General features: G+C 39.4%; 6 protein-coding genes, 2 long non-coding RNA genes and 1 pseudogene across 36 annotated transcripts in view; 4 read left to right on the top strand and 5 right to left on the bottom strand.

Annotated features, from left to right (window-relative positions):
• Window positions 1-16,984: 16,984 nt before the first annotated feature.
• Window positions 16,985-68,762, bottom strand: SYDE2 (synapse defective Rho GTPase homolog 2). 3 transcript variants are annotated; one of them, XM_047872909.1, is made up of 10 exons: window positions 67,309-68,762; window positions 56,462-57,145; window positions 48,435-49,537; window positions 44,346-44,472; window positions 42,668-42,726; window positions 40,127-40,196; window positions 28,484-28,665; window positions 25,356-25,584; window positions 19,682-19,729; window positions 19,046-19,119 (listed from the first exon to the last, which is right to left on the bottom strand). In XM_047872909.1, the coding sequence occupies exons 1-9, from the start codon at window positions 68,621-68,623 to the stop codon at window positions 19,719-19,721; spliced, it is 3,780 nt and encodes a 1,259-aa protein (XP_047728865.1). In that variant the 5' UTR covers window positions 68,624-68,762; the 3' UTR covers window positions 19,046-19,119; window positions 19,682-19,718. The 3 variants fall into 3 exon arrangements, with proteins under 3 accessions (XP_047728863.1, XP_047728864.1, XP_047728865.1); XM_047872907.1 differs by lacking the exon at window positions 19,682-19,729 and having other exon boundaries at window positions 16,985-19,119; XM_047872908.1 differs by lacking the exons at window positions 19,682-19,729; window positions 40,127-40,196; window positions 42,668-42,726 and having other exon boundaries at window positions 16,985-19,119; window positions 67,309-68,761.
• Window positions 68,763-104,701: 35,939 nt separating this feature from the next.
• Window positions 104,702-115,125, bottom strand: CC1H1orf52 (chromosome C1 C1orf52 homolog). Of its 2 annotated transcripts, XR_007155076.1 has the most exons (4): window positions 114,824-115,125; window positions 113,984-114,182; window positions 107,563-108,473; window positions 104,702-104,966 (listed from the first exon to the last, which is right to left on the bottom strand). XR_007155076.1 is itself a non-coding variant. In XM_047872821.1 (3 exons), the coding sequence occupies exons 1-3, from the start codon at window positions 115,097-115,099 to the stop codon at window positions 108,400-108,402; spliced, it is 549 nt and encodes a 182-aa protein (XP_047728777.1). In that variant the 5' UTR covers window positions 115,100-115,125; the 3' UTR covers window positions 104,702-108,399. The 2 variants fall into 2 exon arrangements, 1 of the variants encoding a protein (XP_047728777.1); XM_047872821.1 differs by having other exon boundaries at window positions 104,702-108,473.
• Window positions 115,126-120,157: 5,032 nt separating this feature from the next.
• On the bottom strand, window positions 120,158-132,035 carry BCL10 (BCL10 immune signaling adaptor). The gene is made up of 3 exons (XM_047872830.1): window positions 131,692-132,035; window positions 124,298-124,586; window positions 120,158-121,625 (listed from the first exon to the last, which is right to left on the bottom strand). The coding sequence occupies exons 1-3, from the start codon at window positions 131,746-131,748 to the stop codon at window positions 121,270-121,272; spliced, it is 702 nt and encodes a 233-aa protein (XP_047728786.1). The 5' UTR covers window positions 131,749-132,035; the 3' UTR covers window positions 120,158-121,269.
• Window positions 132,036-164,276: 32,241 nt separating this feature from the next.
• DDAH1 (dimethylarginine dimethylaminohydrolase 1) lies at window positions 164,277-408,595 on the bottom strand. 25 transcript variants are annotated; one of them, XM_047869776.1, is made up of 14 exons: window positions 408,492-408,595; window positions 406,286-406,444; window positions 405,599-405,731; window positions 404,410-404,556; window positions 364,707-365,826; window positions 331,725-332,136; window positions 331,346-331,433; window positions 326,261-326,397; window positions 323,166-323,269; window positions 204,331-204,430; window positions 197,475-197,548; window positions 196,530-196,649; window positions 169,581-169,724; window positions 164,277-167,323 (listed from the first exon to the last, which is right to left on the bottom strand). In XM_047869776.1, the coding sequence occupies exons 10-14, from the start codon at window positions 204,422-204,424 to the stop codon at window positions 167,207-167,209; spliced, it is 549 nt and encodes a 182-aa protein (XP_047725732.1). In that variant the 5' UTR covers window positions 204,425-204,430; window positions 323,166-323,269; window positions 326,261-326,397; window positions 331,346-331,433; window positions 331,725-332,136; window positions 364,707-365,826; window positions 404,410-404,556; window positions 405,599-405,731; window positions 406,286-406,444; window positions 408,492-408,595; the 3' UTR covers window positions 164,277-167,206. The 25 variants fall into 25 exon arrangements, with proteins under 25 accessions (XP_047725732.1, XP_047725738.1, XP_047725735.1 ...); XM_047869782.1 differs by having other exon boundaries at window positions 404,410-404,474; XM_047869779.1 differs by having other exon boundaries at window positions 406,286-406,479; window positions 408,492-408,591.
• Window positions 169,061-179,255, top strand: LOC125172165 (uncharacterized). The gene is made up of 3 exons (XR_007154621.1): window positions 169,061-169,230; window positions 170,881-171,021; window positions 178,945-179,255. It is a non-coding gene; the product is annotated as an uncharacterized LOC125172165 (long non-coding RNA).
• On the top strand, window positions 211,492-221,398 carry LOC125172821 (tigger transposable element-derived protein 1-like; annotated as a pseudogene).
• A 325-nt stretch (window positions 408,596-408,920) lies between the features above and the next one.
• Window positions 408,921-411,886, top strand: CCN1 (cellular communication network factor 1). Of its 2 annotated transcripts, XM_047873428.1 has the most exons (5): window positions 408,922-409,246; window positions 409,547-409,760; window positions 410,110-410,466; window positions 410,598-410,809; window positions 410,927-411,886. In XM_047873428.1, the coding sequence occupies exons 1-5, from the start codon at window positions 409,184-409,186 to the stop codon at window positions 411,227-411,229; spliced, it is 1,149 nt and encodes a 382-aa protein (XP_047729384.1). In that variant the 5' UTR covers window positions 408,922-409,183; the 3' UTR covers window positions 411,230-411,886. The 2 variants fall into 2 exon arrangements, with proteins under 2 accessions (XP_047729383.1, XP_047729384.1); XM_047873427.1 differs by having other exon boundaries at window positions 408,921-409,246; window positions 410,598-411,886.
• Window positions 411,887-465,958: 54,072 nt separating this feature from the next.
• On the bottom strand, window positions 465,959-525,823 carry ZNHIT6 (zinc finger HIT-type containing 6). Its single transcript, XM_047871496.1, has 10 exons — window positions 525,013-525,823; window positions 523,813-523,878; window positions 523,620-523,726; window positions 523,450-523,535; window positions 514,121-514,224; window positions 491,926-491,994; window positions 490,455-490,535; window positions 489,006-489,083; window positions 470,759-470,883; window positions 465,959-466,934 (listed from the first exon to the last, which is right to left on the bottom strand). The coding sequence occupies exons 1-10, from the start codon at window positions 525,672-525,674 to the stop codon at window positions 466,894-466,896; spliced, it is 1,419 nt and encodes a 472-aa protein (XP_047727452.1). The 5' UTR covers window positions 525,675-525,823; the 3' UTR covers window positions 465,959-466,893.
• A 207-nt stretch (window positions 525,824-526,030) lies between these two features.
• LOC125172890 (uncharacterized) overlaps window positions 526,031-533,265 on the top strand; it is a 24,993-nt gene continuing 17,758 nt past the window's right edge. The window contains exons 1-2 of the long non-coding RNA XR_007154863.1: window positions 526,031-526,111; window positions 529,127-529,147. This is a non-coding gene — a long non-coding RNA (uncharacterized LOC125172890). The remainder of the gene's footprint in view (window positions 526,112-529,126; window positions 529,148-533,265) is intronic.

Below are 533,265 nucleotides of genomic sequence, written 5' to 3'. Positions count from 1 at the left end.
GTCTTATGTAAATCCATCCAATCTCACAGCTTCCAATACTGCTTATATCCCTGGCATGAACTTCTCCCACAAAAGCAAGAACTGTATATCCATTTGACTATTTAATGTCTCCACTTGGATATATAATAGACATCTCAAATTTAAACATGTCCAAAATTGAGGGCCTAGATTTCCCTTCAAAACCCATTCTCACTGTAGTTCTCCTAATTACCTTGCTTTCAGTTGCTCAGGCAAAAACCTAGACATCATTTTTCTCCTCTCTCAATCCATACCCAATCCGTGAGCAAATCCTGTTGACAACAGCTTCAAAATACATCTAGAACCTGGTCACTTCTCTCCTTCCTTGCTACCACCTTGATCCAAGCTACCACCATCACCAGCTTGGCTTTTCGCAGTAGCTCCCTAACTGTTCTCCCTGCTTCCGCCCTTGCCCCTTTCCACACAGCACTTTTAAATGAAAGGCAGAGGCTGTCATTCTTCCTCTCAGCTCCTCCTTGGCTTCCCAGCTCACTCAGAGCATGAGCCAAAGGCTTTACTGGGACCGGCAAGCCCTCGTGTGATCAGGCTGTCCATTGTCACTCTGGTTTCATCTCTCTCTCCTCACCTATGTCACAGCACCCCAGTCATGCCAGCCCCCTCCAATTCCCCAAACATACAAGGCATGTTCCTGTCCCGGGGCATTTGTGCTTGCTCTTCTGCACTTTCTCTGGCAATTTTCCCTATTTTTTTTCATGTCTTGCCCCAAAGAAAAACATAATGTTTTGAGTCCTATGCTGTGCCTGGCTCTACAATTTTAAACAGGTGTTCAGGGTAGGTGTCACTGGGAAGGTGACATTTGAGCAAAGATCTGAAGAGGGTGAGGGATTTGCTACTGTAGTCTTCTAGGAGAAGCATTTTCATGACTCAGTCCTCTGTCTCCACCCCAGCAGACTTCTGCTCAGGTCTCCTGGACAGAACTGAGTTGTGTGGACACCTCTCAGGGCAGAAGAAGCTGGGACCATGGAGAACAGGAGTGTCATGATTGTGTGACATAAGCCATTAGCTGGGGCTGGTTCATTGTTTTCTCAAACAAAAGAGGATTTTATTAGCATAGAAGAAGGGAGTAATGGATATTGAATAAGCGTCTGCCTTAGGGTTATCAAATAAAGAGCTTAGTATAGTGCCTAGCATACAGAAAGCAGCAAATTTTTGCCTCTATTTTGCCTAATTTACATGTACAACATGATTATAATATTCTTGTGATAGAAACTAAACATGGGGTTCATGTTTATCTTGCTTATGATAGCAGTTATCATCAGTTCAGTATGATATTTTTATTGTGTGTTTATAACCTTAATTTTCCTCATCATCTCACCAGCCTATGGCCACCAATGGGGTCACACAAACAGCCACAGCCCAAGTTTCATGGGATCTTGCCCCACCCACTTATCTGGTATCTCAAAGTGTCCCCAGGTGTGTCCTGTAGTTCCTGGGATGAAGGACTCACATATGCTCAAAAACAAGCCTACAACCAGCAGGCACTCAAGGCTCCCTTCTCTCAATATACTAGAGCTGCCTAATGGCCCGTAACATGGCGGAAAGGGGATGGGACAATGACTCTGTGTCAGTTCAGGTTCAGCATGAAGCTAACGCCAAGGTAAGACTACATGTACAGGATATTTATTGGTAGAGAGAACGAAAGAAGCCAGGGAGAGCCTTTAGACCTCACTGCAAGTCTGATGTGTATGGAAGGAGAGAGGGAAGGAAAAAGGTTGGGATGGGATGGGTCAGACTACTCAGAATGCTCACCTTTCTCGGACCCCGAGGCTTTGGAACTCAGGCCAATGCAGTGTGCTGTCTCCCCCTTTTCTGGGATGAGTTCTTTCCGAGGGCTCTTCAGTTCACACTGGGGCTCAAGCTGAGAAGCTAACCTCCTATAATGGAAGATGTGGGAATACTAGGTATGAGTGAAAATGGAGCTAACTGGTGTGCCTCCTTCCAGTCCCCATGGCTCCAGTCCTTTCCCCGGCTGCCCACTCCTTCCTAACTGCCCTGTGGTAAGTTCTGTTTCTGCACTTCAGTCTTTTGATCTGATATGCGTTGTAGTGAAAATAAAAAGGGCTCTGGGATCCAGCCTCATCACCCTAGGCAAACTGCACTGTCCCCTAAGTCTTAGTTATACCACCTGCAAATAGGGGATAATTATAAATAACTGACACTCAGTGGGTGCTTAATAAGTGTTGCCTCCTTTTCTTGTTTAGCTTCAGGTACTCTGTCTCACAGACACACACACACACACACACACCCCAGAGAAAACATAGTGTTTCTTCTTGGTCCTATGTAATAATCTCTGATTTTAATATTGTTAACAATAATGCTAACGTCTCTCACACTCAAATATGCTGTAAGCAGTGATTCTGCACACCTAGTCCAGTATTAGCCTTGACCATTTTAATATGAGACCAGACAGGTTGGACGTACTATTTAAAATTTAAACAGCAGCTCTATTTTTTGCACAACTTAAAATGCTATGGCTACTTAGAAAATTAACCATTCTAATAATACTTGATTTTTTAGGTTAAATTTAATTATTCAGCTTTATAAGCTGCTTTTTGCCCACCCAGAAATGTTGTATAATTAAACGAGCATATTTTTTGGGTCCTCAGATAACCATATCATCTGGGTGCACTTCAGATGAAAAAGCTATTGGCTCCAGTAGATGGTGGTCAGTGGCCTGGGTAAACTCCCACAGCTTCACTAATCCACCACTGTAAATAATTAACATTTCCCTGTGCCCTCTACCCGTGAGCGTTGTTTGGGGTAGGCCACGTTCCACCTAGTTGCTAGGTTGCCATCACCAGGTTAGATACCATGTAACTGAGCAAGGCTCCCAGGGCGGAAATTAAAGATCTTAGTGAAGGGCAAATTAAACCCTGTGTGATGAATTCATTCCTTCCATGGCTGATGAGCTGTTTGAGGGTCACAGGCCATGTAAAACAGCTGCACACCATCAGAGTAGAATCCCAAACACCAAAGAAACTAACCTTAAAAGTTTATTGGGGAAATGATGGTTAAAAAAAAATAAATAAGTGTAACTGCTTCCAAATGCTCTCTTATTCACAAGTATGACATTAAAAATATATGCAGTATGGTAACTGATTGTGTTTCCCTGCAATAATACCAATATTCCAAACTTAAAAGGACAGAAGATAAGATTTCTCTAAGTCACTTGTACATGCAATATTCTGGGCTCTTTTTATTCTTTCTTCTTAAAGAAGAGAAGGGAAGAAAATGCAAAATAGGAGATTTCACATTCTTCCCTGTCAATTCAAAATAGTTCTTCCAACCTGAAGCCATATATTTTTTTTTAATTTTATTTATGTATTTATTTTGAGAGAGGGGACGATCAGGGGCGGGGGAGGGAGAGAGGGAGGGAGAGAGGGAGGGAGGGAGGGAGGGAGAGAGAGAGAGAGAGAGAGAGAGAGAGAGAGAGAGGACATTTTATTTTAAGCAGCCTTCCTGCCCAGCATGGAGTCTGATGTGGGGCTTAATCTCACAACCGTGAGATTATGACCTCAACCAAAATCAAGAGTCAGACTTTAACAGACTGAGCCACCCACGTGTCCCCTGAAGCCATTTTTTTTTAAGTTTTTTTTTTTTTAACATTTATTTATTTTTGAGACAGAGAGAGACAGAGCATGAACGGGGGAGGGGCAGAGAGAGAGGGAGACACAGAATCGGAAACAGGCTCCAGGCTCTGAGCCGTCAGCCCAGAGCCCTACCCGGGGCCGAACTCACGGACCGCGAGATCGTGACCTGGCCAAAGTCGGGCGCTTAACCGACTGCGCCACCCAGGTGCCCCTCCTGTGCCTGATTTCTAATCAACAGAACATGGGTAGAAATGGATAGAAGCCACCTCCGGGCTTGGCTTTACCTCATCTTGTGAAAGCCTCCAACTGTTACGTGTTTCAGACGCCATGTTTATAATGTAAAGTTTCTCAACCTGTTTCAGACTTTACACAAGCAGTCAATAAGCCTTTATTGTATTAAACAACTGATGTATCAGGGTTTATTTGTCACCACTCTATGGCCAAGCCCATCATGATGAATGCAAGTGGATTAGAGAATACTCAGCCTCATTAGAATGCATGTGCACAACAGTTAGTTGGAAATCAGGAATTGGACTTAAATCTGTGCACATCTAATAAGACACTAGAAACATTTTAACAGCCATAACTAAAGATATCAAAAGAAAACACAACTTTCTTATATTGGAAAATACCTCTATCTATAAACCATACACTAGATTCCAAGCAAATTCCAGCTTGTTCAGTAAGCAGGTGAATTGAGATTGGCATATCACTCCAAATCCCATGCTTTTATTGGATAGTCAACACTAACGCTAGAGTGGTCATTTAAAAATCAAATCTGGACCCCATCATTTCCCTCCTTAAAACGTTTCAACTGGCCCTTTTTGCCCTCAGGATAGGGTGCAAGTTCTTTATTGATAACATAGCCCTGCTTGCTTTTTAAGCCCTTCTTTTACAGGTTTGGCTTCTCTACTTCCCCTTCAGACATTTCAGTCCACACTGTTTTCCACACATTCTATGCTCTCTCTCACCTCTGCTTCCTGGAAGATGCTATTCCTGTTCCATGAGTAAATAAAGCTACCAAGAATTTTCAAAATGCCCTAAAATGAATTAACATCTAATGCAGTGCAACAACATCCACATACATTAAAAATTCATTTATATGTATTCCTCCTATAGGAAATGAACAGTGCTCATAAGAATTTGTTTTAGAGACTATAACAGGAATTGACAACGTGATACTAACCAGTTTTCAAAGTCACAAAGTAAGACAACTATCTGGATCCTAATCAGAGCTTTGGAATTAGAGACAATTCTGAGCACTCAGTCCCTTACAAGCTTTAGTAATTTAACCTTGACAAGTTTCTGCTGTGGCAAAATAAATTCTCAAAAATGGCCACAGCGAAATTTCCCATCCCACATTGCCATACCCCCATCAAGAGATAGCCTCTATTTCCCCTCTCCTTGAAATTGTGACTTTGCGGTTTCTTCAAAGAATAGAATGCAGCAGAAATGACACTGAATGACTTCTGAACCCAGGTCATAAAGGGCGACACAGATACAGCTTCTGCCTGGCTCTCTCATTGGAAACTCACCCTAGGAACCCAGCTACCATGTTGTGAGGAAGCCCAGGCTACATGGACAGGGCACATGGAGGTGTTCTGGTTGACAACCCCAAGTAAGATTTCAGCCAGTGACCAGCACCAACCACCATACATGTGGCATGAACAAGCCTTCAGATAATTCCAGGCCTGAGCTGTCAAGCTACCTTGGCTGTTGCTGATTGGAGCAGAGATGAGCTATTCCTGCCAAGACCTGTCTAAACTCAGGTTTGTGAACATGTCAGCAAAGTAAATTTTGTCATTATTTAAAGCCATTAAGTTTTGGTATGGTTTGTTATGCAGCAGTAGGTAACTGGAAAAACCACCTCATTTTGGTTCTCGTGAGGATTAAGTGAAATAGAACATAGAAAACTCCCTATGGATTGTCTGAAACACAGTGAATGTTAGTTACCTATAATGTGTCCATAACTATGGCAATTACCTCAAAATAGGATATTTATTTATTTCTATCCCTACTTTGTTTAAGAATTATAAAGAAGCAGGGGTGCCTGAGTGGCCCAGTCAGTTGAGCATCCGACTTTGGCTCAGGTCATGATCTCATGGTTTGGGTTGGAGCCCCGCGTTGGGCTCTGTGCTGACAGCTCAGAGCCTGGAGCCTGCTTCAGTTTCTGCATCTTCCTCTCTCTCTGCCCCTCCCCTGCTCACACTCTGTCTCTCAAAAATAAATAAATGTTAAAAAATTAAAAGAAAAAAAGAATTATAAAGGAGCATACTGTATTTTCTGCTTTTAATGCATATAATCCAGTAAGACAATAAGCTATGTATTCAAATTATTACAATATAAAACAGAGTAAAATTAGTAAAAATGTATCTTAAAATTTGATACAAGTCTTTAATAAATATCACACTGTGAATTTTGGAAACCTCTGGTGAGTGGGATTGCATTTAAGTACGAGAGGAGGAGAAGACAAGAGGAGCTTGGAAGAATGGGCTTTCAACTACATGCTCTTCTGTATTGTTGGAATTACTACAGGAAACATGCATTTCGTTATTTTTTATTATCCTTCTTTTTATTGAACTATTACTTACAAACAGTGAAGAGCACAAATTGTAAGTGTGCAGCTAACTTAATTTTTAATTATGTATACACCCATGTAACCATGTAACCATTATCCAAACATGCATTATATTAGTTCAATCAGAACTTTCTATTACTATAGATTAGTTTGCATTTTCTATAACTTCATATAAATGGAATCATATGGTATGAACTTATTTTTGTCTTATTCTTTCACTTTTGAGATCCGTTCTTGTTTTGTGTATTAATATTCTATTACCTTTTATTGCTAAATAGTATTCCATTGTAGGGACATACCACAATTTGTTTGGTAGACATTTGGGTTCGTGGTTTCCAGCTTGGGGCTACTATGAATTAATCTTCTATGATCATTTCTGTGCAAGTTGTTTTATGAACTATGTTTTCATTTTTCTTGGATAAATATCTAGGAGTAGAATGTCTGGCTCATATGGTGTATATGTGTTCAACTTTTTAAGATATCGCCAAATGTTTCCAAAGTAGGTATGCTATTTTATATTTCCACCAACAGTGTATGAAAGTTCTAGTTCCTCCTCATTCTCACTAGTATGATCACTTTTAAAATTTAGCAATTCTAGTTGGTGTGTAGTGGTATCTCATTGCAGTTTTAATTAGCATTTCCCTAATGACTAATGATGTTGAGCTTATTTTCATGTGTTTATTTCCATCCACATGTCTTCTTTCATGAAGTATTTATTCACATATGTTGTTCATTATTCTTGAAGGGTTTTCTTTGTTTTTGCTCTTTTAGTAATTGAGATTTCAGAGTTCCTTATATATTCTGGATGCAAATCTTTTACCAGATACATGCAAATATTTACTTTTGGTCTGTGGTTTATCTTCTCATTCTCTTAATAGTGTCTTTCAAAGGGCAGAAATTTTTAATTTTGATGAAGTTCAATTTATCAATTTGGTTTTTTATAGTTTATGTTTTGTTGACTTCTCTAAGAAATCTTTGCATGACCAAGGTTTTCTTCTAGAAGTTTTATACTTCCAGGCTTTACATTTAAATCTATGATCCATTTCACATTGATTTTCACGTATGGTATAATTTTTATATATGGATCAATGTTTTTTTGGTTTGGGGGGAGTTTGCATATAAATATCCAATTATTCCAGCACTATTTCTCGAAAAGACTGTCCTTTTCCCACTGTATTGCCTTAGTAAAAAATCAGTTGTGTATCAGAGAAAGAAAGATACCGTATGATTTCACTTATCTGTGGAATCTAAAAAACAAAACAAACAAATAAATGACTCAAATACAGAGAACAAACTGGTGGTTGCCAGAGATGAGGTGGGTCGGTGAGGATGGGCACAACAGATGATGGGGATTAAGAGATACAAACTTTCAGTTATAAAATAAATATAATCACGGTGATATAAAGTACAGCATAGGAAATATAGTCAACAATATTGTAAATAACACTGGTGACAGATGGTGACTACACTTATTGTGGTGAGTTCTGAGTAATATACAGAATTGTCAAATCAATATGTTGTACAGCTGAAACTAATATAACACTGCATTTCAATTATACTTCAACAATAAATTTTTTTTAAAAAGTCAGTGGACCATATATGTAGGGTCTATTTCTGAACTCCACTATGTCTGTAGATTTGTCTATCCTGACACCAATACCATACTGTCTTGATTACTGTTGCTTTAAAAGACATCTTAAAATCAGATAGTGTCGGTCTTCCAAAGTCATTATTTTTTTTTCAAGGTTGCTTTGGCCTTTGTATGTATATTTATGTTAATTTACACACGCAATTCTGACTTACTCTGACTTTTATAAAGTTTCCGCTAGGTGATTTACTAGAGTTCAACCCCATTGTGACTTAGGCCCTGTGTAATTGCACTATGGATATAGCTTAATTGATATTCCATGGTGACTGAGGATTTAAGCAGATGAGGGCAACTGAGATGGTTAATAAAAAACCTGGCAGTCTTTTGGAAGCAAACATGACATGCAACTATAGCAGCAGCATCCAGGGAGCTGAGAGTTAACAGAAGAAACAGAGAGAAACCAAAAGAGTTTCTCTAATATTTTCATACGCATACTCTTTACATTTAATAAACTCCTATTTTAAAATAAAGTATAAATAAACCCTACCATCATTAATGCTTTTATGTTATTTATTTATTTATTTATTTATTTATTTATTTATTTATTTATTTATTTATTTATTTATTTTGAGAGAGAGAGAGAGAGAGAGAGAGAGAGCATGAGCAGGGGAGGGGCAGAGAGAGGAGAGAGAGAATCCCAAGCAGGCTCTGCGCCGTCAGCATGGAGCCTAAAGTGGGGCTTAATCCCTTGAACCGTGTGAGTCAGGGCTTAACCAACTGAGCCACCCAGGCACCCCGACACCCTAGTGTCTTAATCAGATGATAAGACTGCGTATTTATACAGAACCAAATGGAAGGTAAGTTTTACTCATAGGCAGAGGAGGAGGCAGATTCTGCTACTGGGCACAGTGGGAAAAGGCAAGACTGGTCGTGGTACCTGAGGCTCAAGGCACCAGAGCTGGCACATGTCCACAGCAGATTGAGGAGGAAAAAATTTTATCAAGAGAAGCAAGAATATGCCCAATTTTGGCCACTTTGCCCGTTGACCAGGATGCCCAATGGCAGCCATTGCTTAGCAATTACCTGGAAAATCCTTGCATGTTGGTTTTGGCTGCCAATACACACTTCTATTTCCTGTTCCATTTGACAAAGGATCCCAAAGTTCATCCTGTGACATTTGGTCACTATAGGAGGAAGCAATAGAAGGTAATTGTTAGGGAATAACATCCTGTACCTCTCCTGTTTCCGTAAAAGGGAGGTAACTTCATTTCTCAAGAGGAAGGAGTATGGGAGGATCGCTTCCAGCTTTTCTCTGCCTCCCTGACTTAACTGTTCTCCAAGTCACAAAGATTGACTCATCTGACTGGTAAACTGAGCAGGACTTGAGCTTGCTTGCCTGGGAGCCTTCTGTGTTCTCTTACCCACAGGGCCAGCCTGTCTGTAATATGTACATTTTTTAATTGTTTTTTGTTTTTTAGCACTGAAAAGTTGTACCCCTGCCAGGAGAGGCTTGTTTTTAACTAACTCTACAGTGATTGGGTGGGAATGATCGGATCACAGGTAATGTAGGAAGAAGCCTAATTGGTCACAGACCCAAGTTATATTCTAGAGCTTACCTTCATCCGTGGTAAATCTGGTATTTTGATCTCCATATGTCTGGCTCCTAAGTCTTGGTTCTAATTTCAGGAAGGAAAAATAGGTATGTTGTTGGTCTCCTACCACACCTATGTTAACATAGAGGGGCTTTGGGGAAGATAGGTTGGTAGGAGAGGGTTAAAACAATAAGAGGAAACAAAATGAAAAAGAAAATATGGTCAGAGCCATGGCTCTGATAGGTCCCCAAACCTCAAGCTGCAAGGATTAGGCTTTGGCTCTGTTCCTGCCAGTGTGGGGTCTGCAGAGCAGCTGGGGTTGACAAACACAGGGCTCATGAGGAATGTGTTCCACTTGGGACACAATCTCAGATGGGCTTCAGACAGACCCTTCCTCACCCTGCTCTCTCTCACCATTGTCAGCTCAAGATGAGACTTAGGCAAGTCTAGATGTAGTGTTTTTGTCCCTTAAAAAGAGAACAGCCTAATATCATCTGTGTGTCTAACCTCCAAAGCAGATTTGACTTTTCTTGTGCCCCAATATTTGTGAAAGGAAAGGGGGAAGGATGGGGGCTATAACTTGGTATTTCCCTTAGTATGCAAGCCAAGGTATACAATATGAACTTACTTTTGTGTATAGAAAAAAAATATGGCCAACTTGTTTATGACAAATCATACTGGTTTTCCATTTATGGTAGCAATATGAAGTTGTACTCTAAAAATAAATTTAACTGAAAATAAAATTTTTTAGAGAGAATAAGAAAATATTACACATGGTACTTGAATATGATAGAAATTCTGAAGGTTGTCTGTGAATGATAGTAGTCTGGGATAGCTAAAAGTCATATGGAAAAGATCAAAAGATACCCAAAATATCCGTTAATTTAGAGGCTATTAATAGCCATGTTAGATCTCTCTAACCATGATGAAATGTAGGTTTTGTGGTAAATTCACATATTTTGTGACTCTTTTAGGAGTTAATTATAATCACACAGGTTCATCTTTTTTTTTTTTTTTTTTTTTTTTTTTTGGCTTCCAAAATGACACTTACAGTGAAGTAAACTGAAGTCTGTGACTTACTTTAAAATGTATCAGGGGCGCCTGGGTGGCGCAGTCGGTTAAGCGTCCGACTTCAGCCAGGTCACGATCTCGCGGTCCATGAGTTCGAGCCCCGCGTCAGGCTCTGGGCTGATGGCTCGGAGCCTGGAGCCTGTTTCCGATTCTGTGTGTCTCTCTCTCTCTGCCCCTCCCCCGTTCATGCTCTGTCTCTCTCTGTCCCCAAAAAAATAAATAAACGTTGAAAAAAAAATTTTTTAAAAAAAATGTATCAAAAATTAAGACAGATAATGGTGGATAGATGGATATATGATCAAACTAATATAACAAAAGGCTTACAATTATAGAATCTAGCTGGTAGATATATGGGCATTCACTGCATAATTTTCAACTTTTCTTTACATTTGAAAACGTTTGTAACGAATGATGTCAATGGAAAAAGACACTAACATGCCTTCCTTTATAGTTTGGTTGACTTTACAGGTGAGTTTTGACACTGAGTACAGATCAAACATAGATTCATAACCTGGGACAGATGGCACCTTATGCTTTGACATTTCTTATCTACCAGTTTAGACAAGCTGTTGTCACTTACCTAATGATTCAAATTTGCCCTTAGGTTAAAACGAGAGCATTACAATGGCTACAGGGCAGGGGAAAGTTAGTCAAAAAGAGACTGCAAATGTTGGCAACCTGCAGCCCTTTTCTTGAACAAAGGTCAAGAACAAGGGGTCACTGTTCAGTATCTGCAGCTATGAGAAAAAGTGAGCTGCAGGCTTGCGGTCTCTCCTAACTTTCACAAAAATGTCTTGAATGTGAGGCGCTTTCCCTTTTCTGAATTTAATGATCATTGTATTTTTCTGAAGTTGGAATTTTAAACTCTCCTTAGAGGAGTTTCCAGTCAAAGAAGTATGTAGAATGTTGAGGCCAACACCAAGTTTTCACTTCATAAATACCTCCGTTAAGCAAAACAACAACAAAAAACCCAGATTAACTCAAATGACTTAAAAGCATGCCAGTGGCCTTATCAAACAGATAAGGATTAAGTTAACCCCATCCAGGGGAAGTATGTAGGCATTTTTCTCACTTGCTTAAGACAAACACCTGACATTGAGAAAAATAAAAAACATTAAATGTAGTGTCTGTCCCCCCAAATTGTCTCTGCTATTCTAATAGCAGACTCTTTCTAATAAGAGTCTTACTTATAGGGTTCATTCAACTTTATGAAAATATTTTCTTTTACTAACATGGAAAATAGGTTTTTCCAGTTCTAGCAAAAAGTGCACACTAAAATGAATCAGGATGTTTTTTTTGCTCATGATTTCTGTAAACAAATAAATGACCCACTTTAACAAAAGCTCTCTCAGAGACCAACCTTCCTTATGGTGAGAAACACTTTTTTCATATACATAATATTTAAACAATTGTTTCTATTGAAACATTGCAATTCTGCAGCAAAAAACAAAACAAAACAAAAGACTATTGCCTAAAATTTACCAACCCACTAAATTTTTAAGTTACTAATTTTCCCAAGGCTGTTCCCCCTTCTACAAGAAACACAGTCATAAAAAAAAAAAAGATAACTTTCTTAACCACAAATAATTACTGCTCAGCAGTAAATATTTGAGTAATTACATACACATTGCATCTCATGGCCCTTAATCTTTTCCTGACAAAAGGGCAACCATTCTCTGAGAATCCTTTTGTATTCATTCATTTACTAATAATTAACTGAACATCTTCTGTTACAAATCTTAGGCAGATGGCAGTGAACTAGATATGTAAGGGTGCAGATATGCTTTTTTTTTTGTTTTTCTTCCTAAATTTGGTTTAAAGGTAAACATTTTCTAAAGTTATAACTGTCCATCGTTTAATCAAATAGTACCATAACTATTTGGTACTTGTTCCAAGCGACAAATCTCTACCTTCTTCCTCCCCCAGTTTTCAAGGCAGGCTACTGATTGGGTTTTCAGAGGCAGCCTCTGAAGTGGCATTTGAGCAGACAAGTGAAATGACAAAAAAATAACCACTCAAGTCAAATATGGATGAGGAACACTCCACAAAGAGAAAATGGCAAGTGCAAAGATCCTAAGGCAGCAATCAAGTCCCCAGTGTTGCTAGAGAAGAGAACTGAAGAAATTCAGGCTGAAGAGAAGAGGCTGAAGAAATTATATAGCAGTTTATCTTTTTTTTTTAAAGATGACTTTGGGGGGCGCCTGGTGGCGCAGTCGGTTAAGCGTCCGACTTCAGCCAGGTCACGATCTCGCAGTCCGTGAGTTCGAGCCCCGCGTCAGGCTCTGGGCTGATGGCTCAGAGCCTGGAGCCTGTTTCCGATTCTGTGTCTCCCTCTCTCTCTGCCCCTCCCCCGTTCATGCTCTGTCTCTCTCAGTCCCAAAAATAAATAAACGTTGAAAAAAAAAAATTTAAAGATGACTTTGGCTTCTGTGGACAGGATGGATTGTGAGTGTGGAGAGAGGAGAGTGATAGCAAAGAGAAGAAACAAGCAGTAAGAGATTGAGAGATGATGGTGGCTTGGGTCTAGGGTGTAGTAGTGACACAAGTAAGTGCACAGTTTCAGGATGTAGCAAAGAACTGTTGATGGGTTGGGTAAGGGGAGTGAGAGAAAGACCCCAGTTTGGGGGCAATAGGGTAAGATGAAGACAGGAAAGTGTGATATTTGTCACTGTCAGGCGGCCTGGCATCTGAAGCCCCTTCTTAAATTCATAGAATTTACTGTTGTGTAAATTCCAAGGAAAGGATGCTAGCTAGTTGCTCCCTCCCTGACACCTGGAAGCTGGGGCACAGTCTGATGCTTCTGTCAGGGACTTTGAATCAGGAACGATGCACTATAACTAATTCCAGGGGCACCTGTGTGGCTCAGTTGGTTAAGCGTCAGACTTTGGCTCAGATAACCATCTCAAGGTTTGCGAGATCGGGCCCCTCATTGGGCTCTGTGTTGACAGCTCAGAGCCTGGAGCCTGCTTCGGATTCTGTCTCCCTCGCTCTCTGCTCCTCCCCCACTCGGTCTTCTCTCTTTCTCAAAAACAAACAAACATTTTTTAACAGTTAAAAAAAACCCAAAACTAATTCCAGTGGTGTGCACGGGATTGTGTTTGGTGCCAGTGGTGAGAACAGCAGCACCCTAATCAGTCAGCCCTGGTTGCTGTCATTCTGATCACCTAGCCTCTCTTAGCTCTGCTTATTTTCCAAGTCTATTCCTCCAGATTCCTCATTAAAAAAATATTGAGGGGGCGCCTGGGTGGCGCAGTCGGTTAAGCGTCCGACTTCAGCCAGGTCACGATCTCGCGGTCTGTGGGTTCGAGCCCTGCGTCGGGCTCTGGGCTGATGGCTCAGAGCCTGGAGCCTGTTTCTGATTCTGTGTCTCCCTCTCTCTCTGCCCCTCCCCCCGTTCATGCTCTGTCTCTGTCCCAAAAATAAATAAACGTTGAAAAAAAAATTAAAAAAAAAAATATTGAGGTATGACTTATATAAAGGGCAAAAATCTTAAGTATGGAACTTGATATGTAAACACCTGTGAAGTCTCCACCTAGATCCAATTATAAAACATTTTTAGCATCCTAAAAGTCTTCCCTCTGAAACTTTTTAAAATTAGTCCCATTTCTGCCTGAATTAGCCAGTCAGTTTTTAGCTGAGCCAGAAAGCAACCAAGAACTCTGATTTCTGGTACTTCAATACTTATCAAACGTAAGTGAGCACTGGGCTGAGGAAAGAGCAAAAGAGCATTCCTCTTCATACCAACGTCCTCAGGTCTGTAAGATTCAAATTAAAACTTGTTATTATTAAACATAACACAACATTATCACTTTCCAAGTCCCTAAAAGTGACTCTAGGAGCATCATTACCAGGTACCAAAGCATTAGTACTTACAGTTAAACTGGACAGTATAAACACTACATTAATAATAGCAACTTCCACTACAAGAAGCTCATTTAAAAAATACAGTAGAGTCACCACAATCTCATTTGATGGTAACTACATCCTTCAGCTGCTCAGGCCTTATTCACTCACTCACAGACTCTCTCACAGTCCACTGGCAAATTCTTTGGGCTCCTACTTACAAAACATATCCTGAATACAACCAGTTCTCACCACCTCTAATGCTTGACTTCCCTGATCTGAAACTACCATCTTTCTTGCCTGGACTACTCCAAAACTGGATGTAAGAAGGTAACAGAGAAGGGGGTGCCTGGCTGGCTCAGTCAGTAGAGCATGCGACTCTTGATCCTGAAGTCGTGAGTTTGAGTCCCATGTTAGGTGTAAAAATTACTTAAAAATGGGGCGCCTGGGTGGCTCAGTTCGTTAAGCATCTGACTTCAGTTCAGGTCATGATCTCATGGTTCATGGATTTGAGCCCCCCATTGGGCTCACGGTCAGCGCAGAGACCACTTTGGATCCTCTGTCTCCCTCTCTCTCCGCACCTCCTTCACTCACGTTCTCTCTGTCAAAGATAAACTTACAAAATAAATAAATAAATAAATAAATAAATAAATAAATAAATAAATAAAATATTAAATTAAAAAAAAGAAGATAATAAATGCCTTCAACATTCTCGAGGAAAGTGAGTTAGAACCTGGCAATGTAGATCCAAATCGAAATGAAGTACAGGGAAAATGAAGGCCTTGTCAGACATGCAAGGACTCCAAGTTTTCTCTCTCAAGCACCCTTCTTGTGTGGGGGGTTGGTGAGTGTGGTGGGGGTGTGGGGGAGATATGAGGGGTGGCAGGAGGTGTATATGTGGGGGGAAGTACCTATAGATTTCAGCAAGCAAAAACACTAAATTTAAAAAAAAGATGTAAAACAAAATCAAATACAGGAATGCAAGGAAAACATATCCTAGGATGATAGCTAAAAACCACTTTGTCCAAATTCGATAAAGTTGAATTAAAAACTTAAGATGATCTCAGGGTTAGAGTGAAGATATTTTTCTTCTGTCAAAGAAAAATAAATAAAGGCAAGCATATACTTTAAGAATCCCACGATGAGAGCTAAAAGCATTCTGAACAAATTTGGTAATCCAATACCATGATAAAATAATTGTTACAGTAAAGAAAGCATTTTACTTTGGTCAAAAAAAAAAAAAAAAGCAATTACTCCAGGAAAAAATAAAAATCTGCAAAATCCATTACCTAATTCTTATTTTTTTAAGTTTATTTATTTTGAGAGAGATGGCACAAGTAGGGGAAGGGCAGAGAGGGAGGGAGGGAGAGAGAATCCCAAGCAGGCTTCACACTGCCAGCGCAGAGCCCTACTCAAGGCTCGATCTCAAGAAACCGTGAGATCATGATCTGAGCCGAAATCAAGAGTCAGGTGCTCAACCAACTGAGCCACCCAGGTGCCCCAAGGCATGACCCGATTCTGAAGCAAATAATACACAACATGATTTGGAAGAGTTGATGGCTAGCAGGTAAAATAACTCATTTGACCTTTAGCTTGGAATATTCTGCATATGTCAGCATAGATCTGAGGACATAAGATTGGATATGTAGGAGACAAAATCACCTGACTTACTAGTAAATGCTTTTGCATAATCCAGCACATAATGGCTAGTTATTGATTTGTTGTTTTTAGAAACATATAAAGGAAAAACCTAAGTCAAATATAGTTCCCCCAAATAATATACATCTATTAATACTGATTAGTAAACTAATTGTGTAACTTAGAGAAGTTAGGAGGTAAAAGGCAGTAATGAGTTGAAAGGAAAGTAAAGGGTTGGTCATTTCCACAATGGTAGCAAGCCAAGAGACATTGTTTAATACAGATGGATCAAGAAATAAAGATTACTAGTTATAAAGGAAACCAAAAGAATATAAAATGGGGAGGAGGAATGGACATTCCTTAATATTCATAATGAACAATCAACAGATACTACTTAAATGACAAATCGAGAAACAGGCACAGTAAACCTAGATCAAGTGGTAGAGATAGTAGCTACCTAAAGAATAAAAAGTGGCTGTTACCTCTGAGAAGCAGGATTGGTGTGAATGGCAGGGAGGCACACTTTTACTTTTTATTTTCTATCCATACGGATTGCTTGAAATTTTATTCAGGTACATGCACTAAAATTAAGATTGTTTTTAGTCCTAAAAAACATTGGGGCAAGTAGACTTAGAAGGGAATGACAGCTGGTAGTCTGTGTAGAGAGATCCCAGGAGTTTATAAAAAGCAGGTATGAAAACCCAAAAAAGATTTGAAGTTAAGAGCCATTTAAAGTAAAGGCGTAAATTACAGAGCACTACTAAACACAGCAAAGTCAACAAAAGAGATTTACAGTTAGGACTCGGTGATCCAGACAAAATAAATGCTTAGTATTTTCTATTTAAGACAGCAGAGATGAAACTATTCCCATCCAAATTTATATAACAAAATAAATCTGGCCTTTAAGGTATTTCAGATTCTGGAAAATTCAATTCTGCACAAAAAGGATTTGTTACATGGATTTATGGATAACATTTGATTGTCCAATACTTTAACATGTTTAAAAACAATGACATTAAAATAAGTGATCCTTAAAATCATGATGATAATTAATAGCATGACACCAAGGTTATAATTCTTTAATAAAACTTTTACATTTCTGGAACAACTTATTCAATTCATACAATATACATGATATAGCAAACAAAGTCTTCCTATAAAACATTTAAAGTACATTTCTTTTGACTGTTTCCTCTAGATATATACCTGTCACAAATTCTTTTGGTATTCTTCTGAATTGTTATACAAAGCTTTAAAAAATGAAATTTTCATATAAAAATAATTATTTATCTGGCTTTTTAACAATTGAGTTTTCAAATTAAATAAGAAGGTGTTCTGTTTATCAGTGTATATTTAACATAGAAATAGTTAAATACTTTAATATTTAGAAAAACATCAAGAAGTGTTTTCTACTGGCTGCTACATCTTTAAGTTGGTAATTCAAATTTTATTTATAATTTTAAAATTACATGTTCTGTGGGTATAAAAGTTTAAAAAAATACATTCCAATTTAATAAAAAGTCTTCTAAATTTACATTTTTCAAACACTGCTGTGACTGCTATAATGCCTATCTGGTAGATACACTTAGCCAAAATAAGTTATTTTTAAAAATCAATAACATGGACTATGCCGGCAAGATTTCTTTAGATACATATGAGGGCAATTATAAAGTCAATGTTATCAATGTACTACTACAAATAAATAATACATTTAAAGCACAATTACTCTGTTTTAAAAAAGCAGAACATAAAAATGCATAGAATAGGTAAAGATTTTTGAAGTGTAAATCACTAGTGCAGAAATCTGGGCACTTAATCCCTTAAGAAGTTAGAGAATTTCAATTTAAAAGATGACTTCTCACTAGGGATACTGTGACTTTCTGTGAATAAAAAAAAGAAAGTCTATTATTTCTATTCAGATGCCTCTAGTGTTTTGGTTCAAGTGTTTCTACAGAACTCCTCCTTTAACTTAAATATTCTTTCCCTGAAAAAGACATTTGAAGCTAATAATTTTGGCCTCATGACATATATACTTTAAAGATACATGTGATTCTGTAGCCCATGCCTCCTCTCATTCTAACATCTATCCATATATGCACTTATAAATATACACATTTCAGGTTTATAAAAATATTTAGTTTTCATAAGCTTAAATAATTACTGAACGCTAATAAGAATACATTAATATTTGTATAATTTTACTTTTATTTATAAAAAGTTTTTTAGAGCAGCATTTGCATTGCAAATGAAATATGATCAAAGGATGCTGCAGTGTACATGGGCTCACACCGCAAACCAGACGGAGCAGCTACCACGTTCCTCTGAAAGAAACACCTGTTTCAGCTACAAAAGAGCAGTTCCTATAAAGTACAAAAACCATGAGGGGCCAATAACTTATCTGAACCTTGTAAGTGCATTTAAAAGTCATCTCCACAGAATTGGCCATATTTGTTAAAATATCCACAAGTCCAAGTTATCTTTGCCCCAAGAAAAATTTTCTATTGAGATAAGTAAAAATTGTATTATTGATAGCGTTTTTAATGGAATCACATGAACTTATTAGAAATTAATGGAATTTTTGAAAGTAAAAAAATAAAACCATTGTGAGAGGTATAAGAAAATGAGAAAGATTGATTTAAAATTTAAAACATTACAAAAAAGCAAATAAAACCTCTCAATCTCAAACACTCATATTAAGCTTGTTTTTGTTGAGTTCACGCTCCAGATTTCCAATCAAAGTATCAATACTTTCCTGTAGATCTTTGAGATTGACTTTTCGGTCCACTGTAGACTCAATTGTCTGCATTGTCAAATACGTCTGAAATGTGTACTCTTCGGACAAGGGTACTGGCTGTTCAATCATTATATCTGGTCCATACATTTTGCTACAATTTTCTCCGTTTTCTCTGTCTTCTGAAGGGACATCATCATAATCTACGTCATTTAAATTTTCTTTTGTATTTAAAAAGTAGTTTTCTCCACAGCTGCTCCAGTCGCCTGCATACCGATTGCTAACTGGACTGTCTAATCTGGTTTGTCTCGGTCTAAGTATTCTTGATGAATCAGTACCACTCAAATTTAACATGCAAGGTCGTTCTTTCTTCCTCCTCAAATAACTTAGAGAAGACTTCTGCTCTGGGAACAAATTATCTGTTGATTCTTTGACAGTTGAACGTTGCGCTAGAAACAAACAATAAATTTGCTTAGTCACAGCCATCCAACTGGCCTTTAAAAAACAGAGCTAAAGATAAGCCATTTAATAATCAACTACAAACATGCATTAAAAACAAAACATGCACACTATTTTAAAAAAAGCATTCCATAATTACTTTTTTCTAACCAGACATAATCAAGATTAGGGGCAGAAGCTAGTAGAGTGGTCAATGGTGCTAATTCATGCCATATCATAACATCCCCAAACAAATAAAATTTCCAATGCTGATTAACTTTCTGTGCAAGTTAATTATTATCTAGCTGTAATTCAAACAGTAGCTAAGCTGGTAGCTTCTTGTATATTAAAAGCTAGAGCAAAAAGCAGGCAAGGCATGTTGGTGTAAAAAAACAAAACAAAAAGTTCCTCCTTCTGCAAACATCTAAATGAGGCAAAGACATCTAAAGTGCTCACTCTAACCTTTGTGCTTTTTTGCAATTCTATTAGCAGCTGTGTCATAATTTATTTTACTAAGCAGCCCAAATTTCACTTTGATAAAATGCACAAATACTAAATTTGACCACTGGTTACCTGAGTTTGATTATACAGCATTAGCTACTAATAGTCTTCATTTATTGCCTGAAAATAGTACAGATATTTTATTTTCCCATTCTAGTTAGATATCTAACAATCTCAAATAACATTCCTCATATTAATTTCTTCTAAGAGTATGCATTGTGCTGGCCATATAGATTACCACAGATATACACATACCTTCATGACAAACCAAGGCTTCACTGCTTACCCTTTAGTGCATATTGAACAAAACATTTGCCTACGGTTCTTCTGTATATAAGATGGACTTGAATGTTGAGGCATAGCTTTTGAAAACTACCCGTAATACTTTCCTCTTTTTGCTTATTCTCCACTAATAAATGCCTCTTCATGTACACTTTCTTTCACTGAGATACTTATTTTCAGTATGAATATATTATCAGTAATAACACACCCACTTTACACTCTCCAACATATAACGAATGCTTGTTCCTTACTGTACAAAACAAGGTAATTGCAAAGTAATACAAACTTGTATATAGTGCTAGTTTTGCAGACTTACAGTGATCTTAACAGCATTTTTCAGGGGCACCTGGGTGGTTCAGCCGGTTGAGCCTCTGACTTCAGCTCAGGTCATGATCTCACAGTTCATGAGTTTGAGCCACATCAGGCTCTGTGCTGATAGCTTCAAGCCTGAAGCCAGCTTCTGATTCTGTATCTCCCTCACTCTCTGCCCCTCCCCTGCTCACACTGTGTCTCTATCTCTCAAAAATAAACTTAAAATACATTTTTCAGAGATTACATAATTTTTTAGATTTTATTAAAATACTTGATAACTATCTATAGGTATGTCTCTAACATTTCCATTTGTCTATATTTTTATGATGGCTATTATATATAATTATGAATAGCTAAAATCTCTTGAGCTAAAATTTTCTGGAAAACAAAGGCCTGATATTTATTTTTTTAATGTTTTATTTTTGAGAGAGAGTGCATGCGAGTGTGCCCATGAGTGGGGGAGGAGCAGAGAGGGAAAGAGAGAGAGATCCCAAGCAGGCTCTGTGCTGCCAGCACAGAGCCCAAAGCAGAGCTCAATCCCACGCCTGAGAGATCATGACCTGAGTCAACACTTAGCCAGCTGAGCCATCCAGGTGCCCCTGATATTTACCTTAAATTGATATTTAATAACAGTATTAATATAGAATGCCCCATGCCATTAACTGAAGCAACTGCAGAATAAATAGCTGATTTTTTCCACTGCTTAATTATTCATATTCCTTTTTCTCCTCTAGCTGCTAATCTCTACTAAGTCTCCTGGCTTTTCTCCCTCATTTTCTTGCTATTCCTGTTCTTAGTGCTTAAGTGGCATGCCTGTTGTTTTCATTACAGTACTTTGCTAACCTTGAAGTAATCTGGTTTGTGATCCAACCAAAGTAAAACTTTTTTTTTTCTTTTTGAAGTAAGCTCTATGACTTGGCAACGTGGGGCCTGAACTCATGACCCCGAGATCAAGAGTTGCATGCTCGATCGACTGAGCCAGCCAGGTGCCCCTAAGTAACGCATTTTTGACTCTGGATTGAGCCTGTCTTGTCGTGCTCCCATCTTCTGACATTCACCTTCAAAACCCAGATTTGTTTTGTTGCCAGTTACTTAAACCAAATCCCTATTCAAACATTATTGTTCTGTATTTTCTTGGAAAGGATTTAAGAAACCAATTATAGTAATATTTTATATCTTTTGGACTAAGAATTCAATTTCTGAAAAATCAACCTCACTGACTTTTTAAACTACTGATGGTGGAATGCTTTCCTATTAAAAATGCAGAGAAACTGGCTAATTTTGACCCCAAAAGTTCTGGTTTTTCTAGTACTATGACTGTCCGTCTTCAACAGAATAAAATTAAAAATGCAATCTATAAAGTTGCTGAAAATGTTTCAAAATGTAATGGTATGTACTAAGAATCTTAATTTTCTTATCTTGCTTTCTACTGGTGGATTTATATTTTCAACCATCACCTAATATTATTAGCCTTTTGTCTAGAGTATAATTGCCTTATTTAATAGAATATATTGAGTGCCTCGTTAGTGCCAAGCACTGTCTTAGGACTTGGGTGTATAAGGGTAAGCAAAATATAGTCCCTGACCTCATAAAGCTTAATCTAGTGAGAAAAGTGAAACAAAAAGGAATAGGAAAAAATTGATAGCTTTTTCCCAAAAAAACCTGCCCAAAATTTACTCATCATAGAAAATGTGATACAGCAAACAGCTAGTCTAGGAGTTACACTCTCTCTAAAGCTATTTCCCCTTCTATAAAGAGAAAGAGTGGCCTATCAGTATATTTCAATATTCTTCTTACAACAGCAAGACCATTTTTAAAAAGCAACAATTTATAAAAATCCAATACATATAAAAGATGAAACAAAAACTGTTTTGATCAAAAGGGAAGTGTGTTTCCATTTTGTTCCCTCACCTGTTGCCAATCTGGCTCCAAAGCTGCTTCCAAAGAACCTTAGGGCTTGGCAGAAGACAATCTGAAATACCACTGGCAGGATGATTTTTACCTCTCGGTGCCAATATGCTAGGATTTTAACTGATCACTTTGAAGATAAGATTTTTCAAATGGAAAGCTCAAAGCAAATTTCACTATTGCCCCAAATGAAAAAACAAAAATTAACACAAAAGTTAAAGTAAAAACGAAGGTGGATGGGAGAAATGTGGAACCAACTCTTTTTTTTTACCTCCAGAGTAGGGGAAATTCCAAAAACAAAAATATGTAAGATATGCATAGCAAGGAGTCAAACCTTCTATCTAACACATAGAGATGGGCATTTACCAAGTTAATGCGCTATGGCTCATTCTCTGTATCACTATCAACTTTCTCACGCACAGTCACTACACTACTTTTATTTGATGTCTGCCTTCTCTTGAATCCAAAAACAAATGATTTAGAGGGCAAAACTAACTGGTATTTACTCTCATCTTTCCGCCCTTTGTCTGAGGTACTATAACTAAAGTACAGGTTATAGAAAAGGAGGCAGATGTTTTTTTTAATTGAAGTATAGGTGACATGTAATGCTATATCACTTTCAGGTGAATCAACTCTATACATTACACAGTGCTCACCACAATAGGTGTAGTTATCATCTGTCACCAACATTATCACAAGATTGTTGACTATACTCCCCATACCATACTTTTCATCCCCGTGACCTTATTTATTTTATAACCAGAAGTGTGTATTTCTCCCATCCAAGTACTAACCAGGCCCTACCCTGCTTAGCTTCCAAGATCAGACGAGATCCGGCACGTTCAGGGTGGTACGGCCGTAGACTGGAAGTCTGTATTTCTTAGTCCCCTTTACCTATATCACTCCTTCCTCCATGCCATCTCCTCCCTGGCAACCCCCAGTTTGTTCTCTGTATTTATGAGTCTGTTTCCAGTTTTTTCGTTTGTTTGTTCATTTGTTTTGGTTTTTAGATTCCATATATATGTGAAATTATATGGTATTTGCCTTTGTCTGACTTCTTTCACTTAACATGATACCCTCTTGGTCCATTGATATTGTCGTGAATGGCAAGATCGCTTTTTTTTTTTTAAATAGCAGAGTAATAGTCCATAATTAGTATATACACCACATCTTCTTTATCCATTCATCTACTGATGGGCACTTTACACTGTTTCCATATCCTGGCTATTGTAAAGCTGCAATAAACTTTTCAAATTAGTATTTTCATTCTCTTTGGGTAAATACCCCATAGTGGAATTACTGTATTGTATGGTATTTCTATTTTTAATTTTTTGAGGATCCTCCATACTGTTTTCCATAGCAGCTACACCAATTTACATTCCCACCAACACTGCACAAGGGTTCCCTTTTTTCCACATCCTCACCAACACTTGTTATTTCTTGTCTTTTTGATGCTAGCCATTCTGACAGGTGTGAGATGATATCTAATTGTGGTTTTGATTTGCATGTCCCTAATGACAAGTGATGTTCAGCATCTTTTCATGTGTCTGTTGGCCATCCATTTGTCTTCTTTGGAAAAATGTGTATTCAGGTTCTTAGAGGAGTTATTTTTAAATAACATTAACCTCTGACACAGAAGTAATGATAAAGAAATCAGGTACTGATAGTAAACTGTGTTTATCTCTCCAGGTAAGCAAGTTTTATTTTGTGATTAGAACAAAGATGGCTCCTTTCCCAATTCCTGATGTTTATTACAATTAAAGCAGTTGTAGGAAAAACTATAGAAAACACATTTAAAACTTTAGCCTCAGAGATCCCTTATGTTGGGCACCAAATGCAGAAATCAAACCAATTAGCCAAAGAATCTTGATTCAGGATTTTTAAATAATTAATTATATATACCAATTCAGTTAAAAGACACATTAGAAATGACTTTTAAGCTTGTGTGTGAAAGAAAGCAAAAATTTTAACTTTCCAAATTTAAAAGTTGAAGTTTTTTATCCACTTTTTAAAATTAGTTAGATGTATTTTAAGACTAAATCAAGCATTTTGTTGCACTTTGGTCCATCCTTACATGTATCATTAAAAGAGTAACGAAGAGCTAACTTTATGCAAAACACTTTGGTCACTATCTTTGATGCTTTATCTGCAGAATCTTCACAACAACCCTGAGGTAGGCGCTATTTATAGAGAAGCATACTGAAGGGAATTAAAGTACGTGCCTGGGCCACAATGGATCTGAATCCAAGCCTGACTCCAGGAGCCAACCACTTTTACCACTGTATGCTACATAGAGCTCCTAAGTACTTTCATGTTTGGTACTATGCAGGGTAGGGAAGGGAAGCAGGCATTACTATAGGATAAGAAAAATTTGGAACCTAAATACAGCATTAGAACATCTAATTAAACATGTATTCCTTTTAGCTCTGAAACTATATAAGAGATATAGTAGGAAAATAACTGTCAGCTTTTTGTTCTTGACTGGAACAAGGAATGGATAAGAAAGATGGAAAGATCAAAGATAACTGTCAAGTCAAGCCTGGGTAATTTGAAGAATGACCATGAATACAGTAAAAATGTCAGGAAGAAAAACTGATTGAAGGACTAAAGAAGTTAATATTTACAGAGTACCTATTCTGTGACAAGAACTGCACTGAGCAGCTTAACATACGTAACTCCTTATTTTTTTTTTTAAATTTTTTTTTTTAATGTTTATTTTTGAGACAGGGAGAGACAGCATGAACGGGGGAGGGTCAGAGAGAGAGAGAGAGAGACACAGAATCTGAAACAGGCTCCAGGCTCTGAGCTGTCAGCACAAAGCCTGATGCGGGGCTCGAACTCACGGACCGTGAGATCATGACCTGAGCCGAAGTCGGACGCTTAACCGACTGAGCCACCCAGGTGCCCCCGTAACTCCTTATTTAACCCTCCTATAAATTCCATAAACATTATTAAAGTCCATATAACAAAAGACGATACTGAGGCTCTAAGATGTTAAAGAACCTGCCCAAGACCAGACTGCTAATAAGTAACACAACCAGGATACAAATCCTGATCTGACCAAATCCAAAATGTGCACATTGATCTATAGGTCTATTATATTATCAGCAAAAGCAAAAAATTTAAACAGAAAAAGCAAAATCTAGGAAATATTTTCTGCAATCATATATGGGCATATTTAGTGATTAGCTAATTCAAACACTTTGTCCTTGAAAGAGAAAAGTATTTCCAGAGAATCATTTACCTGGCCAGAGTTGAAGTAAATAATGAAGAACTTCAATATGTTTTTTGAAATCCAAAGCACTTGCAAGTTCTTCTGAATCAGTAAAGACTCTGTTGTTATGGTTAGTGTCTTGCTTCTGACTTAATAACACTGGTCCGAAGCACACAGCCAGGTTCTGGCACGTCATCTTATTCACTTCATGATAAGAAGCCACCAATTTCAAATGATCCAGCAACATCTTTAGGGTTGCCTAAATTAAGTTAAATTACATTTCACTTAGTAAAGTCATACACAGGAGCAAATTTAAGGACACAATTTACAGCAGAAAATATAAACAGACATTCTGTTACTTTTCAAAAGATTGTTTCAAAGCTTGGACCCTTAGGTTCCAATGACATAATTTGATCGATTAGATGGTTAAAATGTATAGTCTTTATAAAGGCTCATGAATGCATTCCAAATTTCAACAGGCGTCCCTAGGAAAATATACATCAACGTTTTCTTCTCTTCCCTCCTCTAAAATGACAATAGCAAAGGCTGTGATGGAAAAGGGATTAGGTAAGAGTGTTTATCTTTAAGAACAGATAAATCCTCTAGTCATAATCAGGGGACTGCCAACCTTAAACTTAGGAAGCTAACAATTTCAAACGTGGCCAGGGTCTATCATGATACAGGATAGGAAAAAGGCCAATGTGCTTAACTAACAAATACTTTAAGTAGACAAACCATGGAAAAAAGAATAGAATAGCTAGAGATGAAAAAAAAAAAGTTTTTTTGTTGAAAAAAAATACTTTTTTAAAGTATTTTTATTTATTTAAGTAATCTCCACACCCAACATAGGGCTTGAACTCACGATCCTGAGGATCAAGGATCCAACTGAGCCAGCCAGGTGCCCCCAAAAAGAATATTTTTTAAAACTTGAAGAAACTAGTAAGGGGTGGAAGGTTATTTAGGTCTAAGCAATTATGGAAAGAAATATGATGTTTTTGAAGTACTGGCATGTGATCAATCATTTAACAAATAAAATGAGTGTATAATTTCTTCTTCATAATTGTATTAAAGAAATGAATGCCAAGTAAAACTGTAATTTTAAAAATTATTAAAAAAGAAAAAATCAAAATGACTTAATTTTAGAGCCAAAAGTAAAAAATGGATTCAGTGATCAGAAGGTCATTAGTAACCTTGGCAAAAATAAGTCCAGAAAGATAGGGTAGGGAGCCAGATTACAATGTGTTGAGTAGTCAAGGGTGGTGAAGAAATAAGGACAGCCGAAATAAATATTCTTCTAATGTTCGGCTGAGGAAGAAAGGAATAAAGAAAGAAGAAAAGTTAGAGGAGACTGTAATTAATATTTTGAAATCAAAACAAATCAAATATATGAATCATAAAAGCAATGTCAATAATAAATATCCATTCTTCATCTCCACTCACTATACATTTGCTAACACAAGTGGGATTCTACATATGTTGACATCTTAAGGCTACTTTCAGCATACCATGCTGTGACACACACACACACACACACACACACACACACACACACACACCTGGCTAAATATCTTAGATTTAATCTCAATAGCAAACCAAGAAATACAATTTAAAGTAAAATATTTTTTTGTCTACTAAATAAAGATGAGCCAAAAAGTGCAATTGTTGTGTCCCTTTTGAAAAGTAATATGAAAACATATTAAGAGCCTTTGAGGGGCACCTGGGTGGCTCAGTCGGTTGAGCGTCCGACTTCGGCTCAGGTCATGATCTCGCGATCCGTGAGTTTGAGCCCCGTGTCGGGCTCTGTGCTGACAGCTCGGAGCCCGGGGCCTGTTTCAGATTCTGTGTCTCCCTCTCTCTCTGACCCTCCCCCGTTCACACTCTGTCTCTCTCTGTCTCAAAAATAAATAAATATTAAAAAAAAATTAAAAAAAAAAAGAGCCTTTGAATGTTCACATCATTTAAATCAACAATTCCATTATTTCTACTCCAAATAAGTAATTCTAACTGAAAAGAAATCTCTGCATAAAAATATATACAAATAGACTCAAAACCTAAATATTATACAAAAGAGAATAGTGATTAATTATGTCAAATCCACTCAATGGAATATTATGAAGCCTTTTTAGAAAGGATGATAATAGCAAGAGCTTTAGGACCAGAAAGACCTATAAATTCAGGTGACAGACTACAGCACTCATAAAAGCTATATAACTGGAGCAGGCGATTTAAATTTCCACTCATTTCCTCACGTGTAAGTCAAATGATACCTGGCAATCAAACTTTACCTGGCAACGAAGAAGGAATATGTCTACCCCTTCATTCCACCCTTCTAATTCTGCTTATTTCTTTGTAGTTGTTCCCTTCTTCTCACCCACAGGAGTATACTTACTAATCTAACTGGACCGAGCACAGGGAAGGGGACAGTAAAGGTGAATGAAGTTTTGGGGCTTAATATTTTCACACATTCACTCTTGCCCTTTCTACCCTCACATAATAAGAAATATAGGCAAAGTTGACCTCATCTGGACAAGCTCAGCCATCTCTCTCTTATTTTCTCTTTTGTTCTAAGGAACAACAGTTAAAGTTAGGTTGAGACTGGTTCTGCAGACCCAGCTACCCTCTTATCTCCTCTGGTCCTGAGGATACTGGTCCCAAGATTTAGATCGTGAGGAGGTAAATGGGAAGATGCAAGAAGGAAAGCGATGGTGGTGGTGAGGGTTACTTAAGTCTTAAGGCTAAGCCATGTACACTGAAACAGTTACCGTATTTTTCAAATACTAAAAGGAAATACATTAACTACATATAGTTAATTAACTAACACGTTAATTATTGTTGCCTTTGGTTATTGATAATTGCAATTTTCCATTTTCTTTACTATATCTTCTCAATTTTTCTATAATAAGCATATATTATTTTAATAAGGTAGCCATACTCTTTAAAAACATATAGGAAGTACCTGTGCCTAGACTAAAATTATATACAGAAAAGATAAAATTGTCATCTATATTTATGCTGTTTAAGGAGCCTTTAGTAAAGGCAGAGCTTAAACTCCTAAGTGCCACAAATGTGAAACAGCTGAAAAACTATTTGTAGCTCTGGAGCTAAGTATATATTCATTAGCTGGCTTTCAGGGAAAAAGGTATACCACTGATGCTCACCCTCTCAACATCAGGCAGACAATCAAGCAGGTCAACAGTATACTTAGAGTCACTTGGGTCATTCTCACATCCACTTGATGACATTTTCAAAGGATTTTTTGCCATTGCATCTATTACAGCCTCATAAAGCTGCTTTGTTATCAGAGGAGAAGGAAGTTCTCTTAGATAGTCCTTAAGAACACCTTTAGAAAACAAAGACAGATAGCAATTGGTCTTCAAAATAAAATAAACTGTGGTGAATTATTTTTAACTGAAGTATTGTTAACCTTTAATATTCTGAAAATAACAAAAGCAACAAAAAACTATTATGCTAGTGAACATTTTGTATTCTTATAAATTGCTTTGGTAATTGACTTCTTGTTTTGCAACCATGCTAAAAATGCACACACATAATTTCCAATTATCATACATATTATTAGGTTTGTTACTCATAAAGTAAGCAATTCGCAGTACATATACTTTATTGATTCTGGCCCTCTATAAATGCATGTGAAACAAAAGCTGAGAAAGCAAGGCATACTAATATAATTGTAAATTATTCCAATTACATGGATTTTTAATTTCTAGACTCTTATTTGGTAAAGAATACCAATTGTCCATGTACAACATGTTTCATAATAGTGTGTTGTATATTTGCAAGTTGTTTTGTTTATTTACTGATGAGAAACAGGATTCTCCCTTACATTATTTTGTAGATTTTGGGGTTGTATCCAAAGAAGGTTGGATCAAAATACCTGTTTGCATAAACTGAAATCACATCTTCCTGCTATGCCATCAGATTTTTTTTTTTAATTTTTTTTTTCAACGTTTATTTATTTTTCGGACGGAGAGAGACAGAGCATGAACGGGGAAGGGTCAGAGAGAGAGGGAGACACAGAATCGGAAACAGGCTCCAGGCTCTGAGCCATCGGCTCAGAGCCCGACGCGGGGCTCGAACTCATGGACCGCGAGATCGTGACCTGGCTGAAGTCGGACGCTTAACCGACTGCGCCACCCAGGCGCCCCGCCATCAGATTTTTTTAAAGTGGGGTTGGGAATTTTGATAAATTTGGAGTAACTTATTTTGGGAAAGAATAAATTTTAAATGTTTTCTATTTTCTTCTTCTAAATGAGGCATAACTGACATACAAGAGTAAATCTTAAAAGTTCTCATCACAGAAAAAAAAAATTCTAACTATTCATGGTAATGGATTTGTAACTATGTATGGTTAAGTAGACTTTTTGTGTTGATCATTTCATAATACATACAAATACTGAATCACTATGTTGTACACCTGAAACTAATATAATGTTATACATTAATTATACCTCAATAGGAAAAGAAGTGGTCAAAAGGCCTTGCAAATAAATGAGTTATATATATTTCCCCTTTAATACTCTTATGTGTCTTAAACATATTTATGAGTGGTTGGATAATCTCAAATGCTACAGCGTTGTATGAGGGGGAAAATCATTCTTAATATCAAATAATAAAACCAAAAGCCAAGAACACAAATCATCACACTTGTCACTATAACAAGAGCGAGGGAAGTCAATTCCAAACACACCACAGCGGTCATGAACTAAGAGAGATCACCTACGGTAGAGGAAACAGGAAAGTGTGATTTATGGTTGTTACATATAAGCAAGGTAGGTAAGGCAGTAGCTAAAATCTACAATGTGATCACAAGGGAGAACAGGAGATTTTCGGACACCAAAAACCTAAAACTAAACAATATCGATTCAGAACATGCTCTCAGCTAAACTGAGAACTTAGACTGCTTTTTGTGGTTATCCCAAATGATTTTATGAATTTCGTAATTTTTATATGCCTGACTGGTATCCATGAAATAACAAAAGTACAATTCTCATCCAAAGAAACACAAGTATTGTACTTACTGAAAGGCTGTAGCAAATTGATTATTTTCAAAAATAAAAGTATATACTCTTTCATTAATTAGATGGCGGTTTAGTAAAATTTTTACAGACTTGTAATGATTTATGGTTTTCCATGATGTTTTCTTAGGCCACATTCCACCAAATTACAGATTTCCAGAAATTGTAGTACTGCTTTATATGTTTTAGTGTAATAATGCTTTAGTGTAATAGCATCTTCATTTTAAAACCAGAATCAGGCTGAATATGGTTTTCACATTTATGTGAAGCTAAAATTTATGCTTTAGTTTTAAGACACTGATATCCTAGTGTCCCATTACCTTTAATCAAAAGTAATTACATTCTTGTTGAAAAGTAAATTATGCATCAAATAAGGAAACTTCAGGTTGTAGTAAAAGGGAAAAACAGTACAGAAAAAAAACCCTATCTTTTTGATAAGACTTTATGGAACAGAATTTGTATTTAATAAGAATGACTAAAGACACTTTTTTGGTGATGAAAGCAAAAGAAGCAAGTGGAAGTGTTAGATCTCTTGGTTTTTTCATCTACAGTATTTATATTGCAATCTCAACTAGGTATAGTGCATTAATATAAAATACTTTTGAAATATATCATCTTTTTTTTTTTAATGGAACCTATTCAAAAATCACATACTGCTAGATAGGATATTGAAATGATTGGTGTGCATTATTTTTTAAAATCTTCATTTTTGGTCAGCATAAATTTCCTTTAATTTTCATTTCCAGTAGGACTTCATTTTGAGGTTTAAGGTCTGTGAAGCCAGTATAAAGTTTTACAAAGTAGTAATTCTGGATTCCAAGTCATTTAAGATGAAAAATGAAATGTGAGAGGTGCCTGGGTGGTTCAGTTGGTTAAACGCCTGACTTTGTTTGGCTCAGGTCATGATCTCACAGTTGGTGAGTTCAAGCCCTGTGTCAGACTCTGCGTTGTGTCAGGCTGATAGCACAGAGCCTGCTTGGGATTCTCTCTCTGTCCCTTCCCTGCTCTCTCTCTCTCAAAAATAAACATTAAAAAAAAAAAAAAAAAGAAAAATGAAATGTGAAATTACTTAAGAAAACTAATTTTATTCTGTAACATCTAAGTCCTCATCATCCTCTTCATCATCATCTTTTGCTTGTTGATCCTTTATTAGTTATCTGTCCTATTGCAGATACACACTTAACTGACAGTGATCTTTGAAGAGATGACTTTGGATCTGCTCTGACAATATCTAAACAGGATGAAAAATCTGGTTGATATGGACAATTTCGAAAAACCTCTAAATCTTCATCAATGTTTTGTATAAATTGGTAGATAGCAGTGCAGACCTTTAAAACTTTGCCATGAAGTAACATTTCAATAGTGATAAATTCTAAAAATATAGTCTTTATGTCCTTTATTTTCTGCTTTTCAAAATTGTCAATAGTTTCCTCCAGATGACGAGTTGTTCAGGTAGCATCCATTGTGGCTCTCTGCAATTAAGTTTCTGCCTTACAAAACATTTTTTTAAAGATCAAAAGTCAGATGCTCAGTCAGTTGAGCATCCAACTTCGGCTCGGGTCATGATCTCACAATTTGTGAGTTCAAGCCCCATATCGGGCTCGCTGCTATGAGAGCAGAGCCCACTTCCGATCATCTGTCCCCCTCATTCTGCCCCTCCCCCACTTGCACTCTCTCAAAAATAAACAAACATTAAAAAGCAAACAAACAAAACAAACAAAAAAGATCAAAAGTCAAAGGATACAATAATATGTATTCCTTCTGAGTTAACTGATTGGCTTCCCAATTCATTGCTATTAATGTTGCTCTGAGATCCTCTCATTTCATTTTCACAATGGTTCCATAAGCTTTCAAAGGTTCAACTACTCTGGCTTCAAGTCTTTCAACCTCTGCTTGTTGATAATACTGAAGTTTGGCAAACTAATCAGAAACGTTTTTTAGGCCCTGCTTTCTTCCTTTCTTTGTCTCTCTCCTTCCTTCCTTCCTTCCTTCCTTCCCTCCTACCCTCCTTACCTCCCTCCCTCCCTCCCTCCCTCCTTTATTTTTTTCAGGCCCTGCTCTAAACCTGGGGTCTCTGTAGAGGCATACACATTGATTTCATTCACCAGTAGGTCTGCTTTGTCTCACAGTCTGGCATTTTTCCGCACATAAGCAGCAAAGATTTGGCACAGCTCTCCGAAATGCTTCTCCGCATTTGTGACAGCATCTTGCAGTTGTCTGGTTTGAGTATCCTCGTTTTCCAACCTATGCCTCAACACCCTGCCTTGTGCATGGCCGGGGACCCCGGGCTGGCATCCAATGACCTGGGCTCTGACATGACTGAGCGTGAACTACAGTGCAAGATGCCACCTCCTGGAGCCCCCACCACCTTCTGATAATCTTTTCAATTTTGATAGTAATATGATTCATTAGTTTCTTATGGATCCTTCCATGTTTGTTTATGTAAATATAAATAATGTATTACTATTATTATCATTTGTTACATAATAGATAGTGCATATCATGTCCTGTTCTGTTTCTTGGTGTTTCATTTAACATCATATCCTTGAGATCTTTTCAGTATACAGAAAGCTTCCTCAATCAGTTTAAAGCCACAACACAGTATTTCAAAGCAGCTTGCACTGGGGCCAGAAAAACAGAAAAACAGCTGTTCTAACCAACACAGAGCAATGGGGACCAGATCTAACTTCCTGCCTGTAACAACTGGGAACACCAGATAAAATATCTGAAAAAAAAAATTAAAAAACTGTGTCCAACATATTAGACATCAGTCAAAGAAGGATAGTGATCCCTAAGGGATGGGAATCTAATGAGGTGTGCTCATAACTGCCTTATTGCCCGAAAACCTTTCCAAGTCACTGTGAGGGGGTGCAAACACAGGTAGCTAGTAGGTCCAGCTAAGTTGAGGAGAGGAAGCTAGAAGACTAAGGAAGTCAAAGCAGCTAGAGCTTGCAGGACAGAGTATTAGAGAGTAGATAGCTGCTCAAAAAAACAAAAACAAAAACAAAAACAAAAAACAAACAAACAAAAAAACACCTCTGGAGATTTCCAAGAATCCCCCTGAGTCTCTGAGTACTGATCAGCATGTGCAGGTGAGGAAAGTAACCAAGGCTGGAAAAGGAACCACCCAAAAAGATTAAAGGGAACAATTTCAGGAGCTTATACTAGCAGGGAATAAATAGCTCCTGTTCTGAGCAACCAAAGTGAAAAACTTCGTAACTTACGATATTTGGGTATAGTACTGTTACAGCTTGAATTGTGTCTTCCACAAACATATATTTGAGTCTTATCCCTCAGCACTTCAGAATGTGGCCGTGTTTGGAACAGGATCTTTACAGAGATAATCAAGTTAAAATGAAGTCAGTAGGGTAGGCCCTAATACATTCTGACTGGTGTTCTTATAAAAGGGGAATTTAGACACAGAGACAGACATACAAAAAGGCAAGAGGATTTGAAGAAGCAGGGGAGAACTGTGTGAAGCCAGAGAACTGGAGTGATGCATCTATAAATGAAGGAATGCTAAAGATCGCCAGCAAAAAAACAAAGGCTACGATGAAGCAAGGAAGAATTTCCCTACAGGTTTCAGAGGGAGCAAGATCCTGCTGACAACTTGATTTTGGACTTCCAGCCTCCAGAACCATGAGGCAATACATTTCTGTTGTTTTAATCACCTAGTTTGTGGCACTTAGCAGCCATAGGAAACTAATATGAATGCAAAGAAGGGTTTTGCTTCAGTAGTGAATCAAAGAAATATAAAAAGAGAAGACTTATTTAAAAGCTGCTCTCTTGGGGCGCCTGGGTGGCACAGTCGGTTAAGCGTCCGACTTCAGCCAGGTCATGATCTCGCGGTCCGTGAGTTTGAGCCCCGCGTCACGCTCTGGGCTGATGGCTCAGAGCCTGGAGCCTGTTTCCGATTCTGTGTCTCCCTCTCTCTCTGACCCTCCCCTGTTCATGCTCTGTCTCTCTCTGTCCCAAAAATAAATAAACGTTGAAAAAAAAAAGTTAAAAAAAAAAAAAAAGCTGCTCTCTTTCTGCTTACAAGCACACCTACAAAAAATCTAACGGTTCCCAAGTAACTTCATTGTATACTAGAACAAAGCCCAAGAGTGTCTATAAAATTAAAAAATATATATATCTAGCACCCAAGAAGGTAAAATTCACACCTGACATCCAATAAAAAATGACCATGTGTATAAAGAAGCAGGCAAATATGATCTATAATGCGGAGAAAAATCAATTGTGAACCAACCCAGAAATGACATAGCTGATAGAATTAGTAGACAAGGACATTGCAACAGTTATTATATGGTATTTCATATGTTTAAGAAGCTAGAAGAAAGACTGAACATGCCAAGTAGAGAGAATGTTTGAAAAAAAGATCAAATTTCTAATAGTGAAAATTAAAATGTCAGAGATTAAAAATACAATGAGTTAAATTAATATTAGCAGAGAAGATTAATGACTTGAAGACACAGCAATAGAAATAACTAAAATTAAACAGAGAGATTAAAAAAAAAGACTGGAAAAATGAACAGAATATAGGTGAGCTGTAAAACAAATACCAGTGACCTAATACATGTGTAAGTCTTTAAAGGAAAACGGGAGGTAGAAAATGGGTGAGTCAAAACCACAATCGTAATTGAAGATTTCAACATGCCTCTCTTAACAAGAAGAAAGAAAACACATAAAGACATGGAAGACTGGAACAACATTATTAATCAACTTGACTGCATTGGTAATTATAGTATATTACATCTCCAAACACCAGAACACACATTCTTCTCAAGGGTTCAAATGAAACATTTACCACACAGAAGAGCATATCTTGACCTTAGAATAAGTTTAAATAAATACAAAAAGATTCAAGTCACATGAAGTATGTACTATGATTATAATGGAATTAAATGAGAAATTAATAATAAAAAAGTATCTGGAAAATTCTGTAAATATTTTGACACAAACGAACATACTTCTAAATAATCCATGAATCAAAGAAGAAAGAAAAAGGAAAATCAGAAAATGAGGGATGCCTGGGTGGCTCAGTTGGTTGGGTGTCTGACTTAGGTTCAGGTCACGATCTCACGGTTCGTGGGTTTGAGCCCTGTGTCAGGGAGCCTACTTAGGATTCTGTGTCTCCGTCTCTCTCTGCCCCTCCCGATCCCTCGCTCTCCCTCTCCCTCTCTCTCTCAAAAATAAATAAACATTAAAAAAAAAATTTTTAAAGGGGCGCCTGGGTGGCTCAGTTGGTTGAGTATCCGACTTCAGCTCAGGTATGATCTCACTGCTGGTGAGTTCAAGCCCTACATCGGGCTCTGTGCTGACAGCTCAGAGCCTGAAGCCTGCCTCAGATTCTGTGTCTCCCTCTCTCTCTCTGCCCCTCCCCACTCACACTGTCTCTCTCTCTCTCTCTCTCTCTCAAAAAATAAACATTAAAAAAAATTTTTTTTAAATTAAAAAGTGTTTGAACTGAGTGAAAATGAAAACAAAACACATGGGAATTTGTGGGATGAGGTTTAGAATTTAGAAAGAAATCTATAGCACTAAGTGTTTACATTAGAAAAGAAGGAAGGTCCCAAATAAATGATTTCAGTTTCCCTTAAGAAAATAGAAAAAATGGAGGAAGTTATACTCAAAGTGAGCAGAAGAAAAGAAAATATAAAGATTAGAGTAGAAATTAATGAAATAGATAATAGAAAGCAATAGACAAAATAAAATCAAAATTTGTTTCTTTGAAAAGATCAACAAAATTGACAAACCTTCAACTAAGCTGACCAAGGAAAAAAGAAGACTCACATTACTAAAATCAGTAATGAAAGAGAGCATCATTACCAACCTTCTAGAAATAAAAAGGATTATAAGTGAATATTATGAATAACTATATGGCAATAAATTAGGTAACTCAGATGAAAGCTAGAACTCATAGAAAGAGGTAAACTATTGAAAGTGACTTAAGAAGAAATAGAAAATCTGAATATATTTATAGTTAAACAATTTCTTAAGTTTATTTATTTTGAGAGAGAGAGAGAGAGAGAGAGAGAGAGAGAGAAAGAGAGAGAGCATGAGCAGGGTGGGGGCAGAGAGAGCGGGAGACAGAGAATCTTAAGCAGGCTCTGTGCTGTCAGTGCAGAACCCAATGCAAGGCTGGAACTCATGAACCATGAGACCATCATGATCTGAGCCTGAATCAAGAGTCAAATGCTTAACCAACTAAGCCACCCAGGTGCCCCTGAGGAGATTTATAATAAGACACTGAATTAGTAATTTTTGAAACTTCGCACAAAAGAAAGCCCGGCCCCAGATAGTTTAAGTGATAGTTGAATACTACCAAATACTGAAAGAAGAACTAATACTAATTTTTCACAAACTCTTACCAAAAATAGAAAACACTTCTCAACTCATTCTACAAGACCAGTATTATGCTGACACCAAAACCAGACAAAGACATTACAAGAAAACTATAGACCAATATCGTGTAGGACACAAAACTCCTCAACAAAATACTAGCAACTAAATCCAGCAACATATTAAAAAGGAAAAAAAAAAAGAATATACATCAGGACTAAGTGGGATTTATCTCAGGAATGCAAAGGTTGGCTTAACATCTGAAAACCAATTCATGTAATATACTATATCAATAGAATAAAGGACAAAACCACACGATCATTTCAGCAGAGTCATAAAAGTCACTGAGCAAAATTCAACACACTGTCATGATAAAAACACCCAAAAAACTTGGAATAGAAGGGAACTTCCTCAACTTGCTAAAGGGGATCTACGAAAAACTCAGTTAATATCGTAAGTAATGGTCAAAAGCTGAATGCTTTTCTCCTAAAATCAAGAACAAAATAAGGATGTTCAGCTCTCGCCACTGCTGTTCAACATTACATTGGAGGTTCTAGCCAGGGTTAATTAAGCAAGAAAAAGAAATAAGAAGGATCCACCTTGGAAAGAGAGAAGTAAAAATATCTCTATTTGCAGGTAACATAATCTTGCATATAGAAAATCCTAAGGAATCCACTAAAAAAACAGAATAATTGAGTTTAGCAAAGTACAAGATCAATATGCAAAAATCAACTGTATTGTGTTTTAATTTTTATTTTAGAGAGAGAACATGGGGAGAAGGGCAGAGGGAGAAAGAGAGAAAATCTTAAGCAGCCTCCATGCTCAGTGCAAAGCCCAGCATGGGAGCTCTATCTCACAATGGTGAGATCAAGACCTAAGCAGAAATCAAGAGTCAGATGCTTAACCAACTGAGCCACCCAGGTGCCCCTCAACTGTATTTCTATGCACTAAAAATGAACAGTCCAAAAAAAAAAAAAAAAAAGAAGATAATTCCTTTTACAACAGCATCAAAATAATTAAATACTTAGGAATAAATTTAACAAAAGAAATACAAAACTTGTGCTCTGAAAACTAAAAATCATTTATGAAAAAAATTTAAAAACTTAAATAAATGGACAGCTATCCCATGTTCATAGATCACAACACCTAATACTGTTAAAATGAAAATACTCTCCAAACTGACTATAGATTCAACATAAAACCTATCAAAATCCTATGTAGCTTTTTCACAGAGATTTACAAGCTGATCCTAAAATTAGTATGAAAAAGCCAAAATAGCCCAAAAAAATCTTAAAAAAAAAAAGAACATCGGTAGCCTAACACCTCCAAATTTCAAATTTTATTATAAAATTTCATTAATCAAAACAATGTGGTGCTGATATAAGGATAGACATACAGATCTATGAAACAGAACTGAGAGTCCAGAAATAAACCCTCATATTTATGGTCAATAAATTCTTGATAAGTTGTAAAGACAATCCAATGGAAAGAAAGTAGTCTTTTAATAGATTTTGGATGGGTCATTTGCATGTTAAAATCACTTAGGACAAAGACAGGACTTTCGTTTGAAATATAACCATTGGTAAGATATCCAAATTGTTCACTGGAAGCGCCTGGGTGGCTCGGTCAGTCAGTTGAGTATCTAACTCTTGATTTTGGCTTGGGTCATGATCCCAAAGTCATAGTCTAGAGCCCTGCATCTGGCTCTGCCTTAAATGTGGAGCCTGCTTGGGATTCTCTCTCCCTCTCCCTCACCTTTTCTCTCTCTTTCCCTCTCCCTCTCTCCCCTGCTCATTCTCTTTAAAATTTAAAAAAAACTTTAAAAAAGTATTCACTGAATAAATGGGAATGTCCAAGAGTTCTGCAGATAATCTTAAATAGGAAAGACAGGCAGTGTAGGTATGCACCATGAAACTTTAGAGAGCTTTATTCTCAGAAGAGCATAAGTTTCTGTTCAACAGTGAAAAGATAACAATCTGGAAATAGTGCTGGGAAACCAAGAGTATATTGACCAGACTTCTAACTGACATATAAGAAGAAACAGAATATGTATAAAGAGCCTGACATATCCCAACAATCAATACATGCTAGATGTACAGTGATGATAACAATAAAGCATTTTATACACCGTAGACATGTAGTAATTGTTTATTCCCATTCCTTAACTTATATCATGTGACTTTTTTTACTACCATCATTAGTTTTGCAGTCTAAACCTATCTACAACGAATAGCAACATGTGGTGTAAAGAGGACAACTGAGTTACAGTTAGAAAGAGAAAACCCAATTTTCTGTAGCTGCCAAATAAAGACAGCTACCAACCCTCTAGGGCATGATTTAAAAAAATAAAAATAAAAAAGATTCCATGTGTGTTCCTTGACAAAAAGCAAGACTTGTTAGTTCTAACGAAACTTAATATGCCCTGGCAGTTTGAGACTCACCCTATAATGCAATTAAATTAAATTAAAACCTAAAAGATCTCCAGAAAAGATAATGTTATAGTTTAGTAAAACACATATTTCAAATACCATTATCCTTTGTCTAATACACTAAGCAACCATTAATATAAATGAAATTTTAAATTAACACAAGTTCAAGATTACTTACTTCACTATAATTTGAGGGCAAATAAGGGAGAATTATTACTAACAAATACTAAGCATTTAAAGTCTGTTCAATGCACATTATGTTCAACAAAGTAAAAGTTATCGCTCCTTTTCTGTATGTAGACATTAGAAAATTCTATATATAGAATAATTAAGTTCATTAGAAAAATTAAAAGATTTTATAAAATGATATAGAAAGGAGGTATTTTTACTATATGGTGACATATACTATGTAACTACCTATCAATCTAGAAGTTACCTATATGACCTTATCCCAAAAAGTTAGTGATATGAGTATCTTAAGCCATACTGCCAGGTTAACATCTTTTTTTTTTTTTTGAGAGAGAGAGAGAGAGAGAGAGAGAGAGAGAGAGAGTAGGAGAGCAAGCAAGCATGAGTGGGGGAAGGGCAGAGAGAGAGGAAACAGAGAATCCCAAGCAGGCTCCGTGCTGTCAGTGCAGAACCTGATGGGAGGCTCGAACTCACAAACAAGATCATGACTTGAGCTAAAGTCAAGAGTCAGACACTTAACCAACTGAGCCAGACAGGCGCCCCCAACCTTAACATTTTCGAATACTTTGGGGACATAAAAACCATAAGATAACAAGTTTGTGGTGACAGTCTTTAATGCTACAGAAACTATGTAAGGGAGACTTGGGGAAAATTTACATGGAAAAATTTATTTAGTGCAACATAGTACATCTTTTACCATGTACCTGAAGAAAATGCAGGCAATTATAGGTAAATAAAGAAGGGGTTCTTGGCTAACATCTAAGTTGCTCTGTAATAGTTAGATACTATGAAACCATATGCCTCTCACCTTCATTTAGGCACAAGGACCAACACAGGAAAATTCTACTCATCCCCATGATAAAATAGGTATCATCACACTAAAAAAAAAAAAAAAAAAAAAAAAAAAAAAAAAAAGGCATTCTGATAACTAAAACTACTTCTATTTCTCAGAGACTGGTCCGTAGTACCTATATTTTATTAATTCTCAATTTGCAAAATTCACTCTGTTCCTCTACCTAGAACTCTAGCCCCAAATCTTCCAATGGTTAACTCTGTATTATATAGATTTTAGCTCAAAAGGCACTTCTCGTATCAATTTTCTTCTCTGATCACTCCAACCATGGGAGTCACCAAGTTGACTACTACCTCCAATCAGTATCATTCCCATTGCCCTACTTATCATGCATAAGTTACTATATCTTACTATTCATTGATTACTGATTCTCTTCCCTTACAAGAATACATATATGAGGACTGAGATACTGTTCATCTTGTTCACTTGTCCCTGGTGCCTAGAAGAATGCCTGACATATAGTAAATGACATCAATAAATATTTAGTAAGTAAACCAATTAACTTCTAGATAGGGAAGGATAAGTGATTAAGTGGACTCTCTATACTGCCTCAGTATATTTTGATTGCTAAATCTATTACTATTCCTCAGTGTTTTGCATTCCTTAGTATTTATACAATTTAGGTGTCTATGTTCAATGCAGGTAAAGAAAAACAAAAATAATTTGAAAGTTAATGTGCCAGAGATCAGAGAACATGTAATATGCATGGTGGGGGGAATGCATATTTAATATACATAAATGAAGAAAATTATTAATGGTTTAAAGATAATTTTGGGGTTATTACCGATCAAGTATTCTTCTGAGCAAAATAAAAGAATTAAAGATAATTTGGGGGTTATTGCTGATAAAGTTTTCTTTTGAGGCAAAATAAAAGAATTAAGAATTTAAAAAGAATTAAAATTAGAAAAGTCATGGTCAAATGAATGTCTAAGTATTGAACTTAGATAGTGACTGTATAACCCTGCAATATGATGTCTATTTTATAAAGGGAAGATACATTCAAATTGGATTTTCCTTCTTAGGAGGAAGGAAAGATTATTATTCTTTTCTAATAATCACTAAATAATAAATATTTTTACTTTTCTAATTTCTTGTTCCTTTGATAAATAAGAGCTATAAACAAATATGAATAGATTTCATACCTTAAATTTTGTACCCCATGAAAAATATGGTTGTCTAGAGCACTTCATTATGTGTTTTAGACAAACCAACTACTAATAACACATTAAACTGTGAGTAAAGTACAGGCTGTGTGCTGACAGCTCAGAGCCTGGATCCTGCTTCGGATTCTGTGTGTGTCTCTCTCTCTGCCCCTCCCCCACTCATGTCTCTCTCTGTCTCAAAAATAAAATAAACATTAAACTGTGAGTAAACTCTATCATTCATTAATATCTCATTTTTTTAGAACTACTGAATTGCTAATTATATTTCAAGTTTACTTAGAAATTTGAGTTCAAATGGAACACATGAGGCAACATTATTACCGGCAAATTCTACAAATCAACAATATCCTTTATACTGAGACATGATGAGACCTTGCATATAATTCATTGTAATCTCAATGATATTTGTCAGACAACTTTTACATCATTTCATTGTTGTTTTTTTTTTTTATCAAGAAAGAAAATAGCTCTAGGTTCTTTTGAAAAACAGCTTTCCTGAAATGAAAGAGTATAAACAATAGAGCAAAAAAATACCCAATTCATAAACTATGGAGACACTCAATTTTAGAAACGAATGATACAAATCTAACATTCATTGACCTATTGTTCATATCATCTCCACATGCTGCAAATTTCTAACTAAGGACCTTGTCTTATAACAAATAATCAAATCAAGCCACGTCATGTTATCTTTTTAATTCATACATATTTGCACAATTTTTTTAAGATAATGCCTCAACACGATTAAATATTTCATTTAGTTATAGAGTGTAATTTCCTGGGAACTGCTATTTATAAAATCTCTCTTTAATGGAGTCTTTACTAATTTTGTTAATTACATATTATTAAGGGAAAAATTCTACTTTCTTTTTTGTAGACATAATTCATTTTTTGTAGAAAGAATAAGCTTTCTTCCTTTACAAAAATAAAAGTAACCATTATCTCTGGTTTGCTAAAATTTAGAAGAAAGAAAAAGTTCCTTGATTTATTGTCTGTTAGAATTAAAATGGTAGGATCAAAGTTTTGATTATCTAAGAGTATATATTAAATACATGAAAATATAGTCATTCAGAATTCAGAGATTGGGAATCTCAACTATTTGAAAAGCCTCAATCCTAAAAGTAAGCTTTAAAGGATTCCAACCAACAAAAACCTCTTTAATATGTGAAGGTTGAACCTTCCTCAAATTCTCTCCGAGGCAATTAATTGCATGTAAAATGACAAATCAAATTAGAGAGATAAATAATATTACAGCATGAAAAAAAAATGGCAGTTACCAGTAGAGGGAAGACAAAGAACTATCAAAATACAAAGAAGATCTGAAGATACATACCAAACCATCTATAGGTGAAAGGATAGGATACTGAAGATATACTTCAAAATAATCCATGTCTAGGGGAGAATCAAATGAGGGGTATAAAAGAGACAGGTATGGTCATGGGTTGATTATGGAAGCCAGGTAATAGATATAGAGGGTTTGTCACAGTATTCTACTTTTATATATGCTTGACAACTTTGCTAATAAAATACAACAAAAACACGGAATTATAAGTCAAGAGTCCCTGAAGATATCGATTAGTGATAAACAATCTCATAATGGCCAAATTCAAAGGCCTTATTTCTGTTCCCATCTTATATGATCTCTCCATCAAATGACACTGCCTCATACCTTTCCTTCAACTATTGTCTTTCGTTTCCCAAACTTTCTGACTCCTATCCTCTCAATCTCTTCAGCTGGATCTTCTTTGTCTTCGTGCCTCCAAAGTTTGGAGATCCTCAAAGATCTTGTCTCTTCAAACTTTACCGACAATCACAAAGTGTTAATTACAATTATATGCTAATGACCCGCACATTGCCATTTCCCACCTCCACGTCTCAGGAGTACTAGAAGTATATTTCCAATGTTATATATTGGAATATACTCACCACTTGGTAAATTTTACTATATCCTCTCCTTAGCTGTAGATGAGCACTTTCTACTTTGCCTGATATATCCATGTAGATCACCTACTAGTACCTCAAATTCAGTATATAAGTTTGAAACAAAACCCAATTCATAGTTTTTTGTGTTTTTTTTTTTTTTTTTTTTTTTCACATTTCTCCACCAAAAGCAGTAGCTCTCCTCTCAGCTTCTTAGTTTCTGCAAATGGTACCAAATCAACAAGGCGTCAAAGTCATGCTTGTCTGGGCCCTCTCTTTCTTCATATCTTTTCAGTTCTATTCTTTCCTATTGTTACTGCTACAAGACTCCTTCAGCTCTTATCACCTCTTTGCTGGTACTACTGCTAAGGCTTCCTAATTGGTCTTCTGTCCTCTGGTTTCTTTTAATTACAATCCGTCACATAGAGTTGCCAGATTAATATTCCTGAAGACTATCTCTCTAAAGATTTCACTCCCCTGCTGAAAAATCTTTGATGGGGGGCGCCCGGGTGGCTCAGTCGGTTGAGGGTCCGACTTCAGCTCAGGTCATGGTCTTGCAGTTTGTGAGTTTGGGCCCCGCGCTAACAAACAGCTCCGAACCTGGAGCCTGCTTCAGATTCTGTATCTCTCTCTCTCTCTCCCCCTCCCCTGCTCATGCTCTGCCTCTCTCTGTCTCTCAAAAATAAATAAAAAAATCTTTGATGGGTCCCCTCTGCCTAGTAAATAAATCTGAATTCTCTATCCAAATAGTCAATGCCCTTTACATGACCTGGCGACAATCAAACTGAACTCTGATGGTGTTTTATTTATCCTTCTATGAAGAAAATGTACCTTTTTCCTTCTGCTACCTAGTAATAGCTAATTTAACATAGGTCGTATTTTCCCCCCAATATTTATTGGTTGTTTGAGGGCAAGGACCATATCTTGGTACTACCTCCCCACAGAAAATAATACAATGTTTGTAAAGGAAGGAAAATAAGACTTCAGAATAAAACCCCATTAAATTTAGGCTACAAAATAGTACTTTAAGTCCTTTTCCTACAGATGTATTCTTTCCAGAATGTGTATAGAGAATAAAAACTATTTATTACCTGTTATTACATTTATATCTGGGTACTGGTTTTCACACAGACCAACAGCTTTGCTATCTCTCTCAAAAGCCTCTCGAAGTTCTTTCTTGACTGCTGCCGAACCACATAATCGGTACAGGCCTACTACCTAGAAATAAAATTATGGCCACATTATGATAAATTTGATAAGGAGAAGATATAACAGCACAAAATATTTAAGTCACATAAACTTGGTAATCAAATATGTTCTAATGACATTTAATTAAAAATACCTCAAACAGCTTTTGAAATCTCACCATAGACTATATTCATCAGTTTAATAAAAACATTCTATATTCTTTCATTTAAATTCAGACAATATACTATGATTTCTATAATGCTGACTATCTTAAGATACAAGCCCTTCCCTTTAGTCTTATATGCTCAACCAATATCTCCATGCCCCAAGGTCATGCCTTTTCACATCTTTTCCCTGAAGAAGAAATGCAGCACAGTGGTTAAACAAGGGTTTGGGATTTCATATAGTCCCACTCTGTAACTCCTTGCTTAGTGAATTTGGGCAAATTATTTAATCTCTTTAAACTCAATTTATTTATCCATAAAAAAGTAACACCATTGAAATAAAATTCCAATATACGGTTTGTGTGAAGTTACCTTTTTAGAAGAAAAAAAAGATCCTCAGGAAGAAATGAATTTTTTAACTTACTAAGTTAATTGATTATAAAGGGACAGAGGAAATTCAATTAAAATATATTAAAATTAAAATTAAACCTTTAGTTCAAAATGTATATAAGATACACAGATACCACCCACCCTACATTAAAAAGATTCATTTTTTAAACACAGTTCATATAGGAGATAAAATACTAAGTCTTAGGAAGTTCACCAGAAAGTCACTGAGAAGAAATCAGCACTGTATCTGTAAAGAGAAAACATGACTGATTAAGCAATCAGAGTTAAAAAAAAAAAAAAAAAAAAAAAAAAAAAAAAAAAACCCCTTCAAGAAAATTAAGAAAAATACGTAGTTGTTGATTATATTTCCACATCAAAGACTGTTTAGGAAGCCGAATCACCTTGAGTTGAAGGAAGTTATAAAGAAATTATTTCAAGACAGAAAAAAGTAAAAACAAACAGTGAGGATCCCCAAAGATTTGAACAAGGAATCACTTTAAAATCATATAAACAATCTAGGAAAAGGAGTACACAAATGAAATTTCCAGGTGTACTTATGATACAAACCTCTCCAAGTCATTACATAACTGACAGAATACAAAAGGTGGGTCTTGATATAGGAAAATGTACTTATGATACAAACCTCTCCAAGTCATTACATAACTGACAGAATACAAAAGGTGGGTCTTGATATAGGAAAATGTTACTAATGGACATAGAGAAATATTATCCAAAATAGTTGAGATAAGCTATTAAGTATTAATTGAAAGATACTAAGGAAACTACAACTATTTCTGAGAGAAGGTAATGCAAGGTGCTGCTACATTCAAAAGGATCGATGTAATATGGGAAACTAAGGAATGTACTTAGAAGGAAATTTCCTATTCTTACACAAATTCATAGTGCATTTGCATTGAGAATAGCATCTCTTATGTTGGTCACATCATCACAAGACATGGTAGAACCACAGATGATCCAGAAAATGAAACTAAAATTTTAACAGGATCAAAGAAAATGCTATCATATTAGAAGAAACTAATTTGATTGAGTGGAGCCCTTCTGGTGTAGGCACACTTAAGTGTCACAAAATCCCATAATAAAGATGTATCCCCTTGAACTTGGTGAAGGAGGTGAACCTAGAACAAGTTAAAGAAAGCAATACTTCAATAGTAAGTAATAAATTAATGGTAACATGTTGTCCACAAAGCTGAAAATACAAAGGTAATTTTTAAAGGTGAATAAAAGAAGATAGATCTAATACAGAGATTTCAAGGAAAAGACACTTTAGGATATACCCCTAATTTCAGAGGCTGACTTCTTAAACACTTCAAGTACATGCTTAATGCCCCTATCAGGGATAGAATCTGTACTGGATAAAGCAGGAGTATGATTTCCATCGTAATTTTTCCCATTGAAAGCAGGGGATAGGTGGTAATAGCCTTCAAAGCATTTGGAAGATGCCACAAACTATTTTTGTATGACTGTTAAAACCTGACGCTCCTGATAACAAACACAAGAATAATTACTGCCTAAAAAGGTAACCAAAATTTAAGCAGTGTGCTAGTCTGTAAAATACAGACACAATAAGCCTCTTTCTCTGGCAGGGCAGGGGAGAGAGAGAAAAAGCAAAAGAAACAAAACAAACAAACAAACAAAAAAACGTGTTTAAAAATTGCAGTTCTAAATGGACTACTATAAATTTTATTTTTTAGTTCACAGGAAATAATTCTTTATTAAAATAACTATTTCTAAACTTTAAGTATAGAAATAAAAAGCATTGCTAAAAATATTTTCTGGGTATTTAAAATAAATTACAAGTCTTAGTCATAAAGAAAAGAAATGCTCAAACGCTACTGGGGATATAACAAAGCAATCAGTAGCTAGTTGCAAGAGGCACTCCCTAGCCAAACCTGGGATAATTTAAGCTTCAAAGAATAATGACTATAATTGATTGTAACAAATTGAATAAATAAAAACTCATGAAAAAATTATAAGTTTTATATACCCATTCTTTATAAACTATCACAGAAAATAGATTGTAAAAGTACAGTGCTATTGGAGTTACTTATTTTAAAATTCAGTTGTAAAAGTTTGTTTAATAATTTGAAATTGGCCTAATCTCTGACCTTTCTACATATTGCCTGAAAAAAAAAAATGGGAGAAAAACAGAGAACCTTAAGAAAAAGTAACTGGACCAAAAGTTGGACTGGAAACTAAAAGCCGTATTCTCATATAGAAAATATAAACTCTACCTGAATAATAGAGAAGAGGTTTCAAAAGCTCAGATGTACCTCTTACCTTCAGGAAACTACTGCATCTACTTTTATAGATATAAGCAAATAAGGCCCACAGAGATTAAGTGACTTGCCCAACATCACACAGCTAATTAATAATGGAGGAGAAACCGGTACCCAAGTTTCCTGCATCTTAATACAAAACCCCACTAACTTACACTGTTTCTGTAGTTTCCACATCAAGGTTCAAGGTGAGTTATTTTAAAACTCTTTTCTACACATAAAGAAATCATAATTCTGATTCGTTGACATTTACCTCTGATGTTTTTAATCAATGTCATAAATTCTGATAGTATTAAAGCAGAAATACTTCAGAATATCTAATTTTAGGCTTAATTTTTGAATTTAAACTATTACTTGCACCTCAGAATAACATCCTGAATGATATGCTGTTTCTCATTGTCACAGTCCACATGTATTAATGAAAGAAGATAAGGTCTACAACTGGTTAACATTACATATCTTATTATATATAACACCAGGGTTTTTGTTTCTTTTAATGGGCTGCTTTTACATTTTATTTTATTTTATTTTATTTTATTTTATTTTATTTTATTTTATTTTATTTTACCTTCTCACTTAAAAGGAAGAGAGAATGAGACATGTTATTAGTAGGACCTCTCCTCATCCTCCACACTATCCCAAAGTTCAGAGACAAATAAGCTTATGTATGCTTTCTGAAGTGTGGGATGAGGGAGAGTAGGGAACAAGGACAGGGAGTTAGTTTTAGGAGTACAGCAGGGTTTTAAGATTCACTGTTGGAATTTTGTACCACAGGAATGTCAAACCATGCAGAAACATTCCTTAAATGAATTAGTCTTTGCCTATCATAGCTCTGGCTTTTCTTAGGAATGTCATTGTAAAGCAATCCTGATAGCGAGGTATAAAACCCACATAACTCTGCATCACAACATAAATTGTGGAACCATCTAGCATGCTCTTAATTGCTCACTGACAATGTAGGTGAAGATGTGAATTATACCCTAAACAATAATGGGATAAATTTTAAAAATAGGAATGAGAAAATGTCTAAATTAGATTTTTTTAACCTTACCTTGAATCCCTTCCCCCAAGACCTACTATAAATTTAATTAATTAAGGTAGATAAATACATCGGGAGGTAGTAGAGAAACTGAAATAATACCTGACAGCCTCTCTTTTCAATTTCCATAATACATTTTTGTATCAGAAGTGGCACCATCAGTCCTGTATTTTCTTTCTCTACAACTTTTCGAATATCAACACCAAATATTACTGGTTCTCGATTTATAGCCAGTCCAGGAAGAGAATTATCCCACTGTTCCAGAAGAGTCACTTTCACATAAATAAGACCTCTAGGCTCAAGTTTGACAGCCAACTGATGTGTCTTTGTCACTCTGAATAAGGTGGGGAGAACAACAGTTCCGTGACAACACACTCGATTTTTTCTTGGAGTCGGTTCCCAACTGAATACTACTAATTTCAAATGCTGCGCATTTTCAATTTCTATGTTGAAAGTATGATCCATGTCTAAAAATGTTGTCCGACATGTGAGCAAAGCTGTTCTTGCTTTGTTTACTGAATCTACCTGAATTGCACAAAAGACATCTTTTGAATCTATCCGAGGTGGTTTTAAATCCTCAGCACCATAGAAATGCACACTCATGAGCCCAGATATGTACTGAGAACACTTAGGTTGATCAGAAAAACTATAATGTCTAAAAGCATCAATGTCTATTTCACTCTTGCTGCAACTACTTGGAATTATTTCTTTTCCCTTTCCAAATTTGTTGTCAGATCCATGTTTGCTAGATTTAGTTATAAGTTCAGGTGAATCTCCATCACTGAGGTAACCACCTTTGCAGGAATACTTGGAACTCACAGATGTTTTCTTCTGGTAGCTGTGCTGAGAAGATACACTGGTATCCAGATGGTACCGACTTATGACATTCCTCTTAGCAGCTGTGGTTGTGTTCCCAGAAGGTAGAATATTGGCATGATGAATTTCTCGACAGGTACATTTAGACAAGGAAGGAGTATTATCTGGATTGTTCATGTAATTCAAAGTTCCTTTAACGCTCAGCTTTCGGCTAAGTTCTGGCAACCTTTTCATTTTCATGGAAAGTTTCCTCACAGTTCGTGGAGATTTTATTTTATCTGGGAAAGACCAGTTAATTGAACTGCTTTTTTTCACAGGGCTAGGGCTTGGAGAAGATAATTCAGTAGCTCCCAATTCAGTCTTATTTGTAGCACCTAGGATCCCAGGACCTTTAAAAAAAAAAAAAAAAAAAAAGATATTATAAGGTGATATGTTTTGATTCCTACTTTATAAATCATCAACTAAACAGACTCTCCCATGGACAGAAATTTCTCCCTTGTTTTATCACACTGGGGAGATTTAGTAAGTTACAAGTTTAGGTAAATCTCCATTACCACCTTCAAACACAATATCAAGGATTTCCAGGGGTGCCTGGATGGCTCAGTAGGTAGAGCAAGTGACTCTCGATCTTGAGATTGTGGGTTTTAGCCTCATGCTGAGTGTAGAGATTACATAAAAATAAAATCTTAAAGAAAGGGGGGTGGGGATTTCCAAATGGCTTAGGGTGGAAAGAAGCATCTTCATCTCCATCTTCTTTTCTACTTTAAAGGTTTGGAGGAAGGGTAATATATATTCCTTTTAAATCTTTCCCACTGCAATATAATTCAGGGAGTATGTTATTTTATAACCATGAACAGTAGATATCAGAGGAAACTAGGAAAGCTTCCTATTTTGATGTTTATTTTGGCATATTATCTATTTGAGTGTTTATTTAGAAATCCTATTCCAATTTTAAAAAGAAAAAAGAAATCCTACTCTAATAAAAGAACATTTGTTTATACTTCTCTAAAAACTAAATTTTATCACATAGCAGTGGTTTTTTTTAAAAAAGTTAAAAACAAAACAAGCTTATTATTATTATTTATTTACTTTTTTTTTTTAAGTAGGCTTAATGCCCAATGCAGAGCCCAACATGGGGCTTGAACTCACCACCCTGAGATTAAGACCTGAGCTGAGATCAAGTCAGATGCTTTATGACTGGGCCACCCAGGCACCCCAAAAAACAAGTAAGTTTATAATTTTGACAACTAAGAGCCCTTTCTTTCTTCGATGTTCCCTCAGAACATATCACGAAAGATTATACATAGAATGAAACACAGTTAATCAAGAATAATTGAATATTGATTAATCAGTCAGAGAAAAACAAATATCATAGGACTTTACTCATATGAGGACTTTAAGAGACAAAACAGATGAACGTAAGGGAAGGGAAACAAAAATAATATAAAAACAGGGAGGGGACAAAGCACAAGAGACTCATAAATATGGAGAACAAACAGGGTTACTGGAGGGGGTGTGGGAGGGGGGATGGGCTAAATGGGTAAGGGGCACTAAGGAATTCACTCCTGAAATCATTGTTGTACTATACGCTAACTAATGTGGATGTAAATTTAAAAAATAAAACTTAAAAAAAAAAGAAAAAAAGAATAACTGAATATTGAATATCATAAAGCTAACTGAATAATTTTAAAAACTATAAAGACATTTTCTTTCTTTTATTATTTATATACAATAATTCCCTGGAACTTCAAAAGCTAAATTAGGGCCTTTCCTTGCAATTTCAATATATTAAGTAATAGTACAGAAACATAAATAAGTTTTGTTATCTTCTCAGTTTTCATGAAGAGTAAAGCATTGAAATGTTTTTGATTTTTTTCTCCACACAAAAATAGCTTTTTTCCCCCCTGAATGTCAAAATTATCCAGGTTTACAATAAAAAGTTTTTAAAAGACACAAAGAAATCCAAATAGCCTAAACTGAGCTATTAAGAGATAAGTCATTATAAATAGTGAGGTGAAAATAATATCCAAAGTAGTTTAACAGTAAATTGTTAATATTTATAGCACTAGCCAACATTTATTGAGCTAGACAAAGTATGAAAAATTAATTTAACACTTAGTATGCACAGATTCTGATTTAATTCTTGAAATAGCCCTAAGAGTCAAGATACCACAAGCATCCCATCTTCCAGACAAGGACCTCATGCACAGAGCTGATTTGTTTAAGATCACAAAGCAGCTAAGTGGCAGAAACAGGTACAATTCAAACCTAAGCATAGGCCTTCAGAGCCTATATTCTTAAATACTGTACTTTAGAGTACTTCCATCCTTCTAAACATTTTTCTGTCTATACATATACATTAAATTGATTTTTAATGGTGGCTTCTTAACCATTATTAGTAAGTTAAGGGGCACCTGGATGGCTCAGTAGGTTAAGCATCTAACTTCAGCTCAGGTCAAGATCTCATGGTTCATGAGTTTGCGCGCATTAGGCTCTCTGCTGTCAGCCCAGAGCCCACTTCAGATCCTCTGTCTCCCTCTCTCTCTGCCCCTCCCCCAACCCTTCCCTCTCCCTCTCTCAAAAATAAATAAATGTTTGCTTTTAAATAAAATATTCCATTTAACCTTAAACTTTCTTTTTTCTTTTTTTTAAGTTTGTTTATTTACTTATTTATTTAGAGAGAGGGAGAGAGGGAGGGAGGGAAGGGGGGAAAAGAGAGGGAAAGACAGAATCCCAGCCAGGCTCCAGGCTGTCAGCACCAGCCGGACGCAGGGCTCAAACTCACAAACTCACAAACTCAAGACCTGAGCCAAAATCAAGAGTCAGACGCATAACCCACTTAACTGACTGAGGAGCCACCCAGGGGCCCCTCAACCTTAAACTTTCAATCCCTCAGTTAAAAAAAAAAAATGTATAAACTGACTAATCAATTTTATTTTAAAATGTGAAACTGTTCCTATTTAAGTGTTTAATAAAGCAAAATGAAAATAACTTCTAAAATCTATTATGTAAGTTTAAACTGTTTCTTTAAAGAAACAATTTAGGGGTGCCTGGCTGGCTCACTCAGGACAGCATGTGACTCTTGATCTTGGGGCTGGGCCTCGAGCTTCTTAAAAAAAAAAAAAAAAAAGAATGAATGAATGAAACAATCTATGATTTAAATTATTTAAAATTTAAATGAGTTTTTCACACTTCCTCTAACTATTCCTTATAAAGATCTCTAATGACCCTAATATCAGAGGTTACTCTATGAAATACTACATTTCACAATTAAAATAACAAAAGAGAGTATTAATTCATTTCAAAATCAATAGTTTAAATGACCTTTCTTTTAAAGTGCTAATATAATCTCCCTCCATCCCTCTTTATGTGTCCTAAAAACAAAGAAGTGGTTTCTTTATAGAGAAAGGACTATTTTAAGTATGCCTGCGGGGCTTTTCTGGTAAATAACAAATAAGAAATGGAATATTTGATAAACTAGACAAAGCATTCCCTTGTACTGTAAATTGTAGTACAATTCTATTGGTTTACTGGCCTAAAACATTCTATAGTAATCAGAGTCCTGCTGTAGTCTACAATCTATTTTGTCAACGGCTTAAAAAGCTATCCAGTATATTAAATTGCTCTAGGTTCTATTAAAGTATTACGGAGTTAATTTAACATTTTGACTTTTTTTACACATCATGCATTATTCTTACTGAAGTCTTTAACTATTAAAATGAAATACTGTGTATGTTAGCAATTTCTACTTCAGACAAGACTAAACTTATTAAAATAAAAATGCTCTGTTTTTATAAAACCCAAGAGCTGAAATACTACCAAATTCAATAATTGCTTAAAATTAAACCAAAATTATACTAATCAAATCACAGACTAGCTATACAGGGAAAGTACAAAATGAAAATCTTTGTAAATCCATAAACCAGGCTAGAATCAAGTGAAACTGGCACATTCCTTCAAGCACCTAGAACAGTAACTGGCACACAGCAGAAATTGAGCGTTTATAGAGTAAATCAATTAATCAACCAACCAATTGTCAGTTGCCTGTAAAGTGGTAAACCTTTTAGGAAATATAATATAGGAATTACTATAATAGTTACCAGCCATAAAAACCCAGTAATGATACTAGTAATTAATCCAAATAAAGTGAAATAGATCACGATGACGATCACTCCTCTAGTAGTGGAAATAATCTATTAACACCCAACATAACCAGTCAAATAGATTAGGACACATCAACCCTATTAAATACTATAAAATTGGCAAACAATAATGTTAATCTACATGTAACAATACAAGATGAAAACATCAAGTGGAAATATCAAAAACCAAAAACAGGGGCACCTGGGGAGCTCAGTCAGTTAAGCATTCAACTCTTGATTTCGGCTCAAGTCATGACCTCAGGTCGTGTGATTGAGCCCCAAGTCAGGCATCAAACTGGGCAGGGAGCCTGCTTGAGATTCTCTCTCTCCCTCTCCCTCTGCCCCTCCCCTGTACATGGGGGTGTGGGGGAAGGGGCATGCTCTCCCTTTCTCAAACAAAACAAAATCACCAAAAACAGACTGCTATGATCGCAACTAGATAAAACATAAATATACATATGGGACTTAATAAACAAAATAACAAGTCATAATTGTGTTAGAATGATTAAAAAATTGTCAGCGATACTAAATATACTCAAGCTTTTTTATTTCTTGATCAGAAAATTATTTTGAAATTCAACCATTATCTTTGCCTATTTCTCAACAGTTCTCATTTTTGTTGTTTATTTATTTTGAGAGAGAGAGAGCATGCACACAAGAGCGAGAGGGGGAGGGGCAGAGAGGGAGGGAGAGAGAGAATCCCAAACAGGCTCCACCCTCAGCATGGGGCTCAATCTCACAACCCTGAGATCATTACCTGAGCCAAAATCAATAGTCAAATGCTTAACCGACTGAGCCACCCAGACACCCCTCAACAACTCTGTTAATATTGCTAAAGAAAACAGATCACTTTAGGTAACCTTTCTGATCAAACTAAAACAAAATGATGACAAAGAAATAAACTAAATATTTCCTTTAGTCAACTTAGGACTGTGATTATATTTTAATAAGATGCTAAAAAGAAGAATAACAGAGAGAGAAAACATAAATAACAGCTCTACCCTACTTTCAAGTCTTTGTTTTTGTTTTTATAATATGTTAGTCTTTCTAGGTTCACAATTTGCCACAAACATAAAATAATAAAGTTTGAAGACAGCAACTTAAATCAAAATATGTGTAACTTTAGACACTGGCTTTCTAACTTTGCTGTTATTCTTATGCCCTCTTGCCTTTCCTGCACCATACAAACCCATCACTCTCTGCCATACTCCTGCAACCTTCTCTACCACTCCAATCACAACCTGTATTCCAAACTATTATTTCATAAAGCATTTATTCCTCTTTCCATCTAGCTTACAAAAAAAAAAAAAAAACCCCCACAAATTCTTCTGAAAAATCAGTCTACAATTAGAAATGCACACACACAATTTTTTTTTTTTAATTTTAAAAATGTAAAAAAGCAGGCTCTGTGCTGTCAGTGTAAGCCGGACGAGGGGCTCGATGTTACAACTGTGAGACCATGACCTGAGGCAAAATCAAGAGTCTAATGCTTAACCGACTGATCCACCCAGGTGCCCCACTCACAAAATTTTTCATTACCTTCAATCCTAACATGGCAGTGGTGGGGGGGGGGGGGAGGATACTTAACTTTTCTAGTATAACTTTTCAGTGTTTCTTTCAAACTGACATAATATAGTATACACTGTTATTTAACTCACTTTTTCTCTTATCATATAACATTTATTCCACCTCCACATATCCCTGAGAAAAGGATTCAAATCCAAGTAATTTATTTGTAAAGCACCTAATTATCAGCAAGAAGTGAGAAAATTCAGGGGCAAATCCAAGAACAATCAAGCCTGTTACTACTACAGGCAACTCATGTTCAATATCAGGAGAAAACTCTGGGAAATAATATAGAATTATGACACCCAGGGCATGAGAGAGCTGAGGTGGTTCTACACCAATTCTGGTTGGTGGGCACTCCAACAGTCACTCATTGACTCAGAGGAAGTCACTCTGCTTCCTGCAGAGAAGTTCTCTAACACTCCTGCCAGAATCCTCAAGCAGAGATGCAGATACTGATGTTTGGATGGAGGCTTGTCCCATCTAAATAAATAATAAATCCCAAGGGATAAGGACAAGCTACTGACAGCATCTGTTATACGCCACATCTTTGAATATTCTGTATCATTTGAAATTTTATAAATTAAAACAACTTGATATAAAACAGAACTGCTTTCTAGCCAACATTTGATATTTGCAACTAAATATGCTCTCTGCTATTTCCTAGTGTGTCTGGGACCAAATTTTAAAAGAAGCACATCAACAACTCAAGGCAATCAAGGAAGAAAGAAACCATTAGGTTGAACTATTTCATATAGTGTTCTGCAGATCAAAAACTGTCAATTTCATATGGTGCAACCTAATATGCATCAAACTTCAATTATTTTTCTAGGTTCCATAACTATTGCAACACCCACCTACTTGCGAGGTCTTTACTTTTACCTCTCATTTATTTTTTCTCTTCTTCCTTTCCTTTGTTCATGAGGAAATGTAGGCATGAAACTGTAAAGTAATAACTACTGATACACGGACTATACAACTTTTCAGCTATAGCCAGGCTAGGTATGAATGAATGAATGAATGAATGAATGAATGAAGCAAAATTAGATTTACATAAAGAATATATCTTGGGGCGCCTGGGTGGCTCAGTCAGTTAAGCATCCAACTTTGGCTCAGGTCATGATCTAACGGTTTGTGAGTTCAAGCCCCGCATCGGGGTCTGTGCTGATAGCTCAGAGCCTGGAGCCTGTTTCAGATTCTGTCTCCCTCTCTCTCTGCCCCTCCCCCACTTGCAGTCTGCCTCTCTCTCTCTCAAAAATAAACCAACATTAAAAAAATTTAAAAAGGAAATGTATCTTTCTCTTCTGCACCTCATGATCCCACTCTTTCAACTAAGAGAAACTAATTAAGGACAGACACACTAACAGTTGGTGTAGAACTACCCCAGCATCTTCACCCCTTACAAAATCAAGTCTGTGACAGGAATAACTAAACCACCATCTATATACAAATATTTGTAAACGTTTTTGAAGTTTTCTTTATTTTTATGAAAACACACTCACTTTGTAAGGAAAAGTACATAGCTACCATAGACATCTATATTTAGTTTTAGCTACTGTCCAAGAATTGAATGGAAGAAGAAGGCAAACATGTGACCATCTTTACCTGCAAAAGGAGATTTCAACATGAGACTCTCCTCTACCATTATTCTTTCTTGTGTCTTGTGTCCAAGCCCTTGCTTGTACTGCCGCACGAGCTCTGTGGAGTGGATGGACTCAACAGGATTCACTTCATTTGACTGTGATGTATGAACCTTGTCTCTGTGTTCTGAAGAGTACAGCAAGCCTTCAGTGTACTGTTCTGCTTTCATTAGGTCTGGACCAGACAATACTCTCAAACTAACAGCAGGAAACTTCAGAACAGCAGGGTCTGCCTCACCAAAACTCAAGGCATTTGATATACCAAAATCATCATCCTCAGGAATGGGGTTGTACCATATTTCTCCTTCATCATCTGCATCATTTTCCTCATTAAAATCTAAAGAACAATTTTTTGATAATGAAGAATTTGTAGCATTACACACCACATATGTACAATATTCTTCAGATGATTTGAGGAAAGGTCGTGATAACTGATGTTTAGGTGAGATGGATAAATGACTTATGTCTTGGCATTTCTTATTTTCTTCTTCCAGGTTAAAAGATCTCAGAGTACTCTGATATAGCCAATTGCGTTTCTTTGACACAGTGATGCTGTTAAGTGGCTTATGACCTCTGATTCCAATATTATCCTTCAGATCTTCAAGTTCTCTTCTCTTCACTGAAGACCCATAGACATTTTCAAATAAATCTGTTTCAAAGAAAAAGAAGAAAGTAAAACGTAATGCCTAGGATACCAGGAAAAACCAGTCACTTGAGATCAGTTATTAAAATACTATTTTTAACAATGGAATATTACTCAGCTATCTAAAAAGAATGAAATTTTGCCATTTACAATGAAATAGATGGAACTAGAATGCATTATGCTAAGCAAAGTAATTCAATCAGAGAAAGACAAATACCATGACTTCACTCATATATGGAATTTAAGAAACAAAACAGATGAACATGTGGGAAGGGGGAAAAAAAAGAGGAGAGAGGGAAACAAACCACAAGAGACTCTTAATGACCAGAGAACAAACTATGGGTTGATAGTAGGAGGTGGGTGGGAGATGGGCCATACCGGCACTTGTGATGAGCACTGGGTATTGTATGTAAGTGATGAATCACTAAATTCTATTCCTTAAGCCAATATTGCACTATATGTTAACTAAAATTTGAATTAAAAAAAAAAGAAAAAACTAATATTTTTAAAGGAAAAAAAGAAGGAAAAGTAGTATTACACATTTGGAGACTAAAATGAAACAAGAAACATTTTGGCTTTTTCACTAAAAATAATTTTTATTATTTAGACTACTAGTAAAAGTGACATAAGAATTCTAAGAAAATGAATAAACAAACTGTAAGATTGTCTTTATAAATATATTTGGGCTAACAAAGACGTACCCCACGCAAAACACACTTAAGCTTATATAGAATGCTTTGTACACAGTATGACTTTAATTCATATTTTGAATAATTTTATTTTTCTTTTTAAAAATTTTTTTATCTTATTTGAGAGAGAGAAAATACAAGTGGGAGAGAGAGAGAGAGAGAGAGAGAGAGAGAGAGAGAGAGAGAGAACCTTAAGCAGGTTCTGTGCTCAGCACAGAGCCTGGTACGGGCTAGATCCCATGATTCTGAGATCATGACCTGAGCCAAAATCAAAAGTCATGCTCAAATGATTGAGCCCCAAGTCTGGCTCTGTGCTGGATGTGGAGCCTGCTTAAGATTCTCTCTTTGTCTGTTTCTTTCCCTCTGCCCCTCCCACACTCATGTGTTCTCACCCTCTCAAAAAAAAAAAAAAAAAAATGAATTAAGGAATTCATAGTGCAATGAGGGTCATCAAATGCTTGATATGTGTTTGTGTTAATGTAATGTGATAAGATTTTTTTGAGAAAAATGTACACATAACATCAATTCCACATAGAGAGGTAAATGTTTTGCACATCCAAAGAACTGCATAAAGCAGGCTTCAATTACAGTCAATAAGCTAAATATATACCATAACACTAATTCACTAGGCATAGAAAGTTAAAACAGAACCACATTTCTAAAAATTTAAGATCATACTAAAGGTTTCTAAATTATGGAATTATAGTCCTGCTACTTCACGTGTATATATGGTTGATTCATCTTGTATTCTAGCAAATAAAATAAGAAAGCCTAGTAACAGAGTGATAAAAACACATTAAACTATGAGGAGCTTAGAAACAACCACAACGTTAGGTTCATGCATAATCAAGGCTTTCAGTAACCTTCCTCTACTGAAAAAAAAAATCCCCTAAAAAATGTAAACTTGTCTTTTTTCATCCTAAATATTACCCAACCAAGTAGATTAATTTTTAAAAAAGCTAATAATAATTTTTAAAAATATCTCAAACACAAACTGGGTTTCAAGTTCATCTAGTTCAGAGGCAGGAATGAACTAGGAATCAAAAGGGAAGAAAGTTCCCGTGAATGTCTACTATGCCAGGCATTTACTTACTCAACAAATATTAACTGAGTACCTATTATGTGCCAGGAATGAGAGATAAAGCAGTAAGAAAGCCCTTAACCTCCACAACAATGTTAAGAAAATGACTATTCCCATAAGGCAGAAAAAGTGAGGAATATGGTCAAGGTGTTAGCTGTAGTATTCAAATTTAAGTCAATCTAATACTAAAATCCATGCTCTTCACCTGTCTCCCCTATACCATGCTACCCACCAAAGGTAGGAAAGCAGGTAACCCTTTCTGAATGTGGTGATAATATCAATCCAGTTAACTGCTCATAAGGATTGAGTAATGGTGGAAATATCTTGAAAACTATATAACTCAGAAAAGTAATTTGCCCAAGATCAACTGGTTCATAAATGGAAGAAGCAGTACTCAAAATAAACTCTTATGACTCCAAAGTTTGTAGCAATACACCTGGGCTACTAGAAAAGAGATACACACCTCTACCCTCCAGGATTTAACATGCAAACATGTAACGAATATTCGATAAATAACTTGAATTAATTTAGTTCAATTTAATTAATGAAAAACGTGAGGATTCAAGTCTTTCTTTGGTTCTGTCTCCTTTAAAATTAAAGAACTGATTTAAGAACTGAAAATCAACACATACTCAGGAATCACTGGGGCTTCCAGGTTGTTAGTGGTAACATCTTTTTGCCAAGTGTACTAAAGTCCAAATCTATTTCACATTTAAGCCCAAGTCCCCTATTATTTAATAGCATTTCAGATGATCAAGGGACATTATTGGTAGTTTTTACACAATTATAAATTTGAAGCCAAAAGTATAAAATTATATAACTCATGATAGCTAGGAGTCACATATTATTTTATCATTTTCTCAGATGTCTCTCAGCAGATCCAAAATTTTATATAGTTAAATTATTTTGAGTCCTATTGAGTTTTTGACATACATTTAAAAAAATAAACATGCTTTTACTTGTACTACACTCCAAGGAACTGTAATGACAAAAACAAAGCTACTAGCAACCCGTATTTAAGCAAATTGATATATCTATTGATATAAGTATTTAATAAATGTGTAATATTAAAAGGAATAATTATACCATGAGATACAATGCAACTATTTTTCATGAAACTACAGACCACAAAAACTTGAAACCAAATAATCTGACTGCTATTGCTGAATAATTCAATATACTACATGATACTGAAGTTAAAATTTAGAGATAAATAGGTACATCATTATGATTTCTGATAAAGGCCAAATTCATTCATTTATTAAAACTGAATATAAGCAACACATTCAGGACCCTAATTTTAAACATTTCATTTTTATCTCAGGTAACTAAACAGATGCATATGAATGTAAATTACACAGAAAGCTATCTGCAATCTTCCATTTACTCCCTTTTATGCTAAAATTAATGTTAAACCCTACTGGCATAAATTTAAATTATCTTTAGCTCCTGTTAGCTTTACCTACAGCTATGTTCACTCACTCACACACAGTCACAATGAAAAGAAAATATAAGTAAAAAAAGATATCAAAATAAGTTCGCAAAGCTGCAAGTCAAAAATGTCTTTATTCTCTTATAATTATACATGTTGTGGTATAATTAATGAAATGAGTAATTAAAATAACTTTACTTTGAAAATCCGTAAGAGAATGCAGAAGTGGCAATTAAGTTTTTCACTCAGAAAAATATCCTACATAGTAGTGAACTACTCAAGCCAATTTTTTGTCCTCAACTATTATTTCATAATAAATCAAATGACTTACTATTACTAAACATTTAACTAGTGCCCCACCTCAAAATCATCAGCAAACTGAGAAATTATGGATTTCAACCTTCACTGAAATTGTACAGTATATACAGACATCTTTTCATCATTTAAAAAAGCCCTACTGCAGAAACAAACTTTGTTGCTTTTGCTTACATCTCCTTAAAAAATCCTAAATAAAAGAATTCTTACAACATTGTATTAGAATTTAAATAAATACAAGCAATCCTGCTTAGAGTCAAACCTGGCAGCCCAGATGAAATGACTAGAATAAATACAAGCCTTAGGTTTGTACATGAGTTTTTATATACATGTGCCTTTCTCTTTTCCAGATACATCTAAGTGGGGAGATGGGTACAATGAAAAGGAAGTAAGTTATTTTTCTGTTTTACGTTTCCTCCCTTGTGACTAGCAACAAAACCCTTAAGAAAAAAAAGCTGTGTGCTAGCTAGCTTTAGGGACAGTAGAGAAGAAAACTCTGAGACTGTTTGCAGTTCCACAAAGTAAGAGGGAACAGCAAGACAAAGATGCACAAAAGAAGGTCAGGATAAGTAAGTGTCCCTAAACAGGTGTGTGTTAGCTCAATTGCCAGTGTTCTTCAAGGCAGTACTCCTTACCTTCTGATCACTTCACTCTCTATCCAGAATCCTAATGATCTGGGCAAGGTAGTATTCTCACAAAGCCTGATTACCTTTCTCTTGGTAACAGCTAACTAAGCACCAAGCACTGTACAAAATAGATTATCTTTTTTCATCCTCACAGCAACCTGAGGGCTGAGTGACCTGTTCCAGGTCACAAGCCTAGTCAGTGATGGGGTCTGATCAGACAACTAGAGGCTCTATTCTGTTAACCAGCATACTACATAGACTCCTCTCTAGTAGATTCCACAATCTCATGTTTATTGGTGCAAGATAAGACCAATATGAAGGGAACTGCTTAAACTTGTCACATGTAAGCAGTAAGTATAAATATACATAATAAAACTGAAGCTGAAAGACCTCAACTGCTTTGTTCTAATAGAATTTAGTTTAAGTATCAAGTATCAGAATAAAGTAGAATGCTTCTTCAAAACTTTAATAAATGTATCAAGATAGGTGATTGGGGCACTGGGAACTCTAGAACCTTGCTACTCAAAGTACATACCAAACAGCCTCATCTACACTGGAAGTTTGTTAAAATGCAGAATCTCAGGTCCCACCCCCCACACCTATAAATCCACATTTTAACAAGATTTTCAGAGTTTGAAAAGCACTGCTCCATAACCACACTTTGAGTAGCAAAGGTCTAAAAAATAACCTTAGTGATTCTCAAAAAATAAATTCCACTTACAAATGTAGGACTTTCAAATCAACACACTATTTTCTGCTGAATTTGTAATTCTCAGAGTTTTCCTGCCACCAGCAACTTCAATGTTCTGTGGCACTCTTCCAAAAAAAAAAAAAAAGACATCTGAACTTGCTTCCAGGGCCATAATGGCAGAATTTCTCAGAGAGGGATTTAAAGTTAGAAGACAGCCAAACATTATATGCCTATTGATACTAATCATGAATAGGGCTAATGCATAAAAGAATTTGTTGAAAAAATTCATAAAGATCATGTAGATCATAAAGAAATTAGAGCTACAAATACTTCAGGAAATAGATGAGAATCTGCATTATAAATCTCAACCTAATAAAGTATAATGCATGAAATCACACCAATTAATACTATTTTAAAAGAATTACCTAAAATTTTCAGACAAAATATTAACAAGTTACATGCCCTAATTTTTTTCTTTCACAGATCGTGTAGCAGCAAAAGTAGAGTCAAGGTAGGCTAATTATTTTTTAAGGCAATAAAAGGCTGAAATAGCTCAACCTAGTGCCTTTGAATTTATTCCTGAGTACTATATGCTAATTAAATATATTTATAAAGACTTATAATGAAGTATAGCTGGCAAACAGATTAAAATTCCTTTGTAATCTACGGCTTGCAGAAACTTGACAATATTTATCATGTGTAATGACTTTAGATTTCTTAAATAATCATCTCAATTAAGTACAAATTGGCCAATCTGTGAACATCACACCCAAAACACCAAATCATTGGCATTATTATACTATCTAAAGTTTTAAAGGTTCTCAGTAGCAGACAGAAATCAAAACAAAACATCATTTTGGCTTCCAAAATGAATTTAAAATCATTCCAAATCATTTAAAAATGATTGTTATGTGGTCTCAAAAATTTTCAAAATACCCAAGTATTAGATAGATTAGGTATCTCCATCCCATTAATTATTCTGTTATAAATTCTTTAACTTCACCTTGAAAGAAAACATTCTCATAAATAATACTGAATAGAAAAGTGTGATATAAACCTTTTGGTGTATTTAACACCTTTATACAATCTAGAATGAACTACTTCATCTGGAATGCCCAATTAATTTTTTAGAAAACATGATTTAGGGGCTCTTGGTGGCTCAGTTGGTTAAGCACCTGACTTCGTATCAGGTCATGATCTTGCAGTTTGTGAGTTGGAGCCCCAAGTCAGGTTCTGTGCTTACAGTTCAGAGCCTGGGGCCTGCTTTGGATTCTGTGTCTCCCTGTCTCTCTGCCCCTCTCCCGCTTGTGCTGTCTCAAAACTAAATAAACGTTAAAAATTTTTTAAAAAAGAAAAAGGAAAACAGGATTTTTTTCTTTTAATTTTTTTTTTAATGTTAATTTTTATTTTTGAGACAGAGAGAGACAGAGCATGAACAGGGGAGGGGCAGAGAGAGAGGGAGACACCGAATTGGAAGCAGGCTCCAGGCTCCGAGCCATCAGCCCAGAGCCCGACGTGGGGCTCGAACTCACGGACCTCGAATCGTGACCTGAGCTGAAGTCGGATGCTTAACCGACTGAGCCACCCAGGCACCCCGAAAACAGAATTTAAAAGTAAACTCTAGAGGGGTGTTTGGGTGGTTCAGTCAGTTAAGTGTCTGACTTTGGCTCAGGTCATGATCTCATGGTTCATGAGTTTGAGCTCCGAGTCTGTGCTGACAGCTCAGAGCCTGGAGCCTGCTTCAGATTCTGTGTCTCCCTCTCTCTCTCTGCCCTTTCTGGGTTCACACTCTCTCTCTCTCCCTCTCTCTCAAAAATAAACACTAAAAAAGATTTTACTAAAAAAAAAGGTAGAATCCAGGTAACATCAATCTTAACTAAAGTAAACACTTAAAGGTGAAGGTTTAAAATAGATATACTGATTATTTTTAAGTTTTTTTTTTTTTATTTTGAAAGACCGAGAGAGCAAGCACGAGTGGGGGAGGGGCAGCGAGGGAGAAAGGGGTAGAGAGAGAAAGAGAGCGCATGCGTGAGAGAGAGAGAGAGAGAGAGAGAGAGAGAGAGAGAGAGAGAGAGAGAGAGAATATGAATCCCAAGCAGGTTCTGTGCTATCAGTACAGAGCCCAAGGTGGGGCTTGATCCATGAACAGTGAGATCATGACCTAAGCCAAAATCAAGAGTCAGACACTTAACTGACTGAGCCACCCAGGCCTAAAAATAGATATATTCACTTAAAAATTATCTTAATAGGCCACCTGGGTGGCTCTCAGGGTTAAGCCTGGGACTCTTGATTTCAGCTCAGGTGGTGATCTCACCCTTCCTGAGGTTGAGCCCAACACCCATCCCAGACCCTCATCCCCACCTGTATCTCCACCCATCGTGGGGCTCTGCCCTGAAGGTGAGAAGCTGCTTAGGATTCTCTTTCTCCCTCTTTCTCTGCCCCTTCCCACCTCGAGAGCACTCTCTCTCTCTCAAAATAAATAAATGAACATTAAAAAAAAAAAAAACCCTATGAGAATTCCCCCATCTTCTTTGCAATTTTGAGGTAGTTACCTACCCTCTAAGCCTTGTTGAAATTCCATTCATCTCCTCATTTCAAGCAACTTAATATAATTAATTGGATCAGGTTTCTAAGGAACTTTAGCATGTGTTTAACCTCATATAAATAGGGGTTTTGGAGTCATTGAGACCTGAGTCTGAATCCATATAATAGTTTGAATCCCTACACTAATATATACAAACCATATAATACTAGTTTGTGCCACCCTGGGTAAACTTCTTGACTCCTGTTTCTTTTGTTGTTGTTAAATGACAGGTGTTATGGGGGGGGGGGGGGGGATATGCAGGGGGATTATGAGAACCACATAAAGTATCCAGATGGTTTTAATAAGTTCAACTAACCTTCATGAAAAATAGTTAAAAAAAAAAAACAAGATTAACTCTCCAAATCTATACCAGATATGTAAACATTACATAAGTTATTTATATCTTTCCTAAAAGATGATTTGAAAGGAAATAACATCTGAGAAAGTTTAAACCAGAAATAACTCAAGCATTTGCTTAGATTTCTTGTAAAATACCTAAAATACGATCACATCGTAATTCTAATGTTTCATTTTAATTTATTTTACAGTTACTTCAACTTAATTACTTTCTCAATGAAAAGAATCAATGAATTCATTCTTGAGCATTATTACATTTATTATTACTTTAAAAATCCTTGAATGTTTATTTACACTATAACTGAGGATCTTAAAGCCATCACATAGTAAATGTTTCCTTTGCAACAAAAGGGTAAAAAAAATTGACTAAAATTTTATGCAGATTTTTGTTATGGGTGAAATTTAACGATCTTACAAAGAGTTAACTGAACCAAGATCATGGGAAGTAAAGATACAGTAGCAATAAAATATAAAGATTACAAATACTTTACTCCTGCAAATACGTATTTTTTTAATGTGAACTTAGCAAGTACACCTCCCTTTACAAAAAAAAAAATGTACATTCTGTTATCCTTTATTCAAAAGAAATGGAATAAGTTTGGGGCACTTGGGTGGCTCAGTTGGTTAAGCATCCAACTTTGGCTCAGGTCATGATCTCACAGTTTGTAAATTTGAGTCGCTCCTCGGGCTCTGTGCTGACAGCTCAGAGCCTGGAGCCTGCCTCGGATTCTATGTCTCCCCCTCTCACTCTGCCCCTCTCCTGCTCATTCTCTCTCATTCTCTCTCTCTCTCTCTCTCTCTCTCTCTCTCTCTCCCTCTCTCTCTCTCCCTCCCTCCCTCCCTCCCTCTCTCTCATCCCCTCTCCCTCTCTCAAAAATGAATGAACATTAAAAAAATATTTAAAAAAAAGAAATGGAATAAATTTGAGGATAAATAGGATAAAGAAATGGGATAAATTTTGACAGGTATGGATTAGAGATTTATAGACTCAAAAAAAAAAAAACCCTTTTCAAGTTTGTATATGCTTTAAATGAATCATTTGATTTGTCCTCACTGTGCGATTACAAGTTTTGTGAACTTTGTTTCTCCCCAGTTTTGTATTTATTGGTTAAACAAAGTTAATGTGTATAAACCCCAGTCCTGGAGGATTTGTAATTCTTACCAGAGAAAATGCTAAGTACTGTGAATCCTTTTATATGTCATCATTTAATATTTTTTAAATTAATGACATATATGTCTTTTTGTTCACTAAAAGTCTTTGTATTTAAAATTGTAGTTCAGGGGCGCCTGGGTGGCGCAGTCGGTTAAGCGTCCGACTTCAGCCAGGTCACGATCTCGCGGTCCGTGAGTTCGAGCCCCGCGTCAGGCTCTGGGCTGATGGCTCAGAGCCTGGAGCCTGTTTCCGATTCTGTGTCTCCCTCTCTCTCTGCCCCTCCCCCGTTCATGCTCTGTCTCTCTCTGTCCCAAAAATAAAATAAACGTTGAAAAAAAAAATTTATAAAAAATAAAAAATAAAAAAAAATAAAATTGTAGTTCAAAGGATCGTGTTGTTTTGGACTCAGTTTGAAAGTACTGTCCTTCTTTCAGAAATGAATTTTTACTATTGACAACATAATTACCAAATATACTTAAGTTCGCACATGACTTTAAATGAATGCACTTTCTTAGAAGTACTAGACATCTTTCTCTTGATTAAAATACTGGTGCCCTTATTTTTTCACAATAAAAAGATTACTCACTTTGTTGGGTTTTTGTTTTTTTTTTCTTTTGTTGTTGTTGTGGAAGGAAGAAGGGAGGAAAGGTGGAGAGGTGAAGTACGTGAAATCCTAGTGACTAAAAAGAAATTTTGGTTGGTAGTTTGGTTTGTTTTTGGGTTTGGTTGTGTGTCTGTTGTGTGCACGCGGGCCTGGGAGAGAGACGGAAAAGAAAAAAGAAAACGTGTAATGAGTAAAATGACAGTTTATGAAGCCCATAAAGTCTCCCTTGAATCAAATTCAAATTCACAAACTCCACAAAGTCTACGGATTTGCCTAGAGCCACAAAGAATAAAAATGAAGGCAGCACCGCCCAACTCTTACAAAAAGCGTGCGATGAACTTAACCTTTACTCAGTGTAGTATTCAGGAGTATGCACGCCGGTTTACGGAAGAAAAAACAAAAACCCCAAGTTCCTCATGCCACTGTCTTTTAAGGGGAGTGGGGAGACAAAACAAGCGAATGCATTATACTAAGTAACCTGGTGCATGCAGCTAGCTGCCACTTACGTGTCACTTACTTTGGCACCGGCACGTACCTGTCTGCAAATGCATACCTTATTCTTGTCTCTTAAGACAGAAGCCCAGTTGGTAAACATTAAGGCTCAAAGAGTTAGCATTCTGATCGCAAAGTATCCTACCTGTTAGCGTAATTCTTTGGTCTGGAGGCACGGAGAGGACTTGGCTTTCACGCATTTTCAAGGCGCCCAGATTTGGAGGGTTCGCCTGCGCTCCAGAGATTTTGGGGGATGTCCCACGGGAGCGACCCTTCATTCCCAGGGACAGCAGACGTCCTTTGTACATCCACTTCTGCAGCTTCTTGACTGTCACCGCAGGAGGCTTGAGGAAGGGAAGCCCCTCCTGGCCATCTCCTTTGCGGCTGCGTGCCACAGCTGACCCCGCAGGATCCCTGAAGGGGCTTCCCGTGGAGCGGCCGGGGTCCTTGGAGCAGGGAGGCCGGAGGCCGGAGGGGGCCGCGGCCGGGGCGCTGCCTCCGCTCCAGCCGTCCATCCCGCCTCCACGTGGCGGGGGCTCGTCCAGGTCCCCGCGCACGCCGCACCTGATCCAGCTGTCGCTCGGCCACCGCTGGAAAGAAGGAGGCTTGGCACCCACCCGGAGGCTCTCGAGGCTTCTGCTGCAGGACAGCCGCATCCGAGGAGTCCGCAGGCGGCCTCCCCCCGACTCCCTCGGAGGAGACCGGGGCGGAGACACCTGCTGCCAAGGGCGGCCACCGCCTCCCCGCTGCCAGTCTCGCGGGCAGGCTCGGCGGTCCGCAGCGCCGCAGGGGGAAGGCGGCTGGCCCAGAGCCCGGGCTCCCACAAGGCAGCCGCGATCCGCCCAACCCCTGTCGTCCCGCCGCGCGCCCGAGTCAGGGGGCAGGTCGTGCATGGCCTGGATCAGCAGATAATAGGCCTCTCGCAACTGGGTCTGCAGCCTGCCTGTCTCCAGGCGGCCGCCCTCCGCCCCCGGGGCGGAGCCCGCCGCCGGGGGAGGCGGGGGCCACCGCTCCGCCTCCGCCCCCTCGGGCTCGGGCGCGGACTGGGAGCCGCCGGGCACGTTCTCATAGTAGTCGGCGTCGTCCTCCTGCTCGGCGTCGTCCTCTCCGCTGCCTTCGGAGCCCGGCGGAGCACGCAGAGAGGCGCGAGTGAGCCCGCCACCCGAAGAGACGGCCTCCTTCCCGCCGCGCGGCCGAGGCCCGAGCGCTCCCCACCGCTCCGGGCGCCCTCCCGGGACCCGAGCCTCGGGGCCCCACGCCTGAGGCGACGGCGGGGGCCGCTCCAGGCTCGGCCGGGCTCCGCCGGCGTGCTCGCACGAGGAGGCGTCCGGGGCTCCCTCGGCTACCGCGGAGGCCGCCACCGTAGCTGCAGCCGCCGCCCGGAGCCCGAGCCCCCCGGCGGCGCGGGGACTCCGCCTCCCACGGAGCCTGGACAGCGTCCTCCTCAGAGGGTCCGCCATCCCCTCCGCCTCAACAGCCAGGCTCGCCCCCGCTGCGAGAGGAGGACGGAGCCCTGTTGGGGAAAAATCTGCGCTCGCGGAGGCGGCGGCGGCGACGGCGGCGGCTCCCCATGACCGGCGCTGGCCCTCGCGGGCTCCTCACATACTTGGCATAACTCTGCCGCGGGAAGGGGTGGGGGAGGGCGGCGGCGCCGCAGAGCGCATGCCCCGGAGCCTCGGGCCGCGACGGGACGCGCAGTCTGCGGGCGGCTGCGCTGCGTTCCCTGGGTGGGCGCGCGGCGCTCGGCGTGCGGCGGGGCGGAGGGCAGGGCAGGGAGGCCCGCGAGAGTGAGCTAAAGTAGACGCGGGGAGGCAAGGGGAAGCGCACGGAGCGCGCTACGGTCGGAGCGTTGGGGAAGGGGGGTAACAGTGAGAGGTGAGGCAGAAAAAGAACGAGCAGGCAGGTGAGTCTGGGCTGGAAGCCTGTAAAGTTTTGGAGAAAGGGAAAGTGCTCTCCTACCTGCCACCCCGTCGCCTTCACCACCCTCCCTCCCCATTGCCACCAGTGCACGAGGCGTGTCTATTACAGCAAGTTCTAGCTTGAGAGAAAACAAGGATGGGTTTGACGGACCCGGTGTGAGTACAGGTGTATCTCACTGAGTGTAATGTGTTCTAGAAACGTTCCAAATCATTTTAATGACCCCGGAAGCTAGCTATTTAAAGGAAATTTGCAGCGAAGTTCAGTTAAGAAGAATCCTTTTGTCCAAAATATCGCCACACGTGTGTCCCTGTTTTTCTTTTTTTAATGAATGCATGCTAACACAATTCTGATTATCAACCAAAAATAGTGCCCACCCCATCACCCTGCTAACGCTGCATTTTAATTAAACTTGGTTGAGAAACGATTGGGTTGAAATTGGGAAACAACTTTATTTGGAAATACCAATTCTCTCTCAAAAACATTAAATCCTGTATTCTGTGTAACTCCGAGTACCTTGAGTTGCCACAGATGACTGGACCTATCCCTGATCGGGAAGAATCAGGGTTGCTATCACCCCTGATTTCAGTTACATTTTTTAATGTTTACATGTTAGAAAGGGCCTTTGTCTGAGCAGCTCATGAGTGTACTCCTAACTCCCAGCACAGTACCTGCACATAATAAGAACTCAAGAAATGTTTGTTGAATAAATGAATGCTTGCATAACTAAATAATAGCATTTAGTCCTGGGGCACCTGGCTGGCTCAGTCCATAGAGCATGGAACTCTCAGTGTGGTGGGTTGGAGCCCCACGCCCCACGTTGAGCATAGAGGTTACTTTAAAAAAAGAAGATATAGTTCTAACCCCATTTCCAACTATGTTTATGTAAGTTTTTCTTTCCCCACCAAAGTCTTCAGTCTCGAAATGTGGTTTGATATATATACCACCTTCTTTAGTACCTAGTCTCTGCCTCCTGGAATAATTTTACTTGCATCTCTATTTGCAGAAATCTTTTCCATCTTTTTAAGACTCCACTCAACTGTTTTCTCTCTGAAGTCATCTCTGATATTCCAGAGAGGCATGATCTCTCATCCTTCCCAACTCCAAGAGTACTTTAGTCATATCCACTCATAGTATATTTGTTGGGTTTTGTTTTATACAAAGCATGCCTTATCTCTGGTACGAGAAAATTCATAAGCTCCTTAAGGGCAGAGACTATTTATAATGGGCTTTGGTATTCTCCACAGAGTAGAAGTATAGCATCTTATATATGTATGTGATAAATATTTTTAAATTAATGTCAGTTTTGGGGCGCCTGGGTGGCGCAGTCGGTTAAGCGTCCGACTTCAGCCAGGTCACGATCTTGCGGTCCGGGAGTTCGAGCCCCGCGTCGGGCTCTGGGCTGATGGCTCAGAGCCTGGAGCCTGTTTCCGATTCTGTGTCTCCCTCTCTCTCTGACCCTCCCCCATTCATGCTCTGTCTCTCTCTGTCCCAAAAAAATAAATAAATGTTGAAAAAAAAATTAAATTAATGTCAGTTTTAGTTTAGAGGAAACAAACGGCTTCCATTTCCAGTCTGTTGCCTCTCTCCACTAGTCCATATTGTATTAGTGTCATTTTAAAATTATTTCAGTGATAAATAAGAAGTCGTTTATTAAATAATCTTAATCCTCATCTAGTAAAATAGTGTGAAATGTTAAACTATAATTTGCATGCATTACTATTTCTAATTCTAGGTATTTCTGTTCCATGGAGTAAAGGCTATTTAATGAATAATCAAGGCATAAAATTATGTCCCAGTGAAATATTCCCACAGGAAATGACTGACAGTAAATCTGCCAATAATGGTGTCTATAAACACAATTTGATCTCTATCTCAGAAATTGTTTCCATTCCAACTCTTGGCTGCAAAACCTTTTTATTCTTTGTAAGTTAACAGAGTTGTTAAGAGTACTGTAAATTGTATATATGTGTAAAAATGAATACAGAAATATAACCTTGAAGATCTAGATTGAACTTCATCTTTAATTCAACTTGTCAATTTGTTGAGTTCACAAATTATAAATACATTGGCCAATAACAAATACTACACATTGTTCTACACATTACTCAGAACTAAGTCTGATGCTGCATTGCACAACTGAACTTAATGCCACTTTGAAGCTGAGGATGTTCTATCACATAAATTCACAGTTTTTAAGAGGTGTTTTAAAGGGTCACAACAATTTAATAAGGCAGTCATGGCTATATGACACTAATGACCTTAAAAATGCAAATCCCACTGTACTGTATGTGTGTTACACTTCGATAAAAAGTTTATAAAAATGTAACTCTATGAAGGCATTACCCACAGAATTTACATTACACATATTATAATTAAGACAGTGACAAGATACAAACGTAAGTTATACTTTGTAAAATCCTCTGTTTTAACAGAGGATTTTTTGCCCTATTCCCTTGGTTTTGCCCTATTCCCTTGGTTATCTCAATTTCATATATTTCTATGTAAATTAAATGGTGAGAATACATTTTCCAGTGTTTGTACTTGTTTCTCACTGACGTGGAAATCATTTTGATATCCTGTGAATTAACAACTATGTCGGCACAGTCACAAAAGATGAAACAACTGTGGGATAATCGGGCTCCAGTGAGGCAGGAAGCCAACCTAGGGATGGGGTAGTACTGACTCAGTCTGGGAAAAGGGGTGGGAAGCAGGGCAGGTTGAGACAGAGGACTAAGTTTAACAGTAATACAAGAGAAATGTCTAGGTATGTTATGGTTATTTTCTAAGCAATTTAGAGTATATTTCTGTCTCACTGCTGTTCAGTCTTCATTATACTCTTAGTGGAACCAAAGACAGGTTTAACTCTGGCATTTGCCCTGTTCTCTCTCCCTAAACTGCCTTTAGGGATCCCCTGGTGTAGACCTGCTTGGTCTGCCATGCAGTTCCATCAATATTGAGTTAAAAAGTGTTTTACCCTAACACTGACCACACTGCCACTGCCCTGGGAATCAAAGATGGCATGTTCTCAATACAGCATTTTTTACTGTTAATTTTTTTTTTTTGTAATTAACAATATTTGGTAATTGGTCATGTCCTTTATCCCCTACCTTAGCCAAAGGAATAAAAAGGAGGGTTTTGCCAAATACATATGTATTTTCTAATGTTTTAGGATATACACTATTTCAGATTCTCTTATATATTTAGGATATGTAGAGTAACTTCCTCAAGGTCACCATAATAAGTGAAGAGAGATTCAAACCCTATTATCTGATTCTAAAACCACTATAGCCTACAGCCCTAGAACGTTTCCCTGTCAAGAAAAACAGAATACACATTTGCTATAATAGTACTTGCATTGACTTGAAACTTTGCTTTCATAAATTATTTAGTTGGTCACCTTTCAGAAGAGTTTAATATTTTATGAGCTTTTGTGAAATGCAGCTGAACAGTGGAAAAATGCTTGTTGAAGATTTCAGTGCTTTTCTGTGCAGTCCTCTTCAAAGGTGTTAGAACTAAATCCTATAATATATTCCCATATAACTACAAATATTAAGCCTCAATGTGCAACTGCATCCTGTAAATGTAGTCTAACTTTTAAAGTAGGACAAACTACAATTAAATACATTAAAGGCAAAGTATATACATCCTTAAAACCATAGGAGCTCTCAGATAAGCCGCTTTTAGAGGTTCAATGATGGTGTAGCCTCCCTCCTAAGTGACTTTTATCTCAGAGTTACTCATATTTGATGGAAGGAAGTAGCTTTTTCTCAAAGCTGTTCATCTAATTAAAAGAATTGATGGAATATCAACATTTTTCATTCTGATGAAATACTAGATCTAATTATGGAGCTACACAAAAATCACCAATGGCTATTCACATCACAGAGAGTTGGCCTGACATTACATGGCCTATGGTCAAGTGAAGTATTCTTACCAAAAATGAACCTGGGTTTGATCAGCCTCAAGATCTGACTACCAATTTTCAGGAATTGCAGAGAACAGAGGAGCATGTTAAATAACACCATGGGGATGCAATTATAAAATCCAGACTATGGGAAACAAGAGGCCAGAAGATTCAGTTTCTTCAACCTATTAACCAATTGCAATGTATGGAGTTTTTTTGTTTGTTTTAACAGGAATCCAATTTTTAAAATAGATCTTGGCAACTATTTAAAGCAACACAACTTTGAGGGTAGCCAAATGATTTCCATTGAAGGGATAGCAAGAGAATATTGAAATCTAGGTCTAAGAACTGTAATTCTAATCCAAATCTGAAGTGGCATAATAGAAATTATATGAAATCAGATAGACCTAGTTCAAATCCTAATCCTAATCAGTCATACACCCCAAAATCACAGATCATGGCGAGTTCTTATTCGTCTTTGCAAATTCCAGCTCATTATTCCTCCTTCCTTCCGAAAATCCACTTTTCATTTGAAATACATGACATTAAACTATACCACCTGCTGCCTCTGCTTTTTGTAGTCATTTGCCAACTACCCCTTCCTTCATTCTAGCATCTGCCTCACTAAGTCTCTGCCATTTTTCTTGACATCACTATTGGTGATTTATTTACAAAATGGATCCATCCAATACCCTGACCTACTGTTTTTTTTTTTTTAACTTTTCTAATAATCTTATCCTCCACCCACCTCAGCCATGCAGTCTGAGTCATACATTAGAGTTTGTCATAACCAATAACTGCAAACTCTCTAAACACCACTTCCTATTTTCTAGCTCACTCCTGCCGCCACTCAGTCTCCCACAATATTTTGATCCCAAAACCCCTCCAGCCAATCACTCGTCTTCTGTCCTTTCTCCTCCCAGTTTAGATTGCATGGTCCTTTTATACACACATCCTCAGGTCTCTTGTCCCTCTCTCCCATTGTCCTACTTGGCGAAACTTCAACCCTGGTTACAACGAACTTCACATTGATACTTGGATGACTTATGTGGCTGGAGAAAAACATGTTACGGACTTCAAGTGGTCCCTCAGTGCTGCCAGAAAACTCTACTAAATATCCTTAGTCCATTCATTCTCATCTCTTTCTCAACTCTTTGACACCACCACCCCCTCCTCACAGTCTGTTATCACTTTTGTTTTTGTTACATTGAAATAACAGAAACTTTCAGGAGAGAACTGTCTCATCCTCCCACCACAAGATCTTCCAGCTGGCATTATTTGCACTCTGCTACTCCACTTGCCACCTTCTTATGACAGATGATGCTGCATCTGTGCCTGCCCGAGGTCGACTCTCTGCCCGCCTACCTTTCTCCTCTCCTTCCTGCTCTCATTGCCTTCCAGTCACACCGGCTTCCTTGTTCCTCCAACACACCAAACACACTCCTGCCTCTGAGCCTTTGCATTTGCTGTTCCCTCTGTGTGCCTTCTTCCCTCCCTCCCTTCAGGTCTCAGCTCAAATGTTACCTCCTCAGAGAACCCTTCCCTCATCACTTTCCCTAAAATAATACCCTTGATACTTTGTATCCATTCATTTTGCTTTATTTTTCTTCATTGTACTTATTACTAGTTAATATTATATTAGATGTCTATTTATTTATGTGACATGACCACCACCCCCAAATGCCATAACCCTACTTTATAGAGTATTTCTGGCATATATAGATGTTCCGTACATATTTGTTGAGTGAATGTGTGATTTTCATGCCCAAGAGCAACTTAACATATATATGTTTCCATTTCCTCCCTGGTAAAATTGATTGCTATTTTTCCATGGGGTATTGTTAAGAGAAATAAAAGAGGTAACACAAATGAACCTTGAACACATTTTGCTAAGTGAAAGAAGTCAGTCACAAAAGGCCACATATTGTATGATCTCATTTATATGAACTGTCCAGAATAAGCAAATCAGTAGAGAAAGATTAGTGGTTTCCTGGGGCTGGGACAAGGGGGGAATGAGGAGCTATGGCTAAAGGGTGTGAGGTTTCTTGTTAGGATGATGAGAATGTTCTCAAATTATATTGTGGTGTTGTTTGCAAAGCCTTGTAAATATACTAGAAACCACTGAATTGTACATTTAAAATGGTGAATTTTATGGTAAGCAAATTATATCACCATGTTTTAAACCAAAGAACATTATTTTCCTGCCCTTTTAAATATTCTCTCAGCTAATAATCATGGGAAATGTCAATGAAAAAGAAAATGTTTTGGGGAGCCTGGGTGACTGTCAGTTAAGCATCCCACTCATGATTTTGGCTCAGGTCATGGTCTCATGGTTCGTGGGACTGAACCCTTCTTCGGGCTGCACATGAACTTAGGGCTACATGAAGTTTCCTTGAGATTCTCTTTCTCTCTCTGCCCCTCCCCCGCTTATGTTTTTTCTCTCTCTCTCTCAAAATAAATAAACTTAAAAAAAAAGAAAAAAAATTTTAAACTAACCTTTAAGAGAAGATTGCAGATGCAAATAAAAACAACTTGAAATGTGTTTCCTTGGATATTCACTGTCAGAAATGTTTTCTATACCAAATCCCACTCTTTCAATAGAACTTTCTGCATATTCAACAAATAAATACAAGTGGCTTGGTATTAAAAAAAAAAGTTTACTTTTTTTAATCAGTTAATAAGCGGGTTCAAATCTACCCTTACAAAATTAAATAAACAACCTCAACCTCTCACTTCCACCAAAAAAACCAAAACCATTTTCAGCATTTAGAAATAACTTCCTTTAAGGGTCCCTGGGTGGCTCAGTCAGTTAAGTGTTCAACCCTTGATTTCAGCTCAGGTCATGATCTCACAGTTTGGTTCCTGAGATTTGGCCAATCGTGAGACTGAGATTGGGCTCTGGGCTGACACTGTGGAGCCTGCTTGGGATTCTCTCTCTCCCTCTCACTCTCTGCCCCCTCCCCTGCTTGTGCTCCTACTGGCACTATCTCCTGGGTGTGTACTTTCTCTCTCTCTCTCTCAAAATAAAGAGTTAAAAAAAAAATAACCTCCTTTCATCTCCTACTGGAAACTCATAGTTCTTTCATATAAACAAAACAAAAGAGCATTACTTACAAGCAAGAAACTACTGAGAAAACCATAATTAAACTGAAAAAGGTAAGTAAGAAAACACATATTTAGCCTTTTGTAGTCTTTTACTGGAGGATTTTCTCTCAGGCGCAGAGTAAGGAGCTACATATTACTTAACATTTTGGAATAGCAGGGAACCAATTTAGGGGAAAAACAAACCATAAACTCCCTGATAATGTCTCTCCAGATTAAAAATCATCTTCTGATAATTCAATTATATGTAAAGAGGAAACCTCAGCTATGCACTTATTTTTTAGCTATTTCAGGTAATCCTGCAAGTATGCTAGACTCTTTTTATTACACAAAATTATGCAAAATAATCATATTATTCTCCTCCCAACCTCATTTTTTATAACAGCACACGTAACTATTAATACCCCCATGGTTTTCCTTTAGAAAAACCAAAATTGTATTTCGGTTTCTAATTTAAACCGCGGCAATGCATCAATTATGACGCATACAAGAAAAGGGAAGGTAGTATATAAAAGGATAGAAATGTCCATTCAGTGTAGAAATGGTAGATTCCAAGAAATGCATTTCAAGTGCTGTATGGAATGTATAGTTGTGTCTTCCCAAATTTTATATGTTGGCCCCTCAATGTGATGGTATCTGGAGGTGGGGCCTTTGGGAGGTAATTGCGTCGTGAGGGAGGGACCCCGGTCTGATGGGGTTCGTGTTCTTATAAGAAAAGACACCAGACAGCAGATTCCTCTCTGGCAGACCAAGGAAAGTCCAGGTGAGCTGTCTTAGTGCCTCTGGGCTGCTATAACAGAAATATCAGAGACTGCATGGCTTATAAACAACAGATATTTATTTCTCATAGTTCTTGAGGCTGGGGAGTCTAAGACAAGGCACCAACAGATTTGGTTTCTGGCAAGAGCCCACTTCCTGGTTCATATAGGGCTGACTTTTCTCCATATCCTCACATGAAGGAAGGGGTAAGGAAGCTTTCTGGAGTCTCTTTTATAAAAGGGCACATGGGTGACTCCGTCAATTGAGTGTCTGGAGCTCTTGATTTTGGCTCAGGTCATATTCTCAAGGTCATGGGATTGGGGGGGGGGGGGGGGGCGGGGCCTGAGCATGGAGCCAGTTTGGGATTCTCTCTCTCTGTCTCTGCCCCTCCCCTGCTGGAGCTCTCTCTTTCTCAAAAAAAAAAAAAAAAAAAAAAAAAGCAAAAACCAAAACAACAACAAAAAAACACCACACACAAAAACACTAATTCCATTCCACCTTCAGGATCTAATCACCTCCAAATACCATTCAAATATGTTGGGCATTAAGATTTAACATATGTGGGGCGCCTGAGTGGTTCAGTCAGTCAAGCGTCTGACTCTGGCTCACAGTTCGTGAGTTCGAGCCCGCATCGGGCTCTGGGCTGACAGCTCAGAGCCTGGAGCCCGCTTTAGATTCTGTCTGCCCCTCCACTGCTTGCACTCTGTCTCTCTCATTGTCTCAAAAATAAATAAACATTAAAAAAAAAAAAAGATTTAACATATGAATTGGGGGGCACATAAACATCCAGTCTGAGCACACAGTGAGAAGGCAGTCCCTCTACAAGCCAAGGACAGAACCCTACCAGAAACCGACTGCATTGGCACCCTGACCTCGGACTTGCAGCCTCCAGAATTTTAAGAAAGTTAATTTTTACTGGTTAAGTCACCCAGTCTATTGTATTTTGTCACAGCAGCCCAAGCAGATTAAGGCAAGTAGGTTCTTCTAGAATAAAAGAATTTTTAACATGTTTTCAAAGGGTTAGAGAGATAAGTAAATTAAATTAAATTTATTTAATTAAATAAATAATTAAATTAAATAATTAATTTATTAAATTAAATAAAATTCTAAAATATTTAGCTTGATGTATATTTATGAGAATACTGATAAATCACACCATGAAGTCACGACAATGTCTTTGCCCTAAAAAGTTCTGCCTCCAGTTATTAATCATACAACAGTAATCACCAAAGAAATTTTTTCCCTGCATTATACTTTCCTTGAAGTCTGGGATTGTGTTATTCTTTGAACCCACAGGGCCCAACACTTCACATCTTTACCCATCTTTTGAAGTCTGGACACCAGTCTCAAGTCACATTCCTGTTCACAAAACACACCTTCTTACCATTTTTACTAAACAATTTATCCAAGGGTGAATAAAGTTCTCTCTCTCACTAATAATGCATTCAAGATAAAGAATAAGATTTTTCTATCTTATCACCAGAGTAAACAAAATAATCCTTTTTTTTTAATTAAAAAAAATTTTTTTAAGAGAGAGAGCATGAGCAGAGGAGGAGCAGAGAGAGGAGAGAGAAAATTCCAAGCAGGCTCCTGCACTGTCATCGTGGAGTCTGATATGCAGCTCAACCCACGAACCTCGAGATCATGACCCAAGCCGAAACCAAGAGTCGGATGCTTAACCGACTGAGCACCCAGGTGCCCCCAAAATCATCATTTTGTATTGATTCATTTAAGATGAATCATGGTGACAGTTTTCCTGGGTGTACCTAGACATGCAAATAAGAATAACTTGAAAGCTGTTTCATTGGGGAATCACTATTAAAAATGCTTTCACATATTACATCCTAGTTTTTCAATGGAGCCCTCAAGTCTATGTATTCAACAAATATAAGTGGCTTCTGAATTAAGATAAGAGTCTACAGAGTCATTGTCAATCCTGTGATGGTCAATGGAAGCCCAGTACCCTATAAAAACTTAGTATTACTCTGGAAAAAAAAAAAAAAACTAAAGAAGAATTTCATGCAAAGACAACTTAAAGCCACACATCTACAACAGCATCCAAACTTAGAGCCCACTGGAATCTGATAGGTCCTCTCAGTGAGTGGATCAATGCATGTATAGCAACCAGAGAACCATGCCTGCCTATTAAAAGGAAACAACTGCTTTCCCAGCTCAAGGAATGAAGAATGACAAAGAACCACTGCCTCATCCTTGTGTCCTGTTCCTTTTTTAACCCTTTAGCCAGGGAAGTGAGTTTCACATTAAAAAAAAAAAATACTATAGAGACTAACTCTGGGTGGGCAACCCAAACACATATACTAGTTGCCTGTTTTTAACTGCTCACCTTCAGGAAATATTACACATTGTTTCTAAAAGAAAGCTCAGAGGTACCTGGGTGACTCAGTCCTCTGAGTGTCCTACTCTTGATTTCAGCTTAGATCATGATCCCAGGGTTGTGAGATCAAGCCCTGTGAAGGTCTCCATGCTGAGCATGGAGTTTGCTTAAGGTTCTCTCTCCTCTGCCCTTCTTCCCCAGCACCCCACCTCCCCCCAAAAAAAGAAAAAAAAAACTTAAAAAAATAAAAGGGAAGTTCCCTATCTTAATTTTAAATAATGTGTTGTTAGCCCTATGACCCAATAGGCTAATGTCAATGGTGATAATGAAATGTCCTTTTCTTGCCTTATTTTTCATTATTATAATCTCAGTATCAGCATGAGTCTCATGAGTTTTATGAATGTGAGGTGCTTTTTCTTTATCTCCTAGTCTGATTCTCACCAAAAGTCTTTGGGAGTAGGTAGAACAGACATGGTTACAACCACATTCAGATAAGTAGCTGAGAACCATTCAATCATGGCTATTAAGACCTTATAAGGATATAAGCCTAGTTTTCCAAACTTCTAATACAAATCCCTTAATTTTTTTTAAGTCTTATTTTTATTTTAGGGGCACCTGGGTGGCTCAGCCTGTTGAGCATCTGACTTCAGCTCAGGTCATGATCCTGCAGTCTGTGGGTTCGAGTCCTACATTGGGCTCTGTGCTAACAGCTCAGAGCCTGGAGCCTGCTTGGGATTCTGTGTCTCCCTCTCTCTGTGCTCCTCGCTCACTTGTGCTCTGTCTCCCCATCTCTGAAAAATGAACATTAACAAAAATTTTTTTAAAGTTTTATTTTTACTTTTGAGAGAGAGAGAGAGCATGAGCAGTGGACTGGAGGAGGAGTGGGTGGAGGGACAGAGGATCTGAAGCAGGCTCTGTGCTGACAGCAATGAGCCCAATGAGGGGCTTAAACTCCAGAACCTTGAGATCATGACCTAAGCTGAAGTTGGCTGCTCAACTGACTGAGCCACCCAGGTGTCCAAATCCTTTTATTTTTAAAGGCATTTTTTAATCTAATGAAAGTGATTCTTTCTTTAAGATCATAAATAACTTAGGGGCGCCTGGGTGGCTCCGTCAGTTAAGCATCTAACTCTTGATCTCAGCTCAGGTTTTGATCTCAGGATTGTGAGTTTAATCCCTGCATTGGGCTCTGTGCTGGGCGTGGAGCCACTTAAAAAAAGAAAAACTCAGGGTGCCTGGGTGGCTCAGTCGGTTAAGTGTCCCACTATTGATTCAGGCTTAGTTCACAATCTCACCATCGGTGAGACTGAACCCTGTGTCGGGCTCTGTGCTGACAGTGCGGAGCCTGCTTGGGATTCTCTCTGTCTCCCTCTCTTTCTGTCCCTCCCCAGCTCTCTCTCTTTTTCTCTCTCTCAAAATAAATAAACATCTAAAAAAAAGATTTAAAGAACATAGCCACCCCAAAACATACCCCCGCCCCCACACTTCAACACGAGGGATAGTTGCTGCTGGAAAACCATGTTTTTCAATATTTCAACAACCTTATTAGAAGTATTAAAATAATATTCTAGTAATACAGAACAATTATCTTAGAGTACGGTGTTTTATTATAAACATTGACATGGTACTTGCTAGTGTATTTGATCCAACATGTCTGAAGAAGGAAAAAATAAAAACTTATTTTGCAAAAAAAATTTTTAATGACCCAATAGGGAATGTCATTTTTACCAGGATCTCTGTAAAATTACACTGGGGGCGGGAAAAGAAGTGTTTTCCTTTAAATGCAAGAGAAGTTTACTTATCTGAAAACTTTTTTTTTAAAACTATGCACACCAGTCAGCAACCTCATAATTACATACCCAAAGATTGTTCAAATAAAAAGGGAACAAAGCTCCTTAGCAAAGTTCAATGCATATGTCAAGACTGCCTGGAGGTATAAGAAGTTTTATGTCTCTGTTTACCCCAGGAGTAAATTAAATAAATGCATATTTAGTAGATGAATCACGGTTATATTTGGTCCACATACTAGAGACAGGGAGAAACAAGAGATTCCTTTCTCAGATAAAATGTATTAATGAAAACTTGACACACTCCCACAGGTCTAGGTAGTTCCCCTTAGAATGCGGTCATGACAAGTACTATAAAATATCATCTGCCAAGCAAAAAGTCCAACTAGGGTTGTGGATGAAATGTTCATTATAAAACATGGACAGAATCCATACGGCACCTCTTTAAGGACTCTGAAAAGTAAATAGTAGCTGGATTGGGAGGCCCAGGGTTCAAAATACTACCAAACTGGTGGTGACTTTACCTTTTATTTTTATTTCTCTAGTATTCCTTGACCTGAATGCAATTGAGCTTCACACTTAGAAATGACACTGGGGTCCCCAAAGGGAGAGTTTCAGGAGAGGCCTTCCACTCTCTCATGGAGGTGAAAGGGAACTTCTAATGCCCAGAGAAAGTACAGAAATCCCTAGGGTTTTGTCTTCTCTCTATTCTCTTGCCCTCTGCCTCCCAAGCACTCCTGTGATGGTGATGCAGAGGTCTAAAGGAGGGAAACCTTTCTCTTTGAATGGTGGAGCTGTGGCCTCAAAGAGAATGGGACAAACTTCCATTGCCTTTTTCTTTCTCTCCACTTTTCTTGATGGTTGGCCCTGGATGCAAGCACAGTAATAGTAGTGTGCAGTGGAGTGAGATAACGAGAGCCTCATGTTGGTGGCTCAAGGACCAAAATGGGAAGCACCCAGAAAATAAGAGGGGCCTGAGAGATTGTGCCATAGACTGGATGCTTGTGTCTCCCCAAAATTCACATGTTGAAATGTAACCCCAATAGGAGGTGGGGCCTTTGAGTAGTGACTGGGTCACACAGCTATGGGATATAGATCCCTTATAAAAGAGACCCCAGAGAGCTCCTTCACCCCTTCCATGTTAGGACACACAGTGAGAAGATGGTCATCTGTGAACCAGGAAGCGATTCCTTATGAGACACCAGATCTGTTGGTGCCTTGCTCTTGGACTTCCCAGCCACCAGAATTGTGATAAATAAACTGTGAAAATAAATGTTTGTTGTATAAGCCACCCAGTAGATCAGTCTATGGTATTCTTGTTATAGCAGCCTGAGCAGACAAAGACAGAATTTCTATGTATGCCTGGGCTCACCACTGAGCTATGCATGTGTGGATCTGATCTTAATCAGCATACTAAAGACTTTGAGAACTAAACTAACGGATACACCACCACCCATATCCCAAAGTGACTGTGAGACAGCCTGGAGGTGGGACAGATCTGAACTCTGTTGCAAAGCCTGGAAAAGCTGAGCTGATATTGGCACCACAGCCCCCATAAGGTGGGTTGAACCCTGCAGCCTTAACCTAGCCGGATCAATTGTCTGTTAAAAAAAGCAAAAATCAACATTCTTTATTCGGTTTAAATAACCATTTAGACCTAGAATTTGACATAATATTCAATAGGTCCAGGATATAATCCAAAATGACTCAGGATACAAGGAACCAGGAAAATCTTAATTTGCATGGGAAAAGACAATGATAGGCATCAATACCATGGTGACACAGATGTTGGGATTATGTGATGAAAACTTTAAAACAGCTATTATACAAGTGCTTCAACAAACAATTGCAAACACTCTTAAATGGAAAAATAGAAAGTCTCAGCAAAGAAATCAAATGGAAAAACTCTAAGCAGGATAAAGCCAAAGAAGTCTATGTCCAGACATCATAATCGGCTTACTGAAAACTACAAAGCAAGAAATCTTTCAAAGCAGTGAGATTAAGATATCACTGGATAGGATCAAAAGAATAGAGATGACAGAAAAAGAATCAATGGGTATGAAGATACATCAATAGAAAATTTCCAGTCTGAACAACAGAGAAAAAATATTTTTAGAAAAATGAACAGAGCTTAAGGGATCTGTGGGTTAATAACAAAAGGTCTAACATTCATGTCACCAGAGTCTCTGAAGGAGGGGAGTGTGGTGCTGAAAAAATATTTGAAGATGTAATGACTGAAAACTTCCCCAACTTGATAAAACATGGACTTTTAAGAAATTTAGCTAACTCCAAGCAGGATAAAGCCAAAGAAATCTATGTCCAGACACCATAATCAGCTTACTGAAAACTACAAAGAAAGAAATCTTTAAAAGCAGTCAGATTAAAATGATTCACTACGTTTAGTCAAACAATGATTCAAATGACTGCAGATGTTTCATCAGAGCCATGGAGATCAGGAAGTGGCACATTTTTCAAGTGTTGAAAGACTGTCAACTCAGAAACATATACCCATCTAGGTATCCTTCAAGAATAAAGGTGAAATAAAAACATTTTCAGATGAAGGAAAACTAAGAGAATCCATTGCCAGTATACCAGCTCTAAAATAATTTTTATTTTTTTTTTGTTTTCTTTCTTTTTTTGTTTTTAAAGGTCTTTTTTTTTTTAACGTTTATTTATTTTTGAGACAGAGAGAGACAGAGCATGAACGGGGGAGGTGCAGAGAGAGCGAGACACAGAATCGGAAGCAGGCTCCAGGCTCTGAGCCATCAGCCCAGAGCCCGACGCGGGGCTCGAACTCACTGACCGTGAGATCGTGACCTGAGCTGAAGTCGGACGCTCAACCGACTGAGCCACCCAGGCGCCCCTAAAATAATTTTTAAAGAAAGTTCTTCAGGCTTGGGAATGCAAGCTGGTGCAGCCACTCTGGAAAACAGTATGGAGGTTCCTCAAAAAACGAAAAATAGAACCACCCTACGACCCAGCAATTGCACTAGTAGGTATTTATCCAAGGGATACAGGTATGCTGTTTTGAAGGGGCACATGCACCCCCATGTTTATAGCAGCACTATCAACAATAGCCAAAGCACAGAAAGAGCCCAAATGTCCATTGATGGATGAATGGATAAAGAAGATGTGGCATATATATACAATAGAGTATTACTCAGCAATCAAAAAGAATGAAATCTTGCCATTTACAACTATGTGGATGGAACTGGAGGATATTATGCTAAGTGAAATTAGAGAAAGACAAATATCATATGACTTCACTCATATGAGGACTTTAAGAGACAAAACAGATGAACATAAAGGAAGGGAAACAAAAATAATAAAAAAAACAACAACAGGGAGGGGGACAAAGCATAAGAGACTCATAAATACAGAGAACAAACAGAGGGTTACTGGAGGGGGGGTGTAGGAGGGGGGAGGGGCTAAATGGGTAAGGGGCACTAAGGAATCTACTCCTGAAATCATTGTTGTACTATATGCTAATTTGGATGTAAATTTAAAAAAATAAAATTAAATAAATAAGTTCTTCAGGCAGAAGAAAAATAATTCCAGAAAGAAACGTAGAGTGTTCATGCCATTTACATCTAAGAAAATTACTTACATGTTTGGATTTAGGTCTACCGTTTTATTACTTCTTTTCTTTTTCTTTTTTAAAGCTTTGTAGTTATTTATTTTGAGAGGGAGAGAGTGTGCGAGTAGAGGAGGGGCAGAGAGAGAGGGGGAGGGAATCCCAGGCAGGCTCTGCACTGCCAGGGTGGAGCCTGACATGAGCCCAATAAACCCACGATCTGTGAGATCATAACCTGAGTCAAACCCGAGTTGGATGCCCAGTCGACTGAACCACTCATGCGCTCCTTATTACTTAGTTTCTGTGTATTCCCTCTCTTGATCTGTTTTCCCTTTTCCCCCTTCTTTCAGGGTTCTGAGCACTTTTTAGTATTCCATTTTTTTTAAATCTTTAGTTATTTTTGAGAGATAGAGAGAGAGACAGAGTGAAAGCTGGGGAGGAACATACAGAGAGGGGGACACAGAATCCAAAGCAGGCTCCAGGCTCTGAGCTGTCAGCACAGAGCCCGACGTGGGGCTTGAACTCGCGAACTGAGAATTCCTGACCTGGGCCGAAGTCAGACGCTTAACCGACTGAGCCACCCAGGCGCCGCTAGTATTCCATTACAACTTACGTATGGTGATTTTAACTCTATCTGTTGTGTAACTTTTTTTGTTGCTGGTGGTTTCTCTAGAGGTATCATATGGATGCTTACCTTTGCATAGTCCACTTAAAATCAATATTTTACCACTTCAAGTAGAATGTAGAAATCTACCAACATACAGGTCCTCTTCCTCTCTTTATATTATAATTATCTTATCTCTTACATCACATTGAAATTCTATCAGAAAATGTTGTAATTGTTACTTTCAACCATCAGATGCATTCTGAAAAACTTAAGAGGAAAAGAATAGTCTGTTGTATTTACCTGGGTATATACTGATTTTGTTGCTCTTCCTTCATTCCTTCAGTGAGATTATCTGGTAGAATGAGGTGGATGTTTTTCCCTCGGCAGGGCCGACCCGGCTACCAACTGCTAAGAGTCTAACGTTCCATCAAGCTAGTCTACACTATGACAGTATGACAACTGTCCAAGGGGGGAAAATGTCTGGCAGTTGTTGGCAGATTGACTATGTTAGACCCTTCCATCATGCTCTCCCCACTCTAATCACTACTTAACCATTTACCGAATGATTTTGTGGCTTCTGGCTGTTGTCCTCAGGAAATTTGAACAGGTCATTGCATGGGCTTGGGAAAAATGCCCAGTGAGAAGCCAAACAAAGACCTTTGATTAAAGCATTCTGAAAAGGCTTAGTGAAGGAGGCAAGAAGCAAATGTTGGCTCATAGAAATGAGTAGAAAGGCATCCCTGCTAGTGGAACAGCATGAGGAAAGGCACAGAGCTAGGAAAGTAAAGAATCTGCTTGGGAACAGCAAAAGGTCTGCTTTGAGAAGAATAGAGGGTTCGCTCCTGGATAAAAGGAAGAAGAGTTGTAACATCCTGTTGGGAGGAACGTCTGAAGCAAGACTATGTATGAAAAGAGAAGTGAGTGCTTTTCTCCCAAATGGAAATCAGAATGAAATAAGTAGCAGTTACTGCCAAGACCTGTCAAGGCTGAAGGGAAGCAAAGATTTCATTCCATAGCATTATGCTAACAAAAGAATGAGCCAAACTATAAACTAATTCCCTGGGTAAACATTCCAAAACAGCTCTTGGTGAAACACAGGGAGGTTGGTATGCTAAAACTTCCGAGGAAAGAAGTGAACAAGTCAGTTACAGGCCAAGACAGAAAGGCAAAGAGGAATTAGGAAGAGGAGCTATAACTAAAAAGGCAAGCAGTGAAGAGCCCACTAGAAATCTCCCTTCGGGAAGATGTGGAACAGGTGTTCATCAACATCAGCAAGATGAATAACAGCAAGTACAAAGGCTGAAATTGAACTCATAATTAAATGAAAGGTTATTTACAAAAATGTAATGCATTTCTCTCAGAACACTGAAACATCCTAGAAATATAAAATTCCATCTTGGTAATGCAATTTTGACACATAGAAATGGACACTTGCACCATAAATTATCTCCTGCAAACTTTAGAGAGGCAGACATTTCTGAGTCTATAAAACGTAGAAGGATTATTAACGGATCCTGATTCCCTTTGGCCGAAGAAAAGGAAGAGAATGATACTGTTCCGTCTTTTGAAAGATAAGCAATGGATCAAAGTTGCCCTCCTCTGAGCATGATAAGTAAATTTCAAAAATAGGGGTTTGTTTTCACTGGCATAGTGCAATGTTCCAAGGCTTTGGACTTAAGAGGCTTTCGTTTTTGACTGGAGGCTTAAGAGGCTTTTCGTTTTCGTTTGGTGCAGAAAACTGCTTTAGTCATCATATTCATCTCCATACAAGATTCTAAAGGTGATCCTCTTTCCTGGATTTTCACAATCGTGCCACGCTTTTTCATAACTCTGTATCTTTGCATCTGACTATCTGTTGACCCTGAACGCGACACTTCTCCCATCCACACTCACCTGACCCTCCCCTCCTTAAGCTTTTTAAGGTCATATTGCTCATAGAGTACATCCCAAACTTCTTTCTTCAGCCTATGAGGGCCTGAATGATGCGGGCTGGGCCTGCTTTTCCATCCTCTTACACTTCTCTGCCACTCCCCCTCCAGCCGTGCTGGTCACCTTTCTGTTTCTCACACCTGCAAAGCACTTCCCCATCAGACCTTGCACGAGGATTCCTCTTTGCACAGAGTGCATGCCTGGCTGAGGCTCATCCTTCAGGTCTCAGCTTAAATGCCACTGCAACAAAGGAGTGTCTGGTCATAACAGGGATCACAAACTGTAATTGTCACTTTTATTGATATATTTTACTTGTCTACTTTCTATCCCCCTGACTATGAGGCAGGATCCGTGGGGGCAGGGAACAAGCTTAGACAAAACCCAAATTATTCTTCAAGTTTCAGCTCAAATACTACTGTTTTTTTAAGTTTATTTATTTATTTTGAGAGAGTGCCCATGCACGTGCAGCAAGCAGGGGAGGGGCGGAGAGAGGGAGAGAGAGAATCCCAAGCAGGCTCTGTGCTGTCAGCACAGGGCTCCATCTCAGGAACCGTGAGACATGACCTGAGCCAAAATCAAGAGTCAGACACTTAACCGAATGAGGCACCCAGGTGCTCCTCAAATATTTCTATCAGAGCATGGAGCATGGTCAACAGTTGGGGGATGAATGCATGAATGAACGAAAGGAAAAATGGAAAAGGAGTGAGCCAAAAGGCAGTAGTCTTGACATAGAAACATAAGTCAGACTGAGACTGTGAGAAAAAAGGGATTTCTAAAATTGGGATGACATTCTAAGAAATCCATAGTGTCCATAATATGGTATCACTAATAAACCTTGTAGTTATTTATAGTAGGATAAATAAATAGGGCATCTACTGGTTCAGGTTGTTACAAAATAAACTGCTTCGAAGTTGTTCATTTAATATAAAAATTTTTATTTTTAACCTTTTCAGGCCCCTGGCTGGCTCAGTCCATAGACGTAGAGCATCTACATGATCTCAGGGTCATGAGTTCAGCCCCACATTGGGCATAGAGATTACTTAATAAAATTAATAAGTACAAAATGAAATTGTAGCAAGTTATTTTAAACATGAAAAGTTGATAATACTTGCCACCTCCCTCTATCACAAAGCTAATGATGAGAGCAAATGTAAAGTTCTTCCAACTTGTATAAGAACCCCTAAATACCATCTTCCAAAAGACTGTCTTTTTTAAAAAAAGAAGGGTAAGTCATTGCTTAACATTGGATAATTAACTATTTTCCACCACAATGAAGACAATTCTATTAAAATATATCTCTTAAGAAGAGGGTATCTTGCTTTGCATATTAAATGCCAAATGTTTTAAAAATAACTTGTAGGGGTGCCTGGGTGGCTCAGTCAGTTAAGTGTCCTACTTTGGCTCAGGTCATGATCTTGAGGTTTATGAGTTTGAGCCCTGTGTCAGGCTCTGGGCTGACAGCTCAGAGCCTGGAGCCTGCTTGGGATTCTGTGTCCCCACCTCTCTCTGCACCTCCCCCACTCACATTCTGTCTGTCTGTCTCTCTCTCATAAATAAATAAACATTAAAAAAATAATAAAATAAAATAACTTGTAAATATAACTTCTGTTTTGCTTTATAGAATATTAACATTAACATAATCAATAAAATGCACACCCAGGAAGATAATGTTTTAATAGTTTATATCATGCACGGTAATTAGCTGAGACTTGACATGACAGAACAGAATGACCCAGTTGTTACCCTCCACTTCAAAGGAAAAATGCTATTCTGATAAGGGCTTTTGTTATTAGAAAGTGCTAACCGCTGGAAATATTAAAAATATTTATAATATTTGTTGAATGAAAGTCCTAATTACTCTCCTCCCGAATAACCTACCAATGGCTTTCATAATAATAATTTCCATATTCATAGCACTTCTCGTTTTTTTTTACCCAATCTGTCTCCATTTTAGCAATAAAAGAGCAAATCTTAGCTAGGAATTTACTTTCCAACCATGAATGTCCACGATCATTCCAATTTTAGAGAGTTTTTCTCATAAATTAAAAACATACTCCCTGAACCCTAAAAATTAAAATATGTTTTTTAATGGAAGCGTTAAGATCATATCATGGTGGGTAGAGATGGTAAAAATCATCTCACATGAGTAAAAACACGATCCCCAAGAACTGAATACTTAAGCTCAGCCTAAAGGACACCCATCAAGGGCACAGTGTTGGTTTGCCATTTTAAGGCTGCTCTTGAGAGCTGGGGTCATAGGAAGGGACTTGTTCCCATTGGCTGCTAGAAACAAAATTTGAATCATTATACTATTTCTTAAGAGGGTTTTATAGAAATACCAGGCATAGCTTCAAGTATAGCAATTTATGCAAGCTCTTCTCTAAATAGATGTCTTGGGATTGTTGCTAAGCCAGGTAATAAGGGGCATTACCACTCTTGCTAAGGCATATTTGTGTGATAGATTAGACCCTGTTTAGGCACCTATTTACAGGTCAAAGCCTGCAGGCCTTGAAAGAAGAAAGCAGGGAGTTCACCCAGTCTGGCTTCCCGCTCCCAGGCAGCTGTGCGATCCCACTGAACCTGTTCGGCAGCTCCCTGAGCCACTGCCGCAGCTTGCAGATAAGACCCTCTTGGAAAGCCTGCTAGCCCTCGTCAATAAGGAAACTGCAGAGAGCAGCTAGAATGTTCAAAAACATCAGAACAGACTCTCTGATTTGAGAAAGCGTTGATACCCCGTCATTACAGAGAGCCCTTGAATAAGATTTTTGTTAAGGAGAGATAGATGACAATTCTTTCCTTCTTTAAGGCATATCAGATCTCAAACTTATCTTGATTATTGTTTATCTGTTGCATCACTGAATCTTATGAGTCACAATAGCCATAGAGAAAAGACTAACATTGGATTTCCGCAGCTCTTTCAGCAATGGGTTGGAAAGTGCTATAAAAACATGGTTTAAGTTTCACAACTTCCCTATTGGATAGGTATTGCAGATTTTTTTTTTTTTAACTTTAGTATAAATTTTCTTGCCTCTAGAAAGGCAGATTGGGTCTCGGTCAGGGAGCAAGGGAGTGCCCTACACATCAGCCATAGTAAAGTGAGGCTTCTGGCCAGACTAGGAATGGAGCTGTCTAGCGCTGACCTGACTAGGGTTCCACACTAATACGTTCCTCTCGAGGAATAGAGAGTGCTCCAGAAATTCTGCTTGGTCTATACCTTTTGGTTTTCAAAACTGTGGTCAGGGCGCCTGGGTGGCTCAGTTAGCTGTGTGTCCAATTCTTGATTTCGGCTCAGGTCACAATCTCATGGTTAGTGAGTTCAAGTCTCACACTGGGCTCTGTACTGACAGCTAGGAGCCTGCTTGGGATTCCCTTTCTTCCTTCTCTCTGCCCCTTCTCTGCTCAATTGAACGTGCATGTGTGTGTGTTCTCTCTCTCTCTCTCTCTCTCTCTCTCTTAAAATAAACAAACATTTTTAAAAAAGTGGTCAGTGAAGAGAGAATACATTTGTTAAAACCAGATACCAATAAGCCTCTCCTTGTGAAAGAAAAGTTGCTAGAACATAAGACTCAAGAAAACCACGAAGATGTTTCAAAGAAAGAAAAGACTGAGTGGGTAGACAATGGTAAGCGGGCTGGAATGTAGAAGCCCTAGGGAGCCAGAAAGGAGAAAAAATGTGGTATATGTGTCTAGTTTAGCTATTTGAAACAGTGCCCTATCTCACTGTGTCTAATCACTCATGGGTTTGTTCTGACAGCACTTTCACTGCTAACTGTCCTTTCCCTATTATACCTCTTTTTTGGTGTAAGAGGTAGTGTTCCTTCCAGGGTTGTGATTTAACTTTTTTTTTTTTTTCCCAACTTTTTTTTTTTTTTTTAAATTTTTGGGACAGAAAGAGACAGAGCATGAACGGGGGAGGGGCAGAGAGAGAGGGAGACACAGAATCGGAAACAGTCTCCAGGCTCTGGGCCATCAGCCCAGAGCCTGACGCGGGGCTCGAACCCACGGACCGCGAGATCGTGACCTGGCTGAAGTCGGACGCTTAACCGACTGCGCCACCCAGGCGCCCCTGATTTAACTTTTATGAGCAGCTTTTTACTTGTTGAAAAGAAGTTACACATACACAAGAATGGACTCACAAGACGATAACTGAAAATACCGTAAATGCTTTGTGTTGAGGTCACAACAAAGTGGTCTAACAGTAAATTTGTTGTAGTCATTTGATTACCATAGAGTACCATACTCAAATTTAAAGAAGCAGCGTGGGGAAATAAAACCACTAAATTAGCTGGTCTCCAAATACGAGGTAAACATCAGGATATAAGGATGTGGGCCATTGAAGAAAGAAAAATAAAAGATTTTATTAAAAGTATGCAAAGAAAATATATCTTTTAACAAATACTGTTCTTTTGAATTACAGTGAAAAGTTTCTCTCTCAATAACAAAATCTCCGTTTAAGTGAACTGAGGTTTTTGCTATATTTTATTGTCTCAGGTAGAAAACTGGAAAAAAATCTTTAAAAGATACTTAAATATTCTTATTGTTTTAAATCAAATTTCAGTAAGTTATGAGTTATTCAATATTACCTAAGTCTATGGCAGCATTTCAAGTTCCTCCCTAAATTAATATCTACTTACCCAAAGTTTGTTAAGGATCTTCATTCGTTTATTTTTCATGCAATGAACATAGTTTCATGTTTTTCTGTTTATACAAATAATACATTTTGAAAATTCTAAAAACACTGTATGAACAGGGTGCGTGGGTGGCTCAGTCAGTTAAGCCTTTGGCTCTTGATTTCCACTCAGGTCATGATCTCACAGTTCACAGGATGGAGCCCCACATAGGGCTCTGCGTTGGCAGTGCAGATCCTGCTGGGATTCTCTGTCTCCCTCTCTCACCCCCCTCCCCCACTCGCACATGCTCTCTCTCTCAAAATAAAGAAATAAACTTAAATATATATATGTATATATGACCATATAAGGAAGAAAATAAAAATGATCTGAAATCTCATTACCTGCCTGAGATAACCACTGTTAACATTTTGGTGCCCATCCTTTTTTGCATCTCACATATCTATATACCAACTTATGTCAATGGGATATTATATGTGTTATCTTTATTGTGGCACTTAAAAAATTTTTTCCAATGACAAACAAGGGTGCATCCTTGTACGTGTTTCCTTTTTTTAAAAACGTTTTAACATTTATTTATTTATTTTTGAGAGACAGAGAAAAACAGAGCAAAAACAGGGAAGGGGCAGAGAGAGAGAGAGAGAGAGGGAGACACAGAATCTGAAGCAAGCTCCAGTCTCTGAGCTGTTAGCACAGAGCCCAACCCAGGGATTGAACCCAGGAACTGTGAGATCATGACCTGAGCAGAAGTCGGATGCTCAACCAACTGACCCACCCAGATGCCCCTTTATCTAACCTTTCATACTGGTGCTCTTATTTAAATGGGAAAATTCCTCTTGTGAGTAAGATTGCTAGGAAAAGTATATATATATATAAAGTATATATATATAAAGTATATATATATAAAGTATATATATAAAAGATATATAAATATATATTATATAAAATTGTATATATAAAATTATATATACATATATAAAATTGTAATTTGCTCTCCAAAATACTGTAGTAATTCACAATTTCACTAGCAATGTATAAGAGTGCCCCTTTCCACATATTTCTGAAAACAGTAACTGTCATCTTTCTTTTTTTATTTTTGCCAATCTGAAGTCTATAAAGAGATATCTTATTGTCACTTTAATTTGCCATTCCCTGACTCCTCATGAGGCAGGCACCTTGGCATCTTTTTCTGTATTTAGTGGCGAACACAAATCTTGGACTTGCTCTTACATGGACTGCCTGTTTACATTCTTTGTCCGTTTTCTGTTAGGCTACTCTTCTTTTAATTTTTTTTTTTTAACTTTTTATGTAGTAAAACAAGTAGCCCTTCATTTTCACACATTTAGGAAATAGTTTGCCTAATCTATCATTGTCTGTCGAATTTGTGGTATTTTTTCCACTCTATTTTTTAAATATTTTTATATGTTTTTTAATTAAATTTTTTTTCACACTATGGTTCTTTTTTTTTTTTTTAATTTGAGTAGTTACATATCTTTATTTTATAGCATCTGGATTGCCTGCTAAAAGTCTTCCCAACATGTAGAGATACATTTCCATTATTACAGTTTTTTACAATCAAGTCTCAAATCCATCTGAAACTTAGGTCTGTAGAGTATAAGGTAACAGTCTCCCTTTATTTTACCAAACATATAGCAAGGTGTCTGTTAGCAATATATGTGACGTAAATCATCTTTAACCACTGAGTCAAAGCACCACATTTTGCCATATACTAAATTTCTATGTCCTGAGACCAGGGATATATTTAAAATATAAACAGCAAAAACAGGATGGACACAGATGGACCGGAACAGAGACTGTCTGCAGGGACAACATACAAACCAAGTGGATAGCCATCCTGCCCTGAATCTATTTCTGGGTTCTCTAGTCTGTGTCAATGACTTATCAGCCTATTCTTACGGCAGGGTAATATGGTGTAATTTCTTTCTTTTCCTGTTTTTTAAAGTTTATTTATTTATCCTGAGAGAGACAGATAAGTGCAAGTGGGGGAGGGGCAGAGAGAGAGGGACCCAGAGAATTCCAGCCAGGCTCCCTACTGGCCAGCACAGAGCCCTACATGGGGCTCAAACTCACAAAACTGTGAGATCATGACCTGAGCTGAAACCACGAGTTGGATGCTTCACCGACTGAGGCACCCAGGCACCCCATGGCATAATTCCTAATTTCAGAAATCATTACAATTATTAGAAATAATCATCAGGGAGCATCTGGGTGGCTCAGTTGATTAAGCATTGGACTTTGGCTCAGGTCATGATCTCACGGTTTGTGAGCTTGAGCTCAAGCCCCGCTTTGGGTAAGCCCTGCTTCTCTCTCTCTCTCCCTCTCTGCCCCTCCTGGGATTCTCTCTCCCTCCCTCCCTCTCTCTCTACCCCTCCCTCACTTGTGCCCTCTCTCTCAAACAAAAAAAAAAAACAAAAAAAAAACATCAATATAATAGCCAATACTTATATAAGACACTATGTGTCATGTACATTCTAAGAGCTTTATATATATTAATTCATTTAATCCTTATAACACTGTATAAGTGAGGTGTATTAAACCACTTTATAAACGAGGAAACTGGGGGCCAGAGAAATTAAGTGACTTGCTCAAAACAAGAAGTTGAAGTCAAGATTTGTATCTAGGCGGTCTGAATTGAGAGTAAGAATTAGGGTATACTTTTTTTAAAAAAAAAAGTTTGTTTATTTTGAGGAGAGTGTGTGAAAGAGCACATGGGGGAAGGGCACAGAGAGAGGGAAAGAGAGAATCCCAAGCAGGCTCGGTGCTCTCAGTGCCGAACCCAAGGCAGATCTCGCAAACTGTGAGATCATGACCTGAGTGGAAATCAAGAGTCTGAGGCTTAACTGACTGAGCCACCCAGGTGCCCAGAGTTAGGGTATTCTTAACCACTAGGCAATGCATATACATTAAAAAAAATCATCTCAATACGCTCAGTAAGAAATAATAATAGCTTTTCTCTCTAGTACTAGGGGCTCTAAACATAGATCTTCTATATTAATCACTCCTGGAAACTTTCTATTGCCATACTTCCATTAATGAAGTAACATTTTCTATGTTTTAAATCGCTTTAGGTATTTTAATCATGGAAATTTCCAGCAGGGACCATCATAGTTGGCAAATGTGGGCCCTTTGACCTTTCAGTGCAAAAGCTTAAGTATTCTGAATATTATAGCAACTTGGTCATTACTTATTATTTTAGGGGGGAATAAAGGTAACGTGATAGCATATTCAGTGTCAGCACAACAAATTTATTTCTTATTCCACATGTCCAATGTGCGTTAGAGGTAGAGGGTGAGAAATAGACCTGCTCCATACAGTCATTCAAGGGCCCAGGTTGACGAGGGCTCCATCATTGTATGACGCTATTGGATCAACCAGTGGCTTTAGGGAAAGAGATGAGGGAGAATTCCCATATGCTCTGAAATCCCTTGCACCAGATGTTATTTATATCCATCACTTTGACTCACTGCCCCTTGACGAGAACTAGTCACGATGTCTCGCCCAACTGCCAAAAAGGCTGGGCAGTAGTCTCCCATACTCCCAGGACACAGGAGAGAACCACACACAGGCAAAGAGTAGATACCACTACCACATCCATTCACCTCACTCTTCACAGTGATTTCAATCTGTTGCGATGTTTTTTGTCCATTAATTCTTTAAAATGATGACAGAAAGCAGGTAAGCAGAATTTGGATAAGATTGGCCCATGCAAAATTGCTACAGTTGGGGTGTACGTTCTTAACAAAGGTCGTGATAACAACAACGTTAACAACAATGATAAAAACAACTACAATTTGAGTGTTTATTATTAGTCAGGAACTTCTCCTGGATTATCTCAGGTAGTGAAACAGTTCCTAAGTTTATCTGAATTTTATAGATAAGGAAGTGAGACTCAAACAGCCTCAGCAATTTGCCCAAGGTCACAGGTGGTAAGGAGCAAGGCCAGGAACTGGATTTATGAGGCTGAACCCAAAGTTCAGGTCTTATCCATTAGGCTCTAGAGTAGCAAATGCCTCTCAGCTGCACATGATGATATGCTCTATAAACACAGCTATGGTTCAAAGCCTCTCTGACCCTTTAAGGTGGCAAAATTAGCCTTTGATTCACATAAATTAGCACTGGGAAGCTTCTTGGAGATTATCTAATGCAACCCTTTCAATTCCCTTGAGGAGAAACTGTGTCCATTTGAATAAAGTTAATGGTACAATGGTTTATAAAAGAAGTTTCTTTTTCTCTCATGTAACAGTTTTTAGTATGAATGGTCCAGGTCTCCAGGGAAGTTTGCTCCTCCTGGTCACCCATTGATCCAGGTCCCCTTCCAGGGAACTGCAGTACCCCCTCCTATGACTTGTCTTCAAAGCAAGGCCACCGCATGCAAGTTGCCACAGCAACTGGGAGGAAGTGACCATGCACGAGGGACATGTAGCTCAGGTTTCCACAACGTTAATTAAAACTGAAGGCGGAAGGCAAAAGAAGACCCAAAGGACAGGAATACGTGGAGGAAAAAAAGAGAAAATGACTTTTTTTGTTTTTTCTGTGGTAGGAAGAAAGACTATGGGTTCAAACTAAGGAATTTTATCAACCACAGGTTCAAAAATTATACAGGAGAGGCCAGAACAGCTTCCTGCCTTTTCCCTCTTTTTCCTTTCTCTCCATGTTCTTTCGTTACAAATGTACTTAGAAGGAAAGAAAAGCCTGCAAAGTGTCAGCAAGCCAGCACCTCGTTGGTCAATAGAGAAGGCTGAAGAGCAGGACATACTTCTTTCCTGAAATAGTGAACTGGGGATGCCAGACTGAGGTATTCTTTTTTTTTTTTTTTTTTTTAATTTTTTTTTAATGTTGATTTATTTTTGAGAGAGAGAGAGCGTGAGCGGGGGAAGAGCAGAGAGAGGGAGACACAGAATCTGAAGCAGGCTTCCGGCTCCGAGCTGTCAGCACAGAGCCCGATGTGGGGCTCGAACTTAGGAGCTGTGAGATCACGACTTCAGCCACAGTCAAAAGCTTAATGGATGATGCCACCCAGGCGCCCCAGACCGAGGTATTCTTTAATGGCGCTTTCAAGTTAGCCACTCGTTTATCAAAAGTATCTTTTGCCTGTTTTGTATTTTAAATTAAATTAGAAATTTTTCAAGTGGCCCATGCAGTCGCATCATTTGAACATCAAAATGATAGGAAAAGGTTTACCCCAAGAAGTCTTTGACCTCTGTCCCCATGCTTGTTGTGAAAAGGCACTGGATAATTAAAGAGATAATTTTATTCCGGCTATTATAATAGGGAGAGTGTTCGTTAATGAGGGATGTCTTAAAGAGAAGGAAGGAGCAGGTCAACAAGGGAGTCATCCACAGGAGTCTTATGGGAGGAAGGATGAAGTAGGTCTTATTTCAGACAGGAGGAGGGTCCTTTGCTATTTCCTGGGACGCAAAAGGGTTGGGGGATTTCTTAGCTTTCACGGTGTTCTGGAGCACAGGGCTTAGGTAAAGTTCAACATTGTCACTAGTTGTCACACCAAACTTTCCCTGTCCTCTACAGGGCACTACTTATTTTGGTTTCTTCTGTGTCGTTACAGTATTACCTCATACAAACACGAGCACACGTGATTCTATATATTTCTAAAGGACTTTTTAAAGAGTAGGTTTAAGTTCATAGCAAAATTAAGGAAAGGTACAGATTTTTCCCGTATACCCCCTGCCCCACCTATACCCATAACCCTCCACTTTATCGACGTCCCCCACCAGAGTGGTACATCTATTACAAGTGATGAAGCTACATCGACACGACATAATCATCCAGAGTCCATAGTTCACATTCCTTCCAGGTCACTCTTGGTGTTGTACATTATGGGTCTGGGCAAATGTGTAATGACATGTATCCAACATCATAAGATATCGAGTATTTTCACTGCCCTAAAATTTCCCTGTGTTCCACTTATTCATCCCTCCCACTCACTCCAACTTCTGGCAACCACTGATCTTTTTACTGTCTCCATAGTTTTGCCTTTGCCAGAATGTCATACAGTTGGAATCATACAGTATATAGCCTTTCAGATTGACTTCCCTCATGCACTTAAGTTTTTTCCATGTCTTCATGGCTTGATAGCTCATTGATTTTATTTTTAGTGCTGAATAACATTCCATTGTTTGATGAAGATATTTTCTTATCCCCTTTCTTACACAAAAAATAAACAGTAGCATTATATATATGTGTATATATATATATATCTTTGTAATACATTTTATACATGTTTACATACCTCCATTTTTATATATTGTGTATAAAATAAATTTACATCCTGCATTTTATAGTATATGCTGGATCTCTTTCCATATCCATCCAGAGAAGTTATTTTTTCCTTATTTTTGCTACTGAATACTATTCCATTGTGTAGATAAACCATAGTTATTTAACCAGTCCCCCATGCCATTTGAATTCATTCCCACATTTTGCTATTATAAGTAATGTTTCAATAAATAACCTTGTACATCTATCATAATGTACATATATAGGCATAACTAAAGGATAAATTCCCAGAAGTGAGATTTCTGGGTCTACAGGTAAATATTTTTGTTATTTCTGCAGCTTTTGCCAAATTGCTCATCATAGGGTTTAGATCACTTTGCCCTCCTACTTGTATTGTATGAGAATGCTGTGTCCTCACATCCTTACCGGAGTGTATTGTCAAGTGTAACTTTTCTAACCTACTTAGTGAGAAATAGTATCCCTTAGTAGTATTAACTTGCATTTCTTTTAAAAATATCTTTGAACCTACAGCTATTTTGAAAAATAATTTAGCAAATAGTCTCTACTGAAGATACTCCTTGAATAATCAATGACCAATTCCCCCCTCCGCCCACTGTAAACCCAAATGAGTATTGTCATTCCACCTGGCGGAGAGCAGCATGTCTCCAAGTTCATTCCATAAAGTTTTACCAGCTGCTCTTCAAAATAATTCTGATTCTATTCAAAATAGTTCTGGTAAGTTTGAGACTCTGGGGTAGAGAAGACAGAGGCTTCTTAACTGAATGACACCTAACAACCTTTGTAACACTCATGCTCATTGTGGATACCTAGAAGGGAAGAATCCTAGACTTTGTGGAAACCTTTTCTCAGAGCATCTGCAAGCAGTTTTCTTGGAACAAACTTCTGGAAACATTGATGGGGAAGGTTTAGGAGACTGAGATGGATTTATACCTAGTCCATGGCCAACACTGAGAAATGGTTTTATTTATTTAAGAAAAAATAAAAATCCCTATTTTTTATTTCTTTCCCTCAAAATTGAGGAAGTGGGAGAGGATCTCAGTTAATTGAAGATTATCAATCATTGGATTCACTGAAGTACAGGAATCAGAATTGGGCTTGGTTCACTTTCTCAGAACCAGCCCAGGGAAATAAAGACCTTGGTGAACTGTTCTTTCCTGGTCCTCTTTCCAGGACCAGGTTACTTTGCTCAATCCCCCATCAAAAATAGGCAGGAAGAGGCACCTGGGTGGCTCAGTCGGTTGAACATCTGACTTTGGCTCAGGTTATGATCTCACAGTGCGTGTGAGTTCGAGCCCCGCATCAGGCTCTCTGCTGTCAGGGCAGAGCCCGCTTGGGATTCTCTGTCTCTGCACATACTCGCTCGCTCTCTTTCTCTCAAAAATAGATAAACATTTTTTTAAAAAGGTATTAAAAAATAGGCAGGAAAAGACCTGATAATGCACTGTTCTAAGATGCTAAGTGTTGGTTCATGTATGCAATTAGTTATTAAGCAACTTGTAACTGTATTGCTTTGGGCTGGGTCCGCGAGTTTGTTCCACGAGAACTGTAAGGGCCTGCGGACTCTCCAGCAGCTCCGAATCCAGTGAGGAAGAAAAGATGTGCCCAGCGGTGAGGTAACAATATAAGTGTGATTAAGTGACAAGATGAGAGTGAGGATAATGCTACTTCTCCCAGGGAGCTCCTCTCTTGGGAGTCTGCTTTGTTTGTAAGCCTCTGGTAAAGCTTTACTGGGAGCTCTGGTTGTGGAATTTCCCCAATTCCACAAACCATGATAAGAAGGCATTTTTTTTCTTTCCTTTCTTTGAGAGGAGGTGCCTCCTGGCACTCGCCCTCCTAGGTTGGCTGGCTCTGGAAGTCTCCCGCAGCCAGGCAAGCCAGCTGCCTGGCGGAATCTGAGAGGCATGGCCTGCCTGAGTGCGGAGGGGATTTCTCCAGTATCCTTTGGCTCCACCTAAGGTCCTTCTCTGTTAATTGCAATTACATGGTCAATAAGGTAGAATGGGGTGGGGGGAAAGCCCAGTCTGCTTTATTATTCCCCCCGCCCCCCACCCGCAGTCCTTTTTCCACCTCTAAATCTGTCTTTAGTTCAGAGTGGCCACAAATTCCTTTTGCTGAAGGCAAAATAACCAGGTTCTCAATTTGAGGCCTGGTGAGTAGCTTTTTGGAATCTGAGTAGCTTTTGGGAGCAGTCTAAAAAGAAACGTGGTATTTCAGAGCAGCTAAAAAGAGGACATATTAGGAATGCCAAATTGCTGTTATAAAGAGCTGGTTTCTGGCAAGAGACTTAATGTGTAGGAGTTCAGGGAGATGTACAAAAACTTTTAAAATATTTGTTGAAATGTGGTCTCAAGAGGTTAAGGGCATTAAGTCAAGGAAACTAGATCTTTACATATGACTCAAATTCTTACAAAAGTAGTTCTATAATCAAATTCTACAACAAAATAATTATAAAATAGTCATCTTAGCGTTATTTATCGTGGTGAAAAATACAGAAATAATTTTAATGTCCATTAGAGAAATGAAAATAAAAATAGGTTTTTGAAGAATTTTTAATGGAATTGATAATGCTTAATGTGAAGTAAAATATGGAATATCTATGTTGTTTAGAATATGTGCATATATGCATAGAAAAAAAAACTCTCTAAGAAAATATTCTGTATCAAAATGTTACCAGTGAATGTCTCTGCTAAAAGTGATTTCTATTTTCTTATTTCATTTTATTTTTTTCCCAGAACTTCCGCAATGAGCATGTATCATTTTCATAATCAGAAATGTTCTTTTTGAATGAAGACAGGCATCGGGGTGGCTCAGTCAGTTAAACATCATGGTTGGTGAATTTGAGCCCCACACCAGGCTCTGTACTGACAGCTCAGAGTCTGGAGCCTGCTTCGGATTCTGTGTCTCCCCCTCTCTCTCTCTGCTCCTCCCCCACTCATGCTCTCTCTCTCTCTCTCTCTCTCAAAAATAAACATTAAAAAATTTTAATAATACTAATAAATTTAAAAAATAAATGTTTTTGAATGAACATTACTATTAAAACAATTTATATAGCAATGTTATGAGAATTAATTGGAACAATGTGTCTTGAATATACTCAATTGTTATTGTATTTTTGGTGTAACCATTGATCCTGTCCTTGAAAAAAGACAAACTATATTTGCAGTGAAGAAAACATGTAAGTTTTTGTTTTCTGTGCTTCTGTGACGTAAGGATTTTTTTTCTTACCTTTGGCACTTAAGTGAGGCCGTTGAAAACCTGTTCCCCATCGCTTTTTATCACATTTTCACAAATCTCTGTTGGAAAAATTAGTTGAAATCGTGGTAATACTAGGAAAACCGAATCCTTTTTTCAACGAACTCTCTTGGGCTTTAAAAAAAAAAAAAAAAAAGAAAGAAAGAAAAGAAAATTCAACACTAGGCTATGTGATCTAAAAAAAAAAAACCTCCAGGGCAAAAAGATTACATTAAGAACTCCAGTTTAGGGGTGCCTGGGTGGCTCAGTCAGTTGTGCATCCGACTTTGGCTCAGGTCATGATCTCGTGGTTTGTGAGTTCGAGCCCCGCATCGGGGTCTGTGCTGATAGGTGGGAGCCTGGAGCCTGCTTCAGATTCTGTGTCTCCCTCTCTCTCTGCCCCTCCCCCACTTGTGCTCTGTCTCTCAAAAATGAATAAACATAAAAAAAAAATAAAATAAAAAAGAACTCCAGTTTAGCTACCCAGTAAGACTGACATAGGATAGCCTTGCTACTGTTACAGGGGAAACAAATGTATAAAAAGAATAGAAAAACCTGGGTAATTTATAATTAGCCAAAGTGACTGGATGAATTTAAGTTAAAAATATACAGGGCCTTGGTCTAATTATCTATAAAAAGCAGCTTACTGTTTAAGGCTTTAAGTCAACAGCTCCAAGTTGGCACCAGTGGTTACTACCTGGCAATCCTATTTCCTTTAAAAAACATCAAAACCTTTTTTACACAGTTGAAGCAGCCGGGCGGGGAGAGACCCTCTTTCACAAGGAGTCGTGAATTCCAAGTGCTTCAGTTCTGAATTAAGTCACTTACCTCCAGACAGGCTGGAACCCCAAAGTAAGCTCTTCTCCTGGGTGGCAGTTTGGTGTTGAGAAAAAATAGCTTGAAAACTCAGAAGCACTCTACTAATGTAAAGCCTTGTTATCTTTCTTCGCCAACTATGGAGCAATCTAGAGAAATTAACCCTCTCATTTGTTAACCTCAATAACAGGCTTTAACAGATCGGTAGCCATGGATGGCTCAGATAATTGTTCTAATTAGTTTGGTATGGAGGGAGGCAGGGACAGGCAGGATTTGGAGCTCAAGTAATTAAGCCTAAATTAAAAGAAAAAAAAAAACGAAGAGTTTATGCCTTACATTTTGGACATGTGGATTCCAGATGTTATGGAAGAAATTTTACTACTAAGTAGGCCACTTTTTGCAGTTGAGGAGAGGGTTGGAGGGGAAGGCCTGAGGCAGAACTTGGTAAAAAGAGGAAAGGAAGGTTCTATTGACTGTTAAATCCTGTGTGTGTGTGTGTGTGTGTGTGTGTGTGTGTGTCCAAACTGAAAACCAGCAAAAACTAGCAAAAGGGTCTTAAGTTCCTCCTGGCATGTGAGCCTCAGAGGAGTTAATTCCAAGTTGGCTCTTGCTTGTAACTCTGCTTGCAGGCAAATCACCTCCTTCTCGGGAAGTGACTTTTGTGACTCCTTTGCAGTTTCTAAATTTAAAATGTTAATGCAGGTTCCCCAGTGTGCACTAGAGAAGGTTGCTAGAATTTTGGTCCCACTAGAAAGAGAGACAGGTACTTATGCCAGGAATGGAGCTGCACTTTTACTTCAATAATATGCACCAAACACTCTGTTCTTTTCTTTTTCAGAAAATGGTAAACACAGGGAAAGGAACAGGAGTTCCAGACCCTGGGAACCAAAATATTACAGACACACAGGAAATGACTTTTCAAATCCAGCCTGTAAACCTGTCATTTTGTGGGCTCATCTGTGAACCTAGAAATGAGAGACAAAGATCACAGAGAAGACAATCCTATATTCTGGCAAGGCTGTACTGGAGGGCCTCTGGAGGCCTTCCCACACCCTGGTGCGATGATTCTAAACTCAAGCTATCATTTGAAAGGGTAGAAAAAATACTTGAGGCAAAATTTATGACTTACAGCTATTTCACTTTGCTTAAAAAACTGTAGACTTTGAAAAAGAGCTGAAAAGCTAAAAAATATTTTTGGAGGGAGAGAGGTATATCCCCAGCCCTATTACTTTAAGGTTTTCAATTAAAATACTCCAAATATGTGATAAATAAGCTACTAAGTCATTGAAATAGACATCAATCTTCCTAAAACATGTATTTATTGACTTTCCATAGCATTAAACAAATGCTATGTCTCTGGTTAGTGAACTGGTTTGGGATTCATTAATTCTCCAAATATTTGTATTCTGAGTGCCTTCTAGGGATAAGACATCCTTTGAATGAAACACATACAAATTAATAAGTCAATCTATGGGTTCATTCAGGGGCTCCTTCCTCCCCTCCAGTGCAGCAGCAGGAGTGCACTGGGTCTGGAGCCAGACTGCCCGCTGTCCCAGCTCTACCACCTGGAGCAAATCACTTAACCTCTCTGTACCTCAGTTTTCTCCCCCGGGGTATGTAGGGCTAGGACTAGCACCTACCTCATCAAATTAAATGAGTTAATACATGTAAAGCACCAAGAACAATGCCTGGCACATAGTAATGTAATCAAATCCAAGTTCATCCGCCCAATTCGCAGGAAAGACAATCATTGAGTATGTAGCAAGGAGGGGGTTTGAGAGGCAGCCAAACAAGGAGACTGGAGGGCAAGCCTCAAATCCACCTCTTGGGAGTGTCAGAAAGACTTAAAAGCGTATGAAAAAAGTCTGAGTAAAAAGTTGCAGCTGCACTTATTAGTCTGCAGCTGTGAGTAGTCCCGTTAACCCTTTGGTTACTGGTTTCATTAAGTACTCAGCTAATGTCAGTTATTTAGTACTGAGCACAGACAACAGCAATGGACAGGTGCAGAAGCAGACATAAAGAGCAAGGTGCACAGAAGGAATATGTACCTGGATTCTTATCTCAGAGAATAAGAGGGAGTTCGCTAAGTAGAATCAGAAAGGCCAGGCTAAACAAATGGTACAACTGAACACAGAATTATGAAACTAGCATACCTGGGAAATTATAAATGACTCATTAGAGGGGGATTATTAAGTATGTGAGAACGAGGGGAGAAAACCCTTAGAATTTAGTACCTAAACCCATGTGAGGCAGAGGGCAGATTTTTGGGTTGATGGTAACTCTATCAGCCAGAAACAAAATATAGGAGGTGGTATGGGTTTTGACACCATGTGTTTGGTTTTGGACATACATAATGTGAGTGGCCCTTGAGACTCAAGCAGAGATGTACAACTGGATACGCAAATCTAGGGTTTTACAAGAACATTCTGACAAACAATACAGTGTAGGGAACCATCATAGTGTTACTGTGGTAGTCGTGAACTTGGCTGAAATTGTCAAGAACCAGTGTAGACAACGAGAAGGCAACAACATAGGCCACACTGGCATTCGAGGGCAACCAGAAGTGAAGGAGCCAGAGAGAAGAAATAAAGAAGAGAACCAGGACCAAGGGAGTAGAGTTTCACATCAATTAGGATATTTTGGATGGAAAATGACAAAACTGAACTCAAACTGGTTTAAGTTGTTAAGATTTATTGGCCTATATAACTGGAAACACAGCCTCTGGAGGATCACCCCTAAACCAGAGGGGGAAAATTCAGTTCACCATCACCAATTAGGAGTTATATCGAGTGCCTTCTATGTGCCAGGCATTGTTCTAGTCAATGACAGAACAGGCAGAGTCCCTCTTCTGTGGACTATACATACAAATGCTTCTTGGTATCTTTTTCTTTTTTTTTTCCATTACAATGCAATGCCATGTTTCATATTGGGAAAACTGTGTAAAGAAAAAAGAGAAAGCTTTAGAATTTAATGAAAAGTCCAAAACACTTGCTGGGAATTTACCACTTTTTTTTTTTCTAAGAATGCCTGGAACTTCTGTACTAAGTGATAATGGAGTAGTAAAATAGAGCAGTTCAATATGGACACAAAAACACGAACATCCAAAATACCACCAATGACATATTTTAAAGTCCAGCTATGGTTTTAATTAGTCAAAAATTTGATTTATTCAAAGTTGCTGAGTTTATTCAGATACCTGTAAAAATAACTATATTTTAAAAATATCTCTAGTAGGGCTTTGTGTCTGGTGTGGCAACATGTTTTATATGTAGGTCATGTTCAAACCTGCATTAGCCCATTTATATTTTAATTAAATATATGTAGAGTTGGCAATAAAAGAAAATTTCACTCTGCCTTTATATCCAGCTGAGCAGTATTATTCCTCATATCCCTGTCTCTTCTCCCGATGCCTTAGTTCAAGCAGGTCCTTACTGCTCTACTGAAGTGCTCAGCTGGTCAGACTCAGTCCCTGCATGTCCTTCTTCCTAATGGCTACAAACGTGACTTTGCTTAAAGATGGACCCTTTGTTCCTAACACAATGCTTTACACCAAAAGGTACTCCATAAACCTTACATGGAATGCGATTGCAGATCCTGAAGCTAACTAAGCATAGTTGTGGGTATATTGCTATAGCTGGCTGGGTCTGTTTTTTCAATTTCCGTAATTTGGAAATGATAAAACCTACCTCATTAGGTTTTTGGAAAATAAAGTACTATGTGATTCAACTTTGTGAACTCAAAAGCACTACAAGCATTAACGGTTTAAACTAGGAAGTTGCAAGTTTGCAAATAAGTTCCAGTAATATTTGTATTTTAATGGTTAAAAAGCAGTGTCAATTTTTCTCAGTAATGTTCTTCGATTCCAGTTAGAATGTTTTCCACATAACTCCATAATGCTATTCACACATTGAATTTTAAAATATGACCCACAAATGCTTAGTTCTTCTCAAATTTTATCCTTGCACAAAAGAAAGCCATTTATGCCTGATGTGGCTTCACTTCCTTAAAGATGAGGAAACAATCAGGAATATTAAGTGACTGGATTCTCTATAAAAAAAGAAACAACTTGGATAGAGATCCCTTTCCCCTTTTGTTTTTGGCCATATTCTGAAAAGAAACCCAATGAAACACATACGGCAGATTCAGACTGCTCAAAAATATTTAGCCTCCTTCTTCCTAAATTAGAACTACCTTGACCTGTACTCACATAGGTATACATCTCCCAGCCGGTTACGTAATGATCTCACAAGTGTAGCCACTACCTGTCCTGTCTAAAGTATCAATCCCTCTTCTAATAAAGTGGTATTTATTCCTCCCCGCCACCCCAATTCGGTTATCTTCTAGAAGGGGGGCTCAAAGCACCAATAGGGACAGATCTAATGAGCTTTTGCTGTCATAAACAAATCAACGAGAGCTGGGAGTTGAACCAATGGGTGATAAAGAGGTTAGATTTCCAGACAGTGGCTTGCTGGTTTTGTTTTGTTTTTGTATGAGCTGTGCCTTCATGCTAGTTTTTAAATCTTGCATTTCGGTAGCTTCTTGAGATATCTGCTCTACTAACACATGTATCCAGACTACAGACTTCTCCAGATCTGGGAATCACAGCCTCAGAATTATAATTCTATTTGTTTAGTTTGGTGTCATACTGGAGTCATGCTTTATCACTTGATGCCATTCCTTAATATGATACCATAGCCCTCCATATTATTCACATACAAAGGCTTTAAACTAAAAACTTCTTGCTTTACAAATTACTTCAATTTTGGGAATCATATAGCTATAAACCTAGAGGATAAGCAGCTATACAATTAGTTTTTTTAAGTCTGAGATCTACTGAAGCCATCATACAGTTATGTTCCTTCCTCATTCCACAAAACACCATGGCTAGTATCGTATTTTTTAATGACTTTCACAAATTTTAGTCTACTTAATCCATGTTCTAACTAAACAAATTTTACAGCTTTTCAAATACTGGTTTCCAGTATTGAGAAAAACAACTGGACTGGGGATTTTTTTTTTTTTAACTCAAAGACCAAAGTCTTTTTCCTATACACTGAATGTGCAGGTCCTGTAATTAAGTCTTGTCTCTTAAAGGCATTACGAATCATGAAATGACTGATACAATGTATAACCTCTCCTTTTTATAGTTTAAAATGCTACAAATAAGGGCACTGCATTTTGGACTGTAGAAGTAAAATCAAAGATTATTCATTTCTTGACCACCCCTTGTTTTCTTGTTTATTACTATATGCAAAGCATTAAAATAGGAACCATGTAAAGATGATGCAATAGAAGTAGTGTTGCCAGATAATGCACAAGATACTCAGTTAAATCTGAGTTTCAGATAAAGTTTTAGTGTAAGCTGTCCCAAATATTACACATACAAAAACATGTTGTTACTATAAAATTCAAATTTAACTGGGTATCCTGTATTTTTGTTTGCTACATCTGGCAATTCTTTATACAGAATCCTTATCTTCAGCAAACTATTTAACAGGGAAATTAAGGAAAAACCATCACATAAGACTTACATGATAAGGTGCAGTAATACAATCAGGGAAGAGGAAGATCTCCCTACTTACCACAGAGAGTACCTAGAAGAGAGGACAAGTGCAATTCCTTTAGAAGACAACTAAATTTTAAGTGGTGGGTAGGTGGCTTAATTTGATGATTTTGGAAGTCAAGTATCCTGAGTTAAATCACAAAATCATTGCTCACTCGCTATGGAAACTTGAATAAGTTAATCTCTATTACAAAATGAAGCCACTAATCTCTGCTTTACCAGGCTGTCTGAAGAGCAGAGAAAAAGCACCCACGAAGCACCTGGAACACAAGAGGCACTCCCTAAATGGTAATACCTACTATTAAAACACCATGTGGCAAAGAGGTTACTTGTCACAGACAAATATTCAAATGTTAATGTTATGCAATAATAGCAATATTGAATAAGTAATTTTATTTCCATGATCTATTTACACTGTACAAACACTGTTGAAAAGCACCCTACAAGTTCACAGTACATTACAATATATTTACTTTAAAAATATATTCCTTTATAAAAGGTTCATAGAACATTGGCATGTCGACATGTGACAAAACTTTCAAAGTATGTCACCAACTCTGTGATAGCAAGAATGCTTCCAAGTGTTGTCAATTTCACAATCACAAATCACCACTTGAGTTTTAAATAAAGTTTTAAATAAAAAAATGAATTCTACAGTGGAAAGTTCCCATAGCAATACTTATTAATTAACATGTACTTTCATGGAGATGTTGTTTCATAATAATTTAAAATATCAACTTAATCTGCCCCAAAAAACCGTTTCAACAAGTTTCGCAGTCCAGAAATTCTTGTGATTTGTCATTTTCTACTTTTTCTTCTTTGTTGGTTCTCCTGGTTCTACTTTGCGCTTTTTAGAAGTATGCTCATCTTTTTCATCATCTTTAAACAGGAAAGGAAAAGTTTCAATCAGTAATTAAAAAAAAAAAAAAGTTAAGTATTAAAATTTCATTCACTTTAGACCAAAATCATTATCTTCAACTTATGTTTCTTTCAGTATCCTAATAAAAACCAAAAATTAACTTTTAGATCTCTGATTTTAAAGTGCAGGTAGAAATAAGAAATTAATTGTAGTGTTACACAAAATTCACAAGTGACCTGTTAGTGCTGGATTCAGGTACTTTAAAATGAGAAAACCAGATCTGTTCTGAAAAAAAGCTATCCCAACTATATTCTACAGCTTATATACTGTATATATTTAAATAATCTACACCTTGTAACAATGGAACACATTCTACTCTTTTTACCAAGAGTATCGATCCAACCATGACACTGTTTAAGCAGTGATCAGCTGTTCTTTCCTTTCAAATCTGCTTTCTCTCCTCACAGAACAACTCCCCTCTCTATTTACAACCCCCATCCTTATTATTTTGAAATTTAAAAAGCACTCACAGGTAGATGTTTCACTGAAACTGTATTCTCTCTGAACAAATGTGTGGCTTTATTTTAAGAACTCCATTTAGATAGAATACTATGTAGAAGGAATTAATTTTAAAATATACATTTATTTTAAGCACATTACTGAACTCATTGCATTTTTGGCTTTACTTTCTCAATCAACAGATACCGAAAGTTCAACAACTATCATATGGTGGTCTATAAAATATTTTGATGTTGAAAGGGGCCTTTATATGAAAAAACTGGGGAAGCAGGGGCACCTGACTGGCTCAGTCAGTAAAGCATACAACTCTTGATCTTGAGATCGTGAGTTGAAGCCCCATGTTGGGAGTAGAGCTTACTTAATAAAATAATAATAATAATATTAATAATAAATAAATTTTTTAAAAATAAAAAATTGGGGAAGCTGCTGATATCACACCCTAAACTCCTTATGGAGGAAATACATTTACAACCTTAAGCCTTCAGTTCCCTTCTCCTAACTGTACCATACTCAGAATATCTCCTTTGTTGATGTGGAGAATAATTAGAAACAACTGCAGGTGATTCATCTGCATTCATCTTCAAGCTCAGTATGGCGATGTTATTCCTATATTTCATAAAGCACTTATGGATTTACATATATATATTTATATTATAGGCAGTAAGATAAAATAAAATTAATTGAATCATCATAGGAATTTACAAACGAGGGTTTTAATCAGTAGTTTATCATATATACACAAAAATAATGTACAAACCAACTGATGTGGCACACAGCTCGAATACTCCAAGGCCTTTGTTTTTTTTCAAATTATTTAATCATCATCATTGCTTGAGATTATTTTCAATAGTATAAAAACTGAAATTACTTTCTAACTCTGCTATAAAATCCACTGTTGACATATTAAAAAGATGATCCTGAGACAGTTCTGCTTTTAATCTGTCAATTATATTTACTGAATTAACAAAAACACAAACTACCGAGGATCGAAAAATGATTTCCTATCAGTAATTTGAAGAGCTAGTGCCACCTAGTGACAAAACAAGGCATCACCTTAAAAACCAGAACAGGAAAAAAGAAAACCACCCTGAAATGTTCATTTATCAAGATTAGTGAGTTTCTAGTCTGTGCCATGTATCACAGATGATGCACTAGTAAGGAAGCAATTCTTCTATATGGAATTCATGCCACCTGAGGTAAATAAGTTTACATTAATATGAACTTTCTAAATTCTTTAAAAAAAAAAAAGAAAAGGAAAGCATTAGCTACTTTAGCTAGGATTTCACGATTAAGTACACGTCAATAAAGCTACAATTAATATCTAAGCCTTAGTGATCTGCATTTCACAATTACCAAACAAGAAGTGCTGGCAAGTAGCAAGACTTGGTGAGTTTTGAATCTTTCCCAGATCTTTAAAAAAAAAAAAATGGGGCATCTGGGTGGCTCAGTTGGTTAAGCATCTGACTTCAGCTCAGGTCCTATCTCACAGTTCCTGGGTTTGAGCCCTGCAGTGGGCTATGTGCTGACAGCTGGGAGCCTGGAGCTTGCTTCATCTATGTCTCCCTCTCTCTGCCCCTCCCCCAATCACACTCTGTCTCTCTCTCAAAAAATAAACATTGGGACACCTGGGTGGCTCAACTGGTTGGCGTCCAACTTTGGCTCAGGTCATGATCTCAAGGTTTGTGTGTTTGAGCCCCACGTCAGGCTCTGTGCTTACAGCCTGCTTTGGATTCTGTATCTCTCTCTCTGCCCCTCCCCTTTAGCACTCTCTCTCTTTCTCTAATATATAAATATTTAAAAAATTAAAAAAAATACAAATAAAATATTTTTAAAAACTTGAAAAAATCTGAAATAAGTTAACTGGCAAAAAAAAGGCTAAAGTCCAAAAAATGAGAAGGAGGGGGCACCTGGCTGGCTCAGTTGGTTAAGTGGTTAAGTGACCAACTCCTGATCTCCACTCAGGTTCTGATTTCCTAGTTGGTGGGATCCAGCATCGTGCTGGGCTCTGCACTGACAGCACAGAGCCGGCCTGGGATTCTCTCTCCCTCTCTCTCTACCCCTCCCCCCACTTTCTCGCTCTCAAATATAAACATTTAAAAAAATGAGAAGGAAAAGTAAAAATAATTTAATAACCTAAAAATTAAATAATTTCAGAGAATGGAATTTATTAAACAAGATATTTTATAAGTTAAAAAAATACAGGTAAAAAATGATTAATTTTATAGTGACTCTGTGAACATGGTATGGGATTCTGAATGGTTAACCAACATTAGAGTCCAAATTAAAAATTTCAGGATCAGGGCACCTAAGCAGCTCAGTCGGTAAGGTGTCCGACTCTTGATCTCGGTTCAGGTCATGATCTCACGGTTCGTGAGATCAAGCCCCTTAACAGGCTCTGTGCTGATAGCGTGGAGCCTGCTTGGGATTCTCTCCCTCTCTCTCTCTCAAAATAAACTTAAAAAAAAAAAAAAAAAAAGAATAAAGATGTCAGGATTATCTTTTAACCTTATGATCCAGGATTAAACTTTTAACCTTATGATTCTGTTGATATTGTATACATATACACTTGCTGTTGGAGGACTATCATATAATCAAAAGAACAGATATCATCTATGGGAATTACAATATTCCCACACCTATCTGAGCTCAATACCTAACTGAACTCTGAATTATCTATCTGAACTCAATAAGCAAGCTTGAAAAAAGACAATTCTTTGTCCTGCTATATAACCCTCACTGTTTCCATATAGGAACAAAGACAGAGCACCAACCTATAGTACCTTTCTTGAGTATCAACTTTAGTGGTCTTACTTTCTACAAAACAGCTACAAGCACTACAGCTTGCAAAACAGTAAGAGACTAAACCCCAAATTAATGAGGCACCATTTCCATTTAAAGACCTGAATTTTTCTTTTTCTGCCTCTTCCTAGTTGTGCGAATTTGCTTAGGCCAATTCTTTAATCTGAGACTGTTTCCTTGTCTATAAAATAGTAACAATGAATCATGTACCATTTCTGTACTAGGCTGCTAAGGACAATGAATTCTAAAAATTGTGTGAAAGTACCTATTTGCATCTTGGCATTTTCTAATTTTGTGACTGTGGACAAGTCACATGAAGTTCTCATCTCCATATTTCCCTATGTGGTTTCACAAGGTGTTGTAAGGATTGAACATTATTTATGCAAAAGTGTTTTTATTAATTACATAAAATACCCTACTATGAAGTTTTTTAAACGCCAACTTCATTTTGGCATCTCTAAAAGGATATATTTACTGAAGATATGCCTTCATTAGTGACTTCTAATCCACATTGTGACATCAGTAAAAGAAACAGAAAAGCCAAGTAGAATCAAAACTGAAGAACTACCAGTTATCCTTTCTCTTAAAACACTCTGCCTGGTTGTAAAAGGAGCTAAGTAGCCCTTGATTCATGAAACCATCAGAAATTTGTTTAACTGGCATGCCCGTTCATAAAAACTTAGTATAATTCAACAATTATCCACTGAGTATCAAAAAAAATTTTTTTAATGTTTATTTATTTTTGAGAGACAGAGAGACAGAGAGACCTCTGAGCATGAGTGGGGGAGGGGCAGAAAGAGAGGGAGACACAGAATCCCGAAGCAGGTCCAGGCTCTGAGCTCTCAGCACAGAGCCCAATGTGTGATGTGTGGCTCGAACTCACAGACCCAAGAGATCATGACCTGAGCCGAAGTCTAATGCTGAACTGACTGAGCCACCCAGGCACCCATCCACTGAGTATTTAAAATGTACTATAAACTGTACAGGAACTCCTTTTCATAAAGGAGACAGATTTATGAACAAATCATCTCCTAAAGAATGGTAAATACAATCAACAGCATTAGCACATACAAGGTACAGAGGAACAAATACTTTGAAGGTGTTGACATTGTTTTCTTTGAATTGGATTTTGAAGGATGAATGAGTTTACCAGCCAAAGGTAAGGAGGGAGGGAAGAACATTCCAGACTAATGTGCAACATATACTGAAAGGCATGGAACCGTAAGATAGCATGGTCTATTCAGTTTTCAATTTTAAGATCTTAAAGTGCTAGAAAAAGCACCATTCGAAATACAGGTAGAGAGAAAGGCAGGGCCATCAGAAGGCTTTGACTCTATGCTATTTACTGGTGAAGGGTTTTAAGCAGGCGAGTTACATAATCAGATAGGACTTTTAGAAAATGATCACTAGCTGCAGTGTGAAGGATGGAATTTGAGAGGTGGTTAGGGTAAAAGTGTGTAAGCAGAGATTACTGTGGTTACTTACACTCTAAGTAAGAGATGAAATTATGATATCATAAACAACTAAGTCATTATCTTCCTATTACCACGCAGGGATACTCAATTAAACTCACTTTGTCACGCTAATTTTGGCTTCAAATCACGACTGCTTTAATATAAAATGAAGCCTTCAGTGCTTCAAAGCTGCAATCACAAGAAAGAATCCATGCATTAACTGACTCTGTTGTAATAAGGCACCATAAATCACATACACTATTGGTTGGGATATTAGGGATTTTGCTTCAAAGCCTGAATAACATGATCTTTTTCTTTTCTTTTTTAAACGTTTATTTATTTTTGAGAGACAGGGAGACAGAGTGTGAGCAGGGGAGGGACAGAGAGAGAGGGAGACACAGAATCGGAAGCAGGCTCCAGGCTCTGAGCCATCAGCCCAGAGCCCGACGCGGGGCTCAAACTCACGGACCTCGAGATCGTGACCTGAGCCGAAGTCGGATGCTCAACCCACTGAGCCACCCAGGTGCCCCTAACATGATCTTTTTCTAAAACACAGTAAATACTACCGGTTGAGCTTTCAGAGACCTCACTTCCAAGCCGTATAGGATTTTTCTCAAAAAATACAGCAAAAAATAATAGTCATACACCATAATTAATTTGTTAAACCGCTAGACTTAAATTTCACTCATTAAGTGTCTCCTTTTAAAACTCATCACAGGGACCAAAAGGTATTATCACAGGAGTCTGACTCGCCTTACCTGATTCCACTGTTTCCTCCCCTTCAGGCAGGAGCCTAGCTTTCTTAGCGTTCTGTGGGGCATCATCACCATTGTCCTCATAAATGTTAGACCATTTTATTGCCATATCCAGCTCTGGAGGGGGAGGTTTCTTCTCAGTAGTGTAGGTCTCCGGAGGTGGTACATAGTTTGACTTCCATATTTTGAATTCCTTTGGAGGCTGTTAAGCAAACACATTAAGACGCACCGTGACGAACCGAGGTTCCTACAATCCGTATGGGCACATGCACCTCCCTGCCGTTCGCTTATTGTTCAGGCTGACTTTTTTTTTTCTTAAGGTTTAAAGACACATTTTTTTTTTCCATCAAAATCACAATACTGTTAAGTGAAAGCCAAAGGGTTCCCTATATGAATAAAGCTAATAACTTTTAATTACCAAAGAAGAATCCAGTCTCAGAGATACTACGGCAAGGCTGACCCCTTCAGGAGGTTGCAGCAGACACTGTCTTGGAGGCAGCACCGCAGGCACTTCGGCGTCAAAGGGAAGGGGTCTCGGGGAGAAGCTGCAGCGGGGGGGGCGGGGGAGTCACCACCGTTAGTCCTCGCAGCGCGGGGTCGGGGCACCGAGCGCGGAGGTTGGGTCTCCTCACAAGGGGGCGGGGGCTGCGGGTCGGTCCGACACCCACCAGGCTGGGGAAGGGGACCCGGGCTCCCCAGGGCTGGAGGTGGGAGGGGGCGGTGCGGCAACCCGCAGGAGGTGACTGCGTGTGGGGGAACAGACTGCCGGTCCCCAGGAGAGGGCTCAGGAGGAAGGGGGCGGAGGCCGGGACTACGACCGGGAAATCGGGTCGGGAACCTCACCTCCTCAGGCGCCTTAACGACGTGCCTCTCCCAGTCTATCTGTTTGTTGAGCGGATTGTAGAGAAAGGCCGGGCGAGTCACGCTCCGGAATAGTTCGTCGGGTCCCGGCAGCCTCTTCTCCTCCTTGTTCCCACAGCCTCCCGCCGACTTCGCAGGATCTGGGGCCCTGCGACTTGTTTCCTCCGGCTCGCTGTTATCCTCCTCACCCGAGGAGCCTGAGCTGCTGCTCCCATAAGCCGCGAAATAGCTCAGGGGGTCCTTCTCCTCCGCCGCCATGACGGCTGCGAGCGACGACTGTGGGCTCCGCCGGAAACCGGAAGCTGCTCCAAGGGCCCGCCCCACGGCTGGCTCCGCCCCAACTCTCGCAGAGGAGTTCGGGGCCTGCGCCCCCCAGCGGCTACGACGCGTTCCTGCTTCTCGGCCAGGGTCTTAGGATGGAGGCGGGGCGCGCACATTGCCGAGCAGGGTCTGCTTATGCTCCTTCCTGAGGAACCCTGAGAAGAGGCGGGTCCTGAACCAGTGGTCTCAACAAAGCTCTCAGCTTTCAATAAGAATTTATTAAAGGCAGACAAGAAATAAGAATTTTTTTTTCACTGCCGCTTCACCTTAGCCATTGCTCAGAGACACCAGGATTTCTTCTGATCCCACTACATCGATTCTTCAAAATGAAGATTACTCTCAGTATGCTTGCCTCCCTCAGTCGTCCTGGAACACTTCTATGGGTTGTGGACTTATCACGTCACAAACTAAATCCTCTCCTGCTTGACCTCATTTCTAGTGGACTCTGAACAACTCTCTTTAATGAAATTCGTCTTGGATTGATTGCATCCACGATTCAGCGGGTCTCAAACTCTCTGGCTTCTCATTGTCAGCTTCCTTCCATTCTTACTTTGCCCTGTGGCCCTTAAGCGCTGGTGTGTCCCAACATATTATGCCATCTTTCAACAATACAATATAATTTTGTAGAGGGTGTTACAAAGTTGCAAATCAGCCCATCTCTTTACATGGCATTAGCTACCTATGCTTGTGACTCCCAAATCTGTGTCTCCAGCCGCAATTTTTCACTCGAAGCTCTGGACCAGATCTCCACCTGGCTCTTAAACTTTCCATGTGGAGCCTCCTGATGAAGCCTCAAAGACTCAATTACTGCATCAGTAACTTGTCTTTTCATATGACTTGTTTCTGCCTGTGTTCCCTCTCTTAGTAAATGATATAACCTAGTCACCACTGAAACAAGAAATCTTTTATTTCTCCTGGTGATCTAAGAGGGAATGATACTTAAATGAAAGTGAAAAAGTTGGTTGTGAATGTGTACGGTACCCGGGGAAGGATGCCTGCTCATTCAGATGATACACACATTCATAACTTGCTGTTCCTGCTGGAGGTAGGCTCCAGAGGGCAGAGCTATGTCTGTCTTGTTCACTCCTTCCCAGAGGAGGAGCTGGACTGGGTTTTGTGCATTTTTGTATTCCTGATACCCAGCTCAGTGCCTTTCATTGATCAGTAAATAATGTGGAATATATAGTAATTTATGAGTGTGTAGTTTTGGATGGGTTTTCTCAAAATTTTCCATCCAAGTACCTGTGTTGACAAAGGAAAATGATGGCCCTAACGTGCAAAGTTTGGGGGTACCCAAAACCATCCTCACTTTTTTAAAGAAAATTTATTGTCAAGTTAGCCAACATACAGTGTATACAGTGTAGTCTTAGCTTCGGGAGTAGATTCCCGTGATTCATCACATACAATATCTGGTGCCCATCCCAACATGTGCCCTCCTCAATGTCCATCACCCATTTTTCCTGCCCCCACCCCAGCACCCTGCCATCAACCCTGTATATTTTCTGTACTTAAGAGTTTCTTATGGTTTGCCTCCCTGTTTGTAACTTATTTTTCTTTTGTTAAATTTCTCAAATTCCACATATGAGTGAAAACATATGGTATCTATCTTTCCCTGAGGGACTTATTTCACTTAGCAAAATACCCTCCAGTTCCATCCACGTCATTGCAAATGGCAAGATTCCATTCTTTTTCATCACCGAGTAGTATTCCATTATATATATACATACCACATCTTCTTTATGCATTATGGACATTTGGGCTCTTTGCATAATTTGGATGTTGTTGATAGTGCTGCTTATAAACATTGGGGTACATGTGCCCCTACAAATCAGTACTCCTGTATCCTTTGGATAAATTCCTAGTAGTGCTATTGCTGGGTTGTAGGGTAATTCTATTTTTAATTTTTTGAGGGACCTCCACACTGTTTTCCAGAGTGGCTGTACCAGTTTGCATTCCCACCAACAGTGCAAGAGGGTTCCCGTTTCTCCACATCCTCGCCAGCATCTGTTGTTTCCTGAGTTGTTAATTTTAGTCACTGTGACCAGTGTGAGGTGGTATTATCTCAGTGTGGTTTTGATTTGTATTTCCCTGATGCATCCTCCCTTTTGATACCAATTGCAAGTTTTTGCTAGGACTCACAAAACTCACTGAAAGCTGTTTTACTCTTGGTTGTGGTTTATTGCACCAAAAGGATACAAATTAAAATCAGCCAAGGAAAGAGGTACACAGGGTGGAGTCCAGGAGACGTCCACACACAGGGCTTCCAATGTCCTCACCCCATTGAGGTGTAGACAGTATTAACTTCTTGCGGCAAAGCTATGTGACGGTATGCATGGCGTATTGCCACCCAGGAGGCTCATCCAAGCCTTGGTGTCCAGAGTTTTAATTGGGGTTCAGTCTACATAGACAGTTGATTGCTTAACGTGGCTGACCTGTCTCCAGCTCCTCTGTAGGTAAAGCTGATACAGTGTGGCCCAGAACCCCATGAGCATAAAATTTGGGGGAAATACAGTATAATATCTTGAAAATGTATGCAAATTTTATATACTAGTCCTAATACAGCTTTTATTTTAATATATAAAAAATACTAAAAAATTATTTATTATTGAGTGAAACTGACGCTAAGATTATCACATTTATCCTGTGGCTTTTAAAACCGGCTCACTGTTGAGTGCCTCTGGAGTTGGGGTACCCAGTTTAACATGAGTCCCTGTTATCAGAGCCACCAACAGCCTTTGTGTGATCAAGTCCAAGAGCTGCTTCTTACCTGACCTTTTTTTTTTTTTTAATTTTTTTTTTAACGTTTATTTATTTTTGAGACAGAGAGAGGCAGAGCATGAACGGGGCAGGGTCAGAGAGAGGGAGACACAGAATCTGAAACAGGCTCCAGGCTCTGAGCTGTCAGCACAGAGCCCGACGTGGGGCTTGAACTCACGGACCGCGAGATCATGACCTGAGCCGAAGTCGGCAGCTTAACCGACTGAGCCACCCAGGCGCCCCCTTACTTGACCTTTTAACAAGGTAGGCCTCCTTCTTGAAACACTTTTTTCTTTTGCCTTTCACTAAGAGCGTGGAGTTGTGGGAAGACCATGGACTGTAGAGCCAAACAGTCCTGGATTTTAATCCTGAATAGCTGTGTGATTTTGACTCATTTACTTTATCCTGAGTTTACTTTACCTCTGCTTTCAGAAAGCCTTCATGAGATTACATTGAACAACTACAGACTAATTTGTTTCTTGGTTTTTTTTCCTCAAAGTCAAAAGTGGGTATGTTTATCCACTGATACAAGGTAAGGCCAGAGCCTGGAACTTTCTGTCCCTTTTATATTGCTTAGGGAATAAGACAGTACCTGTAAGACTTAACTTCCACCTTATACCATACACAGAAATCATTTTTTAATGAATTATATAGCCAAGGTGACACTAAAACAACTAAGTTTCCAGAAAAAACGGGATATCATCATGACACCAAGATAAGCAAAGATTTCTAAAACAGGAGACAAAAATCACTAAGCACAAAAGATTGATAAATTACTTAAAGTAAAAAAATGTATCAAAATAAATCCAAAACTCCCAAACAGAACCGAAAAACTTAAAAAAAAATTGCCATTATCATAGCCTGTTCCTAATATGCCAGTGTCTGACCTTGCACCAAGAGTAACATGTTGACCAAAGATGCGTAATTACCTCATGCAAGTGTGCTCACCACGAAAAGACATGGAGAAAACTTAGGCTACATGCTATGTGATTCCCACCAGGTGACATTCTGGAAAAAATAAAAGAGACGCAATAAAAGCATCAGTAGTTGCCAGGGTTGGAAGGGGGAGCGAAGAGGAAGAGATGAGTAAGTGGAACACAGGAAGTTTTTAGGACAGTGAAACTATCTAGTCTGATACTATCCTGGCGGATACATGACCTTATGCGTTTGTCAAAGCCTATAGAACTGTACAGCACAGGGTGAATCCTAACGTGAGCTATTAATAATGTCTTAAAACTAGTTCATCAGTTCTAATGAATATACCACAGTAATACAAGATGTGAAAATGGAAAACAGAGGAAGATGGGGTATATGGTAATTATGTGCTTTCTGCTCAATTTTTCTATAAATCTAAAACCACTCTAAAAAATAAAGGCTACTAATTAAAAAAAAAATTAAAAAGTGAGCTCAGAATTGTTGTCTTTGTATGAAGTGATAATATGGTATCTGTAAAAAGTAACTTTGTCATTGCTGCATTCATCAACCTGTCCAATCTGTCATTCTAATTTATACATTTATGGCAATAGGTGGTTTTCAGTGTCTGAAGAAAAGAAAATTGACATCACAGGATTCAGAAAGCCCAAAAGGCTAGGTTTGTTAAAACATTAATTTTATTATCTTTATAGTTAACAGTCTGAAAGAAAACTCAGTGTTATAAACCATAAATGTAGGTGATACAGCATATCCAAATTTTTTCGATCTGAGTAAATTCTACTTAAATTTTAAAAAGTAACCACATATCAAATTTTTATTTTCATTAATGAATGAAAAGTCTGCTTCTGCTTTTTAAAGAGATTTCTTCAAATGTAATGTTACTATTATGCCTTGCTGAAGGTGAGATGTTTCCCTATAATCCTTAGAAAATGTTACACTACAAAAATCATCCAGGCTTGAAAAAAATTTTAAAGCCAATATGCCAATCTTCTTCATGACTGATAAATTCACTGGTCTATCCAGAAATGCAACTTGATCTCACAACCTGAAGTAATGTGTGTATAAAAATTGGCATATATAAAAAAGTATTTTAGGTATTTATTTCCTAATGAAATACTTGAAACTTCCAAAACATCCGCACTACAATTTAAAACCTTTTATTGTTAATAGCATATTCCATCTCTGCTTTTTGAAAGTAATGGAAATATATGAGACATATAATCAGGAAAATAGAATTATAATTTAAATAAAAATAGTGACAGCATAAAATTTATAAAGGTGTAAAATTAGTCAAACTTTGTTATGTAACAAAAAGACAGATAAGGCTAATGGCCACTTGTTCCAAACAATATTAAAGACAGAACTGTCACACACACACACACACACACACACACACACACACACACACACACACTGTCCTAGTTATTTCAACTTGTATAGTGGTCTTCATTAAAAGCGAATGAAAAGCACAGAAAAACGTTTTTAAATCTCATCAAATTATATGCAATAGCAGGCTTCTGTCAAGATTTTTATGTAGGAATTAAAATGATAAGCAAAGACTGTGAAAATCCTAAGAAGGTACTATTAGTAAGGTGAGTAAGAAATGTATTTTGGCAAATTGAGATCTTTGGTGGTTCCAACCTCAACATTTCTCTCTGATATCACCCCACATTAGAAGGGGACTCTGTGGGGTGCCTGGGTGGCTCAGTCAGTTGAGCATCTGACTTCGGCTGAGGTTGTGATCTCACGGGTTTGTGAGTTCGAGCCCAATGTCGAGCTCTGTGCTGACAGCTCGGAGCCTGGAGCCTGCTTCTGATTCTGTGTCTCCCTCTCTCTCTGCCCCTCTCCTGCTGGTGCTCTGTCTCTCCCTCTCAAAAATAAAATAAAATAATTAAAAAAAAAAAAAAGGGGGACTCTGTAAGTGTCCCTAAGACCAACTGAGTGGGAAAGAGATTCTTTTCAGTATACTGGCAGTTTTCCTGTCAGTGATTGGCTTTATTCCATCCAGAAATAGCTTAATCTGAAAATTTACTGAAGAATTGGAAAGGACTATTAGACCTCGAAAATTTCTAGCACAACTGCACTGAGACATTATTCCCAGCCTGAGACTCTACTCTCAAACAGAGCAATGTTCTCTGTTAGTCTTAAAACATAAAAAATGTGAACACACTCAAGATACCTCAAAAATGGAAAGAACAGAAAACACTGAAAATTACATGATCAACATGATTTTCTTTAGCTATCTAAAAGTATGCTTCTTTTATTCTAAAAGACTCTATTTACAAAGTATGCTTCCATTGCATTTGAAAAGACGCATATCAAATGTTAAGTCATTATAGCAATTCTATAAAAAGATTCATATCCTTTCAAATATTTTTTGTCATTATTAAAAAAAAATTAGAAGGCTGTAATCTCAGTCACTGACGCGAAAGAGCACGTGATCGTAAGGGAAGAAACATCTCACTAGAGTTTGCACAAGTTCCTCCTCCTTCTAACTGCAGCTCCGGCGGCAAAGGCGGGGCCCCAGGGTCCCCAGGTCTGGGAAGCGTAGTTGAAGAGAAGGTGGGATTGTCAGTTCTGCCCACTTCTAGAACAGGCAAATTCAAGGAAGACTCCGTAGAAAAAAAGGGGGCTGTGCTAGATTCTCCTTCCGGATGGTATATGACAGTGGATGCTCTCAGTTTTTCAGAGAAATTACTCTCATCTGAATTTGTTCTACAGAAGTTGTTTGTGGCGCCATCTGGAAAAGGCTCACAGCTGCTACATTTCAGTCCTACAATAAAATTATTCAGATGTAAATGAAAAAGTCACTAAAACAAAACAAAACAAACATACAAAAAAAACTCCAGCCCATACCCATCTTGTAAGTTTTGAAAGATTACAAGCTGGTTACCACACAACCAAAAATTTAAATAGCAGTTTATAAATTCTGTCATAATCCGTTTCATGTTTCATTTGCTTTTCCCAACAACCATGAAGTACACCATTATTTTTTATTTCCTAGATAAGGAAGTCATCTCAAAGAAGCTAAATGACATGCTGTAAATCACATTTAATTTGTGTACTCATACACTTAACTACTGAATGACCTGGAAAAAATTATGTAGCCCCTAAAATTTTTCATAAAGTAAGAAATAGCTTTCACAACTAATATTCTTTAGCATTCTGGCACAAACGCAGTAAGAAACAAACTGTAAACAGGGCATATGCTAAAATTCTATGAGTTAATACCAATTATAGATTCCTGAGTCATAGGGTGTTAGAAGTAGAAGGAATTTTAGAGGTCCCCTGGGATAGCTTCTCACTATCAGAGACGAGAAAATAGAGGCCTCAAAGAGTTAAGTCATGCCCAGCATTCTAGAACTACTTCATGGGAAAGTGAGAACTAGAACCCAGGTCTCTTCACATTAAATAATGTTCTGGTTCCCAACCTTAGAGTTTAAATGATAGTGGCTCTTCTGACCAAAGAATTTTACCATATCCAATGGGTATAGGTATCAATTAGCCTCAGGGTGAAAGAATGAACACAAACAAATTTTATCTGTTCGGCTTAGCAAATATTTAACCTGTCTACAGGCACAGAACATCCTGAGTTGACAAATTTTATGGGAAATCGCAAAGTCTATAAAGTACATTTATATGTCATTTTTCCCCCACTAGCTTTTCAGCTTCACAATACATTCAGCATTTCTGTTCCATGCTATATAAACAATTTTCTTTTCTTTCTTTCTCTTTTTTAATGTTTATTTATTTTTGAGAGAGAGAGAGAGAGAGAGAGGCAGAGAGGCAGAGAGAGAGAGGGACAGAGGATCCAAAGCAGGCTCTGTGCCGACAGCAGTGAGTCCAATGCAGGGCTCGAACTCACAGACTATGAGATCATGACCTGAGCCGAAGTCAGACACTCAACTGCCTGAGCCACCCAGGCGCCCCTAAATGATCTTCTTAAATGTGCTCAGGAGGGAAGACTTCCAGTGTGTCCCAGTATGGACTTAACAGACTGTGAGTTTCTTAAGAGCAGAGTCCTAAATTACTCATTTCTGTATCCCCAGTGCCTAGAACAGCTGGAGTAGAGCTATATCACATGCACATTTATCTCAAGTGCTCTGCAGAAAGGCACAGAGAGAGAGAGAGAGAGCGGGAGAGAGAGAGAGAGATGGGGTTTGTGGGGAGAGGAGGATTTAAACAGTGCGGGCAATTCTATGAAGTATTCCAATTGGTCAGGGTGTACTCCGGGGTGAGGGTGCGATGTGGGCGGTGAAATTTGCTAAGCTGTTAATCAACCTCCATTCCCACACCCTTCCCGTCTTGCCAGACTGTGACTCTAGTATTTAAAATTACAGATAACTTCTATAACATGATTCTTATAAACATGCCGCCCACTTCATTCTGTGATCAGCAGGTGGAAGAAGAACTATCAGAGTTGGACTTACTATAAAAATACTTCGTCTATATATTGTTCTTCGTGTGTGATGTGCATTTTCAGCGGTTATTTTTGAATAGATTGAACTGACATTCTGCTGACTTCAGAAACCAGCTCCTGCGTATACCGGGATTTCATTACAGTTAGAACTCAGATTTCATTACACTCAGAACACTGAGTGATAGTCGTCCACTTTTCCAGTGAAATGACATGATAAAAGGTAAAAACAATGTAAATCAAATGTAATTCTGAAGCTGAAACTTTTTGAATAAAAACAAAATGATCATTTCTGGGTTTTCTGTTTTGTATTTTTCAAGAAAAAAAATTTTTTTTTAATTTTAAGTAGGCTCCACACCCAATGTGGGGCTTGAACTCACATCTCTGAAATTAAGAGTCACGTGCTCTGCTGACTGAGCCAGCCTGGAACCTCTGTATTTTACTTTTAAAAGCACTGTCAGGGGCACCTGGGTAGCTCAGTTGGTTAAGCATCCGACTTCAGCTCAGGTCATGGTCTTACAGTTTATGAGTTCGAGCCCCGCACCGGGTGAGCTCAAGCCCTGCTCCGGGCCCTATGCTCTCTCTTCCTGTTTCTAACTGCACCTCATGGGATTCTCGCTTTCTCCCTCTCTCTCTGCCCCTCGCTCACTCACATTCTCTCTCTTTCAAAAGTAAATAAATAGTGGGGCGCCTGGGTGGCGCAGTCGGTTAAGCGTCCGACTTCAGCCAGGTCACGATCTTGCAGTCCGTGAGTTCGAGCCCCGCGTCAGGCTCTGGGCTGATGGCTCGGAGCCTGGAGCCCGTTTCCGATTCTGTGTCTCCCTCTCTCTCTGCCCCTCCCCCGTTCATGCTCTGTCTCTCTCTGTCCCAAAAATAAATAATAATAAAATAAACGTTGAAAAAAAAAAAAAAAAAAAAAAGTAAATAAATAGCAAAAGTAAATAAAAATTTAAAATTCAATAAACATTACAAATAAATGAAGGCATTGTCACATTTAAATGAATTCTTGGCCACTTAAAATAGTTTACCTTTCAGATGTTCTAGTTTTATATTTCTAAGTTTCAGCACTTCATCTGTAATCTTCTGAATCAGGAAGTTCTGTGTTTTTTCTCGCCGAATAGATTCAACCAGCGTATCTAGTCCTTTTGGGTTTTCTTGTAAGTAGTCTAGTAATTTTCCAGCCCTTTTTCTACTTGATGTTCGGCAAGAAATTTCTTCAGTGTCTTCTCTACTGAGTATTTTTTTTGCACGTAGATGATCAAAATGTCTCTCAGCTATGATTTTCTCACACAGGTATACACGTAAATTTTCTAAAGCCTAAAAGATACAAACCATGCTTCAGTGTTTTTGTTTTTTTTTTAAACACCAGAGGAAATCACATAGGTGGCTGATTATTAGGTGACTATTATTAGAATCTTAACTGGTGGGAGAAAACGTACTGAAGTCAAGAAACTCAGGCCTACTAAGATCTATGTTATTAAGACAAACGGCCAAGCGGACAGAAGTAGGTCCTAGACTAAACATTGCTCAGTTTCTATGCTGCTTTAATCTCATCTTCACACCTACACACCGAGACCAGGCTATTATGAGGAGGGGGTGAATCTAGAGGGCCTGGGTCGTGGAAATAGGGAGGTCTGCTGCGTGCCTCCACCTTCAGGGGTACAGATGAGAGCAGAGGCTTCCATACATTTTAGTTACCATTTAACAAGGAATCCGAGATTAGTCAGGACCAAAGAGGAGAGCTTAGTGAGGTCTCATAATTTATAACTTTCTCATGTTTGTTAATTTTCCATTTTCCTAGAGTAAAACAAAATAACAGTAACAATAATAATAACAATAATAATAACAACAACAGAAACCCTGCACTAAAAGGACTCATAATGTATCTATCTTTGGAGTCAGTTGGAAAGACTAACTCAGTGAGTCAGTTGGGAGAAGGAAAGCAGAAGGGGTGGGGGTGGGGAGGCAAACGCTAAAGAAATAGTGAATGTTGGAAGGAATTAAAGAAATGAAAAGGAAATCACAGAAAACCTAGATCTGAGAAGTGCCTCAGGAAATTTAATTAGCAGAAAACTGATGTGGGTCCCAATAAATAGCATTAATAATCTGATTCTGCTGACTATACTCTAGCTCCTTCATTTACTAGATATGTGATCTTGGGTAAGTTAACTCCTCAGTGCCTCAGTCTCCTCATCAGAATATTATGAGAAATAAATACATGTAAAATACTTAGAAATGTGCCTGGTAAATAGTAAGTGGTCAATAAATGTTAGCGATGAAGACAGTGATGACTAAATGGACTCACAGGTATCATGATGAGCTAAAGGGAATGGAAGATCTTAGAAATACCCTATCTAGTACATGGTGGCAGGAAAGCAAGCTAGGTGAAGGGTTCCTATAGTTCTCAGGCCACTGAATTCCCACATTCATTTATGTATTCACACAACAAACATTTCGTATATCTAAATACCTACTATGCTATGTGCTGAGCATACAAAGATGAACAAGGCTTGGATCCTGCATACAAAGGGCACATGGTCTAGTTGGGAGAATACATAACAAACTCAAGCCAGTAATTATAAAACAATGTGAAAAGACCCAGAATACAAAAAAACAAAAAAAACAAAAAAAAACCACAAGTACTGGGAAAGCAGAGAGTAAGCAACTAACTGTACCTCTAGACCTGGGAAGTTTACAGAGGCTATACTTGTAGCATGAAGGTGCACAGAGGGAAACACTAACAAGACTAGGGTAGTTGGGATGAGGGGTGCATGTGAGGGTGGTGAGAAATGAAGCTGGAAAGGAAAACAGGTCAGATTAGGGAAGAACTGTTATAACATGTTGAGGAAAATACATCTCCCTGTAGCCAAAAGAGTCATCAAAGGTTTATAAATCAGAAGCAATAAAAAAACTTCTGCAGAGGACTGGGGGTTGGGGGGAGCAAAAATTGGGAGACCCATAAGAAGATTGCTGCCATATTTTACATAAGCTATGTTGAGTATATGAATTTAAGCTGTGGGGATGGAGACAATAGATTTAAAAGCTGAACTCCTCGAGGGGCACGTGGGTGGCTCAGTTGGTTAAGTGACCGACTCTTGATTTCGGCTCAGGTCTGAGCTCAGGGTCCATGAGATAAAGCTGCACTATCACAGTTGTGCTGTCAGAGTGGAGCCTGCTTGGGATTCTCTTCCTCTCTCTCTGCTCCTCCCCCACTGGTGTCCGCACTGTCTCTAAAACAAACTTAAAAAAAATAAATTAAAGGGGCCCCTGGGTGGCTCAGTCGGTTGAGTGTCCGACTTCAGCTCAGGTCATGATCTCGCAGTTTGTGAGTTCGAGCCCCGCGTCAGGCTCTGTGAGGACAGCTCAGAGCCTGGAGCCTGCTTCGGATTCCGTGTCTCCCTCTCTCTCTGCCCCTCCCCTGCTCATGCTCTGCCTCTGTCTCAAAAATAAATAAAAACATTTTAAAAAATTAAAAAAAAAAAAAGCTGAACTTGAAAAACTCCATCTGCTGTCATTTTTACCACTTAGATGCTGATCATTCCCAAATTTGTATATGCAATCAAGACTTTCCAAAGGTACTTGGACATTCCAAAAGTACTTCATTTAAAAAAAAAATTTTTTTTTTTAATGTTTATTTATTTTTGAGACAGAGGGAGACAGAGCGCGAGTGGGGGACAGGCAGAGAGAGAGGGAGACACAGAATCTGAAACAGGCTCCAGGCTCTGAGCTGTCAGCACAGAGCCGGACGTGGGGCTCGAACCCACCACCCGTGAGATCATGACCTGAGCTGAAGTTGGACGCTTAACTGACTGAGCCACCCAGGCGCCCCTCCAAAGGTACTTCAAATTCAACATGTCCCAAACCAAATTTATTACCTCTGCCTGTCCCTTTCCTCTGATATTCTTTTTTTGTTTTTTAAGTAGGCTCCACTCCCAGTGTGGACTGTAAAGCGGGGCTTGAACTCACAACCCCGAGATCAAGACCTGAGCTGAGATCAAGAGTCTCATGTTTAATCAAGTGAACCAGCCAGGTGCCCCTCCTCTGATATTCTTAACTAATTTGGGAGTACCACCACCCATCCAATCATAAAATAAACCTTCAACTCATCCTTGACTTCCTGTCTTTCACTCACTTGCCATATCTGATCACCCATCCACCAAGTCCTGCCAATTTACTCCTTATTTTTATTGAATCTGCTCCTTCACTTCATCTCTATTATAAGCATTGCCTTAGTTCAGGTCTTTATCATATGCTGCATGGACTATTAAGAATAGACACCTAGCTGTACTTCCTAGTTCTTTCCTCCCGCTCAAATGTCTCCTTCACACATCTATTAGATCTTCCAGTTTTTCAAGAAAAAAAGTATCATATGAATTTTACTAATATTGAAATACTGTTAGTGAATTTTGTAAAAATTTAAAATAGTGTGTTCCACCAACTTAAAAGATGAAGTTCCTCAACTATGGCAGAACAGTGGAGAGGTCGAGTTTGGCTCTGGATCAGGCCAACTTCAGTTTGGATCTTAAATCTGCCATATACTCCTGTAAGAGCTGGGGTAAGTTATTTAACCCCTCTAAGCTTTGGGTTCCTTACTGAAAAAATAGTGATAAACACTTCCCTTGCAGAACCTTCAGAAGGACTAAGTGAATATGAAGGCTTGACACAGTTCCCAATACACAGTAAGTACTCAATAAATAATAGCTGTTTGATAATGGCAGACAGGGCAATTCATAGTATGGATCCTGCCTACCTCTCCAGCTTAATCTATCACCACCTCCATGTGTCCTGGTACATCATATTCTATCTAAAATTGCTGTTTATCACTCTACAGTTCATTGTGTTTTTACCTTTGTCTTGTTTTCTCCTCTCATACCCAAAGTCCGCATTTATCCTTTAAGATTGAGCACAGTGGGCATCTCCTTCGGGAAGCTTTGCTTAAACTCCCTAGACGGAGTTAGGCACCCCTCTCCTCTGTCCTTGTAGCATCCTGTGCATATATTTCACTTTTCTATATAGCAGGACTCCACAATTCATTTCCACTCTGTCTCACTACTCTTCTCAGCTACAGTAACCTCCTGTCAAATCTGATACTTGCCAGTCTTCATCTTACTTCTCAATAGGGTGGACACAGTTGACCACTCCCTCCTTAAAATACTCTTTTCTTGTTTTAGAGGAATACCACACTCTCCTGGCTTCATTCTCATCTCTGTGGCTGTAACCTTTCACTTTGTAAAACTCCCCTATGATCTCCCTTTTCCCTTCCAGCTCTCAACTTCCTAGGTGAACTCATTCAATCCCACATTTATAGTTCTAGCTCAGATCTCCTTTCTGATCTTCAGACTTGTAGGTCTAATAGCTGATTTGACATTTTCACTTACCAATCTAATTCCACTCTCTTTCTCAACTGAATCTATCACCAAGTGATATCATTTCTACTTCAAAAATGCATCTGGAATTCCCTTGTTCCATCCATTTCCCCTGCTTTCACCCTGATCCAAATCACCCATTAGCTCTCAACTATATAAATTCTAAGAATCTCCGCACCGGTTTTCCTCTTCTCACTTCTGCTCTCCTCAGTTCATACAATACGCAAGAAGACTAAAAATACAATTCTTCAATAGGTCCCTACTATACTTGGGGAAAAAATCCTAACACTTGATTACCGTCTCTAAGACCCTTTATGATCTAGCTCTAGCCCACCTTTCTACTTCACCTCAGGGCACCTGCTGCCTTCTGCCTTCTTCCAATTTCCCCAAGTCATCAAGGTCTTGCTTGCTTTAGGTCTTTTGCAAATTCTATTCTGCCTAGAATAGAATTATTCCCCCAGTTCTGTCATATTCTTCAGCAGCCAATTTAAATCTAATCTTCCCTGACCATCCTATTGCAAGTAGATTCCCCCCTGCTATTGTCTCAACACCTGTCTCCTTCATAGTACTTAGCTTAATCTGTAATCATATATTTATTAGTTTTCAACCCTAACGACCTGTATGTTTGAAGCAGGCAAAAACCAGGTATGTTTTGTTCAACTCTGTATATCTTGCACTTATCAGAATGTCAAGTAGTGTTATAGATGAATGTAAAATACATTGCACTTATCCTGTAATTGGAGATTATCGTTTTATGTCCGTCTCCCTCCTTCCAAGAAATCAAGCTTTTCAAACTGGGACTGTGTCTTAGTTTTTAATTTTTGAATTGTTAGAATCACCCATGCTTCACAGCAGCATGTAATCCATATTTATGAAACAGAACTAAATTCAACCAAAAAGATGAGGTAAAGAACTAGATGGGGGCAGGAGGTGGGGACAGAAGGAGCACAGTGAAAAAGTGGGATTTTCCAGGAGGATGGGTGGTGGTACACTATCCATCAAGACAGAGAATACAGCAGGGACAGCAAGCAGCTTTGGGGAAGGGATAATAAAAAGTTCAGTTTTTGAGTGTGCAGAAAAAAGAAGTGGATTTCCAGCAGATATTTGCAAATAAGCACCTAGAGCTGACAGATAAGGAAGTCCAAATATGTGTATGAAAATTTTATTTTTTTTAATTTTTAAATGTTTATTATCAAGACAGAGAGAGAGAGAGAGAGAGAGCGAGAGCAAGCGAGCAGGGAAGGGCCAGAGAGAGAGAGAGGGAGACACAGAATCTGAAGCAGGCTCCAGGCTCTGAGCTGTCAGCATGGATCCCGACGTGGGGCTGGAACTCACAAACTATGAGATCATGACCTGAGCCAAAGTCGGATGTTTAACCAACTGAGCCATCCAGGCACCCCTGTGTATGATAATTTTAAAACCTTCTGAAGCCATCAACCGTTTTGAAAATAGCATGAAAAAATTTCTAAGAAAAAAATATGCACATACTTTTTTTTTAATAGACTTCCCGAAACCCATTCATGATTCCTCAAGGTTATGAATTTCTGATATAGCTATAAATTGAAATCATGGAGATGGATAGTATCAATGAACTGATAGGAAAAAAATGAATAAAGACCTGGGAGACACTCCTCATATCTGTGATTGTGTACAGGTTTTATATTTATGCCCACTCCTAACCTCTCACAACCCTTTTTTTTTTAATCAGCTGTAAATTGGGGACGATAATTATTTCCCTCAGAGGCTGCTGTAAAGATTAAATGGAAACATTGCAAAGTGTGTGACAAAAAAACCTGGAACACTGAAGGCTTAATTCTTGACATTCCTGTTTTTACTGGCACAAATTTTATATAAAACAACATTCAGGTATTGTAGTTATCAGTGTCCCAGTCTTATCTCAAATAGAATGTAAAGCAGAGGCCTAACTGTCCTTTTTTTTTGTTTCCAGGCCCAAGAACCGTACTTTATCCATACAGTAAGTGCTCCATAAATATCTGAATGAGGAACCCAAGGCACAAATCCCAGTCATAGCCAGTTTCCTTCTACTGATGAGTCATACCAATTGTAATTGCGAGTTCAGTGTAATAAACCTTTCAAGGGAGGGAAAGGGGAAGAATTTAAGGTAGATTAACGTTTAAATATCTGCTGTTTTGTCCAGTTCACAAAGATGATTCTGTATACATACTGCAGTGTTAAACCAGAACTCATTTTCTGTTGAGTTTCTGTTTTGGCTGTTTTTTTTTTTTTTTTTTGAGTTTCTGTTTTTAATTTGAAATTATGTAAAGTATTTTAGTGGTACTCCTATAGGTCTCACATAGCAAAACAATTAAAAGCAAAAGAGAACAAGAAATACCTTAACAAAGTCATTCTTTGCAAGTAAGTAGTAAGATGTGTGCAGTTCTGCAACATCCAAGCAAAAGAGACTAATTTAGGTACTGAGTATTTTCAGCATTTACCTGTATATTAATTTTCGACTACACCGCCCCCCCCTCAATTTAAATATGTGGGCGTTTGCCTACTAGGGGAATTCCAGGTTGTGCTTTCAGCTGTTGAGCTTCCCCCAACCCCCTTTATAAAAGAGTTTCACATATTTGCTTTGGGATCCTTTAACAGACTTTGCTCCAGGTTGAGCCAACAGCCTAAGGAGTCTGACTCAAGGATGAACCTGGGCAGTCGATTCCCAACAACGCAGCTCCAAAGTACAGCGGGGGTAAAAAAAAAAAAAAAACACCAGAGGAAGAGTGAAGAGTGGGCAAACAGCTGACTGCGAAGAAACGCTCCACTGGACAAGGTTTCAGAAACCCAAGCCCTGCTTTTAGCGATTTAAAACGTAGATTAACAGGTCACGGGGGATCACTTCCACCAAGGCCCTCGATGTAGGGTTCCCAGCAGTCCTGCGGTGTCTGGACCTTCCGCTTCTCTGACCCGCAGGCTCTTTTCCGACTCGGACTCCCACTCCGGGTTTCCGCTTTCCTTGCCCGCCGGGCCGCAGCCTGCCCCTGCCCCCCCTCGACCCCCGGCCCTCGGCGGCATCTGGACCAGGTTATGCTACTCACGTCCTTCTTCACTTCTGTCAAGTCCTCCTCGGTGAGGGACGGCGCGGTGGGCTCCATGGCGGAGACGAGAGTTAATGCTTCTTCCGGGTCCGGGAGCTGCCGCAGCACCACCAGGCCAGGCTGGGGGCTTCGGCCTCCGGGTGAAGGGGGAGGAGGGGAGGCAGCCCCGGGCTAGAGGAAGAGGGCTGCCCCTTCGAAAACAGAGGGGCTCAGTGCTGAAACCCGTAGAGCTTCCGGCTCCGCCTCTAGGGCCCAGGGTGCTGTAGACTTTTACGTTTCAAAGCGCGCTTAGCGCCGGGTTCCTTCCTCTCCAGGAGACTCGCGCGCAGGCCCTCCCCTCCGCGAGGCTGGGCCAGCCTTAGAGCCCGCCCCATCTCTGCGTCAGCCAATCGGTGCCCCTGGATCCTTTCAGGCGTGGCTCCGCCCACAGCCCCCGCACTCTATTTGCAAGGAGAGGCCGGTTGGCCTCCCGGTAAGGACTCGTTTCCGTGGGTGGGGCCCGTTGCTCCTCCTGCCGCCCGCCCCCGCCTCGGCAGGCTGCTCACTGGTGGAGGCGGGCTCGACCTGTTTGTACCTCTGGGTTCCTCCCTTTTTCCCAGACCCTGCCCTACAATATCCGGTTGCTGTGTTTGCCCACTAAAGTAGTTAATTTATTTGGTCGCGTACAGATTCGCCCGCATACGCGTACACAATACACACAGACGCAGCTTAACTACAATGTTAAAGAACTTTTTTGAAAGACAAAAAACACTCATAATCCTCCTCCCCCGCTTTAATACTTAATTTAACGTCTGCATACTTTTTGGTTACTGTTTTTTATAATCCTATTTCCTTATTTACTCATCTGTATAATAAAGACATGTCTACCTTACACCTCTCACAGGGCTGCTGTGAGAATTAAATGATACTATATATGTGAAGTTCTTAGAGGTACTTGGCACACAGTATGAACTATAAAATTTATTACTGTTTTGTATTACTCATTTATTGAGTTCTTAGTAACATGTTCTGGTCATCTTATCCTGGAAGAGTTATCTTATTTTTATGCAACAGACTGATAGCTATTCCCAGAATGGTATCTAACTACCAATAGAGGTGTATACAAAACAACATGAGTAATGAATAATGTGGGTAAGCTGAAAACAGCCTGGGCCCGAGACGGTGGTTTGGACGACATGCTAAATAAGCTATAGTATTTGAAGTGGTGAGGGTAGATAGAAATGACAAGAGGACCAAAGGCAAACTTGGGAACTCCAGCAATTTTTTTTTTCTTTTTTAAGTAAACTCTACACCCAGCATGAGGCTGAAACGCACAAACCAAGATCGAGAGTCCCATACTCCACCCACTGAGACAGCTAGTCAGGCATCTCTTGAAAACTCTAAGGGAAGGGAAACAAAAGAACCAGAAAAGAACAATGTTGCCAAACCCATATCAATGTAGTTTTGATCACATAACATTGCATCATAAGCTTTTAACAGGTTACATCATATGTCCTTTTCTATATTGTTACACAGTAGGGTACAATTTTATCTGATTGCTTAATCTTCCCACATCTTGGTATAACCCAATTTACTTAACCATTTGTGCTTTCATTTCACAAACATTTATTGAACGTCAACTATATGCCACATACTGTTCTAGGTCCTGGGGAAATAGCTATGAACAAAATAGATAAAAATTCTTTTTTTCCTGGAGTTTAATTCTAGCATACATGTATTTGGGGCAGGCCAGATAGACACTTGAAAAATGATATGTAAAGTTATCTTATTATGTTAGAAGATGATAAATGCTAAGAGAAAATACAAAACAGAAAAGTCAGATGATAGTGTCTGGAATGGTAATATTAATTTTTTTTTATTCAAGTAAAATTAACATACAGTGTTATATTAGTTTCAGGTGTAGAATGTAATGATTCAACAATTCTATACATTACTCAGCACTCAGTGCTGGAGTAGTAACATTTAAAATACGGTGGTTAGCGAAGATCTCACTGAGAAGGGGAGATTTGAGTTATCACCTGAAGGAAGCGAAGGAACGAGTCATGTGGACATATGGAGAAAGAACATTATGAGTAGAGGAAACAGCCAATGAAAAGGATTCAGCCAATGAAAAGGGCAGGGCAGGAGATGAGGTCCTTGTGTGCTGCTCTGAACGTGTACTCTGACTTTACTCTGAGTCATATGGGTGTATTCTGAGTCAAACGGGAAGCCACTGCAGGGTTCTGAGCAGAGGAGTGACATGATCCGATTTATGATTTGAAAAAGGAACACTTTCACTGTTGCTTTGAGGGGAAGGAATGAATATGGAAAGGGGGAGAGCAGTGAGGGCACGGTCCCTGAAATCCAGGCCCCGGAGGTGGTGGCTCAGGCCAGGGGTAGTAGCAGCGAGGGAGTTGGGAACCTTTGGAAGACAAGTGGGGACGCGATTTCATTTCCTTTTAAAAGGATTGCTCTGGCCGCTGAGAGTACACTGTAGGTGTAAGGGTGGAAGCAGAGACAGCCTGAGGCTACCACAGTGATCTAGGGGAAGATAAAGGTGGCACGACCAGAGTGGGAACAGTGGTGAGCACTCCCCCAGGGTTACTTTATTTCCAGTTTTTCATTGTTATTAACAATTTTGTCCCCAATGTTTTCATCTACCTATCCTCCATCCTTTTTTCTTATTTTTTAAATTAAAAAAATTATTATTATATTTATTTATTTATTTATTTATTTATTTATTTATTTATTGTAGCGCAAGCAGGGGAGAGGGGCAGAGGGAAAGAGAGAGAGAGAATCTCACACAGGCTCCATGCTCAGCATGGAGCCCAATGTGGGCCTTGATCCCACGACCCTGGGATCATGACATGAGATGAAATCAAGAGTTGGATGCTCAACTGACTGAGCCACCCCAGGCACCCTATCCTTTTTTCTTTTGAATGATCGTCTCCCTTGCATAAATTCTCAGGAGCAGGAGCACAGAACCCAAGGAAATGTCTTTTCATTTATATTTCCACAGCTTCTTTTCAACGTATTGATCCAAGCGTGTGTGGGAATGAACTGTTTTGCCACAACTATACAAGCTCTGCTCGCAAAGGTGGGGATTTAGCACCCATCAAAGTAAAGGGATTTGAATTTGAATGATGCTGCTTTGACACATCCATTTTGGTCCAGCCATTAGGAGGTGGTTGCTCTTCTATTGTTGTTCTTTGTAAAAAGAAAACATTTAAAACACACCACACTATTTAAAGAAAAATACTACAAACACCTATGTTCACTACCAAGATTTGACAAATACTGATATTTTGCCACATTTGCTTCTGTTACGGCTACTGATTACCAAATGTTAGTGACATCTCTGATTCTTGAGCCTTCTTTCATGACCCTTGCTATATATCTCTTTTCTTGTTGTTGACCATTATTTCATTTCTGACACCTCTAACCTCCTTCTATCCTCCATATGCAGTTCTTTCTTCAAAAGTTAAGTGTCTGCTATGTCAGAAGCAGGAGTTATGGACAGAGGATTGGGGACTGAGTGGGAATGGATGAGGAGCTTGGGAATTTTTTTAAGCTGAAAGGTTAATATTTTGTTTTTGAGGCCATGCCTCAATGTTCCCAAGTGGAATAGTCTGTGTCAAAGCAGCCACATCTAAATGTCATGTGCCTGATCACAGAGCTGGTTCATGGCAGGCCTTGCAGTCTCCAGTCTTGGCTTTCTTTCTAGTGCACGATACTTCCTTCATAGTCGTATGCATTTCCCCTTTTCTGCTAAACCACAGGTTCAGACTGTAATCAAGTTTGGGCCCCTTTCCAAGAAATAGCCCTGCCCATTCTCTACCTTGCAATCATTTTACCTCTTCCCCACCCCCCTCCATCCCCACCTTGAGTTCTGGGTGCACCATCTGTCTCCTACTGCGAAATACGAGGCATCTGAGAAATGTACCATGAAGGATACAGTTTAGGTGCTGCAGACGCAGGACAGCATGTCATAGTGGCTAAATATGAAGAGTTAGCCACTGACAGACTCAGGCTGGTGTATTAGTGTCCTAGGGCTAGGACTAGGGCTGGTGTCACAGATTGCCACAAAGTGGGTGACTTAACAGAAATTTATCTTTATTCATTTATTAAACATTATTTATTTGCTTATTTATTTTTGAGAGAGAGCACAACTGAGCAAGGGGCAGAGAGAGAGAAACAGAGAGAGAATCCCATGCAGGCTCCGCACCATCAGTGCAGACCCTGAAACTGGGCTCAAGCTCACCTGAAGTGGGGCTTGAACTCACAAATGGTGAGATCATGACCTGAACTGAAAGTCAAATTCTTAACCAACTGAACCACCCACCAAAACAACAGAAATTTCATCTCTCGCAGGTCTGGAGGCTAAAAGTTCAAAATTGGCAGGGCCATGTTTCCCCTGAAGACTCCAGGGAAGACTGTTGCTTCGCCTCTTCTGAGCGCCTGGTGGTTGCCAGCAATCCCTGGCTTTGGCAACATGACTCTAATCTCTGCCTCCGTGTTTACATGGCCTTCTCTGTTTTCCTACTGTATCTTTGTTTCCAAATTTCCTTCTTCATCTTCTTTTTAATGTTTATTTATTTTTTGAGTGGGCGAGAAAGAGAGAGAGACTGCACACGCATGGGAGAGAGGCACAGAGGGAGGGTGACAGAGAATCCAAAACAGGTTCTGCACTGACAGCAGAGAGCTGATGCAGGGCTTGAACTCACAAACTATGAGATCATGACCTGAGCTGAAGTCAGACGCTTAATTGACTGAACCACTCAGGCACCGCCAAATTTCCTTCTTCCTATAATGACACTAATCATTGGATTTAGGCCCACTCTAACCTAGTATGACCTTATCTTAACTCGAATGCATCTGTGAAGACATTATTTTCAAATAAAGTCACATTCCAAAGTTCCAATGGACATGGATTTTGGGAAGACATCATTCAACTTAGTACAGTTGGATTCTAAATTTGTCAATTATCAGCTATCTGACGTGAGAACAATTAATAAGCATTCATTAACTAACTAACATCCCCATAACTATCGTAGGGATGCAGAGGGAGGGAAGAGGAAACCATTTTTGACTGAGGTATATTTAAATTGGACAAGAGGACTTTAATAGATGGCACTTTAACTGCTATTTAATGATTTATTCCAACACTTTCTGCCAGATACCAGGTGCCAGGTTGAGCAATGAATTCTATTCCAAGTGATTGTGAATTACACATTTCCTCTAAATAGTTGGAGGAAAAAAGTGGCCAGTTCTGAGCCAGACACTTCTGGGTTTTAATGGCGAGACGATCTGTAGTGGAATTCAGACAGTTTAGCTCAGGAACTTTGTGAACTTTCCAAGCAGTCTGTCCCAGAAGTGGCTCCCAGTTTAGGAAAGAAAGACCAGGAGGGTGCAGGTAAGCATGGGCCTAAACAAATACTAGGAGGACATTCATAAGTATACCCTGAGACTAGGACATTGTTGGGGTTGATGAGGGAACCTGAAGGAAGGGATTAGTCCCTCTGCCTTGTGCTGAGGGGATTTGTTTGGGGAGGAAAAACAGGAATTTGGTATTAGAGGCTTACATGTTTATGGGACAAAGTACCTTAAATAGAGTTGAGGAGAGGCAATATCCTATGTACCAGCAGAGAGATCTTGAGGGAGCGGTTAGATCTCCCAGGCATACAAATACCTAGGAAGAAATATTCGCTATCGATTTATTTCGCACCCACTCTGAACCAAGCACGTTACATCTGCTGTTGCAATTTAATACCTGTTAACAATCCTTTCAGGTAGGCTTTATTACCCTCACTTTACAGAGGAGAAATCTGAGGCTTAGAAAACATTATTTGCCCAAGGCACTCCTCTACCAAGTAGCAGAATCAGGATGCCAACTCAACATGTCTGATCACAAGGCCAGTGCTCTTAACTGCTAGCTGCAGACTGAGCTAACTGCTTTAGGATGCAGTGATTCAGAGGAGCTAGGATACTAGACCATTCCCTGGGGCAAGGCCAAAGATATAATGCATTTAGGTCTGTTCTCTGTGCCTGAGGCAGGAAAAAGAAAAGCTAAGAAATTTATGGTGGGATTGTCCAACTCCCTACATGTGAAAGAGAGCATCCCGAGATTGTCAGGAAAAGAGTCCTCCAGCTTTTGATAGATCCTGAACTGCTACCTTACAAGAACATCCTGCCAAGGTGAGGAGGCTAAGGAATGGGTCCACTGCTCAAGGCCTAGGGATGTAAGTGATGGAGCATGACTCCAGAAGGTGGCATCAACACTATTGAGCAGAAGCTCAGGATTCTAGTAAGAAGACTTCTTAGTCTACAGTGAGTTTCTACAAATGGACCCTCCTCTGGTGAATGAAGAGATAACAAAACAGCTTCACATGAGTTCAGAGGTTTGTAGTTCTGTCAGATGGCACCTTGGGGTATATGTAAGGAATCTTGTAAATGAGAATGCCTGATCCTGCTGAAGATCCATGAGACACGAAGATCCATGGGTAACATTGAAGGGGCTTAAATACAAGTCACAGAAGGAGAAAGAAGATGGTACTTGCAAACTCCAGGTGGGGCTCCATTGCAGGCATAATTTGGGAAGGGTTAGTGAAGGCATAGCATATGAGTGCCCAGAGTGGAACGATACCCAGGGCTTCCCAGAGCATCATTTGAAAAACAGGGATCCAGATCCAAACTGAACTTCTCTGGAGTGGACTGAGTTGATAAATACTAAGTTTTCTTTCTGGGAAGGTATTCAAGCATACTTACCCCAGATAACTTTTTCTATGAGGGAATTCACAAACTGGAAGGCAAGGTGGTTTGCCTAAGTGATTTTGACAGTGCTACCAACTCTAAGCCTCTGGGAGACCATGTTCCTACTGCCAGAGCCACTTGAACCTTGAGAATCTTTGCTAAACAGAGGTAGGGGGCTGGCCTGCAGGATAGGAAGTTATTTTTTTCTTTATCTTTCCCCTAATTTTTATTTTATTTATTTTTTTTAAATGTTTATTTATTTTTGAGAGAGAGAGAACAAGTGGGCGAGAGGGCAGAGAGAGAGGGAGACAGAGGATCTGAAGCAGGCTCTATGCTTTCAGTATGGAGCCCAACGCAGGGCTCAAGCTCATGAACTGTGAGATCATGACCTGAGCTGAAGTTAGTCGCTTAACCGACTAAGTCACCCTCCCCTACTTTTGAAAATCCAGTTCCAGTGGGGTTTTTCCTTGGAAAGGACTGTCTGTGATAGCATACCACATCAGATCTACTATTTTTATTGATTAATATTTAATCTATTGTTATTTAGCTAAAGTGTAGCTTCAATAAGGCCAGCATTTTATCTACTTTTTCAATGCTGCTTCTATAACAGTGCCTGGTAGATAGTAGGTGTTATTAAATGAACATGTCTCCCCAAAACTCATGTGTTGAAATCCTAGCCCTCAATGTGAGTGCTAGGAGGTGGGGTCTGTGGGTGGTGATTAGGTCATGAGGGTGGAGCCCCCAAGAATGGGATTAGTGCCTTTGTAAAAGAGACCCCACAGAGATCTCCCTTGCTCTTTCTGCCGTGTAAAGATGTAGTGAGAAGTCAGCAGTCTGCTCTCGCCAGAACCAGACGTGTTGGCAGCCTGATCTCGGTCACACACCTTGTAGAACTGTGAGAAATAAATTTCTGTTGTTTATAAGCCACCCAGTCGGTAGTAATTTGTTATAGCGGCCTGAGTGGACTAAGACAGGAGGTGTTCAATAAATACACGTTGAATGTCTGGCTAACGGCTCTTCAATCATATAAACTTTCAGTTATGCAAGATGATTATGTTCTAGAGATCTGCTCTACAACCCTGTGCCTATAGTTAACAATACTGTATCATACACCTAAAATTTTGTTAGGAGGGTCGATGCCACGTTAAGTGTTCTTACCACCACAGAATAAATGAAAGCAAAATAAAATAATCATTCTTCTCTACGTCGGCAAACTTTTTCCATTATCCCCATCCAGTCCTGCAGAGTTCCCCTCAGCAGCCATTCTCATTTCGATGGCACACCAAGACACGGCTAAAGGAGAATTCCGTGTTCTGGAACTTCCTGACCTTAGCTCTAACCTACTTGCCTCAACCCATCCTTTGTCTGTCCTCCATTCTGACCTCCATCTTGTGGTCTCTGACTCACACCTCACTGTCTGATTTTCAGCCTTACTTCACTTGGCCTTGAGTCATCCCTTTACCACTTACTGTTCAAGTTCAGGCAAGTTTCCTAACTGCTATAGGCCCAAAGTTTCTCATCCACCCAGTAGAAAAGTTTAAATATGTAAAGAGAGGAGGAATAGAGGTGGAATGTTGGGAAATACTAACATATAAAGGATAAGAAAGAGCAACATCTTATCTCATAGATTGAATGCATGTAAAGTGCTTAGTTTCTTTTTTTTTAAGCTCTATTTATTTATTTTGAGAGAGAGAAAGAGAGAGAGAATCCCAAACAGGCTCCACACTGTCAGTGCAGAGCCCAATGTGGGGTTCGAACCCACGGATCATGAGATCATGACCTGAGCTGCTATCAAGAGACTGACACTAGACCAACTGAGCCACCCAGGCGCCCCCAAGTGCTTAGTTTCTGTATACCAAATGGGCAGTAAATATTAACAATGATCACTTTTGTTATTGAGACATACTGTCATTATTAAGTCATCCTTCAGATCTGATGCTTGTCAGCATCTTCTTGATGATGACCTTGATTCCCCTCAGCCACAATACGGTTTCTCCCCCAACTATGCTGCCTTGAGGAAACTCAGCCCACAGGCTGCCTTTCTAGGTGCTGGTTCTCTCTCGGCAGCACCCATACCCTCTGGACCCACCTTCAGAGCAGACGCAAAACTTGATCCTGTGTTTCTGATTGGGCATTGCACACCTACTCAGCTCTCAGTCACGTCAAGCTGCTAGATGTGAGGAGTAACCTGCAGCTTCTCAGCGAATGGGCAATGAACCAGCTTCACACGCTTTAAACTGCTTGGTGCTAACTCTCAAAACCCCCAAACAACCACTTGTGATTATCGGGGTTGCTGTCAAGATTAGCTTAGCTCTGTCAACCATCCACAGTTTCTCAGAATTAGTGCTGTTCTGAGATAATTCCTACAGCAGTGAAAAGTGTGTCGACCTTTCTAAACAGAAAGAGCATTTCACTCTTGCTTTGGGAGAAAGAATTATTCCATTGTGCTTTTTGCAAGTACGATTCTATTGACCAATAAACCTGTGTCCCTTAGTGTATATTTTACTAAAGGATCTTTGGCAAGCATATTATCTTGGAAGGCCTGATTCAGGAGAAAGGCAGTGACAGGATTTGTATTTTAGGGAACGATCCCTCAGGAAGCACTATGGGGGCCAGGATAGAGATGAGTAAGACTAGAGCTTGGGAGGAGAGCAGCTTGAGGGTTGAGGCCCCAAACTCACAAAGTGGTACCAGGGGTGGGAGAGAGGGTGTGGATTTGAGGGAATCAGCGGAACCGCCAGGTCGAGATGTAAGCAATACCCCAGCTCTGCTGTCCATAAGAAATCCAGTTACACTTGGCATCTCGTGATGCTTAGGAATTTACTGTTTGGGGATACTTTAGGTGAAAATCACACATTGCCCCACAGCTTTCTGTCATCTTCCAGCCTCTGACTCATATTCTCCAGCCTCCAAAGCCTACGACCTCTCCTTGCTTGTTCAGAAAGGGTATTTTGGTGTCCAACTTCTAAAAACTATCAGTAACGGAGGCTTATGGTTTAATGATGTCTCCCCATACTACATTGTGAGCTCCAGAAGGGCACAGGTCTTCGTCTTACTTTCTGATATATCTAAGGTGCTTATAACAGTGCTTGGTTTATAGTAAGTGATAAAAAATATCTGTTGAAATGGAATAAACAAAGAAAATGTTGTTCAATATGTTGAATGCTGCAGAAAAAATTCAAGTAGAACGAGAATCCCTGGTTAGGTATTGGGACAGGAGCTCATTTGTGACCTTAGAGAGAGTAATGGAATAGAGTGTATTGTGGAAGCCACAAAAGTGTTACCATTGTCATTTTAAATTCATTTTTTGGAAAAGATAGTGAAAGCACATGGTTTTAGGACGTAAGGATATAAAGCCCCAAGTTTAGACTAGTCTTCTGTAAGATATTTTGGTCATTTCTCATGTCTGGCTCACCAAAGTTAAAATGTATTGGCCTGTATTTGGTGAAGATGATGGCTTGAGAAAAAAATATGCCTGGAAATATGCCCAGAAAACAGCTAGTTCCATTCTGCCTAAGAGAATCGGAGATGGAGTACAAATAAGCAGGAAGGAATTTTCTGTTTTCATTAGGTAAATACAAAACAATAGGTTTTGTTAATATATGTGGACATTTTGGGGTCAGGTTTCTTCTAGGGATACTTCAGTGCTTTCTGACATAAAATTGCTCTCTCATCTTTGCTCCATACCCTGATAGGGCTGTTTTATGTGTCTAGTATTATTTGACATCATAAGTCATGCTCTGACTCCTAGAAGAATGCACCTCTTCTAGAAGGAAGCACCTCTTCTAGCAGAATTTATAACCAGTGCCGGAGTCTGCATCTCAACCTGTTTTTCTTTGTTACTTTCAGAGGCATGGATGGAGGAGTCTCTGAAGTCATCCTGATTGAGCCAGCAAATTGAGACTTAACTAACAAGGCACTCAGGTGTCCATACTTTACCACCCATGCCTATAAAAATTTAAATTTCCTTTTAAATATAAAATTGTGGTAGCTGGGACACCCTTCTCTTGGTTTGGTGGCTAGAAACTGTCTTCTGGCCTCTCTGAGAGTCCCCAGCACCATCTTGTGTGAAAGCAAATGAGTCCCTTGTATTCTTCCATGCCAGCCTCCTTGTCACTTGGCTACATTGCTGCTGGTGACTTGCGTGAAATTGCCCCCCTGTTGGGCATAGCTATCCCCATGGGTACTGACACTGCTACCGCCACTTTGGCCTCAGGGGAGGGGACACTGTTCTGTCTTTTGCTCTTCAGGCTCAGGAACAGCAGACCCTTTCCCCCAGGTTGTCACAGCACAGAACACACCTTGCTATAACTTTTAGCAAGTATTTATTGCATGTAAAAATAACAGAAGGAGGGGCGTCTGGGTGGCTCCGTCGGTTAAACGTCCGACCTCGGCTCAGGTCATGATCTCGTGGTTCATGGATTCACGCCCCGCGTCAGGCTCTGTGCTGACAGCTCGGAGACTGGATCCTGCTTTGGATTCTGTGTCTCAGCCTCTCTGCCCCTCCCCTCGGCTCTATCTCCCCCCAAAAAATAAACATTAAAAAAATTAAAAAAAAATAACAGAAGGAAAGTTCAAAATTGAGGACAACTTAATAACTAATATGGAATGTAGCTAACGTTTAGAGCCTGTAGGCTTAGATCCATCACGTCTTAGGTTGTGGTCCCCAGAAGCGGACTCAGAAACACGGATATGAGTGCAAGTGGTTCATTTGGAAGATGAACTCAGGCAGCATTCGTAAGAGACTGGAGAAGTCATTCAGGGAAGGGAAGGGCCAAGGGAAGGAAGTCTCAATAGGGTGCATCCATAAGAAGATTACCACTGTAGGCAGCTGGGGCTCAGTCACATTGGGAACCTTTGGGAGACAGTATAGATCTGGCCTGGCCAATATGAGAATCACTAGTCACGTGTGACTGCTGGGCATTTAAAATATGCCTAATCAGGGGCACCTGGGTGGCGCAGTCGGTTGAGCGTCCGACTTCAGCCAGGTCACGATCTCGCGGTCCGTGAATTTGAGCCCCGCGTCAGTCTCTGGGCTGATGGCTCAGAGCCTGGAGCCTGTTTCCGATTCTGTGTCTCCCTCCCTCTCTGCCCCTCCCCCGTTCATGCTCTGTCTCTCTCTGTCCCAAAAATAAATAAACGTTGAAAAAAAAATATGCCTAATAAGAACTGAGATGTGCTCTAAAATACACACTGGATTTTTAACCTACCAAAAATGTAAAATATCTCATTGATAATTTTATATTGATTATATATTGACATGATAATATTTTAGATATATGGGTTAAACAAAATACACTATTAAACTAATTTCACCTATATCATTTTCCGTGTTTTAAAATTTTTTTCATGTTTATTTATTTTGAGAGAAAGAGACAGCATGAGCAGGGGAGGGGGAGAGAGGTGAGGAGAGAGGGACAGGAAGAGAGAGAGAGAGAAAGAGAGAGAGAGAGGGAATCCCAAGCAGACTCTGTGCTGTCAGTGCAGAACCCAACTTGGGGCTAGATCCCTTGAACCGTGTGTTCATGATCTGAGCTGAAATCAAGAGTCAGACACTTAGCTGACTGAGCCACCAAGGTGCCTCTCATTTCACTCTTTTCTAATGTGGCTACAAGAAAATGTAAAATTACACATGTGATTTACATTACATTTCTGCTGGACAGTGCTGGTATAGACATGCCTCAGAATTGTCCTGAGGACTGAAGAAATTGGGTATATTTATCCACTTGCTCCAAACCACCACTGGCCGGACACTCCCCTGGGGGTGTTAATTCCTTGGTACTTCCGGCTGCCACATGCATGGCAGGGTGTGCTTCCAAGCTTTTAAGTAGGGAGCCGGTAAGGTGTGGTGGGTGCCAAGGCATTTTGGGGGTACACTTTCTCATTTCTACCTCCCAAGGCCATCCTAACCAACAAACCCCACCTCCCCAAACAGGAGGTTTTCACTTGTGTTCATCCTCAGAATCTGGGCCTGATACACCCCCGGGAAAAGGAGGAGGTATTTGCTTATTTTTGTCCCCTTCATTCAGCTCTAGGTCAGCTTACCCAAGAAATAATTCAAATGACATCCCTTCAGGGGAGAAACATACCTTCACTGCTGGAGGCGAGGCCTGGCATTATGGTCTTCAAAAAGCACAAGGAGATAAAGCCTAATATCAGTACATTCCCCAAGATCTGGCCCCTTAGTCAACTCTGCAGCAGGACAGCCACGGTTCAGCCCCCGTTGTGTTGCCCCAAGCCAAATCCAGCCACTTTCCCTGTTTTCTCCTCAGGGTCAGGTCCACTTATCTGTCCTGTAACCCTGCAGGAAACCATATGAACAAGAACAGAAAACTCCAGTAACAAGCATTATGGTATGGGCACAATGCCTAACCCATATGGAAGAGGGGAACATTTTAAGGAATTATTTTCATGTTCTCACCACCCCTCAACCCTCACAATCCTTCTAACTCTGCCCTCTCTCGTTTTCTCTTGCACCCTGAGGATCTTCCTTCCAGCCCAGAAAACTAGATATGAGTCACCCAGTGCTTTAGAGGAAGGATGTTACTCTTGAGGCAGAGAATAAAGGAGGTGAATTAGTAATGTTTAAGTTCAAAAGTCCCTGGTACAGGTATAAGACAGAAAGAGCCAGATGCATAGCTGCACAATTGCAAATAGAGCTCTGTCCCCAGACTAAAGATTCCATAGGTTGGGAGATGGGGGAGAGGAAGGACCTCAAGGACAGAGAGATACCTGTACTCCACTGGAACATGGTTCCCAGCTCATCAGCTCACACCCCTGGAGACTTCCACCTGTCCTGAGCACCTAGATTAGATGTCCTGTTCACCTGTGGTGAGGAATGATCATTGGCTTGAATTACTGTGATTAGCTAGGTCTGAAAGCGACCACCTGTGCCCCAGGATTTCCTTTAGCTGTTCCCTCATACTATGTGGGAAGCCCCATTTCCAATAGCCCAGGACACTTAAAAGCTCCAGGATTGAAGTCTTGGTCACCTAGAGGGATCTTCACGGAGCAGTACTTGGGTGCATACTAGCATGGAACCAGACAGAACTGGCCCCGAACCTCTCCACAAGCCAGGACAGTGGTGGACACATAACTGCATTACACTTAGGGCAGGAACATTCTCCAAAGGAATCATCATTTTTGGAGATATGTTTCTGCCCAGTTATGACAAATCTTACATTAACGTGCACAGCAATTTCTCTCCTTGAAGCCAACATGTTTTACCCTCCCCACAACCCCAGTCTATTGAATAGACTTTCCACAATAAAGGAACAACTTTGCTCAAAGGTCAATCAATTGAAAACTAACAACAAGTGGAGCTCCTGGGTGTCTCAGTCCGTTAAGTGTCTGACTCTTTGATTTCAGCTCAAGTCATGATCTCATAGTTCATGGGATGGAGCCCTGAGTTGGACTCTGAGCTGATAGCATGGAGACTGCTTGGGATTCTCTCTCTCTCTCTCTCTCTCTCTCTCTCTCTCTCTCTCTCTCCCTCTCTCTCTCTTTCTCTCTCCCTCTCTTTCTGCCCCTCCCCTGCTTGCACTCACTCTCTCTCGCTCAAAAAACAAAACAAAAAAACAAAATACACACACACACACACACAATATCAAGTATTCAAAACACCCAAGGTATGATTTCACCGAGGGTCATCTTGTATCACGTACCCCTGGGCTAAATAGCCAGAAAACCATTTGAATGAGTCAGAAATAGTGAAAGAGGAGGTATAAGGCTATGTGAGCTGGCCTCATAATTGCCCATGGAAAAATGTGTTTTGGATGCATTCAGGATACACTATCTTACTCTGTTGAGGTGGTTTGCACTCAGTGGGTACATTCCAGGAGTTGTTTTCTCAGGCCCCAGAATCAATGAAAGAGGAAGGTGGAAAGTTGCCCACAGGATTTCTGTCACATGTGGCTTCTTTAGGCTATGTTCAGTCAGTAAATATTTCTCTGTCATTGACTTATGATTGCTGCTTTAGATCCACTAACACTGGAAACAAGTGCTTAATGCCCTAGTGACCCAGCACACATTTCATAGGGTGACCTTTTATATTTTATGCTCCCAGTGCTAGATGATTATGGGTTAATGACAGAGAAAACAAATGGAAAATATCTGGACATTTGAAAAGAAACAACAATAAACTGCTTCTCAGATGTTATCAGTCTGGAGCATACCACCTGTTGATTAAGGTAAAGATGAGGGGCGCCTGGGTGTTGGCTCAATCAGTTAAGCCTCAGACTTTGGCTCGGGTCACAATCTCATGGTTGATGAGTTGGAGCCCCACGTTCGGCTCTGTGCTGATAGCTCAGAGCCTGGAGCCTGCTTCGGATTCTGTTTCTCTCTCTCTCTCTCTCTGCCCCTCCCCTGCTCACACTCTGTCTCTCAAACAAACAAAAAAAGAATAAACATTAAAAAAAAAGTTGGTAGCATCCTTTGGGGTATTCCTCAGCCACAGACCACCGTCTCTGAACACTTCCAGCTGCCACGCCCGTACAACGTGAGCCTGCCCCACAGCTGCTGAGAAGGGATGTGGACACTTGACTCCAGCTGGCCCTGTCAGCTTCTCCTCCTGGAATTGGGAAATGGGTCTGTGGGGCTCCCAAGCAGCCACATTTGGCTCCTGTGCACAGGTCTGCAGTGAGAGAAGGAAACAGATGCACGGAGTGAAGGAGAGATTGACAACGCAGTGGGACGAGCAACAGCATCACAGCCTCTGGCCCCTGGCCTTTCCGAGGCCACAGTGTGCCACCTGTTTCATGGGTGCCGAGACGTACCGAAAATGCCCGTGGCTCTCTGTGCAAACCATGTTCCCCGTTTTCTGACACTCAGCAGGTCCTTACTGCACACGGGCAGCACATGGCTGGAATGTCTCCAGGACAGCTCCGTATCTCTGGACGCCACATTCCTTCCTGTATTCTTCTTTGCATCTTGAAGGATAAATGGCTGGAGACGCTTCTCACTTCCTTCACCTGTTCTCCCACCAAAGAGGTTTTCTGGACCCTGTAGTCTACATTGAAGAGCCAGGGGGAAGATAAGCAAAGGGCAGAAGAACAGTTTCCTTTTTCTCCGTAGAGGTTCCCACTGCTCTATATTGAAAAGTTGATTGAATCGAGCAAGGGGGAGGGGAGACATTCTCTTCCTCCCTCCCTCTCTTTCTCTATTTATTCATTTAATTGGAACTCTTTAGGCACTTACCACATGCCAGGCATTATTTTAGATACTGTAGCTAAGGTACTTCCTGGAGCCTACATCATAGTGGAGGGAGACAGACAATAACTAAACATACAGCTAAAATAATTTCTGATAGTGAAGAGCCAAAAGTGGATAAATCAGGGAAGGAAGACAGAAGGTAACTGTGTGTATATGTCCATGTGTGCCTATTTGGTGGCTCCTTTAGGAAGGGTGCGGTCACTCTGAGGGGGTGAGATTGAACGGACATGGGAGTGACAGAAAGGAAGGAGCTGGCCATGTGTGGAGACATGTGGAGAAAATGTGTGGAGACAGCTTTTTGGAAAGGGGTACTAGCATATGCATGGGTCCCCTCCTGAGCTCCTCACTTCTTTCTTTTTCTTTCCCTTTTCCTCAAATAGTAACGGAGCTCCCGCTAGGAGTCAGGAGCTAGCTGGAACAGACCCAAAGGATAGGACAGAGTTTTGCTTTGGCAGATTTGCTGAGTAGGTAAGGAGAAAGTGGAGTAAGTCACGAAAATACAGATGGTGTGTACATAGCAGAAGGAAGTATAAAGTGTTGTTGGGAAGATAATGGGAACACAGGGGAGAGTGCAACTACCTGCCAAGTCCCTTTAGACACCTGCCCAGCTGCTGGGGCCCACAGGAGAAGACCAGCCTCTGAAACTCAGAAATTTCAGTTCCTTTCCAGCATATTGGTCTTTACCTTAGATGCCTTTGAAACAGAGTGGGAAGCTTATTGGAACAATCCAGCAAAGCACCCACACCAAACACTAATGGGGAAGCCCAGCAGAAAATTGGAATTGATTCAGTTTGCTGAAAAAACCGGAAAGGTGGCTTTTATTTGCAGGACCAGGATGCTGACATGAAAATATACACATACAATGATCAGAGAAGGACAGAGGGGAAAGGAAGGAATTGGCAGTCGTCCCTGAAAATGTGTAATCCAAGAATGAAAGTTTTACAGAACAAGGAAAAAAAGCCTTCACACAACACAGGGTCAGAGTGAACTCTTTGGTACTTGTGTAACTGATTAAGGGTTTAAAGGAAACTGTGTATTTACTTAATGGTATGACTCATTTAAATGGAACAAACTTAGGCGAAAAACCACAATGATTAGGTTTTCCATTTATTGTTGTTGTGGGCTCATGTAACACTACTGACATTGGAGTCCAAAAATATGGAAACCACCGACAGAACCTGCCTATGTAAGGACAAAAGACAGACAGGTCGTATCATTTAAACGGTTTAAGAGGAAATGCTAACTCAAGCCACTATGTCATGCGTGCCTTCAGACTACAGCTGGTGGTGAGTGGGTGTTGGGTGTTAGGTAAACGGAAGAAGTGACTGCAGTGGAGGGAGGTGTGAATGCCAGAACACAATGGGGGTTTGTGGTAAACACCAGAAAGAGCATGGAATGGAGATGTGTTAATTACTGTGTCAGAATAGAACAGAATAGAATAGATCAAGGTAACCTCTTGAAGGAAATTGTCATTCTACAAGCATTTGCCTCAAGAAGACTTTGAAAGAAAAGAGTAGTCCTTGACTAGAATTAGTCTATGGCAGGGTTCCTTCTACTTGGTGAATTTGGGAAGAAAATGGGAGCTTGGCTCAGTGCCTCACTCTTTCTTCTAGGGAGCAGGTTTCTCTGCTGTGAGCACATGCTCTGCTCAGCAACTCTCGGCAGGCTCTGCCCCCACCCTGCTGGGAGAGGCTCCCTCTGCTCCAGCACAGCCTTGAAAGGGTCCAGCCTGGAGCTAAGGTTCCATTTGCCAATAGATACAAGTCAGATCTTCCAACCTAAGCTATATCAGTAATAAATGAGACATTTTGGTCTCCAATGACTTGGTCTTTTGTATTATTTCTCAATAGGTTCAGAACTCAGGCTGGGAAGCAAAGCATTGTTACCGAGTCCCCAGCAGGGTCCTGTGGGGTGATGAAATTTTGGGATGATATTGGGGTGGTATGGAGCCAATGACCAAGAAAGAATTCTTGAAGACGTCGTTGATGTAAAAAGGTGATTTTATTAAAGCATGGGGACAGGAGCCATGGGCAGTAAGAGCCACACTGGGGTCGTTATATACCCTCAAGTTGGGAGGTGGTCAGTGATAGAGTAAATCTCTAAGGAATTTTGGAAGCAAGGTTTCCAGGACCTTGAGGGGCTAGTTGTTGCTAGGAAAATGCCATTTATTACCATTTAATAAAACCTCAGTTATGAGACTCTTTAGATGTATATCATGGGGCCATGAGCTTGGAGTATGACTGCCAGCATATATCTTGGGGCAGCTGAGATAAAGGAAGTTGACTTACAGGATCCTTGAGGTTGGGATAATGTTAAGCTAAGGGTCTCTTTTGCCCCTAGCAAAGTGTCATCATCAAGGCAGCTGAGATCCTCAGAGGGAGGTCACTCTGCTGGTTTCAAGGACTTGTCAGTGGGCTATAGGCAGTAAGAGAATTTAATTTTTCATTTGCCTTAGTTTCCCACATTACCATGGCAAGCACTTAAACCCCTCTCCTTTGTTCTTGGGTAGCTGGGAGTGTCCAAGAAATATCACACAGATCCCACGTGGAGTGGGAGGGGGGTGCTAGCTTGTGCTTTACCCCTCAGCCTGCCTCATGCTCCCTCATCATGGGGCACCTTAAAGGGTCCTCTAGAGCCGCTGCATTTGACATTCAGTTAGAAGTCTATGAACTTGCCAATTTGGAGGGGCAAGTCTTTATGTTAGGACAAAGGAATCCTATTGTGGTTTCTGATCCAATCCCCAAGTCAAAAGTCACAAGGACAGACACTCCAAGTGCCAGGTGTGAGTTTGTAGTTGAACCACTTCTCACCTGAGCAAATCTATGTAGCAAGCTGCACAGTGTGAATTATTTCTCCAGAGAATCATGTCTCTATCTCAGCCACACTGGGAGGCCAGCTAGGTTTTTAAAATACCACCAATTCCCTTAGGAACTGGAATGTGCACAGAAACCAGAACCCAAAAACAAGAAAACAAAAAGCCAAAGACCCTAAAACTAAACAAACAACCTCCCACCCCCAACTAAAACCAGCACTTTAACTGATGGTATGTGACACATACAGGCTAGTTCCTGTACTGAAAAGTAAAACAAGGAAACATAAATTCTGTATAGCACTTTACAGTTAACAAGGCATTTTTAGACACATGTACTTTGATGTACTTAACAACCTCATGGTATTAATACAATCTCCATTTACAGGAAAGGATGGCAAGAGGAAGAAGAATGGGAAGAATGAAGGGGCTGGAGAGATGGAGACAGGAGATGGGTTAGACCAGGCCGGGGGAGCAGGGCACAGAGATGCCCAGGCCCCCAGTGTGCAGCTGTGCCTGGCTATGTACTGCATAGTCATATTTGGTGGTCTCAGAGATATCTGCCAGGTAGAAAGATCTAGAGATGTGAGATGATTGTCTTTTATGTCTCTAACTACATCAGATTCCAACAATCACTTATACTACTGGGTGAGGCCACACTGCCAGGACTCAGGTACTGGGCCTTGAAAGTCTTTGTTGTGCTGGCTCTGGGCCTTCTCAAATCAGGGCCGGCACACCAGAGCTAGATTTTTTCCACACATGTCCTTTTGGGGTTTTCTGGGACAGGCCTGATAAGGGTGGAAGAAAAGTTCCATTTATTGAGCACCTCTGATATATTAAAAATGCACAGAATAGGAACATGTGTAATATCTTTTAAAATTCTCTTACTGACCTACAAGGTAGGTGTAATGCCATTTTCTAAAAAAAAACCAAAAAAAACATTTGAGCCTTTGGGAGGCTGACTTCTCCAATCCAACTCTGGCATCAGATAACACGTGAAATCTCTAGGAGGAACTGGGCAAACATTAAGATTAACGATAGGAAGGGCACCTGGGTGGCCTAGTTGGTTAAGTGTCTGACTCTTGGTTTCAGCTCAGGTCATGATCTCACAGTTTTGTGAGTTTGAGCCCTGCATCTGGCTCTGTGCTAGCGGCATGGAGGCTGCTTGATATTCTCTCTCTCCCTCTCACTCTGCCCCTCTCCCACTCCGACTGTCTCTGTCTCTCTCAAATAAAATAAAATAAAATAAAATAACTTTAATAAAAGGATTAATGAAAGGAGTTAGCAAAAGGAAAGGAGAGTACTTGCTGAAGACAGGGATGAAATAGGTAGAGAGAAAGCTACAGAGTCATGGAGTATAATGATTTACTTTGAGATATCAGGGACAATATTATACGATTTTTCCCCAATAATTGATTATGTTTGCAGCAATTCAGTGAGGAAGAGTCTGTCTGAGAAAAAGTTGCTCAAGAGGGAAGTATTCCTGAGAAGAAGCCACTGAGAAGGGAGCAAAGGGTGCCAGATTGGGAGCCCAAAGGTAGCCACCACCCAGATATGGAGAATGGAATAAACTTTTGACTCTTGACATCATTGCTGGGAGATGACCAGTTAGCACAGAACCCAGAATGAAATTACAGTAATATGGGAATGGAGTATTTTATGAGGCAAATTAACTGAGATGAACAAGTAACTTTTTACCTTTTACTCTACCCCCAAGAAGTAGGCATTATATGTCTATCTTACAACCTGAGAAACTGAGGCACAGAGAGGAAAGGCCTGACTTTGTACTGTTGTTGTAAGGATTAAATAAGAAAGTTCACAAAAATATCTAGCTCAGCCTGGAAAACAGAAAGTACTCAATAGCTATATCAACTTTTACTATTTTAACAGAGGAAGAAACTGAGTCTTACAGAAAGCAAATGCTTTGCTGGTGTTGGCTCCAGAATTTGGCTTAGGGTAGTGACCTGGTTTGGGATGTCGGGGGGACTGATAGGGGATTTGTCTTGCAGCTGTGTTTGTGTAAAATGCACACTGCATTAACTTGGCTCATGTATAAAAAAAACCCTACATTTTCTTACATGGTTATAGTCACATAAGATCAAGTATATTTCAACTGTTCATTACAATGATGGTTGTTGCCTTTGTTTGGAATAGCTTGAAATCTGAGGGAGATCATGGGTGGCTAAAGCCCCTCAAAGCTACCTTTTGGTGTCACCACTATAATGGTCCAAACCAGCAAATGATAGACTCTTGATTAGAGGGCAGTTGTGATTTAGGGGTTAAGTCTTTACTACTACCCTGTGCCACTTCTGTGAGCAGCCAGTAGTTGTGACTCGCTGGGGGTTTGGTTTTCCTTGAGCCCGGCATCCTGCCTGAGGTGTTGGGGATTGATGGGCTCCCATACTTTTGTGAGTCTTTGGGTCCACTATCACTGTTTTCCACAAGCAAAACTAAGACACAGAAACCCAAAATGTAGATTTCTCTTTCTTGCATTTCCTGAATAGCAGAGACTTGCAGCAAGTAAGATGAAGTGAAGATGGGTCTCTTCACCCTTTTCCAAATTGTTCTAGAAACCTGTCTCACAGCATTAGAACAATTCTCCTAGCTCAGCAGGCTCATGGGCTATGAGTCTCCATTGAATCAGGCTTTTCATTCTCCCCTGGAAGGGCCCGTGGTGCTGTTGCTGGCTGCTTAGGGATTACACTAATTGCACAGTATTCCTGGCTTTCCCTAAGGGGTCCTGTGGGACTTTGACAGTTTCTGGGTAGCTGTGGTGACAACAGGCAAGGCTGGGATTTTACAAACAAAGATTTCTGAAACCTGAAGAGAACGTAAAAGATACCAATTGGTAACAACCTGTTCTCAAACTTAGACAAGAAGTGAGAGTGGTTTTGGTCAGCTCCAAGTGAAAAGCAAAGCCTGCCCCTTCTCAAAGAAGGGGATCACTCAATGATTCCTGGGTCACCAAATATTTATGGAGCACCTGCTATGTGTCAGACACTGGGGGTAAGATGCTAGGAAAGGCTGTTTCTGCTCTTAGCCTCTACTGTCTAAGGTGAGAACAGCCTGGGCACAGACAACCAAAAAGTGGTGTGCCGACAGGGGCTGTTGCCAAATGGGATGGTTAATTTTATGTGTCAACTTGCCTGGGCCATGGGATGCCCAAATATTTGGTTGAATATTACTTTGGGGTGTGTCTGTGAGGATGTTTCTGGATGAGATTAACATTAGAATCCGTAGACTGAGTTAAGCAGCTTGCCCTTCTCCATATGAATGGGCCTCAGCCCACTGAGGCCCTGAATTGAATAAAAAGCTGAGTAAGAAAGAATTCTCTCTCTCTCTCTGCTTGTCTTTGATCTAGGACATCAGTCTTTTCCCACCTTCACACCTGGACTCAGAATGGAACTTACATCATCGACTGTCTTGGGTCTCAGGCCCTCAGCCTTGGACTGGAACACAGATACCATTGTGTCTCCTGAGTGTCCAGCTCATTGGCTGTGGATGCGAATCCTCAGGCCCCATAATCATGCGAGCCAATTTGTTATAGTAAATGTATCTACTTCTCTCTGGTCTATTCATTCTGTTTCTCTGGAGAGCCCAGACTACACACCAAGCAATGATGGGAGCCCAGTGGGGAGCCATTGAAATGTCTTGTGTATTGAACACACTGCCTCTGAGTGTTTATCATGCTTCTGAAGCCTGGGGCAATGAGGACTGAGGCAGACTGCAGAGGCGTCTGGGATATACCTCTCCTGTCTTCTTGGGCCCTTCCCCCCCTTCCCTTTCTATTTCTTGCTTTTCTCACCAATCCCTGGCTCTCATTATCTTTAGGTTCTTCTCTTTTCCTTAAAACACTTGTTATCAGGGAAGGGTCAGATCTACATATTTCACAGGAGGATGTGAATAATTACTAAGAATTAAAGTGATTAATTGTTTAATTAAAGAATTAAAGTGAAGGAAAGCAAAAATAATATAAAAACAGGGAGGGGGACAAAACATGAGAGACTCTTAAATATGGAGAACAGAGGGTTACTGGAGAGTGTGTGGGAGGGGGGATGGGCTAAATGGGTAGGGGGCATTAGGGAATCTACTCCTGAAATCATTGTTGCACTATATGTTAACTAATTTGGATGTAAATTAAAAAAATAAAAAAAAAAATTAAAGTCTTACCTCTACCCCAGGGTAGGTGATTTTTTTTCCCCCCAGCAAGGGAACAAAGCTTCATCTGGAGCTGGTGTTTTGTGGGAAGAAATGCACATATGGGCCAAGGAATAGGTGGCAGGGGGGCAGTTTCCTGGCCACAAAGCCTCCAGACTTCATATAGGTCTGCATGGATCTTAAACACCTCTGTTGGGACTTTGCACTTCTGGTTTCAGTCAAAGTGGGAGGGCCCAGGCCATGAACTCTGCCCAGGTCAGGCCCACAGCCAGGTCCTTGGGGGTCATGTGTACCAGGAGGGCCACCAGGTCAGCTCCAGCAGCCTCCTTCCCAGGTCTCCTTGCCTAAAGGCCACATGAGAAAATGCAAATGACCACCTGAGGGTGCTGTTACTCCACACTTTTTCTACAAAGCCTGCTGTCTGCAACCAAAGATGTCTAGGGTTCCTTTGTTTTTAAGTCTCAACCAAGGGATGTCTCTGGGAGAGAGGGGCAATACATACTCCCAGATCTAGATTAATATGGAAAATCAGAGGAAAACTTTTTGCCTTCTGAAAATGCCTTGATCTGTAACAATTTTGAAATTTTACTAGGGTACTGGTTTTCCAGCGTGCAGCACAGAATAATGCTGTGGAGCACAGGCCACACTGTTCAAACAGAATCAGGGTTTGAGCCTTAGTGCCACATTCACTAGTGGCGTGACATTGTGCCGTGACTAAGTCTCTCTGGGCCTCAGTTTTGTCATCGGCTTCATAGGGCACTTGTGAGGAGGCACATAACACTTCCTGGCACCAGGCTAGGCACATAGAGCTTTTTAAAAAAGCTCTTATCATTAAATACTATTTGCAAAGTTTAAAAAAAGAGATCAAGAGGGCATCAGCTGCTTGCATGCCAAATGAAACATGACTGGGCCCCAAGGCTGTATAATTGCATGAGGAAGCTAGGGTTATTTAGACTGCAGGATTGGCCAGATCAGCCAAGCGAAGAAAATGCCGCCAGAAAGGGTAACTTGATTTCTCTCTCCTTCTCCTGTCTAAAAATGGTGCAGTGATGCTGCATTCATAGGCTCACCTGGCCAAGAACCAGATTCTTTCAATATTATTCTCAGCCTCACCACTTCGAGCAAATATCTCATCTCCTTTTGCTTTATTCAGACTGCTGTTCACCGCAGCTCAGAAAAGCATAGTGATGGCCAAAATATAATGAGGGGTTTGGGAACTTGAGGGGAAAGGAATGATTACCAGTTAGCAAATTATTATATACACTATGCAGACTTCATGGTTGACACAACGAGGAACTTGGGATGAGTGGTAATTATGCACACTTGAGCTGAATTTTAGGAAAACATATAAAAGAAATGTTATTTCCTCTTTTAAAAAGGCTGTGATGGTAAGAAGCATTCCACGGCAATTATTATGCAGAGCGATTTCAAGGGTGAAATGAATGAATTTGTCCATGAATTTTAACTACTGAAGTAAAGGAAATCTAATTGGGGGCTAAGGTAGTTTTAGGAATGGCAGCTTATGAGTTTTGTACTGACAGGTGCTGGTGAAAAGCTGATTGATCTCATTCAAGAATATAAAAGGCTACAGACATCTGTATGGCACTGCATAGGGTCCCAAGTATTTTCACATAAATTCTCTCATTTGATGTTCCCAACTACCTTTTGAGATATGAATAATATTATTATTGTTATTAAAAAAAATAGTATTATTGAGATATAATTCATATACCAAACAATTCACCCACCTAAAGTGAATTCAGGGGTTTTAAGCATATTCAGTTACATGCAGCTATCACCACAATTTTAGAACATTTTCATTTTGTCAAAAAGAAACCCTCTATTCCCAGCTGTCACTTCCTCTATTCTCACTTTCCCCTCCTCCTCCACTCTTAGCCCTAAGCAACCAGTAAGCAACCAGTCTGTCTCTACAAATTTGCCTACGCTAGAATTTCACATCAGTGGAATCATACAGTATGTAGTCTTTGGTGACTGGCTTCTTTTCCCTTAACGTTTTCAAGGTTCATTGATGTTGTAGCATGTATCAATACTCCATTCTTTTTAATGGCTGAATAATACTCCATTGTGTGGAGCTAACACATTTTGTTTATCCACTCATTTGGTATACATTTGGGTTGATTCAACCCTTTGGTTATTTTGCATAATGCTGCTACAAGTATTCAGGTACACAATATTTGTGTGGACATGTGTATTCATTTCTCTTGGGTATATACCTAGGAGTGGAACTGCTGGGTCATTTGGAAACTGAATGTTTACGTGTTAAGGAAATGCCAGACTGTTTTCCAAAGTGGCTGTGTTTTACATTTCCATCAGCAGTGTATGAGGGTTCTGATTCTCCACATTGTTGCAAATGTTTTATCTGACTTTCTGATTTTCCTCATTCTTTTTCTTCTTTTTTTTTTTTTTTTAACTTGGCTTCATGCCCAGTGCAGAGCCCAATGTGGGGCTTGAACTCACAAACCCGAGATCAAGACCTGAGCTGAGATCAAAAGTTAGATGCTTAACCAACTGAGCCACCCCGGCACCCCTGATTCTCCTCATTCTAATGGGTATGAAATGGTATCTCCTTGTGATGTTGATTTGCACATACCTGATGACTGATGATGTTTCATGTGTTTGTTGCTTATTTGTATATCTTCTCTGCAGAAATGCCTCTTCAGATCCTTTCCCCATGTTAAAAATTGGGTTATCTTTTTTTTTTAAATTGGTATTCAGTTTTAAGAGTTCTTTATATATTCTACATGTAATACCTTATCAGATATGTGATTGGCAAATATTTTCTCCCACTTGGTGAGTTATCTTTTAACTTTCTTGATAGTGTCCTTTGAAGCACAAAGTTTTCAGTTTTGAGGAAGTCCAATTCATCTATTTTGTTGTTGTTGTTGTTTATGCTTTTAGTGTCATAACTAAAGTATTTGGCCATTGCCAAATTCAAGGTCATGAAGATTTGCTCCTATGTTTTCTTCTGAGAGTTTTATATTTTCCCACTTAGATATTTGGCCCATTTTGAGTTAATTTTTATATATGGTGTGAGGGCAGAGTCCGACTTCATTCTTTTGATGTGGGTATCCAAGATGTTCCAGCAGCATTTGTTGAAGAAACTATCCTTTCCCCCATTAAATAGTCTTCACACCCTTGATGAAAATTAATTGATTATAAAAACATGGATTTATTTCTGGAATCTCAGTTCTATTCTAATGATCTATATGTCTATACTTATGCCAGTACCACACTGTTTTAATTACTGTTGCTTTTGAAGTTTGCAATTGGGAAGTGTGAATCCTCCAACTTTGTTTTTCTTTCCCACTATTGTTTGTCTATAGGGGACTCCTTGTAAATCCATATGAATTTTAGAGTCAGTTTGTCAATTTCTACAAAGAAGTCAGCTGGGATTCTAACAGGTTTTGCATTGAATCTGTAAATCAATTTGGGAAGTATCACCATTTTAACACTATTAAGTCTTCTAATCAATGAACATGAGAGATTTTCCCACTTATTTAACTCTTCTTTAATTTCTTTTAACAATACTTCATCATTTTCAGAGTATAAGTTTTGTGCTTATTCTATTAAATTAATTCCTAAGTATTTTATTCTTTCTGATATTATTGTAAATGGAATACTTTTTTCTTAATTTCACTTTCAGCTGGTTCATTGCAAGTATATAGAAATGCAATTGATTTTTGATATTGGTCTTGTATCCTTCAACCTTGCCACACTCTTTTTACTAGGTCTAACCATTTTTTAGTGGACTCCTTAGGTTTTTATATAAACAAGATCATGTTATCTGTGAACAGGTGTACTTCTTCCTTTCCAAGCTAGCTGCCTAAAGTTTAGCCTGGATCTCCAAGTAATCTACCAATCTCCTCCCAACTGCTTTTCATGACAACCTCCACTGTTTTTGAGGGTGCCTTTAGTTTTTATTATTTTTTAAAGGAGATAGAAGTTTCCTGAATACCCCTCAAGGGAGCAGCTGGCGGGATAGCAGAGGAGAGGCTTTTCTGCTGAGAGCACCTTTAGACTTGAACTTGAGGCCTTTGCTTTAGTTGATGAATGTTTGGTGGAGGGGGGACTGTAGCCTCAGTTCTTCTGGCTTGCCTCTTCTGGCTAGAATCCCCATCCCATTAGCTGGGGGAAGGGTGTTTGAGGTCTCATATTCTTCTTGGTGCAGTGCTCAACATAGAGCCTTTGTCCCATACAATTGAGGTTGGGAGGAAGAGGGGAGCCCAACTTCGCAGCCACACTTGCCCAGAATTTAATCTCAGCAACAGGTGGCCTGGGGCAGGTGAGAAATGGAGAGGTCTCTCCTCTCACCTGTGGGGAGAAAGGGCTCTGTGTTCTTAGCTCTCAGTCTAGAGTGGGAGGTCTCTCTCACTGAGCTGGGAAGGGAGGAAGAAACGTGCAAATACCATAGATTCTCAGTGATCTTACCAAGTTGGGCAGATTTTCTTGACTGTTTCTTCACTTGATTCATGCACTTACAACCATTTCCAGATAATGTTTCTTAAAAAAAAAATCTGTGTCAACTATTCTTCAAAAAAAAAATCTACTGATCAGATTGGAGACTGTAGTTAATAATGCTGTATTATATACTTGATATTTGCTAAAAGTAAGTTGGCCTTGAGTACTTCACTAAAAAATATTATCTGTGTAAAGGTAATGGATGTGTTAACTTGACTGTGGGAATCATTTCGTCATATATACATATATCAAATTACCATGCTGTACAACTTAAATACATTACAATTTTGTCATTTATACCTGAATAAACCTGGAAAAAATGACCCATCAAAAAAAAATGGTCCTCAGTTTTGTTGGAGAGTCAGTCCATGGATCTCATGCAATCATGGTAGACATGGAACTTTTATTATTGTTATTTAATAGATGAGAACAATGTTCATATGTTCAAGAGACTGGGGGGGTAGGGCCCAGAGTGGGAAGGAAAGTCACCAAGGATCAGAACAGCACAAAACCTAATTATAGAATTGAAAGGTGGTAAAAGATGTTAGATGTTATCTATATTAGATTTTACCTGCTTGAGTAATCTCTCTACAACCACTCTTGGATGTGGTCCTTTAGTCTCTGCTTGAACACCTCCAGGAATGGGGAGCTAGCTGCTATTAGTTTAGACTGAATATCTGAATATTATCCCCAGGAACAACATAACCATGGCCAAACACAGCTTGAGCCTAGCGGGATTGGCTGTGTGTACAAACAGAAGGGGAAACAGAAAATAGGTTCTTTGGAATCCTAAACAACTTTATGTCACCAGCAGGTCATGAGCATGCTGTAAAAAGGCACCTAGCTGTTTTTGAACACCAGGTGCCCAAGGGACTGCTCTAATTTTAGAATTAACATAGTGCTTACTAAAGAGGTCCAGGACTCATGGGTCTGGAATGTGATGTACTCTCACCCTCAGGCTATGCAGACTCCTGTCCTACTGTTGATTCTGCTCCAACCATTTTCTGATGTTGAGAGGGAGAACCAGACCATAGAACTGGCATGTGCCTGAGCAATTTGCCAAGAAAAATGATTTAAATGCCAACCTTGAGAGACAGAGTTGGTGATGGCCCTTTCTGAAGGGGTAAGAGCTCATTTTCATAGTGTGGCATTGTGCTGAATATCCTCTACCCTTTCCAGATCCTTTCTCTGCCCTTCTCTGCCAGCTCTATGGCCCCGGAGGCTCACCTCTGAAGACGGCATTGCCTGGGCTCCCCCACTGGCCATCTTGCCATTTTGTTCAGTCATTGGAGGCACCAGCAGATCAGAGAGTGGAAAGAGAGGCTGAAGTTGGATTCCCTGTTCTGGAACCTGATCTCTGGCTGGAGCTGTGGACCTTCTTTCTCTGTCTCAGATGCAGTAGCATGATTTTCTGTCCTTGTTCTGCTGGTCATAAGGGTGCTGCTGACAGCTGGTTTCTGGGTGTCACCACCCCTTGTTTTTACCCTGAACATCCATACCTTTGACACAGACCATCATTCAAATCTCTTTATCTGATCTAAGGAGGGGTGAATTCTATTTCTTGTCAGAGAAACTTCTTGTTACCATCCTTCCATGATAGCAATGTTCCTTTGGTCTCCCCTAATTATTATCAAGCCTAAAAAAGGAAGCAAGCCCCATGTTGCTGTCCTAGAATTAACTCTAGGGGACCTCATATGCTCACATGGGTCCCATGTAAACAAGACAGATGATTTTGTTCGTGTCCTGCCCTGGAATTTGAAGCCTCTGTTGCATCCACAAATGTGTTTATTCCACAAGCTCTTTCCAGAAGTAGAAGAGGTAACATTTCTACATAGCTTGGCTGTCGTTTAGAATCAGAAGTGGTTTGGTTCCTGAACGTTTCCTGCATCAATGTGAAGTATGTAGAGTCTTTTGCACCCTTGAGAGATAGTGGAAAATTTCAACACATAGCACATGGTTTCCTAATTTAGCTTTGAGCTGTCATCCTATGAGTTCTATCCCAAAGTCCTAGCTAATCAATATGTTTCTTTGTCCATGAGCAGGAACTTAAAAAAATTACTTTTAAAACTTAAGCATAGGAAAAAGCAAGCTACTTTCTTAGGTCTATGTTAATTCACTGAAACTCTTTCTTTGTATTCATAGCTAGATGACTAAACTTTCTATTTATAAACAGAGGGGGCTTCCTAAGACCTAGAGACCCAACATTACTTTTAGGCATTCATGTCACAAGCCAGCCCAAGCTATATTTTACCAAGAGGTTAGCTGGCATACTGGTTTGAATCTTGTACTTATTTATAGTGACAGTAGCATATTTGGCTCTTACACATTCTCCTAAAAGGCTGATAACCTCAGTTATCTTGTGCTATAAGTGGCCAGCTTTCACTGAGTTAGAAATGAATGTTTGGAGGGGGAAGGGAGATGGGGAACATTCTGATTTGCCAACAGTTGCCTCATGCAAGTATGTCTTCAGAACAGCCATGTCGGCTACCAAGGAAACCTGTGAATTTGCCATGGAAGCTGTCAGGCTAGCTTACAGGCATCAATGATGAAAATCTTGTTATTTCTGGAGCAGTGATTGATGTTTCAAATAGAAGATGACATTTTGATGGGATCCAGACTTGCTGTGATAGGAGTTAATGAGGATAATGATGATGATAATGATATTTACATTATACCTTTCTTCCAAAGAATTCTTCAGTCCTTTTTATCTCATTTGTGTTGAAAATGTCCCTTTGGAGTTGGGAGGGAAAGGTGTTATTAATCTGTTTTTCAGGAGAGAAAATACATATAGAGAGATAATTGCCTGGCTTTCAGGCTCCATTTTGGTGGTGAGAAGAGATATTTAAATGACAAATTAAACCAGGGGAAATTAAACTCAGCAAAATGCCAGTCTCAGTCCCCATCATCCTATATGATGCTGCCATATGCAGTAATATCACTCCCTGACCCCAAAGTCTTCAGGAGATTCTCACAGACTGTTGATTCAGTCTAATATCCCCTTTTAGCAGGCAAGACTCTTGACATCCCAACCTGCATGGTCTCACTGTTGTATTTCCCTGTGTTTCAGCCCAACAAATCTACTTGCTTACCCCTACCATCTGCTCTGCACACCCCATTCTCCTTCTACAATCTTCATCACACCTGCCATCCCTTGTTTAATGTCTGTCTTCCTCTGTGAATGTGAATTCCAGCAAAGCAGGTCCTGTCACCATTGTGCCCCCAGGGTCTAGCATAGTTAACTGGTACACGATAGGCACATTTTTTTTTTTACTGTTTATTAACTTATTTTGAGAGGGGGGCAGGAAAGGAGAGACAGAGAGAGAGAGAGAGAGAGAGAGAGAGACAGAGACAGAGACAGAGACAGAGATGGAGAGAGACAGAGAATGAGAGAGAATCCCAAGCAGGCTCCATGCTGACACAGGGCTCCATCTCATGACCCTGAGATCATGACCTGAGCTGAAATTGAGAGTCCGATGCTTAACCCAACAGAGCCACCCAGGTGCCCCCACGAGAAGCACTTCTGAAGTGCATACTATGCTCTCCCACCTCCATGCCTTTGTTCATGCTCTTTCCTCATCCTCAAATACCTGGCCTCCCATCTTGGCTTACTGAAGCCTGGGCTGTCCTTCCAAGTCCAGATCAAACCCTGGTTCCTCTGTCAGGTCTCCCCTACTTGGGAACCACCATGGTGCTGTTCTTTTTAGTTCTTACCCTACCTTCTTTTGTGTCATAATCATTTGTGATCTTGTGTTGTCTTCCTTGGCCCTCCCACACTGCCAGCTCTGGAAAGACAGGAGCTGCACCCCAGAGCCTGGCAGTGTGCAATTTGTTAAATATGTGCTCACTTGTCTAAAAATATTGTTGGCCAGCATTATTCATTCAGCTAAAAGTCCCAATTCCAGAATCTGTAGCTTGTCACGAGAGGGGATTTTTCTCATTCTTATCTTCTGCCATTCTTCTGGAAGGCTGGGAGGAAGATCAGTCAGGCAAGCCCTGCCAACTCTTCCTTTAAAAAGTTCTTTCTCTTCTGTGAGGAGTAAGTACTCTGGCACTTAGGTGGAGGGTTCCATTGCCTACGGGGGCCCTGGGCAGATGTGCCAGGGTGGTAGTTGGCATTTTCTTTTTAGCTTCCATGCCATTTCAATGCTGGCCTAGATAAGGGAGAACTAATCAAGTTGAGAAGATATGGTACAACAATGACGTCTCCAAGGAATTTTAATTACTCTGTGCTTCTAATGAGCAAGGGCACGTACCATTTAGTTACCACGAGAAGACACCAGATTGAACTGACTCTGGGTGTATGTGAAACCTCATAAGCAGCACATTTTTGATGGCTTGAAGACCCCGGGCTACTAGCAACATGGGCATACTGAACATCTGTGTTATAACACTCCATATAAATTAGAAAGAACTGCTTCGACAACCGTATCATAGAATATTCAGTGCTGTTAAAATTGATGATGTAGATCTCTACTTATTGACATGGGGAGATGCCTGCAATCTATTGTTAAGTGGAGGCGGGCTACTGAACTGCCTAATTATGTAAAATTATTCCACATTTATATCTGTACCTCTTTATAGATGTGTGGATATTCTTCAAAATATTAAGAAGAGCATCTCTAGGTTATGAAATTTTGGGTATTTTTTCTTTACTTTTATTTTTATAGTTTCTTTTGTATTATTTGAATTTTACTTTTACAGTGAGTGGTTATTTTTACAATCAGAAAAGGAAAACAATAAAGCTGCTTTCAGCTCGAAAAAAAATTGGTGGAAATAAAAAAGACTCATTAAAAAATCTTCAAATTTCCTAAAAGATGCTTACTGCAAACAAACAAAAACCAAAACCAAACTCTTGCATGAACACAGGAAAAAATTGTTGCATGGTTTCCATGACTGAACCGTATAATGTGCTGACCACAGTTAGGAGTGAAAGGGAACAAAGGAAGCCTTAAGGAGGAGCACATGTGAAATCAAGATCTCCTAACCTCGCCTGGGTCTCATGCACACTTTTTAGTGCCTGAAGTATGAAATATCACTTCAAATATCATTTCAACCCAAGATTTTGATGGCAGTGGATTTACAGGTACAATATTTCTAATTATGGGACAACAGAGAAAACTTCCCATCTCTGACAGCAAGGCAATGGTGACTTCACTTACTACAGCAGTTTTTGTTGCAAAAAAGAGACACATGCTGTTGGTCACAGTACAATTCACACTTTATTCCATCGTGATTTGTATACTTGTAGGATCAGGACAACAAGAGACCAAAATCAGTGCAGAACTTCTCTGGACTAAAGAGCCGTGAAAGGCATTTACTGGTTTTGGCACACAGAGTGGATAACCATACATTGGCTGGAATGTGATGGTCAGCAAATCAAAATGCACACATCTAACACCATGTTGAAATCATGTCTGAGTTCTGTAGAATGTTAAAGATTAAATAATTACAAAGACTAACATGCAACTCTATATAAGTCACATTATTCATCTACAGACTATTTCCCCCTTAGAGATAAAGAAGATAGCCTTAGTAATCTGTTCACAGTAGCTTAAAGAGCAATCAATACACATTAGAGATCTGCCTGCTGATTTCTATAGCGATTCATTAGAGTTGAAGAAATAATGCTAAATAATATACTTTCTCTATATTGCCCCTATTAGATTGAATCTTACCGACCAAGTAATTCTGACTCAACTTTTCCTTACTTTAATATAATTCCTATTGTCTTCACAATGTCAAAGAGCAGCTTCTGTTAGTTTATTTATCCTTATAAATCACAACGGGCCAGAGGGGAACCTATGTAATAACAGGTTATCTTTCCTCCGAAAAGAGAACATTATGCTTACGAGAACATCAAAAAATACTACTACTATGCTGCAGATATTTTGGGTTTTCACATCATCATGTAGGGAGTCTAAAGAAGACAGCCTAGTCAGTTGACATAGCATAGAATGAGATTCTGTAGAAGGGGCACACAGATTCTAAGTGACTTCTTGAGACAGAGGAGCAAAGAGTACAAGCAAAGGAAAGGAAAGGTGGAAAACAGCCTTCTGCAGAACAGATTGTTCAGAAGAAAAATCTAACTACTTGCAATCGACTATAATACAGTTCTTCAGTTGGGGATGACAGAAGTAAGGATATTAAAAATTATATGCCACTTGCTAGTAAGCCTCATGTGGCTGACTAGGTTAATTTTCCCCAGATTGTTTCTGAGATGCTGAACTCTTCCAGGGAGAAGTTCTGATTTTGCCAGCTCAGAGCCAGATTTAACCCAAAAGGGCAACCATAATTGTGGAAGACAATTTTTCCTTATTAACTTGAGCATGTGGGTAACATTCATTTTCTCTCTGGTAAAAACATACTATTCACCTATGATGAGACGATTCCAAATATGACAGTGACTAAGATATGGTTCATTCATGGGATGCTATATATCTGCATGTGAAATGAATTTAAAGTTAAGCAAAAAGGAGAGGAAAGGAATTCTTCAAATCCTGGCATTAGATCATCAAATAAATGAAAAAGACAGATAGTAGTTACAGATGCCTTGGTTTTCTCAGAGGCTTATCACTTCCATTTGGTCACTAAACCTAAGAAATGGTTGGTTAGAAATACATAGGTAAGCAGAGCAAGACTTTCAGTCATATTTCTTAATCTCCCTGATTGTTAATCTTGAACAACAAGCTACAGGCAATACCGGAAAGGTGGAGATGACTAGGAAGTTTGATAACATGCCTGGATCAGTCACCATTCCTTGGAAAGTACCTTTTCCTTGGCCTGCTAAGAGGCTGTTTCTTTCAGGTTTAAGTAAAAGACAATGATCTCTCCCTTCACTGCGGCATTGTTCTTTGTAAGAGACTGGCATCAGTTTTAGGTTGTGTAATTTAAAAGCTAGAGAGGAAAGAAGTGTTAATTGAATTCCACAGTACATAATCATAGATATTTCAAAGTAGAATTGTCCATTGTCTGCGGTTTCAAGCACCAAGCGGATCACTTCCTGTACATGCTCCATCTGGCTCTCACTAGACCATCAATAATCACTTTTAGATGCAATGTCTCTTTTGAAAGAAATAACGTCGTTAGACCAGGATAATTGCAGGGGGGTAGAAGGCTGGAAATAGGGTGAGTCACGATGGCGGGGGGTGGGGGGTGGGAATAGAAATGAGCTGATGGAATAAATAAGAGTATTCCCCAAGGTCTGTAAATGGCTGGTGATAAAGCAAAAATTCATGGAATGTGACTTAAAAGACTTCCTAAGACATTGTACCCATATGGTGTTTCCAAGTGTCTTGATCTACGATCCTAGCAACCCTATGGAGCTGAATTTACCTTCCTAGCTGTGGTGTCCTACTTATGGAATTTAGTTATCTGGGGCAAACCCCATCAGGACATGCTTCTTTGTAGTTAACTCTTCCCAAATAGTCTCTCTGATTTTGGTCACAATTCTGCTGAGGGACCTGTCTGCCTTTCCTGGGGAGAATGGAGGTGGTGGGCAAATACCTAGCCACGAGCCAGAGGAGACGGATGTGGCAGATGGGGGAGGCCTGCAGGAAGGTATCCAGAAGGCAAGACAGTGGATTTTACCTAAGGTAATAGAAGTGGGAAAGGCAAAAGAAAATAACTGGAAACAAAATTTCCAGAGTTCAGAGGAAAAAAAAAAAAAAGAGGGAAACGGAGAGGATCCAGGAACAAGGGAATTTTTCAGGAACCAAAGATGATTAATGATACAGAGAAAAACAAAAAACAAAACACAAAACAACCCAGCCTATCTGACTGATCAAGAAGATACCCTTTAGCATATATTGGCAACTAAACATCATATATATATTTCACACCAATAATACAAACACTAAAATGAGTGTTTCTTTACTATTATTAATCACAGTTCAATAATTCATTAGCTCTATATTTTCTAGATTGCTTAATTCATTTAGCAAAACCCACGGCTTAGGTACCACCGCAAGGGGCGGGGGGGGGGTGCAGAATGAAGCAAACTTGGAATCAGACTTTTGTAAACCAGAGTTAGTAGCACAGTGGCACAGTAGATTGTCAATGAACACGATAGGAGTGGTACAGTTATCGGCCTTGTGAGTGCAGTATTGCTGGCTACAAGGGAGGGACTTCAACTCAGGAGTCTACCTTCTTGTTAATTAAAATTGAGCAGCATGTGAGCAGCCCATCCACCTTTTCCAGTTCAGAATGGCTCACGGGGATCAGCATATGGTCCTTCAGCTTCTCATAAACCTGCAGCAGGAATCAAGGAAAGGTAAAGAAGAAGGATTGTGCCTCTGCCTCTGTCTTACCCTACCCCCACCTCCTTGCCTAGTGCAGAGAATTAATGTGGCTTGCAAGTTTAGGCATCTCAGCCATGTAACCCCAAGATGTACATGCAATCTAGACCACATATGTGCCCACAGCCATACTGATGGAGCTAGCAGCACTGGTTAACCACTAGCTCTATGCTTTAACCTCAAAGGCAAAGATGTGTCAAAAATGTGGTTGTTACTAGAGATGCCTTCACTCTGCCGTTGTCACTGGGAGATTGAGTGATACGTGAAAGCCGGTGGCAGTGTTTTCAGACTCAATAGTACTCTCCCTCTCCACACTTTAAAACCCTCTTAACTGTACTTTAATGTTTCTTTCCTTACCAACACCACTGGAAAAACCTGACAAAACAGAATTTAAATGAAGTATTTCAGGTCAAACTACTTTTAAATTACAGGTGTGAATTTTATAGCATCTTTTGACACTAATAGAAAGCATGTGTCAAAACTTCAAATTAACAGTCCACAGATTGTTCTCTGATGATCAAACAAAGCACATTTTAAAAAAAACAACAACAAAATCCCTTGAAAACACACTGTCTAAAAGCAATCTACCATGCTTCTTCAGGAAGCACTTTGCTCCTTAAAATTCAGTACAGTGGTTAATTAAGAGTGCTGGAGCCAGAGCTGGGCTCCAAACCCAGTTCTGTCAACTCACCACCTAAAGTGTGACTTCAACCAAAATGCCATGTCCCCTCTTAGCCTTGGGTTACTACTCTGTAAAATTAGAGCAGCAAGAGCGCCCTCCCAGGGCCGCAGTAAGGAATCAATAAGATAATGCACACAACGCACTTGGCCCAGTGCCTGGAGCAGGGGAAGCCTCAGTGAACATGGATGCTATCATCGTTACTGTTGATAGACACAGGACTGAATCCGGAAGAGGTTAATCATCGTCTGGTTGTCAGATGATCACTGTGGCTGGAGAAGCAGGAACGATCCAGAGCTGTGTTTCTCCAAGTGAGTGCGGTGACCTAGGTACTTGTTGGTATTGCAGATTCTAGGATTCTAGGGTGCAGATTCTAGATCTAGGAACATGCTTTTTTAACAAACCTGAAGCACAATAAAATATGAGACCCACTATTCATCTGAGAGCTGGTTAAGCCCCAGTATGAGGTAAGGGGTCCTATAGTTTCCTCAGCATCACACTTTCCGCCATGGAAACAGAGAAATCATCTATGTATCTCCCCACCATTTTCTTTTAATCTGCCAAGAAGGTGACTAATTAAGATAAGCCTAGTAATTACACAATATCACATATTTAAAAGATAGCCAAAACATTTTCTAAAATGTTTAAAGATGTAAAATTTTAAGTTAGATGTAAAAAAAGATGAGTGGTTATCAAAGGCTCTTGTGTAATGCTCAGTATGAATATCTTATTCCTTCAGGCAGAGCTGAAGATGCTGAAATGCCTAAAACAGATATGGACATGTGGAGGGTCTATGGATGAGCACTGCTGTGTCTCCGTGGTTAAAGTAAACTGCAGTTGCTAAAGTATACAAATGAGACTGGCAGAATGCCCTGAAAGACAAAGGAACATCTTCTAACACCAGAAAGAATTCCGTATCTAGGGACAATTCCCTTGTTGGCACATAAATGCAGAGGCTCTGAGAGGGACAGGTACGTGCCTGACTGCAAGTATATTTTCTTTTTGCTTTTTCTTATCCTTTGCTACCTGGGGTGTGCAGCCCAAAGCCCTTCTTTTTGTAGCCCTGACAATGAGCGCCCACCTCTGGGTCATTCATACTTCTCTGCCATAAGAAGCTAATGACGTTCTGAGGAAGGGCAGCTCACATTTGTCCGAAAACAATTCGAGTTGACCATCCAATTGTACGTATCTATGCTTAATGGGTATTTAAGTGTGGGGAGGTATGTGTAATCAGAGCTGGAGCACAGACTTGGGAGATCTAAGTACTTATTTGAAAAGTTCTGAATACCAGACACAATCACCTCAACTACTGTGCACACATTAGTGACCAATGACATGAATGAGAAGCGTGAGTTAAATCAAACTTTCCTTGTGACCTATATTATCCTTTCTGCTTTCATAATGATTTGATGTGTATAGAGGAAAAGGAAGTGCCTGTTATTTGTCACTCCATCATGAAAAAATTCCCTAGGCAGGAAGACTGTCATGGAGGCATATTCAGCTGCAGTGGCCAGGAAGGAGGGTTTTTTACCTTTGCACTTTCTGGATACTCTTCTGGGGTTCGGTGTAGCAAGACGTGGCCTTTGTTGGGGATATTTAGGTATATACAGTTCGCGGCCATGTCATCAGGCACAGTGAGTTTGTCATAGCGGTGGTCACTCATCTGTTGCATGATCTATAAAGAGAAACAAAGCAGGTTTAAGCAGAGCATTTCCCCACACTTTCAAACAGAAGGAAGGCAGTGTGTGGGAATAAGCTTGCAACGGATGCCTAAGAATGTTCTTGTCAAGTTCCTGCCTATTTCCTCCAGTCATTGAGAATCCCAGGAGGAAAACTCGATGAAGCTATGATTCTTTGGAAGAGCTGGAAGGGTTCTTCTTGTTTTGCTTTGTTTTATGAAAGTGTGCATTTGTGTGTAATTTTAAAAAGGTTTTAAAACTGTCCATAATTTTTTGTTTTTGTTCATAAGATCTATCACTAAGACATGAAATGGACATATATACAAAGGCCCAGTGGGGGTTTTGATGATATTCTTGGCTGAGTAAGAAGGGCTGCCCTGCTCTATAGGAAAAAGGGTCCCTAGTGGTAATCATTCTGGTCAATAATCTGATTTAGTAATAACTGTCCCCCCCCCCCCCCCCCAATTTCCTCTGGTAGATACATTTAAATTGAATTAACCTGCCTGTTACAGGTGATGTCCTTAATACAATAAACATAAAAATCACTTGAAAATGTTAAAGTGATTTTAAAGACCTAGGTCTCACTAGGTCTCATCCCCAGGGATTCTGGTCTGTCAGATTTGAAGTGAGGCACAGAAAATTTGCATTCTAAACCTCTCCAGGTAATTCTGAGGCAGATGGTCCCTAGACCACACCTGGTTAAAAAAAAAAAACAAACAAAAAACCTGATATAACAGGTCTATTCATCAAATGATGGGATTATTAATGCCTTACTATAAAAATAGTTTAAAAAAATCACAAAAATGAACTTTGCACAAAATTTAAAAATTGATCTCATTCTCGTCTTTTCAAAAAAAAATGAAAACAAAAACCCAAAAAACAACCACAACCTCACTACAAAAATATCCAAACACCAAACAAACAAAACGAAAACAAAAAAACAACCCCACAACAACTTAAATATATTTTGGGCTTCGCTATGCAGACTCTTTCCATTCTTTATCAATATCCATACATTATAAGGAATTTGCTGAAATGTCATGCCATAACGGTATACCAGTATCTTTTCCACAATCTGGCTTGATCTACCTTTCCAGCCAGGTCTCCCTTTATCCCTTACTATTTGCATGGAAATGTGCTTCATATTACTAGGCCTCAGAATTCGGAAGCCTTGACCACTCACTCGTGGCAGCAATGGACAGAAAGATTCACAGTATGGAAGAGTGCAAGAGACAGCACAGCATGTTCCCTGCAGAAAATTCATTCCAAAGACCACGTGAAGGGTGGCATATGGTAAGCTCCTACTGACCCACCAATCAGGTCAACTGCTCACTTCTCCTAGTGTGGAATATGCCAAGAGCCGGGAAAGAGCAAGAGGAATCTGATAATGGAATATCCTTGGCACAGAAGGAAACATCAGCAATGGGGATGAGCTTAAGCACTATATCAAAGGCTGAGAGACAAAGATGAGTAAGACACAGATCCAGTGTTTGCAGAGGTTACAGGCTAATGGAGGAGACTGGCAAACAATTATACTACAATAAGAACAAGCAGGGCACCATGGAAAACATTGAAAATTTATTATCTAGTCTCAAAATTCCCATTTTATAGATGAACAAACAGGACTGATAGAGAAGTCAAATAACTTGCTCGAAGTCATACAGGTAGATTTAAACCCAAATCTGTGCAACTCAAAACCTTTCTTAATCATCTTACTTTGCTCTCTTTCTTGACCTCCAGAGCTGCAGCACATCTCGCTTTCCTATAAACTACTATAACATCTCCTTTTCTGTACTCATTTGGTACTTATTATTTATTGTCCTGTGGTATCACTAACTCTTCTTTCATATGTAATCCTATTCTGACATGGTACAGTTTGGTATAGTTATAGGACTTGACTGGACATTTCTTTTGCACTTTTTAATTTAAATTGTTCCCTAAAGGGATGGATCCAGAGAGGGTGTCATCTGATGGGTTGATTCTTCTCTAGAGCCCTGATTGAGAAATCTTAGATCTACTTGGATATGTGGACATTTAAGAGGTTAAAGACACTCCTGGGGTGCCTGGGTGGCTCAGTCAGTTGAGTGTCAGACCTCAGCTAAGGTTGTGATCTTGCGGCTGGTGGGTTTGAGCCCCATGCTGGGCTCTGTGCTGACAGCATGGAGCCTGCTTTGGATTCTCTGTCTCCTTTTCTCTCTGCCCCTCTCCAGCTCATGCTCTCTCTCTCTCTCAAAAATGAAATAAAAATTAAAAAATAAAAATGAAGAAAAAGTGTATAAAAATGAGAAGTTAAACACACTCCTAAAGTGTAACTACTCTAAGCAAATTAAAAACATATTCAACTTAGCCCTCTTTATAAAGTGGGTATGTCCAGAAATAAAATGGAGAGGCTTATTTAAGAGAAAAACAATGCATATCCAAGTAGCTCTCTTCTATTATGAATTTCTATGTAAACACATCTTATGCAGACTTTCTTTTTGGCTGCTTTCAAAACACATTAATAGTAGCTTTCACTGTATGGGAGGGGGCACATTAAACCATTAACTCTGGAGTGACCCCTGGGATTGAGTCTCAGCTCTAGGCTTTAAATGTAAATTTAAGCTTTTTGTTTGTTTTTTGACTTCTTGGTTTCCTCACTATAAAACTGGGATAATAATAGCCTTTGATACACTTATTGTGAAAGTACATGAAGATAATGTATATAATGAGACATAGTAATAAGCCCTTAATAAGCTAATAGTATTTTATGGCAGCATGACCAGCCAAGTAGGGGTCAAGTTTCTAGTCTGCAATCAGAAAGAGGTAGGTCTGAATCTATGCTCTGCTATACACTAACTGTGTGACCTTGAGCAAGTCACTTAAGCTCTCCAAGGCTCATTTTCCTCAACTGTAAAATGGGATGACAATGTCATACCTATTTCCTATAGAGTAATTCTGAAGGTTATTTTTAAAGACAAAGCAAAAGAGATTATGTCTGTAAAGTGCTTAGCACAAGTTCCTAGTACATATTCAATGTGTAATAAATGTGCACCTTTCCCTTTTTGTTTCTTGCAAGTCATTTGGCATCTAGAAGGAGATCAAAATATGCTTGCAGCTAATTGATTCATTTCTTCACCCCTTTCAAAGGATATAGCAAACTTCAAGAGTATACTGAGATGTTCACAATTATGTATGTGAACAACTGCATGTATAAAAATGAGGTACGATCTACATCCAGAAAAAGAAACACAATTCATTTGTTAATGTGAACCGGGCTAAACCAGTGAGGCCAATGTTTGTCTTTTTCCTTATGCTGTACAATAGGACACTATACCCTGTGGTCCTAACCCAAATGATTTTGGATGTAAGCTAATAGGAAGTGGTGGACCTGGGGCAAACTAGACCTGAAAGCATTAAAACAGAGAAAGAAAAGAAAAAACCTTATGTATATCAAACTGAACACATACATGTCTCTGTCAGTTTGTGACCTGTGATTTAGTGAAATAGTCCAGAAGCTCAATAAGCAGTTTGATTTCTTCAAGATGTAAGTGGAGCCAACTCTAAATGCAAGACAAAAACTAGGATTTATAAAACTTCTCATCAATTTCTCTTAGTCAGTCTGGCCAGCATGTTTCTTTCTGGGTGCAGGGAATAGGACTGCATGACATCTGAATCTCTGTTGTGTGTTGTTGAAGGTGGGCCAAGATGGTTAGTCTGCTCATTTACGGTTAGAACTGACTGTCATCCTTCATGTGGATTAGATACAGTTTATCTGAGAAGTTTAGGATTTCTTCCAGACCACTGGGAGACAGTTCCCTGGGCCAGAGGTTTACTAAGTGGGACCTCAGTGATTCAAGGACTTCCCAAAGATCCTTAAAAAACATGGTATGTACAGCCATTGTTACCTGGTCAAGCTCAGACACAAAGAAAACAAAATCCAGAAAACTGAATATTTCCATTGACCCGATTTTCTAATCAACTGGGAGAATTGTGGGCAGCCCATTTTAGTCTATCACATTAGGCTAGTTGCTCCCACCATTCATAAGCACTAGATAATTGCCAGTTGGTTTTCCATCTGCTCTACAGATGATTCGCTGCATTCTTTATCCAAAGGTAAAGAAATCACCTATCCCTCCTGAGATGAGTTGAAAGAGAAAGAAGCATGGCAAAATCACACCGATAGGCCTGACTATACCTTCAATGGTTCCAAGAGCAGCCCGGCCAATTTTCCCACCTCGCAGTCTGACTCATGCATGTCCGGTGGTGACAATGAAGTAGAAACATGGAATGTTGTACATTCCAGAGGAAGTGTTATCAGGGTTCGTTATCAGTGCTGATTTCTTGTTTATCAGTGAGGGACCAAACTAAAATCTCCAAGGTTGTGCCTACTTCAGAAAGTGCCCAGTTTCTTCTGAGTAATGGAGACTGTAGATTTCCTTTCGTGGTGTGCTTTATTTACTTGGGTTCCATCTCTTTCCACCCTCTCTCCCATCCCCCACTCTCACTTCCCTGAGTGAACAATCCTGCCCCCTTGGTGCCTATGTGTTTGCTTTGTTGACATTTATTTGAAACTGTAATCACTGCTTTTCCTCACTCTTTGGTGTTTCTCTCTTTTCCGGACCTTATATTTATAATTTATAGCTTCTGGTGGGAGTATTCTCAAAATTACTGACATCGGAGCCAGTAGCCAACATAGCATTGTTTGAGGATAGTTTCATTTTTTTTTTTTTTTCATTACTGTCAGGAAAGGAATAATAACACCCTTGGTGGGGAAATAATTTAATACTGGGAATAGATAAAGTAACTCACCAATAAATTCTACTGAGAGTTATTCTTAAAATAAATGTCTTAACAAAGCCACCTTAGGAGAAGTTTTTCAATCAATTTATCAAGGTCCCATGGTTATCATTTTAAGACAGGTTAAAAATGTGCCAAAAGAAATGACTTTTAATAATAGAACAGGTCCCATTTGGAGCAGTGAGTGGTTCTGTTTAACTGTGGAAAGGAGAAAACACAAAAGCAATGCCAGGCGTAGTCTTTCTAAATGAAAAGGATTTAGGAAGTGGTAACTGTAAGTAATAAACAAAAAATACATTGTTTTTTTTTTCTTGAAAAAGCTAAAGGTTCTGATTCTAAACACAAAGAGTTTCTGTGTTTTGGAACAAAGAACAGGTTTCTCTTTTCCTGTGAGAGTGATTGTTTTCCTTTCTCATATATGTTGCTATTGTCTGAATAAGAAAGCTTGCCATTTATTTATAGCTGGGTTCAGGAAATACATATATACACACAAGGCAGGGTGTGCAGCTCCCCATTTGGAGGGGAACACACAGAAAAAGATTCAGAAGACCATGTCTCTAACATCTTTCCTCTGTTGTTGGAACTAGCACTGTGAGGATGTGCTCATGTGGCCTGCCTGGCAGGGCATCGCCTCAGAGAGCTCAGGCTCCCAAGGAGGAAGATGCAGTCACAGTGAGGGGAGGAGATCTTGCTTCCTCTTTGTGGGTGCACAGAAGCCTTTGTTAAAAGATGAGCATCATTTCAAATATCTTGAGAATGTGGCTGTTGGCTGCTTAGTTCTATGTGCCAACATTTTTCCTAAAAGGGTGGAGGTGGTGTACTGCTCCAGAATGCTGTGTAAAGTGTTCTTTGAACCCCAGGGGATGTACTTCCTGCTTCTCACTGTGTCCCAAGCCAGAAGGGAAAGGAGAAAGCACCGAAACCCTCTATAGACACTCTAAATTCCCAAGAGACCCTAGACTCTGGCTAATATCTATGAGTCCTACATGGCTTGGAAGATGTGGGAAGTCAAGTCCCTGCTCTAATGTGCCATTTCTGACTTTTGCCATTTCCCAAAATAATTATTCCACTTTGTGCAAAACATAGTAAGTATTATTGGGATTGGACACAAATGGTGTTTAGTTCAATCCAACAGTCCTTTTCGGAGGCCCCCTTTGCGCTAGACACGATGGCAGTGAGAGGTGGCAAAGAGAAAGACACTCAAGGATAATTCAGTTGCAGACTCTGCCTTTAGGAGATGACAATCTATAATTTAAAGCAGGACAAGCACACGAAGGCGATGCCAGCAGTAAAAAGAAAGTCAACTTCACTTCTATTACAGACACCCCCTTACTGAAGAAGGCACGCAGCAGAGTGGAAATGGTTCTGAAGACCATCTTGGCTGCATCACCGTGGTCTGTTACACAGCTGTGGGGTTGGAGGAATCGGCCTTGCTCCCCAGAGTAGAGCTGTCACAAAATAGAGTGGGAAATGTCTGGCTTTCAGCCCAAGAGAATTTGCATGGCTAGTTGCATTAACAACCAGGCATTTCCGTCAGTCCTAACGTTTCTGGGAATTTTCTCATTCAAAGGACTGGAAGACAGCTACATTCTCCCACTTGTTACTCATGGTTTCTTTGTATTACATCAATTACTTAAAAAAATTCTTGGGCTATGTTGTTTCACAGAACGGTTTAGGACTTATTGGTCAAATACTGAAGCAAAGGTGTATAGAAGGTATTTAGAGATGTTTAGGAAATATTCAGAGCACGGTTGGCTCACAATTGATCTTTTATGAAATATACATATGTACCATCTCAATGTATCAAAACAGTCAATATTAAAAGGGACAGATTATAGATTCTATTGAGATGTATGATATATGATGTTCAAGCCCACTACTTGTTGCTACTGGATACCTAAAATCCCTCATTTGTTTATACATCCATCAAGGTTTTATTGAGAGCTGACAATATACCAGGCATTAAGCCCAGGCAGTCCTTTTAAGGCTGGGTCAATATAACTATGGATAACATTCTAGAACTATTATGTTTTCATTTTTTTTTTTTTATAGTCTTACAGTGGATCAACTCAAAATGAACAGAACCTGAGAGAGGTTGTCTTTTAAACATCCTCTCTGAATTGATGGGCTGTACATATCCTAAAACTGAAGTGACATGGTTCTTTTTAGTTAAAGCTGGGCCAACTTTCAATGCCAAATATTCCTTTCGAAGCTAGCTGCCATTTTCTCCACAACTCTCTCTCCTATTTGGAGCTGCTCCTTTTGTTCAGATCATAAGGCCCACTTGAATATGGGGATGAAAGACTTCTGTTATTCAAACTACAACCAGAAACTGTATGAACCATTTCTTGAAGGGATCCTCAAAAACAATGGTTTCTGTGGAAGGCTGGGAAAAACTCCCACACTGGGAGGACCGCTCTGAGCTCTGTGAAGGGCTGGGGAGAAGCGTATACACAGGAGGAACAAGGGAGAGCCTCTGGGTGAGTTATAGTCCTCACTTTCTAATTTCAGGGGTGCAGGGGAAAGAAATTCAGACCAAAGCACCCCTTCCAAAAGGCAAAATCTGGGATCCTATCTCCTTTCTGACCCCTGCCCATATATTCTCTAAGACTAGCTCTGTCACAGAAGCAGATCTCCCACAGTCTAGTCCTTGTATGTTGTATCCAAGATATATCTTGTTGCCTCTTTGGGTACGAAGTCATGCCCTGACTATGCTTCCCCAGATACCTGCACCCTAATCTCACCTTCGAAAATTAACTCCCTTGGGTACTGGAGGCTTGGTGATCTTTCAGGTTCCCTGTGTCACTGGATAGCAGGAAACAACTGCAGCATTTATTGAGCTGTCTTCTATTTATTGGTGGTTCATCTATTCTTCATTTATTTCTCACAACAATTCACTTTTATGCATGAGGAAACCAAAGTTCTTAGAAATTTAATAATTTGTCCAAGGTCACATGTTAAGACAGTAAATCCAGGATTCAAGTCTAGGTACCTCAACCTCCAAGTTCCCACCTTTTTCCTGTCAAACTACCACCTCTCCAACATCCCTTGAAAGACTAGACTCGGAGGGGCACCTGGGTAGCTCAATTGGTTAAGTGTCCGACTCTTGATTTTGGCTCAGGTCATGACCTCACGGTCAGGAGATCGAGCCCCGAGTCAGGTACTCAGCGTGAAGCCGACTTGGGAGTCTCTCTCTTTCCTTCTTTCTCTGCCCCTCCCCTGCTGGTGCATGCACATGCACGCTCCCTCTCTCTCAAAATAAATATGTATTTTTTATTTAAAACATTTTTTTAATGTTTAGTTTTTTTGAGGGAGAGAGAGAGAGGCAGAGAAAGAGAGGGAGACACAGAATCAGAAGCAGGTTCCAGGCTCTGAGCTGTTAGCACAGAGCCTGACGCAGAGCTCAAACCCACAAACCGTGAGATCATGACCTGAGCCGAAGTCAGATGCTTAACCGACTGAGCCACCCAGGTGCCCCAAAATAAATAAAAATAAAATAAAAAAAAAGACTAGACTCTGAGCTCACAAGCTGGTAGCCTTTGGGCTAATTTTTCCTGTAGATACAACTTATTTAACATGCATATATTTTTTACAGTTTGCATTTAAATGCACTTTAGATGGAGAAGGTCTGGCTCCTGAAGCCATCTGAGTTCGCTACTGAACTCCATGGATTGGTTTCTTTAAAGCTGGCTGTTATGTTCTTTAAGTAGATGAAAGATGAGTAGAGCCTTTGGGGATAGAAAAAAAAAAAACAACAGTGGGTAAAGAGGCATTATTGCTTCTAGAGCAGCAGAGGGGCAGGCTCTAAAGTGAGAGATAAGAAATGGCCAAACACACACACTTTGCAATGACATCCAGAATCAGCCCTGTTCACTCTGACCCTAGCACTGGTGGATTAATGCTTATTTTCTGTGTGAGTAAATATTCCTTAGTTATCTCATCAGCAGGGCATACATTTAAATTTTCTTTTGCAATAACTGTGATTGCTTTGCTTTGAGTCATTCAAAATCCTCTGCCCAGTCTGCTGGGCACAAACCCATTTGTGAAAGGGTTGCCTAGGGGTTAGAGAAGATTCTGTCCTCATGAAAGAGCTCCCCCCCCCCCGCCCCCCTTCTGGAAGAAGATGAAGAAATTCATCATTGGGACCTCCAGTTATATCACTCTACCTGAATGTATACTCTTAGACTAGGTGGTTAAAAAAAAATCTTTAATGTATGTTCGGTACTCTGAGATTTTTAGCTCCAGGAAGTAGTGTGTTGGTAAATGTAGGGGAAAATATATGCATAATATACCCACATAAGTTTATTATAAATTTTACTGGTATAAAGGATAGGTAGCACACAATTTATAAATAATAATAAAACAGTTAATATTCCTTACTGTAAATTTTGTATTGCCAATTGATTCTCACAACAGAATGCTTCTGTTGATTTTTTGCAGAGCTCGTGCATCTGACGCCAACCTATTGTTGCAATTGACAAACCAGTGTAGTTCCAACATGGCTATTGGTTGATATTTTTGTTTATCCTAATGAGACAAGTGAAACAATGAAAACATACATTGGAACTTCGTTTGTTTGTTGATGATATGGGTGACTTCTTTGCTGAATTACATAATAGCTTTTGAATACTGGAAGAATACTCCCTCACTGTAATGGCTATACAGGTGACACACTTTTAAGTTTAATCTGTGGGATTAAAATTTCTTCCATCAGTTTCTTATGTCTGGACAATCAATAAAAAGCTAAATTAAGTTGATTTTTGTGATGCACACATTCCCACTGTTGCCAATTCCCAGTTACCAACATAACATTATTGAATACAGAGTTGGGAAGAGATATGCAATGGCATGCCATTATCAAATATTACCAACATGCATGTACACAACAGATGTAAATAACCTTTAAGAGCACAGCTAATGAATGGTAAAATGTAGTACAGGAATTAGGAAGTGATAAGTTTTTAGTATTGTTTTTAGTATAATTTATTTAGTTTTAAGTTCACATAATTTAATGTTTTAAGTTTATTTATTTATTTTGAGAGAGAGAGTGAGTGAAAGCAGGGCGGGGGGCGGGGGGGCAGAGACAGAGAGGGAGACAGGGAATCCTAAGCAGGCTCCCCACTGTCAGCACAGAGCCCAACAAGGGGCTGAACCCACAAACTGTGAGCTCATGACCTGAGCCAAAAATCAAGAGTAGGATGCTCAACCAACTAAGCCACTCAGGCACCCCTACATAACTTAATTTTTAATAATGGCTGTGTTTAACAACCAGCTGGCAAAATTCTGAAAATTTAACAATTGGCTCTCATAAGCTGGGAGGAGGTGGTTCCAGCGAACCACTGCCCTACACAGGAGACTTCACAGTTTTAGAAGACTTGGTTCCTGGATGTTAGTATGAGTTGGCTTTCATTAAAGTTACTTTAAGTAGCCCTACTGCCTCTTTGTTAATGACACAGATAACTTTAGCTTTAAAATTTGGCTCATATAACTTTTGCTTCCTCATGGCAAACAACAATTGGGGATTAACCTTCAGTGGGCTTATGACACTCAAGAACTCTTGGAAGGGTGGCAACTGGGTTTGCTAAAGAGGAGCCTAAATTCACTGATGCTCTCAAACATGCCAAGAAAATGTGGAAAGGCTTTCCCCTTTTCATACTAACTGGAAGCCTAAAGTCTGATTGTCCTATATGTCAAGAATGAAATGAGAATCCATGGTCTGCATTCTTAAACTTGGCACCGATTTAAATCATTGTTTTCCCTTTAAATCTTCTGTTTTATTTCTGGTTATTATGCTATCCTTCATGCATCTTTGTAAGCCACTTTTACAAAATGAGGTGAGGTAGGAGCATATAATTTCAGACAGTTCTTCTAGAAACATATTTTTAAATTATAAACAAAAAAACTAATTATGAAGAAAATCATAAAACACAAGCTTTTTGTAAAAGAATCAACTATGAAAAGTTAAGATTCTAGTGAACTTAAAACAACCATATACTTTTGTCAAAACTCATTGAATTGTACATTTACAGTGTGAAGTGTATGAAAATTAAGTGTTATTGTATGGAAATTATATTTCAATAAAGCTAATAAAAAAGACTGAAGTCTTCTTTCTCCCCTCTCTGCCACATCTTACTTGTCTCCTTTTTCCTATATGGTAGTGACATGGATTAATCAGATCTTTTTAATTAATTAAAAAAATTTAACGTTTATTTATTGTTGATAGAAAAAGAGCACGAGCAGGGAAGGGGGAGAGAGGGAGGGAGACACAGAATCAGAAGCAGGCTCCAAGCTATCAGCACACAGCCTGACGCGGGGCTCGAACTCACGAACTGTGAGATCATGACCTGAGCCAAACTTGGCTCCTTAACCAACTGAGCCACCCTGGCGTCCCCTTCAGTTTTTTTTTTTTTTTTTAAACATACATACTTGAAACAAAATCTGCTTACTCTCCATTGAATTTGTCAGTAAAGGAGTCGGAACATCACAGGTCCAGAAGCTCCAACTCCATTTCCTCCAAAGGCTGGTAATGAAAATCTCTAGAGATGGGCGCCTGGGTAGCTCAGGCATCCAATTCTTGATTTCGGCTCAGGTCATGATCTCATGGTTAGTTGAGTTCAAGCCCCACATCAGGCTCTGCGCTGACAGTATGGAGCCTGCCTGGGATTCCCTCTCTCCCTCTCTCTGTGTGCCTGCCATACTCATGCAAGTCCACACGTGCACTCTCTTTCTCTCTCTCTCAAAATAAGTAGATAAACATAACAAAAAGAAAATCTCTAGAGGCTCTGTACCCACGAAGGCAATTACATGTGGCCTTGTTACTCAGTTTCTATAATCATCTCATATTTATTACGTTTTTGCCCATGTGTATGAAGTGGTTCCAATACCTGAAAATAGTATGTTACACAAAAATCTAATAAACGTTGGTACTGTATATAGCTACTTAATTCCTGGCTCCTGAAAAACACTCTTGCTAGCACAGGCTACTTGATGTTCAGGAGTCACTGCTGTCCTTCATCAGGCATAAGCACCTTAACTATCATGTGCTCAGAAATCACAATTTCTGTGAAATAGGGTGGACAAATCTCATTCATATTTTAGGACTGGGTTTCCCAACCTCAGCACTCTGGATATTCTTTGTTTATGGGGGCTTCCTGTGCACTGTAGGACGGTTAGTAGCATTCCTGTCCTCTACGTACTATACTACACGCCCACAGCATCCACTCTCCCACCCACCATGCTGTGACAAAAATATCTCCAGATATTACTAAGTGTCCCCTGGGGGGCAAAGTTGCCTCTGGTTGAAAACCACTGTTTTTAGAATAAAGTCATCAAATTTATTTATATTTTAGGAAAAGAGCAGATGGTTATGGGAAAGAGGAGGAAAATTAACCAGAAAAAGAAAGAAATCAAATTTCCAAATAAGTATACTATTTACTCTTCAATTCTTCCTCTGAATTAACAAGAGCCCTGAAAAGAAAGAGATTAGTGTTTAAGAAAACAGCTGTTGTCCCCATATATCTTTTCCCAGAAACCAAAATACCCTGTAAATGACTACAACCAAACCATGGCTAATGGAGAAAACAGCCATCCTCATTTTTCCTACTCTTGTGTGGGGAGTTACCTGGCTTTCTGTGTTTCAAGTTTTATGTTTTGAAATGGGGTGGGGGAGAAACCTTGTTTCCTTCTGGATATGGCCTTTGCTAGTGTCAGACAGTGAATGTTGATAAAATAATCTGAGCAGCTGGGGAAGTGGTGTCATTTTATAGACTACTGAGAATCATAAGTTTGAGAACTAGGCACGAATTTGGAAATTATCAAGCCCATTTCCCTCTTTTTTTAATGTTTATTTATTTTTGAGAAAGAGAGAGAGTGCATGCAGGGGAGGGGCAGAGATGGGGGGACAGAAGATGTGAAGCAGGCTGTGCACTGACAGCAGTGAGCCCTACGTGTGGCTTGAGCTCCTGAACTCGGAGATCGTGATGTGAGCCGGAGTCAGACGCTCAACTGACTGAGCCACCCAGGTGCCCCTTACAGAAATTCAGAGAGATGAAAAACTGACTTACCTAAAAGCACACAAAATTAGTGAACTGCAAAGTGAGGACTAGATCTTAGCTCTCCTGCCTCAGTCCAGGCTTTTCTACTGGTCTTAGTTTGGTGGAGAGAATTTAAGTGGGACAAGAAGGAACAACATCAACTCCTCCCCTATCTCCTCCTCCACTTCCACTTTAAGGGGGTCTCTTTTCTCTACAAGATCTAGATAAGAGTGTCTTGCACCTTATTCCTTGATTTGTGTAACATTATAGAGAACCAGTGGTTCTCAACCCTGGTTACACACTAAAATCATCCAGGGAGCTTTTTAAAAAGTACAGATTTCTGGACCCCAACCATAGAGATTTTTTATTTAGTTGGTCTGGAGGGAGACAAAACAACAGTATTTCTATTTAAACACTTCTCCCAGGTATCTCTACTGTGTAGACAGGATCGAGAACCAGTATTCTGTGCCCTCTCCATAATCTCTACCAATCTTGGGGGTAAATAAAGAGTGAGAGGGGAAAGGAGGCAGCTTATATTCTCATGTTATCTCTCGTCCTAGCTTCCAGTGAATTAGATCCATTCAGAGGTACAGTTATTTTATAGGTGCTACCCTTCTTTTAAACCATGGCAACATAAACAGGGACCTCAGGCTTCCTTTGATTGCCTCAAAAAATCTTATTCACATAGGGTAATAGATTTTTCTCAAGTCTGGCAGGTTGGAGTACTGCAGTAATAAGAACACTTAGAATAGAGAACTCTGGTGTTCTTCAAAGACTTGCCAACCTTGCCTTGTGCCTCAGGTCACTCCTCACTCCCTTTTTAATTCTCTCTCCCTGTCTCCACGTTCCTAGTGCTTCTAACAAAGGACATTTGTTTTTGCTTTCTCTCTTGCTGTATTGTCTGGCGACCCCAAGCCTTCAAGGATCCCACCTTTCACCCCAAAGGAGTTGTATGTTCCTAAATAAAGACAATTCCCTCCTTCAGGGCAATTCAGGATTTGCTTCCCCCACATCTGTTCTTTGCTATCTTCCTAACTACCCCACTTTTCATTTGCATATCCACACAGCCCAGTGTAGCCCACATAATAAGGGGAAATTATTTCTACCCTTGACTCTAGGCCAGGGACTCCTTTCTTGGTTCAGAACGCGTCGTGTCTCAGTAATATTTTCATGGTGCCTCGAGGCCAACAAAACCTAATCACAACCAAAATAAACACAATACTCCTGTCCAAAGAATACCCTAACACTTTTTGTTTATTAAGTAGTTAGGTCCAAGCAATCTAACAGTAGAATTGTGTGTGATGTCTGACAGGTACATCTGTGCTATTTTTGAAAATTTAAAATAGGCCATGGGGCCCCCCTGTGAGTTTGCTGCAGTGTCTCAGCAGGCCTCTGTGCAATCAGGGAATTGTAGCTCCAGTGTAATTCACCCCTTGGTTATAGTTAGTGGTTCAGGGATGGGCAGAAGCCCAATTCAGACTAATAAGAATGGACAAGATCCGAAGGAAGCGTCCTTACTTTTCTAAGAAGATTAATGTCTCTCTTCCTGAATACAGGTGAGCAAGCATGTAGTCAGAAAGCTGCTGGCAGTCACTGTGCTGCCCTGAATGGGAGCCAGCTTTATGGTGAAGTGCATCTGTGTAAGGTGAAGAAGAGAGACAAAAGAATCTGGTTCTTTGATGGCATCATTGAGCAGATCAATCAAACCTACTGTCAAGTCTGCATTACTTTAGACTACGGGGACCAATAAATCTCTGTTGTTTTGACAGCTTGAATTTTTCTCCTAATGCCTAATGAACACGAACAGCCTTCATCAATTAGGGCTAAATTTGGCTATAATAGAAACTACCTGCTCTCCAAAGAGACTTTAAAGAGTTTATTTCTCTCTGATATGGGAGTTTTGAGGTTATAGTGTCATCAGGAGTCCAGGGTCCTTCTAGCTTTTTGCTCTGCCATACCTAGGATCTAGCCCTTGTCCTCGTGGTATAAAATAGCTGCTGGATGCTCCAACCATCACATCCCCTTTTCAAGCAGTAAAATTCAGGAAAGGGAAAAGGGTACAACTCTTCCCTTTCAGTCCAGATCCTGGATTTCACAGCCAGCACTTCTACTTTTATCTCATTGGTAATACTTAGTTTCATTCTTATAACTAGTACAAAGGAAGCTGAGAAATGACTATTCCAAGTAGCAATGTGCTCATTTAAAAGGAAGGAGGGGATAAGAAGCTGGAAAAGGCCACTAGCTGAGAGTCATTGATTGATTCAGAAAGTAACATACATAGTTTTACCTTTCCATTATATATATTTTGATCCCTTGGGTGATTGACATACTACTTGAATTCGATTAAGTCAAAGTATCCAAGTCATCCCAGAAGGACAGACGATTATTGAAAAGCTTCCAGAGAGGCACAGTTACACCACTGGCCGTTTGTGCAGTGTTTTGCAGCAGTGCTTGGCGGATGGTAGATGCTTAATACACATTTGTTAAATGTTGAATGAATGAATAATCTTTTAGCAATGCATTTCCACATTTCAGTAACTATTAAAATACTCCTAAAGTCTCCAGAGGCAATTTCCTATAAGACACACTTACTCAGAGCTCAACCTTTAGTGAAGAGCAATGAAGAGTTGCCCATCAATACTTGTGCCATATCCTGTGCAATCAACACTGGTTACTGAATCTCTGACTTTAATCAGCTTTGGTTGCTCTCCAGAAGCCCTTCTCAAATTCTCCCTAACAAGCTGAAGGATGGGACCAAACTTCTTACTCAAACAGAGATCTGGGTTTCCTTCCTCCTTCCACTATTCCTAATTGAAGAATTTAGTATCGTGTTTATTTTCAAGCCAGACGATGGTAGGGCTCAGAAGAAATGTAGACTTTTCTATTCAAGTCTGATGGCCTTTACGCCTAATGAGAATCAGAACTTGCTTCCAATACATTGTTTTTAATAGGCAAGTGTTATCAACAGAGAGAAAGGCACCAGATGTAACACATGATATGTATCTTTTACTCTGTAAGCATCCCCCCCCCCACTAAAAAGATACATCATTTTAGAGAAAAGTTAGTTGTTCATAAGCATTTGTATTTCAATCATCTAGTGGAATTCTGCATTGTTTTCTTTCCCACGAGAGCTATTTCTCTGAAGTGCCAGTTATTTCTACTCAATGTGATATTATTCTGAATGATAGCAGGTGGCATTTTCTGTTCACTCTGTGGATTCCAGACAGAGCCAGTGTTTCTCACAGTGTGATCTGTGGATTACCTGCATCCAAACCATGCAGTGGTTCCTGGGCTCCATCCTCCTAGTCTTGCTCAATCAGAATTTCTCCTGGTGAACCTCAGGAATGTGACGTGCATTCAAATGTGCATTTTGGGTGATCCTTGGGCATACTAAAGTTTAAAACCCAGTAACTTAGACTTCTCAAATTAAATTAACATGATTTTCACACCGAAAAGGTATTATTACTGCTACTGATATTACAACTACATGTGAGCTATCTTGAGCTCTTATCACTTGCCAGAGTATGGATGGAAAAACAAATGAGTGACTAGAAAATGTGCACGAGATGTAATAGATTCAACACCTTTCATTTAGCTTCCAATTGCCATTTTTTGGTTTTTATTTTTTTTATTTTTTGGTTGAACTCTGTATGATGAGCCACCTCTGGATTTGTGGTCACAGCTTTGAACTTAATTCCACTTCAGAAAGAGATTAAAAGGGAATGGCTGTTGTAACATATTTCCAAAGCTTCCTTTTTTAACATCTGCAGACAGATAGTGTTTGAGTAATAGTGGGCCTCAACTGCAGCATCCAGTGATCATAAATGAAAAGTAAGTTTAGAAATATTCTTTTTCTTTCCCAAAGAGAGAGAGAGAGAGAGAGAGAGAGAGAGAGAGAGAGAAAGAGAGACAGAGAGAGAGAGTGTGTGCACACACATGCATGTTGGGGAGAAGCAGAGGAAGAAGGAGAGAGAAAATCCCAAGCAGGCTCCATGCCTAGCACAGAGCCCAATGTGGGGCTGGACCCCATGACCATGAGATCATTATCTGAACCGTAATCAAGAGCCAGATGCCCAACCAACTAAACCCTCCACGTGCCCCAGATCTAGAAATATTCTTACAGATTGCTGGACTAATATGACATTTTGAAAGATAAAAATAAGGAGAGATAGTGATTTTTAATAGCACTAGAAACACTAGTGGAATGGTTTTGCAGGAAGGTGGTGGCAAATTTAATTTGTTTCTCTTGCATGTCATTATTTCAAAGGATGGCCTAATTCTGGTATTATATGAGGTGGTATGGATGGTTTCCTTAGAGGCTGGAGAATAATTCATGGGTAACATGTCACTTCTAATTTAGGGTCTATATTTTACTATATGCTTTATTAACCTTCAGCCAAGCAATAGGATACTCATTAACACCTAAGGCATGTAATACATGTGATTTCCACAGAGAAACAGTAACCTAAAACTCAACCATCCTCCCTACTAGCTCAACTGATACATTTCCTAATCCCTTCAACATTAAGGGTACTGGTGTTGGCATGGCCCAGAGTATCACATAGGCCGTGCTGTGATGCATCATTTCAGCCTGTGACACAGAAATCATCCTGTTTTTTTTTTTTTTTCAAAGGAGGGGGCCAGTCTCTTGCCAACTCACTTCAGCCAAAAAAACAACAGGACACTGCTGGAGATGGAGGGCATGTAAATATTGAAGTGATTTTTTTGGTGTGCCTTGAGAGTGAGTAGATAAAGATAAAAAAATAAATAAATGGAAAAGAGTAAAGGACAGAGACTCCAAATTTGGATGAGCCACAGACTGCTGCCAATGGAAAGTGAAATGGGAGCCAACCCCGTTAGTGTCTTACGAGCTTAGACATCGGATGTCTACCCGAGCCACTGTCACTTGAATATGTCTGAGTATAGCTCAGTTCCCAAAATGTGAATCTAGGTCAGTGAAATCCAGCAACATACTTCTGCCCACTGATCTTCTATAGTTTGTTCCTGCATGGAAGGGGAGGACTGAGTTCATGGTCCTCATGATAGGTCCTCCCAGATAGGGAGAACTGGAACTCTTTTCCCAAAATTCCACCAAAGTCACCCATCTGGTAGTCATTTCTGAAGTCATTTTGTTCATCATTGTCCCCTAGGACCTAGTACAATGCCTGGTACAGAGTAGGAGTTCTATAAATATCTGTCAAAGTGCTGATCGGCTCCTTTTTTCTCCCATGCTCCTCACATCCCTCAGTCACAGTGTTCTATTACTTTTCCAAATGGAACTCAGCTTCTGTACAGCCCTTTCTATTTTCATGGCTATTTCCCTCGTCCAGACCTCCTCTTCTTTATTTCTGGACTGTGTGATGGCACCGAACTAATTTTATTCCTCCTAATCTTTATCCCTGTTAAATCATCACAGGCATACTGCCAGATAGATTTTTCTGAAACACCACCTTCAGCTTTTACACCTCTGCGAAAAACTCTGAGTGCCTCCCCACAGCCTGCAGGTAAGAAATGCCTCACTCTTTGACTTCTGGACCAGCCCCAACTTATGTCTGGAAACTTAACTTTCTTTCCCTGCACCCAGCTCTTGGTCCAGCCATTGTCTATGGATCATAAAATAGACATTTCCCTAGTTCTCCTGTTCGTAATAACCACTCCTTCTCTATGGCAGGCTTGCTGTTCATTCTGGTCTACTCAGACTTTGACTCCTACCTCCTGTGATCACTCCCCCCTTAGTACTCCCATCCTCTCTATGAGGACCCTGTACTAATTACTCATTTATCTTATGTTACACTGTGACAGCATTTATATCTTCATGTCCTGCCCTATTTCTTCAATCAGGCTGGAGGGACCTTGAGGGCAGAGACTGTTTCTCACTCATCTCAGTGTCTCCTGTGTGTGGGGAACTATCTTTCATATAGTTGCTCCTCAATAAAGAGTTGCTGGAAGCTCATCCAGCAATAGGAAGCTCAAGCTTCAAGCTCAGCTGTGACTCTTTTCCTCTGCCCCGGTTTTATTTTTTCAATTGTCTTTAAAGAAGCCTTTCTGCAAAAGGGACAGTAACAAGGGCTTTTGGGAGCTTCACCTTTTTTTCCTATTAGATTTTTATGTATAAATTACAAAATGATGTTTGTTAGATATCCAATTTGATAGTTGGATGCCATTGATGCCTCCTCAAAGAAAGATGGAATTAGGTTGGAGTCTGCTGTGGTTTTCTATCCTCAAACAGGCATGAAGATATTCAGCTAAGCACAAGTCTTCAATCACCCACAGCCATCGAAAGAACAATGTCACAGTGATCAAAGAGTCTACAGTCAACCCACTTTGGAACTATCCCTGTTCTGGTCCTACTTTTTGCCAGGTGTTTGCACATCCACATGTTCAAGACACAGTCCTTTACCCTGAAACTTCCAATGGAAAAGAATGAAGCTCTCATTCTCTAGTGAGGCTGATTCAACTTTGTTTAGAATGAGATTGAGTACAGGAGACAGGGGTCACCCATGGGGAGAGTTGGTGGCAGAGCCAGAATGACAACCCATGGATTACCCAAGATAACAAAGTTATCTGCTTAGTTCTCATAGCCATTTGGACCTTTGGACAACTATGCTTCTTTACTAGAATCAACATATGATTATTTATTTATTTTAATGCTTATTTTTTTTTTTTTGAGAGAGAGAGAGTATCAGTGGGGTGGGGCAGAGAGACAGGAGGACAGAGCATCCAAAGCAGCCTCCAGGCTGATAACAGAGAGCCCAATGTGGAGCTAGAATTCATGAACCCAGAGATCATGCCCTGAGCTGAGAGTTGGACGCTCAACCGACTGAGCCACCCAGGTGTCCCAACATACTATTATTTTCAAAGGTACATTCTTTAATATCAGTAATGGTGTGTGAAGTTTAACCTTTTTGCCTCTTTGGCACAAAACTTCACACCTTGAGATCAGGTCCTGTTAGATGTGTGTGTGTGTGTGTGTGTGTGTGTGTGTGTGTGTGTGTGTGTTGGGGGAGGGGGTACAGAAACGTGAGTCAAATGCAAATATCCTGCCCTCAGAAAATGATAACAGCGATTTTTTTGGTCACTTGGAATATTTTAATAAGGAATTTTAGCATGCCAAATGGATTAAATATTGGCATTCAAGCTATTGCCCAGTTAGGTGTTATATTTTAAGTTACGCAATGTTGAACTCCAGGCAGCAAAAAGGTAAGGGGTTTCTAGCTTTTGATGGCTTTAATCATGACACTTTCTCTACTTTTATTGCTACGCAGAATGCATACTTTTGCACCTACAATGCATAGTGGCTGGATTCTTCAGGTGTGTGTTATTCAGGATTCTAAGCTAGGTGCTTTTGGAAGTTGCAGAAATCCATGAGGGCAGTGTGGCTCTCAACTTCATCTGTGCTCCTAGATCATCTGTGGAGCTTTTCAAAAATGCAGATGCTGGGGCTTGAACCCAGACCCAGAATGTTAGGGTTCTCTGGGATAGGTCCAGGGCAGTGTGTTTTCAGAAAGTTCCGCAGGTGGTTTTAAACCACACTTCTCATTAGAAAACACTCATTTAAAGTCACTTAGGCCTTTTCTTTTGTAAGCAAGAGTCTTGGATTCAAAGGCCCATTCAGAGGACATTTGTTCAGTCACACAACAGATGCTTGATTTCCCCCTATAACATCCCATAAAGTCTATTGAGTATTTTTTGATGTCCCATCGTATAATGGACAGAATAAATGGTCCTTTAAATGTAATTTCTTCCTCTGAAATTTTCCTGAAACCTCAAGAGAATAAAACCCTATTATTATTCCCTTTCTCCTACTTGGCTAATTTTGCCTTCTTCCTGCCTTGGAACTAGTGCTGAAATTCAGCATGGCTGTTTGGTCTCATAGCTTCAGATTATTTATGGCCCTATCATGCCAAAGTATTTTCTTTTGGCCACCCCAGCCTTGTTGGCATACAGCTCTGGGAATATCGTCAGATAAGGCAACCGCTGCCAGGAAAAAAGCATAAACAGTTGTTACAAACTCAGAGGCGATTTGGTTTTCTGTTAATTTCTTAATTCAGGCATGGTAGATTTTTTTTTTAAGTCATTGTTTTGTGGGTCTCATGAATACAACTAGAACAGACAACCAAATAAGACTAAATTAAACCTACAATGGGACTGTCAGCATATATTTCACAGAAGAGACCCAAAGTAGGAAATCTTGTGGCTACACACCATAATTCCCTGTGACAACAACAACTAGAAATGCAAAGTCTTTATTTTTCCATTTCAATCACCCTGTTGATACTAGTTAGGTCTCATTCTGCCTTTTGGTTTTTGCTATTTGTTGTTCCAGTTATCATCAAAGGAAATTCCAGGCAATAAAAAAACGTACAAAATCCAAACACATTAAGGGTTTTTCCATTTCTTTCTTTATGTGACCATCTATAAAATAACATGGACATTTTTGGACAAAAAATCAATGCTGACGCTGAGTCAAAATGAGAGGAAATACTGTCTGAGTGACCTCTGTTATATAGTTAGTCATTCAAAAGAAAAAACATGCTTCGTGCTATGGAATTTAAATTCTCTGCGAAGCAGCCCATGTCCTCATTCAAGAAATCTTACAAATGCAGTTAGTTATTTCAGGAAGTAGATAAGAAACCAAAAGACATTTCCATCAAGATACGTTATGAGCATCTTAATTTAAAATTACAAGTCTACTGGATTTCCACTTACTATATTTCAGCTCCATTTACATGACAAGGACCAAAAAAAGGAGTGGTGAACTCATAATTCTTTTCTTACCACATCCTTTTAGTACTTCTATCAAAAGCATTTAAAAATAATAATTTGTTGTGATACAAAAGAATGGAATTTTAAAAAAGGCCAATAAACAAAATTGTAGATGCCAAAAGGAGCAAATAACTGGTTTCCCTGAGGGGTTAGGAAGGTGACAGCACTCCTGGTGACTTGCTGCCTGGCCAGCAGATGGCACAGCCCCCCCCCCCCCCCCCCCCCAGCTTGTCAGTTCCGCGGGGCTTCCAGGTTTGAGCTTCTTCATCTCCCTAGTTTTGGGAAAATTTCAGCTAAATGTCATCCTCCCTCTTACTCTGCCTCCCTCCCTTTGTCTTTCCTTCCTTTCTCCACTTCCCCCCCACCCCCCCTTAATTGACTGGAGGACTGAATGCCACCAAGGAGATTGAGTTAAAAATCAATATAGTGAGTCCCTCCAGAGGGCAGGAATTACAGTATGTCCTCCTATGACAGAGACCATGTAATTAATCCAGGTTCCTGGAAAGCAAGTCGATTTTGGAATGGATCTAGAAAAAAAAAATGGATGAGATGTGGCACAAATCTACTTGTTGTCATGTCTTTGCCTCCCCAACTTTATTGAGGTATAACTGACAAAACTTGTATATATTTAAGGTGTATAAGGGCTGGGGGTAGGGAAAATGGGAAGATGTTGCTCAAGGGGTATGAAGTTTGTCTTTTCTTTCTTCATTAATAAAATAAAAAACAAGCTTGTCTGCAGGAAAGACAGGAATCATGTAGCAGGTAAAGTAAGGGTTTAAGGGTTAGGCCTAGATTTTGGAAAATTACTTTATGTAACTTAATTTCAGCCCACTTCCAATAATACATTATATACATAATTCTGTAACTTTAAAAATTATAAATACAAAATGGCCCACTGGACCACAATTCCCTTACCTCTTAAAGTTTTGTCTTTTGTTTAACTGTAAATGAATGAAATAATAGAATACGTATTTTTTGGTGATTGAATTCTCTTGCAGTTAGAAGGGCAGGATGAAGGTATAATTGCCCAAAGGCATGAGCAGAATTATGGAAAGTATGGGGAAAAAACTGTAAAATGGACAGGTTGCTCTAAAGATGAATTTTGCTTAGATAATCGTATTTCAAGGGTAAAACTTGATGTTAAATGTCTTTAGATATTTGTTCAAATCAACCTAACCTCCAGCACCTTGGCCATATCAACAGGAAAATGCAGTAATAATATATCCCTTTTTCCTTCCTTTCAGTAAATATACTCTGTGTTAAATGTGTATTAAATGTGCCCTGTATTAAATGTGTTCTGGCTTTTTAGCAGAGAGTTGCTCAAGTCTTCCTAGACTGATGATTTCATTTAAATATACAATGCACACACCGTTAAATCTACTACAACCTAGACAGATATGATGACTATCTCCATAAGATCCCACTTCATTAACCAAAATTGATTGCAACCCATTACAAAGTGTTTCAAATGCAATAAGTCTAACCAGAAACCCTTGGGCTCTCAGCTTTGCATGAATATGTAAGAAATAGTTTTCTGGCTCTGAAGGAGGCAAGTATTCCACAAGCAGTGACAGATGTGGGAAGTATTCAAGCTCTCAGTGTGTGGCACAGGAAGGCATGATTCACCTGTTTAAGTGCTATGCCCTTCAACGAGATGCCCAAATGGCCACAGGCTTCTCTACAGAGACATCAAGATTTGCAAGGGAAAAACAGACATCTGGGACCAACTCACATCTTTCCTGATGGGTCAGATCCTGGACACTGCAGCAAAAAAAAATGGGAAGAGGTAGTGGGTAGTTGGAGAGAGGAAAGGAGAAAGAGGAAGCCTAGCCAGAATAATTTTATGGCAAAATAATTGGGAAAAGTTTTCCAATTGAAAAAGAACAGGTATAGAGTGAGGTGGGCAACTGGGGGGAAGAAAATTAAGGCCCAGGAAATCTGATTCCAAAACCCCGAGACTGTATTCAAAATGTTTTATTTCAGCAGATCTCAGTATTTTCACCTGTCAAATGGAAAAAAATGTGTTCACTATGTGCAAATGATCTATTTGTTTCTATCCATTTGTCTTTCTGCCTATCTATATCAGTATTGATATCTCCAAATTAGTAGTAGGACTTGCCACACTATCAATTTTATTGACTTTTCTAATACAGAAGCCAAAACTGTTCTCAAATAAATAAACAGTTCAGTTCACTAAATCTGAATTTCACCAACCCACCTAGTTCCGACCTGAGAACATGCCTGCATGGAGATCTCACTATTCTTACTTTGTCCATCTGCTTTCACTACAAATAAGAGAATCTTTTTGATGCTAGAAACATGGCAGGTAGGCATTAGCTAACTCTACAGGCCTGTGGCTTAGGAAGCACATTTGCTGATGGAAAACATGATCTCCAAAGAGTGAATGCCTTTCTAGTGAGGATTATTTATAGCTTCTGACACAGAAGGTTTCAAGTATAGAGTGAGCATCATTATTAACACTAACTCAAATAGACTCTACAGGAAGGAGGACTGTAAAGTCCACATAGGAGGCCCTTAAAAGATGTGACCTTAGAGGACTTGACTTGACAATGGGAAGGGAAAGATGAAGGGAGAATAAAAAGGTGGTGAGTTACTAAGGCATACAATGGGATTTGGGGCTTGGCTTTCTTTTCCCAGGTTATCAGTGGTCCTCTTTTCGGATTGCAAGGTCTTTCCCCTTCATCTTTTTTTTTTTTTTTTCAAAAGGAATGCTGGTTCAACATCTCTAAAGCAATACAAACCCTTCTCTTCAGAAGCCCATGTTCAAAAGCCATGTTTCATGGAGAAAAGCTCATCTTCTTCCTCACTTTTAAGTCCCTACTTCTTCAGACTTCATCTGCTCCATCCAGTTGTATCTCCCGGAGCTCACAGGAAAACTCTTCATTGGTTAGACTAGTTTGTATGTGTCTGGCTCAGTCTTTACTTATACTGTGTCCCCACCTGGCACACTGTCTCACTGAATCCCGCCCTGCCAAATCCTTTAAGACCCACATCTAGGCCCATTTTTGTCTGTGAAGTTTTCTCCCAATATCTAGGCTTCAAGGAGCTCCATCCTGTCTTGTGAAAGCAGTCAGGACTACTTCATAGAATGTTTTGTTAGTTAACCATAATTGTATTATTTCTTAATTTGTTAGATGTTTGCTTCTCCAGACTATTTGAGTAAGTGACCTATCTGAATTAGGGACCAAGCTACTTGAGTTAGGGATCTAGTCTACCCAGAATGGCAGATGGGGCTACTTTTTGTAATTTGTCTACCCAGAAGAGGTTCCTTCTGCTAATTAACACAAGAGCACAGTATAAACCAGTTTCAGCCCTCTCCCTCCCTTATACTCAATTTCAGACATGTGCTGACCAACCCAGTTGCCATGGATAAACACCACAGTTAGACCCTGAGGAGAAAAATAATCTTCCTAGATCCTTTGAGTGATACCATCCATCAAATACTTTCTTTCAAGGCACCACCTTCTTTATGTGTAAAGTTGACATAGCCACCCAGATGAAGCAGAACAAAAAAGGGAGCATAGAAAAAGCCACCAAATTCAAGTTCTGAGGCAGGTTGTTTAGCAACAATTGTTAAAGTCCTAGAAATACAATCAAAGATATGGTATGAGAAAAGGAAGATGGAAAGGCCAGCAGAGCTGGCTGAAGAAGCTGCAGAAAATGCAGGGGGAAAATTCAGTAAATGGCAGGCAATGATTTCTTCTGAGACAAACTGCGCCAAGTCTAGCACTCAGGTAGACAAGTAAAGACCTAAAAGGGCACAAAAATTAATTGTGCACCTTGGGGCACAGACTTCCTCTCTTTGCCTGAGAAGAACTTCTCTCTTTAGTCCTTCAGTAAATCATGAGGAGGGGGTGGTAATGCCAGCCCACCATTTAGTGCTAGCCTCGGGGCCTGGGGTGAGTCATTTGATCTAGTTTTCATCTGCAAAATGGAGATACTATCGCCTCTCTGACTTATTTATTCATCCATTAACCTGATTTTTTTTTTTAATTTTTTTTTTCAACATTTATTTATTTTTGGGACAGAGAGAGACAGAGCATGAACGGGGGAGGGACAGAGAGAGAGGGAGACACAGAATCGGAAACAGGCTCCAGGCTCTGAGCCATCAGCCCAGAGCCCGACGCGGGGCTCGAACTCACGGACCGCGAGATCGTGACCTGGCTGAAGTCAGACACTTAACCGACTGCGCCACCCAGGCGCCCCAAACCTGATTTTTATTAAGGGCCCACCATGGACCAAGCACGAAGGAGAACAATAGTGAGCAAAACAGACATAGTCTTTGCCCTGAAAGAGCGTCCAGATGATCTCACGGGGCTGTTAGTTACAGAGAAGGAATGGGTCTTTGGACTATAAAGCACTGTAGCAGTGGAAGGTTTTCTTCATTATCAATGACTTCCACTATTGACCTAGCTGTGTGATTTGGGCAAATCACAATTTTTCTGTGCTTTCCTATTCTCACCTGTGAAATGAGACAAATTCCTGTCCTAAAATTTCAGTGTTCTAAATGCAAACAAAGAAGTTATGGTTTTTATGTACTTCCCAATCGTGCCTTTCTAAAAGATCATTATCAAATATTTCAGACATACAAAAGGGTAAGAATAATAGAACCCCTTGTGTACCAACTATCTTACTCAGGAAAAGTGCTACTGGCTGCATGCCTTCCTTTTTTCAGGAGGAATTAACTGTGATGAGTTTGGTATTTTTTTTATTTTAATTGTTTTTAATGTTTACTTATTTTTGAGAGAGGAAGAGAGACAAAGCATGAGAGGGGAAAGAGCAGAGAGAGAGAGGGAGACACAGAATCCAAAGCAGACTCCAGGCTTTGCACTGACAGCAGAGAGCCTGACACAGGGCTCGAACTCACAGACGGTGAGATCATGACCTGAGCCGAAGTCGGATGCTTAAACGACTGAGCCACCCAGACACCCTGAGTTTGGTATTTCTTATTCTGTCTGAATCACGGCCTTCCTAGGAAACCTGGTGGATGAGTAAGAATGCTTCACCAGTGATGAGTTCTTCCAACACTTAGGTGTTGCTGGTTCTCAATGAATCTGAGGTCACGATAGTATATCTGAGAAAGTTCCAGTACCAGCCTATTCTCTTCCTCCCAATCCTGCTTGCTGCCCGCCCAGTAGACAGAATTAGAAAAAAACATGTGGTAGACATTGCCTGTTGCATTAAGAAGCATAGTTTTGTTTCTACCTTTAGGGCCTTCTGTGCAGATTCACTGGATCCAATTGCGATTAGGTTAGGCCCAGCCATGCTGCAGAAACTCTTCAAATGCAAAGCATCAGCCACCGGGACTGTGGAGACTGCATAGTCCTATGCGTATAATAGAAACAAGCAGTTTGGCATTGCAGAATAATTCTAAAACCGATTTAAACCTGCCCCAAATATGCCTATTTCTAAAGAGGGTGCCAGGGGCCCTGAATATCTGGAAGAAGAACTGGGACCTGTAGGTTTTGGTATTGCCAATTAAATAAAGACTACTTTTAAGAAGAAAGTGCAGAGACTTCTCTCAGATGTGTGACTGTGTCAACACCTAGCTTTGCTGCTTGATCTACGGAGTGGGCTACTCTGGAAGGATATGTCTGAAAATCCTGTGCAAACTAGAACCTCACACCCTCAAGATGGAAAGAGCTTCTTGGGGATTATATCCCTTCCTAAGCCATCTGATGAGTCAATCTATTAATAATCAATAGAGTAAAGGGACCATGAGAGGATGTATGTGCGATATCTAGCACAGCTTCCAGCACATAATAGGTACCCGAGTACAAGTGATCCTTGATTCCAATCCAAAAAATCTACACTTCATGTTAGAGTTAGCTGGGTCCCCAGAATTTTCTTGAAGTCATTTATTGTGCCAGGAAATCTGCCAGGTGGTTGCATGATTATACACTGAGAGAAAACAGAAGACGTCCATGATAACTTTGTCTTTTGTGGCTATGGTGGGCCAATGCAGCTTATTTATTGAGAAATTTGAATTTGATAACTCTTAAAACTTCTAGCAAATGTACAAATATTAGGCATTATTTTGCAAAGCTGGTGACATATAGATACCATTATTCGTGACATACTGATTCAATGTGTCTATGAATATTTATTAAATAATTACTGTATGCTGGGCATAAATTATCCTTTACCTACCTTAAAAGTATCAGCCAAGATTTCAGCACCTCGTTGATTTGTCCTTTTGGAAAGGCCCACAAAAAATTCTCTGCCTATAATAAATGTCATGGAACATAGTGAGTATGTGGCACCAGTGACGGCACACTATTTCTTTATTTGTAAATAATGACTTTAAAGCACCACACAGTTCTTTCCTATCACAGAAGGCAGCTCTGCTTGTACTCTGACCCCTGCTCTCTTTACACTAAACTGATTTCAAACCACAGTAAAACCTTGGATTGCAAGAAGCTTGTTCTGCCAAGTGTTCTGTAAGATGAGCAAACATTTCTAATAAATTTTAATTTGATAAACTAGTGATGTCTTGCAATATGAGCAGTACAAGACGCCGAATGTCATGATCGCAACTGAGCCAATGGTTCTCGAAATTCCCTTTGATATACAAGTGCTTTGGATTATAAGCATGTTTCCAGAACGAATTATGCTTGCAAACCCATATTGTCCTTAGAAAAACCTTTTTCAAATTCACAGATGTGGAAAGTAGAACAGTGGCTGCCAGAAGTTGAGGGGAGGAGGAACTAGGAAGTCAGTGTTTAACGGCTATGAAGTTCCAGTCTGGGAAGGTGAAAAAGTGCTGGAGATGGATGGTGGTGATGGTTGCAACACAGTGTGGATGTACTTAATGTCTCTGAGCTGTCCACTTAAAAATAGCTAAATGGCACATTTTATATTATGTATATTTTACCACAACAAAAGAATAAAATTTTCACTTAGGAAATAATAGAATTAAACATATTAATGTGTAATAAAAAATTAAGTAATAGCAATGGCATGTGAGGAATGCTTCCTTCTCCTCCCCCCACCCCCAATTAATAATTCTAGGCATTTGTGATGAAGTCGGATTCCCTGTCTTATAATGATGATGTAAAGGCTGAAGAAACTATCTGGGTAAAGCAAGTTTAGGGCTGACTGGTCTTCAGGTCTGACTTCTAAGAGATGTCCTTAAAACTTTTATCTTTCGTTTCAAATCAAAATGCCTATCTACAAAGTACTACAGTTTAGGAGAATGGAACGTTCTACTTATTTGGCTTTTCTGAAATTCCATAAATATTCTTCTCAGAAGGCAAAACCCTAAATAAAAATGGTCTCCAACTTAGAGGCAAGCAAACAATTATAGTAGATTGCATTAGGCAATATATAATTGTGGGGGTTTTTAATCTCCCTGAATACTTTGAAAAAGAATTATACATAATATGTGAAAAAATATTCAAATTGAAATCAGTATATAGTTTGATCCAGAACATTAGGGTAAAGTATAAGAAGAGAAACCATGTAAAAAGAATTGCTTGATAGACTTTATAATGTTACAACTTTAATCCTCATGATGTCCTTATAAAATAGGTAAATGACATAGGTCAAATGATGTTATGACAAGTTAATGGCTTATTCTGTTGGAAGATGGGAAGATTCCTTGGTGGTATACTGACATGTATTTTTTGGTTTGTTTGTTTGTTTTTGTAATGGTATGTTTATGTTGTCCCTTGAGAAAACTCACTACATACAGATCAAAACTTAACTAAGGGAAAGGGTCTTTTATTTGACAAAAGTATTACTCACTTTACTAAAAAAGTCAGCTGAAATTTAAAAAGCAAATTTCTTTAATTCTTTTAAGACAAAAATAGATTTATAAATTAGATTTATACACAATTTTTAGGAAAAACATCTAACGGATTAAGCAAATTTAAACAAATTTATAATGGGGCTTGCATACTATTTCTATTTTAAAAGACTAAGGTAGCAAAGTACAAAGAAAAGCAAACTTGTCTCTTTAAAAAGTAAGTTGGACTTCTGTTTCTAGCAGTATGGTAGACTATATCCCCTAAATGGCCTTTCTGATGTAAGTAATAACTTCTAGAACTGCAAGATTAAAAAAAAAAATTTGTTGTTGTCGTTACGTTTCTTATGTCATCTTTTTTTCTGTATCAACTCACCCTCTCACCTTATTCTTTTACAGAAGAAGCCAGGTCATTTGTCCTATTGATGATCCTACAGCCTGGATTCGGCTGGTTGCTTCCTCGTGTATCATCTAACATGAAAATGTTCCTTTATCCTTTGTATTTTCAGTAAACTGATAGTTTCATGTAGATGCTTAATTAGGTCCTTGTTCAAAAGATTTTTTTTGGATAGGACTACTTCTGAGGTGGGGCTGCACTATTGCAGCACATCATGAGGCACATGACTGACTGCCACGTTTTCAGTGATACTAGAATAATCTGTGTGTTCCAGTGGTATTTTGGAAAGGCCAACAAAAAATTCTCTGCTTGATAAATGTCACCCTGATTCCTACATTATAAAGTTCTCTGTCAAGCTCTCATATAAAGGTTTTAACATCGTGTGACCATCATTACACAGATCCATTAGTTTATTAGGAATCTACATTTATGGGCTAGAATTCTAAAAAGAAAAACTTTCTTACCCAAGTATTTGGTTTACTTGAAATAGAATGCATAAATGAAACACAGCTAAATGCCTGAATCTTTCCTTCCCTTATGAACTATCAGGGTAATGAGGTGGGTGTCCCTGCAACTTGCAATAATGATGGATACGTTTTTTAAAGAACACAAATGAGTCAAAGAATAAATCGTAATGGAAATCAGAAAACATTTAAAACTTAATGATAGCAAATATATATAAAAACAGGAAGGATTCCACTAAAGCAGTACTTGAAAGTTACTTGAAAGTTACAACAGCTTTAACTACTTGCATTAAAGATGAGAAAAGTTTCAAAATTAAAGAGACAAAGTTCTAGCTTGAAATATAAGAAAGAAAGAACAGAATAAAAACAAAGAAATTTGAAGGAAGGAATTAAAGATAGAAACAGGAAGAGAAAAAGAAATATACAAGAAAGAGGATTCAACAAAACCCCAAATTGGTTCTTTGAAAAGATTAATGAAATCAACAGATCTCAGACACAAAAGAAAAAAGAGAAGGCACAAATAAACATTATGAATGAAAAGGGGACATAGCTATAGTGCTATGAAGCTTAAAACAGATAGTAAGAAGATATGAATAAGTTTATACCCCACATTTTGAGAAGTTAGATAAAAACAAAGTATTAGAAAACAGAACTCTCGAAAACTGACTCAGAAAACCCTCAACAGTCATGCAATCATTTGAGGAACTAAATCAGTTTAAAATCTCCCGACAGAGAAAACTAGGGCCTGTTTCTAGGTAAGTTCTACCAAAGTTCAAGGAATGAACAATTCAAATAGTACTGAATCTAGGGAACGGAAACATAGGAAATATTCCCAATACATGTTGTGAGGTTAAGACAACTCTTTTACCAAAGCCAGACAAAGATAGCAAGCAAGAAAAATTACAGGTCACAGAAACAAAAGTCTTGAAAAAAAAAATTAACAAACTAAATCCAACATTGTAGTAAAAAGAGAATATATCACAATGGAGTTTGACTTTACCCCAGGGATGCAAGACTAACCAATATCAGAAAATTAATTAGTGCAATTAATCACATCAGTAGATGCAAGAAAAAAAATCACACACATTTCACTGGAGTAAAAAGTTTATCACCTGAAACTCCATTTCTAGTTGTTTACTTGAGAGAAACTCTTATACACATTCCCAGGAGACACACACAAGAATGTACATAGCAGCACTGAAGACAACAGACAAAAACTGGAAAACACTCAAATATACATCAGCAGTAAAATGAATAAATTCATCGTGGTGTAGTTTTTCCATGGCATACCATATAGCAGTGAAGACACTAGCTACACACACCAAGTTGAATCAAAAACACACAAATCACAGAATAGTTCCTATAGTAGGACTCTAATCATACAAACCTGTAAGACAAGCAAAACAAAGAGGAAAAAAAAAAGAGAGGAGGAGTGGGGTTCCTATGGTCCTGGCAATTTCTTAAGCCAGGTGGCAGGCACCGGGTGCTCATTTTATCATTAGTCTTTAAGTTGTACATAAACATTTATAACTCTTCTTTAGTTGCTCCATATTCCATAAAAATAGAAAAATAAAAGTAGAGGTAGGTTCATGATTATTTAAGAGAAATAGGATTGAAATAATTTCTTCCAGTAGCTGCTCGATTGACTGACAAGATTCTCAGCAGAACTGGAGTGGGAAAGCTGCTTTCCTTCTGTCATTTCTTGATCAGTTGTGGGGTTTTTTTGGTTTGTTTTTTAGTTCCTTGTTTTTTTCTTTAATTTTTATTTGAAAGAGAGAGAGAGAGAGAGAGAGCGTGTGCAGGGAAGAGGGGCACAGAGACAGAGACAGAGACAGAGAGAGAGAGAGAGAGAGAGAGAGAAAGAGAGAGAGAGGGAGAGAGAGGGGGCAGGGGGAATGCCAAGCAGGCTCCACACCAGCATGGAGACTGACACAGGGCTCCATCCTGGAACCCTGGGGTCATGACCTGAGCTGAAATCAAGTGTCACCCAGGTACCCTCCAATCAATTGTTAATGAAACTCTGAGTTACAGAAGGAAGAGGACCCAGAAAATGTGGAAAGTGCTACCTGACTCTGCTGAATCCAAAAATTGAAGGGCACCTGGGTGGCTCAGTCAGCTAAGTGTCCGACTCTTGGTTTCAGCTCAAGTCATGATCTCATGGTTTGTGAGGTCGGGCTCTGTGCTGGCAGCACAGGGCCTGCTTGGGATTCTCTCACTCTCTGTCCCTCTCTCTGCCCTTCTCTTGCTCATGCTCTCTCTCAAAATAAATAAAGAAACTTAAAAAAATGTTTAAAATGCCAAATTTCATGTTATATATATTTTACCACAATTTAAAAAAGGAAAAACTAATTGAGAGGTAGGAAATAGAAGGCAGGACCAGACATCAGGTGTAAATGAGGTGCCAAGCAGATAAAGATCTAATATCCCAACAGGATCTCAGTTTTGAATAAAATAACTTTCAAGATATTAACTTAAGGATTGAATGTTACCAAAAAAAGTGCTTACAGATAGTGATAGAGGCAAGCCTCGATGCTTAGGTGCTTAATTAGAAGTTGGGGCAAAAACGTTAAGGTTGAAATGCTGTGGAAAGACCTCTGACCAGAGGAAGAGGTTCTGGGCATAAACTGTGCCATTACACTGAGAAAATTTCAGGGAATCTGTTCAGTTCAGCTGGTGAGATAACTAGGTGGCTGTGAGCACAGCTTGTTTTAAAGCATACTTCAAATATTATCAGTACCTGCTTACACATTATTTATTATATGGCTGTGTTCTGGTAAAGAAGAGTTTTATTGTAAGAAGTGTGATTTACACATCTAGCTGCTCACAAAAGCCTATTTTCTAAGAGAAACAGGCTGTTCTGTGCTGCCAAAAAGAATGAAAGTGCCGTCAATGGGAGGCACAAAGAATATTCTCAGGGGAACTTACTAGGCAGATTCGAAAGAATGCCTGAGTCTGCTCAGACATGGCCAGGGCTGAGAATGTGGCGTAGGCCTCCTTGACCCCCTTTTCTGTATTCTTATGGCTCAATGGGTGTACGTACAATGCCCCAGAGGCAGTGGTAGCACAGGTTGTGCAGTGCACAACTCCAGGGGGTACTATGCATAAGCTTGTGATAAGAAAGGTGCCCCCTGGAGCTCAGCAACACAGTGGCTCCACCTAAAGGTATGTGACACTGAGCAAAGAACTCCTCAAATGTCACAGGATAAATAGCTCTTCTCCAAGAAAATTCATTGTATCAAAATGTAATACAAAATATTATCTTTGCATTAAAATGAAGATGGCTATATTTGGCCTATATACAAGGGGTTCAATATAAAATTCATATCAGCTGGGGCGCCTGGGTGGCTCAGTCGGTTGAGCGTCCGACTTCAGCCAGGTCACGATCTCACGGTCCGTGAGTTTGAGCCCTGCGTCAGGCTCTGGGCTGATGGCTCAGAGCCTGGAGCCTGCTTCCGATTCTGTGTCTCCCTCTCTCTCTGCCCCTCCCCCATTCATGCTCTATCTCTCTCTGTCTCAAAAATAAATAAATGTTAAAAAAAAATTAAAAAAAAAAGTCTTTAAAAAAAAATAAATAAAATTCGTACCAGCTAAAACCTTAGACTTCTGAGAAACTTCATGCTTTCAGTGGGGCACCTGGGCTACATTCCCAAGGAACCAGTCCTTGCTGGTAGGGATCCATCCGTGAAACAGGTATTTATTCTCTGACATTCAAGTGAAAGTAAACTCTCACTATAAGTTACAAATTGTCAGTTTAAGTAGAATCAATCTGGGGATCCAAATTTTAGCACATGACTTTTGCAAAACAATAACACGATCATAAAAGAGTTAGAAAGATTAAATGCTACAATTACTGTTTTTTTTAGCAGCCATATTATACCCACTATAAAAACTGATTCTAGTTAGATCAATAATAGTATTAGCTGTTTATACTTGGCTGAGTTCTGCTATTATTCATCTGGCACTGAAGCCAAATCAATTTACACTGAAAATTACTTAAATTCATCTTGCTGTCCAGGAAGAAAATTATGTGTAAATGACACATCTTGAATTAAGAATCTTTTAAATACAAACCAGATATTATATCACAATGCAAAACAATGCACCCTGTAGAATGTAGTAGATGCAACCTATGAAGTGATAGGTACACCCTGATAACATTTTTGTAAAAAATATGCAAATATTACATGCATATAAAGGTCCTAAAAGGACATACACCCAAATGTTGGATGAAAGGTCATTTTTGGTTTTTTTTTTTCTCTTTTGTGCTTTCCTGTATGTTCCAGCTTCTCTGCATTTGGCATTTTTACTTTGGTAATTAAAAAAAACCCTATAGTTAAACAAGTGAATACAAGCCAGGTATCAGAAATAGTTTTGGATAGGAGAAAGTAAGGACTAGAATACCTGTGAATAAGACATCTCCACCATCTAAGGTTGCGTTTTCATCTTTCATCTCTACTAGATTGAGCTGAAGTTTTTCTAACGCTTCTTTCATCATGTCAACCTGTTGAAAATAAAGTGATTCAGATTAATATTCTACCATTTTCTGACAAGAAAACAAATCACCTAAAACTTATGAATGCTGAATCATGCTCCCGTGTGCACGCACTCACACACATAAACCCTTGCGAATATATGAATATAGGTAGTATAGTTTGGACCAGCCATGACCAAAGAGAAGAAATTATCTATTGTAAGAGAAATTATTGTAAGAGAAGAAATTATCTATTAGAAATTGTCCAATTTGTCTCTGTCTAGTCTATGCTCACGTCAGTATTATAGCCCCTTTTTCTTTTGGAGGCCGACTAGTTAGGACATATGAGTCAAAAAAGGTAGAAGGCAACACCCAATCCTCAAATTCTTGCCAGAAAGTACAAGATTTAATTTTAAATCTTAAGTCAGTCAGTTAGTCAGTTAGTAAGTCAGTCAGAATTGCATACACACAGAGTAATATATGGAAGAAATATTAATGACAATAACCAGTAACTTGAAATCTCAGCCCACAGGATAGTCATTATTTTCTATTCAAATATTTTCTAAAATGTCAGAACATCTAAGACTACTCTGTAAATCTGAACTGTTAGTTAAATTTAACCTATGTTCCTAGAGGTGATTAACACATACAATAATTGCAATCAAACCAAAGAATAGTTGAAAATGAATTTTAGGGGCTTTCTATGATTCCAGGGTATAGTTTAAAGCAGAGATATTCTGAGCTGAGTTAGGGAATACTTCTAGGTGAGGTTTATTTTAATGCAAGAAAAAAAAATTAAGGCATAACAAATGCCCTTTGAAGTTCACAGTTTAATTCAAGTCTTTCCAGCTGCTCAACAATTTTTAGAAAATGTTTACTTCTTTGAGAGACAGAGACAGAGAGAGAGAGAGAGAGAGAGAGAGAGAGAGAGAGAGAATGAGTGGAGGAGGGGCAGAGAGAGAGGGAGACAGAGAATCCCAAACAGGCTCCCTGCTGTCAGCACAGAGCCGGACCTGGGGCTTGAACCCATGAACCGTGAGATAATGACTTGAGCTGAAATCAAGAGTCGGATGCTTAACCAGCTGAGTCACCCAGCCACCACTCAACAAAACAATTCAAGTATTTCTGAAGGTCTGTATAACCTTTGACATGGTAAAGACATATGTCGAGACAACATGAATGGGGCTAATGGAAAAACAAGAGATCCCATGACACTGAGAGAAGCAGGTAGTCCTGCCAAAATTCAGCATGCCCAGGACACAGAGTGAATTGTCAATGAAGAATTTAGGAGACACAACTACAGCAGTGTAACTTCTAAAGTAATAAAAATATGGGGATATTCTGACAACAAGCCTGACATTCATGCAGTCAAGAAAAAAAGAGGATACAAATTAAAATAAATATATCATCTCATCCCTGTGCTGGAACTCACGTAAAAATTCCACAAACCAGAGTGACTCAGAACAATAAAAAATTATTTCCATGGACAAACGGTCTTAATGTTGTAACAAACACATCTAGTGTTCTCTTTTAACAGGAGAATAGGTTTTTCTATGTAACAGGAAGGAGAATCATTGCTGTAGCATAAAAAAAGAAGCCAAATAACAATTACCAGGGCTTGCTGGGCTACAGTGAACCCAAGAAAACACACAACTGTTTCCTTTTGGCATCTCCCTTTGGGTCTATGGAAAATTCTCTGGGCTTGAAGAGAGGTCAAGAGAATGAAGCAGCTATTGTTACATTTTGTCTCTCTTATGATGCTACTGCTTCTACTATAACTTAACATTTCAAAGATTACTAGGAATACAGCAATTACATGTATTTTTCTGAAAAATGTATATGTAATATCAACTCAGGAACTTTATTCAATTCTTAAGAGTTTAAAGAGAACAGAAGTAGGGAGGCTAATATATATCAGTTTCAGAAACACTGTATTTCTTTAAAAGTCCTGTGTCTTTCAAATTAAAGTTTTAGAGGATAAAATGCTTGTGGTTTCTTAAAAGTTAAAACAGCTGCACCAACATGAGAAAACTGGCTTTTGCGCAAGGCCAGTACTTTATTTTTTTCTCCTTAAATATTCAGTCACATCTATATAAACAAAGTCGTCAGGATACAAACATTGATGATATCATATTACTTTCAAAGTTAAGGGTATGGACAAGTTTAAAAATTTATTAAATATTAAGTAAATGGTTCTGAGAATCATAGAGCCATATGGCATCAAATCAGCAATGCTAACTCCAGCGAAGTTTCTGGAGAAGAAATGAGAGGCTGAACCCAGAGGCTGTCGACTGAGAACTGCAAACATCATGGTTCCACAAAACAAACTTGGAGGCAAACAAGGCCCAGTATTGCCGTGACACAGGGACCCATAGCAAGCCAGTTATTCAGGCAGTTAGCACACTAAATATAGCTATAGAAGTGGGAAGTTTTGCAGGAAAAGATCCAAACCATGAGCCTTCAAAGAAACTGCCCATTCTGTGGTTACATAGCCATGGTTAATGTTGACTTAATCAACTTTCAGGAGGAAAAAAAAAAAAAACCCAACTAAACAGCACACCCACCTTTTACTGAGATGCTAACCTTGCAGGGTGGAACTTAGTGTTACTCAGGGTGCAGAGAAACTGTCAGACAAACAGTATTAATTCTAAAGGTTGAGCTGAATAGGTCATTTTCACCCATGAAATTGGAAATAAAAGGGTAAATCAGAGAAACAACTTTAATTTAAAATCTAACTACATTATTTTCATACTCCAAAGATTTACAAGAACTTTCTTCCTCCCCTTCACACTCTGCGTGTACTTGGTTTCATTCTTTTACTTTGTACTCCCATTTCTTCTTGCCCCCCTTTGGCTCCTCCTACCCTTTGCTTCACTATAGATTCCTTCTCTGACCACAGAGAGGTTCAGATCACCTCTACGGCTTCCAACCATCCAACCCACATGTCTTCCTCAGAGCTGGTACTAGTTTTGAGGTCATTATCTTCTCCTTCTTTTCTTAGTGCCCTCTCTGCCTCCCTTTCCTTCTCTCTCTCTTTTTTTGGAGTACTCATGTCATCATGGGGTGACACAAGTCACAGGCACTTCATAGTGTAGTGTTATGATCAAGGGCCTGCAATTCAAATCCCAGCTCAGCTACTTATTAGCCAGTGATAGCTTGTTTAATTTTTGATCCTCAGTTTTCTCATCTTTAAAATGGGTGGTTGGTCAGAATAGTACCAATCCCCTAGGCTCCTCCTGATGATTAAATACATGTAACGCGCTGGGCACACTAGAATTGCTCAATGACTATTAGATGCGAATTTTATTATTTTGGTGAATATCAGCTTATGTGGACCGAGTGACACATACTTGTACTATGAAGCTGATGCACAAAAGGAAGCTGTTGCTTTTTCTTACATTTGGACAGATTTCTTATGTTTCACCCCATGACAGATTCCACCTGATTTCCAGTGAATTAAAACGGCACGTGTTTTCTGCAAAGCCAACGTAAAGTTAGAGCACATACACTGAAGACACATTTAAATTTGAATCATTCCAGTTTAATTTCTTTCCAGCTCCTGGAAGCTGTCAGGCTATGTGGTAGCTTTCTTGTCTAATCTCTGCTTTAAAACCGCCCTGCTGGATGTACTAGATAAGGCGGTAAGTGGACCTGTCTGCTAAGCTGTCCCACAGGACTCAAAGGGGCATCAGCCAAGATGATACAGAATGATGACAGTTCCTGAAGACATGACCACTCTAAAGGACTCAATCGAAAGAACTCCCACTCCTTCTCAATGCCTGGTCCCCTTTCTTACCCTTTGTGTTCTACTCTCTTACCTTCTTTCATGGCCCTCATTTCTGTTCCCTCATGTGTCCTTCATGTTTACATCATCTTCCTGTCTTCTCATCTTACTCCTTTTGGGTTCTCATGGTGAATGGAAAGAACTGGGGATTTGAACTCAGGCTCTACCACTTATTAGGTATGCAACTTGGGACGAATTATACTTCCTGAGCCTCAGTTTTCTAATCCGCAAATTGGATAGTGCTTCCACTCTAACAGGAATTATGTAACAAATAAGCTAATATACACTGCCTGGCACACTGTGGTCAAAACCAGTAGCTGCTAATGTTATTGTTTTGCCCTAAATTAACTCAGTGCTTGGTTTGGATTCTGGCCACCTTTCAAAAAGAAATAAAAGATACAAACATACCATTTGATCCCAACTCTTCTTGCAAAATTTCCCCCAAATACAAAATACTAAAATAATTATAAAACCTTACACATTTTATTGGGAATTTATACTCCCAATAGCTTGTAAGAGCACTGTCATTAGTTCAGTATTCTTTACGTAGATGCCAATATTTTCACGTTGGCCCTGTCCAAAGTTGCTTTTGTTGCCTATTTTCAACAATGACCACTCTGATGTTTCATATCTTCCATTTGGATGTGGTGAATGTGCTCACAAGGCCTGATGAACAGTTTTGTGCTGCAGTCCCATTAAGAGTCTGCACCGACCTGTCTGCCAAGCTGCTTTCCTTTAGCTGCTCTGCTCAGTGGGGTGCCAGATGTTATGACCACGAATGAGGACACTGGCATTGGCTTGTCTGTGGCCAACATAACTCTGTTCCCCCCAGACCTGCCATGTGCTAGGAGCTGTGCTATCACCACTAGGTTTTCAGTGCCCATTTCAATGTTCCAAGTACTCATCGTATTATAAGAGCTTTAAAATTACACTGTCATCCTATTCACACTCTTATCTAGCTCTTAAGAGCTGAATAGCAGCAACATAGCTTTGTTGGTAGTCATAGATAATGCTGAGGAAGCCACTCAAGAAGCTGATGTGATGCCTCTATCATGTCAAGGCACAGCTGGCTTGAAACTTGTTGATACATCAAAGTTACACTGTGTTGTCCCTGGTCACACTCAAAAGGTCACATTCCATTTGTTTATGCCACTTTAATGTTCTTTGTCAATCAGCACATCTTTGATCCTGTGGCCACTTGGACTAGTGTACATTTGGCTGATTTTATAACAATACCTCAAGTCTCTGTCATACTTTTATATATCTTTTCTCAGTTAGTCAACATTTCAGTTCAGCAAACTTTTAGTAGATGCCAACTTTTTTTTTTTTTTTAACCCGGCTACAAATATTTAAACACCAAACCATAGTCCCTGTTCCTGGGAAGTTAACAAGCCAGCAGAGCAGATATACCTTATGAATATATAGTGATAATAAAATGAAATATTTGTTGTGATGCTCACATTAACTTGAAAAGGAAGTAAGGGCAGGCATCAGTATACCCATTTTACATATGAGTAAACTAAGGCTAAAGGAAGTTGACTGACTTGCTGAGTCAAGCTTTCTGAGCCCATGCTCCTGTTTTGTGTTCCTATTCACTGCACTGTGTGATTATGATTTTCCCGAAGCCTCCACACAAAGCACAGCCCACATCAGAAATGAAGCTCATGCCTTCTGTTTTCCAACTTTGTACACTCAAGTCCACTTGGTATTACAAGATCCTATTTAAGAGGATCCAGATTCAATGACCTCTTCATTTCAGAGATGGGTGACATTTCTGTATACTAGGGTCTTAGAATGCTAAGGTGCAGTACAATTAAAACACTAAGTAATATGAACAGAATGTATAAACCACATCAGGAATGTTCACCAATGACAGCCTGCATATTAATTACCACCCTTCAACTTTGGGATGCCTGAGGTTTGTTCAGTGGTTTATTCCTTAACTTTCCCACGTGTGCTAATTAAATTACTAAAACTAACCAGAACTACCAAAAAAAAAAAAAAAAAAAAAAAAAAAGATCAGAGAGAGGCATAACATACTAAATGACTGAGTCTGAAAAATTCCTAAATAAAAACATATTGGAATCCTCTGCTATAATTTTAGGACAAAACTCTTAGGAGGAATTTACTTAGCAATGATAAAAGCAAACATTTGTATAGTCTTCCTGTATCAGACACTATCTTAAGAATTCATCTTTAATAATCTAACCCTCATAACCCAATAAAAGTCGTACAAGAATTATCTGTTTTAGAGACAAGGAAGCAGAAGCACGGTAGGTGACTTGACCAAGGTCTTACAGCAGCAGAGCTGAGATATGAATTTAGAGAACTTTACTCTGCAGTTTGTGTTCTTCTCTCCTATACAACTTGTCACTAATAAGATAATTTGTATATCTACTATGCAGTCAGACAAAAATAAATATTAGAAGACATTGTAAGCATTTATAATACTCTTAAAAACAGATTATGGGGGCGCCTGGGTGGCTCAGTTGGTTAAGTGTCTGACTTCAACTCAGGTCACGATCTCGCAGTTTGTGAGTTCGAGCCCCGCATCAGGCTCTGTGCTGACAGCTCAGAGCCTGGAGCCTGCTTCGGATTCTGTATCTCCTCCTCTCTCTGCCCCTCCCATGCTCATGTTCTGTCTCTCTGTCTCTCAATAATAAATAAACGTTAAAAATTTCAAAAAAAAAAAAAGAAAAGATTAAAAAAAAAAACAAAACAGATTATGTTCAGGGTGTCTGGGTGGCTCAGTCCGTTAAGCGTCCAACTCTTGGTTTCAGCTCAGGTCATGATCTCACGGTTCACAGGTTTGAGCCCCGCATTGTGGAGCCTGTTTGGGATTCTCTGTCTCTCTGTCTCTCTTTCTCTGCCTCTCTCCTGCTCTCTTTCTCTCTCAAAATAAATAACTAAACATTAAAAAAAAAACAGATTATGTTTACTCTATTTGTATGAACAAAAATGTGAACTCAGACATGCTGGAGGAACGGGGGTAGGAGGGACAGGCTACAAATTGCAGCAATGTGAACTTAGGTTTGGTTTAAAGATCCTATCCTAAATTTTGTTTTCCTAAGCATATATATAAACTAATGAATTTTGAGAACCACTACTTCATCTTTCCAATTCCTAGATCAGATTGTGAGAAGGAGTTATTTGTAGAGAAATCTTCAGTCAACAAAAGCATTTTAATTACAATGAGATTACAAAAGCACAGAGACATGAAGATACACTCCAAACCAAGTCACCACACACATTTCAAACCAATTCAATCAACTGGGAAAGATTCTGAGAATTTACCACATTGGGAACTATGGAGGAAGAATTCTACAATACCCAAGACTGCCACTGCCTGATGTATATACCATGTGCAAATCTCTCCCTTTGGGTGTTAAAAGAACCTATAAATGTGAGGAGATATCACTCCCATGATTAGGCACATTTTTATAGCACAGGTAAAGTTATTTTGCAGATGCAACTGAGTCTCTAATCCATTGATTTGAGTTCATTAAAAAGGAGATTATCTTGGGTGAGCCTGACCTAATATGATGAGCCCTTAAACGGGGGTTTAGAGGTCAGAGATGGAAGAAGTCAGAGAGATGTCCTACTAGTCTGGAAAAAAAAGCAAACAGCCATGTTGGGAACTGCCTTTAGAGATATGCCCGCAGAGCTGCCTTTAGGAGTTAAGAGAAACCCGTAGTCAACAGCCAGCAAAAAAACAGGGACCTTGATCCTACAACCACAGGAAATGAATTCTGACTACAACCTGAATGAGCTTGGAAGAAGACCTAAGCTCCAGGTGAGAACAGAGCCCAGCCAACAACCACAACCAGGTATGCCACACCCAGACTTCCAATCTGCAAAATCTGAGAGATAATATTATAGTGGGTATTCTTTTATTTTTATTTTTTTTAAATGTTTGTTTATTTCGAGAGAGTGAGAGTGGGGGAGGGGCAGAGAGAGAGAGAGGGAGACAGAGAATCTCAAGCAGGCCCCATGCCATCAGCACAGAGCCCGATGTGGGGCTCAAACTCACAAACCATGAGATTATGACCTGAGCCGAAATCTAGAGTCAGATGATTAACCAACTGAGCCACCCAGGCACCCCAGTGGGTGTTCTTTTAAGTGTTATATTTATGGTAAGCTGTCACACAGCAATGGAAAACTAATACAGAAAGTTCCTAATTTAAACATTTTACTTTAAAAATTTATCTATAAAGGCCTTTGGTCAGAAGCAAAATGTTGAACTTATCTCTAAGTTGTTTATTCAGAATAAGATGCAAAAGTTCTTAAGATGTTCCTAAGAAATTCCTGAGAAAAAGAAAATGTTTTAACGGAGTTGAAAGTTTTAGATCCACCAACTTCCTTAATCCAATATTTACTAAAATGTTGTACAGTTAGATTTTAAAATATAGAAAGCAAGTTGCAATACTGTTTTTTTAAAGTTACAAATCTAATACATGCTCATAGAAATGAAAATGACAGAAGTATATACCTAAGTAGTAATGCAGAACACAAATGTGCCTTGAGCCATCCCAATCTCATTCTCAGTTTCATTCATTCAGTAAATATTGAGTATCTGCTCTGAGCTAGATACCACAATAGACAGTAATGAGCGGTCATCAAAAAATAGACATGACTCCTGCTATATAGTGCCCTTAGGGTAACAGATATTAAAGATTCACCCAAATCAACATATAGTTTACACATTATGATAAGGGTTATGGAGGAAAACAACAGTGTGCTTTGAGAAATAAGAAGGGTACATGATTCAGGGGTCAAGAAAGGTCACTTTGAGGAAGTAACGTTTAAACTAAGAAATAAAAATGTTTATAATGGTTATCTTTCCTGCTGGTGGGTCATCTGGAATTCTTCCTTAGAAACCAAACAGGTTTCTGGATAATTCTCAGATCACAAACAGCTCACTTTAACTTATGAAAAATTAATTAAGGCCTTACTATACTAAGAATATGGTCAACAGAGCTGGAAATTATTTACTGCATTAAAATCTTCAGAAGCTATCAGGAAGAGTCAAGTAAATGTCATTAATCCTTTGATTATTCTGGGAACTCATGATATTCGTGGTCAACATGTGTGAAAGTTTTATAACTACCTAGTTCATTTTCCTTTTTTTGAGCTTTGATAATTATAACTGTTACACGAATAAGATCTCTTGAAACATTTCCCAAAGACAATTAATATCCATTGCATTTTTACCATTGATTTCTTGGAATTCTAAACTTATTGGTTTATCTTGTGATATGGACTTCTAAACTTATTGGCTTATCTCTAGTGACAAGATCTAAAAATTAACCACAATATTTAGCATCTTGGTTCCCATACTTGTAAGATGAGGGGATACAGGTCAGCTTAAAAATGAAGTCATTTCCAGCTCTACATTTCAAAGAGTTGGAGTCTCAAAACAGTTTCTGGCATTCATAAATGTGACTTTAACTGTAATTTTATTTCCCTCCAAGATAGTTTACTGAAAACATTCCAGATGGTTATTCATGAATAATGTATTCTAGATTTTAACCAAATTCAATCAGAAGCAAGAAGCTGAGTATATGGATGGGGAGGAGGGCGGTGGGAAGACATGGGAAACCCAAAAGTAGATGAAAAAATCTGAGAAGGATGCAAACCCTCAGAGGCCAACAGAAGGATTCTGCTGCAGTGGGAAAAGCTGTATCTAAAAAACAAGGTGTGTGAGTATCAACACTAACTTATGATACTTCATGTTTTTTTGTTTTTTTGTTTCTTAGTAACCCAAGGTGCTAATTACCTGCCAACAACGATAATAATTACACATGTAGAGCGTCAATAATGCCTTTCTTATGAGAAAACACATATCAGGGCCTGCTTAGCTGCTAACCTCTGCACACTTTCTTATACTAACCATTTGGAGGATAGGAAACTTCAACTTTGGGTTCATCCCTACCAGGATCAACTGTCATCTAAAAAAGGAGGATCTAACAAGCTCCAGGCCAATCCTCTGAGGCTCAGCATTAAGTCATTCTTTATACCTTGTTCCACATTAGATTATAAACCCAGGTGTGACTTTGGTTCTTTTCCCTGGAGTCCTGTGGCAGTAACTTATCCCAATCTCTTCCTATGAGTAGGGACCTCGTCTGTGCTCTCTCTAAAGATCTGAGCCTTAAACTACAACCCTGCATTGTAGATGGCCTTTCCAGGTGTACCTACTACACATAGGTGGTACTGGTCACCTCTCTCTATCTCCTCAACATAGAATCAGTAACCCCAAGGGCTGAGGAATCTACCTCTTAATCACTCATAACTCTGGCCGTCTTTTACAATATTAATGCCACAGACTTATCATCATTAGTAATAAATAAAATTTATTAAGCTCTTTCTAAGTGCTAAGCATTGTGCTAACTGATTTTACATGGATTATCTCATATTAATAATAACATATCCCTCCTAGTCTGAATCAGTCAAGGTAGTTTCATCCCTCTTGCCAGGGACTGGTACACATGACCTAATTTGGGCCACTGAGAGGAAGTCTGTTGACAGTTCCTGGAGGTACAGAAAGAAACATAATCTCACTTCTTCCTTTGGATACTGTCTGTCTGGATATGGTACATGGGACTGGTGCTAGTCTGAGAGCCCAACCATCATCAAGGATGACAGGACAGAAAGATGGAAAGAACCTGGGTCCTTGATGACATTATTGAGCTGATGAATCAACCAACTCTGGAGCACAGAAATTCTTGGCATATGAGATTCTTCATTTCCTTAATCAATTTGAATTGAGTTTCTGTTAGTTGCAGCTAAAAACAATTCATTTACTTATATAACAAACCTGACAAGCAATATCCAAAGAGTTCATAACAATAGTCTACATTACTAAAATTCATTAAGTTCTGATGTAGAAACAACTGTTAAATGGAGGGTTTTTCTTTCTCTAGAAATACACCTGACTTGCCATTCAACAAATTACACAATTATGTAAGGTGTTATCTTAACTGATAATAACTGCTATTGTGGCTGACAAGAATTTTGACTAAATGCCATTAGTGACACTATGACCATCCTGTTTATAGAAGAAAGCAGATTGTAAATAATAACTTTTAAAGCCAAAAAGAAGTATTATACTGCCTCAATTCTTTAGATTAAGCATAATTGTTATAGCTCCATATGTCAGAGTGGGAAATTGATGTTCTGACACTCTCATCTCTGAACCAGTGCTCAGATCTGGAGGACATGTGAATGCAAAGGTTTGGCAGAAATGCAGAAGGAAAACTGATAGGGCCAGAGTACGCAGGAAAGATTAAAAACAGCTCTGAAGGGGCACCTAGGTGGCTCAGTTAGTTAAGCATCCGACTTGTGACCTCAGGATCATGAGTTCAAGCCCTGTGTTGGGCTCCACACTGGGCATGAAGCCTACTTAAAACAAAACAAAACAAAACAAAACAAAACAAAACAAAACAAAACAAAACAATGGGGATCCTGGGTAGCTCAGTCGATTGAGCGTCTGACTTCAATCCAGGTCATGGTCTCGTGGCTCACAAGTTTGAACCCCGCATTGGGCTCTGTGCTGACAGCTCAGAGCCTGGAGCCTGCTTCAGATTCTGTGTCTCCCTCTCTCTCTGCCCCTCCACATGCTCTCTCTCTCTCAAAAATAAAAATAAAAACATTTATAAAAGAAGGAGGGGGGTACAAAATCTTAAAACAAAACATCTCTGAAGAAAACTGGGAATGAGTGCTCTCATTATCTGGAAAGTTATAGATATTCAAAGGCCCCTCCCAGAAACTGGAAACCTGCACATACAAGAATGAAACTGGATTACTTTTAACACCATACACAAAAATAAAATCAAATGTATTAAAGGCCTAAACATGAGACCTGAAACCATATAAATCCTAGAAGAGAACACAGACAGTAATAACTTTGACATAAGCCATAGCAATATTTTTCTAGATAAGTCTTCTAAGTCAAGGGAAACAAAAGCAAAAACACACTATTGGGACTACACTAAAATAAAAAGCTTTTTCACATCAAAGGAAACCACAAACAAAACAAAAAGACAACCTACTGAATGGGAGAAGATATTTTCAAATGATATATCTGATAAGGGGTCAATATCCAAAATATATACAGAGTTTATACAACTCAACATCAAGGAACCAAATAATTCTATTAAAAAATGGGTACCATTGCAGCCACTCTGGAAAACAATATGGAGGTTCTTCAGAAAGTTAAAAATAGAGGTACCCTATGATCCAGCAATGGCACTACTAGGTGTTTACCCAAAGAATACAAAAATACTAACTCAAAGGGATACAGGGCTACACATAGCAATAGCCAAACTATGGAGAGAGCTCAAGTATCCATCGATTGATGAATGGATAAAGAAGATGTGGTATATATACAATGGAATATTAGCCATAAAAAATGAAATCTTGCCATTTGCAGCAACGTGGATGAAGCTAGAGAATATTATGCTAAACAAAGTCAGTCAGAGAAAGACAAAAATCATATGATTTCAATTGTATGTGGAATTTAAGAAACAAAACAAATGAACAAAGGGAAAAAGAGAGCGAGAGAGAGAGAGAAGCAAACCAAGAAACAGACTCTTAACTATAGAGAACAAATTGATGGTTACCAGAGGGGAGTTGGTTTAAATAGGTGAAGGGGATTTAGGAGTGCACTTGTGAGGAGCATCAGAGGATGTATGGAAGTGTTGAGTCACTATATAGTACATTTGAAACTAACATTACACTGTATGTTAACTAACTGGAATTTAAATAAAAACTTAAATTAAAAAAAAATTAAAAATGAGCAGAGGACCTGAATAGGTATTTTTCTAAAGAAGACATACAGATGGCCAACAGACACATGAAAAAATGCTCAACATCACTGATCATCAGAGATAGGCAAGTCAAAACCACAATGAGATATCACCTCACACCTGTTAGAATGGCTAAAATCAAGAAGACAAGAAACAAGTGTCGTGAGGATGTGGAGGAAAAAGGAACCCTGTGCACTATTGGTGGGAATGTAAAAGGGTAAAGCCACTGTGGAAAACAGTATAGAGGTTCCTCAAAAAATTAAAAATAGAAATGCCATATGATCCAATAATTCCACTAATGGATATTTATTCAGGGAAAATCACAGCACTAACTCAAAAAGATATATGCACATCTACATTTATTGCAGCATTATTTACAATAGCCTAGACATAGAAGCCACCTAAGTATCCATCAATAGATGAATGGATAAGGAAAATGTGGTATGCACGTGTGCGTGCACACACAAAATCAAACATGCCATAAAAAAGGATGAGACTGCGCCATTTGAAACAGCATGGATGGACCTAGAGAGAATTATGCTAAGTGAAATAGGTCAGACTGAAAATGACGAATACCGTATGATTCCACTCACTCATAAACGAAACCTAAAAAATTGAATAAACAAAAAGCAGAATCAGAACTATAAATACAGAGAAAAAAATCGACGGTTGCCAGAGGTAAGGGAGGTGGCAGGATGGGGCAAAATGGATGAAAGGAAGATGGAGATACAGACCTTGAGTTATAGAATGAGTACGTCATGGGAATGAAAGGAAGAGTCAATGACACTAACAGGGACGTAATGGGACAGATGGTAACTATACTTGTGGTGCACATAGCATAATGTATAAACTTGTCAAATGACTGAGTTGTACACCGGAAACTAATATAACATGTGTGTCAACTATGCTAAAAGAAAAAAAAAACCCAAAACTCAACACACACACACACACACACACACACACACACAAAACAGAGGCCCCTTGATAAAGATGCCAACATGAGAGTTTCCCAGAAGAAGCCTGGAAGCAACATTTAACTTTTAAAATGAAAAACAAGGCAAAAGCTCCGCTGGTCTTGTCACTCTCCTGACATATAATGCACTAATTCAAGTGGCCCATTTCCTTGTTGACGATAATGTACTGAATGTCTAAGAGCCACTGACATTCTATCTGCAGAGAACAAACAGAAATATGATTTACCACCAAATACCAAATAAAAATAAGTGTCAGCTGCCAAAAGGTTTGCAAAATCTAGTATGTTAAAAACTAGGGAACTGACAAGGTTCTAAAATTTTAAAGGAATTTTCCCAAAAGTCAAGAACCATAAAAATTTGCTGTGCACACCATTCAAAATAAGCACCAGACATAGAGCTTGAAGGGCCCATAATTTCTTGTAAATTCAGAGAAGCTGCAAGCTGCCATTATAAAGGCAAACAGGGGTAAACCGTGACAAATATTTTGTATGTCCAGAACACAATTAATACCTTGTAGGTATTAAGCTGCCTTAGAAGGCTTCCAAGAGACCCTTGGGCCCACGCCAACTGCAGGCCCTGGCTGGGTTGCATATGCCTTCTGTGTGCTGCCATGTTTCCCAGGGCACTCTACTAACAAAAGATCTGGCCACAATAGACTCTCCATATGTTTAGTGAATGAGTAGCTGAAAAACTCTGCAAGTTACACATAATTTCTAGAAATGTTATAATAAACTTATGCTTCCTTTAAAAATATCCACTTTGTCTAGCTCAGGCATAGTAGCAAGGTGAGGTGACCTCTTCTAGACAGTTCTTACAACATTTCAAGGGTAAGCAGATTCATCTTATTTCTAAAGACCCCCAAGTGAGAAAACCATCCTTGATCTATTTGTCACAATAATCACTAACTGAACTGCCACTCTTCTCTTTACCTTCTCTAATAATTTCATTCATTTTTCTGGTCATTCAATAATATTGATTCAACATTTTTAACACATCTGGCACTATTCTAGGTCCTAGAAACACATCAGTGAAGAGAGAAGATGTTTGTGTATATTCTGGTGGGGATATGAAGAGATAGATCATAAATAATAAATAGGAAAAAATATTAAGTAGTAGTAGGTACTAGGCAGAGAATTCAGGGAATGTGATATACAGGCATACCCCTTTTTATGGTAGTTCATTTTGCTTCACTTCTATTCCATTTTTTTATAAATTGAAGGCTTGTGGCAACCCTGCATCAAGCAAGTCTATCAGTGCTGTTTTACCAAGAACATTTGTTCATTTTGTGTCTCTGTGTCACATTTTTGTAATTCCTATAATACTTCAAAATTTTTCATAATTATTATATTTGTTACTGTAATCTATGATTAGTGATCTTTGATGTCACTACTGTAATTGTTTTGGGAAGCCATGAAACGCACCATATATGATGGTGAACTTAATAAATGTTCTGTGTGTTCTGACTGTTCCACTGACCAGCTGTTTCCCCGTTTCTCTTCTTCTCCTCAGGCCTCCCTATTTCCTGAGATACAACAATACTGAAATCAGACCAATCAATAACTCTACAAGGGTCTCTAAGTGTTCAAGTGAAAGGCAGAATCACACATCTCACTTTAAATAGAAAGGTAGAAATGATTAAGCTTAGTGAGGAAGGCATGTCTAAAGCCAAGAGAGGCAGAAAGCTAGGCCTGTTGTACCACCCAGTTAGCCAAGTCGTGAATGCAAAGAAAAAGTTCTTGAAGGAAATTAAAAGTGTTACTCCAGTGAACACAAATGAAAGGAAAGCAAAACAGCCTTATTGTTGATATGGAGAGTTTCAGTGGTTTGGATGGAAGATCAAACCAGCCACAACATTCCCTTAAGCCAAAGCCTAATCCAGAGCAAGGCCCCAACTCTCTTCAATTCCCCGAAGGCTAGGAGAGGTGAGAAAGCTGGAGGAGGAAAGTCTGAAGCCAGCAGAGGTGGGTTCATGAGGTTTATGGAAAGAAGGCTTCCCCATAACATAAAAGTGCAAGATGAAGCAGCAAGTGCTGATGTAGAAGCTGCAGTAAGTTATCCAGAAGATCCAGCTAAGATAATTAATGAAGGTGGCTACACCAAACAACAGATTTTCAGTGCAGATGAAATAGCTTACTAGAAAAACATGTCAGCTAGGACTTTCTTAGCTAGAGAAGTCAATGCCTGGCTTCAAAGCTTCAAAGCAGAGGCTGTCTTATTAGGGGCCAATGCAGCTGATGACTTGAAGTTGAAGCCAGTTACATGTACCATTCTGAAGATTTTAGGGCTCGTAAGAATTATGCTAAATATATTCTGCCCATGCTCTATAAATGGAACAATAAAGCCTGGATGATGGCACATCTGTTTAAGACATGACTTACTGAATATTTTAAACCCACTACTATGATCTACTGCTCAGAAAAAAAGACTCTTTTAAAAAAATTATTGCTTATTAACAATGCACCTGTTCACCCAGGAGCTCTGATGGAGATGGACAATGAGATTAATATGGTTTTCTTTTTTTTTCTTTTTCAAAAGTGAAGAAACATTTTTTAAAATTTTATTATTTTTTTAATATAACTTATTGTCAAATTGGTTAATATGGTTTTCATGCTTGCGAAACACAACATCCATTCTGCAGTTCATGGATCCACAAATAACTTTGACTTCCAAGTCTTATTATTTAAAAAATACATTTTGTAAGGCTACAGCTGCCAAAGATAGTGATCCCTCTGATGGGACCAAAATATATTTTCAAAATAGGTTTTCAAAATATATTGAAAACCTTCTGGAAAGGATTAACTACTTTAAATGCCATTAAGAACATTGTGATTCATGGAAAAAGGGTAAAAATACCAATATTAACAGGAATTTGGAAGATGCTGGTTTCAACTCTCATTGATAACTTTGAGGGGCTAAAGATTTCAGTAATGGTGGTGGATGTGGTAGAAATAGCAAGAGAACTAGAATTAGAAGTGGAGCCTGAAGATGTGACTGAATGGCTGCAATCTCATGACAAAACTTGTACAGATGAGGAGTTGTTTCTTATGGATGAGCAAAGAAAGTGGTTTCTTGAGATGGAATCTACTTCTGGTGAAGATACTGTGAAGATTGTTGAAATGAAAACAGAGGATTTAGAATATTACATACACTTAGTTGATAAAGCAGACACAGGGTTTGAGAGGATAGATTCCAATTTTGAAAGTTCTACTGTCCATAAAATGCTACCAAACAGCATCACATGCTCAGAGAAATTGTTGGTGAAAGGAAGAGACGATCAATGCTGCAAACTTCATTTCTGTCTTATTTTGAGAAATTACCACAGCTATCCTAACCTGCAGCAACCATCACCCTGATCAGTCAGCAGCCTTCAACACGGAGGCAAGATCCTCCTCCAGCAAAAAGACTATGACCCACTGAAAGCACAGATGATGGCTAGCAGTTTTTTCTTAGCAATAATATATTTTTCAATTAAAGTATGCATATTTTTTACACATAATGGTATCACACACTTATTAGACTACAGTATAATATAAACATAACTTTTATATGCACTGGGAAACCAAAAAATTCAATTGGCTTACTGTATTGTGATGTGAAGCTGAACGTGCCACATCTCTGAAGTATGCCTGTAAAATAAATGGGCTAGATTGGGAGCTCAGGAATAGCCTTTCCGAACATGTGACATGTATGTGTCGACCAAGAGGACCAACACTGTTGCCATCAGGGAGAAGAATGTTCTAACAAGAGCCAGTGCAAGTCTTAAGATAGGAACAAGCTTAACTTGTTCAAGGAACAGAAAGATAGTCAGTATGGAGCTAAATGGATAGGACAAGTGTTATGAGATGAACTCTCTTCCCCCCACCCCCTGCCATTCATATGTTAAAGTCTTTACCCCCAGTATCTCAGAATGTGATTGTATCAAGGCCTTGAAGGAGGTAATTAAGTTAAAATGAGGCCATTAGTGTGGGTCCTAATCCAATGACTGGTATCCTTATAAAAAGAGATTAGGAAGTATACAGGTACAAAGGTGACACTATGTAAAAACATAGGGAGAAGGTAGCTATCTGCAACTCAAAGAGAGAGTCCTCAGGAGAAACAACCTGGCCCATACCTTGATCTCAGATTTCTAGGCTCCAGAATTGTGAGAAAATAAATTTCTATTATTTAAGCCACCGGGTGGTACTTTGTTATGGCAACTCTAGAAAACTAATACAGCAAGGTGGTAGATAACACTGGGGATGTAGGCAGGGAACAGACCATACCAAACTTAGTAAACTAGCATAAAGGGTTAGAATTTTAAGTGTTATTAGAAGCCACTGGAAATTTGAAGGAGGAGAGTGGCATAATCTAATTTACAAAGATAATTCTGGCTAGCTGCTTTGTGGAAAATGTATTGGAAGGCAAGAATGGAAGCAGAGAATTTAGCTGAGAGGCATTTGTAGTAGTCTAAGCAAAATATAATGGTGGCTTGGACAAGGTGATGATAGTGGAGACAAAAAAAATGGGAAGAATTTGGAATGTGTTTTGAAGGAGAGGTGACAGGACTTGCTGATAGATTAGATATGGGAGTGAAGCAAAAAAAAAAAAATCAAAAATTATTTAGATTTTTGTCTTGAGCAATTGGGTGGATGATGGTACTAATTTTTGATACAGTAAAGTCAGAGGAAAGGAACAAATCTAGGGAGAAAATATGAGTTCTGTTTTAGCTAAGTTGATTCTGAAATATCTTCCAGATATTCTAGATATGGAGAGATCAACACATTTGACTATATTAATCCAGACTTCTGGGAGGGTAGTCAGAACTGGAAGTAAGACATAAAAACAGTATTTTTCTTTTTCTTTTTCTTTTTTTTTTAATTTTATTTATTTATTTTTGTCTTTTTTTTTTTATTATTTTTTTTAATGAAATTTATTGACAAATTGGTTTCCATACAACACCCAGTGCTCATCCCAAAAGGTGCCCTCCTCAATACCCATCACCCACCCTCTCCTCCCTCCCACCCCCCATTAAAAACAGTATTTAAACCAAAGGAAATTAGAACTATCTCAAACTATGTTCTGTAGGAAGTGATGTGAGAAATCTGGCCTTGACAATTCCTCTTAACAACTGTATTCCAAGAAACAGACTCTTGGAGATATTTTTGAGCCACTGCTGTTGCACAATATGGTGGCTGTTTGCAGCAACGGAAGGAATAATCCCCCTTTGGCAGGAAAAGACTATTTAATGCACATACATTATGACTGCACAGATACCACCAGGATAAAGGGTCTGGAACACATGTGGATTGAAATGAACTTTCTGGATGTAATGTATGTTAAGGCTTCAAGTGCTATACTTGTTAAACATCGGTATGTTTTTTGTTAGATTCAATTTTGTGGAAGCTATAAAACAACAGTGGTATAAGATTTCATTCTTTCAGAAACCATCAATTTTGGAATTGTGATCACTTTGAACAGGCGACAGGGTGAAGTTCATTAAGCAAATAGAGTTAGCAAGGCTATAGGAAGAACAACTTTCAAACACATTTTAGATCAATTAGTCCAAAATAATTCATACCAAAGCAACTATAGGACTAAATGGATGCTTGCTGTGCTAATTAAAATACTCTTATTCAATTATTCAAGTGATTTGTATCTGGTTTGATATAATTTAGAAACCATTAGTATATTCTAAATGACTGTTGTATGTGCTAAAAATGAATAAGGCTGAATACCTTTTAAAAGTATTGTACTTACTAATTTTTTACCAATTGAAACTAATTTTCTTCACAACTGGTACAAAGCTGGTGCTTTTTTAACTGTACCACATTGCCCAGTGTTTGAACACAATATTCAGGATGGTTTTTGGAATGCTGGGATGATTTTTTTTTTGGGAATACTGCTTTTCTTTTTTCCTTCCTAGTCCTAGACTATTTTATGTGTTTTGATTGAAGCCTTCATTAGCAATGGCTGTGACAGGCTCCAGTCATTGTTAGTAGAGGACATAGTAATTCATTCTGAGAAGTTGCCTTCTGATTCCTGGCTGGAGCATGGCAAGTGATTTTGTAAATATTCACCCTTTGTCATATGTTCAAACATTTGCTTCTCCTAGAGCTTATTTAAAATGTGTTACTGAAAAACCACCAGCTGAATATTTGTATGCTTATGAATATTAAGTAAAGGCTTATTTCCACCATAGTTGTACAAAATGGCTAGTTTCAAGAAATTGTTCTTGTTTTTGACAGCTGTCCAAATTTTAACATAGTGGTAACAAAAACAGTGAATAATTTTTCTTCTCTGTTATCAAATCTGGGCATCCTTGGCTGGACTGAGACTGGAACAGTTTGATAATATTTTCCTAATAGAAACATTCCAGTCAACGTTTTACCAAGGAAAACTAATTATTGTCTAGCTGGTGAGTTTTGCCTTTCCCAAATTGTTTTAGGGAAAAATATGGTAGAATTCTTATCCTTATGATTTCCTTTTTTTTTTTTAAGAAAAAGTTTATTTATGTTTCCAATTATCACTGAGTATTAACTAACTTTTAAATAAAACATTTATCTGAGGAATAGCTACTAGTCCCTTCTATAAGATGGAAGGCACTTTGTATCTGGTTTTGAGTAATTCTCAAAGTACAATAACCTTAATGCCATCTAGATTCTCTTCTTATGAGGCAGTGCATGATGAAATTAGATTTTCATAAATGTCATTACCCCTATTTATTGTCTTTTTCCTTGAACCAGGGCTGAGCTGGCTAAGTTCCATTGTCTCTCAACTAGATTTATTATGGATCAGACGCATTCCATTTCACAACAGGAATGTGCTTATTATAAAATGTACAAAGCTTATAGTCTAACAAAGCACACAATCTGTTGGCAAAAACCACTTTGTTTAATAGTGGGTATAGTTTGTAAAGTTTTCGAATGTATCTGAACTACATTTAGTATCACATAAGTTGACACTCGGATCTTGAAGTAAATACCAAGTGAACACAGTAATGTTTATGCTAAACGCAAAGTTAAATGTATTTTAGTATTATGCAAATATACTCCTTAAGTATTTCTTGTTGACATTATATAGTTAGCCAGATTTTCTTGTTGCTTCAGCTTCTCTCAGATAGTACCTCAGGAACTCTGAAAAGTAGATTAACTCTTTCAGATCTTAAGAGCGTAATTTCACATACTGTGTCTTTAGTGACTAATGTCATTTAGAATTTGTGCAATGAACTGAATGAAGCATATCCTTATAAATACCCAGGGAGAAACGAAGAGATACTTCTAAGAATAAGAACATGGATAAATTTAGCAGTTAGAAGACTATGCAAAAAACTAGATTGCAACATTTTTTTTATAAGTATGATTGTTAACAAAGGCTAAAAGGAAATATGCAAAAATGATTTAGGGCCCTGCTTGGTCAGTGGATAATGATTGTTGTCACTGGTGGAAAAAGCTGAATGCCTAAAACTCTGTCTACCTATCTACAACTGTAGTAATCACTGCCGAGGCAGATGCCAAGGCAGATCTATGCATAGAGGACATGGCTTGTCAATGCATGCTTTCTACTATTCTAAACATTCAAGTACTAATGTGACTCTGGGTAAGGAAGAGCAGACCACTTGTAGCCACATTTCAGAAGTCTTTTTTGCCTGAGTTACCAACCCCTAGTTCACTGGTGGTTTGCTCCATTCAGCCTCTCACTGTGGGGCTACCTTGCTTGGTATACCAAGCTATCTATACCTCTGGACTGGACTTGAAACAGCCCCAGCCTAGCTTTAGCTCCTACATTTCTAGTCCATGAAAACACTTCCACAAACTCTGGCAGTGTATCTGTGCCCAACAAAGCAGCAATTTCTTGGCTCCGTATCTAAGCCGTTAGTTACTGAGTTTCTTGCTCTTCAGATCTCCTAGACCAGTGCCCAGGGCATTTCCCAAATACAGGGAATATCTATCAACTCTGAGTGGTCTCTGTAAAACCCACTCTCCCTAGACTCAAGATGAAAAAGGTAGTACATCCCATCCCACACATTCTATGCAGAAAAAATTAGAAATTACAGATCAGTAAAAATAAAACCATTAAAAATTCTTGTAATCCCAACACCATGTATAGATACCACTACTAATAATCTGTCACATAAACTTCCAAAATTTCCTATCGGAAATTGTTAAGGAAATTGGTTTTTTCCTCATGCTATTATAAAATTACACTAGAAGAACCCACATGCCACATTTAAATAAAATATAGGGCACTGTTATAAGGTAGTTTAAAAATGAACTCACACTTCAAGTTGAGATTGCTTTAAAATGGACTTCCTGAAAAATTATCTTCGGAAAACAGACTTTTGTTGTAAGGTAGCTCCAGATACAAATAGTAAAGCTCCCTGTATTGAATTTCAGATTATTTCAATACTTTTATCCCTAAGCAAAGAATCAGATTTTTACAGTGGTAACAGAAATTGAGAATAACTTTAGGACCAATTAGGATATGTGTTAAAATTTGAGGGTACAAATCCATGTCACAATTCACAGAGGTTTTCTTCTTTAAATACACATGAATCAGACAGGAGAAGGAAACAAACATAGAAATATTTAGCTGCCCCAAAATAATTTGTTCTGAGACAGTAGTAAAGATTTTCTTCTGTGATGACATGAAGTTTAAGTCTTGAACCAATTGCTGGGAAAGTAACTTTACAATTGCAAAATAATTAATTATTAAATGTTGGACAGAAAGAGGTCCTCTGTTCTTTGTGGATATGCAGAGCAGACCTCTGAATGCACCTAGTGAACCCAGGTCCTCAGTATGTTGAAGACACCTGATATCCCATAACACCCAGCGAGGCTGCCAACTCCTTGTCCACACTGACTACATGCCATGTAACCCATTTTATGACTCAAAAGGATTTAAAATTCATGAAGCTTGTTGAAAGCTCAACTGTCACATTCGACTCATTCCAAAGTGTATGGGAAAAAGAGCAGAGCAGACATTTCAACTGAGGCTATTATTATGCTTGAATAACCATATTCCATTAAATTGCTAATAAACCTACTAGAAGATGTTGATCACATCAACCATACAGTTGCATTCCTTTCCTTTATACTAACTTGCTCAATTTTGTTTTATGCAGTATTACTCTTTCTGTGCCCTTTATTCCAAGGTTGCCCAGAATTCAAAGCACTTATTCAGTAAGTTTGTAATCCAGTTTAGTGTGCTATTAACAGAATTCTTTAGAGAAGATCATGGAAAAAGAAAAACTTATTTTTGGGTCAGTGACCAGTTTTAAAGGAAACACATACTAAACCAGTTTAAAGGAAAAGGTCAGGATCCATGAGGTATTAAGGAAAGAAGAAAAAGAAAAAACATTCATTTCCACAATTTTCCGACATTCCTTAAAAATAAAAACAAGCCTTAGTATGGAATGGCAAGGTCCTGGCTCCCCTATACTGTGGGGAACAATATTGCCATTCATAGGAAGTTAGAAAGCAAGGGTTTTTCCTCAACACCAGGGAAGTTTTGGCTTCCCTTCTCTTTATTTATTCTGAGGTTCAAAATTGAACCCTATAAATCTTGAGTTAGTCTCTCAGAACAAATAATAATATGAAATGTATTAAATGCTTTAAAGTTTGCTTTTTACTAGCATAACTCATTAACTCTCTCTGCATTACAAATGGGATATTAAGCCACTGTGGTGTTAGTGTTAAATACTGAAAATATATGAAGCTGAATATATATCCCGTAGAACTAGGCATTTTTAAAGAACTAATACACTGTGTGTACTATCCGATGACTGAGTTAAATAGTTTATCCCTCATTTAAAGACTGATTGAAAATCTATGATGGAAAAAAAAAATCAAAGTTAAGGGAACAAATGTTTTAATTTAAAAACTCTTACATTAAACAGGAAACAATTTATATCCTGTAGTATTTTTTTTTTTCTATTCAGTATATCCATCTAAGAGCCTTAGAAGAAAGGATGGGTATCTCCAATTTCTTTCCATAGGGCAACTGGCCAGTAACAGAATGTTTTTGTTTTGTTTTTTGTTTTCCTCACTAGTAAAGTCAAGCTGAATAAAAGTAAACTTTACTTTCTGGATTATTTTATGATTATGATAGTATTTGTATCTATCTTTTTAGGTTGACTAAGATTAGGTGTAGTGAAAGAGTTTTTCCTCCAGCTTCCTCTCTGAAACACATAAAAACAACTCTACATCATGCACAAAACTATGGTAGAGAGTAAGTAAATGTTAAAGCAGCAATAATATCATTCAGCAAAAATAAAGATGAGTAACAGCCCGATATAAAAAGCTGTGAAATTACAGTAATTTCATAACCCATCAGAAACAGCAAAATACACATACCATTACTTTAATAAATATTTATTGATCACCTAATAGATCACCTAATAGATGTCAAAGCTAGATGCAGATATATGTGTGATAAATTTCTGAACTGGAGAATTAAATGGAAAGAAACTAGCACATCATATAACTTATAGAATCATGGACTATTAAAATCAGAAGAGGTCTTAGCAGTCATACAGATCAAGGGACCAAGTTCCATTAGGTTTAATTAACTTTTCTCAGTCATAGGGGCAAAAGCAGGACTTAGGACCCAAGGCCCATGTTTACACTATAACAAGATTCCTGACTCAGTAAAAATTTTTTAAGACAAAAAGTCAATGTTAAGACTACTAATGTAAAATAGTTTCTACTTAAACAGTTTGAAAATAATTAATACATAATTAATTATATATACATATAAATTTAAATTGTCTTCTTAGACTCAAGTACAATTACCAGACTTCATTTATAAAGTTTTCATATTAGCTGGAATTTCACTTTTTGTGGCATGAAAGGAGGAAGCATCTGTCATCTGACAAAACCAAGATTACAGAATACATGTGGCTTGGCATCGGAAGACAAGAGTGGGGACCATAGCCCTCTGTGACATTATCCAGGTGGGCACATTTTTACAAGTTTCCAAACAATGCACAGTTAGTGGCCCAGGTATTTTTCAACTGATAAGAAAAAATTTTAAATCATAGCTATTTACAGTGTCTGCCAGATTTTCCCTAAACGGTTCTTTCCCAAAGCAAAACATAACTCCCTCCTCGCCAACATACATACATGATACATACACACCCATGTACAATAAGACCTTTGAGTAATCTGAGAATTGAATATCTGGCTTCCCAAATAAGTTAACAACCTCTCTTCCTCTTATTAATATTTGAAGCCTACTCACATGAAAAACTGGAAAATATGTAGTATAAACTGTGATACAGTTTTTGTATTTGATTTCTTATTCTGATAGCCGAACATTTTGAAAATGTATCTAAAGTGAATACTAAACATGTGTCATATGAAGAAAGTTTTCAGCATGAATATGAGATAATAAAGTAATTTAGGCTGATTTTTACAGGTGACTTAACTGGACTTCATCCTATTATTTCAGCCATATTTTGCATATTGTAATTTAAAAAGGACATAAGTGAAAAATGATTTTGTTCAATACATATGGGTAGGTATCAGATTTTGAAAACCAGAAAGGGTTAAAGAAAATAAGGGTGAAGAAAACCTCCCCTATTAAAAGGTAAAATGATAGGGGAGGTATAAGCTATTAAGAGGGAGTTCTTTGGTATTTTTTCCTTATAGCTCCTCCTTCATAAACTTTCCCCTGTGTATGCCACATGCAAATCTTAACTTTGTTTATGTGCTTAGCATGTTTCTATTAATAAAAATTTCTAGTAACCTAATGGGAAGAGGATTGCATTCTGCTCTAGAAGGCTTATCTAAAAACAGCAAATTAATACCCTGTCTATGGAGACTGAGACCCTTTTTAACAAGTGAAAATCCTGGCAAATGAAAAACCCTATTCTTGCAGATGAAGTAAGCGTCCAGACAGCTATTTTGTGACATCACTAAGCCAAGCATAACAGGAGAAGACTCCATACATTTACCAGAAACTCTGCAGAAAATTTACAGTGACAGGTAAATAGAAAAGCCACTAGAACAATGCACACTTGAAATTCTAAATTAAAAAAAAAAAATCTCCAGAGGCAAATTTCAAAAAGCTTTTTACCTTTACCATGTTTAAATTTCTAATGTGCTTTAAATGCAAAAATATGACTTACGGACACACAGGTACTCAAAAATGCGATGAACACCATTGACTGCTCCATTATCTGTGAATAAATTATTTCCATTATGGTTTATCTGTGACAAATTTTACTTTCAGCCTCAACACAATCACACAATGGTAAGAGCTCTAAGAGGCCTTACAGAGAATTACCTAATCCCTCATTTTCACACATGAACTGAGGTCTGGCTGAATCCCTTGTTCAAAGTCACCAGCTAGTTAAATGTTCAGAGCTGTATCTCTTGTCATCCACAGCAGTGGGAAGTGCCCTTTCTTCATGCCCTTTGTACCATCCTCCCACCAACAGTGGCCAAAGTAGCTACATTCAAAGATGGTGCCTTTCTAAGTATTCCTCCTGGGTGACTTTATACTCAAGCTTTCTAACAAATCCATGAAGTATGCACTATTTTCACCACTGTTCTCCACAAAAGGAAACTGAGGCACTGAAAGCGTAAGTAACTTTTCCAAGAGTCTGCCTCCAGAGCCACACCACACCCTCACTCTTAACCATTACAATATTGTTGACTTCTTTTTCTGGAGGGCATCTTTGTACTCAATGTTCAGTGTGCTTTAAACTGAACTCATCTTTTTCTCAAACCTGCTGACATCCTTACTTTTGAACGCAGTTAATATCATCCTTGCCCTCCTAGTCATCAAGCCTGTAACCTTGGAGTCATCTCTGACTCCTCCCTAATTCCTTACCCTTCTTCACATTTGTACCATTGGAATGGCTCTTGAACCCAAAACACGGCAATTTCCTAAATATGGCCTCATTCCCTGTTGTCTGAACAAAGCCTCCTAACTGGTCTCCTCCTAATGGCCTTCCTTTCTTCAAGTTATCATATTCATGGTAGCCAGAGCAAGCCTCCTGAAATAACAGAAATCACATTGGTTTAAAAACCTAAGCCTGGGGGCACCTGGCTGGCTCATGGAGCATGAGACTCTTTCTTAATCTGGGGGTCATGAATCCAGGCCCTGTGCTGGGTGTAGAGCTCACATAAAAAACAAAATAACCTGGGGCACCTGGGTGGCTCAGTCGGTTAAGCGTTCGTCTTTAGCTCAGGTCCTGATCTCACAGTTTGTGAGTTTGAGCCCCAAGTTGGGCTCTGTGCTGACAGCTCAGAGCCTGGAGTCTACTTCCAATTCTGTCTCTCCCTCTCTCTCTCTGCCCCTCCCCCTGGTAGTCTGCCTCTCTCTCTCTCTCACTCAAAAATAAATAAACATTAAAAAAATTTTTAAAAACCCACAAAATAACCCAAGAAAACCTAAGCTTACCTAACATTCACACTGGAAATTTTCTTCTAAATGTATAAATGCCCCCCCCCACCATAAATTATCCTTTGAAATCTTATTCAGTTGTATGAGGTTGATATTATTTTCCCTATTTCAGAGATGATCAATCAGGTCCCATGACATTAAATGATATGCCAGTAGACAATTTTAAAAACTACAAATTGTTATATATAAATGATTTTATTTTCCTATAATTGAACACATTTTCTAGAGACAGAAAACAATTCAGATACATGTAGTCAAATCCAGTAACTTCTTAATCATTTAAAATTCAAACTAAGTTAAATTTAGGTCTTTCCTTTTCTTCTCCACTTTTTTCTTTTTTCAAAGTTTATTTATTTGGGAGAGAGAAAGAGCATGGGAGGGGCAGAGAGAGAGAGAGAGAGAGAGAGAGAGAGAGAGAGAATCCCAAGAAGGCTCTGCAATGCCAGCACAGAGTCAGATGTGGGGATCAAGCTTACAAACTATGAAATCATGACCTGAGCCGAGATCAAAAGTCGGACGCTTAACTGACTGAGCCACTAGGGCACCCTGCCACCTTTCTTTCTAGGCAACATTCACACTGAGCATTTATAGAGAGTCTTGTGCTGGAATATTCCAGGATATACAATCATGTCACCATGGTCCTAGATTCTTGATCACTGGCACTGTCATAGCTGAAATGGTCATATTCCCACTGGTCACTGGTTACATTGTCCATGTTGACTTCTCTGGCCATTTATTCCAATCCTGATCATAAGATCCCTTTGCACTACTGACTCTCTCCTTTGTCTGTCTGTCTCTCTCATTCATATACATATTTTGAGATCTCTCTATGCTGGCTGATATGAATATGAACTATTCCCATGTATTGTGAGTTCCAGGAATTTTTTGGTCTATTTTCTAGTGTTTCTCTCTCCAGTGTTAAGTAGTTGCCCTTAAGTATGCATAGACTAATAAATTTGCAGCCCAAGACTGAAGGAACAATTCTGCAGATGTCTAGAATGCTCTCTTCATGAAGCTCCCTCACCCCCAGTACTTCGTCCTGAAAATTCTACCATCTTGATCTCCCCATACTCTGATCTTTGTCCTGTGGACTCAGCAAGATCCCTGGGCTCTGTTCTGTTCCCCCTCTCTCTGGAAACTGACTCCAGACAGTGAGCTGGGGCAACCGGACATCTCACTTCATTTGTTTCCATCCCTTTAAGGATCACAGTCCTATACTTCTTCTTGTACATTGTCTGAAAACTAGTGTTTCACATAATTGGTCCAGTTTTCTAACTGTTTACAGCAAAAGAGAAATTCCTGGAGGCTTTACTGGCTAGAAGTAAAAGGCTCAAGCCCAGACACTAAAATATTGTAACTTTACTTACCTGAACCTATGTGACAACATTCTGTAATTTCTCCTAACTCAAGTGATTGTTTTTTCTCATTAAAGCAGTGAGGACCAACATCCTCCCCTTTAACAAATAAATGGGTGGTCTAGAAAATACTTCTGTAAGAACAAGTATAATGATTCTTGATGATTTTGGTGACAATGGCATGAAAGGGAACAGACTACTAAGTGTGATAAAACTCCTTTAGGATTTATTTAAATGTTATTTAAAATGCTATGCTCTGGGGGGCACCTGGATGGCACAGTTGGCTAAGTGACCAACTCTTGATCTCAGCTAAGGTCATGAACTCACGGTTCATGAGTTTGAGACCTGCAATGGGCTCTGTACTGATGGCCTGGAGCCTGCTTGGGATTCTGTCTCTCCTTCCCTCTGCCCCTCCCCTGCTTGTGTGTGCTTTCTCTCTCACTCTCTCTCTCTCTCTCTCAGAATAAATAAACTTAAAAAAAATTTTTTTAAGTGCTATGCTTTGATATAGCTATTAACTCTAATAGAGCTTGGAAACTAATTAAGAAGGCCATTTGAAACTATGCAGCAGTGTGTTTCTGGAGTGTGTTTAGGAGATGAACCTGTAGCAAAATGATTAATAAGAAAATGTAACCATTATATTAAAATTTACAGAGACCCAGAAACACAATTCATAACTGCTGTTATTCTTCTCCTCTGCAATATCTATTTGAGCTCCTATATAAGAGAGCCATGGTAGGCCAGCGTACCTTTACTGAAGGAGTCAAAACCATCAGCACAGAGCAAAGCAGCTGAAAACATCGAACCACAGCTATACCCAGGGAGCTTTTCTAACCTGAAGCAAACAAAAATTCAGAATGGCTTGGGAAAAAACATAAAATTCAGGCCTGGAGAAGGAAACCAGGATCCTCTTAGAAGAAAATAAGTAGTAAATAGGTATTAAATATAATTTCAATGATGGGTGTTCCTTAATAATTTGCTTTTAGGAGGACTATCTCATTTTAAAAACCACTTTACGAGAGTATTATCAAGTTGGAAAATGGGTCATTCTCTTCTCCAGATCACTTTGCCCTGGGAAACTCCTATGTATGGACTGCAAGGCTTTACCTGATGGCAGTTTAGCCAGCAGTCAGGCTAACCTCTCAAGAGGATGGGCCAGTAGAGTAACTGAGTCCATGGACACTGGAATCAGGCACTTATTAGGTCGGTTACCCTGAGACAATCCTCAACCTCTCCAAATCTTGGTTCCTTGACCTTGAGCTATTACTCTATCTGTCCAACTTTTGGGTCCTTGTTTTTAAAGTGGAGATTATAACTTTCTCCTAGGGTTGCGGGGATGATAAAGTGAAATAATGCATGTAAAAGCTTCAGCACAAAGCCTGGCACACAGCAAACAATTTTAGGTATTGTTACTGTGGCTACTATTGTTAAGAAAAAAAACCCCAAACTGCTTCTTGAACATTAGCTCTGTAAATACAAGTTATATAGACAGTAAATGTCATAAACTATGAGACTATGGAAATAATCTGCATGGTTTGAATGAAAAGTAATTACATAATTTTAACCTATCTTTACTGTTTCCCCTAAGAAGTAAAGTTGGAGGCACAGTGGGAGGGAACAATATATTTAATTTGTCTCACTTCCCCCCTCCCTTATTCCATTTCTAAATGTGTTGTCCAGAATCATTAGATCCCTTAGTAAACTATAAAATTACATTTTATATTAAAATTCATAGAAATTTCATTATAAGAATCCATAGGCAACTCCTCTTTAGCTTAGCTGGATGTAGCATTCAGGAAAGTCCTGGTATATACTACCACTCTAAGACCATCAATGGCTCTCTGAAAAAATGACAAAAAAGAAAAAAAGCATGACCTTCACTGTGCTCCTGATGAAGCTATTTTTATCTGCTTTTAATGTGGAATATTTGGTCTCCTGACTGATAGATGGCTTCTTTGTTAAGGTCCCACTGGTCCAAGTTTCACTAAAAGGAATAGAAATAGATAACCCCTGGGAAGTTGTACAGCAAAATGCTTAGGTTCACTAGCTTTGGAATTGAACAACTCCATTCGAATCCTTGTTCTGATAGTTGCTAGTTGACTGGGCAAGTTACTTATATTCTGACCCTCAGTTTCCTCATTTGTAAAATGGACATTAAAAGTTGTTTGTACCTGACAGGGTTTTTGTGATGAAGAAAATGGTATATATAAAGCACTTAGCATGGTGCCCTACCCACAGTAAATGTTATTTACTGAATATTAATTACTCACTCTGTGTTAAATTCTAGTCTTGGAATCCATAAGATCCGTACAAAAAACTCAGGACACTGACTATGTGCCACTTCCATCACTACTGATGGATTCATCCACTGAATAGATGTGTCTGAGTGACAGATGCCATGAGGCCCTGTGCTCAATGTTTTAGTTACTCAGTTGAAATCCTTTTGTCATGAGGGGCTTTACCAGAAACTGTGAGGGCAGCATCTCTGCTCTCATGTTGGTGGCTACATCACTGTGGGACCTGGTGCAAGTCTACCACACTGGAGATGCCAACAAGTTAGTTGTTTTTTGTTTGTTTGTTTGTTTGTTTGTTTGTTTGTTTTAAATGAATATATACATAAGGGATGAATGAACCGACAGGATACAAGAATGATTAAGATGAACTCTTTGACCTCAGAGAACTCACATTCTAGCTAAAGTTGGAATTAGCCCTCCAAAAGGAAAATGAAAGCGGGGAGGGCCTAAGGAGGATATTTCAGGTAGCAGGATCACCAGGAGTAAAATACCTAAAATTTCTATTACAGTTATGCTAATATAATTCAGCAGTAATGGCAAAAGAATGTGTAACCGAACTTGACATTTCTAGACCTTTTAACTTCCAACAACAACAACAACAACAACAACAACAACCCCAAGAAATATCTTTATTACTTACCATAGAGAAAAGAAACTCTGGCCAACTTTTTTTTTTTTTAAATTTTTTTTTTCAACGTTTATTTACTTTTGGGACAGAGAGAGACAGAGCATGAACAGGGGAGAGGCAGAGAGAGAGGGAGACACAGAATCGGAAACAGGCTCCAGGCTCCGAGCCATCAGCCCAGAGCCCGACGCGGGGCTCGAACTCACGGACTGCGAGATCGTGACCTGGCTGAAGTCGGACGCTTAACCGACTGCGCCACCCAGGTGCCCCGAAACTCTGGCCAACTTTACATCTGAAGTCAAAGGACAGAAAAGAATATACTGTCACATACTTTTCTAGGTCTGGTCAAGCCTAATCCTACCTTAGTGTCCTTGCCTTATTTGCAAGCGGTTAGGGGTATCAATTACTACCCCATCCTCTTCTCCACACTATGGCTAATTAGGAAGAAACAAAGGGAAATGGGGATCAGATATGAACTTTATATGGAGTCCCCTGGTAAGAATCTAACCGTAGAACTGGCAAGGTCTCCTGCTTTCCAATCAGAACTGAGAACAACTTGATCCATGAGCTGGGCCAATGTCATTTTAAAACCCAATGCACCAATATTCACCTCACCCACCTGTCCCAAGACATTCCACAAGGAAAGAGGAAACACAGGGGCATGCTTTGCTGAGCAAAGAGAGAAAGGTAGAATCTGCTTCCTACTTTGAGTAAAGTGACCTGCAAATCCACTAAAAAATGTGGCTGACCAACAACAGGATTAGCAACTTGCTGACAAGGATCAGAGGACCAGAATGGTTCAGTGCAATGGGCTCCTTTCAGGAAACACGAGGAAAAGAAATAAAGAGTTCCTGAATTTTGTACTCCACGTGCAACTTTTTACTTAGGAAAGAGAGGATGCTATTTGGATGAAATAGATTCTTGTTCTTGTGCTATAGACAGCAGAAAGCCAAGCTTCCTGATTTGGTTTATTTTACCTCTCACTAGGAATGGCCTGATAAGACAAGCTTATAACCTATAATTACCAAAACAGAAAAATAAAAAAAAAAAACGACTCAAATATTTGTAACTCAAATATCCTAAATCCAAAGTTATTCCATTGTTTATATGTCTTATAAGTAATAATTTGGGAGAAATTAAATCTGTTAGTTGCCTGGGGGTGCAGTTTTCAAATAGTTCATCTTGAAGTCAATGCAAGGAGACAGTATCACCCAAGTTCAAGACATGTTTAATACATGTTTTGTTGAGATTTTATTTTGGTCATAAGGAGTGTAGATATAGGACCTCACAGTTGTTTTTTTTTTTTTAATTTTTTTTTTAACGTTTATTTATTTTTGAGACAGAGAGAGACAGAGCATGAACAGGGGAGGAGCAGACAGAGAGGGAGACACAGAATCTGAAACAGGCTCCAGGCTCTGAGCTGTCAGCACAGAGACCGACGAGGGGCTCGAATTCACGGACTGTGAGATCATGACCTGAGCCGAAGTCGGACGCTTAACCGACCAAGCCACCCAGGCGCCCCATAGGACCTCACAGTTTTTAGAGATGGTATTTATGTCAGCCCTGTTAATAATGGAACAGAACTAGGGAGCTGTGAAGGCCTACTTTTGTTTTTTGTTCTTGTTTTTTGGTCCATGTGCCTGAGTAAACCCAAAATTTTTGCTCAGGAAAATCTTGGCTTTGTTTTGCTGTATCTCTGCTACTTTTTCATAATAAAATCATGTGCTCATTGGCACAATTTATTAAAAACAATCAGGGAGGACTGCCTGAAGAACACACAGTCTACTACTCTTCCAGAAATACTAAAATGTACACCCAAATCAAGAGAGTTTACCTACTGTAATACTGAACTCAGTGAGTTGCACCTACCACAGAAAAGTGATAGATGATGGTATTTACCTCATCACACTCTGGTCACATGGGGCCCCAAGAGGAAATTCTGAGCTTAGTAGTAAGAACACTATCAGTTCTCATTAACTGATTTGCCTGCATCTTTGTGTCCTCAGACTGAATCACCTACAAGGTCCACCTCTTACTGCTGGCAGTAGAAAGCTTATAGTGGAATTTGTAGCCCATCTGTAACAGTGTCTAGACCATGTGTATCATAAACTGCATCCTGGATCTTCCCGATGGCAATTATTCTTATTTTCTTCCTTTATCCGTATTCTGATTGATTCTACTTTGTATTTTATATATCCTACTAAGCTGTCTTCTATTCCTTCAGCAGCATGAGGATGCAAAAATGGAAAACATAAAAATGTAAGCAGAGACATCATCCACACCCACAATGCGATTATACTCTTCAAAGACACAGAAAGCAAATATCTGGGATTTCTAAAGTTTTATCTATACAATTCTAGAACAATGAGCTGAAAAGTCAATACTTCTCAGAACACTAACTTGCTACTCTTTCATCAGTAAATTTCTGTGTAGAAACTGCCTTTGGGTATTTAAAAGTACCTATGATAATAAACTGTGTTGATGCCATCTGACAATAAAATGACAATGTTCCCTTTTTCCACAGGCCTAGAGCTCCTAAGAGAGAAGAGAGACTACTGTGAAAACTTGAAATTCATTGAAAGTGAAATCCTCCATTATTGACATGTTCTTTAAAAAAAAAAATTTTTTTTAATGTTTATTTATTTTGAATAGAGCGAACACAAGGGGGGCAGGGGGAAGGAAAAGACAGAGGAGACACAGAGTCCGAAGCAGGTTCCAGGCTCTGAGCTGTCACCACAGAGCCCAACGCAGGGCTCGAACTCACAGACTGTGAGATCATGACCTGAGCTGAAGTCATTCACCCAACTTACTGAGCCACCCAGGTGCCCCAACAGGTTCTTTTTATTTGTGTTTATTCACTTTTCATGGGGCAGAAAAGAACTACTAAATATATCCAAAATACTAACGACAGTTTTAAAGCATATACAGAAGGGCATGGTTCATAACTACCTTAAGGAAAAAAGGTTGCAATGAGGCTGAAATATAATTTTACTTTGAATTTTAAGAGAAGCAGCTTTTGAGCTATTTTAAAATTCCTTTCATTTAGCTATAGAATCAGATATTGTTACATATAAATTTTTTTTTTCAACGTTTATTTTTGGGACAGAGAGAGACAGAGCATGAACGGGGGAGGGGCAGAGAGAGAGAGAGGGAGACACAGAATCGGAAACAGGCTCCAGGCTCTGAGCCATCAGCCCAGAGCCCGACGCGGGGCTCGAACTCACGGACCGCGAGATCGTGACCTGGCTGAAGTCGGACGCTTAACCGACTGCGCCACCCAGGCGCCCCACATATAAATTTTTAAAAAGAAACACTATTATCTTATTTGAAAGAAAATGTTTTCATAAACTGTTCTGTACCTAGTTCTTTTTTAATGTTCCCTGAAAGTGTCATTTTTTTAAAAAAATCACTTCCTGTTTCTCTTTTCCAGCTAGGGTCTAAGTGTGAATTTTTTTTTCTCCTCAATCCCGTCTTTCACCTAATAACAAATGAGACTGCCATCCAAATTTTTTATTGACAAAATATTTTGAAAAGATAGTATATATGAACTTCCCATAGTGTTTCAGACTCAGATTAATTTGATATTTTCTTCTGAAATCTGTAATTTCTTACAAATACCAAGATATCAAATGCTTTTCTGGATTTTCTGGTAAATACAGCTGACCTCAAGTTCCATTTCTAGAAAACACAATTAACCAATAAAAATCTCAGGATTCTTGTTTTTGCTCCAAAAAATATTAGTTTAACCTCAACAGATATCTGCTCTCTTAAGACAGCAGTGTATGTGCCCACAGAGGAGTGTCTGTTCCAAGTGATAAGAAGGGAATCTGTGAGTCGGCAGTGAGCTGGGACCCTCCCTAGGGCTTCTGGGGTTTGATCTGGAGAGGAATGATAGCAAGTTTGAGGAAAATTTTCCCTTGGGCATGGAAACTCCTGGGTTTAACAAATAGAATTACAGAAAAGAAGCAAAACAAAATGAAATCATTATATCCAAGAAAAATCTGAGAAGAACCATTCAAAACGTGCGAGACACCGTGTACTTAAAATGTATTTGAAGGCTCATTTCTGTAAGGGCCGCCTAAACATCCCCAAGCTCTACTATTCAGGAATCTTATTTCCAGGCACAGTGTCCTGGAGCATTTGCAATTTTTCAGTTGGAACTCTCCGCACTTTAAAAATAGTCTAAAGTCAGAAATTGAAACACTGATCTATTTTTCAACCCCCAAGTTGCTCCTTAGTCAATATAACACTGAACATTTCTGAACAAAGGGATTCTTAAGGCTGGCTGTGGTTCAGGCATGTCCTAAACCTGTTAAGGGGAAAATAAGTTAGTCACAAAAGAAAAAAAAAATGTCTATTCTCAGTTGGAAAAAGATCTATTTTCCCCCCTAATGCTGAATTATGTATTAAATCAGTTCAAATTTTACTTTGGACCATTAATCTGTAATTTAACATAGTTGCTAAAATAAATGGATGTTTCAGTCTATTTTATGTTAGGTTGTTTACTAGAAAAATAATTCAATGGGCTGAACACATAAAATATAGTTTCCCTTGTGTGATCGCTTACAAGTAGATATATGTACCCTTGGCAAAATTTACATGTTACATTTTAACAATGTAATTGCTGACAATAAAACACTTTATGTAATACAAAACAATTTCTATACCTTAAATCATAACTATATTCTTTCTGCTACCTTCAATAGGATAAGAAATCTTTCTATAACTAGTTTTTAACAGTAAATTTCTACAATATTTTAAATCCTACACAAAAGATTTATGGAATTTTCCTTTAAGAAATGCGTATTGTATTTCACAAATAAGGCTAATTAGAAACATGCAGAACAACATTACAATTCACAAATATTAAGAGAATTCAACAACCTCCACTTCTAGGATCCACTTCTTAGAGGATGCCACCTGGTCCTAAAGACCCATTTTACATGAAACTTCTCCCTAAAGATTGCAGGTGACAAACCTTGCAAGACCCCATTCTAGAAGGTACTGCTAGGCTTCATTTGTCCTTACCATAGCTGACTGCCACCAAACTGCCATCCAAAACTGCTTTAGGGAAGCAGTTCCTCCACAATCTTTTCAACAGATTCCCTGTTTTAACATCCACCTGTGTTACTGCAGAACAGTCTGACCCGGATTGAGCCATGGAGCAAATAATAACACTAACTGCAACTCCAGACAGAAAAAAATAGAACTTAATTTTCCAGACTCTTGTGGGAATACAGAACATGTCTGCTGAAACTGAATCCAAGAGTTCAATGATATTGTAGACTCAAGTATTTCTTTATATTCCACGTAATGGCTTTTCCGTTCTCAGTGTTTTATAACACACTACTGAGCCATGATTTAGAAAGTGAGGGAAATTCTCCCTCTCCCTCCTTCTCTCTCTCTCTCTCAAGTTGAATTGTATGAAAAGTATTTGCAAAGTGAAACTCCAACAGGAAACCACAAGAGTTTTACCCTGTAGTGCTTACTGAATGCCACCCCTGCAATTTAAGTCAGTTTATGCTGGTTTTTTAAATTTTTATTTTGGGGGACCATAATCTCTTTATGCATTAAACCTGAAGTTCTTTCCTTTGGGTTTTATTTTGCTTCATTTTTGCCAGGGAATGTCCAGCTCTACCATTTGCCCTAGGACAGCCTAAGCATTACATCCTCACTCTGTCATTTACCTTTGTTTTATCCTCTCTGGGCAGGGACAGACACGTTCTTTTGTGGATACTGTTCAGCTACATTAGGACTTCTCTTTTTATGTGGGGGCTACCAGATTCTCTATCAGTTCTACACAGCTGCCACTTCATATTATTCTGAGAGCAGAGATGCTAGCAAGTCTCTTCAGTTTAATTCAATGATAGGCCAAATGGGTTCGTTTCCATTTGATCTACAATCAAGCATAACAAAGATTACCTAAAAGAAATAGGATTAAAACTGTATCTAAGACTACAGAGGGAAAACACTCAAACACCTGAGGAAAAGATACTGTTTTTCCCTGACATTAAAAAAACTTACTGTAAAAATAATGTACTTGGTTCTATAAAGGGTGTATGTCATCAAATTGTTAGTACAGACATTGAGTTATTTCCTCTACACAAACACAGGTGTCAGGAAGTTTAAACACATAAATAGGGTCAGTCTTTATTTTTCTGTAAGCTTGCTTTGAAGTCTTAAAAAGTAATGTTCTGGGTCAACAGAACAGGGCTGGTAGTAGTACTAAGGTACAGTTCATTCCTTACTCTGCATTTGGCTGGGGAAATACTTGGTTTTTGGCTAAAACGAAAGTGCCCTCGATGAAGTCCTGCTTTATAGCAGTGAATAGTAAACTGGAGATGGCATGTTGGAATAGAGGTCTTGAAAGAAGGTGGGGTCCACAAAAAGAGGACCTCATAGAGAGAGGGGAGGCAGGAAGCCACGAATCACAAACGTTTTGTTTCTCTGCAAGAAAGAAGGCCAAGGCGTAAGACTTTTCATGCGCTCTTATCCCAAGCTCCGTAACATGAGATCAATGTTCTCATCCACTCATCTGAATACATCTCTGTTGAAATTAGAAGTAAAACAAATAGTAATATTGCCAACTTAAAACAAACAAGGTTTGGTTGTGAGCATTTAAGAGCATATCAATAACCAGTCCCCAACAGTTCTAGAGAAGCTGAAATCTGAGTACCCACTATGTGACAAGGCTATGACGTTTCCTCACTTGAATCCTATAGCAACCTGTTGTGATGTACTTTGTTATGTTATTTTACAAATGTGGAAGTGGAAGCCCAAAGAAGGTAACTTGCCCAAAGTCACACCATCTAGAACATGGAGCAGCCAGGATCATAATTCAAGCCTGTCCAACTTCAAAGCCCACATTCTTATCTCCAAAGCTTCATTTTTATGAGAGATTTATGGAATAGCATTTTATCCTGGGAAACTAAAGAACAGACTCAAATCCAATAACTTTAAAAATAGCTTGTTTTGGGGGCACCTGGGTGGCTCAGTCGGTTAAGCGTCTGACTTCGGCTCAGGTCACGATCTCGCGGTCCGTGAGTTTGAGCCCCGCGTCGGGCTCTGGGCTGATGGCTCAGAGCCTGGAGCCTGTTTCTGATTCTGTGTCTCCCTCTCTCTCTGACCCTCCCCCGTTCATGCTCTGTCTCTCTAGGTCTCAAAAATAAATAAACTTAAAAAAAAATTAAAAAAAATAGCTTGTTTTTAAGGTAAGATTTGTTATGCTCTCTTTCTCTTTCTCTTTTAAAATCTGTAGTCCAAACATCCTTTTCCTCTCATCATATGAATCACTAGTCTCTATGATAAATTATGGGATTCTCAATAATGTGAAATTATCAGAGTCCCAAAAGAACATAAGGAAAACAATTATTATATATTTTAAAACTTGAAATATCAGTAAGGATATATATAAAACATAATAAACTTTATACATTCATAAATAGTAAGTTGAAAAAACTACATTTTATTTTTATGGTATTTTTAAATTTCTACATTTAAAAACTATTACATCAAAGCTTTAAAATTATAGGCTAAATTAGAAAGAAAGTCTGTATGATTCAGAGAAATGAAAATTAAAGTACATTTAATAAAACCGGAAAAAAACCTTATTCATTTGAAACATAATAATACACACACACACACACACACACACACACATGCACAAACACAATTTTTCATTAAAAGAGTTTAGACCTTCCTAGTTGAGTTTTTGTTTTTGGTGTCTGTGTCCACTTTTTAAATATTTCCATTTCCTCCACACACATAGTTCTGAAGAGCTATTAACAGGAAGTTTTCTCCTATTTTTTCCCCAGTAGAAACCCTCCAGCTACACACTGACTTTCTCTTTGCCCCAAATATTAAAGTCCTGGGCAAAGTTTTAATTAGGAAAGAGGAGACATTTACAAATTTAATACATTTTGTTCTTTTTACAGACCATGTAGAATGAAGCAGCCTCAGTATGCTTGAAAAATCTCTTAGCAACTGAGAGCGGGGCCGGCCAACAATGGATGATTCATTGATTTAGCTTGAGTGTGCAGGAATGTCTGCCAAAAGGTCTGCACAAACTCACATTGCTAGACACTATGGTAAAACGTACTCTGACCTCTTTTAAAACTCTATCAGAGCGGAAAGTTAAACTTGCAGCTTTCCAGCAATTCACTGGCATCTGGAAATATGCTTGAATGACAATATCTTGCTTTTAGAACAATCAATGGACTTTCTTAGATTATCATTTTCACCTAATTAGACCACAGCTACTACTAATTAGGGATTTCCAAGGGGATGCCACTGTGTTTTTAAGCACTAGAAATAATGGTTGCCCATTCAATTTAAATCTGAAAAGAGGCTTTTTGAAATCAGAAAACTGAAAGAACTGATTGTTAGTTTTTCCGTAATATTGACCCAAGGATTATGCAAGATTATCTTAAACAATAATTTGCACATTTAAAATTGGTAAACAGTATGCAACAGATACCCAGTGTCTGTCAGTATATGTATATAGGTAGAGATTATACCAGAACATCCTATCTTATGCTTACATAAAATTCAAAAGAGTTAAATTCTTTTGCTTGCATTTGTCATTTGTCTCTTCCAACATCCATTTTAGAAATAGGTATTATTTCTCCTGCTTTAGAGTTAGAAGACAATGCACATGGAATTTAAATTGCTTGCCTGAGTTCATAGCTATGCAAAGGCAGGTCCAGGTTTACAATATGGATTTTTCTAGTTTAAAATTGGGTATCAGATTCATTGCACTACTTCACCAATCACAACTTCAGCCTCAGTAATGAAAATAATTCATGAAATCAAATTCTTTTTTTCTCCTAGTGTTGGAAAAAGTCATGTTTCTCAGTTTCTTTTGCTCTTGACAAACATAAGTACAGAACAAGGAATTTTCTGCTTTGAAAGAATTTTGCTCTGGCTACTTTATCTTCCTCTTTTTTTTTTTTTTTTTTTTTTTTAAGTGTTTATATATTTTGACAGAGAGACAGAGAGAGAGAGCCAGGAGTGTGGTAGGGGCACAGAGAAGGGGAGAGAGAGAGAGAATCCCAAGCAGGCCCTGCTCTTTCAGGGCAGAGCTCAACACAGGGCTCGATCTCAGGAACCTTGAGATCATGACCTGAGCCCAAATCAAGAGTTGGATGCTTAACTAACTAAGCCACCCAGGGGCCCCCATCCTCCTCCTCCTTTTCTTCCTCTTCTTCCTCTCCTTCTCCCTCTTTCTTGCATTTGTTTTAGGGGAGGGAGGGGAATATTCAAATGTAAAGATTAACCAAAAAATTCACCTCTCCCCTCTACTTCTGGTCTTTCTCTGAGAGGTAAACACCGTTATCAATTTGGAGTATTCTTTTTCATACCGTTATCTGGGTAATAATATATACATATAAAATAAGATCTACAATTTTGATTTGTGGTTTCTCTGTTTAATGTATTATCACATTATTCTATAAATTCATTTTTTAAAAAAACACTTCTTAGAAATGTTTCCATATTTGTACATCTACTTCATTTTAAAAATGGCTAAAAAGTATCTCATAATATGTACCTTCCTTTCTGATTGCGCTAATTACACACATCCACTAAAAATGTAGCTGTTCTTCCAGCATAGGCTAGATGGACAAACAGAATGAAACAGAAATATATGGAAAAGTACAAATGAGTGAGGATATTTAGTTTAATTATTTACTCAATTCATTGATGTTAAGTCTATATATCTGACAGCAGCAGAAACAATGAGTGGGGTTACTATACTGAACAATTTGGACCAACTAGTAAAAACTGAGTAGTAAAGTGGAAAGGGTGGGGATCTTGGAAGAAAGGGGTCTTGTCGACTCTGGGATCACAAAACAGGTACAGAGAGCTTTATGGGGCAAAATCCAATAAAACACACATGATTTCTGCTATCACAGAGCTAATAACCTAACTCTAAATACCTTCCAACTTCGTCTCCTGTTCTACATTCCCATGGTCACTGTGAGTCCAGAATCACAACATGTCTGGCATCAACAACTGTAGGAGCTGTAAGTGGTTTCCCTGAGTCTGGTGTTTTGAACTTCTAATCTACACGGAGATATCCCCAAACATCAAGATCTGATACATCATTGCCCTAATAAAACACCTTCTTCATTATTTCCCATTAAACTATAATACTGGATGAAGCACCACCATTTCAGCTTGGCATTCATAGTGTAACCTCCCAGTGTTTCTCCTGTCACTTAAATTTCTAGTCGCATCAAACTTCCCTACTGGTCTGCAGAGATCCTCTGTCACACCTCTATGCTTTTTCACATACTGCCTACAATATCTTTCACCTTTCTCCATCTGGAACTCCCAACTCCTCATTCTAGACCCAGCTCAAACACTGCACCTTTTGTGAAGGGCTACTTAACTCCACAGCAGGTATTTAGCTCTGTGCTCCCAGAGCAGTTTGCATTCACTGCTATGATGGCATTTCATGCTGTAACAGCATTACTGAAATACATAGATGAGCTTTCAACTTTGTGTATAGCAAATGCTACTTAATTGGTTAAAACCAATTTTGAGGGCCATATGCTAAAGTTTTTACCAGAACCCAAGCTATTGGTCAAAACTCATAGCTTCACTAGTCTTCGCTCCCTACTTGAAATGTTGTACTAAAAGTTAACTAGGCCATTTCAATGCCTATTTAATCATAACAATTCTCTTTATGTGTATACCAGGAGAGATTACGAAAAGATAGATCTGAAAAAATTTCCTCAAAATTAATGTTAATCTCCTTTTCAGAAAAGGGAAAGTGAGATTATATGAGTATTTTTAGGTTTAGGTGAATATGATTCAGTTTAGAACGCATAAGTTAAATTCATTTTAAAAGATAATTTTGCAGTGGTAGGCATGGCTTAGTCCCAAGGATATTCTGATTGTCGATTTTACTTAACTTTATCTCATAAATAATTAAGTCTTTGCTTCTCTGATGGAACACTGAAGCAAGCAAACCAATGAGAAATATCCCCTTGCTTCTGGTATAACAACCTTTGGAAATACGGACCAAAACAAGGAGCAGACACTCTGATGTGTGAGGGAGATATTATAACAGTGTAGAGTCACCACCAAAGTGGGGTTAGGCTGTTGTAGATATCGCCTATGGGGCTGAAATGATGTCGTGAGATCCAACTCTAACTATATTTTTCATAGGTCCTCTGACTAAGTGTGTCTGGCCAGGACCTCGACCAGCCAGTCTTGGTCTAGCCCACAAGTTATTACAACATCACAAAAACCACTGTAGTGCATGTGAAAATATTCAGACACCCATTATCCATGAAACAGACCAATAGCAGTTTGACAGAGAGGAGGAGTCTAAGAGACAGCAGTAAACTGTTATAAATTATCTGAATTAAATTTTCACATGTTTTTTTTAGAATAGAATTATTGCTTCAAGAAAGGTAGGCTGGAGTTTTTGTTGTTGTTTTGGCATGGTTTTATAAATAGTTAACCTTCACAAAGTAGAGGAGCTGGAACAAAGAATTATGAATTAAACATTTGGCACAATTGCAATAAGTAGCTTAGAATTAAGATTTTAAAAACAAACTAGAAGTATTGAGGTCAAATAAGACAAAGAAAAGACTTCACACCACTGGAAGAGCCATTAGAAAGGTAATGGACCTGCCTTAAGTAAAATGCTCCTTTGCCTGACAAAGTAAATGCGGACCTTGATTGGGGGCGGGGGCAGGGATTGATGCAGTGTTGATTATCACATCATGCTATCACTGTGTCTTTCATTTCAGCATCCCAGCCTTTAGCAAAATGGCTGCTCAGTGTACATCTGTCTAGATCCAGATGCCAAGACAGCAGACAATTAATTCTATTGGGCCCTAAATATAAAGACTGTGAAAGAGACATCTGTAGCTCCTGATAGCTGCCATGATGACAACTGCTGAGCCATTTGAGGGTAAATGCTGTGTTTCACTCTCATTTTGAGGCTCCCCATGGAGATTGCTGCCGAAGATTCCTTAGAAGTATTCTGGTCCTGCTGGCTTCTGCTCTGAAAGGGAGGAATCTTAAGAAATCAGAGAAAGATCAGCTGACACCTCTGCCCTTAGCACTGCAGAAGCCAATCAATAGCTGGAAAAGGAATTAGAAAGGGATGAAAGCAGAACTTCTACCCCACCCAGGCCTGGAGGAATGTTCTACACTGATAGCATCAGGACTTCCTCCTAAATGATAAAGCCAATGTAGAATATACTTGTGGGATTTAGGAGAGAAAGGCATTGGACTGATTTTTTAATTCCTACTTATACCAAATTCCAGGTGTAGTGCCAGGGGTATGAAATAGAATGAATATTTATATTTATATTTATATTTATATTTATATTTATATTTATATATAATAATAATAATAATATATATTTTTTTAATTAATTTGAAACATTTTGTTTTAGGGCCCAGGACAATCTCTCATTTATTATAGATTGTCTTTATAATTCTACTCTATCTGATGATAACAATTTATTGAGTGTGGAGTCTACTATATTATGCTAGACGCTCTAACGCTATTTGTTAAATGATTTGAATGCAAAGATCATCAGTCTGCTGTTGGAACACAATTAAGAGATGTAGCTCAAACATCTCCATTTGGTTCTCTCCTAAACTCCCCTCCTCACCTCGTCAGGTTCCAGCCTCTATTGATGATCCATCCCTCTGCCTTACGCTGGAGGGAGATAAGATGAATGGAGAGGACTTTTTCTCCATTCTTGGGTTGGTTCCCTAGGGAATGATGAAGCAAGCCTCTTAAGAAGAACACAAATAGTGAATATGTATAAAATAATTGGAGGAAAGGTGACTTTGTTAATATATTCTGAAATATATAGCTGGAGTAAGATGTAAAATAAGTTCATCACTGTGAATGCTTTGGTGGGAAAATAAAATTAAAGCAGTTTTGAGAAACCCATATGACATTAGCTAACGGAATGAATCCACATACCACCTTGCTACATGACTATTACCATTATTGAGCTACAATTATTTTTTATAGGATCAAGGAAATTTAGAGCCTTTTAAACAACTGAGCTGAATCTCTGATAACCAGGAAGTAAAGGAAATTTACTTATAATTTTACCATATACGGATACTGAACCTCAGTCCTGTGAACCTGTGCCTTTGCACATATTTTTTGCAGCTGCTGATATACTTCAGAGCCAAAGCTGAGCTTTGAAAGTTTGGATTCCTGTGTGTTGTGATAATCAGCTGGGGTTTGGAAATGCCTTCAAAAATCTAATGCTCTGGCACTTTAACAAGGCTTCTGAAAAAACAATTTAACATCTGGAATCAAGTATTTTGTGGAAGTCCAAGACCAACAGAGCAAAGAACATTTCTTTCAGTAACAGTTAAAATGTGGCACTTCCTTCTTCTTCATCAAATAAATGGGTTTATTTTATAAAGATTCTGAGGTGGTTTATAATAAGAAAAGTATGGAATAGAAGCAAGGTGTAGAAAATTGGATGCTGTAGATATTTATCAATGGAAGTTTCCCCTGCATATGCTTCTATATTCTTTCACATCATTTTCTCTTCCAAAACTCAATTCTGAAAAAGAAACAAACTACTAAAGTAAAGCCTCCTTCATTTAGCCTTCCTAAGAGACTCTGAGTGAGGATAACTAGAGAATCTAGAGAGTTCACCTTTCACCTTTTCCTACATGCTTCAGAAAAAGGCAAAGACAATGACTGATGGTATATTTCTTTCTTTCTTTTTTTTAATGTTTATTTATTTTGAGAGAAAGAGCGTGCCCACACACAGGGGAGGGACAGAAAGAGAGGGAGAAAATCCCAAGCAGACTCCTTGCTGTCAGCATAGAGCCCGACATGGCACTCAATCCCACAAACCGTGAGATCATGACCTGAGCCGAAATCGAGTCTGATTGCTTAACTGACTGAGCCACACAGGCGCCCCAGAGCACGTGTATTTCTTCAGTCTCTGGACAGCCAGGTAACTTGGATCAAATGCAAAAAAAAATTTCTACCGAACATTCACTAATTTTCTACAGAGTTTTGGATATTGTTGAAAAACTATATTGAAATATATTCTCCCCCAAAATGTGTTCCCTACTAATATAATAATAGATGACATCTGCTGAGTGCTTCACATGTGTCATGTACTGTGCATTTAACTTCCAAAATAGTTACAGTAGACCCTTGAATAATGTGAGGGTTAGGGGTGCTGACCCACTGTGCAACTGAAAATCTGTGCATAACATTTGACTCCCCTAAAACTTAACTACTAATTGCTTACTGTTGACCAGAAGCCTTACCAACGATCTAAACAGTTGATTAACACATATTTTGTATATTATATGTATTATATACTATATTCTTACAATAAGGTAAGCAAGAGAACAAAAAATGTTATTAAGAAAATCATAAGGAAAGTACATTTACAGTACCATACTGTAAATAATCCATGTATAAGTGGACACATACAGTTCAAACTCATGTTGTTCAAGGATCAACTGTATTATCTTTTTTTAAATGGTAAGTAATGCATACAGTGATACAGTGGAACTGGCACAGAGAAAGACAAATAGAACAGTGACCTACACATATACATAAAGACATGACTCATAACAAAGAGGACTATAGATTAGTAGGTAAAGGAGAGACCACTCATTAATAATGTCACAATGAGTTAGTTCCCCATATGGGGAAAAGATAGAAAGAAACTGGATCCCTTCCTCATATAATGTATAAGAATACATCTCAAATAGTAGGAAAGTCTTAAATTTGAAAGGCAAAACTCTAAAGTTTTAAAAAACAATATAAAGAAAAAGGATCTGATTATATTAAAGTTAAGAGCTTCTGTTCATCAAAAAATACCATAGAGTAAAAAGGCAAGCCATAAACTTGGAAGCAATACTTGCAAAACATGTATCCAACAAAGGATGTTTCCACAGCATATAAATAATTCTTTTGAAAAAAGAAAACAACACAAATGAAAATATGGGCAATCAATAGGTACAGAAATTTCAAAGAAGTAGGAGACACTAACAGTGCCCGGCACATGAGAGGTACTCGAACAGAATGAATGAAAACACAAATAGCCCATAATCATATGAAAAGATATCCAACCTCACTGGTGATCAGGGAAATAAAAATGAAAATCACAGTGGGATACCATTTCTTACTCATTACACTAGAAAAAATTAAAATCAAATAATATCACATGTTGGAGGACATGTAATGCAATAAGCACTTTCATCCATTGCTTGTAGGAACATAAATAGCAATGATTACTTTGGGAAACATTTTGGCAGTACTTAGTATAGCTGGAAATATATATACCTTACAATCCACCTCTACAGCTAGGTATCAATCTGAGAGAATCTCTTGCACATGTGGCCTGGAAGGCATGTTTAAGACTACTAACTGCAGGATTGCTCATTACAATAGCAAGAAACTAGAAACAGCTCACATGTAAATCAGCAGTAAAATGGATACATTTGATATATTCATATACTGGAATACAGCACACAGTAGTGTTAAGCAAAAGAAATCACACTAAAAATACAGAGTTGTGATTCTCTTTGTGTAAAGTTCAAAAAGGACAAAAGTAAACACTATATTGTTTTGAAGGAAAATACACAGGTGATTAAATTATAAAGAAAAACAAGGGAATGGGCTAACATAAAATTCAGATGAGGAGTTACCTCTGTTGGGAGGACTGTGATTGAGGAGGGGTATCCAGGGGCCTTTTAAGTTTTGATTTCTTTTTTTTTTTTTTAATGTTTATTTATTTATTTTGAGAGAGAGCAGGGAAGCGGTGAGTAGAGAGAGAGGAAGAGAGAATCCCAAGCAGGGTCCACACTGTTCATGCAGAGCCTGATGTGGGGCTCGATCTCACAAACCCGTGAGATCATGACCCAAGCTTAAATCAAAAGTCAGACACTTAGCTGACTGAGCCACCAGGCACCACAACTTTTTTTGTTTTTTAAGTAAACTCTATGCCCAACATAAACTTCAAACTCATAACCCTGAGATCAAGAGTTGCATGCTTTACTGACAGAGCCAGGCTGGTACCCCTAAACTGCTGTTTTTAATTCTCATTTTCTCAAGAGCTTTCACTGGGTAGTGTTCCTACATGTAACACCATGCTAGATAACATTGGATTTTATTTTATTGTCAGGAAGACAATTTTTATGGATGAAATCTACCAACTGAGAAATGATCAAATTACCAGGTGAGAAAATCTGATTTTAGTGTATGAACTGTCTTTAGTTGGGAGATGAAATCTGAGGCGTCTGTAGCCAAGCTGGCTGGGCTGGAAGGCTGTGTGGAGCACAGCGTGCAGCCAAGAGCTGGCTCCAGCCAAGGACAGCTGCCTTCTCGCAGGGATGGGTCAGACCTCTGCTGGGTGAGGGGGAGGAGAGGAGAGGAAGGGGACTGGGAGCCAGGCCTGTGGTCAAGAGCCCCACTCACAGAGAGGCAAGTGGGCTCATTCTGCTTGTGTTCTAGGAATGTTGGTCCCCATCCCTACATCATGCCAGTCTGAGTCTCAACATTACCACCTCAGACACTCCAAATGTAGACAGTCCCTCCTCCTCAGGACAGGGCTCCTGATCACTTTTACAATTTCATTGACCGAGGAGCACAATCATATTTTCTGAGAGTTCCAGCCAACAGGGACCTTTGAAGAAAACCAAGGTTAGACTGTGAATCCTATCTTGTTCTAGGGAGATCTTACAGCCCTAAAAATGTTCCTCTTTATCAACCTTCATATACATAACACTTCCGGTAATCAATAGAATTATCCAGAGGCACCCGGGTGGCTCAGTCGGTTAAGCATCTGATTTCGGCTCAGGTCATGATCTCACGGTGGTTCATGAGTTCGAGCCCCATGTCAGGCTCTGTGCTGACAGCTTGGAGCTTGGAGCCTGCTTTGAATTCTGTGTCTCCCTCTCTGTTACTCCCTTGCTCACACATTCTCTGTCTCTCAAATATAAATAAAGGTTAAAAAAATTTTTTTAAATAGAATTACCCAGCACAAAAAGAAGAAAACAATCTCTGTTACCTATATTACCAAATGGCAGCTACTTAACTTATTTGTGCGATAGAAACCATATCCCTCATGAACTGAAGAGCAAATTTAGGAAATCAACTGCAATGCGTGGAAAATAATTGCAAAATACTCCAATTTGAAAACTAAAACTAGAAAAAAAAATCATGCCAAACTGAGATTCTTTAAAAGATGGTCTTAAACAATGTCTTAGACATTTAACTGTTAAGTACATTTATGCGCCACATACCATTCTACTAATCATGGCAAATAATGGTTGCTTTGCGGAAAGACTGTAGGAAACGGTGGCAGAAGATAAGCTTTCAAAGAGTTTGATTAGGATGAGCATAATGACCAAATCTACAGAACTCTTTGAAAACACTGGTGTAAGAGGCTGAGACAGCAGCTTCACCTCTTTGAACCTCATTTGTTATTAAGCTTTGCTGCTGCTGCAGGCAGATAAGATCCAAGACCAAACACAAAAACACACATTTGATTTAGCAAGAGGCTTATCTCAGCAACAGGACCTACTCTGTTAAAAAAGTTGGCCCAAGTCAAGTATTTTTGCCTTTTTGCCCTAACAGTTCAAGGTCTCCCTTCAGTGTGGAACAAAGCAAAAACACGAAAGGTCAATTTTTCTTCTGTCTCATTAACAGGACCAATAAACCTCAGTAAAATAAGAAATGTATGAAGTTCTTTCAAAAAATAAATTTCTTTTTATATGGTTTGCATTACATAATTTGGTTTATAATTTACAAGAAAGTAAATGAAAGACCATTGGTTTCGAACGGGGGAACTTGATGCTATAAAATCTGGTGGAACACAACTTATGGACTAAATGCCAGGGGAAGGCCTCACATTTCATAGGGATTGAATATTTCATTTGCATATCTCAGTTAAATGCCCAAGTTTCAGAGTAGTCAACAACAATTTTTGTATTTCAGGTTCTCACTGAAGCAGGCTAGAAAATGTAGCATTTCTTTGGATGTTGGAAAAGCCCTTCTCTATTCAAAAATGCTTCTGCTGCCACTTTCAACACAATTCCTACTACATGCCCTGGGCTTTCCTGACCCATTTGGGTTGATTCCTGGTTCAGGAGGTTGAAGCACCAGGATCGTCATGTCTGCCATGCTGTGCTTCCTACCCCATAACCAAGGTCAGAAGTGGGTCAAAGTGTGGAGTATAGATCATAGGCCAGGACAGGAGAAGCCAACCAGATCTACCCAAGTTGGCTACGTCTTCCCTTGCTCACATTTAGTTGGGTTGATGCCTGCTTAAACAAGAGGGAAAGTGCCTTCCTTACCTCCGTGTGAAAAAGGTTGGTCACTGATCCAGTCCAACCTTCCCCTTCTGAGGAAACCAGTGGGACAGGATCTATAATCAATGGAGGGAAAGTTTCACTGGGAACACATAAGTTGACACATGGCAAATATGATAAGTTTTCTTAGGAAAAAAACCGTTGAAGTTGCAGCCTAGCACAACTCTAGGGGAAACCATTCGCACTGAATTTTATATGAGTGGTGTTTCTTGGAGTTGTGCAATGTAGTGACCCTGAGGACAGCCGCAACAGCAAGGAAGTCTTGGAAACATTAAAAACAACAACAACAACAAAAAAACAAACCCACAAACTTTGTTTTTAGTTCAATTTTAGATTTACAGAAAAAACTGTGAAGCTAATACAGACATTTCCCATGTATCCCTGTGACCATCTTACATTAGCATGGCACATTTGTTACTGTATATTGGTACACTGTTAATGAACCAATACTGGCAGAGTTTTAATTATTAAAACCCATACTTTTCTGTTTCAGGATCCCAACCAGGACACCACATTGTATTTAGTCACCCTGTCTTCCTAGGCTTCTCTTGGCCGTGACAATTTTTTAGACTTTCCTTATTTTTGATGACCTTTGTGTTTTTGAAGAGGGCTGGTCAGGTATTTTGTAGAATGTCCCTCAACTTGGATTTGTCTGATGTTTTTATCATGATTAGACTGGGTTTATGGGTCTGGGGGAGCAGGACTGCTGAGGCAAAGTGCTACATTTTATCAAGTGTACATACTATCAGCATGACTTATCACTGTTGGTATTGACCTTGATCACTTGGCTCAGTGTTTGTCAGGCCTCTCCCTGGTGAAGTTACTTTCTCCCCTTTCTTTGGAAGACAGTCAGTTTGTACAGTCACACTTAAGGTATGGGAAGTTTTGCTCTATCTCCTTGAAGGCAGAGTATTTACATAAATTATTTGGAATTCTTCTGCATGGGAGATTTGTCTTTTCTCCCACAAGTATTTATTCAATCATTTATTTATATCAGTGCAGACTCAAGGATATTTATTTTATACTTTGGGTTATAATCCCATAGTGTTTTATTTACTTTGTTGCTCAAATTGTTCCATCTTTAGCCATTGAGAGCTCTTTCAACTGCTTTTTGTATCCCTTTGACACACTCTATCATTGTGTGCATTTTTTTAATGTTTATTTTTGAGAGAGGGTGTGCACATGTGTAACACACACACTTGCATATGCGTGCAGGGGCGGGGCAGAGAGAGAAGGAGACAGAGGATCTGAAGCGGGCTCTGCATTGACAGCAGACAGCCAGGCCCAGGCTCAAACCCATGAACTGGGAGATCATAATCTGGGCTGAAGTGGGATACTTTACGGACTGAGCCACCCAGGCGTCCCCACTGTGCATTTTTATTTTTTATTTATTAAAAAAAACTTTTTTGATGTTTATTCATTTTGGAGAGAGAGACAGAGCATTAACAGGGGAGAGAGGGAGACACAGAATCTGAAGCAGGCTCCAGGCTCTGAGCTGTCAGCACAAAGCCTGACTCCGGGCTCAAACTCATGAACCATGAGATCATGACCTGAGCTGAAGTTGGATGCTTAACCAACTGAGCCACCCAAGCATCCCTCCATGTGTGCATTTTTAAAAGTACTTCCTTACTTTCTGGCACTATAAGATGCTCCAGATTCATCTTGTATATTTCCTGATCTAGTGCTAAAATCAGATATTTCTCCAAAGAGTCCTGGTTCCTTTTATAGGAGAACAGTATAAGAAACCAAGATCTGGGTGCTAAGTATGCTTGTTACTGCTGGAGTGTTGTTATTTCCAGACCCTTTCAGCTGAGGAGCAAAAAATATATTTGCATATATTAGCTCTTGTATATACACATATCTATAAATATTTCTATATGTAACCATCTGTATTTATATTATGCTAAACATGAATTCATACTGATGTCTCCAACTCTGATCTATTACCATAGAGATCATTCTAGCTTTTCTTGTTACCAGTAAACTCTCCAACAATGAGAAACCCAGCTTCTACCAACTGCCATCCATTTACTTAATTGCTCAGTTCCAGTATAGAAATACCAGAATTGTTAACCTGCATCTTCAAGGCAAACAATTTTGTCCACTATGGTTCAGTGTGTATGTACTGTTTCCTTTGCCTTTTTTTTTTTTTTAACGTTTATTTATTTTTGAGACAGAGAGAGACAGAGCATGAACAGGGGAGGGTCAGAGAGAGAGAGACATAGAATCTGAAACAGGCTCCAGGCTCTGAGCTGTCAGCACAGAGCCCGACGCGGAGCTCGAAGCCATGGACTGTGAGATCATGACCTGAACCGAAGTCAGATGCTCAACTGACTGAGCCACCCAGGCGTCCCTGCTTTGCTTTTAATCTTACAGATTCCACACATTTCCAAAATTACACAGGTCAGCAGCTCTTCCCCCCACCTCCTTCAGTGAGGTGGTTTCATACCTTATAATGGTTAGATTTTTTGTTTGTTTGTTTTAATCATACTGTTTTCCATCCTGGGACTCCCAATCTCCTAAAGGATTTTTTTAAGTTTGCATACATTCAGGTTTACTCTTTGTGTTGCAATGTTCTATGGGTTTTGACAAATGCATAGTGTATGTGTCCATAATTATAGTGTCATACAGAAGGGTTTCACTGCCCCATAAAATTGTCCTGTGCTTCATGTATTCAACCCTCCTCCTCTCTCCTGGAATTTCTGGCAACCACATCTTTTCACTGTCATGGCTTTACCTTTTCCAGAATGTCAAATAATTGGAATAATACAGCATGCAGCCCTTTCACACCAGCTTCTTTCATTTACCAGTATGTATTCAAGATTCATCCAAGGCTTTATATGGCTTGATAGTTCATGTCTCCATATTGAGGACTAACATTCCTTTATATGAATATATCATAAAAAGGTCCTAATAAGGACATCTTGGTATCTTCTTTGGAGTTATTGTGAATAAAGCTGCTATAAACATTTACATACAGGTTTTTGTGTGGACATAAGTTTTCAACCCAGTTGGGTAAATACCCAGGCCATTACTGCTGGATTATATGGTAAAATTATGTTTAACTTTGAAAGAAACTGCCAAAATGGCTGTGCTATTTTACACTCCTATTAGCAACAAATAAATGTTCCTGTTGTTCTATATCCTTGCCAGTAATTGGCACTGTCAGTGTTTTGGATTTTAGCCATTTTAGTAGGTAGGTAGTGGTATCTCATCTTAATTTGTATTTCCTAATGACAAATAATATTAAGCATCTTTTCATATGTTTATTTGCCATCTGTATATCTTCTTTGGTAAGGAGTCTTTTCAGACCTTTTGCCCACTTTTTAGCTGGGTTGTCAGTTTTCTTATTGTTGAGTTTTAAGAGTTCTTTGTATGTTTTGGACACAATTTCTTTACTGGACATGTTTTGCAAGTATTTTCTCCCATCTGTGGCTTATTCTTCATTCTCTTAACAGTTTCCTTCACAAAGCACAAGTTTTTAATTTTAATAAAGTGTATTTATCCCATTTTTCTTTCATGAATCATGCTTGTGGTGTTGTACTTAAAAATTTGTTGCCAAACTGAAGTCACTTATGTTTTTTCCTATATTTTCTTCAAGAAGTTTTATAGTTTTACATTCTACATTTTGAGTTAATATTTATGAAAAATGTAAGGTCTATGTCTAGGTTCAGTTTTTGCTTGTGGACATCCAACTGTTCCCATCCTGTTTATTGAAAAATTATCCTTTCTCTATTAAATAGTGCTATGTACTGAATTGCATATCCCTAAAATTCATACATTGAAGCTCTAACTCTCAATGTGGTAGCATCTGGAGATGGGGTCTTTATGCGGGTTTAATGAGATTATTGGGGGATAAGGTTCTCATGATGGGATTAGTGCCCTTACAAGAAGAGATACCAGAGACCTTGCACTCTCTCTCTCTCCACACACATTCTGAGGAAAGGCTGTGTGAGCACAGTTCACCACAACTGAACCAATGCTGGCACCCTGACTTACAGTTCTAGAGCTGTGAGAAAATAGACATCTGTTGTTTAAGCCACCAAAGGTACGGTATTTGTCATGGCAACCCACTAAGACAAATAACTTTTGTTCTTTTGTCAAAGATCAGTTGACTATAATTGTGTGGGTCTATTTCTAGGCTTCCTACTGGGTTCTATTATCTATTATCTATAGTAAGTCTGGAAATCAGGTATTGTGAGTCCTCCAACTTTGTTCTTCTTATTCAGTATTGTGTTGGTTATTCTAGGTTTCTTGCCTTTCCATACATTCTTTAGAATCAGTTTGTTGATATCTATAAAATAGTTTGCTGGGATTTTGATTGGGAATGCATCAAATATTTAGGTAGATTAGAGAATAATTAATATCTTAATAATATTGAATCTTCCAATCCATGGACATGGAATCATTCACTTAGGTCTTTTTTCACTTTTTTATTCAGAATTTTGTAGTTTTCCACATATAGATCCTATAGATATTTTATTAGATTTATATGTAGGTTTTCCTTCCTTCCTTCCTTCCTTCCTTCCTTCCTTTCATTTTTCTTTCTTTTTTTTGCTATTGTAAATTTTTTTTTTTTTGTTTTTTTTGTTTAACTTCAAATTCAAATTGTTCATTGCTGGCATATAGGCAAGCAATTAACTTTTGTGCATTAACATTGTGGCCAAGACTCTGCTATCCTTTATTGGTTCTAGGAGTTTTGTTTTTATTTTTTGGTTTCTTTGGGATTTTCCTCCTTAGATAATAATAATTATATCATCTGCAAACATAACACTGTTATTTCTTTCTTCTCAATCTGTGTATCTTTTATCTCCTTGTTTTACTGCACTAGCTAGAACTTTCAGTATAATGATGAATAGCAGAGCTGAGAAAGAACATCTTTGCCTTTTTCTTGATCTTAGGGGAAAAAAATGTAGGCTATTACCATTAAGTTTGTTTTGTTTTGTAGATGTTCTTTATTAAGTTCAGGAAGTTGCTTTCTATTCCTAGTTTTTCAGAGCTTTTATCATGAATGAGTGTTGGATTTTGTCAAATGCTTTTTCTCCATGTATTGATATGATCATATGATTTTCTTTCTTCAACTTGTTCATGTGGTAGATTACACTGAGTGATTTTTTTTTTAATGTTTATTTACTTTTGAGAGAGAGAGAGAGAGAGAGCAAGTGAGTAAGCCGGGGAGAAGCAGAGAGGGAGACAGAATCTGAAGCAGGCTCCGGGCTCTGAGCTATCAGCACAGGGCCCAATGTGGGGCTCGAATCCATGAACTGTGTGATCATGACCTGAGCCAAAGCTGGACGCTTAACCAACTGAGCCACCCAGATGCCCGAATATACTGAGTGATTTTCAAATACTGAATCATCCTTGCATACCTGAAATAAATGCCACTTGATCATGCTGTATAATTCTTTTTCTACATTGTTGGATTCAATTTGCTAATATTTTGTTGAGAATTTTTATAACTATGTTCATGAGATATATTGGCCTATAGAGTTCCCTTTTTGTAATGACTTTACCTGGTTTTGGTATTAAGGTAATGGCGACCTCATAAAATGAGTTGTAAAGTGTTTCTTATGCTTCTATTTTCTAGAAGAGATTATGGAGAATTGGTGTCATTTTTTCCTAAAATGTTGACTAGAAGAGAATTCACCAATTAAACTAACTGGGGCTGGTACTCTGCTTTTATTTTGTTTTGTTTTCTGAATGTCTACTTATTTATTTATTTATTTATTTAGAGAGGGAGGGGCAGAGAGAGAGAGAGAGAGAGAGAGAGAGAGAGAGAGAATCCCAAACAGGCTCGACATTCAGCACAGAGCCCAAAGCGGGGCTTAATCCCATGATCTTGGGATCATGCCCTAAGCTGAAATCAAGAGACCGATGCTCAACCAACTAAGCCACCCAGGCACCCCTTATTTTGTTTTTGAAGGTTAATAATCACACTGGGATCAAGATGGAAAAGAGACTATGAGACTAATGACACTAGGGTATAGTATGTATGATGCAAACTGATACACCCACGTCTTACTCCGCACATGTGAACTAAAGTGATATCTGTCAACACATAATATAGCTATAAGTACAGAAAAGCAGCTCTCTATATATGCAGATATCTAGCGAACATGATTTTTATTTATTTATTTATTTTATCATGACTCACAAATATAAGGTGAACATGTGCTAAATATTGTACTTAACTCATTTTTTAAAAATGTGCATTTATTTATTTTGAGAGAGAGACAGAAAGAGAGAGGGGGGGGGAGGGACAGAAAGAGAGGGAGACAGAATCCCAAGCAGGCTCCTCACTGGCAGCTCAGCATTCAATGTGGGGCTTGAACCCATGATCCGTGGGATCATGACCTGAGGTGAAATTCAGAGTTGGAAACTTAACCAAAGGAGCCACAAGGCGACTCTTGCATAATTTTTTAAAACTCCACTTGTTTTTCTTTCTTTCTTTGGCCAGCATCTCCATTTTTTCAAATATAAAATGAGTACCATCATCTCTCTCCTCTTTAGTTCACATGGGTATATAATTAGAAAATACCAATTTTTTTGATTTCTTAAAGGACTGAACATAGGCATATACACTATCCCTCTAAAGGAAATTTCTAAGCTCTGATATTAAAAACTTTAAATTTTTCTATATTTCCCAAATTTTCTGCAATGAATATGTATATATTAGTGTTATGATTAGAAAACATTGCAAAATAAAGGGAAATCCATCTTTGGCTTTCCTTTCTAGTTTATCAATGTAAAACAAGAAGCAAGTGTAAATACACAAGAAATGGGTAAGAATTACATTAGCTTTATGCAAACAATAATGAAAATTATCATTCAGTCTATTGTCGCATGCTATTTGTAAGGAAAGAGTATACTTTAAGAGTACTTTTTTTTTACTGAAACATTTACTTATGCTCTGCTAAAAAGTTTTTAACATTTCGATTATGGAAATCATACAATATAATTCTTAAATTAAGCATTTCTTTACAGTTCATTTCCAGGTGAGCTGTCATGTCACATTAACTACTGGGTGAAGTTAGGCATTGCATTTCACACTGCAATTCTTTCACTGTGAAGCCAAAATCTCACATTGGGATTGTATGTTTTACATTTGTACTTTTCAAAGGTAATGTATCACTTCGTGTCTTATTTTCCTTTCTAGATTTTCACAGGTTCATCTTTGCAAGCTGGCAGCCTTCTAGTAATTCAATTTTTCCTAAGTATTTTATTCTAACTAACCTGAACTTGCAATCATACCCATCCCCCCACCCACTAACACCCTCCCATTTCAAGCTTCTGTGGCTAGTCACACCATTTCTCAGACATTTATATTTCTATGATGGATAAACCAGAGCTAGACTTTCCCAGTTTGTAATGAGTGCCTCAGGCAACACAAACAAAACATCACACATTTAATTAGAGAATGCATTCTTAAGCAGAAATATCAAAATACTCAGTTAAACAACTGTCTTCCAAGCCTGATCAGTATCAATACAATATAAGGGTTTTATATCAAATCTAGGATTTTACATCAATTAAATGTTTCTTTGCAAAGAACCTAAATCCAAGGATAAGTAAAGTTATTATGATTTTTGAAGTTTAAAAATTCCCCCAAAGCACATACAGTTAGTATAGTTGGTGGGTTGTTTCAATACAAGGATAGCTTGTGGCCTTAAAGAATTCTGGATTAGCTAAATTCAAATCTTGCATCTACCTTGTTTCAGCTGAGTGATCTTAGTCAAGAACAGTTACCCAGTTATTCCAAGCCTCAGTTTCTCTGTTGGAAGAACAGAGACTCGTTCATTCAAATCATTCAGAAACTTTCATTCCTTCAAAAAATATTTACGGGGGTGTCTGGGTGGCTCAGTCAGTTAAGCATCTGATTGCAGCTCGGGTCATGATCTCATGGTTTGTGAGTCTGAGCCTCACACTGGGCTCTGTGCTGTCAGTGCACAGCCCACTTGGGATCTTCTGTCCCCCTCTCTCTCTGCCCCTCCCCCGCTCACATGTGCTCTTTCCCTCTGTCAAAATAAATAACCATTAAAAAAATATTTACAGAGTGTCCATTTTGTGTTAGGCACTATTCTAACTGCTGGGGCTATAACAGTGAACAAAGCAGATTAAAAGAAATCCTGCCCTACTCAATTCCACGTTATATTTATCACTAGTAGGAATAATTTCAGTATCTCCTTCATAAGATTGTTGTGAGAATTAAATTAGTTAATATATATATAACACTTAGAACAATGTCTGGCACACAGTGAGAGCTCATTAAATGTTAACTGCCATCATCATCATCAGATAGTTATTTTTCAAAAAAGTTTGCCTTTTATATTTTTCCATCCCTCGTATCCTTGGAACCCAGGAACAGTAGATTGAAATTAGGATTCTATGCGACATCACTGAGCCTCAGTTTCATCTGTAAAATGGTGATAATACTTGCCCTCTCCACTCCATAGTGTTGGTATAAAAATCAAGTGAGACAACTCATGAAAGGGCTTCATAAACTATCAAAGCTGACATTAAAGATTAAAGATGTCATTATTCACCTCCTAGAGTAAGTAAGTCCATGCAGTCAGAAGTCCTTGAATATACATTTACTGAATTAGATGTCAGTTTATTGCCTATGTACCTGCATAGCCACTGATCAAGAAATCCCCAAATGCTTAAGACCCAAGATACTAGACACTTACAACTTGGTAACTAGCTACTCGTTTACTCAAACAAGTTCTGTTAATTTAATACTGGCTATCAGTAAGTTACCTGATATCTTAAAAGTGTTGAAAAACATATTTTTCTCTGCACACTCACTTGGGCTAAAATTTTGAAACCTTCTTACTACACCTTATGAATGATCTTAGTTCAAGTTCCTTATCTTACAGCTGAGGCAAACAAGGCTCAGAGAAGTTAGGTAAATTTCTCAGGATCATAGCTAGTTAGTTTCCATTTCACATTTAACCAAAGACAAGTACATGCTACGTTCACACATAAGACAGAATACAGGTCTCCAATTCTTATTTAAACCCTACTTGGTTCTGCAGTGTGTAAAGAGCTTATCGTTCTTGTGGTTCTGGTTTTGTTTTCAGTTTTGTTTCTTTAAATGCAAGAGACAACGGAAAGCAAGTTAGAAAAGAGGGCATTCTATATTATGGCATGTTGGAAAATCTAATGATTTTCTGAAATTTTTTATGTGAAGCTCAAAACTTCTAGTCATCAAGAAGCCTGCTCAGAACAAACAAGCTAGTTACGGAACTTTGTTTGGGGGTTTTATTCTAATTGGTTCATATGGTAACTTGGATTCAAAGAAGAATTTTACAGCTGTAAGACCTCTATATAGAAATGACATGTGCAAAATGCTTGTGTCCTGCCAGTCCATGCAGGGCCAGCTCAAAGGGACAGACAGGAATAGTCATCTATTTCCTTACATGATTGTTAAACTGGGTGTGTTTACATGACTGTCTGTTGTCAACTGCTCTTGGAAAACAAACAAATAAACATGGTGGAATACCTTGTTTCTCTCTAAGGATGTTACGGAAGTGAGAGTGAGAAAAAGTGTATGGGATAGAAAAGGTCATAACAGGGGTGGGTCCTTAATATTTGGGCATATTTTTTTTTCTTTTTAGTACCCCTCCCACCTCATAAACATTTAAGTATTTCCTAATGAATTGTCCTCCCAAATATCCTAGATGAGGGAGGGGGTAGGAAAGGCTGTCCTTCAGCTGTCATATATCTCCCCCAACACTGAGATCTGAGTACGAATGAAAGAACTATAAGCCGAGGTACTGAGGCCCAACCCTTACAGCATTCTTAGCACCAACCCTTATTCCAGTCTTACTGGTTGGGGAAGGTTATAAACTACTTGGCAGTTAGATTTTAACTAGCTGAGTCCTAGCTAACTGCCACTACCTTGTCTACCCATATTAAGAGCCCAAGTAGTTTGTGTCACCCAAGACCCTTTAAGTTATCCATCTGCCTTTCCAGACTTCTTAGAATCAAGGCTCAGGAGAGGGATATTATTGCCTATGCAGATGTTTTCTCAGAGACAAACACTATTCAAGAAGGGTAGGGTTGTTGCCAGGTCTGTGAACGGATATCTGAGAAGGCAGTGGGAATGGTCTGTTCCCCACCAGCTTCCTGCAGCACACTCAAGACAAGTAACCCCAGACAACACAAATAGCCACCAGCTTGCCTGTTTACTCCTGCTTGCCTGGACAGCAAAGAAAACAGTGCTTTATTCAGGATGATCAAGCAAAGGCTCAAGATAGACAGACTGAGCATCACCAAACAGAGAACTCTTTGAGGGCATGACCTCTCCTCCAGCTCCCATTTCCCTTTCCCCATGGGCTAACACAGTGCATGAAATAAAGCAGACCCTTGGCTAACCTATACTAAACCAGTGAGAAGGCACCCCATATCCCTCCCAAAGCTAGGATTCTGAGAAACACTGGCACACAGAAATAATGTAAATTCTGTTGGTATAGAGGCTTCTAGATATAGTGAAATCTATTTTGTTTTGTATGGATTATTCATGGCCAATTTTTATTTCCAGTAAATTCTACCCTAACTGGAATGATAAAGGAACACCATATCCCTTAATGGCACAATTGAATTGTATTCAGGAAATGTGGTTATTTTAATATTATTGTAAACCAAATATAATTAAGAATATGAATCTTCCCAGGAAAATATCACATGACACACTCCAGAAGCAAATACAAATGAATTATAGTTTACTTGATGATTTGGTTCACCCATTCAATCTTCTATTAGTTAATTCAAATGTTCAGTATTTAAGTCATCTATAAAAACAACAGAATTTTTCACTTTTCATTCTGGTATTTTAGCATCTTGAAGGTACAATGTGGTGAAAGCAAATTAGGGGCCTGAAATGATCAAGACCTGGGCTGATTCCTACAAACCAAAACCAGTAAAACAAACAATACTCTAGACCTTATAATTCCCCATTCAGTTTTGGCTTAAACTTATTGGTTCAGAGAAGATGACTCCAAACTATGAGATCTACTCTGTGACACTGATATTTATACTGTGTGATACAAATCTATGTAACAAAACTGGTCTGGGGCCAGGATGCCAGACGTGTGTGTGTGTGTGTGTGTGTGTGTGTGTGTGTGTATACAATATTCAATTTTGTTTTTGTTTTTAAGTTCCTGTAGGTGCCACTTAGGGATTTTCATGGAATGGCTGAGGTACCAAGAAGAGGTACAATTAGGAAATAAAACACCAAAGACCTGGCAGGGGACCTGGGCCGACAGAGGAGAAGTATGGGTTTGAGCTTGGCTGAAGGGACGAAGAGAGGGTTTTTTTCTTGACCTCTGCATATGAAATCTACCTCCCCTTAATGACTTCAGAAAAATGCATTATTTGGTTGATATTTGTAGAGATTCCTGTCCTTAATGCTAAACAACAAGGATAACTGCAATAATATACATCTAGTATACAGACTGAGAACATAATTAGGATGTTCTACACAAATCTAATTAACATACAGAATTATAAGGATATTCGCAGGTATTGTCAATTCAACAACTAGGCAAATAAATAATATACATAAACCTTGTGCCAAATTCTCAAGCTAGAGAAAAAAACAGCAAATTAAAAAAAAATCTCATTCTTCTATATTTTATACCATTCTTTGATAAGAATATCATTAAAATCATTCATGTTCTCTCATAAAAACAAGAAGGAAAAGAAAGAAAGAAATGAAGAAAGGAGGAGGGAGGAAAGAAAGAAAGAAAAGCATATCATTCAGAGAGGAAGAAGTAAAACTTGTTTTTTTCAGATGACATGATCATGTATGTGGAAAGTACACACACAAAAGTGCGAGAATAAGTTAATTTGGCAAGGCTGCAGATAAAAGATGCAAGACTGCAGATGCAATTGATCAACTGTATTTCTATATACAGTAGTCTCCCTTATCCATGGGGGTATGTTCCAAGATCCCTAGTGGATGCCTGAAACCTTGAATATACCAAAACCCATATATGTTATGTTTTTTTCCTATACACATATACCTATAATAAAGTTTAATTTATAAATTAGGCACAGTAAGGGACAAGTAATAAATAACAGAATTATAGCAATAGATCATAATAAAAGTTATGTGAATGTGGTCTCTGCCTCTCAAAAATCTCAAAATATCCCTCTCTCTTTCAAAATATCTTATACTGTGCTTACTCTTCCTTGTGATGATGTGAGATGATAAAATGCCTAGGTGATGAGATGAAGTGAGGTAAATGATGCAGGCAGTATGACATAGTGCTAGTTTACTAATGACCTGATAATATGTCAGAAATGGGATCATCTACCTCTGAACCATGGTTGACTGTTGGGTAACTGAAACCATGCAAAGCAAAACCACAGAAAAGGGGGGGACTATTGTATTGGCAATAAATAATTGGAAAATAAATAAAAAATACCGTTTATAATAGAACCCCCAAAAATCAACTAGTTAAGGAGACTATAAAATTACAACATATTGCAGAGAGGCATTAAATAAGACCTAAATATGCATTTGGGTCTTCTTTGTATGATTCAATATTGCTAAGATTACATTTCTCCCAAAATTGATGTACAGATTCAATACAATAAACACAATGTATAAACAGTAAATGAGAAAAAAACTGTGAAAAATTTTCAAAGGTACTGAGGCATACGATGCATGTAACATAATATTTTTCAGAAATAAAAATGAACAACCTACTAATACTGGCAACAGCATGAAGTAATTTCAAAAGGTTATACTGAGCAAAATAAGCCAATACAAAACCTCCTACCGGGCAATAATTAAGCAGTGCCCTCACCTTTCCCTTGCCAAAGGAATGTCAGAGGAAACCAGCTAAAATAGAAGGTTTAATAAAATCCAGAGTCTCATAATATAATACCTAAAAGGTTCAGGTTTCAATTCAAAATCACCCATCACTCTAAGAACAAGGAAAACCACAATTTTAATTACATTAAACAGATACTCACCATCAACAGATACCAACACTGAGATGGCAGAGATGTTAGAATTATATGACAAAGATTTAAAATTTTTTTTTAACGTTTATTCATTTTTGAGAGACAGAGAGAGACAGAGCATGAATGGGAAGGGGCAGAGAGAGATGGAGACACAGAATCTGAAGCAGGTTTCAGGCTCTGAGCTGTCAGCACAGAGCCCGACGTGGGGCTCAAACTCATGAACTGCGAGACCATAACCTGAGCAGAAGTTGGACGCTCAACTGACTGGGCCACCCAGGTGCCCTGACAAAGATTTTAAAGCAGCCAGCACCAAATACTTCAGTGAGCAATTACAAACATGCTGGAAACAAATGAGAAAATAGAAAATTGCATCAAAGAAACAGAAGATACAAAGAAGGACCAAATGAGCCTGTGAGACTGACTCTAAGAAAAGTTATAATATTCTTGTCATTAGAATTCCAGATGGAGAGAAGAAGGCAAGGCTGAAAAAGCACTCAAAGAAATAATGGCTGAAAACTTCCTAAAGGTGGCAAAAGCATAAACCTACAGATTCAAGCAGGTGAATAAATTCCAAACAAGATAAATTAAAAAAAAAAAAAAATCCAAACCACGATACATCATAGACAAACTTCTGAAAACTAAAGGAAAAAAAAAGTCTTAGAAGCAGCTCCAGAGAAATAACAACTTATCTATAGAGGGAAAACAATTCAAATGACAATGAATTTTTTATCAGAAACTATGGAGGCTGGAAGGAAATGACACATTTTTCAAATGATGAAAAAAATAACTGTCAATCCAGAATCCCATATCCATGAAAATGTCCTTCAGGAATAAAGGGAAAATCAAGACAGTCCCAAATAAATGAAAACTAAGATTATTTGTCACCAGCAGGCCTACCCTAAAAAATGGCTAAACCAGATTCTCTAGGTAAAAAGGTAATAATAAAAGAAGGAATTTTGAAATCTTTGGAAAGAAGAACTAGCAATCCCTATCAAAATAACACCAGCATTCTTCACAGAGTGAGAACAAACAACCCTGAAATTTATATGGAACCAGAAAAGACCCCGAATAGCCAAAGCAATCTTGAAAAAGAAAACCAAAGCTGGAGGCATCACAATCCCAGACTTCAAGCTGTATTACAAAGCTGTAATCATCAAGACAGTATGGTACTGGCACAAAAACAGACACTCAGATCAATGGAACAGAATAGAGAACCAGAAATGGACCCACAAACGTATGGTCAACTAATCTTTGACAAAGCAGGAAAGAATATTCAGTGGAATAAAAACAGTTTCTTCAGCAAGTGGTGCTGGGAACACTGGACCGCAACATGCAGAAAAATGAACTTGGACCACTTTCTTACACCATACACAAAAATAAACTCAAAATGGATGAAAGATCTAAATGTAAGACAGGAAGCCATCAAAATCCTCCAGGAGAAAGCAGGCAAAACCTCTCTGACCTTGGCCACAGCAACTGTTTACTCAACACGCGTCCGGAGGCAAGGGAAACAAAAGCAAAAATGAACTAACTATTGTGACCTCACCAAAATAAAAACCTTCTGCACAGTGAAGGAAACAATCAGCAAAACTAAAAGGCGACCAACGGAATGGGAAAAGATATTTGCAAATGACATATCAGCTAAGGGGTTACTATCCAAAATCTGTAAAGAACTTATCAAACTCAACACCCAAAAAACAAATAATCCAGTGAAGAAATGGGAAAAAGACATGAATAGACACTTCTCCAAAGAAGACATCCAGATGGCCAACCGACACATGAAAACATGCTCAACATCACTCATCATCAGGGAAATACAAATCAAAACCACAGTGAGATATACGACCTCACACCTCATACCACCTGTCAGAATGGCTAACATTAACTACTCAGGCAACAACAGATGTTGGTGAGGATAAGGAGAAAGAGGATCTGTTTTGCACTGCTGGTGGGACTGCAAACTCATGCAGCCACTCTGGAAAACAGTATGGAGGTTCCTCAAAAAATTAAAAATAGAACTACCCTATGTCCCTACAATTGCACTGCTAGGTATCTATCCAAGGGATACAGGTATGCTGTTTCGAAGGGGCACATGTATCCCAATGTTTATAAAAGTGCTATCAACAATAGCCAAAGTAGGGAAAGAGCCCAAATGTCCATCAATGGATGAATAAAGAAGATGTGGTGTGTGTATATATATATATATATATATATATATATGTACACACACACACACACACACACATACATACATACACACACAATGGGGTATTACTTGGCAATCAAAAAGAATGAAATCTTGCCATTTACAGCTATGTGTATGGAACTGGAGGGTATTATGCTAAGTGAAATTAGTCAGTCAGAGAAAGACAAATATCATATGACTTCACTCATATGACAACTTTAAGATACAAAACAGATGAACATAATGGAAGGGAAGTAAAAAGAATATAAAAACATGGAGGGGGACAAAACATAAGAGACTCTTAAATATAGAAAACAAACAGAGGGTTGCTGGAGGGATTGTGGGAGGGGGAATGGGCTGAATGGGTAAGGGGCTTTAAGGAATTTACTCCTGAAATCATTGTTGCACTGTATGCTAAAGAACTTGGATGTAAATTTAAAAAAATAAATTAAAAAAATAAGTAACACAACTATATGCTGTCCACTAAAAACTCACTTCCAACATAATGATATAGGTAGGTTCAAAATAAAAGGGAAGAAAAAGATATATCATGCAAACCTTAGTCAAAAGAAAATAGTAGCTATATTAATGTCAGATAAAGTAGACTTCAAAGCAGAGAAAACTACAAGAAACACAGACAGAGAGAGACATTACAATATGCTAGAAGGGTCAGTCCATCTAGAAGACACAGCAATCCTAAATGGCTGTGCACCAAACCACACAGTGGCAAAGTATGTGAAGCAAAAACTGATAGAACTGAAAAGGGAAATTGACAAATCAACAATTATAGTTGGAGACTCAACATCCTGCTCTCAGCAACTGATAGAACAATAAGACATAAAACAGCAAGGATACAGAAGAATACATCACCATCAACAAACAGCATATAATTGACATTTATAGGACACCTAACTACAGTGGGATATCCATTCTTTTCAAGTGCCCATAGAACATATACTAAGATATGTTAAACTTAATATATCCTGGGCCATAAAACGAACCTCATCAAATTTAAAAGAACTGAAAATATGCAGTGTGTTCTCTGACCACAATGGAATCAAACAAAAAATTAGTAACATAAAGATAACAGGAAAAGCTTCAAACATGTAGAAACCAAATGACACACTTCTAAATAGTCAATGGGTTAAAGAGGAAGTCTCAGGAGAAGTGAAAGGACTTCACTGAAATCAACAAAAGTGAAAATATAAAATATCAAACGTTGGGGGATACAGCTAAAGCAATGCTAAACAATACTTTTCTTTCTTAGATCAGGAACAAAGCAAGGGTATTCACTGTTACCACTCATTCTTATTTAACACAGCACTACATAAGTTTTTTTTAGGTTTTTCATTCATCTGGGATAAATGCATACAAACATACACAACACATACACACACCCCTAAAAGCAATAAAATTATCTTAAAAAGCAAATAAATGCTCATCTTGTCTCAGATGTCACCACTTCTGGTAAGTCTTCCTGGACCTATCTATTTTAGACAAGGGCCCCCATTCCACTGTGCTCAGTGTTTCTCTCAGTCATAATTCTTATCACTGCTACATTTGTCTGTTTATTTTTTTCCTACCCTTAATCCCAGTAGACTATGGTGTAGTGTCTAGCACATTGACCTCATGTAAGTAGGAGTTTTATTTTAAGAGTTGGCTGGATAACAACACAATCTAAAGTCAAAAGGGAACTGTCATCAGAACCTCAACTACCATGAACTTGTGGAGTAAACTAATTTCATTGCCACCAATTTTAGAGTCAGTGGACAAAGTCTGAATCTTGATTGTCACTGTTTCTACAGGGGTACCATTCTGGGAGTCTCTCCTCCCTCCTTTCTTCAGTAGCTTTCATGTGAGATGCAAGCAGTGCCCTTCACCCTCTAGGTTCGCAATTTTATAGGCATTTCTTGCTTAGTGTTACTCCATTTATAACGGTTGCTCTTCCCGTATCTCATTGTATATCATCTCATTGAGCTCTACACAAGCCCTCCACAAGCTTGCTCATAAAATAGACCAATGAACACAGGAAAGTGGGAGGCAGCCTGGGTCCTTCCTTCTTGCTGCACAGTCTCAATTTAGGGCTGGTCATCAATTCCAATGTTTCCTGTCAGTTCAATTCAATTATATAAAGATATTCATTATGTGGTAACACAATGTCACTGAGTCCTACAAGGCTCATTTGATTCACATGCAAACAGAAACTCTGCAAGCTCTCAGATGTCTATTTGCATTCTCTTCTTACTATACATGGTACTTCACAGTGCATGAGAGAAAAGAATTCCATATCACAGCAATAGCATCCTCTAGCAACTGAGACTTTTTTGAATTTCAATAAGGTAATGGGAGGGGGGGAAAAGAATGGCAAACAATGGTTGTAGTAATTAGGCCAAAAGCAAGAGCTGGGGAGTCAAAAAACCCAGTTTAGAGGAGCCTGAGTAGCTCAGTCAGTTAAATGTCTGACTTTGGCTCAGGTCATGATCTTTAAGTTCGTGAGTTTGAGCCCCACATTGGGCTCTGCACTGATGGCGGTGTGAAGCCTTCTTGGGATTCTCTCTCTCTCTGCCCCTCCCCCACTTGCTCACACTCTCTCTCTCTCTCTCAAAATAAATAAATAAATAAATAAACTTAAAAAAAAAAGGCCCAGTTTAGAATCAAGTTTTCAGCATGTATTAGTGTGCAGTCTTGGTCAAATTACTTAACCTCTTGAAGTCTTGGTTTTGATGCTTATAAAATGTAGATATTAACAACTGTCTCCAAGGATTAAGTGAGATAAGAACTCTCAAGTCACTGGCACACAGTAAACACTCCCTAAATGACCACTGGTGATTGTCATAGTCAACAGTGTCTGAGTTTAGCCCTATAACCTGGCATGCAGTAATGTACCAGGATCCCTGGTACAGGTTACTATATCCTCCTGGAGACCAAAGATTGGAGACAGCTACTTATGGAAGTAAGATTAAGCAGCATAAGACCCCACTGCTCATGTATGATGAAGTAACCTCAGAATTAGGAGTTAAGGGCCACATCTGCATTCCCCAAATGATGCACCATATTTTAAAATCAAAAAATGTACTTTGCTGGTGCCTTTATAGACTGCTATGCAACTGATAAGACGATTAGAAACAAGGTACAGAGTCCTTGGCCTTCACACTATAAATCCTGCAGGTTATTTTAACTTCAAGAACACAATGAAAATATGATATTTTGGAAACAAGGCAGAGGAGATCCAGAAAAAAACTACAATAATTTATTTTACTAGCACATAAAATAATATTCCCTATTATCTCTCAAAGATGTAAGAAGCTTTTAGTATTTAAATTTAATTTTTAGAAGTGCATTTTCATAAACCTGAGAAAAATATGCAGCAAGATTTATGAAAATACTGAGATACTATATTTTATTTTCTAGCACATGAAAATCACTAAGACAGCCAAAGAAAACCCCTGCTTTGTCTCTACAACCACTGTACTCTTCCTAGGAAGGTGAACCCACTCTTTCCTATGCCATCAAACAGGTGTTTGCTACACTAGAGCTAGTGTGTTCTATTAATGCCATCCATGTTGATTTAGTTCAACATGTGTTCAGAGAACACAAAAGTGTGGTATAATGTGGGTAATGAAGGTTTTGGCAGAAACATCTTGGGAAAGATCATTAATACAAATGATGAGGAAGCAATAATGTATGATTGGTGATGTGCAGATATGTGCTATAGCAATACAGGCACACTGTGAACCTTGGTCAGAGCTGGCTCAGGCACCAGGCGGTGCTGACACTGTATAAGTTCTGTTGGCTGTGTTGGTAATGGTGCCAAGCACCTCTCTGGGCTTCACTATCCTGGGTGAACTGATCATCTAGATAAGTATTAGGATGGAGATGAGGATGGGTGTGGAGTGGGAGAGCTGGAAAGTTCCGGGCTTGGGAGAGCAGAGGAGCTCTACTGCTGTACAGTGCTATTACTGGTGGGAAAAGAGGCTCTAAAAGAGGCAAAGCAATGAATGTTGTTGACAACTTGCACTTCTTGCACATTTGAGCCCAGGCCCAGCCCTACTGCCTTGAATTGAGATAGGAGTAAACCTACTTAGGAAAGGCACATGGTACCATGATGAACAAGTTCACCAATTCTTTGATATTCCTCTAGCAGTAGGTAAAATCTAATTTCTTTTCCCTTGAATATGGGCCAGCCTCAGTGGCTTACTTCTAACGAATAAACTGTGATATTGCATGATTTCTGAGACTTGGTTAAAAAAGGCAATATGGCTTCCATCTGGCTTTCCCTCTCTCTCTCTCTGTCGCCCTGTCTCTTAGGTGTCCTCAGCTGACATATAGGAACCCCAGCAACTCTGGTACCACCATACAGGACACAAGCAAATCCATATACGGATGGGGAGAGAAGCCTGTGGAGCCTCAGCTGTGGCAGCCAGAAGCTATTGAGTCTTTCCAGTACCAACTGCCAGAATTGTAAATAATTATTTATTCCTTTTTGAGCCACCCCAGTTGACACCAAGCAAAGCAGTGACAAGCTATCCCCTCTAAGTCCGGCCCAAACGGCAGATTCATGAGCAAATTAAATTCTGTTATTGCTTTAAGCCACTAAGTTTTGGAATAGTTTGTTACACAGCATGAAATAATCAGAACAAGGATCAGGATGATGGTGGAAGATTTTCAAAGGGTCTTTAGCTGTGAGGTATGAAACATGGACATCTGGAAAGTTCTGTTGAGCACCCTAGGGTAGGCCAAATTATAACTTATGAGAAGCTAGTGGGAAAGATGAATAAAAAGTTCTAGAATGGGATGATAATGAAAAGGATAGGTTTTGGACTCAAGACAGACAAATCTGAATCTAAACAACTCCAATTTTTACTAAGTTTGTGATTCTTAGTCAAGTTACTTAACTTCAACTTGCCCATCTAGAAAACTGTGAAAATAAAATCAAATTCATAAAGTTGTTGGGAAGATTAAATGAGCTGACAGTAAGTGCTTAATTAATGGTAACTGTTATTACCATTAATTAATGGTCACTATTGTTATTACTATTATTATTTATGCAGTTTTCCGATAATTGCATTTGACCATAATTAGCAGTGGTGGGATACAATGTTCCAGTGTATGCTGGTTACCAACACATTCTACACAGACAATTCCACCAATTAACTGAGAATTTCCCACTGTGTCCTCTACGTTCTCACCACTGTGCCAGAACCATGGAAACCGCAGAAGGTGTAGACTCTCACCCTGGGAAGCTGACAAGCTAAACATCCCAGACTGGAGTGGCATGTTGAACAACTGACTTGAGCTTCCCAAGTATCTGATGCAGTTACCACCCTCCAAGTCTTCCTCCCAAAGGGCTATGGTGCTGTGGAAAAGGCTTCTATCACAATCTCTGGCTGCTACAGAGATTTCTGCATATTACACATATCATGAATATGTAGCAATCAATACATTACACATTTGATACTCTTCTCTGTTTTCTGATATCTAATTTTAATATATAATATTAATATATAATTTCTGAAATGATCTGCTCTTTAAAACAAATTTTAGCCTGGGTGGCGCAGTCGGTTAAGCGTCCGACTTCAGCCAGGTCACGATCTCGCGGTCCGGGAGTTCGAGCCCCGCGTCGGGCTCTGGGCTGATGGCTCAGAGCCTGGAGCCTGTTTCCGATTCTGTGTCTCCCTCTCTCTCTGCCCCTCCCCCGTTCATGCTCTGTCTCTCTCTGTCCCAAAAATAAATAAACGTTGGGAAAAAAAAAAAAAAACAAAAAAAAACAAAAAAAAACCAAACAAATTTTAATTACCTAATTACTACATACTAAAAAGTTCTTTCTATGTAAAATTTAGAAGCAACTTAGGGGTGCCTGGATGGCTGAGGTGATTTGAGTGTCCAACTTTGGCTCAGGTCACAATTGTACATTTTGTGAGTTTGGGCCCTGCGTCAGGCTCTGTGCAGACAGCTCAGAGCCTGGAGCCTGCTTCAGATTCTGTGTCTCCCTCTCTCTCTGCCCCTTCCCTGCTCATGCTCTGTCTCTATCTCTCAAAAATAAACATTAAAAAAATAACAATAAGACTATAGTATTTTACTTTTTAAAATGTTTTTATTTTAAAATTTATTTTTAATTTTTTTCTTAATGTTTATTTACTTTTGAGACAATGCGAGAGACAGAGTGCAAGCAGCGGAGGGGCAGACAGAGGGAGACACAGAATCTGAAGTGGGCTCCAGGCTCTGAGCTGTTAGCCCAGAGCCTGACGTGGGGCTCGAACCCATGAACCGTGAGATCATGACCTGAGCCGAAGTCGGACGCCCAACTGACTGAGCCACTCAGGTGTCCCAAGACTACAGCATTTTAAATGCATGTGTTCTGAACAGCTCAGAGAGCAGAATTTGATATAATGTCTCATAGCGCTACATAGAGGAGTTTATACTTTTCTGAAAAAAAAAATGGAGAGATTTCATTAAAAACCTGGATAATTATCCAGGTTAAATAAAACAAAAGCTATCATGGGCCTTAAAATCCTTTAATTCCACATAGATTTTGCCCAGCTTATTAAGATTTTTGTCATCCCATTACTTTTGACATTACTGAATATTGAGTACCTGATAAACATCATTAGTTTATAAACATTATTAGTTTATCATTGAGCATTAAGTAATCTAAAAAGAAACACAAAATACTGTGGATTTAAGACGTTTTAAATTTCTATTATATTTTTTCCTAATCAAGAGCATGCTTTTTCTTTAAAGCAAAGTTTTGTTTTTTTTTTTTTTTTAAATTCCTGAGTCAGATCTGCAATCTTCTTTACAGGTCTGAACAACTCCATCATCTTTGGCTATTAGCCTTTCTCCTCTCTAACTTTCCCACATCCCTGTAAAACTGATGTGCAATACCTAAACCGCACTGTGAGTTTATAGGGATTCAACCTGTGGTAAGCAGCAGCAAAGGATCACTATATAGTTCTACAAACTGTCTCCTGGAACTTAGAAGTTTTATTTCTCATCTACACAGTAATACTCTCAATAACTCTTGTCTTTGAAGGGACTAAAGAATGTTATATAAAACTATTCAAGCTTCAACTTTTCATAGGTCAGAAATACCCAGGGGCTTTGGTTTTAATGTAACTTCCTTAGATAAAAACCAGTTTCCTTTTTCCAATCCGGGAAGTGGATGTCTGTAATAGAACATAAATTACACAGTTTCTGATTTTACTGTCTAGACACCATCAACCCCCTTAACACTACCTTCTCTGTCAAAAGTCTGGGCAGGGCCCAAAAAAAACTGATGTCCAACTAAGCTCGGAAATATATTCCTTCCAACTAAAGCTGGCAGGACTCTCGTGAGCACATTTGAAGCCAACAAGAAAGTAGGACTGGAAAATTAAGAATGGTTAAAAAAAAAAAAAAGAGGGCAAGTACAAAACCCTTTCACAAATTAACAAGGCTCAATGGCATCAAGTACTTGAAAGGTCTCCATCTCCACCTCAACTTCCAAATAAAGTAGGATATTGGCTTTGTAGATAAATGCAGACATTTTTATAGCCTTGCCATTCTCAGTAGAGGTTCTGCTATCTGACAAACAGATAATGAGAGAATTAAAGTGCATGCTCAAGAGGATAGCTATGTTCACCTGAATTTTTAGAGCTCCTCTTCTCTGAGCTTGAAGCCATCCTACAGTACACAAGTGAAAATTAGAGTTTAAAGAAGACAGGAAATCAGATGCTCGTTCAGAAATAGAGGGTTATAGAACTGTATGAGGACTGAAGATTCATTACCCTTCTTTGATAGCCCAACTGCTTTCCTCTGAGCCAGCCAGCTGAGGAAATGCTACATTATCCTAATAATAGTAGGGGTGAAAACAGTAATGATAGCTATCATTCACTGAATGATTACTATATGCTAGGCATTATACTAGATGCTTTGTATTTATTAATCTCACAACAGTATAACTTTTAACTTTATGACATGTTTGCTACAGAGCTGGTCTATACACAGAATAAAGGTAGCTGGTCTGCTACAGAATAAAGGTCTGTCTTGAATCACATATCTAAGGGGGATTATTTTCTGAATTTTCAGAAGGATGTTATCTTTTGATGATATCATGTTTATATATAGCACTTTAACATTACAGAGACTTTTCATATTTTTTAAAATTTCTTCTTCACAAAAGCCTTGAGGAGCAGGAATCACTATCTGTATTTTACATGCAAAGTTCATGGAGACTGTGACCAAAGCCACATATCCATAAAGAACAAGGTGAGGGCTTGAACACAGGTGTCTTGATTCCAACTCCTTTGTTCTTCCAACCACATCAAAGTTGTCACCTATTGCATGGCCTTACAGAATGGCTCCCAAGAATATTATGCATGCTAAACTGTATTGAACACAGTCTACTCAATTCTATAAACATTCATTGAGCATCTACTGTGTACCAGTTATTGTGCTCAGGGCTGGAAGCTCAGAAGTGAAAAAAATGAGAAGTGGTGATACAGGAAAGAAGTTCATGGATTACTGAGGGAGAACATCATGCAAATAGGTAACTACGGTAAGAGTGTATGTGCTGACCCAAGTATAGGGGACACAATAACTCTAAGAATCTGTGAAAGTTTCAAGGAATAAGGCATCTGAGCTACGTTAGTAGAATGAGTTCAGGAGTTCAGTAGGCCCTGTTTTTTAATCACCAAGAAAGAAAGGTAAAAGATTACTGATATGTGCAATGTAAGCCCTGCATTCAAGACCAAATATTTAGGAAGCTTGATATATGTGGTTCTGCAGGCCAGACCATGGGATATCAAATTAGGAGAGATGGTTAATGTTAGAAGCAAGTGAAGGGGTGCCTGGGTGGCTCAGTCAGTTAAGTGCCTGACTTCAGCTCAGGTTCCGTGGGTTCGAGCCTTCTGTCAGGCTCTGTGCTGACAGCTCAGAGCCTGGAGCCTGCTTGGGATTCTGTGTCTCCCTCTCTCTGTTCCCGCCCCTGCTCATACTCTGTCTCTCTCTGTCTCTCAAAATTGAATAAACATTAAAAATTTAAAGGGGCACCTGGGTGGCTCAGTCGGTTAAGCGTCTGACTTCGGCTCAGGTCACGATCTCGCGGTCCGGGAGTTCGAGCCCCGTGTCAGGCTCTGGGCTGATGGCTCAGAGCCTGGAGCCTGTTTCCGATTCTGTGTCTCCCTCTCTCTCTGCCCCTCCCCCGTTCATGCTCTGTCTCTCTCTGTCCCAAAAATAAATAAACGTTGAAAAAAAAATTTAAAAATTTAAAAAAAAGCAAGTGAAGATAAACCAAAGAATAAAAAGGTTCTTTTCTTCTTCCCAAAGGGGATATGCTAATTGAAAAGATCAGGTTACATTTTAAAGTCAAATAAATCATTCCCAACAGTTAAATGTCATCTGCAACTCTGGCCATTTGTTACAATGGCAAACCGGAACATTACAGCCCAGTAAAGATGTCTGGAATACCCAGATGCTTGTTGTCTGGTGCATCTCTTTTGGGGCTGGTTAGAAATTGAGACACTCATGCTGAGCCCTGGGCCCTAGAGATTGCTCATGAACTTGGCTCCTGGAGTGCTTTCAGAAAGAGGGAAAGATGAAAGCCAGCCCTGCTCACTGGTTCACCTTCGTTTCTAGTCCCCCTTTCATCCTATCCTTTGGCAATCGCACTTCAAAGACACCAAGGTGGAACTTCCACCTACTAAGGCCCCATATCCCAAACTGTCTCCTTCATATTCTTCCGCCCTTATTTAAACTCCATCTCCCTCCCTCTCCATCTCCTTCAAACCTCCCAATGTCAGCCCTAATCATCTAGTTTATGGCTTAGCGTCATGGAAATGTATTAAGTTTATGGGTGCAAAGTGAAGATCCCATCTCTAGTCAGTTCTTCCCCCACTCTCTCCTTCTCTCTTCCCATTTGCTCTTCTCCTTCTCAGTTGCCACTCTCTTTGCAGCAATAGTTTTTTATATTATGTTTTAATTTTCACTTGGAGGCAGGAGAGAAGGCATATAGGACAGGCCACCTTTCACCAGGAGAGAAAAGGAGGTCATCTTCATTGAATTTAAAAATTCAAAAGGAAAAAAGACCAGACTGGGGTCTCCTCATCCAGAGCACTTTTCGTTCACTACAGTTTAGTGTTCAGATTCACTTAAAGCAGGTGGTAGCTAGTCATATATGAGACACCAACCACTGCCTATTTATATGCCTGAATCTGCCCTGTCTACAGACTCTGCTGCTCTGAGCAAACCTACTCTGGTCTTTGACCCTAAAACACAGCTGAATGAACCAATAATGGGCACCTGACACAAAACTAGTCTATTCTCAGGCTGGCCAACTACCTACCTACTTGGTTGCCTGGCTCAAAAAATTAATATGGGCCATGAGACTCCCCCTTTGGGAGTTGGAAACGGAGAAATAGAAATTTGAGTTACATTGATACAGCAGCTACGTTAAGGGGATATAAGGTAATTCTGGACCACAAGCAAGCTAAAGTTATTAGAAAACATGATAGGATACAGCAGACCCACAGAGAAAATAGAGAGCATGAGGAAAAGAGGAATTCCATGTTCCAAATGATTTTGGGATTTCAGTTTGAGTATATTCTTACAATTTCCTCCTTTTTCATTCAGCAGACATGATTGATTTTTAACAATCTAAATAATCTGACTAGAATGCAAAATCATTGACCCAGTAATATGATTGCTAATGTTAGCCTGGAGGTAGATCTGATAGCTCCCTATCTAGTTCCAAAACTTGCCAAAGATTCAAATTGAGTTACCAGGAATTGTAGATTTAGTCACTCTGAGTTATGCAAAATGCTAACCAAAAGTTACATGGCCTTTGTTCTCTGAATTTCAACAGGCTAATCCTCAATGGAAACTCTGGAAAGATTTCTCTTTTGCAAAATTACCCTCTTTCCTCACAGTCAATCATCAAAACAAGCCAGCTGTGCCCCTGAATTCATCACTTTCTCTAACCCAAGGAAGACATGGAGAGCTTGTGCAGTGCTGTGTTCAGCAACAAATATCGACCAATTGTGATTGGGAGCCAGAATCTTCATCATCCTTTCTTGTGAGAACATCAAGATCTGTTAGTTTGAAGTTGTTATCCTGGATTATCAATCAGAATTCACGTTTCTAGCATTGCTAATCCTACTTTTTAATTCTCCCCATCCTCTCTGTTCTAAAAGATAAAGAATGTCAGGAATTATTAAGAGTGAGATGTTCTGAGGATCTGGCTTATTTTAGAGTTCTACAAAGGATTCACTTCCTCCTCACACTACCTGCCTTTGTTTACAAGTGTATGTCTCAAGTGTCAATATTCACATGAAAAACCTCTACATAAATGAGTGGTGTCATAATCTGAAGAAATGTGCTGTGCATCAACAATGGCTCTAAGTGCCCTCTATGGTTCAGGACACTCCAATGACTCAAATGACCTTTCTGCTAAAGGATTTGCATCACTTCCTTTGTTCTAGTTTTGCACTGTATGGAATTACAATAATGTGAATAATCTTTCTTTTACAGAAAACAACAGAAAACACAGGAAATCTACAAAAACAGTTTTGACAATTGAGATATCACATTTTAATCTGCTTAATTAAACACTGTAACATTACTTTCCTACCAGCAAATGCCATTTTACTAAATCATACTAAAGTCAGTTTAGTGAGAATTCCAAGAACAGACTGATTTGTTAAATTGAGTCAGAAAAGTAGCATTTATTGATAGCTAATTACTATAGGAGGTGGGAAGGGAGAAGGAAAATTAAGAGTGTGCCCTAGTTAAGTCATGTTACCCTAAACTTCCCAATAGGTTGGACCTAACAGATACTTTAAAATATAAGAGCATGTGTTCCATCTGAGGTCCAGAGAGTAGAATTGTCCCCCAGGGCAAGACCAGTGACCAGGGATGGTTCTAACTGTGAGCAGAAGGAAGAAGAGTCATAATGGCAGTGGCATCAGAGACTCCAGCAAAAGGGAGCATGCTGATGGGCTCACCCCAGCATAAGGCAGGCTCGTGTCTGGCCTGACATTTACCAGGCAGATATATGAGAAGGCTGGCACAACATGGAGCCAAACGGTTTGGCAGTTAGCTTAAGGAGGCCTCCCATATAGGACTGTAGGTCAGTCTTGAAGTCTTTCACCGGGGATCCAGGCAGGAAATCAGCAAAGGGTATCAATATATAAATGCAGTTAATGGAACTGGGGCACAACTTAAGCAAGGGTCATGTCAGAACAAGGCCAACAGCAGAAATGATGAGGTTGACTCACTACTGACTATTGACCTATTGACTAAGGAGTCTTCTAATTCCTCAGCTAATAGCCAGATTGCTCCAAGAGTTAGGAACAAGACCAAGGCTGCTGATGAGAACGATGGATTTAAAGTGCTGATGCACAATAAACACATGATAAATGTTATTATGCTGTTGTTTGTTGTGGGGGAAAGGATTAACCAGGAGAAGGCAGGTTGCACTGGAAGGAACCTATAAACCTGAAAATTAGTTCCAGGCACGAAGAGACACACATTTGGTAGGTAGAAATCTACGCAGGTGGACAGAATGGATATCCAGAAAGCATGGTGGCAGGAACAAGTGGGTGGTGAGGTCGAGGGTTAGGAAAAATGTGTGATGGTGGTGGAGAGATAGACACTGCGGGGTGCAGAAGTCAGAGCAGTCCAGAGGCAAGTCCCCATGGGGATGGAGTACAAGGCCAGGTCTCAAGTCCTCTACAGAGGGGAGAAGGAATATTCAAAAGAACAAAATCAGAGCTGTACAGTGTGGGTAATGTATTCATTTTATTAAATATGGGTTACACTAGTCCCAAAAGCAAGACTGGAGAGAGAGGAAGGGTAAGGAGCCAATGGCTTAACTAAGCCATCACAGAAGTCAAGTGTCTTAGTTAATGGGGTTAAGGGATGCTGGAACCTAAAGCCAGGCATGTCATCCTACCCTCCCTCTTCTAAGATACAAAGACAGTAAGATCCAGGCATGCTTCTATGTGTATCCCTGCTCCTTCAACTAAAACTCAGGTGCACAGGAATGAGACAGGTTTGCAGCCTGCTTGTGTTAATTATTGTTTGTATTGTTGACCTGGGGTCAGCTGAGACACACACAGAGTTAGAATAACATCTGTGTCAATAAAAGTGATAATCTGTCTCTTCCATGCATAACTCACATAATTTTTCCTTTGATTTGTCTCCAGGAAGACTGAGCAAGAGTTAGTGTGGGTGTATGGATAGAATTAACCCTTGTTTTTTACTCTAGAGAGGCAGGGGAGTTTCCTTCCTTGAGCTGGGGCCATCTTAGGATTCCTATTCAGACTCTTACTCAGCATGCCTTTCTGTGTTTGTAAGTTAAGATCAAGGTTCTCCATGGGTTGCTTAACTATTTGGTGAGGAACCCTGCCAACAAATATCAAGCCCAGACTAAGTCCATGGCTGGAGATGCTGGTCAGATTCTGTGATTCTCCTAGGTGGGCAAGGTTTCTGGGCTAGCCTCATGGATTAGGGGGTAGAGGGATAGAAGGATAGGTAGTTGCTGAGCTGAAACCTTGTCTTCAGCCACAGAATCCCTTGTCTCTCATTCTTCTCGGTGCCCTCACTGGTGGATTAGACAATTGCCCTTTGGAGATATCAAACCTGTGACTTTGGTTTTTATATCAACAGGGAGGGTCTCACTAACCCAAATCCTCTAATGGTTGGCATGGCTGCTTGTGTGTTTTCTGTAGTATAGTGGCCAAATGTGCAGGCCCTGGAGTCAGAAACACCAGGCTGTCCATCTCAGTTTCACTGCTTAGTAACTATGTGACCTTAAGCAAGTCATATAGCCTCTCCTCAGTGTCTCCATTCATAAAATGGGGGAAACTGTATGGGTAAGATGAAGTGGGGTAGACAAAGCAGCAAGCATAGTACACAATAAGTGGTGGTTACATGTGTTCTTGAAACCCATCTAGCTCCCAAACTCTTTAATAGGGTGCATATTCTCACACAATTAGTCTCCTGGGTCTAACAGAGGGCTCTCCCTAGAAATTCCATAAAATAGGTAATCCTTTAACACGTGGCAAAAAGCTAGCCATACGCAGTGCCATTGCTATAGATCCTGCTATCAAAGGTCTGAGACCCACATCAGGCAAGCTACGGGACTCCCTCAAGAGCTGGTTCTAAGATTTCTACAGAGAGGACTGTGGGACTAGGGACCCATCTCCAGATGTTGTGATGTTGTGGCAGGGCAGGCTGTGGCCCAATTCCTACAGGTGCTAAGTTTACAGTTTATTTATTTATTGAGAGAGAGAACATTTGTGCAGGTGTATGCATGAGTGGGAGAGGGGCAGAGAGAGACGGAAAGAAAGAACCCAGAGCAGGCTCTGCACAGTCAGCACAGAGCCCGACATGGTGCTTGATCCCATGAACATGAGATCATGACTTGAGCCTAAATCAAGAGTCAGACACTTAACCAACTGAGCCACCTAGGCACCCCCACTTCTCTGTTTAAAGCTCAAGACAATAGAGGATGACAAAGAGCAGCATTATCCCCAGTTAACAGATGGGAATCCTAAAGTCCACAGCAATCATCTGCTAGCTCTTAGCTACACAGCTTTTAAGTAGAGACGTTTTAAGACTTCCTAGTCCAGGTGCCCCCTCAATGCCAATCTACTTCTTTCCTGCCTGAGGGAGTATCTCTGGTAACATTATATTAGACCAGTTATTTATCATTTGATCAATGAACATTTACTACCTACTATTTAATAAGAGGTGTATGTAAAAACTGATACTCAAGTCCTTTCCAGCAAAGGTCTCTTATTTTTACAACCTTATGAAGTAAAACATCCTTTTCCTTTACAGTATTTACTGTTTTTAAATATGCATATATTTGTGATTGTTTATTTTATGGTTATCTCCCCACTTAGACTCCCTGATAAGTTTCCACTGGGGTGGGCATCATATTTGTTTACTTTATCAGTTTTACATACAGCAGGCTCTCAACAATTAAATGAATAAGAGGCATGCTATCTTTTTTTACAGAATGACAAAACTGTACCCAAAGTTTATCTGCCTGAGTTCAGAGTTTCCAGAGTAGATCTGGGTCTTTAGAGTTGACTAAAGCTTTTTAAGAGTGCCTCTATCAGGGCTCCTCCTAAAAGGGTATCAGGGCTTAGTGGTCACAGTGCAAGTGACACTGCTCAGATCTAGTCAGAGACATCTTCAGAATAAGCTAGTCATCTCTAGTCCATAAGTAATAAAGTTACTGTAATCTTTATGTACAGTCTATCATTTACCATAACAATGTTACTAGTGTAATCACATTTGTATAAGGCATCATAGTATTCAGTATACTTTGGTCTTCAACATCCTTGGGAAGGAAGAAGAAATATTTCAGTAGAAACTAAAACTTGTGAATTGCCAAAGATGATATAACTGAGAAGTGAAACCAAGACTCATTTCCAGGTGTAATTTCACCTTGCAATGAAAGAAGAATTTTTAAAGTTCTTAAAGGAAAAAATAGAGTACCCAAATAAATAAATAAATCAATAAATCAGAAATAGGACAGAAGTAACAATCAACACCACAGAAATACAAAGGATTATAAGAGACTGTCACAAAAAATTATACACCAATAAATGAGACAACCTGGCAGAAATGCAAAAATTTCTAGAAACATACAATCTTCCAAAACTGAATCAGAAATACAAAATGTGAACATATCAATCAGTAATTAAAAAACTCCCAAAAAACATAAGTCTAGGATCAGATGGATTCACGAGTGAATTTTACCAAACATTTAAAGAAGAGTCAATAGCAATTTTCCTCAAACTATTCCAAAAAACATAAGAGGAAGGAAAGCTTCTAAATACATTCTATAAGGTCAGTATCACCCCAATACCAAAACCAAAGACACTGCCAAAAACTTCCCCAAAACCACAAAAAAAAAAAACCCCAAACAAACAAAAACTACAGGGCAATACCCCTGAAGAACATAGATGTAAAAATCCTCAACAAAATATTAAGAAACCACACTCAACAACACATTAAAAAAATCATTCCCTATGATTAAGTGGATTTTATTCCAGGGATGCAAGGATGGTTCAATATTTGCAAATCAATCCATGTAGCACATCAACAAAATCAAGGATAATAATCACATGATCATCTTAATACAGGCCGAAAAAACATCTGACAAAATTCAACATCCATTCATGATAAAAACTCTCAAAAAAGTGGTGGGTTTAGAGAAAACATACCTCAACATAATTAAGGCCACATATAAAAAACCCACAGCTAACATCATGCTCAATGTGCTCAAGCTTTTTATTTTGGTTTGCACAACAAAGGAAACCATCAACAACAAAAAGGCAACTTACTGAATGGGTGAAGATATTTGCAAATTATATATATGATAAGGGGTTAATATCCAAGATATACACCTATATAACTCAACACCAAAACACAAATACTCTGATCAAAAAAATGGACAGAGAACCTAAACAGACATTTTTCCAAAGAAGACATACAGATGGCCAACACATACGTGAAAAGACGCTCAACATCACTAATCATCAGGGAAATACAAATCAAAACCACAATATAAGATATCAGAATGGCTAGACCAAAAAGACAAGAAATACCAAGTATTGACAGGGATGTGGAGAAAAAGGAATTCTTGCTTCACAGTTGACAGGAACGTAAAATGGTGCAGCAACTGTGAAAAGCAGTTGAATTCCTCAAAAAATTAAAAACAGAATTACCATATAATCCAGTAATTCCACTACTGGCTATTTACCCAAAGAAAATGAAAATGCTAATTCAAAAAAAATGTACACACTTCTTTGTTTATTGCAGCTTTACAACAGCCAAGATATAAAAGCAACCCAAGTCACCACCAACAGATGAATGGATAAAGAAGATGTGTGTGTGTGTGTGTGTGTGTGTGTGTGTATAATGTATATAACGTATATGTGTGTATGTATGTATATATATAATGGAATATTATTCTGTCATAAAAAAAGAATGAGATCTTGCCATTTGTGAGAACACAGATGGTCTTGGAGGGTATCATTCATGATAAATGAAGTAAGTCGGACAAAAACAAATACCACATTATTTCATTTATATATGGAATCTAAAAAACCAAACAAATGAACAACAACAACAACAACAACAAACCCAAAGCAGAAAAAGACCCATAAATACAGTGAACAAACTGATGTTTGCCAGAAAGGAGAGTAGAGGGATGGGCAAAATGGGTAAAAGGGAGTGGAAGACACAGGCTTCCACTTAAGGAATGAATAATTCACAGGGAAAGAAGGTACAGTATAGGGAATACAGTCAATAGTATTGTAAGAACACTGTATGGTGACAGATGGTAGCTACACTTGTGGTGAGCATAGCATAACATATAGACTTGTTGAATCACTATGTTGGATACCTGAAACTAATGTAACACTGTGTGTCAACTATTCTAAAATAAAAATAATAATAACAATATTGTAATAATGTTGTATAGTGGCTACTCTCTTCTTGAGCACTGTGCAATATATAGAGTTGTTGAATCACTATGTTGTAGCACCTAAAATATAAAATTATATGTTAAATATACTTCAATAAAAAGGGTAATAATAAAAAATTTAATAAAATAAAAATTTAAAGTCCTTAAAAATGGAAAACATATTAAATATACAGATACTAGAAATGTGAATTCAAATCTAAACACCCATAAATGAGTAGTTCAGGATCAAATGGTAAATTGAAAGGAAGAGATTCTCTAAGTATTCTTTTACCTAGAAGATCAGGGGATGAAGAAGCATTATGGAAAGGGCAGTATCTTTTGATTCAGTTAAGGATGACTTACTCCTACAAAAGTGAAGTGGAGAGAAAGCTAGTGCCCTCATCAGACCTGCCTGTACAGTAGCCACATAGGTGTTGGGGGATTGATCCAGCTGCCCAAGCAGGCTCAAGCATATGTTCTAATGGTATTCCAAACCTTCTGACATGTTTCAGGTTAAGCCAGCATAGAGGTGCAAAAAGAGCCACAAATCCCAATTGCTAGGCAGAGTCTTATTGTCTAAAGGGTTACGGCAGCAAGGCTGAAGCCAAAGGGATGGAGATCTTTAGTTTCAGGGTGGAAAGTAGCAAGAGTAAAGCACAGTCTCCACCTCAGGGGCTTAAATGACTGACAGCTCTCTAGAAATACAGAAAGCAGATAACATAAGAGGAGGGACTATCACTGACAGAAGAGCTACTCTGTGCACAGTACTGCTAGGCACTTTAACATGTTAATGCATATAGGCATCCTAACAAAGTTACAGATGGTCAACCCCCCCCCCCCCACAATTTTTACAGAGGATGAAACTGAAGCTCAACTTGCTCAAGGCTACACAGCTAATAAGCAGTGGAACCATAATTTAAATTCATAGCTGTCCTCTTCCACCCCTGAAGGCAATGGAAAGGAGGAAAAAGCACAGCTCAAGGAATGTCACAGGAATCAGTCTGCCTCCTGAGGCAGTTTAAAAGTACATGTCTCTAGGTACCAGATTTTGTGTGAGGGGTATGCATGTTGGGAATGACAATGACTGAGGCACCTGAGATGATCTGACACCTCAAGTGATGATGGATTTAGGGAGTGGGGCACACTGAAGATGCCGATGGGCAGATCAGTGCGGGGCATGGGAAAGCAGAATTGGTAGAAGTGAGGCTGGGGTCAACAAAACATAAAAATGCACTGGGTTCTAATGTGGCCCTTTTATTTTTTTTTTAAAAATGTTTATTTGTTCTTGGGGCGGGGGGAAGGGAGGGAGACTGTGAGTGGGGAGGGGCAGAGAGAGAGAGAGAGAGAGAGGGAGACAGAGAATCCTGAAGCAGGCTCCTCACTGTCAGCGTGGAGCCCAACGTGGGGGCTCAAAATCACAAACCATGTGATCATGACCTAAGCCGAAATCCAGAGTCTGTCACTTAGCTGACTGGGCTACCCAGGCGTCCCTAATGTGGCTTTTTTAATAACAGGTGTGCTTTCTAAACAACCGCCATCCTGGCCTGTAATAACACATCATCATAATTTGGTGTACAAATGAAGATACGTCTAAGAATACGGAAATACTCTATAGCATTTATGTGAAGGAGTCCTTAATATTTGAAATGCCTACTTACTGAGAAGAACTCAAAACCTACCATCTACACTGTTTACTTTTCTTCCCTTCCTTTCCATCTCCTGCATTTCACTGCATTTACACAAGTGGCTTTACCTTCCTACTAGGTAATAAAAGGAGACAAACAGCCTATTTGCTCAATGAAAGTCAGTGCCTCTGACACATGCCAAAATTCTGTTGTTGCTGCAAACAGCAAAGACTATCAATAAAAGGTAATTTTAGTACTTTTTTAAAGTTTTATCTTGGTCTCCTAGATAAGCAGATTTCAATGGCAAATACATCTTACATCACAACCCACAACACACTAGTGAACATGTATATATTTGTATGTATGTAAATGAAAAGACACCTGGCTGTCTTATGGGTAATGAACGTGCTCCGGTATTTTCAATTCTAGTTCGTTTGCAATAAAGCAAACAAAAAGTAGAGTGACCTGCTAGGTGGACTTTATGATCCACCTATGAGTTGAAACTTGCAATATGAAAATCACTATCCAGACCCAGAATATGAGGATAAATCCATGGTGTTAAAGGAACTCCCCAACAAGAGGAGGGTAAGGGAGGGTAAGAAAGTTTCAGGAACTGCATACACCCTTTCTCCTCCATTGACAGCTCTAAAAAGGGGTGACATCAAGAGGAAGGAAGGATGATATGGAGGTGATCCTGGGCTGAGAGAGCCCAGTGAAAAAGCAGAATTCATTAAAAAAAAATATTTCTCCTGGATAGTGGTCCACCAAAATAATGTAACTCAAGAATCTCTCTAATCGGTTTTGATGATCTGCATCACTACTAAGCATTATACACAAGGAAGACATTGTTAGAAAACTGATTTTATCCCAACTTGATACTGAGTGTGTATAAACTGTATGTGCATATGTTGTGTGTTGAAAACAGTCCAAGGGACAGTAGCTGTTACATTTGCAGAGTTTCCAGTCATTAGGCTGACCTCAGGGCAGGCAAGAGTTTTCAGGGAGCGTGGATCGAATCCTAATTGAGCCCTCAGCCACGTTGAGGCCAGCGGGCAATGTCTTGTATGTTTTTCGTCATTTACTTTCAAAAAAGTGTTCCAGCCTAAATCCCCGTTCCTTCTCCCCCTCACCAAGAAGCTTCTCTCTGGGGATCAGATTAGAAGCAATATTCGTCCTCAGTTCTCTTGCAAACCACTCCGAGGCTTCAGTTATCCAGCTCAGTGCTCACAAAGAAAAATGTTGTCATAGACATGACAATTGCACTACCCATTTTTTCTCACGTAAACATAGTTCCAAGATGCACAATTCCAAGCCCCTTTTCTACAAACACACAATTTCTCCAGTCACAGCAACACACTGTTTGCCTCTATTATCATTCCCTTACCGAAATCTTGACAGCACTCCTTTTGAGGGGGACAAAAGAGCAGGTGTGAGTACACTCCACTCTCAGGACTAGGCTGCTCAGCTGTGAAGGGGGTGGGGGTGGGGTTTACCATTGAAAATCGGATACCGTTTTCCTGTAATCACAGACTAACTTGTTCCTAACCAAATACACTTTGTCAGAATGAACCCAAACCTGTATGTCAGTCCAAATGACTCATACTTAATGAGCACCAACACTCACAAATATTGCTGAAATGGGTTACTTGAGGAAGAAAATTAAATTTCATTTGGGCGTTCTTCTGTAAAGGCTGGATTTACACCTATTCAGTGTTGCACAAGTGTGAAATAAAAATGGTGAAACGAGTGATTTTCAAGGTCCCTGCTAGGCCTTTAGTCAGTGGTCTGAAAATGATGTGAACATTAAAATTATGTTTTAGGACATTCTGTGTTTTGACATATTCTGGGGTTCTTTGAACAACAACAACAATAACAAAAAAGTGTTCTGAGTTTCCATCTCTAGTGGAATGGAAATCCTGACATTAGACACTGAGGCTTCCTGGGGTCAATGCAGATAGCTTTCACCTGGAGGCTGCTGGCAGGAAAATGTCAGGAGTCACCCCTCTGGACGCAAGGAACTCTGTGGTTCAGTTCTGTGCTGCCACCACAGAATCCACTCTCAAAAAAATGAAAAAGGTGCCCATTCAAATGGAAACCATGCTTGCCTGTTTTAATCAATGTAACCTTCCCTTAACTGGCTTAGAATGTTACCAAAGGAGAGGCAGAATCAGTGTCTAGAAAATGGTCGAGTTGACAGTCTTTCTCCTCCTCATGTTCCTCAAGTAAGTTTTTTTTTTCTCCCCTGATTGGACAGGGGTCCAAATAGCCAGAAGGTTCAATTTCTAACCTAGGTAAATGGAAATAAAATGTGACTTGATATACATAAACATTTGGGATTTTTGCCATGATTCCCAGATCCCAACTGGACAACAGGCATGGTCCTCCAGAATTTCTATGAAGAGGCTGAAAGGTGCAATCTGGTTGAAAGGAGATACAGTGGGTTTTCACTTTTTTTTTTTTTTGCCAATTATCTACAGCAAGGAATGTATTTTATATACGTAATTAGTATACATACAAACACAAATGTATCAAAATGAAAAAAGTTTCAGGACACTGTATTTATCCTACTATGTTGCAGTGCACTCTGACATTTTCTATTGATTCTGTTACAATAAAAATAAAAGGGCTGGTCATGACCCACTGAATTGATTTCATGACCCCTCTATGATGGCTGGAGAGCAGCACTTTGAAAACACACACACAACTATACAAGAAGCCTTGTCTTGTAGCTGTGCTCTATTCATTGTTAAACTACTCACATGGGGTGGCCTGGGGAAGCTTGGAGACTAGGGGAGGCTGAAAGCTTTAGACATGCTTAGTTTGAGCGTAATGTAAAAATGAAATCAGTACCCTTTGTGACTAGGGTACTTCTCTCTCTCAACACTGTATTTTTTGCAGAATGAGGAGCTGGAAAACCTGGGTCCCTGCTAGAGGACTAAGATGGCATAAGAAAAGTCAGAAGAATACCAAAAGCAAGAGCAAAATGGTTTCACTACCTCAAAATAAACCACTAGATTATAATTTCTCCACAGAAAGCTCTTGAATTGGAAAATATGTTTATATCACAAGTGACCTAAAATATGACCCAAAGCTGAACTATAGTTCTTTCTTTGTAAAATGATGGTTCCCTAGGACTAAAAAAAAAAAAGAAAAGTAACAATTAAGAGAATAAAGTGGATGTGTTTTTCTTCCATTAGTATCTTTTAACTGCACCAAGATTATTAATTTTAGCTCTTTGAATGATTTCAGACAAAGAATGTCCAAGTTTACCACAAGCATATCTGCAAGTTTTAAAAATAATTACATCAATATCTTACTGTTAACAATATTAAATTATACATAGCTATAGAAAGAGCCTAAATGTCCATCAACTGATGAATGGATAAAGAAGATATAGTTTACATATACAATGGAATGCTACTTGGCAATGAGAAAGATTGAAATCTGGCCATTTGCAGCAACGTGGATGGAACTGGAGGGTACTATGCTAAGTGAAATAAGTCAGTTAGAGAAAGACAGATACCATATGTTTTCACTCATGTGTGATCTTGAGAAACTTAACATAAGACCATGGGGGAGGGGATGGGGAAAACATAGTTACAAACAGAGAGGGAGGGAGGCAAACCATTGAGACTCTTAAATACTGAGAACAAACTGAGGGTTGATGGGGGTTGGGGGAGAGGGGAAAGAGGGTGATGGGTATTGAGGAAGGCACATGCTGGGATGAGTACTGGGTATTGTACAGAAACCAATTTGACAATAAATTACATTTTAAAAATTATACATAGGTAACTACAGAAAAGCTACATTTAAATGGGTATCTTTTTTCTTTCTTTGTTCAGAAAAATAACATGCAGTTTTGGAAGACAAAAGTCAAAATTTAGAAAACAGAGCTCCAAATGTAGCACCAGGAGTGGAAGTCAACACATATGTAAGAAGAGTTTATAGGAAAGAACTGCCATGGGCATGTCTAGCAAAAAACACAGCTTCCAGAACATATTTCATATCCACTTGCTCTTCATTTCTTCAGGCCATTGATTCACGTTTGCCACAGACACATCAACTGGCAGACACTGATGAAAGTCATGGGATGATAGAAATTGTGTAGGTCTAGGGATATTATACTCTTCCAATGGCTTTTATCTAAAGCTTTCTATACAAAAAAACTACTTTTCAAGTATGTTATGAATGGTTAAGGAAGCTGAGCTTTTGAAACAGAGTAAATTGAGCTTCATCTCATAATGGAGTATCACTAGCAAGACATAAGTTTTATGATTGGTTAGTTAAGTCGCACAAATATAATGTCTCAGGTTGAATAAAAACCAGTATTTTTTATTCATCAAACCCTCATCTCACCTCACAAATGTAAATTATCAACATTGCCCCATCAATTTTTCCACATCTCTTATCCTTCTCTCACCCACCATGTCCCATCTCAACATGACCTGAGATCCAGAAAGAAAGCAGAGCATCTCCAAATTGTAAAGAATACTAGATATTCAAATCAAGGCAAAAAGTCAAAACCGGCATCCCCCAACCTCTAGGATGGCGTTATATCCCTACCACATTGCCTTTCACAGCATGTACAAAATTCAACTCTGCCAAGATGGAGAGATTTGTAAATAAAACCACATTTTGACAGCAAAGAGGAAATAGTTTTCTCTTATCTTGACTGGATAATGTTACATATATCTATATACTATGGGATGTCATATTTGCCTGATACATCCTAATGTGACAAATTTGGGGCCAAAGAGGAAAAATTACTGCGTCTGCAAAATGGCATGCTAGCAACCTCAAGAAATAAGTGGACAATTAGGAATAGGTTGTGCTAGGGAACCAAATCCCTTTAGGCCCCAAACAGGAAATAGTTAAGGATATAGTTCTCTTGGTGAACTTGGAGCTACAGATCCAAAATCTCAAAGTTCTGAGAGGGCATAGGTGGGCTTTTTTCAATCCTGCATCCTTTTCAACATTAATGAAATTAATTTTTACTGGAGTATCACCCTCATTCTACTTCATAGTGCTCCCTATCTCTGGAAGGCTGTCCTTTCTGACTTCTCCCATTACTTCTAGCTCAATAATCTCTTCTGAGAAGTCCTGGTGTGGGTCAGATATACCTCCTCGTAGTTTCCATAGCACCAGAGAAAACTCTGTCGTGAAATCTCTCCACCTTGTTCTGCAAGCATCTGCATCCCTGGTGAACTGTGAGATCCTGAGGGCAGCAGTGAGATCTAATTCATCTCTGTCTCCCTAGCACCAAACGTTGGGTCTGGCATGTAGGAGACAGTTGTTGAATGCATAAACATACAGGAGTCATGTAACTACTCTTGCTCTACCTTCAAAAGCACAGTCATTTTTAATGCAATCATGCACTCATAATTCAGCTTCATCTCATAATGGATCATCATTAGCAAGGCATGAGTTTATATGATTGGTTAATTAAGTAGGACAACTATAATGTTTCAGGTTGAATAAAAACCAGTATTTTTTATTCATCAAACCCTCATCTCATCTCACAAATGTAAGTTATCAACACTGCCCCATCAATTTTTCCACATCTCTTATCCTTCTCTCACCCTCCATGTCCCATCTGAACAGGACCTGTAAACAAATTAGAAAACTCTAATATTTCTTAAACAAGAACAAAGAAATCAAATGCATATTTTTAATTAAGGCAAAGGTTTATTTAATCACACATATTCAAATAAAGCAACATACTGATGTATTCATCTTCACTATAATGACAATTTACTCCTATGAGCGCACCTACTTGCAAAAGCAGCTTAGAGGTTGTATTCTCTTTAATTTGCTAACATAAACTAAGTTAAATTTGCCCACAGTGATTTAAACCGACCCTGTAATAATGTATACTTTCATCTTTTTAGTCTGCTGTGCTTTTTCCTCTGGTCATACTTGCTTGGATGACCTAAACATTTAGAATCAGGAGTCTAAAGTCTGATGATTTATTCTTTCCATGTGATACTACTGCTCCTTCAGCACTCAGCTTCAGGAAGACAATGTACATTATTAAACTGTTTGACAATGATGAAGTGAACTAGGATGGCATCATATGCATGCATTTTAAATGGGATTTGTTGTTTGAGACTACTCCTGCTTGTCCATTTGGATGAAAAGTGCCTACTTATGAAATGGACCTGAGGACTCTAACAGATTTAATACCTCATATCAGTTTAGGGAAAGCAATAAAAGCTAACTTCAAAGGTGAGGGGAGCATTGTGATGGAACACGGGATTTATTTATGGTAAATATTTATTTTTTTAAATTTTTTTTTCAACGTTTTTTATTTATTTTTGGGACAGAGAGAGACAGAGCATGAACGGGGGAGGGGCAGAGAGAGAGGGAGACACAGAATCGGAAACAGGCTCCAGGCTCCGAGCCATCAGCCCAGAGCCTGACGCGGGGCTCAAACCCACGGACCGCGAGATCGTGACCTGGCTGAAGTCGGACGCTTAACCGACTGCGCCACCCAGGCGCCCCTATGGTAAATATTTATTGACTATCTGGAATGAACAACGCGCCATGTTCTATACAAGATACGAATGAAACTTCTCTTTCTCTCATTAAAATTTCAGTTATTTTAACTTTAATTATGATACCCCTTGAGCAGGGGAATGAACTCTACCACATGTCCAGTTAGAAAATGAGGCTTTCTGAAGTGGTTACAGAGTTGAACAGCAAATGCCAGTAAAATAAGTAACAACCAGCACTCAGTTTTTAAACATGCATCTCCAAATTTATAGTGAGATTCATAAGAGGCCATGAATAATTTATTTATGAGGCAAAATCAATGGAAGGTAAATCTATTTGTTCGAAAGTCTTAAGTACATTTTTCTGTGTTGAGGCATATAGTAATGGATAGATACACATCATTACTCTAATAAAACTAATTTTGAAGAAATATGAGCTCAACAAGAATTTAAATACATGCAAAAGCAATTTTCCAGCATATCTGAATTATAGGGATCCATCTCTGCCTTCTTAGTTTTATAACGATTCTCTAATGATTCTAGGAATCTCTGCAGAAAGCTCATTTTCAGCTAATAGTATCTAATAGAAGTCACTCCCTACTCATCATTACGTTCTTTATTTTCAAGGCTTTCAAGATCAACTGCATGGGAATAGATTGCATTATATAATAGATGTACTCCAGTTTCCAAGACATCAATTTCCAAACATTCATTGCCAAGGCCAAGTAGAGTCAAAAAAGAAACATCCTGAAAAGGAGCAGTTGTTCTATCCAGTTGGAGGTGACAGTTTATCACGAACTATTAATCCGCTGCCATGGAAAGAGCCTCCAGCACATTCACCTTCCATCTTGGTGAGAGTAAGAGTAATTTCTAATTATGGCTTAGGGCAGTTTTCTCACCTGATGTTAAAAAGAAGTTTGAGGAAATGTGTGCATTTAAAAAAAGCAATCGTCCAGCCTCCTGGTAAACAACACAATTCTGGACAAATTGTGCCTAGGCAATTCTGGGGTTTCATCAAGGGATACAGGAGTACTGATGCATAGGGGCACTTGTACCCCAATGTTTATAGCAGCACTCTCAACAATAGCCAAATTGTGGAAAAAGCCTACATGTCCATCAATTGATGAATGGATAAAGAAATTGTGGTTTATATACACAATGGAGTACTACGTGGCAATGAGAAAGAATGAAATATGGCCCTTTGTAGCAATGTGGATGGAACTGGAGAGTGTGATGCTAAGTGAAATAAGCCATACAGAGAAAGACAGATACCATATGTTTTCACTCTTATGTGATCCTGAGAAACTTAACAGAAACCCATGGGGGAGGGGAAGGAAAACAAAAGAAAAAAAAGAGGTTAGAGTGGGAGAGAGAGCCAAAGCATAAGAGACTCTTAAAAACAGAACAAACTGAGGGTTGATGGGGGGTGGGAGGGAGGGTAGGGTAGGTGATGGGCATTGAAGAGGGCATCTTTTGGGAGGAGCACTAATTTGACGATAAATTTCATATAATAAAAAAATAAAATAAAATAAAATAATTCTGGGGTTTCATGTAAATGACCAGATAATTATTTTTTAACTAAAATGAAAATAATCTACTCTCATTTATGAGATGACGGAAGTAAAACATTCACTTCGTTAATATCCAACTGAGATTATGTATTGTTAGCTGTATAAAATGGGATTCAGGTAGTTGTTTTGTATTGATTTAATGTTCTGTTATGATTAACCACAACCGGCTACAAGCACTTCAAGCAAAAATGACCTTCACATTTTCATAAAAACCTCAGTTTTGTCACTTATTAGTTGTGTGTCTTTGGACAACTTACTTAACTCTGGTTACCTAAGCCTCAGTTTCCTTCTTTTAAATAGGGCTAATAATAATACCATGTTTTGCAATTCACACACACACATAACTTGGCACATGTTAGCTAGTCTTTAGACATTGGCTTCATATTCAATTTGCCTCTGGGATCAAAAGGGTTATGCTTTTAGCCTAACCAAAGAATATACCCAGGGCCAAAATACGTAGATCCAAACAGTTAAGTGCTCTAATAAAAGGGGAATTTCTATTGAAATATGTATTGCTCACTCTTTCCATTTATACCTCCCTGCCCTACCTTAATGTCTAATTCCACTTTTGAGATTTATTACTGTGCTATGCATTGCCTTCCTAAAGAGGTCCCTAAAAATGCAAATGGTCCAGGAAAGGATAATTAAAGCCATTCTCACACTGTGAGAATGAGTCTCTGTTTTTTTCTCTCCTAGACAAAATATTCCACATACCAATCCTTGAACCTGGTAAAGGATAAAATAACTCTCAAAGAGGGGTTAAGGGGCACAGGATATACTTTACAATTTTGCTTGAGTAGCCTTTGTCAGTTAATCATTTATTAGGTACTAAAAACCTGCTAGAAGGAAAAATCAAGAAAATGGTATTAAAAGTTGCCTCTAAGAAAGGGAACCAGGTAGTCAGGTACAAGAGCAGGGAGACGACTTCACTGCATATTTATCCTCTTACACCTTTTCATTTTGGTATTGCAGAAGTGTATAATTTATCCAAAATTTTTAATTTTTTAAAAACCCAATTCTCACACCCTGTCACTTGTCTTACATTAGCTCTTAGGTATTTGTTTACAGGACATTGACATTTGTAAACTGACTTTTTTTCCTTCAGAAATTAAGCTGGATTCATTTAAAATATGACTGGTTCTCCGAGTGCCTGGATGGCTCAGTTGGTTAAACATCCAACTCTTAATTTCAGCTGAGGTCATGATCTCACAGTCACGAGATGGAGCCTGTGTTGGTCGGGCTCCATGGTGGGCATGGAAAAAGAGTCTCTCTTTTCCTCTCCCTTTGCCCCTCCCCCACTTATACATGAGCATGCACACACACACTCTCTCAAAAACTAAAAAAAAAAAAAAAAAAAAAAAAAAAAAAAAAAAAGACTAGTTCTAAAAGCTAATTTATTTGTCTTTAAAGTATTAAACATTAAAATATTCCTATTCATGAAGACACAGAATTATGAGACACTTAACATTATTTGCTGACTCTGTACACAGTTTTCTTCACTAAAACTTAAGCTTCCTGCAGATAGTGTCTGTGTTTTATTAATCTTGGGAGGTCCCATTGTGGCAAACACTGCTTTCACAGAGGGTTATTTTCTTGAGTTCGGTTCTCAGTCCTTTCTTCCAAGAAAGAAAAGTCATTAAATATAACATGATGCTTTGATAAAGAAGGATTTCTCAGAATTTTTATAAAAACAAGCAAAATAATAAGAGACAGAGTCAGGGGAAAGGAGAGGAAGAGTAAAACAGTTATAAGTCACCTGCACTTATAATGAAACTTTTGGGGCTCTATTAATTGAGAATGCTTGCAAAACACCAAATATGTCATAAGGAGGGAAATCTAAGGTTGACCTAAAGTCATGGACACACTTGTTCAAAAAGATATTTGCTGCATGACTCTTGTGTGCAAGGTCCTGGTTATAAAATGTTGAAGAATGTAGATGTGATCCCTGCCCTGACAGTTTTCATAACAGTGGAGGGATACAGAAAGGTAAAACAGGCCATTATCATAAAGTACGACAAATACCACAGAAGGGAGTGCAGAGAGTCATAGGCGCTCATAAAAGGAGAGCCAACCCTAGACTTGGTTGTCTAGTATCACAGTGGTTGTGACTAGAGCTTGAGTCCTACAAACCTGAGTTCAAATCCTGGTTTCACTGGTTCTACTCTATGATCCTGGCCAATGATTTAATCCGTCTAAGCCTCAATTCCATCAACTTGAAAGTAAGAATAGTGATAGCACTGAGCTCTAAGAGTTGATGTGAGCATTCAGTGAAACCTGTGACATAAATCTGACACAATGTTTGGCAGATGGCAAGCACCCGAGAGAGAATAGCTAGTAATATTAATGATACCAGTAAGCTGAGAAGTGCTGCCTGAATAGGAACAGCTAGGTAAAATGGAGAAGAGGAAAGAGGCAGAATGTCCCAGAAAAAGGAGAAATGTATGCCTAGAAAAGCAACAGCATGGTGAGCTTTAGTGAAAGAAGCTGGCTTGAGCCAAAGGGTTGGTAGGCACCTGGGGTAGGGTCAGAGATGCAACTGAAGCTGGAAAAGCAAGAGAGTCCAGTTCAATGGGTTCATAAAGCTTAATAGGGGTCCCTCAAGAAGTTTCATCGTAGCAGGGACAGGATCAGATTTGAGTTTTAGAAAGACCAGCTTAGTCACAGTGTGAAGAATGGAATAGAGAATAAGGAGACAGAAGGCAAGGATATCAGTGGCAATAATCTTAAAATAATGCCTTAGTCGTTGTGGAATTTCAGTTAGAGAGTCAAGTATCGCATGAAAAATATATACAACAGTACAAAGAAGGCCTTGAAGTAATTAGTATCAGCTTGTTAATATCGGCTAGTTAGGATTTCATTTATTCATTTATTCACTCAACAACTAAGGCAGTAAACTGGTATTGTGAGCAGTTTCAAAGAGTGTTAGTCACCCTGCATAGCCCTGCTTTCCAGAAGCACCCCATCTAATACAACTGCCCATATTTCTCTCTCCAGCTGGAAGGTCTGCTACTCTGCTGATTCAGATCATGTGCAATGGCAAAGGTGTTTTTGGGAGACCACATGTACCTGCAGGAAACTCAAGCTGGGAGGAAGTGCTACAAAGCAGATTAGGATGGATCCTAAGGTATGCAGATGATTCCCCTTCACCCTGGGAAGGAGAAATGTCACTGTAATGTCACATCACTATATAGTAGACTTCTCACTGCTCAAGAAGAAGCAACTCTTCCATGACCTAATATTAAGTGAATAATAACCAGCATTCATGAAATGTCCTATCCTATAAATTTCAGATAGATTAATAAATTTATTACAACCACTTTATGAAATAGGTATTATTATGTCCACTTTTCAGGTGAGAAAAATGAGGCAAGAGACACTACCCAAGGCCACAGAACTGGATGCAGTCTGATGATCCTACCCACTACACCATGTGGCCTCTGGCAGGGGGCCACCAGACTGATATAAGACTGAAGCCGTTCCAAAATGTATGCCTCAAAAACTGACAGAGAAAGATCACTGCCCACTTTAGCATTGGGAAGACCAAACTTGGGAAGGTTTTATTACAGGAATAAAATGAAATGGATGATTAAATATGTGACAGTATGTTGACAGGAAATTGGATTACTTTCATCAAATGAGTACGATTTTGAAAAGGTTTCTGAAATCTTTTACTCTTTTAAGCACAAACCACAATTGTGTCATATGGCCTAGGATATACTAGTATTCAAATGGCGTTACATGCTTATCAGTTTAGGGCGCCCGGGGGGCGCAGTCGGTTAAGCGTCCGACTTCAGCCAGGTCACGATCTCGCGGTCTGTGAGTTCGAGCCCCGCATCAGGCTCTGGGCTGATGGCTCAGAGCCTGGAGCCTGTTTCCGATTCTGTGTCTCCCTCTCTCTCTGCCCCTCCCCCGTTCATGCTCTGTCTCTCTCTGACCCCAAAAAATAAACGTTGAAAAAAAAATTAAAAAAAAAAAATAGAGTGGGCCATCTCACAAACCCAAAGGTGTGGCAAAGAAAATAAAAAGGTAAAGTGAAAAAGACCCATTACTCTTTTTGTTTTCTGCTAAGGCAGGGTGGAAAAAAAGATAAATTGTCTCAGTAAGAATTAAGTGGAATACGCTTATTCTTTCAGCCAATGTATGGTTCTATCAACTAACTAGCGAAGCATGTGTAGAATAAGCATATTCAAAAAAAATTGTTTTAATGTTTATTTATTTTTGAGAGAGAAAGAGAGCGAGCAAGCCAGGGAGGGGCAGAAAGAGGGGGAACCACAGAATCCGAAGCAGGCTCCAGGCTCTGAGCTGTCAGCACAGAGCCTGATGCGAGGCTTGAGATCATGACCTGAGCCCAAGTCGGAGGCTTAACCCACTGAGCCACCCAGGCGCCCTTAGAACAAGCATATTTTAACCATAAGCTCTATGGGGGCATTTCCAATGTGAATTGAATAAAGACAAAATAGAAGAAAAAATCCCGAACCGCCCAGATATGAAAGAAAACACCAGCTTCTTGCAATGCCACTCGATGCAATAGCAACGGAGAGTCTTGAGCCTGGGCTCTTAGCCGGGCAATAAGGGGAATCCCAGGCCAGATGGCTTTTTAAAATCCATTCTCACTCTGTCTCTCTCCACCAACCTACCTCGGGTTTAAAGCAATCACAGCCATTTTCCCAAGCTGCAATATTTTAGAGGAGTCTCTTTTCCTTGAGAACACAAAAAGCTCTAATTGTTAGAAGTTTAAAAACACAGAGAATAAAGATCATGGAATCTGTGAAACAACCATTTCTAATTAAACACAGACACACACCCCCAGCACTCTACCCTGAGTACAGCTTTTCACACCTAGCCTATTCACGAACACATTATTCACAGCTCACCAACAAACCATTCTCCTTACAATCTGCTGGACTCACTCCTCACCACTCAAAAGTAACTCGGGACGCCCTAGGTCTGTGGGCGCCGACACCCGCTTAGTTCATCTGCCCCGCGCTGGTCCGAAAACCCTAGGCAAGGCTAGGGGCTTCAGTGTCACCAACTGGCGCTGCCCCCCACCCCCTCCGGGAGTCCTCGCCCGGCATCCGCCCGCCCGCCTGGAACAGCCACCCTCCCTGCCCCTGCTCCCTCGGAAACGCTCCGAGTTGCATCGTCTTTGCCACTGTTTAATCTTTCCAAATAAAAATGTCTGTGAGGTGGATTCCCCACCCCACCCACCTGCCGGAGTCCGCACAACCACACTCAGTCGGGTCGTCTTGGAGGCACCCAAGCTGTGCCGACAGCCCGGAGGCGCGAACAATGAACTTCTCTCTCTTTCTCTCTCTGACTCTCTCTCTCAGACACACCCTCTCCCCCAAATGAGAAGTTTTAAACTAGCCCGGGGGCCAATTCCGCGATTCCGCTTGCAACTGGGGCGCGGGCGGCGGGGGAGGGACCGGTGCGCGTCCCCGGCCGCGCCCCTCGCGTGGCCGGGCGGGCACTCACCTCCTTCCTCCGGCTCGGCGCCCCGGGTCGGGTGATGAGGGCCGTCTCCTCGCACACCACGGCCACGTCTTCCACGAACACGCAGTCGGGGAGGCTCTCGTCGGCTGGCAGCTTCACCACCTGCAGCCCCAGCTTACTGCCCAGCACGCCCACGTAGAGCTGATGCTGCCGCTCGGCACGGGCGAAATCCACCTCGTCGCCCTTGGCGCGCCTCAGCGCGTGCTGGCAGAGGGACTCGGGCAGCGCCCGCACCACGGCATGGGTGGCCCGGCCGAAGGCGGCGGGGTGGCCGAGCGCTGCCATGGCTCCAGGAGGCTGCGGGGCGGCGGCGGGGGCGCGGCGGCCGGGTCCTCCCGCGGGCAGCGCGCAGAGCCTGTGAGCGCCCGGCGGCTTCCCTTGGCAGCAGATGAATGTGATGCAGAAAGAGCCCCGCTCGCGCCCGGAGCCCTGCCCGCGCGACTGAGCATGCCCAGAGCTCCCGGCGCCGGCCCGCGCGCAGCCCGCGCGCCCACCCCGGCGCTCTCGGGTTTTGCGGCAGCCTAGGTGGGGGTTGTAGTGGCGAGCACCGCACGAGGAGTGGGCTCGCGGAGGCGGCGGAGGGAGCGGGGAGCGAGCGAGCCGTGCGCAGGTGGGGGACCTCGGTGGACCTCGGTGGACCCGGCCCTGACGTTACCTGTATTCCGCCGCAGGTGCACGCCTCACATCAGCCCCAAGGCGCACGTGGAGAGCGTGCAGTGCTCTGGGCAGAGTGACTGGAGGGCTTCTCGGGGGTCAAGAGGCAAAGGATAGGATGATGCCTCTGTGGTTAAATACTTTGACCTCTCTCCCTACTCTCTTGGTCCCAGGTTGCCCAGCACGTGGTACCACCCCCACTTCCTGGCGTGAGAATCTCTCTCTCTTCGTACCCAAGTCCGCCAATGACCCCTCACCCCAGGTGAGACTCGCGATTATAAAAAGAGTGCATTTCTTCCCGTCTGTGAGAAAGAGGAAGAGTCCAAAAACACACGTAGAGAAAAACAGACATATAGAAACTCACAGTATTTCAAGGACAGTCCGTTGTCACGAACAATGTGATTCTGGTGTGTTTGTCTCCAGGGGCCGCAGACTAGGGGAGGCAAAGACCAAGCTCGCTTTCCCCACTACAGAGAAGCGCTCACCTTGCGCAGCGTCAGACTACATAGTATCACAACTTCTCATCCCTGGAAAAGGTTTTCAGCCTTCTCCCTGGCCTTCCCCTTACGCCTGTACAGGCTCCGTGCAATTTCTCCTGGTATTTGTTGAATGTTTCTTTTTCCATACACCTTAGGGAGTGTCTTTCTCTTCTTAATGGCACTTAATGTCTATTTTTCTCCTCTTGCGTATCGTAGATTAAATCATCCATGAATTCTGTTTCTTTTGAGGGGAAGATCCACTTCAAAACCCAGACCCTAGCTCCAAAATAATCTCAGGTAATAATCTTGTTTCCTCATATTCTGTAGCACATTTCTAATTTAAAGATGATTAGATCATAGAACAATAGATTTGAATGAGACATCAGAAATCCTCTAACTTCCCACCCAGTGGTCCTGAATTCCAGCTAGAACATCTATGAAAATCATCAGATCTTAAAACATTTTATTTAAAACAAATTTTTAATGTTTATTTTTGAGAGAGAGAGAGAGTGAGAGAGCGAGTGCGCACGCAAGTGGGGGGAGGGGTGCGGAGAGTCGGACTCACAGAATCTGAAGCAGGCTCAGGGCTTTGAGCCCAACGACATGGGGCTCAAACTCAGGAGCCTTGAGATCATGACCTGACCTGAAGTCAGATGCTCAACTAACTGAGCCACCCAGGTGCCCCAGATCTTAAAACATTTTAAACCTCTCTTACTTACAAAGCGTATTCTACTTTTGAAGAGCTATAATGGTTAAAATCTTCATTTTGGGCTTAAAACCCACTGGTTCCTGTTCTATCTTCTAGCCTTACCTAATAGGCTAGTATTCTTTCACATTACTTGAAGACAGTTCTAATATCTACACTGCCTGACACCACCCTCCCACCCACCATCTTGACCCCTTCTAGGCCTTGAGCCTGAACCACCAAAAAGTAACTAGTGATTTGGTTTCTAACATTCTGGTCATCTTCTTTTTGACACACACCAGTTTGCCTGTATCCCTTTAAATCATGGTATCTGGCCAGATTTCATTCTTTCTCATTGCCACGTAGTATTCCATTGTGTATATAAACCACATTTTCTTTATCCATTCATCAGTTGATGGACATTTAGGCTCTTTCCATAATTTGGCTATTGTTGAAAGTGCTGCTATATGAAATATGACCTTTTGTATAAATGTGGATGGAACTGGAGAGTGTTATGCTAAGCGAAATAAGTCATGCAGAGAAAGACAGATACCATATGTTTTCACTCTTATGTGGATCCTGAGAAACTTAACAGAAGACCATGGAGGAGGGGAAGAAGAAAAAAAAAGGTTAGAGAGGGAGGGAGCCAAAGCATAAGAGACTCTTAAAAACTGAGAACAAACTGAGGGCTGATGGGGGGTGGGAGGGAGGGGAGGGTGGGTGATGGGTATTGAGGAGGGCACCTGTTGGGATGAGCACTGGGTGTTGTATGGAAACCAATTTGACAATAAATTTCATATTTAAAAAAAACAAAAATAAATAAAATGTTATTTAGAAAAAAAAATCATGGTATCTGGAATAGAAACAATTCTTCCTGTGTGTTGTGACCAGCACAGATGACAGCAGGATCCTTGTTCCAGATGCTAGGCTTCTGTTAGCACTGCCTAAGATTGTATTCACTTTTTAAATGATCCAGTGCTAAGGCTTAGGCCATAGGCTTCTTGCCAGAATTCTGGCAAGTTTTTAGCAAATGTGGGTTTCTGGAAGCAGATCTGAGGATCCTGGAATGATTGTCCCAACTGAGCCTGGAGGAGATGTGATTTGCTTTCTCTTCACCTGTCTCAAAGCTGACTCGAATTTACCCAGATGACGTACTTCTCAGCTTCAAAAGTGAAGTGTCTTAAGTGAAGGGCAGCTCTGACCCTGACACAGGAGAGTGTGGCCAAAAGTAAAATAACAAACCTTTAAGACCTACTTGGGGGCAAAACTCTTAGGGGCCCCAGGTAGCTTAGTGTCAGAAATCACTTAATGGCGGCCTTAGACAGGAGATTCCCACTAATGCTACAGCTGAAAGCTAACCCATGCGCTGACGTTGCCCTTCGTTCCCTCCTTTACCCAACATTGATGCTACATCCGCTTCTAATTGGCCTCCACCTAGTGACGTTAATTCATGGCCAGTGCCCTGTTAAAACCTGAATACTTTGCCACTTGGTGCCTGGAGCCTAACTTAGTGTGGGGTCTTGTATACCACCCTGGGCTCATGTCAGCCCAGCAGCCAATTAAAACTTAAAAAGTTTTTTCTGTTAGCTATATCTTTCCATACTGAAATTGGGCTGCTGGCCTTTTTTTTTTTTATGTTTATTTATTTTTGGGAAAGAGACAGAGCGTGAGTGGGGGAGGTACAGAGAAAGAGGGGGACCCAGAATCCGAAGCAGGCTCCAGGCTCTGAGCTGTCAGCACAGAGCCTGATGCAGGGCTCTAACTCACAAACTGTGAGATCTTGACCTGAGCTGAAGTCGGACACTCAACCATCTGAGCCACCCAGGTGCCCCTGGGCTGTTGGTTTTTAAAAATTTAATCTTGTAGTTATCCTTATTAAATGCTATCTGCTTCATTCCCACTTGCCTACTTTGGATTCTGTCATCTTGTGCATTATTTATTACCTTTAGTTTTGTGTCAACTGAAATTTGATGAGCATGCCTTCTGTCTCCTCTAAGCAGTTGTCAAAAAGTGTTAGAATGTATATGTCAGTGAAAAGAATAAAAACACCAACTCCAGTAAATTATAGTTTACATGCCTTCCTGCTTGAAGTAATGAAGGGTCGTTTTTAGGAAAGCAGATTTTATTGAGCCTAATGCATCTATAAATTCATTTTCCCCACACATATTTATTGAAAATTCCCAAGGCTCAACACCGTATTACATACTTCAGAGACATACAAGAAGCATAAAAACATGATCCTTGACCTTGAAGAGCTTACAACCGCATTGGGAAAACAAGACATCCAAAATTGAAGCTATGACAAGGGCACATGAAAGGCATAGACAACAAAGTGATATAGGCATTGAGGGAAGGAGATATCACTGTGGCTGATGGGTGTGGAAGAGAGCTGCTTAGAGGCAATTGGTCTTGGTTTAGGCCTTGAATAACTTTAAGGATGTGAATAACTGGAATGGGAGAATGAGATTTTAAGGAAAAGTATGTGCAGAAGCGAGACACATGTTCCAGGGATAACAGATCAGCTCAATTCACATATATATTCGTTAAGATAACTCTAGCTGCTACAACAAACACCCCCAACAAATATAGCGGCACAAAGTTGACATAAGTTTATCTTTTGTTCCCTTAAATCTAACACAGATGTTCCTGGTTGGTTCCTGACTCTTTTCCCCCAAACATGCAGGGATTCAGCCTTCTTCCATTTTGTGGCTCCAACACTTCAAAATATGGCATCCAAGCTCACCATGCTTACCTTCCTTAAGCTGAAAGGAAGGGAAAGCACATACAGCATCATATGCGAGAGGGTTAATGGGCCAGGCCAGGAAGTGATGCATATCACCTCTGCTCATGTTCCTCTGGCTGGAATTCAGTCACACAGCTACAGTAATCCCAGGGAAAAACTAGGAAGTAAAATCTGTGGGCCCAGAAAGAAGAGGAAACAGGTTGCAGAAACACCTAGCTGGGTTCTGCCTCAGAGCACAATGGGAAAAATGGAAAATAAAGGTAGAATGGTAGAATAAGCTTTCCTCACTTGAGCAATGAAGAGACAAATGACATGGAGATTGAGTGTAGCTTCTAGAGTGAAACTTTGTGGGTGGAAGTATGGCTTTGCTATTTCATTGTATGATCTTAGACATGTTACTTAAAACCTCTTTGTCTGGGGTGCCTGGGTGGCTCAGTAGCGTAAGCATCTGACTCTTGATTTCCGCTCAGTTCATGATCTTGCAGTTTGTGAGATCAAGTCCTGCATTGAGCTCTGTGTTGTCATGGAGCATGCTTGGGATGCTCTATCTCCCTCTCTCTGCCCCTCCCTCATTCTCTCTCTTTTCTCTCTCTCTCAAAATAAATAAATAAACATAAAAAAAAGCGCTCTTTGCCACAGTTTCATCTTCATCTGTAGAATGGGAAACAATGAATTCATTATCACAGAGCTACTATGAAGGTAAATTAATAATGCAAGGTACTTAGAAAAGTGCCCAGAATAGTATCTAGCATCTAGTAGATGTTTAATAAATATTATCCATTGGCAGGTTGTGAACAGAAGGCTTTGAATGTGATTTCCTACCAAAGGCCAAACCACATATCCATATTCACTGAATTACCAGAGTCATACAGGTATCCTAATGCTTTCCAATTGAATCCATGGCTTTCCTAGGTTGACAGACCAAGTCTCACCTACAAGTATAGTCATAGATTCAGTACATATTTATTGAACCCTTGCTACATACTAAGTATAGTGCTAGGCACTGGAGATGTAATCATAAATGAGAATGTAGGATTTATTATAGTCAATTTGTTCTTTTTGCTCTTCCACACATTTTCAGATTTTTATAACCAGTTGAAATTGGTTTAATTCCTTTGAAATACCTAGAGCTGTTTCTGTTCTCCAGGTGGACACTGATACAAAGGCAACTTTTCTTTCCCATTGATAATATTGCTGGTACGTACATTTGAAGTCAATTTTAGATAGCAATTATTTCAGGATTAAAACAGACATTCCTGCCTTAGTCCTTTCTTACTCTATTTTTAGAAGATTCAAGATTTACTTTCTTTTTTTAAAATTTTTTTAATTTTCTTTTTAATGTTTATTTATTTTTGAGACAGAGAGAGACACAGCATGAGCAGGGAAGGGGCAGAGAGAGAGGGAGACACGGAATGTGAAGCAGGCTCCAGGCTCTGAGCTGTCAGCACAGAGCCCAACGTGGGGCTCGAACCCATGAACTGTGAGATCGTGACCTGAACTGAAGTCAGACGCTTAACTGACTGAGCCACCCAGGCACCCCAAGATTTACTTTCATTAGGGATGGGTGTTTGGGAATTCTAAAAGACAATGAGGGCTCAAGGGTGTCCTTGACCATTCCAGTGCAAGGAATACTGGATCAAGTAAGTACCATCCATAAGTCTATATTCTGAGAATAAGTCCTGAGTGTTTACACATAGCAATCATCAAATTTTATGTGAAAAGGTTTACTGTGGAAGGCACACATTGTTACAGAGTTTCCTTGACATCCAAGGAGTAAATGATGTTTGGTCAAGAGGGCAGGCAGTAAGTTATAGACTGGGAGATGGTTCCCGGGTAGTCAGGGCTCTGGTTTCTAAAGTCAAGATGTGTAGCCCCCTAACTTCAGTTTCTTCAACTTTCATATGGGAACTCATTCACTAAACAAATATTTACCAAGCACCTGCAATGTGTGGTAGAGGAATATATATAAGCAGTGACTAAGGTGTGATAAACCTGACTTTGGCTCCTGGCCTTCCCGCATTCTAGTTGTGTAAACTTGATGTGCCCTAGAATCATGCTCCACCATTTTCTGTCTTGCTCTAAGTCCTGGAGGACTGACCTGCATGGACTGTACCACCTGGGATCCGTTATTGCTGGCTTTGGCCAATGGGAGGCACTTACAGGAGACTGGAGGGAAAGAGGAGACAGAGGTCAACATATTGATTCCTCTCACTCTCTTCCTACTTTTTCATGGTCCTGTACCATGCACACACTTCTATAATCATAGCTTCTGTCTGGTGGCCCCTTCTGAGTGATTCCAGGTTCTGGCTGGATTCTGATAACTACTTACATGGAAGTAATAAACAGCACACATTTCAAAACCCACTTTTAAGCACATGACATTGAATACTTTTTAAAAACAAGTTGCAAAAAAAAAGTCAATTCAGCATTTTCAGAAAGAGCATTTGGCAATATTTAATGTATAAGGAGGCTGTGTTTGGGGCCATCCACTTTCTCCAGTTTTTCAAAGTGTTTCCTGGAATTGTGAATGTTGATCAGACTAGTTGCAGAAGGGATCCAGCATAACATAACCACCCAACATAACAACCATTACATATGTGTTTAATGTAAAGATGTCAATGAAGGCAGCAAAGTTAGAATTCCTAACTCCCATTTTCTAGAAAGAAGCAGCTAATTTGCTGCAAGTCAGCTGAACCGCTTAACGGTGTTCCTTAAATGATCTACATCTGGAGGTGGTAATGGCTTCCCATTTTTGCTAGTCCCTGGATAATTCAACATCCCTTGTTGGTTGTCTTTAACCTTCCCATACCTCTAACAACATTTTCTTTATTAAACATTCTCTTCAAAATTTTTTTTTACCAGGGAGCTTTGTTGGGTTACTCACTTAAACTTCTATGTAAATGGGAGTTATATGTAAAGTGGGAGTTATAATACCTTAATCTGTAGGTTGTTTTGAGGCTGAAATGTGATAGCATGTACAAAGGGTCTTATTGTGACCAGCACCAGGAAGTATTCAATTAATGATAACCACTAATATAGCTCTTCTGCTCTTGTGCCAGGCACTGTGACAAATACCCAAGTCCTTCAAATGAGATAACATATAAAGTGCTTACCTCGGTAACAGGGACACTGTAAGCAGTCAATAGGTGCTCTTGGCTCTTCAAAGCTCTACTTTTTCTTCTCCCTCCCCCCTCCCATACAGGGAACATTTCCCCTTTCTAAACCTCTGTAACCCTTTCTATTCCTCTCTTATGCTGTTTATTATTTTCTCTTAGCAGCGTAATAACCCATTGATGCCAGAGTCATCTACTTCATTACAACCACATTAGGAGCTAATGGGATAATCAAAGTATCCTCAACAGTACAGAATACTACGTAAGTGTATTGAGTCTGAACAAGTTGTGATGTGTTATGATGATTTGCAAAGGTTACTATGGTCCTGAACGTTTATAATTCCTTTTATTTTCTGTTTCTCAGAGCTTTTTGCAACACTGTCTTTCCAGAACTACTTTGTATGGTTATTTCATACTTAAATGTATGTCTGTGGGGGCACAAAAAGATTGCAAGAAAAGCCTTTTCAAACTTTAGGCAATCTAAGTGTTCAAGAAAAGAAAAGCATTTCTCTAGTTGAAATTGTTACACACACACACACACACACACACACACACACACACACACTCCAGGGCTTTGATAAGCCCTCTTCATTTCTTTATGAAATTAAGTTGCTTCATTCCCTGATGAAAAACAATGAACTGCTAAAGCTGTGATTCCAGGGAATGGTCATGCTTGCTCTTGTGGTATCAATCCACACCTGTTTTAGCATTACATCAGAACACACATGTCCTAGGAGTCTTCTTTCCTGCTTCCTCTTTTGCGTCAGTGGTACTGCTCTCTCATAGCTGCTGCTGCTGCTTCTCCTCCTCTCCTCCTCATCCTTGTCTTCTCCTCCTTCTTTCCTCCTCCTTCTTCTTTTTCTGTTCCACTGCTTTTAAATGTTAGTGTTTCCCAGAGTTGTCTACCCTCACTCTATTTTCCTCAAACATTATATGCTCCCTCCTGTGGGAGCTAATCTACACCCGTGACTCAAATATCTTCTCAATGCCAACAATGCCCAGACCTTCATTTCTGGTTCTGCAATCTCCACTGAGCATCAGAACTGCCTAGAAGACACCCATGTTTGGCTGTCCCACAGGAAATCCAAAGTCAACATGCCCACCTCTGAATTCATCATGTTCCTCCCAGGATCTGTCTCCCCTTTCATTCACTCAGAGAGCTGCTCAAGCCAGTAATCTGAACATTATCCTTAGCTTAACTTTCTCCTTTGCTTCCACATTTAATCAACCATCCTATTCTGACAGATCAGTCTTCATAAAATGGCTCAAAATCCACCCATGTCTCTCCAATTACTCTGCCACCACCTAGTCCAGAATATAATTATTGGTCTTTTGGACTATTGCAACAGTCCTATCCAGAATGGTATTTCTAAAATGCAAATCTGACCATGACACTCTTGCTTAAATCCTCCAGTGGCCATTCCTACTCTCAGAATTCAGTCCCAATGTTTTATCATGGCCTGCAAAACACCCCTCCACAACCTCATTCTGGTCACTTCCCCCTCCTTTGTCTTATGTGGGCCTCTGTACATGGTGTTCTAATACCTGGAACATGCTTGATCCCATCCCTGCTCTGGTAGCTCCTAATCCTCCTTTAAGACTCAGTGGAGGCATCACCCCCAGTAAGAAGACTACCCCGAACCCCTAGGCTAGATGTGGTAAACCTACATCCATTTTCACTCCCATCACAATACTGTATTACTTGCTAATTGAGGATCTCTTGGCAGACAGACACATCTTTTTATTGCCGAGTCCTTAATTCAGGTGTTTAGAGAATGGCTTAATTAAAGCAATGGATAGCATGCACCTCTCCGTATTTCCATCAGCCCACCTTTATAAGAATGGTTTTCAGCTCTTATAAAATAAGAGAATTATACCAGGCCCTGTTCCAGCTTCAAGAATCTATGATTCTTTTGCTCCAGATGCCTGCTACTTGCTGTGCAGTAGAGTTCATGGTCTGAGTTTGAATCTGGCTCTGTTACAGCTGTGTGATCTTGCACAGTTTGCTTAACCTTTCTGACCCTCAGACTCTTGTATGCAAAACAGGAATGGTAATACTCATCTTAGATGGGTATTAAGAGGATTAAGTAAAATTATCTTAGGGGTGCCTGGGTCATTCAGTTGGTTAAGCATCTGACTTGATCTCAGCTCAGGTCATGTTCCCATGGCTCATGGGATCAAGCCCCACATCAGGCTCTGTGCTGGTGGCATGGAACATGTTTGGGATTCTCTCTCTCTCTCCCTCTCCCTCTCTGCCCTTCCCTGCTCACATCCCCCCTCTCTCAAAATAAATAAGTAAACATTAAAAAAAAACTAGGACACATGTACTCCCCGTCCTTCTCACTGGTTTAGTCAGTATTCAGATAGCTCTTTGTTCAAATCCTGGCTTCTGTACAATCCTGATAAATCACCTTAACACACAGAGCTTTGAGTTTTTAATTTATAAAATCAATATAGACACCTACCTTATGGTTTTAAAAGATTGAGATGATCCATGTAAATAAAGCTTTATAGAATATAGTTAGAGTAAGCACTGATAAACAAATATTATCAGCTTCTGTGATGATGATGATGAAGAACCAGAAGGGGAAGGAGAAGAAGACGAAAAAAAAATATGCAAAACCTGACAATAATTAGCTTTCAATGAAGGTTACTCCTTTTCCTTTTCCTCATTCCATTCATGGTTGGGTAAAGCTTTATATACCCATTCCAGGGCCAAATCTCATTATAACAAAATTGTTGCCCAACTTCCCCTGACAAATGGGAAACTTATGTTGAATATTGGGTGAAAATTTGTTGCATTTTAAATGAACTAGTTTATATTCCATGTGCTTGATGATATACAGGGACAATCCTTATAAAGTCATGTAAAAAATGGTGTCAGATTATTTCCCCACACTTTTTACTTGCCAGCACCATTATAAAATTATAGTAGAAGGTCTCTTAAATTGGGACCTGCATTGTGTATAAATGAGTAGCTTGCAAACTTCCAGTGGTTTTTATGGAGAAAGCCTCACCATCTCCATTACCTGAACTTTTACTTCTGAGGTGCTTGTTACACATTTCCTTATTTTACCCTTTACACATTTTCTCCTCTGAATCATCTTTCCTCAGTTCCTCATCATCATGAACTGCTTTTCTTATTCTTTGTTCCAGTTATCTATTGCTGCATAATAAACTATCCTGGAACTTAGTGGCTTAAAACAATCATTTTATTTTGCCAATGATTTGTAAGTCACGAATTTGGGAAGGGCTAATCTAGGTGGTTCATGTCTTATCCATGTGGAATTGGTTGGGGCAGTTGGAGCTGGAGGATGTACTTTCAAGATGGCTTCTTCACTCACATCTCCAATGCCTCAGTGTTGTCTGACCTCTCTCTCCTCTGAGTCTCTTCCTCCAGGGCCTCTCCAGTGGCTTGGGCTTCTCACAGAATGGTAGTCTCAGAGTAGTCTCACTTCTTAATTGATAGTTGGCTTCCTAGAGGTAAGAAGTGTGTGTGTGTGGGGGGGGACTCGCCACTTAAGGGCTACACATGAGACTAGCATGGCATCATTTCTGTCATCCTGTATTGGTCAAAGCTGTCACAGTCCTGTCCAGATCAAACAGAAAAGAAATAGACACTACCTCTTGATGGAAGGAGTGCCCATTATTAATCAGCCACATTTTTATTCTCCAAGTTCTGTTATTCCGGAAAGTACTTATATAACTTTTTTAGACAATTTGCCTTCAATTTCCTGAAGTTTTTTTTCACTTCCTGAATTAAAATCAGGGTCCATACATATACATTTACTTATGCAACTAGCACTATTTACTGACTAGTGCTGGATACTACTACTGTCCAGCAGGGAAGATAACTATTAATCAATCATACAATTAAATATTTATAAAATAAGTGCTATACAGGCAAAGGACTGGTTTCCCTGAACATACAATGACAGAAATATCTGGGGGATCAAGAAAGATTCCCCTGAGGAGGTGAATTTTGAGATGAGACTTGAAGGATGGGTAAGTATGAACTAAGATTGGAGAGAATATTCCAAACTAAGGGATCATATTAGCAAAGATAAAAAGTGAGAGGGAGCTTAATGTGTTTGAGGAAACAGAAAAGAAATCCATGTACTACAGCTGGAATGTGGGTGATAGTGTTAACTCACTTTAAAAGTGAGGAAACTGAGTGTCAGTGCCCAGCTGGGTGGCTCATATAAGGTTAAGGGCTCCACTAAGTGTGTTTCCTCAATAATGGGGAGTTTGCCAATGGTTTGCAACCTGCCTTCAGGCTTCTTTTACAGCCTTTTACAACTAGAAAAGCATTCCCTACAAACCTAATGATGTCTCACATGAGAATCACCCAGATTCAGAGAAAACAGCATGAAAAATCACCCTAAGAAAACATCTGCAGAAAATATAATACATCCTGGTGATATCACAGATACAAGTATAGTTTAAATGTAAATCAAGACTAAGTCATGCCAAGATTATCTAACTCTAAATGTGATTCATGATTCACACTATCCCTGTTATATATGTATAATTTCAATTTCTATGTGAAAGCTAGAGAAAAATGGAAATTGGTGTTCATACAGGTCATACATGTAGCTACTTATTCAATTTTCCTGAGAATTTATTTAAACATTCCATCAAATCAATATATGCATCAGTATAAAATGCTGCACAGATCATCAATAATTTGATAGTCTAGGATATTTTATGCTTCTATATCCTAACATGGGGGCTTCAATTCTCTGTTCAGTTCTTAAATTACTTTTAATGTACTTATAACTGAGAAAAAATTAATTAACTATGTCATCTGCCAACTCAGAAGTAGAAAAAAATTGGGCTTTTAAACAAAGATTTTTTTCAAAAATACAGAAAGAAAAACAAAAGCAAGATTACCTTGGAAAACATTCCCTCCCTGCCCCCTGCCCCTGGTGGGCATACATCATGTGACAGCTACATCACTTTAGGGGGAAAGGGGATAAGCATATTATATAGAAAAATCAGAATTGTATTTTTATGCATCTTTAAGAAGAAAAGAAAGATGCTTCAATTCTAATTTACTTTTTGCCAAGAACTCTTTCTGACATCCTAATTAATGTTAGGGATTATCCTTTTAGTTGTATCCTTCCTTTTGACTTAATATTTCCTGAGCTTTACAATACTGACTGCCTCACTGTAATATTCTGATCCTCATCAGAAATGGTCATTGACTGGTAAGGTGGAGATCAAGGGAAGAGGCTGGGCATTGTCAGGAAAGAGTGATGAATGTCAATTGATGATGAATGGGCTAACATTTTGGGGAATAGTCCTCAGGATTTATATCACTCTGTAATATTGTATTCTATATAGCTTTATATTACCTTATAATATTTATTCTAAGGAATATGAAAGTAAATACCCTTTCAAAGGAATTGTATTTCCATTGCCTTTTGAAAGTTTAAACAATTTTTATTTTAATTTAAATTGTGCTTTGCTTTTTTTTTCGAGTTTATTTTGAGAGAAAGAGAGTGCATGAGCTCAAAAGCATGAGCAGGGGAGGGTCAGAGACAGAAGGAGAGACAGAGAGAGAGAGAGACAGAGAGAGAGACACTCTCAAGCAGGCTCAGTGCAACCAGTGCAAAATCCTACGCAGGGCTCGGGGCTTAATCTCACAAACCTCAAGATCATTACCTGAGCTAAAACTAACAGCAGGATGCTTAACCGATGGAGCCACCCTGGCACCCTAGTGTCTTGCTTTTAAAAGATTCATGGTTTGCTATAGCCCAAGAGGTAGTAACTGAAAAGCTTTAAGTAGTTAATAACTGAGATTAGTTTTCCTCCCTCTTTTATTTTATAAAAAACACCAGAAGGAAATTAAATGCTTAATTAAATTAAACAAATTTGCTGAATGCTAGCATTACTATAACTAGTATTTGCACCATTTTTAAAAGTGTATTTATTTATTTATTTTGAGAGAGACAGAGCGCGAGTGGGGAAGGGTCAGAGAGAGAGGGAGAATCCCAAGCAGGCTCTACATTGTCAGCATGTTGGGCTCAAACTCATGAACTGTGAGATCATGACCTGAGCAGAAACCAAGAGTTGGATGCTTAGCCAACTAAACAACCCAGGTGCTCCAGTATTTGCACCATTAATTGCTTATTGAGTATTTTGACAGTTTTCAGATAATCTGAATGTAGAGTAGGTTTGGCCCCAAATCAAAAAAGGCTTGTTTTGAATGTAGAGTAGGTTTGGCCCCAAATCAAAAAAGTGTTCGTTCTACATGGTATGGGAACAGGCATTCTGGAGGAGCCCATGTGAATATCATCAAAACACCAGCAGACCATCAAATATTGCTAGTCCAGTTTGCTGGGTCTTGTCTCAATCATGTTAGAGTGAAAATGGTGCTTCCGGCTTCCATCTGCTTGACTTTGCTTGGGGGAGAGTCCTGTTGAGCTGGCCTAATTACATTTCCTGGAAGACATCACATAGATCTGATTTGGGAGTTTCCAGAAATGACGATACCCATCTTAACACATACTGGAATCTAAGAAGATGCTATTTCCCCTTGTCATATTATTCTAAAGCAGACATTCAATTAAATTCAAAGAGCACATGTCTGCCCTCAAAGGAACGACTATGAGCAATTAAAAGAGAAAACAGAAACACGCGACAAAACAGCCACTTGTTGAGAAGCATGGGAGAATGAAACCATTGCAGATGGTTCAACACTTCCCTCAGTGGGTCAAACTGTGACATAGTCAAAATTCATCTTAGAAGTTTTTCAAAGCTTCCTCTCCCCACCCCACACACTGTTAGCAACTCCTATCCCTGCACTGCCTCTCTCAGTCAGGCTTAAACTGCTCCCTTCATAATCAAAATATATTCGCTCTGGAGTTCATTCTTTCAGATTCCTCCTAAGTGTCTGATTAAACCTAATAAGCCTATTTGTGCTAGGATCTTAGTAGATGAAAATAGCTTTAATCAATTCAATACTTTTTTATTGAGTGAGGAAGTGCTAGGCACTGTGCCTAATAATCTGTTTAAGAAACAGCTTCTCTAGGGGTGCCTAGGTGGCTCAGTCAGTTAGGCAACCAACTTCAGCTCAGGTCATGATGTCATGGTTTGTGGGTTCGAGCCCCACGTTGGGCTGTGTGCTGACATCTCAGAGCCTGGAGCCTGCTTCAGATTCTGTGTGTGTGTGTGTGTGTGTGTGTGTGTGTGTGTGTGTGTCTTTCTCTGCCTCTCCCCTGCTTGCTCTCTATCTCTGACTCTCAAAAATAATAAATGTTAAAAAGAATTAAAAAAAAGAAATAAACTGTTTCTCTATTCATTTAAAAAATTGGGAACGAGTAGGAAGTCCTCCAATAAGGCAGTAGTTAAGTAAATCATGGTTCTCCATACCTATGGAATACCTTGCAGCCACTAGAAATAAAGATTTTGAAAATAATGCTTCCATCCATTCAGTTATGGACATTAACTAAACTTATTGTGGATAATCACTTCACAATCTGCACACATGTCGTTATGCCATACATCTTAAACCTACACAGAGCTGTATGTCAATTATATCAATAAAACTGGGGGGAAAAAAGAATATGCTTTAGTATGGTCCCAGTTTTATTTTTAAAAATATGCATAGGAAAAAACATAATGAAATATAATAGGAACTTTGTCCTTAATATGTGGGATTATATATTATTTTTATTTTCTGTACATGTTTCTGTACTTCCCAAATTTTCATCAAGGAACATACATTTGTGTTATAATCAGAAAATAAACAATAAACGTTATTTTTTAAAGGCAGTTTCTCTCTGGAAGAGTTGTCGGTCTAGTCCAGAAGATACTAGATTGAAAACAAACTATTAGTATGTTATGATAAGTGTTATAGTTTTCTGTAAGAGCAACTAATCACCCATATACACAGGTGATAAGAGGATTTAACAGCGACTGCCCATAATGATTTTGTGTTAAAGACTTTAGCACAAGGAAAGGTACAGCTCACAATTCCTGATACAAATCTTTGGTGCCAGGTGTGTTTCAAAACTCAGACTTTTTTTTTTTGGGGGGGGGGCGCAGTTAGAAAGGTAATGTGAGTATATGCACTTACATAACACCCCTAATAGGCCTGGGCCAGCACTCCATAATCTAACATATTGATAGTCCCATTTAGTGAGGTGGGATTATTAGAATAAGAACTCTAAGGCTTCTCATGAGTCTAGGCCACCAAATTTGTTACTAAAAAGTCCCGTTTTCCAGAGCCATTTGGATTTCCGAATTGCAGACTGTGGACCCGGATGGGAAATGTGGGGGCTCAGCACCACACCCCATGCAGGATGGTGTTGGTCATCTACCTCTCTGCCCCCAGTTCGTTAGGCCCAGCACTTGCTCTGATGGTAGGAGTCATAAAACTGATTTCAATTCACTGTTAGAGCATGTGATCATATCTGATCATAGATACATGCACTCCAGGAGTGAAAATGCTCTAATTCTGTCTTGAAGACACATGTACTTAAGAGGTCTGAGGTTGTTTTAAAGGTGAAAGAAATGTTATCATAAACACACTTCACAAACATCTAAAAGATGTGAAGAAATATGATGATCTAAGTAGAACTAATATTAATAGACCTGGCAAAAATGCATTTCTCAGTAATTTTTAAAGCTTGTCTCTAAGCTAAACACTTCCTAATCTCTCTTGGAAGAACACTGACCGCTAAGTGACAAAGTGGCTGTGGTTTCAGACCTTAACTCTAATACTCCTGAATTTATTGATACATAGCCAGTTCAGGGGAAATATATTATATTATATTATATTATATTATATTATATTATATTATATTATATTATAATGTTATAATATATGATGTGGTTTTTTTTTCAATTTCTGTGGTATAATGAATTGTGTGCAATGTCTGAGCTAATACTACATACAACTGAGGACAAGTAGCGATTTCTATGAAGTGACAGAGAGGCAGTTTTGGGGGGGAAATGCCAAGGATGATGATTTATTTGAAATCAACCTTGACAGTTTTCTTGCTGACAGAAAGGACTAGAACAAAGGTTAAATCCTTCATTTTTAGAAAACTACTTTGTCTTTCAGGCTTGCTCCTCCAAGCTCAGCTAGTTCATGGAGATCAACCATTTGACTTTCTCCCATGGATACAAGATCTTCCACAGTCAGACTTGCCATACAGAGCCTCTGACAGAAAAAGGAATTCCTCCATGTTTCTACCAACTAAACATTCAATGAATGTTGATTTATTAATGCCAGATCTAATTCCATCAAGATCTAATTCTACAATAATCCCTCAAAATAATGATTTAGCAGTCATTACCACCTTCTCTTCAAGTAACATTATTTTTTTAATGTTTATTTATTTTTGAGAGAGAAAGAGAGACAGAGCTTGAGTGGGGGATGGGCAGAGAGAGAGGGAGACACAGAATCTGAAGCAGGCTCCGGGCTCTGAGCTGTCAGCACAGAACCTAACACGGGGCTCAAACTCATGAACTGCAAGATCATGACCTGAGCCAAAGTCGGATGTTTAACCAACTGTGTCACCCAGGTGCCCCTCTTGGAGTAACGTTATTACCAGAACTATCACTATTTAGAGAATTCACTGATTTGACCTCCTCTATGCCTTCTCTGGCTGGAATCATAAAAATGGAAACATGGCCATAGGGCAAAGGCAGGTGAGCAACTTAAGGGACACATGTACCCTATGAATCATTGGAAGTTGGGTATTTTGCACCTTTTCATCCATGTTTTCACATCATACTAAATTCTTCTGAGCCACTGATAGACTACTGTGTGCTATAAAAAGCACTAGAGCTTTAATAAGTGTCTGTTTTCATGTTAAATTCATATTTTATCAGCCTACTATAGATTCCTGTCTTTATCACCATCACATTAAACATAATTATTACCTGTTTAATATCACATAATCCTGGTTAGGCCCCACAGAAAATAAATTAAGGATACTTGGTTCTTCTGGGACCTTATGGCTTTGAACAGATGATGACAACAGAGACACATGAGCTTTATAGTAAACAATGGGATGAATTAAATTGGTAAAATGTTATATTGAGAACAAATGAGGCAGTTCGCTTAGGTAGACCTTTAGTTGAGGAGTGTAGAGGCAATTATAAAAGCAATCCACAGGGAGCTGCTTGTTTTTTAAAAGGCTTAATTATTTAATTAAGACTCTCTTTCCTGGAGGAGGGAAAATCTGGAGATTTTGCAGATTTGTGACTGCAAAATAACTAAAATTCTGGAGTGGGAGAAATATTCCAAGACTTCTGTCATTTTTATATCCAAAGGTTGCAAGAAATGGCATCAGAACTAAGATCCAGCAAATTCTGTTGGATTTAAGTTTTGCCTTCAGCCACATGTCACTAAGAACAAATGTGCTATTTATATGGAGAAAAGTGTAAGGATTGTGCTCAAATGTATATCGGACTCAGACTTCAATGGTGCTCATTATATATAATATAAAATATTATAATATAAATTTTATATTATATATATATTATATATATATATATATATATATATATATATATATATATATATATATATTATAATATATATATAAATATATAATATAAAATACTATAATATAAAACATTATAGAAAATGTTTTGGATTTTTTAAGTGAACACAAATAATGTATTTTTATGAAAAAGTAACCATAATCTCCAAAACAAAAAATATATACTGAGTGGCATTATTTTACATTTTTGCAAATGGAGGACAGCTGGATTCCTCTATCTTCTGCAATCTATTGCAAATCTTGTTTTTTAAAAAATAACAATTGTATAGGGGTGAGTGGGTGGCTCAATTGGTTTAGTTTCAGTCTCTTGATTTTGGCTCAGGTCATGATCCCAGGGTTGTGGGATCAAGTCCTGTGTTGAACTCTGCACTGAGCATGGAGCCTGCATAAGATTCTCTCTCCCCCCCCCCCCCCCCACTCTCTGCTCCTCTATCCTGCTCATGTTCTCTTTCTCTCTCTCTCTAAAAAAGAATAATAATAATGATTGTATATATTTAAAGAGTACAACGTGATGTTTGATATAAATATACATAGTGAGATAATTATAGTTAACCTAAAAAACATGTTCATCTCCAAACACATTTTCTTTTAATAAAATTTTAAAAATGTTTATTTATTTTTGAGAGAGAGAGAGCAAGCAGGGGAGGGGCAGAGAGAGAGGGAGACACAGAATTCGAAGCAGGCTCCAGGCTCTGAGCTGTCAGCACAGAGCCCGATGCTGGGCTCCAACTCATGAACCTTGAGATCATGACCTGAGCCGAAGTCAGACGCTCAACTGACTGAGTCACCAGGCAACCCCAAACACATTTTCTTTTGTGTGTGTGTGGCAAGAACACCTGAAATCTAGTCTCTTAGCAAATTTCCAGTATACAATAAAGTTTTGTTAACTACACTCATCATGCTATACACGAGATTTCAAGATAATATAGAAAATAAATGCTAATACATTAGATATATAAATGGACACATTTTAGCAGCATCAGTAAGACACTTAAAAGTCAATGAACTTTGAGAGCAAATTATTATGAGGCCATGTTTATACAAGCATGTCTCAATAGCTGGAGTTCAAGCATTTAATTTACTTTGTCCAGGGTAAACTGAATTAACAAAAGATAATGGGCCTAATTCTAATATCTGTCTCCCTAGTACCATATTGACACAGCTGAAACCCTCCAAAAGGTAGCAAAAGAATATTTTCTTTTAGCTAGAAAATATTCATGATTTGTTTTCTGCAAATATCTCAATATTTTAAAAGAGCATCTTTGAGAAAATTACATGAGAAAGATACCTACTACAAAGTGACAGAGATCACCTTGCTGTCACTCTTACTCTCTGGCAAGCAAATGTGGAGCTGAGCCTTCTATCCAAAGGCTCACTTCCACGGGGTGACTTCTATAGATGCATAACTTACTTTGCCACAAAGCATACAAAATATGGTTTTCTGGAGATAAGGATGAAAATCCACTGGAATGAGAGCTGCCATCTATACTTTAAAATGTTAGAAATAAAATGCTCTTAAACAGAGGAAATCCTCAAAGAGATGCCTTAGTAGGGGGATGCCCAGCAGAGTTTTCAAAACATGCACAAAATATCCACAAAATTGAAAGCCCCCCAACCCCCTGCAAAAGGCTAATGGAAAAATGGTCCTAACAGAATTCAGCTCTTATAAGTCAATCAGGACCTGAATAACACAATCGCAGTGCAGAGAGTTAGAATCCTCCTGTGAGACATTTTCCCTAAGCATTGGTTGGAATTTTATTATAGGCTACTATGACATTTTTGTCTTTAACATTTCGGCCAGAGTGTATATTTATTCATTCATTCAACCATCACATGCCTACTGGATGCCAGCATTGGGGAAGCAAAATGAATATGCTATGGCCCCCAAACTTCTTGAATCTGACAAGAAGTAAAAAGCACATAGAGAATATTATTGCTGTTCAAAAATTTAGGGTGATGTCAAGAAAAACAGTCAACTCCATTTAGGGGAACTTCATCAACAGAAACAAATAGAAGGGTAGTTCAGGCAATGGAAATGACATTTATGAAGGTGTGGGGACAGAAATAAAGGTACTTTGGGGTCATGGCAGAACAGCTCAAAATGAGTCAATGTGGGGGGGAGGTGCCTGGCTGGCTCAGGCAGTAAAGCATGTGACTCAATCTCATGGTCATGAGTTCAAGCTTCATGTTGGGCATAGAGTTTACTTAAAAAACAGTCAATGGGGATAAAGAGATAGGCCAGATGACCAGTGGAGAAGAAATCTTTGATCGAAGTTAAAAGCAATGACCAGAATTACATTATATTTAAGGACAACACTTAGGAGTAGCATGATGTAATGTCTCTAGAACAACTGGATGTTTAATTGGCCAAGGTAAGTTGTGAGAGATATTACATCTTTGTCCACAGAAGAGACACTGGCCTCTTTCAAATGAATGGCTTGGTCCTTCTCTCAGGAGTTGTCCTTGAATACTGGACCACCAATTGAGGGAAGCTGAAGAAGGCTTTACTCCCAGACAGACGACCAAGAGAGTACTTGAGGACCCATGGCCAACATCTTCCAATCAAATGCGTGTTACATGGGGTACTTCAAGCTCTGTTGTTGTCAGCAATGCAGATCCCAGGAAAGGGCAGTAGACAGAACTGTCTACATGATCACAGCAATTGTTAAATAACGGCCCAAGAAAGCAATTTAATATAACTGCTCATATTCCTTCATCTTCAAACGTCAACCTCGCCGTAATTATTCTGCTAATCAATAATTTTCTTTCAATATAATCCATATTTTCCTTATTTCAATATAATATTGTTTTTCCAAGTGGTTTTATTATTATTTTTAAATGAATTTTATTTATTTAGTTTTCTGAAGTGGTGGCACATACACATAGTTCAAACATCAAAAGATAGAGAAGGATATACAGCAAATTTTCCTTTCCACCCCGTCCTCTGACAAGTTCCTATAGCCCCACAAAAAAGTAAACAACATTATTAGTTTCTCATTTATTCCCAGGACGTTTAGAATGGATATACAAACCAGTACAAGTATACACTCTTTTCTTTTTTTTTCATCCCAACGGTACACTCTTTTGGCACCCCCTTTTCCCTACCTACAAATAAATCTTGGAGATTGTATCAATAAGCTTGGGCGACCATAAGAAAACCCCATAGATTATGCGGCTTAAACAACAGAAGTTTATTTTCTCACAGTTCTGGAGACTGGAAATCTGAGGTCAGGGTGGCAGTATGGTTGGGTTCTGGTGAGAGCTGTCTCCCTGGCTTGCAGATGGCCACCTTCTCACTGTGTCCTCACTAGGGAGAGAGAAACAGTATGTCTTCCAGGTCTGTTATTATAAAAGCAGTGATCCCACCCTGATGCGATCCCATCTTTATGACCTCATCTAACCCCAATTACTCCCCAAACACCATAACATTCAGGTTTAAGCCTTCAACAACACAGGAATTGGGGGGATGGGGAGACACACCCAGTTTATAACAGAGGTCTTTCCATATAAACACATAAGGAGCTTCTCGATTTTTTTTTTAACAGTTACACAGTATGCTATTGTTACCATATACATCTTTAAGGTTGAAACTGAGAAAACTAAAGCTGTCCTTAATCATTCCTTATTAATAGGATATGCAGAAATAAAGTAAGAGGATATGAGTCCTAGAGATTGAAGTGATATTTCTGATGAGTTTACACATAAACTGGAATTATATGCTGATGATTGCTAGAAATGTATAAAAACTTAAGCAATATGTTTAATATACATTTACTAGCCCATCATTAGATCTTCCAAACTTTAGCTTTCTAAATTAAATATGGTTGAAATGATATCCTAATATGAAGTTACTGACTACATTTGAAGATGTCAAATTATACTAATAAAACATAGCTATGAAATGTATTTTTTTCATGTCAATGCTTATAAACAATGGTCAGCTTACACCTGTTACTTAACTAGACATGTTATACAGGGCATTCTAAACATGTTAGTATATATTTAGGTTTTGAGAAAGGTATTAGTGTAGAAAAATATTTAGTGATCTTTATGAATAAAGTTCAAATGGTTATTCAGTTCAGAAAAGGGAAAGAATCCAGAATGAGGAAGAGAAAAAAAGTATGGCCACAAAATACTGCTAGACAACCTTACCAAAAGCAAAATATGACTGTGTGCTATCCCAGCAGCCTGAACTATCACTGCCTGAAGAAAGAGAAGGCAGAAGGCAGAGACAGAGTGAAGACAGGTGAACAGAATAATATGTTCTTAAAATATAGCTTAAATTGGATTCAGGAATAAGAGAGCAAGGAATCAAAACAGGAACCAAGGTTTCAAGCCTAGGTGACTAAAAAGTAACACTGTTGGCTGAGATAGGGTGGAAGATATTTAGCAGGGGGTAAGAGTTTATTTTATATACCTCATGTTTGGGGCTAGTGAGATATGTAGGTTAAAGTTACAGTGGGCATTTAACAGGTTGAAGGGAAGAGACAGAGATGAGATTTGTTTTAACAAGTATTTTTGAGAACAAAAGAGAGGGGGCAGGGTAAGTAGGAGCAAGAACAGAATGATAGAGACAACTCCCATTCAGAGGCAGAAGGAAAAAGATGGGCATTAAAGGAGAGAGACGAGTACTCAGAGAGGTGAACCAAAGCAGTGAGTTACAGACACTGAAAGAGGAGGGCAGAGTCAAATGTGCCACATACTGGAAGAAGACTCAAAGATATGGACACCTGCCCCCGCCCTCCCATCCTCAACACATTACGACACATCAGATTTTAAGACATTAAGTAATGAGTTGATAGTGAGAAAGTAAAGTCAAGAAATACATTACATTGATAATTTTTTGAGATGACTGTTAAGAAAGATAGGATAATTATGTTATTCCATATTTATATTACACTTTACAGTTATAGAGTACATCCACATTCATTATCTCTTTTGATGATATCTCAAGGGGACAGTCCTGTAGGTAGATGTGTGGAGAAAGGTGCAGCAAAGGGGTAATCGAAGATGTAAACAGAAGTTGGCATAATGGATGGAGTTAGTTTCCCAGAGAGGTGAAAGAGGAAAGAATTTGGTGCTGGAAAACAGTTGGGATACTTCTAATTTTGACACAGAAAAAAGCAACAGTGAGTTGTTAAAGACACTATTTTGAGGTAAAAATAGTTAAGAAAGATTCATGACTAAAGCCTTGAAAGTAATCAAGGTAACCTTGAATGGAGAGCCCAGATGACAGGAGGCTCTGGGACTCCTGTGACATGAGCGGGGAATGTTGATTTTGGCATAAAAAGTCAAAACAGTCTCTTCTCCCAGTCATGATCTCCCCATATCTCTAATATAATACCATGTTCTCCTATGAATGAAATAGTGAGTGGACACTGAAATACTGGAGCCAACAGCAAACAGTTCAGTGTCTTAAATAAACCCAGCCGAGAGTTTTGGAGAAGTCCCTCCACTATAGAACTCAATTTATAAGTCTGCTTTGAGTTCCTACCCCCAACCCCTCTCCACAGGAAGCAAAAGCATTAAGCAAGCTGTTAGAATAATGCATTTCCCCCAGGACTTTTTCAAAGGACAGGAAGTCAGTCTGTGGTCCAGCCTCCAGCCACCCTCCAGAGAGTTGTGCTTTTTCTTTTCTTTTCTTTCTAGTTTATTTATTTATTTGAGAGAGGGGGAGGGAGGAAGGGAGGGAGAGGGGGAGAGAGAGAGAGAGATAGAGATAGAGAGAGAGAGAGAGAGAGAGAGAGAGAGAAAATATCCCAAGCAGGCTCCATGCTCATTGCAGAGCCCAAATCAGGGCTCAGTCTCACAACTGTGAGATCATGACCTAAGCCAAAATCAATAGGAGCCAGAATCAATTAGGAGTCAGTCACTTAAATGACTGAGCCACCCACGTGCCCCTAAGAGTTCTGCTTTTTCTAAGATAGTACCCAAGTGTCTGTAACTTTCTCCATTAAAAGACATGCATGTTAAGAAATAAATTTAAGTCTGTACTCTATGAGCTAATACATTGGGAGGCAAAAAATATGGTAAGTTTCCCTTTTTGGCTGAAAAATCCACATGACATGTCCACCTGGGCCCTGTAGTATCTTAGCTAGACATCCTGAGATTCTAGTCTTTTGGCTCTTTAAACCAACTCTACCATTAAAATATTAATTTCTTTATTACATCTCATATAAGATAAAGGTTACTATCTTTGCTTGCTCCAATAAACTTCCTTCCATGAAGAGAAAAAAATAAAACCAACACCTTAATGATAAGGGTTGACATGAACTCCTGATTGGACCAATCATATTACCCCATCTTCCTGGCTTGGTGTGCCGTTTGGGAGGGAGTATGCAACCTCCATTGATCCAATACAAGTCATTCTTGGGATTGTTTCCAGGCTGGAGCCAAATGGGAAGAAATCCTCTTTCTTTGCTGGTAGAAGAGCTTCTAGGAAAAGATGAGAGACCAAAGTTATTGGAAGCCGTGTTCCCCATGGCATAGAGACAGCTATCTGCAAAGATAACCTTGTCAGAAATAGAAATAGAAACTCTTGTCAGAAATAGAGAGTGTAAGCCCTAAAAGTGTTCCTGACATTGAATTCAGACATCTCTATGTGATCTGTGTTTGGGTTACACCAGCCAATAAGTTTTCCTTTTTGTGTGTGCAAGTTGGGATTTGGCCATTTGCAATCCAAAGTACCCCAACTTGTGCACAGAATACCATATGCTTACAAGGTGCTCAATAAATACATGTTGATTATTTGCTTGCTTTGGTGTTACTGATTTTTCTATACTTTTTGCTTCTGAACTTTTCTGTGTGTCCTACAACCTCATTCTCAGTGAGGCTTGATCAAAAGTCAGGCTGCAATTTTCCGATAATAACTGGGAACCTTATCCCCCCAAAGCTGGCCAAGGCCATTTAATATGTCTGTGTTTCAGCTTCCTAATCTGTAAAACATGGAAAATAATAATAGCAGCTACTTATCTAGCATCCACTATATTCCAAGTACTGGCCTAATGCTTAACATACATTAGTCTAGTTCCTAATGCAACTTTGTAACACATGCATAACAATCCCCATTTTACAGACGGGAAAGCTGAGATTCAATGAGGTGAAATGAATTGACCAAGGTCATATAGCTTGAGTGACAGAATTCTGATCCATAGCCAGGTCTGTCAGAGTCTGTGCTCTTTCCAATGTCCTATGATGCCCTACTTATTCAAAAAGCATTTGCATGTGTATAATAAGATAATGCAGGTAAAATTGCCCTAAAAATAAAGAGTGATCAAAACTCGTTCTCCAATTGGCAACAAAAAAAATGTGGAAGTGGGCCCAAATATTAGCAAGGAAGATTTAGGCTTAGAACATTCTGACTACTCCAATTATGGCATTAGAAGTAGTAATTGAAAAAATAAAAGCTGAATCTTATATAAATGAGACATTTTATGAAGACAGAAAGTATAGCCAAGATTCAGCTCCATTTTTGAAGCCTCAATAAAACTCTAAAAGATATAAGCTAAGTTAGCTTTGCTATGCTAGGGAGACATTTCTAATTTCCTCACTGAACCATCAATATGGAGGACCTGGCATTTCCTTCGTGGCCCTGTTAATGAAGTTGCTAGTAAAATATGAATATTTTCGCTTACAGATCCAGATGGTGGTATCACTAGTGTTTAAAAGAAACAAACATATAGTCATGGTGTCTATGTATCATTGAAGTATGCAAATCCTATTTTTGTATAAGTTAACTGAAAGAAGGTTAAGACCAGGGCTACATGTTAAATGACATTTTGTAGAAAAATGCCTGTGTTCCTCAAGCTGTAACAACTGTTTCAAACAAATTCAAGGAAACCATTTTATGAACTGTCTGCTATATGCCCATTTTCTTCATTAGACTATACCGCTTTGGGCGTAGAAATTGTGTCTTACTCATCTTTTTATCTCTAGAATCTAGTATAGGTAGAATTTGGCACACGTTGCAGTAGTACTTCTGTGGGTCCTGGGAATGTTAGCCTGCATGAACTTCTTCCACCATAAAAAATATTGAAAATTGTATTTTATGACCATATTGGTAAAAAAAGATGAATAGATTAGTTCTCTAAACATTTTCTTTGACCTAAAATTTCTTTTTTTTTTTCCTTCTGATTTTAAAGGAAGTTAAAACATTTGCATGGGCCCCTAAAAGTCCTGTGGGCTCCAGGTGCTATGCCTATCTTGCATATGGGTAAGTCAGTCCTGTTATGTGTTAAATACAATTTGGTTGAATGAATGAAATGAATAAATGATTTAAAATTAGTATTTGACTGCTGGTAGGAATTCTTAAAGCTTCTATTTTGAAGTCACTTTCAGTTTAAAATATTTTCAAAAAGCAAATAATAAAATTATCAAAAAGTACTAATATTCATTTAATCTGAAGCCAACTACTGACATACTACTGTAAACAAATTTAAAAACCAAAAGTAGCATAGAAAGTAGCAAAATAAATATTTTAAATATCAGACATTGTTATAATTTTGAACAAATACAACACACCTCTCATTAAACTTTAACTATTTTCTTTTATAAACTCTGACATTCCAAGAAAGTCAGTTCATAAGGCAGATGCTTAAAAAATGGGGGTTTAGGGGCACCTGGGTGGCTCAGTCAGTTAAGCCTGTGACTCTTGGTTTTGGCTCAGGTCATGACCTTGGGGTTTATAGATCAAGCCCTGTGTCAGGCTCTGTGCTCCAGCACAGAGCCTGCTTGGGATTCTCTCTCTCCCTCCCTCTCTGTCCCTCCCCTGCTTGCACTCTCCTTCTCTCTCTCAAAATAAATAAATAAACTTAAAAAAATATGTGGGTTTAGGGGCACCTGGGTGGCTCAGTTGGTTGAGTGTCTGACTCTTGATTTCAGCTCAGGACATGATCTCACGGTTCATGAGAGGGAGCCCTGCGTTGGGCTCTGTGCTGAGAGAGCAGAGCCTCCTTGGGATTCTCTCTCTCCACCACCGCCCCCCCCCCCAAAATAAATAAATTTTAAAAATGTGGGTTTATGCTTGGAGCTACATAATTATTGACTATAATTAAGTTAAACACATGCCCAAAATGCTAGAGCTGCTGCCTTTCACAACATTGCTTTTGGAACTCAGCATTTCTCTACTGTTGTTTTCAAAGACATCTTTTTTAAATGGAAAATTGATGAAATCTTAGCCATGAATAAATGCTAATGCATACACTAAATTAAAATGCTGTCATTTTATAAGAAAGCCTTATTGGCTAACTGTGCTATTTCTTCTAGTAATTCAAAGTCTAGCGTTTAATTTACAGAATGAAATGCGGAAATCAATTATTCAGTTCATAGTATGATAAGACTGATTTTCAGAGTTATGTTTCGGGAAGCAAACAGACTGACTTATTCACTGACTTAAAATGTGAAGTCTCATATCTGAGCCATTTTCCCCACTTCAAAATGTATTGAACAATGTTCAAACTATGAGGAAGCATTTTTTTTTTCAACGTTTATTTATTTTTGGGACACAGAGAGACAGAGCATGAACGGGGGAGGGGCAGAGAGAGAAGGGAGACACAGAATCGGAAACAGGCTCCAGGCTCTGAGCCATCAGCCCAGACAGAGCCTGACGCGGGGGTCGAACTCACAGACCGCGAGATCATGACCTGGCTGAAGTCAGACGCTTAACCGACTGCGCCACCCAGGCGCCCCTGAGGAAGCATTTTTGCATTGTCTAGACAGAGTTGTGTGCAAGTTAATATCTGGATAATAATTCAGATTCACCCTTCCAAAAAAGGGTATCATACATATAAAGTAGTGCTAGTATTTATGGGATGGACATTTACCAGAATTGCTCTTAAAGGCTACATAATAAAAGTGGATTAAAGCTGCCTAAATTAATTAACCATAGACACTGAAATGGATTCAGCTAATGGATTCTGCCTCTTCAGAGAGTGCCTCTTTTAATAATAAAACAAAAGCAAAAAAACATGTTTTCCTCCCTTTTTTCATAACATCTCACCATCTGACCAAGGGCAGGAGGGAGAGTGGGACTGCTCACACCATCCCTGAGCCAGCAGGAGGGAGAGGTCATCTAGTGATCAGACACTCCTGCTTCTCTCCAAGGGCAAATGGGCTGCCTCCGCAGCTGTCACATCCTGCTGCCCTTCGAAACAGGAAACCAGTCTAGAGTTTCAAGCTTACCTTCGGCATTGCATTACCGAAGCGGCAGTCTTGCCAGATCCTCGTAAAAGCCTGTTATATGTGAAGGTGGTGAAGGTTTTGAGGGTTTGGCAAACAGGAGGGCATTTATGTTTGGGACGGGGCACTATCTGGCTCAGCTATCTGCCATCTATTGGATGACTGCAAGACAGAGAGGTGAAACAAGCAAAGAAGAGTGGAAGACATACAAGGTCATTTGGTCCATCTCATGCCATTAGGTAGAATCACATTCCCACGCACAGCTGAACCAATAAAGGGTCTTGTAATGAGACTGCTAGCTGCCCAAAGGCAAGTAAGGAGGAGCTTCAAAGATCTAGGTTGTGAATTGACAAATCACAGTTATTCAACTTGCTTTTCAGTCAGACAAGCCCCTATTTTCCCATGTTTCCCACACCACGTCCTGCTTTGGCCCTCTTATTGCTCATTAGCAGTTCCAGCAGAGGGCAGGCAGGGGAAAGGAGAAGAGACATATGTTGTAGCAGCCGATCGAGAGTCTTCTGAACATGTTAAGGCAAATTTTCTCCACTACTAAGAGCAACAACAGTCTTTTTGTCCAAATGTTGTTCTTGTTATTTGTTGTGTATCTGTCTATATAAGATATTACCACTTTTCAGAGTCTCCTCTCTCAGGGAGTTTACAGTCTGGTTTGGGAAAGCAAAATGAAGACACATGACATAGTGAGAAAGCCATGCTCTAAAGCATCCCAAGCTATCCCAAGTAAAGTCATGGTTTCAAGAGAAAGAAGACAGGTCTATGAGTGCTGACAGTGCTAACATTTATAGATTGAAAGTAAAAATTGAAGTAAATAATTAGTGCAGAGAAGTGAGAATCAATGTCTGAGCAAGTGTAATTGCCGAAAATTCTCTGAACAGGCTTGCGTGACAGCCTCATAGAGAGGACTTGCAGGCATCCTGTTAGAATTTGGTTTATGTGGAACAGGTCTCATCAGACCTCAGCACCAGGCCTCTGCAGTGATCAGCCAAAGTGAAGGGACTGGTTGGCATTCAGGACTGGCTGGCATTCCTGGAGGAAAAAAATTCAGTATCTTTCCATATCATCCATTAAGGTCTGTGTGACAGTGTCATGAGCAACTCGCTATGGGGAGGTCTTCATCAGATAAACAGGGCTGCAGAATTCATAGCCAAGGAATGCGGGCTGGAGAGGCACTCCCAGCCACAGCTGCTACCTGAACACCCAGGACTGGCTGGGAACCAAGGAGACGTGCTGAAACCAGGAGCCTCGGCGACGAATGGCAATGTTACAGCCGCTTAATCCTGAAATGAAAAGTAATTGCTTCTGGCTTAAAGAATAAAGGAAAAACAAGATCAGCTTTGGCCGAATTACATTTTTTTCCCCCAAAACAACCATGCTGTAGACCAAGGTTCTGAAACCTGCTTGGTATTTGAAAACGTGAGGAAATGGATGTTTTCTGTCAATATAATTTAAATCCATCCAGAAGCACTGATATATAAGAGCACTTGAATGCAAATACATTTTGATTAACATGATTAAATCAAATGTGTGTACTTTCAGCTATAAGGGATGACATCAAAAATTTAGCTTACCTAAATATAATTTTAGAAAGTCAGTCTTCAAAATAGCTGCTTCTCTCTTTTCTTTTCTTTTCTTTTTCAAAGCATTTTCTACCGAAAAGTCTCAGCAGAGGCTACCAGAGCTCCTGTTTTGTATAGGTGAAACTGAAAATGGAGAAATATGGGAGCAGGGGGGAGGGGAAAGATATCTTAATACTTGTAATATATTCCTGTGACGAAATTGTCTTTTCTACAGAAAAAAGAATTCATAAAGGAACTGCCAGAAGTTTAAATTATTGTTAGAAGGATCTGAAGATGGCTTTAACCCACAACTGAGTAAGTAATATTCGTATTTTTACTTGTTTACCTTTCAAGTGGGCTACAGAATGGCAAATGTCAGATTTTCTGTATACAGAGTCTCCATTTCCTGGAGAGCAAGAAGGCACTGACAAAGAGTAAAAACACAGCAAGAGTGAGAACAAAGAAATCTTGCCTTCAAGTTTAAATATATGTATTCGTTTAAAATATTTGCAGCAGACTCACAATGATACGGAGAAAAGTAATTAAAATACTTCTTATTTCCTACCATATAAAATTGCCTACATAAACAATGATTTCACATGGTTTCACCTAATACCATAAGCCTTCACAGGAGTATCATCAGCCAATAATAACCGGTAAGGAATAAAACCCACTTTGTCTTCCTGCCATCGTTCTGTACAAATACTAATATTATAAAACCAATATGACACATGCTATCCTACTGCAGGTGCTAACATTGAGGACATTCCTTACAGAAAAACCAAGGCTATTTAACAGTCATTATTCACAGCATATATTTCCTTCTTCATTAATTCAAATAAGAAAATTTGTTTTAATGTTTGTGTATTTTGAGAGGGGGGAGGGGCAGAGAAAGAAGGAGAGAGAGAATCCCAAGGCAGCTCCATGCTGTCAGCCCGATGCAGGGTTCGATCCCACAAACCAGGAGATCATGACCTGAGCCGAAATCAAGAGCTGGATGCTCAACTGACTGAGCCACCCAGGAGCTCCCTGCTGCCAAGATAATGCTTTTACCAGAAGTTTTTTGGATACCACCAGTTTCTACATTTTATTTAACCTAACAGAACAGCATCATGGCACTGACAACTATGCCCACTTTCCTGTGAGCTCAAGCCGGTGACTGTGCAAGGCTAGCCACAGACCCAAAAACTTGATACAGTGATCATAAACATAAGGGCTTTTTAAAAATGAAGGGTGTCATACAGCCCATTATGTAAAGAAACAGCCACGAACAACACTGAGAATACAAAGAAAATCCACAGCTGATGCATTGTGCTCTCTGCTGGAATATGACACACAGCCAGTGACCCTGAAAGCCACAATATTTCCAAAGATGAAGGACCACGGCACTTAGTAACACTTTGAATATTAAAAAAAAAAGCAGTCCTTTTTACATCAATACTCTGTCATTCTATGCCAGGAAAGGGGACTGAGTGTGGAGATGGCCCCACTTTTCTTTTTTATGCTCAGCGTGATTCAGATGTTAGCAAGGTTTCTATTCCCATTAAAGAGAAGCCTTAGACAAGATTTCTATTCTTACAAAACATGAGAGTGTCAAAAGGAGATATAAATCTAAAGCATAATGTAAATATATATTTTAATGGAGATACACAGTACTCAAAAACGTTGAGGTGATTAGAAAGTGTATGCAATGTTGTTCAATGCAATTTTAACCCACATATATCACTAGCAGGTTTAAGGCAGTCTGGGTTTTCTATGTAAAAAAAAAATGAAATTAGAGAAATGTAATCTCTCACGTCAAATATTATTAAATCATCAATGACACATTTTCTTCAAACCCTCTTACTCCCATACCAGATGACCTTGGGAAGAAGCAAAGATCTTTCTTTGCCCAGGGACTTCAATTACCCACTCACTCTTTAGTACCTGAATTTTGCTTTCTGGAATTACTGACAATTCAAGTATGATTTTCAGCATCCCTCCCCCCCCCCCCCCCCCCCCCCCGCCGGGTGAACTAACTAACCCCCAAGTGCCTCACAACTTGCTTTCTGAAAAGAAATATATCTCTTCAAATTATACTTCATAAAAAGTGAAGATTAATGAGATTTTAAGATACAGACTTAATGGGGTTTTATCCTCTCCATCTCCTGGTCAGTATTCACCCTCCTCTTAAGCACCCTGCTGTCCTCTTTTCCTACTGTGAATATTGAAGAGATTCTGAGGAACAGACCCTCAGAAGTCAGCAGAGGTGACTTCACTGAAGGGTCACTTCACCTGAACCCAGCGGGTAGGGGCTGTAGAGGACTTTACACACCACATTTGGAAAATGCAGCAAGCAGAGGGTAAACTTAGAAGGTTTCCCAGGACTGCTCTAATATTGACATTATTTAATTTCTTTAAAAGATGATTGACTATGTAAATCGAAAACAGTAACAACTGTGGGGCTTTCACATATGAAGGAGTATGACATGTAACAATAGTGCAAAGGACAAGCTGGGGAACAAGAAGTATTCTTTCATGAGTTTGTTATATTACATGTGTAGTGATATAATGTGAAATCATAGTAGACTCTGTTAAGGATCAGCCACCAAAAAATAAAACAAAGATGTACAGCTTTTAGGCCAATAGAGGAGATAAAGTAGAATACTTAAAAATTCTCAGCAAATCCAAAAGGAGGAAGGAGGAAACAAAGGAATGTAAAAACAGATGGGACAAAACAAACAGATGGAAGGGGGCAAATAGCAAGATGGCAGATACAAGTTCAACATCCACAATGATATTAAATATAATTAGACTAACCACTCCAATTAAAAGGCAGGGATTATAGGGGCACCTGGGTGGCTCAGTCGGTTGGGCGTCCAACTTCGGTTCAGGTCACGATCTCGCGGTCCGTGAGTTCGAGCCCCGCGTCGGGCTCTGGGCTGATGGCTCAGAGCCTGGAGCCTGCTTTCCATTCTGTGTCTCCCTCTCTCTCTGCCCTTTCCCTGTTCATGCTCTCTCTCTGTCTCAAAAATAAATTAAAAAAACGTTTAAAAAATTAAAAAAAAAGGCAGAGATTATAAAAGTGAATAAAAAGACAAAAATGAGTTTATAAGACAGGTGTATATAAACATCTCTGTTTATATACAGATGTACAGTTTGTAAAAGAAAAGCTTTAAATATAAGGTATAAGTATAAAGAATAACAGGTTAGAAGTAAAAGGGGAAAAAAGAATATATTTCTATTCTATAGCATTGACCTATTTGTCCTTTTACCAATACCACAATGAGTTTATCAATTGTAGTTGAATTTAATAAGATTCCCAGGTAATTCATATGCACACTAAATTTGAGAAGCAATGGGTAGATAGCCCTTTGGAGGTGTTTCGCAGCGATAAAAGGAATTATTTATTGCATGCTTACCAAAAAGAGAAAAATATCAAGTATTAGAATTCTACTTGATTCATGATCCAAGCAAGGTAAGAGATTAAGCAACTTACTTAAGGTCATAGAAATGCCCAGGCCCTAGATTTCCTGATTCCCAGACAACTGCAATGTCCACTAAGAACTTAGCTGTATAATTAAGAGTGACACTCATTCAATAATAGGCAAGGAAAAAAGAAATTTCTATTGATCCACATATTTACTATTTCCAACACTCTTCATTTTCCACGTTGATCTGAGTTTCCATCTGGTATCACTTCCTTCACCCTGAAGACATTAACATTTCTTAAAGTACATGTCTACTGTTGACAAATTCCCTCAGCTTTTATTTGGCAATGTTTTTCTTTTTCATTCATTCTTTCTTCCTCCCTCTTTCTTTCCCTTTACTTCCTTTTTTTTTCTTTCTTGCTCTTGCTCTCACTGTTATTATTCCCTTCATTTTTCAGGGATCTTTTCACTAGGTTTCTAATTCCAGGTTAACAGGTTTTATTCCTTTCAGCACTTTAAAGATGTTATTGCATTGTCTTCTGGCTTGTGGAAAAGTCAGATACTGTTCCCCTTCTTGTGCAGAAGGAGTTCCCCCCCCCCCCCCCCCCGGCTGCTATTAAGATGTTTCTCTTTGGTCCTTGGTTTTAGATATTTGACTATGATGTACCTAGAAGGGGTTTTCTTTATTTCTATCCTCCTTATAGCTCACTGAGCTTATAAAACTCACGGGCTAATATTTTTCATCAAATTTGGATTTTTTCCAGCTTTTTCTTGATATATATATATCTATATAGATATATGTATCTATATCTATCTATCTATATCTATCTATCTATCTATCTATCTATCTATCTATCTATCTATCTATCTTTTATCCCAGTCACCCTCTCCTCTCTTTCTGAGACTCCAGTTTCACAGATGTTAGGCCACCTCATATTACCCTACAAGTCAATGAGACTCTGCTCATTTATTTCTAGTCTTTTTTATCTATATGTGCTTCAGTTTGAATAGTTTATATTGCTGTCTTTAAGTTCACAATTTTTTTCTGTGTCTAGAATGGAATTTACTGTTAAGCTCATCTAGTGATATTTTTTCATTTCAGATAACTTTCAGTTCTAGAATTTCTAGTTAGTTTTCTTTTATAGTTTCCATTTCTCTAGTGAGACTTTTCCTCTATTCAGTTGAGTCTTTATTTTCTTTTAAATCCTTAAACATATTTATAAAAACTATTTTAAAGTCCTTGCTTGTTAACCCTAACATTTCTGTCATCTCTGCATATGTTTAATCCCTGAAGATGATACTGAAAGATAAATAAAACCCAAATAAAAACAAAACCAATAGTTCTGTCAGAGATCACACATACTTAACTATTGGAATGCCAAGTACCCGAACCCTTTCCTGTCACCTGGGAAAGGGTGAGGGGTCAAGTGCCCTCCTCACTGCCACTTGCATCCATTGCCTCCTTCCCAATCCTTTATGGCTTAATCCTGGTGGGAGGCAGCCTCACAGGTCAGTACCTCTCTGAGATATTGTCCTTATGGTACCACCACTGCTGCCATATTTTCTTCAGTGCTGTTGCCACTGGCCCAGGGCTGCTCCAGCTTTTCTCCGCAGTCCAGGCCGGCATTAAAGAGCCCTATCTTGTTGCTTCTCCTCTGGATGCTCCAAATGATGGCCCTACCTCTCCTGCTTCCTACTGCTTCTCTCTGCAGAGCTGAGGGGAAGCCCTGGAGATGCTGGGCTGCCAGAACACCCAGGGCCTCCTGCCTGCCCTTGTCCCCTGAGGTTGGGCCTGTTTCTCCTCCAGCCAGATTTTCTCACCATCTACAGCTACTGGTCAGAGGATTGATTTCCCCCTGGTGGTAGCTCTTGTTGAACAAAGATTCATTAAACTGCTAAGTATTTGCTAGAACTTGTTGTGTGTATAGAATCCTATTGCTTGTCAGGAAAGAACTAAATAAACACACAGATTAATAATTTAAAACCAAATATTATGCTTTGGTACGAGTCCTCTGCTTTAAAAAGTTGAAGTCTACTGAACTCTATAGATGTTCTTTAGGTCTCACTAATTGATTTGCCAAATATATACTGAGAACATGAAATGTACCAGGTTCTGTCCCCAGTGCTAAAAATATAAGATAGACAAGATGCCTGATCTCACAGAGGCTACAATAAACAAATAATAACAGTTACTAGTAAGTACAATATCAGATAGTAGTGAGTAATCTGAAGAAAATAAAGCAGGATAATGGGAAAGAAACTAATGAGAGGAGAAATATTGGATAGGGAGGTACAGGAAGGTCTCTGAGAAAGTGACATCTCAGCTGAATGACATGGAGATCTAGGGAAAAAGACAGTCCAGGCAGGGGGACAGCAAATTTATAGGGACGTAATAACCCAGGTAATGAATGACAGGAAATGAGGTCAGACAGAAAACCCAGCCCAGGTCGGGTAGTGTTTTCAAAGCTACAGTAAGGAGTTTGGATTTTATTCTAAATACAGTGGGAAGTACTGGGAAATTTCAAAAGGGAATGACATTCTGTGATCACACTATTAAGTGATCACTTTGGCTGCTGTGTAGGGACTAATCATAAAGGAGCAGGAGTAGAAGACCCCAAGACATACTAGGAGCTGTTGTAACATAAGAAATGATGGTTCTATAATTCCAGGAAATAAGTGTGTGTTCTATTAGATAATTCTCTCTGTTGATAGCCCATCGTGCAGGATCTGGATCTACTATGTGATAAAAGTAGATGACAAGGTCAATGGCCTCAAAGACCTTTCTATAATTTAATGGAGATGACAGGTAAAATTAGAGAACAAAGGGTGATACCTTGCTGGGGCAATAAAAATTGGCAGGCTCTTGACAACAGTCTTTGGGTAGTATAAAATCTTCTGGGTCACCCTACCCTAAATCACCACAGTGTTACAGAAGAACCAAAGAAACCATCATCCAAACCTTGACTCCTATTTACATAACCAGGCAAATTAAAAGCAAATATAACCATAATTGTCAATATTTACTGAGCTCTTAGAATGTTCCAGGCACTGTGCTAATGTTCTACATGAATCATTTGATTCTTCCAGAACAGGACTATAATAATGATTATCATTCCCATTTTGTGGATTAAAAATACATGGCTGTTGGACACGGTAACTTGTCTAATGTTGCACAGAGCTACAAGGCTAAAAGCCCAGCCTGAAATCCTGAACAGTCTGACTCCAAATCCAACCTTATAAAGATGAGGCTAATGCTTCCCAAAGTTGCCTGATGTTAAGAATTAGCTGTGGCCATTGTTAAAAATACAAATTACCTGTACTTATCTCCATGCCTGGTCCCCCAAATCAGAATCTCCAGGGAAGAGTCTAGGAAGCTATTATTTTAACAATGGTCTTCAAATGACTCTTACTATATTATTCTTAACATAATTATTCTAATTATATAGTCTACAGTGGAATATGACATACCCAACATAAAGAATAAATGGAGAATATAACATAATGGAACAATTAAGGCTGGGGGCACTTATCAGAGACTCCTTGGAAGAAGTAAGTTTTCAGCTGGATTTTGAAAGGAATGCTGAATAAAAGTAAGCAAGCATTGCAGGAAAGAAAGCCATGAAAGAGACAAGAAGGAGAGAATTGGGTATGTAGGGCACTGATAAAAATTGATGTCCCAAGAAGAGGCGGTGACTTGATTCAGCACACACCTCACCACTCAGTTCTTACAAGAATTCGAGCAGGTTTGGAGCATTTATAGGTTACCAAAGCTGCCTAGACTCATTGGCCTGATCTTAGCCAAGATTGCCTTTGAAAGGCAATCCTTAAAACAAAACCCTATTATCATTCTCTTGGGTTAAAAAGTCAGAAAGAATCCTGTTTTCAGAATTTTTTTTAAAAAAAACTAAATGTGTTTACCTGATTTCCTGCAATAGACAAATGATCTCAGAAGACAGCCTTACTTGGGATATAACAATAATTTTTCTTTTATTGATTCATAGACATCCTTAAGTACATTTCCAACTGGATGCCGTAGAAGCTATGTCCTAAATTCTTCTACAGCATTACTTTTAAGAGGCAACTCAACCAACAGATGCTCATCAGATGCTGAAATATATAGGACTCCAGGAGCAGCACTAGGGAGACAATAAGTAAAACCTGGCTGTTAATCATGAGGGTTCAGAACCCAGTGGAAGAAGACAGACAATCAAATATGTAATTCCATTACAAGTCCTAGAATGGCGGTTTGTACAAAAGGTCACTCTATAGAAGGAGCAGTGGCTCTGCCTGGGGGAGTGAGGGAAGGTGAATGGCCTTGCTTGCTGGGTTTTGGAAGATACACAGGATTTTGATGACAAAGGATGGAGAAAGTATTCTAGACAAAGGAGAAGGAAGAATAACACAGAGGTCGATGCCAAAAAGTGAGCATTCAGTCATGCAGGAGTCATGCCCAGCAGCCCACAATTTTTTTTTTTTAAGTCTGCAGAATGTTTTTTAAAAAACTACTTGTCCATGTTTAAAATGGGGAGAATTTGTACACAAACCTTTATTTTTGACTTACTGGAAACGTAAAGATTTAGCAACACTGGGCCCACATTCAACTGATCTTGAATAATAGCTACCTCCTTTAGAGGGAGATTCTTCTCCCTAGCCCACCCCAAACCCCACACCCTCTATTGTGTTATTCCCAGCCCTCCCTATGGGCATTTGTGGTTGTGACCCCTGACAGAGCACAGGATACGAGGTGGCAGGAAAATGCCTTGAACGAGAATGTGGTATGAGAAGTCTGGAATCTTGCTTGCCAAGTGTTTTCAGACTTTACCATGTGGGTGATGGGGGAGAGTGAAACAGGGTAGGAAATTAGTGAGAGCTGATTTTTAGGAGACTCTCTTTGGCAGATAACTTGGAGGCATTTAGACCGAATTATGGCACTACTCAGGAGGCCACCACAATAGTCCAGGAAAGACATGATGAAGACTTGCAGTAGGAAGAGTGGTGAGGAAGACTGAGGCAAGGGGCAGAGGCATAAAAGGAGCTGAGGTTTAAACATGTTCCCAAACTGTTTATAAAAATGTTTAAACATCCAGAAAAATTGAAAGAATAGTACAATGAATACCAACCGCTACCCAGATTCAACATCAACTTAACAACTGTTATCATTTTGCCATATTTGCTTTATTTTTACACACACACACACACACACACACACACACACACACACATATACACACATATACGTGTATACACGTATACGTGTGTGTGTAAAAATAAAGCAAATATGGCAAAATGATAACAGTATGCACATATACGTGTATATATGTATATATATATGTGTGTGTGCACATGTGTGTAGGTGTGTGTATGTGTGTGTGTATGTATTTTGAAAGAAAGTCATAGATAGCATGACACTTCACACCTAAATAACTCAAATATGCATCACCTAAAAATAAGTTTTCTTGTATATCACCACAATATCATTATCACATCTAAGAAAACTAATATTAGTTTTTTAATATCACATATCATGTCATTTAATATATAACTCATATGGAAATTTTCTCCAATTGTCCCCAAAATGTTTAGCTGTTTTTATCAAGCCAAGAGTCAATCAAGGTTCATATATTGTATTTGGTTGTTAGGTCTTCTTACTCTCTCTCCCTGATGATAATGACTTTTGGAAGAATCCAAAAAAGTTGTCTTATAGAATATCTCACTTTACGGATTCCTCTGTAGGTCTCCTGTAATTTCATTGTTCTTTGATTTCCTGTAATTCCTATATATTTGAAATTAGGTCTAAAGGCTTAGATTGAGTTTAACACTTTTGGCAAGAATAGTTCATAAATGATTTTGTGAATTTCATCTGCATCACAGATGGAATCATTCTGTGAATGATCACATCAAAAGGAATACAATTCAAGGCTATCCCATATTATTGGTATAGCCAAATTAGTGACCCACCAGATTGCTCCTTTGCAATTGGTAAGTCACCTGTGTGATGATACTTTGTCATTGTGTGAATATCCTGTTCTGAAATATTATTTCATTGGGGGTTGCAAAATAGTGACTTTCAAATATCACTTCTTCTACGGCATTCTTTTCTAAAGGTAAGATTCCCTCATCAACTAGGATGATGATATACATATTTCTCCCAAAAAGACAAAGTAAATGTTTAGTTCTTTCCCTTTTACTATCAATTTCAGAGCAAGGATTTGTTACTTCTAATGATGTAAATGTTTTTCTTCTTCTTTCCATTACTTTTTGGGTATCACTATACACTCATGGATTTTTATATTTTCAATGTTTTGCAGTTAACTACAGTCATCTTCAAATTGTCCAAATGTGTCTAGTGGAAGCCCTTTAAAACTAGCTCTTGTGTCCCTTTAACATGCCCCCATAAATCACTGAGCATTTCCTTAGTTCCTAGGATAACAGGATATCCTAAGTTCACCGTATAGTTTCCCTGCTCAACAACTAGAATCAGCGATTTCTCCAAAGATCATTGTTCTTTTTAGTAGGTTAACGATGGAAACCAAAATGTGGGTCTAGATGTATTTATTGTTCAAGGGGTATCATTGCTTCTATATTCTTCTAGTAGACAAAACCAGGATGGACAGATAGTGGTGCTGTATGCATGTATATTTTTAATTCATGAGTCCATACTGATATTTTTCATTAAAATTTAATATTATAATTTAATATGACAAATACTTTCCCATTAGATATTTTAAAGGATGGATGAATAGAAGCGGATAAGGAGTTGCACGTGTGAGGTAAGGAAAAGAAAGAACAAGGACTCCCTAAATTCTTAGATTGAGAATCTGAATTTAGATGGATGGCACTGCTGCTGCCATCTTACCGAGATAGGAAGTAAGAAAAAATGGAAACACTCCTGGGCTATGGGTGAGGGATGAGAACTCAATTGTACATAGTTCAGTGTTTTATTATATTAGTTGTAAAATTAAATAATCTGCTTAAGAAGTGACACACACAGGTGAGTCAGCGTCAAGGATTTCACATAGGTGTAGAAATGTAAGCTATATTCAGAGTACCAGTCAAGAGTAATCTAACACTAAGTATTCTTCAAACACTGTTAACATCTGTGAAATGTCTGTACCCCAGTTCATGGATGAAGCTTGATACCTAAGTATGACTTATTAGGGTAAGCAAATTGAACTCAAGCAAAGGAGGAAAGAAAGAAAAACATAAAGGTGAAGATATTCTGAGAAGTAAAGGAGAAACCTTAAAAACAGTCCTGGATTTAAAATATCCTGTGTTAGTTTGCTAGTGCTGCCATAACAAAATACCACAGATTGGGTGGCTTTAGGAACAGAACGTTATTGTCTCACAGTCTGGAGGCTAGTAGTCCAAGGAGTAAGGTGTTAACAGGTTTGTTTTCTTCTGAGTCCTCTCTCCTTGGCTTGCTGATGGCCACTTTCTCCCTGTGCCCTTACATGGTCATTCATGCCTTCATCTGTATTTGTGTGTCCCAATCTCTTCTTATAAGGACACTGGTCACACTGCAGTAGAGCCCATAGGACCTCATTTTACCTTAATTACCTCTTTAAAGGCCCTGTTTCCCAAAGGCAGTAACAAATTGGGATTCAGACATCAAAATATGAATTTGAAGAGAACACAATTCAGCCCATAACACATAGGGTAGAAAAAAGCTATGTGATGATACATGTTTGAGAAAGTTAGGAAGTCTTCTCTATGGCTAGGTCTCATTTCTGACTGGACAGAGACAACTTGGTAGCATTATTACTCGACAACAGCTTGAGCAAGTTTAAGCTGATGATTACACGATGAGCCACACATTCACCCACATTTCTATGGTCAACGATGGATATACAGAGAAAATTGGAGACAGAACATATCCACCCTGTTTCCGCCAAGATTTTCTAGGCTTTGAATTTGAGTCATTATGCTTAGCTTTGCTCTCTGCTGAGGTGGAGGGGAGGGCATTTAATCATTGCTTTTTCCTTCTTTTTCAGGACAAGTAGCCCTGTGCCGAATGACTCATCCGATACCAGCCTTAACTGTCACAAATGACGGAGCGGCAGGTTTCATCTATCTTAGAAAAGGGGAAATTAAAGAGGAAGTCGATTTTTTTTTTTTTTTTTAGGATGCTAGAAGATTGGTGCTTTTACAGATGGGAAAACAAAGGCCAAAGGAGGAGCTAGAGAAAGACCTGAGGACCTGCCTGTGGACTTGCTCAGCTAGTAAGGACACAACCTTTTGACTCCTATCCCAATACTCTTTCTACTTCACCACAAAGTAAGTAGCTCTTTTGCTATGGTTTTTTGGTTTTAAAACATTCTTGGAAGCATTGCTTACAAATGATTTGAAATGCCAAAGAACATTCTGGTATAGTGGTTAAGAACCCAGACTGGTCAAACAAACCTGTGTTTGAGTCTCAGCTTTATCATTCACTACTATATAGCCTTCAGCGGGTTGTCTAACTGCTTAAAGCCTCAATTTCCTCAACAATGGAATGCGGATAATAATAGCACCTACCTCACAGAATGGCCCTGAGGACTTTAACACATTTACAAAAAAATGAGTAGCGTTAGGCACATGGTAAGTGTTCAACAAATAAGAGGTGTTATTGTTCATTACAATACCCTAACATTTATCAGAATTCAGATTTTCCTTTCTGGTTTCCTAGGCAAAAATGAATCAAAAATAAATGAGTAAATAAATGAACATCAATAGTTAGACATCTTTCCATTTCACAGCCAAGAGGATGTTTATTACAATGCCCCAGGATCTAGCAGCTGGGCACAAGGGCAAAAAACAAACATAACAATTGAGTCAAATTATTTCACAACTTTGAAGATAAAAAATCACAGCCTAAGGAGAAAACCAAAATCTGCAAGAGAAAACAAAGTTCTGAGACAAAAGAAGGGTGGGGAGGAAGAAAGGGTGTTATGCCACCTATAAACTCCACAAAAGCATTGGTACCAGCCAAGAGTGACAGAGACCACTTTCCAGATAAAAGAATGGAATTAAGATGCCGAAGAAAGTAAAAGTTATCTCCAGCAAAAAAGACTTATTTTTCAGAGTCCAGGATCCTTTAATGTGAAAAATGTGAAGAGGTTTTTTCTCACATAGAATCACATGAGGAACTGACCATTAAATCCTGACGGGGCCCTGCTGCAGTGACTCCCATAACATATCAGCTAATCACAGAGCCCACACACTTGAACAGGTTGCTATGTTAATTTTCTTTAATCAGTAATTTTTTCTAAAAGTTGGATTCCAGGACCCTGCTGGGAAGCCTATCATTTAAAATTGATGAAATGCGATTACTGTTTTCAAGTATCTATTTGTGCACAAGGGAAACTCTAGCCTCAACTGAAGTAATAGAGCATTTTAAAATAGATCATTAGAACAAGAGATACTTACTAAAAAGGCTATTTATTTTTGTCGTCAATCTTTATTGCCTCAAAGGCCAAAGCAAGACCCAGAAATAAAAGCACAAAATGAATTTATCCATAATACACATGAAAAAGAAAGAGCCAGAGGGACTCTTCTGGAACAGATAGGTTCTCTGCTTAAAATGAAGGAGAAAGGCATTTTCAGTTACGTGGTCCCTTCATCAGTTCTTTGCTGAAATGGTTACAATAAGCCAGATCCATTCCTATTTTTTGTTCACTCTTTTCCTGCTGATTTCAGTTCTTGTCTAAGAACTGCACTGGGAACATTCTGTAAGGCAATTTGGCAGTATTTAGAAAAATATTTAATATGATTATCTTTTGACCCAATAATTTCACTGGTAGGAAATTTTCCTATAGGAATTCTAATTAAAGTGTTTGAAAATACAGACATGAGGAAATTGGGGTGCCTGGCTGGCTCAGTCAGTAGAGCACGTGACTCTCGATCTCAGGGTCATGAGTTCAAGCCCAACACTGGGCCAAGGGCTTACTTAAAAAAAAATCTTTTGAGGTGCCTGGCTGGCTCGGTCAGTATAGCATGCAGCTCTTGATCTTGGGGTTGTGAGTTCAAGCCCCACGTTGTGAGTAGAGCTTACTTAGATATGAAGAAATCTACTATCCCATTGTCTGAAATACTGTAAATTGAAAGCAATCTAAATGTCCACTAACATGAGCTGATTAAATAAATAAATACTGATTCAGCTATATATACAGACACCCTGGAGTCAGATCACCTGAGTTCCCATTTTACTACAACTTATTAGTTGTGGCCATTTATATTTATTTTCTATTGCTGCTATAATAAGTTGCCACAGACTTAGAGGTGTAAAGCAACACAAACTTATTATCTTATAGTCTGACAGGTTAGAATTCCTATATGGGTCTCACTGGGCTAAAAGCAGTGTGTTGACAGTGTTGGGGCCTTCTTATAGAGTCTAAGAGGGAATCCCTTTCCTTGCTTATTCAGGTATTGGCAGAGCTCAGTCCCATGCGTGTGATTGTAGGATTGAGGTCTTGGCTTCCTTGCTTGCTGTTGGCAGAGGCCTGCCCCTGGCTCCTAGAGTCTTCTTGCTGGTCCTTGCACATAGACCCCTACATCTCAAAAACAGCCACAGAGCATGGAATCGCTTGTGGTGTCATCTGACCCTGCTTCTGTCATCATCTCTCACTCTAACTCAAACCAAGAAAGGTTCCACTTTTAGAGACCCAAGTGATTTAACTGGGCCCACCCAGACAGTCCAGACCAATCTCCCCATCTCAAGGTCTCAACCTTAATCCCGTCTACAAAGTCCATTTTGCCATGTAAGGTAATACATTACGGTTTCCGGGGATTTAGATATAGACATCTTGGGGGGCCATTATTTTACCTGTCACACCTCTCTAAGCCTCAGATTCCTCATTTCCAAAATGGAGCTTCTTCCACATGTGGTTCTTGTAAACTAAAGATGTGACAGACTCTTGGCACATTGTAATCACTCAGGAAATGTTAGCTATCACTACCACTGCTATGTAGCCAGTGAAAAAGAGATAGAGCCATATTACGGACATAGAAAGATGTTCAAATGATGTATTTGAGAAAAGTCAGCTATAGAAGTGTACAGTATAACCATTTTTTTTAAAGAAGAAAAAAAGTAAAAAGATAAATACTTGTTATTTGTACTTACATGGGGGAAAATGGATGGATGCCAAAAAAGGGTTGTAAAGGGATAGTAATTATATCTGTAATATTTTCTTTCTAGTATAAATAAATGTCTGAGACATATATGACAGGATGTTTGCCTCTTTTTTTTTTTTTTTTAAGTAATCTCTATTCCTGATGTGGGGCTCGAACTCATGACCTCAAGATCAAGAGTTGCACACTCCACTGACTGAGCCAGCCAGGTACTCCAGGATATGTGCCTTTTAAAGTTCTGGTTTGTTATATTCTTTACTTCTCTGTGTATATAAAATGTTTAAAAATTTTTTTAAACAACTTCATGGAGAAGTCAGAAATAGGGATGCTGTCCTGATGGTACATGTATTTTGTGTTCTAGAAAAAACAATCTAAGGTTTTATAGGTAAACAGATGAAAATGTATTTCTACTTTCTGTCCATCAGTTAGCACCTATTGAACACTCATAATAGGCTAAGGATAATATTGTTTGAAAAGGCCCAGGGGTGCCTGGGTGGCTCAGTTGGTTAAGCATCCCACTTCAGCTCAGGTCATGATCTTGCAATTCATGAGTTCAGGCCCCACATGGGGCTCTGTGCTGACAGAGAGATCCTCTCCTTCTTTCTCTGCCTCTCTCCCACTAGTGTGCACGCTCACTCTCTCCCTCAAAATAAATAAACTTAAAAAAGAAAAAATAATAAAATGCCTAAAATATGTATGAAAATGTTTAAGAAGACTTAAGCAGAAACATGTATGCAAATTTAATACAGTCCATAAATGTTGTCAAGAAACAAAGAAGTAATCAGAAAAGTGATTACATTTCAGAGAGAAATTTAATTTTGAGACAGATTCTGAAGGAGGAGAGGTTCATAAATGTCTAAGAAGGAATAATTCAAATAAGAAAATGGCCTATATGAGGCACATAGAAGAGGCCTCGTCAGCAGAATGTGGGGAACAGTGGTAGAATAAGGTGGTTGGAGCAGAAGTTCCTTCTCCAAATTCTGAAGAGCTAGGAAAACAGATGTAGATATTTACATGAACATATGCACAGAAAAATGTCAATACACAATTAAATAGAATTTAGGCTACCAGGAAAATAGATTTGACATCACAGATTTACACTGACTGTGATAATCACCTTTTCCCCTATATTTGCTGGCTTCAATGGAGACTTGGTAAAAATGTAAAGTATGAAGCCAGTATTTATGAAGTGCTTTGAAAGAGAAAAAGGGAATGCTGATGGAGACCAGGAGTGAGCTTCCCTTCATTCTCTGTTGGAAGTGTTAGTGGAAGTGGAGTTATCTCTTTAGGGTTAGACGTAATTATTTAATAGATTAACATGGACAAATATCCTCCCCTCCAAAAGGACAATCTATTTTGAAAATATTCTGCTTAATGCCATAAAATATTCTACTGTTGGGTTACATTCAGCTTTCTGCCTAATTTGAATGAAAGGCTCAACCTAATTTTTATTGGAGGGGATGTAGATGGCTATGACCATAACAGAAAATTTGAGTCAGTCCTGATTTGTAGCTTACAGTACAGAGGGTGCCCCATGACCCATCTGGTCAATCCCCAGGTCCTGCTGCCCCTGCCTCCTCATCACTGCTCACATCCTGATTCCCTCTACCGTTGTTCCAGATCTGGCCTCATCCCAGTTTGCCCAAATACTGTGGCAGCTTTCCCATAGTCTCCCCACCATACTGTGGCCACAGTGACCTCCTCCTCTCTCTTGCTCTGACAATCTGAACAGATTCCTGCTATGCTTAAAGTTGGACTCACAGTGGGGTTGCCTCACACTGACGTCTCTGTGAGTTGTGAGGTGGGTCATAGGCCATGTATTACTGATAATAAAGCCCCAAAGATTCCAGTGAGGCATTTGTCTTAGCTCTGTGTCTAGAATACCTTCCCCCATCGCTCAGTCACTGGCTCTGATGTCTGGCAGACTCCTGTTCCTGAAGGTCTCAGCTCAGATAGGAATCCACAGTCTTGACTTCCCCAGCGAGTTCACACTCTTCTCCTAAAGCCTTGCTATGCTTTTTGTAGACTTTCACATAAGACTTTTCCTGTTTGATTGCAATTGTTTATTAAGCTCCTTGAAGATAGAGACCATGTCTTAGTTTTTTTACATGGTTAGTAAATAGCAACTTCTAGTACATTCTAGGCACACAGTGAACATTAATGGATGTTGAATAAATAGATTAGTACTACCACTGATATGGGGTAGAGATTCCCGTTAACTAGGTCAACATTTTTTCTCCCATTCCTGCTATAGATGACAGCAGGGAAAAACCTTTCTCCCTAATTATGTTATATAACACTGTCCCATAAAGTTTCTGCATTTTGAGAGCAAAGGCTGAAAGACATTTTTTTTCCTTCATAAAATTAAAGATCTTGATTATTGGCAAAGAAATGATGCTAGATTCATTAGAAAGAGAGTGGTCTAGCAATTCTTTCTCTGTTTCTGTAACTAATTACAGATGAGTAATTTAAAAAAATTAGTATCCATAAAAATCAACTGCAAACCAATAAGGATGATGAGTTGAATCATAAAAATTCCATGCTATTTATATTTCCCCACACACACTCAGTGCATTTATTCTAAATGGAAAAGTACAAATATTGGGATAAAAACATTTAAACTACAGAAACAAGAAATTCCAAATGCTAATCCTGCCTAAAGGGCAGAATTTAATTCTGTGCTAAGCTACTGTATGTAGGATTAAGAGGCGTGGTTAACTGAACATTTGAGAACAAGTAATTACCACTGAGTCTATCATACATTTGTCTCACACATAATTTACACAATAAGCCCACAGTGGAGACTAATAAAAATGCTGTTTGAAACATTTTTTTCAGGCCACAACTTTTTCAGGCATCTCCCCCCCAGCCCCCCGATTAAAGATCATTTACTCCTATGGACTTAGGTTGGATGGCAGTGAGAGATTTTTTTTCTCTGATACGTAGGGACAGAGAAATAACATTTCTAACTTGTTCTTCTTGGCTGTGTCCTTCCAGCCAGTCTTGGGCATCTGAATGTGGAAATGCATGGTCCCTGTAGTTGTTTTATGGAATACTTCAGAGTGGAGTGGACATGCAAAGGAACACTTTTATTTACTCATTTATTTGTTCATTCAACAAACACATATGCGCCCAGAATTGTGCTGGGTTCTCAGGATACCAGTGAACAAGACAGGTCCCCACCCTGACGAGTTCACAGTCTAGTAGCAGAGACTATTAAGCTAACAATTATAACATAGAACAAGGGGCACCTGGGTGGCTCAGTCAGTAAGCGTCCGATTTCGGCTCAGGTCATGATCTCACGGTTGGGGAGTTCAAGCCCCATGTTGGGCTCTGTGCTGACAGCTCGGAACCTGGAGCCTGCTTCAGCTTCTGTGTCTCCCTCTCTCTCTGACCCTCCCCTATTAGCACTCTGTCTCTCTCTCTGTCTCAAAAATAAACATTAAAACAATTTTATAATACAGAACAAGAAGCCAGGACAGGTGGTACTCAGAGAGTTGCTGTGGCTCTGACACCTGTCTGGGATGGTTAGGGAGGGCTTCTAGCAAGAACTGCCATCCAAGTTGCATCTCAAATGATTTCTAGGGCCCAAACAGTTGAAAGAGGGGAGAAAAGTAGAAAATTCACAGCCCAGGGAAGAGCTGGCAGAGATGAGATTACAAGGGGATGTGGAAGAAGATAAGGCAGGATGGTGCTTACTGATGGAGTAGAGCAGATATCTGCAAAGATATGGGGTCTGAGACTCTAAAAGCAACTGCGTCTGTGGCCCTCCTTCCCCTCTCTCCTTGGGACACCTGCCACAAAGAAGATAGCTGAAAGTTCAAATATATTTGAAAGAGACATTAAATTTCTGTGCAGCAGCATCTTGGCTGGACTGATTCTGGCATTTGCTCTGATTTTAGCATTTTGCAGGAAACAGGGTGATATGTGCCATCAAAGCCATAACTTTCCAACTACAGCCCAGCTCTCTGGCTGTAATTCCGTATTTGGCAAGAGCGTGACCTGGGGCAAGGGATTTCACCTCACTGTGCCTCAGTGCCTCACCTTTAGAACAATTTGCAGAAGGAAATGAGTGACTGTATATAAAGTACTCAGGACATAGCTTGGCACAAAACAAATGCCCAATAAGTATTAGCCATAATTATTGTACTCTACCCATGGGAAGTGCCGATGAAGCCAGTTATTTAAATAACCAGCACGTTATTTATAGGACTGGGCCCAGAAGTAAAGCTGTTGTTTAATGTCTTTGGCACTAAAAGGAGATTAGAAAAGTTAACCCTGTGAACACAGAGACTGAACTTTGGCTGCCTTTCAAAAGTTACAATGGAAGTTTCTGTTCATAACCATTCAATGAACATTCATTATCACCACACTTAGTGAAATGTGTTTACTGAATATCAGGCCTGGGCATACAAAGATACCTGAGTAGGTCTGAAAATCTGTTATTCATTCAATACATGCTTAGCAAGTATCCAGAAAGTGCAAATCACATTGAGGATAAAATGATGATTTGGACCTTCCAGCAGAAGGTGATACATGCTACAAAGAAGCAGAGACAGTAATAATGAAAACCTGCTGAATGCTTTCTTTATACCATGCTCTGTGCTAAGTGTCTTACTGGGATTATCTCTGAGTGCCTGGGAGCTGAGAGGATGGAATCATGGTTCTGAGCTGGGGGATCAGGAAAAACTTCATGGAGGTGGAAGTATTAGAACAGGATCTTGGGGGCGCCTGGGTGGCTCAGTCAGTTAAGCGTCTGACTCTCCATTTTGGCTCAGATCATTATCTCAGAGTCACGAGATCAAGACCCATGTCGGGTTCCATGCATGTGGAGCCTGATTGAGACTCTCTCTGCCCCTCCCCCCACCCTCTCACTCATTCTCTCTCTCTCTCTCTCTCTCTCTCTCTCTCAAACAAGGACTGGATCTTGGAAAACACTTCTGGAGTGTTATGCTTAACCCTGGTTTTACAACTGAACGGGTCCAATGGCTTTTTCTAAAGATGCTTTTTCATACAAAAGGTTATTTTATTAAAAAAAATTTTTTTTTCAACGTTAATTTATTTTTGGGACAGAGAGAGACAGAGCATGAACAGGGGAGGGGCAGAGAGAGAGGGAGACACAGAATCGGAAACAGGCTCCAGGCTCTGAGCCATCAGCCCAGAGCCCGACGCGGGGCTCGAACTCACGGACCGCGAGATCATGACCTGGCTGAAGTCGGACGCTTAACCTACTGCGCCACCCAGGCGCCCCACAAAAGGTTATTTTAAAGGAAATAGCCAACAAAATGGGAAAGTTTCTACTAAAAACTTTCGTCTGGCTACAAAATACAACTACTACCAACCTGAGTCCAGTTGTTGCTTAAAAAATTAACAACTTCCCATTACATTCTCCAATGTGATAGCCCTGTTGCCTGCAATGCAATCCAATCCCATTTCTCCCTGAATGCTCCTTCTTTCCCACAAATCACTGGGACTCATGTTTGCAGCACACTCTGAAATCCTGTTCCCAATTATTGGTTGTGTAATTTATTGATAAAGCAAAGCCAAATATGAGTAAGAAGGAAAGCCTAATTAGAAATGAAGCACTCAATGTCCCAACAAGGAAAATTCCAGGGCTTCAAAAATAGAAAATCAGTGATGCATAGTTTGAGGGCTTTGTCACCAAAGAAATAATCCCAGTACTTAATAAACCAGAAAATGGATTAAACAGATGGGGCAAAGTTATCAGTGGCCGAGAATGAGCACCTACAGAGAAATAGAATGATTTAGAACCAAAATGACTCTGGTACACACTAAAGAATACCTATTTGGGTCCTGAAATGAACACGATAAAAAATCCGTATGAAAAGAAATATAAAATCAGCCATGAAGAGAGAACATAACAGGGTATGGGCTGATATAGAAATGCCAGAGCTACTTAAAAAAAAAAAAAAAGATTGATTAGCCAATTCAAAGAGTTGATTTGTAGGACTTTTTTTTTTCTTTAATTGAACCGACCTCTTGAGTGAATCAACAAAGATGGTAACTTTTAGTAGAGTGTGGATGCAGCTTCATTTTAATAAGTTTGCCCTTAAACAGAAAACCTTTTCTCACAACAGAAAAACCACCCCAACAGCACATGTGTCTGTATATTTTCTGCCTACACCTACCTGAACATGTTTCTAATCAGTTGACCACCTACATTAAGGCAACTCTTAGAGCCTGCATTTTGCTTTATAGGAGAAACAGCAAAGGCTCAGTATGTCTAAAAGTCTTTGAAAATTACAGGACTGAAATTATAGGACACTCAGTTTTGAGTGTTGGTGAGTTGCTGGATGGTCCTTCCCAGATCACTTAGTCTCCGTGTTTTCTAATTATTGTATTACACAACTAAAAGAATGATATTCACACATACAAACACACACACATGCACATCCCATACTCTTGAGCACGGAGAGACAACAGGCTGATCAGGAGGTTTCTACATCTGCAAGAAACAGAGAACGGGAGACAACAGGAAAACACAGTTTCTGAGTGATGGCAGAACAAGTTGCTATTAATGTCCCATCTTCCAACCACTGATGTGACCTAGGGGTCTTTCCCAGCCAGAGAATAATTTTAGGGAATGAGCTTCCTGGTGAGCTCACAGCTTAACACTGCTTGTATCACCATCTTGAGTCAGCAGTGGATAATGCTGTGCAGAATAAACTAATTTTAGTCATCTGTGGGATCCTTGTAAACGCTCCATAGTGACTTCAACAAGTCAGTGTGAACTTGCTATCTGTGCTTCATTTCCTGCTCTCAATAACCCACTAAGGGGTATTTTTAGATGATGACATCTTACAGGATTTGTCTAGGTGGGTTTCTTTGTTTTAGAGCTGGCAGCTGAAAATTCTGCCACAGATTCCAAAGTCAGGAGGCCTTCTGGTAAATGACCCAGGAAAGTGATTAACAAATATGGAAACAAAGAAGATGGAAATGTGTATCTTATACGTGCTACAGGAAAACAGTACTGCCCACCTTACTCTCATTGTAGCAACATGTTCCAGGAGCCTTAGCCCACAACTGCATGGAGGGAAGACAAGAGAAGAGAAAAATACTTATACTGAAGCTGATACAATTTCCTCTAGCTATCATACTATACATTTGGAATGTGAAATGATCCTTCAGCTTCTTAATCATCCCGTTCTGTACTGCACCTCTGGGCTCTGAGTCATATTTCATCGGCAGTCAATCATATGCTGAATATAGAACACCTCTAATTTGTTCAGCATCTCATGGGTCACTGAGAAAGAATAGAGCCTCAGGACAAACTCCGCTGGTCAGATCACTCAGGTCCAGGTATGTGAGTGCATCCTGTAACACTCACGAACTCGTATTTCATGGAAGAATTGTGTGTAAGATGTTGCACTAGGGTTTTGTGTTTCTGAGAAAGATGCTGGGTTTGGCTGTAATTATCAAGGAATGTGGAAACCAAGAGGGGCTGAGTTGGGTGAGGAGAGTTATAGGCAAATCAACCCCCCCAGGGGTTGCCGTGAACAGTCAGTCAGGTGGAAAGAATGTGAAGGGACCCAGTCATAGGTAAAAGATGTTTTTTGGGTTTGTCTTTTCATCCTTAGAAACCTTCAACCCTGGAACATTTGATATCAATTTGTCCCTGGTCTAAAAGGAGACTTGGACAACTTCAAAGGAAGTGTATGAGAGGCATAGGGAGGAGAGAGAGAGGGAGGGAGGGAGGGTGGAGGGAGAGGCAGAGTTGTAATTATTAATAGGGAAAAAGAAGGAAATGGTGTGTCCTGTAATTATTTGTGTAAGAAAGGCAGCTAAGAAGAGTTCCAGTGTAGAATTACCGGTTCTTGAATTCATTAAAAGTAACTCTGAGACTCTTGGATTTGGGGGGCCAAGACTTTGCTATAGGAAACTTCATTTAAATTCCTCTTTCCAAAGAAAACACACATCACACCAAGATATACAATCTATGTGTAGCTTCCTTGTGCTGCTGGAAACTCGGCCCCACTGACTGGTTCTTGTCTACCGAGAATCCCAGTGTCCTCATTTACCCCTCTAAAGGCGAGTCTGATGGGCTCCAGTTGAGCAAGGCGAGTCTTTCAGAGCAGAGACAGCTGCCGCTGTCTGGCCCATCTGCTCCTGAAAGAGGCCTGTGCGGCGGCCTCTGTGAACCACGCGGGCAGCGCTTCCACAGGATCCTAAGAAACCAACCTTTTGAGGAACGTTGTGTTAAGGAATGTCTGGAATGTTTTTCGTCCTGAGAGTTCCCGGGAAGCCTATATGGTCCATGATGAAGAACGGGCAGAGCAGTATTACAACGTTCAGGAAGACCAGTTCAGATCAGAGGCAGATCAGGGGGGAAATCATTAAGAGGAAGGATAAGACTGTCTCTTCTCAACCATTAAATTCAGTTTCAGAATTTCTCTCTGGATTCCAACTGCATCACACAGACCACCTACTATCGTTCCAGGCTAAAGTGACAGGGTAGGTGCTAAATAGGCTGTAAATTTTCAACGAGAAAAGTAGCAACTACCTGCAATTTGTTTTCATACTGGCCTTTAGCTTAGTGTGTGAATGTTGTTAAAATATCAGCATAACTGCACCTTTGACTTTACGTTATTAACGACAGTTATTCATAGAATCAGGAAGTCCCATTTCTAAATATGTTTTAAAAGTTTTAAATATATTTGAAGGTTTTAGAAATTCTATTTATAGGTAGGTGCCTGTATGCATGCATACACATACCCATAGATGAAAATACATTTTGCCTGAATGCCTTTTTTTATTAGAACTGTAAACTTGCTAAGGCTGAAGACATTGCTTTAATAAAGATATTTAGCATTTAAAATCATATTTAGTGGGTAGGGTACCATGGTCATTTTCTTTTTTTTACTTTTTATTTTGAATATTCTTCACCACAGGATTTCTCTGAAACTTTTTGTGTGCATTCCACAATAAGAGATACATTTAAAATTTTCATTCAGTACACTCACATGTATATGTTTATATGGTATTTATATACACATATATGTGCAAATGTATATACATGTGTGTATGTATGTGTATGTGTGTATGTCTGTGTATGTGTATGTGTATATGTCTATGTATGTGTATATACATACACATATATACACACATACATATGTGTGTATCCATACACATGCACTAGACAAAATTTCACAAAACAAAACCTACCCTTACAAAGTGAATGCATTTCTGGTATTTTCTCTTCTATTCTATTTCTTAATTTGTATAAAATATCAATTATGACTCATTTTATTCATTTCCCTCCCTACCCATTAATGGGTCATAACCTGGAGTTTGAGAAATACTATTTTACTTGGCCCTTCAAATAATTTCATAATTCTATTAAAGAAAATAAAATGTTGTAAGGCAATAATACAGGTATCAATTTGAGATGAATTAAGGAAATAAGTGAGTGCTAATAAAACGACTGTATCTTTAAGTTAATATGATCATTATCATGTTATATTTTGAAGCACATTACCTTTTTAAAAATGAGAATAGTATGCAATTCCTTTCTTCTTTTTGAATAAGATTCTTTACAACCTTTCAAACTTAAAAATTAAGTTACCTCTTTTCTTTAGGCTTCTGACCCCTCCCTACTCCCCATTTTTTTTTTTTAAAGAAAAGACAGGGGCGCCTGGGTGTCTCAGTTGGTTGAGCATCGACTTTGGCTCAGCTCATGATCTCACGGTTCGTGGGTTTGAGCCCCACGTCTGGCTCTGTGCTGACAGCTCAGAGCCTGGGGCCTGCTTCAGATTCTGTGTGTGTGTGTGTGTGTGTGTGTGTGTGTGTGTGTGTGTGTGTCTCTCTTTCTGCCCCTCCTCTACTTGCACTCATTCTCACTATATCTCTCAAAAATAAGTAAAAATGTTAAAAAAAAGATAATGATATTTAATAGAATAAAAAATTAAGAGTAAGTCTAGCCTTTATTATAACAGATTTCTACTAGCTCATTTAGAATTATGAAAAGGCCATATCCAGCATAAGGATAAATGCAGAGTATGGCTCTGAGCCCTTGAGGATTCTTTAGAATTGATCTATAAATTTGACTTTTGAAGACAAGAGCAGACATTAGTTACCCAAAAAGGATAATAATTAAAGAAATTTTGTGGTGACTATGTGTGAATATGGAGATTCTGTCTGTAGTGTGTTTGATGATTCCCTAATATGGAGGTCCAGTACTTGTCAATAAAATTGATGGACTGGTCAGAATCCAGTAAGCTGACAACACTGAAAAGACTGTATGTTTCCCTTTAACCTATCTGATTTGTAGATTTTTGCGTAATGTGAATTAAAATGGACCCTACTGGTACTTTTTCTTGATGCTGCCTATAGAGTCAACAAATTGGTGTTGAGAGAGAGGTATGTTAAAACCCCAAATACCACAAGGTGGATTCCCTGGACATCAAGACGGACAGACTCTTTTGATAAGAGTGACCCTTTGACAATTACCTTACTGAATGGGACTTCTCATTAGTGGCAGGTGAGGTGGAAACACTATAAACTTCGTCCCCACCCAGAGCAGAGAATTATGACTACAGAGCTCTCAACATGCCTTTCCATCCTCCGTCCCCCACCTGGCTTTCTTCACAGGGCCTCCCCTGATTTGCCCACCACACCCAATGCCTGTTGACCTCTGCCTCCCTCTAGCCTCTTGGTGCAAAAGGCAGGCAGGGGTGTTCTCCTGTCCACTGTTGCATCTCCAAACTAGCACAGTGAACTAGGCACATTGGGTACTTCATAACAAAGGAATGAGGTAAAGAAGAGATGACTAAATGAATTTTAAATTAATCACCCACTTTAACTTGTAGCCCCCTCCAAGAGTCAGCCTTCTCTATATAGCCAGACTAGTGTGAAGCAAGTGCCAATCACTCTTCAGGGCAGCTCACTATCTCCAAAGCCAGCAGGCAGTTCCCTTCCAGGAGGCCTCTAGCCCCTTCCAGCTAAAATAAGAGGGAGGAAGCTAATATTTTATAGATAAGTTGCTATGGACAGCACTGAAACGTACACAGCTGACTCTTACCAACATGGAGGTTAGGGGCGCAGACCTTCTGCACAGTCAAAAATCCACATATGTTTGATACCCCAAAAACTTAACTACTAATAGCCTACTGTTGACCATGGCCTCTTGGATAACATAGATGAACACATTTTGTATGTTACAGTATTACATACTGTATTCTTACAATGAAGTAAGCTAGAGAAAAGAATATGTTATTAAGAGAATTGTAAGAAAGTGGGGCGCCTAGGTGGCTCAGTCAGTTAAGTGTCCGACTCTTGATCTCATGGTTCCTGAGATGAAGCCCTCCCCCCGTTCAGCTCCCCCCCCCCCCCAAATCAGGCTCTGTGCTGGGATTCTCACTCTTCCTCTTTCTCTGCCCCTACCCCCAACGTGTGCATGCGTGCATGATAAATAAACTTAAAATAAACTTGAAAAAAACGGTAAGAAAGAGAAAATACATTTACAATACTGTACTATATTTATATAAAAAAAATCTGTGTGTAAGTGGACCCAATTATTTCAAACCTGTGTTGTTCAAGGTCAACTGTAAAAGGCTTTCCATGAAGATTTATTAAATGAAGGTACAAAGCAGGAGAATCCAGTTCCTAGACACTAACTACTCTCCTTCTGGTATGGTTAGGAAAGGTTCTGAACCAGGTGGACATAAAGGGAAGTCACTATCCTATGAGTTTGAATTATATGAAACTGTTATTTTAGTAGGTCAAAGACAAGCAAATATCATCATCATATAGTTCAACCTATTACAGGTTTAAATGGGCTGCTGCCTCATTACTAGAAACAAATTGAGGCTGAATCCTGCTGATAACAACAAAGCCTGAATGACATTCCAGGCCATTAGCCACCTCTGGGGACTGAAGTGGACACAATGGCCCCAGGACTGCCCAGGTCAGTTCTTCCCAAGTGCATTCTAAGGCTCTTCAGTCTCACAAGACATTTTATGGGGAAAGAAGAAAAGGATTGATTTAGGAAATTCTGCAAACAGCATTCCTTTTCTAACATTTCCAAATTTGTATCCAACAATCAGATTAGCACAGCAAAGCATTGGAATGGTTCTACGATAAAGTTATTTACCCATGTTTAATCCAGGACATTCCAAATTTATTTGACCAGTGAAATCTTATTTGAATGTAATGCCGAATATTACAGTTAACAGTTTGCAGTTAGAGGGGCTATTTCTGCCCCACAATCCAGGCACTTCTGGCCTCTCCCAACCCTGACTCCTAAGGCCCGAAGCCACTACATAGTCAACACTGACAGAGATCCATTTCAACTTCTCACGTGTCTGAACAATGGGGAAAAGACAGAAGCTCAGGATACTCCACATGTTAGTGCAAAAGTTGCATGTTAATGCACAAGTTGCTTTCTACTGATTTATGCAGATCTTCAATGCCATCAACCCAGTGTTTATGTATTTTAGTCAATGAAACCAATAGAGACCTGCCAATTATGGTATACCTACCATGTCACACTGTATTATAGTTTATATATTCAATATCTCTTGTGTATATGACCCTGCTCACAATGAGCTGAGGAAGGAGGTATTTTTGCTCCTTCATTTTGCACTCTTTAGTGCCTCGAAGATGTTAAATTTTGTGGCCCAAAGTCCACAGCTGGGATTTAATGATACCAGTTCCTATGCTCCTTCCACCCATTAATAAGACTTGACACTTATATAGAGCTTCCTATAAGCCAGGCACCAAGTTTTAACTCATTTAACTCATAATAAACCAATGAAGGTGCTATTACGGTCCCCATTTTGCAACTGGGGAAACAGAAGAAGTTAACCAACTTGCTTCAGTCACACAGGTCTCAAGAGACAGGGCTGGAATCCAGATTAAGGCTGATTATTGATTGGTTCTACAATAAAGAAAGCCATTTAACCACATTTAACCCGGGATTTTCCATACTTGTTTGACTAGGGAGTCATTTGTAGGCCACACCTGTTAACAATTTGGGAAAAATCACAGGTCTATCTCCTTCCACTTGATCCAGGACGCTCTAACCTTTCCCAATCCAGAGTCCATGCCATTCACTGATGTGCTTAAACACCCCATAGTCTCCATCTGCATACCTCACTAACCAAATCTCCTAGCTGCAGAGGCTAGATGTCCAAAACTATCCATTTGCACTCTTGATTCTCTCTAAAAGCTTTGTAATATGACCAAATCAAGATAGCATCATTGTAAAGGTTAATGTAAAATAAATTATTTTAGATTATAAAGTGACTTTTACTTCCAATGTCCATATAGAGAAAAACAATCTTTTCTTCTTTGAGCAACTAAAAATACCAAAAACCCTTGAGGTTTTTAGTGCCGTGAAGCTACAAATTACAGTGTGAATATCAAATAATTCTATGAAGGTCTTGTAAAAAAGCAAAACAAAACAAAAAACTGAGTTCAACACATCACCTTCAATCTCACCACTGCTGGGATGGCTAAAATCGAACATTTATTGGGTATTTATTATGGGCCAGGCACTCTGCCATGTGCTTTCCACAGATTATCTTATTTGGCAACAACTTTATGAGATAAATCCTGATGTAACTCTCAACCTAGAGAAGCAAAACCCAAGGCACTAGTTTAAGTAGTATGCTCAGTATCACACAACCATCTAGCAGGTGGTGGAGCCAGGATATGAAATAGAGAACCTGGTTTTTAAATGTTCCCCAGCCATTTTACATGTTAAGTCTGGGGTGCACAGAGCAAAGCCAAGTATGAACCCCCCAGGTTCTAACAAAGTGATCATTTGCTGTTTGCAAGCCCTACATTAAAAGGTACATAACATCTACTAAAACCCTGGGGGAACCTTCAAAATCTGTCAACTGGAAATAGGATTCCAGTGGGGGAAACCCTAAAACCTTCAATTGCTCTAAGATGATATGTTGCTTTGGCATATCTGGCTCATCTTAAAAGGATTTTTTTTGGAAGGTATAACTGAATAATATGGTATTAAAGAAACATGATTCGAGTTCTCATGCTTATAAAATCATAGTTGTCATTTCTAGGTTAGCTGAAGACTATCTTATAATCTCTTACTAAGTTGGAGGAAACCAATACTGTATACACAGAGATACATTCTGCACTTTTCTTCCCTTTCCCAAAGAAGCTCACAAGGTTTTAGGATTTTTAGTTACTCACACTCAAAGCAAGGATTGCTTTTTTCTATATGGACATTTGAGGAAAACGTCACTTTTTATTCTAAAGTCATTTACTTTACATTAACCTTTACACATATGCCACATTGATTTGGTTACCTTGTAAGGTTTTAAGAGAGAACCGAGACTGCATTAAGTGCTGAAAAATCTAAAACAATTGGGAACTCACACAGTTTATTGTTTTTTCTTTAAAAACATCCTCAAATGGGGGCACCTGGGTGGCTCAGTTGGTTAAGCATCCCACTTCGGCTCAGGTCATGATCTCACAGGTTGTGGGTTCAGGCCCCATGTTGGACTCTGTGCTAAAAGCTCAGAGCCGGGAACCTGCTTTGGATTCGGTGTCTCCCTCTCTCTCTGCCCCTCCCCCACTCACACTCTCTGTCTCTCTCAAAAATAAACATTAAAAAAAGTTTTAATTTAAAAAATTACAGACAGATTTTCAATGATGTAAAAGAGATGAGAACAGAAGGTAAAAATGGTCCTTCAGTGAGGCGTAGAGGCAGCCTTGAGAATGTGTACTTAAAGAAAATCTCTATGGCAAAAAAAATCATAGCATAAATAATCCTGGGAGGCAGTACAGGATGGTGGTTAAAAAAAAAGGCTCGGAGTCCAAAAGCCCTGGTTCACTCATCAGGTATATAACCTTGTGCAAGACACCTATCCTCCCCGTATTTAGGCCCTTCCTATTTAAATGAGGTTGTTAACAAAACCCATCTCATAAGATTGCTTGCTGTGAAAATTAAGTAAGGTAATTTATAAAATGCCCGTAGGACAATGTCTGGTAATTGCTCAAGAACTGTTAGCTATTAAAAGCAGAAAATGTCATTATCATTACTGCACACATGAATGGGCGTGGAGAAGTTAAAAAAAAAAAAACAAACAAGGATAATCATAGGTCTACTGCTATAAGCCTAAATGATAGAATTGACGTATTGTAGGTGCTCACTAAATACTGAATGACCAAATCAATCAATCAACCAATCAGTGAATGAATCAGTGAACAGAGTCACAGGAAGCAACGCTTAACTTTCAGAAAAGCTAAAATCTTTGTCTTCTGCAGGCTCCTTGCTCCTCTCTACTCTATCCGTAAGAGAACTTATCCACATAACTCAGAATACTCTTCCTATTCCCCATGCAGCATTTCAGTTTCAGTGCAGTACATTTTCAACTTTTTCCAAAACTAGACTAAAATAAACATGAGGACACAATGAACTTATAAACACTTTAAGTGACCTCAACATTATGACAGAAGAAAAAGATGTTCAAAGATGAGGTTATATTTAACACACCCTTTATTTCTAACTAGTATGACTTGAAATATATAAGTGTCTTGTGATAATATGTGTATTTTTTAATTGTTGTTGCTTTTTGCAAAAGGGTAACTATAAAAGACAAGGTACGGTGTTGAGTGAGGGAATAGGAAGGGAAAGCCAGGATATTGGCTGTTTTCCTGCCAGTACGAGAGGTATCCGTTATTCTATGTTCCTTCAATTCAGTTATGTACCTTCAGAAATTACTTTCTGCTTCCTTCCAATTCTGAACCAGGAGCAAAATCACAAACACATTCGACAACAATATGTTCCTCTTGCGTAAATGTCTCTTCTAAGCCACATACATAATTAAAATCCTGTTGACTCAGGAATAACGTCTCAGAACTGAATGTCCAAACTCTGTAACTTGCTTCCTTTTCTAACCAGACAGCACAGCTGCCAAGAGCTTCTGGGCCCTCTGCCTCTTTTCTTCATGTATAATTATTGTACATTATATAGCATATACTTGATTTGCCAAAGCCTGCCAGAAAAGGTTGCTGTGACTACTCATTTGAACTCTGTTTTTGGTCACATGTATACACAACATAGTGTGCCAAAGCAAAAGAAAAAAAGGAGGTGGGGTGGGAGTGGATGTGCTTAGCAATTTTTTCTTTCCCCATGGAAATGAGATGGAAGCCATATATATGAGATATTTATCTAAATCCATATAGATAGATAGATAGGTGACACAAAGACATATATCTTTGTATAGCAAACTTTACTCAAGGTGGAAGAATATTTTAAAAATCAATGATGTCATACTATAACACAAATCCTTAGTTTCCAATATTTGAAATGAGGAAATAGATTTTAAAAGGTCTTCAAAATATATATGAGGCATAAAATAAAGCTCTTTGGCTTTCCTTCAGCTTTGGGCAGCACCAGATTTAAATCAGACACAAAAATCTGTCCTATTTTTAAAGACCTCTAGAGAAAGAGGTTGCACAATGCTTCTTAGGAAGTTGTTCCAATATTCCTCCCAGTCATAAAACTTACCTTCTAACCTAAATCCCTCACGTTCTGGTTTCAGTCCATTTCCTTCTGCTCTGCCTAAGTCGGGTTAAAGAACAGTTGCTCACTTACCAAACCAACATTATGACAATATTCCCAGTGCTGTGTGTTCTTTTCAGCAATGGAAATTAAACACACAGCCTGCAGTTGGCTGGATCTCGTCTATTCCTTCAAAACTATTTAGATAGGATATTGGCTCTCTTTCAGTTTTCTGAAAGTTCTCCATTCTTCCACAAATTTTCACAAAAACATGTCCTTCTTTTACAGGATTTACTCAATTATTTTAGTGCATATCTATATAAGCTACAAATAATTGGAGGTTTTAGTATATATAGCTAATTTAAATATATATAATAATAATTATTATTATTATTATTTTTACTGGCTAGTTCCCTACTTGCATTCAGGTTTTTGTACCTTAGTCTAGAACTTATTTCAGAAAAAGAAGGATCATCAAACTTTAGTGTGTATCAGAAAATTAGGGAGGTTTCTTAGAAATAAGATGCCCCAATCTTGGCCCAGACTCAGTAAATTATAATCTTAAGGGCCTGACATCTTTTAATTGCTCTCATTCAAAAGTCTTAATTTGGTTTAGTCAACTAGAGCATTAAAAAAATTTTTTTTTAACGTTTATTCATTCTTGAGGGACAGAGCATGAGCGTGGAAGGGGCAGAGAGAGAGAGGGAGACACAGAATCTGAAGCAGGCTCCAGGCTCTGAGCTGTCAGCACAGAGCCTGATGCAGTGCTCGAACCATGAGATAGTGACCTGAGCCGAAGTTGGACAGACGCTCAACCGACTGAGCCACCCAGGTGCCCCAACAAGAGCATTTTTTAAAGCTATCAAAACCATTGTTAAAATTAGAAAAAACAAACAAAATAAAAAACACACAGAAAATAAATGTGTGTTCTTTTTCCCTTTGGTAAAGCCAATTCTGCTTTTGCTGTTAAAACTGACACATTAACAGAGTCACATATTTGGTGCTGCACTGAACACTCACATCACAATTCCCATTAGCCGGAAAATCAAAACCAAACCTACTCCATGCCTACAAGTTTCCAACACTAGAACTAAATGCTCTGCCAACAGGCTATTGATGTATAAAACTTTATGGCAGATATAGACTAGCACTTTCTGCAAGTACATTTGGCTATATTATAATGTATTCAACATAAGCTATGGGGTAGCTTTCTCAAAATTTCAAATGGGTTCTGTGGATATGTACTTATTTAAAGGACCCTGAATGGCAAGGTAAAGAAAGAACTGATTACTGTATAAAACAACATGGAAGTAGAACTATCAACACAATGGGACGAACTGAAGAGGAGTGGGAAGGTTCTGTGTGACAAGCAAGAGTATCTTTTCCAGGAAATTTTAAAGTGAATTTAGGTAGGTCTGTGCTTGGATCCTAAACCAGATGGTCATATTATTATTATTATTATTAGTGTTGAATTGCCATAAAAGAGGAACACCGGAGGCTTGACTCCATGATTTTGCCCAGGTGGGCTTAGTTTTATTTTTCTCTGACATTCTTAAGCATCAGTATTGGATTACCCTAAGGGTCTGCCTTAGAAAGTCTGTGCTCTGCATTTTCCCACAAGCATATGAGCAAGAGGGAAAAAAAATAAAATAAAACCCCTCAAAGCTACTAAAGCAACCACAGAAATGCAGGTCAAAATGAAAAGGGCTCAGGAATCGAAGCAAAAGGAAAGAAGTGAAAGCAGGAAAAAGATGACAGCCAAACGCCAAGAGATACTCAAAGACAAGTCAGGTGTGCAAAGAGGCATGTCTTGTGATGGAAGCTTTTAGTATCTATTTGCTTAGCAACTCTCAAATATACAATATAGTATTAATATAGTCACCACACCACAAACCACACCCATATGCTTGGAACCAATATGTTATATGTCAATTATATCTCAATTACAAAAAGAAAAAGAAAGAGAAAAAAAGTATCTATTCATACCACTTTGTGAATGTATGCTCATGTTTAGCACTGTTTCTCTTTGGATTCAGGTTCATGGTACTGTTCCAGTTCTTCTCCAAATGCTCAAATTCTTCTTTCTCTGGTTCCTGTTTAAAGTCTCCATTCTTTAATTTTCTTCTCTTTTTCTTGTATATTCCCTTCCTTACAAATCTTATCTGCCTCCATGGATTCAACCATCACCTGAATGAATATGATTCTAAAATGACATCTTTAGTCTCTGTTTTCCAAAATGAAATTACGAATTTCTAAATGCTCCCTGGACATCTCCATCTGGAGCTGGGTTCAAGGGGTCTCAAATCAAACATATCAGCTTTGCTTCCGCACTTGCTGCTTCTCCCATAAAATGTTCTAGATCACCAATTTCACCATGTGTGTGGGTGCAGGGGTTTCCCCCAATGCTGTCAAGCAATTCTTGGATGCCAGCTGGGTGTCCTACAATTTGACTCAATTCATACACTATCTACCCAGAGACAGCATCAGATTCCGCAGGGTAAGGGCTCAGTCCTACAACACTGCCCTCCCTCCATCCCCCACCAGTTCAGAAGTCAGTTGCAAGCCCAGGTTACCTGTGCTTCTGACCAACCAGTTATAGATTGGAAGTTCCCTTGGCCCCCACCTTGGACTTCAGATGCGAAACACAAGTCCAGATTGTTATCTGCACTTCCGACCAATGGGCTCTAAATCAGAGGTTCCCACAACCTCCTCCTCGGGTTCCATTAATTTGCTAGAGTGGCTCACAGAACTCAAGATACATTTTACTTACTAGATTACAGGTTTACTATAAAAGGATATAATTCCGGAACAGCCAGACAGAAGAGATGGGTAGGGCAAGGTATGAGTACAGGGCGAGGAACTTCCACGTCCTCTCCTGGTGTGCACTCTTCCAGACACCCAAGTGTTCACCAAGCCAGAAGCTCTCTGAACCCTCTCCTCTTTGGATTTTACGGAGGCTTCATTACATAGCCATGATTGATTAAATCACTGACAGCTGGCGACTGCTTCAACCTCCAGGCTTCCTCCTCCCCAGAGGTTGGGGGTGGGATTGAAAGTTCCAAGCCTCCAATCACAAGGTTGATTCTCCTGGCAACCAGTCCCACTCCTTAGGTGAAACAGAAAAGTCATTTCATTAACATAACAAGAGACACCTTTGTCTCTCTCAACACAGGAAATCCCAAAGGTTTGGGGAGGTATGAGTCAGGAATTGTGAAGACCAACTATATGAGAAATAGATATTTGGTTATCTAAATGACCAAACACATATTTTTCCTTACAAAGTACAATATCATATCCCATGTCTTCTATTTCTGCTAATAGTACAATCCTCTCAATCACGACTACCTCTCCTTGTGATGCACCCCACCCGTTGGCAAGTCCTGGTGATAACATCTCTCAGGCAAGGCAAAGGTCACACTTACTGTCACTGGTTCACTCCTTGATTAACCCTTCATTACCTCTTGCCTAGACTATTGGAATAGGGTCCCAAGAAGGTTCGTTCCATCCCTAACTGGTTCTTGAAAATATTGGAAGGTGATTTTGATGTCAAAGTTTGATTCTTCCTGTCTCTCCCTTTTTGAAATCCTGGACTTCTCCCTTGCCTGTCAAACTTAGTTCAACCCTGTTTTTGTAAAAATAGTCAGTTTACTGAGCACACTGTATGACAAGTATTTTGCATGTGTCATTTTCTTATTTCTCCAAAAAGCTTATAGAGTGTGCATGAAATAGAGAATTACAGTCATGGAATATTAAAATATTTCTACCAATTGTGGATATACCATTGATTCAATAACCTCTTTTAGGTGATAAAGAAGTATTACACTAAATATACATATTGACTGTTAGGTTTTTCTTGATTTCAAAAACATTAAAATAAGAAAAAAATGTGACCCTTTGAAAAAAAGGAAATATACCACTATTCCAGTTTATGCCAAGCCAATGCTCTTTCCAATTTACTATGGCCCCCTTTTTCTAAGCCTAGGGTTCGACTTTTTAGTCTTATTTCCCTCTTTTGTCTTTAGGTTCCTTCCGTCTACCCACTCGTACACCTTGACCTTCATTTCTCCTGTACCAGGAATTTCATTCCTCCTTATTCCATATGTCCATACAGCCTGGTTCACACCACCTCTCCTCCATTAACTCTTTCCTGATTCCCTAAATGAGAACATCCTCTTATTCTTCTGAACGATCATACATTTTATCCTCTCCTATGAAACTACTCTTGGTACCTTGTGATTGGGCTATGTGTACTTTTATCTCTCTACTAGAATGGAAGTTTCGTTGAGATCCAGACTGTAACTCCTGTATCTTTAAACAATTACCCCCAAAGACATCCTCCTGTCCTCCCTACAAAAACCAGCAACTTCTTGCATATGATAGGCTCTTAGAAAATATTTATCGACTGGACGACTAATCAGAGCACATTTGTGATTTTCCCTTTATCATTCATTATGATCAAATGAAGACTGATGGTCCCCAAGCATTTTGCCACTACCCAGCCAAGTTAGGAGGTTTGGTACTTCAAGAAAAGTTAATTCTCCTGCCATAATCAAGTCACAACTTGAAAGGCCTACCCAGCTGCACTTTTTCTAAGTGATAGCCTTTTTATTTCTCTAAGATTAAAACTCTTTTTTGAAGGAGGCTCTGCAGAACTTAGGCTAAACCAACCTTCCTTTAAAAAATATACAATCTTTCTAAGTAAACACACACACACACACACACACACAAAACAAAACAAAACAAAACAAAAAAACACAAGAAGAAATGCTTGTGTGCTGAAGTAGAAATTTACTGTCATTTTGTTCTTGCCATTGCCTGGAGGGGAAGTTGTTGTGGGAAACCTAAATATTTTGTGCTCTTGGCCCTTGCCTTGGCATTTCATAGGAAAGTATTACAGGTAAAAAAAGTACTTCATAGGCATTTGTTTGCATTCCTGATTGTTACCGTCTCAAAAATTGGTAAGTGATTTTGTATAGATTTGTGTTTATTTATTTTGAGAGAGAAAGAGAGAGTGCGTGTGCAGGAGAGGGGCAGAGAAAAAGGGAGAGAGAATCCTCAGCAGGCTCCTGGCTGTCAGCACTGAGCCCGATGCAGGGCTCGAACCCACAAACTGTGAGACTCTGACCTCAGCCAAAACCAAGAGTTGGATGCTCAACCAACTGAGCCACCCAGGCACCCATGTTTGTTTATGTTTTACAGGATATAGCAGAATCCTGTGACCATCTACCACTAAAACTCATCATTTCAGTAGTAGAGCTTGCTAACAATTTTAACCACATTTTCTTACTTAGTTCTCAAAACAACTTGATGTAGGTATTAATATACACATTGTTGGAATGGATCAATTGAGGCTCAGCATTGTTAAAGAATACTTTCGCCCAAGGTCATATAGATAATAATGGCAGAGGTTAGGGTTGAATACAGATCTCCTTATTCCAGACCTTGAACATTATTCATAATTGTACAAGGGAGCTCAGATGAGAAACTGGTGTTTTTAAATAGGAGACCGTTTATGAAAGAGTCTGACAAAGTGCTGGTATGCCCTGACCTTTGAAAACACACCAAGAATGAATGATTCTGAAAGCCTAAGTGTGGGCATGCAGGAATCTGTGTGACTTTAAAATGTTACCTCAGCCCATGACTGCTCAGATTCTGAGGAAATCAGAATTCTCTATCCTCTCAAATCTCTTTTACGGGGTGCTGGGTGTCTCAGTCAGTTACGTGTCAGACCTTCAATTTCGGCTCAAGTCATGATCTCACTGTTTGTGAGTTTGAGCCCCACGTCAGGCTCTGTGCTGTCTGCACAGAGTCATCTTGGGATTCTCTTTCTCCCTCTCTTTCTGTCCTCCCCCGCTTTCTCTCTGTCAAAATAAATAAATAAACTTAAAAAAAATCTCTTCAAGTTCTCCTGTTTCCAGCCATCTGGCTGGAATTTGTGTCGCAAGAAAATAGGCAATTTATGTTAACCTCATAGCTCAATTTCTGAAAATCTTTCAATATCACAAATCCAGGTAAATGGTGATAAGATGTGAGAATCCAAGGGCTAGATCAATGTTTTCCCAATCTTTCAAAGGAAACAGTTCTCTATCTATACCCTCAACCAACATATTGATTTATGAAAAGCCACCCACAGCCAGGGAGAAAATGATGGCACCAATACTCAGGCCCACCTTGTCTAACCCCAAAGTATACTTGTGTGCCCTCCAGCCATCCTCCATTCTCTGTTTACCAAGATTAGGATTGTTATTTGGCTAATAATTGTTAAAAATGAAATGGGGAAACACAAGTTTTCAGATGACACCAAGACAATCTTTGAAACAAACTGATGTTCATTGGCTAACGCTGGGTAATTTCACAAAAATGTATGAAATATGTTTAATCTTTATAAGGATCTAAAGAGATGGGCATACCTATTCCCATTTTATGAATGAGGATGCTAAGGGTCAGCAAGGTTAAATATTCACCCAAGATCACACAACTAGAAAGTGTTGAAGTTGAGATCCAAACTCTCTTTCTTCCAAGTCTGTGTTGTTAATGATTCTACTACACTCCTTCTCAGATCTATTTTTTTTATGTGATATTAAGATAGAGATGAAGTTCAATATAATACTTCACCAGATTGTCCTTACAAGGATCCAATAAATGTGGTAACAAAAGACAACGAATGACCCAGACTCCCTCACACACTGGTTTCCATTTCCTCCCTCCTCTCTGGAGTTACTCTTAAATTCTTAGTCACAACACTGTATCTACATGTCTAACACGCTGAACCTTAAAAATGACAAAACAACAACAATTCAAACATTCTGTTATTTTGAAGAAAACAACAATATATCAAGGATACTCTGAGATCTGAGTGACAGACTTCTCCTAGACTGGTACAAGGCCAACTTGTTCATCATGCTCACTAAACCTCTAAACCTGTCTTTCATCAATTCCTGTGGTTCTAGACCACTCACCAAGACCAAAAAGTTGATCACTTCAAGAAAACATACCCACAACAACATGCAATCTTGTTTTCTAGTAATTCCCAGATTGGTTTAGGCAAGTTGAGAGGACACTAAAGAAAGGAGAAACTTAGCACTTCAATTGCTTATGGTGAAACTGGATGACAGAGGGTATAGTTGGTCTTTGGGCACGGTGCTTCCATCTTTGCATAAGAGTACTTGTCTAAGTAATTATTTGAGCATTTTTATGGGTTTTATCCATACACATTCATAAAAGTGGGGCTGACAATGGAAAAATACATACTGATACTACGATAAGAAGGATAAATCTCAAAGAATACAATTAAGATGAAAATGGGAAAACAGTGGCCAAGTCAAAAGCAGAGAAACCTTTGCCTCAGTTGGATGATAGTTGGACTTCAGCCAGGACTCCAGGTATCCAGTGGTGAAGGGAAAGAATTAAATGAGAGAGCACAAACCAAATTCTAGAAACACACAATTAAAGATTATTTCTAAATACAAGATGTATTCAGGGATTTTATAGCACTTTTAGTTTTTTGGTCCCAAGATGCTGTTTACAATAGGTAAACCTATTATTTGAGTCTTGCAGATTTATACCTATTTGCAGGAATGCATTATGTACAGATGTACATAGAAAACTACCTGTACCTAGTTGTTTTGTCTCTATGCCCATTTGTTTAACCTAAACAAAAAACAAACAAACAAAAATTGGACATCAGAGTGGTGAAGGCTGCAGAACATGTACACAAAAACCCAAGCAACTTCAGATTCAGGAGCTGGAGCAAACATCCCAACTTCTGCATGGGGAAGGGCCGAGATCAGTGCAGCTGCAAACCAGCCTCCAGCAGGGGCTCAGGCACAGGCAGGTGGCACTGCTTGATGGACAGAAGGCTGTCAGGATTGCTGCTTGCTTTCAGATGTTGTGGGGAAAAGAAACTAGATACATGAATTGCATTTACATTTAAGTTCACTTTTTTTTTTTTTTAAGTAGGCTTCCGGCCCAGTGGGGAGCCCAGTGAAGGGCTTAAACTCATGACCCTGAGATTGAGACCCAAACTGAGATCAAGTCTCTTAAGTGACTGAGTCACTCAGTCGTGCTAAATTCACATTCTAAAGAGCAGCTAAATATACAACCTCAGAGCACAATGTCCTCAGAGCACAACACTCTCTGACAGTGTGTGCCCGATTTTGTCCTCAGTCTGCAGTTATAGTTTTTTCCAGTCAGACACCCAGAAGCTTTCTTTTAGGTGTGGTTTTAGCAGCCAGCCCTACCTACCTTAATCAGACTGCCTTCCTTCGCACTGGATGAAGTGAAGAGGAAATTTCTACCCACCCACTCATCAGGGACTACAAGACTCAACTCACATCTTCCAAGCCTCAGGATGGAACACGAATCCTTTTAACTACCTGGGCACAGTAGCTGACTATCAGGAAACTGCCTGTGGCTTCCACACATTGCCACACTATTTACACAGCTGATGGAAGTTTGCCCTGTTGAAGAATCTGGCTCTAGAGGATTCCCCTTAGAATTCCCAAAGGGCCTATTCACGCTGTCACACCCGCACAGATGCCTGTGGAGATAGGAACAGTGGGGTTCATTTTCTAACTTCCTCTGTACATGCTATAATTCTTCATGTTTATTTGAAAGGGGGGGGGTGTCAGAGATGAGCTAGGGGCATTACAAAACCTAACATTATATGAGGTATTTTCAAAAAATATTTTAAGTGAAGTCAACAGCCTCCTTCCCCTGCCACCCAATCATTCCTCTGCTTCATTCAGTGGCCCAAACTCTGCCTTCAAGTTCACAGGCACAAAGCAGGGCTGGGAGTGACTCCCAACAGAAAATGAACCTTTCCAAGGAAGAGAGAGGGAACCTCAAAAAGTGAACCAACTCTCACACCAGAGAGGAAGCAGCAAAGCAGAAGCCTTAACATTCTTTTTCTTTAATAATTTAAAGGCTTACTATTAGCAAAGGAAAAGAAAATATCAGACAAGTGATTTTAGCACGACAAGAAGAGAAAGTGGAGGTGACAAAATGGAGTAATTTCCTGAAGATTATAAAGATAAGGGTTAATTTTCATCCTGTCAATTATGAAAATACGTTAAAAATGACAGAAAGCTATTCATTCCTCCAACTTACTACTAACTGGGATCACAGTGGCAGTTGAATCCTGCCAGCCATGGGGCCTGCTTTTCCCAGCTGTGAATGACCTCTTTCACTAGGAAAATTGGTCAGGAAACAACTCTCCTTTCGGGAAAGAGGTGTGTGTGAGACGTAAGTATAGATCCAAAATGTTCCCTCTCTTAATTTCCTTCCCTTGCTGCCTAGCCTAAATAATGAATCTTCCTATATTGCTCAAATAAGCTCCACCTAAATCAGCTCAAGCTAAAGAAGGAGGAGGAGGAGGAGGAGAAAAGGTAACCAATCCTCCTACATATGTCCCACTTCATTCCTTTGGAAGAGGCAAAAGTGTAATCTCAAGTTTAAAGGCTTAGGTTTTGGTGCCAAACTCTGAGTTTGAATCTTGACTCTGCTGAATGAATATGCAACTTTGGACAAATGACTTTCAACTCAATATCCTTACTTGTAAAATGGGACAATTAGTGGTTCCTAACTTTTGGGGGTTTTCAGCAGATCAAATACAATACACAGCTGAAACAGCGTGAGCGCTCAGTAGAAATTCAGGATGACTGTCAAGGGCTCTTTCACCTCTAAATGGTCAGATTCAAGCAAAGACAAAAGGCAAAAAACCCTAATATAGAGATTGAAAAAGTCACAGAATTCTGAACTCCTAATGCGGCAGAAGCAAATGAAAATCAATGTAGTTATTCTTTTATTAAAAGTCTAAATGTGATACTATGCTTGTGATTATTTACAGGCTAATGATATGTAAGAGGTGGGGAGAAAATGTTCTGTCTGTATACATGGTGATAGGAAGAGCTTTACATAAGAAATTAAGAACTTAGAGGCGCGCCCGGGTGGCTCAGTGGGTTGAGTATCTGACTCTTGATTTCGGCTCAGGTCATGATCCCAGGGTCATGGGATGGAACCCTGTGTCCACGCTCAGCTCAGAGCCTGCTTAACACTCTCTCTTTCTCTCTTTCTCTCCCTCTGCCCCTCTCCCCTGCTCACACTCTCTCTCACTCTCTAAAAGAAAAAAAAAAAAGAAATTAAGAACGCAATGTCAAAATGAAGAACTAAAAAAAGAAAAAAGAGAAAAATACCTCCAAAGGAAAAGGTTAATGAATAAGCAACAAACTCACTTCATGTTCAGCTGATCTTCATAATAATGCTGCTGTTTGGAGACAGAAATAACCTCATATTATAGGTTTTCTGGGGTCAGGGAGGGAGTTGTACTATAAATTACCATGTACTCTGGGCATTGAGTTAGACCCACAGTGAAACTCAATCTCTGCCCTCCCCCCCTCTCAGAAGGTCCAACTTAAACCCTTTCTCATCCCCTCAAAAGGGAAGGTTGGCCCTGTGATTAAGCAAAAAGCAGACAGAGTACATCAAATTTGGGTAGGAGTACTGGAACCAGATATAGCTACACAGTTGTAGGTTACATAACCTTGCTGAGCCTCAGTGTCCTTAAGTGAAAAATGGGACTACTAACAGTACCCATCCCAGAGTCTGTGTGAGCATTCAGTGTGAAAATGTGCCTTGGGAATAAAGGTCTCCCATCATTAAGTGGCAGCAGGCAGAGCCTAATCCAGTTGTCCATTTTATGGATAAATCTAGAGATGTTAAGATCTAGCTCTAGGTCACATTTCATTTCAAAGCCTGTAATTAGAACCTAAATCCCAATTCCCAATTTAGCATTTTCACACTAAACACAGCTTCTGCTTCCACAGAGCTTTGCAAGTATTTTCCCACATTGATTTTGCCCTTTTCTGAACATCAACTGCATTTTCAGCCTTTATTAGCAGTATAACACATGGATACTCTCAAATGATAAATTTGTTCCCTCCGCTATATAGTAAGCTCCCTGAAGTGACAGAAGAGGTTTCAAATGTCTTCTATCTGTCCAAAGGTGTCTGCTCAAGTGCTGGGCATATAATATTGTTAACTGACTGATAGAGTGGTTTCTTTTTTTTTTTTTTTAATTTTTTTGTTATCGTTTATTTATTTTTGAGACAGGGAGAGACAGCATGAACGGGGGAGGGTCAGAGAGAGAGGGAGACACAGAATCTGAAGCAGGCTCCAGGCTCTGAGCTGTCAGCACAAAGCCTGATGCGGGGCTCGAACTCATAGACTGCAAGATCATGACCTGAGCCGAAGTCGGATACTTAAGCGACTGAGCCACCCAGGCGCCCCTAGAGTGGTTTCTTAAAAAAAAATTTTTTTTCAACGTTCTTATTTATTTTTGGGACAGAGAGAGACAGAGCATGAACGGGGGAGGGGCAGAGAGAGAGGGAGACACAGAATCGGAAACAGGCTCCAAGCCATCAGCCCAGAACCCGACGCGGGACTCGAACTCACAGACTGCGAGATCGTGACCTGGCCGAAGTCGGACGCTTAACTGACTGCGCCACCCAGGCGCCCCTAGAGTGGTTTCTTTAGGAAGAGGTTTTACTCTGAGTAAAATGTCACTGTGAGGAAGATGCTGACCAGCGGTTCAGGTCTGCAGAAGATTAGACCAGAAGAAATGGGTTTTGAACAAGCCCAAAGAGACACATAAAAAATTAACTGCAAGGCAATTTAAACATAGGATAATAGAACAAAGAAGGCCGAGGGTTCTCTCCTCATGTAAATATTTTAAAAATAGACGGTCTATTTTTAGATAAAAATAGGGTGGCACGGGCCATTGGTTCCTAATGTGTAGTCTGTAAACCTCAAATGTTGTAGAATTACTCCAAAGAATCTGCAAATTGATTTGCACATCAAACTTTGTAAATAATGTCTTTGTACCTCTATACAATATTTTCCCCCAAAGGCATGTACAGTCCGTTTTGATTTCATAAAACACAAATTCTATAAAGGCCTTGTGGATTTAGTTGTAACTTCTGTCCATTATATTTATTTTCAATCAACCAGTGAAACAGTGGCTAATATTTATTGAGCATTTACAGTGTGGCAAGCACAGTGCTAACCATGTTATAAAAATTATGTTGTTTGCCTCTTATTACCGCCCAGAAGGGAGGTACAATAGTTATCCCCATTTTATGCATAAGAAACAGATTTGTAGAGTTTGAGTAACTCATCCTTTGGTTTTACTGGTAGTCAATAATGGAACTGGAATTGGGACTCCAAAGCTTGTGGTTTTACCCATTGTTAGGCCACTATCTAACTGACGGGTATAAAATATTATACCTATTTTCTTCCATGTAGGAGGTGGGTGTTTATCCATGAACTTTGATGTTTACAAAAAGATTCCCATATCCGTGAAGGTTGGTAACAGCACAAAAAGGAAGTTAAAAGTAGCTCCAGGATAATTAGTCCTGTGACTCTAGGCAAGCCAGGTGTTTAGAACTGAGGGATTCAATTGGTTGATACCAAGTGGTTGAGACAGCTCCAAGCAAGAAATTCTATCATTCTATAATTCAGATCAGCGTTTCCCAAAATAGATTCTGCACAACTCTGGTCCCAAGGGATGCTCTATAGAAAAAGTTTTCCACAGTCCACCAGTTTGAGAAACACCATAAACTGAAGAACCATTCATAGACAAAAGAGGCTATCTTCTTTTGGAAATCTACAATTATACCATCACATATTAAAAGCTCTGAGAAGTCCTGCAGAACACTGGCTTAAACAAAATTAAACACGTTCACTTCTTGTAACACTTAACAAGGAAAACTTTTTCATTTTGTGTAACCCAGAGTACCCTAAAAATACTTGGGCATCAATCTCCTCTGTACATAACTATGTCATGGAACTAGTTTCACAGACTATTCATAGGTTATAACCTCACTTTGGCAGCTAAAGCATTTCTGTATTAATGAGGTAGGCTGTAAAAGGTGACCTTTGAATCCTCCCCAAACTATCATTCTATAGTGGTGTTGGCTTCCAGAAAGCTATTAGTCTAAAGGTATATTTAGCTAAGGACCATATAGCCCTGTAATTTTTTCTCTTCAAGCATGCAGTAAAATTTTTATAATGACATTCTGAAGATTATGTTCTTTTATTCTTCAAAATCTGGTCTAATGATTCTCAAACTTTACCATGAGCAGAATCACCTCGAGAGTGTTAAAACAAGGATTGCTGAGTCTACCTCAGAATTTCTCATTCAGTAGATCTGGAATGAGGCTGAAGAATTTACAGGACTAACAAGTTCCCGGGTGGTGCCAATGTTGCTGGTCTGGGGACTATACCACTCATCTAACCTCTTCTATTAGACTTAGATCTTGAAGTAGAACATGAAAGATGTTTGATTTCTGCTTCTATCATCAAGAGCTGTCATCTTTTCTCTTGTTTCTGTAAGTTTGACTCCTGAGTATTTAGCCAAATGTTTATGGTGTTTTCTTTGTACTTCACATTTTCCACTCGCAAGTTTCAAAAGCTTCGGGAATCAATGATGGAAGAAAGGAGTTAGGAAAGTAATATCTTTGATCAAGCTTTAATAGAAGATATTAATATATTTAAGAGTGAAATCTTATTTTCTTATTTAATTATATAGATTAAATTTCAGTAGCGTGAACTCTTCCTCATCTCCTTGGAGGAGTGACAAAGAAGTATTTTATAAATATAGGTAAATTTTACATCACTGACCCTTGGGCTTGGGATCCATTCACTGGAACCTGCAGACCTTTATGTCTAGACCTTTAATTTCTAGAATAGAAATTTTTATGATGCTAATGAAGCTTTAGAGTCAAGGGATCTTTTGAAATAATGGTGATTATAAGTATAGCTACAGAATCACAAAATTGGCACTGCCTGGTATAATAGATGTGTGCCTCGAAAATTGCAAGTCAAATAATTGTCAGTTGGATCCTATTTACATATTTATAGATTCTAATTTTAGATGTGCCCAACTGACACTGTTTTCTAACTCTTCAGTGTGAGGTTTCTAATTCGTTTGCCCTCTCCAGCCCTGCCTACCTGTCAAGGAAGAAAGGACAGAAACCAATCTTTACTGCACATCTTCTACGGGCAACCTCATTTCATCTATATCAAACCTCTGATGAGGAACTGATTCCAAGAAAAGTCAAGGCCCAGAAAGGGTCCAGTCACATGGTTAACTGGCAGCATTAGGACATAAGCCAAGGAGACTAATCCAGAGTCCCTTCTCCCTTCAGTGCCCCTCACCAACTGCTCTGCTTCAAATCCCTAGTGATCCTTTGATGGCATAGGGGAGCTCCTTCCTTAAAGGACAACTGTAAGGGAGAATTATTTGGTGTTGGGATGAATTACCCATAATCCAGAAGCCTTAAAATGATCATTTTCACATATGTGTCACCTTAGAAGTGAAAACACAATTTGAAAACATCAAATTAAGGGAGAGAGGCAGGGAGGGCACTAACTAATGGATAAAATTAAATCAAAATGTTTTACTAAGAAGGATAAAAAATGTTACAGCTTACAGATTGTTGTTTAATAACCCCAGCAAACAACCCAAGGGTGTAATAAAGAAGGTATAATGTAAAGGTTCTCTAAGAGTACCTTTACATTCACCTGAGGTTTAAGAAGGCACACGCAGCACTAGCCAGAGTGAAGACAGCACCAACCACTTGCGAGCACTACTGTGCTTATAGAAAGCAGTTCATGGCAGGGTAATGGTGAAAGGGAAAACATCCATCTACCCTGGCTCGGAAACTACCCAGGCTCTGAAACCCTGTGCAAACAAAGTTCTCCCAAGTAAGCTGAGCTCTGCCCACAGAGCATTCTTTAGGGCTTAGTATATGTGTAAGCTGAGTTCCCCACTATTATCCACACTATGTCAGGAAGAATTTTATGAATGTGTGACCTTAGGTTTTTAAGGGAGGCCGCAGAAGTTGACAATGACCTACGGTACCTGTGAGTATCAGCCTTTCAGCGAAAAGAATGTTACTGATGAATCCAGGCTGCTCCAAAGCTCTGAAATCAGGCAAGAAATTGCCAGTGTTAATAGTTACTGGGATGTGAGAGGCACCGCAATTGGGCTGTTCATGATACCTCTGGGAAACTATTTGTAAGAAATAAACAAGGTTTGTGAATAGAGCTCTACTACTCTGGGACCTGCTGGTTTTCACTGGTTGATTTTCTAGATTACCTCGGTAACCTTATGTCAACAGAAACCTAGCTTCTTATGAACAAACTTAAATACCACTGTTCTGCATAGAATGGTACCAACTACTTCCTCATTCAGTGTTGGGATTTGGATTTCTAGATCAGAAACACAGACCAACATTTACAACATTTACATTAACAAGTGACAGATGAAGTTCCTACTTTCATTCCTTCCTTCATGTAACATATATTGACTACCTAATCCTATGAGGGATGCTAGTGATACAAAGATAAGGCATGGTCTGTTTCTTCAAAGATCTCAATCTAATCTACAAAACATACATGAAATGCACACGACACTATAAAGAGACAGATGTTATAAGCATTGTGGAGACCAGAAGGTAGCAGCCTAGTGCATCATGCTTCACAGAGGTGATGTTTCAATTGGGTATAAACTGATGACTAGGGAATTTGCCTGGTGGAAAAAGGGTGATAGAAAGAATTCTTTAGGCAGAGAGAAAATCATATACAGAGATGTGGCATTGAGATAGGCCATGGCATTCCAGGGAATGATAAGTCCTGTGTGGTTGCAGCCTCGAGTTTGAGGGGATGATGGAAGAAGCAGCAGAAAAGTTTAGCTCTTCTTAGCTAGGGCAAGGGTGTGAAGTGATCATGAGAACTGAAGGCAGGTTTGCAGGGCTGCTGAGGCATAAATTCACTGGGATGGGGGAGGGTGAGTGGGATGAATCCCAAGGGGATGACTAGTCTCACCAAGTATCCAATCCAGACACATCTAGACAAGCATTTGCAGACAGAAAGTCCAAGCATAGTGATGAACTGTACCAGTTTAAGCCATCATTTCTGGAGAGTCACTGTTACTGTTTCTCTCATAGATCAGGAGAAAAAAAAAGCCATCTCCTTTCCTTTTGAAAGGATACTATTTATACACGGTAGAATACTACTCTACACACACTGGCCATCTTTCCACCTCACCAACCAAATCTCACCTCTCCAATGCATCCTCCACACTGCTGCCAGAGTCATATTCATAAAACACAGCTTAAAACACAGCTTCCTAAAACACAGCTATAGAATCTGAAACTCAAATTCTTTAGCAGTCTTAGCTTTTCCTCATACAACATACCTTTCTACACTTCCGTGCTTTTGTTCAGGTGGGAATGACATGCCTTTCTCTGCTGTTCTCAATCTGTCAAAATGCTATTTTCTATCAAAGTCCAGCATAAGGGCTACCTCCTCAATGAAGCCTCTTTTAATTCTTCTCATCATGATTCTTCCTCCCTTTTTGACCCATATCATCTTGCTGTTCCAACTAAGCACCAGTTTACTCTGCCTTGTCTTTTAGATGGTCTTTGGGAAGTTTCTTTGGAGTGGGCATCTTGACTAGAGAGAAGAAAAAGAAGGGTCAGAAGAAGGTTGGCATCTGGATAGATATAGTAACTGACTCCTGGACCAGTATCAGGTATTCAAAGGCAGTTCAGCAATAAATGAGACACAGTTAGAGGTTAAGGTGGAAGACTGCATTTTCCAAAGGTGGGCTGCAAAAATATTTCCAAGCTCTCCTACAAAGTGGCCTCTCATCAAGAAAGGGAGCCCAGGAGCGCCTGGGTGGCTCAGTCGGTTAAGCATCTGACTCTTGATTTTGGCTCAGGTCATGATCTCAAGGTTCATGAGATCGAGCCCCGTGTCGGGCTCTGTGCTGACAGTGTGGAGCCTGCTTGGGATCCTCTCTCTCCCTCTCTCTCTGCCCTTCCCCACTCATGATCTCCCTCTCTCAAAAATAAATAAACATTTTAAAAATTATTAAAAAATATATTTAAAAAAAGGGGGGAGCCCATTTCCCTCTCCTCGAATCTGGGATGGCCTTATGACTCACTTGCAACCAAGAGAATGCTGCAGAGGTAATGCTTCTGAGGCTAGGTCAGGAAAAGCCATGCAGCTTCCTCCTGATTCTTTTGGGATGCTGGCTCAACCTCCATGTAAGATTTCCAACCACCCTGAGAAGTGAAACACCCCGTGTACATGTTCCAGTAGACAGTCCCAGCTGATCCCGTACTTCCAACCATTCCCACCAAGGTGCCAGGCATATAAGGAAAGTCCTCCTAGACCCTCTCAACCAGCCCATCTGCCAGCTGAGTACCAATGAGTAACTTCAGCCGTCTCATCAGGGGCATAAAAATCTCCCAGCTAAGCCCTGTTCAAATTCCTGACTCACAGAATCTGAAACATAATTGAATGGGTACTGGTTTGTTTTTTTTTTTTATTTGTTTTTGTTTTATGTTTTCATTTAAATTCCAGTTAGTTAACATACAGTGTAATATTAGTTTCAGGTGTAATGGGAACTGTTTTAACTTACTAAATTTTAGAGCCATTTGGTACATAGTAATAAATACCAGAAAAGCCAGGGAATGAATCTTCACACTGCTTTTTATTCCTAAAGCTGGTAAGTCTCCTGAAAGAGTGATAATCACTGGCCAATTCAAGATGAAAGCTTCTAGGGATTCCCAGAAACATTTAGGGTGCTTGGTGAGAACCACTGAGTGACTCGGGTCTTACCTGTGAACATGAGGCCAGAAGCCACTGGGGGCCCAGAGGCTACCAGCTAAGGGCTGCGTTGCTGATCTGACCAGTAGAAAGTATTCCATCAAGGTCTGCAGAAGCTCATTGCACTTTATCAAAACCCAAAGTGGAAGGTGGAGGCATGAGATGATTCTTTGCTTGGCAGATGATAGAAACCAGATGCTTGATGAATACATATTGTATGATTTGACTGAATCCAGGGACTGGCAGCATTACTGGTGGGGCTGTTTACTGAGAGGCAATGGGCAATTGAAGCATCACAGGTCTCCATAATGGCCTATCATTGGAAATGTGATATAGATCTGGGCTCTCTTTTTGAGACATTTGAGTCAGAGGCTTGCAGGTTGGAGAGCCGGGCCCAGCCTGCTGGACTCTCTGTGAAGGGGCTTTCTGAAGATTCTGGCTGGGATTTGTATGTCTTGTCCTCGTCATATAACCCAGGCCTCTGCGCCTATACCACAAGCATCTTCACTTGAAGGTTACACTTGTTGCCCACACAGTACTTCTATTTCTCTTCCCACCATTCTGTGGAACTCATTAGCTAAGTGTTAACACCCACAGATCCCCCTATTTAAAATAGTTTTCAACCATTATTCTGAGCACTAAATGAAACATTCCTCTTTTCTGAGCTTACAATAGCTTCTTTTTCCTAAAGACCATATTTAAGATCTCTCACACTGATTTAAACCTATTAAATCCCTGAAGGAGAGGCCAACTCCAGACCAATGTACAGGCCCTCATAGTTACCCTGAAAGGGAAATAGTGAGATTTCTGATCCCTGAAGCAGCTTTCTTCTATTAGGAGATCAGAACCATGTCCTGTATTTTCAGAAGATCTATCATACTCTTATTCAAAGGATATTTTTGAAGTCATAATTCTGATTGAGAATGTGTTTTAAGCTAGGCTTTTACAAAAGTCAGATTTTGTGATGGTTTTCAAATAGCTGGAAATTGTATTAGCCAAATATCATGTTTTCATTAAATCCAAACAAATGACATAATTTTCAGGATCATAACTATATTTCCCTCACACAAATATTAGGAATCCCAGTCTCCTGGAGAAATCTCAACTTTCCTCTTTCTCTCTCTCTCTCGCTCTTTTTTTTGAATTAAGTCAGAGATTTGTTAACTGCAAGTAAAATGGTAAACAAAAGGGCCTTTCACTCATGGATTCGGGCTAAAAAAGCCTTGAATCAAAACAAAATGGAGATATTGGCTTTAGGAGCAGACAGAATCGATTGTTTTCGGGTCAGTTTTGGTTTGGGGAGCCTAATGAAGACTGATCTCTCAACAAAGGCTGGGATTAGTGTATTGCCATTCATCATCAATCACTAACTGGCCAGTGCATTGCCAGTTAGTAGCCCAAACTGCCTGTCTTGAGTCAAGATACTTTGTTTTCACATGCATTTTTCAATATTCTTGACTAATGGCATACGTGTTAGTCTATTAACAGACAAATATATGTTGATTACCATGTACATTACTATTAAATATTTAAGAGGGATGGCTAAATCACTTTTAAAATGTGGTATTATGGGGCACCTGGGTGGCTCACTTGGTTAAGTGTCAGACTCAGTGGGTTTGAGCCCCACAAGAGGCTCCATGCTGTGTGGAGCCTGCCAGGGATTCTATCTCTTTTTCTTTCTCTGTCCCTCCCCTGTCGTGCTCTCTCTCTCTCTCTCTCTCTCTTTTCTTTAAATAAATAAAAACCTAAGAAATTTTTTATATGATAAAATGTGGTATTATGCTCAATTATGCTGTCATTTGAAGCTAAATTTTAAAAATCAAGCAGTGCATTTTCCAGTGGTTTATCTGCCTCCTTGTACCCTGAATTCCTTGAGGGCAGCCTCTGGGTATGATTCATCTCTGAATGCATCTTGGTGCCTGGCACAGTGCCTTGCACACTAGAGTGAAGTAAATAGTTTTGAAATGAATAAAAAGAAGCTCTTTGAATAGGGAAGGGTGGATTCCACCTGAATGCACAGACTGATTCTTTGACAAAGAATTTAAAAGGTTTAAAAGGAACATTTGTACTTGTAGTTTGCAAACACCTCCACACATATACTGTCTCTAAACCAAGTGCCAATAAGCTCATTTCACTGTTGAGTAAATTGACCTTTAGAAAGATTATGGGACTTATCCCAAATTTTCTGATTCTTACCACCACAAATACAATCATCTGTCAAAGTTCATTCAAAGAGCTCCATGTCTTTAACCTGTCTTAACCTACCCACCTCATTATTGTCAAAGCTATATTTACAAGGGGAGGGCATCGGACAGCACATCTAAAATTTCAGTTTCTTCACTTGCAGCCAGATACGCCCATGCCTCATTCTCACAGAACACGAACAGTGGCTGATGAAATCTGATGTGGTCGAACCTACTTACCCAAACTTTTTTTTTTTTTTACAATTTTTTTAATGTTTATTTATTTTTGAGAGAGAGAGAGAAACAGAGTGAGAGTGGGGGAGGGGCAAAGGCAGAGGGAGACACAGAATCCGAACCAGGCTTCAGGCTCTGAGCTGTTAGCACTGAGCCCAACACGGAGCTTGAACCCACGACCTGAAACATTTGTACTTGTAGTTTGCAAACACCTCCACACATATACTGTCTCTAAACCAAGAGACATGACCTGAGCTGAAGTCAGACGCTTGATCAACTGGGTCACCCAGGTGCCCCTCTACTTACCCAATTTGTAGTGCATGCACATAAAATCTGGTGCTTGGCTTTGCAAACAATTAATCATCAGGTATAGTGTAGGGAGGTGATAAAAAATTGAAGTTAACTTGTAAAACCCAAAGATCTGGTCCAGGAGAAAGCTAAAATTAAGTCTTGATCAGAATGCTTCGACTTTCCTTGCAATATAAGGAATATGTAATGTAAAATCCTCCAAAATGTTAGTTATTTTGACGCGTTTTAAAGTATTATTTAAATACACTTTCCATCATGATTTAAAGGCAGTCAGCTCCCAGGAGAGAAAAATACGCTCCTCATCCTCCCGCCCCCTCAGTTCCACAAGTGAGGTGTGAGTGACAGGTGGAGCAGAAGGCACGAGCGGGCTGGGGGGTGTTGCCTCCTCCTTCTGTGAATCAAGGCCAAAAAAAGTTCCTCACTGCTGCTGGTTCTTTGATCTCTCGATTCCTATTTTTAGAACTCTTCTGTCCAATATCCTCTGCCCCAGTGCCATGACCTTTCATGACACACTTCTCCTTGTGGTTATTTTTGGGATCATATTCCTTTCCCCAAGTATTATTCCAGCTAGAATTAATGTATGAGGTAGATCAGTACAAGTCCTTGCTTGAAAAAGTACCCAAAGCACATGTTCCCACAGAAGGGTGCAAGCGCTGGTGTACGAAAGACAGATACATCATCCATATTTTTAGTCATCAAAGCATTCTAGAAGGACTGCTTAATGGAGTAGATACTATAGCCTCATAAGACAGTATTATCTAGGTGCAGAACCTGAGCACGTGGATTTAGAAAATGTATCCAGCACAGTTAACAGGTTATAAGTGTGTGTGTGTGTGTGTGTGTGTGTGTGTGTGTGTGTGTGTGGTTAAGGGGTAGAGAAAAAGGAGATAATCATAAAGCAAATACAGGATTTATCTCCACAAGTTTCTTTTTCAGACTTTACTTCTCCCTTAACCTACAAACCGTATATCATATATGAGTCAGTGCCCACAGTGAGGGAAGGGCAGAGATCAAGCAGGCTTTCCCTGTTTGGTATCCTTCAGAAAAACATTTCTACACAGAATTTTTAAAAGAAGAACAAAAGTTGCCCCGCCAGAAATAAGAATAACACATAGATCCAGGAGAAAAAGCCCTCCTCAGTGAAGGCAGTAGTTTTTGTGTTCATCACTATACCTCCTATATCAAATATAGTGTTAAATGGCTACATCAATAAGATAATTTGATATAATAATATAGTAAGAGCTAATCTTTTTTGAGCACTTAGTGTGTGCTTGTCACAGCTCTGTGACAAGCACTGTTCTTCAAGATCTACATAAGTTAAATCACTGAATGCTACAATAAACCTATGAGTATGTGCTTGTATTGTCCCCCGTTGAGAGATGAAGATACCAAAGTATAAAGAGCCTAGATGTCTTGTCCCACATCAAATAACTGCTCTTAAGTGAGAGGGCCAGAATTCACCACCAGGCACTTTGGGGTCTAGAAATTATGCCTGGAGAGTAAAGAAATGGGTTTTCTGCCTCTGCTACATCCATGAGGAGCTTGAAGAGCTAAACTTACTCAGTATCGTGGGCTGAATTGTACCCCCTCGAAATTCATATGTTGATGTCCTAACCACTACGCATAAGATGACGATATTTAGAAATATAAAGCGGTAATTGAAGAGGTAATTAATTTAATATGAGGTCATTAGGGTGAGCCCTAATCCAATATGTCTGGGGTCCTCATGAGAAGAAACTTGGACAGAGGCACGTACAAAGGAAAGACCATATGAAGACTCAGGGAGAAGATGGCCATCTGCAATCCATGCGAAGATGTCTCAGAAGAAACAAACCCTGGGAATACATTGATCTTAGACTTTAGCCTCCAGAATTGTAAGAGAATAAATTTCTGTAGTTTAAACCAAGTAATCTGTGACCTTGTGTTATGGCAGTCCTAGGAAACTAATACACTCAGTGTTAAAGTGTAAAATGGGAGATAAGGAAAATGCATTTGGTCCACATTAGTCAAAACAAATAAAACCAACCCAAAACAGGGAGTTGACCAGTTACATAACTTTTATAAATTCACAATTAGGTGGGAGATGCTGTCAGGACAGCCCTTTTTTTTAAAAAAAAAAAATTTTTTTTTAACGTTTATCTATTTTTGAGAGGGAGAAAGACACAGCATGAGTAGGGGAAGGGCAGAGAGAGAGGGAGACACAGAATCCAAAGCAAGCTCCAGGCTCTGAGCTGTTAGCACAGAGCCCATGCAGGGCTCAAACTCACAAACCATGAGATCATGACCTGAGCTGAAGTTGGACCCCTTACTAGCTGAGCCACCCATGTACCCTAGGACAGTCCTTTTGATGGCCCAGACAGCTCCATTCTTAGAAGATTCCTGATGAATACAGAGACTGAAAGATGTGACTCCAGTTATAGATTGTGGTGGGTATATAGTTTCTATGTGTATAGACTTTCTTGCTGTCAAGTATTTCCATGTTTGGAGTAACCCATTTACCAGATACCTCATGTTTTAAAGTAGTTTTTAGTATCAAGGTAATACTAAAAAAATGAGGATATAAAAATCTCTCATAATCCTATTATCCACAGATAAATGCTATAAACAAATAATATAAATGATCTTTATCTAATAGTGAGATCTCAATGTATGTAATTTTTTTTATCCTGCTTTTGTTCAATTACCAGTTTTAAGAGCTCTTCCTCCAAGTCATTAGTTTTCAAAAAACATGATTCTAATGACTGCATGATATTACTTCCAAGAGATTATACTATAATTTACTGAACATAATACTCAATACTGTCAATGATATTGTGAGGCAGGCATTCTCCTAAACTACTGGTGAAAGTATAAAATGTTATGACCTGCAAAGCAGTTTGACATTATATATCAATATTATTAGAATAATTCACACCCATTGATCCAATAAAGAAAAGTAAAAGAAAAGCACTTATGTGTAAACCATTACCTTCTCAGTGAAGCCATCCTGGCCAATTCCTTTTGATTTGCCTCTCTGACTTTTGATTTTGATTAATAGAGAGACCGCAGTGACATTCTAGATCATTCAGTATAGACACTAGTAGAGTCACATCTTAGTAGAAGGCTACTCTATACCTGCTTTAGAAAAGTATAAGGTCTTGGGGAGCCTGGATGGCTCAGTCGGTTAAACGTCCGATTTCCGCTCAGGTCATGGTCTCACGGTCTGTGAGTTCAAGCCCCGTAATGGGCTCTGTGCTGACAGAGCTGACGTTAAAAAAAGAAAAGTATAAGGTCTTAAATGGGTCAAACTTATCTGCATGTAATTTAACTACTTGCCAAAACAAAGCCTCACTATTCAAAGAAAGACAACAAATACAGAAACTGAACAATATAACATCTATAACACTCAGACATACCAAGAAGGGGAAAGTGTAATTCAGAATAAAGAGAAAAAATAATCATTAGAAACAGACTTTCTAAAAAGGACAGAGGGGTGGCTGTGTGACTCAGATGGTTGGGCATCCAACTCTTGATTTTGGCTCAGGTCATGATCTCACAGTTCATGAGATTGGGCCCCAAGCTGGGTTCCATGCTGACAGCATGGAGACTGCTTGGGATTCTCCTCCCTCTCTCTCTCTCCCCTCCCCCACATGCACGTGCATACTCTTTCTCTCTCTCTCTCTCTCTCTCTCTTTCTCAAAAATAAATAAATACAAAAAGATGACAGAGATAATGATCCTAGGCAGATAACATTAAAATAATTATTATAGGGGCACTTAGATGGGTCAGTCAGTTGAATGTCCGACTTCCGCTCAGGTCATGATCTTGCAGTCCCTGAGTTTTAGCACCATGTCAGGCTTTGTGCTGTCAACTCAGCCTGAGCTGCTTCGGATTCTGTGTCTCCCTCTCTCTCTACCCCTTCCCCACTCACACTTTGTCTCTCTCTCTCTCTCTCTCTCTCCCTCTCTATCAAAAATAGACATTAAAAAAATTTAAAACAACTACTACAGCGATATACAATTATTTAAAAGAAAACATAAATATAATGAGAGTTGAAGATATTTTTTAAATAATTAATAGAACTTCTGGGAATAAAGAATATAGTGCCTGAAATAAAAATTTCACTGATGAGGTTAACAATAAGACACTGAAGAAGAAAAAAATTAGTGAATTTGAGGGTTTAGCAATTTAGAATATATTCAAAATTAAGCACAGAAAGAAAAAAAAAGACTAAAAAAAGAAAAAAATGAACAGAACCTCCAGGATTTTTGGAATAATAGCAAGCAGTCTATTAGCTGTAAAACTGAAGTCTCAGGAGAGGAGTAGGAAAAAAGAAAAACATGTGAAGTCCTGATAGTGAGAAATTTCCCAAATTTGACCAAACCTAAAAACCCATAGACCCAAGAAATTTAATGAATCTCAAGCAGGCTAAAAACAACAACAAAAAATAAACAGCACCAAGGTACATGATTACCAAACTGTTGAAAACCAATGATAAAGAGAAAATATGAAAAACAGCCAGAGGGAAAGACTGATGACCTAGGGGGAAGGGTGCCTGGGTGGCCCAGTTGGTTGAGCATCTGAGTCTTACTTTTGGCTCAGGTCATGATCTCACGGTTCGTGAGACTGAGCCCCACATCAGGCTCTCCACCATCAGTGCAGAGGATTGTGTCTTGGGATTGTGTCTCTCCTTCTCTCTGCCCTCCCCTTTTTGTGCACACTGTCTCTTTCTCTCTCTCTCTCAAAAATAAACATTAAAAAAAAAAAGACTGATTACCTAGAGAGCAACAAAAATAAGAATTACAGCTGACTTCTTTTCAGAAACACGCAAGCCAAAAGCCAATGGAATAAGATCTTTAAAGCATTAAAGAGGGGGAAGCCTGTTAACTTGTAATTCCAAATCTGCCAAAAATAGTTTTCAAAAATGAAGGCAAAATAAAAACTGTTTTAGATAAACATGAGCAGAAAGAAATTATCATCAACATACCTGAGCTATAAAATTATGTTTAAGGAAGTTTCTCCAGCAAAAGGAAAATCATATCAAATGGAAATCTGGATCTACACAAAGGAATAATGAGTATTGGAAATGACAAATACATGAGTAAATATGAAATACTTTTATTCTAATTTTAAAATTTCTTTAAAAGATAGTGGATTGAAGCAAAAAAAATTACAAGGCATTGTGGAGCTTAAAACATACATAGACATAAAACATATAATACAATAGCACAAATATCAGAGAGGGAAATGGAAATACACTGTTGTAAGGTTTTTACATTATGCATGAAGCTGTGTAACATTATTTGAAGAAAGACTGTGATAAGTTTAACAATGTATATTGCAAACCCTAGAGCAAGCAATTAAAAAAAAAATGAATAGCACTAGAATGGCTTTTACTTTAGAACTATACAGAAAAGGTTAAAAAGAATGTCTTTTTTAAAAAACCTATTTGTTTTTTATTTATTTTAAAGACAGAGAGAGCACAAGTGGGGAGAGGAGAGGAGGGGCAGAGGAAGAGAGAGAGAGAATCCCAAGCAGATTCCATGCTCAGTGCAGAGCCCCATGTGGGGCTTGATCCCATGACATGAAACCATGACCTGAGGCAAAATCAAGAGTTGGATGCTCAACCGACTGAGCCACCTGGGTGCCCCAAGTCTTTGTTTAAAAAAAAAAAAAACTTTTTTTTTTTGAGAGAGAGAGAGAGAGAGAGCACGTGCACATGCATGAGGAGAGGAACAGAGGGAGAGAGAGAATCTCTAGCAGCTCTGTGCCTAGTGCAGAGCCCTTGGAGGACTGGATCATGAGATCATGACCTGAGCTGAAATCAAAAGTAGGACGCTTAACTGACTAAGCCACCCACGTGCTCCTAAGAAGAGTAAGTCTTAACTCCCTTGGAGAAACAAAAAATCAATTCTGACTTTTAGAAAATTGTTTATAAAAAGTCTGTCAAACTACTATCCATGGAATACTTAATTTGCTTCTCAGTATTAGTTTATAAACCTTTTCTCTATTGTTTTTGTATCTTTCAGTGGAAATTTTTAAAAAATGAGCATCTTGAGTATAAAAACACATTAAAAAATACATTCTTTGTACAATAAAATTTGTATTATGCTATTCTGTATTAGGTATTCTTTTACTTTTCCTCACACAACTTTAACAAAAAGATAAATGGGACTCTATTTCAAGGACCATATCATAGTGGTTTGGTTTATACATAGACTCGAGTGCTTGACTGCCTGGGTTCTAATCTCAGCTTTACCAATTACTAGACATGAGACTGTGAGCATATTACTTAAGTGTTTTGTATTTCAGTTTCCTGTAATGTAGGGAAAATAATGCCTATCTTATAGAGTTGTTATAAAGAACAAATGACTTTGATACATTGAAAGCACTTAGAAAAATACCAGGAGTGGGCCACGTGGGTGATTCAGTCAGTTAAGTGTCTGACTCTTGATTTTGGCTCGGGTCAGAATCTGTCTTGAAATGGAGCCCGTGTAGGCCTCTTCACTGGGCATGGAGCTGGCTTAAGACTCTTGCCCTCCCTCGCCCTCTGCCTCTCCCCGTTTGCTTATGTGCAAGTGCAGGTGCATGAGTGCAACTGCACTCTCTCTCCCTCTCTCTCTTAAAAAAAAAAAAAAGAAAATAAAGAAAATAAGAAAAAGAAAAATACCAGGAAGATATTAAGTATTGTAAGAGTGCTATCTATGATTATTCATGAAAATTTGTAAAATGCAGACAAAGAACTAATATTCAAAGAGATAATAAATACAGGAGATGTTGTAAAGAAAACTACTTGAGAACCAGGAGAGCAAGTTTTAGTTCTACCTTATCATTATTTATGTGGCCATAGACATGATGCTAAACTTCTTTGGGCCTTATTCATTCACTTGTTTGGTCCTTCCTTTCTTATTTCCTGTTGTCTTGAACAAATATTTACTGAAAACCTAGTACATTACACTGTGTTAAGTACCAAGGTATTTGTTCTCTCAAGGTTCTTATGGGGGAGAAAGTCACATAGACAATTAAAATAGTATAACATATTAAGCATGATGATGGAGATCTCAGAATTCCCTTCCACTTCAGAAAACCTATGGATCCATGGGCACATGGATTAAACACTGATTATTACCCTAAGGAAAGTCCATTTACAGTGTAGACCTTTATAAGTCCTGTTCTAATTTTGATCATGGTTCTGTCATTGATGATATTAGCTCATGGAATTAAACTTTATTAGAGACTGGATGAGTATGTGAGTGATTCCTTTCTGGATTTCCTTTAAAAAGAAGTTGTAAATGGAATCAAGGGTCAGCCTATTTGACAGCATTTCTTCTAATCCCTCCAGATAATGAAAACTTAATTGACTACACATTTTAATCCTCAAGCAAGAAGCTACTTTTAAGATAACATCACAGCAGTGACTTCCTACAATTTCCAGTTTGAACCCTTTTAATCTCTAATAATCACTTTGATTCAGGGTGAAACAGAAGGCCAAAAAATATATAAAGACTTTCTTTCTTTTTTTTTTTTAAAGCCAATATTAGAAGTTTTAAAGCAATAATTTCATTGTATTAAATCATATTTAAGAAAAGATAAATATGGAGTTGATTTAGAAACTATCATAAATACTTGAGGACATCCAAAAATAAACTAACAATGCAGAGTATTTTAACAGTTTTCCACAAAGATCAATCATCTTTGTTTTATCTAAAATATGCTTTAATCAAAATAAGAACAGGGTGGGGGGGTGCCTGGGTGGCTCAGTCAGTTAAGCATCCAACTTCACCTCAGGTCATGATCTCACGGTTTGTGAGTTCCAGCCGAGCCCCGTGTCGGCTCTGTGCTGACAGCTAAGAGCCTGGAGCCTGCTTGGAATTCTGTGTCTCCCTCTCTCTCTCTGCCCCTCCCCTACTTGTGCTCTGTCTCTTTCTGTCTCTCAAAAATAAATAAATGTTAAAAAATTAAAAAAAAAACTTAATAAAATTTAAAATATCATTTTAAAAAATGAAGAAGGGGGCACCTGGCTGGCTTAGTTGGTACGGCACGCGATTCTTGATCTTTGGGTTGTGAGTTCAAGCCCCACATTGGGCATACAGCTTACTTTAAAAAAAAAAAAAAAGATATTGGGGCACCTGGGTGGATCAGTCAGTTAAGCATCCAACTTCAGCTCAGGTCATGATCTCATGGTTCATGATTTCCAGCCCCATGATGGGCTCTGTGGTGACAGCTCAGAGCCTGGAACCTGCTTCGGATTCTGTGTCTCCCTCTCTTCCCTGCACCCCCTCCTCCCGCTCTGCTCATGCTTATGCTCTGTCTCTCAGTCTGTCTCTGTCTCAAACATTAAAAAAAATATATATGTATATATATATACATATATATGTATATATACATGTAAATATATATGTATATATACATATATATGTATATATACATGTAAATATATATGTATATATAAATATATAAATATAAATATATAAAATTTAATGATATATATACACATATATATACATATGTGTATATATATCATTAAATTATATATATAATATATATTATTATATATGTATTATATATATATACACATATATGTGTATATATCATTAAAAAATATATATATGTGTATACACACACACACACACACATATATATATATGTATATGTATATATATATATAAATGAAGAAGAAGAAATGTTTCTGTTATGGATTGAATTGTGTCCCCCCAAAGGATATGTTAAAACGCTAGCTCCTGGTACCTGTGAATGTGACCTTATTTGATGTGGGGTGATTACAGAGTGCTATGGACTGAATTCTTGAATGTTTATGTCCCCCATCCCCACAAATTCATGTTGAAGCCTAGATTGCCAATGTGGGTGATATTGGGAAATGGGGCCAATGGGAGGGAACTAAGCCATAAAGGTGGAGACCTCATGAATGGGATCAGTGCCCTTATAAGAAGAGATGAGAGATGAATACCTTCCTGCTCTCTTTGCTGGGAGGATACAGTGAAGACAGTTATCTGCAAACCAGGAATGGTGCTCTCACCAGACACTGGGTCTCTTGGGACCTTCAACTTGGAATTCCTAGCCTCCAGAACTGTGATTAATAAATGTTTGTTTTTAAGCTACCCTGTCTATGATATTCTGTTACAGCACCCTGAACTAAGACACAGATGTAATCAAGTTAAAATGAGATTATACTGGATTAGGGTGGACCCTAATGCAATGACTGGTACCTTTATAAGAAGAGGAAATTTGGACACAGACATAGGCACACCGGGGAGAAGCCATGTGAAGATGAAAGCAGAGATTGGGGTTATGCATCTAAAGCTGAGGAACAGTGAGGATTGCAGCCAACCACCAAAAGCTAGAAGAGGCAAGGAAGAGTCTTTGGAAGGAGCATGGCACTGCTGACCCCTTGGTTTTGGACTTCAAGCCTACAGAACTGTGAGAGAATAAATTTATATTGTTTTAAGTCATCTAGTTTATGATACTCTGCTACAGCAGCCCTAGGGAACCAATAAAGTTTCTTCAGCAAAATTCCAGCTGCAGAACTTCCATTTTGTGCTAAAATGGAGAAACAATGGCCATATTTACTTTACTACCTGCAACAGATAATAAAACTAGACAAAATGTATGATGAAACAACATTTTGTAGACATTGGACATCAAACAGTACAGTCTAGTGATTGTTTAGAGTGGGAAAATAAGAGATGAGACCTATAATCAACCCAGCTAACTGCCTAAAAAGAATATCCAGACTGGCAGGGGAACCCAGTCAGAGTCCAGCAGTCTCCCTGAGTTGATCAGACAGAGGTAGGTGTATAGGGAAGCCAAAGTGTCTACAGAATATAGTGCAGAGCACTGGACAGGGAAGAGCTGCACAGAGAAAGCCTCAGAGATCTGAAAAGCACAGCCTTGGTGTCATCAACCAAGTACTGAATGGTGCATTCAGGTGAGGAAACTATTCCAAGGCTGGGGAAAGAACTGCCTAAAAGGAGTGGAAGGAACAATTATGGGAACAAACATAGAACTGGGAATAGTTTCTGTTTTTACCAGCTAGAGTGAAAAACTTCTTGTCAGGGGACATCAGTTGAAGTACACAGAAAGGGTTAGCTTCAGTGGTGGAGACAAATTCAGCCTAGCCTAAATGCAGCTCTCATCCCTAACAAAGCTTACAAATAAGACTTGAAAGGATCCAATTGTTTCCAAGTAATCTATGGTCTAGAACAAAATCTGAGAATATTTTTAGGAATATAAATATATTTAGCATCCAAGAAGATAAAATTCACAATGCCTGACATCCAATCAAAAATTGTCAGGCTTTCAAATAAGCAGGAAAATAGGATCTGTGTTGAAGAGAAAAATAATTCAGTAGAAACAGACCCAGGATTGACACATAATGATAGAATTCATAGAGAAGAACATTAAAAGAGTTATAACTACATCCCATATATTCAACAAGGTCAGGTCACAAAAAGGTTAACTATGCTCTGTAGCTACATGGAAGATATTTTAAAAGACCCAAATCAAGCTTCTAGAACTGAAAATAGAATGTCTCAGATGAAAAGTACAATAAATGTAAAAATAATACAAAAATGTGATTAACAGATTATATGTCTTTCAGGAAACATTAACAAACTTGACATATAGCATTAAAAAATATCTAGAATGAAACACACAGAGGAATAAAAGACTAAAATAAAATAGACTTCCACTGAGTTGGTAAAAAATTCAAGTGACGTAATATGGAGTCTCCTAAATGCAGAGGGGGAGTGTGGTGACACCAAAAAAATATTTGAGGAAATAATGGCTGAAAAATTTTTCCAAATTTAATGAAAATTATAAATGCACAGATCCAAGAAATCCAAGCACAAGAAACATAAGAAAACTACACAAGGCACCTTACAAATTGCTTAAAACTAGTGATAAACAGAAAATTCGTAAAAGCAGCCACAGCAATGATACATTACATAGAGAAGAATAAAGATAAGAATGTCAGAAGACTTCTCATCAGAAACAACACAAGCCACAGCAATGAGATATCTTTTAATGAAAGAAAAGACTGCCAACATAGAAGTCCAATATCCAGTGCAAATAACTTTCAAACATGAAGATAAAATACACAAATGAGTACATGAAACAACTGGTAAAAACTGAGTAAGGTCAGTAGTCTAGTTAACAGTACTGTATTCATGTGAATTTCCTGGTTTTATTGTACTCCAGTTATAAGCTGCCACCATTGGAGAAAGCTCAGTAAAAAGTTCATGGGACTCACTCTAGTACTATTTTTGCAATTTCCTGGAGTCAACATTATTTCAAAATAAAAAAGCTAAGAAAATGAAAATTCAACAACTTCTTTTTTAGATACACAAAAGCTGAGAGACTTGATCACCAGCACACCTGCACAAGAAACATTAAAAGAAGTGCTTCAGGGAGAACTGCTGCAATGTCATAAGGTACTTATGCTGTATGCGAAACAGTATCAAATCACTTGAAGGTAGACTGTGATAAATTTAAAACATATACTGTGATCCCAAAAGCAACCACTGAAATGAAACAACAAAAAGTTATAGCCCATAAGCCAATGAAAGGAGTAAAGTAGAATTATCTAAAAAAATTTAGTCTGAAAAAGGAAGAAAAAGTTGAAAATAAAGACAAAGAATAGATGGGACACGTAGAGAAGAGCAAGATGACAGATTAATCCCAACTGTATTAATAATCACATTAAGTGTGAATGGTCTAAACACCTCAATTAAAAGATAGAGACCTCAGGGGCATCTGGTGGCACAGTCAGTTAAGTGTCTGACTTTGGCTCAGGTCATGATCTCATAGTTCATGGGTTGGAGCCCCGCGTTGGGCTCTGTGCTGACAGCTCTGAGCCTGGAGCCTGCTTCAGATTCCGTGTCTTCCTCTCTCTCTGCCCCTCCCCTGCTAGTGCTCTCTCTCTCTCTCTCAAAAATGAAATAAACATTAAAAAAATAATAAAAGATAGATACCTGCTACATTGGATAAACAAGCAAAACAAGAAACCCACTTTAAATGTAAAGACACACATGGATTAAAAGTAAGAGATGAAAAAATATAGCATGCTAACAACTAATGAAAAGAAGGCTGGAGTTGGGAGTAGATTTCAGAGCAAAGAATATTATTAGGGATAAAGAGAATGTATTAGTGTTCTCCAGAGAGACCAAACCAAGAGGAGATATACATATAAATAGGTACAGATAGAAGATGTAATAATTGTAATATACATTACATAAATATGTATGAAAAAGAAGTGTATATAAAATATATAATAAAGTATATTATAAGAAATTGGCTCATAGGAGTATGGAGGCTGACAAGTCCCAAGATCTGCAGTTGGCAAGCTGGAGCCCCAGGAGAGCTGATGGTGGAGTTCTGCTCCCAAGGCCAGCAGGCTCAAGAGCCAGGGAGAACAGATGTTTCAGTTCAAGTCCAAAGACAGGAAAAAAAAAAAAAAGATATTCCCAGCTTAAAGGCACTCAGGTAGTAGGAGGAATTTCTTCTTACTCAGCCTTTGGTCCTATTTAGACCTTCAAGGGATTGGATGAACCCCACGCACACTGGGGAGAACAATCTGCTTTACTCCGTCTACCAATTCAAATGTTACTCATATCCAAAAACACCTTCACAGACACCCAGAATAATGTTTGACCAAATATCTTGGAACTCCATGGCTTAATCAAGTTGATACATAAAATTAACTATCACAGAAGGTCATTTCATAATTAGAGAGGGGTCAATTTATCAAGAGCATTTAGCAATCCTTAATGTTTATGCACCTAATAACAGATGTGTAAAATACATCAAACAAAACCTGACAGAAAATCCATAAGTGCAGTTGGTGATTTCAATACTCTTCTTTTAATTACCCAAAGAGTAGGTAGACAAAAATCAGTGTGATTATAGAACACTTGCACATCACTATCACACCACATAACCTAATTGACATTTATGGAACACTCTGTCCACAGCAGCATAGGTATTCTTTTCAAGATAGACTATATTCTGGGCCAAAAACTAGTCTCAAAATATTTAAGAACATTCAAGTCTTAAACATAGTTTATTTTCTGACTACAATTAAACTAAACTCAAAATAAGTAACATAATATTACTTGAAAAATATCCAAATAGTTGGGTAACACTTTTAAATAACCCAGAAGTCAAAAAGAAATCAAAAAGGAAATTAGAAAGTCCTTTGAACTGAATGAAAATAACAGCACAACATATCAAAATTTGTGGGATGCAGCTGAAGCGGGATTAGAGAGAAATCTAGAGTGCTAAATGCTTACAATAGAAAGAAAAAAAAAAATCTTTAGATCAGTGACCTCAGCCTCCACATTAAGAAACTTGACAAATAAGAGAAAACTAAAGCCAAAGAAAACAGAAGAAAGGAAATAATGCCAGATGGCAAGTCACAAACAATAGTGGAATCAAATTAAACAGTTTTCTAAAATGTCACCAAATGTAATAGAATCCTGGAGTACAGTCCTCTTACCCAATATGCCCTCCCTTCTTGTCCACTCCCATTGTGGTCAACTGCCTAAGAAAAAGGCTTCAAAGAACTGGCCTTATGTTTCAAACTATGTAACAGAAATCTTTAGATTCACCATGCACCATTTCAGCCAAGGCCAAGAATTAATTTACATATCCACTTGTTATCATTAGAACACCAGAAGACACAAGTTTACGCAAAAGGCTATAAACACCTGGACAGCTTACCAACCAAAAGTGGAAAGGTACTCAAGACAAAAATATCCAACCCTTTGTTAAGGAGAGAGTGTTAGGGGACTCCCAAGGCTTATGCTGATACTATATCATAAGCATAGTCAATTAAGTTCAAGCAGAGAAAAATATAGTTTGTTCTTCCAAGTTTGCAGAGGAAGCACTGGGAATTCCAAGAGCAACACCGTCCAGTGCAATAAGAAAACCTCATCCCTAGCATGGGTCCATGTTCAGACAGAGATCCAGAAGAGATTGTGCCCATTGTACCTTCAAGAAAAGACTTACTACATAGTATTTACACACACATTATTTAGGCATGCCCTCACAGCTCTAGCCTGTATTGTCCTCAAAGTCAGGAACCACGCTTTTGTATCCCCAAAACCTACCACAGTGCAATCGATCATTAATGATTTAATAAATGTCCATTTATTTATTTATTTGCTTATTTATTTATTTAGAGCACAAGCAGGGGAGAGGGAGAGAATCCCAAGCATGCTCCACGCTCAACACAGAGCTCAACTTGGGGCTGGATTCCACGATCCTGGGATCATGATCCTAGCTGAAATCAAGAGTCAGAGGCTCAACCGACTGAGCCACCCAACTGCCCCAATAAATGTCCTTTAAAAGGCAAGCACAAACAAAAAAGTTATAACCCAGTGTGATAGCCTAGAGACTTAGAAAACAAAACAAGGCTTCAGATCCAAGTTGAAACCAAAGGACAGAGGCTTATTATCTCTTTTCTGAGTCCAATTAGATTTTAAAAACATTTAAAAAATGGATTTGTTTCCAGCCTTCAGTGAGAGGTTGGGTGGGACTGGGTTTTATCTGACCCAGTCTGCCCATCCTTTTCCCACAGTGCTCTGGAAGAAAGCAGAGAGCGATGACTCACCAGTTGGCACAATTCTTAGTTCCTATGTACTGACACCAAATTGTGTTCCAAAAGAGAGGCGTTTACAAAGGATTAAAACCTGGATGCCCGGGCCCTGGAATGTGGTTCACGTTATAAGCTTTCCAGCGTGGTGCTAAATTAACTGCACTTGGTTCCAGATGGTTAATGACTCATAAGTGGAGAGGTGACTTCAAGTGGAAATTGTCTCAATTCTTATTTATGCCACTTCAGAAGTCTTCCCTGAGTTTGCCCCCATTCCCATCCTCATCCCTACCTCCCTCTGTGGCCCGTGCTTTCAGGGTTGAAGCCCTTGCAAACAAACAGCCCAGCTGTGAAAGTAGGTCCTTTCTGGTCACCTTTCCTGGACTGAGAGTAAAGCATTTCTCTATTCAAAATAGCAGAAAGATGACCTAGAAGGTGGAGAAAGCCCAGAGGAAAGAAAGGTGAATGAAATCCAGATTAATTGTGGTAACAGGAAAAGAAAATGAATCCATGGGAATGTCATAATTCACTATGATTTTCTCATTTCAACTCTCCCATCCTTACCTTCCCCAACACAGGAGCACGTGAATGTGTGTGAGCAAATATGCCTCAGTGTATTGGCCCAGGACCTTCTTCATATAGTCATCTAGCTTCCTTCTGAGTTTCCACTCTCTTTGTATTTGTTCTTTCTGTTACCTTTTATTGTTACCATCTTGCCTTTACGGAGCCTGTATTGCACTGTATTGCAGCCTTTGCCATGGCACTTCTCTTCTGTCTTTAAAAAAATTTTTTTAATGTTTCTTTTTAAGAGAGCAAGACAGACAGAGCGTGAGCCCGGGAGGGGCAGAGAGAGAGACACACATAGAACATGAAGCAGGCTCCAGGCTCTGAGCTGTCAGCACAGAGCTTTTAGCGGGGCTCAAACTCCCAGACCACGAGATCATGACCTGAGCTGAAGTCAGACACTTAACCCACTGAACCATGCAGGTGACCTCCCTCTGTCTCTCAAAGACAGAATCCCTAAATCATATTTCCATCATTATTTCTCATTAAACTCCACACACATCCTTTGGAACTTGTCATCTGTCCCCAGATAGGAGAAATCACATATCACATACCTCTAAATCATTCTACACAGTGCTAAGCAGGGAAGCAAATGTACGTGAAGGTTAATGTCACCATGCTTGCTCTCTGATTTTAACGATGTGGTGTTAATGTCGACAAGATGGTAATGATCTCGTTCACTTTAGTCTGTACCTCCTTTTAGAAGCTAGACTCACCAGTGGCTCAAAGACTTCAACATCAATAAACATGAAAGTGCTAAGAGAAAGGGAAAGGCTGGCTCTATGAAGGGGAGGTAGTAATAATATAAGAAAACAGAGAAGGAGCAAACACTCATACAGGGAATGGAAATTCAGGGAGTCAGGACAGTGCAGCAGAAATGTAGAAACGGTACAGGTTTTGGAGTCACACAGGACTGGGTCAGAATGCTTGTTTGGTCACATCCTAACTGTCTGATCTTGGGCAAGTTGCTTAACTTCTCTGAACGCCCACTTACTAAGCTTAGAAAGATGTTAAAATGTTCACCTTAGAGGATTTTCTTGAACATTAAAGATAACCTTTAAGGCAGTTGGCTCCTGTCAGGTGTCCTGTAAATGTCAGTTCCCTTCCCTCCCCTCTCAGAAAAAAAGATTCATAGTGATAAGAATATCTAACAGCACCCAAAGGGTTGCTCTTGTTTGTAATCAATGCATTTTAAGAGGCTCATCTTCAGGTTCCCACTTTTAGGTGTTAGCTAATGTCTCACGAAGATGTGCATGTTTTCTGCAATTGCCAGCTTCAAAGGGAATGTGGATGTTAGTGCCTGTGCATAACTGTGCCTGATCCCTCCCAGCCATGAAAATTTACAGACTGAACAAGTCCTCACATCTTTAAAGGGTGGGATTCTAAATTAGACATCCCTTGTTTGTATCCCCAAAGGAATTTGGGTGCACTGTACCTAGAGCACCAATTACTGTATTGTATTACTTTTTTTAATGTTTATTATTTTTGAGAGAGAGAGAGAGAGAGAGAGAGCGCATGAGCAAGGGAGGGGTACAGAGAGAGAGGGGATAGAATCTGAAGCAGGCTCCAGGCTCTGAGCTGTCAGCACACAGACTGATGCAGGGCTCGAACTCACAGACTGTGAGATCATGACCTGAGCTGAAGTCGGACATTTAACCCACTGAGCCATCCAGAGGCCCCAATCAATGTATTGTATTATTTGCATAAACATCCACATCTCTCCCAGGCTGTGAGAGCCATGATGACAAAGTCTAGATATTCTTCTTCTTTGTATCGCCACCTAGCACAAAGTCTGGCATGCATACCGTATTTATAGGATTGACCTGAACTATCAATCTTCTGGATCTGCAGTGTTTTGGTATATAGTCTACACCTTCTAATTCCCCAGTGGTCTTTCCCAGGGTCTCAGAAATTCAAGCACTGAACACATATTATCTTTGTCCATTAAGAATTGACTGTTTAGGTGATCAAAGTACAAACTCCCAGTTATAAAATAAATAAATCCTGGAGATATCATGTACAGCATGGTAACTATAGTTAATACTACCGTGTTGTATATTTCAAAGTTGCTAAGAGAGATCTTACAAGCTCACCTCACAAGAAAGAAAACTGTAACTATATGTGTTGGTGGGTGTTACCTATACATATATGTTGTGGTGATCATTTCCCAATATATACAAATATTGAATCTTTATGTTGTACACCTGAAACTAATATAAAGCCATACGTCAATTGTATCTCAGTTTTAAAAGAATGAAAGAAAAAAGAAACTACAAAAAAGATTGTTGAAAAACAGTGGGGTTTCTTGTTGTTTTGTCTTGTTTTTGTTTTTTGAAAGCTAAAGCCTACTCAAAGGAAAGGGGGTTCAAGATTTTTTGTTAAATGCCTAGGACTAGCGTCAAACTGCTCTTTGCTTTTTACTTATTGTCATAATGTTGGGCACCCCACCCCACCCTCATATCCAAGGCTGAGAGACACTTTGTGCAAGTCTCAGAGATACAGGGTGTTCGCAGTGGGTGCCTGGAGGGCTCTGTGCTTAGTAACTGTTGGAGGGTGACCAATGGTTGTGAGCGGGAGCAGGTCTGTCTGCCTCCAGTAACAAAACTGATGGTGATGACTAAGTTACAGTAGAAATATCTCTCAATCTCTGAGTTCCTCCTTTGTCCTGACACATCTCTTTTTCTTCAGAGGAAATAGGAGCAAGCTTAGGCAAGGGGCTGTGTGTGGAGGGAACCCTCTTTTATTGTTTAACTCATTCATCACCAGCCTCTCATGAAGAAACTGGGGCCCACAATTACTGAAAACCAAATAAACCCAAGACACACTTAGAAATACATTTAAAGGGGCGCCTGGGTGGCTCAGTCGGTTGAGCGACTGACTTCGGCTCAGGTCATGATCTCACAGTTTGTGAGTTTGAGCCCCACGTCGGGCTCTGTGCTGACAGCTCAGAACCTGGAGCCTGCTTCGGATTCTGTGTCTCCCTCTCTCTGCCCCTCCCCCACTCATGCTCTGTCTCTCTGTCTCAGAAATAAATAAACATTAAAAAAAAAAAAAGAAAAGAAATACATTTAAGTAACAACCACAGTCAGTTGTTAATGGGAAGTCAAGAAGTTGAGGGCAAGTTTCTACACTTTTAGGTGGGTTTCACAGAAGGCAAACCCCATGTTCTCCCTCAAAAGAAAAGCCTTTAGAAACAGACACTCTGCTCTCCCTCGATAGCTCTGTGCCCTTTCACCAGTTACTGACTCTAGCTAAGCCTCAGTTTTCTCATCATTTAAACGGACCTAAGATGGAATACTATAGCCAACAAGGTTATAAACATTAGATAAAATCACTAACTCAGCTATATGTATCAACTCCCTAGTGTTTGGCAGGTAAAACCCAGACCCATAGGTATAACTATCCCCATGGCTCCTGTATGCTGAGGCCAAGTGTCAGCTGGCATTACTCCTCAGGCATGGTGTTTTGTATCTGGCTGGTTCCTGGACCACTTGAGTGCACGATTCCTGAGCTGGGGCAATCCCATTATTTTTTATAGGAGAGGAAACCAAGGCCAAAAGCCCCTCAGCTCACTATCGCCTGTAGGCAAATTTGATATTCCATGATAGGCAAAGCCTGGGCGCTTTCTTAAATGGTCACTGGGGCTCCAGTGCAAGCCAGAAAACTGGGCTGCATGGGTTTTTTTAAATCACTTCATCTATATACCACTTATCAAATGTTTTTACAGCTTGAGTTCATCTAGTTTAAAGAATGCAGAATATTCTCTAGGGAATAAGACTAGCTCATTCTATGCTAATTGTAGTAAAAGTGAAGGTAATGATGGGGCTTAGCAGTAGCAGTAATTGGAATTTATTAGGCACTTACTATGTGCCAAGCATCCTGCTGAGCATTAAACATGTCTTACGTCTTATTTCACATAATCAGCCCCACAGCCAGAATGCTCCTTTTCATTTAATCTTTGGACCTGCAAAAAGTTGGCAAGAATAAATTGCTTCAATTTCTCTGTAGGATCTATCTGTGTGCTCAAGTACTGTGCCCAAATCAAACCTTTTCTAAATTCTGAATGTGGTATGTGCGGTTTTAAGTGGGTAATTAGGAGACAGGTTATCTCTGGAAATAAAACACAAGAGGAGAAGGTTAATTCTTAATCACCTAAATCTGGAGCCATTTGATAGTGATTTATAATACATATCATATTGCTCAATCATGTTTAGAAGATGGGTTGCAGGGTGGAGTGGGAGAGGTGCCTTCTAGTCCGTTCCAACAAAATGTTTCTGTGTTACCACAAAATAAGTTCTGTAAGGTAAGGGGGTTAGAAATGCCTGGCTTCCTGTGGACAGATGCCAGGTGGAAGAAATAAACAGATATAGTTCCCATTGGATACAGATGCCCTAAAAAAAAAAAAAGTGTTTCCTATTATGCTGCCAAGGCAATGCCAGCGGCTTACAACATAAATTCAGGGGGAGAAGAAAGGGAGATCCAGTAGTGTTTGGAAGTAAAGTAGAAAATAAGAAAAAGACACATTCCAATTTTGTTGATAAAGTATAAACTCCTACAACTGAGTTAAGTGGCAGCCCTTATTTTTTAAGTAAATGAAAGTCCAGTCAGTCTAACAATTAATGGAGCCCAGGGTGCTATTATCTGATGTTTTTTTGAATGGCTGGGGGTAACAGAATGCTGGAGCAGGACAGGCTCTAGGGTCATTCATCTTAGAGATCACAACTGGCAGGGCCCAGACATTGCCTTCCTTGATTTGCCTAGGATTAACTTAGACGGAGTTTTAACTTAGATTAACTGTTTTAATTAATTGCCAACATGTAAAAAATTAAAGGACTTTACAGAAAAATCCAGATCCCTGGTATCTTTTAAAAAATGAGAAAATGGGCAAACACTGGACCTACATTTTCACCTATCAACTTCTCAGCACCCCCAAGGTTGGTCCCCACTATCACCATGGTTCCTCGACGCTGAGGCCAAGTATCAGCTACCACAAATCCCTGAAACATCATTTTTTTACCTGGCTGATCCCTGTGAGCCCTGTAGTGCACATACCCTGAGCCAGGGCAACCCCATTATTTTATAGATGATGAAACCAAGGCAAAGCCTCACATGGCTCCTGACTGCCAGAGTCCCAGTGTTATAACAGGTAAGGCCATTTGTAGAAGGTCCCAGCAGACCTGCTGCCAGTTCCCTAAAGGAATCCTGTAGTCCAGACACACTAGGTGTACCATCGTCATGCATGGTCAAGACCCTGTTCCCTCTGTCTCAAATGTCCTTCAGATTCTTGCTCATCTTGTGCTCGCTTCGGCAGCACATATACAGATTCTTGCTCATCCTTTCAGACTCCAAGTATTTCCACCCTCACTCCCCATGCAGAGACGTGTCCACACAGTACTTTGTACCTACTTCAGCAACAGACTGCAGAATCCTCCAGGGGAACATCAATGTTAAAGTGTTCTTTTTGATGTCACTAATTCCTACCACAGTGCCATGACACATCATGAGCTCTGAATAAATCCAGGGTTCAATGGAAATAAACAATTTGTCCTCAGATATATAGATAAATATACTCATGATGTATAATGCAAAAAACAGGTTCATAGCATATTCAGCCCATAAGGAACACTCAGACTGATGAACAATCAAGTAAGTGACCTTGAAAACTTTATCTCTGTGACAAATGCAATTTCTACCAGCGAAAGCCTTCTTCCAGACGTTGAGACTCCTTGATCAATGTGGCTTGTGAGATATCAGAAGAACCCCAAAGGTCCTAGATGTCTTTCCCACTAGCCTGCCAAGGTGCTTAAAAGCATACTACATGAACGTATGTGCATTAAGGCTTCTCCCATTAAAATGCAACACCCCTTCCCCTCCCCTCCTCAGAGGTTACCATAGCTTCAGTTAATTTATCAACTATTTTTCTATCCGATGCATTTATCCTGGAATATCTGGGTAAGTTGTGATAGAGTTAAATAAAGGTAAAGTTCTAGGAAAGGGGACAGGCCTGAATGCCTGAAGGAAGTGATGGGGAACAGGCAGTATGCACAATGTTTAAGTACAAGGCTTGTTGGAACCAAGACGCCTGGGCCCAATTCTGCTACCTCCCAGGTGAGTGTCTTGGTGAGTCACTTACCTTCTGTGCCTCCATTTCTTTAGAGAGAAAATGGTGTTAACAAGAAGATCTGCTTCAATGGGGCACTGGTGAATTAAATGAGTCAACATACAGGAGTCATTCAAAACGGTGCCTGACTTAGAGTGGTACTGTTTGCTTCTGTCATTACTAGGAGAGAATGGCAAGAGATTTAGCTCTGAAAGGGGTTGCTCCCGTTCTACCACCTACTGGTCTCCTTTCCCAATTTATACTGATGAAGGGTACAAGGTCTAGAGAGGATGGACAGCTTACCGAAGGCTGCAGGCTAGTGGACGCCAGAGCCAGGACTTCCCCTCCAGGGATCCGCCCCCCCCCCACCCCCAACCCCCCCCCCCCCCCCCCCTCCGCCTAGGAATTTACTGACGAGGAAGAGAGGAAGGGGCTGTGGAAGACCCAAAGAAACCGAGAGGCGAGCTCTAGCTACCCTCCTTTCTAGAGATAATAGGACCCAGGCCTTCCGGACTTCTCTCCAGAGTCGATTCCACGTCTCTCTCTCGGGTGGGCTCGAAGCCTGAGCAAACGCCACCCTCTGACACACAAGCCCACACCCCCGCGCCTGGGCGTACCCTTTAAGTCTGGCACAACGCAGCAACTCGCTGCCCCGCTGGGAGGAAGAGTCAACAGTGGGGTGGACGGGAAAAGTGACATAATCGGGCCGCGGCGCCCTCTGCGCCAGCCTCCCACGCAGCGCGGGCTGGGCCTCGGCCCTCGCCGGGGTGCGGGCTGGGGCTGGGCCTGGGCCGCGGCGGTCTCCCGCGCGCGCTCGATCCCGCGCCCGCCGCGCCTGAGACCCCGCGGCCGGAGGCCCAGGCACTCAGCAGCAGCGCGGCGGCCGCGCCGTCGCCGGACCCGCTCCCAGTGCCGCCGCCGCCGCCCCCCGGAGCTGGATGACGGAGTCCTGAAAGACTTTCACCAAATATGGGCCGGGGCTGGAAACGTCCTGCGGCGGCGCGCGCCGGAAACCTCGAGTCCTGCCCTCCGCGGCGACTCAGGGCGCGCGGGCCGGGCAGCCGGCAGGGGGCGGCGGGCAGCGAGCGGCCTGGTGCGCGGACCGCCCCAGCCCGGGTCCCCCAGCCGCGTGGACCCCGCACCCGGTCTCCGCAGCGGTCCCGGGGCAGCCGAGGCCCTCCCCGCGCGCCAGCCGTCCAGTTCCCGCGGTCAGCCGGATTACCTGTGGCGCTCCCTGCCATCACTCCCCAGGGTGGGGGTGGGGGAACGCGGCGGGGTGGAAGGGATGGCCCGGCGGCGCCACCTTAAAGCCGGCCTTTCGTCGTCACCACAAATTGTCCTGTTCATTCAAGTGGCTGTAACAGGTGTAAGTTGTGAGCCTGGGTGTGCGGGCGAGAGCACCTGACTAGGAGAGCACACGCACGCACATGCACACGGCTATTAGAAGCACTCCTAACCGTCCAAGGCTGTGGTTCTCAGGACCACCAGCCGCAGCGTCACCTGCGTACTTGTTAGAAATGTAGCTAATAAGAAATTCTGGGGTAGGGCCCAGCAATCAGTCTTTTAATCAGTCCACCAGGTGATTCTGAGACACGCCAAAGTTTGAGAACCACTGGTCTAGGGCTAGGAAACCGGAGTCGTCAGTTTTAGGGTGATTCTTATTCTCAGTTGCCGCCAGACAGTGAGCCCTTCTTTTGGTGACCTAAAATTCCCTGGCAGCAGCGAGTGAGAGATGTCCCCATCAGCTCAAACCTGGGAGCTGCTGAAGACAACAAGCAGCTCCTTCTCTGTGCCTTGCAGCACAAGGAAACAAGGCGGCCCGTTATTCCATCATGGGGTGCGCATGCAGGGAGGGAGTGAGGAAAAAGAGCAAAAGAAACATGCAGAATTAGCATCCGAAGACACTTACCCATAAACATTTGCACATTTTCCTCTAATCTGTCAACGTGAACTGATCTGTAGCCCTGAGCGAAGAAGGCGAGAAGGCGACGGGACGTCTGGGGTTTCTGGACCGTCCTGAAGCCGGACGTGAGGAGCTGCTGTTCCTCTGGTCCGATGCCGTCGTTTACTAGCAGGCGCACCAGGACACAGTATATGGAAAGGCTGTGCACATAGGTTGCTCCAGTCTCTCCCTCTCCCCCACCTCCTGGCCCGGTTTGCTCCAGCCCCCCCCACCCCCCCACCCCAACATACTCGCAGCTTTAAATGGGCGGCTGATGGTAAGGTTCTCTAAGTTTCTCCTCCAGGGCAAACTCATCCTCCAAGATTCCCCAACTGAAGCCCAGACACAAACCCACACACCCTTGTTAGAAAACTTTAATCTGATTTTTAAAGGAATCTCTGGAATGGCCTGTGTTTCAAAGCTGTGCGGCAGACTGAATCTCTTTGCATATCTCCCGTCCCCCTCAATAAAGGAGCAAGCAAGGTATATACACTGGCCAGTTGGATCATCCATTGTAATTTTATTTTAAATCATGATAGACAGATTGCGTGAAAAACAAGGAATTCCAAAGAATTTCCTGCTTTGGGAACAGAAATTAAGTCTATATTTAACAACATTTGAAGCTGTCAAGAATGCTTTGTGGTTGGATAACAGAGGCAGAAAAATGTTAAAAACGCAGGCTACTGCTATACCCAAATATGGAAATATTGTTACGTCTGGTGTCTGATTCACCATCTGGAAATACTTACAACCATGAAGTCAAATAGAAAAGACTCCACAACAGAAGCCAGGAACACTCCTCTCCATTCTCTCCCCACGACCTCCTCCCACCCTGTACTGCGCCTACTCACCCCCATCCCCAGTCACTTCATTAAGAGGGAAACGATAATGAAGATTTAACGCAAGAAAAAAACGTTTTCTAAGTAATAATGGATGGACTGTCTTGAGTACCAAGTAGGGCCCAGATTTTCCTCTTTATTTGCATAACACCTGACAAGTCCTGAAAAGTAAGCCATGCACCCCAAACCCTCCAACAAAGCCTTAGAGATCCTACTCCCACAAGCCAAAGCCTCTTAGACTTATGAAAGGGCACTTTTGAATGAATGAAACTTAACTCTTTCCTGCCACAGTTCTCTTTATTGGATAATGTTTTCATTGCAATAGCTTCTCATTGTACTTATCAGAGTAATTCACAGAAAAGTTGGCACTGAGGGACTTCTTAAGCAAGACTGCTAAATTGTGAAGAACAGCCCTAACACATTAGAAAGGACGAAAAGTTCTAGAGCACGTATAAAAGACTGGCATAATTACTTTGTGTTTTTATTAACATTGCACAAGAATATAGTTTTTGAAACTTTGAGGGAGAATTTATCAGTAACACTAATGATACTGATAATGTTAAAGCAAACAGTGTGGGGGGTCTTCTACGGCATGTGTTGCAGGTAAAACAGGATCTTAAATTCTGCTAACAGTTTTATTACAGAACAGTATATCCGAAAATCTCGTATTCCTCGGTACTTGGCTAGAAAAGCATTGCAATCCATTTGAAATGGGAGGCTTCTAAGTGGTCCCAAGGAAAAGTGTTAAAAACCCCACGAAACTTTTAGCTTTAGACCCAATGGGCCCAACGGTGCTGGAATCTGGTTTGGCATTGCAGTATATACAGGTGATGATCTCAGGACAAATTACTGCAAGGTGGTCCCCTCTGCTTTTGGCTGGCTGCTTAGTTAGCAACGCCTCCCGACCGGGGAGGGAGGCTGGAAGGGCTTACCCTGTCTCCCGCATCCGTGAGGAAGTAGAAGTCAGCCTCCCGGAGAACTCCCTGCGTTTGTTTCCTCTCGGACTTCCAACCCAGGCAGTGGGCTGGAACTAAAGTGGGAACCTCCAAAAACAAACAAGTACGACATACCAAAAAAGGGAGGGGGGGCGGAAGGGGGAAGACCTCTGCCTGGGAATCTGCCAGACGGTGGGGGAAGCTGATTCCACCCCCCCCCCCCATTCATAAATGCCACTGCGGGTATTAATTTGCAATACACTTAACTTGGCTAATAAACACCATACCAAAGCTGGGACTTGATTCGAGCATGCCTCTATGAAATCCACAAATAGACTCCTGGCTCACAGACACACTCCCCCTCCCCGTTCGCCTCTCCATAGATAACTTGACTCTCACCTTCTTTGTAAACAAGCAAACAGCTCGCTGCCTTCCCGGGTGAGGGCTTCCAAGGCTGCCCGGTCAACTCGGCATCACCAAACAAAACCACTTTTGTTCCTCCCTCCCAGGTCCTCCCACCCTCCCAGTCCAGGCAAAGTTTTGAACTCGCCCCCCCTTGCCCCTTCCACCACCATCACCACCATCACGCCAGAAAGAGCCCTCCCAATCGAAGTCATTATTTAAAGTGGAAAAAACGGTAGATTGTTTTCTAGACGGGCCCAGGACAAAAAAAAAAAAAAAAAGGTGCAACGGAGCCAGGGGAGGCGCTTGGCAGCAGCCCGCGCCAACCAGCATTCCTGAGATGTTTGAGAATTCTGGAACGCGCAGACAGAGCCGACGTCACTGCAACACGCGGCGCCGCGGCCGGCCCGTATAAAAGGCGGGCTCTGGACGCTTGGGCAGACCGCGAGCGAGAGCGCCCCCGAGCAGCACCCGCGCCCTTCGCGCCTCCTCGGGAAGGACCTCAAGAGAAGGACGCTTGCAGCCCGCTCGCCGCCCCAGCCCTCGCCCTCCTGCCACCGGGCCCGCCACCCCGCCGCACGGGCCGGAGCCTGTCCCGTCTCCCGGATCCACGCACCAGACCTCGACTGCTGCGCACCCGTGTATCGGCGTCTTTGCTTCCGCGCTCGTCCGGACTCCTGCGCGCCACAATGAGCTCCCGCACCGCCAGGACGCTCGCCTTCGCCGTCACCCTTCTCCACTTGGCCAGGCTGGTGAGTTCTTTTGCCTCCGCTTCCCCATCCGCTCTTCCAGGCCCTTCCCCTTTCCCCAGATTGCACCCCGCAGAGAAAACTAAACTAAAAAGTTCGGGGGCGTTTCGGGTTAGCTCTTTCTTCAAACCCCCCTGGAGACGCGTCGGGGGGCCTGCTGGCAGCCGCAGCCACCAAGGGTGGCCGGGTTGGACGGGATCAGAGACCCCCTGCGGACAGGGTCGGAGGAACCCTCCCTTCTCTGGGCTCGTCTGCTAACCGCGCCGAGTCTCACGCGTGCCTTGTCCCCCCACCCCCCTCCAGGCGCTCTCCACCTGCCCCGCCGCCTGCCACTGCCCCCAGGAGGCGCCCAAGTGCGCCCCGGGAGTCGGGCTGGTCCGGGACGGCTGCGGCTGCTGTAAGGTCTGCGCCAAGCAGCTCAACGAGGACTGCAGCAAAATGCAGCCCTGCGACCACACCAAGGGGCTGGAATGCAATTTCGGCGCCAGTTCCACCGCTCCGAAGGGGATCTGCAGAGGTAAGATGCTTGTGGTTTGGCCCCTTTAAAAAAATAATAGTCCCCGTAGTCCAGAAGTTTAGTAATTTTGAGACCATGTATGGTGATGCTTTGTTGTTGGTAGCTTGGCAGAAAGGCACATGATTTCAGCAGTCTGGAATGCAATTCAGTGTGTCTGGGCCCAACGAAAAGCGCATACGGAAAAGTGATTCCTGACTAACTTATTGTTCTGGTCTGGAGTCCCCGAGGAATTGTAGGGAACTTTACCATAAATTGAATTTAACAGCAGAAAATATGTATGAGTTTCAGGCCGTGGTTGGGAATCTTAACTTTATCCTCTTTTCCCTTTCTCTTTCGGTGCTCTTTGCAGCTCAATCAGAGGGCAGACCCTGTGAATATAACTCCAGAATCTACCAGAATGGGGAAAGTTTCCAGCCCAACTGTAAACATCAGTGCACATGTATCGACGGCGCTGTGGGCTGCATTCCTCTGTGTCCCCAAGAACTCTCTCTCCCCAACTTGGGCTGTCCCAACCCCCGGCTAGTCAAAGTGACCGGGCAGTGCTGTGAGGAGTGGGTCTGTGACGAGGATGGTGCCAAGGACCCCGCGGACGACCGGGATGGCCTCCTGGGCAAGGGGCTGGCATTTGATGCCTCGGAGGTGGAGTTAACCAGGAACAATGAATTAATTGCAGTTGGAAAAGGCGGCTCCCTGAAGCGGCTCCCAGGTAAGTTGAGACTGAGCCTGAAAGACCTTGTACTGAAATACACTCCTAGTTTGAAGCTTTGTAGAAACGACTCCTTGAGTCTGTTGGTGTCATTATGCCTCTGAGAAATTTTCCCTCTTGTTTGTCTCTAGCGTTTGGAATGGAACCTCGAATCCTATACAACCCTTCTTTACATGGCCAGAAATGTATCGTTCAAACAACTTCATGGTCCCAGTGCTCCAAGACCTGTGGAACTGGTATCTCCACACGAGTTACCAATGACAACCTTGAATGCCGCCTGGTGAAGGAAACCCGGATTTGTGAAGTGCGGCCTTGTGGACAGCAGATGTACAGCAGCCTGAAAGTAAGTTCCGGTGGTGCTTGTTGGAGACTGTTGCCTGGCAGCTGGGCGAGATGTGAACCTCTCTTCCGAGACAGAGAAACACTGTTCCTAACTCTCCTTCTTTCCTCTTTCTTACAGAAGGGCAAGAAATGCAGCAAGACCAAGAAATCCCCCGAACCAGTCAAGTTTACTTATGCTGGATGTTCGAGTGTGAAGAAATACCGGCCCAAGTATTGCGGCTCGTGCGTGGACGGCCGCTGCTGCACGCCCCAGCAGACCAGGACTGTGAAGATGCGCTTCCGTTGCGAAGATGGGGAGACGTTTTCCAAGAACGTCATGATGATCCAGTCCTGCAAGTGCACCTACAACTGCCCGCATGCCAACGAGGCGGTGTTTCCCTTCTACAGGCTGTTCAATGACATTCACAAATTTAGGGACTAAATGCCACCTGGGTTTCCAGCGTGAGGGTGAACAAACGAGGGGGGAGAAGAGTGCCAGAATCACAGAGATATGGGTGGGGGCGGTGGGGGTGAGGGACTCATTGTAGAAGGGATGCATTGCTCATTCTTGAGTAGTATTAAGGTATTTTGAAACTGCCAGGTGTGCTGGTGCAGATGGACGGACACTAATGCAGCCACGACGGGAGAATACTTTGCTTCATAATACTGGAGCCCACGTTACTGCTTCATTTTGGAGCTTGTGCTGTTGATGACGTTCTGTTTTCTGTTTGTAAATTATTTGGTAAGCATATTTTTCTCTAGGCTTTTTTTCCTTTTGGTTCTACAATTGTTAAAAAAAAAAAAAGATTAGTTGATCAGTTAAAGCCTTCATCTTTTGAAAGAAGTAAATGGGAGGGGGTGCCATCCCTTCCTGAAGGGGACACTCTGTGAGTGACCGGGAGAGGCAGCTATCTGCACTCTAAACTGCAAACAGAAATCAGGTGTTTTAAGACTGAATGTTTTTATTTATCGAAATGTAGCTTTTGGGGAGGGAAGGGAAATGTAATACTGGAATAATTTGTAAATGATTTTAATTTTATATTCAGTGAAAAGAATTTATTTATGGAATTAATCATTTAATAAAGAAATATTTACCTAATATCTGAGTGTGTGGCATTCAATATTTTCAGAGACTATCCAAAGTCATTGGCAAAAGCTTAGTGTATTATGCATTCTTTCGATTATTCAACCAGGACTACTTGAGTGCCTACTTTGTGCCAGGAACTGTTCTAGGAGCTTGGGATAAGAGCAGGGAACTAACCTACAAAAGTAAGACAATGACTGCTTTTATCTTCAGTTGAGAAAAATCTCTGCATGTAAAGTAATCTGTTTTTAAAACATGTTGAACACTAGGCATCCTAGGAAGCACAAGGAATCTGAAGCTAAATTTGTGATTTAAATAGTAATGCTTTATGGGGCGCCTGGGTGGCTCAGTTGGATAAGCATCGGGCTTGGGCTCAGGTCATGATCTCATGGTTCCTGGGTTTGAGCCCCGCGTTGGGCTCTGTGCTGGTAGCTCAGAGCCTGGATCCTGCTTCTGATTCTGTGTATCCCTCTCTCTCTCTCTGTCCCTCTCCCGCTCATACTCTCTCTCTCTCAAAAATAAACATTGAAAAAATAAAAAAAATAATAATGCTTTATTTTCATAAGAATTCAAAGCCTAAGGGTCTCCATCACTCCATCATTGTAAGGTGGGTATAGTAGGGTCACTTATCATTTAAATTACTAGGTTATTATGCTTGTCACCTTGGAAGAAGAGAGGAACTTGAATGAAACAGTCCATAACCCAGGCTGCCCATATCTAAATTCATGGGCAAGATTAAGTCTGGTTGGATAATGTGTTATAGAAGGTCACTTGTTTATAACTTTATATTTTCCCAATACTGTTCTGAAAGCATAGGAGAACTACCGAAAGATCGATCCACCCTTAGTTGGGAGCAGAAAAAAAGTCTTGGAGTCTATAGGAGTCAGTTTGTTTTCACTGAATGAGCTTGAAGCAATGACTTGTGTTAATCCTAATAAGCCAGTGATTAGGTAAACATGCCGTTAAATGCAAAGGAATGCAAGGAATTTCAAGTACTTTTCCAATAGCGTGAGGACCGAGCTACCCCATCCCCCCTTTCCTTTTTATAATATACGTTATGCTGCTGGAGGAGGGAGCAGTTAGATAGAGTTGGCTATCCAGAAGGTCAAAGGCTAGATGCAGAGCATTCCTAAAAGAAAAGGACCTCAATCTTAGGTCTAGGAGAGGTTGAGAAGGCTGCGTCAATGTTTGTGAAAATGCTGGTAGCCTGTTTTAGAAGAATCTACCTCTTTAGAAAGCACTGACAATAAACCTTTTATAGAGAAGTTTTCCTTTCATCGACGCTCTTGGCTTCTGTTCAAATCCATAGTGAAATATTTCAGTCTGCACTTGGTTAAGAAAGTACTTGAATTTTTAGGTATCGAGAAAGTGCTTTAAAAGAGAAGGGGGACAGCTCTTGGGATCCTGTAAAAAGTGATTTTTCCAAACAGTTTAATATCAATGCCTTAATGAAGACCTACAGGAAAGCACTGCCTAAGAATCTATTTAAAAGCCTTACTGAAATGCATAAAGGTTCATAGAAATGTGACGGTAAAATGTATGGGCAAAGGCTCTTCTGATTTTGGCAATGTCTTGCCTGAAATATTACAACTTGTGCCTACCCAGTTGTCTGTTTCTTGCCCGCGGCATTGAAATTTTAAGGTATTTGGGAACTTAAACACCACCTGTGCCTTCTCCGATGCAGTTAAACTTAACAGTGCAATGTAACACGCGAAACAATAAAAGTGTGAGGTTTTTGTGGTGCAATCTTGTTGAGCAGACATCCACATTCACGGGAAAGATTTTCACATTCCCAGGCACCAATCCTGAGGTCTTTTCCTCCAACACTAAAGCCCAGCAAATTGCTTCTTACATAGAGATCAAGGAGCAATATTTTATAGATCCTTTAAGAGCGTAAGGATGTAATAGGTATACAAATAAGCTCAAACGTGAAATAAAACCAGACATGGGAAAATACTGGATCTCTGGGTCCTTAACCTTATTGTAGTAAATACAATAAGAGTGATGCATAAAGTGGTAATTAGTGCTCAATTAGTGAAGACAAATAGGTACAAATTATGTCCATTTTATTTGGCTATAAAAAAAGTAAAGAAATTCAAAGTAGGTGAGAATAAAATTATGCAAATTAGAACATGGAACTTTTATCTACGTGCAGTGTGGAGCTCTGCCTACTTCAAGTACTGAGAAAACAAAATCCAACACCAGGCATTTGCACATATGAAATAGAAGTTACATATATAAACATGCATCATAATATACATGTGCCCCTCCACATACAGTAAAGATTTGTGTTCTTACTTTCCAATCCAAAAGACCCTGGTGGTCTTGAGCTGTTTTTTTCTTTTTTTTCTTTTTTAATAGAGATGTAAGAACTGAGAGTCATAGGGTGACCTCAGAATCTCAGGAATTCAGTGAATTTTAAGAAATAGTCTATGGGACATTTAGCACCGTAAGTGGTCTCACTGTGATGATCTTCACTTAAACACATGTGTTATCCACTCCTCAAAGAGATGCCACAGAGTCAAAATTAGCAAAGTATATTTTAGAGTTATTTTTCCAGTAGAGAGACTAGATTTGCTTCGTACACTGTCTTTTCTCCTGCCCTCTGGATCCTATTTGTAAGTCAGTGGAGCCACAGCAAGGGTCCAGTAGGACCACAGGACACAACAAAGCTGTGTTCTGAGCAGGGTGGCAGGTGATGCAGGGGCAAGAATCCCAGACTGGAACTGGGAGTCTTTTAGCACCAGCTCTGCCATTAATTAACTAGGTGATTCTGGGCAAGTGTCTGGATGGATCTCTCCTGTTTTAAAATGGAACCATAGCTTCCAGCTGTTTTTTTTCCACCATAAATATTCTTTTTCATATGCTCTCTTTGGTGCACTGACTTCCGTACCTTAAAAACTTCATCTCCTCAAGCAACTGAATGTATGAAGTGAAAGCTACTTGGGTCTTTCTGTAGGCAAATGCACAATGCACTCATCTCCAGGAAGCCTTTGAAAACCGTAATGTTATTTGACCCTTCTTCGTCTCTGAAGTACTCATGGTTATAGGATGTGGCAATCCCTGGATCTCAGCCTATAGGTCCATGCTTTCATCTTCCTGCATAGCCCGATATCTGGGCCTCATAAAATCCCTGCCCTAAATAACTCATTCTTCAAAACAAGGCGCATTGTGAAGCATGACAATGATGTATGTGTCCTATGGATAGAACGAATTTATTTGTAACTTAGCTTTATTGGTGGTGGGCAACGCTTATCCACCTAATCTTATAAAGTGCAATTCAATTAAGCAAGTACCCAGACGCATTTGTTAGTGCTTTACGACGCTCAGATATTCTGCTCACATATTCGGAATCCACCCCTTTCACATGCCCAGTGCAAACATCCAAAGCTAAGCCATCATCATCTCTTCCCTTAATTACTTAAGTGGCTTCACTTGTGACATACTGTATTCCCTAAAGGTGGCTGCAGTAATATCTTCCACCCCACAAAATTAATCTTTGTCGCTTCTGCAATGTGACCTTACTGCATGGATGGGGTTTATTCTACCCTCTTGGATCTGGTTGGGCTCTTTGCTTTAACCAATGAATATCCAGGAAGCAATGTACTGTGGTGCTAGTTCCAACTGTGGCGATGACTAGAAGCTCTTCATTTCTCTTAGAAATGAGCTTCCATGTAAGAAGCACAATGACCCTGAGACCAGCAGGCTCTGAGAAGCCCATACCACACTGACAGGCCCTAGAGGATAAGAAGACATGAGGAGAAAGAGAAAGGTCAGGGAGAATCTTCGTGTGCACGAAGAAACCACCTTGGAAGTAGATCGTCCAGCTCCAGTTGCTGATGTCTTGTGAATCAGAGATAAAATAGCCATTTGAGTCCTTCCCAGATTTCCTGACCCATAAAATAGTGAGCAGACTAACCGGTTATTTTAAGGCCCTAAGTTTTGGGTGTTGTTTGTTGGATAGCATACATAACCCAAACATCATTGGTTTCCTGCAAAGATTCATTTTCCTTATGGGAACCAGAGTGATTCTTCAAAAATGTGAATCAGAACACGTCAACCCTTGGCTTAAAAGCTCTATGGCTGCCCATTACTCTTGGAATAACACTCAACTCCCTCCTTACTAAGTACACAGGCCCTAGACCCTCCCTATTTCTTCCCACTCGCCCTTGCCACAATCCCACTTGCCTTTTCCTCTTTGAACTAAGCCACATCAGTGCCTCTTCAGGGCCTCTGCACTAGCTGTTCCTCTGCCTCAAATGCCCCTCTTGCCTCAATGTCCCTTAATCTACACTTCTTTTTGTCATGCAGGTCTCAGCATAAATGTTACCTTCTCAGTGACCTTCCCTTGCCACCCAGTCTAAAGTAGTTCATTACATCAAGCAGTTTTATTTTCACCACGGCCCTTAGGCCTACCAGATATTATTTATTTACTATGTCTCCCCCTTCCAGAATAGCCTCTATGAGATGAGAGATTTTTGGCTTTTTCACCACTACAAAAGCATCACTTGATACTGTGCCTGGCATAAAGCAGATGTTCATTAATTTAGATTAATGCTGTCTTAAAACTGCATTATGTAGAAGGCACCCCTCCCTTAGCACAATGTCTTCTTCCTACCTCCCCTTGGGCTTTCCCCTAGGTTGTTCCTCATTCATCCGTCCTTCTATTCATACATCCAGTCAATAGACACTTGCCTGGCACCACTATATTCCACGTACAGTGCTATGGACTAGTTGATGAAGAAGCCTGGTTGCTTCACTTTGGGGACATACATGTAAGCAAAGATGAGTTAAGGTTAGGTTCAGCTGCAAATAAAAAGCTAAATAAAAAATGGCTTAAATAACACAAAGGTTTATTCCTCTGTCATGTGAAAAATCCAGGTAGGCTGTACAGGGCTGATGTGATGCCCTAAGTTTTCGAGGGCCAAAGCTTCTGCTATCTTGTTCACCATGTGTGGCCTCTGTTCCCCAATTCACCTCACCTAGCTGCAAGGAAGGCTAGGAAGTGTAGTTCCTATCCTGGGTTGCCACGTCCCCAGCTAAAAATCAGAGATCCTATTACTACAGAGGGGAGAACTAGTAGTCTATACCACATAGCACAAAATACATTATACGAAGTAGAATAGGGCACAGAGGATGGTTGAGGGGAAAGCTACCAACTCTCTGAAGCTGGGATGAGAGAGGTTTCTTGGAGGAGTGGTCATCTCAGTAGTTTTTTCAAAGATACATAGGTCAGAAACTATTCAAAGGCCTTGGTGCTTGAGTTGGAAATTTCTGAAATAACCAGTGATACCTTTCTCATCTCAGCCATTAAGAGAAGTCAAAGACACCCACACTACCTGGGTTCAGAGTCTTACAGATCATTAGTGTTTGAAACAGCTTATATTCTTACTTTGGGTTCAGACGTATCATGAAGAGGTTATCCATATTAATGTTCTCCAGAGAAACAGAACCAATAGGATACATGTATATGTGTGTGCACGCACACACACACACACACACACACACATCAAGAGAAAGAGAGATTTATTTTAAGAAATTGGCTCATGCGATTATGGGGGCTGACAAGTCCAAAATCCTTAGGGGAAGCCAGCAGGCTGGAAACTCAGGTAAAAGTTAAATCCATAGGTCAGGCCAGGCAGGCTGGAAACAAGGCAGGGTTTCTATTGTGCAGTCTTGAGGCCAGATTCCTTCTTCTTTGGGAAACCTCAGTGTTTTGTCTTAAGGCTTTCAACTCATTAGATGAGGCCCACCCACATAATGAAGGGTAATCTGCTTTATTCAAAGTCAATCACATCTTTAAAATACCATTACAGCAACATTGAGACTGGTGTTTGACCAAACAAATGGGCATCATAGCCTAGCCAAGATGACACAGAAAATTAGCCATCATAGTACCTGTGTAGTAGAACCTTTTGGGGGCAAGAAGCTCATGTCCACTCTCTAAAATGGAATGAATGGGGCACCTGGGTGGCTCAGTTGGTTAAGCAGACGACTTCAGCTCAGGTCATGATTTCCCAGTTCGTGAGTTCGAGCCCCGTGTCAGGCTCTGTGCTGACAGTTCGGAGCGTGGAGCCTGCTTCAGATTCTGTGTCTCCCTCTCTCTCTGTTCCTCCCCCACTCGTACTCTGTCTCTCTCTCAAAAATAAATAAAGATTAAAAAATAAATAAATAAAACGGGATGAATTTGAGCAGAGTCAGAAAAGGGAAAAGCTTTGCTAGTTATACCCGAGACGTTCCCAGGCCTGTCGTTGTGCTTATGCATGAGTGGGGAAGGGCTCCAGCATTTATTTGACATCAATCAGATTTGTGGGCTTCTCAGAAACGCTCCTGGTACGCTGACCGCAAGGTCCTTCCGGAACAGGCAGGATCTACTTTAGTCAAGATGGCTTCAGGGTGGGGGAGTGGAGAGAGATCCTGATAAGACCTCTAGAGAAAAGCTTTCTGTAAATCTGTCTGGATACAGCAGGACACAATCCATCAGTTGCACACTCCCCGAGAGAGACAAAGAGCACTCCTTCTTCTGGCCCTTCATGCAAATCCTCACTGTAGCACTGACACCACTATATTGTGACTCGTTCTTTAACTGCTCCCATGAGATTTTAAGCTCCTTGAAGGATTTTGGTCAATGAATGAGTACCAACTAAGAATAAATTGGAAGGAGTATGAGAACTGTGTTCTAACATCTCCAGATCTTCGTGGAGAAGAGAAAGCAAGTTTGTTCTAAATCGCCCCAGGGCAGAATTCCCAAGCTGGTGGCTTGGGCAGGATTGGGCCAATAGACAATGTTTTGTTCAACTGGCACAGGGTTTATAAAAACTGAGCTTTGTTGCCAATATTTGAAAGCTGAGAAGTTTTTTTAAAGAAGTCCAAACTTCTGGCTTCTTTTGAAAAATTCGTAGATCTGCAGCAGTGGACTGCATTCTCTACATGGCAGCTTCTGCATGGTGAGAGCAGTGTTACAGCTTCCTCAGAGAGCGTGCTCTGCTGTTCACCAGCACAGACTGAGGAGAAGAGACACGTATGTGTCCGTGTGCGGTTGGGGGAGGTGAAGGGCGGGGAAGAGACGATCTTTAAAAAACACAGGTTCTTTCTTTACTGGCACAACCCAGAACACTCCTTGGAAGTGCTTAGAAAAGTAATGTTTAGCACGGGAACCGTGCTATAAGCACAGGAAAAAGAGAGGCCACGTCATTCATTTCAGATGGCCATGGGGCTATAAACATGCCGTCACTTCCCAGCTTCCTTCTACGGTAACGGTCTGTGTATTTTTGAGTAGAAGTATACCCATTCCACGTAAAATATCATGTCACATTTTCCCACCGACACCGGATGAGTTGATCAGAGATATACCCTGCATCCCGAACCTCTGCTGAATTTAACCAGCCATTTTTGTAGTGACCAAAGAGCCTTCCAAGGGGAATCACAACCCATAGCCAGGATTTTGCTCTAGAATTTTTTTTTTTTTTTTAATGACTCAAAGTCCTTCCTTCAAGTGCTGTCACATAAAACTCATTTTTCAGAGACATTCAATAAACTCCAGAGAGACTGAGAACTTACGTCTAAGTAGTTATAGTTAGCTAGCCAGTAGCAGAGTGGAAGGTGGGCCTCAGAGGATTTATTCTTCAGGCTTATCTCTGATGGGGGCATTTGGACACAGGAAAGCACTTGGGTTACAGGGAAGTTGGGGCTGGTTCTTTGGTGTCAACGTGGCTCCTGGGAAGACTTGGGCCAATGAATTTTCTATAGGCGAGTCAGGATCGTCAGCATCCCGCTGCAAGGATGACGCCCTTCTCCGGCAAACAGAGAATGATTCAGCATGTAAAAATTTGGATCTTCTGTTAAGGAGATTTGCTAGCTAAAAAAACAAAAAACAAAAAACAAAAAAAACGTTGCTCATTCATGGAGAGAGTTTCAACTCTGGGCTCATGAGCAAAACTTGAGAGAGGTCCTTCCTATATTCCAAATTAGTTTGTTCTTGGAAAGGAGCCTATGTCTTTAATTGACTTCTTGCATTCAGAATGATACTTAGCTATTTACAGTGTTCTCTTTAATGTCTGGGGTTTTTTTCTTAACAAAAGGAAGGCATACTTATGCAAGAACATTGTAAGAAATACAGACTGTCAAAAATGAAGGTCCCTAGGAAACATTCCCCTTTACACACATGCACGTGCACCCACGCACATGCATACACACATACGTTTAAGTGCATGATGTGTATTATTCACAGATTTGGGGGAGTGACTAACTTGCATTTATTAATATTATTATTATGAACAAAAAAGATTAGACTATATATAGAGCTTTACATTTACTATACCTTGAAAGTCAATTAATGTTGATATATGCAGTTCTCCCAAAATCGCTATAATTGCTTTATAGATTTTCCTTGTATTATTGATATGCCACAATCTATTCATTTATTTATTTAAGTTTATTTATTTTGAGAGAGAAAGACAGAGAGAGCGAGCATAAGCAGGGAGGGGCAGAGAAAAGGAGAGAGAATCCCAAGCAGGCTCCACACTGACAGTGTGGAGCCGGACACAGGGCTGGATCCCAAGAACCGTGAGATCATTACCTGAGTGGAAATCAAGAGTCAGATGCTAGGGGGCACCTGGTTGTCTCTGTAGGTTGCGCAACCGACTTTGGCTCAGGTCATGATCTCATGGTTTGTGGGTTCAAGCCCCGTGTCTGGCTCTGTGCTGACAGCTCAGAGCCTGGAGCCTGCTTTGGATTCTGTGTCTCCCTCTCTCTCTGCCTCTCCCCTGCTGGTGCTGTCTCTCAAAAATAAATAAATGTAAAAAAATTAAAAAAAAAAAGAGTCAGATGCTTAACTGACTGAGCCACTCAGGAGCCCCTGGTGTGCCATAATTCATTTTCAAGTTTTCTCTCTCTCATTTGACCAGGAAAGGAAATCCCCTGTTGCCATTCTAACCTGAGGGATTGCATCAGAACTGGCTTCAGCCAACTTGAGTCTCATTCTCTTATCAGTGATAGGTCCTAATTGGTGATCCTCAAGGAGAAATCCTGTGGGGGTAGGGAAAGGTTCTGAGAAAAGGGCCTTTGATAATAAAAAGAGACTGGGAGAGGAAATGCCCTTTGTCTTTCCTGGGCATAACTTGTCTCCAGCCCAGGGAGGAGGCATCACTGACACACTGAAGATGACAAAGCAGAAAGGTGAAAAGCCCCTGAGTCTCTAAAGAGATCGCTAAGCTGCTGAATCACCCAGAGCTGGGCTCACCTGAAATGCAGACCTCTTGCTTGGTGTGATGATAAACCTCCTACTGTTTAAGCTGGTTCTGTTAAGCCAAATGTTACTTACAGCTAAAAGCATCCTAACTGATGATTTTATACTTGGCCCTTTTTGATGTCTGTAAGTTTTATAAATAATGTAGCAATAACCATTTCCAAAGGAGAAGAAAGTACTTTTAGGTGTGAATGAATAAACCAACAAACAAATATTTGGCAGGAATATAACTCAGTTATTAACATTCACTGGGGCGCCTGGGTGGCTCAGTCGGTTAAGCCATCGACTTCGGCTCAGGTCATGATCTCGTGGTCCTCAGGTTCGAGCCCCGTGTCGGGGTTTGTGCTGACAGCTCAGAGCCTGGAGCCTGTTTCGAATTCTGTGTCTCCCTCTCTCTCTGACCCTCCCCTGTTCATGCTCTGTCTCTCTCTGTCTCAAGAATAAATAAACGTTAAAAAAAAATTAAAAAAAAAAACCCAAAAACATGCACTTGATTGGCTATGGCTCAGCTAGACATGGGTAACAAAAAGGAAATAATGACACACAGTCCCTGGTCTCAAGGGTAGCACATCTAGCAGAGATAGTAATATATACAAGTAATTCTAGTGCACTGTAACTGTGCCAGAAACTTAAGAATATGAGAGTTCGGATGGTAGTCAGAAAAAGCTTCACAGAGGACACAGTATCTGAACAGAGTTTTGAAGGATGAATAGGAGTCTGTTTGGAATTATGTCCCAAGTTGAAAAATACCAAAGTATTCAAAGCCTACGAATACTATCAGAGTCAGCAAATGCACAGCCTCAGACAAGACCTGAGCACTAAAAGCCACTTTGCATCTTCACTTTTGCACTTGTGGCTGAGAAGAGGAAAAGCAGCCCTCAGTAGGGACCTACAGGAGACCTGTCCTGGTGATGGGGACACGCCTGTCCCTTCCATGGGTGTTACCTTTGGAAATCCCCCACCCGCACAGTAATAAGAGCTGCCAGCCTGCACAGGGTGGGGTAGCACTGACATCACCAGATATGAGCTGGAAATGGTGAAGTGCACCATACCCCCAGGAGACAAAAGCGGTCTGCTTCCCCCACACAACAGCCTCCATATGACAGGATAACCTCAGGCTGACAGGACCTAGCCTGGGCCTGACCCACCAGTGGGTCACCCAAGGCAGCCCCAGTGACTATTTGGACCCGGTGGCAAAGGCAAAAAGCCCAGAGAGAAGCGACCTGGAAAACTTGGTTACTGCCATCTGATGCTCTTGTGTTTGTGCCACAGGTCAGATTCCGGTAGGAGGCCAGTCCCTTAATGGCTTCCGGTTCCTCCTAGAATAATGCTCATCCTTACCACTAGCTGCGCACAGTCTTCTTGTCCAGGATTTTAAAGGCTGTGGTAATATGACATGCAGGCAAAAGGCCACAGGGACAGCTCCATGCTGGCTCCATAACCTCATCTATTCCTCCAGACACGAAAGAACTGTCATAATTGCACTCACAATCAAAGTGAATGTCGAGAAAAGGCATTAACTAAACAGCCAGGAGTCCTCACATTCTGTACAGGCAAGTGTGAATAAGTAATTCATGGTCGTTCTGTGCTGCATCAATGAATTAGAGGATTTGGATTTTTTTATTATGTCGATGCATTTGGTCTAAAGCATGCTGGGTATTTGCATATGCACCAAGGGACTTCTTGAGCCCACCCCCCCCCACCCCCCCCCCCGCCTGCAGTCATCTTCCCCGTCATCTGCCTAGAAGCTGTACATTCTCTACAATCTCAGAAGAAACTAGGTCTCTTGGCATGTTGTGGGAACACAGCTATTGAAATAAATGGAACATGGCAAGTGTACAGGGCCAGCAACAGGAGCCACTGCTTTTTTTTTTTTTTTGGGTGAGGAATGGTGACGCCAAAAAAAGAAAGGGAAGAAATCCCCTGTAACATTAGATAGACTGTAAGAAACTGTTCTGAATTTGGGCCAAAAAATCAAGATTAGCAGTCACACTGAAGTGTTTTTGTATTGCATTTTTGGCCTCAGTAACAGAAATTCATTCATTGACCTATATCTGCACACACACTTATATCTGTCTGTTGCACACACGCACACACAGCCTTGTGGTTTATAATTTCTGTTTGTTATAGGTCAGGTGTAGTGCTGGGTCCCGGAGGGTACAGTTCACTAAGGACTTGCGTCTACGAATCACGGGATCAAGAAGAGTGTCCTCATTCCTCAAGGGCTGCTACCGACACCTGTCCCTGCTACTTTGCTCCTCTGGTTTTCCTGTGACCTGCATGCAAGGGAATCGGGGCTAGGCTGCTACACACGCCTCACTCCCAGAATGGAGGGAGGGCAAGGCCACTCCAGCCCAGCTTCCCTGGAGAACCATGGAAAAGGGGCATTGTTTTAAACTTATGATATACATTCTCTGCAAAGGGAAATCCACGAGGTATACTCACACAGGGGCCCAATTTTATTCTTCAATTATCAAACTCCACTTGGAGTCCTGTGGTATTAAACCATTACTTAGCACTTTCACGTACCCTATATCATCTAAGACATGGATGACTGCAAGACACAACATCATTTTACATACCTTTAAGAAAAACCCAGCCAATTATGGCCAGCTATGTCATAGTTGCATGCTTGCAGTCAAATGTATCTTGATTACAGAGCTGTTAAAGCGTAAAAATATGTACATTCTAGAATCGATGATACCCAAGGGCTTGTCTAACTAGACTTAGTTCTAGTGTAGTGTGTGAGTTCTCAGTGGGCAGGAACACATCTTTCTTCAAGATTTGTTTAAATGTTTATTTGAGAGAGAGAGAGAGAGAGAGAGGGGGGGGGCAGGTCAAAGAGAGAAGAGGAGAGAGGATCTGAAGTAGGCTCTGTGCTGACAGCAGAGAGCACGACGCGGGGCTCAAACTCAAGAACTGCAAGATCATGACCTGAGCCAGAGTCAGACGCTTAACTGACTGAGCCACCCACGTGCCCCAACAGGAACACATCTTATAGTCCTTCTCTACTTTGCTGTGTCTAGCACAGTGTCATGCACATAGAAAGTGCACAATAAACTTGATAATAAATGATGATAATGAATGAATGAATGAATGGACTAGCTGAGACAAATTCTACGTCCCCCTCACAGCATTCAGTCAGCCCACTTGAATAGAGGTAAGAAGGTCCAGATTGGGTCTGCTTCTTCCTATTACACCCAACTTTGGAAACAGTCAGACTCAACGAGCAGACGTGGAGGGGGAGCCTTTAGCACTTACAGCACTTACTCAAGATCCGATCACCTTAAGCCCTGGTCAAGGAGCTGCTGGCCAGACACGCTGTGACGCCAGGCTCCTTGGGGACCTATTTATGTTTCTCCTGAAAACCGGTGTGTAATATCAAACTTCTGAAAATAAAATCACAGTTTAAGTGGACTATGGGAGCTGGCTATTTAGAGGAGCCTGCTGGCAAGTTCTCTCTTGTAAAGTCAATAACCGGCCCAGATTTATCTATTTTATGACTTTGTATTTTTCTGTATCGCGTTCCCGTAGAGCAAGGCACACCCTTATATTGAGTTTCCCCACAGTAGAGTCTTTGTGCTGGGTCAGTAGCTTGAAGCGTTTTTGCTACAACGGGCCTCTTTCCCTTGAGGGTTCCTGGTCTGCTCGGGCGGTCCCAGTTAGACCAATCCCCTCCCCCAGAGGCCAGGGCTTCGCTGCAGTGGATGGAGCAAATGGAAATCACATTTTCCTTTGTTTAGTTTACTTTAGAATGAAGTTACTTCTGACCAGAGAGTTGCATTCCAACTTTAGAGACATGGGCCACAATGATAACACAGGCATGAACCCTGCACAGAACATAGCACATGTGAGCATGCCACATGTGTGCGGAGGGAGAGGAATGGGCTTCATACCTCCGACCCCTGTGTACTAAGTATCTGAGACATTCCAGGTTCGTGCTACTTCTTTCGGGGAACAAAGAGATGAACAAGACGCAGCCCCTGGCCTCACGGTCTAGTTACAGTAAGCTGTGCTGAAAAACAATGCAGGTGTGAGGCTGCCTCAGCCTCAGAGAGTTGGAGAAGGTTTTACGTGGAGTACAATCTGGAAGTCAGGTCTTGGTAGAAAAGGGGAAGGGAAAAAAAAAATTAAAAAAAAAAACAAAAAAAGAAAAGGGGAAGGGAGAAAGGGCAAGCTGAGTAGTGAGAACAGCATGTGCAAAGGCACGGGTGTGCAAGACCGTGGGAACCCAAGAAACTGTCGGTCAGAGGGCACTCTGCAAGTATCTCCTTTTATTCCCATCCAAAGCCGGTGACACTAAGGTGAAAGACATCCCTGGACTGGATCCATAATCGCAAGGCCTCCAGGCAATCCTAAACTTGACTGCCCACATCTCCTGTTTCCCACAGACCTATGAACCTCTAGTCCTGGTGCTGTTGGTGACACAGGACCCACAGGACCCACCGATGGGAAATCGGATCCACATTCTTGAAAAGATCTTCTCCTCTATAGTTTTGTAGGCTTAACGGTGGGAGAAGCAGGAGAGAGCCAGTTAGGTTCTTCAGTGGTGGTTCTGGAACGAGGCTGTACTACCCAGTCAGAAATGCCAGATGGCTTCCTTATACTTGCTTAGTTCTCTTCACTTGTACATCCTCAACTGTCACATCCTTGCGAAATCTGCAGGCTCATATTTGCCTGACCTGCTCCTCTGAGTCTCCCCCCAGGGTGTGACAAATAATCCCCGGAAAACACAAGTTCTCATAATCCCTTCAAAGTGGTGAGAGACATCAGAGGCAGCGGCTATGGGTTTCTGAGGCTTGAATTCTCATATTCCTAATCTCTGGGCACAGTCTCCTGTCATCGCTGGTGGACAATTCTCCCCCTCCTTAATGGTGGGCACGTACCATCTGTTTTACTTAATAGTATTCAGTCAGACGAAAAATGACAGAACTCCAGAGGTGAACTGGGGGACGCTACACTTGGGAGCGACTTGGAGGTTCCTGGCTCCACCTACCCCCAGAACCCTTTCCCCCACATAACTTGGCAAGGAGTGACCCATGCTTTTCTCACTCACAGAGGTGGTATCCGCTCTGCCTCCAGAAGTGTGAGCTGTTCTTCTGAATACTAATGTGAAATCCTTCTCCCTATAACTTTTAGTAACGGTTAATGGTTGTCCTCCTGGCAGTCCTCGGAATGAATGTGGTCCTCTCAATTATGTGCTCCATCCCTACCTGCATTCCCAGCCTTTCTTTTCTTTTCTTCTATTTGTTCCTTTGTTTGTTTTTTTGTTTTTCCCTTAAACATTTACAGTGGGTACAATTATTCCTCACATGGTCTAGTCTTCGGGTCTTCATTCTCTAGTTGCTTGCTTCCAGATACACTTGAGTTTGTCAAGATCCCTCTAAAAAGGGGATATTGGTGGATTCACAGAGCCCTCTAGATCTCTCCCGAGTGCCAAGGCCAGGAAGCCTATCAGCTCCCTTCAGGACTCTAAGCGCACTTTTATTCACGAATCCACTTTCCCTACTAAATAGTGAGCACTTCTTCCCTAGCCTTTCCAGCCCCCAGCACAAGTGCAGACAAGTTTCAGAATCCGAGAGACAACATGATATAGGAGAATTGGGTCTTCACTTGCTTAGTATCCCCACATACCAGCGCAGAGCCTGGTAACCAGGCTGTAATAACTGTATGGTCCATCAGCCGATTCATTGGTTTAATGAAAGCAGGCTAAGCTTGTATTTAATTTCTAGGCAGTATGTCAATACTTATTAATATAATAATTTTTAACTGACATCTTAAGGTCTCCTCAGATGACCTTCTGTAAGGATAACCCACCACTTCTACTTGTGTTACTGCCTTTCCTTAATGTAAATTTAGGCTTTGGCATTTGCGTAACCCTCCCAAAATTTGATGGCTTAAAACAACAAGGACTTATTATTTGTCACAATTTTGTCTGTTGGCTAGGTGCAGCTGGGTGGTTATTCATGCAGTGACTCACTGAGCCAGGAGCTTGGGTGGGGGCTGAAACGTCCAAGATGGGCTCTCATCTTGTGGCTTCCCCATTGTTCAGTTGTTTAGACTGAGCTTCCTTACAGTCAAACAGTTGGCTTCTAAGAGGAGATGTTCCAAGAGGATGGTCCTGATGTGCAAGCACCTATTAAGCCCACTAGTACTTCAGACTCACTAATGTCGCACTGGCCAAAACAAGTCACATGGTCAAACCCAGGGTCAATGTAGGAGAGAACTGCACCTCCTTGGGTACCAGGAGGTGATTCACTGGGGGCCACCAGTGAATCCGTAGTCTTACAGTCTATTATATTTATCCTTATTAAGTTTCATTGTTACACTTTTGAGAGGGAGTTCTTTTTTTTTTCATGGCTTTACAAATTTGGACTTTTTCTGGATATAGGCAATGAGGAGGAGGAGGAAGAGGAGGACTCATCATTTATTGTCTATTGTGTGCCAGGTTATTCTTTACAAATTTATGATTCCCGAAAAACAGCCCAAGGACAGAATTATTATTTTCATTTTAGAGATAAGGAAAATGAAGTTCAGAGAATCTCAATAACTTCCTCAAGGTTTCACATTTAATTGAAGATAAGATTTCAAGGTAGGTTTCTAATTCCGAAGCATGTGTTTTCTTTTGTTGTTGTTGTTGCCGTTTTTTTGTTTGTTTGTTTTTTACCACTGTACGATGCTGTTTCTCAAAGTCTGCACTTTTGACTCAGTGAAATATATAATTCCCTGCAAAAAATGATTTTCAAATTCTAATAAAGAACCCAAGAAGTCAGAAAATGCAAAATAACTTTTCTTTCTCTAGAGTTCCTTAAATGTTTAAATCTCATTTTGTCCCAGAGTATTTCGGTGTCTATACACACACACACACACACACACACACACACACACACACACATATTCCCCTGAGAATTGAAGGAGCCCTAAAGTGCCGATCACACGGTAAGGCTGGGGTGTTTAAATATCTAATTGAAGGTTTTGATAAGATTCTATATACATGGTTATAAGGCAGGGTTCCTACACAAGAAAGCTGAGATTGAACTTGAAGTCAATCTTAACCCCATCCATACTGTCTGAACTGGCCTCCAAGTAGAGAACTATGCTTTTTTCTTTATCTACTCTGGTAAATTATTAAAGGGCTCTTCTGCCCAAGGGGAGATCATTAACTACCTGGGAGGTTGTGGAAGGCATCTGGCAGGTGCAGCAAGGAGAACCAGGGCAGCTCCAGTAAGGATGCAGAGCTGAGCTTCCTGAGGCAGCTTCCGCTGGTCAGCCAGAATGAGGGAAAGACCACCATGGGGGCAGGAGGAGATGGGGATGGGCCAGTGGGCAAGAAAGGAGGCAAGAATGGGATGGGGAAGAGGACCTCCCTTGTCTAGCTTGCAAATGGATTTTAAACTCATTAGGTAATAAAAATCCCATTTGCTTGATTGAAAATGTGTCATATGTACCTGCATTTGCCCACACTTTTTCCTTCCTCTCATGGAGAGTGCAACTATGAGGTGACAGCCTCGTTAATTGCAAAAATAGAGGCTGGGGCAAGTGCCAGATTGGTCACTGGAGAAATGTTTATGTAGATGACACAGAAGAGCAGAAGTGGCTGGGAGTCATAGGACCTGAGCTAACCTCTTTACCAGCCCAATCTCCTCATGTCACAGCTGAGGTGAGACTTCTAAGACAGGGCTTTTCCCTTGGCATTGGTGCTGTTGCCAATCTCCGTAGGTTTAATGAATGTTGTGGGGAAACAGTTGAAAGCACTTCTCCCAAGGAATCAGGGACTAGAGCATCTAAATCTTGGCCTTTAGGCCAAGGGCTCACAGCCTACTTAGTTTGATGCTCTCATTCCATCCTTCAATGACTGGTCCTCTTGGAAAGGGGTGCAGCTGTTAAGGGAATTCTCGTGCCTGTGATCTACTCTCTCAGCTTTTCCATCCACAGGATGGGCTCCAGGTACAACCTTTTTACTCCTTTCCGCTCAAAAGATCTTGGAAGGCTTCCTGAAGTACCATGTGGTTCATCTTGAGTCATTCTCCACGACTCACTTGTGTGGTATCACTTGTGCAGCTTCTGGATGCTCTGTTCCCCCGAATCGTGCACACAAAGAAATGACCCGTCTTTTTAAAATTTTATTTATTTAAGTTTATTTATTCATTTTGAGAGGGACAGAGAGAGTGTGCAAGTGGGGGAGGGGCACAGAGGATCCAAAGCAGGCTTGTACTGATAGCAGACAGCCGGACATGGGGCTCAAACCCACAAACCACGAGATCATGACCTGAGTCAAAGTCAGAAGCTTAACCCACTGAGCCACCCAGACACCCCCAAATCACCTTTTTTTTGATTTAGTGGATGATAGTTTGTACGCCATACTAACTAGGGGGTTAAACTTGGTACGGAAAGGGGTGGAAGAGAAAGATTTGTCCATGATTATTGTGCATATTTCCCACTGAGAACAAAATCAGGGGTTAAAGGTCCCTGCACTTTGGGAAGTGACCATCTGTGGGAGAGACAGATCAAAACAAATAGTTTTAATTCATGAGGAATGTGAGGTGTGAAAGTTCACACTGCAAGGTCAAGGCCAGAGATGGGACTAGAACCCACATCTCCCACCTCCCAGGACAGGACTTTTTCCTCAACCGTGGAGCTGTCACCAAGCTCAGTATGTGTGACTATGTATAGGGTAGACATGTTGAAAGCCATTTCCTCTAGGCACCAGGAGTTCGGGGCTGAGAGGTACACACAAAGCCCTGTGGAGCCAGACCGCACAGCCTCTACTTCTGCCTGGAGCGGTCAGAGGAGGCAACACATCAGCTGAGCCTTTGAGGACAAGCTGACAAGAGCTTAGGGAAAGGCATGCCAGGCAGAGGGAACAGCCTGGGCAAAAGCGAGGAGGTGCTCTGGACAGCCTTGGGCTGCTCTGGCTAATGATCTTCAGCCCCACACAGTGCACATAGGAACCAGGTGCACAGTGTCTCCCCTCACGTTCTACCATGTGGGAGGGCCTCCCAAGGATGTCCAGAGAGCTCTGCCTCAGGTTCTTATTGTCTGAGGTCACTGAGCCTCCTGAAAGTATTTCAGGAATGTGGAGGCCTGACTCACTCTCTTCCTTGAGTTCACAGTCTGAAGTTCATAAAATCGCTTTCCCCTTTAGTCATTCTTATTCAAACATCGGCCCACATGCTTCACAGATGGAGCTGGCAGGAAGAATATGGGGACACATTTTTTGCCCAGGATGTGAAAGGAGATCAAGGGAAGATCATTCATCAAGGGCCAAGCCCCTTTGGCAGGGGCCATCTAAATGCACAGAGAATAGCTTGCTTTGTCAGAGAGTAGAGATCCTGGGCAGAAAGGAAGCCATGGGTGCTTTTGTCTCTGTGCCTCGGTTTCCTCATCTGTAAACAGGGACAATAACCTACTTCAGAGAGTCATGATGAAGGGTTAGATGAGTTAATCCACGTAAAGTACTTAGAACACTGCCAACACACAATAGGCACTTGATAAATACCAGTTTATTATTGCTACTATTGCTCATGGTAGGCAAAGAGTGAGTTTTCTAAACAAGGTGATGGGGGACAGAGGAAGTCTTCCTGGAATAGGACTGTATGAGCTAAACCTGAAAGGAAGGCGTCTTCTCCTGTGTATAGAGTTGTCTGGATGAAAAGGACTTGGGACATGGTAGACATACAGTGGAAGGGCAGTGCCAAGACTGGGAAGAGAAGGAACTCAAGTGTTGCACCTGGCCAGATGCCAAAGACAAAGTTTCAACTACAGTACTTCTCCAGGATGGAAACGGGTATCAAAATGCACTGAGAATAAACACAGCGGACAGAGAAGAGACATCTGGAGCATGAGCATTTGGGCATACAAATAGTCCTGTGCCAAGTTCCAAATTGGTTGTCCACCTTATTTTTCCCGCTGCCATGTAGGCAATGAAATTTATCAGCAAGGCAAGCCAAGCACAGATCAGATGCTCTGTTTTCCTCTTTTCTGATTCCAGTTCCCTCTAGAGGACTGAAAACGTCAGGAGACTTCCAGATAAAAACTCCCACCAACACTGCCTGGGAGCTGGAACACATCACCAGTTGCCTTGATTCAAAGAGTTGAGTCCAAGCAGTGTTTCCATTGCTGGAATTCTGTTTGCACCAGGTGAACCTCTCTCTATCTTTCAGAACACTCTTCAGGGAAACACTCACTCTCACTCTTTTTTTTTTTTTAAGTTTATTTTTATTTATTTTCAGAGGGAGAGAGAGAGAGAAAGCGAAGGGGGGGCGGGCAGAGAGAGAGGGAGACAGAATCCCAGGCATGCTCTGTGCTATCAGCACAGAGCCCGACTCGGGGTTCAAACTCATGAACTGTGAGATCATGACCTGAGCTGAAGTCAAGAGTCGCATGCATAACTGACTGAATCACCCAGGCACCCCAGGGAACTCTCACTCCTGCCCAACTTCAATAAGGCACTGGGCCCCCGAGTGAGCCACAGGGAAGGAAAGCACTCAGCCCTGTGGGACCTTGAGGATGTCTGGCCGGCACGGTGCTTGATTTCCTCCTTCTACTTCAGCCTCTCAGTCCTCCTCTTTGCCTCTCCTCTTCCACTCAGTTGGAAAAGGCAGGCACCTGCCTCCGTGTGAGTCTGTCACTGCTGTGACCACAAGGTAAGAATCCTCCGTGAATTTGGAAGCCTTTTTTTTTTTTTAAGTAAAAATACTCCCAACGGAAGAGATGATTCAAGGATTTCACTGAAAGGCACTGAAGAATAGTATTCCCTGTTCAAAGAAAAAGATGGCTGAATAGATGAGAAGGCCACGTCTGCCCTATTTTCAGACCAATGAGCAGATACAAATTACATGACTCTCTCATTTCATGAAAAGAAACTGGAGAGTTGAGACGAGGTGATTCTTGAAAGAAGAAAGGTTATTAGATTCCTTACTATTAATCATTAAAATTTCTTAATTTTTTATTAACCAGCTTTAAAAAAATAATAAAATACATGCTTATGGCAAATAATTCAGTGTAGAAGGAAATGAGGTGAAAAGTACAATTCCTTTTCTCCACTCCACACCCTCCTCCCCATACCTTCCTGAGACCCACTCCTCAGCAGAAACCACTCTTAACAGTTTAATCCCCATTTTTCTAGAATTTTCTATGTGCATTCCAATCTCCTCTCATACTACTTTCCGCCTTATACAAGAGGCCTTCAAACTTGGGATCTCGTGATAGTCTACTTCCCCCTTGTCAGTTAAGCTCTTCTAGTCTTTGGAAAGCTGGCTCCTTCAGTATTCTGCTAATGTCTGCTCAGAATTGTCACCTACTCAGAGATTTCCTGTGACCTCTCTAGTTAAACAGGAATCCTGTCACCACCACCATCCTGCCCCAACAGTCTATGCTCACCACTGTCTACCCAACCCTTAGCACAATGAAGGTATTTGAAAGATATGTGATGGATGCAAGCAGGCACACATTAGGGGCACCTGTGTGCGCATGTACAGATTCTTCCCCAAAATATAAATGGGATGGTAGGCATAACACAGAGAATCCTGCCACAAATGATGATGATGATAATAATAACATTTCTTAAGCACTTATGTCGCAAGAACTATTCTAAGCTTTTTACATGTATTCTTTCACGTGGTTCTTACAACCACCCCATAAGATAGGCACTAATACTATCTTAGAATAGGAAACTAAGAGATGGAGCCACAGGGAGGTAACTTCTTAAGGTCACACAGCTTGCAAATGACTGAGTCAGCACATATAAATTTACCTTCATTTAAAAATGACTGCTTAGCCTTAATTAATATATTTTTCAATTTTAATACACACAACATAAAATTTACCATTTTGGCCATTTTAAAAAGGTCTATTTATTTATTTTGAAAGTAAGAGAGAGCACCAGTGGGGGAGGGGCAGAGAGGGGGAGAGACAGAGAATTCCAAGCAGGCTCCATGCTGACAGCGCAGGGCCCGACTCGGGGCTCGATCCCATGAACCATAAGATCATGACCTGAGCCAAAACCAACACTCAGATGCTTAACCGACTGAGCCACCCAAGTGCCCCCAGTCATTTTCAAGTATACAGTTCAGTTGCATTAAGTACATTCACCTTCTTGTGCAACCGCCACCACCATCCATCTCCAGAACTTTTTTTCATCTTCCCAAACCGAAACTCTGGACCCATTAAACAAAAACTCTTCATCCCCCTCCTCCTTCCAGCCCCTGGCAACCACCATTCTATTTTCTGTCTCTATGAATTGGATTACTCTTAAGTTCCTCATTTCAGTGAAATCATACAGCACGTGTCCTTCTGTGGCTTATTTCACTTAGCATAATGGCTTCTTTAATTAATATTTTAATGAATAATTTTCAACTCTATTTTAATGTTATACTCATACACATGATACAAAAAGGCACAAAAAGACATAGAGTAAAAAGCAAGTTCTCCTCCTACATCTGTCTCCAGGCACCACAGGGCAGCCGCTCTTCCCAGTATCCTTCCATACACAATTATGCCTACATGCATTTTGTACACCATGAATAGCATATTCTACATATTGCTGTTTTGCGTATTTCCCACTTAACTATATACCTTAGAGATAGTTTCACGTCACTGTACATAGACCTGCTTCTTAGTAAATTCTGTTTATTGAAATATAATGCACATACACAAAAGTGTATATACTGTAAGCTTACAGCTGGGTAAGTTTTTACAAACTGAGCACACCTGGATAACTAGCACCCTGATCAAGAAATGGAACATTACCAGTTCCCTGGAAATCCTTCTCCGGCTCCTTTCCAGACACTACTCATCCCCTCACCAAGGGTATCCGCTTTTCTGGGTTCTAAACAGACTAGGTTCCTCTGTTTATATAGAGTTTTTATGAAAAGCATCAGACTGCACATACTCTTGTGTCTGGCTCATTCCATGCCCCCTTATGCTGGTGAGATTCATCCATGTCACTGAACTGCAGCTGACATGGAACAATATCCTTGAATAAGTTAAAGGCCTGCTGCTGCTGCCGAGACGGTCCCCGCTGCTTGGAGGTCTTGTGTGTGGTGTGCCCAGTCTCTCTAGCTCTCCCTCACGACCCTTGAATTCCTCTCGGTGGCTTTGTAAATGCCTTAAAAAGTCCGCAACTAGCCAAAATTCACCTCCAGCTGAAGAAGTGATGAAAACCAGCAGCCTCGTGTCGAGGTCTGTGCAGAAAGTTGCATCGGAACGAGCGGAGGGGAGAAAGGCCCAGGAGCCCTGCCCTCTGATCAGCATCTCTGCAGCCACAGCTCGGTAAGGCATGCTTTTTGAGGCCTCCTTCACTCAGCCAAGAACTCAAATCTCGAATTCCCCGAACATGAGGAATCATGACAAAGCACTGGTTTGCATTCCCTTTGCAAATGTTACTTCTAAAGTGGAGTCAAAACTACTTCCAAGTAAAGAGCTAAGCAGCTTTAACTAATATCAGCAAAGGGCCTAAGAAAAGAGATGTAGCTAATGTATACCATCTGTTTGTTTGCACTCTTATGCCCTATGATTCAGGGCAAAATACCAGTTTGGGAAAGGAAATGTCACATACAAGGTAGGAACAACATACTAACGGGGCAAAGTTGGACGCACTGTTCAGCTTGAGTTGCCCACTTACGAATTTGAAATCCCTGTCAAATCAGTCCTCCACCTTCCCCCATCCTTAGTTTGGCAATGACCTGAGTATCTATTTCCAGATATGAGCTGTTAAGCAGCAGAACCAATCGGCACATTCGCGTGGGGCCAATCATCACTGCCCTGAGTGGCCCAGGAGGCAACATGCAGGACTACATTCTTGTGGTTCGCCTTTCCAGAAAGGCCTTTCCCAAGCACCACATGCTGCCTGCAGTGGGTCCAGCAGAAGAGGGGGAGGAAAGGATGTGCCCTATGGCAGACTCTGCTTTACCACAATAATACCATGCTTCTCCCTTTGGCCCATTGCGTTCCTTCTCCCCACAAAGGCCTTCTTCTGGAAGGCTTCACTGCATGGGCCTCCCAGAAGAGCTCGTCTCTACCTGACAACCTGTAAGCAATTAGTGGCTGCAGGGTATCCCGATCTCATTTAGTCATTTTAGCAGCAAAAATTTACTCAAAACTCAAGATAATCCAGAAATCATCCCCTGGCTTTCACTTAGAACATGGAAGGAGAGAAAGAGAGAATAAGCATATAAAAGAAGAGTAAAGAGCTTATGGGAGAAGTTGAAAACAAACCTTATCCAAGTCCAGAAAGAATATTCCATTTAATTTCTTCGTAAAGATTTTCTTTGCTGAGTAAGAGTACTGTATAAGGCATGTTTCTAGTGACTTTTCAGTCTGGTACTTATTGAAAGGTGCTATATACCCACTGCAGACAAAGGGGAAAGGTACAAAGGAGGAGCACATACTCCCTCAGCTAGTTAAGGACAAAGGATGGTCCGCCAGGGCCAGAGTCAACTTTTAGTCTATATCACCAGGGGCTGCTGTTTCTCTGGCCCAGGGGCCAGGGGAGGCCACTCCCGAATAACTACCTACCACTCTGTTTGGCTGTATTCCACATTCCTTCCTGGAAACTTCTCTAAAAAAAGAGAATAGAGATGAGAAATGCCCACAGGGAAAGTTTTCTTAGGGGCCTACAAGCTCAACTGGCTGGAATCTGAAGAGGGCAAAAAATGGAATGTTCACCCCGAATGATTGAACAGAAGATAAGCAAACAGCAGGTGACAGAGCAAACACAAAAGAAATATGATCTACCTACCCTAGGAAGGACTCTGGTTCTTGAATTCATCTTGAAATGGGAGGAGGTTCTTACTGACTCCGTGGTTTTGAACCCAAGTCTGAGCAAAAGCTGCACTCTTGATTCTAGAAAGAACAGTATAGAATGCAAGGGCCAAGGATTTTTAGAGCTGGTAGAGTCTGGAATCAGCTTCTTGGGAACAGAAGTTCCAAGAGTCAACAGTAGCTGGCAGCAGATAACCTCTCCAGGCTGGAGGATGGCACAATCCTGGACTGTCAGTGCCAGAAGCGATCTTAGAGATGGCTCCAGACTGAGTTCTTTGCGTTTCATGTGAGGAAACCTAGGTCCAGATGAGGTAAAAAGCTGGTCCAAAGTTACACACCTGGTTGATGGCACAGTTGGGAGCAGAACCGGTGAGCTGACTTTCATTCCCCTGCCTCAGCCGTTGTGTAACCTAAGACCAAAATAGTTGGGGGTCAGAAAGAAGGGGAAAAGGTATGAGCTTTGAGATCCATTAGTAATCCTACCATTAGACACACAGTGAACATCATTAGCCAGTTAAACTTGCTAATGTCTTTAATGTGAGAGGCGATATTTATTGCACTAAGGAAATGATGGTACAGTACCCATTTGCCAGACACTTTTTTCACGTTTAGGATTCTAGCAATAATACATATATAAAACGAGATTTACACATTTCCTGTCTAAACACATACCCTGACCATTCTATTATGTACACTGAATGAGTGAACATATGTTCCTTAATTTTGTTAGAAAAAAACACTTCAATTGAATTATACACAGAATGATGACACAGTTTTATGGTGTGTAGTTTAAAAACAAAATTGGTTAGGTCCCCCTTCCCTTTTCCACCATTTATTCGTTTTTAAAAAAGTGACTTCAGTCATAATGAAGGTGTTAAGAAAGAGGCAAAGACAAAAGTCCATTCAATCAGCCCTACACATGTCCTAACAGGGTGAGGAACAGTTTGCCCAACTGTGGAGTCCCCGGCTTGGGGCAAGGCCCCATGCCCATGAAAAGCATGGGTGAGTCACTGTATTTTAGATGCTTCTTTTTGAAGGCCCTTCGAGGAGCTGAGAGAAACTAGAACACTCAGGTTGAGGGAGGATACAGACTTTTTTCTCATCGTTTCCTAACGTAGGTTAGAACATCAACAGTCTAGAATGCTGAAAGAAACCTCTTGTATTCTATTCAAGATGCATGAATGATATACTGTCATAGCCATTTAGAGTCTAGAAGGACTTTGGCAATCACCTAATCCAGTATCTTCATTTTCCAGATCAGAAAACAAGAGGCCCAGTTAGATCCAGTAACTTGATAAAGGTTCGCGCAGGTTCTCAGCGTCTTCTGCCAACCTCTAGTGCGTGTACTCGAGAAAGGGGCTGGGGGTATGGTGTGAGGCATCCTTTCAACAGGTCTGTGAATCTTCCAGAATGCATATGCAAAGTGCATGTGGAGCATTTTCCTGGCAGATTTTGATCTACATGAATTAAACCTCAATAGTTCAAGGAAGATTTTAAAACATTACAATTATAATCATCCTCCCTCCCAAAGGGTTCATTCAGGGTAGGTAGCAGGTGTGAGCACTTGGGAGACGAGTCTTCTGTCTCTCAGAGGTGCTGAGGCCTATGCTGACCAGCGCTGACAACATGAAGGTGGGGGGCGGGGTTCAAAACCACATGTTGAGAGGGCTGCACTGTTCCACCCGACAGTGTCGCCAACTTGCTGAGACTCAGGAAGACCTTACTGCTTGCAGGGGGTGACCTTTTTAATTCCCTTGACAGCTGAGGTATACATTTTTCAGCAATTGTCCAGTCTGATGACAAATGTACACAAAACCCAGTCTGGCCAGCACGGAACACCCCTGGCTTCCCCAAAGCGCTCCAAACTTCAAAGGCCAAAAGATAGCTTGATGACTGAACCCATATCCTTGGGGCATAAATGCGACTGCCTCACCACTCCCTAATGGTGGCTACCATTTACTGAGCAGTTACTATGGTGCTCATGACCTGTTACCTTGTTGTCTCTTAGCAAGAGCAATGCACAGTAAGGGTAATGTTCTCTGTTTCAGAGACAGGGAAGAAAACAAGGTCAGTCAGGGCCCAGTAACTTGCCCAAAGTCACCTGGCAAGCAAGTGGCAGATCTGATTAAACTTCTGGCTGTCTGACTCTTTCCCTTGCTTCCTGGGTTACCACCCAAGCAGGTGGACCAGTATCCCAGTTATCGTCAGGAGCCCTCCTTAATTCCAGTATTTGCCGTGCATGCGTATGACTTCCTTCAATTTCTCTGCACATTTCCACCAAATAAAACCATATGCTCTTCCATAGCAACACTGCAACACAAACATGGTGTAATCTTTATCCACTGCAGTACACAGCTTGAAAAGTTATTTAAAAAAAAAAAAAAGCAAAAAACGAAATAACCCCCAAAACAAAACAAAAAAAACCCTTCACCAGTACACAGTTGAACCGAATCCCACGGTGAGAAATACAAACCTACACACGGTTCTTTCCTTTAAATTTTTTCTTCTCTTTCCTTTGTAATGCTCTTAGAACACAAACTGAGTTGCAACACTTGTGACTAAGAAGGGGCCCGATTCAGTGATCCTTGGGCCCTGGGCGCGGGCCTCCTGCGGGACAATGGCCACTGCCCAATGCGTGAGCGCCAGTCCCCGTCCAGAATCTCCCGCTGCTGCCCCTTGACCCACGCGGGGACCCTTGCGGAACCCAGAGTGGCTCTGGCGACCAGGCCAGGTCGTGTCCCCGCGACGCTCCCCGCAGGACAGCGTGTGACTGTGGGGAGAGGGCGGTTTCTGCCTTGCGGGGCCAGGGGACGAGAGGCGAGGCGGACGGCCAGCCCTGCCATCCCCACGCTCCCTCCGCACTCCCAGGGCGGTGCGTTCCATTCCATCCTCCGGCCGAGCCTCCTTCGGCACGTGAAATTCGCCCCATTTTACAAATGAAAGCCTCCACCCTCCCAGAAGACAGCAACTTGCCCTAAGTGACTGGCTGGAAAAGGAGAGCGGAGGGATTTGAACCCAGGACTTGTGTTTCCTTTTACTCTACCTCGCGTGGCGCCTGGCTGCCAGGGTGCTGGGGAACCCATGTGCCTGTGGTGACCTGTGTGGTTATTCCGCCCCGGTTGCGCCTCCAGGGGACCCGCTGGGTTTGGAGGCATCCACTGGAGTGATTCAGGTAAAGGCGGTCTGTCTGCCGTCCCTGCTTTCCCTTCGGATTCTCTCTTCTCCCCAGAGCCCTGGCCTTTTTTTTTTTTTTTTTTTTTTTTTTTTAAGGCTTTCTAGGTCCTGACAAATGCAGACGCCACAGAGACGGAGACATCTCAAGCAACTAGTCAGGTGGGGTTGTGCCGTGATTTGCTCCTGTTCCTATAGGAGGTCCAGCACTCACTAGCTGAAGGGGTAAGGAATGCACCAGGTAAATGCCATTTTCCGGGTTGCACATTCAGGAACCAGAGAAGCTCGTTATGACCGGGTGCTAAAACCTGAAGAAATGTTCCTTGGCTGCTTCCTCACTGGACTCGTGCTGAGGTACCTGATGGTCTACTAAGGCGGTGGGTAGGAGGTTGAGGGACAGCCAAGTGGGGATAACAAGAACACCTGTCACTTCTGGAATACTTGGTAGGTGCTGGGTGCTCTGAGAAGCTCTTTATAATATTTCATCCTCACAGACCCAGGGGGCAGGTAGTATTATTCTGCTCTAACCCACGAGACATCCAAAGCTTTCAGAGGTAGTCTGTCCTGTCCAAGATCCTGCAGTGGCAGAGCCAGGTTCTGCCCAGGGCTTCAGACTCCAGAGCCTGTGCAGGAGTGACTTTCTCGTAGAAGGGGTGGGGACCACTCACCGGAGATACCCAAATAAGTGCACCGGGAGAGACCAGGTTATACCTCAGACTCTCAGGCAGAACTTGAACCAGGTTTACGATAGGAAAAGGGTGGGAGGGGGGTGGATGAGGGTTGAGAGGAGAGGGAGTGGGAGTGTGTGGGGAGAGTGGGAACATCCCTGCTTCTTGTCCAAATCCAAAGAGAGGATCCAAGGTTCCAGTCAGGAAGGCTCTTTTTTTAATCAATTGTTTTTTGTTTTCAGAACTAAGGTGGAAATGACCCAGTGAGGAAGGAAAATGAGCACAGGCTGCCCTGGTCACACAATTAAAACATATATGCTGGCCAAAGGTACATCACTCCCCCACCCCTCCTTCCAGAGAGAGAAAGGCCCTTTCTGACCTGGAAGCCTATTAAAGCATTCCACTGGGGAATACTCTGACCCTTCTGAAGGCACACTGTGAGAACTTTGTTCTTTAGAATGTAGTCACACAAAGGGTTTTGTGCAAATACCGAGCTATTATTCTATAAATGCAAAGAAGCATTAGGGATGGGATGTGAACAAAAGCTGGACAGAGGGTGCACGCCCAGATGCTGTCTTGGCCAGGTTGCAATTTGAATGATCTAATGTTTTCTGGCTCCTTCTTGCTTTGCTTTTCCAATTTGGTTTGAATATTTGCATTACTGTATTATTTTCCCTGTACAACTGCTGTTGTCTGTACACAATTAGGTCATCTTCATAGCTGGGTGAGGAGACGTTGAGATGAACTACAGACGTGAGATGAACTATAGCTGGTAGCTGGTTCCCCGCTGGGATGTGCATTCAGATCCCCATCCTTGTCGGTTCCAAAAACTCTACCTGCACCCAGGATCTGAAAGCTTTAATGTGGGTCATCCGACCAAGTGGAAAGAACCACAGCATCCCTTTGTAATGGGGGGTAAGCACATCCTGTTTCTATAATTTTCAGGTTGACTTGCTGATCTAATCATGCCATTCCTTGGGCCAAATCTAGCCCTGTATTGTAATATTCCAGACAAAAGAACAGACTATTTCCTGGTGGCCTGTGGCTTTTCTGGTATGTGGAGGGTTTGCTGAAGTTGACCCTGAGCAAAGGAGAAGGAAAGGGAAGTAACAGGGTGAAGAGGAGGGGCAAACTGCCCCTTTAGGTGAAGCTAGATATGCATATAGATGTTCAAGCCAGTGTAGAGGGTGAACGTTGACCTAGGACTTTGAAGAGAGATAGAAAGGCAACCCCAGAGGAATGGAGGCTTATTTTGCAGATGAAAGCTGATTTGGGCCATGTTCACAAAGTGCTCTGCAATTCCTCACCAGTATAAAATCTCACTGGTAGACATTCCACTAATTCAGCTTGCTCAGCTATCTGGAATTTGTGTTCCTTTGGGAAGGGCCAGTGCTACATTTTATGTTTGTGCTCCCTTTAAATTAAGGTTGGGCTAAACAAAAGGAAAGGACAGGCTGTGATTAAAGCCAGTGGGGAAGCCCCCTGCTCTTAAAGTGCTTCATAATCAGACTTGACCGTACTTAGCTCACTGAGTGCCCCGTTCTGGCAGGACCATCTCTCTGGCTCAGCCTTCTCATTGTTTCCTGCTTGCTTCCTCTCTCCACTCCCTAGATCTGAATCTATGACATTGACCTCGTTTCTCCTCTCTTCTTTCCTTTTTATCCAAATAACTCACACATCATTTATGTACTAGATATTTGATCACCTTCTGTGTCAGATATGTTCTAGATGCTGGATTTTATAACCAGCGATTGAGGACTCTCTGCTCTTACAGAGCTCAGTCTAAAGAGGAACACCGACGATAACGTGTGATGGGCAAGACCACTTCAAGCATTCAAGTGGCTGAATTGTGAGGCAGCTAAGACTCCAAGAGAGGGCATACCTTACATCTGGGCTCTCACAGATGGCTGATGACAGGATTAGAACTAGAGAGATCATTTGAAGCCTGGCCTTCTGCCAGTACCTCCTTCCTGAGGCTGCCTAGAGCCCCACAGTCAGAGTCTTTTCTGGTTCTTTCTCATCCAGTTGCACATAGTTCATATTTACTCTTCTCCCAAGAGTAAGCTACTCCCATCTCAGAAAAGCTCACATTTATCACCTAAGCCAGATATCTGCCCTAACTCCAAGAATTGACGTGCTGATAAATTGAGCTGATAGATATAAAAGTGCTTTGAGAACAGTATGGCAATTCAATTCTAAGTACTGAAGCTACTATCAAAGTAATACATTAGTTCAATTAATAAATCAGTAAAGGGATTAATCACTTATCAATACTAGGTTCTGTGGGAGTGACGCTATCTTCATGTATATAGTATTGCCCTTTCCCTAAAGGAATTTATGACAAGTTGATGGTACAAAGTTAAAGAGAAAACTAAGTAGGCATTTGCAGAGTGCTTACCATGTGGTTTTCCTTACAGTATCTCAAATAATCCTCACAACAGTCTATGATATAGGCATTATTTTCTTCAGTGTATGGATGGAACGCCCTCCCCCAAATCCTGTCTGTTCAAGCACAATATAGCATAGGAGCTAAAAGCCCTGGATCAGGACTCAAACTGCTTGAATTCATATCCAGGCACTGCCAATTACTGGGGACATGACTCAAAATCTTTATGTTTCAGTTGTAAAATCGAGATGCTAAGAATAGCACGTATTTGATGATTTCTTGTAAGGATAATGTGACCACACATTTAAGTACTTGCCACAGTGCCTGGTCCAGACAAAGCCTGAGATAAAAGTTAGGTATTATTATTATTATCCAGCTCCAACACATTTTTATCTGCAGACTTTCCAGAACCCCCATTAGAATTGGTCTCTCTTACCTCTATATCCTCATATCACTGTGGGCATGCCTCTCAGCATATTTTTATGTGTACCTGGTTATTAGTGTCTGGCACAGAAAAACCAATAAAAATGTTGACGGTTGGATGAATGGATGTTTCTGTCTCCCAGAACTATATCACAGTTCATAGAAGGCAGAGTATTGTGTTTCTAGCTATAAGACAGAACATCTGGATATCGTAGATAAAATATAACAAATATACTTTTAGATGTGCAAACTCTCATGCAAATTAGGGAGGTCCTCACAACACACCACACACACACACACACACACACCATGACTGGGATTCAAAGTGGTCCACTGCCACTGGATCTTTGCTGCTTTGGAAAGTCTATCTATCCAAGTGACTTTAAGGCTTGGTTTTGGGGCTTTATGGGAGCCAGGAGACCAAAGTTAGTGTTCTCAAAAGAGGGAGTGTTGGAATAGAGAATTCTGCATACAAGTGAGACTCACAAAGGGACAGATATGAAATAAAAGGATAGATGAGAAAAAAGCCTGCCTATCTACAATGAAAAATGAGAAACTTCATCTGTCTTGGCCTGGACTCGTAAGATTTTATTTTATTTTTTTAAAACAATCCTTAAAATTTTTAAAATGTTTTATTTATTCTTGACAGAGAGAGAGAGAGAGACAGAGCATGAGCGAGGGAGGGGCAGAGAGAGAGTGGGACACAGAATCCGAAGCAGGCTCCAGGCTTTGAGCTGTCAGCACAGAGCCCGACGCGGGGCTTGAACCCACAAGTAGTGAGATCATGACCTGAGCCGAAGTCGGACGCTCAACTGACTGAGCCACCCAGGTGCCCCGAACTCGTAAGATTTTAAAACACAGTCTTTCCTTCACACAAGTGGAGGATATGAATTTAGACTATCTCCATGGTCTGGGAGACTTCAGCTGTAAAATTAGTTTAAATTGTCCCCAGATTTGTAGCATACCAGGGTAACTGGCACAAACAGATCTTCTGTGGAGGGATAGTTCCAAAGGTTTCACAGGAGTCTAACAGATAAAGTCCTACTGAACATGAGATTACAATTAAAATGAGAAACCACACTAAGAGGCAGGCTACCATGAGTGAAAGCCAGTAGAAATCACAATGAACAGAATTAGACATTATATAACAGTTATCATATACCAAATATAAATTGATTAAACTGTTTAAAGCAATAGAAAGGGGAAACGAAAGAAGAATAAACACAATCTAAAAAGACCAGGGGTGGGGCGACTGGGTGGCTCAGTTGGGTGTCTGACTTCGGCTCAGGTCATGATCTCACGGTTTGTGAGTTCGAGCCTCGCATCGGACTCTGTGCTGACAGCTCAGGGCCTAGAGCCTGCTTCGGATTCTGTATCTCCCTCTCTCTGCCCCTCCCCTGCTTGTGCTCTGTCTCTCTCTCCCTCAGAAAGAAAATAAACATTAAAAAAATTTTTCTTTGAAGACCAGGGGCGCCTGGATGACTCAGTCGGTTAAGTGTCTGACTCTTGATTTTGGCTCAGGTCATGCTCTCACGGTTCATGGGATTGAGCCTCATGTTGCGTTCTGCACTGACAGCACAGAGCCTGCTTGGGATTCTCTCTCTCCCCCTCTCTCTGCCCCTCCCCTGCTTGTGCTCTCTCTCTCAAAATAAATAAACATTAAAAAAATAAAAACAAAAAAGCCAGGCAGAATTGCGAAAAACACTAGCTACTTCTGAAAATAAAATGTAATTATTAAAATTAGAAACAGTAAATGAGTACAAGTAGAATAGACACCGATACAGAGAGAATTAGAGAACTGGAAGATAAATCTAAAGACATTACTCAGGCTACCGCAAAAAAAGAGAAGGCAAAGAAATGGGAAATGAGATGTTAAAGAGGTCAGGAATAAAAAAAAATAGAATCTGAGAAAGGCAGTATTTAGAGAAAATAGCTAAAATATTTCCAGAATTAAAGAAAAGAAGTAGGCTTGTTTAATCATTGAATCTAAGGCATCTGGCAAGTGTCTGGTATCTAGTACATGCCCAATACATGTTTGTTAAGTTGAACAGACACGTCAGTTTTTATTTAAAAAATTCACCAGAGATACAGTTGTGAACAAAATAGACAAAATTCTTATCTTTATTGACCTTGCATTCTGGATGAAGAAGACAAATAATAAATAAGTAAACAAATTAATACTTAAAATACTTTTTGATTATAAGAAGTGAGATGAAGGAAGTAAATATATCTATTTAATAAATATTTTGAGATTGGATTTCATCAAAGAAGCGAGACCTCAATGATAAGTCAAGTGAAACAACACATCCTAAACAAAGTATATAGCAAGTGCAAAGCCTCTGAGTGAGGAATAATGTGGCATTTTCAAGGAAGAGAAAGAAGCCAGTGTGTTGGGATCAGTGCGTAACATGGAGAATGGTATGAGATGTAATCTGAGAGGAGGGCAGGAGAATGGGATTTTTTCCTTTTTTTCCCTGAGAGCAGCAGGAAGACACTGGAAGGTTTTAAGTGTAGGAGCAGTGTTGTCTGTCACCTTGGCTACTGTGTGGTGTGGGAATGGAGTGTAGTGGGGGCAAGAATGGAAGCAAGGAGCCTACTTAGAGATTTCAGTTGTCCAGGCAAAAGATGACAGAAACTTGGACCAGGATGATGGCTGTCTGTATGGAGAAAAGTGGTTGGATTTAGCTATTTTTTGGAAGTAGAAACAGTGTATTTGAAGTGATGTTAAAGGTGAAGGAAAGAAAAGGAAGAATCAGGCAGGATTCCTATTTTTGGATTGAGCAACTAGGTGAAGAGTGGTGCCATTTTCCAAGATGGAGAAGAGTAGAAGAGTAACACTTGGGTGGGGGTGAGGTGGGAACACGAAGCAGGAGTTCTGTTTGGGGCATATAAAGCTTGAGATACCTATTACACCTCTAAGTAGACAGCTGTGTATGAGAATATGGAGTTCAGGAAAATGAGCCCCAAGCAAAGGACTGGTTGAATTTTGAGACATTTTGAAACCTTCAAGATCTTCCTATAACATAGGTTTGGACAGGGGTACACACTGGAGACTGACCACTTCCAGCTACAGACTCTGTGGGAATAGTCATTGTAGCTCCAGAGTTCAGGAGAATGTGCCTGCCCAGTGCCCAACCCAGAAGTAGAGCTTGGAGTGTTCCAGGCCCATCTAAACCAACTGCTTTTGGTAGGGGCTACAGTTTTAAGCCAGTATGCTTTCTGAAAGATGCCAAAAGACTGAGTAGAGAAAAGGCTTGGTGACAAACCCAGGCAGCTCTTGTGAGAGGGAAGGGTGGAAAAGTCATCATATAATCTGGCTCCCACCCACTCCCACCCACTAGCTCAGAGCATTGTATCTAAGAGATCCAAGGGAGCAGAGTCAAGACTATGACGCATCAGGAGGTACAAAGAAAAAGGAGATCCCAGCATGAGGTAATGACTGAAAAATGCCATAGCCCATTACATAAGCGAAAGTGAAACCTCTGAGGAACAAATAAACAAAGGGTATCATATTGATACAAAAATACAAGAAGCTCACTCTGTGGTTGCTGACACACATCATTGTGGAAACAAAACCATGTCTAAAGTGACTATGGTTCAACTTGGAACCACATGACAGGAGCTTTAGGAAGTTCCAAAATAATCAAGAATAACTTGAACAAAGTAGCATTCTTCCCCAGGCTTACGGTTTTGGGGGAAGGGACAAGCATCCCTCTGGAAAGGAGGGACAAGAATTCAAGGGGTCAAAGTGACTCAAGGTTCCACTTGAAAGAAGGAAACTACTGCAGCCTTGGAAGAGGACAGTAAGAGGAAGAGGAATGTCCATAAGCTGATGGACATTAGTCAGGATTCAGCTTTGAAGTTCACGAGACTATAGACTATACTTTTTTTCTCAGCCAACGTCCTCACTATGTATGTATATGTATGTATATGTATATATCTATACTCTAAGAAATTTGTCTTTTTTCATTGCTCAGGAAAACCAAGACTATTACTTTAATTCTGTACCGGATCATGTGCACTGGCCATTAGGATCACTTTGCACTGGCCGCTAGGAAACTCAGAACCAAATCTGCACCCCACCCTTACTTATTAAGTACATAAATCATTAGGTAGCATGTAGCTTGTGTGGCAGCCTCACTCCTGGCTCAATCTTGATTCTATATCCTTATTTTTCTTTCATTCCCCATTTTCTGATTAAAAAAAAATAGTGTATTTCACATACAATGTGTTTTGGAATAAAGTACAATACAAATAAATAAACTTTCTGCCCAAACAAGGCAGCATGAAAAGCAGGCATCTGGTGGTATTATGACATCTCAGTGAGCCAAAGAGGTTCTAATTACTGTCTGTTAGACACTCACGTCAGAATCATTAAGTTCATTAGATAGACAGGAATCTTGCTTCAGCCATAAACAAGATGACAAATTAAACGTTCACGAACAAAAGAAGGAGGTATTCAAGGCAAGAAGGGCAGGGCCAATAAAAACAATCAAATGCGCAATTCCAATTCCTGTAGGGGTTGATTTCCACCCAGCCCAGGGTAAGGCCAGGAGCTCCTCTGGCCTGCCTGGGTGGTTCTCTTACAGAAACTTGGCTGTATCCTGGGTATGGTTGGTCCCTCAGCTTCTACCTACTAGGATTGACCACACTCTTGTCCAGACAAGTGGGTCAAAATCTCTGGAAAGGTTACTTTGCTTGGTTTCTGATTTTTTTTTTTACATTTTAGTAGCTTTTATTCATTTTTTGTTCTTTTAAATTGCCAAAGTTACCCAACTTTAAGTTATGAAAGTAATGCAAAGGCAATGAACATTCAGGTAACACCAAAGATGTAAAATATAAAATCAAACTTCCCTTTCTCTCCCTCCTATTCCATTGCTTCTCTCCCCCAGTTCACCAAGCGTAACTGCCAGTAACTGTTCAGTATGGACACTTTTGGATCTTTTCTATGCACATTCAGACATATTTACATATATATATATATATATATATATATATATATACACACACACATACACTCATAAAGTCTATGTATAGCTTTATGTTTTTTAAAAGTATTTTTAAATTCACATTATTCTGTAACTTGTTTTTTGCAATCACTAAAATATTTGGGTTCTACTTCTATTACCTACCTACCTACCACATTCTTTGTATAATGGCTTCTGAATAAATCATGAAATCCTAGTACAAATACACCATCATATATTCAGCCAATTAAGGAACATTTAGGTTGTTTCTAATATTTTGATAGTACACATTAATGTCATAGTAAATATTCTTATACTTGTATACTTTTGCTTTTTTTTTTTTTTTTTCCTAAGAGGAGAACTGCTGGGTCAAGGATATGTACGCATTAAATATTGATAGGCAATGCCAAATTATCTTCCAGAAAGAAAGACCAATCTGTGCTTCCTGCAACTATGAAAGAGTGCCCTTTGTTCACATTCTCATCAACAATGGATATTGCCAGTTTTTTAAATTTTGGCAGAACTGATTAACAAGAGCTTGATACCTATTTTGATTTGTGTTTGGTCAGTAGTGAGGCTGATCATCATTTTTAGTCTTTCCTTTTACTATGGCTATAATAAAAGACAAAGTTGAAGGTGTGGTTTTTGGTTTATTTCTTTTAGATAGAGATAACCAATCAAAACAGTGATATTTTGAGCTACTGATCCCTGCAAAGATCCACATATGAATGTTCCACGTTTCCATGTTAGGAAAGTCGGTCATAATTCAACTCCCAAGGTCAAATTGGACCAGATGTTTATTCTGGGATTCATGTAATGGCTTTGGCCAAAAGCATTAAAAAATGTCAGAACTGTATTCTGATAATGTTCCCTTGTACCACCATTATCACACTTGTACATGTAACAGAAACAACTCTGTTCAAGTTATGGAAAAATAAATTTATTAGACAACTATTGGGAGCCCACCACTGAGCTAATTAATGGACGACTGGGCCCCAGGAATATCATAGTGGTTTCGTAGCTAGCATGGTATGGCTGGGAGGTCACCTCCATACAGCCAATGTTTCAAATTTCTTGATCTCTGTGCTCAAGAGACTAATTCTAGGGAGAAAGGATCTTATTGGCTTGACTTGGGCCTCAAGGGAGGAAAGCCTCTTCATTATAGTCCCAACAGACTGAATCTAACAGGAAAGAGACCCTTCTTCAAAAGGAAACTGTAGTACTGTAAGGAAGTGAAATGGATGCTAGTCAGCTGAAAACCAAACAAACAAAACTATCCCCTACACTAAACTTTACAATTGCTGTTTCTTCCCTTCACCTTGTAAATCTGCCCAGTCCCCACGGTCACTACAGATAATCTGACAGACAGTATGCTCCTCACATCCAAAAGGGGAGCCCTTGGAGCAGAATAAAGGAGACCATCCTATTCCTCATACTTTGTGCAATGCTTGTTCAAGAACTTTCCCTTTTTCCAGCCCTGGGATTAAAATATTTAAGTCTTAGAATAAGAACAATTATCCTGAGAGGTTTTAATATTGATCTATCATTCTCCCTTCTCCCTGGGTTATCCTTAAATATATACAAATTCTGTTTACTCATTTATTCATCCAGCAATCACTATTTATAGAGAGCAACCTTTTGTTAGACATTGTTCCACGTGCTGAGGGAACAGTAATGAAATGGAAAGACACGGTCTCTGTCCTGGTAACCGATGAGGGAAAGAGTAAGCAAGGTTGGAACGTGGACTCTGGGCTTTATCTAAAAAGCAACAGAAAGTTACTCAAAGGTTTTGGGCAGGCAAGAAACATCAGATTACATTTTTTTTTTTAATTTTTTTTTCAACGTTTATTTATTTTTGGGACAGAGAGAGACAGAGCATGAACGGGGGAGGGGCAGAGAGAGAGGGAGACACAGAATCGGAAACAGGCTCCAGGCTCTGAGCCATCAGCCCAGAGCCTGACGCGAGGCTCAAACTCACGGACCGCGAGATCGTGACCTGGCTGAAGTCGGACGCTTAACCGACTGCGCCACCCAGGCGCCCCTCAGATTACATTTTAGACACACCGTTCTAAAATGGTATGTAGAGAGAATGGGCTGCAAGTGTTAAGACCAGAAGTCAAGACAACAGACAGAGGACCAAGGAAGCAGCTAGATAAGAAAAAGCAATAGCCTGGACTAGTTTGGTGGCCAAAGAGATAAAGAGATATGGACAGAATAAGTAAAGAGATATTTAGGAGGTAGAATGAACAGGATTAGGTGATTGAAGGGTTCTAAGAAAGGAAAGAGACAAAGATAACTCTTCTATTTCTGGTATGAGCAACTGGATGACTGATGATGACAATGGATAACCCAGGAGGAGGTAGCTGGAGGCAGGTGGAGAAAAGGACAAATTAGCTGTGGGTCACACTGAGTACATGTGTGATTCTCATGGCAAGTTAGCTGTCTGGTTTGCAGCTCAGCAGATTCAGAATATGGAGTTACTGGTGGGCATTAAGTCAAGGAGTTAGAAGACGCTGCCCAAGGAGAGGGGGTAAATTAAACAGAGAGGGTCACCAACATTGAACTCATAGTTTAAATAAAGAAACCCTGGCTTGATTCAATTGTCACTTCTGTGTCCTGTGGAGGACCACATCAATTCTTTTCTGTTGCAGTTTATTCTACTGTGTGACAACAGCCACCTCCTTCATTTGAGGAGATTAATAACTTAGGCAACACTCCTGGTAGACCTGCCATTTGGCTCAGCTCAGTTCCAGCTTGTTTGGAGACAGAAGTGTTCCTCATCATGCCATATCCTCACACAGATTGTCCAGGTAAGTAGCCCACCTTTGGTTCAAGGGCTTACAGATTTCCAGGGCCAACGGACCCAAGGCTATACAGGCTATGGGTTGGTGGTGGTGGGATGGTGGGGTCCACCCTTGAGGACAGCCCAGCCCTGACTAGGCCCCTCCCTGCTACTCTTTTCTTTGGTCCTCACGGCAGATTTAAGGATTGAATTCCTTCCACACAGTGTGGTCCCAGTTACCCCTCTCCTGCCTCCCTTCCTCACTCCAGTGAGGGCTGGGCTATCCAGTCACTGGATATGGAAAAACTGTGCATTCCACCAGATCCTTTGTGTCTGTGTTTCTGTTTCCGTCTGAGGTACCAGCAAGACAAGAAGAGAAAAATACACAGGAGCACATTAGGCGGAGCTGGGATTCTGCTACACATTCAGATGACAGGTCACCTATAGACAGATGATTCAGGGATCAACCTGGAGTTCTTAATACAACCAAGAAGAGACTCAGAAAGCTGGGAATATGGGCAAAAGATCATCTTGAAAACCACACACAGTTGTGGTAAATAAGTGCACAATTTAAAAAACGCATTTACAAAAATATAGGGGTCTCCAGTCTAGCCCTCGTGAATCCAAGGAATTGCTTGAACCTTGTTGGCCTAGCCTATGATCCCAGCTCTGACCGCTGTTGCCCATGAAGGCCTCAGTGAATTCCTCTTGGAGCCTCCAGACTTCCTTGGCTGGTAACTTGTTCCTCTTGGGACGGTTTCGCCTGAGTTGAGCGGCCTGGCCCCCAGCTGTGTGCCGGCCCTCTCTCCGGTAAGAGGAAACGCTTTCAGTTGAGTCCATTAACACAAACATTCAAAAGCAAACATTAAAAAGCCACAGATCATGTTCACATAAATAAAATAGGATTGAGGAAAGCTTCACCCCAAGAAACCAAAGGGGTGTTTAAAAAACTGCCCTTGCCTTCCAAGTAGGCAGGCAGCAAAGCCACAGCAATTCCAAAGGCTTGTGTGCTTGGTAGAGCTGGGTGGCTGAGGCCACAGACCTTTGAAGAGGAAATGCCATCCCTGGGACAGGCAGGCAGCCAGCCCCTGAGTCCTGAAAGTACCAGAGAAAAGCAGAAAGCAGTGAAGGGGAAGGAGAGGCACAGTGAAGAGGTAAAAAAGGGGAGGGAACAGAGCGAATAAATGGGGAGATTCTTCCCACTAGGGTCCCCACGCCCAGACCAAAGAGCCACTACACAGAGCAATTCACTGTGCCCCAGAGATGAAGCTGGGGCACGGACAGTCCTGAGCGGCGGGCACAACCCAGGGTGACTAAGGCTTTGAGGAGGGGAGTGTGTCGTCGCTGAGGGGTGGAGAGGGATGGTGGTGTCTGGGCTGAGAGATGCCTTTGCTTTGAAAGCTTCAGAGGAAATTAACTTTACAAGGTACCTCCCTGTCTCCCAGAGTTATTAAAAGGAGGGAGCAAAGAAGAAATGGAAAAATGGTAATACCTCAGGAAGGGCTATGTGATCCTAACAGAAGGAAATGAGAGGAAGATTAAGTGACGAATGTGCAACCTCCCCTTTGGGGAGGAAGAGCTCTGAATGTGACCTTGTGCAAATGGAAAAGAAACACAACAATGTGGCAAAGGGAAAACCGTGCATGCGCGTGAACACACACACACACACACACACACACACACACCAGCTTTGAATATCGAGAGATAAATGACTAATTAAATACTGTAAAACCTCCAAGTAAAAAACTGTTAGTACCCTTGTCTCAAGAAGGCAGCACTGAATGCTACAGGAATGGCAGCGAGTGGGGGAGTTGGCATAAATCAGGGGGTCACGAGAAGGTATAAATCTGGGAGCCTTTGCCAGTCTTAACAGTGGGGCCAATAGATGGAAAGAGGCACTGACTGCTCTTTTGTTGTTGCTGAAGGAAAATAACCCACTACATCTAAAAACTCTTAAAAAAAAAAAAAAAAAAACAAGGAAGCCAACTGAAGCCATCTATTTCACAGGGTAGGAAGCCAGGTGTTTTCCTGCATGTTAAAAAACTGGGATTTAAATTTTTAAAACCCTCCTGCCTGACAATAATCCTCAGATCAGATGAGGCCACCCTCGCCCAACTCTGGTAAGCCCCATCAGTGTTTGAAAGCACAATCCTTAGACGCTTGTGCCTGCCCAGACACATGCATCCAGCAACTTCTTTACATTCAAAACTGCATTCAGGTAGGATGGCAAATCGCAGGTTGAAAAAAAACAAACAAAAAAAACTCCCACATTAGGGGAGACACAACCCATCTACTGTTCCTATTCTGTCTCTGTATTCCTAAGTCCTTTAGTCCCTCAAAGGCCCTTAGAATGGCAACTCTAGAAGGACTTTGATACTTCTGGAGAGGACACTCAGAGTGGCCTCCTAATGGAGGAGACACTCCTGTGCCTTGCAGATAGCACTATGTTTAGCCCGCCGTGAAGCAAACAGCTCCAGCTGGTTTCTGCTGGCTCCTTCATCAAAGCTACTCCCCAAACCTCTCGACGCTCCCAAAACAGGAAGCCCTAAGAAGGTTAGGAATTTTCTTTACCAAACTAATAGAGTATCCTGATTGAAGTACCTCAGGACAGAAACTGACCAAACCAAAGCATTCGTGGTCATGATGGACAGCTCCTTTCTTCATGGAGAAAATAATTTTTACTTTCAATTTCTTCTAATTATTTTGTGTGTATCAACAGATTTAGAAACAACCATAGCCACAGTACTGAATGTTTATCATGTGCCAGATGCTATATATGTGTTATTTTGTATAGTTCTGATAAGCCTGAGATGGGTACCATATTGTTTCCTTGTTAATTGAGGCTCAAAGAGGCTGTATAGCTTCTGAGAGAATATACAACTAGTACACAGAGTCAGGGTTTGAAATGAGTTCTTTTGAAATCCCAAACCAGTTCCTTTAATCAGTATACTAGATTGGCTCCTAGGGCCCAAACTAGGTTTATTTCTGCAGCAGGGAAATAAAGGAAACAAGGAAACAAGGAAAAAACTCCATGTTGAGACCTTTGACTAGTGTAACTCAATGTCCTGCTTCTGATATTGACCAGCAGGGACATTAGGTAGACAAGGCTGGGCCACTATATTTAAAAAGTTGAATAATCTAAATAATCTTTGTTATTCATTCATTTATGTTAAATCCATTAATGTTTACAGTCTACATCAATCTCTTGGATATTAGATTCTATAAGTTCATAATTTTATTCATTTGCTACATTTTTATGTATCCTGAAACTACTTTTGGTAAGTGTCAAGGGAAGCCCTCATGTTCTAGTATTCTGTTTTTTAATAAATTGCTGATAGAATCAAGATAAAAACATCAATAGACTGGAATGAAAAGGTATAAGAATAAACTATAGGTCGTGAACTAAGTAAGGTTCAGTTAGTCAGCCTGTTGACTACAGAATGATGGTTAAAAAAAAAAAAAAGATGGATGCTGTCACTCAATGGTCAACCATGGGATGTGGTAATCTCAAGCTGCCTTAATAGAAACATAAGGTCCAGGACAAAGGTGGGATAACTCTGATGTAGTCTACACTGCACACATAGTAAGTCATGTTCTAGACACACAGGTTTAATAACAAAAAAGACATTTGAGTGTTAAATCAAAACAAAAATGATGAGAAAATAATTGAGTGATTCAAAACCACATTCCATGAAGTGTGTGTGTGTAGTGTGTGTGTGTGTGTGTGTGTGTGTTGAGGGAGAAGTGGAGTGGGGGCAGAGTAACTGACTTGAACATTTGAACATAAGGAGTGGATTCAGGGGAAAGAACTGGAACCAAATGGAAAGAAATTTCAAGGGGCTGATCGTGGCTCAGTATAAGGGAGAATTTTCTCTCAGAACTGCCAAAACGGAATGTGCTGCCTCCAATGGTGATAAGCTTCCCATCCATGGGGGTATTCAAATAGAGGCTGAATGACCACTTGTGAGAGATGGTGTGGAGGGAATTCAGACATCAGAGGTGGGCAAGGGTGGGGAAGCGACTCCATGATCTCCAGGATCCCTCCCAATTATAAGATTCCACACTTAATATCTCTCACCCTTCATTCACCATCTGGGCAATCCCTAAAAAAGCCATTAATCTCTCAAAGCTTCAATTTCCCCTTCAGTAAAAGCGTTACATAAAACCTGTGAAATCACAAGTTTGATGTGAAAATGCTATTTATATTTTACTAGGATTCACATTATCATTATATTTATGAAAATAAAAATATTCATGAGTCAACTAAAAGTCACCTTGCTTACCCCCTAAGTCATCTTGGAAGGCCTTGGATTGATCTCTCTCTAATCCTTTTGGGTGTCAGATCCCCAGATTCTGTGGTTCTGCAGACTTCAGTCACACATTGGAGGTGACTACAGGGGAGAGTGGTTTGGAAAAGATGTCAAGCTGTTTCAAAAAGATGTCAAGCACATGTGAACTTCCTCACATTCTATCACTTGGGAAACTTTTGTTACTGTGGCAGTTGCAAATGAGAGGAAAGCACTCCAGAAGGACTGCAGAAATGACAGGTAAATGTTAGTAGGATCATTCTTCAATTCTGCTTCTAGCTTGATTCTCAGGCTGGCTCCCCTTGTGGACCATGGGTACAGCCGTTCTAAAGCGCAGATGCCATAAATTAGCCCAGTGAGGAAGAGAGATTGAGTTCTAGCATTCCTAGTACAAATCCAGGGGCTCATCCTGAGATGGACTGACATGCCCATTCCTGAGCCAATTACTTTGGCTGAGAGGGTGGAATGGGGAGGAGTATCAATCCCAGCCAAACCATACAGCTGAGAGTGAGGAAAAGAAGCTCTTGAAGGAAATGTGGGGTATTGGGTAGAAGGACTAAGCAGTTTTGGACAGTCCAACCTCTGGCCACCTAACATCATCCCACAGCTTCCACACCTACAGGCCACATTCCCTTCCCGGAGGGAGATAATATAAAATCTCATCCAGTTACTAAAGCTAGATCCAAGTCCAATATTTATGTCAATGTACAAATCATGTTAAGTACCTCTTCATGGTTCAGTGATCTGTGGGTAAATAATAAGCCTAACCACACCCTATATATAATAGAAGAGAGAAAACAGAACTCCAATAAAAATTCCAAATTGCAAAGCAGAGAATGTAAAACATCCAGTGGCCATCAGTCCTCATAACATATTATAATCTTTTGGGACAGAAATGGCAAAGACTCCCTATATTTTGCAGTGAAGTGAAGGTCAGGGTTGCTTTAATTTCATTCTCCAAGAAGATCTCCCTTGTCCATTATTTCTGTAAGAGAACCTCTTTAGAGGACCACACAGCTTTAGCAGCCACTGCTGGCTGGTGTAACACTGGAGTGTGTGTGTGGTGGGGGATGGGGTTCTGAGGACTGATTTAGGGATTGGGCAATTGATTTTGTCATTGGGGATTTCTCTGATACAAATCTTCATGGGTTTAGTTGGCTCCCATCTGTGTGTTTTTGGTTGTGATGGTTAATTTTATGTGTCAACTTGACTGGGCCATGAGTGCCCAGATATTTGGGCAAACATTATTCTAGATGTTTCTGTAAGGGTATTTTTGGATGAGATTAACATTTAAATTAGAAGACTGAGTAAAGCAGATAGCTCTCCCAATGTGGGTGGGTCTCAGCCAAACAGATGAAGGCCAGAGTGGAACAAAAATCCTCTAAGATTTTCCCTTCCTTAACCACCTTTGAACTGGAACATTCCTTCAGACTTGAACAGAAACATCAGTTCTCCTGGGTTTCTAGCTTGCTGTCTCACCTTGCAGATCTGGAATTGCCAGACTCCATAATCACAAGAGCCAATTCCTTATAATAAATTTACTTCTCTCTCTACATATCTCTATATCTCTTATCTCTATCTCTATCTCTATCTCTATATCTATATATATATCTATATCTAGATATACCCTTTTGGTTCTGTTTCTCTATAGAACACTGATTAATATACTGGTCAATTCCATGGGTTAGTAATAAAAGTAGATATCTAGTTGATTAATAGCGTTTCATTTACAGCACAGGTGTGGGATGACTGTAATTATTGGTTTCTGCTTCCACACTGGCCTCTGTTTGGGGGCAATACAAAGCAATGATCTGGAGAGGGGAGGAACAGTTACGTTCCTTTGTCAGAAGGCAACACACCAGCTGCATCTTTTCAAAAGGCATAGCTATCCCTTTGGACAGGGTGGAAGGCTTTAACAAGAGGATTCTAGAAGAGGCTTGGGAGATCACACTTATTCCAGGTCCTAATCTTTCTTTATCGCACTTTTCCTCCTTGTTTTGCTCAAACTAACTTAACTGTAGGAAGGAATCTGGCTTTTCCATTTAGTCAAGAATCCAAACTACTGAGCTCCATATACTTGGTCTGCCCATCACAAGCAGAAAGTGTTTCTTATAGCAAAGAATTTCATTCTTTCTTGATTTTCAGAGGCATTTGTTTCAAAGTAAATCTCTTTCTTGTAAGATTTACAAAGCTTCAACCTAGAATCAGTGCATCCTACAGCCTGAACTTTTTGTTCAAGTCCCTTAATGCTACAGCCCAGGAAGACATATGGACTGAGGGTCCCAATAGACATTAGACAACTATTACAGTCCCACAAAGAGTTGCCAATGGCCAACTACAGAAAAGACTTCAATACCCTTCAATACCCAATGTCCTTCAATACCCATTTAATTCTCCTCCTTAGTAAAAAGATCCACAATTTTTAGTTAGTCACATCGCCACTCAGAGTAAATACTTTCTTCCATTTCCTTGTAACTAGGTGTGGCCACAGGGCCAAGTTCTACAAATAGGATGTCACAGAAGTGCTGTGTGCAACAGCTATAAAATATCTTTAAAGGGAAAGTTAAGATTATTTTTCTTTTATGGACCAATGTAGTCCTTACACTGTAGCCTAGGATAGAGGTTCTCCTGTCTTGATTCAGCCAATTCCATAATCAAGGGCCTATAACTTGCCACACTTCATTTCCTAGTTTCAAATTCTGATATAGTTGACAGAAAACCCAACTTACAAATACTTGAATAAGGAAACAGAAAAGGAATGTATTGGCTAATGCATCTGACCACTCCACAGGGATAGATGGCTTGGCTTCAGGCTGGCTCTCCTTACGGAAGCAGAACAGGCTAACCCACTTTTAGCCTTACATTTTTACAGCTCGGGAGAGTCCATGCCCAGCCTGTTCTGTAGCTCCCTCAGATTGCACCAGCTTAGGCCACCTGCACAGTTGGAACCAAACACGCGATCGCACTCTGATCTCTTTAGGCTGATGAAAACCCACCCAGGAGCTAGGGCTGGGTTTAATCCCATCCAAACCAGATGGCTGAGAACAAAGGGGAGCTGGTAGTTTCCAAGAAGAACTCAAGGTATGGTTACCAGAAAGAAGTGGGGGGTGCACGTTGGGGAGCAAACAACAGATTTTCACTATACCTTTTAATATAATCCATACTTGTACCATCACTTGGCCTAAGCTTTCTAGATTCATTACTGCTCTTTGGAGGAAGACAAAATGGGACTACTGGAGATTACAGATGATAATGAAGTACTTTTGTGTGGGCTCAATTATAGAATTTCAAAGCAAGTACTTTTTGATCTGTGAAAGGAACTAAGAAAGAACTTGCTTGCCCTCTCACTCCTAAGGGGCACCTGAGTTTGGTAGGAAAAAGAGAATCTGATTGCTTAGGGGAAAAAAAACAACAAACCACACCTCACAACTGCTCCTCTTTCCACTTAGGAAAGTGAGAAAAGAACATCTGGATCCTGTTCTCCCTTCGACTATCCATACACAGGTCAGCCACAAACAGTGGCTTCCTTCTTGCAGAGTCCCATTAATTAATTAGCTGGAAGACTGGATGCCCGCTCTCGCTTGGCTTTCCTCACCACCCCAAGTTTTCCATTTCCAATGCTTAGAAGTTTTGTTTGTGAGGGTCCAAATGTGGCAGGAACTATTTACAGGCTCCTAAGCTGCAGTAGCTGCGGAGGCCAAAGATGTTGGCTGAACAACCGACCAACCTTTCCAGGGAGAGATCTGAAGCAGAGAATGTGAAAAAACACCTTCCAATCTGTCAGGAACATGGAAAAAGTTGCTGTCTCTTCTGTGTTGGCGGGGACCCTGAAGCACAGCATCACAGCATCTGGTCAACCAACCACCGAAACTTCAAAACAGAGATTGGACTCTACTGTTTTTCTTTAGGAACACAGAGCAGCAGTCAGGAGCAGGACCACAGGGCTCTGGGAAAAATGAGAAGTTACTGGGCTTTGGAGACCATCTTCACCACAGATTCATACCATATGGGCTTAACCTAGAATCGACTGTTTGAGGGGCCAACAGAAATCATGATACCAAGAGGTGGTGTGACAGTCTCTTCTCACAGTAAAAATAACTTAGAGTGCTTAGCAGAAACCTGGGAGAAGGGACATTTTTCTGCAGTAAAAAGCAAAACCACCACTTGATAGTCCCTGCATTATCTACCTCCGGGAGGTAAGAAATTTCCCTTTTAAAAATCACATGGTTTAATGTACTTCCCTCTCCTTGGAAAGTGGCTTTAGTTCTATGGAATTAAGAGTTAACACGAAAAAACAAAACAAAACAAAATAATTAAAATGCACATTTCCCTGTTTACAAGGCCTTTCATTTGCTGCTCTGGTCTGTTCACGGATTTCCTCCAACCATCCCATTTCCACTTCTGAAGCCAATTCCCAACAGGTTCCGAAATTATACTTCCTCTGTGGTTGTCCTGACTCCCCAAGTCTATCCTGTCCAGAGGCAAGCCTCAACAGCTCTCAGCTGGGAGTCACCAGCACGCCCAGCACATGCTCCCCCTGCAACCTGACATAAAGTCAATGTGATAATCATTGACAGTTGCCTTTGCATCCTTACATCCTTTCCCCGTGGGACCCTTACCCAGGTAGTCCTGGGGAGCCACGTTCTCTGAGGTCTGCTGCAACTGCTTTGAGCAGTGCTCAAATGAGTAGTGTACAATTCACAATTCATAATGGACAGTAGAACAGACTTGATACCCAGACCCTGGAATCCACTGAAAGAAACCGGCATTAGCATGAACAGCTGGTTTGAAACAAACTGAAACGATTGAAGTTTTTATGCCCAAACCAGCAAAATATGTGAGTAACATGGATGAAATACCCAAGAGGCATTAAACACATGGGGAGAAACTTAGCCTGCTGTCCATCATTGAGGAGAAAAACCTCCAAGAAAAGCAGTTTCACAAATTGTAAAGAAACTGTCCTTTTCCAAAAAATGTTAAAAGTAGTCTGATCACCCAGACGGAGCCCATGGAGGTTATGTGGCCTAAAAGTTAAGAATGTGACCTCTGAAGCCCACCTGGCCCTGGTTTGAATCCTTGTTTACCTATTTCCTCTTCATGTGACTAATGTGTTTGGATCTGTTTCTTGCTTGTATCATACGAAAGGGGGATGATGGTGATGCACCTAATTGACTCTAGAGCCCACACTTTAACATCTCTGAACTCTTTAGTCTTAAAATAGCTTTTGGCCAGGCCACAGTCACGATGCAGTTGTCACTGCCTGTGCAAATGTGGACTTGGTGGCTGTTTCTGGTGGCACAAATGGACAACTGCAGCCTTTCAATATTTTGGTTCATAAATCATTGTCCTGATTGTCGTGAAGCTTCAGGATGCCTTACCCAGTTAATTTCACTTACGTTTATCTTTTCATATGAGCATAGAATGATATAAAAATTTATCTCAATACCACATTACATCAATTCTACACTATTGTTTCATATTTCACCATCTCAAGTCAGGATGTGTCACACAATTAATTAAGCTGTGTTTTTCGTTCTTGGTGGTATACAAAATAGTGTGTCGTACAAATTGATGGAGTCTTAGATTTGTTGAAATCAAATGCCTAAAAGAGCTCTTTATGTAAGTATAAACATTCTAAATTGAGTTCTTTAAAAAGCATTAGGTCATTAATTTAATTGGCAGTATTTTTTTTTTCTTTCTTAAAGTTACATAAAATGTACATCTTACCATTAATGCATTTTAGATTCAAAGAAATACAGCAGTACCTATTTCAGGATTGTGAGGATTCAATGTTAACAGTTATGTTTACAATAGTGCCTTGCTCATGCTAAATTCTAGGTTTTTAGCTCTTAATATTTATCATCCTATCAGTCAGGGTTTTTGCTGTAGATTGAAAGAGATCAATCTATAAAAATTAAAAATTTTTATAAAATTTTCAACATAGAGTGCTTTCCTATTCCTACCTCATCTCAATGCCCAATCTTTTTTTTTTTTAATACGTATTTTTTTAAATGTTTACTTTGAGAGAGAGAGAGAGAGACAGAGAGAGAGAGAGAAAGCACAAGCAGGACAGGGGGAGAGGCAGAGGCAGAGGCAGAGGGGAAGGGGAGGGGGAGGGGGAGGAGGAGGGGGAGGGAGAATCCCAAGCAGGCTCCACACCCAAGCAGGCTCCACACTGTCTAAACAGAGCCCGATTGGGGCTCGAACTCACAAACTATGAGATCATGACCTGAGCTGAAATGAAGAGTCCCAAGCTTAACTGACTGAGCACCCAGGTGCCCCTCAATGCCCAGTCTTTATTGAGGGCTTACTTCATGACTGAAACTGTGCTTATGTTCTCATGCAATAATCAACCACAGACTTGGCCTTTAAGGCTAGAAGAATTTCAGCAATAATTAAATAGGAAGATAATCCCAGGTGCAGAGAGGAATCAAGTGAAGGAAAATATCCAAACTCTATCATTTCTCATTTAACAATTTGACCTAAGAATAAGCTTTAACCTCTGAGTCTTGGGTTTTCCATTTACAGTAATCCATTACTGTAAAATGGATTTACAGTAAATCCCATCAGCAATGCTATCAACATGACCACTTCCATTCTCCACCTAGCCCCTGTTCAAAAGTGGCCATGTGGGCTCAAATTCTTAACTCTTGGTGAAGAATAGGAGAGGGAAGGTGAAGCTGGGGAAGAAATTCAGGCTGTTTCAGAAGTGGGGAAGCAGAGGGCAGGTTAATCTCACATAAGGTTGATGAAACAGGCACTGACTACCTAGATTTTTGGACTCATTCTGTTATCCTAGAAGGACAAGTCAGATACAGGACTGACTCAAAACTGTCTCATTGACATTTTAGCCTGAGTGGACATCTGCCACCACATGGTGCCAAACTACAGAATGGACTTGGGACTCCAAAGTTAGACAGTAGTGGGCGCCTGGGTGGCTCAGTCGGTTGAGTGTCCGACTTCGGCTCAGGTTTGAGCCCCGCATCGGGCTCTGTGCTGACAGCTCAGAGCCTGGAGCCTGCTTCCGATTCTGTGTCTCCCTCTCTCTCTGCCCCTAACCCACTCGCATTCTGTCTTTGTCTCTCTCAAAAATAAATAAACATCAAAAAAAAAAAAAAAGTTAGACAGTAGGAATTCCTGGACAGCTAGGTATACTAGCTCACCTGTCATTTCTTTCAGCCTGCAATAATGCAAACCCATGTCATGTTACGGAATTTTTTGTGCCCCCACTTAGAGCAGGGCTTTACTGTCACATCTACTTCACTGGACTGTTGGGAGAAATCTTAAATGCTGATCCAAGCACTTTAAGTGCTTGGAATAATGCTTGGTATTTTGTAAGCTATTGATACATGTTAGCTATTACTCTTATTATTAATAGGATATTAAAAACATTTAATAACTGGGGCATTGGGTGGCTCAGGTCATGATCTCATGGTTCGTGAGTCCAAGCCCCGTGTCAGGCTCTGCGCTGACAGTGTGGAGCCACCTTCAGATTTTCTCTTGTCTGCTCCTCCCCCATTCATGCTCTTTCTCTCAAAAAAAACCAAAACAAACAAAAAAAACCAGCCCCCCCAAAACAAAAAAAAAAACCCACCCCAAACATTTAATAACCAGTATGGCATTAGCATCAGCCAATAAAGAGACACATACAGTGTGATCAAAACTAGGACTTCCACATGCGGGGATCACAGCTATGACTCCTTAAGCTAGATCTCAAAGAATAGGTAGAATACATTCTTTTTTTTTTTTTTTTTTTTTTTAATTTTTTTTTCAACGTTTATTTATTTTTGGGACAGAGAGAGACAGAGCATGAACGGGGGAGGGGCAGAGAGAGAGGGAGACACAGAATCGGAAACAGGCTCCAGGCTCCGAGCCATCGGCCCAGAGCCCGACGCGGGGCTCGAACTCACGGACCGCGAGATCGTGACCTGGCTGAAGTCGGACGCTTAACCGACTGCGCCACCCAGGCGCCCCTAGAATACATTCTTGTAGAGACAATGAGCAAAAAGGCAGGCACATCGGGGTGGGGAAAAACCTGGGATGTCCATACAGGTATCTTCTATGTTGTTTTGTGTGACCGAGGCAAAGGGCGAAAAAGAAAGGGGAGAAAGGATGGAAAAAAGGAAGGAAGGAAGAGAGAGAGAGACAGAGAAGGCTATAAAATCAGGAGGTTGGGGCCAAGTCATAAAGGGTAAGGATTCTGGTACTTGATTCAGCAAGAAAAGAAAACTGGCAAGAGATTTGTGTGCAAAGACCAAAGGATACATTTGGTTATGAAGTTCAAAATGAGTGCAGTCCACCACACTCCAATATGGGAAATGTTTACATTATAGTTCATTTAAAGAACATATGCACACATACTTTAGATAGCTTTCACTGACCAAAGTTGAAAGAAAATACTTTGTAGTGAAGTAAGATCCCAAAAAGTTTATTTTAGGGCCTATTTTTAATTTTTTTTTAATGTTTATTCATTTTTGAGAGACAGAACACGAGTGGGGGAGTGGCAGAGAGGGAGACACAGAAACCAAAACAGACTCCAGGCTCTGAACTGTCAGCACAGAGTCCAACACAAGGCTTGAACCCATGAACCATGAGTTCATGACCTGAGCCATGTCGGATGCTTAACTAAGCCACCCAGGTGCCCTAAGGGCCTATTTTTTTTTTAAGTAGTATTCATTTTTTGAAGTATTTTCCTCCAGTTCAACTCTAATTTCAATAGCAAAATTTCTCAAATGTTGACAACACTGGAAGTTGCCAAATCTGTGATGGCAACGGACTGGTGCTATGCGCATGTGATCAAACCAGCAGCAACATAACGTCAAACACAAACGGAAAGTATTTTTTCAACGCCTAACATGGCAACTGAAAGCAGCAATGGCATCAAGCAGGAATTAAAATCTCTAGTTAAAGCCAATGAGGGTTTGCAGGTTAGTTTTGAATTTTACTCATGTTATTTCAAATCAGAAACCTCTTGCTATTTAACTCAAATAGGGTACAATGGACCGCTGCTAGTTTTGGATTCTCAGAAACTGTCTTCCCTCTCCTGCTCCCTTTCTCCTTTTTCTGATAATTTCCCCTTCCTTTGGGGTAACTCCTCTCCTCATCAGCTAAGGGATGGAATGTAACCCAATGGAATGTAACCCAATGTGGGCAAAATCAAAGTTCTTTCCCAAATTTTACATAACTCACTGCCGTGCTTTGGTTATGATGATGTAAGCCAAAACTGCCCATGGGTGCTGTCTACCATTCTCTCCTCCCTCCCCAAAGAGAAAGTCTGCCTGAAAGAAAAAACCAACCCAGGAAAAAACAAATCAGAGCTAAGTATGTATGGGAGATGGAAGGATGGCTTCTTAGGGTGTTTAGACCAAGTCATCCCTGGACTTCTGTGTATATGAGCCAATAAGTTGCCATTCATGCTTACACTAGCTTGTGTTTCTGTTACTTGCCACTGAAAGACGACTGGTTAAAAAATCAAAGCGTACAAGATCCACTTGAAAATAAATTTTAATACAGTAGTGTATGGTTAAATAAAAGCAGACTGGGTATCTTTACTTAAAATTTAATGACTAATATGAAATCGGGTAGAACACACTGTATACGTCAACCAAATTAAACCAAATGTATAAAGGAAATTGTTGGCATTAGTTACGCCTTTAACATCTTATTATACACCGTGAAACCTGAATAGCACTACTTGCTACAGGGAAACAAATTGGCTCAACTACACTTTGGAATCTTTAATATCTATTATAGTAACTTTCTTTAATTCCTATTTATAATATGAACAGGTGCAAGCTTTGCTTACTGTAATTTATGGCTATTAATCCCATACATAATAATTAGCAATTATGAAAGGCCTACCTTGCCTTTGAAATCATTGTTTAAAAAATAAAGAAGGCCAGGTGAAGCTTTTCTACTTTTAAAATGTGATTTGTGAACAAAATGCAGGATGTTGAACTTAACATGGGTCAGGGAGTTTGTTTATTCATCCGAATTTGTCAAGAATCCAAACGGAGAGGCCCTCTAAAAAAAGAAATTAAGTCTTAATACTATGAACTTCTAGGGCTCTCAGTGAATTATTCCAACTTCACCCCCTCTAAGCAGCTGCCGTGGTTATTCACTAACACATGTTTGTTGTAAATCCTGTGGGAATAAATATGTATATTAATCAAATGAATGGATACTTATATTTACGGGAACTACACTAAATTCTTTCCTAAGGAACAGTCTATAATTGAAAAATCTAATAGAATTCTAGACTATAGAAATGGCAAGCATGAATTACATCATGTAGATTTTTTCCCCCCTTTCAATTTCTTCCTGGGCAAGGGGGGAAAAGTACACTGGACAGGGGATAAATCCTTCGGTTGTCCAGTTTTCAATTTAAATTCTAGAAGAGATGGAATTCAATACTTTTCTTGGAAATGAGACTATGTCATCACAGATTTCACTGTCAGGAAATTGCTCTCCATCCGGATATTCAGATCACACATTCCTGTTGTGTACTTTATCCTACTTATCCCAGGAACAATTCTGTGATGCATTTGATTGAATTCATCCTGTTTCTTCTTCTTCTTCTTTTTTTTTAATACTTTAAATGTTTATTTATTTTGAGAGAGAGAGAGAGAGAGAGAGAGAGAGGGACGGAGAGAGAGAGAGAGAGAGAGTGTGTGTGTGTGTGTGTGTGTGTGTGTAAGAGAAAGGACAGAGAGAGAGGAGTAAGAGAATCCCAAGCAGGCTCCACGCTATCAGCGCAGAGCCCCACGTGAGGCTCAATCCCACGAACTGTCAGATCATGACCTGAGCCAAAACCAAGAGTCAGATGTTTAACTGACTGAGCCCCCCAGTTCATCCTATTTCTTGCCTCTTTAGAGAAAACAAATTTCACTTACAGATTAAATATGAGTCCTGTGAAATCCCATTTAGTTGTCTCCCCAGAAATAGTGTGAAAAACATAATTCTACACAAACCTTTCACTGCACAGGAGGATTCCTGAAGTTGATTGAGGAAGTATACCTATTTCTCAAATTTCAAGGCCTTATTTTCTAGGAATCATATTTCCACTATTACTTTTATGGCTAAAGGTCTTGTGGCGTTATTGTATTTGGATTCTCTTCTCCAGTTTTGATCCCAAGTTACACGTATTTGTGTTCTCCTATGCTCATCCTCTCATTATTCTATTTTTTCCACAAGCTTCTTTAATTAATGTCTCTGGCTTCCTTTTGGTCTAAAACTTATTCCAATTATAAACTACAAATGAATTCACCAATGTCCAATTTTATCATTGTTTTCTTAACCATTAAATACACAGATGCAACACAGATGTAATCATCTTTTACTCTTTTATAGCCATATTGCAATTTCATAACTGTATAAATTCCAATAAAACTAGGAAACTTTAATTTCAATATGTGAGATCATAATGTATACAGAGCTGCCATAAGGTATAAATTAAGCCATGTATATACATAAATGCACATATACATTCCAATAACACTTTGAAGAGTTCCAAGTGGTTTTTTTTTCTTTAGTTATTGCTAGATGTTTCAAAACAGCATAAAACTGCTCATCATAACACCCCTGTGTGGTAATGAGGAGAGTGAAATGGGAACAGGATGAAAGGCACAGAATTCATAATAAGACACAGCTCACTGTGCAAACAAGGACACCCAAATTCGTAAGCACCGATGGTTCAAACGATGAGGAGCCACTGATTTTCTGAACTGAATAGAAGAAATAGTAGTTAACAGTATTTTTTCATCCTGTACATGTGACACTCTACTGGATGCTAACCAAGTAAAAGATCCACTCAGTCATGTCAAGAGAATAAGTTACAAAGAATCTCAAAGACGAAAATGGGCAACTGACAGATCAGTTCTCCTGTGGATACAGGATGTGTCACACGGCCTTTATGTTTAGTGAGGTTCTGTTAACAAGGATGCCAATTTTGCGGCAGACACAGGTGATCCTTGGGTCCGGTCTTGCATCAAACTAACAAACAAAAAAGTTTTCAGCCTACAGAATTAAGCATATTAAAACCCTGGGCCTAACTAAAATAAGCACTATGCTGATCAGGTGCAGAAAAAGAGTTCTTAGGAATAAGGGCCTTACAAGTCAATCTAAGAGGCTACATCTTTTTCAAAAAAAAAGTTCAGATTTTTAGTTTAGTTTAGATTGTTTAATTACTTTCAGAGAAACAAAAAATTTCAACCACCCGCTGATAATATCCCAGTCATCCAACAGCTAGTCAATGCACAGTCCTCTGCAATTGTCTGGGAATTTTCGCCTTCTTCCTCCAGAAGAAGTGCTCAATTTTCATTGCCAATGTTCTTGGTAGATTCACTTTTCACTGAAAAAAATAAGTAAACATATAGTCAAGTGTTTATACTGATTCTGTTTAGCTTGTACTGTTTTTCCTTCTTCTCTCCTTCCTTCTGATGCATACCAACAGCACCGCTCATGGGGACAGACAAACCATGTCATGTTCCAGGCAGCCGGGATATACAGTTCTGGCCACAATAAAGAGACGATGTCTGAGAGTGGCAATTATATTTTGTGAGGCAACATGCTTCCTGACTCTGTGGAAGACTTGGGAATGGTCACTTCACAGTGTGGTTATGATCCCATATTGGTACCACTGAAAAGATCACTATTATCACATAGGCTGGCCAAGTGTGGTTGGAATAAATTTTTCCATAATTTTTTTTTAACTTAAAATTGAGGGTCAGTATATGCTGAGTGAATGCAGGCTGAGAGAAGACTAGCTAATCGCCTTCTCCTTCCTTTGACAGGAAAGATAGCATACAGCAGAAATGGAGTTCCTTTAAAGGAGCTGTCCTTACTACAGCAAGACTATGATTCACTTACTAAGCTGAGATTCCTTATGGACAGAAACTAGATCTTTCCCCCTTACGTTTACCTCCCAGCGTAGCCTGTCTGCTGAATCAGTATGAATGCAGGTCACTCTTTTTGTTTTGCAATCTGCAAAATGGGAACCAGAATAACAGCTCTATTTCATTGCACAGTGAAGCTAAATGGAAATCCTATACTAAAACACTATGAAAGTTAAGGTTAAAATACTGATTATTTTGCTTCAGGCTTACAGCCATTTATTTCTATTAAAAAGATAAGGGAAATAAAGCTCAGAGGTAAAGTGAATGCTCAAGGGCCCACAGCTTAATAGGAGGTGACGCTGGAATCATAAACCTAGATCTTGCCTCATATTCAATCGCCGAGTTCCTTGGGGTTTGCCGATGTTACCTAGATTTCAGATTGTCCCAGCAACCAAGATGATGTCTCCTGAATCCTTTTTATAAATAAAGCATTGAGACAGGTTCCATCCAAGATGTGGTCCTGATGCTTGTGGAAATTTACAAACTCCAGCAGAGTCCTTTCAAGTGTCTCCATGATAATACAAGTCAGTTGTTTCTTCTCTGGCTTTCTTTGCAATTTATACAAATTTTACTATAGCAACTCTTGCCCTGTAAAGTTTAGATGTCTGTTCGTGTGCCCGAGGTCCATTCTCATCTCCTTACCCCACTGTATCACACACACAGTGAAAGAGAAGAAGAAAAAGTGGGGGGGGGGGGGGGGTGGGGTGGGTGGGGGAAGGAGGAATGAGGGGAGGAGAATGGATGAAAGGATTTATTGGCCCAACAAGGGACTGATGCATGAGTAGCTGCTGTGCTATGTATTTTCACTAATTCAAGTCATCAATCTTGGTTTGGATTCCTTCCTAAAGGCAGAGACGTTTTCTAATTTTGAGTTATCTTAGAACAACAGAGAAATATGTTTTGCTGATATTTTTAAATTAATGGAGCTTTGTAGTATTTGGCATTGCAATTCGGGGAAAACTCTTTGCTTTCTTGAAGTTGCCTGTTTTCTTCTTTTAATAGCACTCCATTCTTTTTTCCTAAGACTGAAATGCAGCATGTTCTTATTAAGTCATTTAAATCTACTAACTTACGTTGGCAAATAGGGATCTGTGAAGTAAGTAACACCATTCTGAGCACTTCCCGCTGGACTGATAAAGATGGTGACCAAGCACACCACATTCCCAATCTACTGGGCTACCTTAACTGCTCAACGTTTTACAGTCAACCTTTTACATTCCTTAAAAAGCAGAAAGCAAACAAACAAAACTTGCCTCTTGCCCATCAATACTGGCAGACTTTTGAAAAAAAAAATTATGGCAATCTACAACCGTAACAAACATTATAACAATGATCAAGTGTGAAAACCACTGAATCCCAGCCCAGAAACACATTTTTCCCAAACTAGAAGAGAGACACCTTGTGCTCTGAACTCAAGATCAAAATCCAACATTTTTTCCTCCGGAGAGAGAAAGAATTTCAAGGCTCTCCAAAGAAAATGCCCTGTTCTTATATAACCCTCCTCCAGCATTAAGGGACCACCCTGCCGAACATCCAAAGCTGTTGAGAATGTACAAAGAATCAGATATGTTAAGTGCTCACACAAAGATATGTACGTACAAAAGACCTGGCATTATTTTTAAAGTGTGTGTATTTCTGATGTGACAACAGTGGTATGGTCCTTCAAATCCTGTCAGACTAAGTTTTTTTGCTACAGCAGCTCTAAATGATCCTCTATCCTGAAAGCACCACTTTTTTCCCTGTAAATAAGTCAAATATCACATACCCCCCCCCCCAAAATAGCAAATTTTACTTAATCAGGTTCCAAATATACTACAAAAGTAGCCTTTTCTTTTTGCTTCATTACAGGAAGGCTTCCTCAGTGTGCATTCCTAAACAAGGTGAAAGAGGGGCTGTGTGTGCTATGTTTATTTACACAGACATGTTTGCCCTGGCTAGTAACCCACATTACCAAACATCTTTCCCTGAAACCAGCATTTAGAGAGCTATGTGAATTATATTAAGGAAAAAGTAAGATTTTACACAGCTTAAAAAAAAAGCGAAACTGGCCATTTACAACACACTTCTAATTTAATTTGAGAAAATAAAATTGGATATTTTCATTCAAATTGTGAAAGACATAAAGCCAAGAGTTAACCTAAGGATTTAGAGGCCCTTAAGTGATTATCAGAAACTTCATGTTTGCTAGCTAAAAATCCAAGTCAAATTGTGACACTGACAAAGTTTTGCCCACTTTGAAAAATAAAAACTCTGCTATTCATCTTTTGCCAAGAAAAAAAACCTATTATACACATGTAAGAGAACACCTTAAAACAAAGGTTACTGCCTAGTACAGCCTATGATGCTGGCAGAACAATAAATCTAAACCATATATTTCAAATAATTTTATTTAAAAAATAGATTTCAATCCAATCCAAGGATTCAATGGTCCTCTGGAGACTGTTACAATGAAACTTGTCCTATAACTGTAATTCTTAGCTGAAAGTGGTATCTAATGGTTTAAGCTGAGTAACCTCTCTCCCTTTTTAAAAGTAGTTTCTGAATTTTATTCATCCTTTTTCTGGAGGTGTATTCGGCAACACAAACAGCTTACTTCAATCAGCAGTTGCAAACATGGGTAAGTCATTTTATATACTAAATTTTTACATGTACTATTTCCAGTTTTCATACTTCCTCCCAACTCCACTACTCACCAAAGAAGGTCAGTATCTACTTTTAAAGAATCACAAAAATGACAAAGAAACAAAATCAAAGAAAATAAAACCAGGGGGTTTTAAAAAAGATAAAGGTCAAGGCAACGGCACTAGCTTATTTAAACACAGTCCAAATTTTAACATGATGTTCTTTCAAATATATCCCTTTCTATAATATGGGATACTAAAAATGTTTTACAATCCCTCATTTTAGGAATCCCTAAAGAGAGAGTTTTTACTAGAGAATAAATTTATTTGTTATTGGACAGACTGTTAAAGACTATTAGCTCAAAAAAAAAGACAAAAACACACAGAACTCCAAGAAGGCAAAGAATGTCCTTTTACAGCCATTCAAACATATTCATCTTAAATTGATTATGACAAGCTTATGTGCTCTCAAACACGACAGAATCAGCAGTCATTCATTTGGTTCCTTACAGAATTAACTGTAGCTATAGAGCAAATTCAGTTAAGTGTGTAAATACAGTGGGAAAACACATATACGAAGAAATAAAGACAGTCACGTAAGTGCCCGGGTTCCCTAGAGTTACTCTAAGTGTTACAGGGACAAACAGATGCACACTTACCTTGGTGAAGAACTTCCATGTCATTACTGGATTCTTTTAATACCACATGTAATGTTGGATACTCAATGATCACTTTGTTCCTCAAATTGTCACGGAGACTTTTATAAGGATCCAGTTCGTAATATCTTACAATAAAAAAAAAACAAAAACAAAAATAAAAAACACCCTTAATATTCAAAGTTACCCATAAATAAAATAGAGTCCCTTCCATTAGAAAATTTTTAAATTTTTTTTTTTTCAACGTTTATTTATTTTTGGGACAGAGAGAGACAGAGCATGAACGGGCGAGGGGCAGAGAGAGAGGGAGACACAGAAGCGGAAACAGGCTCCAGGCTCCGAGTCATCAGCCCAGAGCCTGACGCGGGGCTCGAACTCACGGACCGCGAGATCGTGACCCGGCCGAAGTCGGAGGCTTAACCGACTGCGCCACCCAGGCGCCCCTAGAAAATTTTTAAATGTTAATGACATTAATAGTTATTTCCTTATAACATCTCTAAGAAAACCAGGTAAAAGAGCTATTACTATACAGGTTCTAAAATAAAATCAAGAGTATATCAAGTATGACATTAGGAAAGCTTTCGAACAAGTCATTTTCATATCACAAAGAGTAAAACTAACTTTTATGTAATATCTATGTTTAATGTGTGATGAATTCTTCTTGGACAAAAGAATGACTAGCTAAAAATTCAAATTCCTCAAATATCTTTAGTTTGACCTTTAAAGGAAAAACGAACAAACAAAAACCCTATCCCATGATAATTTTCAGTAATATGTGGTGTTAAAATAACTGACTACAAATACTTTTGTAACAAGCTCATTCTAATTATAAATCGTTCCCAGAAATTTATATTACCATACAATTAAATTTGGCCTTCCTTTATCTTCAAATTAAAAAAAAACAACAACAAAACAAAAAACCAAGTTTAAGTTTCTGGATGAGCCTAAAGCACAAAATTTAAGAAATACGGAGTTTATCAGTCATGGTAATATGACATAGCTGTCAAATGTGCCACAGGTAATTAATTAGATGCTAATATTCTTTATGGTGTGCAACTCTCAAGCCATTACTTAAAAAAACTGTTTTTAGTTGATCAAAGATGCATTCCCCTAACATTCTCCCCCTTGCTTGCTTTCCTGGGTAGCAGGGGAAGCGGCAGAATTTCAGCTAGCTCACTAGGAGTTGCCTATGGGAATGTGTTGGCATGTGAATACTGTCACGTTAAAGAGGAAAAAGTTGAGAACATGTCCACCAGTGTAGCGCAGAAGTTCTCCAACCTTTTCTCTTTCATCTCCACCAATGCCAGATGATATTCACATGCAAAACACACATCCTAGGTGATACCCAGCCTGACAGCTGTTAAGTCCATCCTTTTCTGTCCCACTCAAGAAAACACATTGGATGGAGTACAAGTGATCAAGAATGAAGTGATCCCTGCAATACATTTGAATCTGTGAAGAGTAAATCATTCACAAACTTTGGTATTTCCTAGTTAGTAATAAATTATTTGCACCATAACTCGCAGCTGACTAAGAGAGACACGCAGTGCATGATTCCTCTGCAAGTCTGTCCCATGGAATAGTTTTCAAATAAGGGAAAATGGAAGGGCTTATTATCAAAATGCTCTGATTTCTTTTTCAGAAGAAGGTGACAAGTGACAGAACAACTGTAAAACCAAAACATTACTTATGTTTGCATGACCACATGCCCCACCCCTGGAATTCAATTCTTTGTTTTAGAATTACAGAAAATTTTTTATGTTGAAAAAAAAAAAAAAAAACCCAACTTACTCAGTTTTCCTAAACCAGCCACCCTAGTGCCCATAGGCCACGGAACGCACACATTCTTTTCCCTGTGTAATGTAACACAGATGTGCTTATGATACTTTAAAAGTGGTTCCAGCGTTCAAGGATTAAATGCTTCACATCTTTTAAACATTATTTCCCTTTGAAATAAGCAGTGTTCTTTTAAAAGTTAGCAGTAATTATATATGAGAAAAATGAGATTGAATTAGATATCAAAGTGTAAGATTAACTTTTAAAGTAAAATATAAAACGGATATAACCAAAATTTTCTAAGGAGAAAATATGACTTGAATGTTCAAATAGGAAACTTTCAAGTAGTAGCCTACAAACGCTTGCAGTGAATTATCTTCTGTGTATTTTAAACTGAATCCTAAGACTTCTATTAAGAGACATTTCACAAATATGGGAATGTTTTCTACTTATTTCAGTTTTTGAGAAATAATTTTCATTGTATACTTAACGTTTTAGGTAATCTGTGTAATCCCATTAGGTTTTTCTAGATTTCCAAAGATTAAAAAAAAAAAAAATTCTTCAAAAGCCACATGGTAGCTACAGCCTAATAATCTTGCTGACACAGTATAAAATACATTCCCAGCACAGGAACACCTAGCGATACTTAAAAATCACCATGTAAGGGGCGCCTGGGTGGCGCAGTCGGTTAAGCGTCCGACTTCAGCCAGGTCATGATCTCGCGGTCTGTGGGTTCGAGCCCCGCGTCAGGCTCTGGGCTGATGGCTCAGAGCCTGGAGCCTGTTTCCGATTCTGTGTCTCCCTCTCTCTCTGCCCCTCCCCCGTTCATGCTCTGTTTCTCTCTGTCCCAAAAATAAATAAAAGTTGAAAAAAAAAATTAAAAAAAAAAAAAAAATCACCATGTAATAAGTTATACACTACTTCAATCTTAAAACTACAATGATTACTTGTTTAGTTAAAAAAAATTTTGGTCCCTCTTTTATGTGTGGAATAGGCACTTTACTTTCTTTTACAAAGCACTTAGCATGCACAAAGATTTCTAAGAACTTATAATAAATTATTTTTAAAATATTTTATTCAAATACAGTGAAAATCTGGTATGTTGATGGTTCTGATTAGAATCACTGAATTTTCCTTAGTGTTTACCCTAAAATGTCGCAAACTTCTAATCACAGCAATCTTGCTATTGAGTGTCAGTAAGCTTTGAGGCCTCAGCTTTCCAGTCTGTTAAAGAGGTTGGACTTCACTAGATAATCTTTTTAGCTGAAATTCTGAACTTCTGTGATTTTTCTACTACTGGTGGTTACTCTTAGTCTACTATTTGCCCGTGATTAAAAAGTAAATTATGTGAACTGTTTATAAAGAAAAGCTATCAAACACATATGGGGTAACATTTTGTGATCTGCATGAAACGAAACAGCAACTTTTAGTGGCTGTTTGGGTTTGGGTCTAACACTTGAATTCCAGTCCTGGCACCATCACTTACTGCTCTGTGATTCTGGACAAGTTACTTTACTTCTTTGATCCCCAGTTTCCACACTTGAAAACTGTTAGCTCACTTACTTAAGCCATAAACAAAACTTTATATTTATATTTACCTAAAATAAAACACATTCTCATGGAAACAAAAGTTCAGAACAGTTTTTTTCTGAGTAACAAAGAATGGCACTTATTCTGTAAGCACAGAAAACGCCTATTTCCCTTCTAATGCATTTTACATTTTAAACATAGCCTTACAACTTTCAAACCATTGTTTTAGATCGCATTTACTTCCAGGAGGCTAAAAGTACTTTGAATGTTTCTATTTCTATTATCTTTAGGCAAGGTGTAGAGTCCAGCTTGGCACTGCCTATAACATTCAGTCTTTAGCTCTTTTGCAAGCCATTAAGCTATTGAATCCTAAGGGACAGCTTTATCGTTTTGAAATCTTCTCAAACTCTGGAGTTCCCATTAGTAGAACGGCTCTGCTACCATAAGACAAACTACTTAGGTTTGGAAGGATTAAGACACCAACATTTGTCTTTTTTTTTTTTCTTACCCTTAGGGACTCTCTGAGACATTTCCTCTTGTTATTTCACTTGCTTACCCTCACAGGCCTGGTAGCTGACCCCGTACAGGCAGCTTCACAGGGGCACTATAAGGCCAGCATGGCTCAGTAGGCTAAACAGGTGTTACAGTGATTGACATTATATAAATAAAAGTTGTCTTGATATTCAAGGGTATGCTTTTAATCCTGGCTCTGTTACTAACTTTCAAAGAAACTGGCCAAGTTCTCAAACTTCTTCCTCCACTTTATCTACAAATTAGGATTAAAAAACAATTTCTCATAACTCAAAAGAAAAGGAGACAGAATTTTAAAAAAAGTTCTAAACCATTTTATTTCCCATCTGATCACTGACACACCTTACATCATCTCCCTTTCTCCTCCTACAAAATACTGAAACTAAACATGAATACTCTCCAAATTTAACAATCTCCTAGTAGTCCCTAAGTGACAGACCTTTTTCCACTAAAAAATAAAGTCACTGGATGAGGTGACCACCAAGATGACTCCAGCTTTATAATTCTGCAAGTGTAGACATATGCCTCCTCATTCAGAAAGCTCAATAGTTCAGAACTGCAGTGGTAAATGATTCTAGTCTATCCATGGTATGACAGCTATGGGATGTGGTAAAATAAAGTGACCAATTACACATTTTAAAACTTAAGGAGGGTCTTACAAGGCTCTTACTTGTTCTAGATGCCATTTGTTCAGTCCTTTCTGATCCTTACTGGAAGCTCAATTACTTTTAAATCCAGAGGCTTGGGCTCCAATCCTAAGATCCTTAAGGCTCTTAAGGTCCTTAAGATCTGTGACTCCTTAAGGATGCTCAGCTTTCTTCATCAGTACCATGGAAAAGTTATCTAGCTTGTAAAGATTAAATAAGTGAATTTAACAGCTGAAAATGTTTCTAAAGTGGAACTTGCCCAAACTAGTATCAGTAATAACTTTTTATACTCCACAAAGATTTTATATAGCACCTCTAGCAGGGATATGACACACTTAGGAATTATGTTCATGATCTATGACAAGACTAGTTAGTAGGAGAAGTATGAACTTGTAGAGACAAACAGACCCAAGTCCAAATTCAGGCTTTGTAAGTATAAACTGGTTTCTTTATGTAGGTCAATTTCTCAGAGCTTATTAAGCTTACTATCTTGTAGATAGGATACATATTATTACAATTAGTAATACACGTGGAAACGCTGTAAGCACTTATTCATCAATTAATTCCTCAAATATTTATTGTTTACCACATACAGGTAGTCTGCTAGATAACAAAAGGTCATAGAAATAAAACCCAGTTTGTTGAGGGCACCAAAGAAACAATTATCACATTTCAATGGGAAAGTGTCATGATAGAAATCTAAAGCTAAGCAGACACTCAAAAAAACATTCTTTGTTCCTTATCCACCTGAAGATGCTCTTACAGGCTGCACAGTGCCTTTGATATCTAGGCACTTCATTTGCTAACCCTAGCTACCTGTTTTTTATCTGGTTCTTTTTTTTTTTAACGTTTATTTATTTTTGCGACAGAGAGAGACAGAGCATGAACGGGGGAGGGTCAGAGAGAGAGGGAGACACAGAATCTGAAACAAGCTCCAGGCTCTGAGCAGTCAGCACAGAGCCCGACGCGGGGCTTGAATTCACATACCGCGAGATCATGACCTGAGCCGAAGTCGGACGCTTAACTGACTGAGCCACCCAGGCGCCCCTTTATCTGGTTCTTAAAATCCCTCCTCCTTCAGGGATTTTTTTCCTAATTAACACAGGGAATTTTAATTAGCCTTACTCTTGTTAACAAGACATATTTCATCTGGTACTAAGTTGAATGTAAGAGTATGAGTAGTACAGACTCTTAATCTTCAATTTTTATTAGGAAGTAACACTTTGCAAAATATGGTGACCAGCTTCTTCAGAGAAACTTTTGTTAAAGGTTAAATAGTTCATGAATTAACTATACCACAGAATTATATTACTTTAGAGTTGGCAAGAACTTACTCCAGTTGTTTTTTTTTTTTTTTTCCTTTGGTCTTTCAGCTAAGGGCAATGAAGCCCTGAGAAATTAAGTATCTTGCAGAGGGTCACATACGGAAATGCATAAAGCAGATCTTGAGTTCCTTCACTCTACTGTTTGCTTGTTCATTTATTTGTCACTCAATACCTGTTTACTGAGGGTCTGCCATATACCAGATACTGTTCAAGGCACTGGGAAAACAGTGGTGAACTATTAGGTATTCACTCGAGGTGAAGGATGAAGGCTTCCCAGGAAGAAAGTAATGTACAAGGTAGAGTCAGGAATAAGCTGGGTGTCCACAGGACTGAGTGGAGAATAGATATGGGAATATATATAGAATTCATAGTTTTGGTACTTATAAAAAAATTAGGCACCTGGGTGGCTCAGTCAGTTGAGCGTCCAACTCTTGATTTTGGCTCAGGTCATGATCCCAGGGTCATGGGATCAAGCCCTGCATTGGGCTCTGCACGGAACTTATAGCTTGCTTAAGATTCCTCTCTCCTGCTGCCCCTCTCCCTGGCTCGCTTTCACTCTCTCTCTCTCAAAATAAAATAAATTTTTAAAAATTTTAAAAAAGGAGAGAGAGGTTTGGTTAGAGGGGAGGCTGAAGCTCTTTGGCTAATATGAAATATCTGAAATCACCTAGAAATTTCAACTAATCAAGTTATTCCCTCCGAAGAGTATATAAAGTTGGTTACCAATTACCATATAACTAGAATGTATAAATTTAGATTAACACTGAGAATTAAAATATACTTCCAAAGCTTTTAGAGAAAATTCTCATTTTATGTTTCACATAATTCCCATAATTCTTCAACAATCAATACAGTATATATTTGAAATGAGATCATCACTATGGAAACTGCAGACTTACAATCTGCTAAGAAATGACCATCATATCACTTTGGATCTACTCTTCAGTACAACCTCTCAAATTAAAATTCTCAGGGTCAGAGCTACTGAAACTTGGATAGCTGTGCTTGCATCTGTCCTGTAAACACTAACCCAGCTGTGGCAACTAGGTAAGCATCAGCTTTCCTACAGCTAACTACAGTTCTTACCATAAAACTGCTTCAAGCAGGATGCCACACAAAGCCCACTGGACATATCTTCTCTGATAAAAATATTTAGTGCTCTATGTATTTCCTTTATTATGTATGGACATTCTTCAGGTTGATTCTAACACTTTCTAGTCTTCAAATGATCTCTTGCTTCCTTTGTTCTCGAGTCTATATCCAAACTGTGACCAAAATGTGACCACTTTGAGCACATACTCATCTTGATCATGACTCTATGAAAAATAATCAACAATCCCAGAAAGGTATAACAAAGAACTGGGGTGGTTTTACATAATCTAAGAACATGGTTTATGTCCATTTATGGCATGTGCTATATTGCAGAGAACATACCAATGCACTGGAGATAAGCAGGCCTAGGTTTGGATTTAGGTATCACCATTTGGTGGTTACAAAGCTGCAGGCAGCACTCTGTAAAATTATAATATGTGTAAAATCTATAATGCATGAATAACATAATGTATACGTATAATGTATACAAAATGCTTACCAAAGCACTAAAAAACAGTAGGAGGCACTCATTAAGAGGTTGTTAGTAATACTATGCTTCCTAAAGATGTCTTTTTGCCTCTAGATTTAACCTTGATTTTAACTCACCCTTGCAGCAAACATTTTTTTGTGTTTGGGAAAACTTATTCAGGATCTTCACACTTTTTTGCTTATATTATGACCTAAAATAGTTTTGGAAAACAAGGATACTTTTTTATATTTTTAAACAGACATCTAAAACTTCATTTAAAATCTTTATTCACAAGTTTAAATAAAAGAACAGAATTTATCGTGTGGTGGAAAAACTGATGATTTAAAATGAAAATGTTACATCACTCCTAAGTAAATTCACTCGAATCGAAATATCATAGCAATGTGATATCAGTATCATCCATTTAAAAGATAATATGAACAAGTTCTTCCTCAACAGTCAGATCTTATATGGTTTCTTCTCCTTGAACTTGTATTTCCACTCCAGTTCTCCAAAGAATTTTATCCTGAATAATACATTTGTGTTTAAAAATCTTTTATTGATTACCCATTCATACTTTTCTGTATCAAAAATGTGTGTGTAAGCTAAAAATTTAATTTTATTACCTGTGACTTTAATGCTTTAAATGTTACAATTTCTTCTGGATGGAGTAATTTTTGACAATTAGTATAAAATTGGTCAAAACACAAACATACAACAATTGAAGTAAAATTTTACTGGAAATGCATCTCTTAATGTGATGGGCAAGCATGGATGACGGCGTCTTCTACTACATGCAAATTTGTTTACTACTGATTCTTAGATTAAGTAATTTACCCCACTTGTCTCTGCAGTACTCATTAATAGAATCGAATTTGAAAAGGAAAAGGAAAAAATTTAAGTGATCCCATCTAGAGAGCCCGCTGCTGTTATTTACTAACATCACAGTTACTTTCAAGGGATCTAACTAAAAGGCAGCAGTGGAGCCTGCAATTTTCACAGGACATCTGAAAGCAGCTGATGCTGTTCTCAGACATGCTGGAATCCCTTTAATGTTCTCTGATAATGTATTTAATTCTGTGCCATTATTCTCAAAATAATGTTAACTTCCAAGATCTTCAGTTTTCTAACAGCAGGACATTTTTAAAAGTCCCAGTTTTTTTTTTTTTTAATTTTTTTTCAACGTTTATTTATTTTTGGGACAGAGAGAGACAGAGCATGAACGGGGGAGGGGCAGAGAGAGAGAGGGAGACACAGAATCGGAAACAGCCTCCAGGCTCTGAGCCATCAGCCCAGAGCCCGACGCGGGGCTCGAACTCCTGGACCGCGAGATCGTGACCTGGCTGAAGTCGGACGCTTAACCGACTGCGCCACCCAGGTGCCCCAAAAGTCCCAGCTTTTAACCACATACTATAAATTTCTTATGTAGAGTATCTTCAAAGTACATTTCCCAATTATTTTCTGTAAGCCTGAAATAAGATAATTTAATTTTCTACTTCTGGTTCAATTAAGCAAAGGATAAAGATTAATATCTTTAAAGATGTCAGAATCTGATTTCAATAAATCCAACTTAAAATCAAATTACTTATTTCTTTATACAGCTTCAATAATCCAACTGAATAAACACTTACCAAATGCTTATTATACAGAAAATATGCTAGATACTGTATGGGAACCAAAACGTCCTCAAGGAGTTTACACCCTTGCCAGTGTTTCTCAAAGTATGATCACAGGCATAACTTAAGAGGCAGAGGATGTAAAAAAAAAAAAAAATGCCGGTTTCTGGGTCCTATGTGAGACTGACTAAACCAGAGGCTATGAGGGTAGGCTGGAAATTCATATTTCCAACAACTGTCTCAAATGATTATGACGAACACTGAAATGTGAGAAGCACTGTTCTGAGAAAAGAAGAAATACAGGTTAAATGCTCAGCTGGGGAAATGTTTATGGTAAGAAGGGATACTGGCTAATAGGGATATGGGCCAGGTGGAAAGCAAGGAGGGATGTGGCAGGGCTATGAGGAGATTTGGGCAAGAGACCAGGCTCTTAGAATCAACTAAGGCTGAGAGGTGGTATCCTGCAGACAGAGTTGAGAATCTAAGAAGTCAGAATCTGAGTGAGTTACATGAACTGGACATCAGGTCTGCTCTCAGGTAGAAAAGGTCTTTGCTTTCTGGGAATTGCGTGTTAGTAAAAGAGGTCAGGTGGATCTCATTTGAGGCCTTCACACAGGCAAAACAAATTTCTCTAAAGTGACACACAAAAAAGTATCCTACCTCTTTAACTTCACTGTAAATGATTTTTAAAACATTTCATGTTACAGATCCAAAGAAAGTAATCTTAGTTTTTATTTAAAAAACATCCTCTCAGCCTGGAAATAAAATCATCCAAGAAAAAGAACTCATACTTTTGCTGGTTGCTTTTCAAAAAAAAAAGGGAAGAAAGAAAGAAAAAGGTGTTCCAAAAATTATTAAATACAACCAGTACACTATGAAACAACAGAATCTGTGCATGTACAATAGGGTAGTATCCCCAAGAAGAGTAACAATCTTCTGTGATGTTCATTAAGTCAAAACTTAAATAATACTTTAGTTTGGCTTGGGTTTAAAATCTAAAGTCTCGACTTCATGTGCCAATCTTTGGAAGCAGAGTGATGGCAATTGGGGTGTGCTTCCATAAAAATAGGACAAGTCTGGAGTGTCTATGTAAAATGTCCAGGCCTTTCCAGGTACCTGTTATGCCTGGTACATTTAGTATAGAACTAAATGCAGATCTACTGTAGCATTTACCACATATCTACTTTCTCTCCTAGACTGTGAGCTCCTTGAGGGCTAGTCTTTTAGAGGCCTGTGTATCATACTGTTGCCGGCACATGGAAGGGACTCGAGGATACTTTAGGTCAAGTTCATTTATCAAAAAGCCTGCCTTCTGAGCAGGTACTGCTTTCTCAGAAGGAACTTTAAATTACACTGGGAGTTATTATAATCTCTTTTTCTGTTGCTCTCATTTTACATATTGAGAATTGAAGCCCTCAGCTAACTAAATGATATTGTCACAAATGACCAATACAAATCCTTTAGAGCAGAGATTGGAAAACTATGGTCAGCAGGTCAAATCCAGCCCACTGCCTGTTTTTGTGCACAAAGTCTTACTGGAACACAAGCCATACCATTGATTTATGTATTATCTATAGCTGTTTATGGGCTATAATAGCAGAGTTGACAATTATGACAGTATGGCCCACCATGCCAAAAACATTTACTCTTTGGCCATTTCAGAAAAAGTTGTCTCAGTCCTCCTTTTGGGTATTAAAGTGGTAGCAACATCTAGCAAATAGAAGCACACATATATTTAAGTGAATTAACACACTACTTATTAAGAAAATTTACACTGAATTCATACTATAGGAAAGTCAATGACTCAGCACTGCAGGAAATGTGAACAGGAAGATGCCTAATATAGTCATTGTCTTCAAAAGAATGTATCATTGAATAGGATAAACTGTATTGGGAAAAAAATAAAACATGATTGCAGGAAACTATGAGAAGCACAACATATTTTTTGAGGCTTAAAGGATAAGGAAATCACATCTAGTTGGTGGGAAAGGATAGGCTCCGCTGCAGATACGGATACAGTCAACCCAGAAAAATGGAGAAGAGAGAACATAGAGGAGACTCATTATGGAGGCAACCATGTAAAACAGGGTGGCAAGGAAGAAGTAAAAGACGGCTCTAAGGTCTTATGTTTCATATACTGCAAGAGTGACAGTGCCAGTAACACAGAGTAAGTATCAACATTTGCTGACTGCTTACCAGATGCCAGGAACATAACCCATTTAATATATATTTCACAAACACACACACACACACACACACACACACACACACACACACACACAGAAAAAACAGATGTGGTGTGATGAGGTCTAAACAGTTTAAGATTTAATGAGATATGTAGGTGAAGATAGATATAAACCAGGATTTGGAGTTTGGGAGAAAGGTTGAAAATGTATCTAGATGTGGGAGTGACTGTACAGAAATAACGGTTGATAACACCATAAGTACACAAGTTCCTCAAACCTCATATTCTTTCAATATCCAATTTATGTTAAAAGAAATATAAACTAGCATGATTAGGTATCTGCCCCCATGTGGCTAATGGTGAGTGGCCTGTTGGGAGTATAGCTAATATTGAACTTAGGCTACTTCCCACAAGTATAAGAAATACCAAATGGCTGAAACAAGCCATTATTTTAAAAATAAAAGTACTGTATAACATATAGTCAACTGCTAGCTATATAAAACTTTTTGTTTTAAACAGATTTCCTCCTTTTTCTAAGGAAGTAATCTCTAGGATTAAAACAATAATAAAAACTCTTATATTGAGTCAATTCTAAAAGATGTTGACCTGAATGCTGCAACTCCTAATACATGAATAATATGTATTTACTGAGAATTATTGGCTATGTGCCAGGTGCTGTGCTAAGCAGCTAACATCTCAAAGTAATCTTCACAACAATGCAATATCATTTCTGCCTTGATCCCCACTTTCACGTGGGAAAAGTGGCTTAGGAACTTTCTAAGGTTTGTACCAAATTTATAACATTATTTCGACTTCACAGAATGTCTACTTTGATGTAGGTTTTTGGATAAAAACAAAAACATTATTTTGGAACATCTCTTAATTTGGGCTAGGTTTGAGAAGCAGTGTTCTAATAAACTTAAGTGTTTGCAATGGTGAGACTTTTGGTTTACAGTCTAGTCTGGAACGTCTTAAAGTAAAATCAGGTCTACTTCTCCACAGATTATGTAATCTGAAAGGATAGTATTACTATTTCTTACTGGAATATGTATAATCTTACTATGAATAGATACTAAGAACAAATGAACAGTATAAAACGACCATTCTTTTTGCAAATAATGTTCCAAAAAACAATGCCACTTCTACTTAAAGCTCAATGTGCCCTAAACCTCTCCGGGCCCTATATCTCCATCCCTCCAGAAACAGATCCATGCCAGGAACCTCAGTCAGTCACCTTTGCTTTGTGTTTGTGTTCCCCCACTACTGTAGAACTGTACCCAATTCATTCTTGTATCAACCTCAAGTTTTATTTATATGCCTAGAAGATTAAATGTGCTTAATTAATGGTTTCTGAGTAAATTTGGAAAGAATTATCCCATAACAGCTTAAACCACACCTTTATCAAAACTAGAACCTTATATAAACATCAAAGCAGCAAAGTAAACATAAAGAAGGTGTAGCTGAACTTCTTTATGGAAAATAAATGGTTCAATTAATAAGTAAAATACAAAAAATAGATTTGGAAAATTACAACTGAATGAACAGTATCACACTTCGGAGTATTCAAAATTCTTCAGTCCATAATAGCATAAGTGAGCAGCAATACAATGGCTGCCCCTGAAAGTACCTGGCATTACCAACATAGGCTTTTCTATTTCAAAACCAGTCATTTACTTTCTGGGCTGGTTAAGAGGAGAAAAAGAGGCCTTGCTAATAACACAAGCACCTTACATGAATTCTCTTCCACTGGGAATGTAAGCTCCCAGGGACAGGAATGGTTCTCCTTACTGCCATCACCCCAATGTCTAGAATGATACCTGGACCACAGTGAGTATCACAAAGTGTTTGCAAGAGAATGAATACATGAATTTACTTAAGAAGCCATGTTAGCTTTTATAAGAAAACACAAATCCAAACCTTGTGTATTCTGGAAAGAAAACTCTCAAATACATCAGCAGCAAATTCCTTAGGGTTAGACTTGCATTCTATAATCCCCTAAATCTAAAAATAAAAGTCATGTATGGCAATGCTAAAAACTGGGAAACATTTAAGACTGCTCTAGCTCATCAGGTATATATATCATGAGACAACTGTTATAAACCCTCCAAGAATGTAAAACACAACCAGTGGAAACTGGCAACATCAAGTATTTGGTTAAAAAGACTTTACTCTGGAGTCACTGGAATGCTGTAAATCGTAGGATACATTTAAAATCAACAGCCACAAGGAAACTACATGCTTCTGCCTTGTAAGTACTTTTTAGGAAATAATAAAATTCTCCTATTTTAGCATGCTTATCTTATATCAGAAGTCTAACATTTAAAAACCTATAATAATCTTACTTAGATGTTCTCTGAATGTACTTTCCTTTAATGATAGAAGTATAATTATACATCTAAGTGTACAGCCTATCAATGACTGCATTATCTGAAAAATACTGTGGTTACATTTTTTTTTTTTTAATTTGAGACAGAGTGAGGGAGCAGGGGAGAAGGGCAGAGGGAAAGAGAAATCTTTTTGTTAATGTTTATTTATTTTGAGAAAGAGAGAGAGAGAGAGCATGAGCAGGGAAGGGGCAGAAAGAGAGGGAGAGAGAGAATCCCAAGCAGGCTCCATGTGCAGAGCCCAATGCAGGGCTCAATCTCATGACCATGAGATCAGGACCTGAGCCAATATCAAGAGTCAGATGCTTAACCAAGTGAGCCACCCAGGCACCCCAAGAGAGAAGCAGGCTTCACGCTCAGTGCTGAGCCTGATGTGGGGCTTGATTCCATGACCCTGAGATCACAACCTGAGCCAAATTAAGAGTTGGATGCTCAACTGACTGAGCCACCCAAGCACCCCTAAATATCTTTAGTTAAAAATATCAAATGACTGGGGCGCCTGGGTGGCGCAGTCGGTTGAGCATCCGACTGCAGCCAGGTCACGATCTCGCGGTCTGGGAATTCGAGCCCCGCGTCAGGCTCTGGGCTGATGGCTCAGAGCCTGGAGGCTGTTTCCGATTCTGTGTCTCCCTCTCTCTCTGCCCCTCCCCCGTTCATGCTCTGTCTCTCTCTGTCCCAAAAATAAATAAACGTTGGAAAAAAAAAATATATCAAATGACTAAATGTCCATCAACTGACGAACGGATAAAGATGTGGTTTATACATACAATGGAATACTACTTGGCAATGAGAAAGAGGGAAATCTGGCCATTTGCAGCAATGTGGATAGAACTGGAGGGTATTATGCTAACTGAAATAAGTCAGGCAGAGAAAGACAGAAACCATATATTTTCACTCATAGATGGATCCTGAGAAACTAACAGATCATGGGGGAGGGGAAGGGAAAAAAAAAGTTACAGAGAGGGAGGGAGGCAAACCATAAGAGACTCTTAAATACTGAGACAAACTGAGGGTTGACGGGGAGTGGGGGAGAGGGTTTGAAAGTGGGTGATGGGCACTGAGGAGGGCGCCTGTTGGGATGAACACTGGGTGTTGTATGGAAACCAATTTGACAACACATTATATTTAATATAAAAAAAATCAAATGAGGGGTGCCTGGATGGCTCAGTTGGTTAAGCATCCAACTCTTGGTTTTAGCTCAGGTCATGATCTCAGTTTTGTGAGTTCGAGCCCCATGTCAAGCTTTGCATTCAGTGTGGAGCCTGCTTTGGATTCTCTCTCTCTCTCTCTCTCTCTCTCTCTCTCTCTCTGCCCCTCCCTCACTTGCACTGTCTCTGTCCCTCTCAAAATAAATAAGTAAATTTTTAAAAAATCAAATGAAAATCTATTTCTAAATGTATCCTCATAGCATCTAATTTCATTACTCATGATTAGAAAATACTTGAAAACTGGGAAGTTTTATAGAAATTAGGATAACTATATCATGAAGCTGACTTAATCAGAAATATATGGTGTACCTTATCCCAACTTAGGATAAAAACTCCTTCATTGGAGTTTGAGATTATGATTGCCATAAAATAATGCCATCACTTTTCAAAGTTAAATAAAGTAGCAATTTTTATTTTATTTTTTATAAATTTTTAAAAAATGTTTATTTTTGAGACAGAAAGAGCATGAGTGGGGGAGGGGCAGAGAGAAAGGGAGACACAGAATCCAAAGCAGGCTCCAGGCTGTCAGCACAGAGCCTGACGTGGGGCTTGAACTCACAAACTGTGAGATCATGACCAGAGCTGAAGTCGGACGCCTAACCAACGGAGCCACCTAGGCACCCCTAAAGTGGCAATTTTTAAATCCATAACCTTCCCATCCTTTGATGCTTTTATAGATCACTGAGTTCAAATAAACAACTCAAATGGGGAAATCTGAATGGTAAGTTTTCTATATAGATAAGATAAAGTAAAAATACTTATGTTATTCAGATAAGCTCAAGTTTAATATCAAAATAGCTAATTCTAGGTATTCCTTGAAGTTAACACTCAACTTTTACTTTATTAAGCTATCAAAGGAATGATAGTCCCTTTGGGGACTAAGGTTAACCCAAGGCCCAACTTTGGTCCTCCTTGGGTTCCTAAAGAAGGTATAAAATAAGAGAAAATAAAGGACCTTGAAAACGAAGCACAAAGAAATTGAGTGTCTAGAAGTAGGTCATCTGACCTTCAATTCAGTGACTTCTTTGATGTTTTTTTGGGTTCAGGTTTACCCTCTTTGTTAAAATAAACCTTAGCAATCTGACTGGCATTTCCCCGTGCTCTGGTTCTCTTGTGCATCCTGATTTCTTTCTAATACAACTCCATGTAATGGTTTCCCCAACTGCTTCCCTCTGGATCATGTCATGCTATAGGCATTTCTGCCACTCTCCTGGAAGACCCTGGTCTACTAGGATATGCTGAGATCTCCATCTGGAGATCTCCATCCTCCTTGCCTCTTCAAGCACTTAGAGTTACACATTTTCAAGTTAAAAATGAATGCTATCTAGGCCCAAGCAGTCTGCCCTGTATTAGAAACTTTAAAATGCTCAGTATTCTACCTTTTAACACATACAATCTTGGCTTCCTTGAATTTTGGAGGAAGAAGATACTATGCCCAAGAGTCAAGTTTGACTGGCTTAGTGAGCTGGCACATTTCTTCACTGGCCACTCCCCAGTTTGCCTTGACTTAAAAGGAAATACAGCAAACCTTCTCTTTCAGGTAATGGAGGAAAACAACAAAGAAACAGAACAAAAACCATTAATAAACTAAAACAAAAGAAAAAGAGAACCCCAAACCTTTTGTTCTTAGCAGTTGTACCAAAATGATTTGGGTTGTTTTCTTTAGCTTTGGTAAAGAAATTTAATTATTTGCCTAACAGATTAGGTAAATAAGGTGACCATGGTCAAGTTGATGCATGCTTATTAACTAAGAAAACAAACAATTCGATTCATGTAGCCATTAAAATAGTAGCCAATGGCCACTATTTATAATTATTCAAGGTCAGATAAGTACAACTAAAAAAATGATGAGGCAATCGTTTTGATGGATAGCACTACTACTGTCTCCCTTCTACAATCCTTCTGGAGCCATCTACATGTTATCCCCACACTGGCAGTCTATGACAAGGAGGTGGCAAATGCTCAGAGTGCTGCAGAAGTGTTAGAATGTTGGACACGTCACCAGGTTGTCAGGAGAGATGGGAGAATATATATTAGTTCCACAGCCTAGAGAAGATGAGATGAGACAACTATCCAAAAAGTGATTTCATTTTTCATAAAAACCCTCAGAGGTGTTTTCTTAACAGGCTTATGAGACTGAAGCCATAGTATACTCAATAAGAATGCACCAAGGTATGAAATAGGAGTAACATTTACATGAATTAAGTAAGTAAAATATGGTAAATGTTAAGAAAGGAACTGAATCTGAATGAGGTAAGAGACAATAAAAGAAGGAAAAAATATTTAATGATTGACTGGAGGTAAATTCCAAGGGAACAATGCAAATGGTTTTGTTTAAACATGAATTTGTATGAAACTGACTTTAAAACTTTGCTAAGCAAAACTGAAAGAACGCACCTTTTACACCAGTATTTCTAATTACATAAGCGTTTGATTACCAATTTCAAAAATACGGACTTTGGTTAACATGGATGTTGTAACTCTAGATAGCTATCTCTGCAAAACCCACAAAACTTTCCATCCTTCTCTCATCTGAGACCTTAAATCTTTTGGGGGAAGGAAGGGAGTAAAACGTGAACTGCATGTAAATATACTAAATGAACAAGTCTAGGGAAGAGGCACCTGGGTAGCTCAGTCCGTTAAGCAGCTGACCGACTCTTGGCTCAGGTCATGATCTCACAGTTTCATGAGATCCAGCTCCATGTAGGACTCTATGCTGATGGTGCGGAGACCACTTGGGATTTTCTCTCTGCCCCTCCCCTGTTTGCTCTCATTCTCTTTTTTTTCCTCTCAAAATAAACTCTAAAAAAAAAACCCCAAAATAAAACAAAAACCAAAAAACAAAAAACCCAAAAAACAAAAACAAAAAAAACTTCCTCAAATAATACAGTTTGTTAGAACCCAGCTCTCCTTACATTTCTCTGCAGTGTTTTTTTCCATTGCAATATATGCAATGCTCAGTTGATCACATAAATGTTTGTATTCCCAAAGGCAAAAACTTGAACACTAGAACTGTTGTAGAGAATACTTCTTGAAATAAGTTAAAATGGGATTTAAGAATCTCTTAATTGTACATAATGCTATTTTAAAATATTTTAACCAAAATAATTGTTTTTAATGTTTATTTTTGAGGGAGAAAGAGAGAGAGAGGGCCTGAGTCGGGGAGGGGCAGGGAGAGAGGGAGACACAAAATCCGAAATAGGCTCCACGCTCTGAGCTGTCAGGACAGAGTTCAACGCAGGGCTTGAACCCATGAACCATGAGATCATGACCTGAGCCAAAGGTGGACGCTTAACTGAATGAGTCACCCAGGCACCCCTAACCAAAGTAATTTTCAATTGAATTTATCCTATAAGTCTGATTATTTTTAAATTTTAATTTGAAAGTCATACTGGTATAATAACTAGCTACTTGAGCTAATCAAGCTACTTAATTACATTTTAGAATTTGAAAATATTTAAAGAAATGGGGAGGGAAATAATTTTACCTTACTAAATTTTGCTGCATAGATTCAACCTTCATTAAAATTTGGACCCCAGTCTGAGAGCGAATGTAGGCTTTCAACCTGAAATAAAAATGTCATATTGAAGGAAGCAAAACTGATTTTTAATATGTTTCAAGACAGTATCTACAGATTAAACATTTATGAGTAGCTAACAATACTTACAATTCAACTAGCCAAGCACAGAAAAGGGGTTAAAGATATTTTCTAGCCAAGGATCTGAATTTTAAAATATTACCTTTCTTCTCTCTATACAATATGTTAATTAAAAAAAAAATCTATTTCAGTAAATTAAGTTAATCTTGCTATTTTATTTTTTTAAAAATGTACCCAATTTAGTGATAGGTACTTTGTCTTACTGCCAAACGTATGACCAATGATGACAACTGGATTATCAATAATAAGAAGGAAAGAAATACAACTATTATACATATTCCAAAGACACTGCTTGATATGGGACACGATTCTGGTTCAGTCTGGGTACAACCTTTCATTGGCACTAGAACATGAGATTTAATTAGAATTGGGTCAGACATTTTAGAATCCACTCAGTTTAAAATTTAAACACTAGGTTACTCTGGAACCAAAACAAGCAGGTATCATCCAGAGAAAAGAAAGTCAACTGGGTTCCTGCTCAGGAAAACTAATCCACATTCTAATATGAGTTTCCTATTTTGAGTGCTGCCTACTGTGTGTTAGACCCTGTATAGTAACTATATACATATGCCTTTTTTTTTTTTTTTTTTTTTTTAAGCTTCAAATAACCTTATCTAGTAGAGAAAATTAAGGTCTGGAACTTAGGTAACTTATTCCTGATCACACAGCTGAAAAGGGACAGACCTAGCTATTCTAGCCCATTTGTGTCCATGCTACATGGAAATGAAGCAGAGTGTATCTTAATTAGTTTTATGAAGACCTGGCTGAAACAGGGTCTGTCTTTTATACGGGTTACTTGGAAACTCTTAATTTCAGAGTTTTTGACTCAATTTTAAAGAAGTTTGATTTAAGGGTTAAGAGTGCAGACTCTGATTCCACACTGGCTGGGTTTAAATCCCAGCTTCCCTGCTTATTTGCAGTATGAAGTCACTTAAGCACTTTAAGGTTCCCCATCTGTAAAATGGACATATTGAAGGCAGTAATCTACCTTCAAGGGTTATTGTGAGGATTAAATTAATTCATACATTTTTTATTATCTGCTTCAACGAGTATCTAGAAAACAGTGAATACTAAGTGTTGAGAACTGTTTTTGTTACTATCCAAAAGCATCATCTGTGACTGAAAAAGCCTTGAATAAATACCAAGGAAATGACACAGAAAGTAAACTGCACTGGTATATCACAGTCTAATAGTGTCATGGCTTTACATAATAGTCACATAACCAATACCTCAATATTTTTAGTAATTTCAGAAAATTACAAGAGTTTTGAAACATACCTTTGACGAATTACAGGATCAGCCTTTTCAGGATCAATGTAAGGTTTTAGGATTTCATTAATAGTTTTATCATCTGGTACTCTTCCCAACAACAAAAAAACAAAAACAAAACTTATTATTTATAAGTTTCTACTAAAGGTGTTAACTTAGAATTACTAAATCTTGTGGCTTTTTTGTTTAAATAACTGAACACAGACCTTTTATTTTACTCTTGGCAAAATATAACATCCTTTTAAGCAAAAATTACTTAGAAAAAAAAGCTCAAAAAGGCTTCTTGGACACACTTAACAAAGTCCTAAAAAGCAATATTTTGAGAAGCTCCCTATAAATCAATTATAAAAACATGAAGCCTCTTTTAACACACACCTGTGCTCAAAGATGGGAAGAATGAATTCAGGATGAAATATATTTGAAAGCTACAGAAATTAAAAATCTGAAAAAAGGTTTCAGATGATGCTAATTTCAGTGCATGTTCAAATTTATTCATTCTAAATCATAAGACCAGGGTAAAAATTGATACTACTCTCCCTGGAAATAACATATCTCAAGTTTTTCAACTTTCCTGTAAGTATGCACACTGTTTTGAACTATAAAGCTACAGAAACAAAATTAAGACACTGAATGTGTAGCTTTCCTCATTTATACATTTTCATATATACCAATGTGCTACATACCCCTATCTAAAAAATTGAAGTCCTTTCCCTGACTTTAGTCTGGCATACAACTTCAAATAAGGAAGTTCTTCACTAAAATTCATAGCACAGTTGCAAAGAGAGGACACTTAATGCAAAATGTGGATATATGCTCAGTATATTACTTAAAAAGCAACTGGAAAATTTTCCGAAGGAACCAAATAGTACACAGTCATTAAAGTTTTTAAATGACACTTAAAAATATGCAAATATGAAAAAAGTAGGATAAAAAGTTTTTATGCAAATTAATTCCAATTTTGAGTATACATATTTTGAGGGCTATACCACAATGTTAATAGCAGTAATCTTTGCATAGTAGAATTCTGGGTCATTTTTCATTTGTTCTACAACCACTCAACTTAAGAAATTGAAAGTTTTTTAGCCCTCTTGTGTCTCCTTGCAGTTTTCTCCTAATGTCTGCTCCCCCTGCTGAAGGAAACACCATCATGATTTCCCTTAGAGTTTTACCAGCTCTGCAGATAGTTCTAAAGACTACACTGTTTTATATTTAGACGTAGAATCACACTCTATGCATTCTTCCTTCATTTGCTCTTCTCATTCAACATTATTTCTAAGATTCAACCATGTTGATGTAGCTGTAGTTGATTCATTTTTCAATAGTATTGAGCATTTCACTGAATCAAGATACCAACAACTGAGTTATCCATTCTACTACTGACATACATTTACTGATATCACATTTAAGTTAACAGTTTATTTTAAATACAAAAACACAATAAAAACAAAGGAGTTCTTAGTAAACATTGGTAGTACTGTACCTTTTTTCTATGTACACAGCTTGACTCTGAGGAAATTGGAGCTTCACATGCCAACAAAACTGCTGTTTTCTAAATGAAAAAAGAATCATATGAGGATCAAGGTAGATAATAAAAGTGTGCGCACAAATCAAACCTCCTGAACTTTCATTTTCAGATAATAATTTGAAAAGTATTCCTAGAATTTAACGTATCTTTTCTACTATTTTTTCTAGGATTTCAGAGACTATGTTTTTTAAACAATATACTTGCAAGGATTTTTAAAAGGAAAGCAAAATTAAGTGCAGCAGTTCTGAATTACAAGGACTTTATATTCCTGAATTAGAAGGCAATTTGTCACAGTTCAGGGGCTTTTGAGATCAGTGTGCTACTACTTGAAGTTTACAAATAAATTTGCTCATGACCAAAAATAATGAGCTGATGTCTTTGCCTGACTAGTCTGGAAATTAGGTGAATGAAGTGTTGTCCAGTTGCGACCAGCTGGCTGCAGATACTTCTTAGCCATGAGTACGTGCATTCAGTAGCAAAACAGTAGACAAGTTGGTTGCTAAGCAGAATGCACTCTGAGCTAGAGTCCCTTTGCTTCCAGGTCGAAACTTTGGTTTGATACATGATCAACAGTAATAATTCACTAAATGTCTAATTTTGGAATGACCATGTTCTATTTAACATATCTAAGTTTGGTGACACTATATACCATTCCTTCTTTAAAAAAAGTTAATGTTAGAAATACTGAATCCAATACAGAAATTTAAATGTTTTCACTGTATGATGGTTTTTACATGTTTTCATTATTTAGGAGAAATTTGTAACAACCCACTGTCAAGCAAAATGGCCAGCTTCACTTATAAATCTATCCTTTAGCAGCCTGGCTCCAAAATCTCAAATAGTTTTATTTTAATACAGTCTAGTAAAATATCTCCCACCAAACATTCATATGATTTAGTCAAATTTCTGTCAGAAGACAATAACCATAAAATCAAGTAAAAATCCTTCTATTAGGGTAAGTTATCACAGATCTGCTTATGGAAGTTTTCTTTAGTAACAAGACAGTTTTTGGCATTAGCTAGAAAAAATATGCTCGCTTATGCTTACATTGAGAGTGCCACTTACCATATAAGAAAGTCATGTTAATATGTGTTTTTTTGATTGAACAAAGGCATAAATACCCTTCACTAATTTAAAGACCAGATATCTAAAATCTCAGAGGAAGAAACCTTAAAAAAATCTGAATGCAAATGTAAGTTAATGGTTTTAAATAAACAATTCTTCTAAAAGAAAACACCTCTGCAATGTTCGTTATCTATGAAAGAGGCAGAGCATCATATCACCATCAAGAAACTCAGAGGTGATACCTGGGTGGCTCAGTCAGATGAGCAAGTGACTCTTAATTTCAGCTCAGGTCAGGATCTCACTGTTTCTAAGACTGAGCCCCTGCAGTGGGCTCTGCATTGACAGTGCAAAGCCTACTTGGAATTCTTTCTCTCTCCCTCCCTCTCTCTCTCTCTCTCTCTGCCCCTCTCCTGCTTGTGTGCACTCTCTTTCAAAATAAACATTAAAAAAAAAAAGGGAGACTCAGAGATTCCACATTTCCTTGTAAGAAAGAAATTGATTTTTTAATCCTGATGTATAATATGGTTTCTTTCTAAATATATTTGTTTTTTCCATGTTAAGTTATAGGAGAAAAAAAGATTATGAACTTGTCATCTTGCAGAATTCTAAATCATATTAAGTTACCCCAATCATTGCTTGAGTAATTTCAAGAACCATTTATCTTTCTTAACACTCAGTAGACCCTAAATACCATCAGAAAGTACTTAACATTCCAAAAACAAAGGGAGAAAAGCCCTTGGAAATTATTTTGCTATAGTTAACTAGTTTTGATTGTAAGGAAGTCATTCACTACTATTTTATTACATACACATTGCTAACTTACTATAAAAATCTTTCTATATTTGGCCTCAGTTCAAACGTGAACAAATTTGAAAAGTATATTTACTTTTAAAAAATGTGATCTTGAAATATTTCAAAAACAAAGAAAAAGAGAGTATAAAGAACAATGTACCCATACTCAAGATTTAACCAACTTGCAAACTGCCATATTTATTCAAAATACTTTTTTCTTTTAAGAAATAAAAGGTTATTGATATAGCTGATGATCCAACTTGCTACTGTTTCTTGATCTCCTTCCCTTCCCATTATCAGAGGTAAGTACTATCCTGAGTTTGGGTGTGTATTCTTACCGTCCATGGTTTTATATTCTACACACACATACACACATACATATTATACCTATAAACAATATAGTATTTTGTGTAATATTAACATTTACTTCAAACTTACCATACTCTAAATATCCTATGCCTTGCTTTTCATTTACATTATGCTTTAGGTTTATTTATAATATATGCAGATCAGTTCATTTTATGAAAAATGCCAAAATCTATTCATTCTCTACTGATAGACATTATGACTGCTTCCAATTTTTTACCATTTGTTCTTCCATATTAAATTATGGTAAAAAAAAAAATAATAAAAGACTATCCCTAGGGATGGGTCTATCATTTACCTCTACTAGTAAAAAGGATTAAGCTAGCTTCATTGGATAACTGTACTTTTTAACTCTAAGGTTAAAAGGCATTTGCAAACAGTAATTCAGAATAGAAGATTTAAGTGAACAAATGGACAAAGAGAGGTTGAAGGGTATTGTATAAGAATTCCTGAAATGGGTTGAGTTAATTAATCTTTAAAGTAGTTGCCAACTCTTCAGTGTTCTTGAAACTGATGTAGTCTTGACTGGGCAATCAAATCACTTCCTAAGTCTCAAAGAATTAAGTTTTTTAATTAAGTTTTTAATTTTAATTCCAGTATAGTTAACATATTCTATTAATTTCAGGTGTACAATTTTAGTGATCTACTAAATCTATTCATGACTCAGTGCTCATCATAATAAGCGCTATCATCGATTTCAATTCCCCCCCAACCACCTCCCCTCTGGTAACCATCAAAATTCTTCAAAGGATTAAGTCTGTTTCCCACTTTTCGTAATTACACAGTGATACATGTCCCACTTATAAAAATACACATACATCAAAATCTCAACATTATTTTTGAGGGGGATTGTGGATAATTTTCTATGTTTTTTTGTATTATGTAAGTTTTCTAAAAGAACACATTTTATAAAGGGAAAAAGTAATGCTTTAGTGAGTATCTTTATGTATGCATACCCCCACCCTCCACCATAATTGTTTTTATATTTTGGACTATTTTATGAAAACACAGCATAAGGAGTAGAATCATGGGATAAAACAGTGTTTCTTAACCTAGGTAGTACTGACATTTTGGACCAGATAATTCTTTGTTATGGTGGGTAGGGTAAAGAGGGGACAGAGGAGGCACTTTCCTGTGCAGGATGTTTAACAGCATTCTAGGCCTTGACTAAGGAGATGCCACCCCAGCAACACCCACTCCTCCAGTTGTGACATCCAAAGATGTTTTCAATTATTGCAAATGTCCTCTGGGAGGCAAAAATCACCACTGAATGAGAACCACTGGGATAGAGGTTTAAACACTGACTATTATATTGGGCGCCTGGGTGGCTCAGTCGGTTGAGCGTCCGACTTCAGCTCAGGTCACGATCTTGCGGTCCATGAGTTTGAGCCCCGCATCGGGCTCTGGGCTGATGGCTCAGAGCCTGGAGCCTGCATCCAATTCTGTGTCTCCCTCTCTCTCTCTGCCCCTCCCTCGTTCATGCTCTGTCTCTCTCTGTCTCAAAAATAAATAAACGTTAAAAAAAATTAAAAAAATAAACACTATTACTCTTACTATAAAGACTACTGTTCCCTAAATTAAACAAAATGCTTTCAATTATGTCACTGTGTCCTTGCCAAAATTATCAATGTTCTCAAGAATGGAAATACTGTACCTGAATATTCTAGGGAACTTCGGCACCTCATGGCACACGTTTAGAGTTTGATGACAGACTGGTGAAGTAATGATGGCAATTATTAAACCTAATGTTCCCCTATAGACCACCTGACAAAGTAAGATAACAGTGATCTGAGTCCCATGAAACAAAAGCAAACTACTCATGCATAGCAAAGCTTTTTCTCCTACCCCCTCAATCATGCATTCTTAATAGGAGCAGCATCACCCCAAAAGGGATAAAAATTTGTTTTGGGGAGGGTTAAAAATAATCTTAAATATTACAATGGTTTGTGGCCCTCCAAAGGGCCACTACACATAAACATATACACAGTATATCTGTGGTATCAAAATATCATGGGGGAGCAAATAGAAGGAAAATGTCTAAAAGGGCTCCTTGGGAGGCAACAAAAAAAAAAAGTTGAGAAACACATGTATTAAAAGAGGAAAATAAATGTTATTTTATACTCGGTTTTAACAAGTTAATACAGGGCACTTAACAGCTAATGCTTATTAAAATTAAGGATCATTCTCTCCCACCATTTCAAGAAAGTAATATGTGTATGGTAACACAAACTTACGGGGGGAGGGAAGTTCTATACCCATATTCTTCTAACTCCATGACTTAAAATGGTTAATTTTCATCTTGGAGTGCTACCATAATTCCAAGGAAGAAGAGTAGAAAACAAACACAGATATCCGATCCTTTTAAATGGCACTGATCTCCTGAAACAAGATTTTCAAGATCATTTATAACCAAAGAAGTGCAAATAGAAGTGAAATATTTTCACTTATCAGATTTACAAAGACATTGTTAAAATCAGAAATACTGGGGAAATACTAGGGAAGCATGGTGAAATGGAGACTTTCCATTGGTGATAGGAATATAAACTGGTGTCAGCTTCTGGCCATTCAAGTTCATAAAGACAAAAAATAAATATTCTTAATGAAAAAAAATACACATATTTTTGCCTCAACAGTTTTATTTCCAGGAATTTAGTCCAAGGAAATAACTGGATGGGTAATGACATATGTTCATGTCCACTGTGCCACTCTTTATAATAGAAAGAAAAAAATCTAAATGGGTATCATCAAAAACTGATTAAACTATACTAAATCTACATAATGAATGAAAAAATGAGGCAGAACTCTATGCATTGAAGTAGAAATATGTACGTATTGAATGATGGCATTTATGTTTAAAATATATATTCATACATGTATTTACAAGTATGAAGAACATGCCCCAAACTTTTAACTATGGTTAGTTATTTCCTGCCATTATGAAAGGACTTCATTCTTACTTTATACGTCTGTATTAAACAAATCTTTGACATAATGATTTGCTATTTTTTACAATCAGCAAAGTCAAAAATGTTTTCACTGGAAAGTGCAGGATGGTAATAATCATAGAAAGGACTAATTTTAACATTCTTTTTAAAACTAAAAATCTTCATTATTGGAAGTGTTCTTTTAAGAGGTTTCTTTTTTATCTCAGAAATTATTACCCAACCAGAACTAGGGTTACTTATCTAATCATTTTGACAGCTTCAAACCTAGCCTCCTCAAGAAATATGCTATAGCTAAGAGTTACATAAGAAGGCTGAATTCTAAGAACTAAGATTTCTAATATGAAATTAAATGAGCTTAATTATTTTTGTTCTTGAAAAAAGTCACCAATTTTCATCCCCCTCTCTTACTGGCTAACCAATATTTATTCGAAGAGCACTCCTAAGGGCTCACTAGGCATTTGGGATGAGTCCAAGGCAGGCTTCTGTTTAGGGCAGTAGGTCAACCACCAATCCTGGGCACTGTGTTTTCCTTCCATATCACTGTGAGAAGAGTACAGTTTTCACATGAAAACACCTTGTTCTTCATGTATACTATACAGAGGGAGAATACTCAATATACTGTAAGAATGAGAGGTGGGACGGGGAAAGGATAAGTGGACTCCGTGCTTGAATCCTATTCAAGGCACCCCTTTCCTTCTGATTTTTAAAAACAAGTCCCTCCATGGGAGTAAGGACAGCTAGAATTTCCACATGTCTATGCTTCAGAATGCTACACCACTAATTAGTAAAGTCCACAGGTTATGAAGTCTATCAGTAGATCCTTTTACCAGATAGCACTAGCCAAGTAGTAATAGTAATAACAGTAATGCTTTCAGAAACGCTTTATTAAGTGCTTTCAATATGTCAGACATTGTTCTAGATGTTTTACATGTATTAACTCATTTAATTCTTGTAACTCTGAATGAACACCATTATTTCATGAGAACTCTAAGGTAGAAAAAAGAAAAGTCCCTCCTCCAAGATCATTATTCAGCTGGGAAATGGCAGAGCTGGGATTTGAACCCAGACAGTACAATACCTCCACAGTCTATGCTCTAATCGACTATTCTTTTATGATCTTACCAGAAATGAAAGTTCAACAACAAACTATGTATTTTTATGTAACATCAATTCAAATATATGTTATGTTTTATTTTAAATATTTGCCTTCATATTTTGAAATAATTTTTAGGAGTTATAGTGAACATTTTAATTGCCTCCTTGGCAATCTCTTATCATCCTCCTCCTTCCGAATCCATAACCATACTTTGACGAATAGAATGCATTCCTTACCTCTAGAGGCATGCACTTACTAGTCAGCTTAAGAAAACCACTATCTTATATCTTCCTTGACACAGTGACTCAGGATTGGGCCGATGACCTAGGTGGCCCAATTGTGGTGAATTTCAGGTTTCCTGTTCAGTAATGCTGGGAGAGAAGCACTCCTGGATATTTACTGCAACTCAAACTGTTACCAGGAGCATTCTATGACCATGAAGATTCAGCTGACACCACTGAAGATACAATGGAGAATCAGCAAAAAAAATGGGCCGTTAATGATGTAATTGAGTCATTTTATCTATGAACTCTGAAATCCATCCTATCTCTGGATGGATATTGAGTTATGACAGCCAATAATTTACCTTTTTATAGCTCAAACAGTTTGAAGTGGGTATTTTATTTCAAGCAACATAAAGCATCCTAAATGACACAAATAATTAAAGTCTTCTTCTTTCTAGGTTTCATCTTTCATTTCTGAGCAGTAGAAAAGGGAGACAGACTAATCTGTAAACTGTCAACTGTTACAAAATTCGGAAGCAGCATATAGTACCTAAAGGAATTTCAGGAAAAAAACATTTTGTTCCACTGTCAGTTATAAAACCTTATTTTAATTTAAAGCAGGAAGAAAATCTACCAAATTTTGAAACTCTTCAAGGAAAAAACAAATGTATAAAATATCTACATAATCCTTCACTCACAGCCATTTAATCTTTTAAAATATATTTCAAGAACAATTTTAAAGTCTCAAGAATAAATATAACTATTGCTCATAAAAATAATCCATCTATTTTATTAGGATTGGTACCATAATAAGTGTTTTTGGAAGACTGAATACAAAGGATCTGTGTAGTTACTTAGCATGGATTAAAATTACTGGAATTGGGGAGAATGAAAACCATAATTTTATATGTCTCACATCATTATGAAAATACTTTGAGAAGTTCCAGTTATATATTACATTTTGCTCTTTTAAAAATTAGTTTCACCACTACACAATAATAATAGGAAACAGGTTAAGTATGTGGTACTGGCTTTAGAAGACAGTATATTAAGAAAATGGATGTAGCAGGTGAAATAAAAAAGCACATTTTGCTTCAAATAACTGATAAATATTTGAGTACTTAATAAAGCAGTTCTCAACTGGGAGTGGTACCAACCTGGGCGGTGGGGACATTTGAAAATGGCTGGGCAGTTCTGACTGTTCCAAGACTGGGAAGCACTTTAGGCATTTAGGGGGGCAGAGAACAGAAATGCTAGCCTTCCTGTAATGCATAGGAAAGTCCCACACAACAAAAAAACTGTCCTGTTCAAAATGCCAATAGAGCCCCTACTAAGAAACACTAGAATGCAGAAAGGAGAGTAGATATATATGCATACTAAAAATCGAACGCTAGCACTAAATGTGGCATGTGTTTTGTATTAGCTGTGAAGAGAATATGTACTATAGGAACTGCAGCAAAAAAGAAATTATGGAGAAGATGAGCTATCGTGTATTTTCACAGATGGCTAGAAAATAATGGATGAGGAAAACATTCTAGGATTAGGCATGGTAACCAGCCTGGGTACACTCCATTGAATACATTAGGAAATCAGGGTGGGGACAGAGTAGGCTGATCCATATTTAGTATAGATCCCTCATATGAACAGGAAAATGTTCTGCTCAAAGTTTGACTCTGTCTGAACTCCCCAACCTGGCATATAAAGTCTTGCAAAGCTCAGTCCCAGTGGGGCTCTCTCCAGTCCATCCCCTATCACTTACCAACTCTCCTCTCACCCTAGTTTCTAGACATACATCACCCTAGTGTCTACATACACTGTCTTAAATTTACTACTTCATCCTTTTGCATCTGATATTCTCACCTCAAGACATCCTTAACTCCTCCTTGATTTTGAGCAAGTGACTATCACAGTAAAAACACATTTTATAACGATGTATCAGGCATCAGTGCATCAAATGACTGAGGTAAGGAGACACTGAGGTGGGGAAAGTTCCCCAATAGTCCAGGGTGAGACAAAGTGGGCCTGCATGGGAGAATAGTTGATAAATACTGTACTGAAGGAAGCAGAAAGGGATACATGTTAGAAGCACATCATGAAGAAGCAGACCTGGTGACTAGGGAAGGACTTCCCTAACTGAACCAGTCTGGGGACCCCAAGGTGATCAAGACTGTTTTCTATTTCCATGAATGCTGCCTAACTGCCATCATGGAAAAGTACAACTTCTGTGATGCTATGTCACAGAAACTTCCTTACCACTGTCTACATGGCCCCAGTAAGTATATGCCTGTTTGGGGAACCATTAAGTTTCTAGTCTTTCACACTGTTGTTTCCTAAGTCCCTGCTGTTGCTCTGAAACTCTTCCAACCAAACTATATCCAAAGCTGCTATGGCAGAGAAACCACAGAGCTAAACATTTTCAATTAATGAGTAAGTTTGTACTGAGTCCCTATTATGTAATCCCTCAAAGATCACTGCAAAATCCACTTGTCCCCCCATGACCACAACTGCTAAACCCATCACTTCATTTTCCTTTGCTCTTTTCTAAAGTCAGTTTGCAGTAAAGTATAATCATATACTACTTACAGGTTATCATGCAAACAAAATACTGTGCTTTATGAAGTGGATCAGCACATAATTGCTTAAGGGAAAAAAGTGCTACTGACATTAATACAGAGGTAGATGGGTATATTATTGCAATATAATTAGAATGCTGTAACGTTATCCAAAGAAAAAAAGTTTTGTCAGCTGTACATGATTCTTTCTTTACAAGAGAGACATCTAGTGGCTGACTTCTAAAACAGGATTGGAGCTCAATTATTTTTTATTTTTTATTTTTTTTTTCAACGTTTTTTATTTATTTTTGGGACAGAGAGAGACAGAGCATGAACGGGGGAGGGGCAGAGAGAGAGGGAGACACAGAATCGGAAACAGGCTCCAGGCTCTGAGCCATCAGCCCAGAGCCCGACGCGGGGCTCGAACTCACGGACCGCGAGATCGTGACCTGGCTGAAGTCGGACGCTTAACCGACTGCGCCACCCAGGCGCCCCTGGAGCTCAATTATTAATTCACACTGTTGTTAAATAATGGGCACAATTCTATCTTCATACTGTAAGTCCAAGAGATACCCACAGATAGACAACTAAAGAACCCTGAGGCAAAAGGGACTTAAAAATTCAGTTGTAAACTGACAGTTGTAAAGGAATGGTAAGTAGGACTGAGTTGCTTAGAGGCAATGTGTAGACAAACTGAGGGAGAAAGGAAGGTCAAAAGTTGGGTCCCTTTCTGGGAAATGGGTGGTTAGTCCACACAAAAGAGCCCAAGCCTGGAATTTACCTAAAAATGCTCTTGGGGAAGGGGCTTCTCAGTCCAATTCTTTTTTCCAGTTGGTAAGTCAAAATGCATTCGTGACCTCACTGCTGAATCCACAGACCCAAGTAGAAATAAAATAAAACTTCAATGATGGACTCATGTGACCAAATGAGACATGCTACTTAATCCAGGTATAACCAACCAATACATCTCTAGGTTTGATATCCAGGGCTTCCTGTAGCAAAAACTAAAACGCTACTGAAAAAGAGTGGCAACTGTGGATAAAAATGTGTATTTTTTATATGATAGTACCAGAATACTTTTCAGAGATACTATTTACAACTCAAAATGTATAATGGTCCTGCCCACATCTATCAATGCCTTTTAAAATTACTATTTAAAAAAATTCATTTATTCTCAAAATAAGCATTTCATGCCAATGGTCTAAAATTCAAAAGGTACAAAACAGCAAATTTCCATCTCTGTCCCCTTCTACCCAATTTCCTTCCCTTAAGATAACCACTGTTACCAATTTGTAACATTACTCTGTATTTCTGACAATCATGCCATATTTGTACATTCAGACCTGCTTCATTCTTTTTCCATTATAAATACATACCATAATTTGTGTAAATAGTCCACTAATGAATTATTTAGATTCATACTACTCTTCTGCTATTACAACCAACACTGCATTGAATATCCTTGTACGTATTTCATTTTCCATTTCTATGATTATATCTAACAGATAAATTTCTAAAAGTAGAATTGCTATGTCTTCCTGATCCATCTCTTTTCCACTACTGACCTTACCTTTGTACTGGGGCCAGTGCTTATTTTAAACCATTAGGACATTTTAGAAAAGATAATCTGAAAACCTCAATAGCATACGTTAAGAAATCCCGGAGAAATAAAACACAGACTGAGTTCATCAGCAAGTAAGAGATATCTTCAGGAACCAAAAGGAAGCAGGAACTAAAGACTATGGTGGAATGCTGAAGTTAGATCTGCTTTGAAAGCCTTTGCCAATCCTGGTAACAGGTTTGTCAACAGCCACGGGGTGATAGAAGACAAGATCTTGGGCCCACATAAACTAGAGACCTTAAACTGGAATCAGACCATAAAACCAGTGAAAGGGTAAACCAGAAAAATCCTGCATACCTATCAAAGGAAGACAACTAGGAAACTTATTGACCTTAGTTTGGGCTCTAGGGAGAAAGGCAGAGGGAATAGAAAGATCTCAATTGAAAATGCAAAACTATTGTTTCCTCAAACTGGCTGGGGTTCAAATTATCCCTACTAGTACAGTCTGGGAAACTTAAGATGAAGAAATTAAAGAGGGTCCTGAATTGGTGCCATGGAGTATCTTGGCATAAGTAAACCCATACCACCTTCTGTCTCAACTTGAGTTCACGGCTACATTTTAGATAAACAACAAGGAAACCAATCACCATAATCAAAAGTCAGCAGAAACAGCAGACAGCACTAACAGACTTCCAAGAACTTCTGACACTGGAATTATTTACACAGATAATAAATATTCTAAATTATTAAACAAAGGGGATCTTAAACATGAGAAAGAAATACAGTTCTATCTAAAAGACAAGACAGACTGCAAAAAGAAACAGAACTTCTAGAAATGAAAAATAAAACTGAAACAAACACTCAATGCATGAGCTAATAAGATTAGACACAGCTAAGGAGAATGACTTGGAATAAACTACCTGAATAAACTACCCTGAATGTAGCGAAGACAAATAAGAAATTAAAATAATACCTTAGCATTTCCAGAACTGTCATATTCAGAAAGCACAAATCTCAAAGAAGATAAATAAACTTAAAAAACATCCCATGAGGGGCACCTGGGTGGTGGCTCAGTTGGTTAAGTGTCCGACTCCTGATTTTGGCTCAGGTCATGATCCCAGGGTCATAGGATCACACCCACACTGGGCTCTGCACTGACAGTGTGGAGCCTGCTTGGGATTCTGTCTCTCCCTCTCTGCCCGTCCCCAGCAATTTCTCTCTCAAAATAAAATAAAAAACAAATATACATTAAAAAAATATAAAAAATAAAAAACAAATCACATGAAGACCCATTTTGCAGTACTCCAAAGACCAAAGCGAAGATCTGAAAGTCAACTGAAGGCGGGGGGGGGGGGGTAAATATATAAAAAAGTGCTCTCAACAGTGGCAAAAAAAAGCAAGAAGACAGTGGAATAACTGAATGGAAGTACTAAAATGTCAAGATATTTCATATTCAGCTAAACTATTATGAGGGTGAGCTATAGGATTCCATATATGGAATTTTAAATCAGGCAAAACTCATCTTCAAGGGAAAAAGTTAGAACAGGTTGTCTATGGAGAGGAGAGGAGCTAACAAGGGAAGACCTTGCTGGAGTGATGGTAATATTCTACATATCCATAGGAACCGTGTTATACAGATATAGGCATACCTCAGAAATAATCATGGGTTCAGTTCAAGACCACCATAATAAAAGTAAATATTGCAACAAAGCCAGTTAAATGAATTTTTTGGTTTCCCAGCGCATAAAAAGTTATTTTTACACTATATGGTAATCTGTTAGTCTATTAAATGTGCAATAGCATTATGTCAAAAAAAACCTGTACATACCTTAATTTACAACTATTTTATTGCTAAAAAAAAAAAATGCTGCCCATCATCTGAGCCTTCAGTGAGTCATAACCTTTATGCTGGGGGAGGGTCTTGCCTCAGTACTGATGGCTGCTGACTGATCAGGGTGGCAACTGCTGAAGATTGGGCTCACTGTGGCAATTTTTAAAATAAGACAGCAATTGGGGTGCCTGGGTGGCTCAGTTGGTTAAGCGTCCAACTTTGGCTCAGATCATGATCTTACAGCTTGTGGGTTTGAACCCCACATATGGCTCTGTGCTGACAGCTCGGAGCCTGGAGCCTGCTTCCGATTCTATGTCTCCCTCTCTGCCCCTCTCACTCACACTCTCTCTCTCTCTCAAAAATTAACATTAAAAAAAAAAGTAAGACAACAACCAGTGATTTCTCTGTAGCATGTGATGCTGTTTGATAGAACTTTACCCATAGAACTTCTTTCAAAACTGACGTCAATCCTCTTAAACCCTACTGCTTTATCAACTAAGTATATAACATTCTAAATCCTCTGTCATTTCAATCTTCACAGCATCTATACCAGTAGTAGATTCCAGCTTAAGAAACCACTTTCTTTCCTCATTCATAACAAGCAACTCCTCATCCACAGTTTTATTGAGATTGTAGCCATTCAGCTGCATTTTCAGGCTCCACTTTTTTTTTTTTTAATGCTTATTTATTTTTGAGAGACAGAACGTGAGCAGGGGAGGGGCAGAGAGAGAGGGAGACACAGAATCCGAAGCAGGCTCCAGGCTCTGAGCTGTCAGCGCAGAGCCTGACGTGGGGCTCAAACTCATGAACTGTGAAATCATGACCTTAGCTGAAGTCAGACGCTTAACTGACTAAGCCACCCAGGCACCCCACTTCTAATTCACTTCAGGCTCCGCTTCTAATTCTAGTTCTCTTGCTATTTCTACTACATCCGCAGTTACTGTCTCCACTGAAGTCCTGAACCCCTTAAAGTCATCCATGAGGGACGGAATCAATTTCTTCCAAACTCCTGTGAATGTTGATATTCGGACTTTTCCCCATGAATCATAAATGTTTTTTAATGGCATCTAGAATGGTGAATCCTTTCCAGAAGGTTTTCAATGAACTCTGTCCAGATCCATCAGAGGAATCACTATATACGGTAGCTATAGATGTATGAAATGTATTTCTCAAATAGTAAGACTTGAAAATCGACATGACTCTCTGATCCTTGGGCTGCAGAATGGATGTTGTGTTAGCAGGCCTAAAAACAACATTCATCTTATTGTACATCTCCACCAGAGCTCTTGGGTGACCAGCTGCATTGTCAATGAGCAGCAATATTTCGAAAAAAATCTTTTTTTCTGAACAGCAGGTCTCAACAGTGGGTTTAAAACACTCCTTAAACCATATTGTAAACAGATATGCTGTTATCCAGGCTTTGTTCTTCCACTTACAGAGCATAAGCAGAGTAGATTTAGCATAATGCTAGGATTTTGGGAATGGTAAGTAAGCCTTGGCTTCAACTTAAACTCTCCAGCTGCATTAGTTCCTAATAAGATAGCCTGTCCCTGAAGCTTTGAAGCCAGCCATTGGTCTCCTCTCTAGCTATGGAAGTCTAGATGGCATTTTCTTCCAATATAATGCTGATTTGTCTACACTGAAAATCTGTTGTTTAGTGTAATCACCTTTTTAAATTGTATTAGCTAGATCTTCTGGATAACTTACTACAGCTTCTACAACAGCACTTGCTACTTTACCTTGCACTTTTATGTTCCAGGGAAACCTTCTGTCCTTAAATCTCACAAACCAACCTCTGCTAGCTTCAAAATTTTCTTCTGCAGCATCCTCACCTCTCTCAGCCTTTATAGAATTGAAAAGATTTAGAACCTTGCTCTGGATTAGGGTTTGGCTTACAGAAATGTTGCTGGTTTATCTTCTATCCAGACCACTTTCTCCGTATCAGCAGTAGGTCATTTTGCTTTCTTAACCATTCATGCGTTCACTGGAACAGCATTTCTAATTTCCTTCAAGAACTTTTCCTTTGAGTTCAGAACTTGGCTGTTTGGCACAAGAGGCCTAGCTTTAGGTCCATCTTGGCTTTGACATGCTTTCTTCACTGAACTTAATCATTTCTAGCTTTTGACTTAAAGTGAGAGACAGGAGACTCTTTCTTTCACTTGAACACTTTAGGAGGTTACTGTAGGGTTACTGGTTGGCCTCATTTCAATATTGTTGTGTCTCAGGGAATAGCAATCCTGAAGAGTGGGAGAAAGATGGGGAGATGGCCAGTTGGTGGACCAGTCAGAACCTACACAACATTTATCAATTAAGTTCACTGTCACATGAGTGCAGTTTATGGCACCCCAAAACCAACTACAATAGAAACATCAAAGATCACTAATCACAAAGGTCACCATGACAAACATAACAATGAAAAATTCTGAAATACTGTGACAATTACCAAAATGTGACACCGATATGAAACAAGCAAATGCTGTTGGAAAAATGGCACAAGTAGACTTGCTTGATGTAGGGTTGCCACAGACCTTCAATTTGTAAATAACACAGTATCTGCAGAGCACAGTAAAGTGAATGAAATGCAACAAAAAAAGGTATGCCTATCTATGCATTTGTCAAAACTCAACACGTGTATTCTTAAGATCTGTGCATTTCACTGCACGCAAACTTTATATAAACAGGAAAAGTGAGGTTCCTATCTTTCAGACAATTGTTTAAACTTTTTTTTTCACTGAACATATCATGGATATCATTCCATGACAATATTTCTACAATTAATTTGTTTTTGTTTAACGGTTACCTAGAATTCTATCTTGTGAAGAGACTATCAATTTGACTCAGTCCATACTGATGAACACTTGAGGTTGTTGCCAGTTTTTATACTATTAAAAACAGTGCTGCAACAGATATACATGTATCTCTATAAACTGTACTGATACATCTGTAGGCTAACTTCCTTGAGTAGGCATATATAACATTTTGAAAAATACTACCAAATTGCCTTCTAAAATGACCACTAAAGTATATTCTCAGCAACAGTGGAACAGCAAATTGGTCTGGCTAACCCATACTTTCATTATATTAGATATTATCAATAAATACTTATGTGCCACATATTATATATGGCATATATATGCATATATGTAGCATATATATACATTACAGCATATATGTATTATATATATACATATCTTTCTATGACACATGTAAATATGTATTTTTCCATGACCACCTATTCTTATCCTTTGCCCCTTTTCCTAATTAGGTACCAATCTTTTTTTTTATTAATGCATGAACACTCTTTGTCATACATGTTAAAGTTTTTTTTTTGTCCTGTTGGTCTTTTCAATTTACTGTGGTCTTTTTTAACCACACAATTTTTTAAAATTTTTATGCAAATTTAGTTATTTTTTTCCTTTATGGCTTTGGATTAAGTATTTCCTCTCTTTAAGATTATGAAAATATACTAGTGTTTTTTATTTCAAGTTTAGGATTTTGATCCACCTGAAATTCTAGTTAAAAATCCAGCTTTCCTCTGACAAATGGCAAGCTGACTGACTCAACCCCATTTATTAAGTAATTATCTTTATTAATTTGAAATGCTACCTTCATCAGATGCTAGAGTACCAAACAGCCTTACATCTAGTTTCTGTAATTTAAGCTAACTATAGATTTCTATGTCAACATTAAAAAATTTTACTAGAACTCCATAAATTTCAATGAGTCCAGCCTTATTACTCTTTTTCATATTTTTCCTGGTGCTTCTTCCATGTTTATTTTTCAAAATGAACGTAAGTCATATTATTATAAACTCTTTCCTTCTTCTCAAAAAAAATCACAAATCAAAACCAAACAAAATTAGTATTTTCATTAGGATCACATCAGATATAAAAATCATTCATTTAAGAAATGTTATTTATATAATACCGAGTCTCCTAAGAAAGGTACCTTTTTCCATTTGTTCCAATCTTTTAAGTCATTCAGTAGAGTTTAGGTTTTCTTCATATAAATCTTTCATATTTCTTCCAACAGTAATTGATTAGCAATGAGTGAAAGTGAACATAAGTTTATATGCCCCACAAAGAGAGGAGGTAAACAAGTTAGCTCTGAAAGAGTCACTATTTTATTTATTTATTTTATTTTTTAGTATTTATTTTTGAGAGAGAGAGAGAGAGAGACTGAGTGCAAGAGGGGGAGGGGCAAAGAGAGAGGGAGACACAGAATCTGAAGCAGGCTCCAGTCTCTGAGCTTTCAGCACAGAGCCCGACGCAGGGCTCAAACTCATAAACCATGAGATCATGACCTGAGCTGAAGTTGGACGCTTAACTGACTGAGCCACCCAGGCGCCCCTGAAAGAGTCACTATTTTAAAGAAGTGGTCTGGGATCTGCTCCAGAGAAAGCAGGTGAGTCTTCTATTGGACACATTTCCTTATCAAGCTCTTCTATTTTTTAAGAGAGAACGTCAATCTTGCTTTAGCCTAACTTATTCCTTTTTTTAAAATTAATGTTTATTTATTATTTTGAGAGAGATAGAGAGAGGGAGTGTGTGTGCATGTGCATGGGGTAGGGGCAGAGAGAGAGGGAGAGAGAGAGAATCCCAAGCAGACTCCATGCTGTCAGCAGAGCCTGACACAGGGCTTGATCTCACTAAGTGTGAGATCATGACCAGAGCCGAAGTCAAGTCAGAAGCTTAATCAACTGAGCCACTCAGGTGCCCCTCAACTTATTCTTAACATAAGCATCCCTTAACTTTTCTTTATTCATTGAAGCTACCTATTATGACATTCCTGTAAATTCACCAGTCCTCTAAAATTCATCACTATTAAATACATTTTTGACCTCACAGATTGGTTAGTGTTATATTCCACCTTTGACTATAACATGAAAATTACATTTCCTATTCTTATAAAAATTCGCACATCACACAATTTTGCATATGAGACTTAGGAGATTCATACTGGTCAAATACTGGTCAAATACTCCTACCATAAAGGATACCTGGGTTTGCAATGAACCTATGCTTCTAAGGTACCTATTACACTTGCTATATAACCTACTGATAGTTCGACAGAGGTAACTCAGGCACAATTATGGAGTATTAGTCACACTTCACATGAGGGTATTTAGGTTTTTTAAGCTTTGTATTTTGAAATAATTTCAGACTTCACAGAAAAGTTACAAAAACACCACAAAGAATTCTTCACTCTGTTCAGAAATTAACATTGGAATGTTTAATTTTAAACAAGTTCCATTTGAGTTTTTTATTAAACTGTAACTCAAGCTGCTTAAATAAGCAAATGGGCAATTTAATACTTTAGGAGTTATAATAGTCCTCTTAGTATACAGGACTGAAATCTCATGTGACCAGTAACAAAGTCCCCAAATATTTGAAATTTGAAGATTTTTTTCCTTAACTCCTTAGCCAGCAAAACCTGCCTGAGCCAGTTCACAATCATTTACCCATTGTAATGTAAATATTTGCATGTTTCACTGTAGACATAGTATTGTTTATGTAATACTGCCCCAGACCTCCTAGAAGTGAATATAGTAAATTTACCATATCCCCAAGGGTTTCAGGTAAGAGAAGCAGTGCTAGGTACTACTTTAGTTATCACTTCATTTAATCCATTCAATGCAGTAAATTCAAGCTTGCCCAAGGTCACCTACTGTGTACTAAATGGTAGTGGCAATGTTCAAATTTAGGTTTCTCGGAGTCAAAGCATTAATCACTTCTGAAAGTTGAAAAAGAGTATTGAAAATGAGTCTCTTAAAAACAGACTACTGGGGCATGGAAAGTGAAAATAAATCCTTTGAAAAGATGTAGTATCCCCTCCTTCCAGCAAGTCAAATTTTACACTTGAACTCAGATATCACTCTGAAACGTGTAGTCAAATGTTTCGTATCTCAGTAGCAATTAAATAAAAGGAAATTTTGGGGCGCCTGGGTGGCTCAGTCGGTTAAGCGTCTGACTTCAGCTCAGGTCATATCTCGCGGTCTGTGAGTTCAAGCCCCGCGTTGGGCTCTGTGCTGACAGCTCAGAGCCTGGAGCCTGTTTCAGATTCTGTGTCTCCCTCTCTCTCTCTGACTCTCCCCCATTCATGCTCTGTCTCTCTCTGTCTCAAAAATAAATAAACGTTAAAAAAAATTTTTTTTTAAATAAAAGGAAATTTTAAAAAATGTCATTTGAATCAACTTAGCAACATTTTTTTAAGAGATAACTCAGTGATAGCAAGATGTTTAAATAGGTATTCTCATATATCACAAATGGAACTGAAAGCTGGTTTAGTCCCAGTTTAGTATTACTAGTCACATTTTCAGATGAGAAACTAAGACAAAAAAGTTAGGTGGTTTAGCTTAATATCACATAGCTAAGAGAAGACTAATCATAAATAGGAACCTAGGTAGCTCAGGTCCAATTTGTGCTCTTAACCACTCCATTTTCCTATCTCTATACTATACAGAATTTTTACAACTATTTAAAATGAATCAAGATGACTGTAAGACCAAATTAAAGGATAAACAGACTGGTGAAAATATTCCCTATGAGGGTAAGATGAGCTATAAAAAGGCACATCTTAAAAGAGAAAATTCAAGAGCTCAGTCTTTCCAATAATCAGACATGCAAGAAAAATTTACATTCAGTTAAAGTGCAAGTATAACTACTATAGGCATTCTCATATACTTTCTGATGAAGATACAAAGCAGTACTTTTTTGGGGAGGGTAATTTGAAGTCTCTCTCAAAAATTTTATTTTTTAATGTTTATTTTTGAGAGAAGAGTGCACACGCAAGTAGGAAAGGGGTAGAAAGAGAGGGAAACAGAGGATCCGATGTGGGCTCTGTGCTGACAGCAGAGAGCCCAATGTGGGGCTTGAACTCACAATCCATGAAATCATAACTGGAGCCAATGTCAGACCCTTACCGGCTAGCCCCAGGCACCCCTCTCAAAATTTTAAATGCATGCAGTCTTTGATCCAGCAATTCTACTTCTAGGGATTGATTGCAAAGAAAAAGTCATGTAAGCACACAAAGCAATTTCTTCAAGGAAGAATTGTTTAATGTAATGTTTATTATGGCATTTCTAATAATTAAAAACCAGAAATAAGCTAAATGTTCATGAATATGGTAATAATTAAATAAATATGGTAGTCATAACTAGAATACACTACTTAGAAATATGGCAGATTTGCATTAACAAATGCAGCTGCAGAAAAAAGTATCCTTTTATTCATAAAAATATTAATAATTTTGAACTTGAAAAGAGCCATGTAACTTTGCATACTCTTTGTATTTAATGTTGTATTTTATTAATGGAAAAAGAAGAAAACATGATTAGAAGAAACACGAAATGTTATCAGTGGTCATATCCACATAGTAGAATTTATAGGTGCTATTTTTCCATTACACTTTTTTTTATGATGATGTATTAGTTTTACAATTGCTACATACACTCATTTCTTCCTACACTCCAGTTAGTGGCTAGGTAAATTAATACACTAAAGGTCACAACTTTACACAATAGCTACCATCAGCTCCACTTTACATGTGTGAAAACAGCAAAGAAATTGAATCTAAAGGGGAACCCTCTTGTACTGTTAGTGGGAAGACAAACTGGTGCAGTCACTCTAGAAAACAGCGTGGGGGGGGCTCCTCAAAAAATTAAAAATAGAATTACCCTACCACCTAGCAATAGCACTAATAGGAATTTATCCAAAGGATATAGGAGTGCTGATTCGTAGAGGCACATGTACCCCAATGTTTACAGCAATGCTATCAACAATAGCCAAACTATGGAAAGAGCCCAAATGTCTATCAACTGATGAATGGATAAAGGTGTGGTGTGATTCCACACTCAATGAAATACTACTCTGCGATGAAAAAGAATGAAATCTTGCCATTTACAACAACATAGATGGGACTGGAGGGTATTATGCTAAGTGAAATAAATCACTCAGAAAAAGACAGGTATCATATGTTGTCACTCATATGTGGAATTTGAGAAACTTAACAGAAGACCATAGAGGAAGGGAAGGAAAAAATAAGAGAGAGGGAGGCAAACCATAAGAGACTCTTAAATACAGAGAACAAACTGAGGGTTGATAGGGTGTGAGGGGTTGGGGAAGCAGGGAAAACAGGTGATGGGCACTGAGGAGGGCACTTGTTGGGATAAGCACTGGGTGTTGTAGTAAGTGATGAACCACGAGAATCTACTCCTGAAGCCAAGACTATTCTGTATATACTGTATGTTAGCTAACTTGACAGTAAATCATTTAAAAAAATTTTTTAATAATATTAAAAAAATAATAAAGCCTGTTATGAAGTATGTTGCTAATGTCCTCCTGGGAAAACACTAAAAAATTTGAGGAAAACCAACCCCAGACAATTGCAAATTCACCAGCAAAAGGCATTAATGCAGAAAGAGTCCAATTTGCCACTTCACAGATCTGAGGTGTAACAAAATAACTGAGTATAAATTTGGGTTCTAAATCCAAGAGACATACTGAATGTTTATTTTTGGAAGGGAAAAAAAAAAAAAAACCCTCTAACATACATTCTTGTATCTATAGAGACCCCCAAATTTTACAATTGAGGGTACATGCTTTTTAGTGCTGAGAACTAAGCTCTCATAACAATCAGTCTGAATGGTTTCCTTCATAACACAGGAATATATTTTATATTTGAGAAGACATAAACCAGTTACCTTAAATTTCAAACAAATTATGTCAATTTCTAAATATGTCAGCTTGAAAATGCACAGTGGAATCATCTCATATTTGATAAATGCAAAACATTACTTTATTTCTGGAAAGCTACCCAGGAAAAAGCAAAATTACTTTTTATAAATATTCCTCTTGAAACATAAAAAAATAAATGGCTAACACCATCTCCTAATATTTTTTTGAAAAGGTGGAAATTCTATTAGAGTAATGATAATTCTGATGGTTTTGCCTTTTCAATTTATGAAGTGGTAAAACTGGAAGGGAACCTTAGGGTTTACCTAGTACAACCCCCACATCATGCAGATGCGGCCCAGAGAATTTAACTGCAAGTTACTAAGTTGCAGTTACTAAGTTACTAAGAGGCTAAGGAAGGAGGAACTCACTCAGGAATTTTTTTACTCTAAATCCAGAAGGTGGACATTTGAAAAGTATTATCTAATAATTTAGTGGGCTACTTGTAATATTTTGGGATCCTGTTCCCCTCTGTACTAATGGGACCTTTCAGACCTAACACTCTCAGAAAGCAGCACGTTAATCTCTATTGTATCATCTATACTTCAGATTTACTACAGAGTAAGTTTTCCAAGCCTCTCTCTTCTTCAGCATTGGCTTTCAAGTGAAATTGTATTTCCCTAAGTAGAAAGGATTATAAATGCCAAACTGCTTGGGTCAAAATTGTGCAGGGTCCTGCTTTGATTCATCATTTTGCCCCTGAAACCTCTGAAATACTTCCATGGTATCTTAGGTCTCAGATACACACATGCACACACATACACACAAACTGTAAGCCCAAATTTTTATTATTCACATGACATAAAATTAGTTAAAATTTCTAAATGCTTATTTTCAATTTGTGCGATCATCTTGCCACAGACCAGTAACAAAAAGCTCACAGACTACACTTTGGGCAGCAATGCTCTATATCAAACCAAACCTTCAAAGATGTTCCTGATCAAATTAGAATACCCAATATACTAAGAATGAAGTTAGAAACTTACTTCTTATCAAAAAATGTTGAATTTTCTTTCCTCTTTGTGAATCCGTTGGGTAGAAGCTTTAAATTAATACCTTGTTTTCTAGCACGATTTTTCATAAAATACATCTGACAACCAAAAATAAATAAATGGAAAAAATAATTTTAAAATGCCTTAAATTTCAACAGTGAATAAAACAGTGTTCAAAATATAATAATTAACATTTATTGAGTACTTATGTTTCACAAACTGTGCTGAACATTAGTATCTCATTTAATCCTCACAATACTTTGAGACTGGTACCTACTACTACCCTCAATTTAGGAAGGAAAGTTAATGAGATGCCAACATTATACACCTATTTCTGAGAGTGAGAGCCTGTAATAAAACCCAGATATAGCTAATTCTGGAGGCTGTCTTGTTAATCATATGCTCTGTAAGCCAAAAGAAGGATTTAATGAGATGTTTAAAAACACAGGTCATTTGGTAATTCATAGGGGCTACTTGTACAGTTCCTTTTCTTTCACTGAACTTTTTTCTGGATGTTTATTTATTTTTAGAAAAAGAACGCATGCACACTTGCACAAGTGGGGGAGGGGCAGAGAGAGAGAAAGAATCCCAAGCAGGCTCCAAGCTCAACACAGAGCCTGTTGCAGGGCTTGATCTCACGATTGCAAGATCACGACCTGAGCCAATATCAAGAGTCAGATGCTTAACCAACTGAGTTACCCATGTACCCCTTTCTGAGGTTTGATACCATACTTGGCTGTATACAACTATACAGGTAGTTCACTCAAGGGAGGAACCAAGGCATTGCCTACTTACAAGGCTTAACTTAATGTAGCTACTATTGTAGGCTATACAAAATGGGACATGTGAATATTCTGGCTCTGACATGTTTTACTCCACTACCCATCTGGGTTGGCTGAGCAGAACTAGGCAGTACCAGAAAGTAGTGAAGGAAGTAATATCATCAAGTTTTCTTCCCTGAACACTCAAATGGCAAAGTATAAGTGCAAGTTTTCGGTTTTGCAATGCTAAGAGTTAGAGAATTAAATCATAAGCCAAGGGAAAGGAAGAGTCAGCTATCACTTGTTAAAAAGAGAAATAATTTAAGAAATTACATGCAATTTTATAACTTATAGGGCTTTGGTTTCAGTAATGGTGATGATTATAAGGACCAACTCTCCCACTGAAAACATCTAAGAATATCAGAGAATGGGGGAAAGACACATATGTAATAAAATACATTTCAAAATCACCTTAAAAAACACTGGAGAGCTAACAAGAAAACAAGAAAATACACACCAATATTTAACGAGAAGTGAAAACCAGGACAGGTAAGCAAAGCAGTAATAAGAAATGGGCTGAAAATTCTCCAGATTTTTTTTTTTTTTTGGCAAATTTTGCAAATTCTGGCAAATACAGGCTTTTCCTTTCAACAGCTTTCTCAGTAAGAGAGTAGGAGTTATGACTCTAATCTTTTAGGAACCCCTCATGAAATGAGGCTGAGTCACAGAATATGCCTAATTAATATTCAGGTAAGGGTGAACCAGCAATAAACCCTACCCCCAGAGCATGCTAGCAAATTTATATCAGAATGACTGGAACAGTGGAGGGTGCAGGGGGTGAGGAAAAACAATTCATCAGAAGCTGTGGTCATGGGCCAGTTCTTGCTCAGGTCTGAAATGATTTGCTTTGCTTGTGTGGTCAAGGGAATCTTAAACTTTCAACTTGATTTAGGATAGGCCCAGATTTGCAATATTCCCAGGTACCTGGCAGAATAAAAGGCCTGTGTCCTACTCTTGAAAAAAGTTCTCACAAATCATTTAAGAAAAAAAAGTAGCACTCAATAAAAAATAAGCAAGCATAAGGAATACAAGAAAACAAAGGTTAGCGAGCAGGGACCAAAAGAGAAAAAAAGAGGTAGCTGAGAATTCTCCATGTATTCAGACACTAAAAGAATCATACACAGATTGTAGAACAGTTATGCAAAATTAAAAAAAAAAAAAAGAACAGCTTGAAAATACTTGCAGTGAAGAGAAACTATAAAAACTGACTCAGCAAATTTTTATAAGAACTAACTAAAACTACACTACAGAGAAAAAAAAGACAAAAAATCAAGTAAGTTAAAGGATAGGTAGGAAGAAGATTTAACTTACATTTATGATAGTTTTAGAAGACAGAAGGAATAAGAAATGGGCTGAAAATTTCCCAGAACTGATCAAAGATACAACACAGATTCAAGAAATCTAACAATTCTCAAATAAGATGAAGAAAAAGAAAACATGCATGTTCATATTATAGTACAAATACCAGAAAACATAAAAAAATGCAGCCAGAGTAAAATAGATTTCAAAGGCAATTAAAAACAACAGATGACTTTGCAACAATAACAATGGAAGCCCTAAGACAGTGGAACAATAATTCTAAACCCAGAATTCTATAGAGAAAAATCATTTTAGAGTGAAGAATGGGAAATAAATAAAAATTCAAAAAATCTACAAAGTAACCCAAGTGGTGGTAACCAGCAAACCCTCTCTAAAGGATATTCTAAAGGATGTACCTGAGGCAGAAAAAAAGTGATCTCTAAGGGTCTAAGGTGATGACAGAAGGAATAAAGGGTCTAAGATGATGACAGAAGGAATAAAGAGCAAAGAAAGTGGGAAATATAAAGATAAGCCCAAATAAACACTGGCTGAATAAAACAGTAACTACTGTATGGAGATTTTTTTAAAAAGTCAATTTAAAGAATTGAAAACAGGAAGAAAAGTCAGTATAGGGTTAAATGGAATTTAAGTTAACTGCTGATAAACTTATATCTGCCTGCTACTTATCTTTATAAATACATTTTGTTGGAATGTAGCCCCCACCCATTTGTTTAAATATTGTTTATGACTGCTTTCTTGCTACACAATGGCAGAGCTGAGTAGTTGTGACAGAAACCATATTGGCCTGGAAGAAATATTTACTATTTGACCCTTTAGAGAAAAAGTTTGCCAACTCCTGTTTTAAGGTCTTTTGCATTGTCTAGGCATTTGGTTCAGGTACTGCTTAACTTCAGATATTGGCAAATTAAGCATGCATATTGTAATGTATAGCTTAACCAACGAAAGGATAGAAAAAGGGTATATATCTAAACTGATATATAAACATATCCAAACTGATAAATTTATCTAAACTGATAAAAGAGAAAAATTCAAATGATAAAAAAAAAAAAAAAAAAATCAGCCCAAAAGACAAGAAAAAGAAAAAAAAAAACTGGGACAAATAGCAAAACTAAGGTGACACAAAGTCAAATATACAGGTAATTTTATTAAAATGTAAATGAGGTTAATGATTCAGTTAAAAGTTACAGATTGTCAGATGGGAGAAAAACTGGAAACCAACTATATCCAGAACATAAGGACACAGAAAGGCCTTAAGTAAGGAAAAAAAATAGCCCCCACAAAAACCAACCAAAGAACTGATACAGCTTTGTAAATGTTAGTCAAAGTACAAAAAAAGCTAGAGACAGAGAGGGTTACCTCATAATGCCAAAGGTTAAATACACCAAGAAGTATTTCGTGAGGTATGCATTTAATAATTTAGCCTTAAAACACACAAAGCAAAACAAACTGAACCACAAGGGAAACTCACAGATCTGTTTGATTTTATCTACTGAGAAATGTTAACATACTTCTCTTTAAAAATTATAGACGTCGGGGCGCCTGGGTGGCGCAGTCGGTTAAGCGTCCGACTTCAGCCAGGTCACGATCTCGCGGTCTGTGAGTTCGAGCCCCGTGTCGGGCTCTGGGCTGATGGCCCGGAGCCTGGAGCCTGTTTCCGACTCTGTGTCTCCCTCTCTCTCTGCCCCTCCCCCGTTCATGCTCTGTCTCTCTCTGTCCCAAAAATAAATAAACGTTGAAAAAAAAAAAAAAAACTAAAAATTATAGACGAAACAGACAGAAAAAAGTAACATTATAAACAATTTGAACATAATTAATAAATCTGACCTAAAAAGTATATATAGAGTACTATATTCAGCAATTGCAGAATTTTTTTTTAACGTTTATTTATTTTGAGAGAGAGAGAGGGCATGCACACGCACATGCATATGTAATGCAAGCAGGGGAAGGAAGGAGAGGGAGAGACAATCCCAAGCAGGCTCGACACTCAGCACGGGAGTCCAACACAGGGCTTGATTCCATGACCTGGGTATCATGACCTGAGCCTAAGTCAGGAGCTGGATACTCAATTGACTCAGCCATCCAGGTGCCCCGGAATATATTTTTTTCAAGCAGAGAACATTAAAACTTTGACCATATGCTGGGCCATAAACACAAGTCCTGATGGATTTGATTTGATATGATTTCCTAAATGTTATATTTATTTTTGAGAGAGAGGGAGAGAGAGAGAGAGAGAGAGACAGAGGGCAAGCAGGGAACAGGGAGAGAGAGGGGGAGACGTAAAATCTGAAGCAGGCTCCAGGCTCTGAGCTGTCAGAACAGAGCCCGAGATGGGGCTCAAGCTCACGAACCATGAGATCATGACCTGAGCTGAAGTTGGACGCTCAACCTATTGAGCCACCCAGGTGCCCCATGTCCTGATGCATTTTAAAGGAATGAACTTAAAAGAGTATGTTCTCTGATCATAATGCAATTAAGCTAACATAAAAAAGATATAACAAAAGTTAAGAGGACACATTAACAAAATAGAAAAAAAACATGTAATAGCAACTGATCTAGGAAAAAAAAGACATAAATAACCATGCTACAAAAGAAATTACTATAACTCCTATAGACATGTAAAGGAGAAGGTTTATGAAGAACCTTATGCCAATAAATTTGAAAATTTAGGTCAAATGAACAAATTCTTAGAAAAATGTAATCTATTAATACTAACTCAAGAAGACGTAGAAAACCTACACACGGTCCCACAAATAGTAAAGAATATACCTCAGTGGCCCAAACTCTAAGCCCATACTGGCTCCTTAATAAATTTTACCAAACTCCCAAGGAAGAAGTAATTACAATATTAGAGAATGCATCCAAGAATAAAATGGGAACATTTCCAAATAATTTCCTGAAACTAGAATCATACTGATACAGAAACTTGAGAATACCAAAATGGAAAATGAGAGGTCAATCTCACTAATGCACAGAAACACAAAATGAATGCATGGATAAGGTATATGTACATGTATAATACAAATGAATTCTGCAAAGTATAAAAAGCTTGATATGATAATGACACACCATGCAAGTTTAGCTTAAAATAGAAAGTCAATTAAAATATTATTCGTATTATCAGAAAATTATAGATTAAAAGAACACAAATGAAATAATCAAATACAGAAAAAGTATTTGATAAAATATAACTACCATTCATGATAAAATCTGATAACAAACTAGGACTAGAATTTCCATAATCTAGTCATCAAATTATTTCCAGAAAAAATTTAAGAGCAAACGTCATGGTGCAATTGTGGACGTTTCCCCTCTATGATCAGGAGTTGCAAAACAGTATGTACAGAAGAGGTAACATAGCGGGCCTGAGACGGTTATCTTTAGGCTAGTGTGTGGGAATTTGAATGACTGGTAAATGGTTCCCTAAACTAACATAAAACTTTTCCTAAAATACTAAGTATGGTTCACTGTGCCTGAATTGTCTGTAAAACAATATGGTTTGATTTCCTTTTCTTCTGGGAGTCTGGAATTTGGCACTTGCTAGGCAGAGGGTGCTTATGTGACCAGCCCCCATAAAAACCTTGGGCAGTGAATCTCTGATGAGCTTGCCTAGTAGATACTACTTCACATGTGTTATCACAACTCATTGACAAAGGGATTAACTGCATACTGTGTGGACTTGGGGCTTAAAACATAAATATCTACTACCAACATTAGTACTTGACACTGAATGGGAAGTCCTAACATAAGGCAGTAAGGCAAGAGAAAGAGAAGAATAAGGACAGAAAGATAAAAAGAAATTGTGATGAAATGTTTAATAAATGTATTAACTTCACAAATGTATATAATTGAAAAATCTCAAGGTGTCTACTGATAAGGCACTGGGATAAATTTTAGTGCTATAAAACATAGATTATAATAACACAAAATAAATAACAACAAAAATCTCATTCTTAAATACCAGCAAAGAGATAAAAGAACAAAAAAAGAAAATGCTATTTAAAAAAGCATGAAAAAATAAAGTGCCTAGGAATAAATCTAACAAAAAATGTGTAAGATCTCCACTGAGAAAATTAGAGAGACATTAAAGCTATTAAGTAAATGCAGATACAACACAGTGAAGGATTTCAAGATTTAATACTGTAAAGAAGTCCAATTACCCAAGTTACTCTATAAAATAAATGCAACCCCTATCAAAATTCCCAGGAGAATTTAGGGGACTGTAGAGTCAACAGGCTGATTCTTCACATTTTTATAGAATTACTAACAGCCATACCCATACTAAAGTATAGCCATACTCTAAAAAATGAACAAAGTCATAGGAAATACTCTATGAGATAATTAGTTGCAGCAAAAGACTACAATTAAGAGGGGTGCCTGGGTGGCCCAGTCGGTTAAGCCTCCGACTCCTGATTTCAGATCGGGTCACGATCTCACGGTTTGTGAGATCGAGCCCCATGTTGGGCCCTGTGCTAACAGCGAGGAGCCTGCTTGGGGTTCTCTCTCCTGCTTTCTCTCTGCCCTTCCCCTGCTTGCTCTTGCCATCTTTCTCTCTCTCTCTCTCTCTCAAAATAAATAAACATTAAAAAAAAAAAAACACCTACAAATAAAGGAGTGTAGTATTGGTGTATATAGATAAGTAGACCAACAGAATAGAATAGATAGGTCAGAAACTGCCGCAAGCATGTATGGATGTGTGATATATGACAAAGGAGGTCCTACAGAGCAGTAGGGAAAGGATGAATTTTTCAATAAATGGTGCTAAGAAAGTGGATTATCATATGGAAAATTAAATGGGATCTCCACATGATACACAAAAATTAATTTCAGGTAGTTTACAGTCATAAATGCAAGATGCAATGCTTTACATAAAGCTTTTAGAAAATAATTATGGAAGAAGAGATTCATAAATTCAAAGTATAAAAGAGTTTCTTTATAAACACATAAAACTACTAACAATAAAGGAAATGTACAATAAATTTGACTATATTAAAAAATGAAGACCATCTATTCATCAAAGACACTACAGAGAGTGAAAATAAGCCTGGGAATGGAAGAAAGTATTTATAACATATACAACCACCAACAGGCATCCAAGAAATACAAGGAATCTCTACAAACCAGTAAGAAAAAGAAAGTTGACCAATAAAAAGATGAGCAAGAGACTTGAACAGGAATTCCACATGAGGAAATCCGAATGGCCAATAAAATATTTGAAAGATGCTCAATCTCATAAGGAATCAGACAACTGCAAGTGAAAAACCCCAGTAAAATTACATAGCCATCAAATTTACAAAAATTTTAAAACCCTGACCATATCAAGTATTGGAGAGGATGTGACAACAGGTATGTACACCATTGGGAGTCCAAACTGGTATAACCACTTTGGAAAATGTTTTGGTTACATCCAGTAAAACTGAAGATGTGCACACCCCACAATAAAACAATTTCACTCCCAGGCGTAAACCCTAGAAAAAACAGGTGTGCACATAACCCAAAATTCATTAACAAAAGTGTTCACAGTTTTAAGGGTTTTTTTGTTGTTGTTGTTATTACAGAAAACCCAGAGTCCATGAACAATAGAATGGATAAATAAATTGTAATATGGTCATAAACTAGAAAACTATTCAGAAGAAAAAAATGGATCAGGGAATGGCACAAGGGAGTGGCAGGGCATTTTTGAAGTTGATAATGTTCTAATTCTAGACCTGGGTGGTAGTTAATGGATGTCCACTTTATGATTATACATTGAACAGTGTATTCTTATTTTATCCTTTTTTTATATGTATGCAAGATTTCACGATAAAAACAAAAAATTTAAAGAGTAATTTATTTTTTAAGAAGAATTTTATGTTCTGTTTTTTAAAGTTCACTTATTTTGAGAGAATGTGTGCACACGCGCACACAAGCAGGGATGGACCAGAGAGAGGGAGAGAATCCCAAGCAGGCTCAACACTGCCTGTTAGGAGCCCGACATGGAGCTCAAACTCACCAACCATGAGATCATGACCTGAGCAGAAACCAAGAGTCAGACACTTAACTGACCAAGCCACCCAGGTGCTCCTAAGCAGAATTTTAATTACCCTTAATTACTCTTGAGAAAAAATGCTGATGAATGATAATTTTCCTTTCACATATGTGAAATGTCAAGTCTGTATCAGGACAGTAATACCAATAAAATCAGGTGTTTTAAAAGCAATAAAATTCTGCAACTCCAGTGCCAAAATGGCCTTTGAAAAAGGAACATAATTCCATGACATGATTCAATAACACTATTAAAGAATTTCTAGAATGGCAGTTGCAATGTATTTCAAACATGTAAACTTTAATTCTGCATACTGCTGAAGGAATGAAAAAGGGATAAAAGGGTATGAAAATTAATTATATTAAAACAAGTCCTGTTAGTTTTTCCTTCAAAATTAGAATCTAGTCACTTCCCCATAATTTAACAGTATTATGCAAGCCACCATCATTTCTCATCTCAACCACAGTGATAACTTTGTAACTGGACTCCCTGCTTTCAATCTTCCACTTCTGCCCACTAATGCTCATTTTTCAGACAGCAGCATGAATGCTCTTTGAAAAAGCAAATGTGCTCAAAACACTGCCATGGCTTCTATTTTCACTTAGACTGTATTAGGAGCCCTTACCAGTTTCTCTAACCTCATATTCAATATTCTCCCCCTCACTCAACTATGTTTCAGTCACCCTGTCCCCATTTTAATCATCAAATGTACCAACCTCCCCCGCTAAGCCAGTCTTTACTTACGCTTTTATCACTACCTGGATAGTCTTCCTCCAAAGGTTCACGTGGCTGCCTCTTTCTCATTATTCAGATCACTGCTTAAATGTCATCTCTTGAGAAGCTTCTCCTGACTCCTATATTGAAAATACTTTCACAATCTCCTCCCAACAAACACCATTTTCATTTTCTTTAATTTCCTGTGCTTTATGTTCCACAGGTACTTAACTCTATCTGAAATTATAGCTGTGCCTCTCCTCATCTGTCTCTCCCCACACTACAAGCTCCATGAGGGGAAGAACTTTGTTCTGGTCACAGATGTATCACTAGTAACTGCAATAGCTCTGGATCACAGTAGTCACTTAATACATTTATTAGGTTTAAAAATGAATCTAGCTGAGTAAAAGGAATTGTAACTGTAAGGGATGAAAAGAAATACTTACATGTTTATTACTTATTGGTCTTTTTAAGAAAGCATCTCTAGAAATGTAGTCTGCTGTTCTTGCCACATCTTCCAAAAATCGATAATCTAAAAATTTCAAAATAGAAAAATAAACAAATGACATACGCAATGGCCAGGAATCACCAATCTGCTATGCATAAGATGACTTACCACTAAGCAGATTCATTTCAGTAAACTGTTGTATGGAAACATATGCAGTTTTATCTCGAACTCCATTACATGTCAGTTCTGCTTTGTGTTTCTTTACACAGGGCAAACTGAAGAGACAAAGAGGAGGTACTTTTATACTCTGAGGTAAGAAGGGTATAGAGAGAGGTAGTAAGGTAGGAAATTACATATATACCTGCAGGAATATCGCATACAACGTGGACATTTGTACTTTGCTTCTTCTGTACCACAAGTTTCACACCTACAAAAGCCCACGAGAAACTTAGTATTAATTCTACTTATTTACCCATAAACATTAAATGGTGAGTTACTCATCACAACCAATTTACAGACATGTAGTCAGTGAATAAAGTATATGCCAGTAACCGATAAAATACTTGATAGCTGTCTAACATCCTTAGAAAATTCTCCTCTAAGAAACGGTCTCCAAATAACATTTACAATGTTGTCAGTACTACGTAATTCAAGAAGACGTATTAAATTAAAAAAAAAAAAATCATCTCACTTTTGACTTCTTTTTTCTACTGCAATCAGAGAATGGTATCATTCACTAACGTTTTAACTTGTAATTCCTGGCAAACTGCTAACAATTGTATGTGCACGCATTAATGAGAAGTCCAATCCATGAATTTAGATACTTAAAGGCACACACACCAGAAAAAGAATGTAAGACCCAGTCAAATTTACAAAATGTCAGCTGCATCTTTTCTTCTCAACTCCACAGCCAACTTAGAATGAGGATTAAAATAACCTAGAAATACTATTAACCATCATCTATCTTTAATTGCTCTTCCAGGATCTTGGGATACTGAAAACCAAACTACAGTTATTTTTATTTGGCCCACTGTGTTCTAACAGTTAACGGTCCCAATTTTATTTCCTATGCTGTCACATGATCACACACTGTAAGGAAATTAAATCAAAAGCAGTAAATATTCATAGAACCCATAAATTAGACAACTGAGTGACTTCAAGTGCATTTTTATCCAATTTTAACTTCTCCACTTTTTCATTGTTAGTTTTATTGGACTTTTCCTTATCTCTATCTCTTTAAGAATAATAGTGTGTCAAGAGCGTATTAAGTCAAACCAGAATCTGGCCCAAGGATTTTCTGGTCCCCAGAATTTTCACTTCCTAACTTGGCCACACTGTCCACTGGACACTAACGGCCTGAAGTATTTTCACTGTATTTGTTGTCATCTGACAAAACCCTGCCTTCCCAGTTCCCCCTTCCCTCCACCACCAACAGGCAGGCTCCAGGGACCAAAATTTGCATTTATTTTTCATTATTCTACATCTGGCTGCTAGATTTCCTTCAATCTAGACAACGGAGGACTCTACAGCATTTCCCCCGATGACTTTCTCCCTGTCCTACCTGGACATGGCCAGTTTCCGCTTGAAGCCCACTGGGGGATTTATGTGAGGTTCTTCTTTCATCTTTGTATCATCCATCACTTCTTCTTTTGGAAAATACTTCTCTTCTTTTACACACATTTCATCCATCATTTCCTCCTTTTTTACGTTCTGACCAACAAACACCTCCTCTTTTATCTCCATGGTAGCTTTCTTCTCTTCCTTCACATCTAGCCAGTCCATTACCTCTTCCTTCACCTTCACTTTCTCTTCCTTTACATCTGTTTCGTTCACCTTCTCTTCTTTTACCACAAAACTACTATTCATCTCTTGCTTCACTTCCAAAGTGCCTGGTTTCTCCTCTTTCACCTTAGGTCCATCCTCTACCTCCTGCTTTACCCATCGGCCATCGAGCATCCCTTCTTCCATTTCTGACCAGTCCGTAACTTCTTGCTTCACAACCGTTAGGTCCACTCGCATTTCCGCTACCCTTTGCCCAGTTCCTTCTCTATCCTCTGTCTTCCCCATTCCTGTCAATCCGCTCCCCGCCTCTACACGGCCGGCCTCGGTCTCGGCTGTGCCCCCGACTCTCTCCCTACCGGACTTGAGCCGTAGCCGCGACCCCTCCGCTCCACTCTGCAGACCTCCTCCCAACGTCTCTTCATTTTCAACAGCAATATTCATCAGCTCACGACCCTTGGCCTTTGCGGCCACTCTGTCCTTCAATGAGGCTTGTCCACGCCAAAAGGAATGAATTGAGAGCCGGAACACCGAAAACCACCCACGTGTGAGCCCGAAAGCCGCTAGCAGCAAACGCCGGCCTGGCGCTTCCGTCCGAATCGTCGTAAAGCAACGCTTCCGTGCCTCTCCACTTCACGACTCTTAGAGCCCTTTACGGCTCTGCGGCGGTTGGGCCAAGAGCCTCAGAGAGAATCCGAGTGAGGCCACGCCCACTATGATTCCTCTTCTGAGGCGGGGCTTCGCCAAACCCATCCCCTGGGGGGAGGCAGCCTCCGCCCTCTTTCCCCGCCCCCCTCATCTGTGCGAGGCCGTACTTTTCCGTACAGAGCAGAGGTGCCAGGCTGAGAAGACCAGTGTAAAACCCTGACAGTTTGGGGATGGTAAGACCCACCCTGATCTGCATTAAGGATGAATCTTGTATGAAAATGGCAGAAATAGCTAATGTCACGCCTCTGCAAGCTTCATTCTTCACCTGTACTCTGGAGACGACTGCATTACAAATCTTAGTATTATTGTGAAGATTAAATGGAATCATGCGTGGAAATAAGCTAATAGTTACTGATATAAACTCAACATATGGTGGCTAGTGTTACAGGGTATCCTGAGAGGTTTCAGATAGGAAAGAAGAAATTAACTTTTATTCCTTCAATTCTGTAACAGTGCACAACACAGCCAGTTTCCCATTCCCAGAATCCTACAGGATTTTCTCTTTAAGACTATCTAGATCTAGATATCTCCCTACTTAAAGACTGGGCCAGAAGGTCAATCCCTGAGAACAGATCTAAAAAATACACACACACACACACACACACAAAACAAAAAACAGGGGCGCCTGGCTGGCACAGTCAGTGGAGCATGGGACCATTGATCTCAGGGTGGTAAATTCATATCCCACATTGGGTGTAGAGATTATTTAAAAGTAAAATCCTAAAACAAAACCCACAGTTACTTTTCAAAATTATTATTATTACATACACTATTACGTATATTAGGAATCATCACATCATGTCTGTGAGGTGTTTTTCTCATTGTATAAGGAGACTTCATAGGAGATATGGTTTTCTTGCTGCATAAGGAGACTTCAAAGAAATGACTTCTCACCTGTAGGCTGCTTTGTATTACCTCCTCAATGCAGGGCATTTCGCTGTATTACTCATTGGCAAGTTGGTCAGGAAATGAGAATTTTGATTGAGTGAGCAGAGGAAGGGAGGGAGGGAGATAATTTTGAAATCTAGTTGGGGCACCAGGGATTAAGCAGTGCTGGAAGGATCCCTGAAGTAAATTGGGAGTGTTTAGTAAAATATTCTTGATGGGTAGTGAGAAAGAAGTTTCCAGAGGAATCATATGGATAGTCTTTTTCAGAGATACTTAGAGGTGCTAGATGCCCATGGAGTCAAAGAAAGCCTGACTGGATTTTCAGACTAGATTACATATTTACACTGGGGAAATCGGAAATGACAGGAAGAATCCCTGTGGTTTTTGCTAAAGATAAGATTTGTGAGATGGGAGCAACAAAAAGGAGTGTTGATCCTCAAGAAAATAAAACCATCTGGATTTCCATTTAAGAACACAAAGAAAGTTCTGGAACTACAGATTAGACACCAGACGCATAAAGACTTTGTAAGATTTTAAAACTTTTGTCCCTACATTTGTTCTTCTTATGATCTGTGTGTTTTTTTCACAGTCACTGGAGGAAAAATTGTTACGCAAGTAAGGCTCTTCAGTAGCATCCCAGCTAATCAGTTACCTAAGTTAAACAATCAATGCTGTGGGACTGGAGTTTTAATGGAAATATCAGAGATTGTGGTGGTATTGTTGAATGGTAGTTTGAAGGAAAAGTGACACTTGGGTGGTCTTGAAGGTGAGAACTTTGGGTTGTTGGAGCATAGAGCATGGCATTGTATGCAAGGCTGGAGACAGGACAGGGACAGAGAAAGGGAGGCAGAAGTTATATGGAACTGTCACTGAATTCCTATCCAGTTCCTCAAACTCCTTTCCCTCCTTTTTCCACCTCACTGGAATAGTGGGACCAGCCCAGCTCCTTCACTTTAGGATTATATCTTCTTGCTGTACTATCACTTCTGTTTCCTGCCTCTGTGCCAGGCATCACCTTGCAGCAACCCTAACCACTTTGGGAACTGGCCCTTTGCCAAAATCATAGTCGCGTTCATTTTAACAGCCAGAAACCTGGGAGTGCTTTCTAGGAAAGCCTTTTAGCTGTGACTGAAGTGTCATGAAAAAGTATATACTAAGGATGGTTAAAATCATTTCAGTGGCCCAGCAGACACTTTGTGTAGTCAACTGTATGGCTGACTGCAGAAGGAGGATTAGAAGGGCCTTTCCTGACCCTTCCATGGACAAGTAAGAAAACAAAGAGTCAGAGAAATAAAATGATTTGCTCAAGATTACGTGGCTATTAGTGGCAGCACTGAAACAGAAAATTAACATTCTGGTCAGAGCCTAAGATAAAGGCCAGCAAGTGGAATTTCAGCTATGTCCACCCAAGAGGCAGGAACCAGAAAGACTGGAGGCCTGAGTTTTATTTTGTATGGCTATGCGTTGTGATGTGTTGTAGGTTGGGCATTTCAGAAACAAATGCTGATAGGAGTTATTAGGAATCAATACTGGTGAAAAGAAAGGAGAGCAAGCAGAATTGGCCAGAGGAAGCATTCAAATTGTGATACAGGTCTGACAAGCCTTGGTGAACTTGACGCGCAGCTCAGAGAAAGCATCTCTCTTTAGAGTGGCCCACTTCAGGCAGAACTGCCTCATACTTTATATCTTGCCCCACTCAGTCATCTGATACAGTCTGCCCCAGAAAGGGCATGATCGTGGGCAAGAGGCCTCTCTGCAGCTAGAGCTGACAGCTGGACTGCACTCTGTCTGGGTGGCACATCTCCATGGCTACGAGGGTGTGAATGTGTGCCTCTGTGGCCACATGGCCTCTTGTCACTGAATTGGCTTCATTCTTCTTTCTTTGAAGGCACATTGTCTCTCTTCTCCATGTAACTTGTTAAAAAATACAGCCACTCCACAACTCCAAGACTTGTATATCCTCAGTGCATAAAATCATGGAGACTCTTGTCTAATTACAAATATCTGGGGGAAAAAATCTGATTGGATCAGCCAATTAAGGGAGGTAGGGGAAAGCCCTGGGTTTAAATCTCCTTTGCCAGTAGCTATGTGACCATTCCAAGTCTCAGTGAATATATTCATGAAATAGAGATATTTATACTTATTTCACAGAGCTTTTGAGAATTAAATGAGACAATGTATGTGCAAGAGCTTTGTAAACAGTAAAGCATTCTACAAATATGAGTATTATTTTCTTCATCCTACTATTAATTTTGGAAGTCCTGCTGATGATAGCTTTGTTTAATTGTTTTCTCTTTCAGATCACGGAGGACAAAGTTGAGGTAATCAAATTCCTGGTCCTTGGCATATTTTTCTCATGCGTGACAACCCTCTCCTTAATATTGTCACTATTTGTACATCCCTACTGTCATTACCCTGCCCCTCACTCTTATACATTTGATATGGCTCCCTATATATACATATGTCTTTGTGAAATACATAGTATTGTTTTATCATATGCATCTTTTTAACAGCTTCTCTGAAGTATAATTCACATGAAATAAAATACACCTATTATAAACATACGATTCAATAATTTTAGTTTTAAATTTTATAGTTGTGCAACCATCACCCAAATCCAGTTTTAGAGCATTTCCAAGTACCCCCCCCAACCCCAAATTTCCTTTTTCCAATTTGCATTGAATCCCTGTTCCCTTATCCAGCCCCAGGCAACCATTGATGTACTTCCCCTCCCCACTTCCTGGAAATTTCATATGAAATAATACAACGTGGTCTTTTGAGCCTGGCCTCTCTCATTTTGCATAAAGTTTTTGAGGTCCATCCATGTTGTAGCATGTATCAGTATTTTACTCCTTTTTAAAAAATGTTTTACTTATTTTTGAGAGAGCACAGGTGGAGAAGGGCAGAGAGAGAGAGAGGGACAGAGGATCTGAAGTGGGCTCTGCACTGACAGCAGCAAGCCTGATGTGGGGCTTGAACTCACAATCCATGAGATCATGACCTGAGCCAAAGTCAGACGCTCAACTGACTGAGCCACTCAGGTGCCCCAGTAGTTTATTCCTTTTTATTGCTGAATAATATTCCATTGTATGGATATATCACATTTTGTTCATTCATCAATTGATGAGCATTTGGATTGTTTCTAGGTTTGGTATAATCAAAAAAATTGTTTCCACATTCCCATACGTGTGTGTGTGTGTATATATATACACACACATACGCACACACACACACACATACAGTCTCATTTCTCTTGAGTAGATACCTGGGAGTGGAATTTCTAGGCCATATGGCAAGTTTATGTTTAATTTTTTTTAAGTTTATTTATTTATTTTTGAGAGCGAGAGGCAGAGAGAGAGGGAGACAGAGAATCCCAAACAGATTCCACACTGTCAGTGCAGAGCCTGATGTGGGGATTGAGCTCATGAACCTTGAGATCATGGCCTGAGCCAAAATCAAGGGTTGGATGCTTAACCAACTGAACCACCCAGGCTCCCTTATGTTTAATTTTTAAGAAATGGTCAAACTGTTTTCCAAAATAGCCATGCCATTTTACATTCCTACTGGCAATGTATGAGGGTTCCAGTTCCTCTCCATCCTTGCCGACACTTGGTGTTTCTTGTCGGTCTTTTTGATTATAGTTGTATAGTCGTATCTCACTATGAATTTAATTTGAATTTCTTTTATAACTAACGATGTTGAGCATTTTTTCATGTGCTTACTGGCCATTTGTCTGGATTAGTGAAATATTTATTGAAATCTTTTGCCTATTTTTAATTGAGTTATTTTTTATTGTCAAATTATAGTAGTTCTTCATATATTATGGATAAAAATCTTGGGTAGATAGCTACCAAGATATTCCTTAATGATATAAAACTTTCCCAAATTATCCAGGATTGGTCTGTGTTACTGACAGCATACAGAAGTATATTGTGTTGCTCCTGAGACTAGGTTTGAAAAATGGCTGTGGTTACTCTTTCAGGCAATTGCTCTCTTACTCTCTTTCCCACTTCACTCTGGGGAAAGCAAGCTATCATGTTCTGAATTGCCCTACCAGGAGGGCTCATGTAACAGTGAAGTGTCCCTCCAAACTTCATATGTTGAAACCCTAACTCCTAGTACCTCAAAGTGTGGCTATATTTGGAGATAAGTCCATTAGGTGTTTGACTTAAACTGAGGCCATTCAGGTGGAACCTAATTCAGTATGACTGGTGTATATCTAGAAGGGGAAATTTGGACACAAAAAGATCAGGGATATATGCACACAGAGAAAAGACCATGTGAAGACACAGCAAGAAGGAGGTCATCTACAAAGACAGGCCTCAGAAGAAACCAAACCGCCAACACTCGATCCTGGACTGCCAGCCTGCAGTACTATCAGAAAATAAGTTTCTGGGGGCACCTGGGTGGCTCAGTTGGTTAAGTGTCCAACTTCAACACAGGTCATGATCTCACAGTTTTTGAGTTTGAGCTCAGTGTTAGGCTCTGTGCTGACAGCTCGAAGCCTGGAGCTTGTTTCAGATTCTGTGTCTCCCTCTCTCCGTCTCTGCCCCTCCCCCTCTTGTGCTCTGTCTCTGTCTCTCTCTCTCTCTCTCTCTCTCAAAAATAAACATTAAAAAAAAAAGTAAGTTTCCGTTATTTAAGCCATACAGTTTGTCCGATATTCTTACAGCAGCCCCAGCAACAACCAGCAAGAAACTGAGGCCTGCTAACAGCCATGTGAGTGAGCTCAGAAGCAGATTCTCTAGTTCTAGTCGAGTCTTGACATGGCTGTAGCTCTGGCCAACAGTTGCGCCGATTCCTCACATTCAGAAAATTGCGTGACATAATAAATATTTAATGTATTAAACTGCTAAGTTTCGGGGCAGTTGCTACACAGCAATAGATAATACTGAGTCCTTGTATGGTTTGCAAATGTATTCTGGCTTGTTTTTAATTTTCCTAATTTTGTCTTTTAAAAGACCATAAGTTTTACATTTTAATGAAGTCTAGTTTATCAATTCTTTAAATGAATTCTGCTTTTTGTGTCATACTAATAAATTTTTGGCTTGCCCAACATCCCAAAGATTTTCTCCTATATTTTTTAAAAGCTTTATAGTTTTAGCTCTTACCTTTAGATTTATAATCCATTTTGAGTTTTTTTATAGTGCAAATTAATTGATTTATTTTTCACAATTCTCTTCTGATCCAAGCACCATTTGTTGGAAAGGCCATCCTTCCCCTTTGAATTGCCTTGATATTTTGTCAAAAATAGGTGGCCACAAATGTAAGGATTTATTTCTGGACTTTCTATTCTGTTTCATTGATGTATATGCCTACCTTTGTACCAACACCACAAACTTCCTTGACTACTGCAATTTTTTGTTTAGTTTTAAAACTGGGTAATTAAGTCCTCCTACATTGGTTCTTTTTCAAAATTGTGTTGGTAAGGATTGTATAAGAGATAGAAGTGTTGAATTGCCATGTTGTACACCTGAAACTAATGTAACATTGCCCACTATACTCAAAATATATATTTAAAAAAATTTTTTTTAAACGTTTTTTATTTATTTTTGAGACAGAGAGAGACAGAGCATGAACGGGGGAGGGGCAGAGAGAGAGGGAGACACAGAATCGGAAGCAGGCTCCAGGCTCTGAGCCATCAGCCCAGAGCCCGTCACGGGGCTCGAACTCACGGACGGCGAGATCCTGACCTGAGCTGAAGTCGGACGCTTAACCGACTGAGCCACCCAGGCGCCCCAAAATATATATTTTTTAAATGTGTCGGCTATTCTTGGTATTTCTCATGTCCATATAAATGTCAGGATGAGTTTATCAATTTCTACATAAGAATTTGCTGGAATTTTGACAGGGATTGGGTGGAATATGTAGATCAGTTGGAGACGATTAGCATTTTAACAATGGTGTGTCTTACAGTCCATGAAAATGGAATGTCACTCATTCATTTAATGTCACTTAACAATGTCATTGTCAGATTGTCTTTTAATTTTTTTAAGACAAGCTGATATTTAGGAGATCTCATATATGTTTATGACAGATGTTTGTAGCTCTCTCTTCTTGTAATGTTGTCAGGTTTTGTTATCAGGGTTCTTTATGCTTTCTGGGAGAGTTCCCTAACTAATTTCTACCTTGCTGATTTGTTATTTGATCGTATCCAATCTTAGTCCATCTACTAAGTTCATTTCAATCACCATATTTTTCACAAATATATATAAAATGTATACAGCAGTTTATCCAGCTTATTATTGCTTCATATTGCTAATATTCTCCCTTATCTCTTTGGACATTACTCATTCAAATTTCTTACCTAAAAAAAATCCATTAATTCTGCTCTGCTAGTACAAATTGTCCAGTTTTCTAAGAAATTTTGGATTATACTCCTCAGATACATTAATATTTTCCCCTGTGATCTCATATTCACTTGGGAATATCAGCAACT

This window comes from Prionailurus viverrinus, chromosome C1 (genome assembly GCF_022837055.1).
Source record: "Prionailurus viverrinus isolate Anna chromosome C1, UM_Priviv_1.0, whole genome shotgun sequence".
In the NCBI taxonomy this organism is placed as follows: Eukaryota; Metazoa; Chordata; class Mammalia; order Carnivora; family Felidae; genus Prionailurus; species Prionailurus viverrinus.
Note: the sequence above shows the minus strand (reverse complement) of the source record. Positions and strands in the feature narration are given on the sequence as shown.

Excerpts from the sequence above, each read along its gene's own strand:
- CCN1 (XM_047873427.1), top strand. The coding sequence starts at position 409,184 with ATGAGCTCCCGCACCGCCAGGACGCTCGCCTTCGCCGTCACCCTTCTC. Across the intron at positions 409,247-409,546 it reads TTCTCCACTTGGCCAGGCTG|GCGCTCTCCACCTGCCCCGC; the intron begins GTGAGTTCTTTT and ends ACCCCCCTCCAG. Across the intron at positions 410,467-410,597 it reads CTCCCTGAAGCGGCTCCCAG|CGTTTGGAATGGAACCTCGA; the intron begins GTAAGTTGAGAC and ends GTTTGTCTCTAG.
- CC1H1orf52 (XM_047872821.1), bottom strand. The coding sequence starts at position 115,099 with ATGGCGGCGGAGGAGAAGGACCCCCTGAGCTATTTCGCGGCTTATGGG. Across the intron at positions 114,183-114,823 it reads TCGTTAAGGCGCCTGAGGAG|CCTCCAAAGGAATTCAAAAT; the intron begins GTGAGGTTCCCG and ends TTTGCTTAACAG. Across the intron at positions 108,474-113,983 it reads GGAGGAAACAGTGGAATCAG|ATGATGAAAAAGATGAGCAT; the intron begins GTAAGGCGAGTC and ends TCCTGTTTAAAG.
- DDAH1 (XM_047869773.1), bottom strand. The coding sequence starts at position 302,050 with ATGGCAGCGCTCGGCCACCCCGCCGCCTTCGGCCGGGCCACCCATGCC. Across the intron at positions 230,120-301,747 it reads CGCCGAGCCGGAGGAAGGAG|ATAATGGAGCAGTCAATGGT; the intron begins GTGAGTGCCCGC and ends ATTTATTCACAG. Across the intron at positions 196,650-197,474 it reads TCTTGGCTGATACTTTTAAG|GACTATGCAGTCTCCACAGT; the intron begins GTAGGTAAAGGA and ends TTATACGCATAG.
- SYDE2 (XM_047872907.1), bottom strand. The coding sequence starts at position 68,623 with ATGGCGGACCCTCTGAGGAGGACGCTGTCCAGGCTCCGTGGGAGGCGG. Across the intron at positions 49,538-56,461 it reads GTTGAAATCTCCTTTTGCAG|GTCCTGGGATCCTAGGTGCT; the intron begins GTAAAGATGGTC and ends TTTTTTTTAAAG. Across the intron at positions 42,727-44,345 it reads AGATATAAATGTAATAACAG|ACATGGATTATTTTGAAGTA; the intron begins GTAATAAATAGT and ends ATTCTCCCCTAG.
- ZNHIT6 (XM_047871496.1), bottom strand. The coding sequence starts at position 525,674 with ATGAATATTGCTGTTGAAAATGAAGAGACGTTGGGAGGAGGTCTGCAG. Across the intron at positions 523,727-523,812 it reads TGTATGCGATATTCCTGCAG|TTTGCCCTGTGTAAAGAAAC; the intron begins GTATATATGTAA and ends TTGTCTCTTCAG. Across the intron at positions 470,884-489,005 it reads ATGCAGCAAAATTTAGTAAG|ATATTACGAACTGGATCCTT; the intron begins GTAAAATTATTT and ends TTTTATTGTAAG.
- BCL10 (XM_047872830.1), bottom strand. The coding sequence starts at position 131,748 with ATGGAGCCCACCGCGCCGTCCCTCACCGAGGAGGACTTGACAGAAGTG. Across the intron at positions 124,587-131,691 it reads TGACAGAAGTGAAGAAGGAC|GCTTTAGAAAATTTACGTGT; the intron begins GTGAGTAGCATA and ends TGTATCTTTTAG. Across the intron at positions 121,626-124,297 it reads AAAACTAGAACATCTGAAAG|GACTGAAATGTAGCAGCTGT; the intron begins GTAAACTATTTT and ends ATTTTATTGTAG.